Genomic DNA, 576,716 nt, shown 5'->3' with positions numbered 1-576,716 from the left:
GGGGTCCTGCTCAAAGTATCAAGCTACCCTACTTTCTACCCCTTCTCCTGTGAAAGAGTACCAGTAAAGTTCTCTCCTAATATCCTACAAAATTACTGTGAGATCCAAATAATGAGAACAAAAGTCCCCAGGACCTTTAAATACTTTGCAGATGCTAGGTTTCTTTTATTACTGCAAAAAAAGCTGTACAGGGTCTCTCAAAATAATGTGCCACCTAACCCCTCTGAAATGATCCCTTCAAAACTCCTTCCTTGTCTCTCCACAAGCCACAACTCATTCTGATGGGGCCATTTTGGCTCAAGACACATTTGGAATGTTTCTGGGAAATTGCCTTCATAGTTGGCTTATAAATCAAGTGAGAAAATTGGTATTTGAGCCTCACAGACAGCCCTCCATTTCATTTTGGGAGCCAAAAAAAGAAAAAAAAATGGTGCTTCTGAGCTTGCTCGCCTATCTTATTCATAAGAAGCCGTTCAGAATAAATTATGCCTATTTTTTTTTAAATCAAATCCACCCCCAGCGGGGGGATGGCTTGCCTCATGAAGACTATCAGAGAAGTTGAATGGGGGAAACTGAAAGCAATATCACCATTTCACAGTCACATCTTATGTACATGCAACCGAAACAGCGGCCGGGGCCCAGTGAACTCACTTGCAGATGTCTATCCCTGCAATAGTCTCTGACTTGAAAATTATCCTTGTAGACATATTATCTAAGCCACTTGAATCATCGTTCAATTCAGCCCTTCAAAAAGGCATTCACTGGATGGTTATGGTGGCTAATGCCATAATCCCAGAACTTGGGGGGCGGGGGCTGACAAAAGGATGACCATGTATCGGAGACTAACTTGAGCTACATGTCAAGTACCAGGCGAGCCAACACTACATAGTAAGAGCCAGTCTCAAAAAAAAAAAAAAAAAGAAAAAGAAAAAGATAAAAGAAAAAACACTTGACTCTCAAAACGTTCACACTCTAATCAAATGCCCAGACCACCAACACACAAGAACAAGGGAAGTGTGGTGCTTGCTCTGAGGGAGCTGTGAGATTGCTGTGAGAAGTCGGAAGGTCAGGCAACAGAGCCTGTTCTGGGAACTCTGGGTGAGGGTACTAAGCTGGGCTTGTAACAGCCAGTGATATTTTCAGAGGTACAGAAGAGGCAAGGCTCTGGGGAAATCCAGACCCCTGATGTGAAAGGGTGTGGTGCCTTTGAACAAGAGTAAAACTGACAGCACCGTGGAGGCTTTGACTCCCGTGGTGTAGCCCTACACACCAAGTGCTAACACGTGATAATATTCCAAGTTCAGGCTCGAAGAAGAAGACTCTTACCAAAAGTGTTTCATCTTCAACTTCACCAAAAGAGCCTGGAAAACACCCCTGTACTTCTTAGGAATGAGCTGCCTTCTAAGTCACATCTGCCAGCCAGGTCATGTGGATGCTCAGACCCTTCATCTTTGAGTGCTCTTGTAATGTCCCTACCTCCTTCCTTCATTTGTGGTACTTTCTTTGCTCTTGTTGGAACTGAGTTGGTCATCTTGCTTCTTAGCTACTTAGTGCCATTCATGTTCCTAAGTACAGAAGTCCTTAAATTGAAATGCATGGCTTCTTTGTAGAGTTTCAGGGGGGATTCCTGAACTTGAAGAAATACACACACACATACACACATACACACACACACACACACACACACACACACACACACACACACACACATATATATATATATATATGGAGAGACAGAATCCATAAGGAGGTAAAATACCCATCTTTTAAATGTGTGTATATATACCTATAATGTTTTACACACACACATACACACACACACACACACACACACACACACACACACACACACACACACACTTCTTTTTTAAGCTAAGACATAACAAATTGATATCTTCTTTCACCCCACAGGGAAGCAACAAACCACAGTGGAATTAGTGGTGTTTCCACCCACAGTCTCATCATAGCAGGAGTAACTCATACAACTTATGAGAGTCCTGTTATAGAATCTCAGGATGGTGTTTGCCTTTCTTAGGACTTTGAAATGTCAATCCTTGTTTGACTTGCCATTGGATCTAACTATTTAACACCTAACAAAACACACCCATCTTTATTTCACAAGTGAGGATTGATTCTCATTTTTAGTAGCGTTGGTTTCTTTCATAATCTCATTTTTTTTTTTTTTTTCGGTTTTTCGAGACAGGGTTTCTCTGTGTATCTTTGCGCCTTTCCTGGTACTCGCTTTGGAGACCAGGCTGGCCTCGAACTCACAGAGATCCACCTGCCTCTGCCTCCCAAGTGCTGGGATTAAAGGCGTGTGCCACCACCGCCCGGCTCATAATCTCATTTAATTTATATACTTAAACCATGACTTTTTTGAAAAAGGGACTATAGCACAATAAATACCAATGATCCACACATAGATGTTGTTCTCTGTGTTTTAAATATAAATTAGCATTTATTTTAATACTTTTAATTTTTTAATTCTTGCCATCACATACATAATTAATGACATGACTGTTTACAGATGACGAAATTTAATCAAAGAGACTAAGTGAACTTAATGCCACACAGCCAGTGAACAGCAGGGCTGATTTTGTTGTTATGTTCTCAGGCTCTGGAATTATCTTGCCTCCCACAGCAGCCTAGATGGGATACAGGGCCAGATGCTCAAGCCTCAGTTTGGTCCTATAGGAAGAGCAGACGAGTAATAATCCCATCTGTACTGGTGGAAGATAAGAGTTATCGTCAAAGGGTGCTGCAGCCCCAGTCCAAGCAGACCTGGCTGTTTCTCAAACTGGCAGCAGAAGTGGGCGTCATCCATACAGGACTGATTTTGCAAATATGCGTAACGTAAGAGTTCAAAGGTCATAGAGGCTTGCAGCAAGGGTCCAAAAAGCTGCTAAGGGCTGGCAAGTATGTAAGGGTCAGATTCTCTCTCTGCATGGAGTTCCTAGGTGGGCAATGTGTGAAGCTGGGAAGGTAAAGTCTGAGTTGCAGTGAAAGCCCAGGCTATTAGAACTACCAGGGCATGAGAACATGAGACATTTATTACAAAAAGTAGCTGGCACCAATTGGAACCAGCCCCAGAGAGAGGCTATGGATACTGCAAGCTGCAGAACTATGGAAGGGCTCCCAAACCTGCTGGAGCTCAGATGACTCTACCCATGGCCATGGATGCTGAACAACAAGCTACAGGGTATGGTGTTCTTTCTACCGGGTTTTGGCCTCACTCAGGTCCAGTCTTTCCTTGCTATACTTCCATTCTTCCATTCCAGATGGGATTTTTTTACTCTTTGTTCTATATTGCAAGCTGTACATTGTTTTTAGACTTTAAAAGGGCTCACTCAAAGGTGATCACCTTGAGTCTCAGAAGAGACTTTGGAGTCTTAAACAATGTTGAACTATTAAGCTATAAGGACTTACGAAGTTGGAGGGGATGCCTTTTGTACTGAGATGGTCATGGGCCTACAGGGTCCAAGAAGAAATGTTACAGATTGAGTGTGAAGTATCCCTCACAGATTTGTGTATTTGAATATTTGATCCCCAATTTGTGATGCTGTTTTGGGGGAGCTGCTGTATCTTTACAAGGTGGGGTCTAGCTGGGTTGTTGACGAGTGGGCCTTGTGAGTTATTGCCAGACTTCAGGTACCGCTTGAGTTGTATGGTTTCTGAGATGTGACCAAATAGTGCCACATGTTCTTGAAACCATGGACAAAGTCCAAAGGCCACCACATTTTTTCACCATTGTGACTGTACCCTCTCAAACCTAGAGCCAGGTGTCTTGTTCCAGCAACATGGAAAGTGACTCCTTTGAGGGAGGGACTCCACAATGGGGACCAAAGATGGTACCCTACCTAGTTTTTCTGCTGATGAGACTGTCTTTACAAGGTAGTGGGGCATTTATGATCCCTGAACTCTGGGTATTAAACACCTTATAATATTTACTCCATCATGGTGACAGTGGGAAAAAAGTGTCTACGTTTTTAAATCATCCCTCCGCACCAATAACTGCTGCCACATTGCTTAGGACCCTCTATAGTATAAAGGAAAACAAGCATGGGACAGTGCTGTTGACACGGAAGAGTTCCCACAATCCTATAGCAGTGCTTTGTTATTAATAATCTAATGGTAACCATAGAGTTTTCCTAAGTGTGCCTATTTCAACGACTCTGTGCCCTTCCTTCCTCTGCCTACACCCCCTCCTTTTTCTATTTGCCTGAAAGACTCTTAGTATCTGGCACAGGATCAGATATACACAGAACTCAATATATGCTATCCATTCTGCATGCTTGCTCTGAGAAGCCCAGCCAGCCTCCCTGGGGCCAGAGTACCCACTTTGCATGTCTGCTCTGCTTTACTTGAATCTCCATACAGTAATGGCCAAACTGTATCCTGATCATTTATTCCCACATAGATCACACATCTCTAGTTGATGCTCCAAAGTACATGTTGGATTAATGAATAAATAATATCTTAATTTGCCCTAGGAGCTATACTTACAAAGTCATACTTTCAGAAAGCAATACTCTTCAAAGAGCCAGGTCAGGTAATATTTTGCTGAGGAGAAAAGTATAAGCCTACAAACCCACTCGACCCTGGAAAAAAAATACCACTTACTTAATGCTTAATTGATGTTTGGCAGTGTGGTCTCATTCTAAATACATTGCTTCACTTACTATCAAGTGTAAGAGGTTAGAGTAGCTCTCCTGAGGTCAACGATAAGCAGAGAGTACAGAAAGGCTATGCTGCACACAAAAGCCTTTGTGAACCATCATTAGGTATCCAGGAACACTTGCCTGAAGCACAGCCACTCAATGAAGAGGAAAGCACAACCAAACAGCACAGGTTAGAATTTATAAAGAAAAATTAAAAAAAAGGAGTTGATTAGGGTGGAAATATCTTTTGCAAAAGAGTTTCGAGATGATACTGTTAAAAGCATAAGCTCTCCACCCAGATTAAACTTCCTGAGACCTTTCTTTCGCTAAGATTTGCAGAAAGCCACCTGTACACCCAAGAGCCAGGAAATCAGCACCTGTCCTTAATATGTAGGTATGTAGGAGTGGCCGTTTGCACTATGACCTGCAATTCCTCCTCCTCCTCCTCCTCCTTCTCCTCCTCCTCCTCCTCCTCCTCCTCCTCCTCCTCCTCCTCCTCCTCCTATTGCTGGAAGCACACCTCAGAAAGGACTGCCACACCAGGAGACCACAGGGCATGCTGGCAGCCAGCAAGAAGCACTCACTTTGAGCTGAGGTCACGAGTTGCATTCTGCATTTGCCTGGATGTCTGGGTGGTCTTCAGGGCTGGTGCCAAGGAGCACACATTGTAGCAATTTAGCAGGGAGACCACAGACGTGGTTAGAGCAGCAAAGCCTGGGGTGGGTTTTGAGACTGGCTCCAAGCCCCACCTCTGCCAACTACCCCCCTGCCACCCACAAGACGAGAAGATGATTCTTGCCCGGGACACTGGGCCTCTTCCAGCGGTCCTCTCTGTACCAGCTAGCAAGCATCTTTGGGACCTCCCCTGGCCTTGGTTCATTCAGATATAAGGGGTGAGAATGCTTACCACATATCATCCAGTGTCTTGTTTAGATATCAGACTAATGAAGTCTGGGGCAGAAAAGGAGAGTAATCTTTGTTTCCCAGGAGGCTGAGAGACACATTTTGTACAGTGACTATTTATATTTAATAGCTGTACTGTTCCAGAAACTTCTGTAGCTGCAGAAAGAGATTGAACAGATAACAGCCCCAGCTGTTGCGACTCTGACATAAGCCTGGTTTTCATTTTCTTTTCATATACAGGGACCAAAGAGAAGGTAATGGAGTTATGAAAGTGAAGCATGAGTCCTGTGCAGGGGACAAAGACATTGTGAGCTGAGTCCAAGAGGCCTCCAGCTCCACAGGCTGAGGGCCTGGGTTGTATTAACCTAAAGCCACCTTTCAATCAGAACACTGTTCTGTCTTCATTTCTGTTGCTGTGATGACATCCCTCAACAAAATGCAACTTGGGTTAGGAGGTATTTCAGCTTACAGTTCTAGGTTACCTCACCAGAGTGGAGAAGTCATAGTCACAAGATTTTGAAGCAGTACTCACACAAAGTCAAGAGCAGAGAAGAAAGAATTCATTCATTCTTACATACTCAACTCACTTTCTTTTTAAAAAAAAAAAAACTCATACATGGTCCAGGACTGAAACTAGGGAATGATACTGCCCATAGTGGACTGGATCTTACACCTTAATTAACCCAACTGAAAAAAAAATCTCCCTCATAGGCATGCCCACAGACAAACCACCTGATCTAGGCAGTCAGTCACTGAGCCTCTCTGCCTAGATGACTGTGTCAAGTCGACGATCAAACTAACCATCACAAGCACCGTGCAAACAAAGCTGCCATGTATCAGGCCCCTGCAGAGCACATCAAGTGTGTACTAGAATATCTTGGAAGTAAGCTTGGACTTGGATGAAGGTGACCTTCAACTCTATAAAAGGCATCACTGACCCGATTTGAGAAGCAACCAGGAGATGCCACAGAAGCTGAGGATATGAGCTTCGGAGTCAGACAGCTAGCTGATGGTTTACCATGAGGCCCAGTTTATCCATATGTAAGTGAGAGCCTTGCATGGATCCCTCCCAGGTTAATTCAGAAAGATAAAGATCAATATGAATTAAACTGCTTAGTGCAATGTCTTAACATCAACTAGGGTTTCTGTGAAGGGATGGACTTAGATAATATATGATGTGTTTGGGACACTGGATGGTTGTCAGATGTTAGCTTTCTGGCCCTCACAGCTCTCCATTCTGAGCTGCATCTGAGCCCTGTATGCCTAGGACTTGGCACAGAGCAAACCTTTCACCACCTTTGGCTTACGTGGGAGAAATGAGGCCATTGAGCTGGTGTTACTCTTTGATTCTTTAACCATTTTGTACTGTAGCATCTTTCTACACACATGAGCCCAGCCCTACATAACACACACACACACACACACACACACACACACACACACACACACACCACCACCACCACCACCACCACCACCAGCAGCAGCAGCAGCAGCCTCTGAGTTCCAGGAGAGAGCATCAGTCCTGAGATGGACTCCTTTGCCACAATGCAATGACTCGCCAAGACTGACCCTAGCAGAGAGCGGAAGCTGAGCTGACAACTAGAGCTGACATTCTCCAGACTGCCCCAGCAGGCCAGGCTTCCTTCTGCTTCACCTGATGGTGACCCAGTGATTTGGGCCCTGCTGTGCCTGGCCAGACACTGCCGCATCTCCAGCCAGAGCAGCAGCACTTGGGGAGTTGAAAGGAAAACATGAAGGACTCTAAACCGAGAAGGAATTTTTAATGGACTTCTGCTTTCCTGTGGCAGTCACACAAAGGCACAGGCAAAAATAGCTACTGCAAATTGCTTCCCCACAAAGACTTCTTCCCAAGGAGATGCATATCTTCAGGGAGACCTGCTTGTCTGGGAAAAACTGACCGTCAAAGAACAGTAGGGCAAGGCAAAAGGCACATTTGGGGGGCGGGGGCAGGGAGGGCGTATGTGAGCCACGTCTATGAGGAGCAGCTGTTGGAGCTGGGAATGTGGATACGTGTAGAATCCTACCTCCATCCACACACCTGTACAGAACTCATGTGGAAACAAACACCCCCACTAGAAGGAAAGTCAGTGTTGGTTTTCTCTCCTTTCCTTCCTTGGTTTTCAAGGTTAGATTTACTGCCCCGTGGGTCTGGAACTAAGAGAGCACTGTTAATGCTGGATGGCGGGACCCTTTCTCCTTGCTGAGGAAATCAAGGCCCCATTTCAATGCAGCACACATTTGAGTCCATCTAAAGTCAACAACCCTATGCTGAAGGCCAGCTGCAGACCACGTCGGTTTTTTTTTTTTTTTTTGAGTACCTGGGGACAGAGATGTGTCTTCACATTGCCTTTGGTCTTATTACCTGTACTGATGAGTTGACTTCAGGAAAGACTCTAGTGGTCACTGGGGGCAGTGACTCAAAACCTTCCCAAACTCCATCTTAGAGATGTTGGGTTTCATTAAAGGCAATATTGATGGTCTCCCCCATCTAGGATCCAGGTAATCACTCTCAACACCTTGCTTTCTTTTAGAAACCAATTTATATGGTGGAGTCATCTTTGTGGATTCCTAGGGACCTCCCCAGCACCCTGCTTCTCCCTATTCCCATGGTGCCTTCATTTATCATGGTATCTTTTTCCTTGTTCTCCCACTCTGTTCCTGATCCAGCTCGAACCTCCCGCTCCCCTAAGGTCTCATTTCCCCATCCCTTGCCCTCCATTACCCCCCTTCACCCCCAGTTTGCTCATGTAGATCTCATCCACCTCTCCATCACTGGGTGATCCCTGTGTCTTTCCTAGGGTCCTCCTTACAAGCTAGTCTCCCTGGATCTGTGGGTTACAGTCTCATTGTCCTTTGCTTTACATCTAGTATCCACTTATGAGTGAGTACATACCATGTTTGTCTTTCTGAGTCTGGGTTACCTCACTCAGGATGATATTTTCTAGTTCCATCCATTTGTCTGCAAATCTCATGATGTCATTGACACTGTTTAGGGGACCCCCAGACAGTGGGACTGGGACCCATCCCTAGTGCACGAGTCGGCTTTTTGGGACACTTTGCGCAGCCTTGGTGCAGGGAGGAGGGGCTTGGACCTGCCTCAACTGAATGTACCAGGTTCTGCTGGCTCCCCATGGGAGACCTTGCCTTGGAGGGAGTGGGAGTGTGGGGGTGTTGGGGGGGAGGGCTGGGTGGGAGGAGGGAGGATGGGGGAATCTGTGGTTGATATGTAAAATCAATGGAAAATCTCCTAATAAAATTTAAAAAAAAAAAAAGAAAGAAAGAAAGAAAGAAAAAGAAACCAATTCATAGAATTCCCAATTGCTAAACCACTCAGGAACCCATCCTTCTCCACAGGGTCCTTGTTGCTATGTCCTGTCTCACACTTATGGTTTCCTCCCAGCCTTGTGCTGGAACCTCTATGTTGGACTCCTCAGCCTTCAGTTCCTCTACTTCCTAATTCTTTACACTCTGTCTCTAGAACCATCTTTCTCTAATAGAAGCTCATCACATCCCAACCATCTTATGCTCATTTTGCTTGCACAATTTCCTCTAATACTTGGTCTTATGCTTTTGCTTGTAGTTCCAAAATCAGTGGCCATTGGCTAGCCAGTAGTGGATAGAGTGAGGAAACTAGGAACCCTAGGGTCTAAGTAAAATTCTGGCCAGAAAGTTGTAGAAATAAGGAATCAATTACTCTCTCTCTACCAGTCCTAGGTATGTGGTGTAGGATGCCTTTCTGTATGCTGTGAATATGTGTTACTCCCATTGGCTAATAAATAAAAGCTGCATTGACCTATGGCAGGGCAGGATGGAGCCAGGCAGGAAAATCCAAGAGAGATAGTGAAAGAAGAAAAGAGAGGAAGGGGAGATGCCAGACTGTCATCCAAGGAGCAACATGTAATGGAACACAGGTAAAGCCACGGAACATGTGGAGACACATAGATTAACAGTTATGGGTTGAGTTAAGTCATAAGAGCTAGCTAGCAAGAAGCCTGACCCATAGGCCATACACTTTGCAATTAATATTAAGCCTCTGAATGATTATTTTATAAGTGGCTGTGGGACCACAGGACAGGGTGGGACCAAAGAAACTTCTGGCTACAGGTATGTTCCTCAGAAATAACAATTTTCAACTATGATGTTCATGTGGTAATGAGAGTCATGGAGAAGCACCCTCATCATGGAGAAGCACCCACTCTTACTATGGAGCAGCACCCTACCAAGGAGCAGCACCTACCTTCACTATAGACTCATCATAGAGTAACACTCTTACCATGGAGAAGCACCCTCATCATGAAGCATCACTCCCACTATGCAGCAGTAACCTTCACCATGGAGAAACATCCCTTACCCCAAAATGTGAAGGAATCTCCTTTGCCAAACAGCCAAGAATATGCAGCACAAACAAGGGAAAAAAAAGAAAACCTTGGCTGTAATAAGCTGATAAGATTTGGAGGTTGGCTGTTTCTGCATCATAACACAATCACCATTGACTGATCCTATCATGGTCACTAAGATTATTATGAAAATCAAAGCACAAGAGGAAGTATTATGAAATGCATCATCAAAATATGAATGATGACAATATAAAACACCTGAAAAATAATTCAATGGTGTTCCCTCTTTTTTATCTGTTCCTCTCCCACCATTTGACTCAGGTTTTGCCCTGATCACTACCCCTAGATGTAAGATCCTGGTTCAATTGTACTTCAAAAAAGAGAAGGAAGAATAGTTTTCTAGGGACATGGGGTACATAGTTTATCACTATGTGCCCATGTCGTCACAAAACAACCCTGATGTTTTTTTTTGTTAATTGTCTACAGACACTGTCCCTCTAATTACCTTATTGGACAACCACTTTCCACGCACATTAGCATATTGGTGGCCCTGCTTTACTTATGAGTTCCAGGGGATAAGTCCAAGTATTGCTAGAGAGCTGGAGTCTGGGAAAAAGATTCATTTACTAATTGGCTCCAGGACACTGTCTACCATATGACTGTTTTTTTGTTTTGTTTTCACCATGATGATTTCTATTCCCTTCTTTGATTAGTGAAGTCCTTCACAACTCAAGACCAAGTACACATATCATCTCCTGTACAAACTTTCCTATGATAACCCCAGGCAAGTTGAATTGCTACCACAGCTGTGATCCCAAGACCTAGTATTAATACCACTGCTATGCTATGCTTATTGTGTGTTGATGCATCTTTCATTAATACAAGATTGTCCTCAGGGGCAAATACGTGTCTCTTTTATGTCTGAAGGCCCAGGCTGAGCACAGTGCCTATCACAAGGCAGATGCTCTGTGCATATTTGCGTCAACTTTGCAAATATTTCTCCAGTTCCTACCATATGCCAGCCATTGGATAAAGGTTCTGTGGACACAAAGACTTATGGGCCATGGAGCACTGAGTGTAAGAGATGTTTAGTGACATACCTCTGTCCTCGGTTCAGGAAACATTACTCTCTTTGCTCACCTTCTTTCCTGCCTGGCAAAAGAAAGATTGTCCTTTCCACCTCATGCATCACAATACGGGCTGCTTTATGGCCTATATTCTCTATTTTCTACCAGGTTGTTATAGAGTCATTGGAGGATATCCAATTATTAACTTTATTTCAAATGAAGAGAAGGGTGTTTGGTGTTTGTAATAATTGTTTCTTTCCATCCATTGGTCTCCATAAGACAGAAATCCATGCTCCATCAGCATTTTGGTTCCCAATGGTCACAGAAATTATCTAAACATCTAAGGGGGTTGGAAAAGTTTTAATTGTTACTGAAATAGTTACTGCAAAGAGAGAATTTATTATGTTGTGTGTTTTGAATAGTCTGGTAATAATGAGTGTTAGCTGCCTTGTGTGATGTATTAGCTTCTTAACTCATCACTGCTGTCAAATACCCAACAGGAAACAACAGATAGGATAAGAACTTATTTTGACTCATGTTATGAGAGGATGCAGCTAACCATGATAGAGAAAGCATGGGCAGCAGAGGGAGTGTGAGGCAGCTGGTCACACTGCATCTCTGGTCAGGAAGCAGACATGGATGAATGCTAGCACCTTGCTGGCTTTCTCCTTTTCTTTTTTATTCTGTCCAAGACCCAGCCCATAGGATGGTTCCACTTACATGGAGGGCAGGTTTTCCTCCTCAGTGAATCTTCCCTGGAAACACACTCATAGACACCCCTAAAGGTGTGCCTCATAAACTCCCTAGGCATTTCTTAGTCAAGACCAACTGACAGCTGAAATGAATTCATAGATGGAAAGCCTCTTGTTTTACATTCACCTGCCCTCTCCACACAGCATGGTAGCCTACATTGTTACCTTTTTATCCAATTTTACAGATAAAGAAGCTGTGATGAGCAGAGATTAAGCCACTTGAACAGCCAGTAAATGCTATATTCAGGCGCATCTTGTTCCTGTGCTATCAAAGCCTAGACCCACGGGCTCTATTGCACAGCCAGCTTCAGGCGCTCACTCTGGATCCAAAGAACTGACTCCTACACATCTCTTCTCAACCCCACAGGCCATGGCTTCCTGCCTATAGCTTGCAATTAGCTATGCTGGGGATATTATGGCACGGAAAGTGGGGAAGCGGGAGTGAGGCTTCTCTTCTGGGCATAGTTATTAAATATTTAGCAGCACACCGTGAGACAGGCATGGCTTAATAATTGGATGAATGGTTGCGGGGGGGATGTGCAGAAGGTGGGTGAGGGAGGGAAGGACTAGGAATTTCTGGTTTTCTTGAGGCTTTCAGTATATTGACCTTCTTAACAGAGGGACTGTTGTAGGATAAAGCCGGCTCAGACAGACGTCTCAAAAGGAAAACTGAAAGAGAAGCTCTGTAAATTGCATCTCCTCCAGTGCTCTAGGATCTCCAAAACCCAAGGAGATCTCCAAAGCCTCCTTTTCACATCCACATCAAGAATTTATGTGTGAGACCCTGTTCATAGGCCAACATTCTACCATTCCAGGTGAAGCTGTGGGACTTGGAAGTCCATGGCTGAGACCAGTATATGGAAACAGAGTATAAACAGAACAAGATCTGGAGGGTGCCCGGTTCTGCAGAAGTCTCCCTCAGTGTATTCCCTGCTGCTGTGTTAAATATGCTGACCAAAAACAACTCGGGAAGGAAAGGACTCATTTGTCTTACACTTCCATGCTACAATCTAATCACCGAGGAAAGCCAAGGCAGGAACCTGGAGGCGTGAACTAAAGTCCATACCGTGGAGGAATGCTGCTCACTGACTTGCTCCCAGGCTCACCTTCAGCTGTATTTCCTATGCATTAGTTTACCTGACTGGATCCTCCCAGCAAATTTAATGAGATGAGTTTCTCGTTATCTTTCTCCTCATGCCCCAGAGGAAAAAAGACTGAGGCACGGAGCAGTTACCTGACAAGGTCACATAGCATGAACTAAAAGCAAGGATACAAAAACGGAGTATTCTGTTTCTTTCCTCCCGCGTACTGACTCAAATGCCCTTAACTTGCTCTCCTGCCCAACATGCGGATGAAAACAGTAACTGTGTCTACCTCATAAAGATTTTATAAGAACCAAGAGAATTAACATGTTAATTTGTGTGTGTATAATAGTAAAAAAGGGGGGCAACTAGCCATGGCTCCCTCCCTTCTCAGTACAGACAATTCTCTACCCAGACTCATTCATTCATTAACAAATATCTCTCCAAGGTCTATCTTCTTAGTGCCTGAGATAAGCATGGAAGATATTAATATGCATTAGAACAAAGCTGACTTCTAGAAGCTCACAGTTCAGTCAGGAAGACAGGCAGGCAAGGACACAGTAACAGTATGGTGTGCATTCAGCGAAGCCAGAGCACAGATGGGGTTGGAACTATGTCTAAACAGTGGCCTGACTGTGGCAAGCCTCTTACAGATGTGACCCTCAGGCAGCCCCTGAAGGTGCCAGAGGAACATACCAAGGGTGATCATGAGTGAAAGGCTGTCACTAAGGCAGAGGAACTAGCAAGTATGGGTTTTTTTTTTAAGGCACCATGTACTATGTGTTCAGAGAGGTGTGAAGAGTCTATTGTTACCAGAGCAGAGAACATTGAGAAATGGAAGAGTCAGTGAGGACATGAGCTAGGCAGATTGTCAGAAGAGGGGCTCTGTTTTCCTGAGTCACTGTCCTAATCATAACATATCGGAACTCGATTCTGAGAGGAATGAGGAGCCCCATGGCCAATGGGTTATGGTGTATAGGATCTGTGAGTAGAAGGGCAGACTGAGAAACTACTGGAAGACACTAAAGAATCAACCCAGGAGTGTGTGCATGGGACAAGCTGAGAGCAAACAGTGAGACAGAGCATTCAGCCCCTCCCCCTGCCTTCACTCTCTTCCCTGCCTCTGGGATAAAATTGTTCAGGGAACAATTTGTATCTGTTTTAGTTAGTTTTTCCATTGCTATGACCACAGACACGACTTAAGGGCATACACTGGTTAGTTTTAACTTTCAACTGGACACAATCTGAGATCACCTGGGGAGAGCCATATTGGGGAATTATCTATATTTGGTTGGCCTGTGGTCATATCTGTGTGAGATGGTCTTGATTGTTTTAGGTGGACCCAGCCCATTGTGGGTGGCACCATCCCCTGAGCAGAGGGTCCAGAGCAGTCTAAGAAGGGGGAACACTGACTGAGAATAAGCAAGAAAGCAAACAATCAAAGATCTCTTCATTTATTCTCTTTCTGCTATTGACTATGGATGTAAAGCTGGAGTTCCTTGCCTTGACTTCCCTATGATGATGGACGGTAACCTGCAACTGGAAGACAAATAAATCATTTCTTCTCTAAATTGTTTTTGGTCAAGATATTTTATCACAGCAACAGAAATGAAACGAGGGCAGGGAGGAAAGATTCACTTTTGGTCCCCAGTTTCTGAGCGTTTCAGACCACCAAGATGGGGGAAATACAGCAAGGCAGCTCAGACCATGCAACAGGAGCATGTATGTGGTACAGGCTGCTTACATCATGGCAAGGCAGGGAGCAGAAAGCAAGGCATAAGTCAAGGCACAGGAATAACCTTCAAAAGCCTGCCCCTTGGGGGTGGGGGGTTATTTCCACCAAATAGATGCACCTCATAAAGATTCCAGGACCTCCAAAAATTAGGCCACCAGCTGAAGACCAAATGTTTAAAACATGATCCTACGAAGGACATTTCAAAGGCAAACCACTGACAGTATCATCACTTACGCCTTTTCTTGTGTACATTTATTTATATGTGCATGTATATAGTTCAGTAATTCTATGTGTCTCTATGTGTGTGTATTCTTGTGTGTGTGTTGGTGCTTTATGTGAGAGTACATGTGTGTAGAAACTGAAGACTGATGTTGACTTTCTTCAGGCACTCTTCTTATTTTTTGGATACAAGTTCTCTCACCAAACTTAGAGCTCACGGATTTGGCTAGACTGGCTCTTTAATGAGCTCCAAGGATTCCACTTTCTCGACTGAAAACCGGGATTACAGATGTTGTGATGCTGATAGTATGCCCAGGTTTTTGTATGGGTGCTAGAATCCCAACTCAGGTCCTCATGGTGTGAATAAATCTTTTACTAAGCAAGCAATCTCCCCAGTCCCTATTTCAATAAAGTTTAAAGGATAAAGTATATTTCACTGTCTCCAGGGAGCAGACTCATTATTGGCTCTGATACACATGGACCCTGGAATGAGTTGGTGGGATCCTGGGGTCTGTTATATCACGCTTAGGAGAAGCCAGTGTGTACAGCAGAGAGACTCGTAGGCTGTGATTTGGAGGCAGGCAGGTTCTGAGCTACATTTAGCTACTTACTAAGATTTACCATTGAGGCTGAACTGGAAGATCTCTGAAATTGGCCCTTTTTGTTTCCCATTAAATATTGTATCCTCCTAGTAATTTCATGTCAGTTTTCTCCATGAAAACATCCCATTTCAGACCCTCAAATACACTTAAGGAAAAGTAAGTTCAATCCTCAGTTACAGGGTTGGACCTTATGATCAGCCCTGACCAATCATAGAATAGAAATTCCTTCTCTTCAGTTTGACAGGAGGCATCTCCATGAGATTTCTCCATATAGTCTCTGGACATACAAGTTCCTTTATATTTATATTGAATATTTATAATTGAATATCATGCAAAAGCAGAATTTTCTTCAATGTTTGTGCACCACAAGTTTCTATTATGAATAAGTAATTTGGATCAAATACTTTTTTTCTGTTTCCATTGCAATAATCACATGGTATTATGGAATGTGAGCCTTCAAATTTCACAGGTTGATGCCCTAACCTCAATCTGACTGTGTAGAAATGGGGTCCTTTAAGGAAGTAGTCAGATTGAATGAAGTCATGAAGATGGTACTCTAATATAATTCTAATATAATTCATAAGAAATCATACACATACAGACAGAGAGAGAGAGAGAGAGAGAGAGAGAGAGAGAGAGAGAGAGAGAGAGAGTCAGAGAGAGAGAGAGTCAGAGAGAGACAGAGAGCATATGATGGAAGCCAGAAAGAAAGCCTTCACCAGAAACAGAAGCAACCAAAACCTTGATTTTTGGACTCTGTGTGGTTTGAATGTGTGTGGTGCACAGATGAAGTCCTGAGTACATATGTATTATTGACTTGAGTACAGCCATGTAAAGGATCCCAATGCCTCAGTTTCCTGGCTGCTGGCTTGTATCCACCAGAGCACACGTCCGACCTGATCCCAGCTGTTCTGTACACACGTCTGCTTTCTTCATTCCCTTGTTGGCCCAGTCAGGTCAACTCCAAAGCTAGTGTGACATCCTCTTAGGCTCACGTGTTAGTGTATTAGCTCATCAGCTGAGGATGCTGTTCTGGTCATTGTGGACCCTTTAGGAAGTAGAGCCTTGATGAAAAAAGTGAGGCACAGGGGCCAAGTCTTAAGATTTCTTGACCTGTCCCACTTCCTGTCCAATGTGCTTTCTGACTACCAATGCAATGCAACCAGCAATGGGACCTCCCAGTTCTGGTGCCGTGCCTTCCTATAGTCTAACCCTTCTTCATTTACATTGTTTTTGTGCAAAGTATTTGATCACAGCAATGGGAAAAGTAACTAATGCAGACTCCTAGTCTCCAGAACCCTGAGAAAATTAACTTCTTTTGCTTAAACCACCCAACATGACAGAATTTTGTGATGCCGGCCTGAGCAAACTCACACAGATGGTTTTTATTTTTAAGTCTTTTAATACAGTGAAATACATGGTTGGCTTCCTAATGCCATACTAACTTCCCATCTCTAGCATAAATATCACTTGGTTATGATATAGTCTTTCTATAGGTTGGTAATTTTTAGTTGCTAACATTTATTGAGGGCTTTTTCATCTAGATTCATGAAGGCTATTGGTCTACAGTTTTCTTTTCTTAAACTGTCTTTGTCTTATTTGGGCATCTGGATAATATTGACTTCATGAAATGATTGACAAACTATTCATTCCTCTTCTATTTTCATAACACTTTTGTATAAAAGAGACCTTTTTTTATGTCAACAGAATTTACTATGATAGTCTCCAGGCCTTTTGGGGAGGGGGGGGTCCTTCGTGGGAAGACTTTATTCCCTCGCAGAGAAAAAAAAAAGTTTATTTTTGAGCCAGTTTTCTGTACCCCAACTGTTCCAGAGTGATACAATGAGAAAAGGTGACATTTGCATATATGTTGTATTATGCTGGAAGACAGAAGCCCGCCTGGTGTTCAGAGAACCTGGTGCTTTTAGAACAAGCACAAAGGACGCTTGCCCTTTGCTGAAGTTAAAGACATTATCTCAATCTTTCATGCCACAAGCAGACCTGGCCTTAGCTCTAGAAAAAAAAAGCTGTGTTTGCTAAAGCTGCCAGCTCCAAATCTATCCTTGAAAACAGTCCAGAGTAAAAGCAGCCAGCGCCTCCCATTGCAAGGCAGGCAGGAACATGAGAGCCCATGGAGAAATGCCTTCAACAAGCTGTTAGGGGTTTGGTCCTTGGGACAGCTCCGCCTGCTCACCAAACAACCGTTGAGAAGAAAAGGAGGACTTATGTCACCTTCATTGTTTATGAACTTGGCCTTCTCTTGCAAAGTGCTTGTTGCATGAATTGGGTCTAGGACCAACTACAGCCTCCAATATTCATCTGTCAGTTTGTAATGCATCAGCAGGGCTCTCTCTTAGCTTCCCTGTGACCGTTCATTCTAGGTGCCTGTTTCAATACTTACTTGTCAAAGCTTCAGAGCAATTAATCCCCAAGAAGAGCTTTAGGAACCCAGTTGTTTTACAACTGGGATGCTGCACCAGCCTTGAAAATTGCAGCAATCTCTTACCTGGTGTCTGGAAATAAAATTTAAGTCCTAGAAAAAAAATGATTCTCCATACCACATATAGTAAACACAATTTGGGGACTATCTATATAAAATTTTTAAAAAAGTTATTTCTGAGTTGTGTTGTTCTGGCAATAAATTCAAGTTTTATGATAATTCATGAATGGAGTGAAAACATAAAGAAATTGCAAGTGTACAGGTCTCTTTTTTTCTTATTAAGAATTAATTGTTTTGGAGAACAAAGTGGTTTTGATACAAAAGAATTTGTATTTTGAGAAATCCATAGATGGGTGTACCCAGGTCAGCTCCGTTGTTCACTTAGGTTTCCTTTTGCTTTGACTACACACTTCAGAGAAAATCTTGATGTGCATTTAAAAAAAAACATAACTAATGCAATCATGAGATATCCTCAAGTTATAAACCTGTTTCACTTCCTTTCAGATCAGAGACTTTCTGTAGCCTCTCTTTAGAAGGTGTGCTGGCAATGGATCCTTTTACATTTCTTTCAACTGAGAATGTCTTTATTTCCCTCTTTTTTATTCCTAAACAATGGTCCCTCTAGGTACAGTGTGCAACCGGCAGCTGTTTTCCTTCAGTATTTAGAAAGAGCTGGGCCAGCAGCTTCCTCATGGCCTGCCTGGCACCAGGTGAAAAAGCCTACTCTAGTGGATTTATTCAACAATCTTGTTTCTCACTGGCTTTTTCCAATATTTTTTTTTGTCTTTTTTGAGTTTAATTCACAACATTTCTTGAACTTTCTTTGCATTTGTCTCACAAGATTTTCTTAGCTTCTTTAATTTGTGGGGTAATGTTAATTTTCAAGTCAGCAGAATCTAGAAACACCTATGATGTGGGCCTCCAGTCATGACTGTGAAGGGCAACATTGACTTCATTAATTGAGGTGGAAAGACCAGCCCACTGTGGGTGGCACCATTCCCTAGCTGGGTTCCTGGACTGTATAAGTGGAGAGAAGGTGCTGAGAGGTAGAATGAATTCAGCACTCTCTGCTCTCTGACTGTGGATGTAAGGAGCCTCCTGCTCTAAGTTCCTGCTGCCTTGATGTTCTTGCCACAATGGACTGTATCTTGAACTATGAGCTGAAGAAGAACAAACTCTTGATCCATTAAGTGCTTGTGTGCAGAGTTCTTTGTCATAGCAACAAAAAAATCTAAGACAACCTGGGAGTTAATACATTTCACCTCAATTAGAATGAATATTATTTTGTCAAAGTTTTTAGGTTCCTTTCTCTCTCAAATTATGATGATACAAATATGAACTCTTTATGTTAGCACCCAGGGTCCTGTGTGATGTGGCAGGGTCCTGTGCTGTTCCCTTTGAGGGAGGGGGTGAGTAGGCACAGAGTCAAGGACACAGACTCTGGGAGGATGTTAAAACAACAAGCTCAGTTTATTCAGGAATGGGCAAGCCTTATATACCCTCCACCCCACCCCAGGGGATGGATGGTCTGATGAATATGCATCTGCTGGTGTGACATGGCTGCCTCTCATTGGTCTAGGTCATCTCCAGATCATGTCTTAGCTGCTATTACTAAGGCCCTTAGGCAGACCCAGGTTGGCTCTTAGGGAGTATCCTATTACTGGTTTGGGCCTGCTGGTCCTCAGGCCTGTTAGGGCTGAGTCATCCTACAACAAGATGTTTCTATTGCTCTTGGTTACTCTCCAGAATTTTATAATAAAACTGTATTATTTAAGATCCCATATGCTTGAATCATATGACATGGACAAATCAAACTGATACTAAGTTTAAAGCTTCATCATTACTGGCTAGTTATCATAGTGCTAGAAGGTTTTATATATACTGTGAACCTTGTGAGCTATAATCATAACTGCTCAGCAAGATGTACCCATTGATATAATAGTGACATGAATGTGATAGGAGTAACCAACCACTTTATAATTGGATTTAAAACCCACTCTCTAAGAGGAAATGCATATCCAGTACTGTTAACAAAGCTAAAATCCCATGTCTGTCTATGTCATAGGTCCTAGGAGAGAGCCTAATAATATTCTGTCATATGGTAATAAGCTGCCTCTAAGTTCTTATTTCATATTTGTAGATCAATGCATCTCTTAACCCTTACCAGGGGAGGTGTTTTCAGTAGACAGCAATTAACACAGACCCACAGTATTCAATTTTCAGAAAATAAGACACTGTGGAGTACTCAGGTCTAAATGGGACATCTACATCTCATCTCTTCCCCAGAGGCTCAGGGATCATCATGGAAGAATAGGTGAAAAACTGGTCCTATCTAGAGGTAGTTGAGGTCTGAAGCAATAAAAGTTTTTGCCTGAAATGACAGCACCATTGCACACATGAGCTCACAGCAGCTGTGACTGTATGCACAAGACCTGCACAAGATCAATCCAGCCAAAAATCCCAGCACAAGGGAAGAGCTGCGTGGGAGTGAAAGGGGGTCCTATTTGACCAAAAGATATTACATACATATATGAAATTATCAGACAATAAAAATTTTAAATTAGTATTCATTTGTTTAAAAAAAACTTTGATAGTTGTCTTAAAGTCCTTGTCAGATCATTGAAACATCTGACTTGGCTCAGGATTAGAATATATTAGCTATCCTGCTCTTTCACATTGCAATCTTTCTGACTAGTGCTATGGCAAACAAGTGACATCACTGTACATATTTTGATAGTACTTTAAGAGGCTCTGGATCATACTTCATCATTTTTAGCAGACAGTCCCTGCTGTATTATTTTAGCAGACAGTCTCTGCTGTGCTATAGCTGAAGGGCCCAGTGCATGCATGCATGTTTAGATTTCTACTGGGCTCCATCCGGCTGACTCACACTACTTCACTGCAGAAGAGTAGAATGCAAGTTCAGCAGCCCCCTTTGCATCTTTCAGGGGAAGATGGAACAGCATCTTATACCACATGGTTGCCTTCAATTGATCTCAACTTCCCTGTAAACCTGGCATCTCACTTGTGAGTACATTGCTCACTCATACTGCTCTTCTGCTGCAAGGTGGGGACCTACACTTTCCTTGCTGACTCTTGCTAACACCAGAGGAGAGGAAAGAGTGATAATGAGCCCCACTTCCTGCAACCTTACTCTGGCTCATTGACACAGTTTCTCAGGGGTACTGTGTTACACTAAGAGTGGGGGCAGTAAAAAAGGAACCCTGGCTTGACCCACCTTGCACTGTTTTGTTTGTGTTATGTGAATAATACCAGTTTCCTATTTGTGAGCATTCTGTAAGATAATATTTATAAAGTACATCTTTCATGGCATATTAAACAGTAAACATTTGTGAAATGATAGTTGTTATGATAACAGTTTGTCTGGAAAATTAGCCAATTAATTCATTGCTAGGAACTAGAATAATAAATGAACAAGATGTCTCGTTGCCCTCTCATGGTTAACATTAATATGATGTGTTAAACAGGAGGCTTGCAATAAAAACACCATGCTAACAAAGCATGGACAAAAATGTTTTTATAGGAAGTGATATTAGAGGGAGGCCTTGAAAAATCAGTCATTTTTCAGGTGGCAATGTGGAAATGAGAGTGAAGGAATATTATGGGCAGAAGGAATTTTAAGAGCAAATCATGGAGCTGCTATAGACATTTTAAAACATGTCTCCCAGAACACTTTGTCACATCAAGAGGTGAAGCTGATGTCATCTATTCTGGAGTCTGAGTCATATGACTGCCTTAGCAAAGGAAGCCTATGAGAATGAAGTTGGGCTTCTTCCAAAGCCAGTCCATTTCCTGTATCTTTGAATGCACACTTGGAACTTGCTTGGTGCGCTGTGAGGAAGCCAAGCTACCACACAGAGCGGCTACATATAGCTACCCCAACAGACAGCCCCAGCTGAAATCCCAGCCAACATCTAGCACTGACTGCCAGCCACATGGATGTGCCATGTGGGAAGTGAAGCTTCAGTCTCAGGTCAGCAGCCCTGGCAGATGCTACATGAGACCAAGACAACCCTTCCCTGCTGAGCTCTGCCCCAATATGGATGCATGAGCTAAATTAATGAGTACTGCTGCTTTAAGCCATTAAATGTTTTGATAGTTCACTAGGAAGCAGTAGTTGAGAAAGTTAGCAGACTGTTTATGAACTGCTGGTTAGTCTAACTTTGGAAGGAACAGACATAGAAAAGGAAGAAGCCTTTGGAGATGTCCCACCCGGGAGAAGTAGAAACAAAGTCATGAAGACGAAGTATGGAGTTGCAATTTCAGATTGTCTCTATGCCCATATTTCTCCTGTGACAATCCAAAGAAGTATCCTATTAACATGGTTACAAACAGTATGTTAAAATATTAAAGATTCTTCCCAAATATATATTGCCACTAACATATACATTTGGTTTCTATGGAATTTGATTAGCATACTATAGAAGCTGTGTTCTATGAAAGATGCTTTAAAAAATCTTTTCTAGGGTGGATAATTGGCTCAGTGGTAAGAGCACTTCCTGCTCTTCCAGAGGACCCAAGTTCAGTTCCCAGCATTCACATAGAGAAGTTCAAAGCTGCCTGTAACTCCAAGGTATCTGACATCCTTTTCTGGCCTCCACAGGTACTCCCACACATGTGTCATATACCACACACACACACACACACACACACACACACACACACATTCAAGTGTCTTGAAGGTTTCAGAGCTCACCCTTGTTTCTGCTGCTTAGGAGAGCTCCTAGCTGTTCTGAGGATTCATGTACAACCCACAAAGCACTCTCTCTCCCCTGTCCTAACAATTATGTTAGGAGAATCTGACTCAGGGGAGTAGAGGGTTTGTGTTTTCCAAGAACCAAAACAACACTTTGACTTCAAAGCTTCCACACTTTCTATGAAGACTTGTCAGGCACAATCTGTTTGCTGGCTGGTTTGTCCCAGGCTCAGCATCCCTGTAAGTACATGTACATCATCCGTTTCCTTTATTTGGACCAGGTGGATTGCAATAGATTGAACCTCTATAACTGTTTTTATAGGATCTGGGTGTACAACGCTGTGTCCATAACTTTAGCAAAGGTCAGTCTTGGTGGACAATGGGAGGGACAAGGTCACACATGGATTCTACCTATTCAACAAACCCTTAACTGATTGTGGGGCTGGTTACAGAACACACAGCAGGAATCTGGACAAGTGGGGGGCCTGATCTAACAGGAGGTCCTTAATCAAAAGGCTTTAGAGTCTGGAGAGATAGCAAAGTCAAAAGCAAGGATAGATTCAATAACTGCAGGCTGTAGCACATGCCGGAAGCAAAGCAACAGGATGTCATATTGCAGAAGGATGGCATGGGGTCTACTTCAGACATGGGCAGGAAAGGTGATCTGAAAAGATGACAGTCTGGGATGCTAAGAGGAAAGAGTATCCGTAGGGGCTTCGGCACTTTCTAGAGTTTTGCTAGTTCAGCTGTATAATTTTACAAGGTCCTACCAATGGCCCACTTGGGTTAGGAATCCTGATGGATAACTAGTAACTGAAGTGGGAAGATCATTTTTCCATTTTTGTCTCAAAGCATTTTCATAGATTGAGTTCCCTCCCCCAAAGCATATTCTGACACAAAAGTACACATGATAGTGTTTATTAGAAAGACCTTTCCAGAACAAGACAGTAGAAAGATGGGGGCGTGGGGAGGAACGTGAGGGAAGACAAGTAAGTATCCTTATGAAGTCAAAAGTGACAGAAGGACACTGGGGCTCTATTTCATAGGGAGTTGTGGAGATGGCACACCAAGTTTTCTCTGTCAGAAAGCAAGGGGGCTATAGAACTGACATCCCTCTAAAGCTAACTCCAAGATGATACAGATTCCCGGGCGCTTCTAGTCTTCTCAAGGAACAAACTAAGTAGCTTGCAACTGTCTAAAAGCCCTTCCCTGGCAGAGAGTCAGGATCTGGCTAATGGGAATGAGACTACAGCAGTCTAATCTCAGACATCCTTGGCTGCAAGTATATTTATCTATCAGTTTCAACTGAGATTTCCAGTATTTATTGCAGTCATTACTGTCTGTTGAGAGGTGATCGATGCCTGATTGAACCTCCAGGTATCCATTCCTAGCCTCAGTCGATGCTGTTTCAGAATTAAAGTTGTCGTGAAAGCACTGGGCATTCTTCACACAGGGTAAGAAAGGGTGATCCGCAGCAGAGTGGTAAATAAAACCAAGGCAAACCCACGTCTGTGCAGTAGACGATTGCTTATCTTTGAGTCCACACATGAGAAGAAGCCCTACAGCATAATGAGTCTATATAAAAATTTTAAAACATTATTCATCCTTGAAAGCACACTATACTAAAAAGATCACTGAGAAATCATTTGCTGCAGATGATGGCTATACCCTCAGCGTTTGATGGGAGGGACTAGAGAGAATGAGGAGGACAGACAGGACACACTGGCCTCTGTATGGCCACAACACACTGGCCTCTCTGCTAATAGCTCCAGTGGGAAGTTCCAGGAAACATATATGTTTTGGTTGCTTTAACACCTGCCTTAAGTTTGGGGACATCTAATATGCCTAACATCTAAAAATACATGTATATGATTTTTTGAGACCAGGTTTTGCCATGTAACACAGGCTAGATTCAAACTCATGATCCTCCTGCCTCAACCTCCCAAGTGCTGAGACTACTACTGATATGTGCCTCCATGCCTGGCTTACAGATAATATTAATGCATAAATAAATTATATAAATGGTCTTTTATTTAAGTTGTTCATAACTCAGGTTGCTTGCCTTTCATTCACTGTGACAATATCTGAGATAGCCAAATTATAAGGAAGTGAGGTATGTTTGGCTCACAGCTTTGGAGGTTTCAGCCCACATGCAGTTAGTCTATCGCTTTTGGCCTGTGTTGGGGTAGCACATCATGATGGGAGACTTGTGGAGAAAAGCTGCTCATTTCACTGTGTCTGAGAGGTGAAGAGAGACAGGATGTGGTTAACGACTCAATAACTCCAAGTGCATTTTTCTCAATGCTCTGACTTCCTTCCACTGAGCTCCACCTCCTAAAACTTCTACTACTTCTCACTAGCAACCAAGCATCTGACCTATGGCCTCTGGGGGACACTGAAGATCCAAACTATAGTGTAGCATAAAATTTCAACTAAAGTATGAGTTTTTATCCCAAACAAATAGGGAGCAATTCTACTTCTGTGACAATGTGTTCTCGAATGTTCTAGAATGCAAAGACTTGATTGAGGATGGGAGAGGCCGAATTACATCCTTGGAATAAATATAAAAAGGCAGTATAGCATGCCCAGCACTGAGGTAGGTAAGGAATGAGAGCTAATAGGGAGAAAATTCAGTGCAAATCCTACCTACCTGAGCCCTGCCTATGGCAAGAGACAGGGCCCAGCAACAGCAACAGTATGTAGTGCATTCTAACTGAAGCAGAAGGTGTTGGGAGCATATGGCAGAACTATCTTTCTTCTGTTACATGGATGAATTGAGAGGAAAAGTACTGACTAGAAGGAGTTGGTCATAGAAAATGAAATTGCTATTTTAGGCAGAAAGCATAGCAAATGCAGGCTGAGTGTTCAGAAATAAAGACCATGGGCATTGGAAGGAAATTAGTCATGTGCAGCAGAAGAAGAGAATGTCCGTAATGGTGGACAGTGATAAACAGGGAGACCAGGAGGTGGCCAGAGGCCAGCTTTTGGTGATTCTTAATGAAAGTTTAGATTCTATCCAAGCATTGAAGGATTAATTCTATGACTGTCTCTGGAGGAAGACTCCTTATTTTTATATTTAAATAAACACATTTAAAGGCATAGAAAGGAAACTCACTTTGCTTTCAACATAGTGTCAGAAAATTTGCAACTTAACCAGCTGGTAAGCTTCCTCAACTCTCAGGGGCATTTTGTGGGAACGTATCAAAAGCACAGCCTTCATGCCTGTTAGTCTTCCCGAAGAGAAAGACCACGCAATAGCTTAGGAATCTGAAAATCCTAGAAGAGAGAGGAGCCCAATGTCCAACGCTTCCTTGATGTTTCACTCTGCTATCTCAGATTCTGGGACAGGTAATCTAGCTTCCCACTGTTCAGTCAAATCCTATGAATGAATCCCTTTTACATGATGGTATGGGTCAAGCACACATTTTATTACTAATATCTTCTAATGTGGGTCCTGATGGCCAAGGTCCCTATGTGTCCAAAAATGAAATCTAGCACTTCCATGCTGAAAGTGAGAATGGGGGCTATTGCATAGACAGTATTTGTTAAGCTCCTGCCATGTACCCTAGTGCCACTATTCTAGGCCCTTGGAATATGTTGGTGAGCAAAATAGAACAATTCCATGCCCCTGTGTTGAATATATCGCCATGAGGTTGATATTTCTTTCCTTCCCAGATGCTGGGATGAAAGCCAGAGAGGATGACATATATCTATGCCCACACTTTCATATATTTGTCTCTGGGATATTATCGTCTTGGATAAAAATCTTTTAGAGCCTGTAAAGTTATGCAGGATATCTAAAAATACAAACAAAGTGGATTTTATCCTCAGCATAATTTTTAGCCTTCATAATTGGTTTCTAAACTTGCACTTGAGACTTACCATAAAGTGTGAATAAATCCAGTCACAGCACTTGAAAAGCAATTAACAATATACTATCACAGTCTAACAGGAATGCATTATTGCAGCCTCTGAGACCTTCCCCTGCTCGAAATCCATAAAGTCTCTGACCTTGGACTCCTAGCAGTAGATTCTGGCCAGTAACTTGCTCTGTGCACAGCCTGGTTCTAGTTATCTATTGAGTGATGCAAAGGGCTGGGATGTGACCTTCTCATCCAGATTTTGGGATCCTTAGGGGGTACACTTTCCAAATGCTTCTTGCTGGCTCCAAAACAAATGGAAAGAAAATTAGCAGTTTTTCTTCTGACTCTAAAACAGTGATCATTAGCGAAAACTGGAGTTGATACCAGTGATAAAGAGGATGACAGCAACAATGATGATGATGAAATATTATAAACAATGATCTTAATAGACTTGACTTTACTACAGTGTCTTACAGATTACAGTGTCTATCATGTCCTTCGTTCTCACCCCAACTAGCTTGGCATAACTTGTCAGTAGATTTGGCACAGGTTTAGGGGAACAATACAAGTTTTCCAGAGAGAGTTTAGAGTCCAGTGTTTGGTTTTAGCATTTAAAAAAATATACAACACATGTTCATTCTTGAATTCATAGTAAACAAAAAGAAAAATAAAAATAAACTGCCCCAACAATTAAAAAAAATCCTACAACCTAGAGATACAATATGTGATGAGTTGTCTCTGAGGCCCTTCTCTATAAACAGAGTTGAAAATGTGCACATGTAGAGCTATCGAAATGGTTAAGCAAGAAAAGGGGCTTGCCATGGAGCCCGATGGCCTGAGTTTGATTCCCAGGACCTGTATGGTGGAAGGAGAGAATCAAGTCTCTGAGGTTGTCCTCTGACTCCCACCCATGCTGTATGGTATGTGTGAGTGTTCACATGTTCGTGCACACACACACACCAAATTAATGAATGCAATTAATTAATGTACACATATATTTAAAGGGAGCACATAATATTTTCTCTTAGGCATGCTTACTCTTTTCACTTATTATTGTATAGTTGACATATTTTATGACAAAATACAAACCTATACAATCTTAATTTATACACTTATTAATTAATTTACATACAGTCTTAAATACACACTGTATTTATGCTGCATAACTACTGAACATTCACTTTTAAGTTTTGGACTATTATATAAAATGTTGCAACATATAATGATATACTTTTATTCTAAATATTTTTAGAATTATCTGCTTACTTAAAATTACTTATTAGAATGCCTTATCAAAGTGTGTGTATGTGTCCACATTTGTGTGCATGTGTGTGGTCAGATATATTGACTAGATAGGAATAGGATGTAATGTATTATATGACATTATACATATATAGAGTCTATTGGCTATTTATGAGCATGCCTAACTCCTCATATCCACTCCCAAACTGGATTTATATTTGTCTTCCTGAATAATTTAGTCCAAAAGTCCATTTGGCAAGCTGAAAGGAGGAGATAGTACTTTGGGGATTCCAATCAAGTGAGAAAGGTAGCCAAGAGGGATGTTGGCTCAGCAAAGTTGGGATAATGGCTATAGTTGGGAGGGAGGGGGAAAGAGCATGAACAAAGAAGTGAATGTTTGAAGACAATAAGGGTCTGGTGTCTCACTGACACAAAGGATGATAAGAAAAGAAAAGGCTAGAATGGAACATGGTGTTGAGTTAAAGACTGAAAGAGCCTGAAATAAAGGACACGTGAGTGACAAGGAGCACACATCCCACCATCCCTTGGACTCTAAACAGCAGCCTCCATTCAACAGAAGCAATGGCCCTTAAAGAGAAGGTTGAGCCACGGATTGATCAGAGAACACAGAAGGTACAACTGAAGTCTCATATGACAGCAAAAATACCCACACTAATGCTAATAGTGTCCAAAGTGTTCAAAGAATTATGGAGGTGCATCAAAAAGACAAAGGATCCAGCTTGAGAGAAATCCCACTGGCTAAATCTGAGGCAACTTGAGTATAAAAATAAAGACAGGTAACAACAATAATGAATGGTACATTATTGGGTAGAGTAAGAATTTATACCTTGCCATTGATAAGAACACATGAATAAATGTGTCAGAAAGACAGAATGGTCTTCTTGATATCATAATGGTGGATAATAATTTAGAAAGAGTTGCAAAATTTGAAAGTAGGCATTTCCAATTATATGTAGAAATTGACTCAGGCCAAAAAAAATGGTACTAATACATGAGAACATAGAGTTAAAAAAGTAATATATTTATATGGACTCATGTTATCTCCCTACAAAAGAAGTTTCTAAGGCAAGAAATAAAGTATACACCTACGGTCCCAGAACTCTGGAGGTTAAGATAGAATGATAATGAGTTTGAGGCCAGCCTGGGCTTCATAGCCAGACTCTGTTTAAAAACTACAACTGCAGTAGCAGACCGACAGCAAGGCACAGTACCCAGAGTTGACATAAACAGTGGTTAAATCAGCAGTCGTTTTCACCGGAGATACAATGCAGGAGTCCCAGCATCCTTCTGTGACTTCCTGCCCAAAATGGAGAGTCTAAAACCAATCAGTGAACTTCATCACACACACACAGACAGAAGGACGCTCTCCAACATAAATGTTCCACAGTACATAGGTATTTTTATAAACTCTCTTCATCCAAGAAGATTGGATTTTTTTTTTTAAAGATATGGTCAGTGGCCTTTTCCCTGTCAGAACCTTACCCTGAACTTGAACTTGACTACTATCTGCTCCCATCACAAATGAACTTTATTACAGACTGGCATATTCGCTGCTACAAATTTTGGTTAAGAAATGTTATTTAGCAGGGCAGTGATGGTGCACGCCTTTAATCCCAGCACTCGGAAGGCAGAGGCGGGAGGATCTCTGTGAGTTCAAGGCCATCCTGGTCTGTAGAGCGAGATCCAGGACAGACACCAAAGTTACACAGAGAAACCCTGTCTCGAAAAATGAAAAGAAAAAACAGAAGAAATGTTATTTTAAAATAAGAGGAAAAACATGTAGATATTATAAATGCCAAGGCCTAAGGAGCTCCTCCACCTCAGAGGTAGCTGGATGAGACATGTCATCAGAGGGTGACTGGAACAGTGATTTCACCAAATTGTCACATGGGTGTTACTATAATGTCCCAGGAATAGTGAAAGTTGAGTTTATCCCTAGAGAACAGAATACGGAGATTGTGTAGAGAGTTCATGCTACTTGGGTAAAAATGTAAAGTTATTTCGAATAAAACATGAATAGCAAATAAACTTCCTTCAAAACCTGTTGAGGCTCTATGTTTGTTAAGGAGACCAGAAAGCCTTAGCTAATCAGAATAAGTAAATCCATTTCAAGGTGACATGAAATTTACAGGAAAAAAAATTAAAACCTCCTAGGGTCCTGGGAGCTTCTGGCATTCCTGGCTCAGCAGACACACATGGAGACAGGCAAGCACAGTGTTTGCTGAAGGGGAGGGAGGCTCCAGTAAAAGTTCTAGTCTGAAACCTTCTTCGTTTCTGGTTCTTTTTCAGGTAGAGGAGGTCAGCCTTTAAACAAGCCCACGAAGGGCACAGTATGGATAAATTTATCACAAAAATGCCATTGTGTTCTCTTGAGATCGTGAGTGGACATTTGGAGCACACTGTGAGGCAATTCGTGCATTCCTCTGTTAATGAACTCCATTTTGTGTCAGGTGCCTATGCATGGAGGCATCCATCTGGTAAATGGTCTGGAAAGAAAGACAGGTAAGGATGTGTTTTATACACCTGTGGAAGCAAGAATATGAGGAGATGATGTCTGTTCTGTGGGGAGGAAGCTAAAGATATGAGGAGGCTGTGTGGAAACTGTTAATGCTTCAATCCTGTCAGGCAGTCATGGAACAATGGCTGCCAGTCTGTTCCCACCTTACCTGGCAGATGTTGGTGAGAAGAGAGCACAGGGTGACCCAGAGTAGGACATGCTTCTGTGGTAGGACTTTTCTCATGGAATTGTGAGCACTAAAGAAGTGAAATCCCTTTAGCAATGAGGGTCTGAGATGATCTAACCCCATCCAGGAGTCTAACTCTCCTAGGGACTTTCTTTCTTCTGTGTTTCTCCCCTTCTCCTCTCTCAGCTCTGACAAGGTACCCCCTCATCTCTTCTGTGGATCAGAGTTCTCTGTGCAGTGGGAAAGATGGCAGCAGGCAGTTCCAGTCAAACAGTTTTCCAATCTAAAACTCCCCTTTGAAGGAGGAACTATTCGCTCTTGAGTTTCAGCAAGAACCCCAGGGAGGAAATGTGGTCCAACCTGATGTGACCTTCCTTTGAACCAATCATCCTTGCCAGCTTTATGAACTTCTAAGAGTGGTTAGAGACACAGTAGAAGTGTAACCCAGTGGTCTGAAAGAGCCAAAGGTATGGTTGACAGTGCCCTATAGTAGTAGAACATGGAACATGAGCAGAGGACATTTCTTTGAAAGGGAAATTGGTGTCATAACCAGAAAAGCAGAGGAAGATATTAGAAAGGCCAATAAAAATATCAAAATCAAATCAAGCACTCAGATGACCACTTTACAGGAGAATTAGACTTATTGAGACATAGAGACTGAGATTCTTGGATTTTTCTAAGGCAAGGGCTTTCTAATGCTTTCCTGGACTCACAGGATACCTGGAGTCCTGGGGCAGACTGACCAAACAGATTCCAGAAGAAGTGAATAACCTTGAAGACCAGCAGCTCTAGGCTCCTCCACAGTCACAAGGGTCAATATCTGACTCACTAGTCAGGATGCCTGGAGTCCTGGGGCAGACTGACCAAACAGATTCCAGAAGAAGTGAATATCCTTGAAGACCAGCAGCTCTAGGATCCTCCACAGCCACAAGGGTCAATATCTGACTCACTAGTCAGGATATCTGGAGTCCTGGGGCAGACTGACCAAACAGATTCCAGAAGAAGTGACTAACCTTGAAGACCAGCAGCTCTAGGATCCTCCACAGCCACAAGGGTTGATATCTGACTCACTAGTCAGTAGGCCATGCTTCTGTATTATTTTCATCCTTAAGATTCTAAGGTAGGAATATGAGACCAGTAACGACAATTTATACTTTGACTCTGTCATCACAGTGTAGGGATTGTTAACAGTGTCTTCATCCATTCAGCTGCTGTAGCACAAGTACCACAGACTTGGTGGGTTATAAACAAAAGTTTAAGAGGCTTCCCATTCTAAGACCAAGATGTTAGCTGCCAAGCAAGGCAGGCACCTTTAGGGACAAACTCTTATATTAACACATCTTTAAAGTGCCTTTCTTCTTTTTTTGTTTTTTCCTGCTAAAACTTCAAACAAAACTGTGTATGCTGTGAAGCATTCCTATCTGTTATTCTCAACCTTTTTCAACGTGTGTTCAATGAATGACCTTGAGCTTATATGTTCCCCAATGTATCTACTCTTTCCTTCTACGACCTGAAGCTGAGGATGACTAGGAATGTGCTCCTTAACTGAGCATGCACAGGAATGTGCCCAGATCTAAAGTGGTTTCCCATAGAATTTGCATAGGCTCTCTAAATAGAACTCCCATGACTCTCTTGTTTGAGGACATTTTTTGGAAATAACTCTTGTGCTCTCCTTTGTTCAAACAATACATCTTTCTCTACTTGTTTTTGTTGTTGTTGTTGTTTTGCCATTGACTGTGCACTCACCTAGATATGAACACATAGCATTGGGTCACAAAGGCACTAACAGATTCAGTATCTACTGAGGACCCTCTTTCTGGTTCACAGATGGAGCAATCTTCCTCTAAAAGTTAATTAGTTTTTATTGTTTGAAAATGTTACATGTGTATATAAGGTACTTTAATCAAATCCACCCTCCACTTCCCTCCCCCTCTTACTCTATCCTTTATATACTTTTCCTTCCCAATTTCATGTACTCTTAAAAAAAAAAAAAAAAAACCTCGGAGTCCTCGTGTTACCTGTACATATATGGACATAGGACCTTCTACTTGGAGCATGGGCAGCTATTCTGGAGTAAATTGACTTGACCTCCCTCAGAAGCCATAAATTGCCACTAGCTGCTTGGTAGGTGTACTAGTTAGGGTTTCTATTGCTGTGAAGAGACACTGTGACCATGGCAACTCTTATAAAGGAAGACACTTAATTAGGGATAGCTTACAGTTTCAGAGGTTCAGTCCATTATTATCATGGTGGGACATGGCGGTATGCAGGCAGACATGGTGCTGGAGAGGCAGCTGAGAGTCCTACATCTTGAAGACAATAGGAAGTGAACTGAGACACTGGGTGGTATCTTGAGCATATATAAGACCTCAAAGCCCACCTCTACAGTGCCACACTTCCTACTCCAACAAGGTTACACCTCCTAATAGTGCTACTCCCTTTGGGGGTCATTTTCTTTCAAACCACCACAGTAGGAGTAGAACTTTATGGTCTCCTCTCTGATCCATTTGGGACTGTGGCTGGATTGATTTTATGCACAGTCACAGTTGCTGTGAGTTCATGTGTGCAATGGAGTTACCATGTCTGCTCTCCTACAGATATCCATTAGATTTAGCACTTAGAGTCTTCCCACTCCTTCTTCCATCATGATCTCTGTGCCCTGGGGGGAGGGCTGTGCATAGACAGTCTCTTATTCTCCGTACAATTGACCAGTTGTGGGTCTTTGTGTTGAACAAGATGACATGTTCTTGCTGCACCCACAAGAGCAGAAAGATCAAGACAGCCTTTTCTGGAGCACTAACATCATTTCATTCAAATAACCTCCATCCTCATGGCCTTATTCTTTTCCAATGACCCCACCTTATAATATAATTGCCCTAGGAACTAGGTTTCAACATACAGTTTAATGGAGATGCAGACATCCAGACTATAAAAAAGAGCAAAAAATAAACTAGGTTATCAGTGTGTAACACATCCTATCAGTGCAGAGCCTTCTCACTGGTTTAGGGAAAAAGGCAAAAGAGTCTCTTTCCTACACTGGTGGTATATGGAAACCAAGGACAAACACCAGGTCAGGTTCTAAACACTCTGGGCAAAGCCAGGGGACTGTGCTCTAAAAGGTTGCAGAATTTGGTGACTTAGGCAGTTTGAAGTGAGGACAGATCAGTGCTGTAGGTAGTGGGGCAGATGATGTTAAATATCAGTAGGTTCCAGCAAGCACAAGACAATGGTCCAATTATTATCAGCAACAGACTTTCTGCCTGAGGCTGGGCTTCTGTATGTGCTTGAGAGTATGTTGCTGAGGGAAGCAGAATACATAAAAAAGGGTAGGAACAGAATGGACATATGGTAGATTTTTGTAAAAAACGAAATAAGGCTGTTAGACAAATTATCTTCTTGCATAAAAATCTCCCTTTCCTCTCTTTTCCAGCCCCCTAGACATAAAGTTAATGTTAGGCTTCCATTCCTACAGAGGAAACTTACTGGCTAAGACTCACTAACAAAATAAGACTAGAAAGAAAACATATAGATCTAGGAAGAATCTTTGGGGTTCCCCGCACTAACAGCTCAGGTTATGGGGTAAACATAAGACCCAGTGACAGAGGTAGAGGTATCCTGCTCTCCTCTCTGACTGAGAAGTAGTACTGAGCAAGCCTCTGCATCCACATCAGTACACGGCAGCCTTATCTCTTGGGGTAGGATTCTTGCTGTGTCTTTCAAGTGAAAGACAGTGTGAAACAGAATCTGTCTAATGTACAAAGACTCATACTTGAGTCTAAATCCCAACTATACTCACTATGTGGATCCTGGACAACTTGCTACTAGGAAAGTATAATTTTTAGAGTGATTATAAGGATTAAATTAGTTCATGTTAAAAACAATACCACATTAAAAGAATTTACTCGAGATATTTCAATTATGAAGGTACAGACTAAAAAAAATCTAAATAGATAATTAAGGACTAGAGTCCAGAATATGTCCAAAGAAGAATACATCACAAGCAAGTTGGATTTATTGAATGAATGCAAGTAAAGCTAACTCAATATCAAGAAAGATCATAATCCATTGTAGCAGCAGATTAGAGGAGAAGAAAGATTGTATCAGTAGATGCTAAAATCAGCATTTTGTAAATGAGGTGATCTCTTAAAATATTTCTTTCCTTGGGCCTGACACATAGTAAATGCTCTAGCAGTGGTAGTCATTAGCAACCCGACACCATGACTGGTCTGCACCAGTAGGTTACTCAAAAACACTGGCTTTTATGAAGGTAACAGTTACCTCCTGGACTATTTCCTGGGCTGGATTTCAAAACGATGCTGATCAACTAGACAATGTTGAGAAAATCAACATGCTGACTGTACATGTTCATCAGATCCCCACCCCAATCCCTTCTCAGGCTCAGTATTATTTTTAACTTTGTTAAGATAATAGTTCTGCATCTATGAAGTGGAAATGAAGCTTACGAGAATCCAGTGAAGTGGCCACCGTGCCAGCTCTGGGCAGATTTTTCCACAGAGCAATTATTTAAATGTGTTCAGGCCCCCTAGTAGGAACCTCTGTTTGGTTCCACTTTGTCCAAGTGCCAGTATGAATGCCTAAAAGGCAGATCTCTGCTTCAGGTTAAAATGAAAAGGGCAGCCAAGCTCCTTTGATCTATAGTAACTCTAGTCATGATCCCCTACCCTGAAATTACCACGAAAGGCAAGCCCAAGGGAAAAGGAATATGGTCACTTTGAAAGGAGACTCTGGTAGGAAAGAGGGAATGCTGAAAGGAGCGATCTTGAGCATGGGCATCATGAAATTGGCAAGGCAAGACTTCTCTTTGGACTAGTATGGTAGAAAAGACCCAAGGATTCCTCCACAGAAGGTCCATGTCTAAAGGGCAGGTCCATGGACTGATCTGCCTTTCCTTTGATGCATGTGTTGAAGTGCAATTACATATATATTATGTATTTATGTGCATTAGGAACTTTTGGCTTGATCATATTTCTAGCTATTTTCTTATTCTGAATATTACATTCTCAATCAACCACTGATTTATTATTATTTTTTAAACAGTACACATTCAGCTTCCCTAGCCTGCATTTCTAGAAGTTTCCTCAGCAGTCAATCTCATCTTGAGGTGGGTGCAGCCAGCTTCAGGAGTGTCTGGGCTGTGTGGAATGTTTGTTTACAAAACAGAATGAGGGAACAAGAGGACTGCACCTCGTTGAGCAATAGGAGCATCCAACCTTGGCCATAGTAAGACATGGGTTACAGATGTCCAGGGATCACTAGGTGAAGAAAACTTAAGGAAAGCAAAGCTTTTGCAGTTGATAGACAGGTAGCCAAGAGCTACATTAGCATCAAGCAGCAATTGTTGTTACAAAGAGCAAAGCAAGACTTTCTATGGCCTACAACAGAAAAATCAAGAGCCTGGGAACCCAGATAGACTTATGGCAGGTTTTTCTGTTGGTTGACAGTTTCATGTTTCTGAAATTACAGTCCTCTCTGGCCCTCAGTTCGCTCATATGTGAAAGGAGAGGAAGTTGGGAGGGAGGAAATGTCATATCAGATCATCACTTAAGTCTCTTCCTGGAGAAGCCATGACCATGGACATGACATTATTCAAGCCTCCGGCTTTCAGTGTAGTCCTTCCTCCTTCCCCCAAGGGAACCATGACCCCTCCCCTATGTCCCTATGCCTCATATTCTTTCCATGGCTCTCATGCTTGAACCCCTTGGCCCTCACATTAGCAGATAACCTGGCATTCGCTGCTCAGTGGAGCAAGAAGCTATCAAGTAGGAATTTCCCAGTGTCCTGATACCATCTCCATGAAACCACCTAGGTCCTTCCTATACTTGTTGCCTTTCCTCCTGGTCAGAAGAAGACTAGTCACGTGGTCCCTCTGGTCTTAGACAAACCCAATCAAGGATCCAGGCTTCCAACTCCGTGGGTACCTTTAGATGTTAATGATGATCATTCCACTCTCCCCATGCTCCCTCTCCTCTCTTTCCCCTTTCCACCTAGCCTTAAAATATATCAGCATTAGCCTTCCCTAGAGGTCACAGCTCCCTCCTGAATCCAATGCTGTCTTCTTTTTTCTCTTTTAGAGTCTAGCAATTTGAATGTGCTGCCTATATTGCTTATGGCTACCTCCTTAGTTTGACCTGCTGTCTCACCAGGCAACCAGATTCTGTCCTGCTATATGCTAAGGTAAAGGCCAAGGGGTTCAAGTCACTGGCTTGAGACTTTGGCAAGAGGCTGAGAAAGGGCCAGTTTCTCATCTTGAGATTGAAAGCAAGGGAAAAAGCCTATGTCCAGCTTCCAGGGCAGTGAGGCAAGAAGACTTTTCTCTTTTTATTCTGTTCAGGCTTTCCACTGGTTCCATGAAAAAGCAAAACTGCTTTTCTCAGTCCATCATCCAAAGCCTAATCTCCTCCCAGCACACTCTCATAGGGATCTTCACAGGAAGGTTACCAAACATCTGGGTACCCTGTGACCCAGTCAAGTAGACACAGAAACTTAATGGTCACTGTGCTGTCCCTTGAATCCATCTCCTTTACTATTTTTATCATTATTGATTGCTTCCTGGTATATTTCTTTTACCAGAATCTGAAGGTCTTAAACAGAGTGAGTATTTCCACTCACTTCACTGTATTCTTTGACTGGTGCCTGGTCTATGGGTAAATGAAACGTTTTGAAAGGCCTTGCTTAGTTCATCGTTTTATTCTACTAGTATAATGCGCTCAACATGACGTCGATGGCTGTCTTCCAGGTACTTTCATAAATGATTTTATCTATTAATTCATTTAGTTGCAAAGCAATCTTGGATATGGGGATTGCTGTTACCCTGAATTTACAACTAAAGAAACTGAGGCATAGAGAGGTTAAGTGAACAACTCCCAGTGACTCAGCTAGTAAATAGCCAGACTCTACTGTACAAACATCTGTCTTACATGAAAGTCTGCTGCCCTTCCCAGGACTTACATGGACTCCTTTCCTTGTAAGTCTTATTTTTTTTTAATCAAAAAGTTAGGAAGTTAAGTGACCAGATTTAAAATGCTCAGGGCATTCGTTATTCTTTATGTCCAACACAGAAAGCAAACCGTAATTTCATGAAGACATCACCACGCACCTCAGCTTGTACAATGGGATGTTTCTTTTGGTCCTTTTGGTCCTTTCCTAGGAAGAGAAATCAGCAGATTTAAAACAAGAAGCACGGAATAGGTGCTTATTCTCTCCCTCCTCCCCCAATAGCATTCTCTACTTAAAGCTGAAATGGGAACAGTCCTGCAACTGCTCAGTCTGTGGCCCAGTATAGGCCATCTGAGCCTTGAGTACAAGCTCCCTTCCCTATCACAGTATTGCCAGTGTTCGAGCTATTTTGATCTCTGTGTGACTCTAGTGCCCATACAATCATTGTATGGACAGAGCACATGAATGTGATTGATAACCCCTGAACTCAGTCAGGTGGAGTACATTGTGTCTCTTCCACATCCAAGTCCAGAGTTCAGGTGCTTATAAGCCAGCTGCTATCCATTATTGATCCTCAATATTTCCTAATACAAAGAAACTTTTTAATATTTTTTAAAAGTGAGTGTTGGGGGAAGATGAGAGATGACTCAGCAGTTAACAGACCTTGCTACTCTTCCAGCAGACCAGAGTTTGGTTCCCAGAGCCCACATGGATCAGCTCACAACCAACCAACTACGTGTAACTCTAGCTCCAGGGAGCCTTATTCCTTCACAGGCTTCCACAATCATCCAGGCATATGTGGCATTCACTCATGTAGACACACACAAATAAAAATAATAAAAACGAATCTTTAAAAATCACCACAAACACCCACATGAGACTTGTTGCACTTTTGGACCTATTGGCAATTCAGGCAGATAAGGGCTATGAATTCAGAAATATCTTAAATGCCTTTGTATCTGATTATACACAGTGGTATCTAAGCTTATTTGAAAGACATTTCTATGAACATAGCACATTAGTTATCTAACAAAAAATATATATAACATGTTAGTTTTAATTCATAGGCCTGAAGAGGAAGCTTGTTGTATACACAGAACTGCAGCTACCTTGCAAGAAGTACCATGCAGGACTTCATGTCTCTTTGCTCCCTGCCAATAACCCATGAGTTATAAATAATATATAAATTCTCTTAGAGCCCTGTGTGTCTGCATGTAGGTGAGCAGGTAACTGTGCTGTGTTTTCCAGTGAACTCTGTTCATTTTCAGTAGTCAGAGTTCTCAGAAGACATAGAAAGAATATGATACAATTATCTATGTGCATATACATGCATGTGGGTGTCCATGCATGTATGTTGGAGAGGAGAAGCACAGAGTGATTGATTGATTGATTGATTGATTGATTGATTGATTGAAGGAATGATCTAACATAATTTGGGAGTGGGCAAGTCCAAAGTCTGGAAACTGAGGCAGAGTTAAGAGACAACCTTTCTTCTTCTCTCATTTTTATTGTGAAGTTTATTTGTTTCTTTCAACTAATCGAACAGTATCAATACATGTGGGCAGGGGAACTTGCTCTACAAGAAGGTAACAGATTACAGATGTTAACCTAGGTTGGTGTTTCATTTGATAATTAGGTAGTGTAGCCAGTCCAACTGGACACACAAAACTCACATTCACAGACATTTCCCTCCACTACCTAATGTACTATGCATATTTAATATATAATGTATGGTTCCACCTACTCAATAGATAAATATATAAAGATTATTTAAACCCTGACTTCTTTCCTTCCTTTGATCTATTAGTGTTTCCTAAACAGGGGACCAGGATGGAAAATAAGCCACTTCAGCTACTTGTAATAGCTCAGAAAGATTAGCAAATATATCCTACATTTTCTCACCAAAATAGCCTATTTTACTTTTGCCAGAGAGCATATCTACTCTACTCAGAAAGCTAAATATTTCACACACAAAAACAAAAACTGTAACTTAATAAGTTCACTGTATTGGATGATATTTTGAAACAGACAATTCACCATGTGAAGAGATTTATAGGTGTCTTGGTAAGGAAAATATTGGCATTAAACCAAGATATAATGAATTCCAAACCCTCTCTGTTTTGGGTGATACAGTGTCAAAGCTTTGGATGAAACTCAAAATCCAAACTTATAAGGCAGTTTTGTGCCCAGCTTCTGCTGGTCATATTCACAAAAGGAAACACGAACTTCTCAGACAACAGGTGACTGAGGGTCCTCACTCACAGCAACATCCAAGCAGATAGGACCCACTGCTTGCTTGCTTTCAATTTGTTCTACCCATCAGCCTCCTGGCTATAGATTCTCCACTTCTCAGATACAGCTTGTGCTCAAAGGACCTCCTTTGTGCTCTTTGGGAATACACTGGTTTTCACTCTGCAGTTAGACCAACTTTCAAAGCACAATGGTATAAGATCACACATACCCAGATTTGACTGCCTAGGTTTGGATCCAACTCTACCACCACGGCTATGACTGGTTAACTGAATAATATTCCAGGATTCACTTGGTCTATATTTCCACATCTGTAGGATGGGGATAATAAGATGGCCATTTCCCAGAGCGGTTATGGATCTCAATAACTGCCAGATTGCATGCAATTAGTGTATTACACTTGTGTAATTATTGTACTTGTGTGCTGGCTAGTTTTATGTCAGCTTGACACAGGCTGAAATCATCCAAGAGGAGGAAACCTCAATTAAGAATATGCCTCCATAAGATCAGGTTATATATGGACCTATAAGGCATTTTCTTAATTAGTGATTAATGGGGGACAGCCCATTTTGGGTGGTACCATCCTTGGGCTGGTGGTCTGGGCTCTATAATAAAGTAGGCTGAACAAGCCATATGGAGTAAGCAGCACTCTTCAATGGCCTCTTCATCAGTTCCTGCCTCAAGGTTCCTGACCTGAGTTCCCCTCCTGACTTCCTGATGAACAGTGATGCAGAAGAGTAAACCAAATAAGCTCTTTCCTCCCCAACTTTCTGGTCATGGTGTTTCATTATAGCAATAGTAACCCTAACTAAGACAACTAAGACAACTTTCCTGATTGCCTTGCCTTTGACAAGGCCAGTAATGGATTCCAGTGGCAGCTGCTTTAGATAAGAGACTATTGAAATGAGGTGGAGGAAATACCACTTACTAACTAAGATGAGAGAGGCAGGGAGGAGGCAGGACAGTGATGCTCATGGTCAGGACAGAGCCAGGCATAAGGATGGAGATTGGAACAGTGGAAATCTGGTCTGCTGAGGAAGCCCCAGACAGACAACCAGTTGCCAAGAGGGGAGAAAAAGAGCAGAGGAATGTTCTCTGAGCAGACAGCACAAATCTGTGTGTGGCGGTTCCTATTCCCGCCCTCAGCTGTCTGTACACCCTAGCTCCATCCCACACCTGAAGGATACGTGTTCAGAAAACCGTGTCACATCTTTTTGATTCTGTTTGAGCATTTATGAATTAAGCACTAATGATAATAATTACCATTATGTTAGTTACTTTTCTCTTTGCTGTGCCAAAATACCTGACAGACACAACTTAGGAGGGAAGGGTTTGTGTGGGCTCAGATTCAGAGGGGTCAATTTGTCATTGTCAGGAGGCCATGGTGGGAGAAGAAGAAGCAGAGAGAAAAAAAAAAAAAAAGGTTGGTTGTCTCCTTTTCCCTTTTATTAGATCTGGGACCTCTAGCTCACAAGGTGCTGCCACCTACATTCAGAGTGAGTCATTCTTCCCTCAGATAAGCCTTTCTGTAAATGACGGAAGAGTGCCTCCCAAGTCTAAACCCAGTGATTCCAAATCCAGTCAATTGACAATGAAGATTAGCTATCGCAAACACCAGCTATTAATGCGAGCATTCTGTAAAATAATTCAAAACCCTTAGCTGAGCAGCTAGCTCACTGCAGGACAGCTGTTACTTTTGTCTTGTATTACTATCCAACTGCTGCTATGACAAATTACCACTAGGCTTAAAGCAATACAGATCCATTCTGTTAAGTTCTAGAGACTGGAAGTCTGGAATCTGAATTGTTGGACTAAAGGTGTTAGTAGGGTTGGCTTCTTCTGGGGGCTGTGAGCAGGTAGAATTGGCCTCTTTGACTTTTGCAGCTTCTAGCAGTCATGTGTTTCTTGACTTGTGTCCCATCGCCTCCAATCTCCGCTTTCACCATCATCGTTCACTTTCTCCACATCCCTCTTACATACTCTGGTTACACTTAGGGTCCACCTACACAATCTGAAAATCTTTAGGCTGATATTTGAAAAGTCTTTTTACTATCTATGCAAGTAACAGTCCCAGGTTTAGGGGTTAGAAAATGAATGGGAAAGGAGGACCATCATCAATTCAGCCATATAAATTAGTAATAGTGCCAGGCAAGTATTGGATAATAGTACAGGAAATATGAAGTGTGTAATAGGAGCTAGATTTGGTATGTATGTATCAAGCTGGATAGTTGGGTCATCATGAGTTTCTACCTGTCAGAGTCAATGCTCAAAAACCACCAAGTACTGTGATAGTTTTTTAATCCTTAAAATCCCCACTCCGGCAGTTGTTTTCCCAGCATTATCTCTGTTCTCATACCGCCCTGCTGACCCCCACCGCCTAGCAGACACCTTGAGTAGCACTGGTCCTCGCTTCAGAGTGGGAAGAAAATCATTGGCTTACAGGGAGGGGTTGACCTAGAGGTGGCTATGTTAGCCTGAAGGGTCTAATCCAAGATGACACAGGTTGGTTATGAGAAACCCCCTCCAAGTGATAAATGAAAGAAATCAGTCTAATGATGAAGGCGGCAAACCCCATGAGATGGAGCTACTTATGCTAGTAATAGAACCACCAAACTATGTCTGAAGTCCTGCCCTCTGGGCTCTTCCTTTATCTGGTCCTATTCACCCTTCATTATGAAGCAATTTGGAATCAGGTCTTTCCTTTTTTTCATTTAAATCATCTTGGAGATAAGTAGGGTTTGTCAAATCCATTTGTAGATAAAGAAACCAAGGTGCAACGAGATAAGAGACTCAACCATATTGCAAAGCTAGCTGGGAATATGAAAAGAATTCAGCCTAGACCTCAGAAACCTCATAGACAGTATTATTTCTCCAACGAAGAATGATGTATCAGGAGCTTCTTAGTTTGCTTGCTCCCTTGTTCTGACAGTACTGAGAGCTATCTGGTAGGTGTGGGCAGAATATCCACTGTAGAGAGAGCCACACAGAGGCTAGAGACCACATCTGTAACCCTCACCCTGAATGAGCGCCACAAGAGGTATCAATCACCCAGAGACTAAGTCAACTCTCATGTAGATATCCTTCTTCCTAGGTAAACTCTCCTTCAGAGATACTTACTTGAGAAATATTGTCCCTTGGTTTCTCATGAAAGCAATCTCAGCTGCATTTTAATTCTCTCCAATCAAGATGCTATAATAAAGCTCAGGAGGAGTGGAAAGTAAATAGACTTTTTTTAAAAAAAGGAATCTAGTAAGTGCTATGAATTGCTCTAAATCAAATACTTTGTTGTTTCATTTAATCACCATAACTCTCTGGGTAGAACCATTACATTCACTGGACTCCTGGGAAATTGAGGCCCTTCAGGCTCAGGACACTTACCCAACTCATGAGCCCAAATCTGAATCCCAGGCACGAACATTGAACACTGAGTACTATTTCCATAGCCTCACACGGCTTCCTCTAAAAATATCACTATGATCATTGTTCCTGGGATATTGCCTATTGCGATGACCTCAACACCATCAGGCAGGACTGTCTAGCCCAGCAGATAATGAGAGAGAACACACCAAAGATACAATCGAGGACAATGAGCAGGCAGTCAACAGGGTGCTCAGGTGAATTCACGAGGCAATCACAAAGGCCCACTGGGTACAAAAGTAACTTGGGAACATCTTGGGGACCAGATGGTCTGAGGCACACCCCAAGGACAGCTGTGCTCCCAGATTCAGTAATTACCATGTTCTTAAAACAGGGGACAATTACAAAAAGACCAATGACTCATGCCTGAAACGACACAGAAGTTTTTGTCTACCCCCCACCCCTTCCCCAGAGGCCACCAGACTTTGAAACTGAAGTAGAAGCTGCTGCTTCTAGAAGTAACGGGATGGAAAGGGCACCTTGCCAGAGTCTTTGCTTTACCTCAGCAATAAGCTGGCAGCCCATACCACAAACTAGTTCTGTAAATAAGCTGTAGTCATCTCACACCAGCTCCCGCAGGAAGTCACAATTGTGATATAGGAATTAGAAAGAATGCTTGGCCACCTGATTGCCCGCTTGCCTACTGGGTTGGATGATGAACTGGTATGCATGAAATACTCGAAGGTATTATCAGTGATAAAGTCTGCCATATAGGGTTGTTGGAGATAGATTAAAAAGGTTAATAACTTAACAGCTCCAGTGTCCCAAAAGACACTTGGGCCTTGGAGTGGAAAGGAATAACCAGGTTCCTTTTCAGGATTGAAAAAGAAACTCCATGTTTGAGGATGCATACAGAGCCAGAAAGGAGGGAAGGCAGAAGATGGCCTCTGGCTTAGTGTGGAGACAGACACAGACAGAGCTCTTAGACCCAGACAGTGAACAGGAGAGTGGGGAGTAAAAAGCAAAGACCATGTTTGGGCTAAAAGAACATCTGAAATTCATATTTAAATGTATAAACAAGGTGGTAGAATTTTCAAAATGGACTTTCCAGAGTGACAGGTGTGATGGGGATGGTAGTGGATAACGGCAACGTTGGTAGTTGCCATGGTGTGCTGGAGGTGGTGATGGAAGGAATATATGATGATTGTGTGGCAGAAGTGGCTGTGATGGTCTCAGAGTGGTCGTGAAGGGATGGAATGGCTGGCTGTAGCAGTAGAAACAGACATTTGTGTCCTAGTACTGGGTGATCAGAGACTGGGGACACTGGCATTTGTGGGGAGGTTGAGATAACATCATCATCATCATCATCATCATCATCATCATCATCATATGTGGCAGCAGTGGCTTTTGTTGGTTATGGCATGGTGTAGCAACAGTTGTGGGGGGGCAGTAAAGACAACAAGTGGTGGTGATAAGGTAACTTTCACATATGTAAAATTAGACTTAGCTAAGTTTCTATCATTCTTTCTGGCCTCTTATTCTACAAGAAACCCTCCTGGCTACTCTACTCAACTAATTCAGCCTTTTAAACATGCCCAAGTCTTCATTTTAAACTCCTCTTCTGGTCAAATAGATGAAAGAAGAAATGAACAGTGGGAGACTTGGTGCTCCTGTGTTGAATGAGGCCTTGAGTGAAAAGATCTCAGGGCCTTTCACAGCTCCTTGGAATTGCCACACCCATCTCTAAGGCACCCCAGCCTTTTTCAGCCTTCTAACAAGCTGGCTCAACGCAGGGATGAAGATAGGCTAAGCTCTGCCCCAGGAAGCAAGTCTATACAAAGATAAAAGCAGTCTTGGGTGTAGCTGGAGTTATCTCCAGGTCTTGCCAAGCCTCTGCAATCCCATAGCCCAAATATAAAATAATCACTCAGAAGCTTATATTACTTATAAACTGTATGGCCATGGCAGACTTCTTGCTATCTAGTTCTTACATCTTAAATTAACCCATTTCTATTAATCTATAAGTTGCCCTCTGGCTTGTGGCTTACTGGTACCTTACATCTTGCTTCTCATGGCGGAGGCAGCTGGCAGTGTCTCCTGACTCAGCCTTCCACCTCCCAGAATTCTCCTCTCTCCTTATCCTGCCTACACTATACTTCCTGCCTGGCTACTGGCCAATCAGCGTTTTATTTATCAATCAATCAGAGCAGCACATTCACAGCATCCCCAGCACTTGAGTTCAAATCCCATCCCTTCTACTTCCTAGCTTTGGCCCCAGGTACATCCTTTGAGCCCTTGATGAAGGAATTAAAGACAACAATATATGCAAATGAACTGGTTCCTGAGCATGCCGTAGGCTTCAATCAGTGAGACATATCAGAAGCAGTGGGACAGGACGTCAAGAAGCAGATCATTGTCACTGTCCTGGCAGGAGCAAAGACACTTTAAAAAGATGCACTTGTGCCCTCACTCTGTAAGATTTGTAAGATTTGGAGACACTAGTCTCCAAATAACTGGAGTTTCCCCAAGAATCTCATGCTAGGAGAAGAAAGAAGCTGAAAACCCATGCCAGGCAGATAGAGAACTTTCTCCCAGAAAGATTTTACATAAGTTTTAGACTCCCTTGCAGAAGAGACTGGAGCCTAGACAATGATGGATCAGTGATGGGCAGGAACACACCATAACCAGAACTGTTTAGTTACATGTACTTCTCACAGTCTATTTAAACCTAAACCTCATGTCAAGACCCCAGAGATGGACTCGGGCTATGGGGAGAATGTCACTGGGTGTCTTTATCTGTTCCTCTTCCCAGTGTGGCCACATTGAATAAATCCTCTTTCCCCTCATTTCACTATCACATGCCTTTCTACTGAGGACAAGTGGCTGAGCCTCACTTGTTAGGGCTTCCAAGACCCAGCCTCTGCCCACAACAATTCTGGTGACATTATCAGCTCAGGCTCTCATCAGTGAGCTGATGTGAGAGTGAGGGTGGGCAGGGTGCTGGAAAGTTCCCTGGTTTGTGATCTCACTGAATTCTTAAAACTAAATGTCTCCAGGCGGTGGTGGTGCGAGCCTTTAATCCCAGCACTCAGGGAGGCAGAGGCAGGCAGATCTCTTGTGAGTTTGAGGCCAGCCTGGTCTGCAGAGTGAGTTCCAGGACAGCCAAAACTACACAGAGAAACTCAGCCTCAGGGGAAAAAAAAGCAAAAAAAAAAAAAAAAAAACCCTAAATGTCCTAACTCTGAATCAAGTCTGAAACCAGTCATTCCTCCCTAGCTTATTATAGGGGATACAAAGGAATTGGTTTTGTAATGATCACCACTATTGATCACTGAAGAGCTGGTGTTTTGCTCTTTGTATGTGGTGTGTGTGTGTATGTGTGTTTACACATGCATGGGAAGGTGCACATGTGTGTGCTTGCATGTATAGACCAGAAACTGACATCAGGCAGCTTGAGTCACTCTCCACCTCATGTTTCTGACATAGGGTCATGCTGTGGGATGGTTTTACTGTATGCTGTGAATATGTGTTGCTATGATTGGTTAGTAAAGAAGCTGCTCTGGCCTATGGAGAGTCAGGTTATAGTCAGGCAGGAAATCCAAGAGAAAGACAGGAAGAAGAAAGGCAGAGGTGGGAGAGACGCCAGCCCACCACCCAAGGAACAACACATGCCAGCAGACTAGTAACACCACAGCCATGTGGCAAAGCATAGATTAATAGAAATGAATTAATTTAAGATGATAGAGCTAGCTAGCAAGAAAATAGCCATTGGCCATACAGTTTGTAATTAATATAAGCCTCTGTGTGATTATTTTATAAGGCTGTGATACTGCGGGGCTGGGTGGGACCAGAGAAACTTCCCGCTACAGGGTCACACATTGAACCTGAAGCTCACCAACTGCCTAGAGTGGATGGCCAGCAAACCCCCAGGATCCTACTCTCTCCAAGGCTGGGACTACAAGCACACCACCACTTGGGTTCTGTAGATTTTGTACATAGAAATCTACTGACTAAATCTTCACCCCAGACCCCCCCTTTGACTATTTTGATATGTAAACACCTCTTACATTTCAATCCAAACACATGGACTGGTTTGATCCTGGAGGTCACATTGAGGCTTGATTTGGAGCTTCATACAGAAAGATGCTTTCCCTCTAAAGCCACGGTTCTCCACCTTCCTAATGCTGCGACCCTTTAATACAGTTCCTCACGTGGTGACCCCCGACCACAGAATTATTTTCATTACTACTTCATCGCTGTAGTTTTGATCATAATGTAAGTATCTGTTTTCCAATGGTCTTAGGCAACCCCTGTTAAAGGGCTGTTTGACCCCCACAAAGGGTCACTACTCACAAGTTGAGAACCACTGCTCTAAGATGAGGTTTTAAAATGGATCCCATCCAATCTTACTGGTAACTATCAGAAGAAAGAGTTTAAAAGTAACATACGAAAGATGATTAGAAGACACAGAGTAAAAGCTTCTGTTTAGAATGAGCTGTAGACACACGGAGGTACATTCAGAGCCTCTGATAATTAAGGCTTTAATGAGTTTGTGTGGTAATGAGGAGTAAGTGAGTCCAGGGCAGGCCCTTGTCATAAGCACTCCTGTGACGTCATTCCCTACATGCTGGAAGCACCCAGAAGACACAGTTCTTCTTTCATTAGGCCACCAGGAGATTAGGTAGACTTCCCCAGAGAAGGTGGCATAGAAATTAGATTTGAGGGAGAGGGAGGTTTTATTACATAGAGATTCAGAGAGGGGAAAAAAATCCAGGAAGAAAAAAGTTGAAAGAAATTGCCACAGCGAGGAGAAAGGTGTAGACAAGGGGATGGCTAGAAGGCCAGCTGGAGGGAAGGTTAGAAAGGTGACGAGAGACCAGCTTGCAGGGGGCTTGAGAACCTCACAACTGACTCCATGATTCTCATAGAATCACTAAGTTCCCAAATACAGACTGGGAGACCATAAAGAATGACCTGTTCTAATCGGGTCCCCATTACAGATGAGAAAACATGGTTCAGAAAATGCAGGTGGTTGGGTGAAGGTCACACAGAGTTAGAAGCAAAGAACTTGCCAAAGCACCTGGAAGGCTTCATCTGCTCGGCTTGCTACAACACACGTGGACCCTGAGAAGTTGAAAGTAGAGATTTATAGACCCTGGAGATCAGAAGCAGGGGAAACGCCCCCCCCCCATCATCCTTCCAATCCCAACATTACACTGGGTCATAAGAGGGGCCAGAAAAAACAGTTACCCCAATGATTTATGGTGTAGGAACAGAGACCACCTACTGTGCCTGGGCCTGAAGCACATTCCACCTCAATCTTGAAAATAACACTGAGTGACCCTGGTTTGCTAGCCATATGCTAGCACGGCCTGCTGCCTTGGTGTCTGGATACAGTAGCCCCTACAGCCCTGGGTCCATATGATCTTGTTTGTGAGGAACCGGAGCTTCAGGCTGATCATGAATAAGACACAATTTACTTTTTTGGCTCTTGTGTCTGGAAGAAAATGAATCCCAGATCAAGCTGTCAGCGTGGAGGGGTGGTGGCTAAGCTCTTTACTGAGAAACCAAGGACAGCTGCAGACCCTGGAGAGGGTTATAGAATAATCAACCAAGACTCTTCTCTGGGTTGGGGCCCCAACTTACAGATGGTGTTCATTTCATGGGCCCAGCCGAACAAAGGTCACAGAAAGTCACAGCCAAGCAGAACTATAGCGGACATCTTGGCTATCCCTCTTTTAAGATGAGGCAGAAAGCAGAAAAATAACTCACACAAGGTCATAGTTAGGGACCTGGCAGAACCATGTCACCCAGCTCTCAAGGTTGGTGCTTCTTACACTGAAGGTCATCATCTTCCTCAAGCAAGAAGGAAGATTACAGGTCCATCACTTGTTATTTGAAAGGCAGTGCAAGACCATCTCCCCTGTATAGCATCTACTATCATCGCACCAACTGAGGCAACTTCCCTTTTTCCACCAAGTGTTCAGCTAACTTTCAGGTTTGGGAAACTGGTTACTGTTGGCTCAGAATGTGTTCAATATGGATAAGTTGACTGAAATACCATCTCATAACCTAGGACCTTGGGGAACCCAGTGAGTAGAGAGCTAGGAGGAAAAAGGAATAGGAAGAGATGATGAAACATGGCTCCAAGACAGTGAAGCAGGAACTTGGTTCTTCAGGGTGGCCTAAGGGAACTGAAAGAATTGGGAAGTAGGAGAAGAGCCAGCAGAGGCAGCCTGGTAAAACTTCACACTTGACAAAGCTATCCCTGCATGCAGAAGGGCATTTCCATGGCTATTGGAATTATGAGAGGTGGTTACAGATAGGTGGGCTTGAGCATCCAGCCTCACCATGCTTCCACTCACTTGTCTACGACAACAGAGTCCTAGCAGTTACACCATCAACCACTCGGTAGTTTTAAACAGGATGCCAAGATCCAGGAGCCACAGTGCTAAGGAGGATGTCTTCTCCCAAACTCCTGTGCTTTCCTAAGCTACAGGGAAGTACTGGACAACAGCAGCAGGGTGGTAGCATGCTTCCTGGAGACTCACCTGGCAGCAGCTATGAAACAGGCGAACATACAGGAAGATGTCTTAGAGGATGGTAGTTTTAGAGTCAAAAAGCAGTTAGTTAACAGCTGAAAAGGTCTCAGGGAGAGGTAATTCATTTTATTCAGCTGTTGGTTGGTGTTCTCACAGCACGCAGGCATAGTGATAGATTTGACAGCCCCAGCTCTGTTTGCAGAATGAGGAGTAAAGTCAGTCACTTCACATAAAAACAAAAACCCAAGTTTTTTGTCCAATGAATCCCGAAGCTCCTGGCTTTTGTCCCCACCCCCAGCACTGTTCCTTCCTTGAGTGACAATCCCTCCCATCCTTCACACACACACACACACACACACACACACACACACACACACACACACACACATCCTCCAAACTCTTCCTCTTCTCCAGCTCTCCCCAGCCCACTGAAGAGGCTCTTTTCTTAGCTGCCTTTGTGTAACCCACACTCGCATGAACACACGGATGCACACACATACTGAAAACACCCAGGCCCGTTCTCTGCTGCTTTACAATGGATTGATAAGACGCCATATTGGAACACATGAAATTAAGAGTGAGTCTGGCACAGCATGCTCCTTAGATGGATCCTCCCCATCCTTCCTCACAACTGTGAATGAACTTACACCTCAAAAACGAGTCACTCTGCACACTCACACACTTCCTCTTGCTGTGCCTCAGACTCTGGGTCTGTAAACAAAATGAGAACCTCACTCTAGATGTCCTTAAAAGCCCCTTGCACTTGTTAGAGCTAACCTTAAAGCAGCCCCTTTGAGGGTTGAGGCATGAGGCTGATGAGGGCCAATGGTTCATCAGGCAGCATCTTTTCCATTTCCCCATCTCATCTCCCACAGCACAGGGCAGAATCATCACCAGGCAGATTTGCATCATCCAGAGCCCATCAAGCCCCAGGAGACCCACTCTGTTAGCTGAGTCATATCTCAGCTGACAGATGCTGTTTTAGCCCCTCAGATCTGCCTGGGAATGGAGAGCATTGGAGTAGGGACCCAAGGGTAAACTTCTGCAAGCCTCTAATGGAAGAAGGCTTCACCTGAATGACCCTTTCTCAGCAGGAAGTACAGTGCAGCCTAGATATGCCTCCCCATGGCATGCTAAGGTTGCAGCAGCCACTCCCAGACCAGATCCCTGCCCTAGGGATTCGGGGCTCATTGCACAGGCCTGAGAGCTGGCAGAGAGGGAGTTGTCCCCAGCCAGGGATGGATTTTCATTACCAGCCCACCCAAATGTTACTCATCTGTGCTTTTCACAAGTGAAAATGAGAGAGGGGGTAGAGGAAGTCCTGGCAGGCTCAGGAACCCTTCTGCTTTTTCAAGGACATAGAAGTCAATATGACTTTGCTATTGAAAATGGAATGCCAGCACAGAGCAGATTCCTGATGCATGTGTCCCAGATGTTTCTGGACTATTTATTTTTGTTAATGGAAAATGGCTAAGTTAATAACCCTCATAAGCATTCCTATAGGGAGTTTGTGTCTACATGTCTCACATTTGCTTGTGGGTTTAGGAGGAAAGAAAAAGAAAAAGATATCAGACATAGGGAAAAACCCAAGACAACCCTGTCCAAGTGACAGCTGATGAAAAAAGCCTAAGCCTACATTTTAAAAAATCCAATTCGTCTAATTATTGGATATTCACAAGGCACCAAAGCTCTTCTTACCATTATCTCGTTTAAACCCTACGACAAGGAAGAAGCCACGCCTTGGAGCAGGCAGTGAGTGTCCTGCCCAACCTGCCCCAGTAACAGTGGGGCAGACGTAGAATGCCAACTTTCAAACTCCAGCTCAAGAGCCTCCCCACCATCCTACTCAACTTAGAAATGATAAGCACATGTGAGGATCTCAAGGGACCTTGGGAGGGTCTCTAATACATGCACTCTGCTTTGTGTTACCACCTTCTCCATGCCTTAAACTGGTTCAAATGCCAAGTCAGTTTCTGCCTTATATGAGAAGGACTGTGTTCTGGCCTGCAAGGAAAGGACAAGCTTCAACATCTCCACTTCCCAACATCTCCTGGAGAGTGAGTCACTGAGCTATGATGAAGGCTGTGTTCAGGGAAAGTGAGAAGGACATTGATGCAGCCAGGGCCAGGGCCAACTGCACACAAGTAAGTGACCTAAGTTCTCTGTGTTTGTCTCCCAGTTCTCAGCCTAGAGCATTGTAAGGACAGCTTTAGAATTGCCCTGGGGCAGAGTTGGCTCTCAGTAAATGATGATTACTGGGTAACTATAGAGTAATTGGGCAGCTGAGAAGTGATTATACCTTTCCCCATCTACGAGACTGAGATTCAGCAGTATCCAGGTTTAAATATTGTAGTGGTTTGAATGAAAATGGCCTCCATAGGCCCATAGGGGGTGTGGCCTTGTTGGAGGAAGTGTGTGACAGGGAGTGGCTTTTGAGGTTTCAGAAGCTCAAGCCAGGCCCAGTGTCACTCTCTCTTCCTGCTGCCTGCCAACCTGGATGTAGAACACTCAGCTACCTTCCAGCACCATGTCTCTGCCCACGTACTGCCTTGCTTACCACCATGATGATAATGAACTAAATCTCTGAACTGTAAGCCAGTCCCAATTAAATTAAATGTTTTCCTTCAGAAGAGTTGCTGTGGTTATGGTATCTCTTCACAGGAATAATACTCTAAGACAAATATGAAGGTCACATAACCTTCTTGGTATGTTTGTAGAACCTGAATTCAGTCACTTTGTCCTATAGAAATATGCAAATAACATAGGAATCATAGCTTGAGGAAAACAAGCTAGCTATAGTCTTTCATCTTCACAAATTGAATCCTAGGACTAGATGAGACCTAGCAGATTCATCTTGTTCCTAATCTGCAACCAAGCGTGAGAAGCAAACCATCTCCAGGAACCAATGACTTCATACCAGGTGCTGGGCTAATGCACACACACACACACACACACACACACACACACACACACACACACACATTTCAGGTCTTTGTGGTCTTCTTCCACAGAGGCAGGACAGGACAAGGAAGAAAACACAAACTAGGGACTTGGATAAGATGGGTTATAATTCTGGCTTAGTACTTTACTCTGTGTGATCTCGGGCAAGTGGTTCCTCTCAAAATCTCTACAGAAGAGGGAAACAAGATCCACTTCACATGAGTTGTTTTTCTATCTGATAAAACACCTACAGCACCTTAGATGCTCTCGGGTACTGAGAAGGGATACAAGGAACAAACTCTGGTTCTTATTTCTTGTACAGACTTACTTGTCAGATGTTTGCTGATTCTTGTCCAGGCCTTTCCTTCCCTAAATCACCTTCCTGTCTCTCCTGCCCAATTCTTCTGCTGTTTATAAATCACTGTGAAGCATACTTCTGTCTTCCACTTTGGTGTGATGCTTCCACATAGCCTAGTTTACAAGTGAGAAAACTGAACCCTAAGAGAGATGGGGACCTGCTCAAGATTATATCAGTACGGAACAAGCATGAAACTGACCTGGTTATCTTGCATCCAGCTCCATTTCTGTTTAAAAGTACAATAATTATTCACTTAGCACTTAATTACACCCTACACAATGGGGCAAGGGGTTGATATTGCTTGACAATTTCAAGGGACTTGTTGGGAGAAATATGGTCCATATTAACTTCACAGTGTGATGTAGTGGGTAGCTGTTCTGATTATGACCTTGAAGCACCACCCCCTAGAGAACTGCTATACCTGCTTATGACCTTGAAGTGTATGCCTCAGGGTGTGGCCTCTCTGGACCCTTAAGACCTGAGATGCATGCACGAGGCACTCTCTTGGCTCTCTCATGGTTTGGATGCTGAGTTGGACCAGACAGATCTTGGACCAGGTTTTTCAGGGCCCTATGATAAATCTCCCATGCTGTAGTGAGTTTTATCTTCTAATAAATTCATTTGCCTTTTATACAGACTCCATGGATTTCTAGCTATATCTGGCACCCAACATGGGGCTCAAACCCATGACTCTGGGATTAAGAGTTCCATGCTCTACCAACTGAACTACCTGGGTTAGTACTGTGGAAAATAGTGGAAGCATAGGTGGACCTGACAGACATGGGCCCCTTTAGAGAGTAAACACTTTTGAGGGCAGACACTATACACGTATTAAAATGAAATATAGTAAGCACTCTGATAAAGTATTCCAGCAATATGAGACTCATCAAAAAAAAGGCAGTCAGCAATGCTGAGGCCTCAAGAGTAGAGAGGAAGATTCACTTGGAGGAGGGTTGGCAAGGGACAGAAATAGGCTGAAGAGGAGAGACCACAATTTCCTTGAAGAACTAGAGAAGATGAGTGTGGTAGGTGTTGGTGGGCTTCAGTGAGTCGGGAGAAGAAGGGCTGGGTCAGGCCTTCAAGGCAGATCGAGAAACCTGTGTGTCTAAATAAGACAACACAAGACCTTCAACATGTCTTCAAGAATAGAAGGATTTACATTTTGGAAAGATTCCTCAGGCTTTAGTCTGGAGGAAGGATTGAGGGTGAGAGATAGACAGAGATAGACAAGGTTCAACTAAGTAATGTAATCGCTACAATGGAGGCAAGGAGATGTTGGCAATGTTCAGCCATTAATATCAAATGGGCACCAGTCAAATGGAATAGAAGAAAGCCCAGAAGGCTAAGCTGCTGTGTGGCAGGGACGATGGCCATAGGAAGGGCGTTAAATGGAGGCAATGGCTCTTAACTAGTTTACACAGACTTATTTCAGCATTAATATATATATAAATAATATTTGCTCGCTCTCTCTCTCTCTCTCTCTCTCTCTCTCTCTCGTGTGTGTGTGTGTGTGTGTGTGTGTGTGTGTGTGTGTGTGTGTGTGTGAATATGAGGTATGGTGGGGTTTAAAATGGAGTATTTGTAAACCTAGAGGATGAATATGAAGGCTTCCGTGCATGTCACCTAATAACCATGGACTAAGCAAAGGGCTTTCCTGTTCATGGTCTAAATCTTGGGCTCCTGGTGAGACAATGTGACTGTGAGAGGATCTGTCACTTGGAAGAATGAAGTCACTGTTCCTTGAAAAGGATACCTTGCTGTGAACTGACCATTGATCACAGCCAGAGCTGGAAGCCAAGTTTAAAAACACCTGCTGGGGCAGCCAGATTTTTGTCTTGGACTCAGCCATAATGGCTCTTACTCTTGAGTTTTTAGATATCATTCCGTTTTCCTAGGGAGGCAATTTGGTGAACAAAATTTCAGTTCTTCTTGATTCTTTGTTTCGAGTTCTCTACAAGTGCCAAACCTTCCCAAGTCTTTTTAAACTTCCATCTGCACCTTGATGTTTCCTTGCAAGGACTCCAGATTCCCACTTATTCCCACAGTGAGACCTTAGGTTTGAGTGTCCTCCTTGCTAATTTGCAAACTAAGATAATCAAACTAGAAAGCAGCCATTCAGTCAGTCAGTTATTCAAGTCCTCCTACCAAGATAGAGAAAGTATGTGCAGAATTCATCATTAATTCCTTAGATCTCATACTCTTGTTGCAACCTACTATACGATTAGCCTGATTAATATAAGTATGAATTGCTTTTCAATTGCTGTAATAATATGCTATGACCAAGGCAATGTATAAAAGAAAATATTCAATTGAGTTTATAGTTTCAGAGGATTCGATTCCAGGCTGGTAGAGGGGTAGCTGAAAGCTCTCACATCTTGACCCACAACCACGAGGCAGAGAGCGAGGGCTGGAAATCACATGAGTCTTTTGAAACTTCAAAGCCCTCCCCCAGGGACGCACCTCTTCCAATGAGGTCACACCTCTTCATCTTTCCAAACAGGTCTTCCAGCCTGGGCTCCAAATATTCAAATACATGAGCCTACAGAGGGTGGCCGTTCTCTCAAGCCGTCATGAGAACCCAGATTTTGCCTCTTTTTATTCAAAAGAGATATATCAAGCCCTCGTGTATGTCGGGTACTGTGTGGGGGTCTCAGTATGCGGTGGTGAGGTATAGTATATATTATATGCCAAGCAGTATTCAAATTAAACCATGCGCACATATGGAAATTGAGGCACAGAAAAGTGATGCCCAATAGTGTACTATGAGTAAAGGAAGAACTGGTCCAGTGCACACGTATGTTACAGTACATCTCTAAAGGAGTAAACAGTATAAGAGTTTTGATGGCTAACATTGTTAACTTGATGGAACTTAAAATCACACAGGAGATAGACCTCTGAGCATGTGTGGGAGTTTCCACAGAGGATTAACTGAAATGGAAAGACTCACCCTTTGTATGGGTGACACTACCCCTGGGATAGGAGCCCAGATTAATTTTTTTTTTTAAAAAAAGAAATTCGGTGATGTATGAGTATTCATCTCTCCCCTCTTCCCGCCTGCAAGTACAATGTGATCAGTTCCTTCATACTTCTTTTATGGTGACATCCCCATAATGAAGGTCTCTCAAGCCATGAGCCAAAATAAACTCTGGCTTCCTTAAGTTGCTTTCGATAGGCATTTTGTCCCAGCAACAAGACCAGTAACTAATGTAAGATGAATTGCTAAACAGTCTTATTAATAATAATATAAAACCTGGAGCCAGATATTGGGGTGAAAGCTAGAAGATCAGAGAAACAGAACAAGCCACAGCCAACCTCACCTTACCAACTCCTCAGCCTCCAGAGACTTCCTGTTTACTCACGCCTTATATACCTTTCTGTGCCCTGCCATCTTCCTTCCTTCCTAGTGCTGGGATTAAAGGCGTGTGTGCTTCCCAAATACTTGGTAGCAAAGGCATGAGATCTCAAGTGCTGGGATTAAAGGCGTGTGCCACCACACTTGCTCTGTTTCCAGTGTGGCCTTGAATTCACAGAGATCCAGACAGATCTCTGCCTCCCAGAGTGATAGGATTAAAGGTGTGTGCCACCACGCCTGAACTCTATGTCTAATTTGGTGGCTGGCCCTGTTCTCTGATCCCCAGCTAAGTTTTATTGTGGTTCACAAATAAAATATCGCCACAGACTAACCTAAGAATTAACCAAACGCCAACAGCCACAGTTGAACAAAGGGAAAAAGCTAGGCAACGACTACAAAGGGCAGGTAGAGGAGAAGAGAGACTCAGATAGAGACCAGGAAAGGCAGCAATTAAAAGAGCGGTGAGCACACAGGATGGAAGCTGAGGAAGAGCAACCCAGGCCCAAAGCCCCATGGTACTCAGGGACCAAGTGACAGGAAGCCAGAGAACAGGAATAGTGGTGTATGGGGGCTGTGGATAGAGGCAGTGTCAAGTCAGGCTCTGTACATGAAATAAGGGGTGTAGGGAGGGCTGGACCAAGATGAGCGACTCATCAGCTATCAGGGGAGATGTGTGAAGACCTCATAACAAGGACACCTGCAAACAAGGTTAAGGTGTGAGCACTGGGAAGGGAAGAAGCGCTCGTGCTGAGGACGGGCAGCCTGGGTCCAGACGCTTGTTTCCCTCCACTGCACAAATTACTTGCCTTTTCCAGTGTCAGCATCCTTCTTATATGAGGAATGGGTAATAACGTCTCCCTATAAGATTGAATTGAATATATAAAGAAAAATCTACTGCAAAGTGCTTAAAACAGCGCCAAGCTCATCATCGTCAGCAGTCTGCAAATATTAGCCATCACATCCCTATCGCTACCCTCACTTGCTGCTCATGGTAAGAGCATTTTGGCAGCCTCTGTAATTAAAAGTAATAAATGCTCGGCTCAGGAAACTTGGAAAGCCGAGAAAAGCACGGAGAAAAGGCAATTATGCATACTCACACGACCAAACGAAAACCACAATCAATATTTTATAGTTTGTCATTTCTCTTTGGTGTATCCCTGTAAAGTTCAGTGATTTTGTTATGTTTATGTATAGTTCTATAGATTGCTTTTAAAAAAAAACTCGGCAGCCATCACAGGGTAGGCTTTCCAGAGGCAAACAGTGGCATGGTTTTGGAGAAGTGTATTATAGAACAACACCCGCCACAAAAAAAAGAGGGGGAAAGAAGGAGGAGTGGGTGGGGGAAGAAGTCAGACTAATGCAGATACTGTTTATATATATATGATACACAGACACACATGTCTACATACATCTGTCCACCACATAGACAATGGAGCAGGGAAGAGGACCAAAAAGAAGGAGGTTCACATTAATAGGAATTGTGAAAGCCCTGATTCAGAGGACAGACCACTTTTATTTCTTTTTTTTTTAATTATTTTTTATTGAAAATAGATTCTTCTCTCATACAATACATCCTGACTGCAGTTTCCCCTCCCTCCACTCTTCCCAGCTTCCCTGCCCCCCACCTCCCCTCTCCCCCAGGCTCACTCCCCCTCCATTTCCTCTCAGAACAGAGCAGGTCTCCAAGAGATGACAGCCAACAGGATAAAACAAGATACAATAGGACAAGGTGAAAGCCCTCACATCAAGGCTGGATAAGGCAACCCAACAGGAGGGAAAGAGTCCCAAGAGCAGGCAAAAGAGTCAGAGATATGCCCACTCCCACTGTTAGGAGTCCCACAAAAAAAAATTCCAAGCTGACAACCATAACATATATGCAGAGGACCTGGTGCAGACCCATGCAGGCCCTGTGCTTGCTGCTCCAATCTCTGTGAGCCTATGTGAGCCCTGCTTAGTTGATTTGATGGGCCATATTCTCCGGGTGTCCTCCATGCCCTGTGACTCCTACAATCAATCACAGATCACATTAGCATTGGTTGCCGACACCAGACACCTTCAATAAAGCCAGAAGATACCCTATGCATTCAGCAAGGCTGCGTTATGAGTTACAACCCCAAACTCATCAAACTGAGCACATACAGTGACTGCCACATCGGTTCATCTGCTCCTCTGAAGAGAGATCTTCAGTCTGGGATGCAAATGTGTGTTTCTGCAGGACAGAGGAAGGGAGCTCCAGATTTATTACCCTAGAATGCAAGTGTCGTAAACTCATCTCCAGCGAGATGCATCTCTAAATCTCTTTGACACAATACACTCTGTCTCACTTGCCAGTCATGTTAATAATTCATCGTTTTAATCAACTGTACCAGTGTTTTCCACTCAGAATTCTTGGATTCTTCACTATACATAAAAAACATTCATAGAGAACCATCCTCAGCAGAGGACTTGTCACAACCCAGGCCATCTTCATGACAAGCTTTAATCTGGGGCATACAGGGTGTTCCAGGATGCTTTGCACTTGGCAGAAATGACAGAGTTTATAAGCCCACACCTTTCAGAATCATTCACTAGAGCAAGTCAGAAAGCAGCGCTTGCACACAAGGCTGTTCAGTCTTTTCATATCGGATTCAGGATTGCCATTATATTTGCAAAACCTGACTCATTCTATAATCTCAAGACGGGGCCTTGATTTGTCCATAATTGTGAGCCCTAAAGGATACAACACACACAGTATCAAGTCCTGCTTTGAAGAGTGACCTGTGAAGCACACCTCCATGTCTGCCCAGAAACCACAGGAACATTCATCACACCAGAACTTTTAATGTTTGCATAGTGTGCCATCGTTTTTGATAATCCTAAATAATAAATCCCGTTACTGAGGACTAGTTTATTACCAGATTTCACTGTTTATAAGCAATGTTGCCATGAATCCCCTAGTATATTATATTTCTGCATCCCTCCATGGCTTTTTAGGGTAAATTCCTAAAAGTAGGAACCATCCACCATTAAGGTGGGGATGGTGTATATACTGCCGTGGAGGCTGAGCCTGCCTGTCTCTCTTAGGTACACCAACGTGGATTGTTATGATTCTTTTATCTCATTGTTACTCTGATGGGAAAATAAAAGCATTTCATTTGTTTTTAGATACTGTGAATGAACATTTTGTGCATGTTGCTTGGGAATTTTTATTCCTTTTCTCCTGACCCTGATTACAAACACTCTTCATTTTCTAATGGAGCATGTTTCTCTTCCTTATTGATTAGAAAGAATTCTTAAATATATCGGCCCACTCTTGCTGTCATATACTGCCATTATTCTAACCAGTTTTCAGCTTTTCTCTCCATCTGGTTTATCAGGCATTTGACATGTGTGTTTCATAGTCTGTTAGAGCCAAATTAATCAGTCTTTTCATACTGAACTCGGGCTTTGTCGTTATGTTTACAGAGCTTGATTCATTTTATAATCTTGTGGCAGGACCATGATTTTTCTTCCCAGTAAGTTTAGCCCACTTCCTTTCAACACACAATGACAAGCTTCCTGAACCTTTAGAGGCTTTTACCTCACTCAGAGTTTCAGCAGTTCCTCTGGGCCCTGCGTCAGATGCAAATGTGAACAGCGCTATTCATGCGACTTCATTTAAGTCTTCCATCTCCCCTTTTATACTTCTCTAATGATGTTCATTCAGTTTATCTGAAATGTGGAGCCAAATGGAGCCTTCTCCATCAGCACCGCAGCAGCCAAGAGGCCCAGGGATTGTGGGAGAAGAGGCCCCTGCCAACTGGATGCCGTGCTTGATCTAAAAAGATGGTTTGGACCAGAGTTTTCCCAGAACCATTCACTTTAAGAACCTTCACTTCATGGTTGTAATTATTTGTCAAACAAACTCCTCATGAAATGATAAAGGGCATAAATATGTAGAACATGACCATATGGGTTGACCAGGCAATGCTGTGGACTAGCAATGCCAACTGCCCAGACACCTTAGATGCCCAATTCATTTTCTTGGATTATTGGACGAAACATTAAAAACAATCTGGCCTCTACCTTCCCACTTTCACCCATGCAAACAAAGATCTTTTTTTTTTTTTTTTTTTTTTGCATCCGGTGGGTTAATTGTAATATTACAATAGAGACCGTCCAGAAATCAGTTTATTTATTTAAAAAGATACCTTGCAAACAAATACTGTTATTTCCCTTTACACGCTAGGAAGCAAAACCAGATAACCCAAGCTGTTAGTCCAAGGTGACACCTCTTGAAATTATTTAAAAAATGGATTTGAACTCATACCTGTCTGTGCCCAAATCCCAAGTGGGTTGTCTCCTCCAGCTGGTGGCTGATCACCCTGCATTCTTTGAGAACTCTCAGAAAAAAGAAGTTATTCCTAATGATGACTCCAGGAGCACTCACTGGGGAATTCTGAATGATGGCTTTCATTTCCATTTCTGGATCTTTTCCTCCTGAACATACACACACTACCTTTTCTAGGGATCTGTTTTCTTAGGCTCACACTCCACTGTCCCTTCTCCTTAGGTCCTTAAATAGTTTTTCACATGACCTCACCCTCTGACTCACCTTATCTCGTCTTACTCATCCCCATCTTTTCTCGAGTTTGTGTTTTTTGTTTGATGAACGTAGGTGAATATTGGTGACAAACTCTCCAGGCAGGGAACTAGCCTTTGCCTTTATCTAAGCGTTCCTTCATTCTTTCACCCAGTGACAGCATCACAGTGCTTCCTGTGAGTTGGTACTTAGTCACACATACTATGGTGGCTTGAATGAAAATGATCCCCATAGGTTCATATATTAGAATGCTTGGTCTCCAGCTGATGGAACTATTTGGGAAGGATGAATGGGTGTATACCAGCCTTGTTACAGAAGGTAACTGGCTGGGAGCTTTGAGCTTTCAAAAGTCTATGCCATTCCCAGTTAGCTCTCTCTACCTCTGCTTGTAGATCAAGACATAAACTCTCAACTACTGCCTCAGCACCATGCTAGTCTGTCTGCTCCCATGCTCCCTACTATGATGGTCATGGATTCACCCTCTGAACCAAAATCCCCCAATAAAGTTTTTCTTCTGTAAGTTGCCTTGGTCATTGTCTCTTCATGATAATAGAAAGGTAACAAGACATACTAAACACTGTGAGACAGTCTACACAGCATCATGAGACTGGCTACACTGAGCTGATCTTCCTGGAGTTTCCACTGTTCCCCCAGCATATTGCAAACACTTGGTTTCTTCTAGGAAGTCCATGTCTGGGGATCTATCCTATGAAAAGAATCAGAGCTCCAAGCAAAATGGCTTTTATGAAGATTAACAGCAGCCTCAGGTACCAAGAATAGTGTCATGTTCAGTGTATTTTCCTTAACTGTTTAACTCAGCTCTGAGTGATATAATAATATGAATCCTTAAGTAACCTGAACCAAGGGATGGGAAAAAAAGGCTTAGAAGTTAAAAGCACTTGCTGACATTGCAGAGGACTGAGTTCTGTTCCCAGCATCCACATGGTGGCTCACAACTACCCGCAGTCCCAGCACCAAGGGACCTGACACCCTCTTCTGACCTCTATAGACACCAGGTACAGAAGGTGTACTTGGATGCAGACAAAATGATCAAACACATAAAAGTGAATAAATCATTAAAAATAAATAAATAACCTGAATTTCCAATCCAATAGTAAAGGACTCCTGAAGCAAATTATAAAATGCACTTAAACTATGTCTAATATATAGAAAGTAATGAAAAAACATTTCACTAATTGTAACAATTTAAAGAAACACTGATCCCCTAAAGCTTAATACAATACCTAAGACTATATTAGTAAAATATATGAAGATCTCTACACTGAAACGAAATACTGTGAAAAGAAATTATTGAAATTAAAAAAGGAAAGATACCCCATTAAAACATTGAAATTACTAACACTGCAGATGTAAGGTCTCCCTAAATTGGCTTATAGAATAGGTGAATTTCTAATCAATCTCAAAAAAACTTTTGAAAAGATTAATAAACAGAATCTGAAATGCATACAGAAATAGGAAGAAACAAAATAGCCCAGAGTCTTAAGAACGAAGTTGGAGGACTTGCAGTATTGTAGTTCAAGACTTGCTCTGACTACAATGTAGTGAGAACATAGTTAATCTTATACAGGCAAATAGATGAAAATTGTTTGTCTGGAATAGTCATCATGTAAGTCACTGGTCCCTTGTTTGTGGCAAAGGCATTAAAGAGAACAAAGAAGAAAAGGATAAAATTTTCAATCATTGGTGTGGGAACAACTGAATACATGCATGGAGAAGCTTAACTTTGACATCCGTTTCATGCAAGTGTTAATCAAGATGAGGCAGAAGCCTGTACGTGAAAGCTAAGATAGACAGCCTCTTGAAGGAAATTCAGTAAAAGAGTTTCTTAAACTTTGGGTAGGCAAAGCTGTGCCTGCAGGCAAGGTGACATAACCGTGAGTTAAATTTTGATGGGTGGGATTACCAAAATTAAAACTTGTTCATCCAAAGACATTGTTAAAAAACTAAAAAGGCGCCGGGCGGTGGTGGCGCACGCTTTTAATCCCAGCACTCGGGAGGCAGAGCCAGGCGGATCTCTGTGAGTTCGAGGCCAGTCTGGGCTACCAAGTGAGTTCCAGGAGAGGCGCAAAGCTACACAGAGAAACCCTGTCTCGAAAAACCAAAAAAAAAAAAAAAAAAAAAAAAAAAAAAAACTAAAAAGGCAATCCTTAAATTATTAAAAAAGATCTATCATGCATGTTTCTGGGGGAAAAAAATCACATATCTAGAAAATAAAAATTACTCCAGTTGTGAAAGTAAATGACAAAAGTCACAATTTTATTTAAAAAAGAACAGGTACTTTATGAAGATATTTATATGGCTGGCCAAAGAGCACATGCGCAGACCTCTAACTTGACTGACTGTCAGATGAAAGAGAAAGCCAATGAGTGAACTGGCAGAGACATAAAACTATTTCAGTGAGAGTGTGGCTTGCAACCTATGGGACTATAATTGGGACAAGCACTTGGGGGTAATGTTGGGCAGTACCTAATGAAATTTAACATACACTCACTCAGCAATATCTTTAACTCATAAACTAAAACTTGCCATAGTGCATATAAATTAGTAAGATGTAGCTCAGTTAATAGAGTGTTCTGGGTTCCATCCTCAGCACCAAATAAAGCTTGGTGTGGTGTTGCCCACCTGTGATCCCACAACTTGGGAGGTGAAGTTGGGAGAATCAGAAATTCAAGGTCATCCTCTACTCAGAGAATTAGGGGCCAGCCTGGAATACATCAGATACTGTCTCAAAATTAAATAATTGATTTTTTTTACATATATGGAGATCTTATCACTGTAACTGAACTCTAAGTAAAAAGTGAAGTCTATATAATTCAGTAAGATGAATAACAAAAGCATTGTAATAAGGAAAATAAAAAAAATCACAAAAAAATGTATATTACATGTTCCTATTGAAGTGAAGTGGATAAATAGGTAAGATTCATCTTTAGTGAGAGAAGCCAAAAAAAAGAAAAAAAAGAAAAAATGAAAAAAGAAAAAGGAGCAGGAGACAGCAGGGAGTGGTTTGGACAGAAAAGGACAAGAGATCCACCAGGGTAACAGAATGTTCCATAGGTGATATAGTGTGATCACATGAGACCAAGTGTCATCAGTCATCAACCAAAGACTTGTGCATTCTACTACACAGAAATTGCACTTCAATAAATATAGAAGAAAAATGTAGATAATGGTACAGGGAAATGTCTGTGACATGTAATTGCATATTTTTAAACAAATATCTACCTAATAGTATACAGTATGGTTGCAATTTGGTCAAGCACCCAATGAACAAACATAATCTAAAGCAGGCTGTGTGCTACTTTTCCTTCATCCAAACTTCTTCTTTCTGTTCCTTGTTTCCTGGGAGATCTTGGGTAACTCGGTGGGAAACTGAACATCTTTTCAACATAGTAATATCTCAAGATAACACGGTGAGAGAGAGCTCCTATGAATGTGTGTTTCTCTCTCTCTCTCTCTCTCTCTCTCTCTCTCTCTCTCTCTCTCTCTCTGCCTCTCCTTCCCTCTTCCTCCCCCTTCAAATATAGTTTTGCCTGTCTTCCACCCCCAAAACAGGAAAGGTCAAAACAATTTCCTCAGCAAGAAGAAGAAAATGACAGTGGAGAGGAGAATACAGGAGAGGGAGGTAGTAAGTCAGAAGATGGCGATCACAGCATTGAAACAAACCAGTGATGCCCAGTCCTGAGTGAGACTGTGCAGAAACTGAAAAAAAAAAAAAATTGACTCAAAGAAAATGCAATCAATGCCTCACCATTTGGGGACACTCATTTTTGATCAGTTGCTATTCAATTTTTCTCGCCAGTGTGAGGAGTTGTTCTCAAAGGCCTTCCCTACACATTTAAGTACAACAAAGAGAAACAAAGGCATGGGAAGTGTCGGGAAATCCACCCACGCTACATTCCCACTTTCAGTGCTCCGCTCACCATAAGAGCCTAGGCACCCTCCAGGGAAGCTTCTAGAGTCAGGGTCTGTCACCAGGGACCGTGGGTTGCTCCCTCTCATTTCTCCTTGGCTGCCTTTTCAGAGAAGCTCCCACCACCCATCGTTGAAAGGTACCACTCCACACATCCCAGATGCCTGCCTGACAGGGTTACAGACCGCCCCAAACCAAAGTCAGAAGAAGTTGGGATTCTAGCCTCACTGATCTCGATTAACATTGACAGACCATCCCTTTCTTATTACAAAGTCCAAGAGCAGAGATTTGCTTACAGAGGATTTTGTATCTTCTGCTCTCCCCAGACCTCTAGGTTCAAATTCTTTAATAGTTCCATTTAATTCCAGCTTCAGCTCCCACTGCTGCCAAGAGGTTTCTGTCTAATTCTGGCCATATTGACTTTCCCCCTGCCTGCCTGCCTAAAGCAATTATAAATACATGCGCGAGTCTTTGTATCACATCGGAAAGGGCCATGGTGTTCTCCATCCCAGTCCCTCTCCAACCCCACTGCAGCATCACCAGAAACATGTACACATTCACTTGCTAATCTCCAAACAGGCCTGAATACCAGGCAGTACAATCCCATTTCCAAGTAAGAGAAGAGAGGCTAGGAAATTTCATTGACTTGCCCAAGGCTGCCCGGCTCCAGGGCTGACATTTAAAGCCAGTGTCCCTTCGTGCTACCCATCATTTGTCATGGCACTCGTTACAGTATCCTGACACTGTTGACTTCTATGCCTATGACTGTCTCCCACTAGAACTGTTGACTTCTATGCCTGTCTCGCATTAGAACCCAAAATTCGGGAGGATAAGGACTGAATTATAGTGTGTGTGTGTGTGTGTGTGTGTGTGTGTGTGTGTGTGTGTGTGTGTGTGTTCAACTTCCTGATACAGAACAGGGCTCTTTTCAGCTGTAAATAATCTGACCTGAATTCAGTGATTGTCCACATGCAGCAGCTCCCTATTATCCCTGAGGGATACCATTCCTGAGTAGACAGAGCTGCATGCTGGTAGACAGCTTAACTCCTAGTTTTCAAGCTCATCCTAGTATGCAGAATTTTAACAACCACCCAAAGAGAATGTGAGCAGTAGGGCTTCTCATTCAATGTGAACACCAGTCGCCTTGGGATCTTGATAAAATGTCGATCAGGGTAAGATGGCTGACTTCTAGCTACCTCCATGTGACAAAGGAAAGATTCAGAATGAGGAGAATAGACATCTCCAGAGACAGAAAGAGAAGGCCTTTCCGAAATTCTCGGAGGGAATTCTGGAACAAATGCAATTGCTAGACACAAGACAAACAATACACTTGGCAGGAGGGAAGCCAGGCTGAACTGAAGTCCAGCCACTCAGCTCCCGGCCTCAGGAGGAAAGGCAGAAGCCTCATCCTAAAGGTCAGCCAGGTCCTGATGGAAAAAACAAACAAACAAACAAGCAACTGGCAGTCCAGCCCTTGGGAAAAACCCACAACCCTCACAAGCTTCAAGTTCCTTACAGGTTTCGGTGGAGCAGTGGTTCCTATAACGGACGGGTCACCAGCAATGCGAAGGAATTTCATTTTGTCACTCTGTGTGACTTAGAGGGGTGGTGGCTGTGCACTACCTTGAAAGGAACCCTATTGTGTAAAATGAGTTACCCTAGGGACCCAAGGACAGGAACAACCATAAATTAGGAAGCCTGAGTCTAGCTTGCCATAGCACCAGAATGAGAGACAATCCTGGGAGGCAGCTCGGGACAGGAAGGAACCTCCTGTTCCTCCTCTTCCTTGCCCATCTCTTCCAAGCTGAGGGGATACAGGCAGCAGGAGGTTGGACTCAGTCCATGAGTCCTGCTACAGAGAAAGTTAGCCCCCTCTCATCAACTGAGAATAACAGTGGAATTTGATAGCCCAAAGTCTGAGCTCAATGGGTAAATCAACCTCTCAAGCCTCTCACATTGTAGAGTTGAAAACTCTCAAGTTCTGTGAGATACTTGGCATGGATCCTCCAACAGGCTGATCAATAATACATGACCTCTTATAGTCAATGTATCAAAAACATAAACTGAAAAAAATATTAAAATCTGCAAGAGAAAAAAAGCAACTCACCTACAAAGGCAACACATCATTTATACCAGATCTCTCATCCACAAACCTAAAAACCAAGAAACCATGGAATGATATATTTCAAGCTCTGAAACTAAATAACCACAATTAATATTCCTATGTGTGAAAGTTTATCTTTTAAAATGAATGGAGAAATAGGGTCATTCCATGACACACCTAAACTAACACAGTATGTGAGTCCCACGCCAGCACTGTAAAAGAGACTTAAAATAATACTATGTACAGGGGAGGAAGAAAGACATTCTCAATCATAACAGCACGCAGTGATAAATTTGATGATAACGATAGTTGAACAAAGGGCAGCCTGAAGGAATCAACCATGCCCAATACAGTAAACTAGAAAACCTCTGATACTAACGGGAAGAAGAAAAGAATAAACAATAACCAAATAACTAAAAATATACCTAACCAAATTATAGTAATTAGTAAGTGCCAATCAGTAGTAACCTTGAGTGTAAATGATTTCAACTCTCTAATAAAAAGCAATGATAGCCGGGCGGTGGTGGCCCATGCCTTTAATCCCAGCACTCAGGAGGCAGAGGCAGGTGGATCTCTATGAGTTCGAGGCTAGCCTGGGCTACAGAGCGAGTTCCAGGAAAAGGCGCAAAGCTACACAGAGAAACCCTGTCTCGAAAAACCAAAAATAAATAAAAATAAGAAGCAATGATTAGCTGACTGGATTAAAAGACAAGATCCAACTACCTGCTGTCTCCATGGAACATACCACATGGGCAAAGATACCCACAGACTAAGAATCAAAAGATGGAAGACAGTCTATCAAATAGAAGTAAGAGTTATGTAGAAGCTATAAAAATTCATGAAGATTGAAAAATATACTATTGCAAGATGAGTGTGTCATTAAATAAGTCAAGGGGATTTTTTTTGTAATTCCTACAATCAAATGAAATGAAAACAACTCAACAAAACCTATGACTTACAATGAAAGCCATTCTAAGTCATATATATAGACATTATGTATAGTTATATATATATATATATCATAGTCATATATATATATATATATATATATATATATATATATATGGCTATAAATACTATAAGCTGTCAAATATAAGCCAAACCCAAAATCACTAAATGGAAAGAAATGATAAGGATTAGGGCAGTACTAATGAGGTGGAAATGAAAAGAACAATATATCAAGAATCAATGAAGCAAAGAGGTGTTCTCTTCAAAAAGATAAACAGAATTGACAAGGCCTCAGCTAAACCAAAGAAAGTGAGAGAAGACACAAATTAATAAAATTAGAGTTGAAAGGGAAGACTGTGCAGCTGATACCAATGAAATTCAGAGGATCATTAGGGAATACTTCAGAAACGTATATCCAAAAACTTGCAACATCTAAAAAAAATGGATAAATTTCTAGACATATAGCACCTGACAAAATTAAACCAATTCAGACAGACTTATTATAAGCAGTGATGTTGGAGCAGTTATTTAAAAAAAAATTCCCAATCAAAAAATATCCAGGCCCAAAAGGATTCATTATTGAATTCTACCAGACCTTCAAAGGATTCAAAGACCTTCAAAGAACTAAGTCAGTCTCCTCCAACTGTTCCATAAAAAGGAAAGGAAAGGAATGTTCCCTAACTCATTTTATGAAGCCAGATAAAGACACAACAAAACTACAAGCCAATAACAATGATGAATATGAGCCCAAAAATTCTCTGTAAAATAGGCGAACAATTCAGTGGTACATCAAAAATATCATTCCCCATGCGGTGGTTGACTTCAATCCAAGGTTTTGAGGATGGTTTAGCATATGCAAGTCAATAAATGTGGTACATCAAATAAATAGACTCAAGGGCAGAAATCATACGATCATGTCAACAGATAAAAGGAAGGCCTTTGACAAAGTCCAACATCCCTTCAGTCTAAAAATCCTGTAGAAACTAGGAATATGAGGAACATAACTCACCATCATAAAATCTACTTATGACAAACCTATTGCCCATATTATGAATGGGGGAAACCTGAAAGCATTTCCTTTAAAATCAAAAGAGAGACAGGGTACTCATTCTCACTAGTCTTACTTGATATAGTAATCCAAGGTTTAACTACAGTCATGAGACAAGAGAAAGAAATAAAAGGGGTACTGATAGGAAAGGGAGAAATCAATTATCCCTATTGGTAGACAACATGATTCTATATTTAATAGCACCCATCAAGTCCACCAGAATACTCCTAAAGCCAAGAAACACTTTCTGCAAGGTAGCAGGTAGAAAAATCAACATAAAAATATCAGTAATTTTCTATATAATAATAATGAACAAGATGAGAAAAAAAATCATGAAAATAATCCCACTTACAACAGCTTTCGGAAATAAATAGCTTGTAGCACACATGACGGAGGAAGTGACAGGTATTTCAAGGCTACCATTCAGTTGCTATCTAAATCATGGAGAGGTTCCTTAGAATTAAAAATACGCAAAGTTACAGACCCTTCGGAAAATCTGTGCACTTAGGATGAGTGTAAACTCCAGTCTACAGGTTGGAAGAGTCATTCCTATGGAATTTAGAGGTGACTCTAGGACTACAGTGGTTTGTTCCAATACTTCTGGAAGCGAGAGATAAAAACCTGCTTCTAATGCAAATCTCTTCCCTGTTGCCTACAGTGCATACCCCATAATACAGTCTCTATGGTGTATTTAAGTAAGGTGCTGGCTTCCATGCCACATAAAATGAGTTCAGAGTGGGCCAGCTAAGAGTCCTGGCTATTGGATGAACATTGATAGATGCTCTCAAATGAATTCTGATTCACTAAATCCATTCGATTCAGGAGATTGTGGGTATCATTAAGTTTTTCAACCTACATACATTTTTGTGACTGACATTTACTGAGCTTAAAATCTGCTCAGTAAATGTCAGTATGTACTTAGAATTGAGCACCATTTCTGTCCTGGTCACTGTGGCCCCATATTTGTGTGCCTCTTTTATTCATGGACAGAGGAAAAGCCCACGTGTTTCTAGAGTAGTGGCTTCCAAAGTGTGACCCAGTGATGCCAGAGGTTCCCCCAAGACCTTCAGGGTGCCTACAGTGATATTCCCATCACTGTACTACATTCATGTTTACACTGGAGGTATGAAATCAGCAATAGGTCAAGCTGATGAAACCTTGGTAGGAATTTAACAGGAATGCCAAGCTCTTTAGTGATCATTGTACTCATCACTGGAAAATAATGATAAATAAAACTTTTTGAACATTTAAAAGCTACTTGTGTGGCTGGCAAGATAGCTCAGTAGTTAAAGAATATCAGTTGCTCTTCCAGAGGACCCAGGTTCAATTCCTAGCACTCACTTGGCAGCTCACAACCGTCTATAACTCCAGTTTCAGGAGATCTATCATCCCCTTAAGGCCTCCGTGAGCATAGGCACTCAAGTATTTCACAGACATACATATAGGCAAAACACCTGCATGCATTTAAAAATACTGTTGAAAGCTACTTGACTTTTAGAACATAATTTTTATTATGTATGTTTTAGTGTCTGTGTGCTGGTGTGTGTAGAGGCCAAAGAACTACCTTGGTTGTCGTATTCAGAAAGCAGTCCACCTTCTTTGAGAAAATGGTCTCTCATTGGTCTGGAGCTCAATAATTAGGCTAGACTGAGCCTCAGACATTCTCCCAGCTTAGCCTCCTCAGCACTGGGATTATAAGCATGTGCCACCACACTAAGCATCTTTTAAATAGGTTCTGAAGATCAAACTCAGATCTTCCATGCCTGTCAGGAAAGCACTTCATGTCTGATGGAGTTATGAAAATGGTTCATTTTATTTTGTCATTGAATATATGCTTTTTATATTTTATGAAACAAGATGGCAAGTTTAGGTAAAGCATTCTGCTCCCTAGCACTGTCCCGTGCTGTCTCAGGGAAAGTGTTTGTGAAATCATTTGAGTTGCCAGCTGAAATAGCTGTATTTTTCATGGGACACCAGTTTTAGTTGAATGAACACCAACAGATTATGATTATTCCTAGCTGGGTATTTGGCAGACATTTTACTGAAGATGAATGAAGTAAGCCAGTCATTTCCAGAAGAGCAGCTGTCAGTATTTGCTGCCAACAGTGAAATTCAATTTTCTGGGTGGAGATTAAAGTTTCAGACAGTCTCCTTGTGTAGAGTGACTCATGAGCAGATCAGTGCTGATTGTGGTAATGAATGCAATTTTTTGAAATGTTCAATGAAAAACATCAACAATTAGGAGAGCTGAATAAACTTGGTAAACTAATGTTTTCCAAATGACCAATGCATGTTGTTCAAAACCATCCATGGGTTTATATATATATATTCTATTTATGCCTTCCAAGGAGAGCCATGTGTCCCCCCCCAGTCCCTTCCCCTGTACCTAACCTCTCTGAGTCTATGCTTCATGTTGTCATGTTTGGTTGTTATCTCTTAGAATCCTGTTCTTTTCCAAGAGACAGAAGGGAGTGGATCTGGATAGAAGAGGTGGGGAGAAACTGGGAGGAGTGGAGAGAGGGAAACCTATAATCAGAATATATTGTATGAGAAAAGAATCTACTTTCAATAAAAGGGAAAACTATTCAAATTGTGAGGTGAAAAAAATTAATAGAACCAAATACAAAATGTTTCTTTTGCTGCAAAGTAGCTGAGTTTTCTCTGTGCTGTTCGGCACAGTGGGGTGTGGTTTTAAGCTGTTAGCTCTAGGTAATGCTAAAGTGATTGTCTCAATTTTACCCTGAGTTTGGGGCCAAGATGGCAATTATAGAGGAGCTAAATTTGGATCTACATGGCATGTTCACAAATCCAAAAGTCACGCTCCATCATGTGGTCCCAAATTGGATTCAGACAATTTAATTATATATGAAGGATAAATCATCCCTACGAGGTAGATTCTTTAGACAAAGTCACTCTGAGATCTCACTGGAATGATGACTGACAAAGGTCACCCGATACCGACCTGGCAGGACTTTCCCAACCATTTATGCCTAGCATCTGTCCTAAATGGTAAGGATCTGGGGCTTATTTCAATTATACATTTTTTATTGAAAATAGATTCTTTTCTCATACAATATATCCTGATTATAGTTTCCCCTTCCTCTACTCCTCCTAGTTCCTCCACACCTCCTCTTCCCTCTGGATCCATTCCCTTTCTGTCTCTCATTAGGAAAGAGCAGGCTCATAGTTGGGAGGCCCATAAAAATACTAAGCTAATAGCTGTAACATAAGGACATGGTGTGGACCCCTGCAAGCCCTGTACTTGCTACTTCAGTCTCTGTGAGTTCATATGTACCTTGCTTAGTTGATTCAGAGGGCCATGATCCCTTGATGTCCTCCATCCCCTCTGACTCTTACAATCTGTCCACCCCCTCTTTCACAGAATCCCCTGAGCCTGAGGGAAGGGATATGATGGAGACCTCCAGCTTAGATTCTCTCTCTCTCTCTCTCTCTCTCTCTCTCTCTCTCTCTCTCTCTCTCTCTCTCTCTCTCTCTCTCTCTCTCTCTCCTGCATAATGTTTGACTGAGGGTCCCTGCATCTGTTCCCATCTTCTGCCAGAAGAAGCCCCTCTGATAATGATGGTTTGAAGTATCTATGAGTATAGCAGAAAATCATTAGGAATCATTTTATTGATTTTTTTTTTTTAGACAAGTCATGTTTGGTTTTATCATAGGTCTCTGGGTTACCTAGTCTCTGGTTCTTGGTTACCCAAGAAGTGTTGAATATGGGTTCCTTCTCATGGAGTGGGCCTTAAGTAAAATCAAATAATAGTTGGCTACTCCCACAAATTCTGGGCCGCCATTGCCCTAGCATATTTTGTCCACAGGACAGACGGTAGGCCAAAGTTTTTGTGGCTAAACTGATGTTCATGTTTCTCTTTCGGTAGCCTGTAGAGTACCTTCCTGCTCCAAAGAGAATTAAACATAGGGCTGAGGGCTCCATGTAGACACCAGGTCAACTTCTCCAAGTTCAATGAGCAGAGTAGGTGTTGTCCTTGGCAATGGGGCCCTGCTGTCAGTTTGTGGAGAGCAATCCATTGTCTTGGAAACAGCCTGGGTTGTTTCAGGATTTCCATGGGACCCCCTTGGCCAGCAACTCAAATCAATGCAACCCATTCCCTCCATGACAAGCCTTGCTGGTTGTAAGAGATGGCCAGTTGGGACTCCATATCCCTCATTACTAGCAGTCCTCATTAGGATCACCTTCGTAGATTCCAGGAAGTTTCCATTACACTAGGTTTCTACACTACCCGCCAAGTGTCCCCCAATTCTAGCCATCTCTCCCTCCATCCTACCTTCCCACACACACCTAATCCCTCCTGTTCCTATCCGCAATCACCCCCAAGCCACCAGTTAAACTCAATTCTATTTCCCCTTCCTGGAGAGATCCATGTGTTCTCCCACACACATCCCTCCTCTTTACCTAACCTCTCTGGGTCTACAGACTATAGCTTGATTATCATTTATTTAAAAGCTAATACCCACTTGTAAGTGAATACATACCATATTTTTGTCTTTCCGGGTCTGGGTTACCTCACTCAGAATGATTTTTTTTTTTTAGTTTCATCCATTTGACTGCAAATTTCATGATATCATTGTTTTTAACAGCTGAGTAATACTCCATTGTGTAAATGTACCACATTTTCTTTATCCATTCTTTGGTTGAGAGACAACTAGGTTGTTTCTAGTTCCTGGCTATTATGAATAAAGTTGCTATGAACATAGCTGAGCAAGTGTCCTTGTGGTATGGTGGAGGGTCCTTTGGGTATATGCCCAAGAACAGTATAGCTGGGTCTTGCTTGAAGTAGATTGATTCCCAGTTTTCTTAGAAACATTTATATTGATTTCCAAGTGGGCTACACAAGTTTACACTCCCACCAGCAATGGAGGAGTGTTCCACTTGTTCCACATCCTCCCCAGCATGAGCTGTCACTTGTGTTTTTGATCTTAGCCATTCTGACAGGTGTAAGATAGCATCTCAAAGTCATTTTGATTTGCATTTCCCTGATGGCTAAGGATGTTGAACATTTCTTAAGTATTACTTGGTCATTTGAGTTTCCTCTGTTGAGAATTCTGTTTTTGTCTGTGCTCCATTTTTAATTGGATTATTTAGTTTGTTGGTATCTAATTTCTTGAGTTCTTTATATATTTTGTATATTAGCTATCTGTGAAATGTGGAGTTGGTAAAAATCTTTTCCCATTCTGTGGGCTGCCTTTTGTCCTATTGACAGTGCCCTTTGCCTTACAGAAGCTTTTTAGTTTCATGAGGTGCCATTTATTAATTGTTGATCTTAGTGTCTGTGCTATTGGTGTTCTGTTCAAGAAGTTGTCTCCTATGCCAATATATTTAAGGCTATTCTCCAACTTCTCTTCTATCGGGTTCAGTGTATCTTGGTTTATGTTGAGGTCTTTGATTCACTTGGACTTGAGTTTTGCTCAGGGAAATAGATATAGATCTATTTGCACACTTCTATAGTCAGACATCCAATTTGACCAGCATCATTTGTTGAAGATGCTTTCCTTTTTTCCCCTCTTATATTTCTTTCTTCTCTATCAAAAAATCAAGTGTCCATATGTGTATATTTACATCTGGGTCTTCAATTTGATTCCATTGATCCACCTGTCTGTTTTTATGCCAATGCCATGTGATTTTATTACTATAGCTCTGCCGTGAAGTTTAACATCAGGAATGATGATAACTCTGGACGTTCTTTTATTGTATAGGATTGTTTTAGCTATCCTGGGTTTTTTGTTTTTCCATATGAAGTTGAGTATTGCTCTTTCAGTGTCTGTAAAGAATTGCGTTAGAATTTTGATGGGGAATGCATTGAATCTGCAGATTGCTTTTGGTAGGGTAGTCATTTTTACTATGTTAGTCCTAGCAATCCATGAGCATGGGAGATCTTTCCATCTGATATCTTCTTCAATTTGTTTTTTTCAAAGACCTGAAGGTTTTTCCTTACAGGTCTTTCACTTGCTTGGTTTTATTTACAAAAGGGTATTTTATATTATTTGAGGTTATTGTGAAAGGTGTTGTTTCCCTGATTTTTTTTTTTTTTTTTTTTTTTTTTTTTTTTTTGCAGTCAGTTTGTCATTTGTATATAGGAGAGCTACTGATTTTTTTTTAGTTAATCTTGTATCCTGCCACTTCACTGAAAGTGTTTATCAGGTGTAGGAGTTCCCTGGTAGAATTTTTTAGAGTCACTTTTGTATATTATAATATCATCTGCAAATAACAATACTTTGACTTCTTCCTTTCCAATTTGTATCTCCTTGATCTTTCTGTTGTCTTAATTGATCTAGCTAGAACTTCAAGTACTAGATTGAATAAATATAGAGAGAATGGACAACCTTGTCTTGCTCCTAATTTTAGTGGAATTGCTTTGAGTTTCTCTTCTGTAGCCCAAATTCTAATTAGTCTCAATAATTAAAAACCCAGAGCCAGATATAGGGGTAAATGCTGAAAGATCAGAGAGACAAAAGAGCAAGTCACAGCCACCACCCCTTACCTTGCCAACTCCTCAGCCTGAAAGAGCTGAGCTCCTATCTCCTCCCACCTTATATTCTTCTCTCTGCCCAGCCACATCACTTCCTGTCTCTATTTCCCTAGTGCTGGGATTAAAGGCATGAGATCCCAAGTGCTGGGATCAAAGGTGTGTGCCACCACTGCCTGGCTTCAGTGACTAACTAGTGGCTTAGCTCCGCACTCTGATCTTCAGGCAAGCTTTATTTGTTAGATAGGAAACAAAATATTACCACAATTTCCTTTTAATTTTATGTTGACAGTAGGCTTGCTGTTATTTGCTTTTATTATGTTTAGGCATGTCTCTTGTATCCCTAATCTCTCTAGGATTTTATCATGAAAGGCTTTTGGATTTTGTCAAAGGCCCTCTCTGCATCTAATGAGATGATGATGGTTTTATTTTTCATTCAGTTTGTTTATATAGTGGATTACATTTACTGAATTTTGAATACTGAACCATCCCTGAATCTCTGGAATAAAGCCTACTGATCATGGTCAATGATCTTTTTGATATGTTCTTGGATTCAGTTTGAAAATATTCTTTTGGATATTTTTTGCATCTATATTCATAAAAGAAATTGGTCTATAATTCTCTTTCTTTGTTGAGTCTTTATGTGGTTTGGGTGTCAGGATAACTGTTGTGGGATACTTGTACACTGTGTGAAGCTATATTGTTGTGATTGGTTTAATAAAAAAGCTGAATGGCCAATAGCTAGGCAGGAGGTATAGGGAGGATTTCTGGGGGTAGGAGAAGCCAGGAGACATGGAGAAGAAATAAGAGGTACAAGATGAAAGACAGGTAATGCCATATGATAAAACATAGATTAATACAAATGGATTAATTTAAGTTATAAGAGCTAGTTGAAATAAGCCTAAACTAAAAACCAAGCTTTCATAATTAATAAGAAGTCTCTGTGTCATTATTTGTGGGCTAGTAGTCCTGATGAAAAAGTATAATTACAGGTAACTGGCCTCATAAAATGAATTTGACAATGTTCCTTCTGTTTCTGTTCTATGGAATAAATTAAGAAGTATTGGCATTAACTCTTCTTTGAAAGTCTGGTAGAATTCTGCACTAAAGCCATCTGGTTCTGGGATTTTTTGGGTTGGGAGACTTTTAATGACTATTTCTATTTCAGTAGGGGTTATAGGTCTATAAATTGTTTATCTGATCTTGATTTAACCTTAGAAAGTGGTACTTATTAAGAAAATAGCCATTTTTTTAGATTTTCCAATTTGGTAGAGTACATGCTTTTAAAGTACATCCTTATGATTCTCTAGATTCCCTTGGTATGTGTTGTTACATCCCCCTTTTCATTTCTGATTTTGTTAATTTGAATATTCTTTCTGTGTGTTTTAGATAGTTTGTTTAAGACTTTATCTATCTTGTTGATTTTATCAAAGAACCAACTCTTTGTTTTATTGATTCTTTGTATTGTTCTCTTTGTTTCTATTTTATTGATTTCAGCACTCAGTTTGATTATTTCTTACCTTCTATTCCTCTTAGGTGTGATTACTTCTTTTTGTTCTAGAAGTGTGCTGTTTTGTTTCAGGTGTGCTGTTAAGTTGCTAATCTGAGATCTCTCCGATTTTTTATATAGGCACTTACTGCTATGAACTTTCCACTTAGTACTGCTTTCATTGTGTCCTAAAGGTTTGGGTATGCTTGTGTATTCATTTTCATTGAATTCTAGAAAGTCTTTAATTTTTTTTCTTTATTTCTGCCTTGACCCAGTAGTCACTCAATAGTGATTTGTTGAGTTTCCATGAATTTGTAGCCTTTCTGTTGTATCTGTTGTTGTTGATATTCAGCTTTAATACGTGGTGGTCTGATAGGATATGGAGGGGTTATTTCAATTGTCTTGTATCTGTTGAGACTTGTTTTGTAATCAAGTATGTGGTCAATTTTGGAGAAAGTTTCATGAGAGGCTAAGAAGAAGGTATATTCTTTTGTGTTTGGGTAAAATGTTCTGTAAACATCTGTTAGGCCCATTTGGTTTATAATATCAGTTAGCTCTATTATTTCTCTGTTTAGTTTTTGTCTGGATGACCTGTCCATTGTTGAGAGTGGGATATTGAAGTCTCCCACTATCAGTGTGTGAAGATCAATATGTGATTTAAGTTGTTATAGTGTTTCTTTTACAAATTTGAGTACCCTTGTGTTTGATGCATAGATATTAAGAACTGAAATATCATCTTGGTGGATTTTTCCTTTGATAAGTAGGTGGTGTCTTTCTCCATCTCTTTTAATTAGTTTTGGGTTGAAGCTATTTTGTTAGATATTAAAATGGCTATGCTGGCTTGCTTCTTATGTCCATTTGATTGGTATATCTTTTTCCAACCCTTACCCCTGAGATAATGTCTATCTTTGATGTTGATGTGTGTCTTGTGGATGCAGCAGAAGGATGGATCCTGTTTTTTTAATCCATTCTGTTAGTCTGTGTCTTTTTATTTGGTAATTGAAACCATGGATATTGAGATATATCAATGACCAATGATTATTGGTTCCTGTTATTTTGTTGTTTTTGGTGGTAGTGGTGTGTGCATGTGAGTGTATGTGTGTTTCCTTTCTTTTGGTTTTGCTGGTATGAGAGATTATTTATTTCCTGTGTTTTTATTGATGTAGTTAACCTCCTTGGGTTGGAGTTTTCCTTTATAGCACTTTCTGTAGGGCTGGATTTGCAGATAGATATTGTTTAAATTTGGCTTTATCATGAAATATCTTGTTTTCTCCATCTATGGTATAAAAAGTTTTTCTGGGTATGTTAGTCTAGGCTGGAATCTGTGATCCCTTAGAGTCTATAGCACATCTGTCCAGGTCCTTCTGGCTTTTAGAGTCTCCACTGAGAAATCAGGTGTAATTCTAATAGTTCTGCCTGAATATGTTATGTGGTCTTTTTCCCTTGAAGCTCTTAATATTCTTTCTTTCTTCTGTATGTTTAGTGTTGTGATTATTATATGGGAAGGAAACTTTCTTTCCTGGTCCAATCTTTTTGGTATTCTGTGAGCTATACCAAAAAATATATATTTATAGGCATGTCCTTCTTTAGGTCAAGAAAATTTTCTTCTATAATTTTTTGAAAATGTTTTCTAGGTCTTTGAGCTGAGATTCTTTTCCTTTTAATATTCCTATTATTCTTAGGTTTGAACTTTTAATAGTGTCCCACATTCCCTGGCATTTTGTGTCAGGAATTTTTCAGATTGAACATTTTCTTTGACTGATGTATCCATTTCTTCTATTTTATCTCCAATGCCTGAGATTCTGTCTTCCATCTCTTGTATTCTGTTGGTGAAGCTTGCCTCTGTGGTTCTTGTTTGAATTCCTAAGTTTTTCATTTTCAGAATTCACTCAGTTTTGTTTTCTTTATTGATTCTATTTCTATTTCAGGTCTTGAACAGTTTTATTCATTTCCTTCAACTGTTTGTTTGTATTTTCTTGGCTTTCTTTGAGGGACTTATTCATTCTTTCATTTCCTCTTTAAGGACCTCTATCCTCTTCATATAATTGGTTTTAAGGTCTTTGTCTTGTGCCTCGGCTATGTTGGAATATTCAGGGTCTGCTATGGTAGGACAGCTGGGCTCTCCTGGAGACATATTGCTCTGGCTGTTATTGATTGTGTTCTTATGTTGGTGTCTAGGCATCTGGGTTTGGGGTGATTATAGACCTAGGTGCTGATTTCTGGGTTTGTCTTTGTTGGGTGGGTGTATTGTTCCTTAGTTTCTGTTTCCTTTACAGATTTTCAGAAAGTGTGATGGCTGTGTGTTACCTGCATTCCTGACCAGCTAAACTGGTATGTTCACAGGGAATTCCAGCTGGTGTTGGAGGCTGGGATACAGTGACAAGTGGAGGGAGGGAAGTTAGAAGGGAATGGCAAGTAGGATCCACAGGAGATGTGGACTGTAGGAAGGGCAGCTGCAGCTGGTAATTTGTTGCAGCACAAGAGATGAGATTTAGGGATTAGTTCTAGGAGAAGAGAGAGAGAGAGGAAGTCTGTGGGCAACCTACCTGGTTGTCTGGCTGGCATGGCCTGTGGGTGAGAAAGAGGTGTCAGCTGGAGTTGAGGTCAATCATTCATTTTCAACATTCATTCAACAAATATTTATGGACTCCTACTGTGTGCCAGAAGAAGTCAGATTTTCGCTGAAGCTACTGAAGTATAACTATTAGGGTTTCTCATTTGCACAGGCCCTTTCCATGGATTCTTATGTGTGCTGAGTAAGGTATTTTATGCATGTTAGCTAAAATTATTACATCTTCCACTTTTGCTTCCTTCGTGCTGGGTTTTCGAGTGTCACCTTAAGCTGAGATGTTGATTCATGCATCATGGGTTTGGTACAATGAGATCTGGTGGTTGCACGCTTCATTGCTGTGAACTCTGCCCAAAAGAAATAACCCTGAGGATATTCTTACTGTCCAGGGTACTATTAAGGTTTGGATCAGAAATAACCACAGGCTGGTCCCAGCTTGTGAAGTTACTTTAAAGGCTATGGAGTTCTTAGTATCTGGGCCCTGTCTAGCAGACAGAGGTCCCAGGGTAGACCTTTGAAAGTTATCCCTGGCCCTGGTTCCCCCAACGTTTCCTCTGTTTCTTGCTCTACTGCAAGGAGTGAGTGAGCCTCTGCAGCATGATGCCATCACCATGACGGACTAGAATCTCTCTGAAATCAGGAGCCAAGATAAATCTTTCTTTCCTCAAGTCCTTTGTGTTAGGTGTTTCTCACAGTGATGAGAAACGTATCTAAAGTGTATGCCAGCCCACATAGAGTCATAATATAATGTTCCCAGCAGGATAGTGTTTCTCAGGCTACTTTCTGTGGAGCCTTGGCATGAAAAGCATGGAGACTAAACAAAGGCCAAAGCAAGCCCATAGAAAATCTTTCCTGATTCTGTTCACTCATTCATTTTTTTCAAGAGCTTTCATGGCGATCTTGGATGTTACCAGAAACAGACTTTCCTGAAATAACAGAGGTAAAAAAAATTAATAATAAATAACAAAGTTCATTCAACCATACTAGTAATGAGACCACCCTGTTTTGACAGTTTCTGTATGGAAAATATTGTGAAGTTGTTGTCTGTTTTCTGTGTTTCTGAGACACATGCTGATGTTTCTCAGTCTGATGTCAAGTTGTGTTCTTTCCATTGCTGTTCCATCAAAGTTAACTTTAAATATATTTAAGACTATGTTGTTAAGTGTATGCAAGTTTATAAGTGTTACATCTTCCTGACAAGTTAGAACTATTTTTATTACCAATGTTTTCTGTAACTTGCAATCTTCTGCCTTTTATATTAACTTAGTCTGATAAAATCATGGTGAGGCCACCTCCTTTTTCAACCTCTGTCCATTCTTTTGTTGTATTTACTCGACAGTCTTATTTTTAAATGTGACCCTTTAGAGATCATACATCTGGGATCCACATTTTCATCCACTCTGAAATCTTTGTTTTTAAATAATATCTGTTCTCTTAACATTAAATTAGCATGATTACTGATGTGTCAGATTCTAAGTAACCATCTTAACACATACTTTCTGTCTACTGTGCCTTTTGTTTGTCTGTTGTTTGGTTTGTTGGCAGATTGTTTGGTCAATTAATTGGTTGGTTAGTTGGTTGCATCAGTTAATTGGTTGGTTGTCTGCTGGTTTAGCTGGTTGGTTGGTTGGGTTGACTGGTTGGTTAGCTGTCAGGTTATTTGGTTGGTTGGTTGGTTGGATTGTTTGTGATGGTTGGTTGACTACCTTGTTGGGTTAGGTTGAGGTAGTTAGTTGGTTGGTTGACTCATTGGTCAGGCTGATTTTGATCTTTACTGTCAATTAAAACATTTTTGGTGTCAGTGAGGCACACTTCAGGATGTATCCATGAGGCTGGAGGAAAAATGCATGTGGTACCATCCCATGTGCTGAGTAGCCTGACCAATTCATAGGGGAAAGAGGAAAGAAATACCAGTTTCTCCCATCTTTTCTTGGCTTCTTGGTTAGACATATAATGACAGCTCTCCTTGTCACATGTTTAGGACATCATGATGTTCTACTCAAGTAGGTTATGGGACCATTTTGTGACAGAACCAAGAGAACATGGACTTAACCTGTTGAATCCATACATTGAAATAAATAATTCTTCCCTTTAAATTATTCTCAGATATTTTGGTGACAGTGGCACAAAGGTAGCTAAATCAGAATGAGTGCTTTTGAAAACACATGCCAGGTTCCCAATATTGTTAAATTTTTTCATGTTGTAATCAAGGAATACATTGAACATGGCTTGCTTTTCTTTCTCAGTGCTGAGTAAGCAGCAGTAGATGATGATAGACCGTTATCTCAGATCATCTGTAAACATGCCACACTTGCTTTATATGAAGGAAAAATGCACAATTCATCTTTAAACATGATTGTTCATGCTTTGACATGAGACAACAGGTCAATTATTATGTTACTATGTTATAAAATGTTGCAGAAATATACTTTTTAATTTGCTATAATTCACAGAGCCACTTTTATTGGCACTGCTAATGTGCTGAAAAAGACACATTACCAGTCTGCATTTGCATCTGGCTTTTTAAAATACCAAAATATAAATCGAGGCTATTATTTCTTATTTGTTTCCAAGTGCGTTCCCAGGTAAACTATCTGAGACACACACACTCCACTTTGGAAAAACTTTAGCATAGTGAATAAATGCCACTGACATTTCCTGAAGCAACTTAAAACAGTGTTTTCACATGCATTGTAACATTTGCATGTGAAAGTTAGATACTTTCCCAATGATGTATAGTAATATAAGAAACATTTTATACATCCTCTTCTTTTGTGTGAGGATTCAGTCCCCATTACATGATCTCAGAAAGAAAGTATAGAATTCTCGTCACTCTCATTTACAGATGAGGACAGGTCTGAGCCTCACTGGACAACTTACCACTGGTTGCTTAATTTTGTAACTTATGTCTGTGACCTTTGCCTCTGTCTTACATGATTAAGACATTTTACCACACAGATATTTTAACTCTGTTACATGTTGGAGAAGTGTATAAGCCAGTGAGACAAGGAGACCACCACAGTGAATCTTGGGCTAGAAAATAGATTTTTTTTCAATAATCTCTCTTCAAACTTTCAATTCAGTTTTGCAATTTGAAATGAAGACAACATGGACTCAGTTGGTGCAAACCTGTGTTGGAGAATTTTAAAGTATGAAATAACAATATTTTCCTCCTAAGGAAATGATTGGAAAGTCACTGTGGTAACCTGGTATCAGCACATGAGAACCAGATCCAAGATGGTGTGAGATGGAAGAGAGATCAGGATTGCATGGAGTGCAATTTACTGGAAACTGGACAGAATGTCATCCTGGGTGGCAGCAGAACTCATGAATGCCTGTGTTTGTGAATGAAAAGGAGGGGTGTCTAGGGTTGTGGCTGCAAAAGTGATTGTAAGCTGGAACATATGCATGATGTAGCTGGGTTATCCCAATCTAAGTTAAAGACACCAAGCTCATTGCCAGTGTTCATGGTGCCACAGCACAGGTCAAAAACCAACACACATTACTCTATGTGTTTCCTGCCTACAGCATGCTGGAAAACTCTTCAGGAAAAACCAACCAGAGTGACTCAGAGGTGGTCATGGGGCTTATGAGCCAAGAGGACTGTAATAAGGACTGAGTCCCCACATAAAAGAAGATGTGTAAAATGTTCCCTATAGTACTATACATCATGGGGAAACTATTATCTAAACTTCAAATACCTTCAGTCCTAAGCAAGCAGCAGAGGAAATGAGGCTCTATTTACTTGACTCGGCCATCAGATTTATTAAAAGCAACTATTAGACAGGGTCAGTGAAAGTGAGTATGTCCTCATATTTGCATGTATGCCCTGCTTCTCAAGCCTGCAGACACCTCAGGATCACTGCAACATGCTCAAATTCACTCTCACAGATTCACCGTGATGGATCCTGACATTTATAATTTTAAAAGCTACCCAGATATTTCTGATGTGAAACTCACATTGGGAGCCACTGTCTAGTACTATGACTGTTCAGTCTAAAAGCTATGATGAAAGATGAGAGCAGAATAAGATATGGAAAAAGTAAAATCACATTGACTTATTGGAGTATCAGAAAAATATAGTCATCCCTCCATGTTCAAGCGAGAGCTGCTCCAGGACTCCTGCAACCAAAAGATGAGGATGTTCACACCCATATGCATGATAATGCAGTGCTTGCATATAACCTGTGCATATACATCATTGTGTATACTTTAAGCTACATCTAGATTATTTGCATAATACAATGTAAATGCCACATAAATATTTATCATATGATATAATGTAAAGAATGCTGACAAAAAATGTCTGCACAGGTACAATACTAGCATAATTTTTTAAAGTATTTTGTATCTGCCATTGGTTTAATCCATGGATGCAGAACTTAGAGACACAGAAAACCAACTACAACAATTATGTTATCTTTTTATCTAATATTATAGGCAATATAATAAGAAGTATGAGCAGCTGCCATCGAATTCCCTTTTCTTACATCTTTCTACAAAGAACTATCCTTCTTTAAGTCTCAATACTGACGCTTTTACATCTCACTGCAAGACTGGGGAAAATCCATAATCCATTAGCTCTGTTTAAAGAGTGAGTTCTGTGTGGGCCAGACTTGACCATCATGAATATTAAGTTTCAGTGCCCTAAGTGGCCACAGAAGAATGGCCATGGGCTGCTGCTTTGCTGAGGTTCCTGTTACACAAGACTGAGAAGCAATTTCAGGCTGCTGTGAACCAAGTCCTGTGCGAAGAAGAGCTGGTTGGTGTCATTGGTAAGATAGATCACCATCACATGATGTAGCACGAATCCTAATTGGTCTTAAAAATAAAAGCACAGAGTCAGATATCAGGGTGAAAGCTGAAAGATCAGAAAAGCAGAACAGCCAGCCACTAGTTCTCACCTCTATGAATACTCAGCCTGAAAGGGAGCTGAGCTCCTGTCTCCTCCTGCCTTATAGTCCTCTCTCTGCCCAGCCATATCACTTCCTGTCTCTAGTGCTGGGATTAAAGGCGAGAGATCCCAAGGGCTTGGATCAAAAGTGTGTGCCACCACTGCCTGGTTCTGTTTCTCTTTTAGACTGGATCAATCTTGTGTAGCCCAAGGTGACCTTGAACTCGCAGAGATCTGTCTACCTCTGCCTCCCGAGTACTGGGATTAAAGTTGTGTGTCATCACTGCCTGGACTCTATGACTAACTAATGGTTTAATGCCACACTCTGATTTTCAGGCAAGCTTTGCTAGATCACAAACAAATTATCACCACAACATGGCTATATTCTAACTGGGAAATATGGATCTTACCACACATCCTTCTCTGATATGTGGTACTGATGGAATGTGTGATACTCTGATAGAAGTACTAATGAAATACACCAAACCTTGATCCCTCACACTTTCTATCATTTCATATATTAGCAGTGGATTATATTCTGAAAACATTAAATATAAAAATTTCCAGAAATAAATAATCCACAAATTTAAATTGTGCATGTACAGTGTCCTGATTAGCATTATGTAATGTCCCACTGCCCCATTCTCTTACCCAGAATGTGAATCATCCTTGTGTCCACTGTATCTACACTATATACGCTACCTGTCTGTTAGTCACTTCACAACCTTCTCAGTTGTCAGACCTATCATCATCTTCATATCATAGTACTGGTTTTCTTGTAACCCTTGTTTTACTTAAAAGTATCCCCCAAACATAGGAGTGCTGATGCTAGCAATTTGCATACACCAAAGAGAAGCTGAAAATACTGCCTTCAGATGAAAAAGTGAAAGTGTTGTATTAATAAGAAAGGGGAAAGAGTGTATGTGGACGTTACTAAGATCTGTGGTAAGAATGGATCAATAAAAGCGTAGCGAAGAAAAGGAGTCATGCTAATTTCTTTGTCATACCTTAAATTACAAAAGCTAGGACCGTGGTGCATAACAAGTATTTGGTTAGGGCATAAGTTACTAAGTGTATGTGTAGTTGGGTTTTTTTTTTCCTCGTTGGGGGTCCGCCATCCAGCTCTCAAATAAATACACAGAGACTTATTCTTATTTACAAATGCCCAACCTTAGCTTGGCTTGTTTCTAGCAAGCTTTTCTAATTTAAATTATCCCATCTATTTTTTGCCTCTGGGATTTTACCTTTCTCTATTCTATATACCTTTCTTTACATTTTACTCCATGGCTGGCTGGGTGGCTGGGTGGCTGGCCCCTGGTGTCCTCCTCTCCTTCCCCTTTTCTCACTCCTCCCTCTTTTTCCTCCTACTTATTCTCTCTGCCTGCCAGCCCCGCCTATCTCTCTCCTGCCTATTGGCCGTTAGGCTCTTTATTAGACCAATTAGGTGTTTTAGGCAGGCAAAGTAACACAGCTTCACAAAGTTAAACAAATCCAGCATAAAAGAATGCAACACATCATCGCATCATTAAACAAATATTCCACAGTATAAAGAAATGTAACACATCTTAAAGTAATATTCCACAATATGTATGTGTATATTGTATAAAAATATAGCACTTTAAAAAAAAACACTTTTAGCCGGGCGGTGGTGGCGCACGCCTTTAATCCCAGCACTCGGGAGGCAGAGCCAGGCGGATCTCTGTGAGTTCGAGGCCAGCCTGGGCTACCAAGTGAGTCCCAGAAAAGGCGCAAAGCTACACAGAGAAACCCTGTCTCGAAAAACCAAAAAAAAAAAAAAAAAAATCACTTTTAGAGCCAGTATTGTCTGTAGCTTCAGGAATTCACTGGGCTTCTTTACCCTCAGAAAAAGGAAGACTTGTTATGCTGGTTCATTTTTTAATGGCTACAAGAATCTTGGGATTAAAAAATTGAATTATTTGGGGCTTGGGAGATGGCTCAGCAGGTAAAGACACAAGCATCACAACCTGGTGATCTGAGTTCATTCTTCCAAACTCAAGTAAAAAGCCAGCATGGACTGAGCTTCTGTGGTCCCAGCACTTCTATGACAAGATGGGAAGCAGATAGAAGAATTGCCCAGAGATTCCCAAGCCAGATAACCTGGTTATGCAGCACAGCAGCACCAGCAAGAGAGAGACAGGCCTTAACAAGGTAAAAGAAGAAAATTGATTCCCAAAAGTTGTTATCTGGCCCCCACACACATGCCATGGCATGATTGCGCCCACATTCACACACACATGCATGTGCATGCATGTACACACACAAACACACACACATACAAAAAAATCAGTGTTTCTTAAAACACATTAGCTAAAACATGTAACTTATTTATCTAGGTGTTCATCAGTGGATGCACAGACAAAGAAAATGTGGTACTGGGCTGGGGATACACTTAAGTGATAGAGTGGTAGTATACATGAGACATTCTGTCTAATCCCAAGTATAGGAGAGAAAAATGGGGGGAAACAGAGAAGAGAGAGATAGAGACAGAGACAGAGATACAGACAGACAGAATTTTAGTCAGTCATTACACAAGAGTGAAATTATGACATTTGCAGGAAAATGGATGGAACTCACTATACTAAACAAAGTAAGCCAGACACAGAAAAACAAATACCACATTTTTTCTCTTGTGTGGCATTTAGATTTAAATTTTACATACATACATACATAAGACATGAATGTAGACAGGGGACTATTGAGAGAAGAGAAAATGGTCTAGAGGAAATGCAGAGGAGGAAATAAGAGAGGGTAATGGATTTCATGGCATGAAAACAGAGTGTGACTATTTGGGAGAAAGGAAACCACAAAGAGAGGAAAATGGGGTTGGGGTACATGGAGCAGAAGAAGCCCTGGGTGAGTGAAGTTCTGTGAAGATTAATTATTGACTTGAGCACAGCCATGTCAAGGACTCCAAAGCCTAGGACCCATGGGAAAATGGCAGTCTCCCCCATCCATCTGCTGTGCACCCCCCCATCAGAGGGATGGCAAAGCCTTCCTTTAATCCTTGTGCATATGCTGATAGTGTGTGTGTGTGTGTGTGTGTGTGTGTGTGTGTGTGTGCGTGTGTGTATAAAAATGTGCACTGTAGCTATCTGCTTCTCCCCCAAATATTTATGGCCTAAAGACTGGTCCCTTACAGACCTGCTCCTACCTGGGTTAGCTAAACCTGTCTCTTTAGTCCACCTATACACCATAAATTCTGCCTCTCTGCATATCTGTGTATAATAATACCATCTCCTTGTTCAGCTGTGTGCAATAACCCCACCCCCCTGTTCAACTGTATACAATAAAGATCCTGAGCTTCCAGGGTACTACGGCTGCTCCATCATCAGAGAGCCCAGTCCACTTGAACCCAGTTTTTCTGTATTTCTATACATGTGTCTGTCTGTCTGCCTCTCTCTCTCTCTCTCTCTCTCTCTCTCTCTCTCTCTCTCTCTCTCTCTCTCCCCTTCATTCCCTCGCTGCCCAAGTCAGGTAAAGTCCCTGGGGCCATGCAAGGACCCAGCAATGGGAAATGGGTACAAATCAGAACAAAGTATGGTGGTGTATATGTATAAACTTGTCATTATGAAACCCATTGCTTTATTTGGAACTAGAAGAATTCATTTTTAAATGACACACGCAGATAATTTTTTTAAGTGTTGAGAAGAAAGCAGTAGCCTATAAATGGTGACCAATATGGGAATTCATACAATCACTAATGAAAAACTTGTCCCATGCCCCCTTGTCCCCAAAGCATTCTGCAACCCTCACTTCCTTAGATTTTAGTATAGTACAACCCAACATACTCTTTTGCTCAAAAGAGAACCTTTGGCCACGTTTATATTGATGTGGAATACATTCCTATTCTCTGCCGATTATTCTGATCTGAGTATTGAGGAGTCTCTAATATACCTCCTTTCCGTGGCACTTGATGGCTATGGCAGTTAATCTTGACTGTCAACTTGACAAGACCTGGTGTTGTGCAGAAGACCTCTGGGTGTGTCTGTAAGGGCAAAGCCATCGAGATTTAACAGAAGATAAAAGACGTGCTCTGAAAGTCAGCAGCAGCATCCTCTGAACTGTGGTCCTAGAATGGAGAAAAGGGGCAAAGTGAATTGAGTCAAACTATTCATCTCCCTCCCCTCCCTGACCACAGATTCAACGTGACCAGCTGCTACAAAGTGACCGACCAGTTGTTTCCTGTTCCCTCACCATTCTTTCCTGGCTATGAAGGACTGTGCCCTCAAACCTGTCTCCCCTAAGTTTCTCTTGCGAGGCATTTTGCCACCGCAACAGGAAAAGTAACTGATACAATGAGGAATCTCTAGCTAAAAGCAGAAGCAGCAGCTAGAAAGTCAGACCCAGCAACACTCTCTGTAGTCTCTGCACCCAAAATTCTAACGAAGTTTCCCACTTCTATTACCAAGACCTGCTTTCTCCAGTTTTCCTGTAACACGACTATGTGTGTCATCATTGTGAGCTACGGGCTACACTGAGCCTCCGTTCCACTCTTGTTCTGACTAGAGGAATTAGAAAGCTAAAACTACATGTCTGCCTCAGGGTCCCTTGCAAGTTAAAGCGCTATATACAAATTAGTCCCATCCGTTCCATGCATTATGGTGAGGTCGGGGAAGCAAATCACCCGACCTCCCTTGGCTGTTGGTTCTGCCAAGCAAGAGCACGGAGAAGTGAAGTTTGCCTGGAGCACCAATAACTGTCCCTTCTCCATCTTTCTGCAGGTTCAGCGCTGGTGACAGCAGGAAGCAGCAAGTTCTTGGTTTCAACTTAGCTCTGATGATGACCTCAAAAGGAATGGCTACTCCGTTGTAGTGTGTGCTTTACCGCACTCACGGGGCGGGGGGGGGGGGGGGGGGGGGGGGACCAGACACAGCGACACACATTTGAAACCCAGCACCGGGAAGGAGAGATAGGCAAATCCTATACACCTCCTGGCCAGCCAACCTAGCCAAAATGGCGAGCCCCAGGGCTCAGTGCAAGGCTTTGTCTTGGAAAATAAGGCGGAGAGCAATTGAGGAAGCCACTCCGTGTCGAACTTGGCTTCCACCTACATGTGCAGGCCCGTGCGCAAACACGCGCGCGCGCGCGCACACACACACACACACACACACACACACACACACACACACACACGCACGCACGCACGGTGGGGGGTGGCATACAAAGACACAGCATACACAAGGAAATCATTTTTTAAAGGGGCCTTAGAGGCTGGGTGAGATAGTTCAACAACGAAAGGCGCTTATTGCGCAAACTTGGTAGCCTGAGCTTAACCCCAAGAACCCACAGGAAGTGGGAAGGAGAGAACTGACTCCACATAGTTTTCCTCTGACCACCCCACACATGTCACGCGTGCCCACATAGACACATCCTGCACGTACCCAGTACTGATCATAAAATAACAATAATTTAAAGAATTTTAAAAAGCATTTTGTCACTATTGTGCCTCCGCTGGCTTCACTAGCAATCATGTAGGAACTTTCATAACCACCATCCCCCACTTTTCTTTTCAAACAGTGTGTTGGTGGGTGGCCTAGGCTGGTCTCGAACACATGATTGTGATCGCTAACATGTTGATGGCTAACTTTATGATTAAAAGTTTTAAATTACTGTGCTTAAGCAAAACTATAAAGCAAAAAAAAAACACAAAAAAAAAGAAAAAGAAAGAAAAATGGACTTCCAAATATTAAGGGCTGCTGAGGGTTAATTTTTGGTAGTGCCTGGTCTTGTTCAACTCTAAGAAAACTGCTGGCTCTACTTCTGGAAACAAAAGTCTGCTTTGCACGGGATGACCTTCTGCTTGCACATAGACAGAATGTAACTTCGTGTTCCTTGCCTTGGTAAACCCCTGACTGAGGTGACTGGGCGCTGTATTTGGGAATCCCAAGTGCCAGGTGTGACCTGGTGCCAGTATATGAATGAATAAAAGCCTCTTCTTTGTTAATATTTATTAATGGTCAGACTGGTGAATCTCTGAATGACCCCAGGCCCATAACAATGATCTTCCTGCCTTTTCTTCTTTATTGCTGGGTTTATGGGCCTATGCCACCATGAACCGTTTTAGTAATTTTTTAATTTAAAAAATTTCAAAAAGAAAAAAATCAGGGTTATGAGGCTATCATTGGAGCCATTGGTTTATGTACTCCTTTTTTTTCATCCTAGTGATAATAGTGAAAAGCAGAATGCCTCCTGGACCATTGATGATGTTCCTGAGCTAGTGCCTTAACCAAGTTTGATGTTCCATTAGTCAATCTACTTGTTGCCTGGTCCGGTATTGCTTGATCATGAAGCCAGCTTAATGATGGCTCTTCGCTCACGATTCCTGGGAAATAGACACCAAGAGGGTGACTGACTGGGAGCATCTTCAGGATCAGCACCTGTGAGAAAGGAAGCAAACAAGGCTGGGCAGGAGAAAGCACTTAAATTTGAGGTGGTTTCGAAGGAGTTCATATCCCACCCTTATGGAACTCTGGAGCAGAGTTAAATGGAGCTCAAGGAGACAAGTATCTGTACTCTTACTTTCTGATGCCTATGTTTACCTGTCTCTGTGCATAGGCTCCTCCTGAAAGAGGCAATGGCTTTGAGCCGGGAAGCTCTCCTAGCTAAGGATAATTCTTGAGCCTCGACCTCAGCTATAACCCATCACAATAATTTTTGCAACACCTGGCGAAATACTGTGTCCTTCAGAAGGGGAATGGCTGCATCCAAAGCACTCACCACACACAGAACCTTTAGCACAGGTTGCCGTGGAAACAGGACTCTCGTGAGGGGGCCATGTAGTAGTTAGGCTTACTTATACCAAAAGTCCTCAAAAAAAATAATAATAATAAGGATGTGGGGAGAGTCCAACAAGATGGTTCAGTGGATAAAGGTGCTTGTCACCAAGGCTTACAACTTGAGTTCTATCCCTGGTATTTACATAGTGGAAAGAAAACTGTTACCCACAAATTGTCTTCTTACTTCCATGTGTACACATGTACCACATGCATACACACATACACACACACACACACACACACACACACACACACAGTCATGAATAAAAATAAATAAATAAATAAATACATACATACATACATAAGAAAAGAAACCTTCAATCTGGAAGTGGTTTGTCATTTAGGTTTTTGAAGTCTTTGATCTGAAACACAACTTGAGATTTTGTAGCTCATTCCCCTCTTTTGTAAAAATGAGGTAACAGCGCTCCTAAGGTAGTGAATTCTTTCTTTTGGGGCCTCAGAGCCATTCTGTAGATCTGGACATTTTTCTGTCTTGACTTAATTCATGGCATGACTCCAGCCTTTCATTTGTTTGGCAAAAATGTCTGTCTAGTTGTTCATTATGCAAAAGTTATATAATCTGTATTTATGATGTTTAAATCATTCAGAAAAAGTGCCCTTGAGAGTTCAATTGCTAAGCTTTTTGCACATTCAATTACCATAATTGATTAAGCTATAAATATCTCTATAAAATTAAACATAATCCTTTGTTGTTCAAGTATATCTATGACAGATAGACAGGAAATCTATGCAACCCAATACTTACTCAATTCCAAGGACAATAACTACTTACAAGAGGACCAGCTTATTGTCATTAGTACATCATAATCTCCTATTTTATATCTTCTATACATGTGTGGTCTCAGTTAGCCTTCCCAAAAGCTGCAATGTGGACAGGAAGCAAATTATTAGTTGGTATTTACAGATGAATGATATTGAGACAAGCAAAATGGCTCACTGAAATCCCTATACCCAGTAAATGGTGGGGCCAGGGGAAAGCAGTTCATCTTCTCATAGTCCAGGTGAGAAAAAGAAAAGAAAAAAGAAAACCTATTATGATTCCAAGGTCTTTGTAAAAGCCCCTTGAGTTCAGGTAGAACCCATTGAAGCTTAGAATATGCAAAAAGATGGAATACCACTCTCTTGATGACTGGATACATTTTGTTACACAAAAGTCTGTAAGTGAAGAAGATACTCATACTGGCCAAGATAAAATCATTGGCCATGTTGTGAAGAGCTTATCTGGAAGCCATATGGTAGGGACTCTGGGCAACCTCCAGGGCCTGAGTATGTCATCCCACCAACACCCAACAAAACACTGGGTTGAATTCTGTTGACAACCTGGATGAGCATGCTATTCCACATTCAAGCTGCAGATGGTAACAGCCTAGTTGAGACCTCATGTGCAGTATGGTAAGGCCCTGAGCATTCTGTTTCTAGGTTTCTATTTGCAGATTAGACATATCCATGCTTCTGACCAACAGAAACATAATGTGTGTTATTTTAAGCTGTCTAGTATGTGGTAATTTGTTATATGACTAGAGAAAAATTATTATTAAAATCAACCATAAAGTTATCTATAACTCCATCTTCTTCACTCAAGATTTTCCCCAATGGCAAGCTCATGTGCAGGCAGACCACCAGTAGTTAAGGTTTACTGGAGGCAATCCATCAGCAGAGATGCTCTAAAAGCCATCCTGATCATGTGAAGGAATCTACAGGGCCACGAGACAGAAGAATGTGGTCCCTCAAATGGCAAACCACCTTTCCACCTCTAGGCCGTTTTCAGAGAAAGAAAAGTACTTCCACACAGTTGATGAAGACAGCATCAGAAACTGTAGAAACATAGCATTCATCAACATACCATTACTTAAAGAGAAATTAACAATGAGAATGAGACCAGGGCTATTTCATAAAGTTCTCAGACATATCCATTTATATATGAGTGGAATCTAAGACCCAGATTCAAATTGGGTTGCCAAAAATAGTTCGAGGTGTATAGACTGATCATTTATATGTACATAATTATTCACCTGGAAAATCTCACAAATAAAGAGAGAACCTTTAATAAGGCAAAATATACATCTAGAAAGAGATGCAGACAGTTAAAGGGGAAATCACAATATTATTTCAAAAGACTGAAACAGACCATGCTATTGAAGGGATGAAATGCTGATGTACCACTTGTTTGTGAAGTTTTTCATCTTTGGAATACACCACAACATACTCTTGATGAGGGCTCCATTGCTCCCATACTATGAATGTACAAGTCCACCCATTGGTGAAGATAGATGTGAGCTCCATCATTGAGGTCAACTCAATAGTTTTCCAGTTCATCCCAACTATCCTGAGAAGCCACTAGCCCTGTAGCTTGGGTAGTTCTTCCAGAGTTGGTGTGAAATTTACTGCTAGCTACGGATACCATAGGGATACCTCTTTTCATCTTAGAGTTTAAGGGCTCATAGGGTGGTAAATACTTAGACCTTTAAGTCATTATATTTAAATATTGGATATGTGCTGAGGAATTAGGCCCACCCTGATTTTTGTAAAGGTTTTGGTATAACTATGCCCGTGGGTCTCAATATTGTAGCAAAGAGCCAACTTGCAATACTTAAATACAGTTACTTGTACAAGGCACAATCCATGTGTTAACAGTGGTTTTTATCCAGAATTCCTTCCTTGTGGCTGGCCTCCAGGCTAAAATGATTGGCTTGGCATGGCATCCAGCACTGTGCTGGCAAACCGAACGGAAGATAAGAAGGAATTGGAATCAAAATGTGTCCTGGACCAAGAGAGTAATGTGTCCTCCAGGGATTGGAATCATCAAAGCTGTCCCCTGATGGTGTCATCTGGTCTGAAGCAATTTGGTCCTTTGAACTGTAGCCCTCATATTCATCATGACAATTGGAAGGGCCTCCAGCCACGTGAGGCTTGCTTTTTGTTGCAGTTGGCTTCATGTACTGAGGGAAATGTGGAAGCAGGCAGCCCAGATTCTCAGCAAAGACTACTTACGAATGTTAATATCATTTCTTCCAGAACTTCAAGAGGAGAACAACAGTCTAAATTCTCACAAGCCATTACCAAATTCTTCCATTACCAAGAGGCTGAAGCCCCACTCAAGCTGCTGAATTCTCCCATGCACCAACTTTTTCCCCATGGAACCCTGTTTAGGGATACCCTAAGAAATGTGGTTCAAAGTCTGAGAGCAGATGGAACTACATTCTTTCATCTTCACAGGAATATACAGTTCTTAGAAAAAGTTAATACATTCAATTAAGTTGTGCATATTTCATACAACTTTGTCTAATTTGCAGTCATGTATAGAGCCCTTCTTATATTCCTTTTGTATGAAAATGTTATTTTCTTGACTAGATGTATCAGAAACAGCCAATACAAAGAAATAAATTGTCTTGGAAACAGCCAGGGAAAACGACTAATTCCTTACATGACTATTATTTCTTCTTAAACTTTTGAAAGTGTATATGATAGCTACAAGAAAAACTGATTAATCCTGGCAGCTGAGATTTCCACAGTTTGTACATGAAATATATTTGACCACACAATGTAAAAGGGCAAAGATAAAAAGACCTTCAAGATGCATACAGAAATGGTACACTGTTGATTCTAAGTAGAGTATGAAATGTTAAGGATAAATATTGCAATTCTAGAGTAACTACTAAGGATGGAAAAAGGAGAAAACATTATTTGGTCTGCTCAGGATACTTACAAAATACCACAGACTGGGGACATTTTGCACAGTTCTGGAGGGTGAACATCCAAGATAAAGGAGAAAATGGGGTTGGTAAGGGTTTTCATATTGTGCTGTGAATGACTACCCTATATCCTCACATGGCTTCCCCTTAGTGTGTAAGGCTGAAGCAGAGGGAGTAACATCTCTCACCACCACCCATGCCTTATCTTGCAAGGGCCCTCTTCCCATCATGTGGGCCCTACAATCGACTTCATCTAAACCAAAGCGCATCCCAAAGGTGTCATCTCCAAATATCATGCTATAGGTTAACATGCCAGCATATGAATTTAAATGACATAATTTAGTCCAGAAGAGTTAAAAACAAACAAACAAATGTAACACAGGGCTAGCTCGGGAGCTCAGAAGTAGAGTGCTTACCTCAGTAATAGAGTACAAAGTCCTGAACCCTAGAGGAAAAAATAGAGAAAAATATGCAAATGACTCAAAAGATGGCAAGAAATGGAAAATGGAAGAATGAAAACAGATGTCAAAATGATAGAACTATATCCAAACACATATCAAGATTTACATGAAAGGAAGATGCTTTGGAGATAAGAATGCCCAGGCTCAGAGACAAGGGTACACAGATGTAAGGGGCATAGCAAAATTCCAGCTCAGTTTGGCCCAGACTCCCAGACTCTCTAGAATGTAAACAGTTCTTATCATACTCTTCAAGTAGTCAAGGTCTCAGATCTACTCACATAGGGGTACTAGTGGCCACAGTCAGAATCCAGAGGTCAACAGCCAGAGAGCCAATAGGTTCCCTTGCTCCAAATATCTGAATCCCTGAGACTCTTGGCCCAGCCCACCTCCTGGCTCTTACCTGGAACACCCAAGTGCTTATACCCCTAAAGGCCAGCTTTTGAAGATGGGGAGAAGGGGGTGTCTTATTGATAAAAACAGGCCCTAAAGGCCTCAGGCCATCATCTGCATGCCTTCAAAGGAGTAAGTTCCAGGGGTTGTTACCAAGACTCAGCCAGGAAGTCTCAACAGAGCTGCACAACACCCTCCTGCAAGTAAAAAACTGCCTTAAGCACTTACCCCACTCCACCCTGCAATTCCCAAAGCTGTCCTGGGGTATTTCTTCATCCTTCAGGCATGTGGGAGGAAGGAAATCCCAGGCCATGACTTCTACAAGTGATGGGTTGCACTCTGCCTGAGATGCCACTAAGGTGCTGTCCTGGGCATGACATTCTGCCAGTATGCTCTCCCTGGGCCTGGTTCATGAAGAATCAGTCACCCCGATCCACCTCCAGGAAACGAGGAGGCAAGTGTGCTTCCCAGAACTGGCTACACCTCCCTGAATCCCCAGAGAATAGCTTGCTGCCAATCAACCTCAGAGTGATGACAATAAACCCCAGCATTCCTTTATAGTAATAATAATAATAATAATAAATGCAACTGCCATCTGTCATGCATCTAATTGTCAGGCGAGGCTGCTTTTATTATTCTTTTGATAATGCTAATAATGACAAACATATTGTGCCAGCCCCTGTGCTAAGAACCTTTCTTGAAGTCTTTCGTTCAGTCCTCCCATTAAACCTGTGTGGCAGGTAACATGACTCCCATTTTCCTAGTAAAAGGTCTGAGGCTCAAGGAAGTGAGTCAGCCAGCACGAGTATGTAGGAGAGAGGCCAGGACTGGAGGCTAATTCTGTCTCACTGAAAAGATGTTTCTGGCATCAACATCTTAAAAGATATCAATAATGTGCTAGCATTTTTAAATGAGAATATTTTTACTTATTCTTTAATAATTTCATACATGTATGCACTATATCTTGCTCATTTCTCCTCCGACCCCCAGAACCCCACATGGCATATTCTTTTCCCACCACCATGTCCTCTTCTTAGCACTTTTAATATGAAAAAACAACACTGTTGCTGGGCGGTGGTGGTGCACGCTTTTAATCCCAGCACTCGGGGAGGCAGAGTCAGGCGGATCTCTGTGAGTTCAAGGCCAGCCTGGGCTATGGAGTGAGTTCCAGGAAAGACGCAAACCTACACAGAGAAACCCTGTCTCAAAAAAACCAAAAAAAAAACAAACCAACAACAACAACATTGTTGTGGTGGTTTGAAAGAAAATGGCCCCCAAAGGGAATGGCACTGTTAGGTGGTGTAGCCTTGTTGGAGGAAGTGTGTCTCTGTGGGGGCGGGCTTTGAGGTTCCTTTTGCTCAAACTTCCCTCAGTGTGACTGTCAGTCAACTTCCTGTTGCCTGCAAGATGTAGCACTCTCAGCTCCAGCATATTGTTTGACTGCATGCTGCCATGCTCCCCGCCATGATAACAGACTGAACCTCTGAAACTGTAAGCGAGCAAGTTTATTTAAACAATTAAATGTTTTCTTTATAAGAGTTGCCGATATCATGGTGTCTCTTCACAGCAATAGAAACCCTAAGACAATTGTCATCACAAACCCCCAATAAAGTCAAGCCATGAGGAGGACCAAACCACAATGAAGAAAGCTCATCTTCAGGGTCTAGAGAGAGGGCTCAGTGTATGGAAGCATGGTGATCTGAGTTCAGATCCTAGCATCCTTATAAAATGCCTGGTGTAGCTATACCTACACCTATAATCCAGAACTGTGGAGGTAGAGAAGGTAGGATTTCTGTGGCTTGCTGGCTGTCAGTCTAGCTACAAATTCAGGGGGAGACCATATCTCAAGGGAATAAGGCAAACTGTGATAGAGCAGGACACCCAACATCTTCCTCTGGCCACTATAAGTGCACACAGAGCTTGCACACAAAGAAACATAAATCTTTTAGCAATGCTGAAAATTCCTTGTTAAATTATGCCATTACAACTAGCCACCATCAATTCCAATATTAAACAAGCACTTTTTGTATTGGATGTTATTGCATAGTATACTGAGCAAAGCAAACAAGTTTTGCATCTTTACAAAAGTTTGCAGTCTAGTGGGGGAATGAACAAATATGTAAGAGTATAGGAGAATTAGTAAGACAAAGGAAGCACACACAAACACACCTAACACAGCCTTGGGTGAAAATGACTAAGATAAATCCTAAGATTGGCCATGAAAGGACAGACAGATGTGCAACAGAGAACGTTCTCAGCAAAGAGAGGAGTTCAGGTAAAGGTCCAGATGTGAGAGAAAGCATGTGTGGCCCTCTTAAGACACAGAATGGAGACAAGCCAGTAAGAACTAAGGGAAGAACAGAGACTTGATCAGATACTGTGCACTCTATTTCATGAGCAGGTGGATGCTATCAAAGGCATCTGATCAGGAAAGCATCATGGTCCCATTTCCATCTCAGACCTTTGCAAACCCAGCAAGAATTGTCTTGGTCTATCCTGTGCAACTGTAACAGAATGAAGACCAGAGATTTCTTTCTCATAGATCTCAAAGCTGGATAGTTTAAGGTTGAGCAGGTCATGTCTGATGAGGGCTGTCTGGCTGTGCCATCCCGTGGTGGAAGGGAGTAAGAGGAACACAAGAGAAAAGGGCTTAAACTCTGCCAATCAGCATAATTGGTTCATAAGAGTGGAGACCTCACGACCCGAAGACCTCCCCTTAGGCCCCGCCTCCCAATACTGTTGCATTGAGAATTGCTTCAACTTGAGTTTGGGAAGGACAAAAGTAATCAAGTGACAGGCACCCTGCACCACCACATACCCAACTCTGCCAGGAGCTAGGTATGTGCTATATGGTCATGTCATTTCACTCATCGGGGTCACAGACTTCTATGTGGTAAATGGTGTTAATAGTAAGCACCTCAAAGGATTGTTGTGAAAATTCACAAAGAGACACATACACCAACTGGTACATGGAAGATGGATAAACAGAGGAGTAAAAGAGCCATTGCATTGCATATGCGTATTTCCCCTAGATTCCTGGTACCTCGGATTTTACAGCTATTCTCCCAGGGGAGAGATGTTGGAAGCTGTGTGGCATTTCCCCTGTGGATTCCTCCACAGATTCAGCTTCTGGTACCATGTGCTTATCTCAGGGCTCACAATGAAGGTAGGTGGTCTTCTTCAGGGGCACATGTAGCTGGAGTTTTCTCTACCGGCCCCGCCAAGCCCCGGCAGTCCGACAGCCCACTTATAAAATAAACACACAGACGCTTATATTATTTACAAACTGTATGGCCGCAGCAGGCTTCTTGCTATCTAGTTCTTATATCTTAAATTAACCCATATCTATTAGTCTATAAGTTGCCACGTGGCTCGTGGCTTACCGGTACCTTACATCTCGCTTTTTATGGCAGCGGCTGGCAGCGTCTCTCTGCCTCAGCCTTCCTGTTCCCAGAATTCTCTTCTCCGCTTGTCCCACCTATACTTCCTGCATGGCTACTAGTCAATCAGTATTTTATTTATTAACCAATCAGAGCAGCACATTTAACATACAGAACATCCCACAGCAGGCACAGCCAAGTTGGAATGTGGGATGAAGATGAGGCATGGGGCTACAGTCACACTCTGGGAGAGCTGGGGCATCCCAGTATGTATAAGTGTAAACAAAGTGAGGGCAAAGTTAAGGGACAAGCCCAGAGCACGTCAGCAGACACGGTCACACTTGGACATGGGTGACCCTGAGAACCAGAACTCAGGATCCCCAAATGGGTTGGAATGGAGAAAAGAATAGGAAAGAGACAGAGGATAAGAAATGGGATAAAGAGTCCCGTGAAAAATAGGAAAGAAGAGACAAAGAAGAGGGGCGGGGTGGGGTGGCATGGTACCCAGAATGGGATTTGATGGTGTTTAAGGAACTGAACATAAACAACGAGCAGGGAAAAGCTAATCCAAAAACTGGGCTTAGAGTCACCAGAACTTCCTTGGGTTCTATTTTGTGCTCTGTAATTTGGAGGTTTGGTTTTGTTTTGCTTTATAGAGACAGGGCCTCAAACTCCTGTGTTACGGAAGATGACCTTGAACTTCTGACCCTTGAGCTGAAATCATAGGTTGGTCCCCCCACACCGGGTTCATGTTGTGCTGAGAGTCAAACTCAAGATTTGGTTCAAGCTAAGCAAGCACCCCACCAACTGAGCTACATGCCCAGCCTGCTTTCTGTTTCTGAAACATCTCTGTTGAAGCACAACTCACATGCCATGCAACCCACCTATTGACTGTGTACAACTTCATGTGGTTTTATTATTATTATTATTATTGTATTCACAGAATTCTACAGGCATGCCGATCAATTTAAGAATACTTTTTCATTGCCTCAAAACGAAACCCATTATCTTCTAGCCAGCATCCTCCATGCCCATCCTCTTCATCTGTAGGAAACCACTAATCTGCTTTCCATCTCCACGGATGACTCGCCCATTCTGGGCATTTCATATAAATGGAATCATGCAGTCTGTGGTCTTTAGTGACTCACTTATTTCTCTTAGTGGAACGCTTCCAAGTTTCACTCAAGTTGTAACATCTGCTAGTATGCCATTCCTTTCCATTTCTAAATAATATTCCCCTGTGCAGTTCCACATTTGACTCAATAGCAGGAGGTAGAAACCTACATCTCTCACATAAACTACTGCCCACCCTTGTCATGCTGATCATTTTGAAGCCCATCATACAATACAACTGTATCACTGGTGGTCATTAAGAACTTCTCCTTTCTTGTGTTATTAATCCAAATGTACAGTCTAGTGAGTAAGGCTCTATGAAGTTCATGTCTACCACAAATCCAAGTCCCATCCCTCTGAACCTCTAGCAGTTCCTCAAACACACCCTGCCTCCATGATTCCCCCGGGAAATACCATGAGACCAGGGTCATCTTTGTTAATTTTCCTCATCAATGCATCTCAAACACCTAGAAGAATGTCTAGAACAAAGCAGTTGCTCAGTAGAACAAAGTAGTCGCTTAATAAATACCTGTGCCTATAAAGGTTCTCATTTAAGTGTGTAAATAGTTTCAAAGCCGATTAGGTAACTTCCTCACCTTGAGTGTGACCTGGATTAATGACTTGCTTGTTTATTTAGTTTTGTATTTCAGAAAGGTCACCTGGAATGTTCTTAAAACTCATTATGTGGCTTATGATAACCTCAAACCTGATCCTCCTGCCTTCACCTCTAAAGTTCTATAGTACAAGCATCACTGCACCCACCTTCTCCATCCTCACCTCTATTAGGCTTCATTATGTAGTCCAGATTAGCCCAGAAGTTTTTTTTAATATATCCCAGGTTGACTTCAAATGTAGTATCTTTCTGTCTTAGCCTAGGTGCTGGGATTATATGTATGCACTACCATACCCATATTAACTCACTTCTAACTGACTAAATCTAAGCTACCCATCTTAATAACTCACCTCTAGCTGACGAAATCTAAGCTATGGGATGTCACATCCAAGACATTATAAACCATCTTGTTCTTTCTTGATTGCTCAGGCTAGAATAATCATGTTGCCATCTTGCATAGAGGCCTATATGCTTCAGTGAAGAACTGAGGCCCTTATTCAGTAGCGCATGAGGAGTTAAAGGCTGTAACCCAATGGCCTATGAAAGGATGCAGCTTGCCCACTGTCACATACATGGACTTGCAAGTTGATCACCCAGCATCTAGTTGAGTCTCGCTAGAGATGGGACTGAGGCCTGGATGACAGCCTGACTACATTCTCATGAGTGACCCGGAGCCAGAAACATCTGCTAAGCCACAGGGATTCCTGACCCACAGAAACTGTAAGAAATGCTTGTCTTAAGCTATGCAGAAATAGACAGCTAACACAGATTTGGGTGTATGTGTAGGGTGATTACCTAACAAAAGTCTAGAACGTGGGATCAACCTCAGAACCAGGCAAAAAACTTTAAGCAATGTTAACAAAAGTTTAAATCACCTTTAGGGCTGAAAAGAACACTCAGGGAATAAAGTCCCTGTCATACAAGCACAAGAGCCTGAGTTCGGATCACGGGAACCCATGTTAAAAAAAAAAAAAATGGGCTTTGTGGTGCATGCCTGTCACCCCAGCACTGGGAGACACAAACAGAAGGATCCCGGGGAATTACTGGCTACTCAGTCTAGCCAACAAATGAACTCCAGGTTCAGTGAGAGACCTTTTCTCAAAAAGTGAGTTAAAGAGTGATAGTGGGAGACGTCTAATATTAACGTCTAGCCTCCACATGCACATACACACATATACAAAAACACATAAACAAATAAACGAATAACACCTTCAAGTGCACAGAATTTGGGAATTCAAGAACACAGAAAATCAAAGGAAATGTCGTCGTCGGAAGCTAACAGGAGACATGGGTTGTGGCTCAGCAGAAATCTTGGCAACTCTGGCAACTATGCCGTAGTTGTGTGGAAAGTACACGGTACAGCTAGGAAGTTGCATTGTCTCTTTAAGAATCTTTCAAGAAAAGTACTGACGAATCCACCCAGTTTCCTCCCACTGCCTATAATAAAATATGAGAGGAGATGGACAAACTGGGGAATGGGTCATAAAAAAGACGGAGCTAGGTCTTGATGGCTCTCTAATCGCTCATCCTCCCTAGATTGCAAACAATCTTAGAAGGTAGAAAAACTTTATAAGCAAAGATCAAATCCAGGGAAATGCCTCGAAAACATGGTCTGTAAATAGAGCAGGAGTGTGGGCCTGCCACCACCCGAGCTGGCAGCCTCATGGACAGCAGGATGCCAGCTGGTGGCTCCCAGTTTCCTGACCTTCAGGATTATGTGATTGGGGAGCACTGAGTTCAATGGTCAACACTAGGTTTGGGGTGATTCATTGCACAGCAATGGCACACACACACACACACACACACACACACACACACACACACACACACACCAAGCTTCTCCACAAGATGGATGTCACTGGGGCAAAAATGTTTTAAACCAAAGAAAGTTAAGCCTGAGCTAATATGAATAAAAGTCAACCTTCCTTTCCCCAATACAGGTTAGATACCAGGTCTGTGTAGGTAGTGGCACAGAAGAGAGACAGATAAAGGAGACAATGCTGGTGTCTGGTGTTACCAGTCTGCTGACATCTTGTTGCTCCTTTGACAATGGGCTCATTTCTCTCCTATCCCACCGTTCTCTTTCCTGTCTCTCTTCTTGGATTTCCTGCCCACCTTTATGCTGCCTTGCCATACGCCAAAGCAACTTATTAACCAATGGGAGCAACATATATTCACAGCATACAGAAAGACTTCCCACAGCACTTTGCCCTCTCCTGTCTAACCAAAAGGAAGGTTTTAGCTTTAACATAGTAAAAGTACATGCAATAGAACAGTTATCAAGTGAGAATTACAGTTACAATATCTAGTCTATTTGTATTTGGCAAAATTAAAGAAAATATTCTATCATCTATCCTATATTTGTGAGTCTAAATTTTCATACCTAATTTATCATTTATCATGACTAAAGAAAACTGTAATTATAATTATCTAGTCTTCAACTCCATCAAAGACCCCAGAAGGATATAATATTACCTGAGTAAACATAAAGTGCTTTGCAAGAAACTTCCATAATTCTAGAAATGACAGAGACATCTGACTGCCTGGACAGTCATCCAAAGTTCCTCTGTAACATTGGGGCACCTATCTTTAGCCCATAGGCCTAGAGTCTCTGGCATAGCTTTTGGTGAAATAGAAATTTTTTGTTGTTGTTGTTTGTTTGTTTGTTTGTTTGTTTCAAGACAGGGTTTCTCTGTGTAGTTTTGGTGCCTGTCGTGAATCTCACTCTGTAGACCAGGCTGGCCTCGAACTCATAGAGATCCACCTGGCTCTGCCTCCTGATTGCTGGGATTAAAGGCATGCACCACCACTGCCCAGCAAAGCAGGAAATTTTAAGGATTGTCTCACCTATTGGCAAAGTTCACTAGTTGCTTCTCTCTGTGTCCTGTAGAATGTCTGGCAGTATCTTCTGTGAAGCAGGAACCTGAAGGACCATCTCATCCTGTTTAGGCAAAGTTTAGTGGTCATTTTCCCATGGGTCCTACATGTCTAGTCTATACAACATACTGTCAAGCAGTCCAGGCAAGAGCGGTTTCTTGCCCAAATGGCTAACTTTTGCCATAAAAAAGCAAACTCTGTATGGAGTGTCTTCGATGCCTATCATCTTCTTTGAAGTAGATTGGTGCTGCCAGGAGCAGACATGTCTCAATGTCCAGAAAAGTCTAAGTTCTTGAAACATTTTGTGCCCCACATTGGGCACCAGACAATGAGATAAATCCACGGGAGTCTGCTTAAGGAGTATTAGGGAAATTTATTAGGGTAAATTGAGGAAATACACTCACGAATACAAAATGGAGTAGACAGCTGAAGTCATCCTCTGATCAGACCAGGAGCAAATCCACCTGGCAGTTTGATCACACCAGGAAGTAGGCAGCAGGGAGAAGGGCTCATGACCCTTCTCCCTTTCCTTTTAAAAGGTCATGTACAATGGCAAGAAGCACCGCATCCTTTGGGCCCTATAGCCCAAGGTCAAGGACGGAGCAAATACCACTACAAGCTATGGCTTTGAAACTAGTAAACTGGCCCCTTTTTTTTAGTCCCCCAAACCAACAGAACATTTAGTGATCCTGCTTGGGTCACGAACCAGAAATAAAGATGTATTAAGTTGTGAGATGGAGGAAAACCTCTTCTCACTGATCTCTTCACAATACCTGGGGTGAAGGTCATGGTTACACTGGCATACATACACCCTAGAAAGTCCTCACAAAGGTATGTGAAAGGGAATCTTAGAAGGATGGGGGCACATGAAGATTCTGGTTTAGGGAAAAAACATAAGAGATGATCTCATTCAACTTACTCCTCCATGTTCCCACAGCCCCACACCCTGGCATCAGATCCCCTCCATGCTAAGCTGGGTCCACTTCAACTTCTCTTTCTTGTGTCCACACAGGTCTTACTGACACATTTAATGCCCCTCACCACTTCCCCTTCTTCAGCAGATGTCAAACCATTTCGGAAGTAGCTCACACGTCCTGAGAATCAGGCAGCCTACATTTTCCAAAAAAAGACAAAAAAAAAAAGGGGGTGGGGGGACAGCCATGGGTCCCACATGTTAGCTGATGACAGTCACAGTGCAGTGCCAAGCAGCAGCAGCAATAATGAGCTCAGCAAGAAAGAGATAACACAACCCCATACCTTCCTCCTTTGCCCTTTTTATCCCCTCATCTTGGCCCCTCAGAGCTAACACATCCATGCTTCAGTGTGGTACACATTAGAATACATGCTGCAGCTCAAAGGGATATTAGCTGAGCCTCTCACCAGGCCTGGGAGATACCAAAATTTCCTCCTACGAACCTCAGGGCCATTCTCTAGCCCTGCTGGGAGCAGGAGAGCCAAGCAGGGTCTGGGTATGTAAAATATGCAGTCAGTAGAAGTTAGCCATCAGGAAGTGAGGCTCATAGTGGGCAGAGGGCATGAAGTAGAGAAGGCTTGTTCCCCTACTTGTCATCTAACCTAGGTTTCTAAAGATCAGCCTTTGGTGTTGTGCTGAACTGCCGTCCCGTGAATGTGATTTCATCCTGTGAGTTTCATGTGTCAACAAGGGTGGGGATTCCTCCGTGTTGATTTGTCACAGGCTTCAATGACATTTTCTATTAAAGTCCCTACCAGAGCCACAGGCTCATAGCACCCTACCAAAGTGCCCTGCTATTATTGGCTATTGTTGCCTGGTCTTTGTGAGCCCATCGTCGAGGAGAAAATTACAATAATCATCCTTGATGGGGTGGTATTTGTCATTTCCCTTCCTGTCACATGTGTTCAGCCATCTGAAGATGATTTTATTACTAGTATGGATGCCCTTTTGAAAGGGAAATGGAATAAGGGAATAAGATGTGCAGACAAGGGATGCATGAGGGAAGGAAGGGGAGGGAAATTGGTACTGGTTTATCTACTTGGAAGTGGGCAGGTGTGGTGCGGTCTTTTCTTGGGGAGATCAGTAAGCGTCTGTTTACCCCAGGTAGAACACTAACGACATGCAAAAAACAACAACAATAGCAATCCCACTCAAGTCTAGCTTGGTAAAACAATGAGTTCATTAGGATTACTCACCAGATGGTGGGTGAGTGGATACTTACAGAAGAGTGGACAGCGTGCACTGTTAAAGAAAAGAATCTCTCGGAGATTCTAGCAACTGTTAAGGATCTATACATCCCTGTGAGGAGGGACCTGTGAGACCAGGGTTCCCTCCATGGTGGAAAGTTAGTGAGTTCAGTCTCATGCAGATCTCCTAGGCATGATTACCACTGCTGACAGTTGGAGAGGACAGTGCTCAAGCTGTGCCTGGAGGTCAGCATTCCATAACATCAGAGAAAATAAATCACACACCCAAAGACGGCAGGCCAGGTATGCCTGCATCTTCCTTGAAACTCTAGGAAAAGTAAGCAAAACACCTTGACGGAGCGGGAGGGGCAGTCAAAAGCTCTGGGTTCATGTACCAGCCCCTGGCACATTTGTTTCCCTAGACCTCAGTTTCTTCAGCTGCAAAATAGATTTAGTATGGACACCTACATAGTAGTGGTGCACTGAAGATCAAGTTGACGGAGGTGAAAAAAAGAAAGCATACCCATGCTTACTGTTATTGTGAGGAACTATCTAGAAAGCTTTTCTCCAACCTTCATACCATCTTGGAAAATCTCAAACCACAGATTACTCTTTTCCTATGCTCTCTACAGTAATTCATACTTCGCCCTAAGAGCTTTTATCTGGTCCCCTCCACCTCTTAGGTCATGTGCTTCAGTTTAAGGGTCAAGATTTTACCTTTTACAGGGCTTTCCAAGAACTAGCTTACAGGAGGCATTCAATAGCATACAGTAGGCATTCAATATGTGCTTATACAGAAAGAGATGTGACACTTCTGATTTCTTCAACCTAAGACCCGTCCAGACAGATGAAAAGAACACCAAAAGAAATGTGAGCATTTTTCTTTGTGCCTTCACCCTTTGCTACACCACCAGGGTCATCTGGATTTAGAATAAGAATAATGCAAAACAAACTTGGAAACTAGTGTTTAGAAGGATGCCTTGCATTTTTAGAGGCCAGAGGAAAACACATCATAGCAATTTGGGGCTAAGAGCAGCTGGTGATGTTTCAATATGTGGAAATAACCATAGGCAAGAAATTGGACAGCTACCATGGAATCAATCCACTGGCCGGGCAGGGGGCAGGATCCAGATGTTGAGCTGGCCACATGACCTTGCCCTGCTGCAGACCCTGTCATCACAGTACCAGCCTGGCATGACCACCTGGGGTTTAACTGGCCAACCAGAGGTCAGTGCCATTCCAACTGGGATAAATAAGCCTGGGCAGTACACTCTAACCCAAAATTTGAGACAAGTATTCTATCTGGCCAAAATAACTACCCTGTAAGTGTGTTTAAAAAACACCCTTGGTAGCAAAGCCTTGACTTTCAACACATTATATACTGAGACAACTGGGTAGCCATTTTGAAAAAGTTAAAATTAGATAGACACCTCATACATACAAGCAGACTTCAAATGATTAAAGATCTAAAAACTCTTAAAAGTGAAGTTATACAAGTTCGAGGGGGGAAGATATGAGTTCTTTTATAGTCTGGGAATCAGTAAAGACTTTCTGGTTACAGACGAAAATTCAGAAACAATAAGATTATCCTAGTTTGGTTTTTTGTTTTGTTTGGTTTTTGTTTTGTTTGGTTTTGTTTTGTACGTCCTGATTACCGTCCATCCTTGAGGGAAGTTAAGGCAGGAACTCAAGTAGGACAGGAACCCAGAGGCAGGAACTGAAGCAGAGAGGCCTTGAAGGAGTGCTTCTTACTGGCTTGCTCCCCATGGCTTGCTAAATCTGCTTGTTTGTTTGCTTGTTTGCTTGCTCTCTTTCTTTCTTTCTTTAATTAAAATGTAGTTCTATCATTTCCCCTTTCCTTTTCCTCCCTCCGATGTACCCCCCAGTTGCTCCCTCTTCACATCATCATCTCTTTTTCTTTTTTATGGCACCTCCCACAATGAGCTGTGCACTCCCATTTTCTGGTCTCAGCCCCTGTTTCAGAGGTGGGCCTGTTGTTTCCTGATCAATGTTGCCCAGTGAGTCACAGAGGTGCCTGCCTGTATTTCCCAACATGGATGAATCACGGTATTTGGCATTCCTCTTCTTCTGTGAATGCTCAGCCATCTGTCTTCTGTTACTCCAAACTCCCTGGTAATACACCTTGTGTAGATGTAACCAACCTTCTTATTAAATAAGAAACACAGAACCAATGCAAAGAAGAAAGCCAAGAGGTCAGAGCTAAGAGCTAAAACCTTATCCTTCCTCCTGCGGTGGTCCTACCTCTCCGAACCAGAGCTACCCCTGTGTTAAAGTCTTTATATAGAGTTCCTGTCCTGCCTTCTCATTGGTTGTAAACCCAACCACTTGACTGCCTCATCATGGCCTGTCTGTATAGACCTCCAGGTTTTCCATAATTGGTATTGAGATTAAAGGCATGTGTATCCAATAATGGCTGTATCCCTGAACACACAGAGACTTACCCAGCTCTGTCTACCAAGTGCTGGAATTACAAGCGTATGCCACCACTGCCCTGCTTTCCTATGGCTTGCTAATAGCTCTGACCCCTGGGCAACTTTATTTAATAACATACAAATAACATTTTAATACAAATAAAATATCACCATAACCTTGTCTCTGTGTCATGTCACACACATGTACATACACCTGTAGTTCCCACTTGAGATTGTTCCTCCCTATGGCACGGTTCTCCTGTTGATGTGCGTTGGGTAATCATGTATCTCTAGTTTCCAGTCCTTTCACTCTTGTAGGCATCTGACCCAAGTCTATTCAATTAGAAATTTTCAATTTCTTCATCCGCAGGATTGTCTAGAGAAGATGTAGAATATAAACTTGAACAATTCTGGGTCTGTGGAAAAGAAGCTTTTTTTTTTCTCTCCCTAGCTTGCCTGGCTAGTAGCTGATAGACGGTGGAATGATGGATGGTCATTTTTACCACTTTGCAGTGAAAGCTGTGTGGGATGCTGTCGTGAAGACACTGGACAGTTGTCCACAGTGTGTCAGCACCAAGGTTGCTTCAGTGCCATCAGACAGCATCAGTAACCTGGTGCATTGAGTATGCACATCATCCCCAAGATACCAGGAAAATGGGGCCCCAGATACAAACTCAGCCAATCAGACAGAGATGAGGACTGCTGTCATCACAATAATAGATACATTCTCAGCCAATCAGAGCTGACAACTGCTCTTATCACATCAATAGATACATTCTCAGCCAATCAGAGCTGAGGACGGCTGTCATCATAACAATAGATACATCCTCAGGTACACAAGTCTTAGAATTCTTTTTCACCTCTTGATATTTTTTATATTTTTGAGACTATAATGTAATTGTAACATCTTCTCCCTTTAACTTCTTCCATGTATCGCCTGAGATCCTGGGTAGGATCACGACCTGGTTTCCCAGAAAAGTAACTTCAACAGTACATGGTTCCACTAGCTTTTCTTCCTTACCTCTTTCTGCCTGCTTCCTTTAGTCCTGCCCTTTGCAATGATTTTCCCAAATCAATAATCTCAGTGTTGAAGAGCAGTTTTTGCTCTTGCAGAGGACCCAAGTTCAGTTCCTAGCACCACCATGATGGCTCACAAACATCTGTAACTACAGTTCTAAGGAATATAGTACCTTTTTCTGACCTCCAGGCATCCGTGTGATACACATACATACACACATGCATTCAGGGAAACATTCATACACATAAAACAAATAAATCTAAAAGCACAAAAAGTAAATAATTTTTTAAAGGGAGAGGTAAGAGATGAGGAAGGGAGCAAGAGATGATAATAGAGGGTGACTAAGATCAAGCGAAATTAAAATGTTTCAATGAAACCCAAGATTCTGCATAATGACTCTAGTCCAAAATTAAAACAGTACAAACATTATTGTAAGCCTGGTAAGAATGATCAGAATCTTTGGAGAAGTCAATGCTCCTTCTAAGAATTTAATACATTTTCTTAATATTTTGGAAAGACAAAAACGTATTCATCTCACAGTGTTTACATATGCTCCTGACCTGTCCTCAACCGTACACACACTTTTGTTTATTTATCTGTCAAGCTATAAAGTAGGGAGAAGGAAGACAGGAGGAGACACCCAGGAGGACATGTGACTCCAGTTGTCCCCTTCAGATTTGATGACTATTGCTTTATTTCTGTTCTCATTCTCATTCTTAGTGGTGAAAATGGGTGGCTGTTTTGAGCACCGAGACCATGTGGGTGTGGTTACCCAGGCCATGCCTTTCCAGGCATAAAGCCTGGTACCATCTCCCCAGCTCTCTCATCAGGAATAATATGTTAGTAAAGGATGAATAGAATGTTCCTTGCATACGAAAGGCATTTAGCTGTATCTTTATGTACAACAGACTGCAGCTAGACTCAGGCTCTTTGTAGCTCAGCTTGGTTCATCTCCACATCCAAAAGACGCAGCTGTCCTTGTAAAATGCTTACCATATGCTAATCCTCCAGGAAAGGGGAGTGCATATCAAACTATTTCAAAGCCCACACACACACACAGTCATGTCCACTCTGATGATTCACTTGCTTCTTGGTCAATTTGTTATCGTATGGCCCCTTGATGTCGCCTCAAAGAGAAGTCACATCAGATGATCTGCTGGAAGTGTCCCCAAATACAAACTGTGTGATGCACAGTATTAACACATGCTTCTTACAAGGATAAATTGTTGATTCTAAAAAATAAGTGAGTAAGTAAACAGTTCCCACACTTGCCCCTCCACCAGGCAAAGGAATGGTCCCTGGTATCACCGTTCCTTTGATCTCCAGGCTTCTCACGTGAGTAGAACCACACAGTTTCCCTGATGTATTCCCAGTGCAGCGTCTGACAGAACTTCCATTCTTTTGAAAGGTAACATTCCATTGTAAGGATCTACCTCATTTTGTTTACCCATACATCCTAGCTTCATTTCCGTCACTGTGATAAAACACAGCAACCTAAGAAAGAAAGGCTTTATTGTAGCTTATAATTCCAGGTTATAATCCATCACCTCAAGGAAATCAAGGCAGGAGCTTGAAGGAGCTAGTCACATCATGTCTGCAATCAAATGAAAAAAAGAAATGCAGCTTATCAGTGTTCAGCTCCCTCTCTATGCTTATATGGTTCAGGACCCCGCCCCCACCTAGGGAATGGTGATGCCCACACTTATCTGGATCTTCCCACATTATTAATAAGATCAAGACAATCCCTGGCCCTGAACTGACATGACCATAGGCCAATCTGATATAGGCAATCTTGCACTGAGACTCCTTTCCCAGATGACTCTAGATTGGGTCAAGTTAACTGAAAGTAGTCATTATACCATATACTTGCTGATAGATTCCTGGCTCATTTCTACCCTTTGATAATTGTGGTAGTGCCATTATACACTTGGAGTGTACTCATATCCAGCTGCGGCTTTATGCCCAAAATTGGAGGCTGTATCCTATGGTCATGTCAGCTTTAGTTTGTTGCGAAGCCACGCTAGTTTTTCCCACTACAGCTACATCATTTTAGGGTCTTACCCGCCGTGCACTTGTGAAACAAATTCCCTCCATCTACAGAGGTACCTGGTTGGACTCTTTCAAGTCAGATAAGAAGACAGAACAACAAAGTAGAGCACTCAGGAGAGAGTGAGAGTTGCCAACCATGACTCAGGCATCAGGATGCCACACAGATAGATTTGGACTGGATCAAGTAAGAAATGAATGTCAGTGTTAGTGGACTCAGAGAAGCCTAGGGAACTCCCCATTGGAATGGAGCATTACTTCACACAGACCAATGGCCACATGTGTCAGGCCACATTCATAACTATCTTCCATCACATATGGCCACATCCTGGGCTACAGGTTGGCCATGCCTGGGCCATGATGTAACAGGGCCTCCATTGTGATTTTCCATTCTGACAATGCGTTGAGTAGTTCATTTCCTTCTTCTGAAAATGTTCTGCATGTAATATCAGAGCTTCGTCATTGGCTATTGACTTTGTAAATAACAGAAACTAGAGAAGTGGTGTTTATGTCCTGTTTTTCTTTCTGTTGCTGTGATAAACACCAAGACCCAAAACAATTTGAGGGAAGAAAGAGGTTATTGGGGTTATGTTTCTATGTCATCATCTACCACTGAGGGAAGTCAAGACAAGAACTGAAGCAGAGAGTATGGAGGAGTGCTGCTTAGTGGTTTGCTCCCTCTGGCTTGCTCAACTATTTTTCTTAAACAGCCCAGGCTCATCTGTCTAGGGATAGCACTACCCACAGGGGCCTAGGCCCTCCTACATCAATCTCTACAGATAGACCCACAGGACCATCAAAGAGAGGAAATTCCTCAGTCGTGGTTCTGTCTTCCCAGTCCACTCTGGTTTGTGTCAAGTTGGCAAAAACCAACCAGCACAGTGTGTGTGTGTGTGTGTGTGTGTGTGTGTGTGTGTGCGCGCGCGCGTGTGTGTGTGTGTGTGTGTGTGTGTGTGTGTGTGTGTGTGTGTGTGTAAATTGAAACGAAAGAATAAAGCTAATTCTCCAAATGCTGGTAGTGCACAGAGGAACCATGATGGGGTTGAGGGGAATGATTGGTTTCTTTTTTATATTGTTCTTATCTCCCCTCTTTTCAGTTGTTCACAATAAGACTTGGTTCATTTCCTAGTTATGAAAGCAGCCATTGAGATGCTTTTATAGTAATATCTGGGCAAAGGATCTGTAAGCTCAAAGGAAACAGAAGTGTACCTGTACCCTTTTCCCTTTGCCTTCTTTCATTTCAGGACATGAGCTGGGAAAGGAAAAAGCAGCAGGTATTTGTCATTGTCCCAAGGTGAGATCAAGAAGGATGACTCAGAAGCGGCTTCTGTTACCCAGACAGGAAAGTGCCTGAGAGCCAACAGCCACCTACCCCTGCTTAGCAGAGAATCCTCACTCCCAGGGAAATGTGGGAGCCGATAGCAATGCTGAGAAGGCTGGCAGCATGTTCTGACCCTGAACTTCACATGGACAGAGCCTCATAATGAGTCATAGCAATAACTAAGAACTCCAGGCAAATAGGTGAAGAAGCCCACACACTGTGGACTAGAGAAGATCCATGTTTAGAAGCCACAGACCCACCCTAGCCCAGCTTTCTGATGCTGTACCTGCAGTAAAGAGCAGAAACACTGTGGTAAAGATTTCTCTTGCTTCCCCTTCCCACGATCCTGAGCAAAACTAGGACGTTGGGGGCCATGATGCTTTATTTTAGCAATGTTTCTTATATTCCTGGGCCAGCATCTATGGCTTCTTTTCCTGGTCACTGTATCACAGTTTTCTTTTCCCACCCTTTGTGGGATTGTCAAGTTAAAGGATTTTCCTTTCCTTGACCTGTCAGTGGGCACTGAGGTAAAGTAGAGCCAATCAGATATCCCTTTCCTGGGGACAGAATGGATCCCCTCCCCCACCACCAAGACTCTTCTTCAGCCCTTGTGGAACCAAAATGATCCAGTTCCTTTCAGGGGAGGATCTCTGCAACATTCACCTCCTAGAAGCTTCCTGGCATCCTTCTAATAAAGCCTTCCTTATTTATGGAAAGCAGAGTCCTGTTTCTGTTGCTTGTACCAGAAAACCCCAAATTTACTATTAATCATCAAGGGTTGTCAAATCAATAGGAATAATTAGCATTGATTTGACTGTTGCTGATAATTATTGGCATGCCCATTATCTTTTTGTTCTTCCAGCAACCCAGCTACTCAGAGGGGTTCACTGGCTTATGTAAGCCTAAGAACCAGATGCACATTCAAAAGAGCTTTCACCTAAATCCACAGGCTCCTGGATCAGAGAGGGTACTCTCTGTAACATAGCCACTCCACTCCGACTGAGTGTTCTCTCTCTCTCTCTCTCTCTCTCTCTCTCTCTCTCTCTCTCTCTCTCTCTCTCTCTCTCTCTCTCTGCAGGTGGAACTAGAGAATAGGCAGGCTTATCCAGCTGCCTTGCAACATCTTTGAAGGCAAAAAGAAAGCATTTTTTCCTATCTGTACTTTTCCGGTTCAGACCCAACTAGAAATCTAGGCATAAGGCTTCTTGTAAGTTCTCCTCACTAGAACCTTCTAAGCCCTGCAGCACCAGCAAGTGGGCAAAGGAAAGCATCTCCAACCACTCAGCATGATGCTGCAGATAACCACTCTAGGTGCTGAGGTACTGTGAAAATGAGGCAGACAAAGCTTCAACCTTTATGAAACTTACATGCTAGTGAAGAAGGTCTTCTACAGGTGGATGAATGAATATTTAGAAGACAACCAGGCAGTGATAAATGCCATGAAAGTAAAGCAGAATAAAGATCTGGAGGGCAGCTTGGAGGAAAGCGTTAGACAGGCAGGGAGAGCGCATTTTAGCAAATTGAAATGAGGTTAGTGAGCATATCAGGAGGTTATCTGGACAAGTACAGACACACTATAGGGACCTCAAGTATGCCCAAGGAATAACCAGAGGCCAGAGCTGACTGAGGAATGCTGTGGCCATCAGGAAAAGGGTGCAAGTCAAAAGAACCACAAGAAGGACTTCATGTTTGGTCCCGAGTGTGATGGAAGAGTTGTGGGAGAGAGGGAGGAAGAGACAACTGCATGATCTGACTTCTCTTTTTAAAAGTCATTCTCACTGGTAGGAATGCCCAACAAACAATGATAGAAAAAATAATCACAATATATTCATACAATGGGATATACTGTCTTAAAAAATACAATAAAGTTACTGCCATCAAAACAGAGTGGCACCACCATAAAGATAAACATGTGTCCTAATGAATAAACAGACATAAACCTCATCTATGGCCAATAGCAGGAAAAAGAAGTCTTCTCATTAAAGGAAACCATGAAACAAATGTTTCCAGTATCCACTTAACAGAAGTGAAGAACCAATTCCCACAAGTTGTCCTCTGACTTCCATGTGTGTGCCATAGTATGCACATGCCCACATACAGGCATACAAACACACACACACACACACACACACACACACACACACACACACACACACACATACACACACACACAGGTGTGTACACATACATGCACACACTGTAAATAAATAGGTAATAAAAATAAAATGCATTAGAAAACAATTTTTAACAAGAAGAATATGTAAAAATTGGAAGCTCTGTACACTATAGGAGGGATGTAAAATTATGCAGCAATAAAAAACAGTGTGATGATTTATCAGCAGATTATTAAAAAGAAATTACCAAGGCATGCAATGGTTCCACTTCTGATCTACACAGAAATGAAAGCACCATCTTGAAGAGATTCCCATGCCCTATTGACGTCAGCACGATTCACAATGGCCAAATGGAAGCAGTGACCAGTCGTTCATCAGTAGATGGATTGGTAAACAATATGAGGATGCACAGAGTTCAGTATTATTCAGTTTCCTAAATACATCCTGAGATAGGCTGCGATGTGGAGAAAACTCAATGACATCGTGCTAAGAGGCATAAATCAATCACAAGAAGACAACTGTGTGGTTGTACTTCCCTAAGATACTTAGGGTCCTCAACCTCATAGAAACAAAAGCAGAGGTTATCAAGGCTGGGGAGTTGCTTGTGGGGTGCATAGTTTCTGTTCTGTAAGATGAAGGGTTCTGGTGATAGAAAGAACATTGTTTACATGAATCTGAATTCACTTAATAGTAAGCACAACTATGCACCAAACACAGAAAGTTTCATGTTATGGGCATCTTTCCCCAATAAAATCTTGATAAAGAAGGGATGTATAATAAATGCTACAGTGCAGATGAGCCTCTAAAGCATTCTGTTAAGCAAATAAAAAAGCAAGACACATAAAAAATATTTTTATTGCACTTGCATGACATATTCAGAACAGGAAAACCCATCGAGACAGAAAGTAACTAGCTATATGGTGCCTGGGATGAGAGGCAGGAGAAGTGAGGAATAGCTACTTAGTGTGTGTGAGACTTCCCTCAGGAATTGTGAAAGTTCTTCAGAACCTGTGATGATTTCACAGTACTAGACTTGTCCTAAATATCACTGATAGTCCACTTTTAAATTATTATACTTGTGGAGTTTATGTTTTTCATATAGACAAATAATATTTCTTAAAACTGGAAGATTCCAGAGGGGGATAGGGAACCAACATGCATGCAGAGGGGAATAGGGAACCAACACAAGGTCCATCTTCCTTCCCTAACATCCATGGAAAATATTCAGGCAGTATGTTAGTTGTTTATCAATGTTCATATTTAACCCATGCATTTCTTCTGTAGCACATTACTGCAGCAAGTGACTTAAGACAGGAGAGCTTATCCTTTCACAGTTCAGAAGGCCAGATACTGAGCTCAATAGTCACTAGGGTAGTTCTCCACAGCCTCCAGTTCTCTAGTTTCTGGATCCCAGCAGCCCTTGGGGTTCCTTGGTTTGTGGCTCCGTGGTGACAGGGCCTTCTTCCTGCTGTGTGTGTCCATGTCACTGCATTCAATTGTCTCATAATGACACCAGTCACTGAACTTACAGTCTATCCTAGTCCAGAACCTCATGCTGACATCTAAAAAGACTGTGTTCCCAAATCAAATCAAATTTGTGGATACTAAGAGTTAGGACTTCGACATACCTTTTCATGAGCATGTCTAGATGCATTATGATCATCCAGTAGGGGTGCCATCATTATCTCGTTTAACAGTTGAGAAACCTGATTATCCAGAACGTTAAAGGTTTTCTTGTGGTCTTCTGCCCCAAAGGGAAGCTATTTGATTAATGAAACATTAATCGAAGGCTGTCTTGATCTTCTAAAGACCATGTGTATGAAGTGCTTTTTGCAACGCCTAATCCATGTTAGGTGTTTCATGTGCCAGAGGCTGGAGACTGAATAAGACAACAGCACACATAATTTGAAAAAAAAAAATTTTTTTAATTAACTAAACCTCCAAGCTCTAAGAATTAATTACAAGACAGAGTAAACAAAATGCTGAAGCTTAAAAGGAAGAAATCCAGAGGTGAATTTACATCACAGAGCACGCGGGGTCAACATGGCAGCTGGCCAGTAAAAATAAGTGAGGATCGGATCACACGACAGACAGCAGCAATACTAAGGAAATACTAGCATACTGAGCACATGCCCTGTGCCAGGCATGCTGCAGCACACTTCTTAGAGGTCACCATATAACTGCTGGTTAGACTGTCTGTGACCCTTGAGCCGGTGGGCTCCTGGAGACAGAAATGTGTTTCTCATTCTTCAGGACTGATAAAGGCAAAGTCAGAATGCTGACAGATTCAGTGCCAGCTGGGGGACTACATTCTGGCTATAAGTTCGCATCCTTCCAATCTTCTATGTGGTGGAAGAGGCTAGTTATCTCTCTGTGTCTCTCTTTGTAAAAATTGTACTTCTCTTGCTGTCTCATGAAGTTGGGTGAGTAGGGAGGTAGGGAAGACAGAGAAGGAGTTGAGAGAGGGTAAAACATGCTCAATACACTGTATAAAACTTAAGTTTGAAAGTCTTTTAATTTTATTTAAATTTTATATTTGTTTGGATTGTCATGTATCATACTTTATTTATAACATTTCTATACCTCCCTTTCTCCCTCCAACTCCTCCTGTATTCCCTTCCCCCTCAAATCCATGATCTCTTCTTTAATTATTATTATTACACACACACACACACACACACACACACACATATGTAAAACTGAGTCTACTTATGTTATGCTCATATGTAAATGTGTTTGGAACTGACCACTTGGATTGGATAACCTATCAGGATGCATGTCCCTGGAGAAGAATGATTCTCAGTAGCCACTGATTGTCTGTAGCTCTTCATCCAGGGGTGGGACCTTGTGAGAGTTCCCCCATTCACGTTGGCATGCCAACTGGTCTTGTCATGTGCAGGTCTTGTTTAGAGAACAATATTGCTGAGCTATCACGGGGCAGCTTCCCTGTCCTGTATAGTAGACACAGTTTCACAGCTGACCTGGTCCTCTAGCTCTTATAATCCTCCCCCCACACACCTTTTCGCATGGTTCCCTAAACTTTAAGTGTAAGGGTTGTGTTGTAAATGTATCAGTTGGAGCTGGGCACCCCATGGCCTGGCAAGAGGTCTTCTCTGATGCATAGTGACACTTTCATCTTGGAGGTAATCAGCAAATATCCAATTGGACTTAATATTCATTCAGAGGGAATTCATGACTGGTACTGTAAACTTAGTCAATGACCCAGAGCTGGAGAGATAACAGACCCTAGAGGAGAGCCAACTACTTCCATTTTCCTAAACCAATATAGTGTCTAACTGTATTATAAATACTTACCCTTATATCTACAGATAAGCGTAGATCTCATCCCTTATGAAAGCAATTTCTTTTTGCAACAGATAGAGATGTTTACAGCAGTTCATAGCTTGTCAAACAGAGACTCTGTGATCTCTTTTAGAAAGGTACCAATCTCATTCATCCAGATTCCTCCCTCGTGACATAATCACCCTCTCAAAGGTTCTACCTCCTAGTCCCTTTATTTAGAGGACTGGGATCACAACCTATGAAGCTTTGAATGGTGGTACACAGCTGTAATCTCAACCCTTAAGAAACTGAGGCAAGAGTTCAAGACCACCGTAGGTTGCATAGCAAGAGTCTGAGAACATAAGCATTTAAACAATAACACATCCTTTCTATGCTTATTATCTAGAATTTTTCTATAAATACATCTTTTTTCTTCCTCAGTACAGCTTTTGGGGTTACTTAAGAATATAGTTCATTCAGGTAAGACAGAATATATGCTCAATATTTTCCTGTAACTTGGATCCTTTTAATTCATGATTATATTGAGACAGTTCATTTGATTTTACTTAAAAAAAAACTTAAGAAAAGTCTATACAAAAAGCTGTGCTCATTCCTGGCTTAGCAAACTCAGGGTTTGCAATGAGAAGAAATATCCTTCAGTGTATAACCTCTGTTCTGATTGAAGTTATTTTACAAGGTACATGACAATACTAGTTTTAAAAATAATCTATCTCTTTGTTTGCTTTCCTATGGCTGTGATTTTTAAATATATATAAATATATATTTATAATGTATATAATACACACACACACACACACACACACACACACACACACACACACACATATATATATATATATATATATATATGACAAAAGCAAATTAAGGGAGAAGAAAGAGTGTATTTGGCTCACAAGCCCAGGTGACATCCTCGTAGAGAGTCAAGGCAGTGGGGACTTGATGCAGCTAGTCACATTAACATCCACAATCAAGGGCAGAGAGCAATAAATGCATGAATGCTAGTACCCAGCTCGCTTGTCCCACTTTATACAGTGTAGGATCCTCTGGCCACCCATAATTAAGATGGGTCTTCCTGTTAATGCAACGGAGATAATCCCTCACAAACATCTCAAAGGTCCTTCTCCCAGGTGATTCTAGATGCTGACAGGTTGACAATTAAAACTGACCATCACAGTCTGGAGCAGCGAAAAGCTAGACCATACCCAGGGCAAGGGAGTTCCAGGAATCCTTGAGTGAGTGGAGAGAATGTGTCTGTTTGTTTTGGTTTGGGTTTCTTGCGTAGGAGGAGAGACCAGGGATTCCTCAACCCTAAGGTGTTTCCACCTCCAGGAGCTCATCCCTGGGAAATCAGGTCCACCCAGATGGACAATTGCCATGTTGAGATTTTCTGCTTTGTTTATTTGTTATTGCTGTTTGGGCAATGACTAGTACTTGGAGACTGCTTGTTATTATTACCTTAATTGTTTCATCACCTTAAAGTCCAAGTATCTCCCTTGCCAAAAAAAGCCACCTACATACATCTTCTACCCAGTGCTGGCCAAGTTGGTGGATTCAGAACCTATTATATCCATAGAAGATCACTCCCCTAGATTCCTTAGTGGGTTCAAGGCCAATTGCTGAGCCAGTAAGATGGGTACCATTTCAAGCCCATGGCAAAACCTTGACACCCAGCTCCACCCAGTCCATGATAACTTCTGAAAGAGACAAACATTAAGTAATAAGACAGATGTGGCCTCCAATGTGCACTCTGGATTGACCACCTGTGTGATCCTGGGCAAGTTCCTTCTCTCATTCAATGACCCTTAGTCACCCCATTTCAAAATGTAAATGATAGTAAAACACCTCCTTCACAAATGGCTCAGAGATTTCAAATAAACTATGATGTAAAGCTCTTAGCCCTGTGCTGGCATCCAGCAAGGCTTAACTGCTATTAAGAAGTGCACTCAAGTGTTGTTGGCAACGTGCAAGGGCTTTGTACTTGTTCCAGCGGATAATTTTGCAAGGGGCAGGCAGTAGGAGTCTGGGAAAGCTTTGAGGAGACTATGGCGCCTGGGTCGTCTTGGAAAACGAGTTGTCTGCCAAGCAGGGAAGGAAGAACCAGGTGATGCATTAAGAGCGTGATAGAATGTCTGAGCACCATGGGTGTGTGGTATGGGACAGAGCAGTTGGACAGAACGGATGTAGCATAGCAGTAATGTTGAGAAGAGACGATGAAAACTAGGCAGGAGCCAGACACAGCATCCTCCATGCAATTCCAAGGAGCTCAGACTTTATTCAAACAGACATAAAGAAACACTGAGGAGAGCAGGCAAATTGGGCTATTAGATATTCATCTTAGATATGATCTGTGGCCTACAGGTTGGAAGATGAACCAGGAGTCCATTGAGAAAATGTCCATACAGCCCCAGTGTAGTGGGTAACTGTTCCAGCTTTGACCTGGTAGTACTACCCCCATCGAGTACTCTGGTAACTGTCACGCCTTTGAGGCGGGCCGCGACAGGAGCCCTTAAGACCTGGGATCCAGATGTGCTGGCTCTCTTGGTTCCTGGATCCTGGATGCTGGAGGGAGACCGAGCAGAGTTCTCCAGAGAACACCGCCGGACTGCACTTCACCTCTCCCGGACACTGTAACCTATCCCTTTACTTGTAAGTTACCCCACAAAATAAACCTCCCTTTTAACTACATAGAGTGGCCTTAATACTACAACCAATACCCCAGAAAAGACAAGAAAGGGCTGCAGCAGAGGAGAGGTGGGATGTTAGCAGCTGGAGTAGAGAAGAAAACCATTGCTATCCCTCCCAAGGTCGGGATGGACCAGGTGACTTTACATTGTGCTTTGTTTGCCATAGAAAAGACTTTTATACCTTCTCCCTTGCTCTGCCACCTTCTCTCTTCCCCCCCTTAACTTCTGCTCCACCAACTCCTTATCCCTCCTCTCATGATCTAGTTCTGAGGGAACTTGATCCAGCACCACACTTCAGGGCTCTTGCCCAAGAAAGCCAGAAATAAAGATAAGAGATTGGAATCCCTTCGGGTACCAGACTGAGCTCCATGAGCAAATTCAACAAGTGTCCTGTGATGACTTTTCTTTCCTCTGCCCATCACTTTTGGACCTTACTTTGCAAACCACCCCTGTAACCAAAGAGCTGACAGATGCTGAGTTGCTGTCTTTTTTTTTTAATTTAATTTTTTTTATTTTTATTTTGCAATACAATTCAGTTCTACATATCAGCCACGGATTCCCTTGTTCTCCCCCCTCCCACCCTCCTCACCTTCCCCCAGCCCACCCCCCATTCCCACCTCCTCCAGGGCAAAGCCTTCCCCGCGGACTGAGATCAACCTGGTAGACTCAGTCCAGGTAGGTCCAGTCCCCTCCTCCCAGGCCGAGCCAAGCGATCCTGCATAGGCCCCAGGTTTCAAACAGCCAACTCATGCAATGAGCACAGGACCCGGTCCCACTGCCTGGATGCCTCCCAAACAGATCAAGCCAATCAACTGTCTCACCTATTCAGAGGGCCTGATCCAGTTGGTGACCCTTCAGCCATTGGTTCATAGTTCATGTGTTTCCACTTTGGAAATCAATATGGCGCTTTCTTAGAAAATTGGGAATCCATCTCCCCCAAGATCCAGCTATACCACTCTTGAGCATAAACCCAAGGAATGCTCAACCACACCACAAGAGCACTTGTTCAGCTATGATCATATCAGCATTGTTTGTAATAGCCAGAACATGGAAACAACCTAGATGCCCTTCAACTGAAGAATGGATAAACAAAATGTGGTACATATACACAATGGAATACTACTCAGCAGAGAAAAACAATGACATCATGAGGTTTGCAGACAAATGGATAGATCTAGAAAAAATCATCCTGAGTGAGGTAACCCAGACTCAGAAAGACAAACATGGTATGTACTCACTCATAGGAGGATACCAGATGTGGAACAAGGATGACTGGACTGCTACTCACATCACCAGGGAGGCTACCTGGAAAACAGGACCCCAAGAAAGACACGGGGATCACCCAATGACAGAGAAATGGAATGAGATCTACATGAACAGCCTGGACATGAGTGGGGGTAGTGAAGGGCGAGGGTCGAGGGAAAGAGAGCTTGGGGGAGCAGGAGATCCCAGCTGGATCAACAACAGAGAGGGAGAACAAGGAATAGGAGACCATGGTAAATGAAGACCACATGAGAATAGGAAGAAGCAAAGTGCTAGAGAGGCCCACAGAAATCCACAAAGATACCCCCACAACAGACTGCTGGCAATGGTCGAGATACAGCCCGAACTGACCTACTCTGGTGATGGGATGGCCAAGCACCCTAATTGCTGTGCTAGAAACCCCATCCAACTACTGAGGGATCTGGATGCAGGGATCCATGGCTAGGCTCCGGGTGGATCTCTGGGAGTCCAATTATCGAGAATGAGGAGGGTTTATATGAGCGAGAATTGTTGAGACCAAGGTTGGATAAAGCACAGGGGCAAATAGCCAAACGAGTTGCTGTCTTTAGTCATGCCTAGCAACAGAGCAGGAAGGTGACCTACTACAGGTCAGAGATTGGCCAGGCACTAGGAACATAAGACCACTGTCGAGGTTTGAAAGAAAATGGCCTCCAAATGAAGTGGCACTATTAGGAGAAGTGGCCTTGTTGGAGGAAGTATGTCACTGTGGGGGTGGGCTTTGAGGTCTCTTTTGTTCAAGCTTCCCTCAGTGTGACTGTCAGTCAACTTCCTGCTGCCTGCAAGATGTAGGACACTCGGCTATTTCTCCAGCACCATGCCTGCCTGCATGCTGCCACGCTCCCTGCCATGATGATAATGGACTGAACCTCTGAACTGTAAGCAAGACACCACAATTAAATGTTTCCTTGATAAGAGTTGCCATGCTCAGGGTGTCCCTTCACAGAAATAAAAACCCTAAGAGAACCATGTAAGACCATCCATGAACTCATGGTGCTCAGAGCCTGTGCGCAAAGTACATTAATCTAAAAGAGTTGTGTTCAGAGTCTGCAGGGCAATGATCTTAAGAACCAATTTACTAGCCAGGCATGGTAGTGGATGCCTGTAATACAAGCACGAAGGAGGCTGAAGGGAAATAATCACAAGTTCAGGGACAGCCTTGATTCGTCTCAAAACAAAAGGGCCTATTTACTGGGTTCTTACTGGTCCAAGGAACAGCACTGGGCCCTGTGCATAAATAGCTCTATCAAAGCCTTAAAGAAGCCCTCCCACAACCCTTTTTGTTGTCATGTATCCTCAGTGTAAGGTATGAAGTCTAACACACAGTGGGAGCTCTGGATCATCTGTCCAAGAGCTGACCTGGAGACAGGTCTTGACCTGTGCATTAGTTTGCTTCCTAGGGCTATGATGAACATGGTGACAAAAAGCAATTGGGAGAAGAAAGGGTTTATTTCAACTTGCATCTTATAGTCCACCATGAAAGGAGGTCAGGGCAGGAACTCAAATCAGGAAACTGGAGGCAGGAACTGAAGCAGAGGCCGTGGAGGAATGCTGCTTACTGGCTTGCTTATCGAGGCTGTCTAGGCTTCCCTCTTAATACAAGCCAGGATCACTTGTCCATGGGTGTCGCCTCCCACAGTGGGCTACCCCTTCCCACATCAATCATTAGTCAAGAAAATGTGCCACAGATTCGCCTGCAGGCCAACGGTATGGCAGCAACTGAAGTTCCTTAAGGACCTGTGTCAGGTTGACAAAAAAACTAACCAGCACAATTTGGTATCAAGGATACAGATGTAGATACTGACAAGCAGACAATTGAGGTGAACGTTCACACAGAGAGAAGCAGGGCTTGGAGTCCAACCACGTCTGGCTCAGCCCAATGTCTTAATTCCTGAGTCTCTGAGTCTCATAGGAAAGGGGACGTGAGTTAGAGAAGCATGTGTTGGATGGGGTGGAGGTGGGCTCCTTGAGCAGGAACATGAAGAATAACTTGCAGAGAAAACATTAGAGAGGACCAGAGACAGTGGGGACACAGTTCATGGAGCTGCACATAAGCCTCAGCTGGAAAAGGCACAGCAGCAGATGATGCTGGAAAAATCCATGGAGACCAGATGGTAGGAAGAGAGCTGAGTCCTTACATTCCCCCTGCTTCCCATCCACCGTTCTGGTCCTGGGGGGTTCTGGGAAATAGCATAGTTCAGGTGGTTCTTATATTCCTGCATTTGATTTTGACTTTTTTTTTTAATAGCTAGAATGCTGGAACTTTTGAGCTGACTGCAAAGGAGAATGTGGCATTTCCCTCTCGAGAAATGCTTTCTCTTTGGCAGCTCACTGGAGTGTGAGTGATTTGGGCACACACTCTGTGACGTGGCAGGGCTCAGCTGCTATGAGCCAGGGCACCCCATGAGTGTGCCAGCTGCTCAGCACAGGAAGGTGTCAGGAGTCCTGCCAGAGGGACCAAACCTGTCATCATCCCCAGTGATGACGTCAACAAGTTTCCTCTTCATTTAATACACTTATGTTTTTGGTTGAGAGGCAAGAGAGGCATCGGCAATGTTTGTGTTTGTGTTTCCATGCCTCCTGGTACAGCTGTGTCTCTCTGGAACACGTTATTATATCCTACATGAAGGTCATGAAAAGGTCACACTCTTTATAATCAAAATTCCTGGAGCTCTCAGGATGACTTGCCACGTGACTGGAAATGGGAGATAGTTGACCCTTCTCTGGTACCAGACTTCTCCTCTGAAGGTTGTACCCTCAGAGGGACATTATGATTTTAACAATAACGTGTTGCAGTACTTTAAGAACACTGTCTGTGTTCAATAATCACTGAACCAAAGTCATATATTGAGTCCAAGATCCATATTAAATCTTTTTTCCCATAAAGCCTTCTGCAAATCAGTGGTTCTGTAAGAATTAGCAAATGGGGAAATGTGTAAGCAAATGTACGAACAAGTGAGAGAATAAATGAAAAAGAAAGCAAATTGAGTCTTTGTTCCATTGAAGCAAAGAAGCAGCTCTCAGCACCTGCCCATAGCATCCACCAAACCGTACAGCAGCTTGTCTTCTGTGATGTCTCCTGACCCCACAAACAAGGACCTACCCTGCGCTGGCAGCATCCACATCCTGCCCCCTCCCTGCTTTCTGGAAGGATCTAGGATGGCCTGGCTGGCATGCAGCTTCACTCCACTCTTTAAGCAGCAACTGTAAGCTCCCAAGAGTCCCCACCTGCAGAGATGATCCACACCCCCAAGTACAAACTAAGGGCGTCCATCCCATGCCTTTAGAGAGCAAGTCTCAGTGGAAGACAGACCAGAGCAGTAGCTCAGCATAGTGGTCGATTTTAACTCTGAAAAGGCCCCAAGTTCTAGGCTCACCCACTACCATGCCAGTCAGAACATTGATATCAAGTCCTGGGTCAGACAGCTTAATCTTAAAAGTGCCTTTTTCCTTGGTTCCCATATATGGTCCCGTGATCCCTCTCTCCCTCCCCATCTCTCCTCTAGTTTGTGTTTAAAAAAACCAAAAAGCCATTTGTGGGAGTCAGTCTCCCAGCCCTGGCACCAAGCCAGAAAATGAAGTAATTGTGCAATTAGAACTTAATTTCTGGATTTAATTTTAATTTCTTTCTTTTTTTTTTTTTTGCCTTTGCAATTCAATTGTTCAAAAAAATATACAGTCCCCACCCTCAAGTGTCTGAGGGGTTGCTTGTGTCTGCCTCAACCTCTAAGGGTGGGTTTGGGCTGAGGGGAAGGGCAAAGAGCTGCTGGACTTTTGCACCTCAAATGGAATCTACTAGCTAGGTTTGTAGTTAGGTCAGTAAACGTGCCTGCCTCGTAGGCATAGAGCCCCGGCTTGCATCTCCAGCACCACCTAAAACAGGCCTGCTGGCTCACACCAGTAACCTCAGTATTTGGAAGTAGAGGCATAAGAATTAGAAGTTCTGCCGGGCGGTGGTGGCGCACGCCTTTAATCCCAGCACTCGGGAGGCAGAGGCCGGCGGATCTCTGTGAGTTCGAGGCCAGCCTGGGCTACCAAGTGAGTTCCAGGAAAGGCGCAAAACTACACAGAGAAACCCTGTCGTGAAAAACCAAAAAAAAAAAAAAAAAAAAAAGAATTAGAAGTTCTAAGCCATCTTTGGCAGCCTGGACTACATGCTAACTAGAGAGAGACAGAGACATAGAGACAGAAACAGAGAGGAGAGAGAAGAGAGATCTTCTTGAATCAAGATATTCAGGGAAGAAGCTACAGCTGTCACAGTGTGGCCAGAGAGTGGAGAGTGGAGACTGACCACCAAGATTAACATAAGAAAGAACCAGTTTGCAAGGAAAGACTAGAAGGCCCCCTCACCAGGGCTTCAGCTAACAAACCATAGGGCAGGAGAAAAGTGCCCATGTACAAACAGGAGAGCAGTGCTGTGGAAGTGCCCTGTAAAGCGCTATACAGCTTGTGACCCAGCACTTTTGAGCTTTTCTCCTCAGCTCACTAGCCCACTGCTATTCTTGGGAGTGCTTTCTTTTGTAGGTAAACCATCTCTATTTCTATTTGGAACCATGTGTCCCCGGTACAGTCCTCAGTCCTGGGCTTCAAGAGCCTGGAATAGGGTCCCCTCTGAAATCAGATTCCTGGCCCAGCACGAAGCATGTTTTCCTTTTCGTTCTCTTTATCGCTTTTTTAGATGCTGGCCCGGAGCCTCAGCATGCTTTCCCGACACTCCAGGCTTTCTCCACTCTTTGTCTAAGGCCCACTTCCCTTCTGCTGTTCAGCTGCTTGCCAGTCTCCTTTGCTGACTATACCAGCTTTCCCAGGCCTTACTCAAAAGGCAGGACTTACTCTCCTCTCCTCATTCCCCCTCCTCCTGGCAACTGTGGAGATTTATAGTTTGCTTACCCTGTTGGTTTTCTCTCAAACTTACTGAGGAAAAGAAATGGCTAACCCACCAAATAATAAAAGTCATAACTTATTCGGAAACCAAATGAATGCCATGGCCCAAGAACATAGGATTAGATCTCCCCAAATACCATGTTCCAATGAGGTAGCAATTTCATAAACTTTTTATAGGAGAAGAACCGCAAAAGCCATAAATCAAGACACTTTTCAAGTACATTGGAGGGCACATCGGCTAGGCAGGATATAGCAAAATGGAGACAGCTCTGCCATAGGTCTTGGATGCTGTATGACAGCATTGTTAGCCCTTTGCTTGATGGAAATTTGGGATATGTTCATACATTCCCAAGGATTTTTATCTGTTACTTACAGGATGTTAGGTCTGTAGGTCTGATACAAAGGTGGGCAGGGAATAGCTATTGAGGGGGCTAAAGATAGCCCAGGAGAAATTGTAACTGGGCTCTTGACCTACAACATTGAAACCTTTCCATATCAGTCAAGCAGCCTCTGGCAACACAGCTTCTTTCCAGGAATTGTTCACAAATCCTAAGTCCTCACGTTTCCTGCAGAGTCCATTTTTAAATTCTGTTATTATTAAGACCGAGAACAACAGGAGCAACAGGTTTGAAAGCAAAACTGTAGAGCTGAGTACAGATGTAGAGGTGAAAGGGCAGGACTGTACCTAGATGAAGGAATGAACAGGTGAACAGATGGCAGGTCCAGATGGGTAAGCAGGGGGATGGGCAGAGAGCAACTGAAGAGGCCGCATCTCAGCAGGATGGTTGGCAGCGCTCCACCTGTTGGTCCTTGATGCACACAGTAGGTGGTCAGATTGACAGGTGGAGCCATTCCATCACAGTGCTAGTGTGGGGTCCAGGTGAGGGAGTTACATCCTTGCCTTAGTCTGGTGTAATCAACATATTCTTGGGTCTGGCTCCCTGGTAGGACTTTAATATACCCATGTACCCCTACAGTCTCAATTCACCCTGATAAATTTACGAGGTGGCACCTAATGGGTTATTTATCAGACTGTGTGGCATGGGTGCCATTCACCAGTCCACCCAGGTGAACAATCATCCTCCTCAAAATGGAGTCTAAATCTACTTGTAAACAGAGTCTCTCTAGTCAAGACACAGTTTGAAAAACAACCACTGCTTTACACAATACAAAGCAACTTAGTGTAGAGCACACCCTGATCTCAACAGTAAAAGACATACCAGATGCAAGGCTCATGATGTTGTCCCACCCAAATTTTCAGAACACCTCTGCTGCCTGAGGGAAACTATTTTTTTATAGATGAGGAAACAATGTCACAGAAAAGCTCAGCAACTTGTCCATTGCTGTACAGCTTACAAGCATCAACATCTTTGTTTCAGATATAATTTACATACCATAAAATTCTACTCTCTTAAGGACACAATTCTATAAATTTTAGTAAATTTATAAAATTGGGCAAGTATCACAATCCAGTTTTATTCACTTTTTACGTCTTCTTTCTTACCTTTTAGTTGGAGTAGAAAATGATAGATTTCTTTATGATATTTTCTTACAAAAATATCATTATAATTTGCTAATACCCTTCCTTTTCCTTCCTCCCCCTTCTGTTCATCCCCTTCTACCCTAAATAGTCCCAATTCTGTTTTCATGTCATTCATGTGTGTGTGTGTGTGTGTGTGTGTGTGTGTGTGTGTGTGTGTGTGTGTTTTAATCTAGACTTCTGTGTGAGAAAAAACATGGCACTTGATCTCTATTATGCCCCGTTACCCTCTTTGCTACCCCCTGCCTGCTGTGGGATGTCTTTCTGCATGCTGTGAATATGCATTGCTCTGATTGGTTGATAAATAAAGCTGCATTGCCTATGACAAGACAGCTTAGTGACAGGCAGGAAATCCAAGCAGATACATGGAGAGAAGAAACGCATAGGAGAGGAGGGAGAGACACCAGCCTGCCACCCAAGGAGCAACATGCCAGTAGACTGGTAATGCCACAGCCATGTGGCAGAACATAGATTAACAGAAATGGGTTAATTTAAGATGATAGAGCTAGCTAGCAAGAAACTTAAGCCATTGGCCATACAGTTTGTAATTAATATAAGCCTCTGAGTGATTATTTTATAAGTAGCTGTGGGACCACGGTGTTGGGTTGAACTGGAGAAACTTCCGGCTACACCTGCCTCCTCCTTTTAAAATCTTTTCTCCCCTCACACAGTCGCCCTCTGTCTTCACATTGGATGTGTATATAACATACATATTTACATCTGTCTACTACATATGAGATAAAATGGTCTCTTGTCTTTCAGAATTTGGCTTGTTTCATTCAGTATGATGATCTCTGTTTCCATCCATTTTCTACAAATGACACAATAAGGTTCTTCTTTATGGTTAAAAAAAACCCCTCTGTGGTGTCTATACCACATTTTCTTTATCCATTCATCGACTGATGAATGTATGTTCTGGATCCATTTCCTAGATGCTATGAATATGACAGGAAAAAAAGGATGGTCAATTATATCTGTGGAATATTGACTTAGAATCCTTGGAGTGCACACCCAGGAGAGGTTTGGGGTCATATGGTGGTTCTACCTTCAGTTTTTTCTAGTAACTCCAACACTGATTTCCAAACTGGCTGCACTAGGTTACACTTCCACCAGCACTGAATAAGGATTCCCCTCCTTCCACGTCCTCCCCAACATTTGTTAAAACTATTTTTTCTTCATGAGAACCATTCTGACTGAGGTGAGATAAAATCTCAAAGCAATTTTATTTTCTATTTCCTGATGACTAAAGAGAGTGAGCACTTCTTCACGTATTTATTACTCATTTGCATTTCTTCTTTTGATATCTGTGTATACAGTTCATTGGCCCATTTATTGGTTGGATGACTTATTTTGGGGGAATTTAACTTTTATAATTCTTTATATGTTCTAAATATTAAATCCCTGTCTGATGGAGAGTTAGCACAGACATTTCTCCCACCATGTGGACTGTCTCCTGAGTCTGTTCACAGTTTCCTGTTCTGTACAGAAGGATTTTAATTTCCCATAATCCCACTTTCTAGTGCTTGGGACTTTTTTCCCCTACATTTATTGAGATGGTTGTATGATTTCTAACTTAGAATTTAATAACTTGCTGCATTATGTTTTTCTGATTGGAGTGTGTTGAGGCATCCTTGCATCCCTGGAATGAAACCAATTTGACCATGATGTACGATCTCTTTAATATGGTGTTGAACCCAGTTTGCAAGTGTTTTATTAAGATTTTTTTGTGTGTGTGCTATGTTTATCTGGGAAATTACTCTCTAGTTTCCTCAGATTGTTTCCTTATCTGGTTTTGGTATCAAGGTAACACTGGCTTCACAGAATGAATATGGTAATGTTCCCTTCCTTTTCTGCCTTATAGAATCGTTGGGGGAGTTAGGTATTCATCAAAGGTTTGGAATTTAGGCAGTGAATCCATCCGACACTGAGCATGTCTTGCCTGGAAACTCTATTACTACATGAGGTGATTTGAATTAGAATGCCTCCCATAGGCTCATATATCTGAATGCTTGGTTCCCAATTGATGAAGCTGAGAAGGATTAGGAGGTGTGGTCTCATTGGAGGAGGTGCATCATTGGGGGCGGGCTCTGAGGTCTTAAAATCCCATGCCATTCCCAGTTAGCACTCCCCTCCCTCTCCCTCTCTCTACCTCTTGTGGATCAAGATGTAAGTTCTCAACTACTGCTCCAGCATCATGCCTACCTGCTGGCTGCCATGCTCCCCACCATGATAGTCATGGACTCACCTTCTGAAGCTGCAAGCCTGCAATAAAGAACTCTTCCTTCTTTAAGTTCATGGTGACTCATCACAGCAGTAAAAAATGCAACTAAGACACTGTTTTTGTCTTGTTGCTCATTAGAGAACTGTTTAGGCTGTTCATATCGTCTTAACCTAATCTTTTTTTATTAACATAATCTTGATAGGTCACATAAATCTAGGAATCCATCCATTTCATCTGGGCTCCCAGCCTTTGGAAATGCAAGTCTTCAAAGTGTCCCTTAGTGATGCTCTGACATTCATTATTGTCTGTTGTAATGTCTTCCTTTTCATCTCTAATTTTATTGAGTTGGGTCTTCTTCATCTTTCTTTTGGTTAGTTTGACTAAAAGTTTATCAGTCTTGTTTATTTCTTCAAAGAACCAAGCATTTATTTCATTGATTCTTTCTGCTGTTCTTTTAATCGTCATTCCATTCATTTCCTCCTGATCTTTATTATTTCTTCATCTCTGATGCTTTCTGTTTTGACCTGTCTTTGTTTTTCTAAGACCTTGTTGCTTATCATTTAACTATTTATTTCAATTCTGTTTGATACTTTTAATGTTTATTTTTATGTGTATGTATGTGTCTCTACATGAGTCTATGTGTGCCACATGTGTTTAGGTACCTATAAAAGCTAAAAGGCACTGGCTCCCACTGGAAATGGAGTCACAGGCTGTAGCGAGACATCTGCTATGGGTTCCAGGAGCCAAACCTAGGTCATATGCAATAGTAGTAAGCACTGTTAACCGCCAAGCCATCTCTCCAGCCCCCCTTCTAACGTTTTAGTGTAGGCACTGGTAGCTACAATCTTTCCTCTTAGAACTGTCTTCATTATTTTTTCAGAGATTCTGGCAAGTTGTGCTTTCCTTTTTCGTTTGATTCCAGGAATAATTTTTAATCCCTTCCTGATTTCTTCCATGTTCCACTGGTTGTTCAAGAGTGTATTTGCTCAATTTCAATGCATTGCATGGTTTCAGTAGTTTTTCTTGCTATTAATATCTAGCTTCCCTCCACCACAGCACACTTTATCAGACATAGAATAGTCATAGTGCCTTGTTTACAGTTTCCATTTCCTCATTACATTGACTCCTACCCTGTAATTTTAAATATCTGTGCCTTTGCCCATGAAATGTATTTCTTCAGGACAACAGAGAGTTGAGTCTTGTTTTCTAATTCAAACATCTAATTTGCGTTTTTCTTTAAATTAGAGAATTGAGAGTATTTACATCTAGTATTTTTATTGAGAGGGGCTTGCTAATTCCTGTGATTTTGTTGGTGATTTTTCTGAATGAATAGATTGGTCTCTGTTCTCCCTTTTCTCTCTTATTTGTATCAGAGGTTAAAGGTTTTCTCTTTACTGAGTTGGGCAGGGTAGATTCTCACCTCTTTCATTTTTGTTCATCTATCATTCTCATGAAATTTCTTCTTTTGTGCATCCATGGTCGACCTCCTCCTCTGGGGATATGATTTCTCTAAGTATCTTCTACATTGCTGGCTTAGTGGTTACCAATTGCTTTGGTTTTTGCTTTTTCTGAAATGTCTTTATTTATTTACATAATTACTTACTTATTGTGTGTATATGTGCTCATGTGTATGTATGTGGGCATGTGCATGGCCCAGCATCATGTGGAAGTCAGAGGACAACTTGACAAGGTTGATCCTTTTCATTCACAATGTAGGTCTTGAGACTCAAACTCAGGTCTTCAGACTTGGCAGCAAGCACCTTTACCCACTGAGTCATCTTGCCAGTCTGGAGATTTGTTTTAAAAAGACCATTTTGCAGTACACAGCAATCTGGTTAGAAGATATTTATTTTCACAGTTTGAAATACATCATTTCATCCTTTCCTGACTTTGGGGGGGTCTTGTTGAAAAGTCAAATGTGATTCTGATGTGTTTGCTTTGTGAGTGGCATTTTCCTTGTACAGCTCTTAATATTGTTTCTTTCATTTTGTATTTTTTGACATCTTTACTATAACATATTGTAGAAAGGTTCCTCTCTTGTTACTTCTATTTGAGGGTATAACTGTTCTTATTCTTGGTAGCATTAATCATTATTACCAATGACTAAGCCACTTCTATGACCAGTTTCCCAGGTGAACTTCATGGAGCACACTATAACATATTTGTCTCAGGATTTCTATTGCTGTGAAGAAACATCATGACCACAGCAATGCTTATAAAGGAAAACATTTAATTAGGGCTAACTTACAGTTTCAGAGGTTTAGTCCATTATCATCATGGTGGGACATGGTGGCATGCAGGCAGGCATGGTGCTGGAGAAGGAGCTGAATGTTCTACATCTTGATCTGCAGGCAGCAGAAGTTTGTCTCACTGGGCGTGGCTTGAGCATATATGAGACCTCAAAGCTTGCCTCCACAATAACACACTTCCTCCAATAAGGCCACACCACCAAATAGTGCCGTTCCCTATGGCAAGCATTCAAACACATGAGTCTATGGGGGCCATTATAGTTGGAGTTTTCTCCAGTCCCACTCAGACCCACAGACACTCAGACCCAAACAAACACACAGACGCTTATGTTATTTAAACTGTTTGGCCTAATGGCTCAGGCTTCTTGCTATCTAGTTCTTATATCTTAAATTAGCCCATTTCCATTAGTCTATAAATTGCCACGCGGTTTGTGGCTTACTGTTACCTTACATCTTGCTTCTCATGGCAGTGGCTGGCAGCATCTCCTGACTCAGCCTTCCACCTCCCAGAATTCTCCTCTCTCCTTATCCCATCTACACTATATTTCCTGCCTGGCTACCGGCCAATCAGCGTTTTATTTATCAATCCATCACAGCAACACATTCACAGCATCCCCAGCAGGCCATACCTATTGAAACCACCACAATACTTCACAGCATCCCAACCTGGCCATACTCTTCTTGGTGTGGCAGACACAGGCATTGTGCTACTTTGTGACCTCATCACAGCAAATGCCAGGCAGCACAGTTGCTGACGTCAAAAAAGCATCATATATGGTTTGTGTTTAAACAGGACCTCTTTGCTGGTGGCTGTCATTTGGTAGTAAAGTACATAAGTAGAAACAAATTCATACCAATGAGTCATAATTCTGCATAACAATCTGTCTTCATTAAGTCCTAATAGAAATGAAAGTAACCTCTGGTTTCTCCAGAGTTGAGGTGCATGTGTTACCAGCACTCACTGAAATACAGAACTCAGGGGACTGAGACCCAGACTTCAGCTTTCTGTTTTGTTTTTTTAATGATATATTATTTGTTTTCTTTTAATTAAATTTATTTATTGACTATTTCATGTATGAATATAATTAATTCTTTTTACTCTCACCCCATACCCTATCTTTTAAAAAAAATAAATAAAATATCTTAGGGGACTGGAGAGATGGCTCAGTGACTAAGAACATGTGTTACTCTTATAAAGGAGCAAGAGTTGGTTCCAAGCACCCACATGATGGCTTACAACTATCTGTAATTCTAGTTCCAGAGAATCTGATACCTTTATCTATAAGCCCCAGACATGCACATGATGTGCATACATACATGTAGGCAAAACACTCATGCACATAAAATCAAATAAATAAATCTTTACAAGTATATTTTATTGCTTCTTTTGAGAATTTCCTATGTGCATATAATATCTTTTGATCATACTCATCTCACTTCCATCTCACTTCCCCTAAAACCTCCCAGATCTGCTCCTACTCCCTCTCAACTTTCTGTCCTTTTTAAAGTAACCTATCGACCCCAATTCCCAGTCTCTTTTATCTCCCTCCCACCCCCATGAATCCTCACCTCCTCTCTATAAGTCCCTTTCCCATGTTCATATCTTTTTGTTTCATTTTGCAAACCATTGAGTTTAACCAGGGCCATCCATGCCAGCATGGGCATGGAATTATCTATGGGAGCATGGGGGGCTCACCAGTGGCTTACTCAACTGAAGACAATACTGCGCCCCCCCCCGCGGCCCCCCCCCCCCCCCCCCCCCCCGCACCAAGCATCTGTAATTAGCCAATAGTTCCTCAGGGAGAGACTGCCCCACAAGTTCCTCCTCCATCCATGATTGACACGGTCTTTAGTTTTTAACAGTGAAATCAAATCTTTTCCCCTTTCTTGGAGTTCTAATCAGGAGACTCACTGGGCATGCTTCACCACTCTCCTGACTTGGCCATTCTATCTACTCCTTGCTCTACCAGTACCCCTCCCTATTCTTAGGTTTGGCACAACTCAAATGCCACCCCCATTGAGTTTTCCAGGATCAGCTCCAATCAGGGAAGTCACACAGACCTCCACACTCAGCAGGATCCTGCTTGAATTCACAGTCGGCTGTCTCCACCTATGAAATCTCAATTATTTTTCAATTAGCAGTTTCATGTTTCCAATTTGTCCTGAGCCCCCACTGTCATAAGTTTGACCCTGACTCCAGTCTTCTTCAGTCAGTCAGTGAGAGCAATCCCTGGACCCTCATAACACACGATTTCATTTGGAAAACTCTGCATTCACAACTCAGTAACTATTTATCAAGTACTGGTTCGGGTGTCAGTCTGTGTTCTAAACAATTACAATTCGGCAGGACTCAAGAAAAGGCCAGTCACTGCTCTTGCAGAGACAACAGTGTAGTGCAAGACAATCAATAAACATACACACAACACATACTGATTAACAATCCTCTTGTTCCCTTGAAGTGATCGTCATCTCCTGTCTGCATATAGATTTCTATACCTTGTCATCCATTTAGTAATAATATTCTGATGGGTCCTACTGTAAGAACCAATGGCCTAGGTGGTGTGACAGTCTTTCTCTCTATCTATCTCATCATGTTCTGTCCCTCCGACTTCATCTGGTTCCCTCTGCCCCACATATTTTTCACTTCACAAACATCTGGGTATATTTCAGCATCATCTTTAACATCACTGCTTCCTGGAAACTTAGAGAACTGCTGGTTCCTGCACATCCCACCACATTCTAGTGTCCCAGTCCCTACTTCTGATAAACAGATCGGTGCACCCTCCTCCATCAGACTATGGGCCAGACAAATACTCAGAGGGATTCTTATAGTGAACTTTCAGTATTAAATAAGTGAATTCAAGTCTAGAAAAGTTCTATAACTTAAAAAATATATAATATAATACACCCAGTGCTGCTAATTCCTCTCGTATTACAATAATAAACTGTTAAGTATTAGTCCTCAGGGCTAGACATGGCTCTTAGAGAGGGCCCAGGTTTGTTCCCAGCTTCCATGTGGCAGCTTACAACTGCTGGTAAGACACCCTCTTCTCACTTCCACAGGCACTGCAAACACATGGTGCACACACAGACCAACAGGCACACAAACATTCACATAAGTAAGAGGCAAATAAATGCAAATTTAAGTAGTCATTATTCACAAAGATAATTTCTATGTCTTAGGAACTCATATATATTGTAGAGAGCCGTGCACGGCCGCGCCTCAAAGATGGCGCCGGCGTCCCGCTTCCACCTTCCCGATGGCAGGTGTTCTCTGGGATAAACAACTCCTTATTTGGCTTGGGTGTGGAATCTGGCTTGCTTGCGTATGTCTGACCCTATCGGTATTGTCCACGTGGCACTACGGGGTTGGTTGCCCAGTGGCTATAAAGGGCGTGGGCTGGCTTTCCCCGAGTCAGAAGATGGCTTTCCCTGGGGTCAGAAGATTGTTCAAGGTTCCTGAATAAACTGCTTGGAGAAGAGCCTGGTGTTGCGTCTTCCTTGCTGGTCGAGGCGGACGCGACAATATATATATATATATATATATATATATATATATATATATATATATATATATATATACTTTACAAGAGTCATCTCATTCAAATTTTATTTTAACTACTTAAGTTATCATGTTCCATTTTTAGAGTTGAGAAACTAGGGCTTAAAAAAAAGATGTCAATGAGAATTATGTTTCATGTAAATGACAAACCCTTTAGCCCAAACTAGCTTCAAAGAAAGAAATTTATTAAGCTTCATAATTGAAACCATCAGAGGGAGAGAAGAGCCATTTATTAATTACTTTTTGGCTTCCCGTGACCAAACACCTGACAAGACACAGCTTAAGGGAAGAAAGAATTGTCTGCTTTGACTTGAGAGCTTTCATACAGTCAGTCCATCGTGGTGAGGAAGGCATGGGTGGAGTTAATGATGCCAGAAACATGTAACTGGGACTCCTTGTGTCCAGAAGATCCTAAAAATAGAGAGAAGAGAAGGCTGGCAGTCCACTGACTTTCTCCGTTTACCCTTTATATTCAGTGTGGAATGCCACCAATCTTCTGGCATTTTCTCTGGCATCAGTAAGAAACTGATGCACCATACTTCTGCGGCTAGAGCCTGGAGGACACTCTCCTGTCACCATCAAATCTTAGTCTCAGGATACAGAAGGCACGGATTTTCCTGGAAACTTAATTCCTAGCTTGGATCATCTAGTGAAAAGTTCCCTCACACAGGAGTTATTGTACAGCGCATAAATATACCCCACCCAACCGTAATGCAAACCCAACGCCTCTTACCATGTGTCCAATGCTCCAAATTCTCTAGGCCACTCAAACACTATCAAAAGACAGGCAAGGGAAGAAAACAAGGCTGGAAAGAGTGCACAGTCTTATCTGATTGCAGGACAAAGTACTTGCTCTTGCAGATTTTATTTTAAAAAATAAATAAATAAATAAAGTGAGCATGTGAAGCTGTCACTAGGGCCACCCCCAGAACTTTGCAAGTGGCTCTGCAAGCCTCCTCTCTCAATAGGCCTTAAAAGATGCTGCTCTGGCTAACATGTCAGACTGTAGATAGCAAGGGTAGAAACAGAGGCTCTGCAAAGAGACGCCTAACCACCCCAGAGGAGATACAGTGGAGGCTGAGACCAACCAGGCTCAAGTATGGGCCAGGGAGATACAGCCTGGTCAGGTTCTAGGTGTATTCTGAAGGTAGAAACCAATAGGATTTCCTGTTAGATCAGATGTGGGGTATGAGATAAAGACAGGTGTCAAGTATGACCCCGTATATTTAGTCTCTGAACTGAAATGTCGATGCTCCTCTGATGAAGATCATGGTCTAAGGCTATGCACTGTCCTAGCATCCTGGTAACACAGAAAAGCATCCAGCATTCTGATGCCCAATAGAGTATACCAGCTAAACAATCTTTCTTTCTTATTCTTGGCCTCTGTATTTTTCTACCTTCCTTTCCCTGGCTCCTTCTGTTTTCCCAGAAATCACTTGTTGCTCCTCAGCAGGGGTTCTCTTAGCTCATGCTCATTTCCTACCCATGCTACCTTCAAGCCCTGGTTCGACTACAAACAGGTCTCTTCTTGCAGGGTGATGGTGCAGGGGAACTCTGGAGGAAGCTTTCTGAGCTCCACACAACTATGCTAATTAACAGCTCAGTCCCCACCTACTACCTCGCCCCCCTCCTTCTGTGCCTCTGACAGCCTGCTCCTCCCACAGAATGCTGGGAAAGGGAACTAAATTCTTGGGAGTCTTAAATGCCAAAATCTGCACTCTCTTCCAGGCGATGTCTGGGTGTGAGATCCTACAGCCACAGTCCAAATCCAGTGCAAGTGCTATGCGCTCACACATGCCTAAAGATTTGTGTGTTTGTGTGTGTGTGTGTGTGTGTGTGTGTGTGTGTGTGTGTGTGTGCGCATGAGAGTAGATCTAATGTCATCATCAATTTCAAGGCCTAAATTTGTGTTCTCCATCATCGACTTTGCTTCCTGGACCAGATAAAATTATCTTCTTAGGTAAAGGCCCTCCTAAGTTGGACAATCACAACTCAACTACAGCTGCAGGCTCTGAAATAGGTGCCACTGTCACCATTTTCCAGATGTGGGAACAGGTTGAGTTCTCTTCCCTAGATCACCAGTGGACTCTTCCCAGCTCTTGTCCTTTTCACTCAAATAGCTCTTTCACCAGGCCGGAACTCTCCTCCCAAGTCCTTTCCACTGAGTCCTCCTCCCTTCCTTCTTCACCATCAACTCAAATTTCACCTCCTCCCCTCCAAGGAGCCTTTTCCAATCACCCTCTGCAGCAGCTGGGCTCCTGGTTTCTATCAAATCATCCTAATTTCTTTCCAAAACTCAGCAGGGTGTGAACTGTGGTTTGTTCTGTACAGACCTAGTTAGAGCATGTCTCTCCTTGTCATTACAAGCTCCTTGAGGGCAAGAACCCATTCTGCCTCATTCACCCCGTGCTCCAAGAACTAGATAAGGTATCAATAAATGATGCTCTTGACTAACACTTCCAGCTAATTTACCAGTCCGGCACTACACATGCCTTCCTCCACATCTCTATTCACTGGGGTGGTGTGATTTTACTGCACCCTGCACACTGTGCTATGAATACTTGTATGCCCCTAGGCTAAGTTGGCACTAGGTGTCCTTGAAGGTCAAGGATTTAGTGTTATATAGCTATAATGAATTGAAACATTCTCTCCTGAAAGGAGCGGAGAAACTCACAAGGCTCAAGAAACTCAACAAGAATCTTACAAGACTCAGGAAGTTCGGTGGAGTCTGACACAGGAGGCCCTTCCATGAGGTTATATAAACAGCAAAGAAATTGCTGGGAGAGAGGATTCTCTTGGGTGGAGCTGCCTGCAAGCTGTGTAGGGGAAACTCCAGTAATTCAGTTCTCATGAGTATAAGAATTTTCAGTGACACCTTTGGGTCACCTACACTCCTCCTATAAATAACCCCACCAAATCCATTGGTTCATCAAGCTATACTTGGACACAATTATTTCTTTGGTCTCTGTTGCTCTCTAAGTAGAATGCAACAGTCTGGGTAGCTACTGAAGAGAAAAGTTGATGTAGCATGGGTAGAAACTAGGTCTCCTCATGACAATTGAGTAGTCTTCTATTGTCATATAGTAGTATTCTATTCTATAATAACTATTCTATAATATTATTTGGACAAATTGACTCCAAAAAATATAGTGAAAAAAGAACAAACACCCAGTGGAACATATAACATCAAATATCTTTAAAATATTTATAGCCAGGCAGTGGTGGCGCACACCTTTAATCCCAGCACTCGGTAGGCAGAGGCAGGCAGATCTCTGTGAGTTCAAGGCCAGCCCAGGTTACAAAGTGAGTTCCAGGAAAGGCACAAAGCTACACAGAGAAACCCTGTCTCAAAAAACCCAACCCCTCCCAGATCTACCTAATCTATGTCTTCATCTTTTAAAAACCCATCAGGTCCAGTTTGTGCCACCTATTTACTTTTAGGTGTGTGGCCATCCAAGATCATGGTGCAAGAGGGGGCTGAAATGCTGTAAGAGCCAGAAGTGGTGGATAACTACAGTGAAACAGTGTATTCTAGACACACACAGTAGGACACTTACACATATGACCACACTAAGATTGTGACAGCATGCACAACGCCTGTGCACAACATCAAATATTTTAAAAGACTGCCTATACTGACTACCAAAGAATGAATGGATATGGAAAATACATAGCCGCAAACTTAATTTTGTCATAATGAATGAAACTATGGTGTTTACAGAGAAATGGATGGAACTAGAGAACAACACGTTAAGTGAAATAAAAAAAAAAAGCCCCAGAAAGACCTTTTTCCTCATATTGCAGAGATGTGAAAGGGAAGAGGGGCATAAGACAGTGTAAAAGAGGGCATGATAGTGCCATCAGGGCTCATTACATGCATGGATGGAGATGACCATCTACTCTGTGCTACCAGTGTATATTAATTTTCAAAGTAAAAACTCAACCTAACTACCCAATTCCCATTTATTCCTTCAACAGTAAGTGATTGATATGTGTCACCACCAAGTGCAGAGAATGAACACACAGTCAAGCGGGGGGTGGGGGTGGGGGGTGTAGGAGACAAACTGTAAATCCAGCTCGGGAGAAAGTCACAGGGCAGGTTTCCCTGAGTGGCTGAATGTTGGGACTGAAAGCTAAGGAACAAGAGTTGTGAAGAGAATGCCTTTAGCTGACAGCAATATGGAAAGTTCCAGCAACTAGGACACAGGTTCTCAACATGTGGGTCACGACCCTTTGGGGTTCTATATTGAGTGTCCTGCATATCAGATATTTATATTATGATTCATTACAGTTATGAAGTAGCAACAAAATAATGTTATGGTTGGGAAATCACCACAGCCTGAGGAACCTTGTTAAAGGGTCACAGCATCAGGAAGGTTGAGAAGCACTGGACCTGAAGAAAGCCAGTTAGCAGAAGAAAAGCTTCAGGGCCACAGATAAAAATTCACCCAACACCCTCCAGGAGCTGAACCAATTGTTCAAATGCGGCATCACTTCCCAATTGTTGATAAATTTAGCCTTATCTCTGCAGATTCATCCCCAGAGGCCCCAGAGAGGATCCAATGGTCCATCAGCTAAGAGTTAACCTTGCTCAAGCAGTTTAAAAAGCAAGCAAGGAGGAGAGGAGGAGGCGAGCATGTAAAGGAGCTTGGCCCTTACCTAACAAGAGTGGCAATATCATCCAAGCTCTTTGAGGCCAGAGGTTGACTCCTGAAGGGGCCCTGATGGCTTCAGTGTGGAGGAAGTACTGAGTCCAGCCATAGGTCCAGCTTCTAGGAAAGGAAAGTGTCAGAAACTGAAACCAGTGGTCCAGTTCCAGAAATGTTTAGAAAGTCAGTTTGACAAGTGGCCATCACAGGGTGAGTCTGATGTTTGGATTTAAGGACTACAGAACTGAGGTAGAGGAACCAGAGTGCCAACTTTGATACCACTTCAAAGATGACTGTATCTCCTCATGAACTGATGGCACTACCATCAAAGTCTGCTAAGAGTCTCCTCTAAAGGGGGACAATCAGGTTTTTGGTGCCTCCAATGGACACTCATAACACCACCTAGTAAGCTGTCTTCCCTAAAAATCAAATGTAAAAATTAAACCTCTAAACATTACATATAAAATTTCACAACCATGGTAATTATGCCATGATTCCAAATATCAATTATTTTGGAGTGATTAACCAATTATATTCAAATTTTTAAGTAAGTAAAAATACAAAATAATGGGTTTCTTTGTGACTAATTCCATTGCTCTATTAATCTCGGTGTGATTTAAAAAAAAAAACAGAATAAAATTTAACAAAAGATACATTTTCCCCAACATAACATTTTTATTAATTATTTGGGAATTTCATACAATGCACCCAGATCGCATTCGCTTTCCATTCCTCCTGGGTCCAACCTCCCACCCTTGTGCCCTGCCCTCATCCTTCCCCCTCAAAAAAGTCTAATTTGTGTTGCCCATATACTCATTGGATCAACTCCTGGTCAAACTCTCAGTCAGTGGCCAGCCCCTTAAAGAGAAATGAGTCCTTCACCCCCACCCCTACCCCCACCCCTCCCAGAAGCCATCAACTGTGAAGAGCTACACTTCAGCATCTTCTTCACAATTTTTAGGGACTCTCTTCAATAGCTTCGTGTCTGGATTGTTCCTTTTGTTGGGGGGAGGTTGGCACGGAAGCCTTCAAAGTCTCTCATTCCCAGTTATGAGTCTGCAGTCATCCACACCACTGCAAAAGAAGGCTCCCTGCTCATAGCAGCCGGCGGCAGCACACACAGATCATGGACATCAACCTGGTTTCTGGTGGCAGCCTGGGTTATGGAAATCAACATGGATTATGGCAGCAGCGCGGAAAAAGATACATTTTTTTTTTCAGTCTGCAAAGGGATTAGCTTCTGAACAGTTATTCCTTACTCTTGCCAAAATTGTCACACTTGCCATCAAAATAGTTTCTAACTTTTTCAAAATTCATATCGACCCTACAGCTTCAGTCTCCCCATGCCCCAACACCCAAATTCCATCCCTGGTCCACCATCCTACCCACCCTCAGCTCTGGACTCCAGAGTTGAACCATTCTCCCAGGCAACACCCTTACTCCGTACTCTGACCTCTGTAGAGGAGGTTCTGTATGCCTGGAACATCACTCTCCCTGGCATTAGAAAATGAAAATAGCACATGAAAAGGCAGGGAGGGATACAGACACGACTGTGAGTTTAAGGAAATTCAGTCAACAGAAGCTACAAAACAGATTTCATCACCTGATAACCAGCATCCTCATAGGCTGGTGCCTTTAGGTCCAGTGCCCGCCCCCTTCCCGGCTGTGTTTCTGGGAGTATTAGGACACTAATTGGAGTCTTGTTCACTTCTACCATTTCAGGATGTTGTCAGAGAATATGGGTGTCTTAATCTATTTTCTGTTAGTAACAATACAATATAAACAACTGGATGAATTATGAAGGCAGTCTCATCTTGACTCATGGTTTTGGTCCCAGGTCTACAAGAAACATCTAGTGATGGCCTTCTGGCTGGTAGAGTAGCAGCATCCCAAGATGAAGTAAAGTATGTGATAGACCTAGCCAAACTGGCTTGTAGAACAGCCCACTCACAAGGTGATTCATTAACCTGTTAATTCATTAATTAAATAAGTGAATTACTCCATTAGTCTTGAATATGTTGAGTTTTGGGGACAAACTGTATTCAAAGCAATGAGCACGGCTTTCCCTGCTTCATAATTTGATCCAGGGTAGATTTCCTACCAGGTGTGAAATGGTTTGCCGAAAGCTGCTCTTGCAGCCCAGTGTTTGGGGGAGACCCCTGCCTGAGAGCCATCTGTTCCTGCATGCCCTGTTATTGGATTCCAGCATTAGGCATATTGTAGGGCACCTGGCCAAATCCATTGCCTGGCACGTGAAGTATTTTGCACATGATCAAGACTCAGTAAATATCAGCTTAATTGACTTAAGTGTATGTGTACCTACAAATACATATGCATGTATACATGTAAACCTATTTATAAAAAGATCCCTGCCAAAACAGCATATGGGAAGCAGTGATATACATTAAGGATGTAAAACAAGAAAGAGTCAGCCCAATCGCTTCCACTGGGAAAGTCATTCCTTCTAATTAAGCAGGGAGGGGAAAGGACTGTCTCTGTCCCAAGAGAACACTATCTGCTGAGAGAAAGGAGGAATGTGAGAGAGCCTAGGCCAACTAGTTTTTAGAAGCAGATCCAGTCTGGAGATAACTCATTAGCCTGCTAATCCACTAATCAAATAAATGATCAATCCATTTGGGAGGACAACCTATCTGAAGCCATGGTAGAATATTTGTGCCACAGCCTTGCTGATGTTTTCTGACTCTCTAATGTGGCTACTCTTCATCTTGACATCTCTTCATCTGCCGGGTCCATAGTGATGCTCTCAGTTTTCCAGCTCTACCTCCTACTTCCCTCAGAACACACAACATCCCTGGTGAGTTCTCCGATTCCCATGGCCTTTGTTCCAGGTATGTTCATATCCCCATACTTGTCAGACTTGGGCATCGAAGTTACCAGCACCTCCAGAAACAATTTCTAAAAGGAAACATTTCCTGGTTTCAGGAGTTTCACTCCACAGATGACTGACTCTCACACTTAAACAGGGCCCCCTGTGGCAGGAAGGGCAGGAAGGAAAAGGTCACTTACCTTGTGACAGCCTGGAACCAGAGAGAGAGAGAGAGAGAGAGAGAGAGAGAGAGAGAGAGAGAGAGAGAGAGAGGAACAGTCACATAGGGCACACTGTAGTGACTACATCCAACAAGTCCCAACCTCTTTCCACCACCTCTCAGTAATGTCATCAGATTATGAATACACCAAAGGATTAATCCGTTGGTTAGGTATGAGCCATCAAGATCCAATCGTTTCCAAAAAATATTCTAGCTGGTAACCAAGGTCCCAGCATGGGACTCCATGAGTTTCTCCTGTTCAAGCCTCATTATCCATCATAATCCCTGATCAATTCTCCAGAGTTCCACTTGTGCATCTACAAGTGCCCATGGTCTTCTCCAAGAGGGAGAAGCCTTCCTGTAGCATAGTTCCCCCTACCTGGGAGACCTACACCAGTGTAGCTTCTTTGGAGCCCCTGGCCCTTCATTCTCTCCTAGTCGTTTGTTCCTTGAGAAATGTCTTAAGTTCTGCATCCACTAGGCTCATGGGGAACTGATGCGTTATTGTGCCCCATAGGCTGCTCCCTTGCCCACCTTCCCTATTCAGATGAAGGGAAGGCTAGCTCAGGCAGCCTGCTTCATGATCAGGATGTTCAACTAGAAAGGCACAGCCTCTGATGCCGTGACATGAATAGGAGCAGCCAAAGGCTCAGCACTCCTGGGAGATGCTAGCAGGAAAGAGTCAGGCTTTTATACGCTCCTCTCCCAAATCCTTGAAGAGAAATGCTACTCCTTCCACTAGTGGACACTTGACACCTCTTTGTTCTCCATTTGATGTCTGCATGCCAAGGCCATGACATAAGGAAGAGTACTGTTACAGTGTCCCTTGTTCACCCCACAGCACATTCTGGCAAAAGCCAGTTAAGCTGTACAGTTCCAGAATTCCATTACTAACTATCCTCCCAGACTGTCTTCACCTTCCTGGCTCCGTGCGTTGTGATTTGTGAGGAGCCAGTGTCTCCCACTCCCTATCCCATCAGCCCCTGGGGCTGCACTGGATTTCCCTGTCCTCGCTTTCACTCTGTTTAACCCTGGAAGTAAAATATAACTGTACTACTAACACTAAGAACACAAAAGGAAAAGCCCTTTATCGACAAAAGCAATTCCTGACAGTTCTTTCTTCTATATCCTTCATGAAATGCTCTGTGCATTCACACATAGGTGTGTATGTGTGTGTCTGTATAGACATATAAATGCATTTACACACACACACACACACACACACACACACACACACACACACCCACACACACCCATAGTGTTAAGTTCAAAAGTAGGCCCCCCAAATGGCAGTGCTGGTGACAATGCCCTAAACAGAAGGACTCTGGCAGAAGGGTTGTTATTGGGTAAACAGAAGCTTGATGGTGGCTTTCTGTTTACCAGGAAAACAACTCCCTCCCTTAATCTGTCCCTAAAGGTCAACTACCTTGAGCAACAGCATCTAGTTCCTTGTTAATCTGAATAGCCTGTATCAGAGCAAAGACCTCTGTCCTCTGGCTAACATAAACTCAGCTTGCTTTTCAGCCATTCTGCTTCTCTCTGCCCCCTCCCCCACAGCAATGGCAGTTTGATCCCCAATAAACCTGTCTTGTCTACCCAGGGAGTGGTTTAGTTAGTTGGTTTCACTACATCATCACTTACACACAGTATACTATATATATATATATTATATATATATATAATATATATATATATTTTACATAACACATCTTGATAGCTTCCCATGTGAGCACATGAACTATATCCTGCCTGCTCTTTAAATGGATGTATTATCAGCTTTTGCATTAATATATCATAATTCAAATTTCCCTTTATTCTTTAGAATTTTGTAATGGGGTACAATGAAATATGATCATATCAATACCTGATTTACTAATTTTTAACTAGTCCTGAAGGGTTCTCTAACAGGCCCAAGCGTGGCAAACATGGCACCAGCATGTCTTGCCTTTCCCCCTTCCCTCTCCGTTGCTAACCCATTTAGATTACATTCCTAAAGCTAGCCACCAAGGTCTATTCCCTTATTTGGCCATTTCCTTATGTCTGACTAAAACACCAAGGTCCAGCCATCAAAATTCATCATTTGGCTAACATGTTCAATCAGGACTTACCAACTCAACCTAGCACAGACTTCCTTGTATTCTCCTTAAAAACCACTACTGCGAAAACACCTGCTGCTCTCTTTGTCCAATCCAGAGGCAGCCCCCCACCCCACTTGTCCCTTTATTGTTCCCCTTGATAACTCTCCTTTGTGCTGAGAATGTGGTGTCTGGTTGTGTTCTGTGCTTACGCCAAGGACCCCTCCAAGTCCCTTTTAGGAGCTACCTAGTTAATAAAATACCATAGTTAATGCATCTATTGTAATATTAGTTCCACCCATCATTTTGGCCAGGCTCTAGCACCCATTTATTTAATCAAATGCTTAACTAGAGGCTACCTAGGTATTTTGTAGATGAGACTGACATCCACAACCAGATCCCCCTAATAGCATGAGCTGACCTCGTCCAATCAGCTGAAGGCAGGACGAACATAAATTGTAGTTTTCCAGAGAGAAGGAAGTTTTGGTTCAAATCTGCAGCATCAGCTCCTGCCTTGGTTTCCAGCATGCTCCCATGCTCTGCAGACTTCAAGTTAGTTGGTCCCATTCCTGCTAGTCTCCAGAGAGTTGTGTTAAGTTGAATGAGGATTCCCCTGCCTAATCCTAAGGGCAACGAGAGAAATGTCTAACAGGTGTCAGAATAACTTTGTCTCCCAGCAAGATTAACTGTGCTGTATGATTCATGCTTGAGAGAATCCCCAAGGGACCAGCCTGAAGCGAACTCCAATTGAGATTCACCTCATCCTTTTCTAGTTCCTCCCCTACCCTGAACTGCTTCTTTCTCTCTGTATCTCCAGAGAGTGTCTTCTTAGGGTTTCTATGGCTGCAACAAAATACCATTTCCAGATCATAGTTCATCACTTGAGCAAGTCAGAACAAGAACTCAAGCTGGAGAGGATCCTGGAGGCAGGAGCTGATCCTGCAGAGGCCATGGAGGGGTGCTGCTTACTGACTTGTTTCCCATGGCTTGCTCAGCCGGCTTTTTTTTTTTTTCAGAACCCAGGACCACCAGTCCAAGGATGAAACCACCCACAATAGGCTGGGCCCTCCCCCACCAATCACTAATTAAGAAAATGCCTTACAGCTGGGTCTTATGGCGGCATTTTCTCAACTGAGTTTCTCTCCTTTCGGATGACTAGCTTGTGTGTCAAGTTGACATGAGACTAGCCAGCACAGAGAGTATGGCCTTGATAAACCATGTGCACAAATGGCTTGCCTCAGCTACTGTTTCTAGGACATTGGTCTCAGAAACTGTGTCCCAGGGGTTTTGAAGAGATTAAATGAGTGAGTTAGTATAAGTAAGTGCTTAGAAGAGGGCCAAACTATGTTGTTGGTTTTTTTTTTATTAATGTTAGCTCTAAAGATCCAGATTTTGCCAAGTGGTGGTGGTGCATGCCTTTAATCCCAGCACTTGGGAGACAGAGGAAGGCGGATCTCTGTGAGTTCAAGGCCAGCCTGGTTTACAAAGCGAATTCCGGGACAGCTAGGGCTGTTACACACAGAAACCCTGTTTTGAAAAAACTAAAATAAATAAACAAATAAACAAACAAATAAATAAATAAATGTTTGACCAATAGCTCAGGCTTGTTACTAGCTAACTCTTATACTTAACCCATATTTCTTTTTTTTTTTTTTTTTTTTTGGTTTTTTGAGACAGAGTTTCTCTGTGTAGCTTTGCGCCTTTCCTGGAACTCGCTTTGGAGACCAGGCTGGCCTCGAACTCACAGAGATCCGCCTGGCTCTGCCTCCCGAGTGCTGGGATTAAAGGCGTGCGCCACCACCGCCCGGCTTAACCCATATTTCTTATCTATGCTTTTCCACATGGCTTTGTACCTTTTCTCAGTACGGGCATGCCCATCTTGCTCTCTCCACTGACTTCACCCTTCTTCCCAGCTGGCTTTCATGCCTAACCCTATTCTGTTCAGCTATTGGCCAGTCAGCTTCTTTATTAAACCAATCACAGTGACATATATTCACACAGTGTAAAGGAATATTCCACAGCACTTCACCCTGGAAAAACTCCACCCCTAAGAAGCTTTATGCAAGCCCTGTACCTATTCAGTTGGAAGCTGCCTTTCCACCCTGGCAGAGGCAACCATCCTCCTGGATTCTTCCCTCCCCAAAAAAAATCTCTTGAATAAGGTTTGGGTGAGACCTTCTTTTGCAGGAATGGAGCAGAGCAGAGAAGTAACAATTTTCAATTTTCCCTGGAGCCAGAGAGAAGCAGAACTGTAACAACTTTGTCTGGGGGAACCTTTTCCTGCCAGAGCAGAGCTGTTACATTGGGGAAACCTTTCCCTGGAACAGGGCTGTAAGCTGCTACATTTAAGGTGACTTTGTGGCATTCCTTGGCTCCCGACTGCCAGGATCCCTTTCCTTCTGAGCTACGATGCTTACAATATCCACTTCTGACAGACAAGCTCAGCCATGTCCTGTTGTGGGTCTAATCAACCTGAGCATATACAAGAGGTTCTGCAAAGCAAGATTTATTACTGGCCAGCACTACTGTTCGATCAGGGACAACAGTACAGACTCCGGAGCTGACTACATCCCTGAACATTCATTTCAGCACATATTTAAGCACAAAACCCATAAACATCTGTGCCAAGTTACAGTTACATTATTCCACCAATCAGGATTCAAAGATTTGGGGCCTTCCCTATGCATTCCATCATTATCAACAACACAGAATGTAAGCTGTTCAGTCCCACCAATCAGATTCATTTGTTCTTTTTTGTTGTTCGGAGCAGCCATGATGTTTTTAGAGAACTAAAGATGCATAACAGACTATTTCTATTGTTTAAAGAGGAGGTTGGTCAGCTATTAGAAGGTTCCTGGCTCCCCTAGGGCTTCAGAACATAAACTTTGTTTCACCCCACAGGTAAATGGAGTCTGAAGTCAATAGTACTTAAGACAAGGTGCCTTTGCCTGTTCCCAACAGTCCTTTAAATCAAGCCCTTTTATAATCACCACTCTGAAGCCTGTCTTCACCCATCCACATAGGGGGCAAGACTCCTCTGTCCCTGCCTTGGGAACATTTGGGAAAGAAGTCAATGACACCTGATAGATGTGACTCTTTCCCTCAGGAGACCACTGAGACTGTGTTCTTAGTTCTAGCCTAGGACTCTGCAAGCTGGTGATTCTCAGCATTGCCACGCTGAATTTCACTACTTCCTCTTCTTATCTCATAATTCAATCTGCCCCAGTAGATAGGGGACACTGAAAATTGACTCAGTGATAAATTGGAATATGCAAAAGGCCAGGGCCACAGAATTCAATAGACGGGTATTAATATATCTCAGACAAGGAAAAACAACCCAGGGACATTAAGCAATTTAGACATTGCTATGGAAGTGGATCCTAGCTCTATTGCCTGCCTGTCTCTCTTTATGCATCTTGGGTATGCATGTTTAAAGTAACTGATTTTGGAGGTAGAAGCAGCAGAAACAAGAATTCAAGGTCATCCTCAGCAGTATTCTGAGCTTGAAGCCAGCCTAGACTACATGAGACCCTGTCTCAAAAAAATAAAACCAAACAATCAAAAAGTAATCAAATGCTGGGGGTGCAGCTCAGTTAGTAAAATTCTTACCTAGTATGCATGAATCATCTCATAAAGCAGGCCTGGTATGTGGGATGGCTAATCTTGGTTGTCAACTTGACTACATCTGGAATCAACTAAAACCCCAGCATCTGGGCATGGCTGTGAAGGATTTTTCTGTGAGGAGACCCATCTTTTAACTGGATCTCACCTTCTACTTGCCTGCTTGCCCTCACCCTCATGGCAAGTTCATCTACCGTGTTTCTGTGGCATCCCTTCTTCAGTGTTAGAACCTATTCCTTCACAACTCCAACACACACTGAAGCTCTCTCAGATATCCCTGGGACTCCAGCATCAAACTAGGACTGCTGAGACATCCAGTCTCACGGATGCATGAACAACTGAACAACTACAGGATCCTTGGCCTTTCCATCAGAAGACATCCGTTCTTGGACTAATCCAGGTCCCTCATATTCAAATACATGAGCCTATGAGGGCCATTATTATTCAAACCACCACATTCCTAAAAAGAAGAAGGAAGAGGAGAGGGAGGAGGAGGAGGAGGAGGAGGAGAAGGAGGGGGAGGAGGAGGAGAAGGAGGGGGAGGAGGAGGGGGAGGAAAAGGCCTGGTTAAGCTTGTCACAGCAGTAGCATATGCCTACAATTCCATCAGAAGGTAGAGATAAGAAGATCAAAAGTTCAAAAACACCCTCTGCTTATGTAGAAAGTTCAAAACTGCTTAGGTCAGCCTGAAATACATGAGAATTTGTCTCAAAAAAAAAAATAGCCAATGCCCATGGTTTAAATTTTTTAATTAAATGTAACAAAAGTGCTTACAGCAAAATTTAGTATCATTCTTCCCATGACACTCAGCTACCCATTTCCTTGCTAACAACCAGCTCCTTGTTGCCAATATCTACCATGTCTACACACACATAGTTCTGCAGCCTTTTCCTGACACATGATATGTGCCATCTTTTACTTACGCTAGCTGTAGCAAACAGATCAGAGTTGGCAAGCTCTGGATTGTGGTGCATCCATAGGTTATAAAATGAATCTAGTTGATCTTGCTAGGTATAATTTTGTTGCTTAGCTTTGTAATAATTAAAAAACGGGATAGGAATGTCTCATAAAACTTCTTCTGTAGTTTGGTTTTTTATCGAGTTCATTGAGCTACCATTTTCATGTTTGTTTGTTTGTTTGTTTGTTTATTTATTTCCAAGACAGGGCCAGGCTAGCCTCAAACTCACTGTGTTGTCCAGGCTGGCCTGCTTCTACCTACCAAGTCTGGGATTATAAGCAGCATTACCATGCCCAGCTCTACCATTTTTAATAAAATGTAAAATTCACCAAGATTTAGCAGTATATTCAGATGCACCAGGACCATCATAGAGGACCTAGAAAGTATTTCTACAATCCCAGGAAGGACCCTGGTGCCCTATAAAGTCAAATGTCTTCTCTCACCTTCAGTTTGGTAAACCATGGATTTTCCTTCTATTACCAGATTTGAACTTATTTCATTATTAAATACATTATTAAGTAATCTCTCTCTCTCTCTCTTTCTCTCTCTCTCTCTTTCTCTCTCTCTCTCTTTCTCTCTCTGTCCCTCTGCATATGTGTTTGTGTGTGTGTGTGTGTGTGTTCAAGCATGCATGTGCTATTGCACATATGGACACAGTGAGACTTGGGATGGAATTCAGGCCCTCAGGCTAGCCCAGCAAGTGTTGTCTACTCCTGAATTGGCTCATCAGCCTACCTTCCATGCTTTAAAGCTCACCGATATTTTCATTCCTATGCACTTGGGACACAGTCCATGTCCTTTGCTTTTCCATCAAGCTGTTTGCCATTCCCCTGAGATCCTTTAGGACTTTGTGCAAACATTGAGGAAGTCACTGTTTTTGGTCTGTGACCTGTTGGGAACATTTTTCCAGTCATATTCATTGTTATCTTTTGACTTTCTAGTCACTTTTGCAATACAGAAAAATTCAATTTTACGATATAATTTCACTGAATCTTCTCTTATGGATTCCAGAGACTATTGTGTTAAAGGAGGCAAAGCCCTTCCACATTTTGGTACTATTTAAATAAAATCTCTCATGTTTTCTTTTAATACTTTCATGGGTTTTTTTTTTATTTAAAACTTTCCTTCATCTGGAATTGATTTTTGCATAGGAACTAAGAACTTCATTTTAGATGGCTTCCATTTGTCTAAACAAAATACCAATTATTAAATAATGACCCTTTCACCCACTATCTGAAGAATCCCCTTAACTACATTTCTGATCCATCTGCCCCTGTTCCTAGACTCTGTACACTTTTTTGCTGGTGTCTATTTGTGCACCATTACCAAACTGCTTACTTTATTCTATCTTTACTGTGTACTTTCTTTTGTGTATCTTTCTTGTTCTATCTTATGTTTTTCAGAATTTGTATATTTTCTTAATGGATTCTTTTTCACATAAGCTTTACTATGTATAATTGCACCAAAAAATGTATTATTTGATCTGAGATTGTGTTCAACTTAAGTATTAACTTAGGGACATTAGACATTGTATAGTATCAGAATGGTGCCACCTCTCTTACAAATATTTCTTTCCATATATTTGTGCATTTGTACATATTCCTCAATGATATCTTTAAAATATATATTTATATTATATATAAAATATAATGTATATATGATTTAATGTGTGTGTGTGTATTGTTAAGAATAGAACCCAGGGCTTTAAATGTGTCAGGCAAACACTGAATTGTACACCTATTTCCCTCATATACATGGTAATATAACCTGATATGAAATGTAATTTGTCTGTAGTTATTATAAATCAATTTTTTCCACTTCATCTATCTATTGTATTGGAAGAGACTAATTTTGTCACCTGGACATCATGCTGTATTTGATGGCTGAAGATGACTTTTAGGTTAGTGAATATAAGGCTATATCTATACCCAATAACCTTTGCCTCATTATTAGTGCCTGCATCTTTTTTACACCTCTCCCTTCAATGACGCTGGCTATTAGAGGTATATACCATGTTACAAACATTAATGGGACTAGGGTTGCAGGATTAAGCATTCTGTGTGTGTGTGTGTGTGTGTGTGTGTGTGTGTGTGTGTGTGTGCACATATATGTGTGTGTGCTCTGTGTATGTGCATGTGTGTGTATGTGTGTGTGTATGTGTGTGTGCACATATATGTGTGTGTGCTCTGTGTGTGTATGTGCGTGTGTGTGTGTGTGTGTGTGTGTGGGTGTGTGTGTGTGTGTGTGTGTTTACAGCTAGAATAAGGATAGAAATGGTGCTAGGGAACACAGGAAAACAGAACTGGCCCTGAAAAATAAACAAAGCAAGCGAATCCAGTAAATACCCAGAGGTGCCTTCTTTCCCCCTCTTCTTCTTCTCCAGCTCTAGGATAGCTCCCTTCCCCAGGCCCACGATGCCTCTTCCTTCACCAGAAAGGCTCACTGGAGCTCAGTTCCTCCCCCTAATTTTCCCACTGATCCTCTACTTTCTCATGTTCAAAGTAAGCCATTAATACTGGGTCAGCCCACCTCCTGGGTAGAAACCACTCCATGCAGACACCAACATAAGTCATAAGGAATTGCCATTGTCAAGGGCCTTCAAGGAGCCACGCAAATGTCCTTGCACTGGGCACTAGAGATCACTAGCCACATGGAAACTACACCACAGGATCCTTTGCCTTTAAATCCCACCCAGGGGTGACACAACACTCTCCTGGAACCTGGAAGGCACTCTGGCTTGCTCTCAGGCCCCTTCAGCAAGGCCCTGTACTTCCCAGGAAAGGAAAATAAACGGTCGATAGCATTTATAACTGGGACACTGGGGCCTTTGAGGACAAGTCTGCTGTTTCTCAGGTCAAGCTGGGCAAGAAGAACCTTGACAGCTCTAGACAAGCACTGGCTGAAATCAGTGTTGAGGTTTGTCAGTCTGCCCGTGCCTGTCAGCAGCCCCATCCTATGATGAAATATCTGCAGGGCAAGAACCAGGCTGTTCAAACCCAGGAAGCCACCGAGCATCAAAACCACTATGTAAGAGGCAAAACCAAACAAGAAATTGGAAAGTGAAGAAGCTAGCTGCCAGGGCTGTTCTTAAGCAAATTGATGGAGAAACCATCAAAATCATCAGTGGGGAAGTAGACAAGGTCATGCACAATTTCCAAAAGAAACATACAGGGGTTTATTTTCTACCTTCTGTCTGTTTATTTTGAGTCTCTCAGCATTCTGCAAGCAGCATCCATATTACATTGGCAATCAAAGCAGAACTCTCCTATTAATCAGACAGCTCTTTTGAAAAAGGCCCCGGGCTTCTTCCCTGCTGTCTTGTTCTACAACAAGATATGCATTTAAACATCAGAGGCTGACAGAGATTTGGAGCCACTGTGGACACAGAGGGGAGGGCCAGTGGGTGGGGTCATTCAAGGAAGCAGAAGACCCCCAAAAGTGAAAGAGTGGAGTGACATTTCTTGGGTCTCTATCCCCTGCCAGATGCTCAAGGTCTATGGGACAGATCAACTATTTACCAGCTCTAGGATTTTGGCCAACACACTTGGGTTCTTAAGATCATTACCTTACCTACACACTAGAGGTGCCATGGGTACCTTCCAGGACTGAGAAGTAACAAGGTCATGTGTGGGAAAGGATTAGTGCTGGGCCTGATACATAAGAAACATTCAGCAAGTTAGGATCCAGGATCAGCACTGCTGATGGAGGAAGGAAAGAAGGAAGGGCAGGAGAAAAGGATGAAGGGAGAGAGGGAGGAAGAGAAGGGAATTCTGAATTACTGGGGGGTACACAAGATGGGGCTTTGATCCTAGTCTATAGGACATCCTATGTAGCCTAGACAAGTCATGCCACTTCCGGATCCCAGATGATCTCAGACATTCCAAGTCTTGTTCTGGGCTGCCCTGAGTAACACCTAACTCCCTTGGCCACTGACATTTCCATATAGGACCTGGTGACATGGAACCTCATGTGTGTGCCTCAGCTCAGAACAGAGACACTACCAGCAGGCATCTCAATGCCACGGTTGGCTCGACCTTCCTCCAAGGAAGCTGACCTCTTGTTTGGGCCTCTCTGGCATTTCCATGGAGACAGGGGATTTGGCAGAGAGAGATGGGAAGTTCTTCCTTCAGGAAAGACTCCTCCCTTCCCCAGGGAGACTAGAATCCCATGACCCAGCTTCCTGGAGCCACTGAACCTAAGGCTACCTCCCCGCAGGCTGCCTTCGGAGACAAGGTTCAGGCACTGCTTTCAGGATGACACCCAAGGGAGCCAGCTTTGCCTGAGCCTGGATCTGCCTGTGCCCACTTAGCTTCTGGTTACTGGCAGAGTCCTTCCTTCCTGCAGGCATCTACTTGCCATTCAGACACAAGAGGAATTCCCACCATTCTGTTCAGGCAACTGAACCCTTGGGGGAAGGGAACTTGGGAGGGGAGGAGGAGGCTGGACAAAAGCTCTATCTGCTCTAATATAGAGCTTGCTGCTAGCAGACCACACCCTGAGAAAGGTCCTCAGGACCAGCCTCAGAGGCATTTGAGCCCATGGGCCTGTGAACTGAGCAAACAGTGGCTTCTGTCGGGTTCCTTCCTCCCGAATTCTCTCCATGCTAAAGCAGATCCCTGCTATGCCTCAAGCTACAGATTTCTTGCTGTCATCATTGCTGAAACTGGTCCGCTTCCTATACTGTATTGAGTGTTTGCTCCATTTTAATGAGTGTACTGCAAGTGCTCTATCACTGAGCTACATCCCCAGCCCTTCAGTGCGCCTTCTCAGAGGTTTACGAAGCTGCTCACAGTATCTCCCCCTCCTGTCATCAAAGTGAACCATTTTAGGAGTTTTCACCTATCTCTACTTACATAAACCTCAACTACAATCCTTCAGTAAGCATGTGGGAGGACATAGCATTACCCTATTTTACCAGTAGGGAAATTGAAGCCCAGAGAATATTCTGGAGCTTCCCAGAGTTCCCAAAGCTAGCAAGCACCTGAATTAGAAGCAGAATGAAGTGCTATGGGATGATTCTTCTGTACACTATGAATATATATTACTCTCCTTTGCTAATAAAATGCTGATTGGCCAGTAGCCAGGCAGGATATTAGGCAGGACAATCAAACTGAGGACTGGGATGAGGAAGGGCAGAGTCAGGGGAGACATGAGCCAGCTGCCCAAGAAGCAAGATGCCAAAGGACCAGTAAAGCCACAGCCATGTGGCAATACACAGATTAATAGAAATGGGTTGATTTAATGTAAGAGCTAGTTAGTAATAAGCCTGAGCAATTGGTCAAACATTTATAATTAACATAAGCCTCTGTGTGCAATTTGGGAAGTGGCTTCAGGTATTTGGGCACGGGCAGATGGGGGAGAAGGCTCTGCTTACAATGAAGCCTTGAGTTAATGATGACAAGCTCCATGACTATCAGTGCCATACTGAAGGCTCTACAGCATCATCCCTGCAGCCCAGCAGCCATCCAGAGGGACTCAACAGCTCATTCACCACATCTTAGGGAGATGAGTCCAAATTTGCAGACATTTAGCAACTTGGTTTTTTTTTTAATTTTTTTTAGATAAATTCTTACTATATAATAGCCTACTCACTATGTCACCCGAGTTGGCCTCAAACTCACTATGTAGCCCAGGCTAGCCTTAAACTCACACTCATCTTCTTGTTTCAGTAATTCCCAATTACTGGAATTGCAGACATCTGCCACCACACCCCTTACCGGAAATAATTTGAGAAAATTTTTATCTCTAGAGATGGGATTTGAACCAGGAACCAGAACCACTTACAGCTACCGCCTATGCCTCCATCACTAGGTCAATCTGTGGTGGGAAACGGTCTCTTGGATGGGAACTGCCACTCGAAAGCCTGGTGCTTCCTATATGGGACCTTGCACATTGGCTGGAATGCAGAAGTTCCTGAGGATGAGGAAGATGTAGTGGGAGCACCCAAGTCCCAAGGGCTAGAAAGAAAACGTGGTCAGTCCCTCAGTCATCTGAGTGGATGATACTCAGTTCAGCACCCCTCCCACACAAGGCACTCAAGAAAGGCTGACTGAATTATGGCTGAAAAAAGAAATAGATCCCTATGATGAGGAGGAGTCCAAGAAGGACACAAGGGAAGGACTTGATCTTCAAATGTTCATCAGTGATGAGACAGTGACCAAAACAAGATGTGGAGAGTAAATGAAATGCCAAATTGTGTACATTTGTTTAAGCACCATGCATGTATTGCCCACCTACTATATACAGAGCACTCAACTGATGTTATCATGACAGGGAACTGTGCCTTCGAGGAACCCACTGATGCATTGTTTTCTGATGTAGCTGTCATCCCCGTGTCCTAATACAAAGACAAGCAACCACCCTCACTCTACAGCCAGGGCAAGAATACTGGGCCAAGTGAGGTGGCACACACCCACAATACCAGCACTCAGGAGGCTGAGGACCGTGAGTTTGAGGACAGTCTGGCAATGTAGACACTATCTTTAAAAAAGTCATGGTTGAGAAGAATGGCAAGACGCACTATGATTAGAAGGTGCCAACTGGGACCCACTCACTTGCCAAGAAGAGTCACAGCTTTGAGGAGAAAAGCTAGCAGCAGACAGAGAACATGTTCATCTGTATTAGTCATGCATGTGTCCTTGACTCTTCCCAGGATGGCTGAAATACATAGAGTTCTGGGACACTGTGTCCACTAGGATGCATTTGGTTACAATTGAGAAAAGCTGGCAGAATGGGCTAAAACACAGATAAGTCCATTGTTCACCTCAGATGACTTTTACTTTTTCCTCTGGTAGTCTCCTCCCAAGAGATGCTGTGGCACACAGGAGCATCCAGAACTGAGTTTCTGTCTTTTGTTTTGTTTTGTTTTGTCTTGTTGTTGTTCTTGTTGTTGTTGGTTTGGTTTGGTTTTCTGAGACAGGGTTTCTCTGTGTAGTTTTGGTGCCTGTCCTGGATCTCACTCTGTAGACCAGGCTGGCCTCGAACTCACAGAGATTCGCCCGGCTCTGCCTCCCGAGTGCTGGAAACTAAAGGCGTGCGCCACCACTGCCCGGCCCAGAACTGAGTTTCAAGGTCACTGCAGGCTGTAAGAATAGTGGCGAAGATGACAATATGGCTATTCAAGTCCACTGAAGTCGTTAGTAAACCATGGAGAAAGGGATTGCTATACATAACACTGAGAGGGCTCCGGGAAATGGGTGCTGAGGTCCTGACTGGAGTCACATTCTGTTTCTGGATTTCTGGGGTGAGGCCTGGTACCAGCTAGTTTGAACCCAGAATTGTGATTCAAAAGGGAATGGAAAAAGATAAATCTGCTATGAGCTAAGCTCTACCTTGAATGCTGTATCTATACTTCTCAGATCTGTTTCTCTTAAGAGAAAACAGGGGGCACCCAAGAGCCCCTTGCTTAAATAGCCATCCCCTATGCTGGGTTGTCTTAAGAGAGATGCACAGTGTATAGAGGAATTCTCATCCCTAAGCTAGCACACGTTTGCTAGGTAAGCTATTGGTCACTCACTTTCGATAGAACCATCCAAAAGTCATTGCTGACTCCCTGGACCCCCGAATCTCTAAGTAATACTCTCTGAAGGTCCTCAGCATGCCTGTCCAAGTCATAATCATGTACATTTTGTTCTCTCCCCTGCCAGGTCAGCTTCCATTGGCTGCCCCACTCTTCCATTCTTTTTTTTTTTTTTTTTTTTTTTTGCCTCATTCTCTACCTCCAGCTAGCCCTCCACTAAAAGCCTCAGACCATATGGCTGCGCCATGAATGCTGCCTGAGTGCTGTTGACAGTCAGCACAGATACCTAGAAATCATTTGGAATTCCGAGTCTATGCATAACCGGGACTGTGCTTGTCACTCTGCTCAACGCGCCTGTGAATTTATGCAAATGTCATTTCCAGAGGTGAGTATTGCAAGACTACAGAATTGAGTAAACACGGGCTTTGCTGGCAGGTTGCTGTACTGATGTCTCCTCCTTGGACTCAGCATAATTGGATGACTGGAGCTGGGGTGGGCTACGCTACCCCTCCTCAGAGCAAGATGACGAAATGCTGAGAAGATGGAAATAACAGGTAATGATCTTATTGGGTGAATGGGGAAATGACAAATGTTCTAGAGTCGCTAGGCCGAGGAGGACTTCTTGAAGTGCTGATTGGACCTGAGCACTAGGGGCTTCCAGGGATCACCTTTGTCTATTTTCTGTCTTGGGTGTTTACACCTGTAGCCTAAAGACTGCATTAGTGGGACTGCTCTTTGCTGGTGTTCTTTTACACTTTCTCAGCATATGAATGAGTACCTTACCAGTGGTTACCTGATAGTGGATAGATTTCGGCGTGGGAATGGTCTTACAGCTGTTTCAAAAACAGTGCTTACCCTCTGCAACTAGGTTCCTCTGAGGTCTCTATTCTCTTTCTTCCTGCCAGACCCTATGACAGTCTCCCTGCCATACCCCTGTTTGTACCAGTGGCTTGTTCCATGTGGGCCTGCTCTCCCCAACCCACCACTTCCCACATGCACTCATCCATCTGATGGATCCCTACTGAAGCCAACTTCAGCCACCCTTCCTGAGGGAGTTCTTCGCCCACTTTGTGCCTCCACTGACTATTGCTTTTGCCATGATCGTGGAGATTGTTACGTGGGTTCAATATGTCCGTTCTCCTTGCCCATCAGACTCTGCAATTCCAGAGACCGGGGACCCTGTCTGATTTATCTCTGTTGCCCCTGTGTCTAGGCACAGTGCCTAGAACATAATAGACACTCAACAAATGTTTAATGCTCGCAGAGTACAGGTCAGAGGCCTAATGACCACCCAGGAGAGCATACTTGCTGATCGTACAGACTCTGCCGCCAGACAACTTGAGTTCAAATCCTAGATCTCCATTTGCTGGCTGTGTGATGGCCTAGTTACATAAAATCAAGAGTAACAGTCCCTACCTTCTGGAAATGTAGCAAAGACAACCCAAGAGTGCAGCGAGTGTGTGGATCATAGCCAGTGCTTAACTCATGGGGCAAGCTGCTGTTAATCAGTGCTGCTGATGTGGTCAGAGGTGAGTCTTTCACATCTCTATTAGTGACTTATCTGATCACCACAACCAAATACCCGATAGAAACAAGCAGAGGGATGGTTTCTTTTAGCTCAGCTTCAGGGGGCACAGAAAATCATAGTGGGGAAGTCATGCAGAGCACCCCACAGTGGTGGAAGCATGTGGCTGAGGCTTGTTTATATGTTGGCGACCAGAAAACGGAGCTCAGGCTGGAATCAGGGCTGGACTATCATCACCTACACAGGGCTCCTAAGACCTTGCTTCTGCAGGCCAGCTCTCACCTCTGTGGGGTGACACAGCCTCTCAAAGCAGCACCACCCACTAGGAACCAAGTATTCAAAGCATGAGCCCCTGAGGGACTCAGATTCAGATTCAAACCGTAACAAACTGCCCTCTGCCTTTTCTAGTTTTCTCATCCATAACAGACCCATAACAACTCCATCAAAACTCCACTGAAATGGACAGTATGTGAATCACTTATGTGAAGGGAAACTACTAAACAAACAATTCTTCCGCGCTAAGTTGTGAACTGCCTATCCCCTCCCACCTCTGCAAATTCTCTCTCTCTCTCTCTCTCTCTCTCTCTCTCTCTCTCTCTCTCTCTCTCTCTCTCTCTCTTCTGTGTGTGTGTGTGTGTGTGTGTGTGTCTGTGTGTGTCTCTCTCTCTCTCTCTCTAGAAATTCTTACGGCTCTACTAGCCTCTCCAAACACATTAGAGAATGTGGAAACATCAAGCTGTTTGAGTGAAGATTAAATTATCATTTATAATTAGGCCAAGAATACTAGAATTCAATACTCATCTGACCCAGCTGCCTTTGGTATCTGACAGTGAGATATACTGTGGGTCCCATTCCGTATTTGCTATTTGTTTTGCCATACTGGCAATTTAACGAGGGCCTCAAAAAGGTGAAGCAAGCTCTCTACTGTTGAGCTGTATCCCCAGTCTCCCCCCTTGAGTAAATGTAGGCTGGGGATGCAGCTCAGGCAGTAGAACACTCAAAGCCCCGAGGTTAGTCCCCAGCACTACATAAATTGAGCATTATGGCATATACACATAATCCCAGCACTTGGGAGGTGGAGCCAGGAGAATCAGAAGTCAAAGGTCATCCTCAGTTACATATTGAGTTCCAAACCAGCTTGTAAAACAAACAAACAAAAGTAACTTGATATAAAAAATGGACAGAATGAACTTTAGGGTATTTTTTTTTTTTTTTTGCTCAAAAGGAAGATCAGAAGAAGTCAGATGAAACTGAAATACTGTGAAACACAAACTGAAATGTCTTCCACGTTATCCACGAAGGAATAAAAAAAAGAAAAAGAAAAAAGAAACATCCCGTCTTCCTCAGGTTGTGTGTTGCGGTGATTCTGTATCTGTACACCAATTTACTGATCTCCGTGCCCAGAAGACCCAGAAGCGCCCAGAAACACCCAGAAGCACCCAGGTGGCTCTGTGGAAACATGGGCTCACTTACTGGAAAACTATCATCAGGGACCTGGTGGCACTTGACACCAGTCACAGCTAGCCCAGGGGGACACAGTCAATGCAAATCTGGCCTCAAATCCTTCACACTTTGTGTCCCTCCTTCCTAAATTCAGTATCAGCTTGGTTTAGGTCTTCACCAGTTCCCTTGGCCTAGCATGAACCTGTTCCCTTGGCTTAGCATGACATCCTCCTCCCACATCTCTCTGTCCCTTAGAGTCCCTCCTAAACTCCAACCACATGCCTGTAAAAAAAAAAAAAAAAAACCAAAACCAACAACAACAACTCACGAATCCAATGAAAGTTTGCCAGATGAATGAGCACAAGTCTCCACTTGAAGGCACGATTGATGTACCTTGGAGGCAAGTTGCAGTGCAAATGAGGTCTGAAGTTTGGAGAAACAAGAAATGCACCAGTTGATGGCATGGATTAACAAGAGGTCTGGAAAGTTGTGATAGGAGCAGGAAGAGTCCTTCCCAGCCAGAGGTGATGGCTTTGTGGAGCAAGCATCCTGCCTCCTTGGCCTCACTCCTTGATGTTCCTTCTTGGGCTTGGAGAAGCCACTTAACCTCCCCATATTCCCTCACCTAAATAAGGGGGACGATGATGACACTCACCGCCTAATAGAATTATGGAGAATAATAAATAATGCCTGACCTGTGTTTTTACTCCTTCTTTGGTAATGACCAAGAATATCTCTTTGTAAATGCACCTGCTGTATTACTTACATATTCAAGGATTTAGAAAACACTTTCTCACCCCTTTCCATGAAGAACACAGTCTGAGAGTTGCTATAGTAACTTCTCCCCCAGGAAGAGAAAAAGAGAGAGAGAGAAGGGGAAAGTGTGTGTCATGGTTAGGGTCTCTGGCTATGGATGTGTGGTGCCATATGACTTTCAGCCTGCTATTTGACTTCTCTGAGCCTCAATCCTACAGCTTCAAAATGGGGATTATCCAAGTTTATGATAGAGGCACAGGGTAATTCAATGGCTGCGATGGTAGTATAGGATGGATCCTTCACTGAACCACCTACAGGATGAATGGCACCATCTTCAGCCAGGTCCCTGGGATACCTGCAGTCACAGATGAGGATGACTTAATTATACTGTTGGCAGGGAAGATCCTGGTGACCTTCATTATTGTACTCTATTTTCAGAGATGTCTGTAAGAGGTTATTGCAAGAGACACCTTCTAGCTTCTTTCTTCACCCTACTCCAAGTCATTTTCCAACTGGACTTGTTTCCTGCCAAGATTTCTAAAAATAGCTTTATTTCCAGAGAGAAGGAAATGATATGATCTTCCCAAAAGAGACAAATTATCCTGCTTACAAAGCACTCAGAGATATGTTCAACCTTGGATGTCTGACAAGGATCCTGTTGGCTTTGGCAGAGAGGGCTTTGGCTGAGGACATGTGAGGCCGAAATACTAAGCATCGACTCCAGCAACTCAACTCAACCAACACGATCAACATGCATTTAGCCTCTCCCTTGATGTGTTAAGCGTTAGAGTTACACAGTATGATCAAGAAGTGGTCCCTACACTCTAGGAACCCACAGAGACAGAGACAGAGACAGAGATAGATAAATACAGAGACAGATGTGGTTCAAAGTTATGCAGAACACAGCACATACAGGTCATTGGCTTCTCCAAAGTCAGATGCAGTAGAGAAGGGAAGAGCCCATCCTCAGAGAAAACCTTCATTGAGGGTCTCAATGTGCAGGTGCTACTCTCAAGTCCTGGGGAATAGCAGCAAACCCGGCAGCATCTACCCACCTGCCTGTGTCTTTTTCACATCGGTGCAAAGGGCAGGGATGCTGAGGGCAATGATGACAGCTGTATTGATAACACTAACGCTGTCACGTCCTGAGGACCTACCATGTGCCAGGCCTTGGAGTGCTCAACTGCGGAACAGAGCCTGCTTCATGGTGTAGCAAGAGGATATGCTCCCACTTAGTCTCCCAGCTCCCGAAAATCAGATTATACCCCCTTTCAATGCTGGCCAGAGAGGGGCTCTTTACCATTCCTCATTTGCATATCAAGTGATTCCCAGCCTCAGGACCCAGCTCAATCATACTTCACCTTACAATTCCTGCCTGCATCCCCTTCATGTTCATAATAATTATCCCAATGACCAGGCGCTAAGACTCTGAACCAAGGACAGCCCAAATGTGTGCTGCCTTCATGGCCTACCACTTTCATGGTCTGCCACTCTCATGGTCTGCCACTTGAACCTGCTTTGAGAAGCTTCCACGGAGCTCAGGAACCACTTTCCATGAGAGATAACAGATCCATTATCCAGGTAGAAATGCAAAGAGAGCCCCAGGAGGGTTAGTTTCTAAGAAGGTCACTTTACCATGTGCTATTTGTTCTTCCTCACAAAGTAACGAGGTGTCCTGCCACTCAGAGCGCTGTTCACTGAGACGCACTCTGGATCATTTCTCTCCCAGAGAGAAACACAAAGAGCCAGAGCTCAAGACACGGACAGGACAGGGTCAAGCTTGAGGAGTTGTAGTCTACCCATAGGACCAAGAGACTGGGGCCTCCCTAAGGCTGAATACAATGTTCCCTCTATCTGGAATCTGATGTCCCACCTCACAGTCTTGACCTGGAGAACTGTATACACCCTTGAAGATGCAGATTATTTATTGATCGTGTCACCTGTGAATGCTCTCGGGAGGAGATTCAGGCCCTCTTTCCTCTGTGTTAACAATGCATCTTATCTGTATGTTCATTAGATAAACCTCATGCCATGTGCTACTATTAATTTGCATATAGACACATATTCACATTTTATTTTAGGTTATGAGCTCCACAAAGGCTTTTCCCCTTCTGGGCCCAGCTCAGATGTGCTTCTTCTGTGAAGCCATGATAGATACCATCAATAGCATTTTTGCATACATCTCTAACTATTTAAGTCTATTTCTGATTCCTCACCCAGCTCCTACCATGCGGTGAATGCTCATTAGCTGTAACTCATTAGCTTGTAAATTTTGGGTCCTGTGGGTCTTGTTTCTGGGCACAGATGAATGGAAAGATGCATGGACCAGCAGCTAACATAATGAAAAGACAATCCCATTTCTTTCTTTGTTTCCCCAGGAAAGAGATGAGACAGGATACACAACTCACTGGCACACTCCCCCAAGATACCCCACACCTCCCATTCCCAAATGCTCTCAGGCTCTGGAAGTGTCCTGAGTGCTGCTCGCCAACCCTGAGACAGATAGCCAAACTCCTCCAGCTTGCTTGTTATTCCTCTTGGCATCCTCTCTTCTCCTGAGCTGGCTCCTCCCAATCCTTTGTTGTGGAGACCAGCTTAGCTTTCCACCCATCCTTTTCCCTTCCACTTTTAGTGGGAGGCCCTTCTTCTTACCCTCCCACATGGCTGGTATTCTGCCTCTTAGAACCTATTCTCTCCAGAGAGATAAAGGGCTCTGTATGAGCAGGCTGGGAGTATCCTCTGGCTAGGAAGTCTTGTCTGGGTCATGTGTGTCTATCAAATGGATGCATAAACAAATGCAAGTTTTGCTCTGTTTACTTTTCCATCAATTCTGAACTAGACAGTACCTACTGTGCACCCATCATGGGCACTAGGGAGTGGGCCTTCACAAGAACAGTAAGGAAATCTTAGCTAAACATGCTTGGAGAATGTTCCTTTTCCTAGAAATGCAGATGCAGTGTTTATCCCCAATCCTCTACATTGTGAGTTATTCTCTTGAAAGCAAGGGTATCTGTTTTGAGAACTTCCACTTCTGTTAATTGACCCAGAAACTGACCCAGAAAGATCAACAACAGAAGCTGGCTGGGCCTTTACACTTGACCTTGGATTTCAATGAGAGGTAATTATACTTGGAAGTCCATGATAGGGTCTTTTAGCCTACTGACTGCTATTGTTATTTTAAAGATTTGGCTTGAGTCAAAGGTCCAAAAATGAGTCCTAGTATAAATACGTTAGTGCAATTATCACAACAATGACAAGCACTGCCCACTAAGCATTTGCTATGCAATGTTATACCCTCTGAGATAGGTAGCAGGGGTTGGCCTCATGCCTAACATAATGAAATTAAGATCATATCTTCCTTAATTCTGCCAACAATTCTGCAATATAGGGGTTACAGATCAGGAGACTGAATTTGCGCAAGGTCACATGGTCAACTGTAAACTTCCCCAAGGTTACATGAGCCAGTGGGCCAGTGCCAAAATCTAGATCCAACCAAAAACCTGTTGGATTCCTAGTCTTGTGTTCTCAGACCCTTTGCCATCTCCTCCTTATCCAAGGATCCTGTTCCACTCAAGGTAGCCTCCAGGAAGCTGTGAACCAAAATAGTCTTTGTGCCCATATGTTGCTCCTTCTCTATCTCATGTCCCTAATTCCTTCAGCTTCAAACACACACACACACACACACACACACACACACACACACACACACACACACACACACAATGTACCTATGCAGACATGTGTATACATGTTCCCCTAATAAAAGCAGTGACTTGGGCAATTGGCCGTGAAGAAGATAATCTACCAATTGATGATCAGAAGCACTATCTCTGCCTCCTGGGACATGGATACGGTCCAGCATTCTGAAGCAGGAGGCTCCATCATTTGCTATCTCCCACTCTGTTTTGAACCCACCTGCTTTGCTCTGGTGACCCAGCTGCCTCTGAATTTACAGCCTCTTTCAGCTCAGCCTCTGAGCTGTCATCTCTTGGACACTAATGGCTTTGGCTGTGGTTTCTGAACAACCAACCTTTCAACCAGGGCTGGAAAAGAAACTGCTGGTCTCCCAGACAGGTAAACAACCTCACTCTCCTTAATATAGATATTCCTTAAATATCCGTTCTGAACTCCTTGAAAGGAGAGAGGCTGAACTGCTGATGACCAACTGTCCTCCATTATCAAAGCAATCTGGCCTGGGCTTGCACATTACACTTCATGAAACCACATCTGATCCCAAAACAAGGTAGCCACCTATCTTAGTCACTGTTCCATTGCTGTGAAGAGACACTGTGACCAAGGCAACTCTTATATAAAGGAAAGCATTCGATTGGGGGCTTGCTTACAGTTTCAGTGAGTTAGTCCATTATCTTCATGGCAGGGAGTATGACAGCTTGCACCAGGCATGGTGCTGGAGAGGTAGCTGAGACCTATAGCCTGCTCCAGAGAGAGAGAAAGGAGAGAGAGAGAGAGAGAGAGAGAGAGAGAGAGAGAGAGAGAGAGAGAGAGAGAGAGAGAGATTGGGCCTGGCATGGGCTTTTGAAATTTCAAAGCCCACCCCCAGAGACATATCTCTCCAACAAGGATGCACCTACTCTAACAAGGCCACACCTCCTGATCCTTCTAAGCAGTTTACCAACTGGGCACTGAAGTATGAAAATATATGAGCTTGTGGAGGCCACTCTCATTCAAACCACCACACAGCCTAAGGAGACTTTTAGGAGATCTTTCCATCCCCACACCTACACAAGGATCTAATGGAGATACTTCTTACAAGTTTCTCACAACTGTGGCTATATCCTCTAAAAAGACACTCTGGGGGGTACCACCTCCATTCTCTAATACCTCCAGTGTGGGTTACCTATGTTTTACTCCCAGCCTAGGGAGTATCTGAATTTCTAAGCTCTGAATGGGATCCTTAAGACAGTAACACCCATCACTGATGCTGAGACAGACTTTCCCTGCGTCTTCTACCTACCCCAGGTATAGGAATCCCTACATAGCATAAAGACTGTTCTAACCATGCATTTTTCATTTTCTGTCATTGGAATTCATTTCAACTGCTGTGGCCATTGAACATAGCTGTACCTTTTATTGTTTATTCAAAAGCGAATTGTTCTGTGTATTAGTTTGTTTCTCTGTTGCTATTATAAAACACAGACCAAAACTGATTTGGGACGAAAGCGTTTATTTTCGCTTACAGTGCCAAAGGGTTAAGAGTCTTATCATGATCAAGAGACATGGCGGTGGATAGCAGTAGCAGCTAGAGCAGGAAGCAGAGAGCTCACACCCTTTACTACAAGTGTGAAGCAAAGAAAGTAAACTAAGTAGGGTACAGTTATACTAATCTCAAAGCCCTCCCCAGGTGATGTGCTTCTTCCAACAAGGTTGCACCACTTAAGCCTCCCCAAACCATGCCACCATCAGAGAACAAGTATTCAAATACACAAGCTTACATGGGACATTTCTCATTCAAACCGCAATGTTCTAGTTAGATTTCTGTTGCTGGGATAAAACCATAGCCAAGAGCAACTTGGGAAGCAAAGTGTTTGCTTGGCTTATAGTAAGTATATATTTCCATCATGGGAGGGAAACCAAGGTAGGAACTGGAATAAAGACTATGAAGGAACACTGCTTACTGGCTTGTTTCCTCTGACGTGCTTCCTTATATGTGGAAGGACCTCTTGCCCAAGGATGGCACCACCCACAGTGGGTTCAGCTCTCCTACATCAGCTAACAATTAAAATGTCCTGCAGAGATGTCCACAGGCCAATCTGATAGAGGCATTTCCTCAATTAAGGTTCCCTCTTTCCAGGAATAGCAAGCTGACAACTGACACTGTCTATAACATTGATATCAAATCAGAGAGCAGCTTACAATCAATGGTATCTTGCAACATTAGCAGCCCTTACTAATTCACAGACAGTATCACACAACACACACAGAGGGAGTGATCGCTTCTTAGCTGCGTTCCCATACTGCTTCACGCCTGCCTCTTTCATAACCCTTGTCAGGGAGCCTCACCATCATTTGCATACATGTCTCACCCAGCCTTTCATAACCCTTGTCAGGGAGCATCACCATCATTTGTATATATGTCTCACCCAGCAGACAGCAAGTTCCTCAAGGGCAAGGGCCCTGTCCATTCCAGCTTTATACTCCAATGGCTAGCTCTACATCAAATGCTTAGTGGCCACTCTTTAGTTTGGTTGAACTGGAAAGAAACTGAGTTCCGATATTTCTCTGAAGGAGACATGAAGATCTTAAAACCTCAAAGGCTTCTGTTGAGTGTTTTGTTTTTGTCCCTGCCTCCCCAATCATCATAGGCAGTCACAGACCACTCCAAGGGGTTCAGTGCATTGTTTTGAGATCAGGTGACCCAAACACTAGTGTTGAATTCGATGGTCCAGGGAAACTTCAGTCCCCAGGATTAGGCTATCATGAAGGGACTTTCTCTAATGGCTTGAAGCTTCCTCTCTGGCTCCTGCCTCTAGCTCAGGCTAGAGAAATTCAGTCTGCAGCACAGTGGGAATTGGTAGGACCCATGTCTTTTATCTTTGTGTTTTTACTGGCCATTGTGTGGTTGATTATTTAGTTTCAAGTTTTCTGCAAGCTATTCAGGGACTTCATTCTAGCTAATGACCTCATATCAGGTGAACATTGTGGACTCTTGATGACAAGTAAGGCTATAGGTGACAAACAAAAGAGTGATCTACAGTTACCCACAAACTGGTATCCTTTCCATGGTCCTTCGTGAATCAGGCTCAGATTCTGACAGCTACTACTGGGGGAGTGTTAAAATATGATATACTGCCTGCCATCTCTCTCTTTGTCTCTCTCTATTCTCATGATCCTTCTGCTTCAGCCTTCTGAGTGCTAGGATCACAGATGTGATGGTTAGTATTAACAATCAATTTGATAGAATCTAAAATCACCTGGAATACGGACCTCTGGGCCTGTGGGGAATTATCTTGATTGTTTTGAGATGGGAGGACCAGCCTCCCAGGGTGTGGTATCATTTCTTGGCCGGGATCCTGGACTATATAAAATAGAGAAAGTGAGCTAAGCACAAACATCCATCATTTTGTGCTTTCCAATTATGGATGCAATGTGACCAGTTGCCTTGGCTGACCTGTACTGATGGACGGCACTCTTGAATTATGAGTCCAAATAAACCCTTTCTGCCTTAAACTGCCTTTGTCAGAGTAGTTTTGCCAACAGGCAAAGAAACTAAGACAACATATACCAACACTCTCAGTTCAATTTACCTCTTTTCAATACTTGTAATATAGCCCAATGTATGCATTTCTATATGATAGATATAGCTGGTGGCATGTAGCAGGCATTTAAATTTACCATGGAAAGAATCAGCTAATCTGGATCCTCCTTACACTCACGATCTCTTCTAATCTGTAAAATTGCTTGAGGTGGGTACCATTATAATTCAGAGGGGAAACTGAGGTATAGAGGTGAGTGACTTGCCCAAGTAGTACGTCTCCATTCAGTAGTCAGCAAACAAGAGATGTCTGGTGGTCTATAAGGCTTCACTATGACCTGGCCTTCTTAGACACCATCATAGAAGCAACTTTATCTTAAATTACAGAAACTCTCAACATTTTGCTGATTGATTATTTTTCATTGCACTTATTAAATACCAAAAAATAATATACATTTTCCTTTTTGTTGTCTGATTATGGTCTGCTTGTCCTGAGGAAAATGTAAGTTCGAGTATTAAAAATCATCTAGTTCTGTTGTTCCTTGACCTCTAGAGAAATGTCCAGATGGTGAGTATTTGTGAATAAATGAATGAATGAATGAATGAATGAATGACTAAATGGGTGAACAAAGCTGAAAGCCTTGGACCACTGTCACTACAGGGTTGATTATATACCTGGATATTTTCAAAACCTATCCATTGGCATCCCCTTTAACCAGCATTTTCCTCTCCTTCGTGTGTAGGTCAGAATTGGCCAAGTCGATTTGGACTAGATTGTGAAACACATTGGATATGAAAGTAGAAAGATCTGGCTTTTACATAAATGATGGAGATGCCTCCATGGCTTTTGAGAAGGTCGAGGTAATTTTTCAGGGGAAAAACAGGTGAAAAGAGAGAAGATAGAATCAGGTGACCAATTAATCACAAAAATGAAGAATGAGACTGTTGACGCTATTCTAGTTGGTGGCTTTCCAGCTGTGTTATATAGAGCTGAAACACACCACAAAGGTTCTCTAGGAGTCACCAAGGCCAACAGGGATAGCATATAAAGGAGAAAGAGGAGACTTGAGTTTCAAAGACTGGCTAAGCCCATGGGTTAGTTTTTTTCAAAACAGTATACCTTCATTTAAAAATCAAATTTGGCAGATTACTGACCTATGTAGCTCTCAATGAAATACATTAAGAGCACAATGGAGGGAGATGGGAGGAAGAAAGGGAGTCTTCACAAAGAGGTTGTGATGGCTAGTCTTCACTGTCACCTTGACAATGACCAATAACAGTTTCAAGATGCAAGATAATTAGTCCTTCCAATTCCCACCGTATTGCAGTCTGGGATACTTTATCCTGAGCTAGAGTCAGGAGCCAGAGAAGAAACTTCAAGTCATTAGAGAAGAGTCTGTTCATGTTCTGGCTGGTCTTAATGTCAACTTGACACACACACTAGAGTTATCTGAAAGGAGAGAACCTCGATTGAGAAAATGCCTCCATGAGACCCAGCTTCAAGGCATTTTCTTAATTAGTGATTGACAGGGAGGAACCAGCCCGTTGTGGGTGGTGCCATCCAGGGCTGGTAGTCCTGGGTTCTATAAGAAAGCAGGCTGAGAAAGCCATGGGAAGCAAGCCAGTAAGCAGCACTCCTCCATGGCCTCTGCATCAGCTTCTGCCTCCAGGTTCCCACCCTGTTTGAGTTCCTGTCCTGACTTCTTTCGAAGATGAAACAGCAATGCTGAAGTGTAAGCCAAATAAGCCCTTTCCTCCCCAACTTGCTTTTGGTCATAGTGTTTTAATGCAGCAATAGAAACCCCAATTAAGACACTTCATGATAGTCTAACCCTAGGGAATGACATTTTCCTTGATCGTTAAATCCAACACGTTTGGTCATCTCTTTCCAAAACAATCACACTTCTGGGTACATTTTCTTTGCTACTAGCCACACCAGTAACTTAAGAGGAAAGGCACGTGTCCCCTGGGAGCATCCCTTTTCTTGAGCCACTGGTGGAAAATCCCTTATTCTGGATTCAGAATCAGGAAGCCCACTGTACCTATCTATGCCTATTCCACAATCTCCAACCTTGCCTTTATCTAAAATTCATTTGATTTTTAAATTACAATCTGCCAGACAATTCAGGTTATCTTTTTGGTTCAGAACAAGGAAAAAAGATAGACCTCAAACACTAATGTCTTTCTTTCTCTTTTCTCTTTCTTCCTTCCTTTCTGTCTTTCATTTTTTTTTTTTAGACATGGTCTCAATACAGCCCAGGCTAGCCTCTAACTTACCAAGTAGTCCAAAATTATGCTGAATTCCTGATCCTCCTGCTTCTGCCTCCCGAGTGGGTATGACTATGCTAGACGAAGTTTGGAATACAAACAAGGCTGGCTTGCTGGACAGGTAGTCTCTGAAGAGAGCCTATAAAGGTAAGCCCTATGCTTGTGTTCAGGCTCCACTGTCACGCTCTTTATTTAAAAGATATTTCATTTATTTTGAGTGTGTGTGTGTGTGTGTGTGTGTGTGTGTGTGTGTGTGTGTGTGTAGAGATAGATAGATAGATAGACAGACAGACAGACAGAGACAGACAGACAGATAGATAGATAGATAGATAGATAGATAGATAGATAGATAGATATGCCTTGGTACTCATGTGGAAATCAGAGCAACTTGCAGGAGTCGGTTCTCTCCTTCCACCATGTGGGCCCAGGGACTGAACACAAGTCATCTAACTTGATGGCAAGTGCCTATAAACATGGATCCTACTGTCAGTCCCTTAAAGTTCTAAGTCGTTTTTGAAGAGGTTTCGTGTATTTATTTTGTTCCAGGGCCAGATGATCTAGCCAATACTGATCCTGCTTTGCCACTAGCCATCATGTTTAGAGACCATCCCTACTATCATTTCTCATCTTCAAAATAAAAAGAACTAAACACTATATTGAAGACAATATAGTGGAGCTTGGGATGTAGTTCAGTAGTAGAATGCACTTGCCTAGCATGAGTGAGACCTTTGGAATTCAATCCCCAGTATCACAAAATAAAACAAAAATCCCGGGTGATGGAGAGCCTCCATTGAGGAATTATAAGGTAGATGAGTTGTACCATTTGTAAAACTGTACCAAATGTACAATATCTGAATTGGTGGGTTGGGGATTTAGCTCAGTGGTAGAGCGCTTGCCTCGCAAGCGCAAGGCCCTGGGTTCGGTCCTCAGCTCCGGAAAAAAAAAATATGAATTGGCTACCTCTTGTATGAACAAAGATGGCGGGAGAAAGGGGTAGGAGAGACATCTGTTCGGGTCTAGAGTGAGAGCATCAGCCTAAGATTCTGACACTGAAACAGTGAATGAGAAAACAGAAGAGTCTGACCTATAGGTAAAAGCCATCTGAGATGTCCCAGGAATTGTATGAGTGGCCACTAAGAAACTCCAGAGTTCCCAGGCCAGGGTGGATCATGAGCTCTTTGGAACATCAGACATAGGAGAACGGTGAACAAAGACAAGAAAGGCAACCAGTGCCATGAATGCTGATGTTTCAACATAAAAGGAGATGTTTGCAGATATCAGCTTATCAACTAATCAAAACTAGTTGTCTGGGGATAAAAAAAAAAATCAATGTCTCATTAATATATTTCATTGAAAATGCCAGGGAGAGGTGTTCTGTTTGTTACTTGTGGAATTTATTGCAGTCCATGTTTAAATTGAAGCATCTAATTACACAATTATGAGCATTCTGATTCAGAGAACGCTCACCAAAAGCATTTCCTTATGTAACATTATCTTCCCATCTACCTACTATCTTCATTTCATTATGCGCTTTTATTCTGCTAGACTCTAAAGATCTAATTGTAATTTCAAAGTGTCCCATTAAGTCAAAATAATGATTCTATTACAATAAACATCATGGCATAGTTGGTCCTGACTTGTATACATTTTGAAATGTCATGCCTTTTTTTTTTTTTTTTTTTTTTTTTGATGGTTGTTTCCCAAGACAGTTATGGCTTTTGCAATTAGGCAGCATGGGAAAGCATCATTTTAACTGCTGTTAATGTTTCAGACCAGCTGAGCATTTCATGCACCAATTTCCTTGGCCTTTTAAAAACTAATAGTAATGTCTTTCACGTGTTCAGTTTCTTTTCCGATTTACAAAACACAATCACATTTGTTGTTTGAATAGACCCTCCTTTGCAGAGATTATGTGCCAAGCTTGAGATCGCCAACAAAACAGACGCTGGTTAAAAGAGCAGCAGTGGCAGGGAGGGACAGAAAAAAAGGGGGGTGGGAGAATCATTGAATAATTTTAATGAAACAACTCCGTGTGAACTCCAATTTAGTGATTTTTTTAAAAAGCACCGAAGTGGACTTCTAAGAAATAATAGATCCCCACAGAATCGTCTCATGATCATACTACATAGCTGAGATGGCAGGCCTGATGACAGTAACGCCTTCCAAAATGAAAACATCTTGAAGTCGGCCAGCATTTTATTGACTGGCCGAGGACCCACCGTTCAGAGCTGGGCAGGTCTTGCCGTCACCCAACCCTCTGTTCTTCCTTCATGTGGCAGTTAGGAGACTTGACTGCCAACAGCACAGACTGGCTTGGGCCAATATGAGCATGCAAAGAATTTATTGGCAGGAATGCAAGCAGGCTGTTCAGGAATCAGCAGCCAGGCTGGGAAAACTGGCTCCCACCGCAACTAAGGGCCAAGTGAGGCTGGGCTACTGAGAACACAGCCAAGAGCATGTCACAGCAATAGCCTAATTAGGGTGTAGACGCCAGGGCTGCCAACCTGGACTCCTCAATGCTACCAGAGTTTTTTTTTTTTTTTATTAAGGTGCAACTTATGATAGTTACATGTACAGGGGCTGAGGGTAAAACTCAGTTGATGGGGTACTTGCCTAGTTGATGGGGTGCTTGCCCAGCATGCATGAGACTCTGGTCCCCATGCTTAGCACTATATAATCCAGACATGGTGGCAAACCCCTGTAATACTAGCACCTGGATGGGGAGAGCAGAAGAATCAGAAGTTCAAAGTTATCCTTGACTACATAGCAAGTTTGAGTCCTGCCTTGACTACATGAGAACTCCTCTCAAATTTTAGTAAGGAAAGAAAAGAAGGAAGAAAAAAAAGAGTTACATAAGCAAATTTTGCATGTGTGTCAAATATAGCTAGATCTGTGTAAACTCCTTGTTCAAAAATATAGACTTCTTACCACCTCATCAGGCTTCCTCAGGCTTCTGCCTGGTCAACATGTCATCATTTTTCTGGTTTCTATTACTATAGATTAGTTTGCCTGTGAGTGAATTGCACAAAGATAGAAACAATATTTATTCTTTATGCTCTTTTGTACCTGAGGGATTTTCTTCTCATTATATTTTCAATATCTGTATGTATGCATGTATATATGTGTCTATACATATGTGCACAAGTTTTGCCATACACACACACACACACACACACACACACACACACACACACACCGCACACATACACACATGCACATATATATGGCAAAACTTGACAGAACTAGAAAGAGAAATAAATTCATAATTATTATGAAAGAGTTTTGTACAATGTATACATACATCTCTTTGGCCCCTCCTCATTTTCTAAAAGATTTATCAATATTTGCATTTCAAATATGATTCTGAAGCTTAAAAACAAAACTAGAAATAGCACTTGGCACATATCCTAAAGAACTGATAAAAAATGAATTCAAGTTATAATTCGCCATAACCTAATGACTGGCAAAGGTTATTCTGTCTTTTGATTGGAAATAAAATTGGCCTAAATGGAAAATGATACCCAGTAAACCAGGCAACAGAATCATTGTTTCTTATGCACCAACTATGTGACAGGAACTGTTCTTCGTGCTTAGTAAATGTCAGTACAGAAAAATAACAAAGAAAAAGAGACAAAATCCCTGCCTTTGCAAAGCTTAAAGAAACTAGCAAATGGCACAAAAGATTAGCAAAAATAAGAACCACAGAAAGGAAAAGCAGAGATCAGAACCGAAATGAGGCAAATGTAAGTCTCCTTGTTTTTAAATCAACACACACACACACACACACACACACACACACACACACACACCATAAAATTTACCTCTAATGCAGAATTCAGTGACATTAAGTACATTCCTATCATTGTGTAATAATTACCACTACCCACCACCAGAACTTTTACATCATGACAAATGGAAACTTGGGCAGGCAAGATTGCTTAATACATAAAGGTAGTTAGCTCTAGTCTGATCCCTAGGACTCATATGGGAGAAGGCGAGAATCGACTCCTCCAAGTTGTCCTCTGGTCTCCACACGCGTGCTGTGGCATGCATGTGCCCACACATATCCATTCATGCACACACAGGATAAGTTCATAAATGTTTAAAGGGAAGATGGATGGAAACTAGAACCCATTAGATACTGACCTCCTCATGCTTCAGCCCCTTGCAACCAGTTCCACTTTCTGTCCCCCTGAATATGACTCATACAGGGCTACTCTGGGTATCTTAATAAGCAGGGAGACTCTGCTTCTCTGAGTGAAACACTTCAGAGATGCTAAAATAAACAAGAGTTGTTGATTGCCTTACAGGGACCACCTCCAGAGAAGACTATCCTATAAACTGAGTGTGGTGGCATATGCCTGCAATCCCAGCACTTGGGAGATGAAGGCAGGAGGATCAAGAGTTCGAGGCCAGCCTGGATTTCATGAGACTGTAGGTAATAGAAAGAGGGGAGACTACTGACAATGGAGAGGTTTAATCTTGGGGGGAGATTAGAGAGAAGACAAGAGGCTGGGTGAGTATTAACCAAATTAAGGGAATACAAGAGTCATGTGGAAATCTACTATCTTGTAGCCAAGGTAAAAATTGCAACCCATTAAAATGTTTAAAAGGAGTTGGCAGGAGATATCCTGTAGGGCTGGAAGTGAAGTCCTTCTTAGAAACTTTGGGATAGTAAATCCCCATGGAAGGTATGGGATGATTATGAGTTATTGGTCAGGGAGACTGCAGAAGCCTCCCAAACAACACATACTTTTGCCATTCTTCACTATTACTGAAGACACCAAACACCTTAGTTGTATGACAGAAAAGACAGGAACTTCCTTACTTCTGGCTATCTAGAGGGTGCTATGCAGGCTGCTAGGGAAAAAAATATTAACAGTCTTACCCAGGTATGCACACTATGATGAATTAGGTATCAAACTACCAGGCAAAATATATCCACTTGTCCAATAGTGGCATGAATGTATGGGCATAACCATATGTTTGCTGATTGGATTTGAGGCCCATTTCACAGTCAAAAATTCATATTTGGTACTGTTAACCTGCTCAAAGGCCCATGATGAGGGGAGTCATAGGCCCTGGATGGGTGGAAGTATTAACCATACTGTCATTTAGGTTAATGACTTAGTGTCAACCCCCCTTCTAAATACACATGTTTATACATATAGACAGGCATCACTTTCAGCCTTCATCAGAGGAGCCTCTTTTTCCAGTGATCTGCAGTGAATGCAGAGACTCTTGCTGAGCAAGATGCTGAAAGCAAGTTATGGTTGATTGTTCAGTCCTAAAAGGGGTTTCTATAGCATCCCTTCTAAGGTTCCACTCCACACTGCTGAACTACTTCCCACTAACAGATCCAGGGAAAGGGGTAGTCATTGTCTTCCGTCATTTACCCATCAGTGACCCCACCAGGCTGCATCAGAAAGCTCCAATCTGGGGGTCACACAGGTTAAGCTAAAAGAGTCGTGAAACAAAACCAAAAATCATGGATCTGGGAAAAGAGAGTGTTAGCAGGTCCTTTGGGGCAAATAAGTTAAAAACAAGATCTTCCATCATTTTCTTCAGTTGTAACAATGACACTATGAAGTCTGTGTGTTCTTCATCTCTCAACAGGGAATGGGTTTTATTTATTAACACCACCTCCTCTCAGACCTCCACAGTTGGTTCCGGTGATAGTGGAAAATAGGCAAAGGTAATCCAGATGCCCCTCCCCATTGCACTGTCCACCTCCTTCTTGACACTCACTCATTCCATAGATGCCTAACCATACCTGTCCGGGGCAGAGTCCAGTTCCGTTATCTGCTGCCCTCAGAGAAGCAGGAAAGCAGAAATGTTTCTCTACTTGCTAAGGATGGGCCAGCAGGACACTTGGCCCTTTCCATGAGCTTGTAAGTATACTTGTTATCCTCAGCGAATACATGAAAACACAGAAAGGGAGCCATTTGCTCAAGCCTCCTCTTACCCTCGACTTGGCACTAAACTCCCAACACACAACAGCACAATCTCTGTATTTTGTTCAGTGATTTTCTATGTGCCGAGACCAGTGCCTTTCACATAGCTGATGCTCAGCAGTACATGTGGGACCAGTAAAGCTAGGAGCTGCTGGATATACCTTCAGGAACACAGGAATGGACAGAAACGATTCAGCCACCTCCTTTGCTCAATACAGTCTTCCGTTTAGAGGTTGTTCAAGCACTGTAGAAGCCCATTCCTCTTGTGAATAAACTGAGTCATGGGTAAGAATATCAATTTTTTTCATGGTTCAAGGAGAAGCCTGGGTCAGAAACCACATGCAGAGAAAGGAAGCCTGATTGGACAGGAAAACAAAAACAAACAAACAAAAAACAAATGAACATAACGACACCCAACTACTCCCCGCCCCTACTGCCTGCCAGGAAAAACTTGTTTAATTTACAGTTTTGGTTTTTAATTCATGTTTTCTAGCAATGTCTGCTATGTTTTTGTCAAAATTCTCCTAGCTGAAACCTGACTGTTGCATAATTAAAAGAAAAAAAAAAAAAAGGAAAGAACTGGCTGAATTAGATGAGATGACTTATCACAAAATATAATTTCTCAATGGTGTCTTTAAAAATGTCTTCCAGTTTTCAGGTATACGCCATTCAGGTGCTTAGGGCTGTTGGGAATTTGCTTGTTTTGTTGTGGGTATGCTGTCCTGGGGATTGCAGGAAGGTGGGATTGGCTCCTAGTTTTAAAATTCCTCTGCTTGTGTAACTTTCTCTGTTGGGTCTAAGCTTGAGGCTTGAACAAAATGGGGTAGGAGGGACCCTGGGAAACATGTCAGGTGGCCTTTACAGTTTCAGAACCATGATAACAAGCTTACTTTCTGTGTTAGGAATAAAAATGACTGAGTTCTCTAGATCCATCTAGCCATGCTTTCCCTGTTATGTTAACGTTTAGAATGTCTAATGGAGGGAGCAGGAACCCCTTCAAAGCTCCCTTCCAGCCTTCCTGTAGAAGGAACTCTAGGCAGGGAGGAATTTACAGAGGAAGGACAGGAGCAGAACACCCACAGAAGTGGAGACAAGAGGTGCCAGGATGACAGAAAAGGAATTTGTAGATGAGAAATCTAGGAGATGCCATCGATACTCTCCTAATTCATGAGAGGACTTCCAGGGCAGCTGGCCTGGAGCAGAACAAGGCAGACCTGTATAGAACCCACAGGAGACCACACTGAGTGTGTCAAAATAACTGGGTCAGATTCAGAGGGGAGGAAGGTGAGCTCCTGCTAAGGCAAACAGAACAAGCGGCATGTGCTAGCTGAGTCACGACTGTGAATGAGTAAGGACCAGAGGGGCACTGGCTGCATATGTAAATTACTCAACTTCTCAAATCTAATAATGAAAAGATATTAAAGCAATGGAAATGGCCCAATGAACACTGGAGGTGTGATGCAGAGACCACAGACAACCTAGACTTTGGGGAGACAGGTTTGCTTTCACTTAGAGCTGTGAAAAATGCCTAGTTAAAGAAGCAGGCATTGGGTTTACAGTTACAACTCAAAACATAATGGATTCATTTAAGGAGTCAGCAAATTTGGGCCCACAACATGGAGGGAGAATTAATTCACTTCTGAGAGCCATGTCTTAAGAGGATATGATTCAGCAATTGTGAAGCCTAGCAAGGACAACTGGGTAGAGATAGGGTCTAGAGTTCTCTTGTGTTGGAATCCAGTGGTCAGGGGCACACACTTGGGGAGGACGATCAGAGCTGCATTTAAGTGCCTGAGGAGTGACTATGTGGAGAAAAGGCTGGACATTAATACCATGATCACCAATGTCACCCTCCAGGACCTCATAGCTGACCCAGAGTAGAAGAAAGAAGTGGGGAAGGGGTTTGGAAATATGGCACAAAAGTAGGCCAATTTTAGTAATAAATTTAATGTGAAAAGAGGTCGATGCAGTGACTGGACATGGTGGTACATGTCTGTAGTCTCAAATACTTGGGAATCTAAGGCAGGAGAACCTTGAGTTGAAAGGTCAGCTTCAGCAATGGCAGCAACAGAATTAGACCCTGAGTCAGAAAAGAATTAAAAATACAATCTGTCCAGGAGTCCAGGATACAGTGGGTTCCCAGGGAACGTAGACATTCATTCCGAAGGTGGTGCAGACAGAGAGAGAAGAAGGTTTCTCAGAGACAGCTAAGCCTGAGCTGCTGAGATCAGCAATGCAAACTTTGCATCCGGATTCCCCTGCAGCCAGTGACTTCCGAGCTGGCTCAGTGCCTCTAACTCCTCGGGACAGCTTTTAGACATAGCTTCACCTCCAGACTGAAATTGTGGATTCAGTGGTTCTAGCGTAGAGATGAGAGGAGTCTAGACGTTGAAGAGGCTTGCCTGGTGATTCAGAAGAGCAACCAGGCTTGGCAGCATTGGGCAGCATTACAAGTTCAGGTTTATATTTTTTAAAATATTTATTTGTTTACTTATTTATTTTTATGACTGTGTGGGTACCTACATGAACTTCTGTGCATCATGTGCAGTAAGTGCTCTTAACTGCTTAGTCATATCTCTAGCCCCCACCCCCCACCCCGAGTTTGCATTTTAGATAAACCTCCCTGGCCTCACTGAATAGGGGGAAGAATGCAGAGCTACAGAAAACCCTAAGTAGAAGGACTGGTCCCAACCTCATCCAAAAAGCATTTCCTGGATTGCACATGCTAAGAGCATCATGCATGGTCTGTTTCTCTTTCCATTCATTTGAACTTTAGGTACACACCTACTGTTTGTACCTGGATTTCTGCACAGAGGAAATCTTTTCCATGGTGCTGGGGATCAAATCCACATCCTCAGGCATGCTAGGCAAGCACTCTGCCATTGAGCTGTATCTCTAGCCCCAGCCCTCTTCATTTCCAAGACTCTGTCTCTCATAGGTCCTTTGGAAAAAGATATCGGCCAATAGAACATGGTGGAAATGAGTGTGCATTCTAAGCTCAGGCTGTGAACATCCCGGCAACTTCCTTTTATGATTCTTTCAGGATCCTGTTGGTTTTATCAACAACCTGGACTACCCTACCAGAGGAAAAGCAGTCCATAACAGGTATGTGCCACCACCTGTGCTGGCCTGGGAGGTGACCACAAGTGTATGAGTGTATAAATTATTTTTTCTGTTGCTGTGATAAAACACCACAACCAAAGGGAACGTAAGAAGGAGAAAGTTTATTTTGATCTGTGGCTCCAGAAGGAATCCATGATGGCCAAGTGGAAACCAGGCAGCAAGGAGCAGGCATGGTGGCGGGAACAAGAAGCTGAGAGCTTATATCCTCAACTGCAGGCACAGAGCAGAGAAAGTAAACTGGCCATGGTGTGAATCTCTTCACTCTCGGAGCCTGCCTCCAGTGACATCCTTCCTGCCGCAAGGCAACACCTCCTGAACCTCCCCAAACAGCACCATCAACTGGGGACCGAGTATCCAAATACACAACCCTATGAAGAATAATCTCATTCAAACCACCACAATGAAGAAGCCCAGCAGAAGTCAGAGGAAGACCACCCAGCTGATTCTGCCCAAATTGCCAATCTGCAGGAACAAGGGCCCAGCGATGTTTGGACGGTTTGTTACATGGCAAAAACTGACTGTTACACTCCCCTTGAGCTCCAGGGTCCTTGCAAGGGCTGTTCTCTGCGTGAAACATGTGAAACATTCCTCTCTCTTTCTTTGCTTAATCAGTTCTTATTCACCACAGCTCAGAGAAGTTTCCCCCAGTTTTAATTCACCCCCTCCATTAAAGGCTCTCTCACTTCATACTGCTCTGGTAGCACGGCTATCGTTGTGATTTTGTATCTATTTGTTTTCATTATTTACTCCATTATCGTATCTTTTCTTCCAAGTTGATTATAAGTTCCCAGAGTCCAGGGTCAGTTCCCAGCACATTGTAGATGCTCACTGAATACTTATTAAACTAAAGCTGTGTATTTTAGTCCTGGAGGAAACAGGTCTTGGGGGTTCCTTGAAATTCTTCATAACTGTCTTTTCCTTCCAACTAGCATGGGAGTAAAAAAAAAGGCAGGCAAGATACTGTTAAACAATAATTTTAAAGCACTATGTAAATGTTAGCTCATAATTGTTAATGTTGTTAATTTTAGGGTGGCAACAGTTGGCTTCGAGGGGAATTCTCATCTCGTTTTTTTTCCCCCTGAAATGGCCCCAGGCAGTTTCCTAGCAGCTACAATTATAGTGGAATAAGTAATTCACAGACTGAAAGTCCTGTCTAGAGTTAAAACATGGGTGTGTAAATATCTCTGCAACAGCAACCTAGCAAGCAGTCTCCAGCCTGGATAGATGCAGAAGACTGCTTATGACACCAGGGCTGAGTTCAATTAAGGACTATTTACAAAAGCAATAGGGAGCTACTTTCTGTTTTTTCTGAAACAGTTGACTCAGACTCCGGGGACTCTGTTATTTCCATTATATGTCTAAAGCTCTGATGTATCTAATTTTTTTCTTTTTTCCTCTCCTCCTTCTTCCTCTTCTTTTTCATTTTTCTTCTTCTTCTTCTTTTTTTTTTAGATAAGTTTCACTATATAGCTCATGCTTACCTCAGACTCATAGCAGTCCTTAGCTTTCCAAGTGCTGGGAGTATACTGAGACCCAACCTGCATCTTTTCTTTTCTTTTCCTTCTTTCCTTCTTTCCTTCTTTCCTTCCTTCCTTCCTTCCTTCCTTCCTTCCTTCCTTCCTTCCTTCCTCCCTTCCTTTCCTCCCCCTCCCCCAGTCTCTCTCTCTCAAAAATAAATCTTGGGGCTAGAGAGATGGGTCAGTGGTTAAAAATACTTACTGCTCTTGCAGAGAACCTGGGTTCAGTTCCCATCATCCACATGGCAGCTCACAACCCTCTATAACTCCAGTTCCAGGGGATTGGATGGCCTCTGCATGGTGGACATAAATTCTTGCAGGCCCACATACGTGGCGCGTGTGCGTGCGTACGCACACACACACACACACACACACACACACACACACACACACACACACAAAATCAGTCAATAGTCTTAAAAAAAATAAATCCCAGACTCAGATATCTCTAAAATTCCCTTATAGTTTGATTCTGCAATTTCCATTTCCAGTGTTGGTCCCCAAAGTTCAGCATTCAGAAGATTCTGTGGAGAACGGTGAACACAAACACAGATATGCCCTCCGCACACAACTTTCCTAAGCCTCAGTGTCCTTGACTGATGACTCCAGCATCTTAAATCTGAGATTAAATGAGATAATCATTGGAAAAGGACATTAGAGTCATTAGGATGGTTCGAGGCATAGGGTGAGCACACATAAGTTTCAGATATTCGTATTGTCACTGTCAATCACTGTCATCCCCATCATCTTCATTACCAGCACAGTGCCCTTCTCTAACCAGTCAGCAGGGGACACCTGCTCTCAGGTCTCCTGTGTCCATTCTCTGCTGACTCAGGGCATGAGAGTTTCTCTCAAGTAGCTCATGAGGGTGATGCTCTGAAAGGCATGTGAGTGTTTAATTCCTGAGCCACAGGCTGAGAGCACCCTGTGGACCAGGCACTCTAATAGGGGCTAGGACACACAGAGGAATGGCAGAGTCTCTGCCTTTGGAGGCTACAGGGGAGAGATGATATGCCCCGTGGGACAGGTTGACCAGCCCTGATTCCAAAGAGCTATGGGAATGCCTAAGAGGGGAAAGACCTCACTATAAAAAAGGAGGTCGGAGATGGTTTTCTCTGGGCCACCAGGGGTTCCCAGGTGAAGTGCTTACTAATTTCACACAAAATGGAAAAGGGCTTTACTTGCTTAAGTGACTGCTGCAGCGACCCATTTGCTTGATCCTTTTATCACAAGGGTCCATTATAGCTGGAAATGAAGCCTTTAAAATTAACAACCTAAGAACAGAAAGTATTTTTCCAGTGCTCAGCAGCTCCAGAGGAAATGCCAGTGAGAGTTCATCTCCAGGGCCCTTGCAGGGGGAGCTTCGGCAGAGGGTGTTGCAATAATGGAATGATGGGAAGACGTTCTCATGACCTGGGCTCTGTTTCGGCTGTGCCAGTTAAGTGTGCGTGGCCGGGCTCTAGTCATTAACTTTTATTGACTTGACAAGCCCAACTCAAGGATGTGTAACAGATATTTCCAGCTTAGGTAACTCCTTGTTCTTTACATGGTTTTGACATCCCCACCCTTCTGGACACTGTTCTTGCTCTTCCAACAGGGAGAAATGGAAACAAAACCAAGCTTGCCCTGCTTTCCCTCTGAGTGGCTACTGTTCTGTCTCCCACCCTTATTACTCCGTAGCTTGAAAAAACAATTACTTTTTAAAATGCTGATACTTAGTGTGTTTTGTGCTGCTGTAACAAAATGCTTAACACTGGAGCCTGGGTAATTTACAAAAAATATTTAGGGGGTTAGGGATATAGTTCAGTTGATAGCGTGCTAGTCTAGCATATACAAAGTCCTAGGTTCAGTTCTCAGCACTTTGTAAAACCAGGCATTTCGGCAAATATCTATAATCCCAGAACTTCAGAGGTAGAGGCAAGAAAATCAAAAGTTCAAGGTTATACTACATATAAAATCAGAGACCAGCCATGGAGAGGCAGGGAGAGGGAAAGAGAGAATTAAAAAAAAAATAAGAATGGATCTCATTCTTTTATTGAGGACCCATTCCTGTAATACTAATTGAAAATAATAATAATAATAATAATAATAAACCTAGTCACAAGGTCACAATTCTCATGACCCCATCACCTCTTAATGAGCCCACATCTTAACCCTATTTCATTGGCTATTAAGTTTCCAACCCATAAACTTTGATAGACACATTCAAACTATAGGAACCACAGCTTTAAAAAGAAAAAAAGAGTTGGACAAGTATGGTGGCACATGCCTGTCACCCCAGCAATGGGGAGAGAGATGCTGGAGGTTGAGGAGTCAAGGTCTGCCTCTAGTTCATAGCAAGTTGGAAGCCAGTCTGTGCTAAATGAGATCTTTTAATCTTCCTAGCAACCTTAGGAGAGGGATGTTTCTATGGTTCCGTTCTTTAATTCAGGAACTAAGACTCAGCACTTTAAGTTATGATGTAGAAATCACACTGCTCATAGGTAGTTAAGCCAGAATTTGAACTCAGGCTACCAACATCAGTGCAGTTTCTCGACCACTTGGTTCTGCTGGTTGGTGTGAGCTAACCCACTTCCTTCCTTCCTCTCCTCAGCTCCCACACAGTGTGTACTCTGCATCTCCAGCTGGCCTAAAGTAGAACCTCTTGGAGTGGACATTTGTTTAGGGTTTTGATGTTTACTGTGTCCGTTTCCTTGTCCTGGAAACCCTTGGGTTCTCATGGAATTAATGTTCCCCGTTGCTTTGGATCCTGTGGGGCTGAAATCAAGATCTTAGCTTCTGCCTTGATAAGGAAATGACCCAGGCTAGAAATCAAATCATAAATAGCAAGGTTAGGAAAGCTGAAAGAATTTGGCATTCTGTCTGATACACCCCAAAGGGTGCCAACAGAGGCAGTAACTCAGTTGGTGACTTTTCTCATTGATGTGATAAAATACCCCAACAAAAGCAAATGGGGAAGAAAGAGGCTATTTGGCTCGTTTGAGGGCACAGTCTGCTATGGTAGAGAAGTCATGACAGTGGTAGCTTTAGGGGGCAGTTTGGCACGTTGAATCTGCACTAAAGAAGGAAAGAGAGATAAACCATAGCACTTAGCTCACTTTCTCTTCTTTATTTGGTCTGGGATCCCAGGCCATGGAATGGTGGTGTTGCCCAAAATTAAGGTAGGTCTTCCCATCTCAGTTAACCTAACCTGACAGTCTTTCACAAGCATGCCTAGGGCTTGTCTCCTAGGTGACTCTAGATCCTGCCAAGTTGACAGTATCAACCATCACAGTCTTCAAGATTTTTTTTTGTTAAAGTCATTGCAACGTTTTAAATGAAAAATTCACATGAAAATTCTAAGACAAACAAAATGGTGACGTTTTAAATAAATGATTAGTATGTATGAGTGACTTATCCTTTTGCCCTAGGCTCTAACACAGCATAGGTAGAGATGGGTATATCCCTTTTCTAAATGGATGCCCACCATGTTTTACCTTCCAACACTTTGTGTCACCCTTCCATTGTTTTCTTTTTCTTTGACCCACTCTGGTTGACATCAATCCCTAGCTAAGATCCTGGACTCTACCTGCATTCATCATTCTGTTTTCTGATTGTGGATGCGATGTGAGCAGCTGCTTGAACCTCCCGCCTTGACTTCTCCACTCTAATAAAGGCACCGTGAACTGGGAGTTAAAATAGACTTCCCATCAAGTTGTTTTTGTCAATTTATCACAGCAATAGGAAAAGAAACCAAGGCCCTGGCTCACCTTCAATCCTACCTGATGAGCTCACCTTTCCTTTGTGTAATACTTTAGTATGACAAAGAGCTTTGTTGTGAGCATTAAATTATTGTTAATATCATAAATATAGGTTTTAACTAAAAGTGAGCACTCAATGACAGTTAGTTCCTTTATCAATGGGGTTATGATTCCACAAGGTGACCATCACTTGACATGTTCACACATATTGCCCAAAAACCTGGGGTACTTTTTTACTTTGTCTGGAAGAAAAACTCACTCAAACTTTGTTCCTTATCCATATTTCTAATCACCCATGCTCCACCATAGACTCTACTTCCTCTACCTGCTTGGTAAATGTGGATGTTCCTTGGGGTTCTGGCTCCAATCTCTCTTCTTTCTTCAGCTTATATGCAAATGTCCATCACCTCCCAGGATACCCTCTTATTTTTGACATGTCTGTGAGATCAATATCTAGAGGCCCCAATTTCAAAATGTTTACTGGATGTATCACCAAAGTCTAAATACTACTAAGAGTAGCAAGTAATGACTAAATGCCAACTAGACACTCTGTCTGAACCCAGTACTTACATAGATTGTTTATTTCATTCTCAAAAACTTCGTTTTACAAATAAAAACAAAACCACAAAAGGTAAGCCCAGAGAAGGGAATAAAAAAAGACTTGTTAGGTCATGAGCCCAGAAGATGATAAAGTCAGAATTTGAACTGGAAACAGATGCTTCTATCCAAAGGTTCATTTTTTTGGAGGGATGGAGGGGGAGTCTTCTGAGACAGTTCTCAGGTAGCCTAGGCTAGAAGTCCATATGTAGCCCAGGATGATGTTGAACTCCTGATCTGTCTGTCTTCACCTCTCAAGTGCTGGGATTATAGGTATGTGCTACCACATCTGTTGTTGTTGTTGTCTAAGACAAGGTCTTCTATGTAGTTCAAGTTGGCTTCCTGCCTCAGCCTGTAGAGTAATAGGAGTAAGTGTTCTCTCTGTCTCTCTCTCTCTCTGTCTCTGTCTCTCCCTCTCTGTCTCTGTGTGTGTGCTTGTGTGTGTGTGTGTGTGTGTGTGTGTGTGTGTGTGTGTGTGTGTAAACCAGAGGTTGACATCAAATGTCTGTCAGTCTCTCTCTCCACATCATCATCACTATTGTCGTTGTTAATACGGGCTCTCTCACTGAACCTAGAGGTCACTAGACTACTAGCCACGGATCTTCCTGTCTCTGCCTCCTCAGCTCTTGATGAGTTGCAAGGCTTTTTACATGGGTGCTGGAGATTAAACTCAGGTCCTTGTGTTTGAGTAGCAAACACCTTACTGACTCCATATTGTTCACTTTATAATAACTTGAAGGTTATCTGAGGGGAAAAAAATTAAGATAATGGATTAGGGCTTCTGTCTGGGAGGCACTTTTGCTGCCAGGAGACATTGGGCAACTAGTGATAGTTTTGGTTCTTCTGACTGGGTTTTGTTGCTAACATCCAGTAAGTTGCAGCCAGGAATGTTGTTCAACATTCTACAATCCGTAAGAAGCCCCCTTTCAATAAGGAATGAACTGGTCCAGCAGCTCCAAGGATGAGAGACCCAGCGCTGGAGAAATCAGTGCAAAGCAAGACAGTGAGAAGCTGGGGTAGGGCGCTGCCTTTTTCGGTGCGAACTCCCCCTCTTACCAACTGTGCAGGCTCCTTTACCTCCCCCTCCCTCCACCCTCAAGCCTGGCCCCTACCCCAGCTCGGCAGCGCCTCAGACTCTTACCCACACCCACACTGCCTTCTCTGCGCTAAGCACAAACAGGAACTCATTATCTTCCTCCTCAGAACCTTCTCCTTCATGCTCTTTATGATGGTTAAAAATACCAGCCTCCTCCTCCTCCTCTTCACAGGTGAGCACCATTGCCCCTCCTAGTATGCCCTGCACCCCCTTCAGCCAACATACAGTGCCAGCTGTCTCCTAACTCTTTGCTCAGCTCACTGCTCCTGCATCACTAACATACTTGGGGGCCAAAATAGCTTCTTATTCTGTTTTCCAGTCATGAGGCTGAAGGCACTTTATATCGTCTGCATTTGATTGCCCTGATCATGAATTTCATAAGGAATCCAACTGGGGGAGCTTTAAGGACCCACTTAGTCTATGAATCTAGGATAAATTCATGATGCTTTGGACCTTAACAGCTGCCCTTTCCCTCCAGTGGACAAAGTGGCTCTCCAAGAGTTCAGAGCTGGCCCCCATTCCTCTCTCATCCATGGGGGCCTAGTTCTGCCTCTGCTACCACTCCAACAAAACCTTCCCATCACCCACAGATGCTGGCAGGCCAGGCCATCTTTGAGAGGCTCCACCCTTGCCTCCTACTTGCTAGACAGCCACATTTCTCAAAAGAGTTGTCTACACTTGCAGCCTCCGACTCATTCCTCAACCCACTGCAATCTGGCTTCCAATCCCTTCAGTCCATCCACACAGCCTTGGTAAAAGTTACTAGCCTTGTAACTGTCCAATGCAATGGATACTCACCTTCCGATCCTCACTGAACTGAATTTTCTGGGATGTTTGTGAGTGTTGGCCATCACCTCTCTTTGGGAGTAATTTCTTCCCTTGACTCCTGGTCCTTTTCTGTGTCCCTCTTCCCACTCTTTAAGGAAATTCAGCTACAGTTCATACCCACAGCTTCAACCATCATGAAAGGCAGTATAGGGTAGCAAAGAGTCTGGAGTCCAAAGCTCTTCCATTCACTAAATTCTTGGCTTTGGGCAAGTTTTTCAACGTTCAGGTACCTCAGTTTCCTTAACTATAAAATAATACAAAAGAGTTTTAGTCTTATTGATTTCTGTTCTGAACATATACCATTTCATCTGATGATGCAGAACTTTCTAGAATTACTATGAGGCCTGTTCATGTTGTCTTGGCTCAGGTGCACAGGGAGTATCCAGCCAGTCAGTATCCATGTATACATAGATGAATGCTGTTCTGAACTGAGCTTTCCCAGAAGCAAACCTGGAGACAAGGAGTTAGGTGTGGTTACTTTATCTGGGAGGTGATCCCAGGAAGAACAAAGGAGAAAGTGAGAAAGAAAGGTGAATAATAAAGGAATGGGTTAATGCAGTTACTGCATGGATTCAGTCCCATGATGACCCCCTGAGGAATAATCTTGAGAGCAGTTTACACCTCTGCTCCATTGGAGAACAGAGGCCTTTATCCCCTTATGGATTGGGGGACTGTCCTAGAGTTGTTGGGTACTTCTAGGTGGGGCAAGATTCTACTGCCTTGGAGAAACTCCAGGCAAAGAGATGTGTGTATGAGGGGGACAGAGGGCACCATATGGCAGCTGCAGATGTTATTAGAGGTGGGCCCAGGTTATTAGAGCCAACTGTCACCTAGACATATTCATTGTTCTGCTTACTTTAAGGGCTCCCATCACTTCCTGGAAGTGTTGCTCAACTTCTTTGTACCCCTACCCCAACCCATGGTCTATACAGTCCCATGACATACCCTGATGAGACCTTACCTCTTAGTCCTCTCAATGGCAATTCTTGCCTATCTTTTTTGGAGAACAAGAACATCTGTCCACAAACTTTTGAGTCCCATGACTATTGGTGAAATTATTAAGGCCACTCCACGTAGTTAAAAGGAGATTTATTTAATGGCGTAACTTACAAATTAAGGGATAGGTAGGCCGCGGGATCTGGGGAAGGTGTATCGCAGTCCAGCGGTGTTCTCTGGAGCTCTGCTTGGCCCACCTCTCCCGTCCAGGGTCCCGAACCGAGAGCGAGCCCGCCGATCCAGATCTCCAGTCTCCAGGCGCCTCTCTTGGCCCCGCCTTGTAGGCGTGACAGTTGCTGAAGTCTCAATGGGGGTTGGAACTTCCAGATCAAAGCTGGAATGGCTACCCACTACAGGGACCAATGTTAAATGGATTAAATTCACCTTGCTCTCAAGGTCTTGCTTAGATTAAGTAAGTGGTCAATAAATGTGGTCTCTTCTGTTGTTGGTTGTTTTTACTCTTTGCTCTTTGACTCTTTGGTCTTTAGCAGGGGGGGATGAGGGAGTGGGGAGGGCACCACCCAGCTCCCAAACAAATACACGGAGGCTTGTTCTTATTTATAAATGCCTAGCCTTAGCTTGGCTTATTTCTAGTCAACTTTTCTTAAATTATCCCATCTACCTTTTGCCTCTGGCCTTTTTCCTTTTCTTACTTCTACATATCTTACTTTTACTCTTACTCCATGGCTGGCTGTGTGGCTGTGTGGCTGGTCCCTAGAGTCCTCCTCTCCTTGTTTTCTTGCTCCTTGATCTCTCTTGCTTCCCGATCCCTCTTTTTCTCCTTCTACTTATTCTCTCTGCCTACCAGCCCCACCTATCCTATCTCCTGCCTTACTATTGCCACTCAGCTCTTTATTGGACCAATAAGGTGTTTTAGGCAGGTAAAGTAACACAGCTTCACAGACTTAAACAAATGCAACATAAAAGAATGCAACACATCTTTGCATCATTACACAAATGTCCCACAGCATAAACAAATGTAACACATCTTAAAATAATATTGCACAACGCCCTTCCCTTCATTTCACTGAAGAAAGGCCAGCCATCTAATATGAACATCTAATGCAACACATAAAGTCTTCTTTGGTTTTTTAAACTGGGTCTCATGTATCTCAGACTAGGCTCAAGTTCCCTATGTATCCAACATGACCTTGAACTCCTCATCGTCCCAAGTGCTGCGATTACAGGCATGTGCCACCATGCCCTGGCCCAACCTGTAAGACCTTTAATGACCAGAAATGCTGGGGAAGCATAAAGGAGGGAATAATTAACTGGTGATGTACCAATGAGACTACAGTTACCTCAGCTGACAGTCTTAATTACTCACAGTCTTCACTTCCCAGGACCATTAGCAGAGCTCACGGCACTTCTTCCATTACACTGAACATTCCATGTCAAGTCTCTGAGTGAAAGATTAATGGAGCTTAGGGACAGGGTGAACTGCCTAGCTTGGATGGAAGTCTTTGCCCCGTTCACCCCGTTCATTCCTCTTACCCCTCACTCCAGCATATGTTACTGAGGGGCTCCTCTGTGCAAGTATGGTTCTTGGCACTGGAACATGTACCAAAAGAGACAGTCAAGAATCCTGCTGTAATGCAGCTTAGCCATGGGGAAATGATAAATAAGCATCCAGAAAGATAAAATAGTGACAAGAATTATGAAGCATTAGAACCAGGGATGGGATTGGGGGGGGGGGGAGTGAGGGTGTGGGGACCAGACAACAAGTAGATCAAATGGTTAGGGGGAAACTCTGAGGACCTAACTTCTGCACCATGATTTATCCGCCAACCTCAGTTGGGTAGAGGTTCTTTCCAAAGAATGGTAGCTGTGAAGGGCAGAACCCTGGGCTCCTGATGCCCAGCGTGGAGTTCTCCTATGACTTCTTTCGTTTGCTTGTTTTTTGTTTTTGTTTGTTTGTTTTTCAAGACAGGGTTTCTCTGTGTGTAGTCCTAGCTGTCCAGGAACCCGCTCTGGCCTCGAACTCACAGAGATCCACAGGCCTCTACCTCCTGAGTGCTGGGATTAAAGGTGTCTGCCACCACCGTCTTGTGATCACAGAAAAGACATGGATTTTGGGTGCAAAGCGCATGTCTGTTCTTCCTTTAGAGACAAACTGGTACCCAAGTTTCAGTTCCCAGCATGTTCCTCTCAGTTCTCACTTATCCACATGTGGGTCCTTCCTGTAAGTCTGGGTTTCAGAGGAATCTGAAACACTTAAGCAAAACCACCAAACTGCAGCCTCCAGGTTAACAAAAAAAAAAAAAAAAAAAAGGTGGCATTTCCTCGGGAAACCACAATGAATCACTCCCAATGGCCTCCCAGACTTCCAGGCTGGGTTTCCTAAACCCCCTGGAGCATCTCAAGGCTTATTAACACGCCCTCCCCCGAGTCTACCGGCCTCAGGTTAAGAACAAAATCTCAAATTTTGTGAGGCCTGGTGAGTTTCATGTTTCACCAGAAGGGAGTCTGTGCAGCGGCTGACCTTTTCTTCAGACAGCAGTTTCTGGAAGACTCAAAGAAAAACAATCACCCAGTGATCAGGGGGAAACTGATGTCCTAAGTCCAGACCTGTCACCAGCAATGTAAGTCCACATAGATACTAAGAACACACATCCCGTAAGTTAGAAGCCTTCTTTCTCTGAGGTCTTTAGACTGCGATAAGGCAGTTGGTGTTTCCAACGTGCCATTCTAAGCATCTGGTTTCCAAATTGAGTCTACAAACACTCCTTCTTTATTTGAGAAACTGAGGCTCAAGGGAGTATCATTTGCAGGAGAAAGGAAAAGGCCATCATTCTCCAACCTGGGTTCAGACATCGAAATCCACCTAAGCTAGCCAGATCATCCCTGTGCTATCCTGACCCAAAAGGTTCTGCCTCCAGGCACTGGGCAAAAAGAGAGAAATCGACGGAAAGGAACCGGTGAAAGTGGACAGGGAGAAGTCAGGAGAGATCGCAAGGCCATCCAGGCAGGGCAGGATGGGAGGGAGACTACAGTCCTCTCCCGGTGCCCCAGCTTTAGCAAGCCTCACTTCAAGGCCAAGGTTTTCTGCTGACAAGCCCCACCCCTGCCCTCTGTGGGCAAGGACAAGGCCCACCCCATGCATCCCTTGCGGGGTCCTACTCCGGCGACTTGCAGTGTGCCGGCGGGCCAAGGGTTAAGCGCGGCGGGAGCCCCCGGCGCGGGGCAGCCGCGGGCCGGGAGTGCTTAGTCAGGATTCCGATTTCCTGCCGAAGTGTTTGGATTTCCTGCAGCCCGCGCCCGCCGCCGCCGAGAGCGGGATCGAGCGAGCGGCTCGCGTCGCCGGCCTCCTCCCCCTCGGCACATGGTCGCCCGCCCCTTCCTGCGCCGCGCTCCGCTCCCGCGCCTCGCCCGGCCCCGCCGCGCCCGCGATGGAATAATGCCCAGCGGCCCGCCCGGTCCCGGTGAGTGGCAAGGCGGCGGGGCGGCGGGACGGGCGCGGAGGGGCGCTGCACGGCCACCCGCACCCCTGCGGGCTCTGGGTGTCCCTTTCCTCCGGGAGAGCACCAGCGCGGGGTCTGGGGGCGTGTGGGGCGCGCAGCCGGCTCTGCGGGGTTGGCCAGGCCGCCCAGGGGCTCCGCATCCGCAGCGCTGGAGCGCGCGTTCCCCTGCTCCGCGGTGGCGACCCGGGTTGGGGGGATGCGCCCGGGGCGCAATGCACCCATTCCTGGACGAGGCCCGGACAGCTGCCGGGCGCTCTCCCCGTCCGTGGGGACGCTCTCCCGGTCCGCGGGGGCGCTTTCCCGGTCCTCCTGGGCACTCTCCCCTGTTGTTGGGGCTCTCTCCTTTTCCTCTCAGGCGCTCTCCCAGCCCGCTGGGGCGCTCTCCTCCTTCTCCCCGGCACTTTCCCGGTTCTCCGGTGCTCTCTTTCCGCGCCGATTCAAGGCGCGGGCACTCGCCGCCGCATTGTCTCCGGCGCAGTGGAGGAAAGTTCCCCTTGGCGCGGGACCCGGCCTGGACATGGCGCTGCCAGGCAGGCCCCAGACCACTTACTTAAAGCAAAAGAAATCGAGGGGGGTTTGGTAATCCCACTTGGGAGCTGGGAAATGCCTTGTGTCTTCCGCTTGTACCATTTGGGGACCTGCTGATTTTTATATGAGCGATAGTAAGTTTAAAAGAAAAAAAAAAACTCGCTGGTATCTGATTTTCTGCTGTTTGATTTATCCGGAGACATCATCTTGTGCACTCGTAAGGCGAGTTCTTTTTATCATGGAGAGGCTTAGCCAAGTCTAGACCATCATTAACTTGACCTTAGCCTTAGCTGTACAGTTCCAAAAGACCACTTTTGTTGTTGTTCATCTACTCCATCAGGTTGTTTTAGCAGAATTGATTCTGGAATAGCAGCGGTACAGGATTGCTGAGTAATGTTTTGAGATTGTAAAACACAGAATTTAATTTTTAGGCCAATTTCATGTCTGTTCTAACCTGAACGATCAGGTCTTCTTGCTGGGCCTTTGGAAGGCCCCTGTGCAGGGCCATGGGGCGGGGGCGGGGAGGGGGGTGGTCCCGTAGAGAAGAAAAGAATCTCAGAAAACAACTGTTTCCACTTTTCTTTAACTTAGAATGGAAGCGGTTCGAACAGGTTACCTGTCTTGTCAAAGGGCATATGACCACTTGGTGGCCTAGTCAGGAACAGCTAGCTTCCAATTCACTAAACTCTGGGGCCTGGGCTGCTCTGACTGTGTTAGATTATGATCGGCCAGCCATGAACCAGACGTGGAATTGTGTCTTTCAACCCTCTCCACATTAGCGCCTTCTCTGGTTCCCTTATCTGTTATTGCCGCTATTTTTAAGATACGCAGTTATCTGAAAGAATGTATTTTGTGATAAGGCATTTCTAAATTACCCTATTCAAAAATGCATAATGATTTTTAGTACGTTGTATCCTGGCTTGAAAAAATAAAATAAAACATTACCCAACTTCTCCTGTTCACTGACCCAAGTGGATTTGCCATTCAGCTCTCAAATGGGTTTGAAATATACAATTGTAGTTATTATGTGTGTTGGGGGGGGGGTGTTTTTCTCTATTCTCTCCTTTTTGTTGAAAACATACAAACTCCCCAGACTCCAAAAGGACAGTGTCTTGACACACAATGTGCTGTGAGATTTTCAGAAGTCTTGATTTTGAATCCTGTTCTTGCTGTGAGCTGGGCCAGCCCACTTATTTTCCTCCTCATGAAAGCTGAGTGGCTGGCTCTTCATTTTTAGTATGTGATAATGTCGGGAGAGAAAGGACTTTCTCACAATCTTGCCATTTGGTGAAGGAAATTGAAATTCCTTCCACCTCTCCAGTCCTCCCCACCTACAGCAAGCCAGATTTCCAAAACCCAAGCGAGCCCTGCAGGCCCTGAGATGAATGTGTGCATTCAAGCTGAGCCCTCCTGGTCCAGACCCTCCTCCCAGCTGGCTGCTTCGTGTTGTGCCCAGGTGGCTGTGGTCTAGAGGAAAAAGAGAACTCCCCTCTTACCTCTGCTGTTCGTGCATTTTCCCTACTACATTCTCAGTTGTATTTGACTCTGACGGGATCTTCCTGACCCTTTTTGTGTTTTCTCCTCCCCTGTTCTTTTTCTCTCACTGGTTCCGGAGGTCTTTTCTAGAAGTCTGCACAAACGATTCCTACCTAAGCAGTGCTGACAGTGACAGCTAGCACTTTTTTGAGCACTGGTATGCTCTAGACTTGTTACAAGGACCAAGGAAGCGTTAGGGAGATGGCTCAGTTGGAAAGAGTGTTTGCTTTATAAGCATAAAGTCCCGAGTTCAAATCCCTGGAACTCATGTAAAAAAAACCAGGCACCCTGGCTCAGCACTGTGATTTCTTGAGCTTGCTGGCATGCACTGGCCTAGCTCTAGGTACAATGAGAGACCCTGTCTGACCCCAGTGTTCACTCCTGGGTACATGCATGCAGGCACGTACACACGTACACACACACACACACACACACACACACACACACACACACACGAGTGTTCCCCCAGAGAGGGGACTCCTTGGGAGCCTTTCCCAGAAAGGACAGCCTTCCTCAAATTCATCTGGATTGAGTCATTCTTTCTTGTATCCAGTAAACACTTGCTAAGTGGCTCCATTGTGGGAGGTACTAATCATGCAAAGATGAATAGCACCCTGTTCTCAAGGACTCTGATTTTCAGCCCCGTCTTTCATTGTCAGGATTATGTTCTTTCATTCAATTAATCAAGCCCACAACCATGTATTGAGCACCTGCTCTATGCTAAGCCTTGCCATGGAGTCCCTGTGATACAGTGATGAACAAGAGAGATGGAGCCCCACCCTCCTGGTGCTTGCATTCCGCTAGAAGAGATAGGCATCCAGGATGAAGCTGGTAACTTCTAAGTAGTCCTGAGAACTTGTAGGATGTGAGTTTCCCCCCCCCCCCCCAGGAAATCAAAGAATGAAGCCGAGGCTGGGAATACAATGTTGACTCTTGGTTTACCAGGGAAAGCCAGGTCCGAGGCTGGAAAGTAGAGAAGGACGGAGATAAACGGAGAGGATGTGGGGGAGAGGAGGTGGGAGAAGGACATTCTGAGGAGATGGGTAGGAATATACAGAATCTTCCATGCGCAGGAGGGCTCCAAGTATTCCAGGGAGTGAGCAGAGTCAGGAGCGATGAGGAGACCATTGCAAGGTGAGGTTGAAGAGTATTTTAGCGTCAAGTTCACACAGCTTGGAAATCCTCCCATCAAGTGTAAAGGGAGCATTGTTGAGTTGAGGCTCAGGAATAGAATCTGACTGACATTGTTAAGAGACTGCTTCATGAAGGTCCTAGGGAGCAAAGAGTAGATGCAGCAAAGATGCATCAGGATACCATTTTGCTATTCCAGGAAGGCGATGGTAGTGTAGACCAGAGGGGTGGCAGTGGAGGTGGGAAGGAGCTAGTGGGTCCTGGTCAGGGCTTGGAGATAGAATTTATACGTGATGGGTTATATAGAGATGACGTGGGATGGTTGGGGGCGGGGATAGGACTCAAACTTGAGTCTTCGGATCTATCTCCAGCAGCCTAGGGCATGGTAGCATCCTATTAGAGACCAGAAAGAATGCAGGAGGAATTAGGTTTGTGGAGAAAAAGCTGGGTATTGACTGTGCCGTGGCTGGCATCCATAGGAAGGTCTCCAGCAGATAGGAGGGCACAAGACCTTAAACTAAGAGAAGACAAGATGCCAAGGCTGGAGACATTGCTGTCAGCCTGAAGCTGAGCCACTTAAATGCTTACTATGGTTATTTTTCTGAGCGTCTTTTATGTTATTCCCTGTCTGGTGTGCTCTTCCCCTATTGATGGCTGACTCCCATTTATCTCTTAAAATACATCCATGTCTTTAACTCCTGGAAGATGCCTCTAACTTCCGGGCCCGCTCAATCATTCTGCTCAACTGAACTTACCTTTTCTTCATACCTTAGGCCTATGAAACATTCAGACTGGCCTTATGACATAGTAAATACTAAAAGCAAATGTAAGCTCAAGAAATGTCAGCTATTCTTATTGACTACAGCGATAGGCACGTAAATAGAAATAGTATTTATTATACGTAAGTGTAGCGATCGTATATTAGTTTATCTGTTGCTGCAGCAATAAAAGAAATGTCATAGTTTAGCCGACAGAAATTTACCATCTTACAGCTCTGGGGGTCTGAAAACTGCCTCGGTGTTCTCAAATCAAGGTGTTTTCTTTTTGGAAGCTCTAAAGCAATGGTTCTCAACCTGTGGGTCTCAACCCCTTTGAGGCTGCAGCGTTTGGAAGGTTGAGAACCACTACTCTAAAGAGAACTTTTTTGCTTTTCTTTTTTTCCCCCAGCCTTAGATGCAAAGCCACCTGTGTCCTTGGGCTCATGCCTTCCAAGTCAACAGTGTCCATGTTAATTTTTCTGCTACCATCTTGATTCCTACTTTTGATTCTCTCTCCTAGTCTTTAGGACCCTTTAAGTGTTTGCATTGATCTGTGTGTGTAATCTCAGCTGCTGACCCTAGGTTTGTTTTTCCCCTAGCCAAAGCTAGCCTTGAACCTGTATGTAGCTGAGGCCGACATTGGACATCTGATGTTCCTGTTTCTATCTTATAAATTTGAGGATTACAGTTGGGATTACGAGTGTATGTCACCACATCTGGTTTATGGAGTGCTGTGGCTAGAACCCAGGACTTCATGCCTGCTAGGCAAGCATCAACATCCCCAGCCCCACTGTCCTTATAAGATGGGCTGACTGGTGGCGTTGCTTCTTCCTTCAGCCGTTAGTCCTTTTTGCCATATAACTGAGCATGTTCCCAGGATGCCTCTGGGGTTGGTAGGGGAGGTGCTGTGGGTGGTCAGGGGAGAGACTGCTAACCCAGCAAGTAAGGCAGGTCATGGACATTTCCTGTGACACTAGTGATGAATGTTTAGTCCTTCCTCTGTACTCTGCTGTGGGGAGTTAGGGTCTGATGGTTTCCTTTCAACCCTTCTTATCCTGCCTCCACAGTGAATTAAATTGTCAGCTATAAGAGAGTCCTCCCAGCTCACCTGTCCTCACACCCTCTCCCCAAAATTGTTAGCTGGGGGGTAGGGAACTGTTCCTCTCATTGAAGATTGGTTTATGATTCATTTCTCAGCACTTCATGAAGCCCTTTTGTACAGCTAAAACCTTGGTTTCCAAGTCATAGCTCGTGTCCCCAACATGAGTCAGCCCTGTCCCCAAAGGCATCAGAGAGGTCAGGAAAGAACCTGTGTTGGATCAGGACAAATATGTCTGAAGCCCTAGGAGAAACACTAACAGAGGGCCCAGCCTGCTAGCAGTGCATGGGTGGGTGGCCTCATTGTCTGAGAGCAAGGGACTCAGTCATGATGTGTTGTGCAGCCACGTTGCTGTTAGGGGATAATTAGGACCAGATTTCAGCAGGCTTTCAGTTAGAGAAAATGGGCTCCTGTCCCAAATACTCCTGGAAACCAGACACTTTCCTGAAACCGTGTAAGCACTTTGGAGATCCTCATTAACTCCGTTGGCCTCCAGCATGCTGGGCTGTAGAGCTGAAGTTGTTGGCTACCTGAGGTTCTTCTTCATCTCTGATATTCCCATCCCCATCTCCCCACCCTTGCCCCCACAAAAAACGCCAGGAGTCTTGTAGTAGTATTTCTGGTGTTTCCTCTTCTTCCTCTGCCTCCAGCCAGGAAGTATGAAGGAGCTCGAAGACTTGGAAAAACAGGAGTGAGCAGGTTTAGCCTTGCCTAGGGGTGCAGTTGGAGTCTGGTTTGGGATGAAGAAGCTCACACCTCACGGTACTTCCTCCAGATGAGGCAGAGTTCTGCAGAAGCAGACTCTGGTGGATCTCCACAGGCAGGACAGGAAAAGGGATGTCAAGATGGCAACTGTACCCATTCCGGAAATGCCCACGCTTCCCTACCCTACTCAAAGCTGAGCATGAAGTTTTGGTCAGAGCTCCTCTGCCTTCCTAAAATTTTTCATATGTGGAATATCCTGTGTGCATGTTTCACTGAGGTTCTGTTTTTCTTTGGGGGTAGAATGTAAAAGGAATGCTTAGTCAGGCTCTGTAGTTATCCCTGAGTTCTGTGACCATCACTGAAGCAGGATGGCCTGGGGGAATGGTGACCAGTAGACTCAGGGCTCCACTCCTGACCCTGCTGCCCCTCTACTGCCCCTGCTGCACTAACTATACAGACTCGACTGGCATAACATAGGAAGAGCATAAGGGCGACCCCTACAGGGGCTTTGCTGCGGCCATCTTTAGGGAAACTTTTCACTTGGTTGTTTTCCTGAAACATCAAACATTTTGAAGGGGATTGGTGGTAGGAGTGGGACTCCATTTTTATGTGCAGCGCTGAGCAGAGAGGAGGTAGAGTTAGATGTACTGGCTCACACTGGTCAGCTATGGTGCTTTGCTTGTAGAATATTCCATCCTTAAGTTTTCAGTTTTAATGACTGTTCATGTCACTTCTAGAAATTCTTCTTGGCTCTTTTTCAGGTTATCCTTGAAGGACTAGGGAGATGGCCCAGGCTAAAAAGTGCTTACTGTTCAAACTATCCTTGTCTTTTATCCTTGAATCCTGCTCCTTCCTTAGGGCTTCTCTTCTCTGTTTGCATCACTTCAAACATGCTGATATTCACTTTCAGACTGACCTGTGATGCTCGCTCTGGATTATCTACTTCTCCTATTTGTTGTGTGTTCTGGTTTGAGGACATGGTGATTTGTGTCCAGAAGGCCCTCCCCTATCCTGTGTATCAGAGGTGTCTGTCTCTGCGGAGTGGCTTTGTGCTTCTGCAGTAGCCCTAAGCTTTCTTGGGTCCTTGACTGTTTCTGCCAGAACTTCTGGGATGAACGTTTGATCACTAGAACCTTGGTACAAGAAGCTTTCCACACCCAGAGTGTTCAGTATTTGCATGGGAATCATACCCCCTTGCCCCAGATCCTAAGGCAGTGGTTCTCAACCTGTGGGTTGTGACTTACTTGGTGGTGGTGGTGGTGGTGGGATGTTGTCGAACAACCCTTTCACAGGAGTTGAATATCAGATATCCTGCATATCAGATATTTACATTATGATTCATAACAGTAGCAAAATTACAGTTATGAGGTAGCAACGATGTAGTCAAGAGTTTTCCTGTGTCCCACCCGATCCTGCAGCCGCTCGGACCCAAGTAAACACACAGAGGCTTATATTATTTACAAACTGTGTGGCCTATGGGTCAGCTTATATTAGCTAGCTCTTTCAGCTTAATTCAACCCATTCCTATTTATCTATATGTTCCCACATGACTGTGGCATTACCGGTTTGCTGGCATGTTGTTGCTCCTTGGGCAACTGTTGGCATCTCTCCCGACTCCGCCCTTCTTCTCTCTGTATCTCTGCTTGGATTTCCCTCCTGGCTGTGAGCTTTCTTGCCATAGGCCAAAACAGCTTTATTTATTATCCAATGGGAGCCACACGTATTCACAGCATACAGAAAGACATCCCACAGCACGACAAGAATAATTTCATGATTATCACAGCATGAGGAACTGTACTGAAGGGTTACAACATTAGGAAGGTGGAGAACCATTGCTCTAAGACTTTCTTGCCACTTCTCTGGACAGATGGAAAAAAAAATCACTCAGGCCTTCTTTTCAGAGAAGACTTTGACCTTTATGGGGCCCTGGCTTTGTAAAGAGGTCTCAGCTCTCACTTCCTTCTGGTAGGTACCAAGTTGGAACCAGGTGGCTTAGGTCATTCAAACTTCTTAAGAGGATTGGAGAAGAAAGAGCCTTCATGAAGATGTAAAAATTGCTACTTTAAGAAAAGAGAACCAGGATCCATATGAGCACATTAGCAATGAAAGTTTGGCTTCAGAGGTGGGGAGGCAGTTGGTAGTGTGTTTGTCTAGCATGGATAACACCCTGGGTTAAATCTGTAGTATTCTGTGAACTTGGTATGGTGGTGTACATATGTAATATCATTGGATGGTAGAAACAGGAACAGTCCAAGGTCATCCTATCAGATTTGAAGATAGCCTGGGCTACATGCAAACCTATCTCAAAAAAAAAAAAGGTTGAATTCAGATAGCAAGTATTTACTGAGCTTACTATTACGTTCATCTGTTGTAGGTACTTACTCCTGGCTAAGGAGGGAACCTGGTTAAGGAGGGACCCTATAACCTTCAGTGTCTAGCATTGCCTAGTGGTGAGGAATAAAACTGTCTCAGGAGATAGAAGGAGGCGGGGTAGGGGTACAGAAGACAGATACAAAGGGCATAAGATAATAAAAAATTACTAAATTAAGACTGGGAATTCTGAATTCTAGTCTAGGAATTGAAACTGATTAAGGACAGTAGCTCTTGCCTGGATTCACCTTCCCTGCCAGATTATGGTGGGGTAGTAGACATGGGGAGAGCGGGACTGCGTCTTTTGGTTTCAGAGCTCGTTCAATCAAATAAGGGCCATTCTCTGGTGTGCTGTCAGCAGCTGGATTTGGAGGAGCTGAGCCAGCTCTTATGGCCCACTTCCTCTCTAACTTCCATTGGGATTCCACAAATGAGTGCTGAGCTGCCCCCAAGAGCCATTACAGGGCGGAATCAATGCGTTTATTGAGCTTTGACCCACTGTTCTCTCGGCCTGCTCCTCTGAGTGGTGGGCTTCATGTACTCAAGTGGCCTGTCCTTCTGGCAGGTCATTGTTCTTGCCTAAGGTGATTGGCTGAGTGGAGAATGTTCTTCCTGATGCCATGGGAAACCCCTGGACTTGGAAGCAATGATGATAGATAATCGGCCTTGTGTGTGGATGTTTGTCCAGCAGTGTCCTGAGCAGTTTCTCTCTATAACTCATTCACTGTCCATCATAACCCTTTGAAGAGATAAGGTGTTCATCCTTGTTCTAAACACAGGATGACTGAGATATGTTAGCTTCCTCAAGGTCATATGGCTAGTAAGTGGCAAGACTTTAAGCAAGGCCATCTGAGCTCAGTACCCACACTCTGTATGATACGGTTCCTGAAGATGTGAATCATGTCCTGATTCCTCATATGACCCTGCAGGGTGCATCCTTAGCCTTTCTCATAGTCTCCCTGGGCTTTCATTTCCTTTTCTGTAAATAGTGAAAAATCTCAGTTCTTTTTTTTTTTTTTTTTTTTTTAAGGGTGTTAATAAGCACTATATAAGGAAAGTGCCCGAGCTCCTGGCACATGATTGGTTCAAGACAAAAGTGAGATGAGAGTCTTATGGTCCATAGGGAAAGGAAGCATGGAGAAGCTCCCATAAGTTTCAAGAGTTTTTCTGCATGTTTTGCTTTGTGCTAGATTAGGACATGATGATGATGGCCATGTACCCAAGTACTTGGCAGGCAGGCAGAAGAAAAAGGTATAATGTTGTAATATTGGATCCATGTCTCTCCCCACATAGAAGAGCTGGCAGAAAGCAGCCCTGAATTTGCAGAGTGCAAGATGTCATCCCAGGGGCGTGATGGGAGAGAACTTGGTAATGGAGAGGTGCCATCTGAGCTCAGGGCAGGATTTCCATTAGTGGACAATAAAGAAGGAGAGTCCAGTCTGAAAAAAGGTGGATCAAATCCTGTGGTAGGAGTGTGCCAGTTATTTTGGGAAAGGTCTAAGTGTAGCATTATTTGCTCAAGGAGAAAGGTAAACTCTTAGTTGAAATAACACTGCGTTCAGGGCTGCCTCTGGAATTCAGTTGTCCCCACTATTTCCTGCCCCCCCACTATCACGGAACTCTTCATGTGGAAACTCAAACAGCAGCATCGTTATAGACCTTCCTGTAATAGCCTTTAGCAAGCTTCCTCTCCTAGGACAGTTACTTCCTCAGGCCTAAAATAGACTGGCAGAGGGGTGGAGGTGTGGGCTCTCTGCAGACTGCACCTTGTGCTGTGGCTTCGATGGGCTTTAATTGTGTGCTCTGGGCTTTGATTCTCTGGGTAGTGTCCTTGAGAGGTAGTGGAACTTTTAGGAGATGGGAAGTTGTGGGGGCAATAGGTGGGGTGGGATAGAGTTAGGGGGTAGGATGGGGAGCTGCCCTGGGAAGATACTTCTGCCATGCCTGAAGAGGGTTGTTACAAAAGGAGCCAGCCTGGCTCCACCCAGTTGTCTTTGCTTCCTGGCTCAGAAATGAGACTGCTTGCGCTGACACCTGCTGTCACCATTGCTAGGCAGCACGTACCACCCACTACGAGGCCCTCATCAGAAATGTTCCGACACAAGTGTCACCTTCTTTTTTAACGTCTCAAAACTGAAAAGCTTCATATACCTCAAGCATTCTGTTGTAGCAACGAAACTTGCGTTGATTAATTTTCTTGTTGCTGTAACTAACGCTTGACAAGGAGTAAGTAACTACTTTAATCTCAGCACTCGGGAGGCAGAGGCAGGCAGATCTCTATGAGTTCGAGGCCACCCTGGTCTACAGAGCGAGTTCCAGGACAGCCAGAGCCGTTACACAGAGAAACCCTGTCTTGAAAAAACAAGCGAACAAAACCATAAGTAACTTATTTAGCTATGCTTTGAGGGGACAGTCCACCATAGCAAGGGAAGCACCACAGGGGCTTTGAGGTAGCTGATCACGTTGCATACAGTCACAAAACAGGGAGAGGTGAATGCTTAGCTCACTTTCTCCTTTTTAGTCAATCCAAGACTGTAGCCCATGGAATGGTTCTGTCCAAATTTAGTGTCTGTTTTCTCACCTAAGTTAGCTTAAAATAGAAACTCCCTCAATGACATGACTAGAAGATTATAGATCTGTTGAGCTGGCAGTTAATATTAACTATCCCGAAAGTCTTAAGACATACTCTATGGATACAGACACCTTGGAGGTGAGTGAGGGGGAATACATAGTAGACACCAGTTCATGCTCAGTATCATTTCCCCCGTCTTTCTTGATGACAAAACACTGATCTTCAAAAGTCCACATTCCAGGGACTATTCAGGAGGCGAGTGAAGCTCCAGTCATTACCATGGTCTTGTCCTCTTGGCAGTGATTGGTTTAGACATTGGGCTTATGACATAATTCTGGCCAGTGCCTTCTGATGGAAAATTGGCAAGATGTAGGATTGGGGAAAGATCTTGTCCCATCTTAAAAATGAAATTTCGGACTGGGGATTTAGGACTCAATTGGCAGAGCGCTGCTTAGCATGCGTGAAACCCAGTGGTCATTCTCCAACTTGGTGTAGTGGAGCATGCTTGTAATCTCAGCACTGGGAGATGGAGGCTAGAGGATTAGGAGTTCTAGGTCGTCCTCCTCTATACAGGAGGATGTATATTCTAAGGCCGGTCACAAAACAAGCCAACAAATTTTGTGTTACCATGAACTGTTTCATATAGCCATTGAGACAATGAGAAGGGTACCTAGCTTAGGGAGAACATTTTAAAGATGTCAAAGCAGAAGAATGGAAGGAATGAGACACTGGATATTTTATTCATTATATTATAATCTGCTACATTAGCCCCCTCCCCAAAATCTTAATCAATTGGGTATGCTGATGCATGCCTTTATTCCCTGCAGAGGCAGATGGATATCTATGATTTGAAGGCCAGCCTGTCTCAAAGCAAGCAAAGAAACAAACAAACAAAAATAAACCCCCAAACTTAACTAACAACTTCATGGGACAGCCACGCCACATGGCATTTAAGTCTCCTCGTTCACGTAACTCTTGGCTGCCACTCTGCAGGTCTCCACTGCACTGTGTACATCTGGTCTTCCCTGTCTCACTTTTCCACTTGAATTTTCCTTCCCCTCCCTTTGCCTTCCCCAGATGCGGCTGCCTCTCTGAAGACGACTCAAATGCACTTCCTCTGTGATGCCTTCTCTGACCCTTCTGGCTGCCTTATCTTCTTGAATACCTCAACACTTGACACTCCCCTCCCTCCCTCTCTCCCCCTCCTTCTTTCTTTATTAAGTGCCTAGTGAATGCAGCTGTTGTGTTGTGCGTTAGCACCATCTCTGCCCATCTGAGATCTCCATGTCAATGCAGACATGCGTGCACAAAGAGTAATGACCAGTGTGCTTTGTGTTGTCATGCAGGCACATATAGTACCATGGGGTGCTTATCAAGAGGTACTGGGCCCTGGTTTGAAGGGAAGGTCAGAGAATCATTGCTAGGTATCATGTTTTGCACTGTGTGTGTGTGTGTGTGTGTGTGTGTGTGTGTGTGTAAGAGAGAGAGAGATAGATGTATGTGATATGCACATATGAGTATGTGACTGCACATGCCTCTGCAATCTGCACATGTGGAGGCCAAAACAGGGCATCAGGTATCGTTTCATTTATTCTTTATTCCTTTGAGGCAGGGTCTCTCACTGAACCTGGAGCTTGTTATCTTTTTTTTCCAGCTAGGGGGGCAGCCAGCAAGCCCCATCAATTCTCCCATCTCTGTCTCCCTTAGTGCTGGGGTTATAGGTGTGTGTGTGTGTGTGTGTGTGTGTGTGTGTGTGTGTAGGACCAAGCCCAGCTTGTTTCATGGGTGCTGGGATCCCAACCCTTATCTTTATGCTTAAGCAGCCCATAAGTGCCAAGCTATCTCTCTAGCCCTTGAACTAAATCTTTAAGAGTGAAAGGGAGATAGCTAGGAAAGAGCAGAAGGAAGGGAAGGAACATCTAGGTGTAGAGATCAATTGAAGAATGTTGATGGTAGAAATTGATGATTCGTCCTAGAAACTGTGAGGGACTTGGGATGGTTGTAGCCTGATGTTTTAAGCAAGCTGCCTTCGGGCTGGAGGGGGTGGCAGGAGCCACATCCTGAAGCTTCGTCTTTAACTTGAAGACACTGAGAGCTTATGGTGTGAGAACTGCAATATCACTTTTGGAAAAAGGCTCTGGGTACCTGCGATTGAATGGGTCAAATGGTTGAGGGCAAGAACTAAAAGAGACAATGCCAGTGAGGGTTCCCTGGTAGAGTGTGGTTAGGAAGAGAGGGGGGAAAGATGGATGGATAAGATGATGGATGTCATGTGGGCTGATTGGATGGGGATGTGAGGAGAGAAGGGGAGCCATGACTGAACTTTGTGGCTTGGTGAGATGGCATCATGCCTATGTCTAAGACCTAAGACTGTAGCTTCCGTGGCTTCCTGGTTCCATCAGTGTCTGCATCCCCAGAAGGGCTGTTCCCGGCCCCAGTGGAAGCAAGCCTGTGTCTTCTCTACCTACACTGGCAGGTCTGAGGGTCCTGTGACAGGAACTGGAATTGTGACATGGACTTCTTGGTATTCGTGCTGGCTTCCTTGGCTGAGAAGAAAGGCAACTTGCAGAATGCTCATCATCGTTGCTTTTTCTCTGCTGCTCTTCTGCACATCCAACCACGAAGGAATAAGTGGACTTCAGCACTCACTGTCCAGCCCCTCTGTCTGCCCCACAGTTCCTGTGCCAGGCTTCCATGTAGCTCCCACAAACTGTCCAGCCATTTCCTAACTCAGTGTTTGCCTCTTCAACCCACTGACTGTTAGTAGAGGTTCAAACTTCAGATGGGGCCACCTTCCCACCTGATGAGCGTTGGACTCCATCCCATGCTTAGAGAGGGAGAAGATCAGGTAAAGAGGAAGTAGTTGGGTCTCACCACCTTCAGACCCAGGACCCTTGACATGTGCTCAGCGGAGTTCCTACCCTGTAGTGCAGCAGATGGGTAGTTTGTCTTTTATGATGACGCCTTTCTCTATTCTTCTTTGGCATCCTGTGTTTTGCTAAAGTTGAAAAACTTGTGAGTTGTTGCTGAGGACTAGAAGGACTTGTGCCCTGGTGCTCAGAGATTTTCACATAGAAATTGAAGGTAAACCTGTGACTAGTGCTCTTCCCACGTCCGGACTTGTAACCAGACAATCACGTGCTACCTCTTAGGGCAGATTGCTTGGGTCCTGGTACCTTGTGTATCATGCTGAAGATGAGAGAGTCCCCAGAGGCTGCTGTCACTGGAGACAGTAAAAGCAGGTGTTTGTATAAGCGGAGCTGCATGAGTTAGGCAGTGAAAAAGATAGGTGTTGCTCTTCAGAATTCCTTTCTTCCTAAAGCATCTTAATGGACAGAACATGAATGTGTGGGATGTTCTCATCTTGGAATGGGTTTTGAGTTGGTTGGGGTAAGCTGAGTTCAGTGAGGATGTTTTAAACTTCCGGTGTGAGGAGAGGCGCCATGTGAAGTATTTGCAGATGGCAGCCATTGTCAGCAGAGTGAGTGAGTGAGCAGCAGAAACAAAGCTTCTTGAGTGGTAGATGGCTGGGCTCACATGAATCCCAGCCTGGCTTGTGATTGGCTGTTTGATGACCTGAGGAAAGTTTGAGGCCTCTCTGAACTTTGGTTTTGTTTCCTTTCAAATGGAGAAAATCAAACTTCTGGCTGTGGCCAGAACGCTCTGCAGAGGTAGGTGGAGAGTGCATGCCTGCTACCTGGGGACTAGGAGAAGGGGGAATGGTAGCTGCTTTCATGAGAGTGGGGGCTATTGTTGCAGGTTGAATCATGCCCTTCCAAAAATGTATTTTTAAAGTCCTAATCCCTAGAGCCTTGGATTGTAAATTATGGAGAAATAAACTCACCAATGGAAATCAAGTTAAAATGAATTCATTGAGTGTGCTGGATCCTTCCTTCCTTCTTTCCTTCCTTCTGTCCATCAACTCCATGCAAGTTAGTCATCAGAGAGGAGGGAGCCCACAATTGAGGAAATGCCTCCATAAGATCAACCTATAGGGCAAATTTTTAATTAATGTTGATGTGGGAGAGCCTAGCCCCATGTAGGGGTGTTACCCTTTGGTAAATGGTCCTGGGGTGTATAAGAAGACAAACTGAACAAGCCAGGGAGAGCGAACTGGTCAGCAACATTCTTCCATGGCTTTTGCTTCAGTTCCTGCCTCCAGGTTCTTGCCCCAACTTCCCTCAGTGATGGACTGTTACCTGGAGGTATAAATGAAATAAACCCTGTTCTTTCCGGGTTGCTTTTGGTCACAGTGTTTTATCACAGCAATAGAAACCCTACCTAAGACATTGGGTTTGATAGGATGGTATGACTGGAAGGGGGTCGGGGGGAGGGGGAAGAGAAAGCACATAGGAAGAAGACAACAAAGAAGAGGAATCCTCTGGCATCAGATGCTGGGATGATGTGACTCTCAGATAGGACTTCTGGTAGCTATCAAAAGCTAGGAAAAGACAAGGGAAGAGTCTGTCTCCTAAAGGCATCAAAGAGATCATGGCTCTGCCCACATCTTGATTTTGGAATTCTGGCCTTATGGAATTATGAAGGAGTACATTTTTGTTGTTGTTGTTGTTGTTTTAAAACACCCAATTTTTGGTGATTTATTACGGCACACTTAGACAACTAATATGGTGATGACAGTGATGATGATGTGATGGTGATGTTGGTGGTGATGATGGTGATGGTAGTGGTGGTGATAACAATGATGATGATGATGGTAATGCTGCTTCTGATGAAGGTGATAAGGATAACCGTAACAGTGATGATAACAACCGTGATGGCAGTGATGATGGTGGACATGCAGACAGCCACGGCAATGGTGATGTTAAATATCATCATGATGATTGGGCATCTGACCTAAGCATAAGAAAATTACCACATGTGTCTAACTGCAGCTGGCTTGTGACACTAATCCTGCTGGGATTTCTGTGGACACTATGCAATGGAAGCACTTAGTGAGAACTTTCTTGGTGTTCTAGGAGGTAAGCCATCCCCTAGTCTGTAGGGTTAAGACATGTGAACTGCTCCCAAGGCAAAGTGACTTCTGATGCGCTGTGGGACTCATGAAAGAGGGCTCCCGAATCTTCTCAGAGATGACAATGGCCTTTGACTAGGAGTGAAAGGCGTTTTGTGGCCAAGGGCAAAGACTGCCCAGGTACAGGAGAGTCAGCAGGGCCAGTGTGTACAGACACTGTGGAAGAAGTTGGTGGTGGGGGATGGGAAGAGGGAGGTGGGCTTGGAAAGCAAAGCCAGCATGGACCTGAACAGGTGGGCAGGGGCAGGCCTGAGGAGATTCAGCTTTATCCTGTACCACAGTTGTGAGCTGTACCTTTAGAGAAGCCTTTTGCTGGGGCTATGCCACACCCTTTGGGCTCTCTGTGTAGGCACACTGGGAGAACACACAACTCAGAGGGAAGAATACTGCTGTTTATTTCTTTTTCTTTTGAATGTATTTTGCAGTATGTATTTGTGTGTGTGTGTGTGTGTGTGTGTGTGTGTGTGTGTGTGTGTGTGTGTGCGCGCGCGCACATTGATGCAGGGTGGGGAGGTCAGAGGTCAATGCCACTGTGTCTTCTATTCTCTCTACCTTTTGGAGTGGGGGGGGGCGCAGAGGACAGGGTTACTCACTGAACTCAAAGCTTACTGACTGATCATACTGGCTGACCAGCAAACTCCATCGATTCATCTGTCTTTGCCTGCCCAGTGCCAGGGTTTCAGACATGTGCCACCAAACCCAACTTTTTACACGGGTATTACGGGTTTGAACTCGGGCCCTAAAGCTTGCTCAGCAGGCATGTTGCTGGCTGAGCCTTCTCCTCAGCTCCCAAACACAGATTTTAAATGATGGGAAAGTAACCATGTGAGTCCTTCTCTGTCATGGAGGCAGTGTGATGTGGAACAAAGAAAGTTCCAGCCATCAGAGTCCTGGCTGGCAGGCTGACTCTTTCTCTTGCTTTGTGACTGTGGGTAGCTTCCTTTCTCTGAGACTCAGTTTCCTCTCTTTCTATCCATGCTCCTGGCATCCACTGAAGAGTATTTTGGAGACAGCTGAAAGAAGACTTGTGTGGCCCCTGGAAGACTCTGGATAGAGTTACCTGTTCTCTCCGAATCCTATCCAGACACAAGACTCTAGACAAGGGCATGTCAGTGTGCAAAATCCAGTTGTTAGAGGCAGAAAGAGTGAATAGAATTGGAAAGGTCTGCATTCTGTGGTCTGGATGGCTTAAAAACGGCCCTTAGGCAGAGCAGCAAAGCTGGTTCCCCTTGACCTGGCCAGCTAAAATGTCCCCTTCTCTGCCCCTCTGCTGTTCTACTCTTCACAGTGATCCCTTGTCTTCTTTCTTACAGATTCTTAGACCTGGCTTAGTGTGAGGCACTGATGATAGCATTCTTACTGTTTATTATGTGGGTGACCAGGCTGCCATTTGCTGATCCCTAAGATAGAATTTGGACCTCATCAAAACATAGGCCATGTTGATGTTTCACTGTCTCTTCACCCTGCTGGCCTGTGGTCTCTTTAGGCTGACACTCATTCATCCACCCTTGGTGCCCACCACCGGCTATGTCTTTAGGAAGTAACTGAGTGAATCCACCTAGTCCCTTTCATCACCTGCTGAGCAGGACATGGCATCATTCCCAGACAGTGTCAGTGCTGATCCCAGCACATCCCTGGAAAGATTACATTGTTAAAATCCTCTAGCTACAAGGTGGGCCATGGGCGCTTTGAAAGGAAGAGCAAATACAGAGATGTGTGTGGTCTGAGTCAGCCACGTTGAAGGGCTCTTGGAGAGTGGAGTGCTCTCCAGGGCTTGTTGGTGTGGCAGAGACATGTCTATGACTGACAAGAGAGGCAACATTTGGCTGTTTGATTGGCAGGCTGCAAAAAAGGGGCATTAGACTTCCTGGGCTGGAGATCTAGAGAGATCCAGTGTCTGTAGACATTGCTCCGTTGGGTTGGCTGTATAGATCAGAGAACACATGGCCATAGTGATAGATGATATACAACCCTTCACGTAAATCTCAGATCATACTTATTGCTATCATCTGTTGTTTGAAACAGGGTCTTCTGTGTCACACATGGTCTCCAACTCCCATCATCCTGCCTCTTCCTGAGTGCTGAGACCACAGGCATGAGCCCTCATACTCAAATACTCTTTATAGTGGATGTATAGGTGGTTTGCTTTTTCTTTTTTTTCACTTATATCCTTGTCTAAATACTTACTTGTGATGAGTTGTTGGAGGTGGAATTGATGGGCCAAAGAACAGGCACATTTTCATGTGTGATGCATGCTTCTAAGTTGCTATTCAGGGAAGTTGACCAGCTCATGTCTTTAGAGCAGGGCTTTGAGGATATTCACATCTTCAAGTCCTTGTCAGTTCCAGGCACAATCAGGTACCCTTTTTTTGGTATAACCAATAGGCCAAAGGTAAGTTTTTTTATTTGCATTTTGAAATTTAATACATAATTTCTTAGGAAGTAGTATATATATGTATGTATGTACGGACTTCAGTCATGCTTGCGAACTGATCCAAGCCAATTGGAGCAATTTAGTTCTACTGCCTTCTACTGTAGTTTTAGATAGATGTGGCTTCTAGAACTGACTTTGCTGTTAGCTATGAGCTCAAGCTGTTTGTTCAACCTCTGAGGCCCTCAGTGTCCTCATCTAGAAAGTGGCTGTGAGGAAGTAGAGACATTATTTTTTTTTTATTAAGAATAGTAGAAATACAATTCAGTTCTACATATCAGAATTGTATTGCAAAATTAAAAAAAAAAAACATCATGACCAAAAAAAAAAAAAAAAAAAAAAAAAAGAATAGTAGAAATAAGCCATTTTGAAGAAACTAGGCTCGAAACTTTCTACTAAATGTTCAAAGTCCCCAAATCATAGATAATGGTTTATTTAAACCCAAGACCCCTGCCTCTAGGTCTCTCATTCTCTCCCTGGCTCTAAGCACCTTTGTGTGACTTGACCTCATGACAGTCAGTTTCCAGGGCTTCTTTAGAGTAATGTAGGTCCTCCCTAAGAGGCTGACTCATGGAAGAGAGCTTTGAGGACATAGAGAAGGAGGAAAGCAGAGGCTTTAGGGGGAATGACTGTGTTTCTGAGGACCGTGGAGTGAGTGGACAGAGTTTGGGAGAAGCAGCAGAGAAGCCCAGATCAGGGAGGGGACAGGAAAACACCCTGTGGGAATCACACAGGCCAGAGAGCAGCAGTTGAGAAAGGCTGGCAAATGGAATCCTCAGACAGGCCTTCCTTGGAACGTGCTGGCTCAAATCATTCAGCTTTTTTCTATGACGCAGCCACATGTCCCTGAACTGCCACAGGTGTCTATTGATGACTCTGCCTCACCTTCCTCCTCGGCTTCATCTTCCTTCTTTCCTGCTTTCCTCCTTCCCCTTCTCCACCCCGCAGCTGGTGCACCATCCCTTGGTGTTCTTCCCGGTCAGGCCTCCCCCTCTGCTCTCAGGCAGGTCCCCCCTGCCTCCACCCTTTCATATTGGTCTACTTGGGATGAGGGGAAGAATGTCTCTTCTCCTGAGCTGGAATACTGACGTTATGGGAGCTGTTTCTGAGCAGCCTGGTTCCTGGAGAGTGGACCTCACCACGTCTGTTCCTCAGTGTACCTTCTTTGGCCAAGCTTTTCTTCAGATGACTGACACACCATCATGGATGTTTTTGTTGTTCAAGATGCTTCTGTCTCCCTTAGTATCCTGTGTCCTTGTCAGAGCAAATCCTAGTGCAGTGGTATTTGAATCTACAGGTTCTGACATTAGTAGGCATTCAGATATAGTATTTGGGGGGCTATTCATGAGACCTTTTATAATTCAGTTCAGTCGACTATCATGGTACCATAGTAATAAAGCAACAGTATCTGCGGCAACAAAAAGTCCCCACGGTGTTTATAAAAATGTGAGGTTATCATTTTTTTCTTCTTCAAAATGGGTATTTCCAATTCCTTCAGTGGTCATACTCAAACATAGGCCTCTTCTGCTTTTGTGGCCCTAACACTTCTCATATTGTTCATTCCTTGGCAGAGGAGGAAGAGCTGGAGGAGACACACCCACTTCTTAAAAGCCTGTTAATGATTTACACCATTTCCACCCTCCTCCTTTGCTAGAACTCTGACCCATTATCACCCTCAGTTTCAAAGGAGTCTGGGAAATGTAGTCTGGTGGTGTGCCCACCAAGGAACAACACCAAGGAAACTTGAGTTGGCTGTAAAACCCGGTAGGTAAGGCCTGGTTGAAAGAGTGGGGATGTTTGGTGTGAAGAAGCAGAACTCCTTGGCAGTGATGCTTGTGATCAAGGTCATAGCTGTCCTACTCCTAGTCCAGAGGAGCTAAAGTCCTGCCTGATCCAAGACACTGTGATGCTCCTTGGTGATGAAGACACTCCGTAAGCAGTTGCTGGTGGGAAGGAAGGAGGGAGGCCATGGACGAAGTCAACCTCAACTCTGCTGAGCCAGTGACTAGGCCCTGTATGTATGATCTATGACAATGACAATAACAACGTACATACTCCAGACACTGATCTGTTCCATCCTTACTTATAATTATTCCTATTTCATAGGCGGGTGAACTGTAAATCCCTGAGCAGCAATTTTCCCAAGGTCACAGTTGAGGGACAGAGTTCAAGCTTAGGTTCCAGCAAGCTGGTGACACAGCTGCCATTCCTGTTGGTGCGAACCCAACACCAGTTCTACCTGATAGATGATACTGCCACTGAGAGTCATACTCTATGTTACAAGGAATGAATGAAGTCACCTTCGGAACTCCACCTAATATTCTCATAGGAGCTGTGGTAATACTCTGAAACAAACCCAATGAAGCAGGTATTATCAGCCCTGTTTACTGAGCTGATGAAGAAGTGAAGACTCAAGAGAAGTGTTCTCTGAAGTCACACAGTAGGGAGGCCATTGAGGGTCCTGTCCACTCAGAAGCTTTTGGTTGCAAGGAGCAAGACTGGCTTAAAGGAGACAGGAGGGAAATGTACCAGTTCACAACTGTAGTTGTATAGGCCAGGCAATAGACTGTTTTGTTCCAGTAGGAAACACGCAACTCCCTTGAATTAGGATGGCTTTGTAAAGGGTTGGCATGACACACACACACATACAATTGATGTAGAATTGATGTAAAACTATCCATTAGTCCTGTGGAAGCATATGGTTCAATGACATTGAGTCCATTCATAATGAGTGACTATCATTTCTGTACAGCTCCAAGATGTTTTTCATCACCCTAAAGGAAGCCATGTACTCAGTCAACACACTTCATGGTCCCCTCTCCTTGCAAATTCTGGCAACCACCAGTTGGCTTCCCATCTCTATGTATGTACCTTGGCTGGATGTTTCATGTGTATGGAATTGTCCATGTAAGATTTCATGTATGGTTTTCATTTAGCATCCAGTATTAACACTCAAAAGATCTACCCAATGGTATAGTATATGCCAAAAATCCTTTTGTTTGAATGTTTGTTTTGGTTCATTTCTTTGAGAAGGTTCCTGCTAGGTAACCTTTGGCTGCCTCAAGTCACCATGTGCCCTTCATGCCTTTTTATAGTTCAATAATTCCGTTGTGTGGGTAGATTGCAATGTTTATTCATTTACCAGGTGATGGACATCTAGCGATTGCTACTTTTTGGCTGTCATGGCAAGTGCTGCTGTGAACATTCATTTTCAAGTGTTGATTTGAGTTTATGTTTTCAATTCCTTGGGGGCATATGCCTGGGGTAGAATGGCTCAGCCATCAGGTAACTATTTTTAACTGGGGAGGAGCTGTCAGACCTTTGTAAAGTGGCTGAGCGATTTGACACTCCCACCTGCCAGCAGACCTTTGCCAAGACTCGCTATGTGCCTGTTTTCTTGTCTGCGGGCCGACCTAATGGATGTGAGGTGGCATGGCACTGTGGTGTGGCTTGCAGGTCCCTAATGACTCGTGCCTTTGCGCTGCTTCTCCTGTGCTTGCTGGCCATGTCAAGGAGCTTTAGGAAGATGTGGTCAGGTATCGATGGGGCAGTGCGACCTCCAGAGTAGCAGCCTCGGGGTTCCTGCAGATGTGTGGTTTTGAGGGGCAGAGAGTGAATGGCTGGCAGAATCCCGAAAAGGCGAAGGCTCAATGGTGCGGCCCTGGGCAGAGCTGAGACTTGGGCTAAGCATGAAAGATGATCTTCAGGACCCACCCCCCACAGCCCATCTGTTGGGGTTCCTTGTTGACTATAGCCTTTTGCTACCAGGGGTAGGGAGCCCCTCCGTAGTTCTGAGGTCAGCTAAGGGCTGCTGTGGTGTGTTGGCCTCTTCCCTGAAGTTGGTTGTGAAATTGGCTACAGTCAGGTGGGATAATGCCTGTTTTGTCATTGCCACCAGAGAGACACACAGAGAACATCCTTTCTAAAACAACTTCTATACCACTGAGAGAGAATTCTTTTCCTCTTTCGCTCTCTCCCCTCGCTCCTCTCTCCTACTTTCTTTTGGGTAAATTTTCTTTTCCCTCTCCAAGCCTGTACCATGCACTGTCTGGAACACATGGAATAGATAACTCAGTGCTGCAGCAGAGTTGCAGAGAAGGTTCCAGGCTGGGTATACATTCAGATGCCAGCTTTTACTAGATCTGCCTGATGAGAGAGGCTTCCTCTCCCTGGGGCTGTGGTGCTGTGTTTGGGTATTGCCCACAGGCCAGTACACAGGCCAGTAGCCCACTTGAGGCAAGCTTGCCAGAAAACTCTTCTCTGTCTTCCCAAGAGTGTGCGTGCAGAGAGAGACAGAGAGAGACAGAGAGAGAGAGAGAGAGAGAGAGAGATTTTTTTCCCCTGACCACATCCTAAGAGCTCTGGAATGGAGCCATGGCTGACGCTCCATTCTTTCCTGCTTCCTATGGGTCAGTTTTGTCAGTCTGTAAATTCCACATCTTTTTTCCAATAAGGTAATGCTTGCTGATTCTATCTTCCAAGAGATGTCTAGCTAAGCCAGGCTTCCAGGTTTGCTTCTTGCCAGGCCACTCCTTTTCACAACAGTCCCAGCATGGAGGTGGGAGGGGCGAGGAAGGGCAGTTCTTCCAGCCTGTATCTCCTGCCAGATTGAGCCAGGGAAACGGCTCTGCAGAGGAAGCAGGCTGACGCTGGAATGTCCTGATCCAGCACATGAAGTCCTCAGTCAGGGCCCCTCGGGGAATCTGGAAACTACCCAGCTGCTTTTCTGCAGCTGGCCATGGGGAAGGGCCCTGCCACAGCTGTGTACCTTCCTTTGCACTTCATGTTAGGGTGCATATGCATCTGTCCATGCCTGTCCTGCGATTGGTGGCCTTTGGTTTTGGTATGGCCCCCTCTCTCTCTCTCTCTCTCTCTCTCTCTCTCTCTCTCTCTCTCTCTCTCTCTCTCTCTCTCTCTCCCCTCTTTCTCCCATTCCCATGAATGCTGAGCCAAGTACTTTACTAACTGGGCTATATTTCCAGTCCAGTTTCTCCATTTTTGCCATGTAGTGATGCGCTTGAGTCATAGTCATTCAAGATTTTTGTGAGATCGGGGTACCTATCAGGTCAAGCTGCTAAGATGCCACAATAGGATGTCTCTGAAGTGCTTTCTGTTATAGGAATCCTCACAGTGCTTGTGAGGTGTAGATGGCATGACCGACCCTGCTTCTCTGCTGGCACCTGAGATCCCAAGGAGCTAGTAGCCCTTCCTTAGCTAGTAGCCAAGACCATATATGTTGCTCCTCAGAGGGCTAATACTTCTACCTTGATTAGATCCTTTTAATTCTTTGTCATTGGTGATAAGATCTTAGGGAAATGAGGAGACTAGGTTAATATCTAAGAGCACTTTGGTTTGCAGCAGGTTCTAGAAGATGGGGCCCTGTCATGGCATCCCACACCACACACAACTGCCAAGCAAGAGGCTTACAGGGACCAATGTCCTGATAATGTGTTGCTAATCCTTTGGCAACGAGGAGTTGGACTCTGCTGGGAAAGTCTTGGCATGAGGTATTTGTTTGGTTTATTAATTCATGAATTCACCAAACATCTACTGGGCCAGGTACGATCCTGGCTGCAGGGTCTTCTTGTTCTCTGAAGGTTTCTCTGGAGAGGAAGGAGGGGAGGAATAATGAGTGGCTTTACTCATAAATATGTCTTGCTCACCGGAGAGCTTTTCCAAAAGCCTTCTGTTCCAGGTGACACCCTGAAGCCCGCAGCTTGTCCTCCTGTGTAGGTGACCCCAAATGGCTCAGGGAATAGTTGAGTCAGCACATCCAGCTCTGTATCCTGTCACTGTGTTACCCACCCCATTACACTTGGAGACAAACAGCTGTTGAGATGGGAAGTATTAAAAACCTCATTAAAAGCAAAGAATCTAAGATAATGCCATTATTAAAACTGAGAAAACCCTCTTCTGTTGACAGGCAGCAACATTTCTGAGAAACAGATTTTTCAGAGAGGTGTTTAAAGATTGAGCTGCCTGGTCCTGGTGCTCCTGGCTCACATAGCTTCCCTAAGTATGGCAAGAAGATAATTTGTCCCTGGGTTTCCTGTCTAGCTGGAGAAAGTGGCATGCAAGGCTACTTGCATGTGCGAGTGCATAGATAGATAGATAGATAGATAGATAGATAGATAGATAGAAAGAAAGACATATATAGATATATATCTGCAGATAGATAGAGATATATACATATAGATATATAGATATATCTACAGATAGATTGAAAGATAGATAGTGATTGCTTGAAATATAAAAGGTATTCCAACCTTCCCATTTTGACAGTTCATGCAGACATATTTCTGCCCTGTCCCATTTTAATTGATTCAGAGAATGTATTCTGGCCATAATAGGTGCTTTTGACTACCTGCTATGCAGCAGGCATTCTTAGGGCTACGAAAATGGACAGTGGTCCTAGCTGCAGCACTAGAACATTCTGATGTACTATCAAGAAACTTTAAAACAGCATGTGAAATAGTTCACTTGTCTTGGCTTACCCCTGGAAGACCAAGTTTGTACTGGTTTGTGACTAGAGAGCCAAAAAAAAAAAAAAAAAAAAAAAAAATGTCAAGAGAAGCATCAGTTACCCATGTTTTGCTAGAAGGTCTAATTCACAGAACTCTCCTAAAAGTTAATTGTGGTGATATTGTGTCCCCCAATATATTGGTACCCTAATGAACTTACCTGGGGGTCATAGAACAGAATAGCCCCTATTTTAAACATAGAGTTAGGCAGTGGTAGCACATGCCTTTAATTCTAGCATTCCGGAGGCAGAGATCCATTCAGTTCAAGGCCACACTGGAAATAGCCAGGCATGGTGACACACAACTTTAATCCCAGCACTTGAGATCTCATGTTTTGTTTGGGAAAGACATACGCCTTTAATCCCAGGAAGTGATGGCAGGAAGCAGAAAGGTATATAAGGTGTGAAGACCAGAAACTAGAGGCTTTTTAATCTTTTAGGCTTTTGAGCAGCAGTTCAGCTGAGATCCATTTGGATGAGGACACAGAGGCTTCCAGTTTGAGGAAACAAGATCAGCTGAGGAATTGGCGAGGTGAGGCTGGATGTGGATTTATTTATTTATTGATTTTTTGAGACAAGGTTTCCTGTATCCAGGCTACCCTCAAACTGGCTATATAGCCATGACTTGCTACTTCTTTTTTTTTTTTTTTTGGTTTTTCGAGACAGGGTTTCTCTGTGTAGCTTTGCGCCTTTCCTGGAACTCACTTGGTAGTCCAGGCTGGCCTCGAACTCACAGAGATCCGCCTGGCTCTGCCTCCCGAGTGCTGGGATTAAAGGCGTGCGCCACCACCGCCCGGCAACTTGCTACTTCTGATCCTCATTCTTCTCCTTCCCAAGTGCTGGATGTGGAGGTACCATGCCTGGCTTGAGGCTACTTTTATTATGGAAGCAAGCTTTAAAAATTAGAATACCTGGGTTCAGAAAGGCAAGAAGCTTAAGCTGAGACTGGCAAGGGAAGAGGCAGGACTCTGGTCCATCAGTTCCCAGAATGCAAAGCCTCGTCCTTCCATGTCACTTAACTTTCAGGTCGAGAGCCTCCTAAAATGCAAACCTTTGCATTTGCATCTGGTCACAGCTGTAGATGGAAACAGACTTAGTGCCTTGAAATAACATACAGATACTGCCTTACACTTCTGGATGTAGCAACACTGCCAGATAGAGCAACACACCTTTCCACAATGAGCAGTTTCCGTAGTCTGTGGCCTTGCACTTAAGGTGTTAGAATTTCCTCTTCCTTTCTGTCTGTCTGATAGCCTCCTGTTCCACCTCAAAACATGATGCTGCCATCCGCTAGCTCCATGAAGCCACTCCATCCATCCAGTCATTTGCATCATTTTTCTGCTTTATAGTAACTTCTCCTTTTGTAGGTGCCCACGGCTATTCACCCGTGTGATTTGTACCAGAAGACAGTGCCCGGCTTGGCTCAGTACCTTGTTAATATCTGCCACCTATTGTAGGAATGAATGGATCTGGCAAAAGAAAAGATAATCAGATGTCTAGTCCATGTTTTTCCAGTGTGACGGGTATCATTTGCATGTTATATGTGAACAGTCGGGATGAGGGGTTGGGATTCTTTTCTCATTAGCCCCGCAGATATGCAAGGATGCCAAGCCTAGGATGTATGAGCTACAGCTAGACTAGGGGCTGTGTGGGTGAGTCTTCATGTGGGACCAGGTGTGCTCAGAAGGATTCACTGGGAGATCTGAAGGAGGGATTTGGCTCCTTGTTTCTCACATTGACAGTCCTGTGAGGTCTGTGCTCAGCTTTCAGTAGATGGTATTTGAATGTTACTTAGACGTACATTGTTTCTTTTGATTCTGGGATTTCTTTGATTCCAAGATGCATTATTGATGTCCTAACAGTGCTGGCAGAGAAAGCAGGAGTTGAAATGCATTGACAGGAATACACTTTCTGTGTCAGACGTGCTAACCTGTGAAAATATGGCCACTGCAGAGGGAGGAAATGAGATGATTGAGAAGAACATAGCTAAGCTGTGTGGCTGGGTGGCTGGGTGGTTGTGTGGCTGTGTGGCTGGGTGGCTGGGTGGCTGGGTGGTTATGTGGCTGGCTGGCTGTGTGGCTGGGTGGCTGTGTGACTGTGTGGCTATGTGACTGTGTGGCTGTGTGGCTGTGTGGTTGTGTGGCTGGGTGGCTATCTGGCTGGGTGGCTATGTGGCTGGGTGGTTGTGTGGCTGTGTGGCTGTATGATTATGTGGCTGTGTGACTGTGTGACTGGGTGACTGGGTGGTTGGGTGCTTGTATGGCTGGGTGGCCATGTGGCCGTGTGGCCAGGTGGCTGTGTGGCTGGGTGGCTCGGTGGCTATGTGGCTAGGTGGCTATGTGGTTGTGTGACTGTGTGGCTGGGTGGTTGTGTGGCTGTGTGGCTGTATGACTATGTGGCTGGATGGCTGGGTGGCTATGTGACTGTGTGGCTGTGTGACTGGGTGGCTGGGTGGTTGTGTGGCTGTGTGGCTGTGTGACTGTGTGGCTGTGTGACTGTGTGGCTGGGTGGTTGGGTGGCTGGGTGGCTGGGTTGCTGTGTGGCTGTGTGACTGGGTGGCTGGGAGGCTGGGTGGCTGTGTGGCCGGGTGGCTGTGTGGTTGGGTGGCAGGGTGGTGGCTGCTGATGGGATGAGGCATGAACATGAGTGAGGCTGGTCTGGCTAGCTTCTTAAAAGTCCTTTTTCACTTCTAACATCCCAAGTGGGGGGATGCGTGCAATAGAGTCGTTTCTCTCGAGGCCTAGCCTGCTCTGAAAGGCTGGTGAGATCTAAGGGAAAGAAAGGATTTAGACATATCTAGGTATTCTAGTTTTATTTCTGTTGTCGTGATAAAAGCACTCTAACAAAAATCAGCTTAGGGGAGTAAAGGGTTCATTTCACCTTACAATTTTTAGATCACCATTCTTTGTTGAGAGAAATTGAGGCAAGAACTTGAAGGCAGGCAGGCCTGCTTGCTCTTCCACACAGCACTACCTCTGATTAACCTCTGATTGGGCAACTCACTTCACAGCGAAGGAAGTGCAACAAGAACCATGGAGCCAGCTCCGTGGTTGGCTTATACTCAGCTAGCTTTCTTATATAGTTTTAAGACCACTTGCCCAGGGAATGGTTCCGCCCACAGTGGGCTGGGCCCTCCTACATCAGTTAATGATCATGATAATCCCTCACAGACATGCCCACAAGCCAGTCTGACCTGGGAGGTTCCTCAATGGGGACTCTCCTCTCGGATGATTCTGGGCTGTGTCAGGTTGTCAGCTCACCAGGACACCAAGTTTCATTGGTTAGTCATAAAAACTCTCGCAATATGCTCATCCTGTCTTAGCCCATTCCTTTCCCCATGAGATGGAGCAACAACGCCTGCTCTCAGGTTGTTATGAAATTAAAGAAGTTCATTTTTGTTGTGTGATACACATACTTGCCATGCAACACATGCTGGCTTTGTTATTTTTTTTTTTTTTTTAAAAAAAAGCAATTGTTATTTAGGCTGTGAGGGTTATTGTTGTCTCCTGAAGATGGAGCAAGAAAGATGCTTCTCGCTGCCCTGGGCTTGGTGAGGACTCATGATAGCAGGTGGCAGAGGATCTGACACTTGGACTTGAATGCTTCAAGGAAGCACTCAGCCACAAGGCTTCCAGACGGACTAAAACTTCCCATGAACGTTCTTCCTACACTGTTTTCCCTGTCCTTGGACTGAGTGGAGCCTGGGACACTGAGGTTTTATTCCTGGAAGGTGACTTGCAGGCCTTGGAAGTAGCATCCTCTCTGTTTGTCACTGGGACCGGGGTCACTGGACACACCCAACAGGATGAGCAGGCGTATGAAATATGTCCATGCTGCTGATCTTGACGACAAGCTGCTAAGTCCGGACTCTGGGCTGCAGGTGTCCTTTCTATTTTGGGGTTGTCACCATAGTGACAGTTATTTGTTCCATCACCTATTGGCTATGGGTCATTTGCTCTGTTTAGATAGAAGCTCTCCCTTAGTGTCAGCATCTCTAAGCCTACCTTGGCAGGACCCCCTGCATTCCATGTTAAAGTGCTGAGTTTCAAGTACAGTAACTACCTAGCACTCAGAAGGTCATACTATAGCTCGGAGCCTTGACTGTTGGAACTCTCAGCTCATAGTGTTACAGCTCCTTGGGAGAGGGAAGCACTAATATTTGGTGGCTTTCTGGAATTCTTCTGTACTTTCTGCTCTTCACAGTCCCTGCCCCCTCCTTCTGGAACTATTCAGCTGCTGCTACGGGTATGCTTGGGGCTGGCAGCCCTGGGAGTTGTCTGTTCTTCATGCTATCAGCTTAGCCTGCCCTTCATGTGGTAAAGACCACAAGTAGGCAATAAAACCGTTAAGGAGGCCTTATTAGATTTTGGACTGCAACAGTAGAGGCAACATAGGGAAGCGAACAGAAGGACACTCCATTGGACTGAACTCAGGATCGCTGCTTTCTTGTAAACAATTGTACATAAGCCCTAGATGTCCTGGGCGGGGGCACCTCCCTACCAGATTGAAGACTGTTGTGAGGATGTTGGATGGCTGTGGTGGCACCGCAGTGAGTCACTGGAAGCTGTCATGACAAAGCCAAGTCTCCTTCAGTCGCTGAATGGTGTCTGGAGTTGCTGTGACAGGCAGCATCTCCCAGGGCGAAGCCAGGTTGGAACAGCCACCATGACAGTTGTGATAGTTCCTGTGATTGGAACAGAGTCTCTCTGGGGCATCTGGGGCTGGCTGGTTCAAGGTCTTATCTGGGTATCTGTCACTGTGTCAGTGTCCCTGAACAGTCACAAGGCTTTTAAAGCGCCCTCAGCTGTCTCAATGAAAGCGCCAGGAACTATCAAGGGAGTGTCTGTTTGGACAGCTTTTGTGGTTCCTGGGAAAACAGTGGGGTTGAAGTTTAGCTGCCGCTGCCCCCGACAGGCCTACAGGAGTGGCTCATTGTCAGTCACAGCCTTGCAGGACACGGGGAGAGTGAGGAGAACATTAGTGCTTCTAACGACGCTCTTGCTCAGCCCGGAGCAGTTACCCATTCTGCCCTAAGTAGCTGACACTGCAGCCAGGTGTGAAGGAAGATTGACAGCTATCAATCAAGCCAGGGAACTCCCTGCAACTGACAGCTTCAGTCATTAAAAAGAGAGAGAGAGAGAGACAGAGACAGAGACAGAGACAGAGAGAGAGACAGAGAGAGAGAGAGAAGAAAAAAAGAAAGCAAGAAAAGAAAGAAAGAAAGAAAGAAAGAAAGAAAGAAAGAAAGAAAGAAAGAAAGGAAAAGAAAACCCTTGAGGAGTACCTACATAAAAGATTAAACACGAAATTAACATTCTTCTTTCACAGACCTAATCTAACTGTGCCTAAACCTCAGCCAAGCACCTCAGTGAAGGATAGGGTCTCCCTCTCCTCAGCCACATATCTGCCCTACACAGGCAAGGCTCACACTTTATGATCCTTTTCCCCCTCCTAACAACACTGCATCATAACTGTCATCATACCTCTCGAGGTGTGTGCTTCTTGAAGCCAAAGGCAGAGGAAATGTGCGACTATAAATATGAAAGATGAAGGCATGGAGCAGAGAGATAGAGAAGCTGCGGTTCCCAGTAGAGGGACTCTCACTGTGCTATGCCTCGTTCTTCTAGGGGTCTCTCCGTGTTGAGGGAGCTGTGTGTTTCTTCCCTCGTGTCTACTCATCCTGGTCTGAGGGCTTTATCTTGGAGCTACTCCCTGGCTCCCTCTAAGCTTGCCTCTTGCGGGTAGACAGGAGAGAGAGGCAGGTGTTGCTTGCAGCAGGGTGTGCTGTCCTTTAATGAGGACAGAGGTCTCACGATCTGCCATCTGCAAGCTGGTAAGCCAAGAAGGTCAGTGATGGGGTTCAGTTTGAGTCTGGAAGCCTGAGGACCAGGAGACCTAAGGTGTTGGTCCTAACCTGAATCAGAGGGCCTAAGAACAAGGAATCCCGGTCTCCAGAGACAGAAGAAGATGGAGTTCGGCTCTAGTGGAGAGCAAATCCACTCCTGCTCTTTTGCTTCATTTAGGTCCTTGAACAGACTGGATGAGGCCCACTCACCCCAGAAACACCCTCAGCAGACACATCCACATACAATGTTTTTACAGCTGCCTGGGCAGCTCTTAGTCAATCCAAGCTGACACATGAGATTGACCAGCACACTGCTCATTGAGGGGTTGTTTTCATTATTATTGATGCCACAAGAGTTCAGAAATGGGTAAACTATGGGGCTAGGAAATTCTGGGAATGCTTCCTAGAAGGGGTGGAGCTTCACCCTGAAGAAACAAGTTGAGCAGCTAGGAAATGGAAAGGAATAATAGCACAACAGTATGTTTGGTGCATTTTCTCTAGGCCCCTGGTTTTGTCTAAGTACAGCTCCCACTGAACAGGAAAAATCGTGTTGGTAAATAGGAAAAGTGTCTGACATGGTTTTACGAGAGGAAGCAATTGTCTGAGCTGTAGCCAGCTGCAGATGACTCCAGAGCTCATAACATCCTTTCTGAAAGGATGTGAATTCAATGTCTGTGAGGTGCCCATGAAATAAAACTCAGCTTGTCTGTGAGGTTTGGCACTGGAGAGAGTATATTTGTAATTAATATAAATACTATAACCATTAATTACTTAGGTTGTATCTATGACAGAATACTTGGTATAAACAACTTAAGGATTGGATGATTTATTTTGGTTCACAGTTTCTGAGGGCTCGGCTCCTGGTCACTTGATCCTCTGTACTCAAGCAGAGCATTGTGGCAGAGAAGTTTCTGTACCTCATGATGGACAGGAAACAGAGAGGAAGAAAGGAAGTCCCGGGATTAAGTATGAGCTTCAAAACCATGTCTGCAGCAACCTACTTTCTCCAATTAGGCCCCATCTTCTAAAGGTTCTACCACCCTCCGCAACATTGCCCACAGCCTAGGTTCAAATGTTCAGGTGTGGTGTGTGTGCGTGCGTGCGTGCGTGTGTGTACAATGAATATATGTCAATCAAAAATACTAACATCCCAATTTGGGGGCTGGAGAGATGGCTCAGTGGTTAAGAATGCTTAGTGCTCTTCCAGAGGTCCAGAGTTCAGTTCCCACCACCTACATCAAGCAGCTTGCAACTGCTTGTAACTCTAGTTCCAAGGGATCCGATGCCCTCTTCTGACCTCTGTGGGCACCAGCATGCATGTGGTGCATATAAATTCATGCAGGTGCATACACACATACACATTAAAAGATCTTTTTAAAAACCTACCAATTTGCTAAATAGTATGATTTTTTAAACTTATTTGTGGTTCTCGGCCTCTAAGAAAATCATTTCAATTGAAATGTATTATTTATCTCACTTTCATAAAAGCTAGTCCCGAGCGGGGGTTGGGGGGGGAACACAGCCTTAAAATTAAAGCAGTTTTTATCTTCAAGTGTTATGATAATGAATGGTCTTGGTTTTATGCCTTAGTAGTTTTCCTGATCCCTCTGGAAAGAAATATCCTCTGAAACAAAATCAGTCTCAGGATACAGTAGTCTTAATGTGTGTGCTTAGCTTAGCTTAGAGCACTTTGGGAGACATCTTAGGACGTCATCATCAAGGCAGCAGAGTGTCACGCCTCACAGCTGAGGTCATCATCAAGGCAGCAGAGTATCACATCTCACACAGCTTTTTCACACACAGCTCTCTGAAGATTCATAGTGTGTACTGATGTGGGCTAGGCTACAATTGTGGCCTCATTTCACAGAGAAGGACCTGAGAGCCTGTGAGGCTAACTGATGAACGTGGGGTTCTGAGAACCCATCAAAGGTTAAGGCTGAGGTAGGTGAGTGGACCAGGACTCGTGTAGCAACATGTGGAAGACATTTTTATGCACAAGAAGTATGGCTGCAATTTGTTTATTTATTTTATTATTATCATTTTTTTGAAACAGGGTCCCATGTATCTCAGGTTAGCCTCAACTTCGTTATGCAGCCTAGGATGACATTGAACTTCCTGATCCTCCTGCCTCTGCCTCTGTTCTCAAAGTGCTGGGATTATAAGTGTGCATGATTTATATGGTGCTAAAGATCAAACCCAGTGTTTTGTGCATGTTAGGCAAGCACTCTACCAACCAAACTACATTCTTGGTTCAAGCTTTTGAGCCTGGATCCAGAATCTGGTTCTTCCATGCGCTGTCTCAAGCACAGTATTTTTTGTTTATTTGTTTGTTTCTTGGTCTTGATTTTTCTCTTCTATAAAGAGGACTTTTGTCTTGAGGGCTTTTGTGGGGGTCAAGTTGTCACCAGGCAGGTGAAAACTCGGCAAGAACAGCTGTGTCAGTTGTCATCCTAGATGTCCGTGTGCAGGGTTTCATTTTTCCCCCCCAACTCGTGTTCATGATCATTGGTGTTCATAAATTCATATTCCCATGTCTAGGTAGTCGTAAAAATGCATACATCTCTTCATTTATTTTTGTATGTGTGCTCTTAACGTGCCGTTTTTACATGCGTGTGGAAGTCAGAGGACAACTTGGGAGAGTTGGTTTTTTCCTCTTCCCATGTGGGTCCCCAGAATTCAGATTGTCAGACTTGGTGGCAAACTGAGGCCAACAAGGCGGGCGAGCATTGCATTGGCGATTTGCATTTTTCGCATGGAGCGGCGCTTCTTAAACTTTGTCCATCCCTGACCCTCTTTCACTTGAAAATTTTTAAAGCAACCTCTGTTATGGAAACTTATAAAGCATGTACACAAATGAAAGCATGCATTTATTTTAAAATGACCTTTTATTAAAGAGGAAGTCAATTATGTACACTAATGAGATGGATGTACTTGTTTATTTTTACACAAATTAAGTCCTGGCTGAATACTTGAGATTGAAAGACACAGAGCATCTTCAGTGTTTTTCAGAGCTGATCCATATTTATAATCATCAGCTCAAAGAATGATGCTTCTCACAGATACATAGTACAAAGTAGAAGTATATTTAAGGCTGTTTCAGAAATCGTTGGATATTCTGTCCTGATCCTAAGTCAAAAGTTCACGTAACCTGTTCTATGAAACTCAAGCCAGCAATTTGAGCACGTTTTTTCCCAAAATCAAACATTCTGATACAAGACAGTCCAAAGACAGACTGATTCAATGTCTCGATGCTGAGACATGACTGTAGGAAAGTAGTGAAAGTCCTTGTTTTCTATAATCAAACCACTGTATTTCCATAAGAGCACTGGAATTCATAGCATACAGTGGCCTCAAATGTGAGCTGAGGTGTTTTAAGCAGCCTTAATCAGTGTGAGGGCTTGCACAGTGCAAAGTGTGTATGCCACATGATCAGAGCTCAGGGTGAAGAAAAGTCATGCAATGAAACAAGGCTGAGGGTACCCCAAAGCACCCCAGCTTCATCATGCATTTGATTTTGAATTCACTTTTGGTAATTAGGTGTTCAGAAACTTACTGTTGCTCGATTTTTCCCTACCCTGCCATAGCGATGGCCTACATTTAAATAGCTTTTTTTCTAGAGTACCAAGAAGCCATTGAAAAATGGTTAGCTGGGGGTGGAGAGGTGAGAGATGACACCATCAGATTATTATAAATTTTATCTTGCACATCAACTTGTTTATGAGACAGAGTCTTGGGGCTGGAGAGATGGCTCAGCAGTTAAGAGCACTTACTGCTCTAGCAGAGGACCTAAGTTCAGTTCCCAGCATCCACAACTGGCGTCTCACAACAACCTGTCATTCCTCCTCCAGGGGATCCATTGTCTTCTTTTGGATTGGACTCTGCAAGCACATGCATTCATGTGCACATATCACATAGACACACTCATATACACATAATTGAAACCTTTAAAAAATAGATGTGAGTCCTGTTTGTATATGGATTGTAAAAGACAAATGCCATGCTTGACTACTAGGAAATTGAAGAGTGGGTGTGAGTTTGATGTTGTCAACACTGCTTGATGCTGACTGGGCTGGGTGATAGATATGTGGATGTCATGCTACACTTTCCCTGATTTCATCATGGGAGACATGATTTAGTACTGAGGTTAGGTCAGTTGCAGTGGTCCTGATGAGAATACTGGGAACTTGGTCCAGGGCATCAGAGGAGACAGAGACAGCTGAGTGGATAGGTTTTTAAGAAGTAAGGTAGACATGACTTGGGGGATGGGTCAGATCTAGGGTTGAGGGTGATGGTGGGGTCTAGAGTTTCCGGTCTTGGATAGAGCTATCACTCTGAGCTAGGAATCCCTGGAGAAGCACCAAGCAGGCCCCATGGCTCGTGGTAGTTTACAAACCCACCTCTCTTTCCTCTCAATCTTACAGATAGTGAAGCTACTTCCTTATGCAATGTCTTTCATTCCAGACTTCTTGCATTCATTGAACTCAGCAATTAATTAAGCTTTGGTATGCATGCATTAATTAAAATCCTTTCCCAGGTTCACAGGGGCTGTCCTGAAATATGTAGGTTCATCTCCATCTGCTCTCTTCCTTGGACGGGTTTCTCTGCTTTCCAGTAAGCACATAGCTGCATGTGTCTGTCTGTCTGTCTATCTGTCCATCATACCTGCCACACACCGTTAGTTCATGTTTAAGGAGCCTGGGCCTAGAGAAGTTAATGACTTGTAAATTGCTCTCCAAGGCTGAGCCAGAAATAGAAGGCAAGAAAGTTCCTGAATAGTCTTGCAGGAGCTGCTCTGATGGAGGTGTCAGCCCCACTGTGGGGAGTGACACATGCTAGCTGTCCACCCTCACACGCTGACTGGCCACCCTGGGGAGCCAGAGCACTCCTAATGAGGGCCCCGCCTCTGTTGGTTGGGTGCAGGTTTTCTTACCCAGCCCCCCTGGCTGACTGTGTCCCCTTTTCTCCCCACACGATTCAGGTTGTTTTCGGATGTGACGGCTGAGACATGAGATCTTCAGCCTCCCGGCTCTCCAGTTTTTCCTCAAGAGATTCACTATGGAATCGGTGAGTGGTCCCTGGCCCACCATGTCTGGGAAACATGTTGATGCTTTGGGGGCTCAGCCAGCAACACTGGCTAAAAAATCAAGAGCACGGCGGATTAGAAACAGCGTACTGGAAGTGTGCCCACTGCTCTTTCAGTATTTGTAGCATGATGGACCCCCGAAATTTTTCTTTCTCTCTCTCTCTTTTTTTTTTTGTTTCTGTTTATGCTTATTTGTTTGTGCATGTGTTTTATGGCATACATGTGGAAGTCAGAGAACAAGTTGGTTTTCTCTCTTCCATCATATAGGTTCTTGGGATCCAACTTAGGTTCTCAGACTCAGTAGCACATACTCTTATCTACAGAGCCATGTTGACCGTCTTTTCTTGTTGAGACAGGATCTCATGTAGCCCCAGGCTAGTTTTGACTGTACCATGTAGCTGAGGATGGCCTTGAACTTCTGATCTTCCTTCTCCCCCTTGGTGCAGAGATTGCAGGTGTGCACCACCATGCCTGGTTTATGGGTGCAGGGCATGGAACCCGGGCTTTGTACGTGCCAGGCGAGCACTCTGCCAACTGAACTACATCCGCAGCCCTTTCGCACAGTTTTCTACCACATTCATTACCTGTTGAATTTTAATACTAAGGAAGTGCACGGGGGGGGGGGGGGGGCAGGGTGAGATGGAGGGATGTATCAGGAAGTGGTCAGGAATTACTGTAGGTGCTACTTTAGTCAGCTGAAGTTCGCTGGAGATGACTGCATCCTGTCCACCCATCTGAACGGCTGCGTAGGAATGACGACATTGGTAAATAACTCTCCTAGCTGCATTTGAAGTCATTTTTCTCTGGCCCTATCCCCCAGATCTTCTGCATCATCCCTTCATGAAAGTAGGTTTACCCCATTTGGCAGCTGGGAATACTGAGTCCTAGAATTGGGGAAGTTAAAGGAGAGGCTGAGAAGTTTAACTTCGGGGGTCAATTAGAAATCTGACTGCTCAGGGAAGAGGCCCCAGGAAACCTGAAGAATCATGAGGGTTGACTGGCATGGGTTCATCTGCTGTGGCTGGTGTTGCCTGGAAATCAGTGTAGTGTGATGAATGCATGCTAGTGCCGGAGGGCGTGGCTGATTCCTGGCCCCAGTGCAGATTTGTGTGATCTCAGTGCAGCCTTTGACCTTATCTCTTACTTCTGCTCTCTTATCTAGGAAAGAGGGGGGGGTGGGTTGTGATTAAATATTTATGTTTCAGATTTTTTTGGCACAGGTTAGAAAAGTTATGCCATCAAGTGTTTGGATATGCTAGGTACACATAACGCAGTGATTATTTCATTTTCAGGCAGAAAACAAATTTTAAGGGTGGTTGGCTAGGCGAAAATCTTCTGAATAGGGAGCTAGGGAGAGATGCTGTGCAAGGACGAGGACCCAAGTTCAGATGTCCATCCAGTACCCATGCAAAAGCTGGGCAGGGCCAAGGGACTGTGAGTTTGTAACACTAGCACTTAGAGGTGGGGGGTGGGAAGGTGGAGACAGGTGAAGTTTTGAAGCTTTCCAGCCAGCCAGTATAGGCAACTATAAGCCAGATTCATTAAGAAAACATATCTTTAGCATAATGTGCAGAAGTCATTAAGGAAGATGTCTGGGCATAAAGCTGTGGCATCTGCAGGTGCATCCGTGAACATGCTTAACACACAACACACACACACACACACACACACACACACACACACACACGCACGCACGCACGCACGCACGCACGCACAAATACTGAATGGGTGGGTGGGAGAAGTGAGGGGGAACCAAACTGAGGCTTTTGATGTGACCCAGACATGAGGTGACAAGAAACTGTCTCCAGGGAAGCAAGGCTATCTATACATGTCTGCTTTCATAGTTCATCTATTACAAGATTTTTCAAATCCTGTTATGTTTTATTATTAGGTTTTGTTTTTGAAGTCAAGAATACCATACAAAGTGGCATTGATTTTGTAGGTATCTTTTTAGGGCATATGGATTGTACTGTAATTGTCAGAACTCATGGCATTATTTCAAATTAGGTTTTGCTATGAATGACATAAATCCTAAGAGACCCTAGACTTTAAAAATGTCGGAAGTAGGAGCTGGGAGTTGACTCCACAGTGAAAGCACTTGCTGCGCAAGCCTCAGGATTAGAATTCAGATCCTAGAACTCAGGTGAATGGTAGGTCAGTGTGGTACCCTGCTGGTAATTCTGGCCTTGGTAGATGGAGACAGGATCCTTGGAGTAAGCTGATTATCAAGACTAACCACTTGGTGAGTTTGGTGAGTTCTGTTCAATGAGAAACTCTTAATGAATAAGGCTTGAGGAAGGATTCCTGACATTAAATCTCTCTCTCTCTCTCTCTCTCTCTCTCTCTCTCTCTCTCTCTCTCTCTCTCTTTCTTTCATACACACACACACACACACACACACACACACACACACGAACCTGCCCATACATGTGAACACTCATGTACATACACACATTACACAGGGTATGTGGTGCTTCTGCGTATATCTGGTGTTTCCGCATATATCTTGTTGACCAAAATTTAATCCTCTGGCTACACTTAGTTTCGGAAAAAAAGAAAAGAAAAAAAAAGACTCAGTTAAAATATAATCATTATGCAGTGAGAATATGCTTACCATCTTCTTTAGGCATGCTACTATTCACTGAGTGAATGCTATTGCGAAGATAAGCTTTGTAGCCAGACTGCTGGAGTTCTAATTGCGGGACACTAGTCAAGTGACCTTGAAAATCTGCTAACCCTTCTGAGCCTCAGGATTTTCATCTGTGAAAACCCATTCCATACAGCTTCGCTAAGTGTTCTTGTGAGCAGTGGATGAGCCAAGGCAAAGCCCCCGCCCCAGTACCCGGTGTACCATGAATGCTGCCTCAGCTTTGACCCTGACTGCGACTTTGACCCATTGCCTCCTCCACCACCCATGCATACCTTCTCCTGCCTCTCCCTCTCTATTACCACTGTTGCTGCTGCAGCGTCTACTGCTACTACTGCTTCCACTGTTTTGCATTCCCACAGCCTCTGCTAGTCCTGAAGCTTCAGTTTGTTCTGTGACTCCTCCCTCCATGCCTTCCGCTGCCTGATGCCGTGCTACCGTTAATACCATGTAATAATCACTGACATACCACTCCCTGCCTTTGAGTCTAAGTGCTTCCCTCCATCTTGAAGATGGGAGTCAGAGAGTAGCTGAAAGGGAGCAGATGTGATGGGCATCCGAGGTTCTGCTGATCTCTTTCCTGACGTGGGTGCTGGCTTCTTTGCATGTCAAATTCCCCGACTGTGCCACTTAAGACATAGAGGGCTCTGTGTGTTTATCTTAGACTTCAGAAAAACGTGTCCTTTAGGGGTAGAGAGATACTTGGTTGGTAAAGTATGTACTGTGTAACCATGAGGATCTGAGTGCAAGCCCCTGAAGCCTTGGCCAGTGGGGGGAAAAGCCAAGAGTGGTAGTATGTGTCTGTAACCCCAGTGCTCAGGAGGCAGAAAGATCCCTAGTTTGCTGGCCAATCTACCTAAATCATTGAGTTCCGGGTTCAGTGAGGGACTTGGATAAAAAATTAGGTGGAGAAAGATTGAGGAAGACTCCCAACATGACCCTCTGGCCTCCATAAACATACCACACACACGCATACACACACACACACACACACACACACACACACACACACACACACGCACGCACGCACGCACGCATACACACACATATGCACATGCACACATGCATGCATGTGCCATAGCTGGCAAGTGGTAGAACATGAGTGATGTCACACCCAGCTGATTGCAAAGCCCGTGTTCTGAACTGTAATCCAAAGATTTGCATTTCTATCACTCAGTTCCTTTGTTCTTTCACTGAAGGGACAATCCATTGCCTATTTCTTAGGTGCTGGACACTGGAATGCAGCGTCCATGCAGATGAAACAACCTGTCCTGTGGTACTCCATCTTGAAGAGGGGAACACCACAGGACCCTTAGATTAGGTTCAGTGTGGGATGCCCTGGGGCCACAGGATGGGTCTGGAAGCCAGCCTAACCACTCCACTGAGTGATTGATGGGGTAATGTTCTCACATTAGTGGGCAATCCAGCTCTATGTAGCCCACATTCAGCCATATAAAGCCGTGTTCGCCATCTCTGCCAGCAAATACTAAGAAGGGGTCAGCTCTTCTTGTCTTGCCTGTCACTGTCATAGTTATGAGCAGCTTGGCCCTCCAAGCAGGAAGTCACACTGGAGCTGTGAATTCGGTGGAGGGAAAGGAAAGACCAGGAATGGAGGTTCCCACACTGTGAATCAAGGCAATGTGAATGAGTGAGTGAATGAGGAAATCATAATCCGCAGCAGTGCAGGTGCCGTGCCCTGGAGTGTGGGGGGGACATGCATAAGTACCATTTCTTTTTGACGCCATGCACAACACCAGGAAGGCAGGGAAACAGCCCATGGCTATTAAGTCGGATTTGGGAACCAGCTGCCATTGTTTTCAGGTTTTTCCTACGTATGTACAAATGACCTAACTTGAGCCCGCAGCCCTCCTAAGCCAAGCCCTGGGAAAAGCCTCTGCTTTCCAAATGTCAAGGCAGACTCCGTCATTATCATGCTGCCGGCTGTTAGCCCAAATTGAATTTCCCTGCGTCCAGCTGATGTCCCTTTCTGGCCACAGGGCAGGGGTCAGGAATGTGGGCTGCACATGGACAGGAAACGTGTCCCAGAAGCCAAACACAGAAGGCTAACCTCTCAACTCTGCATTTCTAGCATAGCCGAAAGGGTCAGGATGCCTTAGGGGTCTGGATGTGAATGAAAAAGAAATGCATGATAGAAAAACAGTTTTTAAGTGCCATTGTGAAAGACCTTTTGTTATAATTGAAGTTAGCCTAATATTCCTGCGGCTGCTTTCCAGCTCTGGCAGAACTTCAGTTATGCAGGTTCAAGCTGGAAGGTTCTCCCCAAACTGAGAGTCTGGCAAATATTATCCTATCCCTCCCTCCCTCCCCCCCTCCCTCCCCCTTCTTTCCCTCCTTCCTTCCATTCATCCCTCCTTCCATCCCTTCCTCTCTCCATCCATCCTTCCTTACATCCCTCCCTCCCTACACCCCTCTATGCTTCCCATCCATCCCTCCTTCCCTTCCTCTCCCCATCCCTCCTTCCATCTCTTCCTCCCTCCCATTCACCCCTCCCTCCCTCCCTTCTTCCCTCCTTTCTTCCATCCCTTCCTTCCTTTCCTTCGAGAAAGTAAGGAAAAGATGCAGGATGCTGGGTCCTATACAGAGCCCTGGAAATAAGTGAGAAGCTCTGATGGCCAGGCCTTTGTGAGCATCATTCACGTCCAGTCGTTGTTTTAAAAGCTGTATTCACTCTACAGATGGCTACATTTTCTTTTCTTTTTAGGTTTATTTTTAAAATTAGCATTTTTTGTTAATGTGCATAATGATGGGTTTCCTTATGACATTTTCATGTATATTTTCAGATCTCCTTATATCTTGCTCACGTTCATACTCCACTACTACCCACCCCACCCCCTTATTCCTCCTCCTCCCTCTTCACAATGGTCCTCTTCCTTCCACAACAAAATTCCCCCTCTGCTTCCATGTTGTGTCTAGGTGTGTGTGTGTGTGTGTGTGTGTGTGTGTGTGTGTGTGTGTGTGTACATATGTGGGTGAATGTGTATGTATATATGTGTATATATATGTGTGTGTGTGTGTGTACATATGTGGGTGAATGTGTATGTATATATGTGTATATATGTGTGTGTGTGTGTGTGTGTGTGTGTGTGTATACTTAGCCCTCTTTTCTCAAGGATCTTAGTACCATAGACATGGTTCTACCTCTTGGGATCTTGTTTCTGTTTTGATTGTTCCTGGGGCTAAGGTTGGAACCCAGGGCCTTACACATACTAGGCAAGTCTGCAGGTAGATGCCCTCCTCACCTCACCCACAACTTCTGTATTTGTTGTCTATTCTTGGTACTTCTGGGCTGTCAGTCATGCTACCTGCTTCTGCAATGTGTGTTTTCTTTTCCCCTTTCCTGTAAGAACGCCAGTCATACTAGACTTAGGGACTGTCTGCATCTCTGTGACCTCACCTAAATGTATACCTGATTATACCTGCAAAGATCCTATTTTCTTGTGTTTGTCTGTTTGTTTGTTTTTGAGATAGGGTCTCATTAGCCCAGGCAGCCCCTGAATTTGTTATGGAGCTGAAGTTTAGCCTTGAACTCCTGATTGTCCTGGTTGTACTTTCCAGGTGTTAGAATTACAGATGAATGCCAGCATGACCAGCTTATAGATCCTGTTTTCAAATGAATGGTCACATTCATGAGTGCTGGTAGTTGAGATTTGCATATCTTTAATGGGGCAATGCAGCTCATTACATAGACCAGAGTGCTTCATGAAGCCCTGAGTCTAGGTGACCACCTTACCCTCTGTCAGTGGTATCTTTGCAGGTAAAGGGTACACGTCTGGAGAGTGACACCTTTGGTCACTTGAATGGATGTTTCCTATTTCTAGCTAGGAAACTTAACTGGTGGACGTTCCCTTGTGCATTAGCCGGGAAGTTCCTGTGGGATTCCCCATTGGTAAGAGGCCTCCTTCTTGCGGCCGTCACCAATGTTGTTGCCTGGGCTAGTAGGTGGGGTGATTGAGTTCTGGGTAAAGACCTGGACAAGGAGGTGATTCCCCAATGACAGTATAGGCTTGTTGTGTGGCCTAGGTACATTTCCTTGCCAGTCTGCCCTGGGCATCTTATACGCTCCTTGATGCTAGGGGGTATTTGTGAGGACAGCTAGAATCAAATCATGTTGGCAGGATTACCTGGCTTATAGTAAGCATTGGGTGCCTGGGCTGGGGTATGCCAGGACATATTATTCCTCCCCAGAGGGAGGCAGCAGTGTTTAAAACGGGATACAGTTACAAACCAGACAAAAGTCTGCCCTCCCATGAATAATGAGTTCAAATGATGAAAAACAAATTGATCTCAAACAATGAAAATGAAAAGGTAGCATTAAAAAGATGATGGTCACTTTTTTGCTGTTGTTGTTGTTGTTTTTTTCGAGACGGGGTTTCTCTCTGTAGTTTTGGTGCCTGTTCTGAATCTTGCTCTGTAGACCAGGCTGACCTCAAACTCACAGAGATCCACCTGGCTCTTCCTCCCGAGTGCTGGCATTAAAGGCGTGCGCCACCACCGCCCGGCGATGGTCACTTTTTATATAAGAATAATTATATCTGACTGTCATGTAAAGATAAGTTTTATTCTGAGGGATGTGACTTAAGTTCCTTTGCATCTCCGGTTCCTCCTCTATCAGATGGGGAAAGGACAATAGAAGTCTGTCCTGTCCTCATCCATAGGATTGCTCTGAGAAATAAATGGGAAACAGCCTATGAAGGGCATGTCCAGCACCTGGTATGTATTTGGTGCTCACTAAAGGCTAACGTTTACTCCAGATCATCTGCCCTAAACTGTGGCACACTATTCGTAGGAAAAGATTGGAATTAATCATACAGGTGAACATACTTTTCCCCCATTCAATGTCTTATTCAAAGGGCCTTGCTTTTTGTCACTCAGCAAATGTTGCACAGCTCTGAAAAGCCAGGTAGAAGATGAGACAGGTCGCCACAGGAATTGGAATACAAATCCTATGGATTTGCACAACCTTGGGAAAACACAGATACCCTTGACCTGGCTCTCAGACATATAAACTGAGAGCCCCCCACCATGTGAGGCCTTTCTGAAGAGGTGGATTTGAGTGATCAGCTAAATTGAGTGCCATTAGGGAAGACTCCAAGAGGCAAAGGAGTCAAGAAAATGACAGACTAGGGTTATTACAACACTTCCATGTCTCATCTTAGCATTGTCTTCTTCCCGTCCCAGTACCTACCTAAGGTATGACAGGACAGATATGGAACCAAAATTCTTTCACATCTCAAAGCTGTGAGACTGACTTATTTCCTCTGGTTGGTACTGTTGAATGCTTTTCTTTTTTTAAAATTCTTATTAGAATGTTTAAATTGTGGTAAAGTATACATAATAAAATGATCACTTGTTTTTAAGTGCATAGTTCTATAGTAGTAAGTACAATCACACTGTTGTGTAACCATCACCACACCCCATTTCCAGAAGGTTTGTAGTTTGCAAAACCAGACTTCAGAGGCTGGGGTGTGGTTCAGTGGGAAAGCACTTTCCTGGCACGTGGAAGGCCCTGGGTTTTGTGGCCCAACTGCAAAACAGTCAAAAGCAAGCAGACAGGCAAAGTCTTCTGACCTTTGCAGCTCCAGATCCACCAAATACTAGGTCCACATTCCTTCTCCCCACACTGTATAGCAACCTTCAGTCTGCTTTGTCTCCATAAATCTGGGCATTCAAGGTACCTCATATCAACAGAATTATACAAGATTTGCTCTTTTGTGACCAGTTTCACTTAAAACAGTGTCTTCAAGGCTCATCAGTGTTGCAGCAAGGTCAGAATTGCCTTTTCAGGCAGAGTAACTTTCAGTGTGTATGTGTGTGTGTGTGTGTGTGTGTGTGTGTGTGTGTGTGTGTGTGTGTGTGGTTGTTACCTTTTCTTTATCCACCATTCATTCATTCATGGACAGTGGGTTGTTTGCACCCATTATGAGTAATTTTACCGTGAACCGGAATGTGTAAATATCTGTTGAAGTCTCTGCTTCTGATTCTTTTGGGTGTATACACAGAAATGGAGTTGCTGGGCTGTATGGTAATTCCATGCTAATTGTCTCAAGGAGCCACCATACTGCTTTTCATAGCAACTACACCAATTCCATTTCCACCAGCAGAGGCGAGGGTTGTTCCTGGTCTACATTGCCATTACTTGTAATTTTCTGCTTTTCACGGTAATAGCCATTTTCATAGGTATGGAGGCTTTCAGCCAGAACAAAGCACGGGCAGCTTCATATTTCTCTTATGTTGTCTAGACCAATTAAGTAATTCTGGGCATTTATTTAAGCCCTAGGCGTAGAGAATAACAGACCTAAGTAATTGTTGTATGCTTCCTGCCTTCAAGACATTCAGGGAATGTTGGCGGAAAGAAATATGCAAATAGATCATTTCAAGCCAATATAATAGGGCTGATAATATATCCTAGTGGGCTAATAATTTATATACCCTTATGCCTTGAATACAGATTAAAAAAAATAGCAAATGTTGATCGAGTTTTGTGCCTTGGCATGAAGCATGTGAAGTCCTTGAGTTTTACTTTCTTAAGAGTCCCAGAATGCTTAGGCTGGAAGGAATTTCCCGGCATTTCCTATGACAATAGACATGTTTGTCTGTTGCATCTGCTAGCCATGTGTCCTTAAAAGGCATCTAGTGGATGGAGAAATCGCATTTTAATGTCTGTTTAATTGGAATGAATTTACATTTCAATTCAAATGAACCCTACGCGTGGCTGCTGTGTTGGATCCTGCAGGAAACAGACACATCATCTACCTCTTCTCACACTTGAGTGTACCTCCAACCACCTGGGGAGCTCGCCACTAAGAGGCTTCCCTGCCGGGCAGTGGTGACACACGCCTGTAATCCCAGCACTCGGCAGAGGCAGGTGGATCTCTGTGAGTTCAAGGCCAGCCTGGTCTACAGAGCTAGTCCAGGATAGGCTCCAAAGCTACAGAGAAACCCTGTCTCAAAAAAAACAACAAAAAAAAAGAGGTCCCTGTGTCTTCCCTCTAGCCATTCTGGTTCCTTCAGTTTGGCTTGGAGCCAGGAATCTGCATGTACCGACTACATGGGATTCTGATACAACCGAGTCTGGAAAGTGCCTCCTAGTATCCTGCTCCTCAATGTTGTATCTTGTGAAATACAAAGTAGCTAGCTGTAGTCATAGGCATTGCATAGCAATGTTCTGAGCAAGCACACATCAGATATGGAACAGTGGTCCTTATAAGAACAGGACACTTTACTACCGTCACAGACTGTCATTCATTGTACTGGGCATGCGCTGTTGTAAAGGAACAGCACATATCGTGATACACATCATACTAGACAGTGATAATGAAGATCGCACTATGTGTTTATGTATTTACTATCCTTTTTATTGTTTTAGAGTGTACTACTATTAATAAGAAAAACATTCTGCCATCAAAGCGTCTTGAGTGGTCTGCCTACAGCAGGCTTACACAGTTCATGTTTACTATGCCTCTTGACTGCTCCCAGAGGTCACGTCCAGTGGTTACTGACCCATACCATCTGAGTTTGTGTGAATTTGATGTTTACACAACGGCAAAATGGCCTTATGACACATGACATACCCATCCCTGTCAGACACATCAGCACTAATCTAAAAGCAATGATTACCTGTGGGAAGGCAAGGTGGAGCACAATTAGTGTATTAGTCAGCCAGTTTCCTTACAGAGGACCTCAACCAGACATCTTGGCATCAGAAAGTGGGATTTCACAGCAATCATTAAGAGCACACAGTGTCTGACCTTGTCGTGAATGCTGGGTCCACCTGAAACCTTACTCTGTGGTCCTAGGCACTTTTCCTCATCTGTTAAGTGGGGGTACAATACATGTGAAGTGTGTACTTGGTACTTGGCATAAATCAGAACAACAAAAACACAGTAGTAGATAACCCTGTGTACTTAACGTGAGCCCAACATTGCTCCTTCTCTTCTAAGCACTTGCTGCTGGTTAACTTTCAACCAGACAGCAACCTTGTGAGAAGACAGGATCATTATTTGCACGTGTTGAAATCCTTGGAGGTCTGGAAAACTGCTTAGGAGCACTGTGCTGGTACATGGCATAAGTAGAACTCAGTTGTGGGCAGCTCGCCCTGGAGGTTGCAGTTCTTGCTTGTATCCCAGGCTCTTAGGAAAGCTCTTTGAGGGTGATCCTCATACATCCTACCTGGCTCTGAATGTCTGGGCTTTGGAATTAATCTTCAAGTCAGTTCAGCGTCCAAGAAGCACTTGACCTAGCTGCCCCTCCCTCACTCTGAAATCTGTTGTGTTTGAGTCTCCACAGCCCATGCCCACCCAGATGCCCTCTGGTTACTGCCCCTTCTTTCTCAGTGCCCCGTGTTCCAGCCAATCCTGGAATGCTTTTGAAGTTGTCTGTAGCATGGTGACTTCCACATTATACCTCCAAGTTCTAGACTTGATAGCCCAAGTGCCCATGTTAACTCTCAACAGGCGCCTCAAACTTGTTGTAGGTTGAGCATCCCATTCCAAACATTTGAAATCTAAAGTGCTTGAAAATTAGAGACTCTTCGGGCCTCGAACACGATGCCACAAGTGGAAAATTCCACACCATGGGACTTCATTTTATGTATGGTATTCAGGATATTTGAAATTCCCTTCTGGCTGTGTTCCTGAAGTGTTGATGAAACAGAAATGAATTTCATGTTTAGACTTGAGTTTATCCCCAAGAGACTTCCTTATGTATATGCAAATATCAAAATGGAGAAAATTTGAAAACTCAACCAAATCTGGCCCTGAGCATTTCAGGTAAGGAATGCTTAGATCTCATGTCTACCATGGCTGGCTCTTCCTGTTTCCACATGACATTGAATTGTGCTGGGCTACATGTTGTGTCAATGGCGACAGCACCTCTTGCCCATTATCTAGAGACTCCGCCCCTTGCTGCCTGGACCCCCCACCCCTACCTTGCTTCTAATCATACTCACTGGCTTCCTCTGTGTTTCTCACAAATGCTGTCCTGTCTCAGGATTCGGCTTCTCGTCATTTCTCTGCCTTCTCGGCCCCTTTCTCTGTACCTCCTGACACTGTGCTCCTGGCATTCAGCTGCCCACATCTCAGGCAAAAGCTTCTCAAATAGCTCTTTACCTGCTCTATAACCTGTCTTTTCTGTGGCTGCTTCCTCTCTATTTCCTTCAATTTCCTCTTATTTTCTTCCCCTTTAGTGTGTGTGTGTGCATGTGTGTGTGTACATACACATGTGGAGGCCAGAGGACAGTGTTGGGTGTCTTCTTCAGTCACTTCCCCTCTTCTTCTTTTGAGACAGGGTCTCTCCCTGAACCTTGCACTCCCCAATTTAGTTCGCCTTGCTGGCGGCCAGTGAAGTCTGGAGAGCCTCTTGTCTCTGCCTCCCCGGTACTGGCAGATGTACACCCAGCTTTTTAGGTGAGTGCCGGGGATTGGAACTCAGGTCCTCATGATTGCACAGTAAGCTTACCAGCTGATCTATCTCCGCAGCTCCCTCCCTAAGGTCTTCCCCTAGCAATCTGCATTTTCTCTGGCTAGGTCTGACACCTCCACCATTCGACACATCCATGGTGGCTGCTTACAGTGCTTACTAGGATAGACACATTTGAAAAATACACATTTGGTGACCCCGGCTCAGTTGAGCATGAACATAAAGTGCTGGATGCAGGCCTGTTCTTTTGTAGAATTCATCACAGGTGCGACAATACTCATATGTATTATCCAAGCGATTGACAATGATTAGATGGGACTTGGGCCCTTTTAATGGACCTTGGTCTCTGTTTTCACAGTTGTCCTTGCTGATTAGAACTTTTACTAGGATAGCTCAAAAGGAAATAGCAGTCTTAGATAGCCATTCCATACTAAAGTTGATCAATGCATGGTACAGATTTGAATAAGGAATTTGTTGTTGTCTATAAAAAACTAACTATTCTGTGTCCTCCTGAAAGGGGTCTTTGGTGCTGATAAACAAGTATATGGGTTTTCCTGCCAATTGATAGCTCAAGCGGCAACATCACCTCCACAGTCAAAATGTGCTTGCCAAGCCGAAATGGGGGAGTGACTGTTTTGGCGAAGCCGAAGCTGCAGAACTATTGAAAAGGGCGGTTTTAAGGTTTACAAAGGAACTGCAGACAGGTCGTTAACAGGGCTGGCTGCAGGGAGCTGGCTCATGGCTTCTCCTTTCATTAGCAGCAAGATAATTAACCGTTAGGCTCTGGAACTGCAGCTCATGGCTGAGGGGAGCCGGCTTTGAGCTGTGTTCGAAACTTCCGGAGAGGGGGAAATGGAGTTTTCTTCAATGCAGTGATGAGTGGGTCTGCCAGGCACAGGTCTCAGCTTGGTGTTCCCAAGTATGTCGGCAAGACGTTGTCTGATTTTCCACCTGTCCCACTCCATTCTTAGGAGGGAGTGACCAAGTTGAGGCGTACAGAGTGGCACACGTAGTTGTGAGGGAGCGTGTTGCCTGTGTGTCAGCAGTTTTAGTTCCGAGGGACAGAACCCCAGCTGCATTACTTACTTTTCTCTTTACTGTGATAAAACATCTGACGAAGTGGTGAGAGGAAGGGAGGGGTTGATTCTGGTTCGTGGTGTGGAAGGCATGGTAGCAAGAATCGGAGGCGGCCGGTGACACCGTGTCCACTGTCGGGAAGCAGAGAGGAGGCGCGTTCTAGAGTTCGTCTCGCTTTCTCCTTTTCGTTCTGTCCGAGACCTCAGCCCACAGGCTGGTAGCACTCAAACGGGGTTGGTCTTCCTCAGCTAAGTCTCTCTGGAAGTCTCACAGACAGGTCCAGGGCTTTGTCTGCTGGTTGCTACCAAATCCAGCTGATTAACTGTCCTACCATCTGAGGTCAGCTTAAGCAATGAAGGGATTTCATTGTTCATGTGACAGTTACGGGTCAAACTTAGCCCCGGCAGCCATTAGATTCCAAAGGTCGCTCTCTCTTTTCTCTCTGCTCTGCCACCAAAACTCTTCCCCTTCGTCACGTTATTAGTTACTTTCGGGTCACTGTACCCATGATACCTGGTGGAAACAGGATGGTTTATGGTTGCCGGAGTTTAGGTCTATCATGTCAGGGAGGGTGTGCTGGAGCAGCGTAATCCATGGTAGATGCAGCATGTAATGGAGGTTGTTCACATCACGGTGGACCAGGGAGCATCAAGGGAGACTGGAAATCAGGGGTAGGCATAACCTTCATGTGCCCATCCCATGTAACTTACTTCTGCCAGTCAGAATGTAGCCCATAAAGGTTCCCAACAGCCTCCCTGAGACCACAAAATGGTGATGGCTTAATTCTCTGGTTCGCCTTGTAGGGACTTTCAGAAGTACCTGCCTTATAGCTACCAGGCTAACAATCCCAGAAGACAGAGAGCTTTGCTTCCCAGGAGCTCTCAATTGGTTTCCCCAGTTTGGGTCACATGCCCAGCCTTGTTTCAGTCACTATGGACCAGATGATGGAAAATGCTGATAGGACAGTCCTGTGTCACCTGACCGTTCTCAGAGTTGGGGGAGAGGTTGAAGGTCAGCCTCACAGGAATAGGGAAGGATGGCTTCCCCTATGGGAACTTGGAATATAATATATGAGAACAAGTCCTGGATGCTAGCCAGGCAGAAGCCCAGATGGTCGAGTTTAATCAGCTTGTGTCCAGGAGTCACTGGGCTGCTTGGCTCTCTGGATAACCTCACACACATGACCATCAGCGGAGGACAGCCCCGTTCCCCTCTGAAACTGCTCCAGTGTGCATGTACACGTGGTCAGAGGCTATGGCTCTTACCCATTCCTGCTGGAGCTCTTTTGTCCCACTAATTTCGTGGGATCTAGGACAGGATTTGGACCTATCGTTTACTACTGGTTTCCTCTAAAATGCGGATTAAGGTCGCTGCCCCTTCATGTCCGGCACCCTGCTGGTGAACGTGGACATGAGTTTGATGTGACAAGCTGCAGACCCAAGGGGCAGGAGCCATGTGGAAGCAGGACAGGAGGCACTGAGCACTAAGGAATTCCTTCCCATGTCCCCTGCTAAACCCTCTGTTCCACTGTCTACCCTGCCTGAGCCCCTTCGTTTATCTATGCTTTAGCCAGAACAGAGTTCTCTTGGTTTATTAAAGTTTATTCTTTCCATTCTCGGGGCTTCCTGGATGCAGACCTTTAGCCAGAACGCCCAGAGGCTGTGCTCTTTGCTTGGTGTGGCTCTATCAAGCCTCACGTAAACTCCCAAAGTATGTGTTCATATGTGGCACCATCTTGCTCTCGCCATTCACCTTCTCTCTCTGACTCACTACATTATGACCTCTGGAAGGGTGGGGCATCATCTGCCTTGCTTACTGCTACAAAGAGGTTCAGAGCCAGTGCCACTTGGTCATTGTCGTTAATGAATGGATGCTTAGGCCTTGGGGAGTCATTCAGAGGTGACTTGCCCAGGTTTCCCCAGACAGTAAGAGGTACCACCCTCTCACACCCAACTCACACCCAACTTCCTGTGTCTTGCTTGTTTCCCTCTGCTAAGAACTGAGGTTCTCTGAGTAGTAGTTGGAAGATAGGAATTATAGCACATGACAAACACTTGTCTATAACAGGCCATAAAGTCCATAGCAATGCTGATAACTTTGATGCTGTATCTGAACTATTGTCGTTGCGGCTTGCTAAGAGCAGGTCTGCCACATGCAGAGGAGATAGCGTTAGTGTTTATCCTCATCAGAGAAGCCCTTTGCTGCTGGTGACATGAGGTTATTCCATCTTACCTCCATGTCTGTCTGCTCGGAGGCTGTCACCCCTGGAATGTTGTAATTTTCTTGGGCTGTAAGCAAAGGATGAGGTGTTGACTTGTCACATCAATAGCGTGTTTAACCCCAGAGGACTCTGGCTTCCCTGTCTCAGGGTTCAAATAGGAGAAATCCTGTTTATGTCACAAAGGGTAGTCTTCATGGCGAGCTGTATGCAGGGAAAGTAGCTATGTCTAGAGAGTAGCCAAGAGATCTGGGGTTTTACCTGTGGTACCCAACTCCTGAGGGGCTTTGGGAGAGTCCTTTCACCTCACAGGGAGATGGGTGATGATGCTGTTCTGTAGCCATTGGCTGTCTCTCAGGTGGATGCTGGCTTCAGATTCTCCTGCATGCAAGAATACCACTGGAGTCATTGGATGCTGGTTCCTCCTTTGGTTGTGGTACCTCCATGCCTATCAGGAAGATTCTCCAGCCCCTTCTGTGCTGTGTGACCTTGAACAAGCTGCTATTGCGTGAGCTCTGATTGATTCACCTGGGGTTAAATTAATAATAAATCCCACGCGTGGCTGCAAATCAACCACTTCAAAGAAGTGTTTAGCACTGTGCCCAGCACATAGTAGGTCCTTTGTGCTCTGCCCTCTGTTCTGCATTCGATCCATTCTCAGGTAGGCCAGTTCCCCATGTTGGCTCCTGATGGATTGGTGCTCCCAGCCTCCTGATTTCCAGTGTGCTGACAAGTGTGTCTTTTTTTTTCCCATAGAAGGTGTGGGATAGAGATACGAGTCTCAGGTTTAACTGGCTACAAGCATCTGCTCTCAACTTGCAGAGCCCATGAGAGGTGAGGGCTGAGGAGTGATCAATCTGCCTGCCAGGTTGGGAAAGAAATGGATATTGTGGACCAGATTGAATGGGCAATGCCATTTCTATATAGAAGAATGAATAAGGAGCCTTGCAAGCCTTTTTGTGGCATCGGAGGAGATTAGTAGAGAGGGGACGCTGGTGACATGGGCTGACGGTGCTCTTCTCTGCCTGTGCCTTTGCACATACGTTTCTCTCTTCTACCTAGCACACACATATCCTCCAAGGCTTGGCTCCTCTCTGAAGTTCTCTCTGGCTAAAGTCGCCACTTCCTCCTCTCCCTTCCAGCCCCATTTCCCTGTTGTCACTGGTTTTCCACTTTTTTTTTGGATCAAGCCTCTGTTGGGCGGTAGCGCCATGTGATGGAATGCCGACGAGAATCTCTCATAGTGCTGCAGTCAGAATTGGTTTGTTCGCTCCTCTTGGCCGCGTTCTCCAGAACCGTTGCTTGTTTATTCATTTATCCAGCAAATATTTATAAAGCACATGCTATTTTGCTAGGCATCGCTGCAGAAGCTGGGGGATTCAGTGCAGAGCAAGCAAGACAGGGGCGTCAATAAAAAAACATGAAAGAACAAGATAATCTTTGATGGTATGTAACTTAAGAAAATAAGCTAGGGCAAAGAGAGAGCGATCAATCCGAAGTGAGAAGGGCGTGGGTAGGAAGGAGGGACCATGTGCAGTCAGACCTCAAGGATAATGGGATCAGCTTGCAGAGATCTGGGTGCAGGCTATTCTGGGGTGACGCATGCCAATGCCCAAGGTGTGTCTGATCCAGAAGTGACCAAAAACCAGGTCTGTGATGTCACAAAAGTCAAAGGCTTGGAAAATGAGGTCAGGGGCTGACCATATGTGGGGCTTAGATTTTATTCTGAGTGCCTTAGGTCACTGCTGTTGTGTCTTCGTCCATGGTGCTCTAACACTGTCGCCTGATGCCACAAGTGCCTGTTAAGAACTTGAAGTGTGGCTTGTCCAACTTGAGATGTGAGTATAAGCTGTATTAGTTTCCAAGAGCTGACATGACAAAACAGATGCAGACATGTTCCACTGACAACATGCGGATGTGATACCATTTTGGTCTATTTGGCTAGATGGCCTATTATTAGAAGTAATCTCGTCTTCTTCTTCTGACTTTTCTCCTGTGCCTGACATAGTCTGACTGCCCTTGCTGCTCACAGCACTGTCCTGGGAGTATCCTGAGTTTTTGTTTGGTTTTGGTTTTGGTTTATCGAGGGTTTCTCTATGTATTTTTGGTTCCTGTCCTGGAGCTCGCTCTGTAGACCAGGCTGGCCTTGAACTCACAGAGATCCACCTGGCTCTGCCTCCTGAGGGCTGGGATTAAAGGCGTGTGCCACCACCGCCTGGCTATTTTTTTTTTCTTCTTTACTTGCTTGGTTACAGCTACCTCTTGACTGGCTCACACTCCCCCTTGAGACCCAGTACTTTATCTGGTAGACAGAGTCCTTGGGAACCAGGTGCTTAACTTGGGCCACCTGGGCCCACATTGCACCTTGTATCCAAGGCCTCCACAGCTACGCTCCCTAAGAGATCTTTTTGGTGACCTCAGAATGCACATGGTCCAGGTCAGGGGTACGTGGAGGTAACTGCCCAGGAACAGTCCTTAGCCAACTAGGAACCGGAGTGGGAGAGTAAGTACTCCAGCCTCCTTGTCCTTGGAGGTCCTATTCTGAGATGTGTTTCATAGCATTTTCCAAGGCTGCCAGTGGGGTGATCTCTGGTTGCCACTGCTCTTTGATACATCCAAGACTGGCTTTGTCTTTGTCTTACTTCGTTGTTGTCTACTGGGGATCAACTCCCAAATATGCTCTTGTACTCAGAGCCTTGTCTCAGGCTGTGCTTCTTGGTGGACCCAGTCCTAGACTTGTATCCAATAAACAGTTCAGTAGAGGAGAAGAGGGCCCCTCAACTCCATCCTATACACAGGCTGGTTGCCCATGTTTAGGGCATGGGGGTGGGGTGAGCATCACAATAGATTCCTTGGCTAGTCTGCTTTGGTCTCTAGACCTCTGAGCCCAAGGACAAAGAGCAGGGACATTGAGTGTGTCAGCTTTGGGGTGTGTCATCTTTCTTGTGCACACACCCAGGAGGACGGTTGAGTCAGAAGCTGAGTCAGTGGGGCAGCGCCACTGAGGAGAGCATAGTCCTCTTGGATTAGCCAGGTCATGGGGCTCAGGGAATGTCTCTCAGCAGGAATAGGGCAGGCACTGTTCCCCACATACAATGGAGTAGAGATTTTATGGGTGCTAAGCCTTTATTTTTTTTTCTAAAAATAACCATGTCTAACTCCCAATATATGAAGCTTTTGTGGTTTTGTTTATTATATATAGATAGATAGATAGATAGATAGATAGATAGATAGATATAGATAGATATAGATATATCTATATATATATATATATATATATATATATCATGTAGTTCTCCAATTTTCTAAAGCCAACAGGTACACTGCAATTCATTCTAATTCTCTCTCTCTCTCTCTCTCTCTCTCTCTCTCTCTCTCTCTCTCTCTCTCTCTCTCTGTGTGTGTGTGTGTGTGTGTGTGTGTGTGTGTGTGTGTGTGTTTTCTGAGTGTTGTGCTGGGTAGTTTTATGTCAGCTTGACACAAGCTGGAGTCATCAGAGAGGAAGGAGCTTCAACTGAGAAAATGTCTCCATAAGATCCAGCTGTAGACGACCCTGTGGGGCATTTTCTTAATTGGTGATTGACGGGGGAGGGCCCAGCCCATTATGAGTGGTACCATCTCTGGGCTGGTAGTCCTAGGTTCTATAAGAAAGTAGACTGAGTAAACCAGTAAGCAGTGTTCCTCCATGGCCTTTGCATCGACTCCTGCCTCCAGGTTCCAGCCCTGCATGAGTTCCTGACCTGACTTCCTTCAGTGATGGATTATATTGTAGAAGTGTAAGCCAAGTAAACCCTGTGGTAGTTTGAATGCGATTGGCCCCCATAATCTCATAGAGAATGGCACTATTAGGAGGTGTCGCTTTGTTGGATTAGGGTATGGCCTTGTTGGAGGAAGTGTACCACTGTGGGGGCAGACGTTGAAGTTTCTTATGCTCAAGATACCACCCAGTGTCACAGTCCCCTTCCTGTTGCCTTCTGATCAAGATGGAGCCAGTACCACATCTGCTGAACATTCCAGCAGGCCATGCCCATTGTATTTATGCATGCTGCCATGCACTACGCCATGATGATAATGGACTAAATCTCTGAAAACTGTAAGCCACCACCTCCATGCAATGTTTTTCTTTATAAGAGTTGCCGTGGTCATAGTGTCTCTTCACAGCAATAGAAACCCTAACTAAGATAGACCCATTTCTCCGCCAAGTTTTGGTTAGGTTTGTTTCATCACAGAAATAGAAACCTTAACAAGTGTTTTCCCTGCATGTGTGTATATGAACTATGTGTGTTGCCTGCTGCTTGCAGAAATCAGAAGACGTCATTGGATCCCTGGAACTGGAGTTACAGATGGTTATGGGCTACTTTGTGGGTGCTAGGACCAAACCTGAGTCCTCTGCCATGTTGTTCTAGCCAAGCACACAGGGCCATGTGACCATGGCTTGAACCCTCTGAAACTGTAAGCTCACATAAACCCTTCCCGCCTTAGGTGAGGTCTGTCAGGAGTTTTGGTCACCTCAGAGAAAAAGGGACTAGTACAGGCAAGATGGGCTGAATCATTGGCTGCTGGTGATTAGAGGCTCTCAGCAGCCCCTTTCCTTCTCAGGGCTCCTGGAGACCACCCTGAAAGAATTTTGCCCTCCAGTGATTCACCTTATCAACATGTGAAAGTCACTCATCACTCAGGATTCCACGGGTTTTAGGAGACCTAAGACAGAAATGGGGGGACAAAGGCCAGATGCAGATCTTTTATTATGGCATATCAATTATCTGATAATGGATGAGAACTCATGGAAAGATCTTTGCCTGGTGAGTTGTCTGGATCATGCCATTATGTATGTTGGCATGGGTGTTGGAAGGATGGAAGGAAACAGGGAGGTGACAGACCTTGGTATGCAGAACGGCTGGTATGAATCTGCTCATCACCAAATGTGCAGAACATGCCCATTCTATTTATGGTATGCCCTGGTCAGAGCCAGGCTGAGCCATCTCAGCATCAAACCTGTTTGTGCCCACTGCCAACTTAAATCCTCCCCTGGCTTTTAGAACAGAGACGTGCTTCTTTGCAACAGTATTCAAGGCCTCCCCCAATGCCTTTGCCTAACCTCTGGCCTCTTCTCATCCCTCCTCCTTGTCCCTATGCAGTCCTCACACTCACTTGTCTGCACCACCTCATATCTGATGTGGTTTTCAGTCCCCCGTGTACTTGTACCCACTGTGCATATGTATGCATAGTTAATACTATACAATGTGAGCTGGTCAAGAGTCAGCTACTTTCTACTTAAGGTAGTTTGGCATCATCTGCTCTGTGCAGTCCTGCATTCTAGTACCCTCTGCTATTGATTTTTTTCCTCTGTGTCCCAGGTACTTAATTTTCCTGATATTACAGTGACTTACAGACATGTGTGGGGCACCCTCTCTGAAGGAACTGCATAGTTAATGGAAGGTTTCCTCCTGTGTGTTTCCTAACATTGATACAGGCCTCATCTTGGTGCCAGATACCCTGCGTGCATCTTCTCTTCACTTCTTAGACTATTGGCACTCCCATAACCTTGTTTCTCAGAGGCACAAAGTGAAGCTTAAAGAGGTTAACAGAGATGGTACCAGGACATTCACTTCTGGCAATCAGACTTCAGCATTCTTAGGTTGCTGAGAGCAATATTGTCTTTTATTGTTCTACATTATGCCATAATTGTCTGTTTATGGGGCTGCCTCCTGGTATCAGTCAGGGTCCCAGCAGGAAACAGATGGCACACTCAAAATAGGAATGATTGAGAAGAATTGGATACAGGAAGAGAGGGGGCAGGAGGCAGGGAAGCTGCAAGGGAGAATGGGGATATCCCCGGCCCCTGTGGAGGTCTCTAGAGGGAGGAGGTACCTCTGGAAAGTGGTACCTAGAGAGTTTGTGTGGGGAGGGCCCTCAGACAGCACCCACATGGCTAGATCCTGCAGAGGACAGGAAGACACACCTAGAATGCTCTTCCTCCAGTCGTGTGTTAGCGTGTTGATCTGAACCGAAGCAAAAGCTGAAGAGCTAGAGACCTGGAAGGGTAGAGTGGGCCTGGCAGGCGACCTGCTCTGACTCATTGACTGCTGGAGAACTTAGGCTTCTGCCTGTCCTTCGCTTTTACACCTGTAGCATGTTGCGCTGCGTGGAACAGACAGGAGGGGTTTGGGCAGGGTGAGGAAATGGAGAGGGAATCAGCTTGAGGAAATAAGACAGTCTACAGGGTCTGCTTGTTGCTCATGCACGCGCATGCTCATGGGTTTTCTTAGTTTGGATGTTTGCGCCTGTCTCTCCATGCAGCGCTCATAGGGGAAGATACTGGCAGAATCCCTCCGACTCTCAACCTGCCCTTGTCTTTTCAGTGGCGCTCAGAGAACTTTTTATAACCACTTGTTCCATTTCAGTTTGAATGTGAATGTGGAAAACAAGGCTTCCTCCTCCTCCTCTCCCTCCTCTTCCTTCTCCTCTTTCTCTTCCTCCTCCTCCTCTTCTTCTTTTAATTTAAGAAGCAAGTAGGTAGATGCTGTATTGGTTTTACACCTTCTACAAGAAACGGCTGTGATTTCTGACTTCATTGGGCCTCATTTGGCAGCCTCTGCCTGAATTCCTCAGATAACAGCTAGAAAATCAGCTGTCGTGTAGAGTCCACTGGGGCTGCCCTGTGTGGGCCTGGATGGTGCCCTCAGGGGGGACCCCGCCTTTCCTGGCCTAGCCCAGATGTGTGGACATGTCTCCAGTCTCAAGGGTAGTGTTTATATCTGTGATTCCACATTTGCTGGCTGAAGGACTGGAAATAAATGAAATTCCTAATTGATGATAATTCCTTTTTCAAAAGCTTGGTGCATGAAGTTGGGTGTGTTGGGACAAACCTACTAGATGGGGTCGAAGTGTGGGTCTTCCCACCTATTGTTCTATACAGATAACAAAGAAAAATTGCTGTGGCTGTGACATCACAGATACTTTTCAGGGCATACACATTTTAACCTTTTTTTTTTTTCCTTAATTTTCTCATCTGTTGACTGGGGACCGTGTTATAGCTCTCACAGGATGGCATAAGAATGAAAGGAACTTTAACAGAGGGAAAGTTCTGAGAAGTGGTAGGTGGACTGTAATGGGAGTGTCCTTCCTTTCCCTCTGATAAATGCCAGTGGGAGCCACTTGCCTATGGGTTACCCCTCCCCCCCCCCGTGTGTGTGTGTGTGTGTGTGTGTGTGTGTGTGTGTGTGTGTGTGTGTGTGGCATACATGTGTGCACCATGGCCTGAGTACAGAGATTGGAAGTCAGCTTCTAGAGTTGATTCATTCTTTCTACTGTGAATTCCAAAAATTGAACTCCAGCTGTCAGTCTTGCATGATCTTTCTGACCCTGCCTGTGGTTTTTGTTCAGCATCTGTAAAATCCTTTCAGTAAAAAACGACTTATTTCCTGCTTTTCTTCCCCGACTCTCTTTGTCTCTCCCTCCCTGTGATGGTACAAATGAGAATGCCCCCATTGGCTCATATGTTTTAATACTTGGTCCCCAGACACAGGTAGAACTGTTTGGGAAGGATTAGGAGGTGTGGCGTTGTTGGAGGGGGTGTGTCACTGGGGGTGGGCTTTGAGGTTTCCAAGACTCCTGCCATTCCCACCGTGGTCACTGTTTCTTGTATATAGATCAAGCTATGAGCTATCAGCTGTTCATGACACTATCCATGCCTCTTCTCTGCCATCATGGATGCTAACCCTCTGAAATTGTGAGCTCAATTAAATGCCTGGTTTTTGTAGGTTACCTTGGTCATGATGTTTTGTTATAGCGATAGAAAACTAACTAAGATAACTCCCTTTTTCTTTTCCTCTCTCCCTTGTTTGCTGCTTTCCACTCATCTTTTTCCTTCCCTGCCATCATTTTCCTCCTCCCTCGTCTGTTCTTCCACCCATGGCAATGGTCAGGTACCTTGAGGTCTCTCTTTTCAGTCAACTTTCCAGGGTCTTCTCATTCATAATCTATACCTGCAGTGACCAGTAGATGGTTAATCAGAGAGAGTGCATGATGGCCCAAGAATCAGCCCTGAGACTGAACACAAGTCAATAACCATAAACCATGCTTGACATGGCCTGAGGTCCTTTGAGAACAGTTAGGAAATGAGAAAGCAAATGTGCAGTTGGAAAAGGTACATGGCAGCTGGCATGATTTGAGCTCTTGAGCTAAGGTGGAGATTTTGGAAGGGGACTTTGAGGGTGGATGCTCTGAACAGTTATACTGCTGTCACTGGGATGAATTCATTTGTACTTGTTATCTTCTTCGTATGAAAATATGTCAGGATGCAGGCTGCACTTCCAGTTCCCAGGGCTGGGAGATCAGAACCTCAGCACCATGTAAGGGGTAGGATTTAGACTGTGCTTGTCCCGACTTTCATGGCTGCTCTACTTCCCCAGCATGAATCAAGTGCTGAAAAGCTTCACCAGCTTTCTGGGTAGAGCAAAACTGTGTACTCATTAAAGGCAACAGGTAGAAAAACTTGTGGAAAAGTGATTATGCAAGACAATATAGCACTTCTCAGCAGAAGCATGGCCCTGGCTAAATGCCTTCCTGCATTCTGAAGGGGGTGGGGGCTGGATGTATTCTGTGGGATTTTGAGTTGGCAGTTTCATGGTTCACAATGGGCAAATCTGAGGTTTAAACACTAGAGTACACTGTGCTGCCCAGATCGAGTCTATTCCAGATCTACAGGAAATCTTCCTTGACTCTTCTGTGATTCATTTGCTCTATGGTGGAGGCAGAATTGAATCTGGTGCCAGAAATAGTTTCCAGTGTGGACATAAGTACTTAGTAGCTGGCTGAGGATGAGCAGGCTTAGCCCCTCAAAACTGCCTCTCCTTCCAGGGCTGGGCAGAAGATGAAATGAGAGACATTGGAAAGAGTTTTTTTCTTGCTACATGAACTAAACACATTAATTTCCTTCCTCTTTTAGCATCTCTCAGCTGAAGACTAGATGGTAGTAGTTGGCCATTGTTGGAAATAGATATGTGTTAGAATCAAGTCAACTTTGGCATAGGCCTGACAGTCAAGGTACTGAGGTCCTGTAGTGTCTCAGGGTATGGGGCTATTTTCTGTCTAGAACACTTTGGTCTGGTTTTAGAATAAAAAATAGACAAGATATTCTCTCTCTCTCTCTCTCTCTCTCTCTCTCTCTCTCTCTCTCTGTCTCTCTCGTGTATGTATGTGTCAGTGCATATGTGTACAGATGTTTCTGGAGGCCAGAGGTAAGCCTCAGATGTCACATCTTGTCCACCGTGTTTTCTGATTTTCTGAGACAGGGTTTCTCATTGGCCTGGAGTTTGCTTTTTATTGAGACATGCTGACAAGCAAGCCCGGGAGAGCCTCCTGTCTATGCCTTTTCAGTGCTGGGGTTATGTGTCCATGCTACCACGCCTGGCTTTTTTACATGGACTCTGGGAATCGAACTTGGGTCCTGATGCTTATATAGCAAGCATTTTTTACCAATTGATCTCTCTTCCCAGCTCTCTGAAGCTGCAGATTCTTTTCTTAAGCCTGTACAAAATTGTGTGTGTGTGTGTGTGTGTGTGTGTGTGTGTGTGTGTGTGCGTGTGTGTGTGTGCACGCGCACGTGTTCGTGTGCACAGCACGTGTGTATGTGCCTGCACATGCACACAATACTGCTATGAATCTTATCACACATGCCTCTTGATGTTGTTAGCGTGCCTAGGTGTCATTAGCCAGATTTTAGCAATGAGGAATTCAGGTCTGAGCCAAACTGAGCTATGTGCTCTATGCCAGGCAATCTCTCAGTAGCCACAATGAAATTATCCCATATCTATTTTATATTATTATTCTTGGTTCTAATAGGCCTACATGCAGCATGGTACCCTAACCATCTCATCATAACCAGGTCCTTCTTTATAAATCACAAAGACTTGCCATTTTTTTTTCATGTGATCATTGGCATGAGGATTGGATGAGTAGAATGGGCTGTCCTCATGTATTCAGAATTTCTTTTTGTAGGGTCATGCATTAGCAAATTTCTAGTTTGAAGTTGGTAATTTTTCTTCATTGTCTCTGCTTTTTACTATTCCCAGAATGACTGCTGTGTCCACCCTGCTGAAAAATCTAAATCCAGCAAACCAAACTTTTGTCAGTGTATTAGGTACTTTGTTGCTGGTGAAAGAAAACCAAACTTTTGTCAATGTATTAGTTACTTTGTTGCTGATGAAAGAAAACCAAACTTTTGTCAGTGTATTAGTTACTTTGTTGCTGGTGAAAGGAATTTAAGGAAGGAAGAATTAATCTTGGCTCAGGTTTGAAGGTGCAGTCACATCATGACAAGGAGGACAGATCCAGTTGTGTCTGCAGCTGACTGGTAAGCCAGTACCCGGGAGCCTCCTACCACCATCTCTCCAGAGCTGGTCACATGGAATCCACAGTCGGGGAGCAGAGGGTGATGAATGCTTGTGTTCTGTTAGCTTTTTCCTTTCTCTTCAGTCCAGGAGAGCCCAGGAGGCTAGTGCATCCACATTCAGGGTGGGTTTTCTCTCCTCACGTAGGCCTCTCTAGAAATGCGCTCACATACCCAGAGGTATGTATCTTTTGTGACTCCAAATCAGGCCGTGGAGATCACCATCATTTGATGAGTAAGAAAGGGACAACTGGGGACACCTGAGGGATGTACCTACGATGACAGCCATCGACTTTGTTCTTTTTCCTTTAAGCACGTGGGTCTCAGCAAGTGAACTTTGTCAAAATGAATTTGCTGTCCAGGGGCCTGTGTGATTTTCTTTCTGGTTCCCATGTTCTACAAGAGGAGACTGAACAGCACAGGCGTGTGCTGTCCTACAAGCGGAAAGGAAACATTCTACCCAAGATCTGGAGACGGGATGAAGTCATTTGATCAGAATTCCTTCTCTCAGACCACTGCCCGTAATCCCAGAGAAAACCAGGACTTTAACCTCCAAGGAGTTTTACTTGGGTTACCAGCTCTAGTCCTTGTAATATGCCCAGAATTGGATGCATCCCACCACAGGGGGCGGCGGGATCTGTATGTAAAGATCTTTCCTTTCTCCAAAGGCTTCATCCTCACTTACGTCACTGTGGGTTGAATTCTAAAGAACATGAGGCAAGCAAGGAAAAGCTGTTCTTGACCCACTAATACCCAATCAGCCTGCTGCTGGATTATAAATAACACGCCGCCTGATAAATAGCACACGGGCCATAAGTAAACAGCTAAACAAATAGCCGAGTTAGGATCCTATCTATTTCGGCCTCGAGAGAACTGCTGCTGTTTTTCTGGGCTCTGACCTGATTGTACTGGAGAGCCTGGGACAACACTGATTTTAAACCACAGAAATCTTTGGGCTTAATCATCTGACCGTGTTTGGAATCAGCCCTGCCTCCGCTCCCTTAACCAGCGGTGCATAGGTCGTGTAAATACATTTGCTTCTTCAGAACTCGGCTCTGTGGGAGCTCCTTGGCTCCTCGGAGGCTGGTTTGTGGAAGCAATTGCTAAGATGGAATTTAAGTGCATACAAAAATGTAATGTGTGTGCATGGTGAATTGAGACCAGTCTTTTCAGCAATTCTATAACTCCACAAAATAGGCCTTGGTGAGTGTCTTCAAAATAACCTAGTAGGATCCCAAGGCCTCCAACATACAATGCCAGCTGTAGAGCACAAGCTGGAAAAATGACCATGGCAGAACAATTTTAATTTGACTCCTTTTAAGATGAGCTGTATTTCATTCTTGTTTGACTCAGTATGTACTTAAGCCTCACTTATAAATTAGGGTTACATTTCAACTATATGTAGACAAAGTCCCAAGTAACAGTAGTAATTAGGTATAACACACACACACACACACACACACACACACACACACACACACACCAAACACCAAGCCAGAGAAGTGTGGAGAGAATCTCTGGCCAGGTACTCTCCCCATAGTTACCAGAAAACTCAGACTTTTCTGTTTCTCGAGTTCTATCTACTCTCTGGGCCTACTGCCTCATGATCTAAAATGGCTACCAAAGTGTCAGCCATCACATCTGCGTTACAGACAGTGTGATTAGAGGAAAGGGGGAAGGATGATAGGGTTCCTCCTCCAGCCAAAGCAGCTCTTAAAAAAGAGAGGGGAAAAAAAGGTTAATTACCATACAAAGGCTTAGGTGTCCTTATGGCATTTCCCCGCCTCAGTGGCTTCCTTTCTGCTCTCGTGCGGCGTGTGTTCTGTTGTCCACCCCTCACTTCCTCAGTACCCTTGTGTCTCCCTTCACAATCCCCTTTTTGGCTTCACAGTCTATACCCATACTCACCTCCACATATACACATAAATATAACCATTTAACATGAGGCTTCTTCGCATAGGACAGAGACCATAGGATATATTTGCCATTATGAGTTTGAGATACTTCGCTTCTTACTTCTCCAGATGTAACACTTCTCCGCTCTCGCACAGATGTCGTAGCTTCGTTCGTCTTTGCAGCTGCATGAAATTTCACTGTGTTTATGCACCACGGTTTCACAATCCATCTATCTGCGGATGACTACTTAACTGGTTCCATTGCCTTGCTATTGTGACTAGAGCGGCAATGAACATGTGTTAACGAGCAGGATGGAAGGCAACTCTGTGCTGTAGAGTTCTTTGGGCCTGTGGTACAGCTGGGTCACATGGTACCTCTAGTTTCAATCGTTTTAGAAACCTCCACCCCAATTTCTGTAGTGTCTGTACTAGTTAATCTCCCAGCTACTCACACACATTCCTCTTTACTGCATCCTCAGCAACACTTGCTGTTTTCTCAAGGACAAACTTTCAGGCTGCAGTGAGATGAAATTGCACAGTATTTTATTTTGCAGTCCCCTGATGGGTAAGATTGTTGAACAGTGTGTGTGTGTGTGTGTGTGTGTGTGTGTGTGTGTGTGTGTGTGTTGGGCATTTGTGTTGTTTCTTTTGAGAATAATTCATTGGCCCATTTATTGATTGTCAGTTGTTTTTTGGCGTTTAATTCTAACAGTTTGGTGTATTCTAGATAATAACACTCTGAAGTATAGCTCTATAAAAAGGCATTTTCCGGCTGTGCGGTGGTGGCTCATGCCTTTAATCCCAGCACTCAGGAGGGAGAGCAAGGCGATCTCTGTGAGTTCGAGGCCAGCCTGGTCTAATAGAGTGAGCTCCAGAACAGGCACCAAAACTACACAGAGAAACCGTGTCTCGAAAAACCAAAAAAAGAAAAAAAAGGCATTTTCCCCAAAGTCCTACATAGCACTTATGCTTAACTCTCACTGGCTAGATTAGCCACAACAGCATGAGAGAGGCTGGAGCAGACAACTTTTTGCTGACTGTGCTGCTTCCTTGGATCAAATTGGAGCCTTGTTATTGAAGAAAGAGACCAGATAGAGGTTATGTCGCCTCCCTGGCACACCCGGTAGAGCACTGTTGCTGCAGTGATTGAACATGTGGACTTAGGCAGCATTGGGTCCATACAGAGTGGGATTGCTGGGTCACATGGGAAAGAATTCCAGATTGCTCCCAAGCTGTGTCAGCTCATGTCCCAGCAACATGTGTTAGTCCCAGGTTCTCGTCCTCAGCAGCACTTGTGACTGTCCATCTTTCTGACTGTGGCCATCCTGGTGAGTGGGGCCCATGTGGTTCTGATTTGTAGTTCCCCGGTGACTCATGTGGGACATCACTTTGTGGTTACCGTCTAGCTGGAGCAATGTCTGTTCAACTCCTTAGCCTGTTTTGAAATCAGCTATTTGTCTTTTTGTTTGGGGTGGCAAGAGTTTATAGATTTTGGAGTCTACCTTTGTCAGAGATATGATTTCCTGTATTAGTTCCTTTTCCAGTTGCTGATGAAAGCACCTTAGGTGGAGATTTACTTAGCTCCTAGCTTCATGAAGGGGAAGGCCTGTTGAGTCACATGGGATCAGAGAGAGGTGATGCTTAAAAGAAAAGGGTGTAGATAGAACAAGATGGGAATGTAAGCGATGTTCTAAAGCTTTGTCTGAACCTCTGGTAATTTTAAGATGCTAAAATTAGGGTAAATAAAAGTTAGTTTTTAAACCCAAACATTGGAGAAAAAGTCAGTTTACACCCCCCCACACACACACACGCACACGCACGCACCCAAAAACAAACCCTAAGAGATTGAAATCAGCCTCTGGAATCATTCAACAGTAAGGTCTCTGCATCTATTAAGACAGCAATTTTAGGACTAGGGAGCTGGCTGTGCAAATGTGGATACCTGAGTCCGATCCCCAGAACTTGTGTAAAAGTTAGGTGTGATGGTGTGTGTTTGTAATCCAGGGCCAGAAAGGCAAAGGAGGAGAGGGCTCCTTGGGGCTTGCTGGCCACCCAGTCTAGCCAAATCAGTAAGCTCTGGGTCCCACTGTTTTAAAAACTAAGGTGGAGAGTTCCCAAGGAACTCTGCTCAAGGTTAACTAGCAGGCCTCTGTGTACATCTCTGCCTGCCCCCCAAACACATGCACTCAAACACTTGCAGAGCATACATGCACACCTTCATGTGTGCACTCAAATCAGCTCCCCCACCCCAGCAATTTTATAAGTTAGTATATATGATACTTCTCCACCTCTAAGGCCAGAACAAAAAGACTAATTTTAAAAAAGCCTTATAAAATATTTTTTTTTAAAAAAGAACAGAAGCTAGATGCATCTGTCAAAGGGTTCGCTAACAATTAGAAAGGTTTTACTTTTTTTAAATTAGCACCCCTAGTGTGATTTGGAATGTTCACGTTTGTGAAGGTTGCTAACCAGTAACATATGCTAAGAAAACTCTGCAGCCGGTGGGCAATTTTTCTTTTTTCAAATGAGGTAATGCCCTATTTTTCACAAGACTGCTAAAATTCTGATATGGTACAGGTCATTTTATGTGGATTCAAATATGTTACAGGTAAAATCATGTTTTCCAAAAACAAAAATGAGAAACTAACTAATAGAAAACATCCCTGAGAAGGACCTGCCACCCAGGACTGATGGCCCTCCGGAAGCTCTTGGCTTCTCAGTCGCCCAATGAGACACAACTAGTAGCATCCTGAGTTTTAGGCTTAGTTGTCACATGCTATTAAGAAAAATCACCAAGTTATGGGATGTTATAGCCATAGGTAGCTCAGAAAGCATCTGAGGGGGGTGAAAAAGGCCAAAGGAGGTGAAAAATTTTGGCCAAGAAAAAGGACCCAGCCTCCCTGGCATTCCACATGACAGACATCTCTATGCCACCATGAACTGAGTTGTTTCTTCTTGAGCCGTGTTTCAGATGAGTAGTTGCTCATAAAAGACAACTTTTAAGAATAGGTCTCGGGTTAGGAAATGGTTCCATGAATAAAAGGTGCTTGCCATATTATACCTGGCAACCTGAGTTCAGATCCCAGAGCCCAGATCAAATAGCTGGATCTGGTAGTGTGCATCTCCAGCCCCAGTGCTCCTGTGGCCAGATGGGAGAGAGAGACAAGAGAACTGGCCTGCCTAGAAGCTTGGGGGCCATAGTATGTAGCACCTAGACAGGAACAAGGGAGACAGACCCTGACTCAAACAAGGTGAGAATAGACTCCCGGAAGTTTTTCTCTGACCTCTACATGCACACTGACATGAATACCCATAGTCACACAGATTATACATACACACAGAAATATACAACACACACATACACACACACACACACACACACACACACACACACACACACACACACTCCACCTGGGTGATTTCTAACTGGGTTTTGGTTAATCAGACACTTAGAAATCCAAGTCACCTTTGCCTGGACTTAGGTCACACTTTAAAATGAACCTTTTTGTATTTGAACAGTTCCTTAATTAGTCCCTGTGTACACGGAACCCGTTGATGACGGGCTCTGTCTTATGCATGACTTTTAACCCCTGAACAATCTAACTTAGTACCTGTTTAGAATTTCAATAATGATAGCAGTAGCTATGTGTTAGGGACGGCACTGAGCACCTTGCAAGGATAATCTTGTTTAAACCTTTCAGCACACTTACAAAAGAGGTCTTGTCATAATCCTCCTTTTAAAGGTTAAACAATTATGGAATGAAGTAACTTGCCTAAGGTAACAAGCCCTGTGAAGCGGTAGCGTTGGCACTGAACCCAGGTGATCTGAATCCAGGTCACACAGTGGAAAGATTAGGGACTGTTTGAGAATGGTGGGAGCAAAAGTCGGCCTAACTGGGATTCAACCTAATGCCACCCAGACCCACTGGACAATGTACTGGGGACTTGGGAGGCAGTGATCTCGTCTTTGAAAATGACCACGCTGGGTGCTCATCACAAGAGCAAAGGAGAAGAAGTGTGACCTGCACTCTGTGTGTGTTGGCGGGCCGCCTGGGGATGGGAGAAGAGGGAGTGTGATTATGAAAAGGTCCCAGTTTACTCCCTGCACGGTGGCTGATAGGGGAGGGTGGCTCGGGCGGGCTTACATGTCCTGGCTGTGGAGAGCAGGAAGGAAAAGGGTGGTAGTGATGATAAGGTGGAGAAAAGGATGAAAACTGCAGGTGAGTGCTGTTGCTTAGAGTTCTGCTTCTCATTACAGTGACGGCATGACACTTTCATACTGGTGCAGTGTGTGTGCATGCATGCATGCATGCCTGCATGCATGCGTGTGTGTTTCTTACTTTCCAACCCAGAGCCTTACGTAGTACGCAAGAGCCTACCCCTGAGCTATAACCCCGGCCCTCATTACAGTTATTAATAGCAGAAACGTGCCTTCCAGGCATTCCTTGATACTTTGATGCTATGATTAACATTCTGTACTAGAGATGGGAGTTTTTACCACAGGGTCTTTACTCCCTCCTTAGACATGGAGCTGGGAAAGATGGAGACGTGGGAAACTCTTGGGAGGCAGGGCATCTGGCCCTGGTTCCCACACACCTGCCGGGAAATACCGGGCCAGTCACCTGCCTGCTTGGAAATCAGTTGGCTCGTCTGGAAAATGGAAGTGTTGGAAAGCACATTACCCTGTAAATTCTCTCTGGCCCCCATAGTGTGTGGTGATAGATAGTGGAAACGACTCTCCTCTCCCCATTTCTCCTGTCCTGTCTTCTCACACCCCTCCCTTGGCAACGTTTTCTCATTCCTTCATTCATCTGCTGTCATTCACCCTTCCCTCCCTCCAGTAAATAGCTCATAAGCATCTCGAACCTGGGTGCTCGAACAGTGAGTGGGTTTCCCGCCTCTGTCTTCTCAAGGAGTTCACAGAGTGAGTGGAGAAATAAAAATATTTGAAAAGGGGCCAGGGAAGGGGTCCATGAAAGAGGTGTATTCTGTCTTGAAATAGCACAGACACGGCCATGATTAAGTGTGATCAGTTAAATTTAAAATGAAACCAGTTCATCCAAGATAAAGAGAAACCTGGATATCATATAAGTAGTCCACCATTTTTCAGGGGTGTGTTTCTTTGGCAGAAACAAAACGAGACTTGAAATCCCAGACTTCTATAGATCACAGGTTTTTAAGAATCCTATAAAACACCACAATTTTTCTTCTCTGGAGGTTGTTTTGCTTATATTGGAAATGATGCATCTCATAAACAAAGGAACCAGTACAGTTCAAAACACATTTATGGGGAGCCCACAGGGACCTGTGCTAGGCAGAGCCTTCTGGAGGGAAAGAAAAGCCTGCAGGGTTTGGAGTCAGACAGACTGAATAGTATTGCTCTTTGTAATACCTGTTGACCTTGAACAGGCTGTGTGTCTCCAGTTCTTACAGCTGGAAATGTGCCAGCTCTCTAGGTTCCTGTGAAGGTTTCAGGAGACGGTGCTTATATAACATCAAGCCCACAGTGCCAGTAGCCTTCTGCCCTTCCTTTAGTTCCTGAGGGATGTAGGTGAGACAGAAATGGACAAGGCTTTGGGAGTGCCCCTGAGAATTGACAATCTGGAACTTGGTAGTGCAGGAAACTCAGTAGGAAGCTCTGAGTTCTCAGCCAAGCCTTGACGTGGACAGAGCTACTTGTCGCTGGAGGAAGTTCACAGTTTGCTGTGTGTACCTGAGTCTGAAGTCTGTTGGAACGGTGCTGGTATTGCTCTGTGGTTTATGACAGAGGGAAGAGGCTGTCATTGAGAATATTCACATGCAGATTAATCCTCAACCAAGAGAGCCAGGGGACTGTTCCAAGACTGTTCCAAGCTTGCATTTAAAAGTGGACTCACAGAAGAGGGAAAAAGCCATGTATGAAATGTGGCAGGGGAGTTAGCTGGGGCTTTGGGTCTTCTCACTGTCTCTGATCACTCTGTTGAGCTGCCAGAACACTGACTAACCACCAGGACATTACACTGGCCTGCTTCACAACCCATCAGGGTGACCTTTGAGCTTCAGTTTCCCTGCAAAGAAGTTGGGGATAACCTTGTACCCACAGTATATAGTTGTTGTGAGTGTTAATTGAGGTCATGACTGTAATGACCCAGCAGGCCAAGATGCATAATAAACATCACAGTTACTGACTGCTACTTTTCTTTTATTGGACAGATCATAAATATATTCCTGAGTTCATTCACTTGATAACCATGCTCTGAGCTTTCTGGGTTCCCAGCATTCTGCATGCGTTTCCCCTCCTAACTTCTTTAGAGGGAATAGTAGGAAACAGAAAGGTAGAAAAGAAGGGCTTTTGTGTCTCCAAACAAACCCTGCTCCTTTCTTACTGAGAACACCCTAGGGGTTTTATGTGATGTATTTAAATTAAAGTAAAGTACAATTGGGGCTAGCACAGGCTTTTTAAAAAATATTACATGAAATTGTATGAGTGCACTTGGGAAACCCTTGTACAAAGAACATGAAGAAAACAGCCTTTATTTCACGGAGAGTAGAGTAACGTGAGCCTAATAGAATAATGTGTGGAGTCAGATCTGTCACTCTTGCCCCGAGAGGGCTTTCCCTTTCTGTAGTATTTCTTTAAGGTGACAGAAAACAAATCCACGTGTTAACAAGTGAAATGCATAAGGAAGCATTTCCCTGTTGCCTGTGTCAGGGAGCGTTGCATCCAGGACAGCAGCATTGTGCAGCGCCACACAGTAAGGAGACCCATGTTGCAGGTGTGCCAGGCTCAGGGATCGAAGCTCGGAGTGGGAGTTCATTGTGTCCCTCAGCTCATGTCACTGTGGTGCCTGCACCGCAGGACTGAGTGGTGGTGTCAAGTACTGCATACATACCACCAGTGCAGTGCCTGGCCAAGGATGGGTGCTCAGGTAGTAGGGTCCTGTCCTGTCCTCCAGGCTTGGTTTTCTCTGTGGTAAACTTTGGCTAATTAAAACTTATATCTGAAGTTGCCATGAGGATTCAAAAAGAGAACATCAGCTAGAAATCTCAGAATTGCTGTCTCCACATAAGGGTTTCAAGCTCCCATGATAATATCTAAAAAATGGCATCTACTTGGGTTGCTTCAGACCCTGCTAAGTTCTTTGTATGCCTTAGCTTGTTCACTCCTGTAGATGGGTACTATCATTGTGTCGTTCACCCCCCCCCCCCGGCCCTCCCCCTGATATAAAAACTGAGACTCGGAGAAGTAAGGCTCTTTAATAAGGTCTAGTAGCTGCTGTGTGACAGAGATGTGAGCCTACACCATTCTCATTTGGAATCCACTCGTAAATCAATGCTGCTTCCTGAGAATGGAATCCTGTGTTCCAGCCCCTAGAAAGCTGGCTTAGACCACCGTCCTTTATTATTAGATTTTTGGTTCTAAGAAGCTATCTGTATATGTGTGCCATGTATGCATGTGGTCAGAGAACAAGTTGAGGGTGTCGCTCACTCTTCCTCCCATGGGTTCTGGATATTGAGCCCAGTTTGTCAGGGATGGTGGCGAGTATTTCACTCTCTGAGCCATCTCATGCTGGCCCTCACAATTCATTTCTGACCCTGACTACAATTCATCCCGTTTGACATTAGATCCTGTTCATTTACTTCCAAAATCCAGAACCATCACTAAGGGGTCTGTCTGGCAGCCAGGCAGTGATGACGCACGCCTTTAATCCCAGCACTCAGGAAGCAGAGGCAGGTGGATCTCTGAGTTCGAGGCCAGCCTGGTCTACAGAGCTAATTCCAGGACAGCCAAGGCTACACAGAGAAACCCAGTCTCAGAAAAAAAAAAAAAATCTTCAATGACTACCTATTCCCACATCTGAGCCTCCAGATTCTGGGAATATAGTATAGCCCCTCCTCCCTCTCACTCTCTTTCATCCTCCAGGTGACTAATTTGGAGATATCTGAGTTGTGGGATGAAGGGAGATGTATTTAGAGTCATGCTTCACACAAGAACTGTTCAAAGAGAATTCAGTATGTGTCAACATCTTTGTTCCACCTCTCTTCTCATTTCTAGTAACAATCTGATTACCCTAATTTTACGTCTGAGAAAACAAGGTCAGTGACAGAGTGGCCCAACTCAAGTTGCAGGAACTTGAAGCGTTTTCCCTTGGCTGGCTCCATGAGGGACTTGATGAGTGTTGTGACTGGCTAATACTGTAGCTCAGAGTAGCAATGGGTTTTCAGACTTCAAGAGCACCCTTGACGACCCACCTCCATTTCCCTATCTTGCGATTATATTGCAAATTCTAATTCGTCATAATAATATCCTTACCCCTCTCCCCCGCCCTGAGTCTGATATCAGGTAAATGCTGAAAGATCAGAAATGTAAAGGAGCCAGCCACTGTAGAGACTTCTTACCTCTAGGAATCCTCAGACAAAAAAGGGGCAAGCTCCTGTCTCTTCCCACCTTACATTCCTCTCTCCACCTAGTCATAGAACTTCCAGCCGGGCGGTGGTGGCGCACGCCTTTAATCCCAGCACTCGGGAGGCAGAGCCAGGCGGATCTCTGTGAGTTCGAGGCCAGCCTGGGCTACCAAGTGAGTCCCAGGAAAGGCGCAAAGCTGCACAGAGAAACCCTGTCTCGAAAAACCAAAAAAAAAAAAAAAAAAAAAAAAAAGAACTTCCTATCTCCACCTCCCTAGTGATGGGATTAAAGGCATGTGCCTCCCAAGTGCTGGGGTTAAAGGCATGATGAGCCTGGCTCCGTTTCTCTTTTTAACTGTATCATGTAGCCCAAGGTGACCTTGAACCCCTGATCTTCCTGCTTCCTCCTCCCAAGTGCTGGGATTAAAAGTGTGTGCCACCACTGCCTGGCCTCTATGGTTCACTTGTGACTAGCTCGACACTCTGATCTCCAGGCAAGCTTTATTTGTTAGAGCACAATGTGAGCAGGGCTTAGCAGAATAAGAGACCCGGGGGTAAGAACAGTCTTTGAGGGGGTTATAATGATGACAACATACATGATGCCTGCTTTATATAAAGCCGAGTGCACAGAGGCCCAAGTCTATGTGTGTGTGTGTGTGTTTTTTTTTCTGGTTTTGGAGAGGATAGTGTATATTTCTGGGTATCTCCCTGTAAGGAAACCCAGCCTTTCAGTTTTGTCTATGTCAGATATCCAGGAACAGTGCTCAGGGTATTTGAGAAAATGGGAGGTACAGATGGCTTGCACTAGGGCACGGTTTCAAATTTCAAGAGGATTATGGTCCATGAACCCCAGAAATGGTGGGTTGAGGTGGGAAGCTTTGAAATTCTAATTGCAGATCGGTGTACGGAGGGATATACTTACCAGAGCACAATATTTCATTGTTCATATATTTCTTTCTTGGCTGGAGGAGGCAGGGGAGGAGCAGATACATAACATAATCTTTGGAGGAAACTGAAACAGCAATTGATGGCAGCAGTTTGGGCTCTCTGGTGAATTCAGGCGAGAAAGAAATCCCTGGCTGCTTACCACTGCCGAGCTTAACTTGCTGTAGTAATCTTTCTTTCATCTGCAGAGCCTAGTGCAGGCACACATCAGCTCCAGCTGAGAGGGTTCTGTGTGGTCATTTTGACACCCCCCCCTCTTATTTTAAGCCATGACACCCCAACCCAAGGTGACAGTATCTGTATTAGGAGGGAGAGCTGTGGAATCCAAGGCCTCTGGGAACAGACACACTTATCCACCAATTCTAGGCTCCGAACAACAGTTCATATTTCCTATTTGCCAGATATAGAGGAGGAGTGCTGCCAGCCCAGTAGAAATGACAGGTCCTAGGTGACAACTCAGAAGAAGAGAGGGAGGGAGACAATACTTGCAAATATCAAAGCCCAGATTCACTTACAGCCCAGGGGAAGACAAGTCCTTTGAGAGGGGAGTGCCCCTGCTCACTAGCTTTCTCTCAATGCTCTGTAGGGGAGCCTGGGCTCAGGGAGCTTAGTTCGTTCAAGCCAGTAAGGGTCATATTTGTTCCAACTTACAGAATTTTCCAGGTGCTGTGGAAAAGGAGGTAGGGTTTCCTTCCCGGTGGCTCATACTTCAAAAGCTACTCTTTGCATCCATGGCATGTGAGTTCGTCCAGTGACCCTTGAACTCTTCAGCTGCCAGTCTTGTCCTGCCTATTTGTCCTCTAAGAGTTCCCACCCTCCAGGTGTCCCAAACCAAACTTTTAAAGTACTAAGGGAAGAAAGTCCTCTTGTTTATTTTTCTTTATTTACAATTTTTTTTTTTTTTCAGGAATGACTCTGAAAGGTGAATTTCTCACACTTCCCTTTGCCAGGGAAGCATTTATTGGTTCACATTTCCTTAGAAAGCACTTCCTTTAGCAGGCTGAAACACTTGCCTGCCTTGGAGAGCACTGCTAAGAACCTCAGCTGAGGCACAGGGCAGACCCAATTTGGCCAAGTCGGGTAAACAACAGCACACAAATTAAACCGTGTTTTGTTGTTGTTGTTGTTGTTTCCTATGAAGGAAGCAAGTCTTTCCTGTGCACCCATGAGCCTTCACTCAGCCTCCTAAGTGAGTGAGTGTCCTTTCACCTTCGTGTGAGGCAACTGGGGGTCCAAGATCCCTAGGCGACAGGATATTGTGTGGCTCACTCTCATTCTTTTCTGCTCACTTTGAGCAGGCTTTATGTATGACCCTGTCATTTTCATACTTACAGCTACCTACTCCACTAGATTGCCTATTTGTTAATTGTCTGACCCTCTGGCGGAAGACAAGTTCCAGGACAGCAGGAATGTTACCCTACTGACTTCCCTCATCCCAGAATCTGTTGGCAGTTGACGAGGTGGACCATTTCCTTTTAATATGAAATCTTCCTCCCTCTGCCAGTCTCCACACAAGACAAGTCCTCACCATGGGTCCCTGAGCTGTGGGCAGAAGGGCCAGAGAACGCAACCCCTAGCCATATAGGATGGCTAAGTGGGCAGGCCTGGGTGGGCCACAGTGCCTGCCTTCCAAAGAAGGCTTGCATCAAGATCAGCAATAAGCTTTCAAAGGCTCCTGTAGGCCAATCCTGAAACACTTCTCAAGGCCTAAGTGGTTTTTGTTGTTACTGTTCTTTTCAAATCAGCTTCATCCAGTCAATGGTGAGAAGTTAGACAGGTATTTTGGACTAACAACAGTAGACATCCGCTAGGGCTGAACTGGTACTTTTCTCAGAAGAAATTGAATTTCTGCTTAACAGTAAAGAGCATTTGCACCTGAGAAATACTTTTACATCTCCTGATCCTCGCCGTTCCTCTGGGTTAAGGGAAAAAAAAATTACACATGGACAAGTGAAAAGTATTTTAAAACAATCAGTCCTTCCTGTCTCCTCTCTGCACAAGGTACAGCCTTGGCGTTCAGAGGGCAGCGGGGCTTAGCCCCGTCCTCCAGCCTCGGCCAGTGCAGGAGGAGGCAGCTTTCCGGGCCTCGCTTCCTGCACCCACTCGGGACTTAAAAAAAGAACACATACAACTTTTTTTTTTTTTTTTTTTTTTGGTCCCCTTCTTGCAAAAACGCTCGCATAACGAGCTCGGGAAGAAACCGGTCCGGGGGCGGCTGGGTGTGTGTGTGTGTGTGTGTGTGTGTGTGTGTGTGTGTGTGTGTGTGTGTGTGTGTGTGTGTGTGTGAGCTCGGGAAGAAACCGGTCCGGGGGCGGCTGGGTGTGTGTGTGTGTGTGTGTGTGTGTGTGTGTGTGTGTGTGTGTGTGTGTGTGTGTGTGTCGGGGGAGGGGGGGCGCGGTTCCGGAGCCCCACGGGCACGAGCACCAGCGCGTGTGTGTGTGTGTGTGTGTGTGTGTGTGTGTGTGTGTGTGTGTGTGTGTGTGTGTGTGTGTGTGTGTGTGTGTGTGTGTGTGTGTCGGGGGAGGGGGGGCGCGGTTCCGGAGCCCCACGGGCACGAGCACCAGCGCGTGTAGCAGCGAGGTGGGGGCCGCGCACAGGCCGGGTGGGGTGGGTGGGTGGGTGGGAAGAGGGGAGGGGCGGACGCAGCGCGTGCGCAGAGCACTTCCGTGTTTGTCCCCGTGACCGGCGCGGGCGCGCCGCCCGCCGCGCCGCGGGAGCGAGCGTGCCGTCCGCCAGGCCTCGCCGCCGGTCAGCTGCGCCGAGCCGTCTGCCCCGCCCCGCCCCGTCCCGCTCCGCCCCATCCCGTCCCGCCCCGCCCCGTCTCCCCCCCTACCCCTCCCTGCGTGCGCTGGGCGGGGGGGAGGCGCGTCCCCGGCCGCCCGCGCGCGCCGCTCGCAGTTTGAAGGGCGCCGCGCCGCTCGCTCCGCTGGTCTCCTCTCCGCTCCGCTCCTCGCGCGCCAGGCCGGGCGCCGCGGAGGGTCGGGCTGCGCGCGTGGCGTTCATGAGCCGCCCGGCGGCCCCGGGAGCTTGCGCCGTGACTCACGCCCGCCCCCGCTTGTGTCTCGTCCCTCCCGCGGCAGGATGCCGGACCAGATCTCCGTGTCCGAGTTCATCGCCGAGACCACCGAGGACTACAACTCGCCCACCACGTCCAGCTTCACCACGCGGCTGCACAACTGCAGGAACACCGTCACGCTGCTGGAGGAGGTAGGCGGCGGCCTGGCAGCTGGGTGGGCTGGGGCCCTGGGGAGCCCGGCGACTGGGGGAGCCACACCCCCCTCCGAGAGCCCCCGGCCCCCGCTGTCCCCAGTTGGCAGCCCTTCTCGGGGTCCTGCAGGCTTGAAAGCCTGGAGACTTAAAGTGGGGAAAAAACTGAGCGAGCTCCGGACGCCCGAGTAGAAGAGAGATCCTCTCTCTGTCTGCACCCTGTCTGGGTGCCAGGCAGTCTGCTCGGCGCTTCCACATCATTGTGACCCTTTCCTAACCCGCGAAGTGCATGGCGTCAGGCCACCGAGGGCAGAAAGGCGAGGCTGCGTGGCCAAGGTCACCAGCCAGAGACTTGGAGATGGGCCGTGAATGCACTTCTCCGCAGCCCAGCGGGACCAAGCAGGCTTAGCTGTAGAGATAAGGGCTGGTGGAAAAACCCAAAGGATTAAAAGGGAACTCCGATTTGAGACTGTTGCCACCCCTGGGCCTGTGTCTGCTAGTCCCTTGTGCCTAAAGTGAGCAAAAGCCCAGGTGGGAAGGAGAGCTGTACAAACAGGTCTCCACCCCTCTCCCCTTGCTCCAGTGGCTCTGGTTTTCTAGGGCTCAGGGCTGCTGCACCAGATCCGCAGGACACTCCTAAGGTTGTGAAGAGAGGGCTGAAGCCAGTACAGTCTGCAGGGGTGATCACAGTGGTAGATGGAACTAGAAGCTGCAGAACGAACAACTCCGCTATCTGGACCCTCCGGCAGAACCCTGTGGATGGATGTCCATGAGCAGAGAGACAAGGGCAAAGCGATTTCTTTTAAATTTTTCCATGAATGAATGATAGAGTGGGGTGGGTGAGGAGAAACCTGTAATCCCAGGTTTACAGCTACATAAATACGCCTGTATAATCTCAGTGAAAAATAAGGCAGTTTCCCAGAAACTCAGCACAATTTCTCAGTGCCACAAAACATCACTCCCATCTTAACCAGCCAGGCCTACCCTGGCTGAAAATGACAGTGTAGGCAGGAAGAGGGTTTTCCCTCCGGGGATTATATGCTTGGTTTATTTGAGGTTCAAGGAGCTCTTTTTTAGTTAAGGCCAGCAGGGCCAGCCCTCAGTAATATAGGGAACCATGGGTTTTAGTCTGGCACTGGCTTTGGCACTCGCGTTGTCTAATGTATGAAGAACTGGTATTGGATGCCTAAAGGATGCCAATGTGAGGAGGCTGGAGACTTTTGTTACCTCGGGGTCCCATCATGTCTGCCTGCCAGGTACAGTAAACTAGCCTGTTTTATTCCAGTTAGGGTTGTTTCTAGAGTTTTCTCGAGAGTCGTTGTTGAGTGGTGGAAGTGGACGTTGAAATGGATGGAGATGTATCACCTAACTAGTTGTATTTGAAAGCCAGAGGTAGTGTGCCCCACCCCTCTCGTGAACTGTCAGTTGCCTCCTGGTTAGTATCAGGGATTAAATAGAGTTGCTAGGCATTCAAGGAGTCTGTCCTTCGGGTAATTGTAAGAACATGCTCATCCAGGAGTGTGTGGTCATCTTTTGCCGTTTCTAATTGGGTATGCCTCCAAAGGGTTTAACATTGATTAAACTGTGGGGTTGTTTTCCTTCCAGATAACTTTAGTGTCTGCTAATAGAGCTGTGGGTTACTGTAACTTTCTGCACACTCAGATAGTGTTACTGTATTCTGTTTGTACAGCAGATGATAAGGGTGCTGGGGTGCTGTTTGGGGGGGGCGGTATTTGTGCTACATTTAAATGCAAATGCAGTAAGAAAGGTTTTGTTGTTTGTTCTCTCTCTCCATCTCCCTCCCTCTCCTGTGTGTGTGTGTGTGTGTGTGTGTGTGTGTGTGTGTGTGTGTTACAAAATTAGGTAGAATAGAATTTTGAACTTGAGAAACAATTGGAGCCAGTCTAGAAAGCTCTTGATATACTCTTGTCTCTAAAACATAGCAGTAAATGTTGCATTTGTATCAACTGTACAGTAATTGGTAACAAAATTTTGTCATTTTTCTAAAGTTGAGTACAATATTGGTTAAGGAATCATTTTCTTCAATGTGTATCTTCTAACTCTTGAATCATATTCTGTGTGTATGGTGACATATATATATCATATATATGACATATATATATATATACACACATATACATAAAGTATATGTTTAGTTTCTTATTGTTGGATGATCAAACAGTTGAATTTTAATTTTTCTTTCCAAGCTTACCTATATGGAGAAGGTACATTATTACGGACATCTTGAGTAGATCACAACTTGCTTCTTCAGAAATAGGAGGCTGGGTATGGTGGAACATACCTGCAATCCTAGCAGTTGGGCAGTAGGGGCGGGAGGATTCTCCCCAAGCCTGATGCTAGCCTGGTCTATCTAATGAGTTCCAGACCAGCGAGGGCTTCACAGTTAGACCTTGTTTTAAAAGATGCTGGGGCAGAGGACCTGCTCTGGACATGGCAGTACGCTAGCACTTAGAGACTGAGGAGAGGATTGTGAGTTCCCAGCCAAGAATACATAGGAAGATTCTGTCTCAAAAAACAAAAGATTTTGAAAAGGGGACCAAAATTACTGCCCCCCAAAATAAAAGGAAAAATTCGTGAACATACCAGGAAATCTCATTTGCTTATGCTTCACAAGTGAGAGATTTGAAATTTGCAAGAATTTGGCTTGCATTATTTTGTGGCTATTCTTAGATATAGGATTTTTGCCCCCCACCCCAAATGTGGAAATTTCAGAATAGAGAGTAATTTGGATAGCTTGGAGTTCTGTTTGAAAACAAGTGTTTTCTTAGTTCTGGTAGTTATGAATTTCCTGTTTATTTGTGACTTTGTCTATTGTTTCTATTACTAATTAACACACATGGGGCTCAGCTAAAATCCTGTTGGAGCACCAAGCTTGGAACCCCGAATTAATCTCCACTTTCCCCTTCTTGTGTATGTCCTTGCCAAACAGTGTGCCATGTTGTGCAGATGGTGCTGTGTATGTGTGAACCCCCTTGGGACATGCACTTTAGGAAATGAATCAGATGTACAGGAGAAGAGGCTAAGAGCTTACTTCAAGGCTTCCCTGTTAGTGTTAAAGGACACACATGGTTTGGAGAGTCACGCTTTGGCTGGGACACAAGTGGCTGTCTTTGAGAGGCAGGAATGGATCATCTGGAATTCTGCTAAGGTTTCATCCTGGCGTGTAAGTGTTTTCTAAGCACAAAGCCAATGTCTTGCTTATTCAGGAACCAGAGCATACTAGTGTGTGCTGTTCTACTTGTGACCCTTTGGAAGTTGTGAGGAAGTGGCTAGAAGACATTGTTTTCTTGAGAAAGGAGCAGGCAGGCATTTTAGGAACAGGGATCAAGACATTGGGATGTGTTTCTCCCTTGGAAGACTTGGAGTGACCAATACTTAGGGCCTTGGATGAGAGGGAGAGTGCATCATAGTCATTGGGAGGTCTGCGTGGTTACTTGATAGAAGGCCAGCATTTTAGTTTGGTGCTGATGGAGGAGATACACTTTGTCCGTGTCTTTAGCTGCCACTCCATATAAGGCCAGTTGTAGGCACATGGGATGCACGGTACCTGTAGTCGGCAATGTAGAGCTACATGCATCCTCAAGGTAGAGTCTACACCTAGAACTCTATGAAAGGAGATAAGGCCGCTCTTATCTCTACTTTACTGAGAAGAGAATTGAGGCCCAAAGAGGTGATTTATCTCCAAGATTTCATTAGTAAATAAAGGAGTTAGGGAACTCATTACAGTTACCACATAAAATACACATTCTAAATGTCTGCAAAGTCACATTTCATTGACTTTGTAGGGCATAAACGAAGCTTCTCACTTATTGTGCCTTGCAGTTTTGATCTCATGAAGACATGTGGAACCTCCTTAGCAGTTTAGCTTTTCTTCATGCCCATGCTCCAGGGAATTCTTAACAGTGATATTTAAATATAATATCTCTTCAAAGATGTGGATGTGGGTTTTGGATTGAAATGTGAGAACTTATGTAAGTGACCTATGAGCAGCATCTGCTCCACACATCTTTGAGGAGTATCTCTGTGACAGTCATATTGCCAAGCCCTGGTGTGGTACTGCGGCTATTACTTGGATTGTTTATGGTAGCTAATGATGTTGAAGAAAATTAAAAAAAAAAAAAAGCCCATAACTCTCAATAGGACAGAAAGGTTAAGTTCATAGATGGGAGAATTAATATCGAACATTCATCACAGCATCCAAGCTATATACTGCAATCTGCCATCCAGTCAGTACACACACTGTTGAGTGCATTTGACTGCTAGGCTTGGGGATTCAGAGATGAGTAATTATGTCTACAAGGTGCCCTCTAAAAGCCTTTCTAAGAGAGCTGGGTGTCAGGTATGGTTCTGGCTTAGAGACTTGTCTTAATTCAGAGTGTTTCGAAGGCTTAGAATCATTTGATTAAAGGTTGCCAAAGGTTTCTTTGGTAGTAACACCAAAACAGTTGTCAGCTATTGGTGTTCCCACTGTGTGCTAGCACTATAGATACTTTTGGTTTATTTTGTTTTTAAATAAAGATTTTATGTGTATTGGTGTTTGCCTGTATGTGTATATAATGTTACCCGTGTATGTGCCTTTTGCCTGAAGAAGCCTGAAAGAGGGCTTCTGATCTCCTGTAACTAAAGTTACAGAGTGTTATGAGCCACCATGTGGATGCTGGGAACCAAACCCAGGTCCTTTGCAAGAGCAGCAAGTGTTTTTAACAACTGAGCCATTTCTCTATCCCTCCCACCCCCATATATACATATTATTATTTAATGCTTGCTCTATTATTGTCAGTAGTCCTATTTTAACAGAAAACTCTCTCTCTCTCTCTCTCTCTCTCTCTCTGTGTGTGTGTGTGTGTGTGTGTGTGTGTGTGTATGTGTTGGGTCACAGCTAGTCAGAAATGAACTTGGGACTTATCAACTGTAGAGTACTCTTGCATGCCTATAAGTGTTCCTCTTCTCTTTATAGTTTAGGACATGCTATTGGGTGTTGTCTTTCATGTTGATGACTGGAGATCTAGTCTTTGATAAGTGAGGTTAGGTCTCTAGTGCTAATCTGTGAACTCTCATACCTAGGAATTCTAAAGCCAGGCCTTGATGTATTCAAGAGCTAGTTAGTAACCTTCAAAGACAATGTAGTTTTAGACAACACAACATCAACAAAGCCCATCTCTGGGAGGTTTAGATAAAGTCCCTGTGGGCCCTTTTGCCTAAAGTAGAGAAACTGTATTTGGGTCTGTACCTGACCTCTTAAAGATAAACCAACAAAAGACAATTCTCCCAGTGATACCAGTATTCTTTGTAGAAGTCTGAGCTCTGGAGGCCAAGCCTCTGATTCAGTCTGGGAGTGATTAGGGTGTTTTCTCAAAACCTTGCAAAGGTCAATGACTATTTGTTTACAGAAATGGGGAAAGCAGCTTCCCTCATGTGCCAGAACCCATGCTCCTTAGAGCGAGGTGTGAACCTGTCAATTTTATATTCCACACTAATGCCATGTGCCCTCATATACATCTTTGGTATTTTAAAAAAGAAATTGTTTTCATCTTTGCATAAAAAAGGCCAATTAGACGATATTCTTAGCATTATCCTTTCATATGTGCATAAAAGGTCAAAAGTTAAATGTCTAAGATCTCCTGGTAGGGAAAGTAACAGACTTGGACTTTGAATCCAGAATATCTGAGTTTAAAATCGGGTTTATTTTTTATAAATGTCACAATTTTTAAATAAAATTTAGAGAGGGAAGAAAAAGCAAGCCAATTGCTTAATTCTGCTTAGGCCTCTCTAAATGTTTGTTATGGTCAAACATGGCACTGCCAACAGTCCTCTGTTAGACTGGTCAGCCATGAAAAGGCCATGTGGCTTCCAGCTCCACCTTGCTATATGTATTCTGGAACTGTTGACCAGCCTTTTGCCTGTGAACCTCCACAGATGTGGCTGAAGAAATATGATGGATTCAGCAGGCTTCTGAGAGCCTGTCTGTCCTTGAGCTACCTGGCCATCCATAGCCCCTTTTTTCAGGATACTTGTTGCTAAGGAATCACTGAATGTAGTTGAGTTACAGGGACCTTGAGTACTACCCAGTCTGGGGTTGTCAGTGTGGAGGTTCTGTCTCCAGGAGGTCCGTGAAAGCTGTGGTGAATGTCTAATAACCAGTTGCAATATCACAGAAAGATTGGTGGACACCTCAGCTAGTGTAACTCTCATGCCATTGTGCATTTGATTTGGTAGTATGGTGCTGATAATCTTCTACTGATCGCTGCATACCTGGATTGCTAGTTACAGCTGCCTATAAGTGGGGAAGCAAAGTGTTAACCTTACTAACATTACTGTTTACCAGAAGAAACTTGGGGCTTTGCATCCCTGTGGAGTAAAGCTGAGTTACCAGGACCCATACAGGTTTTGTCAGTGCTGTTGCTTTCAGTGTGGAGACTGAGGTCTAAAGATGAGAAGGGACTTAGGGAGGGGTTTGAAGTCAGGGCTTTTGACTCCTTACGTAGGGCTCTTTGTACTTTGGTTCAGGGAGTCTTCTCCAACACTACTCTCTGGATCGAGCTTCTCGAAAGACTGAAAAATAAGCCTGAAATTGGGAAGCTCATTTTGCACATACCGTTCGGCTGGGTTAAGTGCTGATCTCTAAAAACATGTTATGTGAGGCTGTGGCATCTGATTTCTGTGCTAAGATGCTTCCATCGAAACCGGTTGTGTCGGATGTTCAGACTGCCCAGACATCTGCAAAGTGCCTTGTGTGGGGCTCTGTGACACCCGGAGTGGTGGTTTCCATGTACGTCACCTAGTCATTTGAGGATTTCTTGACATATCCATTCTTACATGGGTCATTTAACCATGAGTAACTGATGGGGCTGGAGATGAAGCCTCAGCCTCTGTTTCCTCATTTGGTAAATGACATCCTTTTGAATAGCCAAGGAGATCATGCCTGTGAGGCACGCATCAAGTGATTTCATGACCTGGTAAAGGTGGCCAGTGAATATCGAAATCTTACAGGAAGTACTTGTCCCGTAGGGCAGGCGGCCAGGGAGAGGTCAGAGCATTCCTTAGTAGGTAAGTACCTGGACAGAAGCTCCACCGGTGGACCAGGAATGACACATGGTTTGATGAGGGTGAAGCTCCTGCCAGGTTCACTTCAGCCCTGTGATTTCCGGGGTGTGTTTGCTGGGCGAGTTACCGAAGCTGTCTCTGTCTCTATTTCCTTATGGAAAAGTGTGAATCAGTCTATGTGCAGGGCTGAGTACTGCCTGGCACGGTGGTCACTGAAAAGGGATGGCTGTATCCTCCATACCGTTGCTGTTTACTATGAGTGCAGTCTAATGATTGTTGGCATGTAGTCGAGATGACAGTTGGTAGATGGGTTTTGGAAAAGGAGGTGATGGGGAGGTGATGGCAGTGCTGACTCTGTGTGCCTCAAGGACCTGGATTGTGGAAGCATAGATTGGACCAAGAGCAGGGCCGGGGTAGCACCAGAGATTCGAACCGTTTATGGCCCACAATGGTCATAGCCGGTTTGAGCTGAAATAAGCTGCTAGCTCACTGTAGCTGTATACTTAGTCCTTAACTGAGGGAACCAGGGCCCAGTGTTGCTTTCCGACTCAGATTAGCTGGATGGGCTCCCTGTGCAGCCTCTGGGTCCATGCTTTCACCAGTCCCTGCTAATTTATTGTTTACTTCCACAGATCCAAAGGGTTCCTTCCATTGATGCATCAAATTCTGGGCAACACTGCTCTTTGGATTTTTGTTGGGGCTTGGGGTAATGAGTCGTTTTGTTAAATAATGAATGCAGGTATTTGATTTTGCCCATTGTGGGGGCAGCATGTGTGTATGCCTTGGCCCTACCTGGAATGCAGCGTGCTTTGCTGATTATAGCTTGATGCACCGAGACCACAGGGAATTCTATTTTGGTTTGGTGGCAGGAGCTTTAAAGTGAACAGGACCGTTCTGTTTAGTAGAGACACAGAGTGTGCTACACTCTCTTCTTGGTTTCAGTAGAGGGGATTTTAATGGTGTCTGGGGTAGGAGTGGTCCAACATACAAGCCACTTGACCCTGCTTGTTTGAACTAAACCTATGAGTTCGCGGTGGACTCTTCCTAGGCCCGAGCGCCATCTGAGCAGCCCTGTGCTGTGGTGCTGTTTGCAGTCAGTTACATAAGAACTGAATTTTAATGCTGAGGCTATGGTATAATTTTCCCCAAAGAACTGGAATATGTGTCCTTTTGATAAGACAGTACCCGATTTAGCCACCCAGAAGCTAGGAAAACAGAATCAGAACCTTATGGCTCAGTGAGGTAAGGCCCACAAAACAGCTGGAATTTGGTGCCAACTATTGCTGAGAGCAAGGAGTTGGCTAAGTTAATGGACGCTATTCCTTCCCCTGCCAGATGTGAAGAAAATATAAGCTCTTCCCAACTCTGTTATTAACACAGCAGAGATAACCTTGTATTCTGTAACATTATGCCCCAGGGGCTAGGACTGGGATGACCATAGTGAACATACCCAGCATGCAGTGGGCTGTAATAACTATGGCAATAATTCTCTTGTCACAGAGTGAGTTCAGCAGAACTAGAAAAATAACTAGAGATCGTCTAGTCTTTTTGTAGATGAGGATGCTGGGGCCCAGAAAACAAAGGTGCATATGGTCCTTTTTGTAAATGACATATCTCTGCTCTCCCCTACCTCCCATACATACGTATATAAAGCAAAGCAAAATGCAGCTAGAACTAGTTAAACAGCATTTGGATCTATTGGGAAGACTCCTAGAACATTTTATGGAACAAGAGAGGAAGAATGACAGGCAGTGAAGGTACAGATCACTTCTAGATTACTGGCGGATACGTTAACAACTGGCCCTATATACCCTTCTGACACCAGTTGGTATCTTTGTGCCCTGCTGTGGGAAAAGCACATCACATAGAGAAGTTCCGATTGGCCCAGCTTGGATCAGCAGATCACCTCTGGTTTGGTCAGCTTTGGGCAAGATGATGGGCCTGTGATTGGTAGGGTTAAGCCTTCCCTCTTAACCCCTTCATGATGGTTCTTAGAGAACAAGAGGAGGCTAGGAACACAACCCTGAGCAGCTGACACAGCAAAGCTGGGACCGAGAGCCGGGTTTCCTACCTCCTATTTATGCTTTCATTGAAGTAAGAGTTGGATGGAGACAACGGGGCCTTATGCTGGGAGAACCAGTAGGTAATGTAAGGCCGGTAAAGCACCTGGTATCTGGTGAAGCTTGGAAGGTGGTAGTTTTTCTACACTTCCTCTGCAAGTCTTACCTCTCATTGACCCTTCTACCCTGTGTGCATTTGGGGTACCATGAAGGGCTGGGTTTGAGAACTGTGCCGCCCAGTTTTAGCTTTGCAGATGTGGTCCAGAAAGACCAACAGTCTGATCCAAAGTGATGGCATGGTGCTCTCTCAGTAATCTTTCCATAAGTACCCAGGGTGGATGGAAGACTAGGCAGGGCAGCTAGGTTCCCTTTGGCTTGATTGGTCGTCTTCCCGACGTGAAGTAACCGAGTCTGAGAAGAGTTTACAAGGGCTAAAGCTTTGCTTCCATGGAATGGCCTTTTCACTACCCAGTTACACATGAAAAAAGAAGTCTCTCTCTCGCTCTTTTTTAAGGAATGAGTGGGGGGGGGCTTCTTTTATATTTCATTAATCATTTTTTTTTTGTAAATCTTATTTCCTTTTTCTTGTGATGTTTATTCATATTAGTAGCATTTACATAAAATTAGATATTCCTTATTTCCACAAAGTGCAAATCAAAAGAGCTGCTCACTGCTGGACCAGCAGCTGCTCCTACTTTAATAATAGTAATATTTTTCACAGCGAAGCAAGTAAGCACATTGCCTCCCAGAGAGCATGGAACAGTACCAAGTCAAATAACACTGTCACTGCCCCAAGGCTTCTGCATTTTGTATGTAAGCATTGGAACAAAATCAGATTCAGTGACCACTATAATTAAGCATCTAGTCTGCAGCGGGCATTGTGTTGGGTGCTCTACAGACATCCTCTACTAGCTTTCATACTTTGAGCAGCTCCCAGGCTCTGTTTTACAGATGACTGAACTAGGCTTAGATGATTCAGCTAGTTCATGCCCTTCCCACCTCAGACTCACCTTAAAGAAGTGCTATGCATGTGTTAGCCATCTGAAATAGAGCCAAGAGAAAACGGGCTGTTCCTCAGTCAAGCTATTTAGGTTCAACTTGTTTGTTGTTATTGCTTTAATTTTCCGGATAGGGCAATAAATGACAACCACTGGATAGTCACAGAAGTGGTTTTCCTTCTGATTTTTAGAACAGCCATGTCCGAGATGGGCTGATGAAGTGCAGTGATGTTTTTACTCACGTTCATATTTGTCTTTACCTTTGTCTTATTTGCATTTCTTAATAGTACTGCTCTGTGTAGACATAAGTATAAACATAACCAGTTAAGTCCATTTAGTGTTGGTTCTGTCTCTGTGTGTTTAGGGCCGACCACTTGGGTTTAGATCATCAGTTAGGGGCCTCATCCCTGAGGAAGACTGATACTTCCTCTCTCAGTAGCCATTAGTTGTCTATAGCTCTTCCTCTCAGAGTGGGACCTCCTGAGGTTTCCCCCGTCCCCTTGGGCTTGGCAGCTGGTGTTGTCGTCCTTCGGGTCTTGTTTAGGCAGCCCTGTTGTTGGGGTTTCATGGCTGTAGCTTCCCCGTCATGTAGGAGACACCCTTTCTGATAAGAGACCCTGATCCTCTGGCCCTTACAGTCACTCTGCTCCCTCTTCTATGATGCTCCCTGGATCTTGTGTAGGGGCAGCATCACAGATGTATCCATTGGGCAGTTCTCGGCATTTTGACTAGTTATAGATTTCTGTTACGATCTCCATCTGCTGGGGGGGGGAAAATGCTTTTTTGGATGAGGGGTGAGAGCTATACTTATCTGTGGGTATAATATTAAGTATTTAGAATGAAATCGGAAATTATACTGGTTTAGAAAAGTGGCAGAGCTAGACTCTTTTCAGTTCCATGGCCTCCTGTCTTTACTTTTAAAAGCTTGCGAATACCTCAAGTCTACTGACACACACACACACCCCCATCCCAGTTTTTTTTTTTTTTAACTCTGTTGACACTCAGATATTTGGTTAGAATTATGGCTGTGATTATTTGATTTATAATTCTTGAAAGCCGATCTGGTAAAGGTTTCTGAATGCGGCCAAGTCTTTCTCTTTGGACTTGGACTATATGCCTACCAATTGAATGGTGCATTTGAATTTTTTGAAGGTTGTGCCACAGCCAACTTGAACACCATGCTAAATTCCTTGGTCTAAATTAATTGTGCTATTCCATCAGCAACGGTGACAGCCGTTACTTCCTGAGTGCCAGCTCTGTTCTGAGGACCTCGGGATTGCTATTTCCCAGTCCCCACATCATCTAGAATGTGATGCAGCTAGTAATCTGGCCTGGCTTCTATGACCCAAGCCATGCTGTCCTCTGCCACCCTGCCTTGTTGGTGACATAGCAGCAGAGTATCAGTGACCCAAAGAGTGCTTAACATTTATTTCCTTAGTGGAGACACATATGCGCGCACATATACATACATATACAACATACAATCACACAACATAACACACACACACACACACACACACACACACACACACACACACACACATGCACTCTGTGTGTCTGTGAGTGGAAAAGGAAAGCATGATTTGTTTCCTTTAAGCTTAGTGGGAGGTGTTGAAATCCAGACAATTTACATCAGTCGTCTGGGGTATCCAATTCAGATGTGGAGTGAGAGGGACTAATGAGGGAATTGATATTTTCAAAACAAGTTCAACTCTCTGATTTGTGTTCATGGACAGTAAGGAGTGAATCTCCCTTGCTGTCTAAACAGTTTTGCTTCTGCTTATTGAGTCAACAAGCCATTTCTCTGGCTGAAAACTCCTTCATATTAAAGCATTTCATACAACTAAAACAAAGTAGATGCAACTGTATTTCTAGGGATTGCGCCCTACCTTGTGTGTGTTCAGCGAGTACTGCACTGCTGCTCTTCATCAGCGGCTAGGTATCTTCCAAAGGGAAAAGGGGTTTGTTAGGCTCACAGTTCTGCAAAGTGAAGCAGGTGATGCCAGCATCAGCGTGGGTCTGGTTCAGACTGAAAGTGGATGGCTTCGCAGTGGGCATGGACAAGAGGGTAGATCATATTGGCGGCAGCCAAGAGAGGGGCCCGGGACCATCTGATGAGAACTGACTAGGGGTCCTGGGAGAATCCCCTCCAAGGGCTGCACTGCTGCTGACCTAGGTCCTACCTTTGAAAATGGTGTCCCTTGAGCATCGCTGTGCTGAGGACCCACTTTCCAGCACGTGAACCCTTGAAGGAGCACTTATCCACACCAGAAACATACAGTGAGTGACTTCTGCAGTCGCACTGGATCTGCCACCACACCTACCCATGCTCCTGTTAGTCGGTCCCACCTGTCACTCGGTGAAAGGGAAAGGAGGTGTGTTGGGGGCGGGGCTGATAGACGTGGGAAGCAGAACAGGAAAATGGAACAAAGGTGACTTTAACCCTGTCTTTCTGAAGACTCACCCAGCATTTTTTTTTTCCAAAGCCAAATTGCAATTCAGATTTTGTTCTTGAGCTTTGGCTCTTGGATAGGGAGTCCTATCTACCTTGTCAGTGAACTGGTAACATTTGAGTTTTTAAAACAGCCCTATCCACTTTGTCAGGTGAATTTGGTGACATTGAAGTCTGTAGCATTTGGGGTATTTTTTGGTATTGTGTACTTTCTTCATTCCAGAAGTTTCAGAGAATCACTCTTAGGATGTAGCCTCTGAAAAGGTTGGGCCTCTCTGGGTATGCTTTCGGGGGCACCTGTCCCGGTGGGATATCAGACAAAGGGCATATCTTTAAGTCAGGGCACACTCTGGTTAGGATGCATTCAGTTCCACACCCAGGTTGGTTCGTCCTTTTTTTTTGTTTTGTTTTGTTTGTTTGTTTGTTTTTGTTTTTTTGAGACAGGGTTTCTCTATGTAGCTTTGGTGCCTGTCCTGGATCTCACTCTGTAGACCAGGTTGGCCTCGAACTCACAGAGATCCGCCTGCCTCTGCCTCCCGAGTGCTGGGATTAAAGGCGTGCGCCACCACCACCCGGCGATTCGTCCTTTTTTTGAGATGGTCTCATGTACTCCTGTCTGGCCTTGGACCAGCTGTGTAGCCAAGGATGACCTTGAACTTCTTGCGTCCTTGGGATTACACCAGCATGCCACCACTCATCTCAGGAAAGCTCACCGGGGCTCCTTGTTTGAGCCTGGAATCCTGCTACCCTCTACTTCATATTTGGAATAAATAGCTGCATAAATTAATGCCTCTCCTGTTTCCCTGCTGGATGCCAGAACTTTTCCTAACGTCTGTGAAGCCAGTCCTCCTTGAAAGAGTTGTGTATCTAGCCCTGGACCACACAGCAAACTAAAGATGCTGCACTGTTTAATCTGTCAGCCTCCTCTGCTCAGTTTTGCCAGTTGTGGAGATAGACTTGCAGAGATGCCAAACACAAATGTGTAGCAAAAACTTCTGAATTTTTCAGAGGATGAGTGACCTGAAGCCTGTTAGTAGGCAGCTTCCTGTCTCCCACAGTTGGTGCCCAGGCAGTTGCACTTGGGTGCTTAAGACACCGTGGGTGTTTGACGTGGGCTTACTGGGAATGAGCGTGAGTAATGGGCAAGACCGTTGACTGTGGCACTTGAACCATATATCATTTTAGGGAACAAAGTGGACTTCTCTGTGTCCTGTGCCCAACCAAGCATCCTGTTATTGTATGTCTGCTTCGCTCTGGAGCTGTGTGGTGGGAGATTAGTGTCCACTTCACTTTCTACGATAACGTGATGTCACTAGACGTAGAGACGTAATGAGATCTATTAGACCCTAACACACATCATGACCGAAGTCACCTTAAATATTGATCAACTGTAAAACACAAACAACATGCAATCTCTCATGAAAGGGCAAAGTGAAGCATGTGGCATTTCCTTGCTGTGAAGGTTTCTGGTAGTGTGGCATTATCCATTGAAATGATAATGAGCAGTGTCTAGCCTTCAGGAACTGTTATGTCTTAATAGCCAGTGTTTATTTATTGAGCTTTGCTTTGGAACCTCATGCTGGGTTAAGTTCTTTCTGTAAATATTTAACACTCCTTTGTACAAGGAGAGAATAGATGGTTCATCTGTCCAAGTTGAACAACTCTTGTATGATAGAGGTGAGGTTCCCACCAGGTCTTTTGACTCCCTGATAATGATAGCACATTGCAGGTTACAAAAGTAGATGTGAACAAGCATTTTTAACTTTATAGTTTTAATATATGCGTACATGTATTTTATGCTCTAGGTACAAGAGTGTGAATGCAGAAACACCTACTAATGAGACCATTACCTTCTGCTTCTGTCCTTTCTTCTAGAACGCTTCCAGTCTGAAGGCAGCATTGGGGGGGGGGGGGTGCTGCTCCCCACTGCAGAAATTGTTACCCAGTGTGAATTAATGTGTGTTTATTTCTGAAGCTGCAGTCCTTGCTTCCCTAGGGCCTAACCTTGTTTGAATCTTTGTCTGCTAAATTGCTGTGTTAGTCTGTCTTCTGCCTCGCAGGACCTGGTAGCTTTTCATTCCCTGGGAAGTAGCCTTTTGCTGTACACATAGCCATTCTTGCTCACAGTTGTGTGGGAGAGTACTCTAAGCAGTCTCCAGGTTTTTCTCATGTGGGACCCACGAGATTGAGCTATTGTTCTCAGATCTATCCAGTTACTGTTTTAAGAAGATTTTACCATTCCTCTGTTTGTCTCCAAATCCTGACACCCAGTTGAACGGCAGCATCTGAATGAATAAACCAAACACACACATGCATGTATGCACACATGCACACTGTGGGTTGTGAGCCCTGAGCAGGGTGGAGTTCAGGATGGGAGAGTCTGGAGAAGCTGTCTGGGAAACTGAGATAATGTGAGGTGGAGCTTCTGAGTTCAGAGGAAATAATGGAGTCCTGGAGTTGTAGGGCCAGAGGGAGTCTTTAGAGGTCGTAAGGTCAACTGGCTCATTTTCCAGATCACTGGGATTGCTCATCAGCCCTGAGTTCACAGCCATTGCCTGCTGACCTTCAGGGCACAGAGCCAGACTAAAGCTCCTCAGGTTAGAGCTTTCATTGATTGAAACCCTTGCCGATCACAGTGTACATTCCGTGTTCTAAGTGATTGGCTTTGTTTGTCTTTGAGCCTTGGGATGGCTTTTGTCACAAACAAAACTATTTTAAGAAGTTCTAGAAGCCAGGGAAATGGCACTTTTCCAGCAGAAAAGAGCAACACCGTGTTGAACCTTGTGGTTCCCGTCGGCCTCTTCTTGCTCCTGACTCCTGTCTTGTCTTAGTCCCCTCACTGGTTCTCTTGATCTGCTCAAAACTACCTGACTGCCCACTCTTACCACCTGATCACCACAAGGCACATTGTGGCATGTTTTTTTGTTTGTTTTGTTTTAAGGCTGAAAAGGTTTCCAGTACTGTACTTTTATACGAGACACCTTTAGTTTATGAAGGACTTTCATGTGTATTGTCTTACCATTGAAGAAATGATAGTTCAGAGAAGTCAGTTCATAGTCAAAGTGTATAACACATAGCAGGAGTTCTCTTCAGATTCCATTCATGTTGTTATGCTGGAGACAATACTGGAAAAGCATCATGTGATTTGATCTATGAGGACTCCTAGGCAAGGTGGCTGTGGCACAGGACATCAACCCAATTGCCATCTTCCATCAGTTGATGTTTTTATAATCTTATTTGATGTATGTACTGTTCATTCAGAGTTCAGATGGTAGTTTAAATTTGTGAACCAAACTATTAGAAAACAAATACTGTAACGTAGAAAATGTACAAACATCTTTTAAAATATTTTGGAATTAATCCCATCTTTTAACTAGCCCATGGCATTATTTTCTGTGTTGATGTGCCAAGCCATTCCTTATTTACAAACACAAGTTCTGGCTTGAACTTCTCTGATATCCTTCGTGGTTTGTCATGGCCCCTATTGGAAGTGTCCGAAGCGTGGTCCTTGGATCCCTCTCAAGTGGGGAGATGCTTAAGGCCTCGGAAAGGTCTGTGATGCTTTGATAATGATGTCAAGGTGGCATTTGCTCATTTCGTTCTTATTAGTGAATTTCCCAAGGACTGGGTGATGAGTGATGGTGTCCTCTCTGACAGCTTGTTAAATGTGTTTCGGATTTGGAACGTTTTTTGTTTTCATGTCTATTACACAGAATTTCAGGAATGATATAGCCCACTGTAAAAAGCAGCAACAGTGCCAACACAGTTGCTCATTGGGTAAAGGCACTAGTTGGCCACCAAGCTTGACTTCCCGAGTTTGATTCCCAGAGCCCTCATGGTAGAAAGAGAGAACTGACTTTCATTAAGGTGTCCTCAAGTCAATCAATCTCTCTCTCTCTCTGTCTCTCTCCTCTCTCCTTTATTTCTTTAAGTAACAAAATTTAAACAGCAGCAATAAACTTCCTTGAGATCTTTACATTTTTGAGTGCTGGGGGTCCTATGAGCCCAGAGTTTAGATCCCTCCCTGCTAGGCTACCTCATACTTCACTGTTCAGCCACTGTTCTCCCGGGAATCAGGGGTTTGCACTGGTTTTCCAAGTGCCTAGCCTACCCAGGCAAAGAACATAAAGGCCATTTCTCTGATTGAGGAGACACTGGGCATAGCAGTCATTAGATGACTTAAATGTCAAAGGCACTTCACCGAGCTGATTTCCTGTATACTAGGAGATTTTTATTCTGTAGATGAAGTGAGTTTGGCTGATCTTCATTGGGACATGACAGTACATTTTTTATTTTAATGTATGTGTATGCATTTGCGTGGGTTGTGCAGGTATGAGCTTGTGGGGATCAGAGGATAATCTGGATTATTGTCCTTAGGTGCCTTCCAATTTTGGCTTGAGACAGCATCTCTATGGCTTGGCACTTTACCATGTAGGCCTGGCTAACTGGCCTATGAGCTTTCAGGGATCTGCCTGTGTCTCCACCTCCCATATGATTGTTGCTGAGGTTATGGTCACAGGTGCCACTACACTCCCAGTTTTTGATGTGAGGTCTGGGATCCAAATACATGTCCTCCTGCTTGTGAGCCAATACCAAGACATCTCCCAAGCCTGATACATGTAGTTTTAATTAACTGTAAAAAAAAAAAAATTAAAAACAGAAGCAATGGGGCATAGTGGAGTAGGGCTCTCCTGCAAACACTTTGCATGCATTGTTTTCAGAGAAAGTAAATTTGGAATTGAGTTAGCAGTTTGTTCAGCTTGATTTGTGTGCCCCTTGAGAGGAAATGTTGGCCATTGCAGTTTTTGTGTTTTTTTCAAGACAAGGTTTTTTTCTGTGTAGTTTTGGTGCCTGTCCTGCTCTGTAGACCAGGCTGGCCTTGAACTCACAGAGATCCACTTGGCTCTGCCTCCCGAGTGCTGGGATTAAAGGTGTGCGCCACCGCCACCGGGCTAACCATTGCAGTTTCATTCTGCACGAATAAACAAATTATTTATTTTGGGAAATTTTAGCTTCTCAAAAATAAATAATAATTTATTATAAAATATATAATTATATATTTGTTATAAAATAAATAATTGATTTATTGTCAAGGGAAGAACTTAAAATTGCCCACAGTACAACTCCGTCCTGGTCTATGTGGTGTATAATTTTCACAATGACAGTTCACCTTCCCTGCTTTTCTTACCCTTTAGATTCCTGTCTCTCCATGGCTTGATATCAACCCATTCCTCCTTACGTTTTGTTATCTGGGGATTTTTTTTTTTTTTGGTTTTGGGCTAAATTTTTTTCTCCCTTTGATATGTGTGTGTGTGTGTGTGTGTGTGTGTGTGTGTGTGTGTGTGTGTGTGTGTTGTGGTGTAGACCACAGAAGAAGGCAGTGCTGAGGATCAGTGTCCATCTACTCCTGATACTACAATCTTCTCCGGTGAGGTCTTCTGGGATGCCCAGACACCAATCACATTCAACACCTTTTTGTTGTTGTTGCTGGTTTTCAGGCCTCTATTTGCCTAGACCAAACTGAAAGCTACATAACCATGTCTTGCCGATTCTTGCCTGTGCTGGTTACTTGTAATAGTCCTTATCTAATAATGAGCATGTGTAGCTCACTAAATGTTTGTTGAATGAATGTGTGAGTCATTCACTTGCCTTTTTTCCGTTACAGATCAGCCTGAGAGTCAGGGAGAAGCCCTGCCATTGCAGGAGTCTGCCTCCCCTCTCTTGTCTCGAGCTGTTCTGCTTTGCCTCCAGGATTGAGTACTCCACTCAGCACAACTGACAGGGGATTGTATTAACTTTGTCTGGAGAAGGCAGCTATGTGACATGCTATAATTCTGACATGCGTCACACCACTTTCACTGAACTTACCCCTCTGTTCCTTCCAGGTACATTTAGAACTTCTGTCAGGGAGAAAAACCATTACATGTTTCCTCCATTTTAGTTAAGTTAGGAGCTATTTTGGTCTCCATTTACATTTATTCTCTGAGTATGGCCTGGTTGGCTTACTCTCGGCTCTCTGTCTCTCAGTTATTTATGACAGGGTGTCCATAGACAGTGAGTGTGTGTCATCATTGTATCTGTTTTTGGAGATACAATATCTTCCCATTAGTTACATAAACAGATCACAAAATGGATCTTCCATGGCTGAGAATCCTTTAGTGGCAGTTCAGATTGGTACATTTTATTGCAGTTCGGTGACTAATATCGAAATGATTGCTTCTTTTTCAGATGGGTTTGTTACAGATGGGTCTGCATTGCTTGAAAACATTGACCTGGCATCTGAGTTTTTCTCTCATTAGCAATTGCTGCTGAAGGATTGATCTGATTAATTTTGTGGTCCCTCGGCCCCTCTCCTTTTGGGGGACCTTGACCTGAAAAGAAGAGATAGGGGTTCGGGAGGAGTCCTATAGTAGTAGCTCTCCTCCTATGGGGATTCCAGTGAGAGGATGGGTGCCAGAATATCTTGAGGAAGCAGTGGAAGGGGATAATTTGCAATTCTGCAGTGGCTTCTCATTTATGGGCGTCGGTGAAGTGACCCTTTGTCTCTAATTTTTGGTCTTGGTTACCATTGCCATATGAACTGATAAGTAAAGTGGAACCATAGCTACTGTGCCCAGGCATCTTGAATGCAGATTGAAGTGGGCATTGACCCTCTTGACTGTCAAGCTTGGTTCTCTTTCTTTGACTCTTGAACCAGAAGTCAGGGAGAGCAGACCTGCTATGGTCCTATCTCACGCATCATCGCACCCTGTATCAAGAGAGCCTGCTGGACTGCAGTGTGGTGGTGGCCATTGACCATTTGACCATTTCCCTGGAGCTGGGTGGCTAATTACCTGCCATCATGTACAGTTGATAGTAGCATCTATGTGGATGGAGGTGATGATTAAGAGCTATTTTCATTTGTTTTTAATAGCCAATAACCTCATAGAAGAAACATGGTAGTTTTTTCCTCCTTCTCTGCTGCCGAATTGTGGGTTTTGAAAGGTAATCTGTGCATTTTGTGTTTGCTTTGACTGTAATAAACTGTTGTCCTTGATAACATTTTCAGGCTACCTTGGGGCAACTTTCAAACCTCTCACAGTAATGGGCACCTCCCCATAATAATCTGTTTATTGCACTGTTAATTTTTACTTGTGATGTTTAATTATTGATGTTTTATTGAAGGTACCTGGACCAGGAAGTAGTCCTTTGGTTCCTGTTGTATGGCCAGAGCCTCAGTATACCGTTACCTGTGATTTCAGAAACTGTTTCTTAGAGCCAGCAAGTGGCTTGTAATAGTTCACTTGTGTTTCCATTTGGAGTTTAACATCTTTTCAGCTTTTCTCCTGGGTCTCGTGATGGCTATAGGATCCTTCAGTGATAATGTAGATTGGTATGTTTTGTTGCTTCTGGGTGACTAGTATCAAAATGATTCCCTTTTTTCCTTTCAGATGGGTTTGTTCAGCTCCTCTCGGATCTCTTTGCTGATAGAAGTTGAGAACCCCCAGTCCTGCTGCTCTAGTACTTCCTTTACCCACATGAATCACCTACGTAGACATTTGTTGCCTGTTGGTTCTTGTGGTACATGACCTTGTCTTTGGTTCAGCCTGTTTTCAGTGTAGGTCGCGGACCTAGGCAGTTGTTCTTCAGAGACTTTCATACAGGCCGCTAAAGGGGCTTTTACATGCCGATTATGACTTACTAGGTTTTGGGTGGGGCCCAATGGTCTGTATTTCCAAAAAGGTTCTGAACTGAGGCTTCTGTTGGTACTGTATTATAAAATAGCAGGAATGAGCACAAGTGATCTACAGCCTTCAAGACGGGCATTCTCCCTTGTTTGGCTTTGCTCTCTTCCCTGTTGTGGTTAAGTAGAAAATGAGTTCGTTGACCTTTCGGTAAACACTGATACTGAGTCGTCTGATTGCTTACTGAGGGCTGCTTCTGAGCCTTCATTTGCAGTGTTGTGATCCCAGATGGCGGCTCTGTGGCAGTGACCAGATAGTGTTTGGAGTTGGGTAGTCCCTTTGCATACAGTTTTGCCCTGACCTGTGTGTGACTTGGAAATTTCATAGCCAAGTATTTATATTTTGTAATTAATAAGGCATCTTTGATAATACTCTTTTATAAAACAAATCCTAAAACCTGTTGCAGTCATGTGACTCCCTAGTATCATGGAGCGTATGTTCCCATAGACGTTCACTGACTTCATCAGGCTCAAGCCAGCAGAGTGGTCAACATGCTCACAATTTTTTTGACCTCCACCCGCTGGTGCCTGACCAAGGAGCCCAGAAGTCATCTGGAATATATGCATGTGGTCTACATTTTACCTTTAGCAGACATAGTCTCAATAGCACAGGCTGCTGTATCTTTTATCAACATTAGTCATGAGAGGCAAAGCCAGGACCAGAACCTACCTTCAGATTATTTCATTTCTTCTTTTCCTACCGCAGTGGTTGTACACGCTCCAGACATAGTTGATTTCTGGTTTAAATCAGCCTTTCCATAGTCTTATTTGCATAAATACAATAATGTCTTCTGTCCACTTTTGTTAGTAAAGGTAGATGCGAATAGAGACTGGTATACTAACACATTTACTGAATGATAGAATGAAATGAATTAATATATTTAAATGCCTAATTAGGGTCTTTGGTACCATAGATGTCTAGATAATGGTCATCTCTACAGTGATGAAAATGATCAGTATCATCAAACAAAAAGGAACGGAACATTGTCTAAAACAACAGACTGGGGAAGGTGGTGCTTTTGGTAGAAGGGGGAATAGGACAGAAAGTGTATGCCAGCGTCTGGATGCCAGTTAAGTCTGGGGGGACAGTAAAGCATCATTCTGCTGCTCATATCAGTGATAGCTGTGAGCAGGAAGCATGCAAACTGGGCAAGAAAGGAAAGGACTCTCGATATTATGGAAGGGAAGTTTGATGGGCAGATACGTATTTGGATAATCTAGGGGGAGTGCTTATTTGTGACAAGGGCACTCTGTGAGTGAGAGGATGGCTCCTAATTACATTTCTCTTTTGCATTATTAAATGCAGTGAGATGCCAAATTTTTTTCCAGAGTGTGAAAGGGATTTTTTTTATAGTAATATTATGGCATAACAAATACTCTGTGATATGGTCCGTAGCTGCAGAAGTGTGGAAGAAACAGGGACTCTCTGCACACTGAAAATATAACAGGCCCTTTCATTAATTTTGGTTTTGATTCCTCTGCATTATCAAATAAAAGTTTATTTTGGTCTCACGTTACAGCGAGAGTAATTTTTAAGCCCTCAAAGTAGCTGTGAGGAACTGTAGCGTGAGCATTGAGGTAACATTTTGCTTTACAGCATGAAATCCTTTGTGGATTTGGTTACTTGAATCCTGTCATTTAAAGGTAAAAAGTAGACTATATACCTTGCCTCTTGGACCCTGGCTGGCTTTGAGCACAATGCAGGTCAGGTTTCTGTAAGGCTGGGAACTGGTGGAAGGCTCCAGTAACAAATGAAAAGCTGCTTTGGTGATTGCATGTCTTATGTTCCTTTTCTACTACCCAGGAACATACTCCATACACTGGATTTTTCGTACTTGGGAATGAATGTGTTCCTCCTTTTGTGTGAGCGTTAGTAGCCTTCTGCAGGTTGTGGAATAATGTTCGTTCCCCTTAACATCTGCACTGAGAGCCCCCTGCCTTTCTTCCTCTCCTACATGAAGGACCCTCAGAGCAAACTGTGGGCACTTGCTTCTCATGTATCCCTGCCTCCTCTATACCAGGCGAACACAGATCCCTCTTTCTATAGCGGAGGTTGGACATCACCTTGAAGAGACCTTTCCTGTTACATTGTCGCTTGACCCTTTGTCTTGCTGCTCTGGCTGTGCTGACTACACATACTGTTCCTATACCCAGGATGCTGCACACTTCCTGTAGGGAAGCCATTGCATCCTACTCAGTACTGTGCGTAGTGGGCCTGCCAGGAATCTCCATGAATGTATAAATACATCTCATAGTTGTAGTTTTGTTTTGTTTTGTTTTTTTTCATTCAGTTAGCGAGAGTGCTAACCTTTTGGTATTGTGGCCATCAGCTTTAAACCTTTCTGTTTCTTAGTGAGAAATACCCTACATTAAATTTTTATTTATTTATTATTTTTTTTTTTTTTGGTTTTTCGAGACAGTGTTTCTCTGTGTAGCTTTGTGCCTTTCCTGGGACTCACTTGGTAGCCCAGGCTGGCCTTGAACTCACAGAGATCCGCCTGGCTCTGCCTCCCGAGTGCTGGGATTAAAGGCGTGCGCCACCACCGCCCAGCTCTAAATTTTTATTTTTATAGACGTGACAGTTTACTATAGAAATGAAGAAGAAAATGTAAAGCGGGATCCCTTGATCCAAAGGTGATCAGAGTTAACATTCTGCGTAACTCATTGGAAAGTTTTAATAAGAAAATGTAACTGTTTTAATAATCCACTTTTTTTGAGTTACAGATGGGTGCTTAGAGACAGTAAGATGGTCTGGACTATACAAATAGTTCTGATTTCCCCTCAGGTTTTTCCTCTCAAGTTTTGAGAGCCACTTGGCAAAACAACATGGTATGGAGAATGAGCAGAAGTTCAGAGTGAAAGATTGAACCAGTTTGTGCTTAAATCTTCGTGAATTTGGTCACAGTAGCCCTTTCTGTTGTGTGAATGTTCCCTTAGACAAGTCTCCACCTTACGATTTTCTGTCTATCTGTTCCTGTCTTTAATTTTGAGTCAAGATCTCACTCTGTCCTGGGACTCAGTATGTAACCCAGGCTGGCACTGAACTCAAACTAACCTTGCCTCAGCCAGTTGAGTGCTAAGGTTATAGGTGTGCTACCATACCCAACTATTTTCTTTTTAAAAACCACTTTCCAGGTTTGGTGATTTAGTTCAGTGGCAGGGTGCTTCTGTTCCTTGGGTTCATACCTCAGCACAGACGGAAAAAGAAAAACACTTTCTGCCTACTACAGATTTAAATTTTTTAATGAACATGTATATTCCCTTTCTTAGTTAATTTTAACTGCCAACTTGACACAGCCATCTGAAAGCCTTGATTGAGGAATTTCCCAAATCAGATTGGTCTGTGGGTACATCTGTGGGGATAGTCATAGTTATTAATTGGAGGGAGGGTCTAGGCCACTGTGAGTGGTACCATCTCTAGGCAAGTGGTTTGGGGCTTGCCTAGAAAGCTAGCTAAGCATAAATAAGCCTGAGAGCAAGCCAGCAAGCAGAGTCCCTCCATGGTTTCTACTGTATGTACTTAACCTGTGAGTGCCATGATTGAAAATGTGTGGAATAGCCCGCAGTTCTGCTTTCTGGTTCCTGTTCTGACTTCCCTCAGCCTTGGACTGTGATCTGGGAGTATATGGTGAAGTAAACTCTTCCTCCCCTAAGTTGCTTTTGGCTGGGGTGTTTATCACAGCAACAGAGATGAAACCAAAACGCTTCCCAAAATATTTTAATGACGTGGAAACTGCTGGTCCAGTTGCTTGGGCATTCCCATTCCGAGCAGCCCTGAGAATGCTCGTTGGCATCTCCTTCCAGGTAGGGAAATATTTAATAAAGGTCATTTGAAAGAAGTGGTAAGGAACCTGGGAAGTGAATCAGCCTGGGCTGAGCTAAGGAAGTCAGCTTTTTATTCTACTCACAGCCGATTAGAAAGGGAAAAGAAAACCCAGGTTTTTTAATAAGAAAAATGAAGCTTCTTTTTGCAGTTTGGAATATTTCCAGAAGTGTTCCTGTTGTTGATTTTCTAAATCTTGAAGTGAAATTAATTGTGTATTTTTTAATTTGACACTGAATAGTAATGATACCATAAAATAGAATTACATAACCACAGAAACCAGAATAAAAGCAGATGTTTAATTTGAAATGGGATTGGCTATTAATGTGTAGGTAGTATGGATGGATTTGAGTTTCTTTCTCAGCCTGGGTAGAGAAAGAATTTCCACTTGCCTGTGCTGATGGGCAGTGGGCCCGTGGTGGCAGAAGTGTTGGTATCCTGGGTGGAAAGTGCCACATGAGTTCAGAGTAGAGCGGTACATTTCACAAGAAGTGCAGCCGGTCCAGCCCATGTCAACAGTAGCTGACTGTAAAATTTCAGGTATTAGCCTGGAATTTCTTACTGTGATCTCAAACCAACAGAGTAGCCCTGTGGGGGTTGATGACCTGGCGGCTCCTCTGTTGTCCTCCTGACCTCTGTCATTCTCTGGATTCTGTCACTGTCTCTAGAGTCAGTGGTTCTGATTAAGCAAACCCAGGCTAGGACTAGGCTCAACACAGAAAGAATCCTCTCTGTGAGATTCTAGTTGGGCCTCTGTTTTCTGGTGTCCCGGCTTTTGTGAATTTTTGATCACTCCCTGTTTGTTGAACTGAGTGTGTGTGTGTGTGTGTGTGTGTGTGTATAAGTGTGTTTGTGTAGCACATGTAGGTGTGTGTTTTAATGCTGTGCTTGTGCTATTGATTAGCTTCAGAGTCTTGAGGTTCGGCCCATTTTCACCAGGTTCTGGTCACCAACACTCATCATTGCACAGTTGGTTTTATAGTTTGCTCATAAAAACCTGGTAGTGCATGAGCTCCCAGTTTGTTGTTAATGAGGAAACTGAGGCCCAGACATCAAGTCATCTGCACTGATAAAGGGAAGAAGTGAGGCTGCATCTTGTGTCCGGTAGACTTTGCAGGCTCACTTCAACTACCATATTTGAAAGTTGAATTTCTAAACCTCGAGTTCACGTTCTTACAGAGGGAGTTTACTGGCAAGTTGAGCATTTTGAGTCAGCAGTTGGAATGAAGGCTGTAAGTGCAAGCCAGCTTGGTGACTATTTAGTGCTCTGGATCCGTTTTCTTCAGCGGCTTCCAGGGAAAGAGGAAACACCACACTGACCAAGTTAACAGGTGAGTCAGGATTGCTCAGAGGTAGTGTTCTTTCTCTGCAGGCTGCCTCCCCTGACAGCTTGCCTGGCTTTTCATTTTTATCACAGCTCAGAGGGATGGGCCTCAGAGCAAGATGACATTGTGGAGTCAGCTGACCTTTTAGGGTGTGGTCCAAGGGTAATGGGTCAGGGCCGTCCTTGCTCTTGAAACAGATACACTCCTCTTCTCTTCCAGAACCCCACAGTACTGAGATTAAGATTAGCTGACATTTCCTGTATGCCTTTTTAGGTTCTATTTCTTCTAACTACATGGGAACTACTGCCCCTGTTCTGTAACAAGGGGGGAAATATGCATTAGAAGGATTTATGTGAAGAGGCAGGTTTTGAACCCAGGTCTAAATGATACTGTAGTCCATTTTGGGCACGTGATATCATCTGCCAAGAAAAAGACATAAGGTTAGAAGTAGAAGTAGGTTCTTTGTACTGTCAGCACCCTAGAAGGCTGTACAATTGAATTCAGTGTTCTTCCCGACTTTCTGTAAAAATTCTCATTTGGAGTACTTTAATAGGCTCAAGAAGGATTGTATATAGAAAGCAGAATTTCATTAAGAGAGCATAAAGTAAAACGTGCCCTGCATGTTGGAATCCTCTCTTACTGCCTTCCCATGTTGCAGACATAACACTAATTTAACCTGGGAGTGGAAAGGGTGATTTGTCATAAAGCTTACCCAGAGGACAGACTCCCTTCGGCAGAATATGTCTTAAATGCTTAGGAAGGCCTCATGTTGGACCCAGTTCAGGCTGATTTGATTTGACATCGAGTGCCTACTCTATACTCAGCCTATTGTAGGTGCTAAAGAAAGAGAGTGACAGATGAAGTAATAAAGCTCATTTCTGCTCTCAAAGTGTTCACAGGTAAATAGGGCAGGTAGGGAGTTAGCTGTATATTGGTACTGAGGTGGTGGTTCAGCTTGCTCTGGGAGCAAATGATGAACTACCACTGATTCTAGGTGAGGAAAATTTAGGAGGTCCTTTCTGACCTGGACTCTGAGGGAGGTATAAGTAGAACATCCCAGGTTGGATACCATTTGAGCAAAGGCTGGAGGTGGGGAGGTCTAGGATGGGATTGGGGGTATTTACTGCATTGATGAGTAGTGTGGGTCAGTATCTTCATGGCAGTACTGTTGGCTTCATTTGCTTGTTCAGTTTAGTTTGATAAAACTAATCAATCTCTGTCCTCTGTGTGTGCATTTTCGTGCATTTTTCTCCTTTAAATTCTTGTTATGCTCTATGTTTTTTTGGGAATGTGTGTGGGAGGGATTCATTTCCAGCTGGGTCCAGCTGCAATGAAAATGTCCTGTTTGACAAATTGAGGAATTAGATTATACCCATCTCTCCCCGAGAACCAGGACTCTAGCTGTAACACCAAATATCCCTCCCTTGTGGCACAGGATGGGGGAGAAGTAGTGATTTAAGGCTGCTGGGTGTGTTGACTAAGAAATTATTTGAATAAATAAGACTGTTGCTCTGCTTGATTAATAAATACGGCTTCTGACTGAACCATATGGATTTTCCTCCATGGGGAACAGAGGCTGATGCTGTGGCTGCCCCAGAGTAGAAGCATAGGGATGCTCAGAACCTTCTCATTGGAAGAATCACTGTTTCTGCAATTTTCTACTGGTTCCTATTTCAGAGCTTTTTGTGTTCTTAAAATATGAAGGACCCCGGGCTTTCAAAAAAATTGAAACTATTTGGAGTTTTGGGTTAGTTGTACGTTTATGATGAGCCAGTAACATGCTTGATAAGAGATCACAAATGAGGAGATGTTGACATTTGTGGAACTTTAAACAAGGTGTGTAACCAGCCTCCCAGGCCACTTTCCACAGTTTATGGGTGTCAGAGTTGAAACAGCTGACCTCACCTCTTATACAGTAGTCTCTCCGAAATGAAATGAATAATTCCAAAGTCCGGGACCTTCACCCTAGATTGAGACAGTTCCTGCAGCATAGGGCATGTGTGTAGGTAGATTCAGTCTTAGGGGAAAGAACCAAGTCAGAACTATGAATCTCTGTAGTACCCTTGGCAAGGGAGGCTCTATCCCATACTTCACCACAGCTGTGTGTTATGTTTTGAGGGGCAGGCAAGACCAAGGTTGTAACAGAACTGGGGGTGTTTGTTGTTGTTGTTGTTGTTTTAAATGGCCCAGGGAATGTTGTATCACTCAGAAGCAGCAATTGTAGATTAGGTCAAAAGCTAAACTTTGGGCAGTTGGAGAGCTCCCATGTAAGTAAGAGACACCCATGAACTGACCGCCCATTGGCTCCCATGTAAGGAAGAGACACCCATGAACTGACCACCCATTGGCAGGAGACAGTTGAAGCACTTTTGAGAATAATGAGGGCCTCAGTGAAGTTATTAAAGCAGATGTCACAGTCTATCTCAGATCAGTCAATGAAAATAGTTCTTGGGTCTCTGCTAGCCTATGGAAGACTTACCTCTTCAAGGTGTTGAGTCTGCATATACTAAGCTATAACTGAGAATTGTTGTTTTTAACAGCTTTGTGGCATAACATTCGCCATTTTGCCCATCGAAATAACTGGGTACAGTGTTGTATGACCAAAGTATTGTTATGTACATCAGGGCGCAGATGCTAGGTGCTTCTTTCATTTGGCAAAATTACAATACTTTCTCCTCCTTTATTCCCCACATTAATATACATTTGTGTAGGAAATAGTGTGATTATTGTCACATGTGCCTCCACTGTTTTTAATATTTGTTGGCTGCTATGGTAAACGCATAGTTAAGACCGTAGGCTTTGGCTCTATGGTCCTTGCTTGCAATTTATCTTTTGTGCTATCAATTAATTGTATGTACTTGGTCAAATCATGGTGTTGTCTTAGTTGTAAAAGTAAGAAACTCAGACTCAGTCCTTCATTTCTTTTATGTGTATGGGTGTTTTGCCTGCATGTGTGTCTGTGTACCACATGCATGCCTGTCACCTGGGAGATCAGAAAAGGGGTTCAGATCCCTTGGAATTGAAGTTAATGGACAGTTATGAGCCACTATGCTGGGAACCCAAAGTAGGTCCCTTTGGGAGACAGCCAGTGCTTTTAACTGCTGATCCGCCTATCCAGCCCCCAGCCCCAGAGTTTTTAATGAAGCTAGATTAGAATAGAGTTGAAATACTGTGACTGAGTGGAGCGCACAGTGGACATTCCCACTGTGGCTATGGCGAGAGTGGAGTTAGAAGGTAACGAACATCTGTGTGTTCTACTCTGCTCTGCAAAACTGGCATCCTGTTACACAGTTTAAAGCCTTCGCTCTTCCCTTAGTCTTCTACTCAGTGACTTCGGTGATACTTTTGCTGTTTAATTTGCACTTTTATTTTAATCCATTCAGAGCACAGAATTCGATGGTTTGGTTTGGTTTGGTTTTTTCATATTTGCAGAATTGTATAGTTAATTTGAGGACATCTTATCGCCTGAAAAAAAAAAAGCCTCATACCCATCAGCAGTCACTGTCTATTTTCTTCCGATGCCTTCCCCCACACTAGTCCACTTGGTATCTCTATGGAGTCATGCATATAACTATACCTTTTAATGATTACACATTTATACCTTTTAATGATCTGTTATGTGAGGTAGCTTGATTTAGTAGTTATCCCACTACTGCTGATTTACGTTATTCCACTATTTTAGGCAATGTTCATATTGACTCTCTTGAGTTCTTTCACTACAGTTACCTGGGAGGCCTATAATTAGGTAGAGAAGTAGCATGAAATCTTAGCTGCTCTCTACCCTGTTACACATTGTGCTATGCAGCGTTTTGGGGGAGCCTGTAATGTTCAGGAACAGCAAGCAGCTGATCTGACAGCCGTGATGTCGCAGTGGGGGCCAGTGAGGACACTGAGCAGAGCTGTTGGAAGACAGCAAACACAGGGATGTAGGTTTTACCAGCTGTGGAATTAGGGTCAGTCACAGGCCCAAGTACAAATGATAATAGATCCACACACAGCGCAGGGAAAATTATTCATCACATCTGCCCTGGAAGATGCAGCACATAGCAGCTGTATGTAGTGTGATGTGCCTGAGTCTGAAGGGCTTAAGTAGTAGACTTAGGGGGAAAGGAATCTGGAAGAAACAGACTACTCATCATCTCTGGAGATCTTCTGTGTGATCATTTTCCAATTCCAGGGCTGGGAGACATGCTGTGGAGAAACACATTTAGTTTATGCTTTGCTTTTAAATGTTGGGATTATCCCGAGAGAATCCTTGAGCTCACATGCTGTCTGGTGATCTTAACACTATCAAATGGAGAATATTTGCATTCACTTGTTTTGGGCGTTCATCCTTTGCTGGACTCAGCAAGGACACGTGGCTAGTTCACTGTGATGAGCATCCAGTAGGCTGCTCAAAGCCTCTTTGAGGGAAGACTGAAAATGAAACTCACATGGAGTGGAGTGACTAGCATTTTCATATTACTAGGCTCTTCATGGTTTGTACCAAAACATATGTTTTATTTGCATGGAAAATTGCTTAAGTCATGTCAGCATCTTTATATTTAAGTGGGGGCCTCTGATGTAGAACTGACTTTTATAAAAATGAAAGGATAGACACAGCCGGCTTTGCAAGTAGGCACCTGAGTGCTAGACTCCTGATAGTGAGCTTCTCAAAGTGCACTCCTATTTCTTCCTGTGCCGGTGCCCTGGCGCTTTCTCGGTCCTCCGTTGTGAAGGATGTGCTCTGGGAGGTGACACTGAGACCCTGTAGCGGTGTCACATGTTACCCCACACTTAAGCCTTTCCTGGCGTCTGGCAGCACTACTTAGTAATTTAGATAGTTGGTTAAGGCTGTGTGCTTCAGAGTTTAAAAGAGAAGAAGAAAAAAGAAAAAAAACCCTCCACCTAGATCTCCAAGTCAGCCTCTTGAAGGTTACTTAACCTTTGTTCATTCATTTCCTCATTAGGTGCATATTTCACCACAGTCTCTAGTGATGTTGATCCCTTAGAAGGCTACATGAGGTTTATTTACTGTTACTAATTGCATTGATGGTTTGAGATCAGTGAGCCTTTTTGAACCTGAGTTTTGTCATGTACAAGTGAAGGGAAAAGCATCTATCTCAACAACATTTTGTGAGGTACAGAGAGACCGTGCTGGACGTGTGTTAGCCTGGCTGTAACATTGGGCAGCTGGCATACCCAGCATGTGGTACTTAATAGTTCATGTAGTTATAACACATGATTCTGTTTTGTGAGCACCAGCTAGTTGGTGTATTCTGGGGTAAAGCTGTGATGAAAGGCTATGTTCTTTGTATACCCCATATGCCTTGCCTTACAGCTAGAGTACTTGATCCTATAAAATGCATGGTTTAAGGACAAGCATTGTTTACTTTGCCTATAGGGTGAGGATACCAACATCTTTCTCTTAACACGGATGTTTGTGACGTGGCTACCCAGTTCACAAATCAGGTATTCTCATAGCAGTGATAGTCTTTTCTTACTGAGTACTGACTGAAGTTGGTCTTACTTCTTACAGCCCATGGTATCTGAGCTTTTATTGAGGCATTCTGTTTGTCTTTGGAAACTTCAAGAATGTAATTCTCTCATTTCAAGAGAAATCACCAGATTGGGCCCTAAGAAGAAGGTGGATGCAAAGTCCTAAGTTTTCAGAAAAGTGAGGAATGCAAACCCACTGGTTAATTACTCCTGCTGCTGTTTCTCTCCTCCCCCCACAGCACCCATCCTGTCTGAGGTCTTCATGTCCCAACTCAGTGAGAGTGTTTGAGTTAGTATGAGAAACTCTTTCTCCAAGGACCTGTAAGCAGAGTTGTCAGAGGGCAGCTGGGGGCTCGGCTGTAAACAAGTGTATTACGGTGTTCAGTCACCTCTGCTTGGCTCTTGCAGAACTCAGGGCTACACGCCAGACAATTTAGAACCCTCGTTTGCTTCTTACAGTAGATGCAATGCCAGTGTTCTGCTGCCACATTATAGGAAGCAAGGATATGCTTTTGTTTTTCAAAAACTGTTATAAAAATGAAGTGATTAATGTATTGACCATGCAGTTGATCATTACAAGACTTTTATGTGTTTTTTTTGTTTCTGAGACAGGATTTCTCTGTGTACCTCTTTTCTCTGTGTGCCCTGGAACTCACTCTGTAGACCAGGCTAGCCTTGACCTTAGAGATCCAGCTGCCTCTCCCTCCCAAGTGCTGGGATTAAAGGCGTACCCGGCTGTTTCTTAAGCATATAAATAAAACAAATGAAGTTGTAAATCCTGATATTTCATAAGTTGTGTGTGGCTATAGAATCAGAGACTTCATACTTCAGCTGACCTTATGAATTAAGTTTTCTGTGTTGATACATAGCCAAATCAGGACATAACAAATTCCTTTGAATACATCTGAGTTTGTGATGCATGTGTTGGCAGCTCCTGGCTACCTGATGTCCTTACTTTGCCAAGAGCTCACCTCACTTTCACTCAGTTTTGTCTCCTTGCAGAATAATGAGTCAGATGTAGATCATCATGAAAGCCTGTTACCTACAACTTAAAAAAAAAAAAAAATCATCACTATTAAATGGAGCCAGCTCTCCAGTTACAAGATTCAAACTCTACCTGCTTATAAGACAGCCTGAGGTTCATGAGGCCATTCTCCCAGATCTGCTGTTTTCTTACCCCCGAGGCTTCCATTCTCATTACATTAGAGAGAGAGAGAGAGAGAGAGAGAGAGAGAGAGAGAGAGAGAGAGAGAGAGAGGAGAGAGAGGGGGAGGGAGGGAGGGAGGGAGGGGGGGAGGGAGGGAGGGAGGGAGGGAGAGAGGGAGGAAAGAGAGAGGAGAGAGAGAGAGAAAGGAAGTTAACTTGACATTTCTGGATGCTTAGGAAAGGTTGGTAGTATGCCAGCTTGAGGTCGAGCTAAGTAATGATCTTTCCTTCAGGACCTGGGAGCATTGTGCCCAAACTGGCCTACTGTTCCTTACTAGAAGCTTAAGGCCCTTGTAGAATGTTGGCTTCTTGTTTGATGTTTGACTCAGAGGATTTGGCTAATTGGTACCTAACAGAGCTGGTGAGACAGTCAGAGAGGGATGATCTAACGTCTTTGAGGCTCTAAAGGAAGAGGGTGATAACTGGGGAGGGGCATCCCTCAGGAGGGCCCAGACAGCTCTGAAGTGAAAGCAGGCAAAGTGACTCTCCTGCATCCACTAGCCTGTGCAGCAGATCAGAGATGTGCCTCTGTGCCTCATTCTCCACTGATCAGAAGGCCTCCAAGGAAGGAAGGGAGCTGCCTACTGTTTACCAAGCATATGCTTAGTGTCCAACCAGATGTCAGGTGCTTTGTATGTATATACATAGGTGTCTGGTGTGAGTACAGAGTGGTAAGTACTTTACAAGTTGTGTCTTTAATAAAGAGATAAGGGAACACACACACACACACACTATGGCTAGAGATAGGAAGTAGAGAGAAAAGAGGGAAGTTGAAAGGGGTTTTACATGAAGCATGACTCTTAGTACATGGCTCTAAAATGTTCACTTTCTTCAGCATTACAAGTGACTAGCAAGAAGAAACCTTTGCCCTGAGATGGCTTAGGGCCAGGTCAGTTGACCGCTGCCTTTCCCCACTTGTTAGTGCTGGTTTTAGCTTTTGAACATGCTGCCCCCCTACACCAGTATTTAAAAACATCTTTCTGCTCCTTTCTCAGCCACATCCCCCAGAGTGCCAGGGTATAACGCTCCTGCCAGAGTGGACAAGCAGAGCAGCTCCTTTGCTGTGGTGCTAAGAAGCATGTCTTCCAAGCATATGACCAACCAGAAGATTTTGACCCCCGACACTGCCATAGCATCGAGAGCAGTAGTTCCGTGGTGTTTAGAGTTGTGCTGGTGTTTTCTCATGTTTGTGTATTTGTCATTAATGCCAGCACAGATGTTTATATTTCCTGTATTTTTGCCCATTTGGGTCTTGGATTTCTCATGGAGTTTAACTACAAAAACTGCTTGTGAAGCTGGGTAGAAGTGACCCTGTGGACATTTTGCAGTAATGCCCCAGCTCATGGCTGCCTTGGTTTTGAAATGTTCTCAGTTTCTCTGTCTTGAAAGTGATCTTTTCCTGTTTTCTAGAGCACTGTCTTTGAGTCTCTCTTTGACTTGTTACACGTTCTCCTGTGGGATTTATTTATAAGAACATCTGTCTTGCCTACCAGATTGTAAACTCACTTAGGCAAGGGCTCTGCTCTGTTCATAAGGCTTAGGGTGATGGTTCACCAGAGCACGTGCTCACTGAATATCAATTGGATTGAACTGAGTCCCCAAAACATTGTTTTTAGTTGAGTCTTCATCAAGTATAAAAGAAGATACTTTTAGCAAGGTTTGTAATACTTTTCTTGAGATTTCATGCCTCCAGTTCTGTATTTACATAATGATATGTGTCTTGGAGGTATCCTGAAGGCTGTGTGTGGCAGCCTAAAGATGATAAGTGAAGATCAGTGGTATCATGGGATCAGTTAATTTATCTCTTCAACACGGAGAAGACAGCAGCATTTAGAAGATGCTGTAACTCCATAATTTCCCCACATGTAAGGCAAAGAATCATAATAATGTACAGCATTTTCATCTTACCCCAGATGCCATAAAATGCATAGGCAAATGTAGAGAGGCTTCCTGGCACTAACTTTAGAGTATACATTTCGGCTCAACATTTTTTTTTTTAATTACATCATTTGTAGAGGAGAGCATGCCATGGTGCACATGAGGGGACCAGAGAACAACTTGGGGGAGTTAATTCTCCTCCCACCATGTGTGTCCTGGAGATGAAGAACTCAAGTCATCAGCCTTGGTAGCAAGTGGCTTTACCTGCCAACCCCCCTCATCTCACTCACTCCTCCTGGGTTTTCATAAACTTTGTCATTGAGTACTACGGAGTCTGCATTGAAAGATGTCTCACTGACCCGGTTCTGACTCCGTGTTGATAGTTGCTGCTGCTTTTGTCTTTGCCTCACTTTTTTAAAGCAGCTGTTGGAGAGATGAAAAGCTGTGTACCGTTGTATCCTTCAGGCAGTCTTTACGGTTCCTCTTCTAGTGCTGCTTTTCTGCTTTTTGCTTTGTTTCCCCCATTACTGGGGATGGAACCTAGACTTTCCTGGATGCTAGGCCAGGTCTACATCTCTGTCTAGACATACAGCCCTGTTTTTACTTTATCTGAGGAGTCAGTATAAATTGCTCAGACTGGCCTTGAACTTACACTCTAGCCCTTGCTAATCTTGAAATTGTGATCACCCTGCTGTAGCTTCCTGAGCAGCTGCCATCAGGCCTGGCTCCAGCGCTGACTTTGATGGCATGTTTGACAAAAGAGGACAGTTCTACTAAGATTTAGCTTCTTGACCATCTGTTGTAAGCCAGTCACGGTGCTAGATGGTTTGCACTGTTAATTCCTTTTATCTACCAAGACGTTGGAATAAGTTTTGTGATAATGAAAGCCTTACATCTCTCAGTAAAGGAATGAGTTCTCTTGAGTTTATGAGATGATGGGAGGTTATTGTTTCTTTAAGATTCATTTGTATTACTTTGTAATTATATGTATATATGTCTGTCTGTGTGAGGTTATATGTATGTGAGTATAGGTGTCCCTGGAGTCCAAAAAAAGGGTGTTGGGTCCCCTAGAGCTGAAGTTACCAGGTGGTTGTGAGCTGCCCATCGTGGGTGCTGAGCACTGAACTTGAGTCCTCTGCAAAAGCAGTGTGCTCTCCTAACCACTGAGCCATTTCTCCAGCCTAAGATAAAGATTATTGATATGTAGTGGGCATGCTCTGTCTTCCTGGCACATCGGTTTTACTCAGATTTAGGTCGGAGTGGTGGATGTACTGAGACAGTTTAAATGACGACTAATCATTTCTTATATTTAGACAGTCATGAAGACATTAGAGAAGTATGCAAAAGATGGACCAAGTGTTGGTGATAGAACATGTTAAGTACTTAGAGGTGGGTTAAAGTGCTTGCTATACAAGCATAAGGACCCGAGTGTGCTCCTCAGAACCCAGTTGTGAAAGGCAGTGGCCCTCATTTATAATCTTAGTGCTGGTGAGGCAGAGGCAGGCAGATACTGGGGCTTGCTAGTTAGCCAGCCTAGCCAACTTGATGACAAGGTGGATTGCACCCGAGGAATGATAGCTGAGGTTATCTTCTGGCCCTTGTGCATGTAAAGATACATAAACCTTCATACACACCGGAGCATAGGCACATATGTGCACGCACACAAAGTATATATACTTAAGAGTTTGTCTTTTAGGCTGTGTCCTCTGACTTCCAGGGGTGCTTTATGGCACTGTTGAAAAAGACACCGCTCTGTTCAGTCCGTTTTTCTCTTTGCTGTTGTAGACACCGAGCTCCCACAATCCATCTCTCTATTGACTATGACTTGATTTCCCAGTTCAGTGACTGTCCTTTTGACCTTTCCACAGCCCCGCTTCTTACCTGCCAGAAGCTTTAGTGCTGGATCAGACATCTCCTCGCCCAGATGGACAGATAGAACTGAAAATCAGTAGGTATTGACAGAGGTGCACGGTGGTCGGTCCCATGCACAAGATGGCTGCGGTGGCTTGTGACTGGTAGACTTGCCTCTTCACCAGCCCTGTCTGTAGCCTTCGGAGCTCGTTGTGCATTGCACCATAGCAGACCTCCGTTTCCAGGAGCTGACTACCCTTTAAGGTTTCACAGCTGCTCTTCTGGAGCAAGGTGGAATAACATCCCAGAGATTCAAGTTACTGTCTTGCAGTTAACAGAATTTGTAAATTTTGAATTAAATGTTTGTAAATCAGTACTCTTTCTTGCTTCGTCTTCTATAAAGTGGTTTTGTTGTTTGTTTGTTTGTTTTTAAAGTTCCCTTTTAGAATTAGATAATTAGCCTGTTGGTTATTTACCCATTGTTGTTCCAGTGCCCTAAACCAAAGACTGGACGCATTGCGTGCTGTGGTAAAGTGAACTAGGGCAGTGGTGTTGATGTCTGCTGACATAATTGTGCTCTTTTTTTCCATAGGTGAATTCTACTCTCAGAGTAGTCTGGTAGTAACTGAGAAGTCCTGTGTTTCTGTCACTGTATATTAGGGGACACTAAAAACAAAAGACCCTTGCCCTTGGTACAGTAGAGAAAGCTGGGTCTAGATTGGCTGAATTTATGTTTTTGTTGTCGTTATTAATGTGCCTGGATTTTTGTTTTAAGCTTGGTTTTCTCCCTTAGTTCTTCCAGCTGCATAGTGATCTACTTGTTTTTTCAGCTTTTAAATCCAAGTGTCAGGTCTTATTCTCTCTACGTTCTCCCTCCCCTTCCTTTTTGAGAGAGAGCCTTGCAATCTTGTCCAGATCGTCTTGAACTCAGGGTCTCCTAAGATCCTTCCATTTTGCTGGCACTATAGACATGCACCATAGCACCATAGCACCCAGCTCTCCCTGTGTCCCTCATGATCACCAGCTCTAGAGTTCGGTAGTATGTGCTCACTGCTACTTCATTTTGTTGTTGTTGTGTTTTATTGTTTGTTTTGTTTTTTGTCTTTTTGAGACAGGGTCTCTACACAGCACTGGCTATCCTGGAACTCATTGTGTAATCAGACTGACCTGAAAATCACCGAGATCTGCTTTCTGCTGTCTCCTGAGTGATGGCATTAAAAGCATGCACCACTACATTGAGCTAATATTTCAGTTTTGCAATGAAACCTTTTGAAACGCATGATAAATTCAGTATTGTATTTATATAGTTGCTTTCTGGTTGTGAAATAATACCTCATTTTTTTTTGAATTCCACAACACAGTTTTGAGAATTCCATATGAGATGAGAGCATATCCTTTTATGAATTACATAGTAACAACTGATACTTACTGCATCACATATAAAGGATATGTGGAGTAAAGCATGCCTCGTAGAGTTATATGTTCTGCGTTCATCACTAGTGATGTGGCTGTCTCCTCAGTTGGTAAAAACATTTACCCTTTGCTTGGGCCATTGTATTGATTTCTATTCTAGTTACTAATGTTGGTTTCTCCATTCCTTTTTTCCTTTTTAAAACAAAAGTGTGTCTGTGTGTGTGTGCCTACATGAGTTTATGTATACCACATGCATGCCTGATCCCTTGGAACTGGTATTACAGGCAGGCAATGGTTAGCTATTTGATATGGATGCTGGGATCTGGACTCCCATGCTCTTAACCGCTGAGCCGTTTCTTCAGCCCTCCTTTGTTAAATACACATGTTTTTCTACTCATCTTTTCTAGGTACCTTAGGAATTGAGTTTCTGAGTCTAAGGCTTTCACACAAACCATATTCCATGAGTTAATCTTCCCAGGACAGGTAGCTTGCCTTGACAGGGAGGGTAAGCTATGACTCCCCATGCCCAGGGTTTGTAGAATAGTTGCTCATTCTGTACTGCTCAGTGTTCTCACATCCCACATGGAAGACACCCACCACCTCCCCGGGGCCTAGAGCAAGAACTCACTACCTCTTGATCTGGGTTCTTCCTAACATGTGTGCGTTACCTTTCATTCACTGGGACCACAGTTATCTGTTAGGTAAGTGCTAGGGGTTTTTCTCAACATTTTTTTATTTCTTTTTAGTCTTATTTTCTTATAGGACAGACGGGGCTGTCTTAAAATTAGCAGCAGCTGTAGGCTGCTCCTGGCTATGTGAGTCAATGCCACACTGACTTAAGTGAAGGTACCATTCTATTTCTGGCTGCACAGGTTTTGCTTGCCATTTTTTTTTTTTTTTTTGAGCATTTCTACCAAGGTGTTCAGCTTCCTTTGCTGTTTCTTCTCCAAGTACCTACAGCCCTTGCTAGGGAGGACATGAACATTGTAAAACACTTGGGCAGACCAACAGTGGTACTGGTTGTAGTATGTTAATTTTCCTTTTTTTATAATTTTTATTCAAATGATGCAATTTTTCATTTGAAAGCCCAGCTTTCAATTCTGTGTCTAGGTTTCAAAGCTTCTCTCCCAGCTTTCTGGATATCATGTGCCAGGGCCAGAGAATGTTGTCGCCTTCTTTCTTTTTTTTGTCTTGCTGGTGTTTTTTTCTTACTGACATTACATTTCCCATTTCTATAGACAGTTTCTTATTTCTGAGACGACGGAAAGGCTTCAGCCATGTCCTCTGGCATACATCAGTTTTCACGTCTCAGTTTTGAAGGCAGGTGACAGATAGTGCACCCTCCCTGGCTACTGAGGGGATCAGCTGGGACAGTATGTTGAAAGGACAGAGGGCCAGTCAGAGGGAACCGTGAGAGTTTTATTTTGTCATGTGGATTTCCCTGGGCTAGGTCATTTCACCTGCCGACACAGATAATACACCATTGCTGTGAGAACACGAGGAGATCTTCCTGGAAATATAAGCAATAGTAATCCTCCTTGTGTTTCCCTCTAACCCCACAGCACAACAAATGCTCATCTCCAGAAAACACCATCTGGTCCACGGTTCCATCAAACTATTAGAAAGTGCTTTTCTGTTTTTGTCTTGTCATAGAAACTACCAGTGGGTGATTTTTATGCAACCGTTTGTAAAGAGTTTCCTGTTCCTTCTTTTAGCATTTCTGTAGACATGACTTACGAATGCAGCAGCCATGTCTTCAGCTCCAGTGTGCCCTCCTCTCTTCTCATCTCCGTTTTTCTTGCTGCCTGTGTCAATGCAGCTCATCAGAGGAAAGTGACCTCTGACCTTTTCAGCAGCCCTGCAGCCGATATTACCTGGGTTCACAGGTGTCGGTGTGAATCAGCACGTGATGCTGAAAGGGTTGGGATGAAGTCCTAGGAGTATATGTAGAACTGTGGGTGGCTGCCTGACTTACTCTTAGGAATTTATATTGGGACCATTTCTGAACATCTGCTATTGTCCAGAACGTCTTAGCTCCAGTGACAAAAACCAGTGTGGCAGCAGGGCCCCAGCCTCCCAAGTGCACAGTGACAGGAGCTGATTTCCAACTGGAGCATAGTAGGTAGTGGGAGGTGCCCTGTCAGGCCTGTGCAGGCCTGTGGAGGCATCAGTGTTGGGCGTGGCTTCATTTGGGCAAAAGACTACAAAATGTCTTTACAGAGGACATGGGTCTGTTCAGATTCAAGTGGATCAGCCCTCACTCCAGGGTGTAATCCCACTGACTGAGAGAAGACTAAGAGAATCAGAGTTCAGCCCTCTTCCTACAGCTCTAGCAAACTGTGATGGTGTATTGTGGCCTTTTGATTTCTCGTAAGATGGTTTCCCCTGCCAGAGCCATTCCCTCTCAACAGATGTTGGTTGTAAAGTGGGGACCACCACCAGCATTTTGACTCTGCGGCATTTGCCGATGTGGGAGCAGGAGAGCAAGGAATAAAATGATCCTTATTCTTCTGAGTCAGTCTGAAGAAACAGCTACATGCTGTTTTTTAATTTTATTTTTTCTTTTGTGACATATCTGTGATACTTTCCCAAGGGTTGTATTATAGACAATTAAAGAGATTTACAGGGAAAAGCAGTTGCTGGGAAGCCAGAAGCAAAGTTACTCATCTGGAAGTATATGATGAACCAAATGATGGCGAGACCCAAGAGCATCATACGCTGGTAGCGCTTTAGAAACACTCGCCATCCGATCTCGTTGGCCATTAATGAGTTATACTGGAGACTGTGAACTCATTGTTTGCTATCCATTATTTTGTTCTTGGCTTGATTTACTGGGATTAGATAGAGGTGCATATTGTGGGGAGGAAGAGTCTCAAATGAATGGAAACCTTAATGTAACAGGTCATTTCTCTGTCAGCGCAAATGAATCTGGATATAAGCCTAGAACCGCAGTCTGCTGCCGTTTGAGACTCGGATCTGCTTTCGTCTCCCCTACCTTTCTCAGTGCATAGCTTCCATCCTCCTCATCACACATGGGCTGAAGATTGCTGCAAGAGCTTCAGCTGTCACTCATCACCCAATAACACGCAGAGCCTAGAAAGAAAAGAAAAGCCACCCCAGCCCTCAGTAGGCTGAGATGGAAGTATTGGTGTGAAGTCAAGGTCAGCTTGGGTTGCAGTGTAAGAACGTGTCTCAGAAAAAAAAATCAAATAAATAAATAGGAAAAGCAAAATTGGGCCATCTTAGCAGAGTCACTGAATGCTGGAACTGACTGATTACATCTGGCTGCAAGAAAGACTGAGAAATACAGGTTTTTTGGTTTTTTTTTTTATTCCTAGCGACAAATGTCCTACTAGAAGGAGAATTCCGTTGTCAAGGAGAAAAGGAGACTGGATTTCAGGGTAGGTAATCAACAGAGCCAGTCAGTTTGTGGAGTAGAGAAGAGATAAGCTCAGTACCACTCTACTGAGGGGGTCAAGTCAGGATCGGCTGTTACTGGTACAGAGAACAGGTGTGGTTTAGATGGAAAAGTCGTTAAAGCATTGGTGTCCTCAGAAGATACTGGTAGGCTGTCCCGGTGACACAACTCTGTGAGCTCATCTGCTAAGGAGGCTGAAGCCACGGAATCACAAAGTCATACCCCGCATGGACTAGAGAGTGAGTTCGAGCCAGCCTGGGCAACTTAGTGAGACCCTGGCTGAAAATTACGCCAGAAGCACAGTAGAGACTGGCAGTGGTGGTGGCGGACTGGGCGGATGTGGGTGCGGATCCAAAGGCTGCTACCCTGAGAGCAGCTTTGGGAGGGAGCAGCTAATGCCTTGTAAACTGTAACAGCAGAAGCGCTTTTCCAGCCAGAGAAAAGCTGGTGAGTTGGTCTTCAGGCAGAAGACACAGACAGACTCAGAGTGCTGACCGAAGGTGAAGCCTTCAGCCCTGGTGGAGGAAGGTGAGTGGAGTTAGGTTGCGGCTTGGTAGCTGTATCACCAGGAAAGGAAGGAAGCTGGAAATTAGGGAGAGTGACGAGGGTGGAGTGAGGAGCATCAGTGAACCAGTGTGGATGCTGAGTGGCTTTTTTGTTTGGGGCCTTTTCCTGTAACAGTCATCCGTTTAAATTTCCAAGCAAGCAGGTAGGTGAAATGTTAGCCGGGGACCCCAGCATGTCTGTATGTATCACTCAGCACAGGAAGGAGACCCTGTTTAATGGAGGTGTTCTGTCTGGGAAACCTCAAGGCAGCCCATAGCTGAGGAGCACAGATGACCTGTTTCTGGGCCTGGCCTACCCTAGAGTGCCACCTTCTCTGAAGCAAGGAGAAGGAAAGGCCTTTCCCCTGCTCTGTGTTTGGCTTGTGTGGTTTCCCTTTGCCTCTGTTACTACTGCCTCTGGTGCTTAGACCGGGTACCGTACCGGCAGCAGCAGCAGCTCTGTCAGCACAGGACCGTGCTGGGACCACTGCCCCATTGTGCAGATGGTGTCAGGACGCCACACTGGGCCACTTGTTACTTCTGCATGCCTCAGTTCGTCTATACGATGAGCTTTACAGACTGTGTAGCGGGAAGATGAAGTCAACTGCTGTAGAAAACGAGGCTCAGCCCCATTGTGACAGTCCAGCTGGGGCTGAGCAGATGATCAATCATATCTCACACACACCCCCTTTCAGTGTGTTGAGTACCTCATAAAAAGTGGTGTGGAGGCTAAACAATGATCAAGGATCTCCCAGTGTGAAAGGTTTTGCTCACTTAGAAGAATTAATGCGTGAGACTGGGTGGAGGAGTGTGCTTACCTTTGTGACCCAGAGGGAAAGCCTCTTCTGAAAAATGGCCTTCCCTGACCAAATTGAGGGCGACCCATTCTAGTCTTCCACTGATAATGATCATTTGCGTGCAGTGCTTCTGTTTTCAGATTGACTTTCTGTGACACCGGTTAGTGCCTCGTGGGCTGTCAGTCAGTGCTCCCTAGGGCTGTCCTGAAAGGGAGGGAGGGATAGAGGAAGGGAGAAACAGAGACAGACAGACAGACAAGAGCAAGGGAATGCCACAGCTGGGAAGTTTGCACCTTCTGCAGACAGGGTGTCTCTGTAGACAGAATGTCTCTGCAGGGGAAGATTCATTGTCTTCCCCTATAGACTGTTAAAATAGTCTGAGCTCGTGGTGGAGAGTCATGGGCTTTTTAAAGTTCACAAAGAATGTGAGCAGTGTTTAAGGTAAAACTGCCCAAGTTTTGATCATTCTGAGCTGTTAGTTTTAGGCATTGAAGTTTTCCTTTAGCGGAAACCTCTTGATGTCCTGTTAGGATGTTGAGTACAATTGTTCTGCTTCCAAAAGGAGTGTTTTGTGTTCAGATTGCGCTGCCTGCTTTGACTGGATAAGTGGAGTTCAGAATACCACAAGGCCAGTCTGCGACTGCAGAGAACTCTCAAAAATTTTTCACAAAAGGTGTTACTTTAAAACAGTTATTTTCTCTGACCCATTATTGCAAATCAGAATAGCAATTTCTTTTTTAATGCAGGAGATGAGGAAGGAGAGCTAAATTTACATATGATCTCATTGAGTGAGGGCAGCAAAGACAGAGAAGGAAGTGGTCCTTTCAAAAATTTCAGTATAAGGTCACTTTGTTTTGGTGAAGACAGAGGTTGTGTTTGGGAATGGCATTCCATCAAAAAAAATACTTAAAATTTTTCCGTAGGCCATAGGGAGTTTTGCTCATGGGATTGCTATGGATTTTAGCCACTCGGTTCTTCAGCCCACCCACTTCCTCTTTTCCAAAGTGCACTACAACTCAAAGAGAATTTGGTTAGTGAAGATGTATTTGTGGTTCTTCCATGAAAGCCTAATAAGAAGCTCTTAAGGGAGGCCGGGTGTGTTGGCACACCTTTAATTCCAGCACTCCAGAGGCAGAGGCAGGCCGAACTCGAGTCCATGACAACAATCAGGGATACACAGAGAAACCCTGTCTCAACGGATACACAGAGAAACCGTGTCACAACAGATGCACAGAAAAACTAAAGAACATTGGGAACACAGTGTTCATACCTGCCTGGGCAGTGTTCTTCCTAAGCAGGCCTGTACTTACTCTTGGTCTTACCTTCAAGATTGTGGCAAGACTGTGGCTCTGCTAAGTCAGATCAGATGTGCTGAACACCTAGCATTTGATGTTTTCCTGTGGTGCTCCTTACCTAGTCTTTTCGGTTGAGTCACAGAGGCAAACCCAAGTCCAGAATTCTAGGATCTGACTGAAAAGCTAAGCAGCTGTTTCTTTCACAAGGGAGAATATCTGCGCTAGGCCTTGTCTCCAGTGTGGCTGGACGTCTGATTTCGGCATAGAGAGATGGAGATTCAGACCCCCATGTTGCAACATAAATGTGTCACCAGGATTCCTTTCGCCTTATTTTCCTAACCTGCAAGTTGAGAGCACAGTAGCATCTGGAATGGTTGGCCACCAAGATCGATGACACAGCCTGCCACCCACATGGTACTCAGCCCTTCTCAATCCTCGGTTCTCTGTAGCGTTTCTCTAGCCGGCCCATCCAATTTTACTCAGATCTAGAAAGCCATTTTTGAATAAGCCAAATAACCCAGTGCTCCTTAGACTTCGTTATGTTTTACGCTTTCCTGGAGGGCTTGTTAGAACAGGTTACTGGGCCTCACCCAGGGACTGACTGAGTCCACAGGCCAGGTGTGCAGTCTGATAATCTACCTGCCTGCCTGCCTTCCCCTCCCTCCCTCCCTCCCTTCCTTTCCTCTCTTCTTTCCTTGTACTCTCCTTCCCTTGCTTCTCGTGTGTGTGTGTGTGTGTGTGTGTGTGTGTGTGTGTGTGTGTGTGTGTGTGTGTGTGTGTTGCCATGGTGCACACGTAGGGGTCAGAGAACAACTGGTAGTCGGTTCTCTCCTTCCACCATGTGGGTTCTGGAGGTGGAACACGGGTCGTCGATCTTGGTGGCTTTACCTGCTAAGCCATCTAACTGGCCCGAGAGAATTTGTAGAGGGTGCTGAGGCTGAGGCTGCTGGCCCAGCACCACATTCTGAGGGCCACAGAGGTAAGTCCAGGAGTGGTCTTCTAGCTGGGAAGCAAGCACTCGGGAGGTTCAGAAGATCTTGAAAGGATTGAGTCTTCAAGTCTAGAAGCAGCAAAGAGCTAGATGTTTGGCGTGGGTTGTAACAGTTCTGCCGGAGGGGTCACAGTTTTCTCACCTTTAGACACATTTCAGACCGGGAGGCCAGCGGCTGTTACTGATCCCTGTGAGCTCCTTCTCCATTCCCTTGGTGACTTTTGCAGAGCCTGTCCACCTGCTCCCTTACTGACATTTTGTTAAAGTTGGTTTCTTCCTTTTCTTTGTTCAGTGCTGGGGATTGAAACAATATTGCATTAGAAAATTTCAAAACAGGAGGATCAGTAAGCCCCCATTTTCAGCACCCAGCTTCAGTAGTTATCAACTTATTGTTTCCCTTACTTACACGCTTCCTCATGTTCCTGTTGTGTTATTTGAAGTAAGTCCCAGCATACAATTTTATCGATAGAAGTTCATTGTGCATCTGTAAATAATTTCTTAGTACCTTTAAATATTCAGTCAGGGTTTATATTTCCCCAATAGTTTCAAATGTTGGTTTGTTCACATCAGTACCAAAATAAAAACTCTGAGGTTTTGAGTAATACATTTCTTTAAGTCTCTGCTCCCCTTCCATTTCCCCCTAGGACATTGTTAAAGCATTTGCCGCACAGTTTCTGCATTCTCTGCAGAGATTGACCTTTAACTTGACCCACCATTCGTCTGCTTCCCCAGGTTAATTTATCCTTTCCTCTTGGTTTGGAATTGATGGAGCGATGCTTATTTGTTTCAAGAAGCATGTGATGGACGGATGGCGTGTTCGTTCTTGCTCTCTGTCTTTGAGGTTCAGGCCAGCCAATGGGTTCAGGTGTTGTAAACAGTTGCTTTTGTTGCCTTACCCCCAACATATCATCTGACTGAGGAACTTGGAGGAAAAATTAATTGCGAACTGCAAGCTGCCTCATCTAATAATTTAGTATTTGGAGAACCATTTGATACAGTAGTATACAGTTCCCACTGGACAGTGTTACTTCATCTATCTGCTGATGTGTTTAATCTGATGGAAGCCTTCCACCTCAGCCCCCTTCCCAGTCTCCCTAGTATTGGGAATACAGGCATATATTCCCATGCTTAGATTATTCTTACTTTCTCAGTAGTTATCTACCCCTGACAGCTCCTTTATGAGTAACTTACTTCAGTTACATTAGTCCATGACTGCAAACTATCTATTGTATGTCCAAGACCCTGCTTTGGGGGTGGCTGTGAAATACCAGCATAAAGTCAGGAACCTACAGATTAAGTGATCCTTGACTGATATTTTTTCACACATGACTTAGATGATCTTAGGTTTCAGCTGCTTGGGACTACCCTACTTAATACTATAGTATTTCCGGGAATAATGGAGTGAACATGCATGTTCAGTCTAGACTGAAGGCTGTGTAGTAAAGCTTCTTTCTGTGAAGAATCTGAGTTTCTAATACATATTATGCTAGGACAGGGCCTTGATTTCATGATATGATAGAGTATTATTTCAGGAAGGTCTTTTAATGTCATGCATGCTAGTTGCTTCGGTCCTGAGAAGAGGTGACTTCCACATGGTCACATTAGTTTACTGTGCAGAGCTCCACAGTGGTAGCAATGGACGGGCCTGGTGTCTCCTGTCAAGAAAAAGGCCACTTCATTTTCTACAAGTATTGGAAGGTCCTCCCCTTATTCAGAAGCCTGTAGATTGGCCTTCTAAAGGCATCTGAACTTGACTTACGCAATTTGAAGGGTAAGCCATTTGGCAAGTAAGGGCTGTCTGGTGTTGGGATTCAGAACATTATGAAAAACTGACAATGGTATGTAGTCCTGAAGACCAGGAAGAAAAGTCTGCATGACTCTATCCCTCAGCTCAGGGTGGCCAACAAGGAACTCGGGATTTGGTGTCCTCATCTCAACCAAGGTAGAAGGAAACATGGAGAAGGAGCCACCTGTCCCTACTTTGATCTCGGCTTTCCTCCTGCGGCCACTTGACTGAGGAGTCTTCAGATGCAAACTATGGATTGGCTGAGTTGTGGGTTTAGATTCAGATCTTGAAGTCTGGCAGGGTGCTCTGGTCTCCCTCTCACATGCTGTCTAGTTTTCTGAAAATCAGGAGCATGGAGGGACTGCGTACAGCCAGAAGAAGGGAGACTGACTGGCAGGGCGGGTCTTCTAGATCATCCGTCCCCTGGTTAATGCTGCTGTTTTGACTCCAGGCTTCATTGTAACTCAGTCTTACTTACTTCAGAGGTAAAAAATAAAACTGTGAAAATGGCCATGAGCTAGAACGTTTGTTTTTGTTGTGACTTTTCAGTAAAAAATGTGAGAAATTATGTTGCCAGCCATGAGGAAGGGATAATGTGTTTGTTAGGGCTGGAGGAAGCCAGTAAGCAGCACCAGGCTTCTCTACTTGAGCTGTGGACTAAATTGTGAAATCCATCAAAAAGAGAAGGGCAAACGGAGGCCATTCAGACCATCCACTTCACTCTTGGAGCTTGTTCTGCAGGCAGTAGGCTTCCTAGTCCTGAGCTCCGGGACTGAAACACACTTCTGCTGAGTCACAGAACCGGAACCAGAGTAGCATACTCCCAGAGTGAGGGACAGTGGGGCACCAGAGTCCTGCTCTCCTGGGACTGAGTGGGCGCAGGAGAGCAACAGAAAGGCACAAGCGTCCCTCAAGTAGAGCACCTCCTGGACAAAGGGAGGAGAAAGCATTCCTGGCATTGTTCATGTAAAAACAGATCTTCTTCCTTTTCAGATGTCCTTTTCACTAGAGTGAGGAACGCTAACAGAACATAGATGCTTGGTGGTCACACAAGTACTGTAAATTAAGAAATCCACACCATTTTACTCCACCCTAACTCTGATTCCGTTTATGCTGCCCTGTGTGATCTGGTAACGTTCATCCAGGAGGATAGTTAGACTAGCATCATGGTTGAGGAAAAACTTCACCTCCCTAGACAAGAGAGGCAGAGCCAGATATGCTCCGGGTATCAGTGTCAACTTCATCTCAGAATGTAGCTTATTTTTGAATGAACTAAATTGAGCTAGAGGCAAAATGTTAACATTGATACTTATTACTACTAACGGACTTTCCAAGTGCCCGGTGTTTTGTGTGGTTGTCTCCTGGACCCGTCAACATGAGAACCATCTCAAAAGAGACAGGCCTAAGGTGTAACCCTATTGTTACAAGACCCTGTTGTATTTACCCTTAAGCTTCCTAACTCTGTCTGCAGGAGACCTCTTGGACATATTTACAGGACACTTAGGCCAAAACATGTTTAAAATGGTCAGTTTAAGACAACCTGTGTGTTTCAGTGGTAAAACATCTCTTAGAAAGAGGACATTGACTGTCAAAGGAGGAGAGGCACCCAGGAGTAGGTACGAGTTGCAGTGCTTCTTTTTAAAACACAATTCCAGCCCACACCCTTCATTGAGCATTACTGTGTCTGCTTAGGTGTGTTGAGTGAAATACAGTTTGGGTTTGAGTCCCGTTCCTACTCTTTTACAGGTACCGTTGGTATCCAGGGCAGGAGGGGTCCTGCATCAGTGAGAGCCATTCCCTTTAGGCACACCACTCGGCTTCTTTGCCCTGAGTAGTGTCCATTTAGAATTTAGTGAGGTGAAGAGCAAGTGTGTTGATTTGGAACTGCAAGTTCAAGACTGATTTGGAACCTCTTCATTGGAAGGAGTACAGTGCATATCCTTGTGGTTTGAATTTAGATTGCCATTGTTTTAACAATTTGCTGTTATCTGGAGGTGTTTTGACTTACATTAAAATAGATTTTAATCATTGAGTTTGTGTTATGATCCCTTGCCATAAGAGCCTTACTCTCTCCAATAGTAAGAAACCAGTAATTATATTGTATTTTGTCTTTTAAAAATAATGGTTTAACAAATGGAAAATTCATATGCATTAGAAAATGACCACAAAGCAAACACAGTGTCAGTGTAGCTTCCCTTTGGGAGAAGAGATATTTATTCTCATTTCTTTTCTCCTAGCCTTCCATCTCTCTGCTACTGTCTCTGTCTCATTTAAATTTTTATTACATTTGGTTCTTGTATGTATGTAAGAGGGTATATATGCCACAGCCCGTGGTTACCTGTGAGAGTGAGTTCTTTTCTACTGCGGATCACGGGATTGAACTCAGGTCACTAGCCTTGATGACATGTGACTTTGCATGCTGAGCCATCTCATCAGCCTCCTTTGAGACAAGTTTTCACTGTGTATCCCTTGCTGGCCTGGAACTCACGATGTAGACCAGGCTGGCCTTGAAACTCACAGTGATCACCTGCCTCTGTCTTCCAAGTGCTGTGATTAAAGTTGTCACCACCACACTTGACTGTTTCTCTGAGTTTTGAGACAAGGTCTCACTGTATATAGTCCAGGCTCACCTACAGCTCGGAATCCTCCTGCTTCAACCCCCTAAGTGCTGAGATTACAGCCATGTCTCACTGTGCTGCCTGTACATCTAAAATTTCAATCTAGGTGGGTATCTTTATCTAATTATATAAAATACGATTATTGAACCTAGATTTTAAATTGTGTGTGCATCTATTGACCATAAAGCTAAAGGGAACTATAAGAAGGGAGAAGGATCTTAAGGGAGGGGGGAAAAGAGAGGATAATGGCGTACATTTGACATGGGATCCAAAGGGAGGCTTGAGAGGAGGAAGGGAGACAGTGGAGGTGGGTGGGGCATAGTGGAGCGCAATGGGGGAGGGGGATGTATTAGAACAGTCTAATGAGACACACACATGCCTACATGTATATACATATATGCATAAGTGCATACATATGTGTAAATGCCATCATGAAACCCATTACTGTATAATTTATGTAAGATTAAGTATATGGGAGGGAAAAATAAATTTAAAATTCATTTTAAAACAGCCATTGGGAAAATTTGAACATAGGGTAGAACAGGAACTTGCTCTAAATGTGACTCCATCACTACTCAGATCACAGCTGGCACTTGGTGAATTGTGTGTAAGAACAGGGGCCTGGCTTCATTTCCCAGGTCTGCAGTTGATTCCTCCGGCGGACATTTCTGACAGTTTGCCCTGGCCTCCCCTCCCTCAGAATGACTGTTCTCTCATCAGCAGCTGTACTAAGCCTAAGCAGTAACTTAATAAGAAAGTTAGCAGCAATACCATGTCTTAATATCAAAGAGATGATATCTCTTTCCTGATTCTGGCCCAAGTGGGTGTTTCAACCTAAACTTTTATGGTGTATTCTCAACTAACATGCAATCTACAAGTGCTGTCGTGTGAAGATGCTGTTTTTATAGAGCTCAAGTGTATAGGAAGAAGGGGATAGTGTTACTCAGAAAACGTTCTGCCAGTTACAGGCAGGCAGAACATAGACCATGGCCTTTGACGGGCATCCAGTGGTCCTAGTCAAGGAAGCTTGTAGAAAGCTTAAAGAAAATGTGATTTTATGGTGGCAGCTATAAGTCCTGTGACCCATTTTTCATGAGATTGTGGATGTGTTTTTAGCAGGATTTTGTGGTTTGCCTAATAAAATCTTCTCAGAGCTGATCCTCTGAGCCTTCTGTCTAGTTAATATATCTACTGCTGCTTTTATGACTTAATTGCCTTTGTGGTTAATTCACTTCATGACACATCCATCACCATGAAGTTTACATACTTCCCCCCATCTGTCCTGTCTACTTGATGACTCCTGGGGTCAAGGAGAGGTTGGTGGGTGGTTGAATGTTGTTAGATAAGTAATGTGGCTAATTGGTCTTGTTTAATTAAAACAATCCCTTTAATTAATCCATGGAAGCTGCTACTTCCTGATGACTTTCTATTCCCGAGTATCTCACCTGAACTTGGAACAAGTTATCCTATCATTTGTGAGGGAGTAAGCTTACAAAGGCCCGACCTTTGGTTGTCTCAGCACCTCTCGCACTGTGATAAATGTTTTTGGCTCTCATTTTGTGATGGGGAAGCTGACACAAAGCAGTTACCACAACCATGCCGTGTCACTGTGGCCGGTCACATGGTAAAGCTGGGATCTCAGCTACAGATCCGATAGCTGTCTTAACTAGTTTAGAATAACGTGGGTTTCACTCTCTGTCTCGTTCCTGGGACCATCCCACCAGCTCTCTTTCCATGTTGACGCCACTCTAATTTCACATGCCTGCTGCTTACTCGTTGATAGGTATTTAGGGGATTATAATTTCATGTCGCGTCTGTCAAAAATCTATTTAAAAACTAAAGCTTTGCTAAGAAGACAACTTCTGGGCTGCCCGTGTTCAAGAGTCCTTTTGTTGCTAAAATTAGCAAAATTGACATTGTGCTGCTTACCAAAAGACCCTGCACTTGTGACACTCTTCTTAAGATACCACCCTGAAGATCTGATGTGGTTTTAGTCCGTTTGATTTATGTTTTATTTGTTACCAAGTCTGTTTCATCCCTGGTGTCTGCCTGTAATCAGAAGTCTCATCTTAATCAGTAATGTGGGGTTGGGTTACTTTTTTTTTTTTTTTTTTTTGGTTGATTCTTTTTTTTTTTTTTTAATTTATTTTAATTTATTTTGCAATACAATTCAGTTCTACATATTGGTCACGGATTCCCTTGTTCTCCCCCCTCCCGTCCCCCTCACCTTCCCCCCAACGCCCCCCCCCATTTGTGTTGTTTCTTTTTTTTTTTTTTTTTTTTTTTTTTTTCCCCTTTTCTATTTTAATAAAAAGGAAAAAAAAGAAAAAGGTTATAACTAACAAAAGAAAAACTATATACAAAAGTACAATGACTATATACAATATATACAAGTAATAAATGTCTAAACAATGTCTAGTCCATTTGTATTTGACAAATTCAGAGAAAATATGGCACCATCCCTGAAGTGGCCTTCGCAATTTGGAAAAGGTACAGTGCCCTTTTCTTCGAAGGCAGCTGAATAGGCAGTGGGCCGATGGCTTCTGATGTGCAATGGAACAGCAGCTGAAACAGTTATTCTTGAAGAGTAACTAAGCTCACGCCTCGCAATAGTAAACTGGCATTTGACAGAGGGATGTGGGGTTGGGTTACTTTTTAATTTAAAGTTAAATGTTTAATAATTCAAGAGAAAAACATTCTTTTAAATTTTTTAAACATTTATTTTTTAAGCGTTTGTGGGGTTTTTGTTTATTTGTTTGTTTGTTTTTCCTGCATGTATGTGCACCACATATGTGCCTGGTGTCCATGGAAGTCAAAGAGGGTATCAGATCCCCTGGAGCTGGAGTTATGGTTTTGATTCAAACCTGGGTCCTCTGCAAGAGCAGCAAATGCTCTTAACCATTAAGCCCCAAAGGAAAATACTCTAATATCTCAGATTTTAAACTAGACAACTGAAAGTCTTTGTGGAATATCTTTCATCTTTGGAGTACAGTTTTGAAGCCATGACTCATAGTTCACTGCGTACTTAATAACATGGGTGCAGCTCATTGGTAGAGTGCTCCCACAGCATTCACGGAGCCCTGGGTTTGACCCTCAACACTGAAAGAAGAATAGATAATATATTTAAGTTCTGTCTCACTACTCGAAAGTGCTTGTGATTGCATTTATATTCAAGAATGTTATATGCTAGGGGCAAATTTGTGCTATTGGTTTTAAAATGTAACCATTTCCTCACTTTTACTCCAGGAAGTGGAGACAACTGTAAAGGAGGAAGCTGCTCACTGAAGCTATACTGTGCAAAAAGTTACTTCTCTCAAGTGTCTTTTAATATAATAGCTTAAAAATGTTTTCGGAAAGTCAGCTTACTGCAGCAGAAGGAAGCATTTTGGAACCATAAATACCTGTCTGCAAATTCCAGTACCACGGTCCTAGTCCTTTGGGATTTCCAGCTGGTGTTTCAACTTTCCTGAGTCATTTGGTGTCATGTCTGGGACGTTAGAGCATGGGAATTGGGGCTAGCAATGCTTGGCCTTGTGCTTTTTATTAGACAGGCAGGTGAGAGGTGAGAAACATGTAAATTGCAAGTGAAAGGTGTCTTTCTGCAGGGAAGAGAAAGTTCCCTGTTGAGTCATGACAGAAAAAAAAGTAGAATAGCTGTGGGCATGTGGCAGGTCAGATTTTACCAACTCAGTTCCAAGACCAGCCACTGTAGGCAGGAGTAGACATCACTGGTCTACTTGATCTGGATGGCTTGGCCCTAAGTCTGAGCCTATTTCTAGAGTTTATGCATTCCACAGATCAAGAGCATATTTTTTCTTGTGACCATCACTAATTTTTTTCACACAAGTAGATGAAAACTTTTGACTTGTAGTTAGTTCAGTGTTATTTACTGAATACTTAGTGTATTCCTTTATGCAAGAGCTTTTGAATTGAGTGCTCAGTGTTTGATAGCAGTTGTTCTAGGTGGTAGGAATTCCAGCAGGTCTCTTTGTATAGAGGGTACATTTTAGGAGAGACAGACAAAAGCAAGGCAATGGAAAAGTTAGCTCAGGTGCGGGTGACTCTTAAGAAGGAACCAAATAGGTAGCTGGGCATGGAGATGTGTGCCTATGACCCCTGCCCTTCCCAAGGCAGGGATGGGAGATGTGAGTTGTGAGGCCAGCCTGTGTGGCCGTGTCCTTTAAAACCATGTCTCAGAAAGCTCCTTAGCCAAACAGGGGAGATTGATAGAGCAGAGAAGGGATTGCCCAGAGAATACCTTGTGGAGGAAGTGACTTTTGAGCCTCATCCTGAGGTGTGAGAAGGGCAGAAGTTAGCCAAGCAGGGGTGCTCTGATCTAAGGAGACCACTGATGCAGAGGCTGAGTTGGGGGCAATGAACTGCAGTTCCCATTCCATTTGGCTCTCGATTTCTGGGTCCAAAGACCTCATTTTTTTAATAGGACCACAAAGATAAAACAGGTGGCGAATATGAATAAATGGTAAGCTACATATGGCTGCTAAAGGCTTTCTATGCTTCATTGGAATTGACTATGAACACACCCTGAATATATATAAATCAAGCAGTTTCCCAGGCCCTTTCATCATTGCATCTGCTAATTTAATCTTGAGCAAAAGCTGGTGGTTCCCTTTGTGCCCTAAGGCTATTGACCTCCCTGTCTCTTGGTCTCTGGAGTAAAAAGTTTAGGTGGAGATGAAGGACCCGTTCTACTCAGACCTTTGACCATATGGATCCTTGGGGGCTTTGTGCTAATGAGGATGGATAAGATTTTCTTTTTGCTTCTGAATTGATTTTGTGGCTTAAAAAAAAAAAAAACCATTTATCAAAGACTAAGGGATTGTTAGTGTGGGGAGGGAGGCATTAAGAAAGAAGCCATTATCCAAGTAGCTGCTCAAAGGGAATTACTTATGGTCCACATTTGTAATGACTTGCATAAATAGAAGACAGCCAGTCTTCTGACGAGTTACTCGCCTGCTGAATACTGGTACTTACGACAAAGGCCTTGGAGAATGCTTGCTGTTTGCTAGGTTTCCTGCAGTACTATGGCCTTCCTTTGCTTTGTTCTTACATCCTCTTAAGAACTCTTTCAGATTGGTATCACTGTCACCATTATTCAGGTTAGACCCAGCAAGATTAACTAGTTTAATGCCTTAGTTGATTTGGCAGCCAAGTGTAATTTAGGCCCTGCTCTTTCTGATGCCAGTCTTGAAGTTAATGAAGACAACACATGGTCTACCCTAGTGATGGTAGAATGCTATAAAGGACATTGATGAATACTGTCTGAGAAGTAACGATTAACAAATAACCCAAGTAGTGCTGAGCTGGACTTGGACTAACATAATTCATCTAATTTTCCCGTTACAACATGGAAAATGGTTGGTTATATGAATGAGTAAATAATGATCTGCCACATTGTGAGTACCTCCAGTGTGACGGGAATTGTCTAAAAAGCAATGAAAATATATACTAAGGAAATCAAACAAATAGTAATAGATAATAGTAGTGTATTAGGTGGTGAGGGATGCTACGAAGAAGAAAAAGTTGGGGTAGGGAAGAGAATGATGAAAGGAAGGCATGGGAGCTTGAGAGTGGGATTCACAGACAAATACTTAAAAGCTGTGATGGAGATCACTGCAGAAAGACTGAGGCAGGAGCATGGCTGATGTCTTCAGGAGACAAGGAGATCTTGTAGTCCGAGTGTACAGAGGAGAGTGGAGAGGTGGCAGGACCAGGGACGTTGTGCATACAGAGGTTTTGGAGTTTGTCTTTTGTTAAGTTTGAGTAAGGGCAAACACCCTGATGGCTTCCATTTAACAGAGATCCCTCTGGCTGTTCTGGGGAATGGACTGTGAGGGTTTAGCATAGGACAGGTAAGTCTCCTCCGGTTAGAGACACTTTCTGCATTAAGATGGAGACATCCTCAGACAGTTGAAGGATGATGAGATTAAACATGAGTTTGTTGTGAACATAAACTGAACCAGACTAGACAGATGCTTATATGCATGGCCTGTTCCATAGGGCTGATTTATGAAGGTTGGCTTTGGAGACTCTGTTGGACTTGATTTAAATTTCTGAATTAAAATTGTTTTCATTGTCTTCTAATGTATATATATAACAGCATATTGGAGAAGAGTTGAGAGGAAAGTGATGTTCCCCTCTTAAAGTGACTCTGTCACATTTTTAAATGCATCTCTCAGTGTTGGATGTTTATTTGTATTTGAAACTACAACTATTCAAAGTCCTTTATTACAACCATCATTTTAAAAAAACAGCACTTATTTATGTCTACTGTGGCACCTAGGGAGTCTTTTTTTTTCTTTCTTTCTTTTAAGCAAAAAGATGAAGGAAGGGCTGTATGCTTAAACAGTGTTTCTCAGTGTTGGTGAGGTGACTTTTGCCTTTCCCCTTCTAGGAGTACATTTAGTATTATCTAGAAAGAAAGTCCTTCCATTGCTCAGAAATGTATTGATAGCTTTTTTGAAAGAACAGTTTAGACAAAGAAAAATAGAGCTGAAAAGTACAGAGTTCTCATGTATCACTAATTTCCCACTCCCATACTGCCACCATGGTTTCCCTTTATATCACGTGTCAACGTGTGGTATATATATCTGTGACAGCTAATGAGCCAATACCGCACATTATTATCAGCTGAAGCACATGGTTTAGCACCCACTTGATGTTGTACAGCCCATGGATTTTGACAAGTATCTATTAAACTGTATTAATTTCAGTGCCCTAAAAGTCCTCTGTGCTCTGTGCATCATCCCTCCCTCTCCCAACCCCCGAAGCTACTGCCCTTCTTACTGTCTCCATAGTTAGGCTTTTCTAGAACATCTTATAATTGGAGTGAAATGGTATAGAAGAGCTTTTCCAGATTGATATCTTCACTCGGTCTTTTCCTGGCTTGATAGCTCATTTGTTTTTATTGCTAAATAAATCCTATTGTCAGGGTGTACCACTTTGTTTAATCTATTCATTTAATGAAGGGCATCTTTGAGTATGTCCCTGGAGGCATTTTTTTTATTGCCACAAAGATATAGGAATGATACTGATAACTGGGAGCCCAGGCATATTGCTACACACCCTGCTGTACACAGGATATAGTTCTAACATTCAGTCATCACATTCAAAACATCACTTATATGGAGATTGCTAAGCTCTGACCCAAATCTATCTTATGTAGTGTAGGGAAAATATTCTAAACAGACACTTTAGTTTGAAACCATTAACCTGACAGTGATCCCAGGAGCAAAATATAATCTAAATTCCATTTTGTAAATGCAGAGACAATTTAAAGCTAGGCCCAGTGGCACATGCCTATAATCCCAGCATTCAAAAGGCCAGCTATTTATAGTAAATGGCCAAAGACAGGATTCCAGTCTGGACCTTCCGTAGACACAGACACCTCGGGTATTATGCCTGGTCCTCCCTTCTGTAGTATGTATGGATTTTTTTCATTTTAAACAAAAATGCAGTATACCTTTTCTGCAGTGACTTCAGTTTCTTGTAATTTGAAACGGTTGCTGTACATCTCTGTTGCAGAGCGCCTGCCTCGCATTCACAAGGTTCTTGTCTTGGTTTGATCCCTAGCACCACAAGGATGAAAAGCAGAATCATAGAGTTCCTTGGAATCTTTGAACTTATCATTCAGTGACTTTGAATACACAGAGTCTGCCCTTGTTATGGGACCCACACCGGGGAAGAAGCCGTGGACCCTGGCCTCAGTTTGCTTTCTGGTTCCAAATGTCCTCATTGTTTTCTGCCTTTGATGTACTTGTCTCAGGAGCTAAAGGTGCAGGGATAGACTGCTGCTGATTCACTTCTCCCAAGACTATTAGCTCTATAGAGCGAGCTGTGCTTGATGTCTTGAGTGAAGCCTTAAATGTCTCGCCCTCTGCTCTCTTCTAGCTGGCCTCTGGCTTCAGGGCTTGTCTGCCACCTTTGGTCATCTTCTTGTGGCCATCAGATGGCAGCTGGTCTGGTTGAAGAAGGTGCTTGCTCTTTTCTGTGCCCATTAGTAGCCTGCCGAATCTATGTGTTCCTCCTTTTTGTTGTAAAGAACAGCTGAAAGTTCTGGCTTAAAAGCCAGCATTTTTATTTAGAGGGTTTTTGTGTCTTCATATTTAGCATTTCTCATGTCTGTTAGCCCTTGAGATTGCTATTTATGGCAGCGTGCCCTGTAGGTACACATCCCCTAAAATATTTATTCTTTTACCGGCCCCGTTTAGTTTCGATAATGTTCATCACCTCAGAGAATTTTCGTTTATGGCTGATATAATTTTATTTCATTGGTTAAAGTGAAAAGCTAAGCCATGGTGGTTTTCTAACAACCTGTGCACATGTTGTATGTAATGTTGGACAGCAGCTATAGGCAGGTTATTTATTTATACATCTATGACTTTTGGAATGTTGATTCCCAGAGCACAGAAGTTTAGAAATTACTAGTGCTTGAGTGCTTACTGAGTGGCAGGTTCTGTCATCTATGATTTGGAAGGGACTTAACCTTCATATTGGTTAAATCTTCTCATCATAACTCTGATCCAGAGTCATTTCATTTCTTTGAAGTTCATCAGTGTGCAAGCTTCGTTTTAGAACTGCAAGCACCTTGAGACACCCTTCCTGGGCAATGTTAGGGAAATCAGGGAGTGGAATATGCTAAACACTGCATATACATATTTGTTGGCATGGGAAAACAGTAAGTTATAAAACCGGGGTAGACTAACAAGATACTATGTTCTGTGATCGTGTTGAAAGAATGAGGTTTTTTTCCAAGACTGGGTTTTGTCCTTATTACTTAATGGGTAGTGGGGAAGGTAACCCCATGGTTACGCTATATTTTTACAACGGTCTGAGTAGGTACAAGGTACTGCTGCTTGTCATGCTCTGTGTTGATATTTGTTCTCCATATATTCATCTGGATGAATGGGCTGGAAGAAAGGTGGTTCTTTCCGATCCAGCCATTGAGTCGGTTCCTTCAGCTTCACTGTCTGTTTCAGAGAGTAAGGACTTGCTGTTAACGTGATAAATGATTCAGTTCTCGGTCTTCGCTGGCTGTGCATTAGAATCTTGCTGCGGAACTGAAGATCCCCTGTGACTTTGCAACAGGGAAACCAGAAACTCTAGGAAGGTGGTCAGTGTGATTCCAACTTCCAGCCCAAGCTGAGCTGTCAGGATACGCTTGTTCCAGTTGCTCAGAGCAGAGCATTTTTAGCTCCTGACCCAGAAAGTACCAGTCGTATTAAAACTCTCAACCTCTCTCCACTTCAGCAGGATCTCACAGTATGTCTCCAGCTGGCCTTGAGCTTGTGGCAATCCTGTGTCTACCTCAGTGCTGTGATTACGGGCCTGTGCCACCACCCCAAACACATGACAGAGTGATCTCATTTAAATGTCATAAATGGGTTTGATTTTCAGATCCCCTACTTAATTAAGGTTGAATGGCACATCTGTTGTTTGCCTGTTTCTGTTGCCTGATCACTGTGAATTCTGGGAACTTGTCAACCTTTAGTAATGAATGTAGTGTTGCCTGTGTGAATTTTTCCCTTTCTTTTTACTGTTTGGCCAAGAAACTGTTACGTGTTTAAAGCTTATTTGTTTTTCAGTTTTTGTTTTGGTTAAATTGTTTTTCAAGGAACTGCCTAACTCTTTGCCTAATTAACTTCCGTATCCTGCACATGTGGCTCATTTCACAATTCTGTCCTTTAGTGGATTTCTGGTCCATTGACAAGATTTTTTTTTTAAAACAAAATAGCCACCTAATCTGTTTATACTGCTTACTTATCTTAATGAAAGTTTTCATTTCTCTGACATGCATAATTTCTCATCTTGAAATGTAACATTTAAGTTGGTTTTTTAATCATTGATTTTTCAATGAGCTGCCTTTGGCCATTAGATCTTCATCATATTTTCTCTAGAAAGTTTCTGCAGATCGCCGATTCCTTCATGTCTATTTCAATCCTAAATAGTTTTGCTTTTCCCACACTGTCTGAAGTGCAACACGTAATCTGCCTTTCTGTCTTCTCTCAATTTACAGGAGTTTCAGCAGCGCACCAGCTTAGTGTGCATATCGCACAGCACGATGCATGGTTTTCTAGCCCACCACATACCTGGATATGCAGTGTTTGCAAAGAGAGGTTGGGGATGAGGGAAGTGCTGTGCTGGATGGGACGGGGGTGTAGACATGACTTGTAGTCCCCAGTCACTGGCACTACTGATTGCATTTATGACCCACTTTGACTTCAATCCTGTGTGAATACACTTACTGCTAAGACAGCCTTCTGTTGTCAACACCTTCAAACCCTGGAAAGGTAACTACCTGGTTTTCGGTGCCCACGTGCATTAAGAGTGGGCACATCTGCCTGGAGCAGGGGACACAGCCGACCCTCGAATGCTTCACAGCCATTGCATCCTCTGGCTGCTGGCTTTCTCAGTCCCTGGGCAGGCAAGCAGAGGCAGTGAGACAGTCTGTTGGACACCCAGTCTGCTCCACACAGTTTTGAAGCCTTCTGGTTTAATTTGCTGGCTTTTCCCATCTTCTGTAAGACTCAACATTCATTTCATCAACAGAGGTACTTGTTTGTGTTTCTGAAGTGCATAGTCTATGCCTTGCACTCTACCAGGTGCTGGGATGTCTCTGAGTACAAGACATGTGATTTCTGTTTTCCTACCATTCTGATGGGAGGAACAGGCAGACTGGCAGTAGACTCCATTGGGACATGATCAGTGCCATGATGGACTCAGGGTAGAGGTCAGTTTGAGAGGCCAGGGCAGGGTACCCAGTCTTGACTCTTGCACCAGAGGAGAATTACCAGAGGAAGGAATACCTTAGCTTGGGGTCAGATTAGAGGTGGGAGAGAGCCTACCACTTTCTAGGAAGTCAGAGGAGTTGCAACTGTAGCTTGCTGGGGAGAGAGGGTTGTAACAAGCTTGGAAAACAGGGGGGCTTTATCCTCAGAGCAGCAGAAACCAAACCAACCCCTTAGAATTTGGAAAGGGGGTTGGCGTGTTCTGATTTGCCTTGTAGACGCCCTGTTCTGACTCGTAGCACGAGAATGGATTTGAAAAGAGCAGCTTGTGTGGAAGGTGAACACGTGCTTTAAGGCATGTCTAACCTTTTGGCATTGCAACAAAGCATGGCCATCTTCAGAGTTCACACTTGAGAACAGCACAGTTGAGTTGCAGAAAGAAATGCCAGGTAATCTGATGTTTTAAGTTAATTTATCTAAGAATCACTTAACCCATAGCTCCTTTCCTAGGACAGGAATGATGTTTGGCCCTTGAAAAGGAGGTCTTTTTTTCTGTCGTTTGGGGCCTTCCTGCTAATCAAAGCATTTTTGTGGGTGTAGCCATCCCCATTAGCAGACCCTGCTTCTCCTGGCTGCCAGGCCCTGGGCTAAAGTGTTGCTCTGGTTGTACATGTCCATCTGTACTCATCTGCCATGTATTTAAGAGCCCAGCATCCTTAGAACAAGATGATTGCTTGGGGCTCACTCAGCAACCCCACATTTTAGCAGTGAAATCATGGCCATCCGGAGATAGGAAAGATTGCCTTAGTTTCCCCACATGTATCAGTTCCTAGTTCAGTGGTTCTTTGAATTAACTGTACAGTGTGCCATTTTGCCCACTCTACTTTGCCCCAATGTTCTCAGCAGCAGTGAGATGACTGGGAAACAAGTAGTAGCTAAGTAAGTCAGGGCTGATCTTGAGTGTGCCCTTTCTTTGTGTGGATTATGGGCCCCTCCAGAAGAGGCATGTGCTGTCTTCCAGCTCACTCTTGGCTTTCTTTATCTCTTAACAGTGGGCTCAGAATCTGAATCCACCTCTATATGGGTGCAAAGGAGCAGGAGACTCTGGGGGCCTCTAGAGAGTGGTTTGATTGTGGTAGGAGATAGGCCTGCTGTGTGTCTGTAGGTTACAGCCCAGCAGCCAGGAGCCTGAGGAGCTTTGAATTCCAGCTCTGCCACATGGCCCCAGTTACGTCACCAGTAAGATGGGGACAGTCATACTGAGCAGGCTGCAGATGAAAAGGAATAGGTATTTTTGAATCTGGCACATAGTTGAGAATAGTGGTAGCACTTTCTATAGCTTATTGCTCTCTGTCCCTTGACTGCAGTTTTCAAAGCCAAATGTTTACACACAGCTGTCTCTCATCAATTACACTGTATCAGTCCCTTGAGATTTCTAGGGCTCCGGGGTCTTTGTTTCTGTCCTCCCGAGTAACAGGTATGGATTCTTAGCATTTCCCCCAACCTGGTGAGTTAATCTTGGAAGCTACTGTAGTGTACAGTGGAGAAATAAGGACCAGAGCTAGGGAAAGGACTTCAGCCTGAGGCATTTACAGGTACGTGCCTGAAGCAGAGGAAGGTGGCCAGTACGTGAGAGCAAAGTTTACCTTGTTGGAAGGTATCATAGCTTTTCTTCTTAAACTGACTGTGTAGTCAGTCGCTCTGTGTCCTACAGGCACATGAGTGATTCAAAAGAAAGGGGTGGTATGAGGTAGCCAAGAGAAATCAGTTCTGTGTTTCTTCCTAAGTAGGTCAGAGGAGCTGAGCTGTCTTACATCTGATAAATCCATCCCGCATCTCAGCCCACAACAAAATTGGATATAGTAGTCACAAAGGGAAAAAGTAAAGTAGGATATTAAAATAACAGTATAAATAAGCATAGGGTACTCACCTCTATCCTCACCCCAGCCTATCCTCTGAGAACTTCGCTTGACTAAAATGACACTGGGTTGGATAGTAGGTCTGCTGTTCCCTTTCCTGGTCTGGGCTTTGTATGCCACTGTTGAGAAAGATTTTCACTGGACTTAGGATGACTATCATGAACAGAATTACCCAGGGACACACATCACTTTATCTGGAGCTCAACCAGCTAACCCTCTGCTTTGAAGAAGTTATCATCCTTGTAACTCCAAGAAAGCCGGAAGAGGTCGGATTTTGATAGGTCTGTGTTTCTGCTGAGCAATAAATGAGGAGCTAGGGGTTTTAAAGAATGATCAGCTCCCAGTAAAAGTCAGCTAAGCTAGGATTCAGTAGCAGCAATGTGGCATTCTCTTTCTGTCTGTCTGTCTGTCTGTCTCTCTCTCTCTCTCTCTCTCTGTGTGTGTGTGTGTGTGTGTGTGTGTGTGTGTGTGTGTGTGTGTGTCTCACTGGCACAAGAATCTTAACACTCTTTGATTGGGTGGGGTTTTTTTTATATTATTATTAAATATAGACCAGTTCCTAAACTTAGTAAACTTACCTTTTAAATGTAGTGCAGTGTGGATCAGGTGCACACATGTTCCCGATACCTCCATGAAATATGGTTAAGGGACTTACTAGTAAAGTAAATAAATAAATAGTGTGCTGTGGTTTCACGGTGTTTCTGAGGCCTTTTTGAAACCAGTGGCAGCAGAGTTAGAGCCTCTCATAAAGTTCACCTTGTGGTGGTCGTTTGTAGCTTGGTACAGAGCTATGGAGTACTATCTATCGTTCAGCCTTCCCAGGGCCAATGTGAGCTGACAGTTCTGCTAACTGTGTGTTTGGTTTCTTGCCAGATATTTCGTAGCACTCCACACGAACGTGACAGTCACTGTGGTTGTTGTTCTTATCCCTGTCTTAGAGTTGTAGAAAGTTAGACCAAGAATTTCTGTGCGATTACCCAGGGTTACCCAGCTAGTAAATTCTAGAACTATGTCTGCTGTATGATTTGGGTGGTTCCTGGGTCATCAGTGAGACTCACGCTTTGCATTGAGGGCTTTAAGGTGTCTGGCAGAAGCGTGGGATTTGTTTGTTGGACCACTCTCTGTTAGGTGCTAAAGCCCGTCCACACTCCTGTGCATTGACTTTGTTCATCCTTTAACTTCCAGCATCCTGTTCGTCATCTTTTAATAGCGTCTCTTCTCTTCCCAGTTAAACCGAGGAGCCACTTGTGATTTGTGTCAGTAATCGGAGTGTGCCCCTAAGTAATGACTGGAGTTGATCTTTAGCTGACTCTACTGTTCGTAATTTTCTATTCTGTCAACCAGGTGAATTTATGTGGCATTTGCTTTTTCTGCTGCAGAAGCAAAGCAGTGGCCCTAATAAGAGAGAACTTACTTGTGAGATTATGTTCTCCTGTTAGCTTCCCAAGCCCCACGTGGAGGCTGGGCTGCTGCTATCCTGGCTAGATGCCAAAAGAGTTCAGGGTCACCACACAGCTGAGAAGTTGAGGAGTAGAACCTATACCTGTCCAGCTTGTCTCGTCTTGTGTCACACTTGTTGCTTGTGTGTGATGCATGGCCAAGGGTGGTGTTTAGGAAGGCTCTGTCTGTATGATACAAAGGAGATGACTGGGACATTGAGGAGAAATTGTGTCACCTTCCTGGAGTTCTGTGTCTTTACTCTCCTTCAGAACCCATTACTGAGCGTGTCATAGTGGTCCTGTGAAAATCTTGTAAACGTGTTGACAATTAGTTCCAAGTCACAGAACTGTCACATGGGCGAAAGACAGTTCATCATGGTTATGGGGTAGATAAGCCCTCATAGTTGATGGCTGGAGGAGAGAAAACTTCAGTTAACAGCCACTTTTTATGTATGAAGCATTGATTGTTTTCTTCCTGTTCACTTCATCTGCAAAATACCTACATCATGTTCACTGGGAGAAATGAGACATAAGGCAGTGGAGATTAACTGTTAGCTGAAGGTCTGTCTGGTGCTTATATAGGGAAGCAAACAACCTTACTGGTTATGAAGATATGTTTTAGTTATTGCTGCTTCCTAAGCACCTAAGCCATTGCAGAGCCTGTTATTGCTAGATGTACGTACAGCAACTATTAGTTACTGATTTGTTTTCTCCCCTCTTCATGTGATGTAGGTACTAAAGCATCTAGCCTTGTGCCAGAGGAGAGGGCGTGGGGGTTTCTTGCACTAGAGGTATTTATAGTCTCATGAGCTTTATGATCACGTGTCAAAGTAATCCAAGGAAAGTGACCCAGTGATGGTGTCTTAGGGTTTCTATTGCTGTGAAGAGACTCTTTCTCCCACTTGTTGGTACTTGCTAAGTATTTTGAGCGACAGCACCCAGACTGAGCTGCTGACTACAAAGGATAAAACATCTCTCTACATAAGCTCTTTCCTTGTGAGATAATATCATCTCTTCTTTATAGCTAATAAAATTGAAACCAGTAGTCCTGCAGCAAAGTCAGTAGCATATTTGAAGTTCTCATACTGAGAAGTCAGAGATCCTCCATCAGCGTCTTGCATTTCTGTAGCTACACTTGCACAAAACAGAAACGGAGGACAGTGTAGGTGGGAGAAGAATCTGGACTAGGAATGAAATTTTATAGTAACCGAATCTTAACTGAGTCAACCTTCAGAGCGTTTCCCTAGTGTTCCTAAACACTAGAAAACCATTCCTCATTTTTACCCTTTGCTCATCTCTGTAAAGCTCAGTTCAGATGGCCTATCCTTCTCAAACCCTTTCTTTTAGAGGAGACTTGGGGCCAGGGAGGCAGATGCTTTGGGTATAAAGCTGACCACTCCAACTTATTACCCATTTATCAAGACAGTCTGCAAACTTCGCAAAGACCCAGAAAGAGTCCTATTCACAAAGTCGCCCTGTAGGCTGATATATAGGCCCTTCATAGGTGTTCATAGTGACTGGGTGCATGCCTTCATTCTTTGCATTTCCATGCCTTTTATCTGTTGTCTCAGCATCTGGAATGGAGAGGAAAGGCAGGAGATACATCTCAAACTTTCAGCCTGACTCCTCCTCAGAGCTTTGTAGAAAACATTGGAAGGAAGAATGTGGCTCTGGATTTGAGGATGATCTGCCCTGACAAACCGACAGGCAAGGGCTAGGGTTTCTTTCTCTTCGCTGTCCTTTCATAAGCAGTAGATGTAACAGGAGGCTGGAGACCACTCAGGAATGGTCAGGCTTCCCCTTAGTGGAGAAATCAAACATGGGAGCCTGGGGTACCAGAACATGTAAGTAAATGAACAAATCACCTTCTGCTGCAAGAGTGAGAGCTTTGGCTGCCTTGTCAAGGTGTGAGTGTTCACCTATTGATTCATGTCACTTGCTAATTATCTTGAGTCACTCGGTTTTGTCACAGTCACTTGTCTTTCGCCTTTTCCTTGTTTCCATCTCTTCTTGTTGGGGCCCTGTGGGAGACAGGAAGATAGCCTCCTTGTTCTCCAGCTGTTCCTCTCACCACTCTTTATTTTCCTTTCCTGAGCATGTAGCTGGGGGACAAAGGGGACATCAGGAGATGTTATTCCTTTAAGGACACTGCAGTCCTGGAGTGGGGAATGTGTGTAGGCAGATACAAGAAATTGTCTGAAGCCTTAAGTAATCATTCTCCTTGACCTAATCCACTTAGTATGGATACTTTGTATACTTGAGCAATTGTCCATTTCTTTTTCTTTTTCTTTTCTTTTTTTCTCTGTGCATTGGTGTTTCACCTGCATGTATGTATGTCTGTGTGAGGGTGAACCGGAGCTGCCATGTGGGTGCTGGGAATTGAACCTGGGTCCTCTGGAAGAGCAGTCAGTGCTCTTAACCACTGAGCCATCTCTCCAGCGCCGCAGCTGTACATTTCTCAACCCAGCATTTTTCTTGGGTGTCAATCCTGGTCTTATCAGGGTTTTTCCAACCCTAAGAGAACCTGACACACCCACTCTAAGCTTGTTCAGTCGTGTCTCCTTCTACACAGCCATGGTCCCCTTTTCTAGCTGCAGGGGTATGGGAATGTATACAAGATGCAGAGGTTCATTTTTAGCTGCAGTAGAGGCAGGCCTCAAGGGAAATGTCGAGATAACTGGATTTCTCAAATGGTAACTTGGCAACTCAGACTTTCTGTTCCCCACCCTGCAGAATGTTCTTTGGTTGTAGAAGATGAACTGCTTTCACTTGCGGAGGCCTTCTTTGGATGATGCATTAACCACATCAAGAGCCTCGTCATTCTTACTCCCTTTCACCCAAGCTACACCTCCATGGTTTGAAAGCCTGTCACAGCCCGGGAGGATATAGAGGCTAGGGTAATAAAATGGGTCAGGCAGGATTTGATACAGGGAAAAGAAGGCTGAATATCAGCTTATTCACCAAATGCAGGTTGCAAGAAACGGTACGTAGGAGATCTCTGAACAGTTTGGGATTGCTGGGAATGGCTTGACTCTGAAAGGCTTCAGATCTGTGGCAGCAGTCTGAAGGGCTCTCTAGAGGGACTGAGGCATTCTTTATGATGTCAGGCACACGTTTCCATGTAGATTGGGTCAGATTGAGATGGCATTCTTTCATTGAGGGCTGCTTATTTGGGTCATGAGATCCTTGTAGAACCAGGGAAGAAAGGAACCCGGGATCTGTGGGCGAGGCTGGTATAACCTGCACTTTGGGGCTTCCCTGTCTGAGTTTGGTGGTTTTGCCCACCAAATTCCAAGATTGTCCTGTGTGAGAGGCTCTGTGCTACCTTCTGGTCCCACTTCTGGGGATGCACTTCCTGCTCATCTCAGTACTGCTCCCTTGAAGGTCCACGCAGGTTGGCCTCCCATGATATCTTCATGCACTTTCCTTTGCTCACCCTTTTGGTCTGTGCAGGTCTCCTTTATCTGTATCACTCCAAGTCTATTCCCCTGTCAGCATACCTTATCTTGTCAAGAAGTTGGTGAGATTAGTGTTCCTGGGCATCCTTCCTTTCATGACGATGAGCACGTTGCTATAGTTTTGATGTTGAATCTTCTTAATGTTTTGTTAGACTTGGTCATCAGGGTGCAGCTATTTGGAAGTGGTGAAACAAGCCCAGTGATGGGAGGTCCTTAGGTCCTGAAAAAAGTGTTTTCCATGTGAGCTGTGGAACCAAAACCCTTTCCTCTCAATGTTACTGCTTCTTGTATAGGAGGCATTCAGTGTTGCTCTCCCACACATTCCCATTTTGATGTGCTGTTTTGCCACAAACCCAAAACAGTGGGCCAACTGATTGTGACCTGGATCTTCTAAGACTGTAGACCAAAATAACCCATCTTTCTTTAGAAGTTGATGTCTCAGATACTTGGTTGTAGTTCAGAAGACCAACTAGCATACACTAAGGTTATTTGTGTCTGGGAGGTGGGGACATTTGCTCAGCTTTTAAAGCTCAGTCATTATGTCAGGGGCTAGCCTAATTAAGATGATAGATAATCCCCAGCACCACAAAACAAAACACGAACAAAATGGCTTAAAGAACACGGGTGTGACTGTTAAGCATTCGCTCTGTAGAAGGCACTGTTCTGATTGCTGTACATGCTTTAACATACTAGTGCTACCGCTCCAGGAACCCACAGAGGGCTCCCCTAGGCAAGTGATGTAGTTCAGCCACATAGGGAAACCTCATAATCACAGTAAATTAAATGCCACCTTTGCTCTGGGTGAATTATGAATACCTTTCTCCTTTCCCTGCATAGCATTTATTAAATTTGGTCCCAGTTTCACCAAAACTGGTCACTGTTTTGTAAGAAGCAGTGTGGAGAGGGTTTCTTAGACATGGTTTGGTTCTTTGAGAAAACTACCTCTCCAAGCCTTGTTTTCCTCTTCTGGAATACAGAGTTGATCATTTTCCCTTCCAAGTCTGTTGTGAAGATTGGTAGAAGTGACATCAGACACAAGGTGGATTCCCAGAGACTGGGAACTAAAGTAAGAGGAATTTCAGAAGCCTGGGCAGGCAGTGATTTTTCTATTTTTCTGATTGAGGACAGGCACCAAATTATGTGCTGTATCATCTATTCCAGTAAGGTCTAGGCTCAGTATTTTCTTCCATTTACTTTTCATCAATACTAGGGGGTGGGGAGCCTTACTACTCCTTCTCAACAGGAGCTAAGTAAGCATCCTGATATTTCATCAGGAACCAACGGCACCAAACCTTCCACCGAGATGGGCATGAACAAGCGCTTCATGGTTTTTTTTTTTTTTTTTTTTTTTGGTTTTTCGAGACAGTGTTTCTCTGTGTAGCTTTGTGCCTTTCCTGGAACTCACTTTGTAGACCAGGCTGGCCTCGAACTCACAGAGATCCGACTGGCTCTGCCTCCCGAGTGCTGGGATTAAAGGCGTGCGCCACCACCGCCTGGCGCGCTTCATGTTTTTAAGGAAAGTCTGGCTGTTGCTTGTAGAAGGCAGGAACTAATCTGAGCCTTATTGTAATTTTATTATTCTCATGTCAGCCTGATGCTGATCATGGGTACCTGCTTTTCCAGAGCTTTGAGAAAAACAAAGCAACATGTTTGTTTAACTTCCTTAAGAGGTCAGAGTTATTTGGATATTTTAGCAGTTAAACATAATTCTCTTCATGTAAATAATTCAAGAAAATAATGCAAATGGCTCCTGAGTACATGGGAGTACAATTACAGTTATCCTTTTTGATTTTTGTGTAGACCATCCAAAGTGCTTTTTTTTTTTTTAAAGATTTATTTATTATGTATACAGTGTTCTGCCTACATGCCAGAAGTGGATACCAGATCTCATTACAAATGGTTGTGAGCCACTATGTGGTTTCTGGGAATTGAACTCAGGACGTCTGGAAGAGCAGCCAGTGCTCTTAACCACTGAGCCATCCCTCCGGCCCATATTTATTTATTTATTTATTTAATTTATTTTGATATGAGTGCTCTGTCTGCATGGGTGCCTACATGCCAGAAGAGGACATCAGATGCAATTATATATGGTTGTGAGCCACCGTGTAGTTTGCTGGGAATTGAACTCAGGACCTCTGGAAGTGCAGTCAGTGCTCTTAACCAGACCCAAAGTGCTTCTTAGTATTAGATCATTTTGTTTGGGCTGAAGTATATAGGCTTCTCTTCATTGGCGGAATTACGATCATTGGTGCCCACAGGCTGGCACAGTTTTCCCTTGATAGTATTCCTTGTTGGGTATTACATTTCCTTTCCCGAGTCTAAAAGTCCTTCAGGGAAGGTCAGCTGTTGGAAGTGCTCACGGGCAGAGCCTGGTGCTTGTTTCACTAATACTTGCCCTCCCTGCTTCCTGTAGGAAAAGGAGTGCTTGTTGCCAAGTCTTCCTGGCTCTTTGGCCTGCTGTTCCCTGAAGTAATCCACTCCAAATTTTGCAGTCAAGAAAAGCTTGTGGTGTCAAGGAGCCAGTGGGACCAGGATTACAAGACATAGGTCTGCTGTCTTTCTTGGATCTGAGTAGGGAGTGACAGGTCTCCCAGTTTCTCCTTCACAGATGTTAGCACCAACCTCTGTGGGCCGCCATCTACTCCCATGAGTGGGTATATAAGAGGTGAGGGTCTGTTGTTTCCGAAGGGGAGATCTCTCTCTCTCCCTCCCCTCCCCGCCGCCCCCCCCTCCCCCCCCCCCCCCGCCCCCCCGGTGGAAAAGGATTTTTCCTTCTCCACAGATCTTTCATGCCTTGTCAGCAATTGAGAATTGGACAGATTTGACAAACTGAGCCCCACTCCCTCCCCATAGCCACACTCTGTGTCAGAGTCTGTGTAAGTCATTGCCGCCGGTTCCCAAACATCACCAAGCAAGCCATTGAACTTGTTCAGTGGTGGTGCTTGTCTTCGTGAATCTGGCTGTACCTAGACTCTTCCTATGCCAGTCTTCCTCAGCCCCACCCACTCATTTACGCTCTTTATTACACTCAGCTCATCTTGCAGGGTAACGTCTTTGGCCGTTTGTCTTGAAACTCCTTGGTCTAAAGTAAGAAGGCTGCACCACTTTTAGCCCTTAGTCTTTGTGGGAACTCGAGGCCTCCTGTGTAGGAAGCAGTCAACGGTGACTCTGCTCTGTCTGTCTCTTGGTGAAATGGGAATCTCTGTGTCGGTGTCTTCCATTTCCTCAAGTTTATAGCCTCACCTTCAACTTCCTGTTCTTAACAGGTGTGTCTCCTTACTCCTGAGCAGTATCCCCACAGCTCCTAACCTTTGCCTGGGGCCACCTGCATGCTCACAAAGAGCCTGTGCTGGCCCCATGGGCCCCTCCTGCAACACACATTTTTCTTCTTTCTTATAGTATCTGCAGCCCTCAGAGACTTGTGGCCATTTGCTATGGTCCTGAAAAATTGACAGAGGTTTCATGCGTGCCACCCAGTTTGGCGTAGTGATTGTCATTTAAATTTCAAGCTAAGTAACGAATGGTAATTTTCTTTAAGTGGTCAAGACCATTGTCTTGTTGTTGTCATACCCTCTTCTGTTCCTATAGGCCAAGCTGTTTCTCTAACTAACATCATCTTCCTGTATTCGGAAAGCACTTGATTTTGTGGTCCCTTGGTTCTTGTCTGTGTTGTACTTAAATCTTCACATTGTAATTTGTGTAATTTTCATACACCCTCATGAAGAGCAGATGAGATCCCTTTAAAAAAAAAAATCCAAGAGTGTATACTCTGGGTAATTACCTGGTCAGGAGTAGGTATTGATATTGTGTTTGAATAGCATGGTTGATGCACATGTGCTATCCTGCCTATAATAGCAGCTTTTGAAAGCCTTAGTAACTTAATGTGATCATCTCCAAACTCTGTGAAAACATCTCACCATCTCTGAGGCTCCAGCAGAACACAGAACCTTGGAGGGTAGGCCTCAGGTTTCGTAGAGGAGTCAGGGAGGGGGTCAGGGAGCCTTTGACTATTTTACTTCACAAACTTCTGGTAACAGCAGCTTTACCCCGTTTTGTAGAGGTAGAAACTGAGGCCAGAAGTTAAGTGATAAGCTTCAACGAAGTAGCTTGAACCCAGACTTGATGTCAAAAGCTTCAGGATTTGAACATTGTTTAAGCTGTGCCTTTTAGGCTGGACATGGTAACAAAAACCTTTTACACCAACACTTGGGAGGCAGAGGCAGGTGGATCTCCAAGTTCAAGGTTATCCTGGTCTACATATGGAGTTATATATAGGGCTAGACAGGGTAGAGTGAGACCCTGTCTATTAATACATAAATAAATAGTTGCAAGCTGTGCCTTCTACACAGCCTGTCCCCTAAGCTGGTGCAGTTAATGACGTGTTTGCTCCGCCTGTGAATTTTTGCAGTTCAGGAAAACGTGTGTGTATTTATTTATATTCCTCACACCTAAAGCAAGACAAGCACTGAGGAAAAGTTTGGTGAAGGAAATGTGCATAAATGTGTTTCATCTCTCCCCAAGAACATTTGTAGACCTTCTTAGACCTCTAGTTCAGTTCTCACGTGATAGCATTTGGGATCAGGCTTTTGTCTCTTTAGACGCTATTTGTGTCATAGACAGGAGAGAGGCACTTGAGCCAGTTAGCGTTCCAGTTGCTAAAAGGGGATCTCACTGAGTGCTCACAGTCACATTCTCACAGCATGATTGACAGTGGTAGCCACACAATGGTCCAGATGATGCCAGCTGTGTTGCAGTTGGTGGACCATACACAATTTCACTTGAGATGTTAGAAAGTTTGCTTTTGATTACTGTTGTAAGCAGACTGCTGATGATAGTACTGCTTTTTTATTTTTTAAAAGAGGGATCAATACCTGCATGCCACTAAAGTTTCTATGCTGCCACAGTATAATTTTTATGTTTCTTTTTTTCCCTCCTATTTGGTAAAATTACTAGAAATGATAAATTCTCAACTTATTAAAATGATTAGTCAATAATCAAATTGATTCTTTGGTTCCTAAAACACTATACAGTTGCAGGTTATTAAACATCTCTGCTTTGACTCTGTGATCAAATCAAATTTATCGGGTTAGTGCAAATCAGTCATTTAACTTGTGGGGCAGGTAGAACTGGCTGTTAGGAAATTTGTGACCTTGGGAGGGGCAGGAGCCGTGACTGCTAGGGAGACATGGGGCCTGTTGTTCAGTGAGTGTGTTACAATAGTGGTTACCTCCCTCCCATTGGGTTGTGGGCTGCTTCTTTCCTTCTGTCAACCCTTTGATTATGTATCATCACAATTCCCAATGAGCTAATAAATCATTGAGGTGAAATAACCTATCCAGTGTCACACGGCCCCAGGCTATCTGACCCCAAGCTCTTCGCTTCCACCTGACCATAGTGGTACCAAGTGTGAAGTATGTGGAGTGTGTATCCATACTGTGCACCCCAAACCTGTTACTTGGGAAAATATTGTGCGGTCTGTTGTATGATTATTTGGAAAATATTCATCAGTGATTGACGTAGTCACCTCTTCTCAAACAGCCTAGTGACAGGTTGTCACAGCCTCTGTGTCACAAGTCAGGCAGTTATTAATGCCTGAGAACAACAGAATAACAAATTTCTATGCTCTTTTTCATATTTAAATGTCAATAAAAATTGACATGTGGCTAAATCTCTCTCCCTCCTTCTCTTCCTCCTCTCCCATCTACAAGGTGGCCCAGGCTGGCTTTGAACTCAGGATCCTTCTGCCTTAGCCTCCAAGTGCTGGAATTACAGGGAGGAACCATCACACATGGCTTGGTTAAATTACAAAGTAGGAAATTAAACTCGCTCTTGGCACTCTAAGCAGGCTCATAACTAACTGTTCCTGAATTTTAAGTAACTGGATGATTTTCATTTTGTTACAAATTTTCTTTCTGAAATGGGATCTTTGATGAATATGTATGGATTACTCTTTTTCTCTTGCCTTTTATTAGCACGGATAAATAATGCTGCAGCTCCAAGCTGGGAGACTTCAGTTGTGTGATTATATTGATGAATCATGTGTTTAATTGATTAGGGGGCAATCATGTGACACTTCCTAAACCTGTGTTCTCAGGCAGAAAACCACCATTAGTCCTGGTTGGTTCTCCTGAAATCTGTCCCTCCAGACGAGGTACAAAGAAGGTAAGAACAGCAAGGGATACTATTAGAAAGAGTGTGTGTGTCTGGTAAGGTTAACACATCCAGCTGTGTTCTGCCTGAGCCCTGCCATGTTTTTAAAGATCTCTTGACCTCCCTGGACCAGAGTTTTCTTGTCAACAGAGCAGGCAAGAACATCACCTCTTTTTGGTGGCCAAATAAACTAAGGAACATGCAGATACCAGATGAAGATACCCTGATTAACAGTGGGGAGTCACTGAACTGAAAACATAGACCATGTTTCCGGTCTGGTAGGCTGTTGACGTTCTCTGCTAACGGCCCTCATTTTGAGCCATAGATTTTCATCATTGACTGGTTCAGAAAGGAGGAGTGTGTTCTAACCAGAGTCAGGGTGCTTCAGGTGTAAACGCCCTTCACTGCTCAGTGGATCCACTTCATAGCCCATGTTCTCCCCTTCACTTCTCTTAATTCTCCACTCTATTTCTGACTCTGGTAACTCTTAGAGAAATTATGAGTTGAGAAAGATGTAGGAGTCATCTAGTCAAACCTGTGTATTTTATAGACAGGGAATTAAAACTGAGAGATTAGTTTCTTATTCAAGGTCACACAACTGTTAAGGACCCAAACTTGAATTTGAACCTGTGTATGCTTGCTTGAAAAGCGCATTTGATTTTCCCACACCAGTGTACTTTTTTGTATGCCAGAGGAATGGGACTTCCCCATGACCATTTAAAAACATGGTTAAGCAGTCCCACAAGTGTGGATTTCTAACTCTTGCTATTGAGACACCTCCACCCTTCTCTCAGCCCTCACCCCAAACTGTGACACAGCCCTCTTGTTCCCTAGCAGTTGTGAGAGGCCTGATAGCCCTTGTGAACAAGCAGTTTGTGTGGGAGCCCTGGTTCCTGTGTCTTTTTTTTTTTTTTTAAGATTTATTTATTTATTTTCTGTGAATTGGTGTTTTGCCTGCATGCATGTCTGTGTGAGGGTGTCAGATCCCCTAGAACTGAAGTTACAGACAGTTGTGAACTGTAGCTTGAGTTTTCCTGCCTGGCCCACAGTCAGGACAAATCTCTGACACCCGCCAGTCCCACAGCCATCCAGACCCAACCAAATAAACACAGAGACTTATATTGGTTACAAACTATATGGCCGTGGCAGGCTTCTTGCTAACTGTTCTTACAGCTTAAATTAATCCATTTCTATTAATCTATACCTTGCCACGTGGCTTGTGGCTTACCGGTACTTTACATCTTCCTTGTCCTGATGGCAGCTGGCAGTGTCTCCTTCACCCAGCTTTCTGTTCTCTCAATTGTCCTCTCTGTTAGTCCCGCCTATACTTCCTGCCTGGCCACTGACCAATCAGTGATTTATTCATTGACCAATCAGCAACATATTTGACATACAGACCATCCCACAGCAGTGAACTGCCACATGGGCCCTGGGAATTGAATCCAGATCCTTTGGAAGAGCAACCGGTGCTCTTAAACCATTGAGCCCTCTCTCAGGCCTTGGTTCCTGTGTCTTTAAACCCCTCACCCTGGGGCTATGATTTAGAATGGGAGTGAGGAAAGAGTAAATTCCTTTGCTTCCCCCATTTACTTCTGGTCTGTAGCAGCCACGCTGTTCAGGGGAAGGTGTAGGATTTATGTACTTCTCTCAAGTTTCCCCTCAGTTTCACTGTGAATCAACTGGTTGACATTTGGAGGTTTTGCCCTTTCCTGAGAGGCTGATGAGCTGAGAGATACCAGATGTGTTCATTCTTTGTTAATTGTATGACTTAACTAGCTCCCTCCGTTCGCCTCATGTGGGAGATAGGTTTGAGGGTTTGGGCATTGCTTACATCTAAGGAACATTTCAAACAGGCTGATGAACTAGGAAGGCTTTGGAAACATGCAGTGCGCTCTTCATTGGGAGGACCGTGATAGCAGATTTAAAGAAAAGGGTAAAAACAAACAGAAGAAGATAGGTTTGGTCTAGTTGCCACGCTGTGATTAGGACGTGGTGAATAGATCCGAGTGGCCCAGAAACAAGAGCTGCCTCTCCTCTGTTCCAGGCCTGTGTGCTTATGTTTAGGGAGACCCAAGTGTTGTAGGAAATGTGCAGACACCCGTGTCCTGTATCAGTTACCTTGTTTATCATGTGTCTGAGTCTAATGTGTACACTACCTACCAACCGATGGCAGGTACGAGAAGAAACGAAGAAGAAATGCTGCTGTGTGGGGGAGTCTGCCCCAGAGAGGACTGTTTCTTCCTCCGTGGCTCTTGTCCTCAGGGTTTCTAATGGAACAGAAGCCAATGGGTCTCTCGTTTATTTCTTTGTTTTCATTCTGACAGGGGAAAAACGAAAAGAAAGTTTTGTTTTCATTTCTTTTTCCCCATTGAATATAGGAAAGGTCAATTCTGCCACACCCCTCTAGTTTAGTAAGATGTCTAGGGAAATGAAATGTGATTCAGCTTTTTGTGATTGGCCAGATGCCCTAAAACCTAGGCTCCAGGGTCTTTTGAAACTGTAGCTAGAGTGGAGTCTGTATAGCTTGTTTTTCTTTGTTTCCTTCATGCTGTCTCTTTAACATTATGTAGCACTCACCAACCCTGGCTCTGAGGAGATGTTCCTGCTAATTGCCATGGCTGACGTTCCCATGGCCTGTCATGTCCTTTAGGCTCTCAGTACACTCAAAGGGGAGGGACCCTTCGGCCTCACAGAGCACCAGTCTGCTTGGGGTTCCCGCCTTTGACTGACTGAGGTCCACCCAGGTGAGGCTCTCCTGGCCACCACCACGCCTTCTCCATTTCTAGACGCAGTCGTGGTCAGAAGACCGCCCTGCTGAGGTCAGTGTGAGGGGCCCACATGCTGCCCGTTCTCAGGAGACAGCGGGAGCTACAAAGCGTTTATGTAATCTGAGGACAAATGTGGAAACTCCTGTGAGAAATCTCACAAGTCATTTGAGAACTTGAGCTCTCGGCTGCCTGTCTGTGATGTCTCCTAAGCACTGGAAAGCTATTTCTATATCCTGTACTTCCTTTATTTCCCACTCACCAGCCTCTTTGATACCACGCTAGATTTTGAGTTCCATGATGCTAATTTTGGAATTTTGTCACGAGAACACCTAATGTCACATCTTTCAATTTTCCCTGCTTTTGCTTACAGTTTTAAAGATAAGCTCACCTAAATATTTCTACATGTGATAAAATAGAATTAATATTTTGGATTTATTTTTGTACTAACTTTTCTGATTCTGTGACCTCAGCTTCATCTGTTTTTCAGTTTTTGTTTTTGATTTTTGTTTTGTCTTAAATTCTGCTTACCAAGTGAGCTGGGTGGCTCATGATTATGGGTGTTTTCTTGCTGTTGCTTGTAGACACTGTAGGCATTACAGACTGGTTGTTACTGGAACCACCTTGTTGGGCAGGTTGCCAGACTAGATGAGACAGAAACAGTTTGGATCCTTTTCTGGGCCCTGTGTGACAGCTACTCTGTCCTCATTCTTCCTCTGGTCGCCATGGCCTTCGGCTCTCAGCCAGAGCGTGCATCAAAATCAATGCAGACATTGTCAGCTGGGAGGTCTTTGTAGTACCCAGTGTCTGTCTTTGAAAAGAGTGATTCTCATGGGGAGGGGTTGGCTGCAGGAGCCAGAACTTAAACTGTTAGCCAAGTAGGCTTCACCTAGAGAAAAACAGAGTTGAGGAACTGAGAGGACTTGTTTCCGCCAGGCCTCACAGCAGGCAGAATCCTCTGTCCTCGGCCTCAAGGCAGCTGGGCTCCCCGAATTTGGGGAGACCCTCAGGCCCAATTGCTGTACTGTGGTCCCTTTGCCTCTGATTCCATTGCTTGGCTTTTTGGACCCAGCTTCCTCTCAGGTTAGGGTTCCTTGTGCTGCCCCATAGGGCATTGTGGAGGACTGTGTGTTTCCATTTTGGGCTCCCACACCCAAGTGGCTGTGTCCTTTATTTCCCTCAGTGTGGGTTGGGCCTGCCAGTCTGCATCACAAACCTGCTGGGTCAGCATGTGGGTTAGGTGCCCCCTTAGATATTCTCAGCTGTGTCCAGGGCGCTGTCACAGAATGGGGATGAACCTATGCAGGGCACCCACACCAGCCTTTCTTGACCAGTGGCATAGGACATCAGGTATCTTAGGGAGCTCACTTGTCGTAGTCCATACTTGGCTGTGGTAGAAAAATAACTGAAGTTTTGATTTAAGAAGTCTTAAGTTTTAATCTCTAATAACAACGGCTAGCAATAGAATTTTAGACAGGTCGTTTAATGGCTACTAAATGCTAACAAATCTAGTCATAGTAATAAAATAAACTCAAGTTGTATATGGACTTGCTTTCTAAAGTTCATACAAATAAAAGAGACTGACAGTTGAAGCCATGCACACACACACACACACACACACACACACACACACACACACACACCCCACACATATACACACACTGCCAAAGCACACAGGGAACCGTGCTCTGGGAGATTTGTGTGCCTGGGGACTTCATACTGCATTAACAATGTCCGACTTGGCTACTCCTTGGAGGTCTTTTGTGTCACATCGCTAGCATAAAGCAGCTGTCTTCGTGGGACTGGCTTGACTCTTGTCACCCTCCGTTCTGTTGCAGGAGCTTGCCTCTGATGAGGGCCAGCACTTTTCAGCATCCTCACATCTACAGACATATGGCTCGTAGGGTACTTTGGTCTTGGTCCTATCTAGCTCTTCCAGGTCTGGCCTTTTGTGAGGAGAGTCAGAACAAAACGCAGAAAAATAGCTCTGTCTGGTTTCATGTAGCTCCTGCAATAGCCACTTTCCTTCTGTGGGTGACCCCTTAGCAGTGTGTGGGACACCATTCTGAAAGTGCTCTCTGGTTCCCAGGCTTTGAGTGAGGAGAGTCCTTGGGGAGATGGGAATGGAGACGGTATTGACCCTGGGTCTTCCAGCTGAGTGTGCATAAGTGCTGCCTCATAAAGCGATTCCCTCTGGTTTCTAGGAGTGTTTGGTAAATGCACTAGTGGGCTGCCTTAGCTCTCTGTGACCTGCGGAGAGCCTTGCTTTAGGCTCTCTTTGTTCACCCTGTAGTGATTTCCTTCAGCTGGGGCCAGGAACACAACGTGATCTCCCACCCTGGGCCTCAAAGCATCTAAAAGGCAAGAAGGAATGCCCTTGGTGACTGTCTTCTGGATGCTAGCAGCTTTTCATACTCTCCCATTGCATTCTCACCCAGACCGCCCAGGGGCATGACTGTTCACTCCTAGTTTACTGGTGAAGTGACTAAGTCTGAGAAAATCAGAGAACTAGCCCCGGTCCTCCAGCAGCCGAGGGGCACAGCTGCAGTCTTCCCGTGGAGCCACCGTGTCCAGAGCTTCTACTCCACAAGCCTCGCTAAACAGCCCCTTTCTTTTCCAAGCTAGGATGTAAATGGTAGAGAACGGAGTTCATCCTCCATCACCTTCTACAGGAGTAAGGAAATAAGAGTGAAAGCTGTAACTAAGATCCAATCAAGTCATGTATGGATAGGCTTGATGAGGGCAATACCCTAGACAAGAACACAGATTCCTTCATTTACCTCAGACGTCTGTGCTGGACCTGGTACTCTGCTAAATAAAGGAAATAGGACTCCCAAGAAAATGAGCTCTAGCTGATCAGTCAGACTTGGATGAAATAAAATACTCTCTCATTAAACATTAACGCTCAAAGGCATGAGTGAGTGCCACGGGAGACAACAGGAAGCAGCTCCGAATTGGCTGTATCACATGACAGTCTGTGGCACAAGGAGGGGCTGAGCATCTCTTTGTGTTTTTCCGTTTAGGATTTCAAGAGGATTGAGTGGCCAGTGAAAAGGGTCAGACAAGGAACCACAGCTTCCTGCCTCTGCAGCCTGGTTTTCTAGCACCTAGATTTTCTTGTCTCTCTCTTCCAAAGAAAAGAATAGAACCTTCTCACCTCTACATTTCCGCCAACACAAAACTCCTCCATGGAGTGGTGCCAGCAAGGGCCAGTTGACCTCCATCTTCCTGGTGACACGCTTGTCACTCCCTCCGTCCCTGTAGTGTCAAGTCTTGTCCTCTAGGACTCTCAAGGCCTGCTGTCAGTTGGATTTGTGCTTCCTGCTGGGAAGTAAGTAGTGCAAGCCAAGAGGTGTGCATTGGTGTGAACGGAAGAGATGGCCCTCCTTCCCACCGACTTTAACCTGGAGGAGTTTCACTGCAAACACCTCCCTGTTGCAGAGAGGGAAACAGAGGGATACCACCCCTACCCCCCACCCCACCCCACCCCACCTCACTCCCGCCGCCAAAAAAAAAAAAAAAAAAAAGCCATCCAGTGTTTCAGAGCTAGCGGTAGCCAAGCCCAGGTCAGCTGTGCCTCCCTCGCCCTCTTTAACCAGTCAGGGATTGAGGATTTGAGGAATAAGAAAAACTGAGCTCTCTTATCGGAAGAGGAAGATAAGCCAGTTTCTCCTGGTGCCAGCTGTGACTATAAAGAGCAGTGTTCGCAGCCCTGGCTGCCTAGTGTGGAATCACCTGGCCAGCCTTAAAATCTGCCCATACCTGGACTGCCCGCACCACAGACCAGTGGAAGGTGCTTCCACGCCTCCTGCGCAGTAACTGCTCTGGCCTGCTGTTTGTTATCCTTGGTCCATGGCATTGTAAGCCCGATCTTCTCCCTCATGGAAGACCCCTAAGAGGTTTCCCAGAAGTGCAGGTTCAGAAGCAGATACAAGGTCTCCAGTCTTCCCTTTTATGACCTCCTCCTGATGTTGGAACTGGGATTCCAAATTGTGACAGGTTCTCCAGGTAACTGTCTTAAAAAACAGTGTCTTTAACGTGATTTCTTTCTCTTCTAGTTTGTGCTCCCGGTCAGTTCTTTCTCCCCTCCTACCGATTTGCTTCTGTTCCCTCCCCTCTTATAAACCCTGAGTGGAAGAAAAAGGCCTAATCTGATCTGCATGGCACATTTCTCTGAACCAAAGAGTGGTTCTGATGTTATTTCTGTCTGTTTTATTTATTTATTTAGCAGTGTCGGAGATCCAGCCCATGCCAGGCAAGCACTCTACCACAGAGCTAAACCCCAAACCCTGCACGGGTTTATTGTTTTTGATGGTTTTCTCCAAGAAGGAGTGAGTACAGACCTTCTTCTTGTTAATTTTCAAGTGATGATGGCACTAAAACCAACTTTTAAAAATCTGCTGATTTGTTGGTGACACCATTTTCCCTGGCTTTTCTTTGAGTTTAGCTTGTTAAGCTGCCCTTCGTGGCATCACCAGAAATTAACAGTTGTTAGGCGTCAGTACGGAATCTGGCTTGTCAGGAAAGTTACTATATGGGATTCGTGAAGCAGGGACTTCAAAACAGTGCACTTCCAGTTAGGAGCTGTGTGCTTAAAAAGAGGGAAAACAATATTCTCCCCCTTCTCTTTTGTTTTTGTTTTATTGCTTTGTTTCTACAGCACATTTAAAACTTCATTGGCTTTTGCGTTTCTGGCCCCAGGATCCTCCCCTCACCCCCCGCAATTGGGTTTCCCTGTGTAACAGCCCTAGCTGTCCTAGAACTTGCTCTGTAGACCAGGCTGGCCTTGAACTCACAGAGATCTGCCTGCTTCTGCCTCCCAAGTGCTGGGGTTAAAGGTGTGAGCCACCACTGCCCAGCCCCAGGATTTTTAAAACAGAAATCAGAAATGTGTACAATAATATTCCACAAATTTTAAAAATTGAAATGAGAAGACCAAAAGCAAACCCATGGGAATGCACTATTGCAAAGCGCATTTTTATCCCTCTCCTTTTTAAGTCTGAAATTCCCACATTTGATCCTTAGTTACAGGATTTACTTGGCATTTATATGCATCCCTTGTGTCTTTCCCTTGGTTTAGCCCTCCGCCTCAGTCTTGTGGGCCTTCCGTAGTAGGACTGGAGAAGTGCCAAGGTGAGGCAACAACTTAGAGAGCTCTGAACCCAGAGGCTCCCTCCCTGTCACATCCCTGCCGGTGAACATGGCCCCTAATTCGGCTTTAACTGTGGTGGCTACTCCTTGTCTTTACCCTGCTCTCATCTAAACTTTCGTTAGCTCTAAAACCTCGGCAGTGCTGAAACCCAGCAGATGTACTACAGTAGCATGTGGTGAGCACTGTAATTCAGTTGGGTTTTCTAAATGTTAGAGATAGGGGCAGTTTAATATTTAACCGACACTCAACTGTACAGATTGCTTTCATCGATTTACTTAATTTCTTTGAATGAAATCTAGAATTATTACTTTAGCTGGGATGGTGATGATGATGATGATGATGATGATGATGATGATGATGATGCAGATGATGCAGCTGTTTAGAGATTGGAAATGTTCATGTAATATACTTGATTTGTAAGGTCCAGGGAAGTGGGAGTAGGTGTACCATGCTTGCCTATCGTGTGGGAGGTGCTGGAATTGATACTAGTAAAACACACACACACACACACACACACACACACACACACACACACACACACACACACCGAAACAAATCAGAAAAGTTGGGGGGAGGTTAAGAAGAGGAGGCTGAGCTTAGCTAACATTGTTTGAGTATGTTAACCTGGCATCTATTCTGTGAGGCTAATACAAACCATTCTTTATATACAGGTCTCAATCCATGCCTAGGGAGGGAATATATATGGTGTTTATCTTAACAATAGATGATGTAGTTAGATGTAATATACATTTGAATGGACAAAGAACACATACCTCTAGCCAGCTGGAACCAGCAGGCCTAACATTTATTAGAGGAAATAACGTAAGGTTGGATATATAATTGGATAGTTGTGGATTAATGCATCTAACCCATGTAGTGTATTAATCACTCTTGTGTGGCTTTGACCACAGGACAAGAAGGGAAAGATTTCAGTTCATAGCAGGTAGGTACAGCGGAGCAGCCATGGCTGAGGAAGCCTGTGGCGATCTGGAAGCAGACAGTGAGATTCCAGTCAGGGCTAGGTACAGCCTTTAAAGGCCTACCCTCGTGACCAAGTCTGCAAGCTTGAACCCATCTCTTTAAAGTCCACTAGCCTTCCCAAAACACTACCAGTAAGGCCACAGGCATCAGAACTGCGAACCTATGGGGTACATTCAAAGTAGAGCAATAACTGAGTCATTCTTGGGTTTGCCCCTTCCAATATAAGGATACTTTTTTATTCCTGAAGAGTTTTTAGTTGTGCAAACAGGAAAGGAGGCTGATGAGCAGAACATAATACCTGGAGAGAGGAATGATGGTGCCTGGGTTCCCTGGGGACCCGTTCCTCACCTTTGAAATACCACCCGTGAAAGCAAGGAGAAGACAGCACTGCAGAGATGTGATTGGGTGAGCTGGTCTGAATTGCAGTTAGGGAGGCAGCTCAAGGCAGGCTCTCTGTGTGGAGATGGAAGCAATGCTCCTGCTTCCCCGCCCCCCTTTTCCTGCTGCTGTGTGATGTGGTACATAAAATGTTTATTTTTACCAAAACCATGTGAGCTATGAAAAAAAATATAGAAATTACGTGGCATACAAGCGGTGTGGTTGGTATGTGAATAGCACATCTTTATGACCTGTACTTTATCGTTAAAAACAACCAACAATGGAGTGAAGCTGGGAGGATGGCACAGTCATTAAAATGCTCGCCATGCAAGCAGGAGGACCTGATTTTGGATCCCTACATTAAAAGCTAAGTGCCAGAACAAAGCTAAACATGGCAGTATGCACCTGTCATCCCAGCATTGGTGAAGCAGACAAGAGGATCCCTGGAGCTCAGTGCTCAGCCCATCTAACCACATCAGTGAGCTCTAGGGACTGTTTTCAAAGGTGAAGATGAAGAGCAGGAGAGGAAGACACATGAGTCCACCTCTGGCCTCCAAATTAGAGAGCAAGCTCTCTCTCTCTCTCTCTCTCTCTCTCTCTCCCCCGCCCCTCTCTCTCTCTCTCTCTCCCCCCCCCCCTCTCTCTCTCTCTCCCTCTCTCTCTCTCTCTCTCTCTCTCTCTCTCTCTCTCTCATACACACCCACACACACGGTAGAGTAAGGCTAAGAATACATAAGGATATACTGACTGACTCTTGAGCTCAGCACATGCTCAAGGTTCACCTTTTCATCTGCTGTAAGGCACAGTGTAGTGTAGTGTAGTGTAGTATAGTATAGTTTAGTGTGGTATAATGTGGTACAGTACAGTCCATCCAGCATAGCTGTGTAAATGAGCCCAGGAACGAAAGCCCTAGAAGAATGAGACGTTGAATGAGGAAGATTGTAGCCCATGGGGACAGTGAGAGTAGGCTGTCCTGATGATCAGGGAGGCTTCCCTGGGCCTCAGAAACAGTGTGGGCCTCAAACAGCAGTGTTGGGTGCCTGGAAGGAGATTGCTCAGCATGTGGCTTTGTGTGCTGATGCTGTTTGCTGCTACACTGTGGTGTGAAAGATCCCTTGAATACCATAAAAATAAAAAAAAAAGTGAAATTAGTATAACTCGGTAGGAAAACCTGGTATGAACAGACTAGATAAAGGTAGAAATGGAATAAATGTTGTTTTGTTGCTTTTATCAGGAGCTTCCACTGTTACACAAACACTACCTTGTTTTCTTTTTTAACTTAGAACCAAATGACCACCTTCTACAGAAATACATGAGGTAATTATGTCCCTGTGCATATTTGATTCAATGACCGTCTTTTATGCTTGAATGACTGTTTTTATGTACATAGAACAAAATATCAGCGTGAAATGCTTTGAATGTGTGAGATCCTTACCTCTGCACCTAGTTACCCAGTGAATGTTTTAGACAAGTGGAGCTCTATCTTTTTACGGTTACCCAGAGAGCTAATCCTGGCTACAGAACGTTGGTATCTGGCACCATTTCCCCAAGTGGCTGCAGGATTATTCTAGACAGGCTGAAAGTCACAATGCATTGGTGGGCCCTAATGTGATTTTTATGTACTTCTACATGCACATATACACAATTGATACAATGAGGGGAACTGTCAGTTCAAATCAGGGAATGGCTTGACCTAGACCTTTCCTTGCATATATTTATTTGATGACTGTTTATAGTTTCCATAATCCCTCAAAGTATTGTCATTTTGGGTCACTTGAAACACGTAGGTTGCCCACTTCTCCAGGGGCCAGATAATGCATCAGCTTTAATCATGGGATGGGAGAGATGGCTCGGTAGGTAAAGGCCAAACCTGATGAGTTGAGTCCCATTCTCAAGACCCACATCATAGATGGAGAGCACCAACTCCTGCAAATTATTCTCCATTTTCCATAGGATCGATGTGGTACACATGCACAAACACATAACAAGTAAATGAATGTTAAGGCAGAAAATAAGTACCTTGCCCTGACTTAGTTACTTTTCTGTTGCTGTGAAGAAACACCATGAGCACACTCATCACTGAAGGAAGTCAGAGCAGGAACTGGAGCACAGGCTGAAGAGGAACACTGCTCCCTGGCCTGTTCCTCGTGACTTGCTCTCCTGCATTCTTACAGCACCCAGGACACCAGCCCAGGGGTGGCACTTCCCCCAGGAGGGCTGGGCCCTCCCACATCTGTCATCCATCAGGAAAAGGACCTAGACGCTTGCCCAAAGGCCATCCCGGTGGGGGGCATTTTCTCCCTTGAGGCTTCTTCTTCCCAGATGACTCCACTGTGTGTCCAGCTGGCATAACACTAGCCAGCACACCCTGGCAGAGGTCTTTTACTAGTGACCCATGACCCTGACCCTGACACTTATTGTCAGGATGGAAACCTTTCTCTAGTTGGAAATGGGGATCTGTGGTTCACAAGAGATGAGGGGGACAGTCACATAGTTTTAAAAAAATCTATGCTTCTACACTGAACTGGATAGCATAGCAAAGTGAGACTTGGAAAAGGACTCTGGAGAGAGAGGGGTTTTTTTTTTGGGTTTTTTTTGTTTTTGTTTTTTTAAACACAGTTTGGTGTGTTCTCACACAAGTTTAAAATTCTTTCTTCTGTCCTGCTCTTGACCTGTAAGCACATGTAATTAGCCGTTTGGTCTGTCTGTCCTAGGGCATCTTAACAGTTTTCTTACCTACACTCCACTCTCACAGTGGCCGTTTTGTTCGGACACTCTATCATTGGCATCTGCTTTGGCCTTCTGTCTCTGACCAGTGGATAATTCTGAGATTCGGATTTTACTTTCAGATTCATCCACGGCCGAACCAGCCTCTGCTTTCTCCCTAACACTGAAGAATGCTTCCTAGACAAAAGGCCAGTTTTAGTTGGCCTTAACTCTCCCTCTGCGGCATTCCTTTAGTTCTGTGTATTTGAAATTCAAGGCCTGTTCTGGTTTCAAGTACACTTTTTAAAAAGTCTGAAACAGAAATGTATTATTGGACTGATAATGCCTTACGGAGGCCAATAATGGTTTTTATGTAGGAGCCACAGTGCTGTTTTTGTTAGTGGCTTAAGTGCCTTTGCTCTTTCTCCTCCACCCCCTTCTCCTCCCTCAGGTTTCTTGAATCATGTTAAGTAACTTGATATTCCTCTTGTCCTGCATAATGTAAGCTAACATTGGCAGATTGTTGTGAGAGTACTCCAGGGAAAGAATGCAGCTCAGCACACAGTAGTATAATTTCGTGGCGATGGTAAATGGTTCTTGAAGTACAGAGTGATCAAGAAGCCTTGGATGTCTTTTATTTTTTCCTTCAGATTTAGCATTCTACACAATACTGAATTTTTAAAAAAATATTTGGAAAGAACGGTTCATCCTTGATGCCTCTAACTAGGCTATTTTTAGTCACGATTTTTCAGTCTTTCTTTTTTTTTCTAGTTTTAAACAATAGTCTTTGCCTTCTTACTTTATGATGGTAAAAATATTGTTTTATGGTTTTACAGCCTTTCATCAGTTTTTTGAATAACATAATATAACCGTGTGGAACTGTTTGCTATTTTTCCAAACTACTTTTGTGTTATCAGCTCTCTGGAGATTGCCTACATTTTGGCTAATAACCGTCAGTGCTCTAATCCACTTCTGAGTCATTAGCCCCTTTTCCAACTGAGCAATTTCCTTGGGATGCATTCCCAGAAGGAAGATGCTAAGACGGAAATAATGGAGTGCCAGCTTAGTGGTGCTATGTGATGTTGCCCATTGCTTTGTCAATGTTGTGTGGCATGGCTATCCACGAAGAACCATTGTTGTAGAATGGACTACTCTGTTAGCTGCTTTGGCCATTTAACAGACTCCATGTGATGTATTACCAAGGAGAAAAAGTGTCAATCATGGCTGATTGTCCCATGAAGGAAGGAGGAAGTGCCCCTCAGACTCACTGCCTTATAAGAATGAGATCAAGGAAGCTCTTCAGTGTTATGTTCTCCTGATGGTTCAGACCCTGATTCCGGAGTTGGATGGCCTGGGTTTGATACCTAACTCACTGTTTACCTACTATGTGAGTTGGGCAAGATGCTTAGCATTCTTCTTCAGAAAAAAAATTGTCATCATATTCTAATCATCCCCTAGCATCTCCTAGTCTTGATGGCTTATTTGAGCATTCATGTTTATGGACATCCCCGTTATTCTGCCTCTGCTGGGTGCCCTGAGGAACCACTCAGGAAACAAGAATTGACCCTGTCTGATGGGGGAATGTCTTTCTGTATGCTGTGAAAATATGTTGCTCTGATTGGTTGATATATAAAGCCGTTTGGCCTATGGCAAGGCAGCTTAGAGGCAGGCAGAAAATCCAAACAGAGAGAGGGAGGAGAAAGACAGCAGAGGAGATGCTGTCACCTACCATCCTGAGAAGCAAGATGTAAAGTACTGATAAGCCACAAGCCACGTGGCAAAGTATAGATTTATAGAAATGGGTTAATTTAAGATATAAGAACTAGATAGCAAGAAGCTTGCTGTGGCCATAGTTTAAAAATAATATTAGCCTGTGTGTGTTCATTTGGGTCTGCGTGGCTGCCAGACTGGCGGGTGAGAGAGATTTGTTCCTGACTGCGGGCCAGGCGGGATACAGGAAAACTTCTGACTACACCTGTCCTAGTTTTACCAAAAACTGCCCAAGGCTTCTGCTGCCTTTTAAGTAAGGGACTGGATGCTCCAGCCACATCCGCATATTCTTTGGAAGATCTCCCTGCTCCTTCCTTAGGCTTAAACTATGAGTGCCTCCGGATATGCTCACCTTAGAGCTCTTCCTTCCTGCCCTGCTCTTCATTCTCTGAAGCCAGGTGGGACACCCCTCCTCTCAGTCACTTTCTCCCTGCTCCTTCCAGGCAGGACTTCTAGAGCCTCTGTGCAGTGTGTGCGTTGTTAGTGTTTTGCTGTCTTCCTGGCGTAAATGTACACTAGCACTGCAGTGTACTGCATTTCTGGAAGGGAAGCATTTACTTTCCATCTTGTGTTCATGTTCAAGGGAAGAGTAATAAACATGTTATTGAACAGGAGTCATCAATACTTAAATCCCTGACATGAAGTGAGACTAAAGTATGGTATCATGAATCTCTTGAGTAACTATGTAGGAGTACAATGTGTGTGTGTGTGTGTGTGTGTGTGTGTGTGTGTGTGTGTGTGTGTGTGTGTTGTTTTTGTTTTTTTGAGACAAGAGTTTCTCTGTGTAGCTCTGGCTGTCCTGGAACTTGCTCTGTAAACCAGGCTGGCCTCTAACTCAAAGATCTGCTTGCCGCTGCTTCCCAAGTACTGGGATTAATGCATGCACCACCTCTGCCTGGCTTGAGTACAATTACTCTTTAAAAGTCTCGAAAAACCAAAAAAAATAAAATAAATAAAAGTGGTTTGTACCACTTGTTGTGCAAACTAAAGCTGATTGGCGTGGTTCCAGGTCAGCTTTTTAGAGAAGATGACAGGAGCCATACTGTCTCTCAGGTGCCTGGTTACACCATTAGCATTTGTAGACCAGGAGTAAAGGCTGAACCAGTGATGATCTGAACTGAGTTTTGGAGATCACAGGATCCTGCATAAATCCTAGTGAGATCTTTCTACTAGGTGAACTTCAAAAAGAGGTGAAAGAGCATCCATACTTTTATTCCCTCAACCCTTCTCGCTGGGTGATGTTGCTGCCTGCTACCGTTCCCAATTTGAGTCTGTCCTTATTCTTTAAGCCCACCTCTGATGTTTTCAAGTTCCCTCTCTGGAGATGACAGGCAGTTCATAGGTACTTTCTTTGCTGACCTTCATACCATGATGTCCCCATCATGTTTAGGAATTCTCTCCCTTTTCCAGTTGTGTGTTTTCCCCTTGTCTGTTCTCCCAGGGTATCTCATAATTGCCAGTATCTTCAACACAAAGCAATAGAGCCAGAAGAGCTTGAGCATGGATCACAGCCCCGCCATTTGTCAAGAGACAAGCGACTTAACACCCCTGAACCTCAGATTCCTCGTTTCTGAAATAATTAAGAATGCCTACCTCATTAGATAGTGTTTCCTTGTGCCAGGCTCATAGGAAGCACTCAATATCAGTAGTTGTTATAGTGAACTTCAAGTAGCTTACTGAAGAAGGTCAGCTGAGCTTTGGAGCAGGACTTGCCGAGCTCTGTGGCCTTATCTTGCTTTTTAATAGGTTCTTGCCCTGCAGAGGTCAGTGTACCTTATTTTATAGGGTTGTCGTAAGATGTGCAGAAAAAATAGTTGTAAGAAAAATAACCAAGGCCATTTCACTTAGGCCTCTTGAGCAAGCAGAGGCTTAGATCAGCTCTCTCAGGAGGGCTGTTGGCTTTCATAACTCCTGACCCCTCCTTGAGGTCACTTTCTTGTATCCATTTCTTCTTTTCTTTTGTCTGACATGGACTTGTATTTGTTTCATTTATCTTTCCTTTGTTGCTTGCTCATACTGGTGTTTCTTCCTCAAGATTTGTACATGACCAGTTGTGGCTTCTTCTGCATCACTTTTCCCACCCCCCTTTTTCCTAGCTCCTGCGAGAGTGAGCTCTGATAGGCCAGCTCCTCCTTCTTTTTCTGAAGCAGATAGGTATCTGTAGGTTGCCTGTAGGTAGCCTGTCCTCCCTAGTGCTTTAGCAGGACAATCAGAGGAAAAGTGTAGCCCCTGGCTACCCCTAATCTGATCCTTAGCTTGGGACACACTGTAATCAGGCACAAACACAAGTAAATGGGAGCTCTTCCTATTCATGTATGCATCATTGGGGATAGAAATCTTGTCTTTTGATTCCATGTTACACAAAAGCAAAAATATTCACAAGGCAAGTAGTTAGGGGAAACTTGGTTGAGGTGCTGTTTATTCTCTCTTGATGCAAAGCAGATCTTTGGAATGTAGAAAACTCTGGTACAGTGAGTCAAGACTTCCACTGGTTTGCATTTTTCATTAGTGTGTCATTTAAGGAAATCCTGTGGCCGGAGTCATAGAACAAGCCTGTGTTTATTCTTCTGTTAAAGTAAAAAATTCAAAGCACTTAGTGATGTATCTGAAGATAAACTCCTGTTTGGGGGGCTGTTTGCCTAAAGTTTGGAAGGCGGGTACTTTTCAGTGCCACCTACTATAAATATTTTCAAAACTTTGTGATGGCTTTTATTCCAACATGGATCATAGAAAGAAGGAGGTTCTTAAGTTTAAATATCACACATGTTTGAATAACTAGGAATTCCAAATTCACAGTCAATGGCTTTCTTATTTAATAAATGATTGATTTTTATCCTAAGTGTTTTATTGAAAAGGACAATGCAGAAGCTTTGTTTAACCTATCTAATACCCACATGTATTATTTTTATTCAGCAGCACTAGAAATGGAGTATAAAATAAGTTTTTTCTTTACATGCTCAATATTAAAAGGAACATTATCATGGTTTATAGTGTTTTTAACAGTTACTTCTATTTGAATTTTTGAAGTAGGAAGAAAGTTCATCCGTCTTTTCCTTTCCTGGCTGCTGACCATAATCGTTTTGTTCATTCTACAAGTGTTAGTTCTGTAAACACAGTACTGAGAATGGTGGGTGGTTACTAAAGGGTAGAGGTCAAGCATCAGCAATTACAGAACTAAGAAAGCACAGTTAAGATGGAAAGGGAGATCCTTCCAGGTCCCTCCTCAGGTGACTTGGCCCCTTTCCAAAACACATTTGGTTGGTTGGTTTGAAGACAGGAACAGTTAGCCCCATCTGGCCTCAAACTCACTGTCCTCTTGCCTCAGCTTGTTTAAAAGGTGGGATTGCATGTGACATCACTACATAGATTTCCCTAAGGCACTTCCACTGCAGCCAGAAGGGTTCCCAGACTCCAGTTTAACCACACCAGCCCGTGTATTGGCTCTCCCCACCCACTGTCTCTTCCCAGCCACTCTCACTGTTAGAGATCCCCTAAGCTCTCCAAGCCTCCCACCATCCCCAGTTGTATCCTCTTAGAGGCCTAAATGGCCCACGTTTGCTGAACACCTGGGGTTATCTCAGGATCTGCTCTCCCATTGACTGAGCAACTGGCGAGCCAAATGCCATCCTAGGCCCACGGAGCCTGGGGTTGCGGTTACATCCTCCTCATAGAGGGAAACACCCACCAGTAAGAGGCAGCCCTGGGTTCAGTCCTTAGACTAGACGGTTCAAACTCTGGCCTTGGGCAAATCGTTTATGTTCTCAGGGTTTCCGTGTTTGCTTTTGTTTTAAATAAAATATGACAATTAATCCATATCACCCATGTGTAAGGTTATCCTAGCTCTACAGTGCAGTAAAATGAGGTTAACCTTGGGCCACTGGAAACTGGATTTTTTTCCATTTCAGCTAAATCCTGGTTAGCATAGAGGATAGTTGAGCCTTGTTGGGTGGATGCAGAGGACCTGTTGGCCAAAGCTCATGGTCTAGTAGCCCCACAGTCTGAGTGGCTCAGTGAGGTAGAGGTAGCATAGAACACACAGCTGCTGAAAATCTCTCTGTGTGCCCTTGTTGTCCCCTGTCTTACTCAGGTCGGATAGTTCACCACTGCACCCTGTTCTAGTTTCCTTCCTGTTGCTGTGATAAAACATAACTTCCATTTTCAGGCGATAGTCCGTCATTGAGGGAAGTCGGGGCAATAAGTCCTGGAGGAATGCCATTTGCAGGGTCTTGCATAGCTCATTTTCTTATACTGTCTAGGACCACCTGCTCAGGAATGGCGGGCTGACCCCTCAATTAAGAGTCAAGACTGTCCCCAGAGACATGCCTACTGGTCAGCCTGATCTAGACGGTTCCTTAACTGAAGCCTTCCTTTCAAATGAGTCTAGGCTGTCCCAGGTTGACAGGAAAAGCTAACTAGCACACACCCCCTACACTAGAAGACCATGTGATGTCATAGAAATACAGGAAACAGTGGAAGTACCTGCTGAAGTGAGGGAAAGAGAGGCTTTCTTATCTCTCCCCTAACTGGAAACTCTGTAAATGAACAGTGTTTGTTTTTCTTACTTCCCCCCCACTTTTCATGTATGAGTGTTTGTGTATGTACCATATGAGTGTAGTACCTAAGAAGGCCAGAAGACAATGTCAGATCTCCCGGGGCTGGAATAGCAACTGGTTGTGAGCTTCAGTGTGGGTTCTGGGATTCCAACCCAGGTTCTCTGGAAGAACAGCCAGTGCTTATAACTTCTGAGACGTCTCGCCATCCCCCTTTCCTTACCTTTTTTTTTGGGAGGGGGACTATATACATATATACATCCATACATATACATACATACACTCATGTATGTATATATACAATATATGTATATACAATCTTTTATCAGTTATCTCCCTATTTTTTTCTTTCTTTTTTTTTTTTGTTTCTCTGTGTAAGTTTTGGTGCATGTCCTGGATCTTGCTCTATAGACCAGGCTGGCCTTGAACTCCAAGAGATACGCCTGGCTCTGCCTCCCAAGTACTGGATTAAAGGCGTGTGCCACCACCACCTGGCTGTTTTTAAGAGAGAAGAGTCGGTTGTAGGGTGTTTATAAAAATAATCCTTAGGGTAGCTGATGAATAAACATAATTAATTTGAAAGCCTTAATACATCTTTATCCTCTGAAGAACTTTCCAAAAACATAGAAAGTGTGGAATTCTTGCCTTATAAAAGCGAGACATTGGACTAGGACCTAATCCAACATTCTGTAATTTCTTCCTCAGTTGAAGACATATAAATGCAAGTAATCTTCCCTTCTGTCCATTATATGAGGACTTCTAAACTGCATGCAAGTCACATGAGGTTGTGTTGCACAGTAATTAGTGAGCAAGTCTGACAAGGTAATGAGAACTGATTAGGGTGTGTATTCCAGAACATCATTTCTGATTTATGTTGATTTTGCATGAAATTTTAGTGTCATCTTAACTGCCCATGAAGAGCAGTTGTCTGGACAGAGCTCTACTTCTGTTTTGCCTGACTGCCCTTGCTATGAAAAAAAAGTCAGTAGTGATGAGGAGGCCCTCCATCCAAGGCAGGATCCCTGTCCTTTCCCAGACAAGAACTGGCAAAGGTTTAAAAGGAGTTTTAAGCATCTGATTATCCACTTCGAGATTTTCTTCCCAGAGTAGAACTGGGGAAAGGGAGGGGAACAGGTTTTAAAGAGAATCAAAAATAATAAATGGTTTGAAGCTTGTAGGGAGCAAGTAAAGGCTATGGGGAGAATCCCAATGGAGATCTCTGATATTAAGCAATCCCAAGGCATGGAGGAAAACTCCAGCCCATTTTAGAGTAAGTGAGTCACCAGTTTATTATCCTGAGTGACACAGATCAGTTCAAGTCATGGGTTTTGTGAACGACACCCTAGGGAGATTTTTCTTTCTTCAGAATTTCCTTTTTTATTATCCATCCACAGATTGAGTCGGGGAGTGGGGGAGATGGAGAAGGAAAGGCACGGGTGTCCTTCTAGAATTTTACTTTGGGAGTTGGTGGGGCAGATAGGAAAAAGGCCTCCTTGGCAGTTACCCCAAAGTTTAGATTGGGAGGAAGTAGAGTGAAAAATACCAGAATTGAGAAAGGCATTTCTCGATGTCTGAGAGGAGGCAAGTCACTGTTACAGTTGCACATAAATCTATAAGAAGGACCAGAAGCTGTTGTACTCAGACTAGAAAAGAACTGTGAGAAAGACAGTCATGTATGAAGGTACAGTCTAAGAACTAACAGGTATGGTTTATTGATCACCTACTATATACACCTTCACACTGCTAAATAGTGAGAGCGAGATCCTAAATCCCACCAGGCGTGGGAGGTATACACCTATAATCTGAACACTTGGGAGGTGGAGGCAAGAGGAAGGGAAGGGTCTGGAGCTGAAGACCATTCTCAGCTGCACAAGAAGCTGCTTGAGCTACATGAGTCCCTCAGCTCAAAGGCAGAAAAAAAAAAGATCTTGAATCCCAAGGGATTAGAACGCATGCCCGGTACTCACAGAGGCCTAACCTAATCCATGCTATCTGACCCCACAGTACTAAGAAGAAACAGTTGTTTGGTTTTATTGAGGCAAGGTCTCATTTTGTCACTAGGATGACAGGCCTGTGCTCTGTTCACATAACTGTTTTCATAACATTTACACTGTTGGGGGTATTACAGGTCATCTAGAGATGATTTAAAATACGTAAGAGGATGTGCATAGGCTATATGCAAATAATATACCATTTTTTCAGAAGGGGCTTGAGTATCATTAGGGGTCCTGAAACCAGGCCCCCTTAGGAACAAAGAGGTCGTTGTAGATTTCAAAATTAAGAGTACTCTAAGTACCTAAAAGCCCTTTAACCTCATGCCTTACCACAACTATCAGACAAAATGTATGGAAAGAATCCGTCATCAACAAGTACCAATCCTCAGGCAGAGCTTTGTGAACCTTGGCCAAACTCTGTATAATGGGGCTGGACTGTAAACCTTCTCCGTTGTGTCTGTCTACACCTCATCTATTGGACAGTGAGGAGACTCCTGGCTCACTTTTGAGATGTGGAATAACTTAGAGAATCACTGTGCTATGTCACTTGACATGGTCCTAAGTGGTACCAAAGTAGGTAGATAACATTGAGAAGTCCCTAGACCACTTAAGCTCTTGAGTGTGTCCTCCAAACATGCTCCTTCACTGTGTCCCGAGCTTGGGCATTTGTAAAGTGACTGGCGTGATCTTCATGAAGTTAAACTTTGGCAGAAAAGACACTCCCTTAGTACCCTTTAATCAGAGGGGCCCCGTTTTCCAGTGTTAGCATTGACAATAGAAGCCACTTTTAAACTGTTGATAGCCTTTTAATTTCACTCCCAGCATCAGAGAAACAAACAAAAAAAAGGAAGTGTTTCCCTCTCTTTACAATATAACTAGTCTACAAAGAGTAACATGATGAAACCTTTCTGTTTTAAGAAAACAATTTCCTTCATCCTTCCTGTTTTAAAATTATATTTTTTTTCTTAAATACTTTCTAAAATTGACTGTACTTTTCTGAGTGATTACATTTTTCTTTGAATCCTCATATGTCACACCATAAAAGAACATGCAAGTTTTCAAACACTTTATGTCTAAGAGACCTAGTTATAAATGGGATTAAGGTGACCTATAGTAACCCTTGAGGTCAGGGTTCTCTCCTCCACTCCTTGCTCTGGGATATTGTGCCCACCCCCAGGTATTTGTTAAGTGAATTAATTGACAGAGTGGGGATGGAAGCTTTTGTGTGAAGTGCTATATGAATTCACACAGATTTCTAGTCAATTGATAACCTACAGTCTGCACACATATAACAGGACCTAAGAATGATTGCCCATTATAAAAGGACTCTTTCCATAAAACATAAAACCTGACATCTTAAAAGGACTCATTCCATAAAATGCAAAACCTGACATGTAGTGGGAATGTCTCTGAAGTGCCAGTGTGCATCTTGAGGAATAAGTTTTGATTTATGGAGAACTTCACTTCTGCCAACAGGAAGATTTACCTTCATGGAAATAACACCCAGTCGTGAATGGTGTTCAGGACTTCTGAACAAAGACTAAAGCCTTCATCTTCATTTTCCTTGAGTAGTTCTCCAGGTCCCCTAGGTCTGTGAGTAGCTTCCTTCTGCTGAGGCCTTCTGTCTGAGCTGGCCATCCTCAGGGGACATTATCTAAAAGGGGGCATGCTAAGGACCAGCTGCTGTGTGCTGGGCAGCATGCAGGCATTTCACATTAGCCTTTGAACCCTTTTAAGAAACCTGTGCTTTTGAGTTAACCAGTGTCCTAAATTGCATTGAAATGTAATTTGCAAGAGGATTAGCTAGATCTTTGTGACATTTATTTAAGACTTCTTGTCCATATTATGACTTAGGGACATCATGAATTACTAAGACATTAAAAATACCATCGGTGCCCACCAATACTCCATAGTCACGTTTAAAACACAAGTGCATGACTTGAGAGTGTTTTCATTAGAAGCAACTTTTTGTTTAATCTTCATGCTGAAAATTAGACTTTAAAAATAAAAATCTTTAGTTACAAACGTGGGAAATTACATTAGCTTTCAACAGGAGTGTGTAGGGCTCAGAAGACTTATCAGAGTGATGAAAAGCCATCCACACTTGCTCAGTGGGTAGCACCCAGACAGAAAAACAGTGATTTACAGCCTATTAATAACTGAAAAAAGCTGAGTGTAGGCTACATGTAAGACACTGGTTACTTAAATAGAGATTGTGTATATATACCAAGATAAGAGGTTAGTAAAAGGGAAGATCGTGTGTTAGAGCTGTGGGGGCTGAGGCTTAAGTTTAACCGGAACTTTTGTTTTTGAGCTAACAAAATGACTTGGGAGGTTGGGAGCTTGCCACCAAGCCTGAGGACTTGGGTTCAATCCCCAGGACACTCATGGTGGAGAGAGAAACCTGGCTCTCTCTGACTCCAGATATGTGACACAGTACAACCAGAGAGAATGAATTTTGTTTTGTTTTTCAAAACAGGGTTTCTCTGTGTAGTTTTGGTGCCTGTCCTGGATCTCGCTCTGTAGACCAGGCTAGCCTCAAACTCACAGAGATCCACCTGGCTCTGCCTCCCGAGTGCTGGGATTAAAGGCGTGTGTGAATATTTTTAAAAGAACTTTATTTTTAATTTGCTGTGTTCTGTTTAAGAAACAAATATGTCTGTTTTTCTTTTACTAGTCCAACAGGTATATAAGTGCTTTGCAATGGGAAATGGGAGGAATACTGGGTTTCTTTGGTGTGGGGTGCTACGTGCGAGTCCACACCAGGTCCACAAGCATGCCAGGCATGCTCTCTACTTTTGAACGGCTAATCCGAAACCCCCAAATAATTGTTTCTTTGCTTTAGCAGCATGATATTCTTAAGATTATGGGATACTTAATGAACAGTTAATTTTTAAAATCACTTTTGGTTTAGGGGATAAGTAACACGACATTTGTTACCTGCTTGGAATGAGAAAAGCCAAATTCATCTTCCTAGGCTGTGATTTCCTCAGAATGGAAAGATGGTAGTATTTTAGCAAGTTGGGAAAACCAACAATACTAAAAGTAACAAGAAAATGCAAAGGACCTTTTATTTTTTAAATAATAGTAACACCTTTTGATGTTACCCGGTATTCTGAGTTTAAAATTATTAGACTGGTTGCCAGTGCTTAAAGGCCCACTAATGCCTTAGCAGTGCCTTTTACCACCACCCACCCAAGGGCTCAGAACTGAACTTAAGGCCTTGCGCGTGTAGACAAGCGCTCGACCCCTGAGCTGCCTTCCCAGCCCAGTAATGCCTTTGAAATTTTGGACAGAGGTGTCTTCTTTGTACAGATACAGTATCCATCCAGCAGGCAGTCCTGGGCTTGCTTCTTACCAGCCCTTACTCTTCCTGTCCCACCGTGTTGTGATCATGAGTATTCAGAAAATACTTATTTGATAGTGGTCTTCGCATGTTTGTGTGTGTCCTCTCCAGACCTATTTTGAGCAGGATTCCAGTCTTCACGTGTGCACATACGTGTAAGTGTATTCTCTGTGCGGCACTGTATAACGTAAAGATTACAAGCTGAAGTCGTCGCCATCTTTCTTCTCACCCTGTAGTGGACTATTGCACATGCTCGAGGGAGATCAGCAGTCTCCAGGAAGAGTGAGTCTGAATGGAGGGGTTTGTAAATGGTCGCTGAAAGGGAAAGTGTCTGCCCAGGATCCCCAAGACCAAGTGCACGGCACAAAGAAGAGGGACAGGGGACAGGGAATAAGGGACAAGGACAGGAGATAGAGGAAGAAGGAGAAGGGAACAAGGGAGAGGGGTGAGGGGTGTTTGTCCCAAGGTGGAGGACAAAGGACTGCCTCTGGATAGAGAGGAGACAGGCATGGCACATAGGCAGGTGGCAGTTTATAAAGGTACAAGGAGAAACTCTGTGTTAAGATGAGGTGTTTAATTTTAATTGGACATGCATGTTAATGAGGTGAGCCAAAGGGGGCCTCTGATTGCTGGGCTTTGGTACTTTGCTAGCTGGACCTTGGTGACTAGCTTTAGGGTGTAATCTAACAGTTTTTAGCAAGGCAGAAGGAAAGGGAGAGAAGGACAAGGCCTGCCAGAGCTATGCTCATCACACTCAGCCGGCAGAGTCCCTTCAGTAGCTCTACCATCTATGTAAAAAATGTTCTTGCTAACTATTCACCCCTCGGGAAGCTTGGAGAAAATAAAGTAAAATGCCTTCACCATCAAATTCTAGCTAATATTTGTTGAGAATTTGCTCTGTTGCAAGTACCATTAAAAGTACTTTATTTACTTGGATTTTTTCTTCATTTAATCTACTCAAGATTGCCTACTATATAAATACTAAATGTTTTGCAGATGAGGAAACTGAGGCACAGCTGGCTTACCTAGCTAGGCCCAGTCAGGTAGGTTAGTAAGTAGTGTAGTTAGAATTTGACCTCAGGCAGTCTTGCTCCAGATACCAGTCACTAAACCACTGTTGTTAAAGCCTGGCATCTGCCCAGTACTTACTCTCCATCTTGACGAAGGCTCAATGAATGTGAGCCATTTGAGCCATTAGAGCATGTCTTCAAAGCACTGGGTCAAGACCCAAACAGTATACTTATTGGAACACTGTGGGATCCCAGAGATTGGAGGAGCTATAAGGGCAAACAGCTGAGTAGTGCACTGTCTGGTCTCTAGCATAAACTCTTGTCCTCTTGAGGCAGCTCCTAACACATACAAATTGGGGGACTTAGTCCTGGTCGAGGTTTTACTTTCTTTGGGAGCTCTCTCTGTCTTATAGCATGGAAATGGTGTTTTCATGACTTTTTTTTTTTCCCTTTAAATACCTTGCTGTACCTATAATTATTATTTTCCCGAGAATGGAACAGAAATTGCTTCTAGATGAAAGAGCCATGGTACTACTCGTGGGTGGGTGTGCTACTCCAAACTTTGCAGCTACAACAGAAATTAGAGGTTCACAAGGTAATTGCTGTGATTACAGTTTTCTTCTCGGCCCCAGACAGGAGCTCTTGAAACACAATATTCTACTAATTTTTTAAATGTACAATTTGCAAGGCTACAGGAAATTACCATGAGTATGTGCTATTTCTCCCCTGTTTTCTATGAAAGTTAAACATGTCATTGGGTCTTTTGAAATTCTGTGGGCAAAGTAGGCATAGCATGAATTAGAAGATATTGTTTAAAAAGGCTTAACGTTTTTAAGTAATCAACCTTACTACCTTGGTAGTGTGTACAAGACTTATTTTAAAAAGAAAAATTTCTAATCCAACATAGTGACAGCCATGAAGAGTTTCTCCATCAGTGTTCTAGATTTTTAAAGCCAGAGAATGACAGGACCAGATTTACATTTTAGGAACAGTGTACCTTTGTGTAGGGGATGGGAGGAATATGGGAACCATCAGGAGGCTATTAAAGGTCTTGGCTGGAGAAAACAATAAGGCAAGAGCGGGAAGAATGGACTTAAGTGATCTCAATAGGAGATTCTCCTGGCAGCATTTTCTGTCCTGTTTGTTACAGAGAGCTCAAGAAGAGGGAATTTGAGTGGCTTCCAGCTGAGCACCTTGACCTGTCAGCCCTCCTTCTACCTCCTAAGTTCTGGGAGTACAGGCATGTACCCCCGCCCCGCCTCCTTGATGCTTAACCACAAACCTGTCTCTTAGAATGTTGGCACACACTTACTTCCTGCCTCACCACATCTTGATGGAGAAGAGTCTTGTGTTTACCAGGCACCCACACTTCTGATGTAGGCCCAACATCTGGGGGAGCAGATCTTCCCAAGTGGAGGATCCCAGCTGCAGGTGTCCTCCACTGCCCTTACATTCCTCTGTGCAGGCTGACCTTGAGTGACCTGTCTGTGGGTCACAGCTAGATGGGAAATCTTTTGTAAGTGATCTCCGACTTTGCTGATTCCAAGGGTAAATGCACCAATTCTTTTCATTTTTTTTCCTGTCATTCAGTGATGTCTTTCAGTAAGTCCCGAGTTTTTTTGTTTTTTTTTTTAAAGCACTCGGTGCTTTTCAGCAGCCCATGCATCTCAGATGCTATTGGTTTTCATTAGTAAAACTATTTTCTGTGAGTAAGTGCTCAGTACACCAGACAGCATCAGTGTTAGTGAATGTGGTGGCCGGTGTCAAAGATGGGATTCCCGAAGAAGTCTTAGACCTGAAGTCCAGAGTCAAGCCCCACTGTAGTTTTGACCCACACCCATAAGCCAGGCAGAATATTTAGCAATGAATTACATAGTGCCACGTTTCATAGGCCGCTCCAGTCTGATCCATTCAGCTAATGTAACGCCAGTGAGCACCAGTCGACTCCTCCCCACGTGGCTGTGGTTCTCACCCTTTGCTGCCCCAGTGACTGCTCGGGACTCTCAAGGAAAGCACCAGTCTCGGTCTCTCAGGCTTCCTCGTACAGCTACCTAAAAGGGAAAGGAAAGGTTTTCTGGAGCTGCCTGGCTACTGTCCTGATGACTGAACCCTTCTTGTTTCCCCTCTCCCGTTTCTTAAGATCCAGAATGGTGGTCTCATTGTGACATTTTTATACACAGATGTAATGTGCTTTCATCATACTCACCACTCCATTACCCTCTCCTGTCCCTCCCCCGACCTCCCACGAGTCGCCTTCTTCTTGATTGACTTCTCTGCAGGTCAGAAAGGTCACAGGCAGTGTAATTGCTGTGCATGGGCTCCAGCCTCAAAAAGACCTGGCTTAGAATCCTGCCTTTGTCTTTAACAAGCTGCATGATCTACTGTCATCTGAGCCTCGGTGATCTTATCGTCTGTAAAGCAGGGGTGGTGTAAACCCCCTTGTACATTACTGTGGATGTTGAGTAAGGTAACACATATAATACATACTGGCATTTTTATGATCAGTCTGGAGAGATGGCCTTGTTAGGGTTTCTATTGCTGTGAGGAAACACCATAGCAAAAAAGCAAGTTGGAGAGAAAAGGGTTTATTTGGCTTATACTTCTAAACCATAGTCCATCTCTGAAGGAAATCAGGACAGGAACTTACACAGGGCAGGGATCTGGAGGCAGTAGTTGATGCAGAGGCCATGGAGGGGTGATGCTTACTGACTTGCTTCCCATGGCTTGCTCAGTCTGCTTTCTTATAGAACTCTGGACCCTCCAGCCTCCCCCATTAATCACTAATTAAGAAAATGTCTTACAGCCAGATCTTTTTTTTTTAAAGAAAATTTTTTTATTCATTTTACATACCAACCAAAGATCCCTCTCTCATCCCTCATCCCACTCCCCCACAGCCTCCCACCCCACCACCATCCCCTTCTCCAGAAGGGTAAGGCCTCCCATGCGGAGTCAGTAAAGCCTGGTACACTCAGTTGAGGCAGGTCCAAGCTCCTCTCCCTGTGTCAAGGCTGAGTAAGGTGTCCCACCATAGGTAATGGGCCCTAAAAAGCCAGCTCATGCACCAGAGATAGATCCTGATCCCACTGCCAGGGGCCCCTCAAACAGACCAAGCTACACAACTCTCTCCCATATGTAGAGGGCCTAGTCTGGTCCCATGCAGGCTCCACAGCTGTCGGTCTAAAGTTTTGAATTCCTACAAGCTTGGGCCAGTTGTCTCTGTAGATTTCCCCATCATGATCTACACACACACACACACACACACACACACACACACACACACACACACACACACCCCACTCATATAATCCCTCCTCCCTCTCTTCAACTGGACTCCCAGAACTCGGGCTGGTGCTTGGCTGTGGATCTCTGCATCTGCTTCCGTTAGTTACTGGATGAAGGCTCTATGATGACAGGGTGTTCACCGATCTGATTACTAGGGTAGGCCAGTTCAGGCATCCTCTCCACTATTGCTAAGCTGGGGTCATCCTTGTGGATTCCTGGGAATTTCCCTAGCATCAGGTTTCTCCCTTACCCCATAAGGTCTCCCTCTATGAAGATATCTCTTTCATTGCTCTCCCCCAGCTCGACCATCCCATTCCCTCATGTTCTCATCCCTCATCCCCTCCCCTCTATTGCCCCCCCTTGGCCCCCAGTTTACTTAGGAGATCTCATCTATTTCCCCTTCCCAGGAAGATCCATGTGTCCCTCTTAGGATGGTCCATGTTACCCAGCTTCTCTGGAGCTGTGGGTTGTAGTCTGGTTATCCTTTGTTACAGCTGGATCTTATGGAGGAGTTTTCTCAGTTGAGGTTCCCTCCTTTCAGATAACTCTAGCTTGTGTCAAGTTAACATAAAACTAGCCAGCACAGAAGGCAAATTGGGCTAAGATAAGAATTTGAGGCCCTTGTGGCGGGGAAAAGCAGCCCTCACCTGGTGTGTGAAGACAGCATCAACAGCATTTAGTATCTGGGGATTTAAGCTGACTATAGCCACCAAGCCAATAAAGTGGTAGCCAGACCGGATATGCCCGGGTCTCGGTGGCCTCATTTCCTTCCTGCATTCACAGCCACAGGCGGCACATTTCTCCCCACAGTAGTACTCAGCTCCATAGCTAAGCTCTGTTGATTTAAAGACTGGCCCATAAAGTGGTGGGTAGGTGATTGCTAGAACATTGATGGCCCTCAACTGTGACACCTCTGCTAAAGAGATGCTAGGTGGCATGTCCCACAAGTTCAGAGAGGGAGCTTCCCTGAGAGTTCCAATCCCAGCCTTTTCCTGTAAGGTAGGATTAGATTCTTGGCTGACCGTGCTGACAGGATTAACCTCAAGGGCTTTGAAGGGGATCCGTTCTACTTTCTCTCTTCAAGTTGGTGGATTCGACAGTCTCTATAAAGAAGGCAGAGTGGTTTGTTGAAAAGAGCATTAGATAGGACAGCTGGCCCAGGCTGACCCCTGCTGCTCCCACTGTTCTTGCCGCCAATGAACCAAGTTCCCATCTGTAGAAGTGGAGGACCGGAAGGGAGGGAGGCAGGCTCATCACTCAGTGCAGTTTCCATTGGTCTGTGCCATGCAGGACTTGTGGAAGCCTTGCTTTGCAACCTCAGTAGTTGAAGGTACTATGTCTGGTCAAGTTCCTTGGCCTTTACCAAGGAAAGGGAAATCATCTCATTATTGGTCTAGCACAAAAGTGACTGACTTTTGAAAAGCAAAATGAGGCTTGGGGCTATTGTGACTATAACAAGCCCTTGGAAAACGGTTCTATATATGTATATTACCCAGCCCCCAGCATTTTGCTTTATCTATCTTAGTTAAGAAGGTATTCTTACAGATAGTTAGAATAAAAACTAGGATTCTAAACCAGCACCTGGGAGAGAAACATCAACGTCATGGGGTGCCAGTTAGGCTCTGTGGATTTGTAGTTTCAGATGCTTTCGATGCAGAAGCACACTGTGGTATCTGCTGAATATCTGGTCTCACTCAGGGTCGGTCAGTGTTGTCCTTCCCTTAAGAGTATATGCCTCATAGGGTAAGTGATGCCTACACAGAAAGATAGACTTCAGTTACTGTTCTGTGGCGTGCCTTGCTTTGGCATAGAAGGTTGTCGTTAGCTTAGTGGTTATTTGCTGGCATGGAATAGTTGTTTGGAATTGTTCATAATTTGTCACTGAAAATGATTTGTTGAAACTTTGCCACAGTTTTGAACTGTGAAGTAACTTGTCAGGTTGGGGCCCAGAACTTAGCAGTGTACCACCTACAAGTCTATCCATGGGTTACAATTCCACCCACTCTGAACAACCATTGCTGTAGGCACAACAGAGGACATTAGATATCTAGAGAACTTGAATCTTCAAAATTCTTTTAATAGTCTCCAACAGTGAGATAAACAGCTTAAAGCCTTTATTTGTGTATGATGCATCAACTTTCCATTTTTGGGGTGCATTATGCAAATCAACTTTTATTTTAGGTTGATAATTTCCCCTTTTGTAGCAGCCTCATTCGACTCCTAGTAATCTTGAAACTAACAAATGATAACATCTTCGCCTCTTCTCGCAGCAGCTGCTCTTGGCATGCCTCTCCTCTGCCTCTGGGCTGCTGCTTCCTGACTGAACCTTCCCTACCTGCCCGTATCCTGCTGGCACACAGCTGAGTCACAGCCCCCAGGCTTCACCTCCTCAACCAACACAGTAGGGACTGGGCGGAGCTCCTGTGTCTGCCTTGTCTTACCTTTCGAGCCTGCTTTTGTATCTCCCTTCCTGCTTAGTTCAGGAAGAGAGAAGGGTAGTTGTCCATGACCATGATGGAAGAGTTAAAGGTGAAGGAAATGTGGACGAATGCCTAGCACACAGCAGACACTGGAGTGTTGGTTCCCTACTTCTCTTTCTCACTCTCCCCTTCTTCTGTATCCAGGAACCCCTAGAACTGAATTTGCTATTCCAAAACTATGTTATACATAAACTGACTACATCTTACTCACTTCGGGGTCTGTGTCCTAACCCATAACCTATACTTAGTAATGTATATCAGTTGAATGAATTCATAAAAATGAATTCTAACTGCTGGAAATGTTAAGTGTTTTCAGACTTGTTGAGTTTTAATTTAATTTATGGCTACTGCATTTATTCTCTCAAGGGAAGGGACAGATCTATCTCTGGCATGATTTATGTGCCCTCATGGTCATCTTGAATTCTTCTCAAACCTCCAAGAGTAGGTATCTTAGTTGACAAAAGGCTGTGACCAAAAGCAAATTGGGGAGGGAAAGGTTTGTTTGGCCCATTTCGCCATCACAGTCTATCATCAAAGGAAATGAGGGTAGGAGTTGGAGGTAAGAACTGAAGCAGAAGCTGTGGAGGAGTGCGCTTAGTGCCTTCCCCTCCTGGCTTGCGCTCCTGCTCTTGCCCTTTGCTATGGTAAGCTTCAGATGCAACAGAGGAAATGTAGGCAGATATCCTGTCATAGTCTTATGCAATTGCCCAGTCCACACTGTGCACAGTTTTTCTCTTAGCCCTCATCTGACTTTACATATGACATTTCATAGGCAGGCAGTGCAGTTGTTTGGCACTTGAGGGAAATGGAACTTTTTAGCACATCTAGAGGTGTAATTTCTGGAGGAGGCCCTGTTTGACTGAAAGACAACATCCTCTAGCTCTCTACAGTATGGGACTCATAAAGGTACATTTTATTTGGCTGCTTCTTGCCATTGGCCAAATACAAAAGTTTTTTTCGTTTGTCTTTTAAAAGCATCATTCAGATTTAGCTGTGGGTATACCTGACAGATGAAATGCTCTTAAGAACCTTTAAAAGTACATGAACTTTGTGCTCGGTGGATGAGTTTTGTGTTCGTGGATGAGCTGGGAAAGCATCTAACATGAATTTTGAGACATTGCCTTCCTCCTTCAGTGCACCCCCCACAAGAAACTACATAGTGTCTCATACAGTGTTTTGAAATCTTCCGTGTACTTTGTTCATTGGCATTATTAACTCCTAATATACACGGGCATTATAGTCCGTGAACTAATTCTGAGTAGACCCCTATAGCTGAACTTCCGAGTGAACTGAGACCAGATCTTGTCTCTCTTTTTGAAATTATGGCAAGATACAGGGGAACCCAGGCATGCTTCCACAGCAGATAGGGAGCATGCTTGAAAACGCACAGGCTATTTCTCCTCTTGGTGTGGGACATTAGACAGATCTCTCTCTCACACCCAGGGCTTCTCTTCTTGGTGGGGGAAAAGTCAGTAATATGTCTATAAAGTGAGCGATGATAATTGTTTCTGTCATTCACACAGTTCCGCAGAGGGCACACTCCTGTCCAGTCTTCAGTGACTTGGGATTTGCGGTCTCTCCTTTTCTCCGTACAAGCAGTGTATTATTGGCTACTCTTCTCCTGGCTCGGACAAACTATTTGACAAAAGCATCTGAAGGAAGGGGACCGGTTGAGTTTGGCGTGCAGCATTTGAGGGCCTGGAGTCCCTGGTGGTAGCAGAACAGCCCGCAGCTGGCTACGGTGCTCCCGCAGTCAGGAAGTGAGCCTGATGAAGGCTGAGCTCCTGCTTGCTTCTGCTTTCTAATCAGCATGACCCGAGTTTGTGGGGTGGTGCTGCCTGCTTTCAGTGTGGGCCTTCTCTTGTTTCAACCTCCCTAAGAACACCCTCACAGACGTGCCCAGAGTTGGTCTCTTAGGTGATTCTAAGTCCCATCCTGTTGATGCTCAACATCCTAAATGGCTTGCTCAGCTTTCTCTCTTGGAAATGGCAGGGTGTCCCCCACCCTCTGTGATGACATGCAGTTTTTCATTCCGGCTTGGTACAGATTAGAATGCAGAGCTGGACAGGGTTAGAGGTCAGACTTCGTGTAGATTCCAGCTGTGTCACCCCAGACAGGTTGGACTTTCGAAACTTCAGTTTTCTCTTCTGTAAAATGTACATAATAGTACTTAAGTCACAAGTTATTCTGAGAATCAAGTGGGACCTTCCATGTGAACTTCTCAATGTGTTTTCTGCTGTATACAGCATTTACTAAGTATGGGTTACTTTTGTTCTGTTTTCAAGGGTATATATGTTAGACCTTTACAATACTTCAGATTTTTACCTCTACCCTGAAACCATGAGGTAAACCGTGCCCTAACCTGTGGGGGGCAGTGCAAGTGCCATGTGACATGGCTATGATGCTGAGCAGATGAGCATTTGCCAGTCGGGTACTTGGGGGTTTTCAGCCTATCATCTGTTAGTGGCAAGAGATCCTGGCTTTCGGTTTATTGTGGCTCTTTACAGTGCAGTTGCTTCAGTTTAGAAAAAGATTTGAGTACATATAAAGAAGGATGTTAAACACAGAGTTGAAAGAGTGGATACTGTAGCCACAGGCACCTGGGTTTCCAGAATGTGGTCTTCCCTGAAAACGTTTCTAACTTTGTACTCCACGGGCTGTTTTCCTTCAAATCTTGCTCTCACTAGTGGGATGTTGCTGTGGTACAAATTATAGAGCATCCATGATGGGCACAGTGGGAGTAATGGTCGATGTGCATGCAGGAAACCCTGGTCCTTCTTCCAGGCCACTGATAGAAAAACCACACGTGTGGGATTCCGTTTACATTACATTAGTGTGAAATGTGACTTGAACACTCTTGGGTTCTGTGACCTGAGACAATTATACATACAAAATAAATTATTTAAAATGTAATGTTTAAAAACAAAACTGTTCTAGAAAAAAGAACCCGAGGTGCTATCAGGCTGACCTTAGTGGAAAGGGCCTGGCTATTATGACCTCTTTTCCCAAGCCCAGAAGTCCCAGGAAGGACCTGCTAGGTCGGCATGGGCAAGGTGCCTGCTCACTTGTCTAGCCATAACTGTCTAGAGAAAAGAAGCTGAAGAAAAATGACAGTTGAACCACTGAACTACATGGACTAAAAGCGTCAGCCAAGGGCTGGGTGTGGTGGTGCATACCTGTCATTTCAGCACTTGGGAAGCTGGGGCAGGGGGGGGTTGAGTTTAATCATCAGTATCATGTTTGCTTTTTTAATAGACAGGGTTTTTTTTTTTAATTAATTAAAGAAGCTGTGAACTTTAAAAGCACAATGAAGAGATCAACCCTACTTATAAAACTTCACTAATTTTTTTTTCCCCTAGGAGAATTTATAACAGATGTTAAGATAGGTTTCATTCCCAGGGTATTTGTGTCATTGTGCGTTAAGCGTGCTTTTCTCCCTCAATAGGCTACAAAGTTGTGAAAGGAGGATGTGGTCCTTAAGATCCCTGCATTTTCTTTGCATGGTTACTGACAGGCTACCAGATTGTCCATTTCACACACACTGGGCCTTTCGTAGTGACCCTACAGAGAATCCATGTATGCAAAGCCAGGCACAGCTGGTTTCTTGTAAGTGTGCTTCTGCTTTGGTGCTCAGCAGAAGAAAGGAAGTTGTGAGTAAAATTTTTTTTAATATACCAAAAGTTTCCAACACCCTTTCCCTCTCTCTTTTAGGCTCTAGACCAAGATAGAACAGCCCTACAGAAAGTGAAGAAATCTGTCAAAGCAATATATAATTCTGGTCAAGGTAAGTACTTACCAAATCAGATCCCCATGACTCATAAATAATGTTCAGAGTGGTCTCTGTCACATGTAGGATAGTCACAAAAGACCTGAACAAATGGAAAGGGTAAGTAGGTCAAAGAATTGAACTTTTCTCCTTTTTTTCCCTTCTGTCTCTACTCTCAGCCCAAACCTGCCATTGTTTCTATAGTTGAAGTTGATGTTATGATCCTTTTGAGAATCCAGCACAATGGTAGCTGATGGTTGTCACAGATGACAGGAGATACTTACAGTCTCTTGGTGTGGTTGGTCAGCCTGTGATCCGGTGTAGTCTCTTCTTGAGTGTGCCTGTCCACGGTGAACACCAGTACTGACCATGGATCCTGCAGGAAAGTTAGGGAGGGGAAATGTTAAGTTCATATCTTCACAGGTTGCCCACAGGTTCTTTTATCCAATGATGACAGAGAACTTAGGTAACTAAATGTTTTAGCATTGGTCCAGTGACTTTTTCCAACTCTGTGACCACAGCATTTTGTCATTGAATAAAAACAATCCAAATTAATTAAAATAATGGGCACCCACAAGAAGTGATAGTCTCTGATTCACCTTGATACCATTTTGGCAGCCTCAGCTCCCTTGTAGGAGGTCACTTCTCTAAGATATCAGTTGTGTATGACCTCACAGAGAACCTGGGAGGGGAAGATGACTGACTGACTGTGAAGGAAAGAGTACGTGCTTTGAGACTGGACAGTGGACAGAACTACCCTGAACTGCATACTCAGCTTTCTCCGAGCTTTGTTTTTCTCATCTGTAAATGCGGTGGTGGTACTAAAGAGCTGTTGAGGGACTTAGTGCGCCTGATCTCTGTATTACATTGTGGGAGTTTGATAAATGCAGTGTTCTTGGTAATTTGATGCTTATACAATTATAGAGCTGAAAAGAGTGTGAACAAGGCAAAACATGACCCCCTCACTGACTGCCTCACCCACCATCAGAGCTCAGAATTACTAGTCTGAGGGGAAACTGGAGGGTCTTGTTCTTCTGAAGCCTCCTCCCCACACCTCAGAACATTATATAATATTCATTGTCATCATGTTTCATACCACTGCCAGTTTCTCTATATTCAAGAAAATGCTGAGATATTTACTTAGCCAGATAAATAATGGCTGTTTTACAAGTCAGCGTTTTTTTTTTAAAGTAACAAAACTGATAGATTGAATGGACATATATTTAAATTAAAGGGGATTTATAAGAGTGGCTTACAGTTGTGGTCTGGCTAGTTCAACAATGGCTATCTCTTGGTGGAAAGGACAAGAATCCCATAGTTGCTCAGTCCATGAAGCTGGATATCTCAGCTGGTCTTCAGCCCACATTGGAGTACAGAAGAAGTAGGTTCTAACACCAGTGAAGGAATAACTCAGCAACAGGGCAGATGAACTTGCCAGCGCAACCAAAGGCAAGCAGACCAAAAGCAAAGCTTCCATGTTCTTTTATATGGACTGCCAGCAGCAGGTGCGGCTCTTCTCAACTCACATGATCTGATCAAGAAAATCCTTACGGGTGTGCCCAGCTGCCTGGGTTTCAGTTGATTCCTGATGTGACAGCCAAGATCAGCCATCACAGTTGTCTCAGTCTGGAATGACTGTATGTTGTTTTAAGTTTTCACCTAAATGAGAAACCTAATTTATAGCTTCCGTCTTTGGCTTCATTCAGATAAACTCCTAACGTAGGGTGGACAGTTTGTAGATAGTAGCCCTCTGAGAAAGAAAGCAGAGAAATCAACTGGAGAAACCACAGGAGTGCTTTCCAGGGGCTGACTTTGTTTGTGCTTTTCCCTTGAGTGGCGGTTATATGGTTAAGCTTACTCTGATGATTTCTCAAGTGCTACCATAGTTTTCATGCTGTGAGGTAACAATAAATTACACTTAAGGTGTATATATATTAGGAGATGCTCAGGAGCCTTTATTGGGATTTGGAAAAGCATCAAGTGAACGAGATTCATAAATGAAGATTAGCCTGTATATAAGTACAGCACTATATACTGTTTGCAAAGAGAAGAAAGGTGGTGTAGCTTTGCCACATTTGTGAAGTTCAAGTACATTATTTGACTCCACTGGGTCTTAAATTTCCTCATTATAAAATACAGAGATAGTATTTGATATATAGGGTATCAGATGGACAAAATGAGATAACCATCACACTACTTGCCACATAGTAGATACTTAGCAAATTGTAGGTGGGAACATGGCAATTAAAGTGATACAGCATGAGTGGAACAGCTTGGGGGTGGGGGAAAGGCAGTTGTCAAGTCATATCAGTGTGGCTCCATGTTGAGGCACTGCCCTGGAGCCAGGAGGAACTGCCACACCTACCTTACCGGGACTCTGTGAGTCTCTTCCCTCTTCCACACCTACCTTACGGGAACTCTGTGAGTCTCTTCTCTCTTTCTGAGGAAGAACCGCACATGTCCCCAGCAGCTCACACAAGCTATTTTGTGTGGGTGATGTGCTTCATTGTTTTTTAACTAGTTTCCTTGGTCACAGCAGCCTTAGAATGACAGGGGAAGAAATGGTTCCTTTGAGGTTGTAAAGGGGAGCAGTGAAGGGGTGGCACACAGTTGAGTGCCTTTCCTCCAGAACGTATTCCCCGTGTGGATGGGCCACAGCTGATGAAGGTTTGGACCCCATGCTGGGTAGGAGCGGTGTTGCCTGCTTTTTCCCTAATACTACCCACTAGAGCAGCATCTTCACGAGTGGTGTCTAAATTCATTGACATCAAATGATATTGAAACTTCCGTTCCTCAGACTCAGTGGCCACACATGTCCAAGAGATAACACACTGGGCAGTGTGGACCTAGACGGTCTCCCTGAGCACAGAAAGTCCTCTTTCTCAGACTTTGCTCCAGCAGGAGTGTGTGTGTGTGGTCACTATGGTACCTGCTGAGCAGCACCCTCACTTTAGTCCCTGGATGTTCATTAGAGTCACCTGAAGACCTAGCAGACACAAATGGGGCTGATGTCTTGTACACACATCCTCAGGCTGTTCTAGAGCAAGAGTAGGTACTGGGATTTGTTTACAAAGAAACATATTTGCTATGTGTATCTGACTTGCAGCTAAATCTGGTAACTGACTGCCCTATGAACTCCTTACAAGGGTCATTGTTGTCCCTCATCAGGACATCTTTCTTCTTTGTATTGTGTCCCATTTGTTGGCATGATTATCAGCTCAGTAGGTATTAATTGAATACCCATCATATGCTACTGTTCGGAGTGTTAAATATGCAGGACAAGTCAGAGAGATCCTGTCTTTGTTAATTTTGTGGTCCATTGGCAGTTTGCATCCATCTGCAAAGGAATTTTAATAAGGAACCAGGAAGTGCTGTAAAAGGAAACCTGACAGGGCTCAGAAAGAGATTCAGGGGATCTGGTGTAGTGTGACAGGGTGTGCCTCTGTCAGGGAATGCCTCTCAGAGAACCTGGTGTCCATTAGGCATTGATGCTGTGCTCTAGACTAAGCCAAGCAAGGCTATGAGGTAAGTGCTATCTATCATGCTCGTGTCTCAGATGATTTAGCTGGAGCTTAGAGAGCCAGACACCTTACCCAGGACTAACTAGGAATAGGTTGAGAGCCTAGCAGCCCCGGCTTTGCTCATTATACATGCTATTTTCATCACCTTTTACCTGCTGTGTGACAAGGCTTAGTGAGTGTATAATAAATTGCTTGTTGTATGTTGGCTGGATGGGTTCCTCATTGGAAACCTGCCTGAAAGTAGCTGTGTAAGTACTCGCTTATGGTGACTAGTAGTGAGTGAATCACTCAAGTGTAAACTGTGGGCAGCGTGACCTGTGGGTTTACTTTGTGGTTCTGTGATGGGGATCACATAGAAATTGTACTTGTGGTTGGAAGTGTAGAGATAAACTCAGATTGCTTGGGGCTCCTCACAGGCTGCTGGGACCCAGTGGTATTTTTGTAGTCACAAGCCAAGATAGTACAGTGGGTTTTTTTGTCAGACTACATGGGCAGCGTAGTGACATTTAATCCTTTAGAGGTGACATTTAATCTTTTTTTTTTTTTTTTTTTTTTGGTTTTTCGAGACAGGGTTTCTCTGTGTAGCTTTGCGCCTTTCCTGGAACTCACTTGGTAGTCCAGGCTGGCCTCGAACTCACAGAGATCCGCCTGGCTCTGCCTCCCGAGTGCTGGGATTAAAGGCGTGCGCCACCACCGCCCGGCGACATTTAATCTTTTAGAAATATAGTGAAAATGAGGGAAATAGTAGTAGTATGTATCTTCACACGGTACATTCGAAGTCCAGTCCAGACTGTCCCTATCCAAGCGCTTTTGGCCTCATCCTGAAAAGCCACAAGAGGCTGAACCTTGCTGTCTCTTTCACGATGTATTTCCATGATTTTTTTTTTTTGTTTTTTCACAGTGATTAAGTGACAGAAATCTCACGTGATGATGCTTAAAGATTTAAGAAGCACTTTTTATTTCTGGTTGGAGACTACCAACACTCGACTTCCCAAAATGATTTGAAAAGTAGTCAACAATTATGAAGGGCTGTGCTTATAAAATGTATTATTTTTTACATATAAGCTTCTGTCAGTATTGAATACTGAACAGTGTAAGAATAATTAAAATGATTTTTTTGGAAATTATCTCCATGGAAGTCCTTTACTTTGACTTGCCTTGGGAACTTGTCTCTCTTATCCCTGATATATATATGAGAACACTTAAAAACATGCAAAAAATTCAAGCCCTTTGAATGTCTTAGACCAGGAGAAAGCTATCCAAGCCACTCTGCTTTCCTGTGTTGCTTAGTTTAAAGCCTTAGTTTATTTATCTATGAGACATATTGTCATTTAGTCCTGTCAGCTCCTGTCTCTCTCTCCCCTTTATTTTTGGTAATTTGGTTAAAATAACTGGCAGTTTCCTAAGCACTGAAAAGGGTTTGAAATATGTTACAACTCTTTGGCTTTTTTTTTTTCTTTACAAGGATAGAGCATAATTCCCCCTTCTTGAGGATGACCCAGACTGAGAAACTCCCTTCTTATGAATGAAGTAGCACCCTGTGATTTCAAGGCTAGTTCATCTGAGTGCTAGTTTTCACCTGCCCTGTTCTGATTGTTTGATTTGGAGGAGAAGCCGCCCACTCAACTAACCCCATGGAGAGAGACCCCCATGTCAGAAGCCTAAACTGACTGCCATGTAGGCAAGCCACCTGCAAGCCAGTCTGCCTGCCCTCCCGCCCTGGCTGGCCAACTCCAGTCTCTGTAAACGACTACAAGTCCTTCAGTAGAGGAGAAACAAGCTTAGTGTTGGTAGCCTTGCTGCCCATGTGGTTATGCACATGCGTGTATATTGTAAGTCAGGTATGGCTCTTCAGAAAAGAGAACTTAATGATACATGCTGTGTTTTTATAAAGTGGAACAACCAACCAGTGGGTAGACTGGATGGATTTATTGTTCTGCCGTCTGCATTGGGGACAGTAATCAGTTTTTAGCAGGCTTTCTTTGACCTTAATGTACTTGCAGATCCTTTTCCCTTGGAGTAAAGACCCAGGATATTTATATTACTAGATCTCAAATTGAGATGTCCATCTTATTTTTCTTTATTTTATTTTATTTTGAGAGAGGGTCTCCTATATCCCAAGATAACCTCAAACTGCCTGTGTAGTTAAGGATAACCTTCAATTCCTGATCCTCCTACCTCCACCTGCCAAGTGCTGGGACTAGGCAGCACCACACCTACCTGATTCAGCACTGTGGATTCAGTCCATGGCTTTGGGCATGCTAGGCAGGTACTTTATTGACTGAAGCATATCTCTAACCACTGAAATATATATTTTATTACTTATTATTGTATGGTGATTTTCTTAAAAATATTTGCCAAATGAGTTGGCTTTTTGGAGCCCATTACCTATGGTAGGACACCTTACTCAGCCTTGATGCAGGGGGAGGAGCTTGGACCTGCCTCAAACTGAATGTACCAGGCTCTGCTGACTCCCCATGGGAGGCCTTACCTTTTGGAGGAGGGAATGGGGGGGTTGGGGGAAAAAGGGGGGATCTGTGGTTGGTATGTAAAATGAATAAAAAATTTCTTAATAAAGAAAAAAAAAAAAAACACCCCAGAAAAGAAAGTGTAGGATGAGATCATTGTGACCTGTGGATGGTCAGTTAATACTCAGGATAAATAGAGCATGGGTCAGAAGCCAAATTGTTTCAAGAAAAATGAAACTATACATATGAATTCGATAAAATATACATTTAAACATGGTGTAAATTGGGTAATGTTCAAATTAGATTAAAATTTCGCATATTCTCAATCATATATTATTCTCTAATAAAATCTTTTGAAATGATTTATTCTTAAAAAAAAAAGGTGTTTGCCAAGATGTATTTGGAATAAACGTTAGCTTGCTCACAATATATAATGCCCTCTAGAATTATGTAGCATTGTTAGTCTGAAAGGTGGGGGGGGGGGGCTTTACATCCCTTAATATTCGTGAGATGTAGTTGGATGACAAGTATCAGCAGCGAAGTCTTCCTTCTGAAGTACAGCTCGGCTGTTAGGAACCTTCTCCACCTTTTCACTGCAGGAGAGAAGACACGTGGTTTGTCCTATTTTCTCTTCCTTCTGTTTCCTTTCAGTTAGAATTGCTAGTAAGTGGTGGTAGGAAAGAAATGTTGTGCTCTTTTAAGACAAAATTAGCGTGTGGTGTTCTCCAAATTTTCATTTTGTTAGTTTATCTGTTGAGAAATAGTTTGTAGAGTACACAGAGAAATCTAAAGTTTTAAAGGTAAAATGCTAAACTTGCCAGTGATAGAAAGCAAGCAGCTTTATTTCAGCTGCTTTTCCAAACACTTGGTTCAAATATGCAGAGACAGTGCGAAGTCGGTGGTAAATAGAGTTGTCAGTTAACGTCAGTGTTTGACTATGTCGTACAATGCTAATTTTAATTATGATCTTCACAGGCATAGATAAAATGGATGTGTTGGACCCCAAAGGTTAGGGTCTCAAGTGGGCGCCCCAAGAACCCAGACTCCCGTCCAGTTGATGCAGCAGCACGAGGTTTTCATTGAAGCATTTGTACAAACGGGCAAACTCTGCTCCTAAGAGCAAGAGTCGCATCACACTACAGTCACATAGGCACTTTTAAAGGAAAAACCCACAAAAGCCATAAGATTAGAATTCCCATACAATTTCGTTTCACAAGATCATGGTCTGGTCACAGAGTGATCACAGAGGGGGTACAGTTACGTCAGTGTGCACATTTTTCCTGAAACCTCAAGGGGGGTATCAGGGCAGGAGTGGAGTTTACACAAAGGTCACAGTGGTCCTTCCTGGAACACCTGCAACTATCCCAGTCACAGTTGAGCACATCTCTTAACAGAAATCTTTTTACATTGTTACATTGTTACAGGTTGAATAATGGCTGAGTCAGGTGGCCCTTGGAACTAGTTTTCTTTTTAGTTCCTTATTCTCCTAGGGCTTGGGGTGTAAGCCTGAAAGGTTAGGGTCTTTCAGATGAAGATTTTAATAGTAAGACTGGAAAGGACAAGATTACAAAATCAGTTCTATGTTTAGGAAATTTAACATTTCTGATTTTTTAAATATATGGATAATAACTGAATTTATTATTATCATTATTATTATTATTATTTTATGTGTATGGTATCTTGCCTGAATGTATGTGTGTGTGCTACATGCTTGCCAGGTACTAGAGGAGGTTAGAAGGGGATATCAGATATCCTGGAACTGGAGGTGCAAATGGTTGTGAGCTGTGATGTGGGTCCTGGGAATTGAATCTGGGTCCTCTGGAAGAACAGCCCCGTGCTCTTAACCTCTGAGCCATCTCTCCAGTCCCTGTGTAATTATCTTTACGGTCAGCCTTTCAGCCTTGAACAGTTCCTATTGGACAAATACGGTCAAGATCCTAGACCTTCCTGCACTTGGCCTCTCATTCCAAGTTGCTCTTTGAGCACACTTTTGATGTTTTTATCTCTATGAACTGTGATTCTGTTTTCCTGTAAAGACGTTGCTCTTAACTGTAGTGAAGAACCAGGGCGTTACAGTCTGTATGGGGAAGCCAGATCGGGTGTTGTTCTCCACAGGACTTGTTGAGTTCCTCCCTCTTCCACAGACGTTTTGAACCAGGTCTAGGAGCACATATGTAATTTAAGTAAACAAGCACTGATTGGAAGTGTGTGCTTTCTCGTGTTTTACTGACAGGGATGAATGTTCAAGAATAGTTTGCAGCGTACCACATCTGGAGAGTGTGTGCTCTAGCCAGGTCCTAGCCTATGCCAGGCTTCCTAAACTGGCTTGAGACACCCAGTGTTGGAGTTGTGAACAGTTTGGCAATGGCAAAATGGTCTTTAATGCACAGCCTCAAAAATGAATTCAAAATCATCAAGCATGTGAGGAGGAGTCTGAGGTGTCCCTAAACTCCTCTGTTTTACATTGCATGGCTTCCCTGCAGCCCAAGCTCTGAACACAAATGAGCACTTTGTGTGGACACTGCTGTCATGCCAAGCAGCACCAAGTACTACCTGACATGCTCCAGCTCAGAGTCCAGACCACTGTATGTTTCACTCTACATATAGTTTCCTGCTCTTACAAAAATCCAATGGTTTAGTTACAAAAGCAAAGATCCTGAATATTTTCCTATTATCATTGTTCAACATGTAAATGTCAAATTAGTGTATCTTTGGATTGTACAGTTAGAATGTTTGATTTTTATAAACTGTTATTTGAGTTACTGACATTTCATTAAAAACTGTTTAATTGAATTTTTGCTTGGAATATTAGGACAGAATTTCCAACAATTTCTCATATGACCCTAAATATACTTCTGCCATTTTGTGTTTACATGAAGCAAAATTCTCATCATTGACAAATATAAAATGAAATTATTGATGAGCTCTGAAACTGTAAACAAGCCCCAATTAAATACTTTCTTCTTTAAGAATTGCTGAGGTCATGGTGTCTCTTCATAGCAATAGAACAGTGGCTAAGACACCATCCATTCAGCCAAATACTTTACCCTTCAGACTTTGCGTGCATAGATGATGTGTTACCTCCTGCCTCAAATGTTATTAATCCGTATCTGCTTATTAGACAGCTGCTTATTATCAAGCGTTCACTCAGTTCCTATCTCATGAATTCTGACCTCTGCCTTCAAGTTTTGCCATTTGTTTTGTTAACCAGGTCCCAAATGGATGACTTGTATAAACCCTGTTAAAAGTAGTATATTTTCCTACAGATGACTACTATTTCTCATGCTATATAAATAAATTTATTGCAAACTAAGTATCATGAAGACAGTAATTTTTTTAGAATGTTTAAGAACATATTTTAAATAATGAAAGCTGTGAGTTTTAGCTTATTCGTTGCCTACACAGCCTATAAGGCCCCAAGTTCAGTCCTTAGTATTAAAAAATAAATAAATAAATATTTTAGATCCCATCTCTTGCTTTGTAAACACATATATTGCTTTGAGTTAACAGCTTGAATTTTTTAAGTTTTTTTTAAAGTATGTGTGTCTCTGTGAGTGTGTTCATGGATATCAGAGGCATTGGATTACCCTGCAGGTGGGGTTAGAGGTTATGAACCACCTGACAGGGATTCTAGAAACTGAAGTCAGGCCCTATGCAGAAGCAGTGCCCTCTCAAGTCAGCCTTCTGGCCCCTTCAGTGTTGTCATTTTGTTTTTAAGTATGAAAGAGTAGAAGGTTTAGGTAGGAAGCCCAGTAATCTTTTGGATTACAACTGATATCTTTAACTAGATGAATTTAACTTTTTCTATATGGCAAAGCATAATGTAAACAAAATGAAGACAGAAAATATTTGCCGTACAAGAGGAGATCATAGACCCAGTTTCTCCTCTTGCATACTTACAACTCAGGTCTCACAAGCAAGGACGCAAAATATTCTGTAGCAGATACCTCTAATCCAACTCAGTCCTGACATTCCCACACAAGGGACTCTGTTCTGGGGACTAGCCAGAGTTGTGACATGATCCCAGAACCCTAGGGTGGTTATCACTCGAGCTCCTAACTGACCGTCTGTGAATCGGGATTGCCACAGCCCTTTCCTCAGGTGCTGTTGGTTTGTTTAACCTCCAAAACTCCTGGAAACATGTCTACCTACTTTGTCTAAAACACGCTACAAAGGCTCCAGATGTAAGGTGCTGGTGTTGAGCTGTAGAGAGGGATGTGGCGCTCCCACACCCTCCTGTGCCTCATCCTCCAGGACCCTTCAAGTGTTCAGCTAGCTGAAAGAGCTCCAAACCCTGCCCTTTGGCGGCACATGATTAAAGCCCAGACAACCTTGCTGAAAAGTCTTTAGCCCCAAAGGGTGTGACCTATGCCAGTAGACTAAAGGGGGGACCAGCAATGCCTGTCTCTGCAGCATCCTCTGACTTCTGCGGTGTTTTCGCTCTGGGCTGTGAACAGGACCCCTCCTACCAGGGAAAGTTAGACAATGTCTTTATGGCCAATCTGACAAAAAGATAAGGAAAACTTTGAATTTCTGCACTGTGTCAGGCACAAGACCTTCTAGATTTATGGTCTACATTAGGGAGGAATTATGAATGAAAACCAGAAGTTATGCATCACAATTAGCAGCACATACTACAAAGATAGCTCCCTTCTCTATAAGGCAGTCTGCTTGCAGAGTGGTAAGAAAGACAGGCAATTCAAAACTAGAGTGACGAAGTAAAGGAAAGAAAAGGAAATATTAACAGACAGTAAAATACAGAAAAGTGGGCTTTCTGTGGTCCTGTTTTTCATGTCCATGAGGCAACAGCTAAGGACAATGCTTCTCGGTGTTCGTTTCCAGAGAAAGGGCCCCTGTCATGTAGGCATTGCTGTTGGAGATGGGATTGCCGCAGTCAGCCTCTTCTGAGGGAAACATGGTGAGTCTAAGATGGAGTGTACATATATCCACATCCCCTGCAAGCCTCTGTTTGTATATAGTTTTCCAGAGACAGAGCAACAGCATGTACAAGCTTGTGTTTGGAAATTGTCGTTGAAGTGTTGGGTTTTGGTGGGGAAAGCTGCAAACAACTTGGAAGAGTCTTAGTAGAGAGATTGTTATGTAACCAGCACCACAGCTTGCTATGAAACATAACCACAGTTGACATAATTATTAAGATGTGCTTATGTTGAATTTCCTGGTCTTTATTCAGTTGGAAAAAAGGAAGCCGTGGTGTCTTATGCATGCTACCTCATTTGGCATTTTAAAAAGTGAGTTGAATACAAGGAAAGTGCCTGTGTTTGTGTGTGTATGTGTGTGTGTGTGCCACAGAAAGAGGTTGGATTGGAAGAGGAAGTTACAGTTTGATCTTTGTATGTGTAACTGCATGTGAATTAAAACTTGCAAAAACGAGCAGTTAAGATTATAACACTGTGATTCATGCTATCGGGTGTGTATAAGACAGTAGAAGAGAGTATGTCTGTTTCCCTGTGCTCTAGCACTACAATGTGCCTTATTACTACAGCTCCTGTGCCTGGCTCCTGACAAATGTGTCTTTTGTGAGAGAAGGAACATTATTTGTTCACTACCCACAATAAATGTCTTATTGAGCACTCGCTGTAGTCAGACTGAGCACGGGGAACCAGATATATCATAAATGGGGTAAAGCATAAATGGAAGTAAATGAAAAGTGGGCTTACACTGACTTTGAATGAGGAAGGCTGAGACCTGGAATTTGGTGGCACTTCAGGGAAGAGTCATTTGGGTAGACGCTTAGGTGGTGTTTAGGCGTGCACGTATCCAGGCTTCCCTCCAGAATCCTGAAGCTCTGCCTCACAAGATGATAAACACAAGTTACTCTAGACCCTGCACAGAAGAGAATAAAGAAAGACCCTGAAGGAAGGACCAGATTCTAAAGAAAGAAGAGGTGGGAAGATTCGAAAGTGAAACTTACTTTGGAATGAGTGATAGTACTTAAACACCTCATATGCCGGAAACTGCATGTTGCACATTATAGCCGTTCTTCTTCAATTTCCCATAATGACCATGCCAACTAGATATCATTATCTCACTGCTATCTTACATATACCAGAATTCTCCAAAGTATACCATGACATTAAGTTGATATCTGGTCCCCATTAGGACTGGCACTTTAAATATGAAAATATTAGACATTTGTGTTGTATTTCATAGACATACCATTTCACATCTGAATTGGAGACCCTAAAAACTTCAGTAACTTTTCTAAGGTCACATGGCCAGTGAGGACTAGAGCAGGGATTCAGACCCTCTCTATGCCCTCCTCTGCCAGTTAATGCCTCCGTCACATTAGGGTTTGGACTTAGATATGGGCTTTTGGTGACTTGCCTTAAGGTCTTAATACTCACTATACAGAAAGAAGCTGTTGGGGTTTTTGTGGGATTGCTGTTCTTCTAAAAGGTCTCTCCTATTCATTATGACACCTTAGCAATCAGTGACTAGGTGAGTCTATTAGACCTGCTTTATACATGAGGGAATTGAGGTGCTCAAGAGTCTAGTCATCCTGGTCTACTCGGGTAACCAGTCTAGTGAATACCCTAACCGTCATCATAGAGCCTTTGTCCAGTGACTGATGGAGGCAGATGCAGAGATCTACGGCCAGGAGCCAAGCTGAGCTCTGGGAATCCAATACATGAGAGAGAGGAGGGATTCTGCAAGCGGGGGTGAGGGTTGGGGGTGGGGGAGTGTCGTCGAGATCATGATGGGAAGATGTGCAGGGATGACCGGCCATACTAGTGGAAGTCCATAAACTGTGGACTAGTGGCTGTGGAGCCCCCATGGGACTGGACTAGGCCCTCTGGATATGGAATATGGTTGTTTGGCTCGAACTGTTTGGGGGACACCCAGATGGGGATCGGGATCCATCCCTGGTGCATAGGCAGGCTTTTGGGAGCCCAGTGCCTGTGGTGTGACACCCGCAGCCTTGGTACAGTGGGAAGGAGCTTGGACCTGCCTAGGCTCAGTGTGCTGGACTCTACTGACTCCCCATGGGAGACCTTGATTTGGGGGATGTGGGGTGGCTTGGGCGGGAGGAGGGAGGAGATGGGATGGGGGGGTATGTAGAGTGAGTAGAAAATTTCTTAATAAAGAAAAATGAAAAAAAAAAGAAAGAAAGAAAAGAGTCTAGTCATCTGGCCAGGACCAGGCAATAAAGACTAGAAATAAGATACCAGATTTTCCGATCCTTTTATAGACCAGGCCTCAGTCCTGCTACCCCTTCTCATTAGCTGTGTGACCTTGGGAAACTTGCTTATTAACAACCTTCAACCCTTTCACATATTTAAAATGAAGGTGGAAATATTAGCATGTAATGGTGGACAGTGAGTGGGTTAATGTAGAAGGAATACTTGCCTAATTCTGACATCTTAACTCATCAGAAACTTTAATTCCAACTAATTATAACTATTGCATTGTTGATATTCCTAAGGCACAAAGAAGTCTGTTGGATTCCTGGCACTGACCCTAAACCTTTCATATAGTGGATTCTGAGTAGGTGTTAACACGGTGTTCTGGCGTACGGGATAGTCTTGATTGAGTTGGGTCAGCAGAAATCCAGTGTAGCTGGTCTCTAATCCTGGCTTCAGCCCTCGGTTCTGCTTACCTATGAAACAATTCCTTCATGGCTGGAGAGCTGGCTGCTCATGTAGAGGACCCGAGTTTGTTTTCCAGAATCTACCTTAGCAGTTAACACCCTCTTGTAGCTCCAGTTCCAGGGGATCCGACACCCTGTTGGGACCTCTGTGGATGCTGCACGCATGTGATACACACACAGGCGCTCGGGCACACACAACACACACAGGCGCTCGGGCACACACAGGTGCACGTAAATAAAGATAATGCCTTGAAGGAGTATTGTATGGGCCTTAGGATATTTACTGTGATGGATCCCAGTCTGGAGGTTGCTGTGGGATGGTCTGTATGTCAAGTGTGTTGCTGATTGGTCAATAAATAAATCACTGATTGGCCAGTGGCCAGGCAGGAAGTATAGGCGGGACGAGGAGGAGAATAAAGCTGGAAAGTGGAAGGCTGAGTGGGAGACACTGCCAGCCGCCACGATGACAAACAGCATGTGAAGATGTCGGTAAGCCATGAGCCATGTGGCAAGGTATAGATTTATAGAAATGGATTAGTTTAAGCTATAAGAACAGTTAGCAAGAAGCCTGCCACGGCCATACAGTTTGTAACCAATATAAGTCTCTGTGTTTACTTGGTCGGGTCGGAGCGGCTGTGGGACTGGCAGGTGAGAGAGATTTGTCCTGACTGTGGGCCAGGCAGGAAAACTCAAGCTACAGGAGGTATGGCAAGTTCTACCACAAGTAAACAGCCATCCGAGAAAGGCCTGCTTCGTTATCACGGAATCCTCCAGGTGTGCTTTAGGGATGGAATTGCAGTACATCCCAAAGGCACTCCCGGTCTCAGGGCGTGAGCTTTTAGTTTCCTGATGCCAGGGTGATTTTGACGCCTCTGCCGCCTGGTCAGTTGCCCTCTGCTGCCTGGTCAGTTGCACTGCGGTGAGCAAGGTGGGCAGCGATGGCACCACCGTTGTCCTTGTCCCCACGTACTTCCTGTGCTTCTGTGCTAACCATTTGTCCTACGATATCTTCACCCTCTGTGAGGCAGATGCCACTGATGTCTCCATTTCACAGGTAAGACTTAGAGAAGAAGGCCACTTGACCGAAGTACCGACCATTCGGGCATGGAATAAAAGTTCACCCCACTTCAGATTTTGCAGTTGAGCAGGGTAGAGCTTTTCCTCTAAGCTGCATTCAGGGATTGGGACCTGCAAGCAAGACTGTCAGAGAGACAGCAATAGGGAAAGAGCTTATTTAGTATGTACGTCAGGGCGTCAGCTCTGTGAACTGATGCACCACCCCAAAACGGCTATTAATGGCGAGCCTCTCCAAAATCGTCTCTACACTCTACCTGTTCTTTCCCATAATTCACTGTCTAGGAAGCCCAAGGCTCTTGCCCCTTGTTGTGTGGTATCTCTACACCTCCCAGTACAGATCATAAAAGAGAACTTTCTGTGCTCTCTTGTCTCTTGGAGTGATCAGGGCATTTCCCATGCCTTTAGTCCCTCTCTTTAGTTACGAACCTGTTTCTGTGATGGTCTCCCCTCATGCCTTTACTTTCTTCTTCTTCTTTCCTGTACCCCTGAAGCGATAGCACATTCAGATGACTGACTGTCCTCTAGTGTGGCCTCCCTCTGCCTCTGCCCTGGATGCTTCCTCCACCAGAGCAGTACCACAGCCCCTCATTCTCGTTACACATTGAGAATCTTCCCGGAAAACTCTTAGTTTTGCACAGAGGTAGGGGTATTTTGTGAGGTAAGGGGGAGGGGAGGAACTATGGGGAAGATGCTTCCAGTACATTGTCCCTAATAGATTCATAATGCACTGTGCTAAATGGTGCTTAAAATGCATGAGACCTGTTCCTGTGCTGGTAGATACTGCATACAGCTCTGAGATAGCATTGACTGGCTTATGCTGCTCCCACCATTAGTATTATTATCCCAAAATTCAACTCACTATACCACTATATTTTAATATCTGATTCTGAACCAGAATATTACATATATATGACATATCACTGTGTGTGGAAGCACACTCAAATTGATGCGTGCATAAGCACACCCTGGCACTAATGGGTATTCAAGATCTGTGACCTAGCCTGTGCTTACTTATCCAGTCTAGCTTTCTGCCTCTCATCTCTCACATCTTGCAGAGATCTGGTGATGAGGAAAATATTACAGAGAGAGCACTTAGGCCAGAGAGCACAAATCAATGCCTCCTCTGGTGACCTGTCTCTGCTCAGTCTGTCTGATTCTGCAGTGAGTCATCATCACTGATCTGCCAGGCTTCTCATAATTCTTCCTAACCTCTGCATGAAATTCTATTTCAGGGTAATAGATGTCAAGGGAGGAAGAGAAGAGACTGCAGTTGTGTGGGATGCCCAGGAAGGGGTTCCAGAACCAATTTGTAAAAAACGTCTTTATTAGTCTGCAGTGAGCAGCAGATACTGTTAACCTACACGTTTGTAGGCATTTTATTTGCAGCATTGTATGATTTCAAGTCAACAAGCAAAACGCTGGTGTACCAGTGTTCCCCACTTACCACTGAGGTGCCTTCCCCGCTGGGAGGGTTGACATGAACCGTACTGTTTCCCACTGGCTTGCAAAAGCCAGAAAAATGGTTAGGTGGGATTGTCAGTGGTGAGTGGGCTTCTGTGGCCCAGGCAGGAGTCTTGGCTTTGGGGCAGACATAGATAGCCTGTTGTTGAGCTGATGTGTCCTTTCTATTTTTTGGAAGTGTAACCAGAGCTGCACTGTATCTTTTTTTAATATCTCAGCCAGAAATGCTTACAGCCACTGCAGGCATCATGAATTTGTAATGCTGAGATGAGCAGAAGGCTTTGGGGCCTTCATCTGGCCTCACTGGTTGACAGTGATGCTTCTTGCCCATTATTCTCCAGGCTAGTGTTCTGTTTTGTGAATGCCCGTTGCTCCTGTACAGTTATTGAGGAGTGTTTGATAGTAAAGCATTTCATTCCAGTTGAATAACTGGGGATAAGCAGCCCAAGGAATTTCAGAGGACTTAACAAATTCTTACTAAACCAAATTCAGATTTATCCTAAAGCCTTTTGGGAAATCTACAGTGTTGTCTGTTGAGTGGGAATACAGAGGTGACCAGAGGCAATCCATGCCTCCTGTGGAAAGATATATACAGATAATGTGGAAAACTATGCAGAATTACAGGACTTAACGGGCAAGGGAAGGTTCCGTCTAACTAAGGGATGGCTTAGGATTCTAACAGATACTTGTCACTAATTCATCTAGTGTATATATCAGGCATTACTATAGACTTCCACACAGTAATGCAGATTCTTTGTATACCAAAACTGAGGAATAGAGAAATGGAGATCTGAACAGCCAAACTGGAATATTGGAAAAGCTTGAACATGGAAGGAGTATTGCCTCCAACTCAGTTGCCAGTTAAGCCAGCTGCCACACATTAGCCCTAGGGTATAGAGAGGTTCTGTGCTCCTTTTGGTGTGCCTGTGAAGATCACAAGCCTGGGATACCTCATGGTTATGTGTGTGATGGGAGTTAACATATGCTGTATCATCTAATAGGGCCGTGCAGGATGCTGCTTTAGTAACAAAGTAAAGAGCAGCAACCAAGAGACCAGAAGAAAAGGGGATGTGGGTAGGTTATTAGCATGGCATGATAGGAAGCTGTCAGATTGGGTTGTACCTTAAAGGTGGGATTCTCAGTAGTAAATGGCCTTCTGTGGCCACTCTGAGGTACCAGAGTGTGAGAAAGAAAGATCGAGTATGACCTGACAGGTTTTGCATTACAGCTTCACTAATGCTGCTTGCCCGTGACTAAGTGAGATAAAAGGCTTGGGGAAGAAGACTCAAGGGTCCGTTGTAGCCTGTTGATTGGGCATCCAAATGGACACATTGGATAGGTGGTTAGATGTGTAAGTTTATGTTTTAGGGGTGGGCTCTGGGTTAAGGTGTCAAATTAGAACTTTTAGAAAGCATTTAAAGTGGTAAGACTTGAGATCTCAAAGATAGAAAATAATAAAGTCCTAGAGATAGGGAGAGGCTTTCCAACATGCTGAGGTCAGACAGATGTAAAGGCAGTGGAGAGGAGCAGCCATGAGGTGGAGGATGATCGGGAAAGCATGGAAGACATGACAGAAGGTGTTTCATGAGGGTAGGAGTTACTGTTGTGTATCCACTCACTAAGAAATGTCTGTGCTTCATGTCAACTCCTTGGCACCCCATTCCTATAAGGTTGGTCTGCTTGTAGATTTGAAAGCAAGAACTAGAAGGGAAACTGATCCCTAAATAGAAGGTAAATAGTCCTTGTGTGCCTGTTAGGGTAGGAAGCACAGAAGTTTTTGTTGCTGTCATCGTTGTGGGTTTTTTAAGCCAGACAATAAAGTAGCAAGCTGGTTCAGTACCAAAACTGTACTTGAAACACAGATCCATCTTATCCAAGCATGTGAGCTTTGTACCTAGAGGCAGTTTTATTTAAAAAAAAGTTTTACAAGTGCTGTTCTGCAGACCTAGGGCATAAACAAAATAAAGGAGTCAAGATAGATGCAGGGAAAGAAATGTGCTAGAACACTTGAGGGGTTTTTTTTTTTTTTTTTTTTTTTGTATTCCAAGACAGAGGTGGGTTTGTTTTTGTTTTTTGTTTTTTTGGCAGGGGTGGGTATTTTTTGGGTTTTTTTGTTTGTTTGTTTTTCCCAGACAGGGTTTCTCTGTATAGCCCTGGTTGTCCTGGAACTCACTCTGTAGACCAGGCTGGCCTTGAACTCACAGAGATCCGCCTGGCTCTGCCTCCTGAGTGCTTGGCATTAAAGGCATGTGCCACCACCGCCTGGCCATAATTTCTTAATTGCTGGAGAATGTGGTAGGAGTTTTTTCTTTAAGTAACTGGAGAATCAGTGGATGAGTTGGTATATAAACAAGCTCAGTGCTGTGAAGGAAACAGGAGGGGGGGGGGAGGGAGGGAGAGAGACAGACTGAGAGAGGGGGAGAGGATGGAGGGGGGAGAGCGAGAGGAGAGAACACGCATGAGCGGGAGCCGGGTGTGGAGGCATGCACCTGTAATCACAGCACAAGAGAGGACCACAGCAGAAAGGTTGCAAGCCTGAGGCCAGCCTGAACTATGTTTAAGACCCTGTCTCAAAAGAAAAGAGCATTTAGTGTACTGCCAACCTCTGGACATGTTCAATAAATAATTGATGCTGGTTTTCTCTGCTTTCCTTTTGAGAGGTTCCAGTGATCAGCATTCAAAAGAACTCCACATTGTGACAAATAATGCCTCATACCTCCTCTTTGCTTCTCTTTTAGATCATGTACAGAATGAAGAAAACTATGCACAAGTTCTGGATAAGTTTGGAAGTAATTTTTTAAGTAGAGACAACCCTGACCTTGGCACCGCTTTTGTCAAGTTTTCTACACTTACAAAGGAACTGTCCACGCTGCTGAAAAATCTGGTAAGCCTCCTCGTATGTAATGAAGCACTAACTATAGCCTCGCCCCTGCACCCGGAGAATAATCCATTGCTTCCTTACCTCAGCCCTCAGTACTGGGAGTGAAGAGTAAAATAAAAACAACAGGCTGTGCAGTCATTGTTTGTCACAAACCTCAGGGTAAATTTTCTATCCTTGTATCTATCTTTATCCCAGCCGCTGGCAGGATGGATTTATTAAAGGGAGAGAAACCACCTACCTGTCTTCCACGTTCTACCACTGCTACTGTTTTAAGATAACTGTCCTTAGCTTTTGTTTTTTGGGCCTTTTTTCCTTTTATTGAAAATAGATTCCCCCTATACATGATATATCCTGATTATGGTTTCCCCTCTCTCTAGTCCTCCCAGTTCCTTCCTACCTCCCCTCCCATCAGAACCCACTCCCTTTCTGTCTCATTAGAAAACAGGCGGACTTCTAAGGATTAATAAAATGAGATAAAGCAAAAACTAACATATTGTTGAAATAGGACAAAACAGACAGAAGGCAAAGAGCCCAAGAAAAGGCACAAGAAACAGATACAGATTCAGAGACACACTCATTTACACATTCAGGAATCCCATAAAAGTACTAAACTAGAAGCCATAATATATATGCAGAGGACCAGTAGGGTAAAAAAGAAAGAATAAAAGTATATATAAAAGTAAATTTAAAATAAGATAAAATTTAAAAACAGGAAAAAATAAAAAAAGGAAAAGTCAGGTGTAGCTGGAGCTTTCCTGCCTGGCCCACAGTCAGGACAAATCTCTCTCACCTGCCAGTCCCACAGCCACTCAGACCCGACCAAATAAACACAGAGACTTATATTGGTTACAAACTGTATGGCCGTGGCAGGCTTCTTGCTAACTGTTCTTACAGCTTAAATTAATCCATTTCTATAAATCTATACCTTGCCACATGGCTCGTGGCTTACCGGCATCTTCACATGCTGTTTCTCATCATGGCGGCTGGCAGTGTCTCTCTGACTCAGCCTTCCACTTCCCAGCTTTATTCTCCTCCTTGTCCCGCCTACACTTCCTGCCTAGCCAATGGCCAATCAGTGTTTTATTTATTGACTAATCAGCAACACATTTGCCATACAGAACATCCCACAGCAGTCAGGACATGACATTATTAGACAAGGAACCTCCAAAGGTTCGGTTTCTGTTGGCCATCAACTGCTGGACACAGGGCCTACCCTTAAGAGGGGTTTGTTTCCCCAGTGAGACTCCCGTAGAGAAAAATAAATTTTCATTTGTAAGTGATTATCAGTTGTAGATTGCTTCTGGGTTAAAGACCAGAGCATGTGTCCACTTCTCCTCTGAGCTCTAGGACCCCATCTGATGTAGACCTGTGTAGGCCCTATACATACAGCTTTTTTTTTTCTTTCTTTCTTTTTTTTTTTTTTTGTAAACTGATTAAGAGAGTGATGAAACTCACCGCTGAACATGCAGTGGAATTGTATCTTACATGTATGAAGGTAGCTATAGCTGTGCATCTTGATTCGTGAAATAATAAACCTCCATTAATTGCTTTCAACGTATCCTTTCAACACCTCCCCTACCCAGCCACACACAAGCAAGTACCTTCTAGAAAAATGTTTTAAGATTTAAGGAAAGTGGATGGCAGGAAGAATCCTAAAACATAAGGTCTTTACAGATGTTGACCCAAGAAGGCAGACACAGATTGACAGTGGTCAGAGTTTTGTTTGCCAGGCCCTGTGTCTGGCTATCACCACATCTTAACTGCATTCACATCACTGGGCTTGAGCATGTGTGTGATTGGTTTGGTGAACTGTCTAAGAACTGTCACATTTGCCCTTGAATTGATTCAGTCAAGTATCTTGTAAGTCTTAAGAGGGAGGGGACTTACACAGCAAGGTGATTTATTACCCTATTTTCCTCGGTGTGCCTGTCCTGGAGAAGAGCATTCTATCCCCTCCTCCCTCCCCAGCATTGCACTATTACATCATCAAGGATCTGGACCTCAGCTCATGCCCTCACCTAGGGTGGGTTATCTGTCAGATGGGCCTCGGTGGCCTTGGGTAGTAATCCTGTCATAAATCCATGTGATACAAACAGCTTACAGTCTGTTAACCTGAGGATTTGGCCAGTCAAAATGGGTTTTATCTTGTATTAAAAACATTCATGTGTCTGGTTTCCTGACAGTTTAATTTTAATTGATGGTTTAAGCCATTGAAAAAGTCATAAGTAATAAATCATGTAATCTGAAAAAACATTGAATATAAAATACTTTGTCTTTTCAAAAGCTTGAAAAAAGACAATGTGGACCTAAGACATAATGTTCCTGTGTTTTTTGGTTTAACAAGCCCGTGATGTGTCTCTAACTCTTAGACTATTTGAATCTTGTTCCCTCTTCCTTCCGGGTGTTACTTGCCGCTTGCTGTGGAGTTGCTTATAGGGCAGTATGCATGAACTTTTGAGGCCTGATAGTAAGAAAGGAAGTGAAGTAAGACTCCCCCTCACTTTGCTAATAACTGCCTAGGATGCTTTTCCCAGAGGTTGTCGCATGAGTATCTCGCTTTCCATGAGACCAAATGTGCTTTGACATCAGTCAGGGGTCATCACCCCCAAGGTTCCCACACCAGTCTGTCATACATATTTATTATATTATATTTTATATAATATATATTTATATATTGTATTTATATATATTTAGTATTATACAAGTTGCTGCTCAACTGTATATCTACATGTACAAGACAGTCAAGCAAATATGTGATTATTTAATATATCCGTGTATGTCCATATAAAAACTGATGTTTATTGAAGACCTTTGAACCCGGCAGTGTGTGGTGAGTGCTTGTTATGGTTTGAATGTGAAGTGGTCCCCACAGGCTCATGTTCCTAGCTGTTTGCACTGTTCTGGGACAAGTTCGTGAAACCTTTTGGACATAAAGTCCAGCCAGCATGGGGATGAGGCTTGAGGGTTACAGCTTGTTCGAGCCACCTCCTTTCTGATCCATCAAGATGTCAAATGTCCTGGCTCTAAGCTCCACCTCAGTGACCTTCCCCATGCCCTCCTCAAAAGGATGGACTGTGCCCTTCCAAACTGAACTGAGCCTGTCCTTCCATAAGTATTTCTGACAGGTATTCTGTCTCAGGGACAAGAAAAAGAACCTTTGCTGTGTTTACAAGGCTGTCTTACCATTAATTGCCTAGCTATCCTGTGGTAGTACTGATAGTCGCCCTGAGGGTACCCAGTGTATGTTGTTGGTTCTCACTGCTGGGAAGCAGCCCTCCCCACCCTCTGCCTCTGACCTGTCACTTGCACTGTGCGTGCATTGCCCCTGCCACCGTAAATTCTCGTTATTCTCTTACCCGAGCAAAAAGTGCCTGTCTAGCTGTTTCCCTAGATAGACTCGGTCCAAGGGGTTTTGTTTGTTTGTTTTCATTTTTATTTGTTTTTTTTGGGGGGGAGGGGTTGCCATGTCCTCTCTCTATCATAGAATACAAGTCTAAGGTAAATCAAAAAGGAATTGCTGAAGACCTAATTTATTTCATTAAGAAAAAATAAATATTCTCAATTTGAGGATGGGGATGGCATTCCTGGTAAGGGGCCATAGCATAATCAATTTTCACTGGAGTTGGTGCAGTCCGCGTGGTCACTCTTCTGGGGCTGGCTTTGCATGTGACTGTAGCTTTTCCTGAGAAGCGTGGCATTGTGCTGGCACCCACTATGCATTGCCCTATCAGATGCTGCTCGCAGAGCTCTGAGATGCAGCACTCCTTGGGCCCGGGCTTCCCTTTGGAAGCTTGGTAGAAGCCACGCGACCCCCTAACTCTTGGGAAACCAGCATCGGGTGGGCAGTTGCTGGGTCTGCTAGCTGGAGTTGTCCGTAGGTCCATTTAAGCAACAGTTATTGCTGCCTCTGAGCGCCTTGCTGACCAAACACAGGGAAGTCAGGCATCTTTTCTGTGGTCCAAGTGAAGCGCTGGGGCTTCTTACGGAGACCAGTAACCATACCTTTCTTAGAACTGTGTACAAAGATAAGGTTGCTTATCTTTACTTACTTTACTTTACTTACTGTGTACAAAGATAAGGTTGCTGCTGCTGTTGTTTTTGCTCAACAGACAGAAAAGCATGTGCAAGAACTGGTGGGATTCAGATGGGATTCAGATGAGGTCTGTAGTCCAGTCACTTGTCATTCTGTTGTCAGTTTCTAGATTTTAATAAAATAATATATGAGCTGTTGTTGCTGGGGAAGCTGGTTGAAGAGTAAACAGGGCCGCTCTATACCATGTTTTCAATTTTTTGTGAGTTTAAATTTTTCAAAATATAAATCAAAGTCTAAGCATTAAGTCGTAGTCTGAAAGGAAGGACTAATGTTTCCTAAAGCTTCACTATGTAGAAATGTCATTGTAAAAGAAATGTACCGAACCAAAGACAAGTGGTGTCTCCTGTGCTCTGAGGTGGCTGGGGTGTGGCCCTCAGCCTGCTTCCTTTACACTTCCCTAGGTTGTGTGAAGCAGTTTTTCTCTCCCAGTGAATTTCTTTTTCTAACGTCATTCCTGTGGTTCTCATTCTGAGAAGACAGAGGGATTTGCTCTGTGCTTCCTGAAGTTGGTCTGTTAGGTTTCTTTTGTCTAGGAAATGCTGCCTCTTAGTGGTCAGGAACCAGAGCAACGTGGACAGGATCCCGTTTCCTTTTTTCCTTTGGCATGTCTGAAGAGGGTTCAAAGAAAAGGTTACCCGCAGCTGCTTCCCTGCAAGCCTGCAAAGATGCTTCAGTCTTGGTTTCTTCACTTGTATAAAACGAGATGGATGGTCCTCCTGCCATATCACGCACAATGCTTATGTATATTGTATTTATTGGGGTTCTGTACAGATACTGTGACTGAGAAAGAGGGACTTAGCAGTGAGAATGTGTACCGGAGCCTCTTCCCTCCACAAGTTTCTGTTGTGGTAGCATTTTCAAAAGCTGTGTAAAGCACCTCTGCAGCATGTGGTTCTTCTGTGTGATGTGGATACCTTACGTCCCTCCTACCCTGGTGCCCCTTTAAAATTCAGTATATTAGTGAGAAGGACTTCTTTTACAGTGGACTTTATTATAAATAGATAAAAGTAGACCGCTCTTCAGTTTAGCTGCTTATGATTTTGTTGTTCATTTGATTAAATATACAGTGAATGAAGAAAAGAAAGGAAAGGAAAGGAAAGGCCATGACTGCCCCTCGGTATGGTGGAGGAGAACATTTATTATAGATATGTGGGAGAGCATCGCCAGAGGCAGAGACATCTGTGAGAGTCCAGAGTGGACATGGCCAGACTGAGCTGGGCCACGTTGGCGAGGGGGAAGGGAAGGGAAGAGAGAGAGTGGAAACAGGTACAACCGCCAGGAGGCCAAAGGTCCAAAAAGGGAGAGGGTAACCAAATGTGTGGATTATATAGGGAAGAGCCTCTGGGGGAAAGGCAGCCCAGCCCCTGGGCTGGAGAGGTCAAGGTCAAGGGTATGTTGGCCATTCCCTGTAACAGGCAGGGACTGAGGGACGCTGGGAGAACTTGGCAGCCAGGTCCAGCTTTGATATGTTAAACAGGCACCTCAGCCACAGTCCTTTGTCCCAGCTCTGAAACAAAAACTAAATACCAAGATTAAATTCATGTTTCTAACCTTTGAAAGGAAAGCAGTACAATGATTGTTTGCTGAACAGCTCTGGCTGGTCCTGGGATCCTAGCAAGGAAGTAAAGCATCAGCAGAAAGCAGAACACATTTAAAGTTCCCAACTGCGCAGTTGCGCTATGGAGTTGATTCTCAGTGGTGAGAGGACAGCATTTAAATGCCATGCCCACAGAGTCAATGCTGCAGTGGTTTTACAGCTGTGTGGACACCTTATTTAACACTAATGGGCTGTGCCCAGGTGGGGTCTTGCCCAGGCAGGACTCTTGGAGCTCCTGGTCTCTTCTGTGCCCAAGTCTTTGCACAGCTCTGCAGATTGTTATTTAGCAGTTGAGGGCAGTTATTGCTTCAGAGCTGCTGGAGTGGAGCAGAAAGTTCCGCAGCTGCAGAGCACTTCCTGTTTACAGTTTCTGACTGCAGAATGTTGTGGTTTGGGTTAAGGATTGTTTTTTGTTTTATTTTGATTTCTTATTTTTAAGTTTCTTTCCCTACAGATGAAAATAGCTGATCTAGATTTTTATCACATTTTTTTAAAGAATTTTCTTTGATATGTTAAAAGAGTAGAGAGGGTGATAGTTATACCCAGTGGTAAGTAAATAACTGCTGGTGCCCTGAACTCTGATGCATCTTTGAAGATCTCATCCTTTTTTTATTTAAATTAAAATATAATTACATCCATTTCCTTTTTCTCCCTTCAACCCCTCCCATGTCCTGGACCCCTTGTTCCCTTTCAAACTCCTGGTTTGAAACTTGTCAGTGTTGTGCGTGCGTGCGTGCGTGCGTGCGTGCGTGCGTGCGTGCGTGCGTGTGTGTGTGTGTGTGTGTGTGTGTGTGTGTGTGTGTAAATAACCTGCCAACCTGCCCAGCCCATTTAGTGCTGTATGTATGATTTCAGGGCTGACTGCTTGGTATTGGATAACCAATGAGGTGCTCATTCTTGGGGAGACTATTTCTCACTTAGAGCATTCCCCTAGTTTTCTCTAGTTCTTTGTCTAGAGGTGAGGACCCTGAGGCTCCCCTTCCATGTTAGCATATCTGTTGGAGTTAGAACAAGTTCAGGTCTTGTTTAGGTAGCCATGTTATTGAGGTATGGTAGGTAAAGCTTCCCTGTCATTTCTAGAAGACACAGTCTCACAGCAGATTTCTTTGTCCTCTGGCTTTCCATAATCTTTCTGTCCTCTCTTTGGCGATGTTCCATGAGCATTAAGTGAAGGAGTTGTGTTGTAGATGTGTCTGTTGGTTCTGAGCTCCCCGTATAGGGTCTCATCTTTAGAATGTTTTGGTGTTGGTACTACACCTCCCCTCATGCCCTGATGTGACTCATAAACAATTAGTGTTGTGGGACATTATGTTAAGTGAGGTCTGTCCATGTGTGGGGGGTGATGAGTAAGGGGGAAAGGATTCAGGGTGTCTTGTTTTGGTTTTTATTATGATAGTTACATGTGTTTGCTATAACAAAATGGGAATATGAGAAGACAAATATTACATAATTTTAGTGTCTGGCATTTTAATGTAATATTCCTTTTGAACAACTTTATACATTTAGACACAGATACTGATGGTTTACATATCTAAGTGTATTATTGCATATATCTTACGTTGTGTCTAAAATCCTTAGAGTTAGACGATCTTAGGGTTCAGGGTTTGTGTTTTAGATGGGTGGCAGTGTGGGTGCTGTGTACTCTGCAGTGCCTCCAGGGCTCCTCCAGCTGATGCTTACCACTGAACAGTGCCCCTCTGCAGGGAGACAGTGACGCCAGGGTGGAACGCAGTGATCAAAGATCCCACTTCCGGTCAGACTCATCACTGAAGTGCAGTTGTGGTGGGGTTGGGTACTAACAAAAATGTGTATCATAGATTTATTTCAGAAGCTCTTAGAACTTTTCTGTTGTCGTATTGTTTTAGAAGCTTGTTAACTTTCTACAACATACAAATAAAACTGGAAAGTTATTTTCACAGGCTACTTAATATATCTTACATAGCCAGACCATAGCTAATGACTTGAAATTTCCTCTCATCAGTACATAGTTGCCGTGTAATAATATATCTAGTGTACAGAAGTTGTGCATAATCCTGGCTGAGTTTTAAATTAGTATGCGCTGTTGTCCATTAAAAATATTTTAAATAGCCGGGCGGTGGTGGCGCACACCTTTAATCCCAGCACTCGGGAGGCAGAGGCAGGCGGATCTCTGTGAGTTCAAGGCCAGCCTGGTCTCCAAAGCGAGTTCCAGGAAAGGCACAAAGCTACACAGAGAAACCCTGTCTTGAAAAACCAAAAAAAAAAAAAAAGAAATTTAAATAGAAAGTCCAATAATGGTTGTTAAGTGGGACTGAATTTTCAGCCTGTAAAATTTGCATGTGGCAGGGTCACACTTTCATCAAGAGTGTATACACGCTGTGTGTGATTGTGAACTGCTCCTCAGCTCAAGGTATAGTCACAAAACAGCGTTTGGAACTAGGAGAGGCATGCTTTAAAGTTGTGGGTCCACATAAGAGGAAGGAAGACAGGGGACAGGACCTAGTCACTAGTTAAGAGAGATTTGGACAGAATCACGTTGAAAATGGCGCCGTGGCACTTGCTTATCTTACTTTGTCTCCCCCCCCCCCCCCCCAGTATTTAATACTAGCCACTCTGGACAATGTAAGGAGTTACTGTCTTTAAATTAATTAAGTAATTGATTATTTAATCTGGTGTCATCCTCAGAGCCTTTAAGCCAGTAATGCTATTATTTTTATGGTTAACTTTTGCTTATCCAAATAGAGATAACAATAGTTTGTATTTATAGTGTGCTAGCTATGTGCTGTTCATTGATTTAAACACTTTACATGTTGTGTTAGCACAGGTTAGTCCTAATTTAAGCACGTACATGCTGTGTTAGGACAGGTTAGTGAGTATCTGCCACAGTAGTAGTGAGTGTAGTAAAGGTTAGTTTCCTCCTCCTGTCACGTGTCTTCTGAAGGAATCTGGTTCAGATAATAGAGTAAATCCAAGAATAAGGCTGTGACACAGCAGCTCTCCACGGGGTTTGGTATGGCGGGAGAACAGAGACCAGGTAGGCTTATGAAGACTTTCACAACGCTCCAGATGTTTGTTGCTCTTCCTTGCTCTGGGGGACCAGAGAACCAAGGAAAAGAAGACTTGGTTAGTACTTGGTGAGCATTACCTTCTGTCGTCCTCTGTGCCTCACTGACTCCCTGGATCAATCCTTGGTGACTGCAGAGAAAATGGAATCACACCTCACGTAGTTGTAAGAGCTCTTCAAACCTGGAGTCTCCTCTACAGCACCCTGCGCTGCCGCCTCCGAAAATATATGGATGTGCTCTTACCGCCATAGATTTACCATTAAGTTAAAAGTGATATTGATCTGAAAACAATTAAAGCAGCAGCACAGATGTTCCAAAGAGGAGACAGACACTGAGATAATTGACTTTCCGTTTGCATGCTCTTTATCCTGGAAGCCTCTGGAGTTCTTTTTCCTAGCCCAGATCTGTAGGTGCATTGCGAGAAGCAAATGCAGATGCTTCCCTTGGCTCTGAGAATTCCTTGAGGCTCTGGCTGCCAGTCACTCCTTTGACCCTTTGCCCTCGCCCTTTCTTTCTCATTTTTCATCCCAGGAATGAACTCTTACCTAGATCTCCTCCTTCTCTCTGACTGCTTCAGATTCCATCTTACTTTGGATTCCTCTGGGGTATGTTGCCTCAGTCTCTCTTCACTCAGCACATACCACTGACCTCAGACAGGGCTGCTGCCTGCTTCACACCTGACTGATTGCTAAGAGATAGACAGTCAAGTCAGGGCCCCTTCTTCCTGTGGGCTGCTGTCAACAGACTGGGCACAGATTCTCAAAAGAAACATGACTGTTTCAGGCTCCATTTGTGTGTGCAAGGTCAGTGCTCTGGGCTGTGTATACTCCACCCAACTTTACACGTGGTCATGCCCTGTTATCTGTCTGCTCCTCTCCAGGAACAGGAGCATCAAAGTGAGTGAGATGGAAAATTTAACTCCGTGCCTTGTTCTTTGGTGAGAGGTCTGCTCCAAGAAGCACTACTATTTCTCAAGGAGTCTTGCAATGCACATTTGTATGTTAGAAGCTTAGACACATGATACTGAAGAATCTTAACTAATTCGATGGTTCTGAACTTGATCACTGAATTTCATATAAGAAACATGAACTTCCCATTGAACTGCTTTGAGAAATGCTACTTAGAAATTTTGATAGATCAGGGGTTCCATGTCTTTAGTTGGGTTTATTCTTAATTTCATTCTGCTTCCCCCTTCTGGAATTTATTTCTAATTATGTTTAATATATAATCATGGTTGTTTTCCAGCCAGTTGTTTCTTATAGTCTCTTTTTATTTTAGACTCTGCCCTTTGCCTTTGAAACAGTGGAAAGGTCTGAGCGTTGGCAGAAATAGTGTAACGTTGGTAGATGGGTGTAATAGTTCAGACCTCTGCTCTGCTGCTTCACAGGCTGGGTCACCAGAGGCAGATCACTCATTTTCTCACTCACCTATCCAGAGAGCAGGGGTGTCTCATCTTCACACTAGTAGGTAAAGCAGCAGGAGAAAAATGTCCGATTACAAGTGGGACCCTTGTCTTGAGGTAGAAATAATAGAGTAGGTATTTATGAGAGGGTTTTTTGTTTTGTTTTGTTTTGTTTTTTTGAGACAGGGTTTCTCTGTGTAGTTTTGGTGCCTGTCCTGGGTCTCGCTCTGTAGACCAAGCTGGCCTCAAACTCACAGAGATCCGCCTGGCTCTGCCTCCCAAGTGCTGGGATTAAAGGCGTACGCCACCACCACCCGGCGAGAATATGTTTTTTTTAAGCTGGTGGAAACCATTTCACTTAAGAGAGACACTAAATAGCATTCAACAGTGGTTTATATTGCATGCTACAGTGAGGTCAGAATGTATATTAAAGTCGGTACTAAGAATACAGACTTACTAAAGTGTTCCTCAACTCAGTGACTTCTACCAGGTGCCAACTATATGCCAGGCTCTGTGGTAGGCATGACTGTCCCTTTCTGTTTGAGAATGCTTGCATGAAACAGTTTGGTAGAATTCTAAAGAATTCTTTAATTTTACAGAAAAGGAGACAGATGGACATAGGACAGAATTTTACAAAGCCTCTTGCTTTGGGGTTTCCATGAGTAGGGGAGACTTTATTGGCTTCTTGGAAGCAGCTAGTGTCACAGATTTAACTCTATGATTCCTCTTGTGCATGGGTGGCCATGAGCTATATCCATCAATGAATGTACAGCACAATCACCCTTTAGGTGGGTATTTGAATTCTGAACATTTCCATGACGGTCAAATGCCATGATTTAGAACATTCAGGTACAGACCAAGCAGGAGGCCCAGTGCAGCAATTGCCTCTGGTTTTGGTCAGGTGAAGGAAGGAAGGTATGATGTTTATAAGGAGGCATCGCTGTCCCTCCTGACACACACTACGCTCAGGTGTGCCAGTATATTTGGATTGTTATCTTATATATAAAGATATAAACAGATATCTTAAGTTATGTTAAGGTCCTTCCAGAGTCAGTTGTTATAAAACATGTGTGGGGCATGTGATAGTGGCATTCACAGAAGGCAAAGAAAATGTGACCTGATGTCACAGAATGGTTTTGTTGTGATTCACACTTGGCAGATTATAAATGGCATGCATGTGTAGCTAGAGTTTTCCTGCCTGGCCCACAGTCAGGGCAAATCTCTCTCACCCGCCAGTCCCAAGCCGCTCAAACCCGATCAAGTAAACACAGAGACTTATATTGGTTACAAACTGTATGGCCGTGGCAGGCTTCTTGCTAACTGTTCTTACAGCTTAAATTAATCCATTTCTATTAATCTATACCTTGCCACGTGGCTTGTGGCTTACCGGTACTTTACATCTTCCTTGTCCTGATGGCAGCTGGCAGTGTCTCTCTCTCCAGCTTCCTGTTCTCTCAATTTTCCTCTGTTAGTCCCGCCTATACTTCCTGCCTGGCCACTGCCAATCAATGATTTATTCATTGACCAATCAGCAACACATTTGACATACAGACCATCCCACAGCATGCATGAAATGAAATTTAAAGTCCAAAAGTTGGCCAAGAACTGATTATCTTTCCAAGCCAAGACTCCCATGGGCTGTGTCTTTCCGCTTTCTCCTTTGTCTTATTTAAGTGAGAGATCTCCTTCTCTTTCCAGCTCCTCCCTTTGCCGTGTAGCTGTCTCCAGTGGGGTCAGATGCAAAAGAGAACAGTGCTTTAGTTCCTTCTCTCTGGGAGGAGCTACTAAATCTAAGCCCTTGTTTACTCGAATCAGAAAGAATATACTTTCATTGTTTCAAGTTAAGGATTTTCATATTTCCTTATCCTCCCACACTGCCCTTTTCTTTGTGTAACATTTCCAGAAAAATTGGAATCCCTCTTGAATTCAGTCTTGTCAGATGCTATCTGCAATTAGGTGTACCTTGGGTTTTCCAGAATTCTCTAGAGCAACCTTTGACCTCTATGGCAGTTGCACCTGAGACAGTAGGCAAGTTGATTTCCACTCTGGCTGGAGACATTCCCTCCTTGACAAGAATTAGGATTTTCTACTGTGGACAGCCCTAAGTTTCAGACAGTGGCTCTCATACATTTATTTCACTTCAAAAACTTACGAAGACTTGGGCTATTGGGCTCCATCCTCAATAGGTTCTGGTTAATTAGATTTGGGGCTTCATTTCTGAGGTGTTTCCAGGTAGCACTGAGAACATTAGTCCAGGACACACTTGGGGAGCCACCTGCACCAGAGATCTGGAATTTCCTTCAAACTCACTGCCATAGGGTTTTTGCTTTTATATACCGATTTGTTTTGTAACTTGCATTAATGATCAAACAGTTTCCTGATCACACAGGCCTACAATCCAGTTACCCAGGAAGTTGAAGCATAGGGATTTAGGTTCAACACCATACTGGGACCCTGTCATTTAAAAAAAAAAAAAAAAAAGTAAAGGGAGGGCTGAAAAATAGTTTGCACACAGAATGCATAAAGCCTTAGGTTCAGCCCTCAGCACCATAAATAAGCAAGGTGATGGGCCTGCCCTTTTGTGCTTCTATGTTACGTTTCTTATTAACTTTCTTAGAAGAAAAATAACCATTCGTTGTTGAAGACTCGGAAAATAGAAGAGACAAGATGAAGATAAAAATCACCAGTAAACTTTTTATTCAGACATCTTTTTTCGTGGATAAATTTCAATTAATAACTTTTTGAAACAGTGTCAGGTTCATAATGCAGTGTTTCATACATTTCTTATTTCTGCATTTTGAAAATGGTTTCGATTTTGTATACTGCCGCTGAGCTGGCTACAGCCTTCTAACAGGTCAGACCTGGGTGAGGCCAGTAGACACCTGGGCACTGCTCTTATTGCCATCAGAGGTCCTCTGCAGACTCCAGAGACACTGCCCTCAACCTGGTTGCTCATGGCGGTGGCATCCCTATCTTATATTTCTACTGTAATTTACTGAATTTCCTATTTTGAACTTTCCATTGCTCTGCTATCTAGAATAGAATACTGGGAATTTCTGTGTATCCTGTGATGATATCTTGCTTTTATATTGGTCTTCATCCATCACTTTTGTTTGAACCAGTTAAGAAGTAAAGTGCATGCATCCCAAGGCCCTGGCAGTCCTGGTGGGTTACTAGCTTGCTCTGATCAAGTTAAGAAACCCACATTGAAGGGGTTCCTGAACCACCACCGCCCCTGAGTGAGGAGCTAACAACCGTTGCTGGCTTCTAGAGGAGGAAGGGTCAGTTTTCTTCAAGGAAGTGTGGCTCCTGATAAGTCAACCATGCGCCAGTGGATGGCTACACACCAGATTGAAATCATTGGGCTATGAAATTTATATGAAATTTTTTAAAAAAGGAGGCAGAGGATAAGAAGAGGCAGAAAAGAGACACAAAGTTGGAGGTTGGGGGAGGATCTGGGACCACTTAAGAGGAAAGATTTGGGAAGGAATATATAATTAAAATGCATTGTATGAAATTCTCAAATAGTTAATAAAAATATATTTTAAAAACACCAGAAAACCACTATCCCTGAGGTAGCTTAGACTCTTTGAGAAAGGTATGTTATACAGTACCCAAGGTTTTGTAGTTCCTATAACTCTTAATAGAAAGTCTAGAATTTTGATGAGGCTTATGATTTGGTCCTCTACCTCTTCTAGGTGAGTGACAACCTGCTGGATGGTTGTTCTTATGTCACTTTGTTGGGACATGGCCCAGCCTGACCTCTTGTAATATGCTGTATCCCCCATGGTTGTTTGACTCATTGGGTCTGAGATTTTTTTTCCTACTGTATCCACTTGTATCTCAGTAGCTCTATCAGGCAAAGAGGATGTTAACTAGATGGTAGAGATGGCTTACAACTTCAGTACCAGAGATGGAAAGTCACCTCCACAGCCACAATTGTCACACAAAGTCTAACGGCCTCTGGGTAGAGGGGCCCCTTGGTCCGTCACCTCCAGCCATGTTCTAGGAGCAATTTGAATATCTCACGGCCTCTCTGGCCACTCTGATACTGAACACTCCAGGGAAATCAGAGCTGGGTTCAGATTCTGTGGTGCTCAGGTCTCAGCACTACTTACTTGATTTAGAGAAGACTGTATTTATTTGTTTATTTACTCGGTCAGCTGTGCCAGGAGCTTGATATGCACAGGAATCTTGATGTGCATGTGGGAAGCAGGCCCAGCCTTTGCTTCCCAGAAACTTTACTCTAGAAAGTCAAGGAACAGACAAGTAGTTCTGAGTACTGAGTCCTGAACGTTCACCTTCTTGCCACTGTGAGAGATACCTGATTGGAAGGTGGGCAAGGTACTGATAAGTACCGTGGAACCTAGAAGGTTCCTTTTCAATAACCAACGAAAGGATGGTCCCTGTAGATAATTAAGTAAGTTTCAAAGAAGGAGAGGGATCAGTGGACATGGGTTGAGAGTGGTTCTCTATCCAAGATTAGGAGTTAATGCTTTGAGTTCATCTGCTGCCCAGAGACTTGTGAAAGCCTTCTTCTCTCGGGGAAGCTGCTGCTCAACTGAGTATGGGAACAAGGGGAAAGGCTGGCAGGGCCAGACCTAAACTTGGGAGTTTGGATTCGACTCTAGTCAGCAGGAAGGTGTAATGGGTTTCAGACAGGAAAGTGATCTGGCCTGATTGTCACTTTAAATGCTTATAGCATGACAGAGGAAATGAGAATGGTCTTTGGAGTAAAGCAAGCCTTCATTAATAACCTGGCCATCTGTTTTCTTCATGCTTTGGCCTTGGTCAAGTTACTTAACCTCTCTGAGCTTATATCCTCGTTAATCTAGTAAGACCAAGACCCATTTTATAGAGTTCTCTCGACCCCAGTAACTTTAGATAACAAAGGCTAAGCATAGTACTCTCTATCATTTTAATCAGCAGTTTCATATGGGCTGCGCTACCTAGATGAAACATAGCACAATGGGATGCAATGTTATTTTGAGAGACGGCCTTGACCGGATGACCAGAAAAACCAAACCATGGGGTTTACCAATAGAGAACTTGTGGTACAGGACATGGAAGCAGTTTTTTAGAGCCCTGGTCCATCATTGCCCTTTTCCTTTCCACTACTGTTTAGCTTTCCAAATGTGCATTAAAAAAAAAAAAAAATCTAGGAAAGTAAACCTAGTTCTGTTTAATTGAGCCCATCTCCTGCTTAGCATTTTACATGCATTTCAATCCACGGAGTGCATCTCACATAAGTCCTTTTAGGGAACAGGAACTTGGTTTTATCATTTTTACCTCATGAGCGAAGAGAACAGGCCTCCAAAAGGGTAAGTGGGAGTGATTTGCCCAAGGATACACTGAGCAAAGTGTGGCAAGGTAAGCCTGGGGCACCCTGGAAGCTGAGAAAAACTCTTATAAATCCCAGGCAGATCGAGTACCAGTAACTCTCTTCTGGTAGCTGGGCAGTGGTAGTACAGGCTTTTAATCCCAGCACTCAGGAGGCAGAAGCAGGCAAATGTCTGTGAGTTCCAGGCCTGGTCTACAAGGCAAGTTCCCCAACAGCCAGAACTGTTATACAGAGAAACTCTGTCTGGGGGGGGGGGGGGGGGGGGGGGACAGGGACGGGACAACACACAACACCTCTCTTCTGGAGGCAGGAGTACCCTCAACCCATAGACACAAATATTCCTCGTTTCTCCTTACTGCCTTTGCAGCAGAAAAAATTTTAAATGTAATCTTAATCTAATGTGCCAGTAATGTCTGCTAGCAATTGTCCTTTGCATATATATTGCATAATTTTAGTTTGCATGTAGATTGTATAATTTTAGTTTTTGAAACATTTTGATTTATTTATAAGATAATGCCATAAATAACTTACTGGCTTCAAAGCTACACCTGTTTCATGACTCCATGTTTCCTGTTTGAACAAGGTTCTACAAAAAAGCTTTGTGGTACTGTCCTTAAATGCAACCAACTCCACAGCTTCGTATGAATGAACTAACAGGGATTCAAGTTTACCATTACAGGAAAGGAAACCGCTTGGAAGCTGAGTCGACTGATTTTACCATTGCTGGCCTGGAAATATAGCAAGAAGGCATGTTAGATAGGAAGCAGAAAGGGGAAATATAGGAAGGGGCCAGGGCAAGATGGAGCCCCCAAGTGGCCTACTTCCTCCTTCAGGCCCCATCACCTTCATTTCACCACCTCCAGGTGCATTCATCAAGAGATTAATCCATTCATAAGCCGTAGCCCTCATAATCCATTTGTATCTGGAAACTCCTACATAGACACATGAAAAGATGTGCATCTTCTAACCCAGTCAGGTTGACAGAATTAGCAGTCATACCAAGTAATCAACAGTGTTTTAGTAATGAGCGGTTGTAGTGCTGCCAGATTAGTACCCTCATTTCTCCATCTTACCCTTTCTCCTTGTCCCTCCCTCCCCAGACCGTATGCTCTAGCACTGGCTAGTTGAAGGGAATGCTGGGCCACCAGAGAGGTTAAACAGTCACAATAGTGACGGTCACGTGCGCCTGTGAGTCTTTTCTCTGTGTCATAGTATTCTGGAAAGCAGCCTAGTGACAAAGCTCTTTTTAAAATTTCTTCTTTCATTGTGTGTTAATTTAGTTCGCATAGAGAGTAGTGGGTTTCCATGTGACATGTTCATACGTATATTATCATTATAGTGTGTTTTTCTTCACATCCCCCTACCACCCTGCCCAGTGCCCCTTCTTCATTGGTCCCTTTCCTCTCCCCAAATGGTGTCTTCCTGTGCTACCATGTCACATATATTGTTACCCTCTATTGTCTCCTCTCCTTGTAGAGCCCTTTCTCTCTTTCCACGGCCCCCTTTTCACTTGAAAGTAGAAAGGTACTTGGAAGTCCTATGAGAGAGAGAGAGAGAGAGAGAGAGAGAGAGAGAGAGAGAGAGAGAGAGAGAAACAGAATATATTTAAATCTAGAGTTGACGTGTGAAAGAAAACACGCAATATTTGTCTTTCCAAGGCTGGCTTATTTCACTTAGCATGATGGTCTCCAGGCACCCATTTCAAATAACTTTTAAGATATTTGGTAACTGCCTAGGGTGTGAAGGAGTTAACGCTCTAGACAGAAAACCTAATTTATACCGGGGAACCGCCGATTGAACTGCGGGAGCTGGCTCATTATTTTAATTGGATTTTCCAAAGTGTTGAGCTAGTCAGCAGATTTGCATTAGCTTTGCTTTGAGAGAAATTGTTTCTTTCTGCAGAGGAGGAGAGAGAACCAAGGGGCAGGGGAGAGAGCCTGTCAGAATTAGCTCGAGATGACGAAGCAAGCAAATTATGTCCTCGTTAATTAACACAGCCTCGTGTGCATGTAGGAAGGCCAATTTGTAGAGTGGGGCTACCTTCCGCTCCGAGGCAGGAAAAAGAGACACTGCTGGCCTTTTCCAGTGGACAGCACCCCAGGGCTCCTGGGCACAGCTGTAAGTCCTGCAGGGGGGCTTGGGTTGGGCGGTATAGCCTGTGCTGCTCCTGTATACCTGCTGTGGCCATTCCAAGGGCACCACTCCCTCAGAAACCAGAAGCATACCCTCTGAGAGAGGGGATAAATAAGTAAATGTGTCAGTAGACAGATAAGCAAGATGGTGTCTTCTGGAAAACTGTATGAAGGGGTAAAAGTCAAAACACACACGGGAGGAGTTGTTTTTATGTCCGTCATCTTTGGGTGGGATTGTGATGGATCATTTGTATAATGTCTGTCAGCCTCAGAACATTCTGTGAGTAGTAAGTGGTTATTTTCATCAAAGCCTGTACTAATTACAGTTATATATTAAATAAATCCCATTTGCATAATGGAAGGATGCATTTCAGCCTCCTTGTCTAACTTCTTCCAAATTCCCGGTAGGTTTGGATGTGTGGACTGGCAGAGGATAGCTGTTTTGTAAGGCATAGTCATTTGTTAGGAACACCAGTATATTTACTGTAATCAAGCATCATTCCTGAGATGGTGTTTAATGTATTGTTTGCTTACTAAAATGGAAATAGAAATAGTCTTGGTTTTTCTGTGGGGGGTGTGTGTGCTTGAGACTGGGTCTTGCTGTGTAGCTCACACTCACTTCTGACTGGCAAGCCTCCTGCCTCAGGGAGATTGTTGGAAAGTTAATAATCAATAGAATCTCAGTAAAGTGTCATCCAGACAATCCATAGTTCATGTTTAAGTCTTTCACAAGCCATCCATTAAAGGCTAATTTGTGACAACAACAGGAAGACTGTCCTCCATGGTCCTGGGACTCTGTGTGACTACACTACAGTTGCCTGTCAGGGCAACGCCTCACCGGCTACCAGAGCTTGGCTTGGGTTGGGAAGGTTTCTGAAACAGTAAGAAAACAAAAATCCTAAAAGACTCGAGAATCCTAAGACTGAACTCATGTACTTCACCTCTGTCACAGAGCACCACACTAAACTATTTGGTGGAATAGATGTTCTCTGCATTGAGATTTCCAAGAGAGAGACAGTCTGTGCTTCGGTGCGTCTTTCCTAGTACCCCTCTTCTCTGCTGTTTTCCTGGTGCCACTCAGGTAGTTTCCAGTTACTGTCACTAAGGGAAGAAACTTCTTCCTGGGAAACAAGCTGGAAAGAGTTAGTAAATGCGAATATTTTTTTTTTCCCCTGTGGCTTTTTCCTAAGCTTTCCACTGGGGGAAATCCAGATTTCTAATATGTAATGTATTGTATGCTTGGTTTCTTCTTATTCCCCAAGAATACGTGTGTAGATGACCACAATGAAATTCTCAAGTCTTGGAGTTTTCCAGCTGTGCAGTGCCTCAACCAGGGCCTAACCACAATGATGATTTGGTTACTCAGTGTGGTTAGTGCATAGATTTTGGAAAGACTTATTCTTCAGAAGAATCTTCACCTTTAGCACTAACCACAGATTTCATAACTCCCGTGTTGTTTGGTAATACAGCCTTCGTGTCAAGGTAGCAGTAAGCTTCCATTCTTGCTTCATTCACAAAGGGTTTGAGACATTGATGAAAGCTATAATTTAGGACTAAACGTTGAAATGTGCTTTTAATCACTGCTTTTCACATTGTTTCAAATATTGGGGTATTTTTGAGCAAACAATGCATTACCTATTTTTAAAAGATGTTTGAATATGTACAGGAGTGTGTGTGTGTGTGTGTGTGTGTGTGTGTGTGTTTACGTGTGCATACCTGTGCACCAGCCTCAGCTGTCGTTCCTCAAATGTTGTCTGTCTTGTTTGTTGAGGCTAGAACTATCTCATTAACCCAGGGCTCACCACGTAGTCTCAGCTGGTGGTTCTAGAGCTCCAGGGAGTCTCCTGTCTCCTACTCCCCACGCTAGGGTTACAAGTGTGTGCCACTAGATAGATCTGCCCTATTTGACATGAATTCTGGCATCTAACTCAGTAGGACCTCATGCTTGCAAGGTAAGCATTTACCAACCGAGATATCTCCCCAGCCCTTTAAATAATAATAACAACAACAGTAATAATGACAGTGAAGAAAATCCTTTCCTCCTGCATCCCCACACCACCCCAGTGTCTTTCAGAGCACTGATGCCAGCAGATTACTGTGTGTTTCTTTAGAAATAATATACACAGGGGCTGGAGAGATGGCTTAGAGGTTAGGAGCATTGGCTGCTTTCCCAGAGTTTAATTCCCAGCAACCACATGGTGGCTCACAACCATCTGTAGTGAGATCTGATGCCCTCTTCTGGCATAAAGGTATGCATGCAGGTAGACCACTGGTATACATAAAATAAATCTTATAAAAAAAAAAAATACACAACCTTTGTCCCATCTTTTCAAAACCAAATCTCATCCACTGTAAGTACTTTTTATTCTCCAATATATCCCATAAATAAAGAAGATTCTCGTAAGTGCTATAATTTCCTGAGCCAGCGCCCATTGTTGGGCACTTCGTTTCCATGAGTATGAACAGTGCTGTCGGAGGAGAGCCCTGTGCACACAGTGCTGTATGTATTTCATACCCTCTGCACGTCCTGCTGGAACAGCAGTTCAGTATGGTCCAGTGTTCAGGTTTGGGGAATGTAACCATGTGCACCAGACCCCACTGTCCAGGAGCTTGTGTGTACACTGGGGAGATGGACAGTAAACAAATGAGGGCGCGAACATCCACACAAGTGGTGGGGCACGGTAAGTTCTTTGAGTAAAGTCGGTGCCGGGATGGTCACAAGCAGAAAGGTAGATGCTGGCTTTGTGAGTGAAGAATTCAGTTGGCCGCCAACATCCCCTATCGTCCACACTATCTCATAAGAGCCTTAGGACAAGAGGGTGCTGAGGGCTTGTACTCCCAGAATGAAATTGAGAGCTAAGAGCAAAATCTCTCTCCAGTTTCTTGTCTGGGGCAAAGGGCTGAGTCCTGTGCATCTTCATTTTTCTCCCTGCCATGCCCAAGGCCAGTGGTTTCCAACCTTTTTCTTTTTGAGAACCACAATCATAAATTCTGAGTGGTCTTTTTGCCCTACTTTCCAAAACCATCATTGTGGATTCTCCTAGACAGAGTCAGAGTGCAGCTCTGGCCTGCTCACTAAGCTGAGTTGTATCTGTATTGCTGGTGGCACAGTCACACAGACAGAATTGCCTTGGCAGGGGTCCTGCGCCCTCTGGTGGTATACGCTGGAAAAACGTTCCTCAGATGAAAAGCAAAGAAGGCAAAGATGTTGCATGGCCTGGTGGGAAACCCAAGGTGTGAGCACCAGGCTATGCAGGGAGAAGGCAGAATCCAAAGGACAGGCCTTCTCTCCTCTGCCCTTCTGACCCTCACTGCCTGACTCATAGCTGGTGTCCACAGCATTTAAAAAAAAAAACAAAACAAAAAAACACATTTTCAGCACTCGCCAGGTATGTGTAAACTGGCACTGAGTGTGTGTGTCAGCTCCCTCCATCTTCAGCAGCTGGCAGTAGGACACAGTCCCTCCACACTTGTCAGCACCAGGCCATCGGGCAGCATTGGCTGTCCTCACATCATAATCTTCTTTAGCCTCCCTGCATGTCTGCTGCCAGTGTGGAAAGAAACCCCACGAGGGGCCTCAGGAGCGGGCTGCTCATCTCTTCCTGCCTGCATAATGTGTGGCTCCTCGCTGTTCAGTAAGACTGGATGGATGGGTGGACAGTCCGATAAATATGCATGCTTACATGGGAGGAAAACTTCCAAAGTGTGTCTATGCTTTGGCTCTGCAGAGCGCTGTAAGCTCGGGTCTCCCTGGGAATCACCAGGGTCATGGTGGCTGTATTTTAAACCATTCTGTTTCCTCTGCTGCTTCCCTCCGGCTGGGCAGCAGCTCCACCTCCTCCTCTTTCATACTCCTCTGTACAGTAGAAAACCGTTCCCCAAACCTTTAAAGATTTGTTTTAGCTGAATGTTAATGACTCATACCTGGGAACATGTAATCCTAGCACACAGGAAACCGAGGCAGAAAGAGTGTGAATTCAAGACCAGCCTGGGCTACATAGCCAGACCTGTCAATAAATACTACTAGTACTACTACTACTACTACTACTACTACTAATAATAATAATAATAATAATAACACTAGCCGAGGCTACAGCTGTGAGCAAAACAGTCAAGGTCCCTGTTGTCATGAGCATCTAATCTCATCCAGGAGACAGGATAAATATAATTGCACAGACAGTGTGTGCTGTGAGAGTACAAAAAGGAAACACTAAAAGCCAGTTAACATACTTCCCTCTATAGTCATGACACACAGCTGAAGAAAAGTCAAGCCAGGAGTTGCAGTTTGAGTAGACGTTACCCTGAAAGTGCTGAAATAAGTGGTAGCCTTTTGTACCCATGTGTGTGTGCTGCAGCAGCATCTCAGAGCATTGCTCCGGGGCCGCACGGTAGGCCTCTGCTTAAAGTTGTGATCGTGCACAGGTTACCCTTCTGTCCTCATTTCTACAGCTGCAGTGTGGGGAGTTACACTAGCAAGACGGATGGCATTGTATACACAATGGACACACAACACACATACAGCTCTTCACGAGCCCGGGGTGGGTGAGCCAACAGGACTGGGTTTCACCGTTCATTGTGCATTCTTTTTTTTTTTTTAACTGTTTCCCATCTTTTTTTTATTTTTATTTTCCAGCTCCAGGGTCTGAGCCACAATGTGATCTTCACCTTGGATTCCTTGTTAAAAGGAGACTTGAAGGGGGTCAAAGGAGTAAGTGGTCAGAAACTGTATTTTCCCTGTCTTCACTCAGAAGGATCGGGTTTGCTTGAGGTTCTTTTTTTCCACCTCTACAATCAAGAGTGGTACTTGTATCTGAAAATCTCTGAACAGTATCAGCGTAAAATAAATATTCTCGTAAAATGGTCATTAAAAAAAGTGTGTCCCTTCACATAATGGTATTGACTGGGAACTGGATTAGGCACTTTCAGGAAGACTGGTAGCTCCTCAGTGGGTGGGAGAGAAGCTTGGCCCCGGTCTGGCCTCCACCAGTGTGATTTTTTTGTGGGCCAGATTTCAGAATCTCCGGGTCCTGCTTCTTTGCTAGGACCGGGAGCGCTCACCCTAGCTGCCTCTCTCAGACTTCTCCCCGTAAACAGTTCGAGTGCGGTTTCAGATCCCCATAAAGGAAGTTGATTTTGTTCAGATGTTTTTTCAGTTATTTATTTGAGGAAAGATGAATGATGGTTTTCGTTTTCCTGTTTTCTCTTTCCAAAGGATCTCAAGAAGCCATTTGACAAAGCCTGGAAAGATTATGAGACGAAGTTGTAAGTCGTGATTTGTTCTCTTGTTTTGTTGTCGTTGTCATGAGTTTTGTAAGGAGTAAGTGGGGACAGGACTGAGCCCCAGGAAACTAATGTGTTCGTAATGGTATTTAGTTTGTCTCTTTAAGGGCTGCAAACTGGGTGTGCTGATCGAACTAAGAGTGGCACACACAATTACCCCATCCCTCTGGAGGCTGAGCAGTCCTGGACTTAGTGATTTCCAGGCCATCCTGGGCTACTTAGCAGGATAATGTCTCAAAAAACTAAATACCCAAAATGCGTTGCACTACCTGTGCTGATTGTCTGGAGTGACAGGTGCTATTTTGGTTGCTGTTATGACCTACCAAGTTTGAGGCCTATGTATGTGTGCAATATTCTTTTTATCAACACCATTACATAACCCTGTGCATTTCTGTGTAGTACAGCAGTTGGGAAATAAAGACTAGCTGGTATTTTTGATACCCTTTTGTCTAGCAGGGTCTACACCAAAATGTGTTTTACGTGCGTGACCGCCCCCCCCCCCCACACCACCCATTAGTGTTCACCTCTCACTCTATCAGGAAACTGAAGTCTAGAACACCTAAGGAGTCTTGGAAGGTCATGCAGCCAGGAACTGTTAAGCTGGCATTCACACTGGATCTACTGACCCAGAGACTGAGCAGTATAACTTGGCACTGAAGCCAGACCAATTGACTCTAGGGTTTTTGTAAGTGATTAAGGAGATTGGAGACCCAGATAGGCCTCAAACTCATGATCCTCCTGCCTCCATCTTTAAGGGGCTGGGATGACAAGAGGCACCACACCCAGTTCCTTCATTCTTATTCCTCTGAGAGATTTGTAACACCGGGCAGACGGTAGATAGGAAAAGATGTCCATGCTAAAGCTTATGTAAACATAAGTTTACATAACGCAGCCATTTCTGTGGACGACAATAGCAGCAGAATTAGAACAGAAACAGAAGACCTTGTGGATCGAGTATGTTTTCCTCAAAGCGCTTTTGTAATACTGTCAGATTTGATTAAAGGAAAGGCATCAGTGTGGTTCATTTTTTCAAAAACTGCTTTGCTTCACTAGGATTGAACCCAAGGTCTTGCACGCTACCCCAAGCTACATCCCCCCGTTAAAAATTGGTGTTTTTGAATGGGAGATAATAAGAGTTTCAATTTATTCCCAGCACACCCCATACACATCTGCCCCAAAATCACAGCCCACCCCACTCCCAATATGGTGCATGGGATGCATTTGATGGACCCACATTGGCACATCATCGCCTAGGGTCAAGTTTGCACTTAGGTTCATGCTTGGGGTTGTGCAACGTTATCTTTTTTTTTTCAAGTGGCATCTGTTTTAATTACAGTACAAAAATTGAGAAGGAGAAAAGAGAGCATGCAAAACAGCACGGGATGATCCGCACAGAGATAACCGGAGCCGAGATTGCAGAAGAAATGGAGAAGGAACGGCGCCTCTTCCAGCTCCAGATGTGTGAAGTAAGAACAGACCTTCCCAACCCCGGCCTCTCTCCCTACCAGTCAGCAGACACTAGGTTTGATGCTTGGAGGAGGGACTGTTTCCTAAGGATTCTAATCTCCCTTTTTCTCCAAGCCCTTTGGGATCTGCCATTGCCCTGTTGTCTCATATTTTGAGCCTTGGTCCTATGGACCTCTTTAAGCCAAAACAGGATTCATTGGTGAGAACTTTAATGTTGCTTGTGAGTGATTGGGGGAGGGAGTCCTGGCGGGAGGTAACATTGGTGACGATTACAACTTTGGAGCATGTGGTTTTTTTAAAGCATGGATCCAGCTTGAGTGAAAGTTTAAATGAAAGTTGTCCCAGTAAGAAAGTCTGAGCTCATGGGAAAATGCAGTAAAAAGCATGCTGCCTCTAACTTAGAGCCGTGGTTCTCAAACTGAATTCCCACCAAAACCTGTACCCCTTCCTGGACTTGCACACTCATTATAAAGCAACTTGAGCAATCGAGATGCTTTCCAGCTTATAGAGTCCTAAAGGAGTGTGTGTAATTTAAGGTTTTCTCCTGGATGTAGCTAGAGTTTTCCTGCCTGGCCCACAGTCAGGACAAATCTCTCTCACCCGCCAGTCCCACAGCCGCTCAGACCCGACCAAGTAAACACAGAGACTTATATTGGTTACAAAGTGTATGGCCGTGGCAGGCTTCTTGCTAACTGTTCTTACAGCTTAAATTAATCCATTTCTATAAATCTATACCTTGCCACGTGGCTCGTGGCTTACCGGCATCTTCACATGCTGTTTGTCATCGTGGCGGCTGGCAGTGTCTCTGACTCAGCCTTCCACTTCCTGGCTTTATTCTCCTTCTTGTCCCGCCTATACTTCCTGCCTGGCCACTGGCCAATCAGTGATTTATTTATTGACCAATCAGCAACACACTTGACATACAGACCATCCCACAGCACCTGGATTTCCTTTTTTTTTTTCTTTTTCCTTTTGAGTTTTTTCTTCTTCCTCATAAACCTTTGGCTCCTTGACCTTTTCTATTATGAATTTTTACATCACACTGAGTGAGCTAGAAGCACAGTGTCAATGGAGAATTTTGTCCATTGGTAAAATTAAAACCAGTGCTGTGTAGTTAACTACACCTTTCCTTATACTTGCTTCTTTTTTAGTAGAGAGCTCTTCTTCTGATTCATCTCCTTGTTTAAAGTTTCACTATCTTATAGAACATTCTCGAAGAGACTGCTGCTCCACCGGTTTTCTGCAAAGAACAGTCCATCTCTTAGGACTGTGTGAATATAAGTTTGAGATCCACTGCACCAAGGGGAAGCAACCAGTTTTCATGGAGTGCATTTGCTGAGTTTCCTTCTTGCCTGTCTAGTAAACTAATCATAAGACCTTAGCAAACGCTAACGCTAATTGCGTTTGTGCACACTGACTGTGTCCCAGCAGCCTTCCCTAAACAAAGCTCACCTACTTACGCAGGTTTGAGAGTGGTGTTCTCCCACATGAGCCTGAGAGCTACATCTAGAGTCACCAACATAAATTTCTGCGTGCTTGCTTTCTTTCCACAGTATCTCATTAAAGTTAATGAAATCAAGACCAAAAAGGGTGTGGACCTGCTGCAGAACCTTATCAAGTATTATCACGCACAGTGCAAGTAAGTGTGGCATTACTTATCAGTGGTTGTTCACCAGCCCTTACTAATCAGCCCCTTCCATTCATTGCCCTTCTCTTGGTTTTCTTTCATTTAGTGACTATCCTATAGTAAGACAGTTATTTTCTTCAACTAAATAAATGAGAAACAGTATTATTGTCTTACTTCCTCTGCATTTTATATAAAGTAGTAGCTCACAATAGACAACTATTTGACTAGTCGAAGCAATGTCTTCTGTCACAGATTGTGCATAAGCCATTGTCACCAAGACCATTCTGTTGACACCGCTCCTCCCCTTACGCCTTATCATCTTCCCTGCTACTTTTACCATTCATTCCCACCCACAGTTCCTTGGTGGGGGTTCATTATCTAAATTTTACTACTTGGGGCATTTTGAATGCTTAACGCTGTAGACGGATTTCTGTGAAACAGTGTTCTGTCCGAAGAGACGAACATTACTCGACACTGTGACATCTTGTGTGTGTTTGATTTCATTCTGCTCATGGCACTGTGTCTGATTATTCATCTTCTTTATTTGCTGGGCTAACGTGGGTGAGTGTTCTGCTGGAGTCTTTGTGTGAGATTGCCATTGCTGTTAGAGTCTATGTTAGCCAGTGGATATACAGAGAAGATAATACAAGGTCCTTTCTGAAGCAGCCCGGCCAGCTCTCATAAGCAGGATGAAATAAAGGGCATTTGAGCTAGATAAAAAAAAAAACTCTCAAAATAATAAATGCATAATTTCATTTGATCTCTCCTATCCCATTTAACAACACCACAGCTAGGAAGACCTTTGTGTGCAAATGACACATTTAGGAAAAAAACACAAAGCTTGAGATGGTTAATGGACAGGTTCAAATCCTTCCTGGGCAACAGGCCCTTCACTGAATACCAGAGTCATCTGACATAGTTGTTTAGAGCTTGTAACACAACCTCAGGATCTTCATGAGAATGTGAGAGTAAAATAAAATAAAGCATTTGGAGTAGTTACCAGTGGGATAGTATATATATGTCATGGTTAGGATGTTTCTCTTTACAAAAGGCTTTTTGATGACCAAATTAGTCTTTATATAAATTGGTTGACTTTTTCAGTGTAAATTCAGTGACTTTGTATATATGTGCTTGATAAATAGAATATATGGAAATTTCCAATTTATAAGGTAAAGTGTCTACTAGAGCTCTGACCTGAGGATCTGAGCACCTGACCTAAGTTTTGCCTTTATGGTATAGTGGACGGTTACCAACTTTGAAGTAAGTAATCAGTGACTGTGACTTTAATTATAGGTGGAATTTTTCATCTTATTCAGTTTTTTTTAGAAACATAATATCTTCACAACTTTTACCAAAATAAATTAATCTCTCAGTCTTCTGAAATGCAACTCTCAACAGCAAATTTAATTTTACTTGATTTTAGAGATCTTTCTCAATTCCCCTAAGTCTGGATAGAAGAGTTTGAGGTGTACAAGCAGAGTTTCCCAAAACATAAAGTTCTTTGTGAACTGCAGGTACATTAGCCTCTGTGAGTAACATGAAAGAGCAACATTATTTAAAATGGCTGCAGCCTGACCCTCCTTATTCCTTTATTCCTTTCTGCTTCCCTCCTCATAACCATTCACTAGCCTCCTGCCAAAGGCCAGGTGTTTTGTAAGGTTCTGAAGTTAGATGCAGACAGAGCTGCTTCCTGGAGGTCTTTGTCTGGTGCAGGAAATCAGGCATCCTGATAATCATAAGGCATTCAATGACCTGTGCCATGGGCACCAAGAGGAGAGACTCCTTCAAGAAAGCCGAGGAGGGCAGTGGTGATATCTGAAAGAAGATGATGGGACTTGGGATGGGTCTGGGAAGGCAGCTGGCCTTTGAGATCCCTAATCAGAGAGAGAGATCAACAGAAGGATAGACCCACTGGACAAGCTCCTTAGGAGGTGAGGTTCTGAGCCATCAGGTGGCAGGATTGACAGACAGTAGGATTCATCTCTAAGTTGCTATATTGTTGGATCCAGGAACTCCACATCATAGCTGGGGAGGTTTTCTTTCCGAGATTCTTCCTGCTATCTCAGTCATTCCCTTCAAACCCTTAATATGCATGGTGTTGCCCTGTAGAGCATTCTCTACTCATAGTTTTAGTTAAGATTTCTTCTGAGCACTCACTCTAGTTCCCAAATGGTTTTCAGTAGACTCAGCCAGTGCTCACCAGGGAATCTGCTGCATGATACTTTGTGGAATTGCAGCACCTCGGTGTGGATCCAGTGTTTGCATTGGAAAGGGAGCAGAGACAAACTGTCTCTACCTGTTCCAGCTCACCCACACTGCTACTCACTCACACATGAACATTGCCAATAACATCCTGCTTTCAAAACAAACCGCCCACTCCTTTTACCACGGGATTTATTGTGATTTGCAGAAGCAAGAGCATTTACAAGCATTACTCTCTTTCATCATACAGCTTATACTCAAAAAATAACAGCTCCTAGGAACTTACGTACAGCACAGGACGTGTGGACTCACTAGTTTTCACATGTGATTTCTTTTTTATATCACAGAATAAGGACATTTTAATTCAGAGATGATCAAAACGTACCCATAGTGGCATTTGTTTTTTTAAACATGTGTCAGTATAGACATGATAACCAGAGGGACCAAGGGGAAAGTTAGTCCGACATCAAAATTCAAAGCTCTGTTTATAAAAGGGTATTGATAGGAAAATGGGAAGACAACCCACCAGATGGGAGAAAACATCTGTGAACCACTTACCTAATACAGACTGAGACTACAGAAGTACGAAGAATGCAACAACAAAGGATAATCCAGTTTTTTTGAGTCTACGAAGTTTGTATAGCCATTTTTTTCTGAAGGAGATATATAATTTGCCAAGTATCACATGATAAAATATTCAGCATCATTAATCATTATGGAGGTACAAATAAAAATCAGAAATGAGAGACCATTTCATACCCCCTAGGCCGGCTGTCATCAAAATACCAAAAATAGAAAAGTCTTAGATGGGCTATGATGGACAGAAAACCCGAGCATCACTGTTAGGAGTGTAAGATAGTAGTACAATTGCTTGTAAAACTCTTAGATAAATACCCAGGAGAGCCAAAACCATGTATTCAGACAAAAGTACATGCATGAATATTACATAACTATTATTCTCAGTACTTGGAAACTTGTGTACCTATCAGGTTAAACAGATGGGGGATAGCCATACAGTAGGATATTATTCAGCCATGTAAAAGAACGAAATACTGATTCATACTTCAACACAGATGAACATTTAAGACATTATGCCAAGTGAAAGAAGCCAGACATGGAAGACCACATTCCAGATTGCATGTATGTGAAATGTTCAGGAAAGGCAACCCATAGAGGTATCAGATTAATGGTCAGGGGATAAGGGATTTCCTGGGGTGATGGAAATCCTCTGGAGTTGGATAGTGGTCATGCAGCACTGTAAATATAATAAAAATTACAGAGTAGCATGGCTCAATTTTTTTTTTAATTTAGAAAATAAACACAGCTTAAATTAGTTGAGTTTACCTGGGGTGGTGAATCTACATTATCAGTTTACCAGATGTTGAATCACCTGAGGGATTAGCCGTTCCCCCACCCCCTGCCACCAGCTTTGTCTTGAGGGACTTTCCAGAGAGAGTTAACTGAGGGAAGAAGATCTGCTCTGAAAGTGGGTGTCACTGCCCATGGCGTGAGTGGAAGAAGACGAGAGAGCGGAGCCCCGGTGCCCCTTCTCTGCTGCTGGACTTGAACCTGCAGCAACTGTGATCCACAGCCAATCTCCCCACTGCTTGTTTCAGCAGCTGGAAAAACTCCTACAGTGCCCACATGAACTAGAAGCTGGACAGCGGTGCAGCCACACCTGCAGCTGATGTCTTTAACTTCAGGGTGTATGATGAGCCGGAGATGGTGCACAGCGTCTGCAATTTTAAAATCTCCAGCAGTGGGTCCAGTCCACCACTCTGTACTGTGGCTCTCTACAGAATCGTTGAAACATCTTTGTGGTTACATAGGGTGGCACTTTCTAGAATGTTACATGTTATAGGATATACATGGAAGAAAAAGTCAGCCCATTGCCTAGGATACAGGGAATAGGGGCTTGACTTTTCCCAGGCTCTGAGAGGCTTTGTGTGGATCCCAAAGTGGATTTCAAAATTCCTTTCATAGCCTCTTAGCATCTCCATTGTGCTAAGAGCTCTGTAGTGTGGCAGGGAGCTGATCCTCATCACGTGTGGGGAGACCACAAGGCAGATAAAGTCTGTGGGTAAGCAGTCCACTGGGGGTAGGCATGACTTAGAGAAAGGGCAGCAGAGTATGAGAATTCCAAACACCAGTGCCCTGAGCCACAGGTGAGGGTCCTGAGGAAACACACACACACACACACACACACACACACACACACACACGAAGATAGGAACTATCTTCACTTGCCCAAGATAAGAACTTACTTCATCAAACATTGTATGTACTCACTCAAAAGTGGATATTAGCTGTAAAATAAAGAATAAGTGTGCTACAATCTACAGACCCAGAGAGACTAAGTAACAAGGAAGATTCATGGGAAGGCACCCAAATCTCCCTGGGAAGGAGAAATAGAAGAGATTTCGTGAGTGGACTGTGAGGGCAAGTGAGGATAGGAACATAAATGATCAGATGGGAGGGGACAGGGAGAGAATAGTGCTGGGGAGCATTTTGGGGTCAGGCAGAAGCCTGGAACAGGGGAATCTCCCAGGAGTCTATGAGGAGGACCCCAGCTTAGACTACTAGCAGCAGCTGTAGCCTGAACTGGCCTGCTCCTTGACCAGATTTGTACATGGCCCAATTGTCATCAAAGAAGTGTAATCCAGTAACTGATGGAGGCAGATGCAGAGGCCCACAGCCAGGCATTGGGCAGTTTGGGAATCCTGTGGAGAAGGAGAAAAGAGTGTAGGAGCCAGAAGGGTCAAGGACACCACAGGAAGGCTCACACAGTCAACTAACCTGGGGTCACAAGAGCTCACAGAGATTGAACTGACAACCAGGGAGCCTGCATGGAACTGACCTAGGCACTCTGCATATATCTTACAGTTGTGTAGCTTGGTCCTCTTGTGGGACTCCTAACATCAGGAACAAGGGCTGTCTCCAACTCTTTTACTGGTTTTTGGGACCCTACTCCTCATATTGGGTCACCTTGCCCAGCCTTAATACATGAGAAGGTGCTTGGTCTTACTGCAACTTGATATGCCATGTTTTATTGATACTCATGAGAGACCTGCCCTTTCCTGGATGGAGAGAGGAGTGGGTAACGTATGGGGAGCACGAGGGGGTGGGGGTGGGGGTGGGGTGGAATGGAGGGGAGGCTGCAGCTGGGATGTAAAATAAATAGATGAATTAAAAAATTAAAAAGAAAGAAAGAAAATTTACTTCATGGGGCTGGAGAGATGGCTCAGAGGTTAAGAGCACTGACTGCTCTTCCAGAGGTCCCAAGTTCAATTCCCAGCAACCACATGGTGGCTCACAACCATCTGTAATGAGATCTGGTGCCCTCTTCTGTATACATAATAAATAAATCTTTAAAAAAAAAAAAAACTTACTTCATTTTTAGCTGTGAGAATGAACTTGGTGTCAGGCAGTCCTGGATCTGAATCCCACCACTGTGTGTAGAGAGTAAGGTATAAGTCTTGCTGTGCATTTTCTACAGAATGGAAAGGAAGCTTGTGAAATGTGTTTGTGACAGTTCTCGGCATGTAGTAAAGGCTCTTCAGTTCTCAGCTCTTGTTATCATTGGAAAAATGACAAGTAATGCACCTTTGTCATTTATGTGGTATAGACTGCAGCTTTCCAAACCCTTGGTACCACTGAAACCCTGTGAGCTTAGCACATGTTGCTTTTTGCCTCAACTTCTAGTGGCCAGTTGGACTTCTATATGTCAGGGGCTAGTTTGTCTTTTGTAACATGGATCTTTAAAGGTCTTATTAAAAAAAAACGGGAGCCAGATATTGGGGTGAAAACTGAAAGATTGGAGAAACAGAACAAGCCATAGCTAACCTCATCTCGCCAACTCCTCAGCCAATCCTGTTTCCACGAATCCTCTGAAAGGATTCTGAGTCCTCACCCCGAGGGTCTCATTTGGACTGCTGCTTCTTCCTGTCTCCTCACACCTTACCATTATATATTATATATACCATTCTCCACCCAGCCATGTAATTTCCTGGGATTAAAGGCGTGTGTGCTTTCCAAGGAAAGGCATGACATCTCAAGTGCTAGGATTAAAGGTGTGTGCCACTGCTGCCTGACTCGGTTTCCAGTGTGGCCTTGAACTCACAGAGCCTCCCAAGTGATAGGATTAAGGGTGTGTGCCCCCACTGTCTGGCCTCTATGTCTAATCTAATGGCTGGCTCTGACCTCTGATCCCCAGCTAAGTTTATTAGGGTACACAATATATCACCACATTCGTTCTCTCTTTGATTCAAACATGGCGCAGCCACAAGGAAGTGATATATGTGTGCATGAGAATACATGTGAAATCAGTTAGGACTGTAAGTGTTATTTGGTCTGACTATGATCTCTACTAATGGAGTTCAAATAGCACCCATAATTTGTTTGTTGGTACATCTCTATATAAGTGCTGAACTTAGTTTTATGTTTATTTTGTGTAAACTGCTGGGAGAGGGTGCAGGGAGATAGGAAGAGTTCTCGGGTTTTGCATGTAATTCTGTTCCTTCTTTGTAGTACTCGTAAGTCACTGTTGTTTTCCATTGTAGTTTCTTTCAGGATGGCTTGAAAACAGCTGATAAACTGAAACAGTACATAGAAAAGCTGGCTGCTGACTTGTATAATGTAAGTTCTCTATGCAGCATGTGCATTGAACTTGTAATAAGCATCAGTATATTTGATATCTATCAGAAGGGTATTAAGCAGAAGAGGCCAGTGATATGTCAGTATAAACCTAGCTGACAAGCCTTTGTTTTAGCAACGGACCTTTGGAGGCTATGAAGAGTGGGGAGAAGCGTATAAGAAATCCGAAATTAAACTTTTCAGAAGGGAAGAGGAATGTATACATAGAGATGGTATAATTATTACTTGTAAATAACTTGGCTCATGAATATTAAAAGAAAATATATTAGGATATGAGTACATACTTTTAGAAAAGATTTTAGAGTTACAAGTAACAGATTAGGTATGCCTGATGAAAAATGCTCTAAAATCTGAAACTCTGAGGACCATCTGGCATGAAAGTGTAAAAAGAGAATTCCACATATGACCACATTGCAGTCAAAATATAGTTGTGCACATATATGTCAGAAACTATATATAGTAGGATATTGTCTTTAGCCTGTTTTTTAAGGCTATGTGAAACAAGTTGATTGTATATTAAGACTTTGGCCCCACCCTTGAGAGATCTCATTATATATGTGCAAATATTCCCAAATGCAAGAAAATATGAAACAGTACTGCTTCCAAGCATTTCAAATAATGAATGCAACCTTTTAACAAACATACCTATGTGTTTTGGCTAATTTAACTTTCTTTTAGTTAGTGAGCATGGATCAGTGACAATGAACTCCCAAGTGATTAAGAATAAGCAGTAGCAATCCTGGTCCTCATGTGGTTCTTTGTAAACTTTGTTGCCATTGGTTTCTCAGTCATATAATTCTCTTTTAATTTAATTTTATTGTCATAGTCTTTTGACCCATCCTTTCAAAAGCCAGAAACAAATGATCTTAGCATTATTTCTTAGCCTTGTCTAATATAGGGATTTAGGGCTTTTGGGGTCACCGTGATTTAATAAAAACGCCTGGTACATGATTTACTACTTCTAAACCTCAGTACTTTCTCAGGATTAGCCTCTGCCTCACACATTAAAAACAAGGCAGTATGAGCACTAATAGGAAAAGTTACTGACTGCATCTATGAAATTGAATTAATTAAGTGGTATATTTGGATAAATAGCTTTGTTTTTAAAAATGAATAAGTAACAAGTGTGATTTTTTTTTTCTTTCCCAGATAAAGCAAACCCAAGATGAAGAAAAGAAACAGCTAACTGCACTCCGAGACCTAATAAAGTCCTCCCTGCAGCTTGATCCGAAAGAAGTAGGTGGTTTATATGTTCCCAGCAGGGCTAACAGTGTAAGTGAGGCTGCTTGTGATCCTCTCTGTGTTTCTTGATCTGTGAAACAGGCACATTGATAGCTTCCTACTGGGGTGGTTGTGGGGACAGATGAGATAAAAGACAGAAGTCTGTATCTACAGTGATGCCCCGAATCGAAATTGTGTTCCCACCATGTGAGGTGACATGGGCCTTTAGTCCTTACCACTGAGAGGAAGAGGCAGGTAGAGCTCTGTGACCACAGAACCAGCCTGGCCTATATATAGTGAGACTATGTCTAGAAAAGAAGAAATTGTGTTCCTTCGCCTCCTCATAAATAAATGGTACCCTGGATTCTGGTACTTTTGTAGCCTTAGATTTTTCTTAATGTTACCTTTGAAGCAAACAGTGCACCCCATAATTCTCTTCTCAGACCATGCCGGTTATTCTGGGAAGCCAGAAATGGTCTTTCATTTTACTAGAGAATTAGGAAATATTTTGATAGAGTCCTTTAGAAGTTTTACCCCAGAATTAGACGAACTCAGTTGAGATGGCCCATGGATGTTGAAACTGTAGAAGTTGAATGCACGGCAGACTTGATGAATGCAGCTCTGACCCTTAGTTACAAATGTCATTTTTCCAGGCATTGATGCTTGCTATCCCTTTATCAAGGATCTTGTAGAACAAATCAGCAGAGTGAACAGTCATGCTAAATTGGCCCCACTACCATTTGAGGTACACTGTAGCCAGGGAGAACCCCTGAAGGACACAAAGCTGGAAACTCTCTGATGTTTTCAAGGGACCACAAATGTCTGAGAGCAGAAGGGGTGGAGAAATGAGAAATGGGATATAGGATACAAGTCCAGGCTTGATTACAAAGGACATTGGATGTTGTGCTAAGGGACATGACTTCCTAGTGAGGGTAAATAGCATTTGTTGTTCCATGGAAGAAAGTCACATGTGCCTGTTTGTGCAGGGTTTCAATACCGTGTTTGGGGTTGGGGATTTAGCTCAGTGGTAGAGCGCTTGCCTAGCAAGCACAAGGCCCTGGGTTCGGTCCTCAGCTCTGAAAAAAAAAAAGACAAAATATCAATATAGTATTTAATGGTCGCCTAGCATTGATTCTGTCAGTCCCTTATCTCACAACGGGATATTCTCACTGTTTTTAAATTCCTAAAATTTCCCAAAGGCATTCATGAGTCCAAAACAAAGTACCCTCCCCCCACTGCCATCAAAAAACACACTGAAAACCTTCACTAGCCTTTTACTGTAGCCTTTAAAGGTTTCCTTTACCAAGGCTATACCTAGTATGTATATTCATTTAAAATAATTTTCACTCTTCTTTCTTCTCCAAGTTCAGGTTTTACAAATGTTTGAGGTTTGGCAAAGTGAGATAAGTCTGTTGTTCTTTAACGGTAGATATTGTCCTGCTCTCCTTTTAGAGCAGCCCTGATTCCCAGGAACATCTGTGCATTGAGACAAAGTCTCTACCCAGGCGGTCTCAGGCTGTGACTATCTGTGGTCAGACTGCCTCAGGAAAATTTCCACATTAGAAACTGAGGCATACATACTGTCTCCTGACATCTAAACCCTAAGAGAAATAGTCTCCTTGAACGATTTCTCAGTGTACGTGCAATAGGAAGACCCAAATGGAAGGGCAAGGGATGACTCGAGAGAAAGTTGTGATTACTTTTCTCTACTGGTTAGCCCATAACCACTTCCTGCCTTTGTTTTGTTACCTGGGCTTCCTGTATATAGACATTTCCCAGGGGGGAAAAAGTCACTTCGTTTTGCATAGGTTATTCTACTCCTGCTAGCTAAGAAGCAGTCTCATAACAGAAGGAGTGTCTCTGTGATAAAATGAGCACATCACGATTGATATTTAATTCTACCCCAAGCTGATTAATGGGTTTTCGTTGGCATCTCCTCCCAAGTATTTTACAACAAAAATTGACCACCCATCCCTTTCTAATGCTATTACCTCTTGTTGCAAAATAACTTAGCAAGTAATGATTTTTAGTGACTTCCAAGGCAATAGAAACTGTCCACCAGTGAGTAAATGTGAAGGACAATATCCATCGGAGAGCTCTTGTCCCCTCCCTAGTTTTTGAGAAGAGTGCAAAGTAATGGAAAAGATGATATGAGAAATTAAAAGCACCCCGCAAGTGGTCTAACCTACTTAATTAAGCCTTGCCAGTTTCTAACATGGCTCAATTAAAGGAAGCTGTCTTAGTTTGGTTTCCTGTTGCTGCGATAAAATACACTGACAAAAGCAACTTAAAAGAAAAGAGAGTTTATTTGGCTCACAGTTTCAGGTTACAGTCTGGGATTACAGGGATGTCACAGCAGCAGAAACTTGAAGCAGTCAAGAGCAGAAAGCAATGAATTAATGAAGCCATGGTAGTGCTCAACTCACATCCCTACTCTATGCAATCCAGGATCCTCTGCCTAGGCACCATCAGGATGGGTGGGTCTTCCCATCTCAGTTAAAGCAATCCAGATAAGCCTTTCCAGGCATGCCCAGAGGCCAGCCTGACCTAAGGAATCCCTCTTGAGACTCCCTTCCCAGGTAGTTCTAGATTGTCAAGTTGAAGATGAAAAAGAAATGTCAAGAATTATAGGAGGCCAGATAGATGGCCCAGCAAGATGCCACGAAGACTGATGACCTGAGTTTCATTCCTGGATCCCAGTGGTGGAGAGAACCAGCTTCTGCAGGTTGTCCTCTGACCTCAGCACACAGGAGCACATGCATAAACAAGTGCAGAAGAAAAAGCAACTGTTAGTTCTAGAACTGTAGCCATAAACAGGATCCCCAGATACTTGGAAAGCTTATTCTTTTTCTCATAAAAGTCAAATTTTTGTTGTCTTTTGGCAAATGTTCAGTGAAATGATTTATCTTCACCTTTCCTAATGGCCTAACTTCCTGAAAGAACTACTTGCTGCTCATATATTTCTAGGGCTGTAACTATTCTGTTTCTAACAATGATTCTATACACAAAAGTATTTGAAAACTCATGGGCCCTGAATAGCCAGCCAGTCCTTCACAGTGTGGATGCAAGCTGATGGACTCCGTGTTGTTCCTCCGTCTTCCCCAGGGTGCCAAATACTACCCAGAGTTCATTCACAGGCTAGACAGGGGATTCTTACTCAACAGCCACACCTGCCATTGTAAATTTGAAGTTCTATGGTAGTGTGGTTTTCAGTTGAATACTAAGCTTTCACAAACCCATTAAATCGGTGAATGGGAATTGCATTCAGTTCAGAGAGATGAGGTTTTTACAGATTAATGGTGCATTTTACATGTCAGTGTGGCTTCAAATAAAGTGATATCTCTATCTCGGCTAGGGTGCAGGAGGTCAAATTGAACATCAGTAAGGTAGATTCAGTAAGGTAGATACATTTCCTAGCTCATAGAATAAAATTACCTAACAGTTTCAAGTTCATTGTTTATTTTCAATGTTAAGAATTTTTGCCTAAATGAGTTTGGGATTTGCATTTTTCTTTCCTGAATATTTTCTTGATTTCTGTCATGACATCAGAGAACTCAAGACTTATTTCATTCTTCAGTTGTATGTGTTAAATTATGAGTAGTGCTGTTAATTTCCAGAATCTTTTTCAAACTAAATTGTTTTCATTTATTGATAATACTTCTAAGCAAGCTGAATGGCATTATTTCCCAATGCAGTAATATAATTTATATACGTTTATTAACCACAAAGCTCATTTCTTAGCAAATTTCTGAATTTATACAGAAAGTCAAAATACAGAGTTGGAAGGATTTAGTGAGCCACATTACTGTGCTGACCAAGACCATGCCTCCATTTAAAAGAAAATTCTAGAAGCTAGCAAGATAGCTCACCAGGTGATGGTGCTTGCCTACCCTTTTGAAAAAAGAAAGGAAGACAGACAGAAAAAAAGAATGTCACTTGCAACCTCTTTCATAGGGGTCAGACTACCTGGTAAACCCTGCTATGAGAGCAAGACAGTGACCAGTCAGAGCGTGAGCACCCCTACAGAGTCTTATATTTGGATCCCAAGTCTCTCCTGGCCCTCGGAGACATTTGGAGCATGGTTTTGAGCACAGTTCTCATCACCCATAGAATAGCTTTACAAAGGTATATCGTCCTGGCAGCTTTCCTCCAGCTGTTCCTAAGAACCCTCTGCATCACTGAACACACACTGTTTGAATGTCAAGAGAAGCTCCTGGCTTTCAGCATGTGCTGGGAACAAGCCATGAATAAATAACCAGAGGCTAAGGTAGCTCTTTTCCTTCTATACCATTAAATTTCAGTTACTTCTTGTAACTGGACATATTATTCTCTCTTTAGGGGCTGGGGAGATAGTTGGGGGGATAGAAAATGCTTGCTGCATAATTATGAGGACCTGAGTTTGAACCCCAGATCCCACATAAAAAAAAAAATGCGTATGCCCATAATCCCAGCCCTGGACATGTGGAGACAGGAAAATCCCTAGGGCTTGCTGGTCAGCTAATCTAGCCAGTTGGTGATGGGTTCCTGGTTTAGTGAGAGACTCTGCTCAATGAATACAATAAAGAGTAATTGAAGGCCAGAAGGTGGTGGTGCACGCCTTTAATCCCAGCACTCGGGAGGCAGAGACAGGTGGATCTCTGAGAGTTTGAGGCCAGCCTGGTCTACAGAGCAAGATCCAGGACAGGTACCAGAACTACACAGAGAAAACTTGTCTTGAAATCCCCACTCCCCCAAATAAGAGTAATTAAGGAAGACACCTAACAGTGGTCTCTAGCCTCCTCAAACATATGCAGCTAAACATGTGGATGCATGCATACAGGCATGCAAACACATACTTCTTTTCAACTAGGAAACAAGAATACAGAGGATGTCCCAGTATGTGGCTCTCGAATTTTCTGGGTATTCAATTTATTTTGGTTTTCCTGAGGCGTTGGTTCCCTGTGCTCCCACATTTTGAGGGTTGTCCACATTTATCTGAGAACTGTGCACCTCATCCTCTCCATTGACTATGTTTATCTTTCACTACATGTAAGCTAAAATACATAAAACTTGATTGGCATAGAAATATTTTATTGTTCTATCATCCAAAGTTTATTATGATTCTAAACGTTCATGGGTATGTTTTCTGGTATATCTTTATAATGATGTTTTCTCTGTATAATTTACAAACTGCTTAAATTATGGCTGATAAAGTTTTTAACACAATTAACTATTTTCAAATGTTCTGCCTTTTTTTTCTGTGTTGCGTTGCCCTTCCTGATCGAAGTCTAGGAGAGTAAGTTAATACATTTTCTGAGAATGTGTTGTCCTACTGTGTGTCTAGAGACCTTTGTTCTCATGCTGCAGTTCAACTTTATATTTTTGGTTGGTGTTTGTTCGTTTGTGGGGTTTTTTTGTTGTTGTTTTGTTTTGTTTGTCTTTTACTTCTTGGATTTTCATAGTGTGATTGTTGTTTCTAGTCTTCCTGTCCTTAGAATCCTTGGTTAGCCACCAGTGGAGTGTCAAGGTGAAGCCAGGCTTGTTTGCGTCTGTTGCTGGTGTGTGCATGCTCTTTACCATATCATACACTTCTCGTGCCGTAGAATGCTGATTTCAAACTAAAAGCGTTGGCATAGGTCTGTTTCACAGAGTGCTGTAGGCAGAGTATTCCTTGCCTGAAACGCTTGAAACCAAAAGCTTTTAGATCTGTCTTTCAGATTCTGGAATGTGTGCATAGTTTACCAACTGCGCGTCCCTGTTACAAAACTCAGAGATCTAAAATGCTCCCGAATCTCGGATCGTTTTGCACATTTCAATAATCAAAGGTTTAAGGATTCAGATATTTTTAGTGCAGATGTTCAATGTATAGTTAGCTATATTAGAAGAATTGTATGCTGATTGTCATACCCTGCTCAGAAGCCTGTTAAAGAGAGTGTCCTTTTATTTAGGGGATTCTAGCACATACATAGAGGAAGAACAGGTGCAACCTGAGGAAGCACTTTCAGCTTGCACAGTCCCTGCTTTCTGATTCCACTTAGTCCTTCCTGTTGCTTCCTGCTGTGAGTGGAAACTGGGCTGAGTCATAGCACCCCAGTTTCTTGTGTGTTTGAACTGGTGCTGAATTAGACCTGGACCCTAGGCTTTACCTAGGTCTTGCTTTGTGAGTCTGGCAAACATTGGCATGTCCTATTTCCTCTGCTAAAATAAAAGGGAGGACTTGGCAGCCCCCAAAGGTCCATAATTCTCTTAGACACAGACCAACGGGCAAAGGCTCAATGTCTCAATCGAGCAGTCTCCAGCATTTACTAGTCTGTGATTCTGTTTTCCAGGACTCTCAGAGCCGGCAAGGCGGGTACAGCATGCATCAGCTCCAGGGCAATAAGGAATACGGCAGTGAAAAGAAGGGGTACCTGCTGAAAAAGAGTGATGGGTATGTGTCCAGCCCTGTCTAGCCCAGTGTGGGGCCAGCCTGCCCACCGGATGCTCTCCACTGGGATCTTGTGCAGCCTCTTGTTGGGAAAAGCACCTTAAAGCTTTCTGAGCTGGTTCTCTTCAGATAGTTGACCTAACCACTGTCTTTAAAAGGAGCAATGATTGTTCTGCAGCCCCCAAGTAACACCTGGCGTGTAACCTGCACATTTAGGAAACTGAGAAGGAAGAAACTCAGCCCTGCTTTATCATTGCCATGTTCTCTACTTGAGATGGCACCTGGCTGCTCAGACCCTAACCTTGGTGGTAACCCTGGACATTGTCTCTGTCCCAACCAATCTGTCATATACCCTTCCTTTGCTAACTAAAAATAATATGCCTCTTGCCATCTCAGCTGCTTCTACTCAAGGATGGCCCACTGATCAGACTGTTGTAGCAGCCTAAGTGGATGTCATTCAACACCTCTCCCTATCTCACATCTACAAGACACTCAGTATGCTTTCAAACTGTAAAGCAGATCTGGATGTGTTGGCACACACACATAATCACAATATTTAGGAAGCTGAGGCAGGAGAATCATAAGTTTGGGACCAGCCTGGGCAACTTAGTGAAATGCTGTTTCAAAAGAAAAAGCCCTTAGCATGTCATGTCATCCCCCTGTTGAAGTGCTTCAGGGCTTCCCCTAGCATGCAGTACTTTCCCAGCCTGCCTCTGCATGTCCTCTTGGGCCATTTCCTTCTCTAGTCCCGCCTCTGCACTTCCTCTTGGGCCATTTCCTTCTCTAGTCCCGCCTCTGCACTTCCTCTTGGGCCATTTCCTTCTCTAGTCCCGCCTCTGCACTTCCTCTTGGGCCATTTCCTTCTCTAGTCCCGCCTCTGCCCTTCCTCTTGCTTAAATTCGTCTACTTGGAGTAAATACCTAAGGAAGGTCTGGGTTGTTCCCTTTTCCCCACTGCCATTTTCAGAAGAAAGCTGCTTGCTCTCTGACTACCTATGGAGACATTCCCTTGGGCTCATCTTAGGTATATATATATGTTTTTGTTTTGATTTATTGAAAATCTAAATAGCTTTAAAATGTCAAGGATCACTGTCTTTTGCCCATCATTCTGTTCATGCATCCAGTAGATCTCTTTTGAGAATCCTCCATATCCTCCCATTCATTAGGACGCTGGAAATAGAGCATTGGGCAAAAGGAAGAGCTTATACTGTAAGGAAGGAAACAGGCCCAAGAAATAGGTCAGAAGATAGCACCAGTGTTGGGTGAGAAAGATAACACAAGAAGAGCAGGGACGGTGGGGGCTGCAGGTATTCTTGCTGTCACACTGGAGGTTAGGGAAGCCTTTACTAAGGTGACGTTTGAGCAAAACCCTGAAAAGTGTGAGGAGACAACCTCTATAGATAGCCAGGAGGAGATAGGGCATCCAGGATCATGTTTCTCACTATGGTAAATACCTAAGAGTTTAGCATTGATGCAGTTGAGTGCGTAAGACATAAAGTGAGAGGGGTGAGGAGCCAAACCATGAGGGTCTTCAGAAGCTCCTGAGCAAAAAGAGGAGTCATTGGAGATCTTTGAGCAGAGGAATAACGAAGTCTGACATTTTAAAAGATTCTTTCTGGCTCCAGCAGCGCAGGGGACCAGGCAAGCTGCTCAGGAAACCCACAGGGAGATGGTAGCAGCGTTAGAGGTGGTGAAAGCCATGCTCTGAATCGTAACAGCAGGGCCACTTGGGTATGCTGATAAGGTATGAAGAAAGAGAAGCATCCTCACAAATGATACAGTGCCTGGCTCACTGAACAGTCAGCCAACTGGCTAGAAATGCCAGCTACCAGAGACACAACTTTAAGTTATGCTCCCGTTTTCAGATGACAGTGACCAGATCTTACCTAAGTTGCATGGGATCAAGCGTGTGAAGATCACTGAGTTCCATATGTGCCTCAGAAAGGCTCCAGCCCAAAGCCTGGTTCCTCTCCTGTCCACTTGTGACACGGACATCTCTCGGAAAGACTGTGACCTTTATTCTTCAAGAAACATTAGTGTTCTCTTGTTAGCCACATCTTCCACAGCGGTATTATAGAAAACTCCCACTTTTTAGCACTATTCCCCTGAAATCACAATGACTGTCTTGAAATTGGACATGGTGAGTGGTTAACAGCCACATGCCCCAGGAAAATTAGACATCTTTTTCATGTGTATTACCCAACTGAACCCAGAAGTCATCTCTGTGAGCATCTGCTCTGTGTTGCTGCCCCTCTTCCTCATCTCTGCACACCCCTTGGGATTGTACCGGCAGTCAGTGAGAGAGCCCAGACTTCATCCTGGGTGTTCTGACTTAATGTCAGGTGTCTCCCTTTTGTTTTTCAAAGGGGCCATACTGCTGTTGACCGCTGTAGACATATTCAAGACCTAAGCTGTTAGAAGCTTGTCCTGACTCCTTCTTTCTGTTCCCCTTCCAACATTTATTTCACACACACACACACACACACACACACACACACACACACACACACAAACACACGTGTCAAACATTCTAGCATCCAAAGCAGACTGCTAGATGCTAGAAGGTAAAGGCCAAGGGGAACGTCCCTGTGCTTCCATGCAGCTTGCCGTCTGAAGAGAGAGAAAGGAGGTGTGCTTCAGCGGCAGCATGGACAAGGCCCTCTGTTCAGTTTAGTACCAGAAAGAGCGGGGGAAGGAAGGGAGTCGAGGAGAAAGAGCTATCGCATCTTAGAGTTAGAAAGAAAGAAGGCATATTCATCCTTCATATTCCCACAGGCAGAGAGATGAGGACTAACAATCCAGAGTTGCTTTAAATGGCTTCTAGGAAGGACACAAATATGGAAATCCTTCTACAGACCTCTTTGTTAACAATAAGCACTGCTATACTGTGTGATTTTCATTTTCATACAAGAGTCAACACATCAGTCATTTTTGACCCAATTTTTGATATATTCATTACTTAAAAATTTGTTAGAAAATTTGAAAAAAAACAATTTTAATTTTTTAACAACTTTAAAACTTTAATCTCAAAGGCATTTACTAAGAGACAAAGTAACCAGTGTTTTACTTTTTTTTTTTTTTTTTTTTTTTTTTCAGAATAATCCCAAATACTTTGAGGATACAGATAAAAGGAGTCTCTAAGAGGTCAGGATAGTAGCCCCAGTAGTCAACAACTTCAACACTGACACTTATTTAGTTGTATGAAGTCACCTTCCCGGGGGCAGGGGGTGAACGTATTCACAAAGGTCAGGTTCAGCTGCTCCCACCTGAGCGGGGGATATCTTGGGAGTGTCCTCCTTCCTTCGGTGACCGGGAAGTACTCCATTAGCTATCTCAGCCAGAAAGATGAGAGTCTTTTGTTAATTTTCTTGGTTCTGTTAGCTGTGCATGAAAGTATGGGAACTTGTTTCCTACTGTGTTTCCTAACCTATGTGAATAAGAAGAGCTAATGAATAAAAGCTTAAGTAAAATAAACGATCCTAGTAGAACTGGTCCCTCCAGGTCAGCAGTTTGTCATTGGTCGAGAGGGATGTGAGTGGTGTTGGCTAGGCAAGGAGTGCCTTACTGATGATCTTAGTCGTCTCCCGTGAGGGTATGATGAGTTGCAGGACCACTTGCACAGAGCTGATGACATACACCAAATGCAGGTGTGACTGACAGATGCCCCTTCTGGTCAGACATGCCCCTAGTCAGTACTTGGAGAAGGAAGTTTGTCATTTGGCTGTAATTCGATGACAGTTTCTCAGTTAAAGGTTCTTCCCTTGGACCAGCGTTTTGTGCATATGTTCCATTTACATCTGATCCCATGGTGTAGGCCTTCCCTTCCCTCTGTGCAGTATGCTTTGGAGCAAACTACTTCTAGTAGTTAAATACATACACGAACCCAATGTTTTTAATTGGTTTTCTGGCAGTCTTTTTACAAGACTGACTTAAGAAACGTGAGGAGGCACAACAGAATACTGTCTTATAGGCCTAGAACACCTTCTGATGCTGTTAATTTTATGGCAACAGAAGGCCTGACTCCTTTCCTTTCCTTGCCTACGGTATTCCTGTTCCTGTGGGCCTGATGGCTGTGGTCCCAAGTAGTGTAGCTGTATTGCATGTGTGTGCATGTATGCAGGTCTACCCATGTCTAGCCTTATGCCTATGCCTAGGGCTTTGTGAAAACGTGTTGATAGCTGTTTGGATTTCCTTATTCTTTACTTCCATCAGATCAAAATTTTCCAAGTGTGTCACATCTGTTTGTGAATGGTTTTAACACAGTTTAATTTCCCAGAAGAATCAAAAAGATTTCTCTAAGAGGCCTCTAGTGTCCCTAAAAGGATACCATGCAAACCTCTTTTGTCTGTATCCTGATGCAGCCTCTGACTCTTCCTTGCAGAGTAGATGTCTTGATTTTTTAAAGCTCCATTATTTATTAATTATGGAAGTAATCTACTAGCAGAGCCTTCTTAGGAAAGATTCACGGGTGTGGTTAAGAATCCTTACTAGCTCTATCCTGTAATAGAACTCTGGGCCCCCTTCACAGAGAGGGGAACTCTGTGTAGTAACTATAATAAACATGTTCCTTCTGCCACTAGAGTCTCTTCTCTTTTCCACTTTCACTGTCAAAAACTGTTCTACCGTGAGCATCCCTGTACATGCCTGCCTATCTGAGTTTCTTTCCACCCGGTTTAACAGACATCCAGGATTTGCTGTCTTGTGTGGTTTGAGGAAGGAAGCTGGTTTCATTTGGGGACAGCTTTTCATAATTGCTGGTTTGCCCCCTGCCGTATGATTTCACATCCCACAGTGAATCATATGTCACATCGAGTTCTGTTTGACTTGCTTCCTAGGATCCGGAAGGTGTGGCAGAGAAGGAAGTGTGCAGTAAAGAATGGGATCCTGACCATCTCTCATGCAACTGTAAGTGTACGCAAGACTTTCCCTACCTGTCCTCATGCTTTCTAGCCGCCTCCGCTAGAGGCCGAATGAGCTGATGTAACAAGCATGAGCTTTTGACATTTTTACTATTGCTGTGATGAAACACCAGGACCAAAAGCGACTTGGGGAGGAGAGGGCTTATTTTGCTTATGGTTTCTATGTCATAGTTCATCGAAGGAAATAAAGGCAGGAACTCAAGGCAGAAGTCTGGGGTACAGGAGCTGATACAGAGGCCAATCAAGGGGTGCTGCTTACCAGCTTGCTCCACATGGCTTGCTCAGCCTGTTTTCATATAGAACCCAGGGCTACCAACCCAGGAGTGGCCCCACCCACAATGGCCTGGGCCCTGCTGATTAATACCCTACAGACCTGCCTACAGCCTGTTCTTATGGAGTCGTTTGCTCAGCTGGAATTCTCTCCTCTCAGATGACTCCAGCTTGCATAAGTTGACATAAAATTAGCCAGCACAGATGAAATAGCTCTACTTTGTGAATCTGGACCATGTCATTCAGAATGATCTGTAGCTAGAAGTTTTCCTGTGTCCTGCCTGGTCCTGCAGCCTCTCAGACCCAAGTAAACACACAGAAGTTTGTATCAATTACAAATTGCCAGTCCATGGCCTATGGCTCAATTTTCTTGCTAGCTAGCACTTATAACTCAACTCAGCTCATTTCTATTAATCTATATGTCACCATGTGTTCCATTGCTTTACCTGTGTGCCATTACATGCTGCTCCCTGGACAGTGGGATGATGTCTCCCCCACCTCTGCCTTTCCTCTTCCTGTCTATCTGCTTGTATTTCCTGCCTGCCTCTAAGCTGCCTTGTCATAGGCCAATACAGCTTTATTTATTAACCAATCAGAGCAGCACATTCATAGCATACAGAAAGACATCCCACAGCAGTGATCCTTCAGAATTACTGGTTTCCCATGGTGGCCTGCCTGGCTCTGCATCTCCGGCAGAAATGTTTTGGGTTTTGTTTGTTTCTTGTTTTTCCCTCTTTCAGCCTATGTCAAGTAGGGTTTGACTTTATAATCTTACTTTGAGGAAAATAGAATTGGTTGTTACCCAGAAAAGCCTGTGAATTACAAAGATAATAGAGGATTTTCTTTGTTTGAAAAAGTAGTATAGAAAAAATAATGCCTGTAAAATCTTCAAACAGGTTGCTAGAGTGTACAATAAAACAGGGCATTTCTAATTTGGCCCTTTTAAACTTAAAAAAAAAACTTTTAAATTTTCAAGGAGAATAAAAGCTATAATGGGAAATGTATCATATAGGAATGAAAATTGCAAAGTATATGCCAAGAGTTTTTAAAATATGTGTACAACTTAACCCAGTAACTTCTGCTTGGAGGGGGAAAAAAAACTGAGTTAAATTTCAATAATGGGGGTTGGGGGGTAGTGGTACACATCTTTAATCCCAGCACTCGGGAGGCAGAGGCAGGAGGACCTCTGTGAGTTTGAGGCCAGACTGGTCTACAGAGCAAGATCCATGACAGGCACCAAAACTACACAGAGAAACCCTGTCTCAGAAAAAAAAAAAAAAAAAAATTCAGTAATCCTGGGTTAAGTGATGTCCCTGATAAGCTAAGATATGCAGTCAATTGCAGATACGATAGTCAAAATGAGGGGTGGGTGTTCATTCCATTGCTAGTTTATAGATGAGGGGTGGGTGTGCACTGTTTCTAGTTCATTACCATCAAGAACTAAAAGAAGTATAACTCCTCGTAGAATATTATTTCACTCAATCATCCCATATCCCATGGTATCCTACCTTTAATGTCACAGACGAGGAAACTGGGGCACCAGGAGAGCTGTAACTTGGCTGTTAGCCGGCAGAGTGGGGAAACCAATGTAGGTCTGTGGGACTTGGCCCTGCTAGGCTCACTCTGCAGAACCTGTTATCTTTGTGAGTCTTCACACTGGATACTGGTCCTCCCCATCTTACCATACAGAAGGTTCCTAGCACACTCTTTTAAGATTATCGAATGCATCTTAAAGATTGCTGTCCTTTGTGGAATTTAAGCAGTTACATCCTCTCTGTCCCTTACCCCTGCAGAATTGTGTGATTTCCCTTAGGCTCCCCTCAGACAACCTTGCTCAGTTTTTTAATGTCATGCCCGTTGTGACCAGCCCACCCATCTGCTGCTTGAAATCCTTGGACCAGTTAGTAGTCACTTTGAGGTTCTTTCTAATGTTAAACTTCATTGTCAACATGAGTGGATTTAGAAGCATCTAGAAGACACTTCTGTGCTTATATCTGTGAATGCGTTCCTAGAGAGGTTTGACTGAGGAAGAAATGCCCACCCTAAGCGTGGGTGATACTGTCATATAGGCAGGGGTCCCAGAGTGAATGAAAAGAAGGAAATGAGGAAGTCAAGTGAGCCAGTGTGTCTTAGTTAGGGTTTCTGTTGCTGTGAAGCGATGCCATGACCTGGAAACTCCTATAAAGGAAAACATTTAATTGGGTGGCTTATAGTTCAGAGGTTCAGTTGATTATCATCATGGTGGGAAGCAAGGCAGTGTGCAGGCAGACATGGTACTGGAGAAGGAGCTGAGAGTTCTACATCTTGACCCTCAGGCAACAGGAAGTGGTCTGGGACACTGGGCGTGTCTTGAGCATATATGAGACCTCAAAGCCCACCCACCCCTACAGTGACACACTTCCTCCAACAAGGCCATACCTACTGCAACAAAGCCACACCTCCTACTAGTACCATTCCCCATGAGCTTATGGGGGCCAATTACGTTCAAACCACCACAGTATTCCTCACCCCTCCCCTCTGCCTTGCATTCCCACTGCCATGCCTCCCTGCCATGATCGACTGTTTCTCCTTAACTTAGGAGCCAAAGTAAATCCTTTTTCCCCTAAGGTTCTTTGAGTCACACATTTTGTCACAGAAACAAGGAAAGTAGCTGATACAGTGTCCAACTGCTGTTAACCATTTCAGCCTTCATTCCACCATCCTCCATGTGCTGACCTAGGCATCAGAGCTACAGAGGTAGAAAATTAGATCGTTTGGACACACTCCTAGTCCACACACCATCACATGTGTATGCTAGAGTGCATATTTCTTAGCATTTGTGAAAGGTTGACTTTACATACTCTTCCTGTACCTTCTACCGGAGAGCTCCTCCTGTCCTCACCACCTCAGGAGACACTTGATGAGTTACACAATGGCTCTCCTGTGCTCTATTTGCTGCTATAGAGGGACTTCCTGGTGGGAGACCATGTGGGTGATGAGGGCATCTGTGCGTTGCTTGCTTAGTTATTTGACCTTGGACAGTTTGCTAAAGTTGGAAACTCGGTTCTCTCCCCTTCTTTCTGTTTCCTGCCAAAAGACAGTCCTGTGTCTAAGCCAACTGTTTCCATGTGTTCTAATTAACAACAAATAACACATTGGCCACACTGTTTGGTGACTAAGAGAGTAGACAGTGACATCTGTCAGATTGGATCTGAATCCCAGTTTTCTGCTTACTCTGTGACCTTGAGAATAGTGTTTGGCTCAAAAATATCTGGAGGATGAAAAGAATAAGGGGTGGGCGTGCTTTGAGGGTAACAGGGTACTGCTGTTACTGTGGGCTCCTCGGTGGCCTTGCTGAAGTCTGCTGACAAGGAGCTCAGGGGTAAAGGAGAAATGAGGCCGGCTCCTCATTCTCAGTCCCTCCCATCAAGTTGTTACCGTGTTTCCCACTTTTCTCTCTATAGTCCAGACATGTCTGCGGCAACTGCACCACATTCCTGCCCCCCACAGAAAGACACCATTGATCACATAGGATTTGGGTGAAAACCAAAACCAATAGTTTCCCGGGCAAAGAATTCACAGGGGTTCTGCAGAGGTAAGGGACACAGACAGTGCACCTGCTCACCTGGGCTCAAAGAAGAGCCAGAACCTGTCGAGTGAGGCCTCACTTAGTCCTCAAGGTGCCCACAGGACAGGAGCCGTTATCTTCCGTTCTCACAAGGCAAGAGGTGAGAAGCAGGAAGGCGCCACATTTGCTCATCTTTGGATTCCCAGCAGCTAGCACTGTGGTTTGCATACGGGAAGTGTTCAGTAAATATAGTCAGTGAGCAGTAAATGCATCCTTTTTTTTTTCCTTTGTGTGAAAGTCTTGTTATCGCCCATGTTGACCTCAGTTCACGGTGCTGTTTGGAGGCTCCTTGTTTGCAACTGAGGGAGAGATGAAGAGTATGGCTTGGTGTAGAGGATTCCTTATTGCTAGAACACATGCAGGAGGCCCACTGAACACTACAGATGACAAGGAGAGAAGAGTTGCAGCCCTGTGAATCCAGCTGCCATTAAACGAGCTTCAGCTCCTCCAAGTGTTTGTGCTTCTTCCCCCACCCTCACCTGTCACATGTCCTGGCAGGGCTGGGCAGTTGACTGAGCCTGGATGACAGTGAGCATTCCTTAAACTTGGTGGGTACTGTCATCTCGGTGGGTGATCTGAGGTGGGACTCCACCATCTCCAACCACGGAGCTGGACGTTGTGGATGGATCCCCTCTCTGACATTGCATCTCTTGTGACAGTTGTTTTGTATAGAGCAGAGCCATTCATGGTGTGTGCCTGGTTCGTGGGTGGTTGTAAAGATTAAAGGAGTTCATTGATGCTGAGTAATCAGGACGGGTTGTGGGGCAGGGTTAGTGCTCAGTAAATGTCAGCTGCTGTCGACTCTTTGATTGTCCTACCGTCGTGCTGCCTCTGTGGTGTTAAACTGTAGTTTACAGGAATCCTGTGCTGCTGCTCCCTTGCCTCCTAGGCATACTTTTGCAAAGTCAGTTTGAGGCATAGCTTTTTACCCACAGAAGTTAAATTTCTGCCTGCTGCTGGGGTTTGGCAGTAGTTCTGTCCCCTCGGGGCACTTCATGAAGGAAGAATTGGGTGTCTCTCTCCTGTCCTTGGGCTTTGTGCATCGGTAGACGGTGCCCACAGAGGGCTGTCTTTCTGACCTGTCCAGAACTCTAAAGACAACATTCCCCAGCCAGGGCTCTACCGCGTGCACTGACAGTACATGGAGGAAGCACAGAAAGGCCTGCAGGGGGATTGACGTCTTCAGTGCGGTGGACTTAAGAACTTGTTTCTGTGACGGGCCTTCGTGGCACTTTTTCAGCCTGTTCTGGACTCCCCTCTGCTTCCATTGTCCCCGTTGTCCTTGGGAGAAGAGAATTGATTTCCTTTCTTCCCCACAAATTAGAAAGCAGCACCATAAATTCTAGGGGGACAAACTTGGCTGGTACCTGTTGGACTCAGGCTAAACCCTGAACAAGCTATAAAACTTGGAGGAGTTGATTTATTTTTTATTTTTTTGGAGCCTTTTTAGTTTTTCAGGTGCATAATTTCCTCATTAAAGTGTTCTGTCGATTTTTTTTCTGAGCCAGGCACTGGCTCGTTTTAATCATTTTAATCATTGCACTACAGCATTGCTCTACATGTAGTGTAGTTGTTGAAAGGGTCCCTTTTCTCCCGGAGTTTAGAGTAAACCGAGGACAAGTGCTGTAGAAGCCAGCAGGATGCTGTGATAGAAAATGAAGGGGCAGTTACCTCACCTTGTCAGAGCTGAGCATGTCATGCTACAGCCAAGTGAGCAGCCATTTCCACAGAGTGGGAAGCTTACTCCAAAATCCCCACCTAGACACCCTGTAAAGGAGCTTCCAGAGCTGCTATGGATAGTTCGCAGGCTTAAGGAGGATTCTTGGAGTACTGTCACCACTTACAGCTCCCGGATGACAAAAAGAGGCAGCCATCAAAGTAACTACCCGCTGCTCTTTTTGAACCTATAGCACTTTAATTTCCTATTTGTATGGCTTTCTTGTCCACTTGAATCCTTCGTTCTGGCTCTTCTCCGGCATACAGCAGTGCCCTTCACCATGCTGCACTTATACCTCCCCTCTGCTTTCTCTCTCTTTTTTGAGATTTATTTATTTTGTGTTTATGAGTGTTTACCTCCATGTGTGTATGTGTGCATGGGCCTCGTACCCACAGAGATCAGAAGTGGGTTTTGGATCTCCTTGACCTGGAGTCACGGGTGATTGTGATCTGGCAACCGAATCGAGGTCCTCTGCATGAGCACAAGTACTCTTAACTGCTATGCCATCCATCTCTCCAGCCCCTCCCTTTTTCCTTTAGACAAAAGAGCAGAACTGCTTTGTCTGATCCGATTCAAGATGCACCTGTGTGTCTGGGGGCACTGGTGTTGGACCTTCTTCACAGCTGTATGGAGGAGTAAACACACTGATAGCATTCCTTAGACACTGGAATAAGCAGCACTGTCTGCGGGGTCAGGGTTAGCATGAAGTATCTTTTCGTAGGCCTCTCCACATGGCACATTTATCGGAGGGCTTCTGGAGTTCAAGCTCTGTAAGAGCGGACTTAGAGACCGCTCTACAGGATCTTTCTTAACACATCCAGCAGGGATCTTGACTGTTTTGAATCCTGGGGAAAGTTCTTTCCCTTTACTATTCGAATCTCAAGATTACATATTAGCAGCATCAGTTTAATTTATTTAACACAAAGACCTTACCACAGTAGCTGTGTGGGAAATCACCAGTCATCGTGAAAATCATGGCTGACCTTTGTTGAGCACTGCCGAGGTTTCGATATGATTTGAATCATTTGGGGCAGTTTTGTCTCCCAGTGCGGCAGTGTTGGGGTGGTGGGTCCTTGTGAAAGTTTGCTCATGTTGTGTATCAGTGTAGTTTTCGTAGGACCGCCGGCTGGTTCCTGCAAGAGGGAGTTGTTAGGAAGAGAAAGCCTGATCCCTGAGCTGCTCTCTTCTGATCTCACCCTGTGTCCTGTCCCTCTAACGCGTACCCTGACGTGACATCATCTGCCATGATGTGAGCAGCCAGAGACCTGCACCTTTCGCCTTTTGGCCTCCAAAAGTGTTGACTAGATAATCTTTCCCGTGTAAGGGACCTGCCCTCGGGTACCTTATTATAGCAACAGCATGGACTGAAACGAGCCTTTACATGCTAGACACTTCACATAACTCTTTCCTGTTACCTTTCGTAACACCTTCAAGTACGTATTTTCCCCATTTTAAAGGGAAGATGTCTGGAAGCCACATAATCAGTAAGGGCTGGATTTGAACCCAAGAAGTTGGATTCAAGAATCTGTGCTGCCTTCCAGTTGTAAGTGGAGCAGTAGACTCCTGTCACACATTGCCTAAGTCCATTGTCACAGTCAAGAGGACATTACTTTCCCTTTCTGTTTTGAGAAAATGAGCTCATGGGGGCTGAGAATCTTGCTCCTGCTTCTGTTCATACAAGTCTGGGCACAGACTCAGTCCAGGTCTGGGGGCCTCCGTGTGTCTCAGGAGGGCTTGTCCTTCGGACTGCACACCTTGCACCGTATGAGCACGTGTATGAGTTCATTTCTGCATCACTCCAAATGTCCCGGGCTGCATGAGTCTCGACGTGTGGCTTCCAGCGTGTGGCTCCATTGCAGCCCGGTGTTTTGTGGCCTCTGTCCATCGGTTTTCAGAGAACAGCAAGCATGGCAGTCTTGACTTTGATAATCTTCTTTTGACAAATCCTATGGAATAGCAAGGTTGCCACAGTGTTAGTACTGCCTTGGATTTGAGAACCTTCCAGATTACTCTCCTGCTTTCCTGTTCAACAGAGATTGGAAGAGAATACTACAAGGGACTCATTTCATAAAGTGGGAGTGGGGCTGAAACTGAAGGATTAACATGTAAAAGGGGTGCAGATCAAAACCCCGCCAGGCCCCCCCAGCTTGTGGCCTTGTGATTTTTATACTGTGACTTGGAGGTCGGATAGGAACACATCACTGTGTGTTTCTAGTGGTCTAGGGAAATCGAGGAGAGTTAACCTTGTCACGTGAAGCCCACTTGTTACAGTAGAGGAGATTCATGAGCCCAAAGAGACGGCAAGTTCCAGGGTTTACAACTTGGAAGTTGTGGAGCAGCTGGTGTCTAAATCAGTTTTCATCCAATGTTCTGCTGTCTCCAGCTGTGACCTTACAGCAAAATACATTGACTTGTGTGCCTCGGTTTCCTCATCAGCCGAGCAGGCAACAGTGATGTGGCCCACATAGCGTGCGGATTCATTTTTGTCCACTTGACACAGTCTAGTCACTTGAGAAGAGAGAACTTCAGTTGAGGAACTGACTCCATCAGATTGGCCTGGGGGCGTCTCTATGGGACGGTTTCTTGGTTAATGATTGGTGTGCGAAGGCCAAGACCACTTTGGCCAGTGCCACCCCTGGACAGGTGGCCTGAGTTTTATAAGAAGGCAAGCTGAGCGAGTCATGAAAAGCCAGTAAGCGGCGTTTCTCTGTGGTTCCTGCCTCTGCTCCTGCTTGAGTTCCTGCCCTGACCTCCCTAGTCATGAGCTGTGATCAGGAAGTGTAAGCTAAATGAACATGTTCCTCTTCAGATGTTTTTAGGGAGGGTGCTTATCACAGCCCCAGGGAGCAAACGAGGACATGTTGAGTGCTTGTTAAGAGTTAAATGAATACGTTTATGTAAAATGTCCTGCTGGCACAGGACACCACACTCTTGCCATGATGATATCCTTACTCTGCAGCCTGCCTCTGCCTTGGTGTAGCAGGAACCCACCAGACATCCTGGACTCAGCCACTCCCTGCCCACTCTGTGGATATAATGTAGTGAGAGTCTCCTTTAAAAGTAATAATAATAATAACCATAGCTCAAATGTTTCATCATCAAATTAATACATTTCATACAAATACTATGAGTGAAAGGTGTGGGGTTTTATAAATTGATGGGCAAGAAGACATGGATTGAAATGGCTACTGTAGTTACATAGGGAATGTTAATTTAAAATTTTTTCTTACTAAACAGTTGTGATGGCACACACCTTTAATCCCAGTACTTGGGAAGCAGAGGCAGGTTATCTCTGAGTTTGAGGCCAGCCTTGGCTACAGAGTGAGTTCCAGGACAGTTAGGACTACACAGAGAAAACCTGTCTCAAAAAATCTTAAGAAAAAGAAGAAAAGGAAGACAGAAAATGTCTCCTTTAAGTATTTCTTCTTAACGTGTCCCCCTTCCCGGTGGAAATTAGCCCAGTGGTTACCGTAGCTGGGAAAGTTAGGACCTCCAGAGTCGGCAATGCAGAATGAGGAACTGTTAGCCAGTTTTTCTCCCTGGTGTGGGAAGAACCACTGAAGGGATGGGGCTTGGTTGTGACCACAGTGACAAATTCAGGATCTGAAACATGTTAAGAAAGGTGGCATTTCTCAGCAGACGGACTGTATGATGTGAAGGGGAAATGAAAGAGCTGGCTCTTGAAGGGCAGAAAGAACCAGAAAAGGAGAAGCACTCAGGACGGTTAGTAAGCTTTCCAAGTCTGACCTTGACCAGGAGGCAGTGTAGTAAGTGGGAGAAGATGGGGTCTGCGCTCTGCTTTGTGTCTTTCTGTAAAAGCGAGGTCAGTGTGCCTCGTCTTCCTGACCCCTGATTTCCTTACCTGTGAACTGGGTTTAGGAACAGTAAGAACGTATGCTGATGTTACTGGGGTATCTCCCAACAAAATCACACTGCCTGTGGGTCTGTCAGTAAAAGGCACGGAGAAGAACCCCTCAGGAGACGGTTTCAGAGAACAGCGTCTGCTTTATTGCTTGTGAGCTGCCACTTACGTAGTGGAAGCCTATCAGCTGATTGGTTAGCACGTGGCCTCGGATTGGACAGTGAGCGCTCATCCCACCAAGGTCTCTACGCAGAAGAAGCACATAAAAGGAGACATGGAGAGAGCAGACTCATACATGGGCCAGTCGATGGCTGCTCACAATGCTTCAGAAGTCAGTGTTCTGACTTCTGGGAATGCTCAGGAACATGGTGTGCCATGCTTCTTACGTAGATGCATAGTGTGCCGAGTAGGCTGACCACCAGTCATGCCCGAATTTTCTCCTGCATGCCTAACTCACAGAGTTACCGCAAGAACTAGATGAGCAGATGCCTGCAATTTGAGAGATCATGAAGAAAAGTTTTATCTTGCCCCCAAAACCAAAACACCTTTCAAAGGCCAGTAGTTGTCATCTGCTGAAATTGTGCTGGTCGTTCTCTCTCAGTGGCAGCGGTTTGGCATGGACCTGATTTCTGGCCAGGGGTTTATCGCCGTTATTGAGTGCATGTCAAGTACTTATGTTCCCCTGGAGACAGTAGGCCTCTAACACTGAATGAAAATTCCCAATTGATTAACAGTCCGCGCGTCTCTGTTTCCAAGCACTGCCTTAGGAAGCACAAAGAGATTTATTTTATTTTTACCTCAGCCTGGTGGGGGTCCGGCTCATTTCCAAAGCAATTAATTATATTCTTGTCTTATCTGTGATGCAGAGCGGTTGGTTCAGCAGGATGATTGGGGATGTAATTTCATTTCTGAACAGCAATCTCCACAGCTGTGTTCTGCTGACGGAGAAGTAGACCCGTGCCGGTAACTCTGTAGCTCCATCCCAGACAGCACCGTGGTGCACACTGGGCTGCCTCGAGACAGTGAGTGGGGCTTGCTTGTTTTCCGGAGGCAAAGCCTGATGGAGTTGATCGTGCTGTTCTGCACACATGTCCACTTTGATCTAGCTGAATGGCATGTCAGGCAGAGACAACCCCCTCCCCCTGTTTCTTCGCACGTACCCAGGGGCTCCCCAGTTGAAACATTTCTCATATCAGAAACCTGAATGTGTTTGCCATAGATGAGTATACTGTCAATTGAAAAGATAAAAAGCAGTTTTCAAAACAATATATACGGGTGGAACCAGTGCGTGTTTAAAAATAAGCAGGCTCTTCAGAGAAATCTTGTTAAAATCAGAGTGATAGCAGTGGCTATAATAAGGAGGTCCAGTCCCTTTGCAGTGTCTCCTAGCTTTTCTTCAGTGACTTTGTATGACTTTAACAAAAGGTAAAAATCTGTAAAAGACTAAGCCTGGGAGTGTGGGAGCACTGAGTGGGAGCACCGAGCTGTAAAGTCTTCAGTCCTGACTAGTATGGCAGCTGCATTTGGCAGGAACTCTTGAGTGAGGTCCTTCCTACTTGAGAGAACCCTCAGGAGCACCAAGCCTTGCTCCCACTCATCATCCAGGGCCTAGATGGAAAGCTGATTTTTGAGTCACACACTTGAAGTCTCTGTCAGCTGTATCCGGCGTCTCTGGCCTCTGCCATGCCCTTAACTCGATGCTTATCCCTGCTCATCTGAGTTACCCTTAGCCTCCGCCATCCACTTGAGTGCAACTCTGCATGGCCACTGCTCTGAATATCTTCCCTCAGTAGCATGCTGGAACTCCCAGGGTGTATTTCCCTTAAGGTCCCAGACCAGTCCTTTCTGCTTCTCTGCTCAGCATAACCTCATGTCACCTGTCCCCCTCTATGCCCCAGGCCTTTGTACCTGCAGCTCTTCACCCTCCCCAACTCATCTGGCTTGTACACACTCAGCATTACCTGGACCCTCACTGCAAGGTGCCTCTCACTTAATCTGACTACTTGTTGCACACTCCAAGACTCAGACCCAGCACCCCTGAGCAGCAGGTATGCTCTTGGTGTAGTCAGCTTCTCCTAGAGCTGGTGGACCGCAGCATTTTGCACATGGGCTTGAAGACATGGAAGAGGCTGGAGTAACTATCAACTGAGTGAGAAACTATTTCAGTCCTAAAGTGTCTCTTTTCATCAATATGAATTAAGAACTTGGATGAGAATCAGATATCCAGCTGTCCCCCAAGGTCTGCCATCGTTTCTGACTTTCCACACTGGCCTGCACAATGGAGTAGAGGAAGAGCATCTTAGGAATGGTAGTTAACATCTCTCTTCCTCCCTCACTTCATCTAGTAAAAGAAACCAAAAGCATTTCTTAGGGTGTACAAGAGGTCCATGTGAGGTTCCTGGAATGTAGTCATTTGATTGATATTTGAGTGCTTGCTGTATACATGGCATACTTTGGTGAGCAAATAGCCTGCCATTCATAGAAAGAAAGACAAGCGACAAATGAGTGATGAGAGCCAGAGAGCAGCATGTGTGAGAAGGTCGGTTCAGAACCAGGACCTCTAGACACCGGAAAGTAAGACCTGGAGGAGTGGGGGGACTTCCTGAATTGTCCCACCACGATGCAGCCAGGCCAAGTTGTTTAGTTTTGCTCTGATTTTAATCTCTGGAAAGATTATGTCTTCTTTCATCACTATACCTATAATTTAGCCTAAATGTCAAGAATGTGTTTTTGAAATTTTCTAAGTTATACAAGCATCTGGAATTACCATCATTACTGTAGTGATTTCTGTGCTTCTGCTCTATGCTCTTTGGACTTGAGTAGAACATTCCCTCCCCCGACTCCCAAGGCCTTTTCTGATGTTTCTCCACTCAACATTGGGTGTATCAGCTGCTTTGTTACACCTTACTGCAGCTCAGCCTGAGGTAATAGATGTGAGGTATTGGCAAGACGTACCCCTGTCACTCAAGGTACATGTTGATGTGGCAAGAAAGATTTGACAGTTGTGTGGGGTAAACACCCAAGTGTCACTGCTAATGGAATTATGGGCCAGTCGTGGAGTAAACCGTGTGAAGCCCGTAATCAGAAGCTGTCCAGCAGATACTCTGAACTCATGAGTGCTTAGCACTGAGAACTGGGTCTTGCTGTTTGACCTGCCCATGTGCTGCTGATACTGAACTCGCTGGTTCTTTAACATTTTTGTCTATTGCTGCGTGTGTCTGATGTTAAAAAGCACCTAGAAATACTAGATTTGGAAAGAAGAAATCACTGCGTTAGCTTTCTGCCACATGCAATATGAATACTGTATAATGCATCTTAAACTTTAAAAAACAGATTTCTCTACTTAAGAATCCTAAACATTGGTTTAAAAGATTTTTTTTATTATACCTTTTAATTATACCTAATTATTTAAACCTTTTATTATACCTAATCAATTTAAGCTTGGGAAGTTCTTCCTTATGTCTGGCCCAAATCTTCTATGGTTTGAGTGCATTTCTTTTCATTTGTACAAATGAAAAACAGCTGCCCAGCCTTCCCAATGACAACCTTTATGTGCTCACAGACAGAGGTAAGGTCACCCCCATCCTTCTTCTGGACTGTGACTGATGCCTTTATCCCATCTTCAGAGTTTCCATTTCCCATCCCTTTAATCATTTCTTGATTTCCCCTAAGCTTTTCTACAACCCTCCTTAAACTCAGATTCCAAGCAGAACATAATATCCTAAGGCTCACCATTAGCCTTCCCAGGTTGTCCTATGTCCCAGTCATTCATACAGGAAATAGGTAACATTGTCCACATCCAGAAAGATGAGATATAGGATTCACAGCAGATGAGGCCCAGTTTGTAGGCAGTTAGCAAGCCAAAACTCAGGTCTGTCTAAGAAGCACTCACAGGGGTACGCCTCCTGCCTCCCCTTCGGGAGGCACACAGAGAGATAATGAGCAGCTTGTTTTCTAGGGCCTGTTGCTTAGGGAAGATGATGCAGTGTGTGTTGAAACTTCTTGCTCAACATCATCCCTGTTACTTAGATCTCTTAAGTGGTTTTCAGTGTGACCTCTCTGCCACCTCCAATCCTTTTAAAAAATGAAATTCCTGAGCAATAGTTTGGGTGTTTTTGAAGTCATGACTGTCATGAAGTAGGCATGCAGGTCTGACCAGAAAGTTCCACAGACTTCTTGTGCTGAAGTACAGCTGAACTCAGACACTCTTGACAATTCTTTCTTTAGTTGTATCTGCAGGAAGCAGGGGGCCTAGGCAAGTGCAGGCAGGGGGCCAGAATGATTGTATATGTACCCTCCAAGTTACTTTCTAGCTACTTAGAGGGTCTATTTTAAATGGTGACTGCGAATTTACTAATAAGTATTCTAAATCTTTACCATGTTTTTGCTGTCTTCAGATGTTAGGGCCCATTACACAATGTCTGGCAGGTGGTAATGACCCTTGTGTTTTGGATATTTTGCAATTTTTGTATTGCAACCAGTATTCACAAATGCCTGAGATGTCAGTGTTGGGGTAACTGATTGCAGGGGTCATCATGTATTAATGAATGAAATGCAGGCCAGTGATATTTCACCGTAAGACATGGGTTTAGATACATCTATATGCCTGAGGATGTCCAAGTTCTAGAAAACTATGTTTTCATGGGTTCTGCCCAGTCTTCACTAGAAGTGGGGGATACTCTTCTTGATTCCATTCTGGTTAACCTCCAGAAAGCTTGTCTATGATTAAGAGACATTGAGTAGAGCAACTAATTTGCTTTTCCCTCCTTCGTGATGTCAGAATTCTAACGGGGTCTGTAAAGACTGCCTGCCAGCTCGTATGTGAGGGCAGAAACTTAGAGGTCTGGTGTTTCATTGTGGTGAACTCGGATGTCTGTTTTCTTCCTTGCTAAAATCGTGTCCTCCTGTCACCGAGCAGGCATTCTGAACACGTGCTGCACTGAGGACTGAGTGGGAGTGCTGCATGTGTGACCTCTGTTTTCCCTTTTACAGTCTAACAGGCAGCCGGCGAAGTTAAACCTTCTCACCTGCCAGGTGAAACCAAATGCAGAGGACAAGAAGTCTTTTGACCTGATATCACGTGAGTCCCATTTTTAAAACCTGTTTGGTTACTGTGGCTCTGGCAGCTACAGGTCTGGAGCATCAAAATTTCTCAAAATGGGCTTCCTCAGAGTTAACCCCCAGCTTGTTTAGGGAGACCCATGGAAGGAACCCTTTTGTTGACTCACTTCCTTGTTTGAGGGAGAACCTTACTTTGTCTCCTAAGCTAACCTTGAGTTCAAGCAATCCTGCCTCAGCTTCTCAAACCTCTGAATCTATAGGTTAGCACCACCTCAGGTCTCTTAGTTTGCACCTTGAAGGCCTAGCTGGGGCCTGTGTGATTGTGTTTAGAATGTGAATGGATGGCTAGGTGTGGTGGTGCATACTTTAGGCAGGGGGAGGTAGAGTTCATGAACTGGAGGCCAGCCCGTTTTCTACCTGTCAGGTCCAGGCCAGCCAGGGCTACATAGTGAGACCCTGTCTCAGAAAAAAAGAGTAAGACTCTAGGCTTATGCATTGAACTGTTTCTAATGTTCCCTCAGACAAGGTTTCTAATTATATCACCATGTCACTCATTGAGCTGCAAAGATACCAGTGTCGGTGTGAAGCCCAGACACTGAAGTTGTAGGAGATCCCAGCTTGCACCTGTTGGTTAAGAAACACTGGTGTAGATGCAGGAATGCAGGCACACCACCGTTGCAACATGTCTGATTTGTCCATTACATCCTTGCAAAAATCGGGCTCTTCGCCGGGCGGTGGTGGCGCACGCCTTTAATCCCAGCACTCAGGAGGCAGAGCCAGGCGGATCTCTGTGAGTTCGAGGCCAGCCTGGACTACCAAGTGAGTTCCAGGAAAGGCGCAAAGCTACACAGAGAAACCCTGTCTCGAAAAACCAAAAAAAAAAAAAAAAAAAAAAATCGGGCTCTTCAAGGAAAAAAATAGCTCCCTTGCTTCCAAACAGTGACTTGGAAACTCTGAATTGTCACCACACCCCCTCACTTCGTCACTGCATGGCACTTTGCTTTTCTCCTCGATGAGGGAGCAAGACCAGCCACCCGCTCTCTGCCTGTATCCTACGTTCCCTGTGTTCAGGGGTTGGCCTGAGGTACTGGTTTGCTAGCCTGCGCTTACTGACCCACTGTGCAGCTGAGGGGGACTCCTTCTCCACCACTCTACAGAACAGTGAGACCCAGCTGGGGATATAGAGCTAAGGGGGGAGCGAGCACTTGTCCGGCACATGCTCAGTCCCATTCCCAGCACCTCCAAACCAAAGAGATAAATAGGATAGACCAGAGCCACTCTGCACTCTCCTGAAACACTGCAACACCAGCTTAAAGCCTAACATGGCAGACTGGAAGCCGGATGACCTACACAGAAGCACAGACACATAGTCCTGCCCTTGACGTTTTCTGGCGAGCTCCTATGATTGAATCATTTGTGAGGCTCTTCAGGGGGAAGCCAAGTCTCCTGCAGCGCCTCTGAGCAATTCCGATTCCTAATGATTTCCATGATTACTTGGATTATTGATGGTAATCACCATATGACTTGGTTGTTAATGGGCATCAGTTATTGAGTGTCTAAATCTATCACATGTCATTGTGTATATATAATATTGCTAATTCTCACAAAAGGTCATCAGTTTCCCATTTTATAGAAGAAAAAGCTGGGTGAGTTGGGCCAGATCACCCAGCAGTAAGGAAGGCAGGCACTCAGAAGTACACCTTGCTCTCTAAGGGTGCTGAGTGGGAGTGCCTGCCTGGAGCAGTCACATAAGGAAGTGGTCTGTGTTGCTGAAGTTAAGTATGTTGAAGCACTAGTACAATCCTGAGTTTTTTAAATGAACTTCCCCATCCATCTCTTAGGCCTTCTTGGAAGGCAGAGGTTAAACCAGTCTCCATGGATCCTGATTCGGCTGGAGAGCATCCCATTCAGGGCCAAGAGTGCAGCTTTTCCGCTGCAGTTGGAACGTCAGGGGGAATGGGGAATCCTTTCTGGACAGAAGTACGGACTTGTACCAGTTTGCCACTGAAACTGCTCTGGGTCAGATAGGACTTGTCCCCTTCTCAATTTGTCTTTCAAAGAGGCATCTCAGCCAGGTGTGCTTATCATTCATGCCTGTAGTCTCAGCACAAATGAGACTAAGTCAACAGAGCAAAGTCAAGACCGGCCTGTGCTCTACAGAGGGAGACGATCTTTAAAAAAAAAAAAAAAAAAATGCCTACTGTTTGCTTGGTATTTGTGATCACTTATTTTAGTCCTTTGTACTTAAGGAAAATACTGTTAGTAAAGTGAATTGTTAAGTTGCTAATATATAATGGTATTAAAAATAATACTCAGTTCTTAGTTTGTGTTTTTGCATTTTTGTATTTTAGATAATAGAACATACCACTTTCAGGCAGAAGATGAGCAGGATTATGTAGCGTAAGTACTTTGAAAATGATAGTGCAATGGTTTGAAGTTCAAGCATTCATTACCCTGGTGACTTGTCACGCTTCTCTCCTGCCCCTCAACCTTCATACTTGCTCTTCTCTCCATCTGTCTTGCCCACCTGGTATATTCACCCCCAGCCTGGGTATCATGAGGATTTTTGCTCCTTTCTCTCTGCCTGTAGCTTCATCACATGGCTCTGTGCTTCTTGAGAACAAACATTGAGCCTTGCTCATCCTATAACTGTGCTACCTGCATTAGGTGTCTTGCTTGGTGTTTGGTCACAAGTGGGAGCCATTTGAGATGTTCTTGGGTACTACCTGGATGCTTAGCTATTCCTGCGAGAGAAGCAGAAGAGGCTGGCTCTATTGGAAGACACTGGCGGTATCCTCTTGCTGGGCAAGCATGGCACAGTCAAAGGGAACCTGGTGCAGTGGGAAGAGTTGGCTGTCACATGCCACCGGGCTACATCTGAGTCAGTTTCATTCCTTTTTCCCTCTGGTAGCCTGCCGGGAGCTCAAATGGCAGTTTGCTGCATTCTCAGCCATTTCCCTTGGTGAGAAAGCAGTTAGGCCATTTTCAAGGTGTTTAAAACTTTATTTCTCACAAGTAATTTGGACCGAGTTTCTGAACTACCAAAACTCATTGTCCCACCAGTGACCTAGTCACCATTACTTTCCTTCCTTAACTCAGGGGAGCCACAGAATTACGTTCAGATCCATTTCCTTCGCCTCCTCTCCTCCTCCCACTCCTTTTTCTCTGGAGTGTTAGACTCTTCCCAATCTCAGACCATGATAAAGGAATCTGAAAGAGAACAGGAAGTGGACCAGAAGTAGGTCGAGTTGGGAGAAAGAACAGAGGAGCTCGTGAAGGCAGCTAGCTGCCAAGAATTATGGAAAGCAGTGAGAGTACAATAGTAAATCACACAGAGCCCTGCCTTAGGGATGAGACAGGCCACACATGGTGCTGGCTCTCAGCTCAGGAACCAAGAAGAGGCCTGTGTACGGGGGACACCCAGACTTGGAGTACACACCTTGGATTCTTAGGGCACTGCTCAGAGGTGACTTCCTACAGACAGGAAAACCCGGCCTGCGCCAAGGAAGCTAGTAAAGTGCTCTCTGCCTTCCCAGTGGAGGGAAGCACTTGATGTTGTGGCATAGAGCTGGCTGACTGGAGTGACTGGGAATGAGAATGGAAAATGCCAGGAAAGCTGTCCTCGTCCCACTCCAGATTCAGATGTCACATTGTACCTTGTGCCTTGTTAATCCTCAACCTTGTGCTTGTTAAGCGAGTACACAGTGGTTCAGTGCCCATGTTCACAGTCCCAGCAAATGAGCATTTTAACCAGACAATCACAAACTTCCTTTTTCCTGATTCCTCTCTTCCATGGTCCTCAAAGCCCTAAGTGGAAGACAAATGAGAAATCTGTGTGAAGCAGATAAGGGACCTCCTTTATCCTGTTCTCTTGCCTCAAACACAAGCCTTCCATGTCTGAGTCTTAGAACACACAGACAGTTCCTCCAGGTCTGGTTAGGTGCCGGTTTCCTGCCTGTGGTACTCATAGTAAAAGGCCCCCATCAGTCTATCTTGGTGTGTTTGTTTGTTTTGAGACAGGGTTTCTCTGTGTATCCCTGGCTGTCCTGAAACTCTCTCTGTAGACCAGGCTAATTTCAAACTCAGAGATCTGCCTACCGCTGCCTCCCTAGTGCTGGGATTGAAGGCATGTGCTGCTACTGCCCAGCCCTTTAGTCTATCTTGATGTTACTGGCTATTTTATACTTTGAATCTCCTTGGAGATTCTGGTAGGGGAGATAGGCTTTATTTCTGCTCTTCATTGACCTCTAGGTTTACATAGCAATGCTGACCTCCTTTCTCGTGTGAAACTGTCCAGTGAAATTAGAGAAAGATTTCTCTTCACTGAGGAAGGGACAGGTAGCAGCAGGTGCACATTTGAAGTCTGGACACCTGGATTCTAGGCCAGGCTCTGCTGTCTAAGTGGCTTTGGTTCTAAAGACACATGATCTGGCCTCAGTTTCTCATCCGGAGGCAGCTGAGTAGGTAGGGGGTTACATATCTCACAAAACTTTGAAAGAGAAAATAAAGCATACAACCTTACTGGCACATGGCAGTTTTGTTTTTTATCTTAGAAACTCATACTGAGTTTTGTAGCTTGTATCCTTTTTTTTTTGGTCTGTGTGGTTAAACGGTAGTTCTCAAGCTATAGGGGGTCAAATGACTCTTTCACAGGGGTAACATATCAGATATCTGAGTATCAGATATTTACATTATAATTCATAACAGTAGCAAAATTACAATTAAGAAGTAACAACGAAAATAATTTTATGGTTGGGGTCACCCCAATATGAGAAACTGGGTCACAGCATTAGGAAGGTGGGAACCACTGCTTTCAAAGAGTTTAAAAGTTAAAAAAAAAAAAATCTGTCATGGGCTGGGGATGCAGCTTAGTTGGTAAAGTGCTTGCCTAGCATTCACAAAGCCCAGGGTTCCACCCCAGCATGGCATAAACCAGACCCGCTGGTGCATGCCTATAATCTCACCTTGGGAGTTGGAAACAGGAGGGTCAAAAGTTCAAAGGCATCCTTGGCTTCTTTGAGATCAGCCTGGAACACACGAGACCTTGTCACACACGGTCACTAGAGTCATGGCCCTTTTGAAATACAGCTGTTCCATTCTGTTCTACCAGATTAGAGTTATTTCTTTTGAAAATTAATTAATTGTCCTTAAATGCACATTTTGTGATTATCATGACAAACTTTTTTTTTTTAAATCATGAGCCCATGGTAAAGAGATATGTATGGCATAATGGAGGGTAGTCTGAAAGTGTAGCTTATGTTGTTGTGACCCAGTCCAACTTAAGACCTTGAATAAGTCACAAATTCTCTGGCTTCCTGGCCTTGGGGTATCTTAATTTCTAAGTTAGAGGCTCTTGGAGGATTCTGTTTTTACAACTATACAAATCAAGTGCCTAAGAGATACTGATCCCCATTGGAAAGCAAGACCAAACCAAGCCTGTCTTCAAAGTGAGGATCGAGTAAGGGTCCGTAATGAAGGGCTGCCATTGACCCTGCTGAAACAGGGTTCTTGAATTGGGATCGCGAAGTGGCTCAGGGGATAAGAGCACATACTATTCTTCCAGAGGACTACAGTGTAATCCGCAGCACATTGTGTGTCTCAAAACCACCTGTAACTCCAGATCCAGGGGATCTGATGCCTCCGACCTCCTCGGGCACCTGTGTGTGCAGGCAAACACACATACACACACACACACACACACTCACACACAATTTAAAATAAATTTTAAGTAAAACTTTGTAAAGTGTTTTTTTTAAAGCAATCTCTAGTTTCTAACTTGAGACTAGTAGAACAAATTCTAAGTAATTCCCAGGCGTGCTTCTATATTCTGTGTCATCATAGAAATAAATTGCTGGGGACAGTTCTCAACACAGACTGGAGGTGAGCGCCACCTAGAGTCAAGTGCGGGATTTGCAGACACACCACTAACAGTCTGGTTTGGCTTTTCAATCTCTTGCTGTTGCATTTACTCTGTAGGTTTCGTAGGTAGTTCTTCTTCTGCTTCATATTCTGTCAGCCTGTGTTCCATCCTAACGATGGGCTCAGGCCTGAACCTCTGTGTTGTTAATTAAGAGCAAACCCTAGCTGTCTGTGTTCTAAGTGTAAAAAAGCAATGATTGGGCCGTATTTTTATTTATTTGTTCTCTTTTTGAAGAGTAAATTTGGGGCTTTTTTTCTCATTAATGAAAATAATACAAGCTCTTTTTTTCTTCCTTTTTTTTCTTTTTCTTTTTTTTTCTTTTGGTATTTCAAGACAAGATTTTCCTATATAGCTTTGGCTGTTCCGGATCTTGCTCTGTAGACCAGGCTGGCCTCAAACTCACAGAGATCCACCTGCCTCTGCCTCCTGAGTGCTGGAATTGAGGCGTACGCCACCACCCCCAGCTAGTACAAGTTTATTTTATGTCTGGAAAACTACAGAAGGGAGACATAACCATGTCCCCCTCCTGTCAGTTTTTGCCTAAAGAAGAAAAACCACTCAAAAAACAAGCCCATTTTGGTTAAAATTTTTTTTAACTTTTTCTAAAAAACATAAATGCATAATTGATACCTATATTTAAATTTGATAATATGTCAGGTAAAAAGTTTTTCACCTCTGTCTCACAAGACATATTCTGGACATTTCTCCTGTGTCACAAAAATTGTGTTTGATGGAGCCAACTCAGTGGCTCGATAGTAAAGGCACCTGCCAGCAAGCCCGACAGCCTGAGTTCCCACACGGTGGAAGAAGAGAGCTGACGCCCCCAAGTTGTCCTCTGACATCCTCCACACACCTAAGAAAAAAAACCACACCAAATAAATAGTAGATGTGTCCTTAAAAAGCATTTGGAAATGCACGTTTTATGCTTATTGGACTTTCACGTTTTACACATAGCTTGGTAACAGCGTTTATTGAGTGTATGTAGTGTCTTGCTACTGGTCCTGTCTGGTGGCGTTACGTTGCTTTCCCCGTCACTGACAAAATACCCAGCAGAAGCAATTCCCTTGCTTCCCAGGTCAGAGGAAGAGTCCATCATAGCAGAAGAAGCATGACGACTGTCAGAGCTCTCTCTGTGGTAGTGGGAGCTGTTGGTTTAAATATTAAGGCAACTGCACGTAGTTAAAAGGGAGATTTATTTTGCGGGGTAACTTACAAGTGAAGGGATAGGTTACAGGGTCTGGGAAAGGTGTAGCGCAGTCCGGCGGTGTTCTCTGGAGAACTCTGCTCGGTCTATCTCTAGCGTCCAGGATCCAGGAACCAAGAGAGCTGGCTCATCCAGATCTCAGGTCTTCAGGGGTCCTCTCTTGGCTCCGCCTTGTAGGCGTGACAGTTACCGAAGCCTCAGAGTGGGTGGTACTTCAGGTCAAAGCTGGAACGGCTACCCACTACAGGGAGCAGCTTATATCTTCGAGCTCAGGAGGGCGGGAGAGAGAGAGAGAGTACTCCACCCAAAACCCAAAGCAGGTATTGCCTTCAAGGCCTGAATGACCCATTTGAGGTAGCTAGATCTGCTGTCCTAAAGCTTCCTCCACCTCCCAGAACAGCATCACCATCTAAGAGCAAGCATTCAAAGGTGAACCTGTGGAGGGTGTTTTAGATTTAACTCACATAGCTGCATTCTTCAAATTATATGTCATGCTTCCAAGTTACTATGCCCCTTCCATGAGCATAAACTTTATGGCAGCTGTTAATGTGCCCCTTCATTTTCACCATGAAATGTCCTTGCAGCCCTGGGCTGCCAGAGAGCAGACCCCTCTCTTGAACACTCTCCACCTGTCACTGTTCCTTATCAACCCTGTCAGTCAACCTTCCCCTTCATTCTGCCCCCGGAAGACCGAGAGCACCTGCATATTCACGCAGGTCCTCAGGTGCAGTATCCTTCTGTCATCCACTCCAGCAATCTCTCTGCATCGTCTGTCCCAGCCATCTCTGTGTGTCATCTACACCAGCCACCTCTCTCACTTGTCCTGTGTTTCTTCCCATTATTCTGTTTTATTTCTGTAATTTATGTGTTTAATTTTTTTTAGATGTAACTACTTTTTATTATGTATACAGTGTTCTGTATGCAAGCATGCCTGCACACCAGAAAAGGGCATCAGATCTTATTACAGATTGTTGTGAGCCACCATGTGGTTGCTGGGAATTGAACTCAGGACCTCTGGAAGAACAACTAGTGCTCTTAACCTCTGAGCCATCTCTCCAGCCCCTTGTGTTTAATTTTTTTTGTGGTTTGAATTTTGTGGTTTTGTGATTGAATACAGGACCTCATCTGTGCTCAAACAATCCCAGTCATCTCTTTTCTTCCAATTTAGTTTTCCATTTCTCCTTGCTTTACTGCTGTCTTCTTTTAGGGGGAGGCGGGTTGAAAGTGCATATTGAAGGTAGGTTTCCAGTGGAGGAAGACAGTGGTGGCCGTGCCCTTATGAAGGCTACCTTTCTCTGGTGTCTTGACCACAGGTGGATATCAGTACTGACGAATAGCAAAGAAGAGGCCCTAACCATGGCCTTCCGTGGTGAGCAGAGCACAGGGGAGAACAGTCTGGAGGATCTGACCAAAGCCATCATTGAGGATGTACAGCGGCTCCCCGGGAATGACATCTGCTGTGACTGTGGCTCATCAGGTACGTGTCCTGTGCACAGACTAGCTTGTTCAGCATCCTCTCTCTTTCTGTGTAGTCTCCATGGGGCGGTTGCTCAGATTCCTTACAGTTCGTAGGCCGACTTAACCAGACACACAGCACAGATTCCCTACAGGGAGAATTCCCAACCTATTCTCCAAGATGGTCACTGCCACAGTGTTCCTCTCCCTGCGTGTGCATCATGGTCACTAAAGGAATGAAAACAGAATGTGGTGTTCACATTGTAAGTCCCAAGTCTGCCACTCCAGCCAGAGCAGTGTTAATACATGGTCGTCCTAGGTCTTATCTACAGGCTAGGATCAGGAAAGCCCTCCCGCTATGTGCACTTGATAAACCTGTGTGTGTCTGCAGTCGCCTGGCATGTGATATAGATGTCCCCATCCCCTGTGAAGCCTTTCCTGGTCTCTGTTCCAGGGAAGCGTCCCCACTCCTTGGGCTCCTGTTCTTAGAAACCAGGACATTGGCAAGGGGCTCAGTGTACAAGGATTTGCTAGGGGTTATGTTTCCCTAGCATGCTGTCCTCACAGAGTGTGTGTCAGTAAGGTACTAGTGTCTTCCTCTTATAGATGAGACTCCATGTGGGATGAGAGTGATTTATTTGCTTAAGGTCAGAGTACAGACCTGGTGCTTCTGAGGATTGAACTGGAATGATGGATGGGTCAGACTCTGGCTATAGCATTCAGTGCTTAACAGGCCTTCAACTCCATCACCTGGGATAAGTGACTGAGGCAAGAAGGGAACTCTGGCGTAAGACCTGGGAATGTTCTGTAGACTCTCTAAGGAGAGGATTGAAGCCAATTTTCACAGGGATGGATGACTTCACTTTGATTTTTAATGACACATTGAAGGGATACTGAGAGCCCCTGGACTAAAACACAAGCTCCCAATTCCTACATTTAACCTTGCCCTTGTGCTAATTCTTACCAAGGTTGATGCTCTGAGTCTCCTCCACAGCCAGTGCTCTGAATGACATCTCTTGTTTCATTAAATCTTTTCCACAGAACCCACATGGCTTTCAACCAACTTGGGTATTTTGACCTGTATAGAATGTTCCGGAATCCACAGGGAAATGGGGGTTCATATCTCTCGCATTCAGTCTTTGGAACTAGACAAATTAGGAACTTCCGAACTCTTGGTAAGTCCTACCCTGTACTTTAGAAGGAAAGGTCATTGTCACAAATACATTAACACACTCCTCTTAAGGGGTTTGTTTCTAACGGTTACAAATAATTATCAAAATCAGTGGATTTTCCTGCACACTTAGAATTTAACTTTTGGGATAGGTAATGTTTACTGCTTAGTTCCATTTTCTTTTTCAGTAAAAAGTAGTCCATGCTGGGACTGGCTTGTCTCTCAGGGAAGAGCTTCTCCCAAGCTGCTTTTTCCCATTAGGGATTAGTTTTCATACAGTTCACTACAATGGCAATTAAAGCATGTCTGCAGAATACTTAGTGGCTTATTGTAGCACGAATCTTAAAAGGTCTTATTAATAAAAACAAACCCGGAGCCAGGTATTGGGGTGAACACTTGGAAGATCAGACAGACAGAACAGGCCACAGACACCTCACCTTGCCGGTTCCTCAGCTGATCCTGTTTCCTCAGACTGGAAGCCTCTGAGTCCTCATCCAGAATGAATCTCACCTGAACTGCTGCTAACAGCCTAAAAGCTTAACCAGTTGAGAATTATTATAAGTAGGCACCGTGAAGGCAAATCTTCCTCTGTCTTTTCCTTGTAAGGGTATTGAAAAGAAACAGTCTTTTAAATCGATAACTATAAGAGGCCATCCTTTAGGTAACAGATTAGGCAATGGAATTCCGGATTGTAGAGAGCCCATTGGCTGAATTACTTTGTTAATTGCTCTAAGGTCTGTTACCATTCTCCATTTACCAGATTTCTTTTTAATAACAAATAGAGGAGAATTCCAAGGGCTGGTTGATTCTTCAATATGCTGAACATTTAACTGCTCTTATACCAGCTCTTCTAAAGCCTGGAGTTTCTCTGTTGTTAAAGGCCATTGCTGAACCCATACAGCTTATATTATTAAAAATGACAAAGCTTTTCCCAGTTTAATCTTTGCTACCACATATTTGTAAAAGTACATATGACCTAGTGTCACAGAGCCTTAGCCTAACATTCATAGTTGCTAAGGGAATAAGTTACTTTATAATTTGAAAAATATGAAGGATAAAGATACTTCAGTGTGTTTTTCCCTTTGCTTTCCCATCAAATTTGAAATCTTTGTATAGTTCCTCTGGTCCTTGTGAAACGCTGAAAACAGTAATAAAAGGCCCAGTTGGCTTCCCCCATTAATGCCGATGGCCAGGGTCCTTGCCTTGAGTAATTTAACCCTAGAAGGAAAGACTTGGCACTAAGAATGAAATTTGTCGAAGTGAAACTGCACTCAGATAAAAAGGTCTCTCTCGAGGAGGATATGAATGAACTGGAGCTGAGGACAGTAGACCCAGCTCATCACTAGCCTGGTCTACACAGGCGCCTCAGAAAGGCAAGGCCGGTCGTCACTCAGCTGCAGCCTCTGCCATCTGAGCAGCCACTGGATGACAAGCTTTCTTGTGTTGTTTGAACCTGTCCATTTAGGAACTAGGAAATCGTGCTTTCTGTTGCACTTCGGATTGCAGAAAAGGCTCCGACACAGTGAGCTCGGGAACACATTCTCCTTCAGTATAGAAATGGTGTCATGGCAGGTCCTATACTTACAAACATGAAATCCAGTCTTGATACCAGAAATGAGAAAGTTCACGTATTAGATACTTACTGTACAATAAACCCAAGACTCTTCTACCCAAAGACTTGTTTGCATGAGCTTGTCTCTTGAGCTTTGCATGAATCTCAGAATTCAGTATATGACAAAAGGCCCGTCTAAAGGACACAGAGATTTTCTTGGAACAATCCTAAGTCCAGAAGCAAAATGTTTTACGGATACTTCTCTGCTGTAACCACAGCACCCTAATCTGTACCCAGGAAGGGAATAATCCTTTCTTTTCTGCCTACCTGAAGTAACTTGGTTCTGTATAACAAGGATGTGTACTAGTGCATGTGAAAAGCTATTGTTCATGAGTATAGGCTCCCATGCAAAGGTCTGTCTGATCTCAGAAACTTTGTGTGGGGGTGGGGGTGGGGTTCAGGCCTTGTTCCCTTCAGGCATTCATCACATCATATCTGTAGACATTGTTGATTATCTTGACATAAGCTGACTCCACTAGATGCTGCATATTCCTGAGAATCAGTGCCTGGCATGTGACAGGTGCTTGGGAAATTTCTGCTACCCAGAAAAAGGGATAGTTTGTATACTCAGAGTCAGATGAAGGAAAACACAAATACAAAAATCTTGAAAACAAATAATAGGAGTCTATTAACCAGTGGTAGAGAGTTTACTACGTTCTGTTTGTTTATATTACAGCTGGCCAAGAATGTAGGAAACAATAGTTTTAATGATATCATGGAAGCAAATTTACCCAGCCCTTCACCAAAGCCCACCCCTTCAAGTGATATGTAAGTATTTTGAATATATTAATTCTTTACCATTCTATCGTCCTCCCCTCCCACACCAAAAAAAATATATATAACTAGCTGATGGTTACAGTATTTTCCCCATTATCAAAAAAAGGCTAGAAAGGTATTTTGAAGCATGTCTCTGGAATAGGCGAGTTTCTTCTCAGCAGTACCCTCCTGCCTGGGAGCTGCTGCTGAGTGCCAGCTCTGTGGAGCAGATCCTCGGGGACAGTCATATCTAGTCACGCTGTGCTGTGGTAATAGACATGTCAAGGCAGTGGCAGGAGAGTTCTGTCAGATTGTCCAAGATGTAGATGCTGAACAACCCACTCGGCAAGTCTGGGGAGGCTGACATTCCGTCTAGTATGTTTCAGTGGGAGGACAAAATGGCAGAGTACAAGAAAACAAATCGGCATTCCTTACCAGGGTTATAAGTCTATGTACCGTGGACTCAGCTCTTCCACTTCTGGAGACTAGTGTCAACTATGTGATAGAAAAAAATACTGGGAGAAAGAGAGTCTGTGACTCTACCAGACGATGAAGCACTATGCGAATGTGAAAAAACTAAGTCCCGTGTTCTGCTTTAAGTGATTGCCAAGATTGTTCCTGGTAAACTTTGAAAAGCAAAGCACAGTCCAAAGCAGGCTGTCTTTTGGGAAAGGAGGATATAGGAAATGAGAAAAACACATGCCCTCTGGACCTATACTCACTGTCAAACTCAGAAACCGATTTGTGGCTAAATTTGGTGATTAAATCCCTCTCACCACCCCACTATCTGCTCAGAAGCCAAACACATTTGCATACAAAGTTCTGTGTGATACATTAGAAGGACTTCTGTGGGGCAAAGGTGGCAGGTGTCTCTGGCCATAGTCAGCTGGTACCATTGCTGGGCCCTGGGTTAGGGAAGGCAGAAGCTCGGGAGCAGCAGGAGGTGGTGGAGGGAACTACTAACCTCAGAGCAGCCAGAAAACAGAGTAAGCAGGAAGTGACCAAGGAGAAGCTACTATCCCCTTCACAGATGACACACTGCAGCCAACCCCTACCTCCAGCCAGCCCTTCTAATAGTTCATCCCACCATGAACCCACAGGTGCATCCACCCATCAGTGGGGTCAGTGCCCTCACGGCCTGGTCAGTAGCATGTTACTGTCACTGACTAGAGCCCAAGCTTTCAACACATGAGCCTGAGGGGGATATTTTCAGATCCAAACCATGACAACATAGGCATTGGAATTGATGTTTGCATAAGGAACTGTAAAGTAACTGGGCAATTGACAAAAGTGTCTATGTAGTCTGGCATAGGAGCAGGCATGAGACGTCTTGATAAACACTTTCTGATAGCGTTTTCTCCTTTTGAGCCACATAAATCAATTTGTTTAAAAACTGAACTTAAAGCTTAATAGGTAGAGAAGAACTAGGAACTCCGAGCTTAGTGGCAAAGCACATGCCTAGAAAGCACCAGATCCCACCCCTAGTACTTGAAAATAAATTAGAGGGAGAGTTCCCAAGATTGAATCCAGAGCCTTGTACATGCTAAGGACTGTACCTCAGCCCCTAAGTACTGTGGATAAATAGGAAGAAAGAGTAATCTTACTCACTGGTTGGGGAGACTCTGTGAAGGAAGAAAGGACACCAGTCTAGATATTTGGCCAAGGCTTCCATGGATACCAAATTCACACAAGTATTAAAATTTTGACAGGGCACATTCAATCTGAAATCATGACGTTAAGTCTCCTAGAAGGCCTCTTGGCAGCAGTGGTCTCTTGTTGAATTCTGCGCGTGCTTACAGTGTGCTCAGTCTATGCTGAGGAAACAGCAAAGCAAACTGCATATTAACCTCACCCTCAATGCCTCAAGTCTAGCCAGAAGGCAGACGCTGCCCAAGAAGTCAAACGGGTGGTTACAGAATCACAGTTGTATGAAGTGTGGCACAGATGTTCAGTTCTGAGCACCCACACTGGGCAGCTAATAGCTGCCTGTAACTCCATTTCCAGGAGATCCAGTACCCTCTTCTGTCCTTCTCAGGAACCTGCAAGCAAGCACATGGTGCATATAAACTCAGACAGATAGACTTGTAAATTCAAAATCAGTAGATAAATCTTGAAGGTGCCAGTGAGTAGATGTCTCCATTTTCAAATGATTAAAAACCAGAAGCTCATAAAGTTTAAGTACTTTACCCAGTGTCACACAACTGGTATGCTGTAGAAGGTAGCACTTGAACCCAAACTTCATTTCTCTTTTTTTCTTAATTAGCTTGTATAAGTGGGAAAATCAAGGGATTGACAGAAGGCTTCTGTGGTTTCAGGTGATGTCACCTGTCCCTAGTTCTTTCTCCCTGGCTCTCATCTGTTTTCCTCTGAGCTGACTTCCATTAGAGTCTTCCTCTGTAGGTGACAGAGGGACCACTGGGCCATTGAGGCTCTGAGGGACCACTGGGCCACTGAGGCTCTGAGGGACCACTGGGCCATTGAGGCTCTGTTCTCGACCTTGTGGCTGGGATGTAGGCCAAATCTCCCAGGATTGCTTTAGTCTCCATGGTGATGGTGACTAGACACACGAAGGACAGATACCACATGGCCCCTCAGACTTCAGACCTGGTGTCCCAGCTCCTGCTCCTAAAGGGAATCTCTGCAGGGAAGTCAACTCATCCTTGTCCTTATAGCACGCCCATTGTTGCCTGTTGGGTTGGTTTGATGGCAACCTTTCTGAACTTCAGTTTTCTTACCTATGAGATAGAGCAGAAAAATAAAATCTTTTTCATGAGGCTCTGTGAACTTTTGTCTCGACTCTTAAAATCTTTCCCCATCTGTTGTTAATTTGAAGTGTTCATAGCATGTTTCCCATGTGTAGAAAAGAAGTCAGCCATGATCTTGGTGCCCACTAATTTTGTTTTTTCATGTATTACCTACACATATCAGCAGATACCCGTTTTCCTTGTTTTGTCTCTGCTGGACTTGTCTAAAACCTGGTTGTTGTTTAAAAAGAAGCATGTCTAATTAAGGGGAGGAGAGGAGAAATGTTTTCAGCCCTTGGAAAGCAGAAATGCTCTGACCATTTCGTTTTTTTCCAGGACTGTACGAAAAGAGTATATCACTGCAAAGTATGTTGACCACCGGTTCTCCAGGAAGACCTGTGCCTCTTCCTCAGCCAAGCTGAACGAATTGCTGGAGGCCATCAAGTCCAGGGACTTACTTGCACTAATCCAAGTCTATGCAGAGGGGGTAGAGCTAATGGAGCCGCTGCTGGAACCTGGGCAGGTAAGGCCTCAGAGAAGCCAAAGGATTAAGAAGTAGAAAAAATGAGTGTGTTGTGGTGATATACTTCTGTCATCTCAGCACTTAGAATGAAGTGTCAGAGGGATGGAAACAAGTCTGAGGCCCGCCCTGGGCTGCACAGCCGAGATCCTTTCTCAAAACTGCAAAAAGAAAAAAAAAGGAAAGGGAGAAATTAGTTCAAATGAGGGATCGTGCTTTTCGGACACCATTTAATGAGATACGTGTATATTAGCTGAACATGTCTAAGAGAACTGGAGAGCGGAAGTGCTCTCGATAATTGCTCGGGGCTCCTTGGCAGAGAAGCTGCTAGAGGCATGACCGCTGCATTTCTATCCGTCCTTCTCTCTCAGGAGCTCGGGGAGACAGCCCTTCACCTTGCCGTCAGGACCGCAGACCAGACGTCTCTGCATCTGGTTGATTTCCTTGTACAAAACTGGTATGGCTTTTGTGTTCCCATCTGAATGAACTGAGTATGATTGAGTAATACAAACCATGCTGTGTGGTGTGGGAGGCCAGCTCCCACTTTGACCCAGGGTACTCTGGAGGAGAGAGGGGTGAGAAACTCGTAGATAGAGAGATGGCGGAGATGAGACAGACAGAAACACAGGATAGCTTCGGGAAGACCTGGATCAATATCCACTGGCCCCTTCCGTCTCTTCCAAAGGACTTTTTATAACAATGCAAGGGGGAGGGCAAACCCCCCCCTTGCTAGATCAAAGCATACCACACAGCCCAAGTGCAGACCCTTCCAAACAACCTAGTCACCACTCATGTGGTCAAGCCATCCCCTTATGCAGCCCTGCTGGGTAAAGCAAACTCAGGTCTCACTAGGAAACCTCTGTGGGCCCCCACAGTGTGGGACCTATACCAGAACTCACAGGAGTTCTCTGTGGCGAGCCAGTTTAAAAGACCTCTTCCAGGTCATGAAAGCCCAATTGCAGCCCTTTATAAAACTCTGCCATTGTGGTCAGAGCAACCATAGACCACAATGTGCAAATGAGTTAGTGAAGCTGTGTATTAGTAAATCTTTATTTATATAAACAGGATATAAGCCACATACGGCATACTAGCTAAAGTTGGCCAACCTGTGGCCTTAACCAGTAGAAAGTACTTAGCAGCTCAGGTCAGTCATACTTAGGGGTTTTCATTGTCTTTGGTTTGATGTAAAGCAGCCATGGCCAGTGCAAGTGAAGGACACACTGACGGGAGTATAGTGCCGAGCACTGGAGGTTTGTCCCAGCCCAACCCTTACCTGGCTCTTCTGTAAGCAGCAGAGCTTATCCAGAGAACAGCAATCAGATAGGAAGGTTGAGCTCACATGGGAAGAATGGTGCACGGACACGGCCAAACTGGGTAAAGGTCTAGCCTTCCTTCTGAGAGCTAACACAGCATGGTGGCTGCGAGCAAAGCAGCAGTCCACAGTGTCTGTCCCACAGTAAACAGTCAGTGCGGTTACTGTCCTTGTGTAGCTTATAGATCAGGTGTAATGTTGGAAACATCATAGTTTCCCTATTTGTGTGGTCTTTCAGTCTAGTATTAGCACACAGAAATGCATGGTTATAAGGTTACGCTCAGTGGCACATGCCTGTAGTCCCAGCTACTTGGGAGACTTAGCAAGAGAACCACAAGTTCAAGGCCAGCCCAGAGTGCACAGGGCCAGATTTGACCCTGACTGGAAAAGGAAAAAAAAAAAAAAAGACGTAATTGGTTAGAGCTGGAAAGAGGACGGCACAACAGCTGAAGGCACGTGCCGTCAGTCCTGATGACATGAGAATCTTTTCAAGAAGATTCACTGCATTATATCCACAGAGTGGGCAGGGAATGGCTGAGTCAAGGATGTCTGACAAGGTCCTGCTAACCTCACACACCAAGGCAGATGCAGGCCTTAGGAGTACGGATATCATCATGTTATCAAGTGTGTGGTGTCCTATGCCAGCACGGAGTTTTACATAAATGTATTGGTTTAGCCAGGTGGTGGTGGTACACACCTTTAATCCCAGCAGTCAGTAGGCGGAGGCAGGTGGATCTCTGAGTTTGAAGTCAGCCTGGTCTACAGAGCAAGATCCAGGACAGCCAGGACTAAACAAAGAAACCCTGTCTGGAAAAAACAAAACAAAATAACAACCAAAAAAAAAAAAAAAGTAGTAGTAGTATTCATTTAACTTTCTAGGCAAACACTACCACTGAGCTAAATCCCCAACCCTTCATTTAACTCTTAACAAGCACTCAACATGTCCTCGTTTGCTCCCTGGGGCTGTGATAAGCACCCTCCCTGAAAACATTTGAAGAGGAACATGTTCATTTAGCTTACACTTCCTGATCACAGCTCATGACTAGGGAGGCCAGGGCAGGAACTCAAGCAGGAGCAGAGGCAGGAACCACAGAGAAACGCCGCTTACTGGCTTTTCATGGCTTGCTCAGCTTGCCTTCTTATAAAGCTCAGGCCACCTGCCCAGGGGTGGCACTGCCCAAAGCGGTCTCGGCCTTCCCACACCAATCATTAACCAAGAAACCGTCCCATAGACACGCCCCCAGGACCTGTATGGTAGAAGGACTTATATGATAGAAGGAGAGAACCAGTTCCCACAGTTGTCTTCTGACCTTCATATACACACTAACATAAAATCAATAAATAAAAATGTAATAAAAATATAAGTGCTTGTGTAGCTGAGGATATGGCTCAGTTGACAGTGCTTGCCTGGTGTGCACAAGGCCCTGGGTGCAGGGGGGTGGAAGGGGAGCAGTGTGAAGCCAAGTATGGAAGTGCACACTTACCATCTCAACACACAGAGGTACGGCAGGGACATCAGAAGTTTTAGACTACCCTGAGCCACATAGGAGTTGAAGGCTAGGCTAGGCTTGGGGACACCCTGTCTCGAAGAAAACGAAAGAGAAAGGTGTTACAGTATATCTGTGTTTATTTGCAGTTTCCCTTCCTGAGGTTTCTATTACTCATAGTCACACATGGTCTATAGAACTAAATAGAAAATCCCAGAAATAAACAGTTCATGCATCTTAAATGGCTTTCGCCGTAGTACTTTATTACTCCATTTTATTATTGTTGTTAATCTTTTAGGAGGCCCGCTTTATAGTGTGCCCATAGGTATATGTATGATCTGCGAGGTGTAGGGAAAGCATAGGACACACAGAGCTCAGGACTGTTTGTGCTTTTAAGCGTCCATGTGCCGCACAGGTGCGAGAGGTCACAGTCTTCAGTTGTTGAGTAGCTCATTTTCTAACCATACTGCACTCTTTCAGTGGGAACCTGGATAAGCAAACATCCGTGGGGAACACGGTCCTGCACTATTGCAGCATGTATGGCAAGCCCGAGTGTCTGAAGCTGCTGCTTCGGAGCAAGCCTACCGTGGACATTGGTGAGTGTGGCCATTCTCAGGTGTTCCAAGGACCGAGACTGCATATACATCACGTTTAATGTTCTCGCTTCCTGAGGCAGTATCCTAGATAATTATCCGACTGTATTCTTCCACTGTTTCAGTTAACCAGAATGGAGAAACTGCCTTGGATATAGCAAAGAGACTCAAAGCTACCCAGTGTGAAGATCTGGTAAGCAAAACTAAGATGGGAGCTTTGTTAGATATCAGTAGCCTTTAAAATGCTATTCTGTCTGAGAGGCTGAAATTGGGGACAGATGAAGTAAATTTCATTGTGTTTCTGAACATTAGCTAAAGAAATACAGATAAGTACTGAGGTACATTTGAAAGGGTGGTGAAGCCATGTTGTCACACTGGAGACAAAAGGCCTTTGGAGGACTGAGGATTAGGACCATGCTTTGTGTTTGCTAAGACATCAGGCTGCTTGGCAGCTAATGGTAAAGAACTGTTTAGGAAGTCACTTCCAAAAGCTGGACAAGTAGACTATGGAGTGTAACAGTTTTCTGCATGTTAAGCACATCCTCCCTCCTGCTTCCCTGCCTTCTGTACACACTCACCTTTTTCACTCCATTCGTTCTTGCCTAGTATTCTGGACCTTCGCCTAAGCAGGATTCTCTTAACCATGGTGTATAATGGCCGCTCTCTGTTGATGGCAGCATAATAGCACGGACTGGGCCAGTTGTAGAGAAAACGGGTTTATGTTGACTCCTGGTTTAGAGTAGAGGGCTCCGTCTGTGGTGGCCTTTTTCCTGTCACAGTTAATCCCATATGAGAGGCATGGGAGTGCCTGTGCTGCCTGATCTTTTTCCCTCTTCTAAAGTCACCAATATTCAGCCATTGTGGCTCCTTCCTAATAACCTTATCAAGCCCCATCACCCCCGCAGGCCCTACTTCTTAGTACCGTACCTAAGTTTCCACCCTCTCAAGACCTTAGATGAGAACTAAGTTTTAACGGAATGCACTGGGGATAGTGGTGCACGCCTGTGATCCAGGCACTTAGGAGGCTTAGGCAGGAGGATGGCAAGTGGAAGACAAACCTGAGCTACACAGCCAGGCACTGCAGTAAGAAAAATAACTGTGCGTTTCAGAGACCACAGCCCCAGCACATGGGAAAGAGAGGGTAGGAGAAGAGATTACATTCTGCTGGGTTTCAGTTTCTTCCAGAGTGTCCGATTCCAGGCCTGGCAGCTGTAGGTTTTGCAGTTTTTGTCGTTTTGATATTTTTATTCGTTTCTTTCTTGTTTTGTTGAGTCATCCTGGGGGATTGCAGAGGGAAGGAGAGAGAAGAAATGACCATGAGGAGGATAGCCTCCAACTTTTCATCTTCCTACCTCCATCTCCCCAGTGCCAGGACTGGCTCCTCAATCACTGGCTGTATTTTGTATGCTTAGTATCCCTTAAGGTTTATTTATTGTTAGCGTATGTAGATGAGTATTTACATGTATGTCTAAGTACCACTTGTGTGCCTGGTGCCTGTAGAGACCAGAAGAGGGTGTTGGATCACCTAGAACTGGGGTTGCAGGTGGTCGTGAGCCACCATGTGGGTGCTGAGAACCAAACCTAGGTCACCTGTAAGCACAGCAAGAGCCATTTCTCCAGCACCTGTAGTTTGTACTCTTGGAGTCCTCTGAGACCATTTTCTCTACCCACACTTGGTGAACGAAAGGAGAAACACAGATTGGCTCAAACTTCCAGGCTCTTCCTCTTCCACCTGATGCCTCTTGGTTTAATTTCCCAACCCATAATCTGAAGTCCTGAGGATCTTTGCAGTACAGAAACTTTGACTTTTGGAGAAAATCATGCAGTCAGACTCAGAAAGGTTCCACCTGTGTGCAGGCAGGTCTTCACAGTCCCTGGCCAGTCCTACAGCCACCCAGCTTGTCTGGTTCGAGCTGTGCCCACTGGGCCGCGTCGTGATCCTTTGGGAGTGAGTGAGGGGCTGCTTGTCTGTTGGGGTATTTGAGCATTTCCATGAAGTGGTGTGCACTTGCTGTTCCTTCCAGCTTTCCCAGGCTAAATCCGGCAAGTTCAACCCACATGTCCATGTAGAGTATGAATGGAACCTTCGGCAGGACGAGATGGATGAAAGCGATGACGATCTGGATGACAGAGTGAGTACAGAGGGTGTGTGCCCGGGAGCGCTGCGCCCTCCCAGAATTCTGAGCCACTGGCCGTGAAATGCATTGATGTGGGCCTTAGGACCCGATGAAGCAATTTGATCCTTGTTGGGTGCCACTTCACAGCTGGACCCTAGAACCAATGGAAAGATGAGACTTGAGTCATTGAAGGAAGTGACTCATGCAATTGAGGGGCCGGCCAGTCAGCAGGCTGCAAGTCTCAGCAGCAGGTGATAGGGCAGATTGCTGAAGGGGGTCTGAAAGCCAAATTGCTTGCCCTTTAGGGAGCCATGGTCACTTTTCTTAAGCTCTAAGTGGATGAGGCCCACTGACACTTTGGAGGGCAGTCCAAATCCTACTGACTGAAGTTGTAATCACCTTGAAAAGCTACATCTAAACTGACATTTAACTAGAACATTGTAACCTTATAAACAACTAAGTAGTAAATACTCCTAATTGTCACTTAGGAAGGACTTACATGTGGTCTAAGCTGAGCTAAATATTTTTCTGTCAACTCAGACTGTCTTTTCTGAGACTCACCGGGATGTGGTTATTGTTCCCAGAGAAAACCTACGCACAAAGAGGACTTGGCATTTTTCTGAAGCCTCCTAGCTGACATAAACCATCTCTAGGATTAAAGCCCAGGTCCCTGTGACTCTCATAGGTGGCGGTGAACTACCTTTGAGAGTTCATCCATGTTTATCATCAGATGTGTGCCTGGCATTTCCTGTGTGCAAGGCAGGAAGTAGGGAACGCTCAGACAAAGGGGTCCTAAAGCCACTCTCCATTTCCAAAGGAGAGACGTATTAATTCAGATGGTAATGTGCCTGTCATGGTGAGAGTTTGGGAAATCCTGAGACCTAGATCAGCAGCCTTGGTAAGCCCTGACCATCTCATCAAGGAAACAGCACCAGACACAGGTTTCTGAGAGAAGTGGGCATTGGCCAGAGAAAAGGAGGATAGATTCAACTCATGCTGTGAGTGGGAAACATCCCCAGGGGGAAGGGGAGGAGGTGCCCTGCAGAGTCAGGAGTGGTTTTTTTTTTTTTTTTTAGGCCCAAGCAGTCAGAAACCAGTGAAGGTTATTAGGAGGACCGGGTTTCCTTCCAACCCTCGCTCCAGTGTAGATGGGGGGAGAGAGGAATTAGCGCCGTTCTGCTGCAGTGGGAGCAGCGATCACCTTGCTAGGAATGAGTTAAGAGGGTCTGTCTTAGGTCTCCACGGGGATGCAGGGAATGCGTAACTGCTACAGTTACATTTGGATGGTGCCGGTGCCACCACCATGAAGGAAACAGCACGTGGGCAATTGGAAATGGTTTGCAGCCCAAGAATGTGGGTGGGATTTAGCGCTCCAAGCCCTTGGCATGTGGGCAGCCCCTCAAAGCCAAGTGTGGAAGAGGGGTGAAGGTAAAAGATTTGTACAGGGAAGAGGACTTTGTGTAACAAATCATAGGTTCGTGGAAACGTTGTTCAAATGAAGCAGGCGCGGCCTTTGCAGGGAGGTGTTTGTTGAAGGCTAAGTGTAACTTGTGACCTTACCTGTCACTTTGGAGTGCCCTGTTCATCCCCGACTGGCACCCCTTGGTGGGACGGTTAGTGATGAAGAAGGAGGACGTATCGAGTCCCCCCTTCGCTGCGTCACTGCTGTGAAGCTGTGGTGATGGCTGGCATACCACCCTGAGAGCCGCAGGCACCAGGTGACCCCCGAGCCCACTCGTCTGCCAGACACCTCAGGGACAGTCCTTGAGTCTCATCTCACCTGTTGTCTCCTGTGCCAGCCAAGCCCCATCAAGAAGGAGCGCTCCCCCAGGCCCCAGAGCTTCTGCCACTCCTCCAGCATCTCGCCACAGGACAAGCTGGCACTGCCAGGGTTCAGCACTCCGCGGGACAAGCAGCGACTCTCCTACGGAGCCTTCACCAACCAGATCTTCGCGAGCACGGACTCGCCCACGTCGCCCACCTCCGAGGCTCCCCCTTTGCCACCTAGGAATGCCGGGAAAGGTACGGGCTTGAGGAATGCTTGTGGATTTGACCTCATGGCTGCTAGTCTGCTCTCAGTGGCAGAATGTGGAACATACTGTCGGGGACAGCTCAGCATTTAGACTGTCATTTCTCAGGCACCAGTAGGGGGAAAAGGTAGTAAGTACGTGGGTGTTCTTGGTGTGTTATCTTGCAGTAAACTTCTGTGAATTACATGATTTCGTGCCCATCCTACAGAAAAAGAAACTCAGATTAAAAGAGATAAAGTGGCTTTGCAGTGTGACACAGCCGAGAAGCAGTTGAGCCTCAGCCTGAGTGCCGTGTGGCTTGTCCTTTCTGTAGCAGGAATATACTCTTGGTTTTTTTGAAGGACTATTCTCTGTACTGAGACGCCTCTGTTAAACATGTGACTGTCTGGATGAAAGAGGAAGCTCAGCTGGTAGAAAGCTTGTCTTTTGTACACGAGGCCCCGGGTCTCATCCCCAGCACTGTGGAAAACTGCGTGTAGCGATTGTGTTATCTATCGCTGTTCTTCCCGATAGCCCAACCTCCATGCTTTTGCTTTTTCGTTTTGTTTCTCCAGACAGGGCTTCTTTGTGTAGCCCTGACTACCCTAGAACTAGCTCTGTAGACCAGGCTGGCCTCAAACTCACAGAGATAGATCTGCCTCTGCCTCTCAGGTGCTGGGATTCAAGGCCTGCGCCACCACTGCCTAGCTACCTTCATGCTTCTTAATCTAATTTTTTACATTCTTTTAACGACTTCAATATTCATTTCCCTTTCCTTTTATCACTTTATATCCGTTACTTTGCACTCTAAAATACGAAATAAAATACCCACCGTACTATTAGTCTCCTTTATAATCCTGCTGTCACTTGGGGGCCTTCCTCCACTTACAGGATTCCTATTCAAATGAATGACTATTACTGATTTAAAAAAAAAAAAAAAGCAGCGCTACCATAACAACATCCATACGATAATAGCCCTATTTAATTGGCTGGACCAGAAGTTCATTATCATCATTGACCTCATAGCAAGTTTGAGGACAGCCTGGATTTCATGAGACTGTGACTCCAAGGTGGGGTGGGGTTGTCTTAGTAGGAGGCAGTACTCACGAAGCACTCGCCTCATGAGAAGCCACACACCAAGCTTTACTCATCCCGAGGACTCCCGAGGAGGTAGGTACAGTTACTGGTATGTAGCAAATGAAGGATTAGAGCTCACAGATGTCAAGTTGACGGACGACCTAAGGTTCTCGTCTACCTGGAATCCTAGAAGAGAACCCACAGTCTCACACCCTGGATGAGGTGGTTTTCCCCAGAGACTTGGGGGGATTGCCTAGGCTATTGTTAACTCTGCGTGTTGTCGGATACCTTCACCAGCCTTGCATCCCAGGCCAGTGGAGATGGTTCCTGTTCTGTTCCCACAAAACACTCACCCTTTGTCCTCCCTCCAGTCAATGTGGAGGGTCAAGTAAAGTGCAGGAACACCAGCGTCGGGGTTTTTACACCCCGGGCTAGCTACAGCTGAGGGTGCTCAGAGCTGTAGCTGCCAGAGAGTCCACCAATTCGGATTCTCCCAGTGCAGTGCGCTCAACCCAAGTTAGCCCAGGTTTCCAGTGCCTCTTGGCATACAATGACAGGCCTATTTGAATCACACTGGGGCTATTTTCTGGCAAATGTGAGCTTGATTCAAAACTGTTTTTTCACAGCTTATTCTCCATTGAAATCGTGTTATAAATGGGAGCTGTGTTCTTAGAGAGACCCCAAATGGCCTTGTAGATCATAAAATAATAGGGAACGTTACAATAAGGCTTTGGCATGAGCAGTTCTCATCAAAGACAACAAGTAGCCTTAACAGCAAAGCACGTGGAAGCCAAGTGTCTCTACCATTCTGCATGATCTACTAGGACACGCTTTTTAAAGACCGCTAACATATCAGTCTACAGATCCATACTCTGTGAGCCCTGTGCCGTTCTCCCCTCTGCAAAACCATGTTTCCCAGCAGACCGTGCTTCTGACGGGAAGATAGAGAGGAGCCTCCAGACCTGATCAGGTGATGGAAGAATGGACTCTGAAGGATTTCATGGGCCCTGGTTATACAGCGACATGTCTTGACAGGCAGAGCCTGCACCTGTTCAGAGAGCCTTCCCTGACACCAGAACCCAGGGACCAACGCACCCCACCCCCCACCTTCTGCAACCTCCTTGTGTAATTTTATCTCGCTGGGATGTAGAAAACCATAAAGTACACCATCTGGCTTAGTGCCAGGCATCACTGGCCTGCATTGAATAAATTCTAACTAGCTCTTTACCAAAGACCCAGAAAACAAAGACTGCGTTTATTTAGTGGTTCAGCTGCTGAAACAGGAGCTCAGAGATTTGGCCATAGCAACCATGGTTAACTAAGGATAGACCACCTACCCCTCCCCTTTACAAATAAAGCCCATGCTTGAAAATAGAACTTGCTCTGCTGACCGATAGAGTTCCTCCCACCCCACCCCCCGGGACATCAGATTCAGAGCATCGGACTGTCTGATGCTGACACAGACCGGCAGTCTGTAATGACAGTTCCCAGGCCCTGCACCATGCTGCCCTTAGCCAGCTGGGCTCACACGCTGTCACATGTGGAAAACTTGTAGTGTTTAGACTGGAGTCTTAGAGGCCACTGTTCAAGAGCCAGCTGACACCCGGTGCAGAGGTGCTTGTGTGTCGTGGTCCCTGTGTTCTTCTCAGTCCATCCTGCTAACCGGCGGGACCATCTGCATGAGAACAAAGCTGTCTGGAATCTCTCCACAGCAAGGAAAGCCCTGGCCCTTGACTGTAGCAGAAGCTACCCCCACAGACACGAATTTAGGGACCTCCGGATAATGGCTTCCTGTAACGGGACAGATGCCTATGACAAATTCTCCACAAATAAGGGCATTGCAAAAGGTCGCAAGAGAAAGAATTCCTCTGAGCCCAACTCAGGAATATTTTCAAAACCTTCCAGCTGTCTCATTAGAATTCAGGAAGTTTGATCTAAATGGCCACCAGCCAGCGCCTCCTGTACTTGAGTAGAACCCTAGTGAGTCTGAACTCAGCAGCTAAATGTAGTTATTTCTCACGATCAGCAGCCCCTACCCAACACTATTTAAACACTCCGAGTGCCTCAGGCTCACTTGGATCTATTTGTTTTTAATCCTTACATTTAAATGCTAGCATAGAACTTTGATTTCTTTAAACCTAAGAGGATCCTGAAGGACTAACACTGTCTGTATCCATTATACAGACAAAGAAACTGAGCCCTAGAAAAGTTAAGGAATTCCCTTCAGATCACACAGTGCTAAAGGTAGGAGAGAGTTAAATCGGCCTATGGCTTGTCACCTCAGATTTTCTTTCCTTGTCAAGTGAAATTGGTTGTCTTTCTCTTGTCTACCTCATGAAGTAGTCCTCAGAATCGAGTGACACAGTGTATGGAGAAATCATTTTTGGAACGTTCTGTTCCAAGGCATTCCTGTTAAGTGTGCTGGTCCACGGCTGCAGCTTCTCCTGGAGCGGAGGGACGTGGGGAGCAGCTTAGCTGCGCAGCCCATCCCACAGAACACGTACTTGCTTATGTTTGGTTGACTAACAACTCTTTTACAATCATTTTAAGGTTTAGAACCATGGCTGTCTGCCATTGTTCATCTTCATGTCTTTTGTGTGTCACCCGTATAAATTTACCCCCAACATGGAGTCATCGCCTCTCACAAGATTGTGGTAGAGATTAATTGAGAACTGTAGGACTCACTGGGCACACACAACACCTGGCACCATGTAGTCCATCAGGTTGGTCCTCTGTCTGGCTTTGGTACCTCTCTGCCACTGCCCCTTGGAAGGGAAGGAGCCTTCAGCCAGCCTTAGTGGCACGTGTCTTTAATCTCAGCACTTAGGAGGCAGAGGCAGGTGGATCTCCGAGTTTGAGGCCAGCCTGGGCTACAAAGGGATTTCCAGGACATCCAGGACTACACAGAGAAACCCTGTCTCTTCGGGGAACTATGGACCAGAGTGAAGTGATCCATTGGACTGGATTAACACGTAACATCGCGAGACCTGACACGCACTGGCTTCTTAACTGAAAGAAACTTTATAAAGTAAGGAATGATAAATCTGATCTCAGTGAGCAGTAGTTGGTTTGAGGAACTAAGTTTTTAAGCTTTTAGAAACAGGAACAACTAGTGCTAGAATCCAGAATTATTACCATTCTAAATAGCACGTGGATACTTGAGAATGCTAACCCCGAATCTCATGCATCCTTGCTAGGACGGAGACCTCCTGCCTCTTTTAGGCTATAGCCTCCGTCTGTGACAGCAGCAGCCTGTACAAAAGCAGCACCATACCTGGCACTGTGAGCCACAGTAGACACTGTTGATGACGGCCTGGTGCCACAAAGACTATTGTGCCAGGTGCTACTCTCGCGGTCACTTTAGGTGGCAAGATTGAATGCCTTCTTCATTCATCAAAGAATATAGTTTGAGAGTTAAAAAACCATCAGACCGCTCTATCTGTGTCAGACCAGATCACAGCTACCTGGGCAGCCACGGATCCTGGAAAGCCTTGCAAACTTCCTTCCCTCTCCAGGAAGCTGCTCCCTTTCCTCTGCCCACCGAGACCCCAGGATTCCTTCTTCTTAAAGGCCAGTCCAGCCCTGTGTCTCTCACCCTATATTTAGTTGGCCCTGCTGAGTTTCAGGATCTTCATCCAGAAGTAAGCATTTGGCATTTGCCTTGCTGAGTCACTGCTTTGAGCACACACAGTAAAGGGACAGGCTAATGAGTCTGTGCAGTTCCACCAGAGTGTGCTCATTCAACAACTATTTCAAGAGCAGGAATGCAGGGGAGAGTGAAGAAGGCCTTTGTGAGCTCACCGAACAGTAAGAAAGAAAGCATGAAATGCACCATCGGGTCAGTAGGGGGCGGTGCAGGAGGAGCGCTGAGCTTGCTGCTTTGAAGGAAGGACAAGGTTTCCATTTTATCCTGCCCTAGTTAAAACTCCTCTAGGACAGGGGCTATGTATAGGTTGTCTTAGCACAGTGCAAGAGAAGGGTGTTCATCTGTGTCAGGGTTTATTCAATTTATAAGCAACAGAAAGAATCAGTGGAAGTATGCCCCAAACATATATAGCTGAAGGAAGGAGTAGGCACACATAAGCAGACCACATGTCACTGGGAAGTGACAGTTCACTTGCTGAAGAGCGCTGTATAAAATGTGTACAACAGTTCTACCAAATACAGCTGTGCACGCATTTTATACACAGCATCTCCTTCTCAGAGGTCAGTGGTAGAGGTCAGAGACAAGTGGAGAGGGGGAGACCCCTCAGCTCGCCACCAGGAAGAGCATCACTGGATGAGAAGTCTTTTCAGCAGCAGTGCTCATACACTGGTGACTTTGCCATTTGCTGGGGTTTGTATCTCCTGGGACAACCCTTTGAGTAACTTGGTGTAGGAACTCATGGGCTCTGCCCTTAAATCACACTGGATTTGTATTTAGCTAGGGCTTTATTTTTTTTATTGTTGTTGTGGCCTTTATCGGATTTCCCACATTCCTTTTTATTATTATCTTATTGTTAAAGCCTTATTATTTTTTAAAAACTTGAAAATAAACAGAAACATTAACATACCAAAACTAACCAGACCTTACAGTTAAAATAGGCGTTCAGAATGGAAGTTGTGATGTACCAAATTTCTTTTTTAAGCACCTCACATGAAGCACCTTGGGCTGGCCAAAAGCTTTGTCTTCAACAGGGACCACTGACTCAGGCTCTTTGGTCCTTAAGTCAACCTGACTTCTAGGGTATGGAAAAGAGGGAAGAGGAAATCCTGATTTTTCTTGCTTGGGGAGGGGTGGTGATAGTGTGTGCATAATTGTTACAGACGCAACCCTAAGGCCCTGGAATCTACACTTTTACTGGTATCAGCAAGAGACTGAAGGGCAGATAAAAAGCTAAGGCTGTTCTCTGTGTAGAAGTCAACAGACAGAAGAACAGGTCACTTTGACAGATCCTTCCTTCCGGAGTCCTTCTCTGTGCAGTTACCCAGTACCTGCCTTTATCTCCTGTTTGTTACAGTGATTGACATGCACTTCCCAGTCCTTTAAGCACCATAATATTAAAAAAAAAAAAAAAAAAATTGGATCAGCCACATAAATTTAAGAGATGTTTGTAGGGCATGCTATTACAGCAAATAATAATGGATTGTAGTCCTAAAAATTGCTAGACAGTAGTAGGTTTGGAGAGTTCTCACTACATTAAGATACGAGGTGATGAATGTTAATTGGCCAGTTGAACCATTCCATAATGTGTATGTGTTTCAAATCAATATAGTGTGCGCAATGAACATAGACAACATTATTGAATAAAAACATAAAAAAGGAAAACCATTAGAAAATTATAGAACTTTTATCCATATTACCAGAGTTACTTAGATATAACTTCAGTCATTAACTCTTCTGTAAGGCATGTTAGAATATATAAATTACAGCTTAACAGAAAAACTTCTCAAAAACCTGTCAAGATAATTTTTCAAGCTATTTTCTGTGAAATTTGAAAGTTTCCCTTTTAGTTGGTGTTCAAGTAGAAGACCTGGGTTTCCCACTTTATTGAAACGCAAATGTACAACATACTGGAAAATCACCCTGCTGGCTTGCACCAGGAATTGTTTGCATGGACATGCATTGAGTGCCCAGACTGTGCCAGGCACCAGCACTGGGAGACAGAAAAACAATTCCATCTCCCCTGTGGAAGCATGCAGGTGGGGAAGGAAGAAGATCAGTTGCTGTGGTGCAAAGCAGGGGATATTCTAGTCCCTGGGAGCCTTGTTGAAGCCCAGACATTAGCAGCATTCACTCTAGAGACGAGGGATGCAGTAAAGAAAAATTCTGAATGAGGTTACATCTCAGTCCCCCTTTTAAAAGGAGGGCAACAAAATACATTGTATGGCCAGGCCGTGGTGGTGCATGCCTTTAACCCCAGTACTCGGGAGGCAGAGGCAGGCGGATCTCTGTGAGTTCGAGGCCAGCCTGGGCTACAGAGTGAGTTCCAGGATAGGCTCCAAAGCTACACAGAGAAACCCTGACTTCAAAAAAAAAATACATTGTATAAAATTCTCAAAGAATGAATTAAAATATTGTGGGTTTTTTTTTTTTAAGATGAAGGATCCCCACTGTGTGTCTGGGAATCCTATACAGAGAGGACTAGTGTAGTCAGAGAAGCAAGCTGATGTCAGGGCTGAGTGCCTGGGCTGGAGTCAGATCTGGTTCACCGGCTTCTTTTCTTCTCTGGCCAGCTTCCTAGATTCTTGGATCTGGATTCTGCTTAGTTGGAAGTGACTGGGTGACTCCTGTATACGATCATCCCTGAAGTCACATATACATAGCACATTTCTGCTCGAGATGTATCTATATTAGCATTTTGCTTCAGTATTTGGTACTGGACAAAATTTGCAGCTCCTTCGTATGACCTTTTCATAAGATGCACTTCACCGGAAAGTCCCTAGATGGCGGTAAAGATGAAATTACAAGAGAAACTCACCATTGTCTATTATCTATTTTGCCTTTATTTCCATTTCCTCATACTGAACATTGTTTTTCTCGCGGGCCACGCAGAAAACGCTGCCCTGGACCCGAGGATCCAGCAGCACTGACTGCTGGGGCGAGCGCCTCTCCTGTTCCTGAGCCGGCTTTGTTCCTGTTCGGTGGGATCTGCCATGTCAAACCTCTCACAGGATTATATTGAAAGTCAAAAAGAATAACATATTCAGACACTGTTGAAGATGGCACAGGCGTAAGGCTGTAGGAACTGTCCCCCTATTATGAAAATGGTTTCCAAAATTTCAGTAACTGATAGTGTGACTAGGCATTGGTTTAAAGTAACCATAAAGTTGACATTGGATGTCACATCAGCTAAACAGAGCCCGTTCTATAACTAGGGTCATTTGATCCTAATGCAGACTGCTGCCTTACTGAGATGCGTGGTGTTTACTGCCACAATTTGGCTATCTTCGAGAATTAAGGACTTAATCCTTGTTAGTACTAGCCATTAATGAATAATTAAAGCTATCTGAAGTTTACCCAGGAAGAAGGCCAGCAGTAATTAAGATTTTATTTTACTACAGAATCTAAAAACTCCGCTGGAGCCTTTCCGGGTCACCAAGCGTCTCCTGTCCTAGCTAAGCAGCTGGTGTGGCAGTGTTCTGAGCCTTTTCCCCTCTCTTTTCTTCTGCTTCCCTTTTTTCTCCCTAAACGTTTACAGAAGCAGAGTTTGGTGGACATAGTTACAGCAGGCCCATGGCAGGATTCTCTAAAGAAATACCCACGCAGGTGCCCAGCGTAGTGCCTGGCATGCACCCTCACCTCAAGAATGTGTATGATATGCCCCTCACTGCTTCGAAACCGGCCTCATTAGCTGCTGTTCAGACGTCGAGTATAACATACGGTTTGGGATTTCCAGAACCATTCAGAATTAGAACAAAAAGAGGCTTCAAACTTCTTTACTCTATGGTCATCTCCGATCCTTTGTTATTTGGGGGAGGGGGATTTTTAAGGAGAACTTGTTTGCTGACTAAAAGAAAGGCTGTAGTAGAATTAAAAACTCCGCTAGCTGAACACTCTGATGCCTCAGCCCGTGGGCCACTGCTGAGTTCTCAGCACTCTGCTATCCCTCTCTCGATCTTGGTGGCCATGCAGGATGCCTTCCTCGTAGGTGGAGTCTGTCATTTCCAGTGAGTCGCTTACTGGCTGAAAACGTGTGTGCGCTTTCTTTCTATCATTGCATCTGACGGAGGGGCCGAGTTCTTGAGCCTTCTGTGTCGACTCTCATTTGTTACCACCGCTGGGGTTTTCACTTTCCCTTGGTTTTTATATATGAGGTCTCATCACATTTCCGACTCAACTTGTGGGTCTTGAACTCCTTGATCCCCCTGCCTTATCCTCCCGAGAGGTTGGGATCACAGGCTTGTACCACCATGCCTGGCTTGGCTGGGGTTTGGCTCCTTAGAAATACTCTTTTCCTTTGTTGTCATGTTTTAACCAAGTTTTTTTTTTTCCCACCATCTACTTAATCACTTGAGTTCTTACTGTGTTCTTTCTCTTTTTCAGTTCCCTGAGAACTGCATACAATGTATTTTGATCATATTCACCACTCTCTCACTTCTCCCAGATCCGTCTCCCCTTCCCTATCCATTCAACTTTGTGCCCCGCTAACCCCCTCTGCCCTTCTCCCCCCCCCCCCCCCACTTCTTTTAAACCTATGAAGTACCATGGTCACAACCCACCACAGACCACACCCTTGTAGAAAAGTGACTCTGTCCCAGCAGCTATCAACTACTAAGAACTCTTTAGCTGGGGACAGACTTCGTGCCCACCTCCCCTCTCCATGCTGGGATCTTATCTGACTTGAGCTTACACAGGTCTCATGAGTGCTGCTTCAACTGTTGTGAATTCAGATGTGCAACTTCCCTGCTGTGTCTGAAAACAGTTCCCTTGTGCTCATCCACCACCTCGGGCCCTTATACTCCTCCCACAATGACAGCTGAGCCTTGGGAGGAGAGGATGTGATAGAGATGTCCTGATTAGGGATGAGCATTCCACTAACCAACAATTTTCAAAATCCGTTTGTGATTCGGTGGGCTGACGGATTCCCATGTTATACCACATTTTGATGAGTAATTACATACTTACTGCTCTGTGTCTGTGAGACTGGGATTAACCCTCCTGCCCCCCGTTCAATTTCCTTTCTAGGTCCACCTGGCCCACCTTCTACACTCCCTCTAGGCACGCAGACCTCTAGTGGCAGCTCCACCCTGTCCAAGAAGAGGCCACCTCCCCCACCACCCGGACACAAGAGAACCCTGTCCGACCCTCCCAGCCCACTACCTCATGGGCCCCCAAACAAAGGCGCAATTCCTTGGGGTAAGTTTTCCTAAAGTCAGGGTCAAAACTGCCCAGAGCCCTATAGTTGGGGGGACTCCACTGGGCACTGGACAGTTTGCATGTTAGGAAAACCGTCCAAACTGCACACACCCTGACGGAAGACTTAAACATGCGTGAATATGATTATACCTGCCTCCTAAGGCAAGAAAACATTTTGAATAATGTTTGGGGCCACTCGAAACTATAGTGATAAATATAGTGTCCTCTGATATCATCAGAGAGCTGGTTCTAGAGCACATACCCCCAAGACATCAAAATCTGCAGATACCCCAGTCCCTCTTAGATAGTGTGTGTGGTGTTGGAATAACCTGAGCACATATACTTTTAAATCCTCTCTAGACAGCGTATCTAATACAGTGTAACGGTGAGGTTTTGTTGTTGTTTTTTTTTTTAAAGATGGGTCCATGTGCAACACAATTTTTTCCTAAATATTTTTCACCCACAGATGCGGAGGGCCAAATAGAATACTAATAGGAAGTGAGCATATCCTAAATCTCAGTGAGAATAGCACCTGTTTGAAGTTGCAATTATGAATCTCATAGAACTCAGAACAGCAAAATAATAGGCTAGGATTAGGGATGTGTCTCCATGCTAGCTAAGTGCTTGTCTAACATGCACACAAAGGCCCTGGGTTTAAATCCAGTAGCAGGAAAAAAAGAAGAAGAAGAAGAAAAAAAACAAAACCGTCTACTCCTTTGTGATAAGCAGAATAGTTTTCTTATAAAACAGAAATTCTATCCTAGACGTTCTTCTTCACACCTTAATGACTCCCTGCTGGGCTTCAGATAAGTGCTGGCTCCTTCTATCAGAGCACTGGAGCCCTGCAGGAGGGTCTCCGCTCTGCCTCTGCGCTCTGCCCTTCACCTCCCAGCCTCCTCATGTGCTCTCCAAGGCCCGCACCCTCCCTGGCATTCTGTCCCGTTTGCCTCCTTGGCTTCTCTCTGTTTTCTTCCAGAACACTATCAGAGTTCAGTTCTTTGCATGTTCTGTCTACCCTGCTAGAGCGAGAGCACCATGGGAGAAGCATCTTTGTCTGTCATGTTCTCACCGGTGTGGAATCCTGCATGTGGCACAAACTGGAAACTCAGGAATCTCTTGAGAATGAGTAGCCTTACTCAGAGTGAGATAGTTGAGGTTCAGTCACCTGGTCAACACTGGCCACAAGGACTTACCTTGTCTACAAAACAAAGCACTATACTTTGCACCTTGCCTGCTATCCTGACTCTGGCACGTGGGTCGCCATCATGAGTAGCCTAGCAAAGTCCTGGTCCACACAAATGAACTCTGCCAAATGAGCACAGTAGTGTGTGGCTTACGTCTTCCCACCAGAGGATTCCATGGTGACTTTTTTCCCTGCCTTTTTATAAATTTGGTTTAACATGAGATAAGTTAATTCAGCTCAAGGGTCTTAAAGGATTTCTTAAAAGCCTACCTGAACTGCTTTGATTTTTTTTGTTTGTTTTTGTTTTTGTTTTTTGTTTAGAAGAAAGGCCAGAATATACACTTTAAGACTGTCACAGTCTTGACCCAAATCTTACAGAGCGTGTGTGTGTGTGTGTGTGTGTGTGTGTGTGTGTGTGTGTGTGTGTGTGTGTGTTGTAGCCACTTGTCTGACTCAGCAGACCCACCCAGGACACCTGCTCTTTCTGTTACTTCAACCTCCTCAAGTCTTTGTGCCCATGAAGCTCACGGTGGTATGAGGAGTTCAGAGGAGTCTACAAAGTACAGTTACTTTCATATCAAGGGGCATATGGTGGCCAAACTATGGAAATGCTGGAAAATGGCCTGTGAAACTACATAAAGTCAACTCAGAGGACACATTTGAGATGGGTCTGCATGAGTCAGAAATAATCAAGGCCAAAGGATTTAAGGCATGCAGGCACATATGATCCTTAACACTGATGACTGGACATTGTATTCCAAGGCTTTCAGGAGTCCCCAGAGCTGTCAGAAAACAAGACTTTGCCCAGATAACATCCCCCCGAAGTCACAGGCTTTCTGTGTGGACTTCATCCCACAGGTGAAGATTCTTCCCAGACTTCACTGACCTTTGATCCTCTGCTTGCTTCCTGTGTGCTTTACGGTGCTCCTTAGAGAAACAGAGACAGCCTTCAAATCAATTCACTCAATTTCTGTTTTTCAGCTTGAATGTTTTCTAGCACCTGGCTTTTCTTTTATCTGCAATATTGGTGGGGTTCAGGCCTTTTCCCAAAGAAACTTAGGTGTTACCATGTTTTAAAAGTTACTCTCAGCCAGATGAGGTGGCACATGCCTTTAATCCCAGCACTTTGGGGTCAGAAACAGTTGGATCTCTGAGTTTGAGGCCAGCCTGGTCTACAATGGGAGTTTCAAGACAGCCAGGGCTACAAAGAGGAAACCCTGTCTCAAGAAACCAAAAAAAAAAAAAGGTTACCGCCTTCCAATAAGCTGGGAGCTAGCCTTTCACAGATGGGGCCTCAGCCAGCCCTAAGACAGAAATCAAAACCCACCCTCAGCAAAAGTGGCACTGCCCCATATGGCAAGACCGTGCTGAGCACTCAGACAACCCAGGGTGTTGATTCAAGGCTTGTTTGTGGGTGATGGATGTCCGCATACAGGAGACAGATTCTTGTGCCGACAGATTAGCAAGTGCACAGCTGGACTCCTGGTCATCCATGTGGACACTTGCACTGCTGGTGTGCACACTCTGCTGAGTGATCACTGCTTGATGGCCCTGCCCCCATCTCCTGTGGATGCTGTGTTCTGCGAGGCAAAGGCAGGGTCCAGACTGGTCAGCAGCCCGATGCAGAGGTCAGCCTCTGGGCAGCATCCTCCTGGTGCTGCAGCTGCCCAAGCTTTCCCCAGACCTCCCTTTTCCCCTAAGCCCATGGAGATGGGATCCCTGGGGTAGACACAGCTGAAGACATCTCCCCAGCTCCTCTGGAGTAGGACTTGTGTGCCTTATTAGGTGCAGCAGAATCCCAGTTCACACACTTTCCTCTTCCACCCTCCAGTGGGCCTCTGTCGTGACATACTCTCACAGTGTCTAGAATGTCTTTCCTTGTACTTAGCTATATTGATGCTTAGTGATCCTAGAACTTGTTTCAAAGACCACACTCTGTTTGCCTCTGGCTGGGGGTTGTCCTAGTTCTTCTGCCTCCTTGTCTGTCCCCTCAGAATACCATCTCTATAGAGTCCCTAATGTGAATCCTAGTATCATATTCTCTATGGGTTTTTGTTGTTGTTTTTTTTTAAACAAAGTCAGTCTCTATACTTTTGGTTGACCTTGAACCCATGGCAATCCTGCCTCAGCCTTCATGGCTTTATAGGTTTGAGCCACCACATGTCATTGTTGTTAGTACTCTCTTTGACTCTCTTGCTCTTTGGGGGACCTGCCACCCAGCTCCCAAGTAAATACAGGAAGGCTTATCTTTCTTATAAATGTCCGGCCTTAACTTGGCTTGTTTCTAGCCAGCTTTTCTTAAATTATCCCGTCTACCTTTCGCCTCTGAGCTTTTATCTTTCTCTTTTCTGAATACCTTTCTTTACTTTTTACTCTGTGGCTTGCTGTGTAGCTGAGTGGCTGGCCCCTAATAACCTCCTCCTTTTCTTGCTCCTCAATCCTCTTCCCACATTTCTCCTCCTATTTATTCACTCTGCCTGCCAGCTCTGCCTATCCTTTCTCCTGCCTTGCTATTGGCCATTCAGCTCTTTATTAAACTGATCAGGTGTTTTAGACAGGCAAAGCAACACAGCTTTACAGAATTAAACAAATGCAACATAAAAGAATGCACCAACACATCTTAGCTTTGCATCATTAAACAAATGTTCCACAGCATAAACAAAGGTAATACATCTTAAAATAATATTCCACAACAACCATATTTGGCTTTTAACAAGTATTTGTTCATTGTTCAACAACTCTGTTTCTCTAACAATAAAATAAGGATTAGTACTATTCCTGTGTTATGCATGGAATTCTCATGAAGGTTATATGACTTAGAAAGTACTCAGCAAATGTTACCTACTGTTTGTAACTCTCAGCCTGGCATTTTGCTGGATGGCCAGCCCCTAGACTCCCACGTGTGTGTCATGATGCTATATGTGTCCTTGGCTACTATAACCCATTCTACAAACTTGGACTCCTAAGACAATCGAAGCCTATTCTCATGGTTCTAGAACAATGGTTCTCAACCTGTAGGTCATAACTCCTTAGGGCCAAACGGCCTTTTCACAGGACTTACATATCAGATATTTGCATTGCAATTCATAACAGTGGCAGAATTACAGTTGTGAAGTAAGAACGAAAATAACTTTATGGTTGGGGTCACCACAACATAAGGAACTATATTAAAGGGTCACAGCATTAGGAACCACTGTGTAGAGGCTGCAAGACTAACATCCAGCAGAGCCATGTCCTCTCCTAGGGATCTAGAGAAAGAATTTCTCCATTTCTGGTGACTGCCAGTGTTCCTTGGCTTTTTTAGGGTCCCCATGTGTGCACACATGTGAGTGTGAGTGTGTGTGTGTGTGTGTGTGTGCATGTGTTACATATGTATGTTTCTAGCCTGGAGATTACCAAGTAGGCTAAGCTAGTGATCAACAAGCCCCAAGGATATCTCTCTCTCTCTCTCTCTCTCTCTCTCTCTCTCCCTCCCTCCCTCCCTCCCTCCCCCCCCCCCCCCAGCCCCAGCACTGTAATTATTAATGCACTACCACACCTAGTTTTCATATGGGTTTTAGGGATCCAACTCAGACCCTATTCTTGCCTGGCAAGCACTTTACAGGCTGAGCTACCTTCCCGGCCTGGATTTGGGGCCTCTAGGTAGCCATTTTGTAATTGCTCCTAGCCTGCTCTGTGGTACTCAAAGATTCACATCCATTCATCCATTCCACATCCAGAATCCATTCACAATAACACCTTCTCTCCCCCCCACCAAGTCCGCCTCCATCTTGGCTCTTGTTCCTTTTCGCCCTCAGCCCTGTGACCAGCAGTCTGATCAGGCCTGCGACTTGACTGTAGTCTGGCAGCCTCTTCCCTTCTCTCTGAATTGTCCTTGGTTGTTATTGCTGCAGTTTTCAGGGGAGGGGTTCTTGGGTTGTGTGTGTTTGATTCTTTCTGTGGGTTGTTCGTTTTGAAATAGGCTCTCACTGTAGAACACAGGCGAGCCTGAACCAGGAAAATTTCAGTCACATCCTCCCGATGCTAGGATTATAGGCATGTGCCATCACACCCGGCTGCCTGTCACACTCTGAAGCTTTTACTATTCAGTGTTCCCATCCACCCTGTTCCTGGACTGGAACCTTCTGCATTCAGCTCCTTTGTAGATGGGTGTGGCTGAAGATTCTGCCTTCACTGATATTTGTGATGACTTCTGTACAGATTGTGAGTTTTATCAGTCCTCCACACTGGCCTTTGAGGAGAGAGAAGGCAGTTTAAGGAGACAGACCTTGAGTTTGACCTTGGAAAATGAATGGAATAGAAAAAGCCCCTCAGAATCCTGAGCGTCGGGTCATAACCTGTGGCTGGAAATGGACCATAGATTTGATTGTGGGAGTCTCACAGGATGGAGCAAAAGAAAATGTTTCAGCCAGTCACGTAGCCAGCCATTGGCATACCTGCAAGAAAGAGTACGAAGAGTGTACCCTGTAACGCATCTGCTTCACAGAAGGCCCGATATGATTCTTGCCTACACTCTCTGGGACAGAACATGCTGTTTCCTGGGTTTTAGGGATTCTAGGCTAGAAAGGTTAAGAACTTGCCCTGGTTCTCACAGCTGGTATGTGGGGAGCTAATGTGACTGAGAGCCTACACGCCTCACCCTGTCCACACACTGCCTTCTGTTGCTTGGGATGGAAAGGGGCAGAGGGTGAGTCTCCGGCTGTCCCTCCTCGCCGTGTTTGTCTCTTTGCTTGAGAACCAGAGGCCTGGAGAAGGCGCTCTCTCTAGCAGAAGTAACACAATCCAACACGTGCTCCTACTCATTGGCTCTGCCCCTGTGTTCTGTAGCAACATAATCTGCTGTGTGGTTCCAGCCTTGTCCAGGCAAGAAGAACCCTTCCAGGCTCTTTTCCTGCCAGAACTGCAGTGTCCACAGCGCTCAGAATAGCCTGGGCGTCACATGACTGAAATCCCGCTCCGGTGTTGAATTCAGCCATCTGTCTCATGAGACTTCTCAGGCAGGCTTGTGATGAGAAAGCAAAGGCGCTAGTAGGGAAATGCAGGCTATGTGGGAATCCCATGACCTTGGAAGGGGCATTTCATTAAGCTTCCCCCCTTTTAACTTACCTACTTTAAAACAAACCAATGTGTGTTTTAACACATACGTGATAAGGAAATAAGGACAGAACCTGCCTTAGTGGCCTCCAGGAATCACCTCTGACCACTGAGACCTAAAGTCCATATACTTTTTTTTACATCCTGCAGTCAAAAGGCCTCCCAAAAAAAAAGGGGGGGGGGTTGTTTCTCTTCTGGAAATCTTTTTAAATATAAAATAATTTTTTTCAGTAATGTTTGGACTAAGCCTTCATATTCATCCCGTAAGATAGGATGACATCACCCCCACCCCCCACCCCCAGTTCATGGGCAAGGAAATTGAGGCAGAGAAGTTAAATCGCTTGTGTAAGATCCCAGATTGATGTCAGAAGTGGCATTTGAACTCATTTCTGAATCCATGACCCACACCCTAGTTCACTGTTCCGAAAGATTCCCGTAGCCTGCATGCTACTCATGACTAGCTAATACTCTCTGCTCTTTCCACAAAATCTCAGCTCATGGCTTCTAAGATGGATGGTGAGTAAACCAGAGAATTGGCCATGGCTTCTCCCATTGCCTGCCCAGCATCTGACCCCAGCCTTTTTATTGCCTCTATCTGACATACCCAGAACTTGTGCAAGCTGCAAATTCAAGCAGGAGAGGGAAGGAATAAGCTGCTTCTGTATTTTCACACCGTCTCTTCCTTTTAGTACTGTCTTTTGGAGATTTTCCCTAAGCCTCATTTCTCCTACCTGCATACTAGCCAGCCTTTGCCTAGCTATGAGAATCACAGGATTCTTGTCAATCTACCACAGATGACTTCCTGACCAGGTCTGAGAAGTCATCTTGTGACAGAGAAGTTGAGTTAGTTAGCCCGCCGGCCTCTCTGCAGCAAGAGCCATCGATTACTCTGTTCCAGACGCGGTATGGGAGGTAGGATTACCAAGGCCTAAATAGACAGAGTTACTGCCGTTGGGGTACCAGTTCATTGACTCTGTCAGCGTGGTTCCCATCACATCTCATCAGAAGACTGTGGAGAGCAGTTATATTTGTGTCATGCTTCCTGTAGACCAGGGCCATGCTCATAACGCAAAGCTTATCTTCAGTGTTCTCTGTTATAGTGGGCACAATTGTTATTCCCATTGTGGGCACGGAGGTAGAGGCTCAACAGAATAAGAAGCATCCTCCAGGCTCAGTCCAGATCAGTGGTCCACCTGAAATTCAGAAGTGGACTTGTACAGCTCCCAAATCTATACCCTTAGTTTCTTCCCAGAAGGGGACGGGGGAATCAAATCAGCCAGGGAGATGTTCTTCAGATGTGCAAGAACTGACCAAGTGTGGGAGGGGACAGGTCGTGCAAGTGAAACAGAAGAGGCAAAGTTGTAGAGGCCTACAGACATTTTCTTTGGAGAACAGCAAGTCACCTTGGCCAAAGAGGAACATTAAATGAGAACTCTGGACATCCAGGCCTGTAGGTGTGGGCCACCGCCAGCCTACCCTGACACTCACCTGTGCAATAGCAGAGAATGACCCCAGGAGAGCCGGGGGCCTTCTCTTGCTATTATCAAATTCCCCTCTGCATAACTACATTAAATAGTCATTTGTTGGAAATGGTTTTGCATAGAAAGGGAATTAGTGGGAAAAACATCTTATTCCCCCAGACATGGTTGTGGCTCACAAAAAGTGTGGAAGAGCAAGGCTTGGTATCCAGGACTGTAGGCTTGACATGCAATATGCAGAAACTGAAGAAGTGCTTTCCTTGAAGGAGATGGCCAGTGGGGGTTTCTTGAGAGGTGACAGAGATGTCCTCGGTCATAGGCCATGTGCTGCTGGAAACACAGCAGAGGTTAAAGGGTGTCTCGTCACCGTTACACAGCAGTCAGTTTGAAAGTCACGGGTGTTGTCCAAACCAGGAGAGTTTGCTTCTGCTTGTCTAATTGTCCTGGCGTTACAGAACATTCTGCCCGGGGGGGTCCAGTTTCAGCTGTGCCAGCCTCTCTGGATGGAATAGCTTTTGTCAGGACTGGGAGGAGAGTCGGTGGTTCAGAGTACAGACTCTAGAGAGGGCCCCTGGCCATGTGTCTCAGTGCTGACCCTTCACCTGCCGCTCCCCCTTGGGCCTTTGTTTTTCTTCATATGTAGACTGGAAGAGGTAATTAGGTCATCTCTCATGAGAATGACTATCTGCAGATACTTGGTAAATACCGTACTTGTATTAAGTCCTCAGTTAATGGTAGGTGTTGTTATTTGTGTTACTATCGGGGTATCCTAGGGGGTTATGTAGAGCCCATAGCTCTGTGGTCAGGATTCTTGGCTTCATCATAGCTATGGAACCTGCCGTAATTCATAAGCTTAGCCTCTCGTTTCCTTATCTCTGAAAGAGGACGAAGATGCCAATCTCTCATGTTGTGCAGAATGGCGGCTGACAGGAAAGAACCCATTTGACAGGCATTAGGTTGTGACCTGAGACTGGTCGTGGAGTGGAAAACAGTGAAGTTCCTTCCTCGTCCCCTGATTCCTGTAGGAACCCTGAGGCCCAGCTCCGCTGCCTGCTTCTCCCACCGCACGGCATCACAGAAAGCCCCGCTGTGCTGTGCCCGTCTTCTGCCCACCTGCACAAAGCACACAGCCGTACTCCTGGGCTCTTCTTGTCTGGACACCGCCCTACTAGAGATTCTCCTACCTCCGCGAGGTGCCGTATCCTCTCCCATCAGCTGGAGTTTGGGATACTGTCTCTTCATATTCATAGCACCCAGCCTGACTCTGTCTCAACCTACTGTACTAAATCATTCCTTTGCGTAAATCCCCTGAGCAAACCCTACACTCTGTGGAAGCGGTGACACATTCTTAGCTTTTGTTCTTCTTGCTCTGCATTCACGCTTTGCACATAGTAGGTGCTAAACAGTGTTAGTAAATACTGAGTGGGTATTGACCATGCAGGTGGCCGTAGGGTAATAGCTGGTTGTCACCAACCCACCCACACACGGGCTCTCACTTGTGAGTTGAGCGTGTCATCCCTGTCTGGTAACTAGCCTCTTAGATGAACTTGACGTTTTATTGATTTTTCAGATCCTCAGTCCCTGGGCATGAGCAAGTTCCTATGATCTTAGAAACCTACTGGGAGGCAGGCCACCCACCCTGACGTAGTCCTTGGCTAGCAGTAAAAACATCAGTCCGGAACACTGCTTGGTTTTGTTTTAACACAGGAAGTACTGAGGTCTTCTAGTGCTTTCTGGAACCTGAGGGATGCCAGCCCATTTGCCAGAGTCTCTCTCATGTCCATGTCTGAAGATGTAACTTTTGCCTTTCTTGTAGGTAATGATGTGGGCCCATCCTCTTCAAGTAAGACGACAAACAAGTTTGAGGGGCTGTCTCAGCAAGCAAGGTGAGCCACCGCCCCGCCTTCCTCTCCTGTGGCGCTCGTAGTTGCTGTGGGCACACTTTAGACTTGAGCTTTGCCTGCCTTCCCAGCTCTACTCAGTGTAGTCACTGGCAGCAGCAGTTAGGGAGAGAAATTGGACATCCTTGCTCAGTTCTACATGGCCCCTCCCTGCTGGGCCCCAACGAAATGGGGTGCCCTTGCCTTCCTACTGCTGAGATTAAATGTGTGCACCATTGTGCCTGGCCTATTTCTGACCTTTTAATTGCAATTTTTTTAAGTCTAAAGATTTTTTAACATAAGAATGAGACTGTTGTGTGTGTTGAGGGGAGAAGGGTTTTTGTCTGCTTGTGTGGTGTTTGCTTGTCTGTCTGTCTTTAGGCTAACAGCAGTGTTCCTCTCTCCCCCTCGCACTGAGTGAGGTACTTTGGGAACTTTCCTAAGGACGGAAAGTTACCTTTCTTTCCTCCAGAGGTACAGTCAGGAAGCAGAGAGCCACCTCCACACCTGGGAAAGAGAGAATCAGCTGCAGGTGGGCAAGGCTAGCTCTGAGTTTACAGTAAACATGAAAATAAATAAGTAAAATCGCATTTCTTTTAGAACTGTTGTTTTCAGTCTTTTTTTTTTTTTTTTTTTTTGGTTTTTCGAGACAGGGTTTCTCTGTGTAGCTTTGCGCCTCTCCTGGAACTCGCTTTGGAGACCAGGCTGGCCTCGAACTCACAGAGATCCGCCTGGCTCTGCCTCCCGAGTGCTGGGATTAAAGGTGTGCGCCACCACCGCCCGGCGTTTTTAGTCTTTTTAACCCAGTGAGAGCGGCCCAGTTACCATGGCCCTACATAAACGGTGGCTCTGCATTCCTTCACTCACCTTCAGCCTGACTTCATCTTTACTCTTCATCCTTTGGCTGCAGTTGGACAGGTCATCTGTAGAGAGGGGGCAGAGTGACATAGAAAGTGCTCACAGAGTGTTCAGAGACAGGATCAAGTTGCTGTGAACTAGACCCATTTGGCCACTCAGCGAGTTCTCTCCAAGCTCACCCACCCAGAGCACAGCAGAAGATGCCCAGGCACTTGCATCACTGGTCCAGGAGCTTCCTGAAAAGGCTCTCTGATTCTCTAGACTTTGGCTTTACCTGTGTTCAGGGGTGAGTAACTAGTAAGGACAGCTGTGTCTCCCCCAAGAAGATGCTAAGGCAGAACATGAGAAAAACACAGTCAAGAATGGAAACTGAGTCCTCTCCTATTCACAGTTTCTCATGTCCCAATGGCTTCCTCTGAACATGACTATCCCCCCAACCCTCAGGGTTGGATTGCCCAAAGCTGGAGAGAGCAGGACATCTAAGAGCCAGACAGAAAGGGGAAGGCATGCATAGCCTCTTCTTTGACTCCCTTTGTTTGGTAGTTAGGTAGACAGAACAAAGAAAGGCCAGCTAACCCTTGGGACGTCAGAGGACGGGAAAGAGACCTAGGGTCCAGATCCAGCCCAGGTGCTTGGCCGCGCTTGTTCCTTGAGTACAGCGTGTCTTTCAGGTCCTCTGAGGAGCATCTCAGCCTCTTGTGAAAGGGAAGTAGTGGCTTCCAGCTAGCAGATGTCACATTTGACTATTCAAACAACGCTGTGCAGACTTGCTCTAGGGACTGAAGTGTTTCTTCCCCTACTCATTTGCATGTCCTCCAAAGAAGCCCTGCCAGGGGAGGACTGGGGACATACCATTGATGATATTCACACTTCATTCTGTTTTTCGGGAAAGGAGGGTGGGATGACATGAGATGAAGTATTTCTGTGTAGGGCACCGAGGCCACAGTGTGCAGAGTGCCGAGAGCTTTCACACATGATCACCTCCAGACAAAGCTTTGAAATGAGGGCCTTGACTTGGCCTTACCTTTCCAAGTACTTATCCATCTAGGCCAACCAAAACACAGAAAGTACACTGTAATCTTTTATTAAATTATCTTTTATGAGGATTAGTGGTGTGTGCGGGCGGGGAGGGAGGAGCAGCATGCTACAGCAGGGCTTGTGGAAGTCAGAAGGCAAGTTTTGTGGAGTCAGATCTCTCCTCCCACCTCTATGTAGGTTCTGGAGAGCTGACACAGGATGCTACACTTGTGTGGCTACACCTTTATTCTCTGAGCCACCTCTCTAGTCCTAGTAAAGAAATTTGAGTCGGGCCACGATGGCACACGCCTTTAATCCCAGCACTGAGGAGGCAGAGGCAGGTAAATCTCTGTGAGTCTGAGGGCAGCCTGGTCTACAAAGTGAGTTCCAGGCCAGCCAGGATATAGTGAGGCCCTATCTCCAAAAAAGAAAGAAGACAAGATTGTTACGGTAGTTTTGAGATGCCTTCAGTTAGTTTGAGTTGTAGATCACTGTTGAAATGATGGCATTTTTAGATGCTAAAACACTGTTGTTTGTTCATCAGCACCGGTTCTGCTAAGACGGCCCTCGGCCCGAGAGTGCTTCCTAAACTACCTCAGAAAGGTAAGATGACTCCTCTTCATACTCACGTGTTGTAGAAGTATCACTGCCTGTCCTGGGGACAGTACCCTCACTTTGGGTCACTGATCTGTCCCAGGTGTCTAGAATAGTATAGAGTAGGTGCCTGACAAATACTTGTTAAATTAAGAAAGTAAATCTAAATCTGTCTAGCAAATACTATAGTTCCTTAAGGAACTAACCCTTTTTTCAGAGGACACATTCGTTACTAACCCTCAGGTACCATTCTCCCAGTCAGAAACCTGACCAGAGACGCTGAGGAACCACAACTGTTCCACTCACGAGTCATGAGACCTTGGGCAAATGACTCATTAACTTTACCCACACGGAGTCCTCATCTGTAGTGGTGAGGTTGTGTAAGGACAGGGTGAAGTCATGCTTCAGATGGCCCCTCACAAGGCGGTAGCAAAGGCAGCCTTTCCTGGGATAGCATCTGTCATGCAGAGCAGGGACACCTGTGCCTGGGAAGCACAGGAAACCAGTGTCTACAATGCGGCTGCTCTGCCAAGCAGACACTTGGCTCTTTGACCAACCTTCCAAAATCCTGGCCATGCTTTTCATTTATAAAACGAAGTTTTCAGCCTCTTACTACCACACAGATGAGTGCACAGAAACAGCTCTGCTTGCCTTTAGAGTCGTGAAGCCCCGTCTGAAGCACCTGCTTCATTAGGTCCTTGTGAAAGCCTCCAGCCGGCAGGCCTGCGTTAGATCTGGGTAAATGCTCAGAGGAGCTCTGATGGCACCAGATTGTCAGTGCCCATGGTCAGTGTCCACAGTAGAACTCCCTGCCCCAGCCCAGTACTCCAGAGCCTGCTTCAGTAGAAGGATAACTAGAAGTTAGTGTAGAGATATGAAGATGTACCACTCTGTTGAGCTCTTCTGTCAAGGGGCATCCTTTGGGATGAGGATGTACTCCTGCTTAGGTAGGAGGCTACTGACTGTGGAGCAGGAAGGCTGGCTCACCCAATCTGTCTGTCTGGGTCAAAGTAGTGGTGGTTTTCAAACTTTGCCCAGAGTGCAGCCCTAATCTCTGATGTCTCCTGGTGCTGCCCAGATTCTGCTCTCTGTTTCTCATACATTAGCACTGAATCCTTCTACCTGCCTCTCAGCTTACTTCCTCTAGATTCAAACCCGAAGGATTCATAGTCCTTAGTCCCCTGGGACCCACCGGTGTCTGCTGCCACTCTGCCCTTGTCCATGTCTCTTTCACACCTTCTAACCCAGTGTTAGTCCAGCAGGAAAAGCTCTCCCTGACATTCCCTGTCCCCTACTGACCTGTGCTCGGTGACTGACCTGTGCGTGCTCTGGCCATGGGGCAGGGCCTGCAGGAGCAGTCAGAGTAGCAGTCATTGACCATGACCTCATGTAGTCAGTCCCCTGCTGCCCAGTGCTCCTCACATGTGCTACCCTCCAAGTTAACCCCCTCACACTATTTAAAAAAAAAAACAAAACTGACATAGGGGACAAAATGGCTACCTATAATGCCAATTGATATACCAAGAAAATGGGCTCCAATTTTCAGGTAAATTCATTAACTAATAGTTCTACAATATGATAGGACACTTGACTTGCTTTATGCAGAACAAAGAGTTATTATCCATCGCAGGGCCTTGGGCCTGTCTGCTTCCTATTAATTACTATTGGCTCTTACATCATTGATACAATAACTAAATGATAATTCCTATCTGGGTACCATTAAACTGATGGTTATTAGATCCAAATATAAACCAGTACCCATCATAGAGTCAAGGATTTGACCCAGGATACAATTTCAGGGGTGGGAATGTTAGACCCTAAGTTAACCTGTAAGCCCCACCTGCCCAAGGACCAGGTTATTGCCTGGGATTCTGGGAGTTGTAGTTCTTGGAAAATAATACTAATGCTTCATAGGAAAATATGGTGGCCTATGGGTTTTGTCCATGTAATCTCACAGGTGCCTCGGGGCCACAAAGCTGGAAAGTTTCCAGAAGTAGTCCTGACCAAATTCTATCTTGGTCAGTATATAAAGTTTTAATAAAAAGCTTGTTTTAGCCGGGCGGTGGTGGCGCACGCCTTTAATCCCAGCACTCGGGAGGCAGAGCCAGGCGGATCTCTGTGAGTTCGAGGCCAGCTTGGACTACCAAGTGAGTTCCAGGAAAGGCGCAAAGCTACACAGAGAAACCCTGTCTCGAAAAACCAAAAAAAAAAAAAAAAAAAAAAAAAAAAAAAAAAAAAAGCTTGTTTTAATTTGGAAAAAAAAAAAGTTTCTGCAAGGTATAAACCTACCCCTGCCGCCACCATGTGACCCACCAGCCTCTGTCAGTAGTCTGTGATCCTTCTGTTTCCCCTTCCCCCAGGCCTCAGGACTGCACACCAGCTCCAGGCCCCTCCTGCATCACTGTCCTCTGACTCTCCCATCAGAACACAGGCATGCTTACCAGATCTCCCACCCTGACCTGTGTCCCACAGTCTACCCCCACTTTCTCCGTGAGAATATTTTCACTGTTTGAAATTTCTCCACAACAAACTTGCTAAACATGAAGGAAAAACAGAAAACTATAATGCAGCCTTCCAGGTCTTCTTTAACCGTCTTCCACTCTGAAGAGTATTTCCCTAGGCCTCTGTCTGATTCCCTGCTCAGAACTCCATGTCATCCCACAGCAGATCCCAAATATCCTGTCATTTCATGTGTGTGCAATCCAGGCATTATGTCTAAAAAATCACAAGTTCCTCCTTCTCAGTTGTCTCTTTGTGGGTTTGTTGTTGTTGTTGTTTTACAAATTATTGGAATAAGGATTAAAATAAAATATTCACAGTTGGTCTCTCTCAACTCACTTGAAGTTTTTCTGTTTATTCGTATAGGTTTCGTTGCTATAGTAAACTGTCTGAGGCTGGTAACTTTTTGAAGAAAGGTGGCTCATTTAGACTCGCAGTTCTAGAAGTGTAAAGTCTAGGAACTCCGTTTGATGGTGGCTGTTGGTGGCTTGGGACATCACATGGCTAAAGACAGGGAATGTAGCTATGTCTGTGTGCTCTATTCTTATAAGGCCACCAAGATCCTGTCATGGGAGCTCCACCCTCATGACCTTGTCTCACCCACACAATACTTCGGAGCAAAGATCACGTTCCACATGTGGAGTTGGGGAGACTCTTTGGGTCGCATCAACTACAGCCTGCATCATGCTCCATCATGCTTCAGTGCCCATAGCTCTTGCATTCTGGATCTTGGTGTTTGCATCCCTGTGTTCCTTCCGCATGTTCCTTTCTCTTCTGGGCTCCCGTCAGCTGACAGTGGGACCTGAGTCCTGATCAGATGCAGGTTAAAGCTTTGGCATTTTCTGAGTCATGCTCCATCAGTCTACATTGAGAGGTTTGTAGCTGTTCATGGTCTGAACCAAGGTCCCTTCCTTCCTGCAGTCTCAGCCTGAGTCCCACATGACACACTGATGTTTTGATCCCACTTGTTTATTCTCAGTGCCGAGTCCCTTTGCCCCAACTTCTCGGCGCCATTGTAACACAGTGTAGACACACATGGCTTTCATCACCTCTTCTGTGCCTCCCGCCTTGTCTCATCTTCGGACCATAGGCCACCATGGTTCACAATCCTGGACCACTTAACAGTTTCTTTTTAAGAATGAAATTCTGTGATCATTGCTGCATTGGAGAGTGTTGGGTACCAGCACTTAAGCTTTGTGTTCCCCATAAATGAAGATCACAGCAAGCCCTTCTCAGCCCTGCTGCCACAGGGAGCCTCCATCTTTCCCTCTTTCTGCCTAGTGCAGATTGAAGATTGCCCAATTGTGTGCTTCCAGAAGAGGAACATAATTGGTCTAGCTTTAATTTTGGTTTTGTTTGGGGCTTTTTGTTTTGTTTTGTTTTTACTTTCTAAAAACATTTTTGTTGCTTTCATGTATATCTATGCACCACGTGCTTGCTTACTGCCTGTGGAGGCCTGAAGAGGGCCTTGGATTCCCTGGAATTGGAGTTATAGGCTGTTTTGATCTGCCATGTGGGTGCTGGCTGGGAATCAAACCTGGGTCCTCTGGAAGAGCAGCCAGTGCTCTTAACAACTGAGCCACCTACCTTTACTTTGTGAGCCATACCACGTCTGCTAGAACTCAAGGAGTCAACCCATGAGCAGGGTTCTCTGAGCTTTATTTCCTTAGAGAGGGCCGTGGACAGGCCAGTAGCAGAAGCAGTCTCGGGACAGCCGTGCAGTGGACAGCACTGAGTCATCTCCTCTTTCTCCTTGCCCCTCTCTTCTGAGGATGCTTTTCTAAATGCACTACAGTGTCAGGGCAGCATCTTTGATGTGGCTTCATGAGCACACACTAAGTACCCCGCTCCCATACCAAGATAGGAACCAGAGTTATAAAACTAAAGCTCTTATTTGGCCTCAAGGAAACCTGCTTAATAACAATAATAATGTTACTCCTTGGAATACTGATACCCATCATGTCCTCATGGGAAAATTTTTGCATCAACTAAGTCGTGTCATCCTCATGATCACCCTTTGAGATAAGAGTTTTAGAAGTGAGGAAAATTGAAATACAGAGAGGTTGTGTAATTTGGCCAGGGTCACACAGTGGCATGGTGTCTTAGTTATTGTTCTATTGCTCTTGAAGAGACACCATGATCAAGGCAACTCTTATAAAAGAAAGCAACTAATTGGGGGTTTGCTTACAGTTTTAGAGGGTTATTACATAATCATCATAGCAGGAAGCAGACAGACATGGCGCTGGAAAAATAGCTAAAGCCTAGTGTGTGCTTTTGAAACTGCAAAGCCCACCCCCAGTGACACACCTCCTCCAACAAGGCCACACCTCCTAAACCTTCTTAAACAGTTCCAATATCTGGGGACCAACCATTCAAACACATGAGCCTATGTGGGCTGTCCTCATTCAAACCACCACACATAGTAAGTCGGTGAGCTGGAGTGCTTGAGAGTGTCACAGGTTCTATATTTCAAGTTCGTACATTGACACAGGATGAGTCTACGGACAATGGCATTTTCCAGATTTGGAATAGACTGCATCTGTTAGAGAGTAGGAGGAATTGACCTAGAAACTCCCAAGCATATTAAGTGGGAAAGTCAGTTTTAAACAAAGCATGATCTAGTAGTGTGTGTGGTGTGACGTGTTCATCAGTCCATGTATGTGTTGCCAGAGTTTAATAGGGTGCCATGATGGTGGTTGGGCAACAGAAGAAACCCCTTGCCAGTCCTGAGTGAATCGTGTAAAATGAGGGGAAATAAATACAGCTATTGAATTGATTGGAATGTCCCTTCAAAAGTAAGTTTGTACTTCCAATGAACTTAAATAACATGGCAAATGCTTTTCCTAAAAGAGCGTATTTTAAAAGTTATACCTATAGAAAAATCTAGGAGAGGGCTGGAGAGATGGCTCAGAGGTTAAGGGCACTGGCTGCTCCTCCAAAGGTCCTGAGTTCAATTCCCAGCAACCACATGGTGGCTCACAAACCATCTACAGTGAGATCTGGTGCCCTCTTCTGGCCTGCAGGGATGTGTGCAGGCAGAACACTGTATACAAAATAAATAAATAAATCTTTAAAAAAAAAAGAAAAAAAAAAAGAAAAATCTAGGAGAAAAATGCGTAAAATATTTAAATGACTAAATTTGGTGGTAGGTTGACATCCAGGAGAGTTTGCTCTTTTGTAAATCATATGTGTTCTTATAGTCTTATACTTCTTGATGGATGTAGTCATCTGGCACTGACTCAGTGGAAGCTCAGAGGTGTAAGTTATAATGTAGATGCTTTCCTGGCTTCCAACTTTGTCCTTGCCTAAGCTAGGCCTCGGGCTTGCCCATCCCCAGTGCTCACAGCAGGTCCATGTTTCCCCTCTCCCCCACCCCCACTCCGAGATAGGGTTTCTTTGTGTAGCCCTGGTTGTCCTGGAACTAGCTCTGTAGACCAGACCGGCCTCTGCCTCCTGAGTGTTGAGATTAAATGCGTGCGCCACCACTGCCTGGCTAGTGTTTGCTCTTGATAGTGTTTGGCCTTTTTTCCATGACTGTGACACCTTCCACCTTTATTTTGTCTATACCATGACCTCCTCTCATTATCCTTTCCCACAGTGGCACTAAGGAAGACAGAAACCAGCCATCATCTCTCCCTCGACAAAGCCAACATCCCACCTGAGGTTTTTCAGAAGTCATCACAGTTGGCAGAGTTACCCCAAAAGCCACCACCTGGAGACCTGCCCCCGAAGCCTACGGAACTGGCCCCTAAGCCCCAAATTGGAGAGTTGCCACCTAAGCCTGGAGAACTGCCCCCCAAGCCCCAATTAGGTGACCTTCCCCCCAAGCCGCAGCTCTCAGACTTACCTCCCAAACCACAGATGAAGGACCTGCCCCCCAAGCCACAGCTGGGAGACCTGCTGGCCAAGTCCCAGGCTAGCGAAGTCTCATCCAAGGTGCAGCCAGCCTCAGAGGTCACACAGAAGTTACACATGGGGGATCTCTCCCCAAACGTGCAAAGCAGAGATGCCATCCAGAAGCAAGCATCTGAGGACTCCACTGACCTCACACCCACCCTGCCGGAGACACCCGTACCACTGCCGAGAAAAATCAATACGGTGGGTGGGAACCAGTGTCAGGCTCTTCTGGCAAGGCCCATTGCACTTATCCTTTCACGGTGCTTAGAACAGGACCTAGAGCTGTGTGTGTGTGTGTGTGTGTGTGTGTGTGTGTGTGTGTGTGTGTGTGTGTGTGTGTGCTCTGTACTCTGCCACTAAGCAGCATCTTCAGACTCTGTTGCAGTTCCAGTAGGTGGTGGTAGGATGTATGTTTAGTAAGAGAACAGTGGCCCGTACTCTCTCCCACCGATTGAAGCCTTTGTCATGGTGGTATGGAGCCTGGTGGCCACAAGCCTTTGGATCCCAGCTGGCATTCTGTGGGACCTGGCTTCAGTGCCTGATGCAGCTGCCTAGCTAGCAATGTACTTGCATTCTCTGAGCCTGATTCCTTGGGTACAAGAAGAGCCTGTATGGTACCGGGCTCAGGGGCAACAGAGCAGTCAGCGGCCAGTGAGCTGTGTCTAGTGGCCACGTAGCAAACCCTCAGCCGTGGTGTCCCTGACTCAGAAGCTGTGAGGGTTGAACTTCACCCGCCCCTAGGATCAGTCTCTGTCCCTTCTCACTATATTCCCACCAGAACCAGAGGGAAAGCCCAGAAAGCCTCACGGATAGGGCTTTGCAATGGTCTCCTCATTCTATAATGTCATGCAGTGTGTCCCACTCTACAAACTATCAACTTTATTTTTATGTGAAAATGTTTTTTTCAAGTCCCCCAAAATCTTTGTGTAAGTGTGACACTCCAAAAAGGTGTAACATAGGACCCAAGCACTCCAGAACAAGGTAGAGAACCAAAACTCTTCCCACTGACATCTCTGTTGGGTCATCGTATTATACCAGTGCCGCATGTCGACACTAAAGGTAGAAACGACCCGTCTCCCACGGACTTGAGGCCACCATTGTTGGTTTGCCCTTCTTCCAGCCTTCCTCAGCTTCTGACAGATTCTCTGGGCTTTTGATATGCACAGAATGCCAATTCCTGCTGCCTGCCTTCATGATAGTCTCTCACTTAATCCTCACCATTATCAGTGAACACATTACAGGCCTTCTCAATCTCTCAGCACTGAGATGGCCATCTGCTGCTGTGGTTCTGGTCAACCTTCCAACACCACCAGCACACATACCCCAGCCCCTTCCCCAGGAGCTCAGGAAGGAACTGGGATCATCAGAAAAGCCAGAGAGAAGCCAGGGATAAAGGAAAAGATTCTCTTGGCCCAGAGCACTTAAAGAGTTAATTTGCTGGGGCTGGAGCCCTGGCTTGGCAATTGGGAGCACTGGCTGCTCTTCCAGAGTACCCAGGTACAATTCCCAGCAACCACATGGCAGTTCATAAACTGCCTGTAACCCTAGTTTGAGGGGATCCAACACCTTCACACAGACATAAATGCAGGCAAAACACAAATGTGCATGAAATTTAAAAAAAAGAGGTAACTTGCCATTTCTATTGCTAATAATCTAATTAACTGAGTGCTAACAGTATTCCTTAGAAGGTGCTGTCTCTGTTTATACCTTCCTGTCTTCAGAGAACTGAAGTCCAGCCAATACAAGTCCTGGTCAGAATGACAACTGTTTAGACCCAGGCTGTTCCCTGGGTTTCCCTGACATGCCCTGACCTGTCTTGCATGAGGCCCTAGGAAATCCATCTGTGCTGTCCATTCAACATGCAGAAAATGCAGATCTTGCGCATTTTTATAGCTTCTGCCGTCATTTCTCCGCGAGCTGATGCTGTGGGGGTGGGACAGCAGAGGAATGACCGCTCTCCTCGTGCATTTTGGGAAAGCTGAATTGAGATTGTTACCTGCATTGGTTGTCCTCTGCCAAAAGTTACCTGCTGATGCCGGCCAGAGGAGGGGCTGTCATTCTTGGAATGTACAGTGCCCAGGGAGCATGTCAGTCTTCTACACACGCACATGCACGCACTTGAGAAAGTCAGGTCAGGTCTAGGCCTGGGTTTGCCCGCCTTGGGAAGTGCTGCTCTGTTTCTCCTTTCTTCCCGATTTGCTCTCGAGTCGAACCTGCTTTCTTCATTCTAGGGGAAAAATAAAGTGAGGCGCGTGAAGACCATTTATGACTGCCAGGCAGACAACGACGATGAGCTCACGTTTATCGAGGGAGAAGTGATCATTGTGACAGGGGAAGAGGACCAGGAGTGGTGGGTATGTACCCACGACTGTCTGCTTTACCCTTCGCCCCCCTCCCCCGCAACTCTCCACTCCGTAGGCGGGTGTGAGGGTCCTGCTGGGTACCTAATTCACCCCACGGCCATTTGCATTTGCCCTTCTGTCTCTTAAGTTTACGTTATAAAAAGACAAAGTTACTTTGAAAATGGGCCAAGCGACCTGACGGGAGAGCTTTTTCTGGGCAGGATGAGCAGGGGTACTTTGAGGTGCTTCCTTGTTGGCAGAGCCAAGCCTGCTCCCAGTGTGCCCTTGCTAGGACACCACCTTAGGACAGTCACTTAGAGCCTGAAGTCCCCTGATGGTGTCAGTTGCTAGCCCTGTGGACCTGAACCAAGCTCATCCCGTCTGTAAACCTGTTTCCTCTAAGAGAAACAAAATGGGACAGAGTCCTACTTTACAAGGATATCTAGATCTCGCTCCGTGGTCTGTTAATGTTACCACGTAGAGCCCAGGGGTGATCATAGTCACTGTTAAGAAACCAGTGACTCCAGCTGAGACTCCTGGGATGTTTCAGCAACGTGCCCAGGGAAATGCTACGAGCCACCAGCCCAACATGCACCCTAGTAAAGAGGTGAAAATTCTAATATTGGTGTGTGACTCAGGGAACCTTCTGAGCACAGAATCAATTAAAATTGGTAAGAGAGTTAGGCCGGGTTCTCCCACACTCTCAAAGGAGACCGGTAACATGGAGGCCTAGGCACAGCTCTTGAGCCCACAGCAAGAGCTTGACAGAAGGAGAGGGAAAGTGGGCCCGTCCCGGCTGCCTCTGCCTAGCTCTCTGATGCCCGCTTCTATGGATTGGGCGGGCACTGACAGCCAGTGCACATGCTCTTGCTATATTCCTACTATGCAGAGCCCACGACAGGACGCCTTTCAGTGCAGTTAACATTGATCTCATTGAGGTAATAAGGGAAGTTTTGTAACTGTGGCTTGCAGGTTTATTCTGCAAATGGTAAAACTGTCATAGGCCACTGTCAGTCTCGGAACGCTGACAACATCTATAGTAGCCAAAGGCACAACAGCTCTTCTGTGTACAGTTTTTCATTTTTTGTTTTTTTTTTTCCAATCTTAATTATGCAAGCCTGAAGGAGGGACTTTTTTTTTTCTTTTACCAAATTTTATAAGTAAGAGGCTTATCAAGGTTTGTCTGGGGTTCCCCATGGCATGACCACTCATCAGAGCATCGAGCATGGACAGAACCTGACCCCTGCAGGAGCCTTCCTCAGTAATTCCATCTCAGTGGTGCCCTGAGATCCTGCACAAGTGCTAAGCTCTGCAGGGCTGCACTTGCTCTTCTGGGGCTGCTGCCGTGCTGCGTTGTTTATTATTATCAAACACTGTGTGGTTCACCACCGAAGGGTAGGGTGGGTGAACTTGGTGCTCCCTCCTGTCTAACTACTCCTTTCTCCCTGCAGATTGGGCACATCGAAGGACAGCCTGAAAGGAAGGGTGTCTTTCCAGTGTCCTTTGTTCACATCCTGTCTGACTAGCAAAAAGCAGAACCTTCTGTCCGTCCGTCCGTCCGTCCGTCCACACCCTTCATGCCAGACCGCTGCCTCCATGTAATCCTGTATACAACATGTATATAGCTGCTGTTACAGAGCAAGAACTCATGGAAGGGCCACTCAAGAGGGGAATATAGTATGTATTGTAAATATCCTGTGGTCTTCTGCCTTCACCAGTGTTAGGGTAGCCTCGGGACCTGGTGCGCCTTACTGGTTTGCCAAAGCCATCCTTGGCATCTAGCACTCACATCTCTCTCTCTCTCTGTGCTGTTTGACGAGCAAACAAAAACCAGGAGTCTAGGAGCTGCTGGTTTTCCAGGTGAAGAGTCTCCAGCAGCTGTTGAAGGGTGCAGAACTGACGCTCCTAACAATGCAGTATTCTCAGTGGCGTTACTGAACACGCAACATTAGCAGAGGTGGGTTCTGTGCTCCAGGTGGAACTTTAAGTTAGTCCCTGGCCTGCCAGCCTGTAGTTACCTGTGTACACAGTTTACAGCTACAAAAACCTACTGTGGTATTTATTACAGAAAAGTGCTCAGTTAAATGTGTTATTCCTTCAGCAAATACTCACTGACACAAAATCCTCTGCAGCATTTTACAGTGTACACGGCCTTGTACAAGTTTAGATGAGTGGATTTGTACATCTTATGGCGAGTGCCCACCCCTGAGATATTACCTCATTATGCAAAAAGTAACATATCCTTCATGACGATTTTGACAAAAGCTTAAAGCCACGTCTGATGAAGTTCAACTTTCAGGAACCAAGGACTGCCAGAAAATATCCACCTCTACATTATGCATGCATCTAGAAGCTTACCCGAATTCTGCCTTTTATAAAGGAACGAACAGTATGAAGAAGTGAACTGTACATTTTTAAACTTGATTGCCATTAAAGCAGAAGTTACAAGATTGCAACAATCCTTGTTTCTGGTCACTCATTTGGCCCTCTCCAGAGTGTTTGCACATCGCGTTGACACAGCACCCCTCAACTGTTTTCAAGCGTCCAGAGTGTCGGTTTCAAATGATTTTCTTCATTTCGTTCTTGATTAAACCTTTACTATTCAAGAAGAAAAATTGTCAGGTCAGTCTTTGAGTATTCTAGTGCAGAATCGAGGTGCTGACGCCAGGCTTTCTTTCTCTCCTCCTTCCGTTCTCTTCCTTAAACTCCAGTTACAGATTCATTTTCTTGTGTGTAGACACATGCCCTTCACGTCAGTTTATGCCCGAGCTGTGGGACGCTGCTATGAATTGCACTGTGATAAAGCTCTCTGCAAGCCATCTCTGTCTGTCTGTCTCTGGTTTGTTGTTGCCTGTGTTTTCCTTTGTTTTGGTTTTTCCCCTCAGCCCATTCAGTATATTGCATTTCCATCTTCGGCTTCCGTCCGAATTTGGGGAAAGAATGCTGTAGCTGTTTGTACTTCTGGGTCCAGGACTGTTCTGATTCCAAAGTGTGTGTGTGTGTGTGTGTGTTGTCCTTCTGGAGTTACGTTTGGTTGAGTTGCTGTTTGGATCACAGCACAGAAGACAAATATTTTTTAAGCAGATAATCTCGGCAATGAATGAGAAACCTGGATCTCACAGAAGCACAGCTTCCCACAAAGCCTGTGGGAAGAGCCCTCTCATGGCCACAGTGCTTGGTAAATACTAGTTTAGTTCTGCTTAAGTGGTTACAGGGAGAACCCGGAATAGCCACCCAAGAAATAAACCTTGCATGACAAACCTTCAGAATACTCTATCAGCTGTTACTGGAAACTGATCTTAAGCAATTGCTTCCATAGTGTCTGGGCACCTGTGCATCCATCCCCACATCAAACCAAGAGCAAAAAGGTGCCAGTCAGCATGCTAGTGTGCATCCAGCAGCACCCAGCAGCCTTTGTTTTAGAGGCCAGACTGGTTTTAGGAATGTGGTTGCCCAGTGTCCCAGTTCGTTCACACATTCTTCAGATGCGTTGAAGTTGCATTTTGGAGGTCTAGGCTGTGTTCTGCTGACCTGAATGTAAGCTGGTTTTCCAACAGACATGCTCCATCTCTGAAAGGCTGGAGAGTTCCCATGTCCTCTTCTGCTGCAGGCACTCCCACAAATGTATGTGCATACCTTTCTTTTCTGGTTTCTGTTTGTGTCCTGTCAGGGTTTTGAGTTCTCTCCACTCCATTGTACTGTGGGACATAGGAAAACTAGGTAGACCTTCCTTGGGCAGTCTTAAGTTTAAATCTGACCTTGTTTTGGGACCTTGCTGAGCCACTCTGCCATTGTGTACATGACATCATAGTTTGAAGGTGTGGAACCTTAAGAAAGAAAGCAAATTCATTGCTTTTCTCCCCTAGAAGGGAAGAATTATGTCTGTAAACAGTGTGTCTTCTTTTCCTGTTGGACAGCAATTGTTATTTATTTTTTTATTGCCTACTACCTGGACATGGTATATAGGAGCCCTGTCGTGCCTGCCACTAATTAAATCCCACATTCTTACCTGGGAGTCACCACCAAGCATCAGTACACTTTTCATTTCACATGTATTTAATGTGACCGTTTCTCAGTACTGTATGTGTTAATTTCTACTTTTTTAATATTTAAAATTGCTTTTAAATAAACATATTCTCAGTTGATCCCAAGCATCTGAAATCAGGCCATTTTGTGAGTTGTCCACTACTTTATTCACTGGGAGAAAAAAGAAGTGATCTGGCTTGGGGGTGGAGATGGGTAGCATAAGTCATCCTGTGCCACAGCTAACTCCAGAAACGTAACAACACGTAGCCTTCCAGGCTCACCTGAGTCCTCTCCCAGTCCCACCTTGTGTGAACTTTTCCTCTGTTCACCCCAGATAGGGCACTAACGGCAGACCGCACAGTTCCTCCAAGTCTAGCCTGATGAATCAGTGTGTTTAATTAGGGCTACTCACAGGAATTTCCATGAGGGGTTACTTACAGGAACATGGGCAATGTAGGCACCACCAAGAACTATAACACCTTGTATCAGGGAGGGGAGGGGCCTTGTAAGCCCTTCCTCCTCCATGATGAATGCAAAGGGTCTCCTGTGGTTGTCCTTACAGGTAGTCAACAACTGCTGAGCATTCAAGGCAACCAGCATGGCATGCCTAGAGAATATGATACCCCATACCTTGACTCTGTCCCTTTTCCTGTGGCTAGGACCATATGTTAATGTGCTGAGTACTGCATCTGCCTATCTTGCATGATTGTAACTAACTCCTGATGCAGCCACACAGCTGGGTAGTCCAAACAGATGCGCTCTGCAGCATCTACTGTGCCCTCTGTGAGCCCAAGGGGCCTGGAAATGAGGTGCAGGGAAATGCACGCAGGGGTGGAGATGCATGGCTGGAAAAACATGGAGTCAAGAGTCCACACAGGTCAAGATTACTGTAGTCAAAAGGCTTCAGGACACAATTCTAGTCAGATAGTCATTGGTGGGAGCACAATAAAGCCTCATCAGGAAGATGGCGCAGTTTCCTTTCTGGAAAACTAGGCTGAGTTACCAGTGCTATGAAGGAAACTCTGGCACCGGTGTTCACGGGTTAATGTGTAACTTTTAAGAGTCAAACTATTTCTGGTGTTGGAGGCCAGACTTGAACCTGGGGACCTTTTGCTCCTGGTCAGAAGTAAGAAGCTGAGTAAAAACTGGCATGCCCCCCATCATCTACCAGATAGTCACCAGGGGAGCATGAACCAGGGAGTTTCCATTTCAGGGCAATGATCATATCTGCCAACCCTACAGGGAACAGTTCTCGGATAATACACACCCAGGTCAGCAGTGTTGTCTAAAACGTGGAACAGAACCAAGGAGGCAGCAGAGAGAACTGTGCAGCTGCACGCAGACCCTGAAATGTGTAAGCTCCCCCAAACTGGAGTTAACGCTCAGATGAACACAGCTGTTTGCGCAGGTCTTACCACACAGCAAACCTTAGCCAGACACTGTGAAGGCTTTCTGCTTCTGCTAGGGGAGATGCCTGTGTTGGGATTCAAATGCCACCTTACAGTCCCAAGCATATCAGAGGACAAGCAGGGCAAAGGTGTCACCTGCACAATGACTTGAAATTCCACTAGAGTTGGACTCTGAGCTGGGCTCCTCAAAAGAGAACTAGCTTCCTGGACCCTGTCCCTGGAAACTGAGTCACGGGAGGAAGCCAGAAGGCAGCATTTTCACCCCAAACATCAAGTGAGTCCCGTGTACCAACCAGCAGACACAGTCATTCCTGGACTACTGCTCAGGTCTTAACTCTGGAATTGTCACCCAAAGGGAGGGTGGTCTGGAGCCCTACACAGAGTTCTGCACAGGGACCTGCTTGTGGCTGTCACTTGCTCCAGAGTAGGGTGCATAGAAGAGGACTTAGTCATGTGTGTTCCACAGACCCAGTTCATCCCAGCCTCTGCCACATACCAGCAAATGTGTCCACAGACATCACTGAGAGGCCACTTGCTTAAGCTCCTGGGAGCCTCAAATTTCCTTTGACTAGTAGGTGGTACTTCATCGCTTGCCGCTAAGTCCTCAGCTCCGAGAAGCAGGAAGATATCTTCCAGAGCTACCCACCAGCCTCCTCTGTCTCCTGCCAGCCAGGAAAAGCCCTAGGACTCCCTGTCACCTGCAGTGCATCTTCTGGCCAGCCCCAGTGTGGCAGTTTATGACCTGGATGGACCATTTGTAATGTTGTCACTTTGGCCCTGAAGGGTCAGAATCAGGGGAGGTTCAGGGATCCCTCTTTTTTTTTGTTTTTTTGTTTGTTTGTTTTAGGGTTTCCATTTTTATGGGAAGAGGTTGTTTGGTTGTGGTTTGTTTCATATTGTTTGAGACAGGGCTGATCTGGAACTCACTATGTACACCAGGCTGGTCCTCATACTTCTGGTGATCACCCTATGCCTTCCTCCTGAGTTCAAGGGGTACAAGAGCTGGGAATAAAAAACAAAACAAAACAAACAACAACAAAACCACCTTGGGCTCTAACCTGTACCCTTCCAAGCCTCAGGTTTTTTCCTCTGTGCAAATGGGAGAACAAGGTTGGCTTTAGAACTGAACTATATTTCCCAAATGAAGACAGGAGATGGGAAGAATTTTCCTCACCTTCCTTGGTGACAAGTGAGAAATTAGGGCAAAGGATCTACTGAGTGCTGGATGGCATCGGTGATCACTGGGCAGTCCTTGAAGGACAGAGCACGTGACATGGTCAGTAGTTACAAGGGCTCCTTCAGGAACACCGAGAACACCAAGCTGGACCCTGCAGCAGAGGTGCTGCGGGAGGCACCAGCTGGGTGTGCTGATCCAGCTCGGTCCTGATGCCATCTCTACCTGAAGATGTTGGCAGATCCCTCAGGGGAGGACTTGTTCCCCCAAGTCCCCAACTGTTCATACCTGAGTCACAAGCTTGACACTGGCTAACAGTTGGGGTTCCCATAGACTCCACTGGAATCAACTTGCTAGAGTGGTCACAGAACTCAAGGAAACTTGTTCACCAGGTTTGGTTGACTGGTTGGTTGGTTGGTTGGTTGGTTGGTTGGTTGGTTGGTTGGTTGATTGGTTGGTTGGTTGGTTGGTTGGTTGGTTGGTTTTACACAGGGTTTCTCTGTGTAGCCCTGACTGTGCTGAAAGTTGCTTTATAGACCAGGCTAGCCTGGAACTCAAGTAGATCTGCCTGCCTCTGCCTCTCGAGGGCTGGGACTAAAGATGTGCCTGGCTCACCAAGTTTTAATAGAGGTCATTGCACAGGAACAAGCTGGAGACATGTGTAGTGAGGCCAGAGGATAGGAAGCAGGGCCCCTAACCCACCCAGGAACTACAAGGGGCTGTTTCCCTCCTGGAAGCTCTATCCCTTGTGGAGGCTTTGTTCTGTGGACAGGGTGGTTCAGTCATCATTCCTAATGCTCACCTTCATCTTCAGTCCTCTGTCCTCCTGACTGGATGGGGCATAGGTCTAAAAAGTGAGAACCCTTTCATTTTGCCTTGGTCTTTCCATAGTCAGCCTTAGGAGCCAGCAACCACCAGCCGGGCATTAGCATGTAAAAAGACACTGTCACTTCTGAGGTTCCAAAGGATCCAGAAGTTGTGTGCCCGGAAATAGGAGAAAGACTGGGACATACACTTCGGGATCTCTCTGGGTCACTCTCTTCTAAAGGGTGTAAAGGAGAGGCCCATAGCTGCTCCCCTTCCAGAAGCCTGTGGAGCCCCCTCACCCCCCACAGAAGGTCAATGCCAGGGAACCCTGCTACACTTGGCTCTGCATGCTCCGGCCACATACTGCTGACTCCCACCCCGAAACAGGCAGCCGGACAATGGGCCTCTTATGGAGCCCTAAGCTGCAGAACAAAGACGCAAAGGGCACATTGTCTGAATGTGCAAGCCTAGTTCCTGCTCAGCTGGGGCCACGTAAGCCTCAGCCGCATACAGTGGCATCGGCCTGTCATCCCAGCCACCGGGGAGGCTCAGACACAAAGACCCTGAGTTCGAGACCAGCCTGAGCAACACATACACACAAACACACACACACACACACACACACACACACACACACACACACACACACTCTCACACACATACACACACACACTCACACACATACACACACACACACTCACACACATACACACACACTCTCACACTCACACACATATATACACACACACACATACACACACACTCTCACACTCACACACATACACACACACTCTCACACACATACACACACACTCACACTCACACACATACACACACACTCTCACACTCACACACATACACACACACACACACACACACACACACACACACACACACACACACTACTTCAGCCACTAGGACTCTACCTCCAGTCACCAGTCAACTGCTTCTCTCTGATGCTTCTTCATGGCTATGTCAGCCGAAGAAAGGACCAGCCGATATGCCCAGGCTAGCTCTTACCCGCCAGTCTCTATAGCCTTAGCTTTCCTCTCCACCCAAAGCCTAGACGGCCCCCCCTTGACTGTCCCGCAGTAGAAGATGCTAGTATCTGTAGGGTGCTTTCAGTCGTGAGAACGAACATTCCCGACTAGACAGTTTGCAGTGGGTAAAGCCCTTGTCACAGCAGCCTCACCGCCCAGGGCTCATGTAAAAGCTGGATGCAGAGATGTACAATCTCCAATCCCAACATACTCCTGCAGGGAGGTGGGAGTAAGAAACTGGGGAACCAGAAGCTCATAGGCCGGCTAGCCTGATATGGAAAGCAGTAAATAAGAGATCCTGTCTCAAGGTAGAAAGTTTGGACTGACATCTGAGGTCCCCTGACCTCCACATGTGCACCGTGGCACACACCCAGACCCCCCCCACACACACACACACAAGCATGCACTTGTCACACACAAAAGAAGAATGAACAGTCAGTCCACAACTGCATGCTGAATCTCACAAATGGCTGCCGAGTCCGAGAATCCAGACTCAAAAGAATTAGGTGTTTAAGATGCCTAAGGTACCAAAATGAATGATCTATGAGATCCATGGTTGTGGTTCAGAATGGGGTAACCACTAGAGCGGGGCCCTGGAGGTCAGGGATTGGGGTACAGACACTAATCTATTTTTGTAGGTGCCAGTCATGGATGCTTGCCCAAGCTTCTTATATCTTCTCATCTGTTCTATGGTACTCTCCGTGGCATGCCGATAAATGTCCAACTAGCTCTCGCAGGTTGTATTTGTGTGTTTATTCATTTATATATTCCATTTATTTCATATTAGTTTGTTATATGTAGCAATAATTAAAAAGGCTATGAATTTGAGAGGAGGCATGGAGACGTGGAAGAGGTTGGAGAGAGGAAGGGGAAGGAAAATGATGTAGATACAGCACAGGCATATGAAATTCTACAAAATGAATTTCATTTTAGAAGAATTTTAAGCTAGGTTTGGTGATCACACAGCTGATCCCAGACCTTGGGAGACGGAGGCAGAAGGATCTCAAGTTCAAGGCCAGAAGCAGCTGTAACGAGACCCTATCTAAAAAGACAATGTTTAAAAGAAACTTAATTGTGGCCACGCCAGTTCCTGTGGCATCTTCATTTCTGCCACAGATGTGAAGAGCTACCAATGTGTGCCTCTGAACAGCAGGCTAGGAGGAGAGGACAAAGTCCTTCCTCGGGAGTTTGGAGACCAGAAAGAGGGCTAGAGGAGCTGGAGGGAGAGAAGGTAAAGGGAAGAGTATGGTGGAGGTGGGCTGGGTGCATGTATGAAGATGTCACAGTGAAACCATTATTTTGTACAATTTGTACATAGAAACATTGGTAAACAGCTAATATAAAATAAAAAATAATGTCCTTTGTCAAAAGTGTTGAGCCAGCTCCAGAAGGCCATAAGGTATACCTCAGTAAACATCTTTCTTAACAGTCTGGGGTAGAGAGTTGGCTCAGTGGCCAAGAGCACTTGTTGCTCTTACAGAGGACCTAGATTCAATTCCCAGCACACACATGGTAGCTCACAACCATCTATAATTCCAGTTCTAGGGAGCCCAGTGCCTTCTTCTGACCTCCCCAGTGCTGGTATTACCAAAGCACACCACCATAGCCAGCTTTCATTTCTTTTTATTGTCAAATAATCTTCCACCGTGGGGCTGCCCTCCATTTCTTGTGACCACCGTTATGTGATGAACCATGCTGCTGGGAAGACTTGGGTGATATTTTGAATGGGCTTGCTCTTCAAATTCTTGTGCTTGTATCTATGGACCTTGAGATGGACTTGGTGGGTCATGGGGTAGTTCTGTGTGTGGCCTTCTGAGGACCTGCCAGGAGATCTCCTACAGCAGCCACCCTGATTTCCATTCCAGCAGCGATGCAGGAGGCTTCCCATTTCTCAGTGTCCTCACCCACACTGGTTTTCTATTTTTATAGCAGCCATCCTAAAAAGGGTACAGTGATCTCTCACGGTGGTTTTGATTTGCATTTCCCTGAGGACTCATGATGCTGAGCACATTTGCAGATCTTTGAAGGAAGAAGTTTTCAGATCTTTTACCCATCTTTAAATTTTTAGCTGTATCTATTTATTTATTTATTTATTGGTTTTATTTTGCTTTGGTGGGGGTGTTGTATTTTTCTTGTTTGATTTGGGGTTTTGGATGCTTGGTGTTTTGTTTTTGGTTTCTTTCTTCTTTTTTTTGGCTTTTTGAGGCAAGGCTGTGTAGCCTAACCTGGCCTCAAGTCATGAAGATCCTCCTGCCTTACCTTCCAAAGTGTTGTGACTAGCCTGGGCGGCGGTGTTCTTTATTTGTTCTTTAATCCCAGCACTCAGGAGGCAGAAGCAGGCAGATCTCTGAGTTCGAGGCCAGCCTGGGCTACAGAGTTCCAGGAAAGGTGCAAAGCTACACAGAGAAACCCTGTCTCAAAAAACAAAAACAAGCCGGGCGGTGGTGGCCCATGCCTTTAATCCTAGCACTCGGGAGGCAGAGCCAGGCGGATCTCTGTGAGTTCAAGGCCAGCCTGGGCTACCAAGTGAGTTCCAGGAAAAGGCGCAAAGCTACACAGAGAAACCCTGTCTCGAAAAACCAAAAAAAAAAAACAAAAAAAAAAACCAAAGTGCTGTGACCACAGGCATGGCTTTGCTGTTCTTACAGTCTAGATATATAAGTCCTTTCCAGCGATAAGATTGGCAGGTTGTTTTTCTGCCATTTGTGGGCTGCATTTTTCTCGTTCTCTTTAGATCACTGATTGCCTCTTCAAAAAGATGAACTTTCTGAAGTGCAAACTCCAAAGCCTTCCGAGGCTGGGCAGGTCATCTGGAACATGTGTAGGGGTCCTTGGTTTCACTCGTGGAATGAAGCTGTGTTTGGTCCAACTTAAGATGTGGGCTTTGGATTCACATGAACCTGCCTTTGAATGGTGTGACGGTTGTTTTTCTGTTGCAGTCACTGAATGCCCGAGGCCAGGTAATTTATCAAGAAGAGGCATTTATTTGTTCTTAGAAGTCTCAATTGCATGAGGCCATATCTGTTTGGCCTATGATGGGGCTACTTCCTGCCTCCCAACAGAATGGAGGGTGCCACATGTTGAGATACACTGAAGTGCCAGAAAGAGGTATTAAGAAGCCACTTCCTCAGTAACTCATTCATCTGTTTATGCAGGCAGATGCTCACCACCACATCTCCCAAAGGACCTGCCTTCAAATGCCGCTAAGATGAATCAGAGCACTGAGTTTCCAGACATGACTGGCCAATGGCTGTCTCCCCTTCGAAGCTGAGCAGGCACGGGCAAATTACCTGACTCTTCTGAGCCCTGAGTCTGCTTGTAAATGACATGTGGCAGCCCCCACTGGCCTCCCAGGATGGACATGGAACATGCAACATAAAGTGTTTTAGAATAACCTTTCTAAACTGGGTGGTAGGAGGCAGGAGGATAGCCAAAAAAAGTTCAAGTCTAGCCTGGTCTACATAGTAAGTTCCAGGCCAGCCATAACTACATAGCAAGACCTTGGGGGTTGGGGGGTGGAGAATGAAATGTACATGGTTTTAACTATGTACATATTTCATCAGCATGTGTGTATTCACATGTACATGTCTATCTTTGTGCATGTGTGTGTGTGTGTAGGTGGGAGGGGAGACGGTTAACAAGTGCCTCCCTCTACTGCTTTCTATCTCAGCTTTTTCTTTTTTCTTTCTTTTTTATTTGAGACAAGGTCTCGCTGTGTAGCCCTGGCTGGCCTGGAACTTGCCATGTAAACCAAGTCGGCCTCGAGATCACAGAGATCAACTTGCCTCTACCTTCCGAGTGCTGGGATTAAAGGCATGCGCCATGCCCATCTTCCATCTTAATTTTTGAGACAGAAGACCACTGAACCCGGAGCGCACTGATTGGCGAGACGCGCTGCTCAGTGAGCTCCAGGAACCCACCTGCTATCAGCCAGAATCACTGGGGTTGTAGCTGCCTGTGACCATGCCCAGCTTTTGACATGGGTGCTAGGGACCTGAATTCAGGGGCTCACCAAGCCATCTCCCCAGCCCCTTTACCTACACTTTTAAAATAAAACGTAGACTTCCATCTGTTCTGGTGTCAGCTTGGGGCCCAGTAAGAATCTGCTCCCTCTCCGCCAGAAACCTATGTGCAATAGCTTGGCACCTCCCCTTTAGCCCTATACCCTGTTCCTACAGGACATACCAGCCTTTAGGAGGAGATACTTGAACCTGATCTCTCACAGTGATGGGATGGGGGGGCGGGGGGGGGGGGGGACGGCGGCAGACAGGACGGTGGCAAGGGGGAGATACCATACTTTTTCGTTTATTATTAAGAGACACAGTGTTTTCCACCCCTTGTGCCTGTGAGGTTGTCTGCCCACTGAAACCAAAGGCAAGTCACCATTTGTTTTTCCTAGCCTGGGGAAATAGCCTTCTGATCCCAGCAAGGGTTTCTTAGTCCTCCTAAGCATCTGTCACCACACTTTCTGAGGGTTCCCAGCCTGCATATCCTGTGCCCAGTGCCCTTGAACCTGCACACCGCTGTACTCTGCTTCCTAAGTCAGGTTGCAGGGCAACCTGGGTAGAGTGTTGGGGGGGCTCAAGAAGGGGGTAGGACCCCAGTCCTAGAGTCCTTCCGGAGGTTCAGACGCTGACTTCCCGTAACAAGATGATCCATCAGCTACAGGCATGCCCTCCTAAGAATGAGCTGTGGCTTTAATAGTAAAAATGAAACTGTTGTGAAGTTCCTCTTCTTTGCTCCCCAGCCCCTGGTGGTAAACTCCCTCCCCGCTTCTGAGTCAGTTTCAGAGTGGTGGTATCAAGGCGGAAGTGCTGGTGTCTGGGCCTCTCTTGGTCTCTGTGCAGAGACTATCCTTGCAGACAGGATGCCTCTGCCCACACACCTCCAACAGGGCAGAGCTCTGGTGATGCCACAGAGGAGTCAGGCTCCGAGCCAGGATGAGGCAATTCTCGCCGCTGCCAAACAATATGTTAGACTGTCCATTTGAGAGTATGAGTCCTGTACCCAACCTGACATGGCAACGAAGGAGACGCAGACCCTGCACGGGTTAAACAAACCTTCTGAGCCTCCAGGTAGATGGAGGAAGCCCGCTGAGTCAGTGAGAGTTCTTGCTTCTCATACCCTCCCAGGGGCTTTCTGAGTAGATGGCCACAATGATTCTTTGTAAGGTAACATTCACACATTTTTTTTTTTAAAAACTTATTCAAAACATCATGTGGCTATGAATGAAAAGAACTGAGGTGGAACTGGCTGGCGTCTGAGTTCTGGCCTCCCCAGATTTTCCTGGCCCCACAGGATCAAGTCACTCATGGCCCTCCCCAGCTCTTCCCCACCGTGAGGCACCTGCTGGCCATGCCTTTGCCCTACCCTCTTAGTGTCCTACCTGGGCTTCCTCGTCTCCTCAGAGAACTGTGCGTTCAGACCACTGACGAGTCAGCAAGTTCCTAATGGGCCACATAAGCCCGCCTGTCCTCAAGCTCAGGATGAGTCCTCAGCTGACCTCTTCAAGTAGGTGGGGCCACTGAGCCCTGTCCTCTTCTACCCTAACCACGGAGAAGAACCCCGGAGAAGCAAATCTTTTCCTGGTGGCCCAGCAGAGGGTTCTAAAACCCTGATCCAGTTGGCATTGGTTGGCCATGGTATTAAAAATAAACAAAACTGGAGCCTAGCACTGAGGAGGCTGAGGCCGAAGGCTTTCCTAAAGTTTGATAGTGAGTTTGAGGCCGGCCGAGGTTAAAATGTAAGTCTCTGCCTCAACAAAACAAAGCGTAAATGGAATAAAAATAATTCCATTTGTTGCGCCCCGTTAGGAAGGAAGGAAGGTTGAGAAGGAACATCAGGAGCCCAGAAAAGGGGTCCAGCTGTGGGGACCACCAACCCAAAATGCTGGGTGGAGGGAGAGTAGGGACTGGATCTGACCCTTCCCGGAGACCTAGGCAGCTGCAGGGCCTTGAGCAAGCATTCACTCTCCCAGCTCTACTCTCTTTACTGGACACTCAGACGGCACACTCTGCGTGTGTCTTGGCACCCGTGTATATGTGTGCACAAGCTTTGTGCGTGGCTCAGCTGCTGTGCTACCCAAAGTGACGAGCCTTTCTTTCACCCTGCCTTGTAGGAGGGTAACAAGGGACCCTTGATTCTTACCTGGCTGCTCATTTGAACTTAATCAAAGCAGTGAAGTTAGGAGCTAGGACTCCTCCCGCCGACGAGCCGCCATCAGCTCCGTGCCCTTCCTCATGCCCTGGAGAAACAGAGCTGTATGCTCCAGGCTGACCTGGAACCTCCAAGGCTTGTTTGTGTACACCTGAGGGAGGAAGAGAGATCCAGGGGCCAGGGAGACTCTGGCATGTGAACCCCCCTGAAAACAGCTGGATCCCAGATGCAGCCCCGCCTGATCCTGCATGTGTCTGGGTTCAGGGAGGTTGAGAGACCTGCATCCTGTGTATCAGGCAGTGTTCTGACCTTCCTGAATGCATCTCATCGACTGCAGGGTGCAGGCTAACTCGTCTATACTTTACAGAGCAGACCCAGGGGCTCAGGGGTGGTTTCCTAAGGCCGCTGGAACAGACAGACCCAGTAGTTTATTTCAATACTTTTCTTATGGCTATGGATGTTAGAAGTCTAAGATCAAGGTGTTGGGGGTTGGTTCTTGGAAGTTTCAAGAATTCGTTTAGTTGATTTTTCTATCTTCTTGACGCTCCTTGCATTCCTTGGCGTGGGACCCTTTTTTCTAACTTCAAGGCGTGACACTAACTTCTAGTTTCATGGTCAACTCCTCTTGTGATGTCACCCTGACCCCTTATCAGCATTTGATAAGGTCTCCTGTGATTACAATGTGGCTGACCTCCCTCCAATGTTGGGGATAAGTCTTCCTGTCCCAACATCACTCATAGCACTGATGGCTTTGCCCATGGCAGTGTGTGCGCTCTCTCTCTCTCTATCAGTCTGTCTCTGTCTCTCTGTCTATGTCTCTGTATCTCTGTCTCTGTGTCTGTCTCTCTCTGTCTTTGTCTCTGCCTGTCTGTCTCTGTCTCTGTGTCTTTGTCTTTGTCTGTCTCTGCCTCTGAATCTCTCTGTCTCTGTCTCTGTCTCTCTGTCTCTGTCTCTCTCTCTCTTTCTCTCTCTCTCTCTCTCACACACACACACACACACACACTTACACATACTTCCCAGCCAGGGCAAGGCCAGCCCAGCAGCTGGCTGCCTGTAGTTAGGACTGACAGGCCAGGAGGTGAGCAGGTAGCTCTTGTGGCATCTAGGAACCACAGCCTTGCTTACCACCCTTCTGTGTCTCTAACAAGTTCCCAGCATCAGGCAACCTCTTCCTAATGCTCCAAGGCTCATCTTCCTGACTGACCCAGTTCTTTCTTTTAAAGAACATTTGCTGTGTAGCTACTATATCCCAGGCTCCAGGACAAGGGACAGAACCACACAGGCCTGCCCTGTGACACTGAGAGCCCATCCAGCAAAACAAATGCATGTGGTGCTTCCCAGATTGACAGCATGCTCCAGGAGGGGGCACGTGCACAATAGTAAGTCCTCTTAGCCACACACGTAGGAGGTGCCAGGAATACCAACACTGACAAGCATGCCAACTCTTGGAAATGTGAGGTCCATCAGAACAATACAACATTGTGCTCGGCTAAATTCTTATTCTTTCTCTTTTTTTGACATAGGGTCTCACTAAGTAATCCTGGCTGGCCTGGAACTCAATATGCAGTCCAGGCTGGCCTCAAACAAAGTTGAGATTTGCCTGCTTCCACCTGCTTCTGCCTCCTGGGAGTAAAGGAGGCATGGGTCATAACACCCAGCAAACAAAACTGAAAATATAAATAAATAAAACATGTTAACTCTTCAGGATGTCACGTACATACAATCCTAGCTGCTCAAGAGGCTGAGGGCGGAAGATCACAAGTTTTGAGCTAACCTGGGGGTACATTGCACACATGGGAACCCTTTAGAAAGGATGTATAGTTCTCAGGTGAGATTTTACTCATTCTGGGTCTAGCCTTTCTGAAAGTGGGTCATGATACTTAACAAGTTCGAAGCGTCACATCCCTATGCCTTCCCCAGCCATCTCACACTTGGCCTGCAGACATTCTATCCTCCATGTGGGCAGGGAGGGTGCCAAGAAGGATGCCCTGCAGGGGCACCATTGATGGGCAAATAGTGCACAATAGAGCTGTCCACAGGAGACTGAGGGAGGCAACTGTGTTGAGCCTTCCAGAGGGGATTCTTACTAGCAAACTTCTTCTTGAAACAAAGGAACCCATTTTTCAGTGTGCACTGTGTCCTGTGCACTAAAAGCCAGTCTCTGTGCTCTACTGGGCCTCTTCCAGAAGAAAGCAGAGAGGAGCGCCATGCAGACAGGAGTATGTTGAGGTTCCTCGTTGGGGGCTAATGAGCACCCTAAATCGATGAAGACATAGGCCAGGTCTGGAGTAGCAGTGCCAACAAGGGTGCAGAAATTTGGACCAGAGGATTTGTACAAGTTAGAGCCAGTGTCTAGGAAGTCTCAAAACCTACAGAATCCTACATACTATTGATGGATACCAGGGGCTAACTGAATTCCAAACTCAGGGACATGGTCATCTTGGAGGAAAGAGCGGCAACAGACTCAGAAGAAGGGGGTACCGTTTCTCCTGCCCACTGAAAGGGGGAAGGGGAAAGGGACAGGAGAAAGTTGGCTGCAAAGGTAGCAGAAGCTGCAATAAGCAGGGAGAGGAAGCTGGAGTTGGCCAAGATGGCCACGAGGTCTAAAGTTTGGTGGCCAGAAGGAGAAAGAACCTTGCAGGAGGTGAAGTTGGCTAACAGGACACGTATCTTTTGGTGAGCGTGCTAAGCCTCTCAGAACTTTAACAAAATGAAAGACCAAAACACTTTTGTGTTTCCCAGACCTAAGCTAGAGGCAGAAAGTCCTTCTTGCTGTCCCCCTCCATACCATCTCCAGCCTTACCTTAGTTAGGCTCAGTTTTGCCTCGCCCTGCCTCCTTTCTTATGGACTTTTTTCACTAGGTTAGTAAGAGTTGTTGTGTGGGCTATTCCCTGGGGCAAAGACATCAGTCCTGGGGCAGCCTGAGCTCCACAGGCCCTGAGCTAGGAGGTGAGGATGACCCAAAGAATAAGCATCTAGGACGGTTACACTTGGTTGTCAAGTAACAGGATCACCAAGGCCAAGCCAGAGGCTGTGTCTGTGAGACTTATCTTGATTACATCCGTAGATGTGGGAAGGCTGGCTCCAGAGGCTGCACCATCCCCTAGGTGGGGGTGGGTGGAGGTGCGGGGATTGTGGGGGTCCTGGATTGCATTAAAAGGAGACAGTGAGCTGAGCATTGATATTCATCTCTCTCTGCTCCTTGACTGAGGATGCCACGTGACCAACTGGTTCAAGAGCCTGCTGCCATGCCTCCCACAGCATAATGGACCGTCCATCCCCTGAAGTGTGAGCCAAACACTCTATGTTCCATGAGTTGTTTTTCCAGGGTATTCTATCATGGCAGGGAGAAACATAGCCAGACATCCCCTAGTTCCATGGAGCTTGTGCTCCATGGGGGGAACAGAAAATAACCTCAGTAAAATTGACAATATCTGGTACTAAGTCCCAAGAAGGAAACCGAGCATGATGATGTGACAGAGGTCTCTGTTACTTGATGCTGCCAGATTAACTCAGTATCCTCTTGAAAGTTCAAAATGAATTTTGCTAAAAAAAAAAAAGTTTTATAAATTTTGTTTTATTTATTTTTGTTTTGCCGTGATTGCTTTTTTCCTTCTTTCCTCCCCTGCCCCCCTCTTTCTTTCTGAGACAAGGTTTCTCTGTGTAGCCCTGGCTGTCCAGGAATTCATTCTGTAAACCAGGCTGACCTCGAACTCAAAGATCTGCCTGCCACTGCCTCTGCCTCCTGAGTGCTGGGATTGAAGGTGTATACCACCATGCCCTACTCCGTTACTTTTCTTTTCTTTTTTTTTTTAAATTTACTTATTTTATTTTATGTGCATTGGTATTTTGCCTGCACGCATGTCTGTGTGAGGGTGTCAGATCTTGGAGTTACAGACAGCTGTGAGCTGCCATGTGGGTGCTGGGAATTGAACTCAGGTCCTTTGGAAGAGCAGTCAGTGCTTTTAACCTCTGAGCCATCTCTCCAGCCCCTCCATTGCTTTTCTTGAAGGCAGAGGCACCGAAGGAATAGCCTTACAATTTGCCCAGTTAGTTACTTTTGGGAAGACTCACTCTGCCTTCCTGTTGCTCGGGGGTACCTTTGGTGCTCCAGGGATATATTTTTCCAGAGTTGATGATGACAGTGATGTCTGTCCTCTCCCTGCGCCTGCTGTGACGCTTTGCAATGCCCACTGCGAGGAGTCCCCAGCTCTTCCTTGCCTCATCCAAAGAATCACCCGTTCTGACTGCTCAGTGGAAATGCCAAGAACCTTGGCAATTCTAAGATGTTCTCTTTCAAAGGATCTTTCTTTTAATAATAAACAGAATGAAAAGTATCGCTGGTTCTTCCTTCCAGAAAACGTCACAGGAAACACTCTGCAGAACAGTGTCGTATACAGGCATGTGCAAAGATGGTCGTGACTTCCTGGCCACCAGGCCCCAGGTGGGCAGACATGGCTGAGGATAATCAGAGCCACCACTGAAGCTTGACCTAAAGACATCAGGCAGCGCAAGGATCTCCTCCCACGGGAAGTTGGGGACACAGAATGGAGCTGGTCACTAAAGGATGGAATGGACCCCCAAATGGAGTTGAGGCTGGTTATCCTCATAGCCCACAGTTCACCTCCTGAACAGAGATATTTTCATTCACTCGGTATTTTCATTCACTCACACACACACACACACACACACACACACACACACACACACACACATACACACACACACTCCTGTATATATGTTTGGCTGGGAGTTGTTTTGTTGGTTTGGGTTTTTAGAGACCGAGTCTCATTGTATAACAACTCATTAAGTAGGTAGAGTTGGCCTTGAATTTGGCAATGAACCTCTTGCCTCTGCTCCCAGAGCAGGAATTATAGGTGTGTGCCGCCATAATGCCTGGTTCATGAGGTTTTGGGTTTTTGTTTTTTTTTCCCCAGTTGCTTAAGGCTAGAGGATAAATCTACTTGTTGCTTAGCCTATCTTAGCCGGAAATACTCCCTGCCCCCCACAAATCTGCTTCTACTGGCTCCCTACTGTTGTGACCCTGGTTACTAAGTGATGCGGTTTGATTATGACCCCCAAGATTCAGGTTGGAAGTGTCATTTCCCCCAGTGGGACTGTGTTGGTTGGGTCAGGTCAGGGGTGTTTGCCATTGTTACAGTGTGATTAGCTTTAAAGGAACTGTCATGTGTATTCAAGTTTGAGGAACATGGGCAAGTCCTGCCTTCCTTCTGGCAGACAGCTCCCACGTAGCTGGGCAAGGTCACTGGCCACAGCTGCCAACTGTAAACACATCACTGTGAAGGCCACAGGGCAGAGGGGGTATGTTGAACTGAGTAGTGAATGTGAGTTACTCTGCAAAACCCATTAAATTGCAGATTTCTGCTAGGCATGGTGGTATATGTCTATAATTCCAGTGCTCAGAAGGAGGGGGTGGGAAGATTGCAGCTCAAGGCTAGCCTAGGCTACATAAGCAAGACCCTATCTCCAACAGCCAAGCAGATGTAGCTCAGTGGTAACATATATGTCTGGCATATGTAAGACCCAGGGTTTAATACCCAGGACTGTGGAGATGTAGATTCTAAGGCCCACAAAAGACCTAGAGGTCAAGAATATGGCTGACAGGGCCTGAGGATCTGTATCTTTAACAGGCCTTCCAGTGTTTTGATGCAAGTGGCCCTGGGATCACGTCATAAGAAAACTTAGTTTTCTTATCTGCACAACGGGAGTGTTGCCTGGGCACCTGAAAAGCTGACCTTAAATTTATTTTTAACTTGTTCTGTGACCTTTCACAAGACACTCAATGTTTCTGTGATTTCTTTTCTTCATAGGCAAATGCTATCAACATGCCCTGCTGTGTCTCCATCTTGGGCTGTTGAATGAGGTCACTGGAGACATTGGCTATGGAACACATGTAAGTGCTTTAACTTGTGAAACAGAATCCTGTGGAAAATGAATGTAGAGTGGGCAAGGAAGGTGAGCACGGATAACCAGGGTGTCAAGAAGACCAGACTCTGGGATTTACCTTGGCGTACCACCAGGGAAGCATCCTTGAGAAGCTGGAGTGGAAGAAGTGAGTAACGAGAGTGGGGATGATGAAGATAGGCCTGAATGAGGGGCAGCCTTCTGTAGGAAGCAGATGCCATGCTGGATGCCGAGGCCATGTCAGTTTGAACAGGGGAGACTGGAGCAGTGAAAATCCACAGGCATTAAATGCAGCGAGTGGAAGTCATTGAGCTGGGATGTGGCTCAGTGGGCACAGTGCCTGCCTAACATGCACAAAGTCCTGATCCCCATCCCCAGCACCACGCCAACAGGGGATGGAGGCAGGAGGATGAAGTTCGAGGTCATCCTCAATTGCGTGTTGAGTGCAAGGCCACTGCTTCAAAAAGAAAGAGAGAAAGGAAGGAAGGTGGGCAGGTAGACATATCAACATAAAGATCTCAAAAGTGTCATTGAAGTGAACAACAAGCCCTAAGTTTGCAGTTGGAGAGCTTGGGGAACGTCTGAAGCAGGAGCTCCACCCATATCCACTGACTCAGAACCCTGGGTTGTGACACCATCCCAGATGCACTTGCATCAGAGCACAGCATTTCGCATATATGGTTTTTCTCATAACTGCGAATACAACTGTAGTCGTCTCTTGGTGTTGGCTCTAGGACCCCTGTGGGTACCCAAATTTAAGGATGCTTATTAAGTCTACACACATACAATGAATGTACGGCCTTCTATATGACTGAAATCATGTTGAGATTACTTACACTATCGAAGTAATACAATGACAAAGCTTAAAAATCTAAGACTTTGGAATCATTCAGATGCGGATGGAAATTCTGACTCTAGAGGGCTGAGGTGTAACTCAGTGGCGGTGATTACCCAGCAGGCACAGGGCCTTACATTCTTCACACCAGGCCCCAAATTCATCCTAAATGTGCACACACACACACACACACACACACACACACACACACACACACACACACACATATTTGGAGGCAAGTGTGACCAGTGGAGGAAACCTGTCCTTTATCACGTAGGGCCATTTACTATCTCACAGGATCCAGCATCACCTCAAGCAGGAATGAAGTCCATCCTCAAAAAGGAGTTTTCTGAACAGCAAAAAGTTCTCCATTTGGGTAAATCCTCCATTTGGGTATATTCACAGCAATATCTTGAGAACAAATGTGCTTCCCACTTTCTTTAGGGAGCGAGGTCCTAGGGACACCTACGTGATATGCTCAGACTTACAGCTTGTTTGAGACAGAGTTTCACTGTGTAAACCAGGCTGACCTTGAACTCACAGAGATCCACCTGCCCCTGCCTCTGAGTGTTTGGATTAAAGGCGAGCGCCACCATACCAGGTCCTGTTTCTTTACTGCCCTTTTTTGATAGTTTTCACTCTCTTTTTTTGAGACAGGGTTTCTCTGTGTAGCTTTGGAGCCTTTCCTGGAACTCACTCTGTAGCCCAGGCTGGCCTCGAACTCACAGAGATCTGCCTGCCTCTGCCTCCCGAGTACTGGAATTAAAGGCATGTGCCACCACCACCCGGCTGTCTCTTTATGAAGTGCTAGCAACATACCCTGAACTGGCTCTCTTTTCTCTCACCTCATGTCCTCAGAGTCCCATGAGGATGGATGGGGAAAGGAGACGGTCATGTCTCTATGTCTATTCCAACATCACGACTCTTGACACAGATACTTCTATAATCACCTTGCAATATCTATCTGACATAATACCAAAAAGTGGTCCCCAAACTCATATATTTAAGTGCTAACTCCAAATACCACTCAACACTAGGATGTAAGACCTTTGGGAAGTCATTTGGCCATAGGGTAGAGCCCTCATGAAAGGCATTGGTACCCTTAAGAAAAAGGCCCAGAGAGTGCCCTTTGGCCTTTCACCGTGTAAGGACGTAGCAAGAAGTCAGAAATCTGCAGCCTGGGATAAGGTCCTGTCCTGAATCCATCAATGTCGACCCTGACTTGGGACTGCAGTCTCTAGAACACAGGGGAAACAAACCCATGGTGTTCAGAACTGGGCCTCTTAGTTTCTTGTTGCCGGGAGCAAATACGGGGCAAAGTCAACATGGTGGAAGAAAGATTTTGACCGAGGTGCTCCAGATGGATCTGAAGCAGAGTATCATGGCAGCAAAGCTTGGTGCCAGTCTGGGAGAGGATAAGGTTCCTCCAAAGGCACTTACAGCTACTCCCCCCCCCCCGCCACCAATGAAATGAGTCTCCGCCTCTTCTTAGCGCATTCAGCTATGGGTTAGTCCATAGTGAAGCCACTGGCCACACTCCAATGACCTCTCACTAGCATCAGTGTCTGGTGCCAAGTCTTCCACACAGTGGCCTTTGTGGGACTACGACATATCCAAACCATAGCATGAGACAGGCAGTCTGGCATACTTGTCACAGTGGCCCAGATCACTGACATACTCTACAAACGTTTTGAAAGACTTCATATACTGTATAGTAACAATAGCCACACAACCATTTATTAAACACCTTCCGAGTGAAAGTTTACCTCCATCATGCCACAGTCCCCATCATTCCTTGCTGTAGGTCTCACCATCAGCCCATTTTCACCTGAAGAAACCTGAGGTAGAGTGTGACTAAATACTCCCCACCCCCAAGGCCTTACTAATAAAAAATAGACGTAAAAAAAAAAATCCAGGTGTGGTGGCACACACCCGTAAAGAGATAGGAGGATGAGAAGTTTGGGGTCGCCTGGCGGTGGTGGCGCAGGCCTTTAATCCCAGCACTCGGGAGGCAGAGGCAGGTGATCTCTGTGAATTCAAGGCTAGTCTGGGCTACAGAATGAGTTCTAGGACAGGTTCCAAAGCTACACAGAGAGAAACCCTGTCTTGAAAAACCAAAAACCAAAACAAGAGAGAGAAGAGAGAGAGGGAGAGAGAGAGAGAGAAGTTTGGGGTCATCCTTGGCTACACGATGAATTTAAGGACAGCCTGGGCTACAGAAGAAGCTCATGTCTCAAAAAAAAAAAAAAACAGTTGCTAGTCAAGATTGGATTTAAAAATCTCTCTAACCCAGGTATCTGAAAGACATTTTATACTTTATTTTCCTAAAAACACAAATTCAGTTACATAACAACAATGATAAACAGTCTGTGTTAATAAGATTTGCTTTTAGTTTCGATTGTTATAGGATAATTTGTAGGCAGTGACTCCTCCCAAGTACTCACCACGCCCCTTTGCTGAGATTCCCACATTTTGATCCATTTCTGTAGACTGGCTGCAAATGTAAGTGAAAAAAAAAAAAAACTGTAATAGAACGAAATGCACATAACATCCGCAGAACCCAGATTTGAAAGCCATTCAGAGACACTCTGTGTGCTTTTCATCTACAGCCATCACCTGATTTGATTCCAGAATTATTCTGAGCCGGGCGGAGGTGGTGCACACCAGCACTCGGGAGACAGAGGCAGGCGGATCTCTGTGAGTTGGAGGCCAGCCTGGTCTACAGAGTGAGATCCAGGTCAGGCACCAAAGCTACACAGAGAAACCCTGTCTCCAAAACAAAACAAAACAAACAAAAAACAAAAAAAGAATTATTCTGTTACTTCAAAAGGAAACTTTGTATCCATCAAGTATTCCCTTCCCCATCTTCCCTCCCTATTCCAGTAGCTCCCAGCAGCTCTGACACTCCAGATTTTGTTTGGTTGTTCAGTTGGGCTTTTCTTTTCTTTTTTTTTCCCCCTAAGACAGGGTTTCTCTGTGTAGCTTTGGAGCCTGTCCTGGATCTCACTTTGTAAGAATGAGAAAGATTCACCTGGCTCTGCCTCCAGAGTGCTGGGCTTAAAGGAGTGCGCCACCACTGCCTGCCTTCAGTTGGGCTTTTCTTGAGACAGGGTCTCAGTGTGTGGCATTGGCTAGCTAGAACTCTGTATGTAGACCATATCAGACTCACAGAGATCTGCCTGCCTTTGTCTCCTGAGTGTTGAGATTAAAGGCAGGCAACCACCACACCCTGCAGATTTTGTTTTTGAGACAAGACCTCCCTTTATGGCCACAGCTGGCCTCGAACCTCTGATTCCTGAGTGGGCGTTGGCGAGCTAGCTTTGGAAGGCTCAGATTCCTTGTGTCTTTCATGAAAACTACTATTCCGGCTTTAGCTTCATGTTACAGCAGGGAACTTTACTTCACTGAGGGGGATGTGGGGCCTGAGGTGCTGGTGAGTGATCTGCAGGCATCTTCCACGTGCCCTGCTGTGTCCCCCTGCGGCATCTTTGCAAGCTCAGGCTAGGTTAGTATCTTCTGCATCAGCTCTGGGACCAGAGGGTGGGAAAAGGTGAATGGCCGGAATGGAGGGGTGGGAAGCCAGGCGAGCAGGTAAGAGGCCTTCTCTGTGTTTGCTTTGGCCATGATGGGATGTACAGTCTGTTTAGTTGCAAACTGCTAACCCAGCAGGACAAAATAAGTACCTGAGTCACCTGACTTCCACCTTCTGTCGCTTTTTACACAGAACAGCACCTGATCCTGCAATCACGCAAGACATATTTTAGAGGCATCTTTGTGAAGGGCTTTTTGCACACGTGAAAGGGAATGGCAGCTTTTGCTTGAAAGATGCCATGAGATCCAGTTTTAATATTAAGATAAAAAGATGGCATCCCAGTTGACAATGTAACATTCATTATCTCATTATATAGTAGGTCCTTCCTATACCAGGAGATGACAATATTGGTCCCATTTACAGATGGGCACATTAGAGTCAGGGGTTCCATGTCTTGCCTGTGCTCTCGCACCGCTGGAAATGGCAGGTGGAATTCCTTACAGGATATTGGAATTCACTATTTGCTATTGTCAGGGTTGATATCCCAGGCCACCACAGACTTGCCAAAGGCCCTGCAAACTCTCTTTCCAGCTCTCCATTTGCTTGAGTCTGTCAAGCATGTCAAGTCTGGTTGAACAAGCCAGACTCAGTCTCCCTGGGGCCAGTGAGTGAGCAGAGACTTTCCTATCTGAGGCACACAGGTAAGACCGTCGGACTCCATCCTAGCAAGGGCTGAACTCAGTGGAGTGCAGGCTGAGCATGGTACCCCGACCATGCCCTCCCCCTTCCCTGCTCTTCCTTGTCTCCTGTCCATACCCTGGCCCCCAACTGTCCTACGTTGTTTGAAGATCCTCGCCCCCAGCTTCCTAGAAAACTTCCGGTCCTTACATCTTTAACAATCATTCCAATAGAAATAGCAACAGTGGTGAGAGCCCTCCTAGGTTCTGTATAGGGATTCATTACTGTCCCATTTCACAGGGACGCTCAGATTGGGCAAGTCCTGTGGCTTCAGTGAGACAACCTGGGTACATGCCTGGCTCCATTGGTATGTGATAGGTATGACCTCAGGCTGATGCCATCTGTCCCAGCTTCGGCGTCTTCATACTTCACTCTGGGCAGGCTGCTTCATGGACCGTGGTGGGAGCTAAGTGAGGTGTGCATAGCCTTTAGCACTTGGTGAACATCCAGAATTAAGACCTGTTCACAGGCTGCTCCGCTCTGCCAGGTTCAAGCCCTGTACCTGTTTCTCAAGTTTTTGTTTTTTGTTTATTTGTTTGTTTGGTTGGTTTTTTTGAGAAAAGGTTTCTCTGTGTAACTGCCCTGGCTATCCTGGAACTGGCTCTGAAGACCAGGCTGGCCTCGAACTCACAGAGATCCACCTGCCTCTGCTTTAATCCTGAGTGCTGGGATTAAAGGCATCTGCCACCACTGCTCAGCTCTCCTCAAGTTTATAGCTGACCAGGGACTCATTATTCAGACCACTTTTCACACTGTAAGATGGCATCGGCTCCCCTCCTTCACAGCCAAGGGTTGCTGATGCCCTGGCAGGCTTCGACGTTGGCCCAGGGCCATGAAATGCAGTGGCGAGGGAGGATTTGAACTCATGCCTTCCACCTCCCTGGCAATTCTTTTCCTCCCTTAGCCTAAATCCCTCCTGAAACTTCTGGAAAGGACTTCTGCCCTCCCCTTGGGTCTGCTGTTCCAAGTGGGCCATACAACTTTTCTTGCTGGTCCCGGTGCCAGCAAGCTATCAACAGAGGAGTGACTCTACATAGCACGGCACGGTTCCCTCCCAACCAAAAGTCCTTGAAAGCCCTTTTGGAGTCCATTTCAACAGCGCCGAGCTCCCTGGACTGGCTAAGGAAAATCAGGACACACCTTTATTAAAGATGAAATGGACCAGCAGGGTGGGGGTGGCAGAGGCAGGGCGCATGATTTTAATCCCAGCACTTGGAAGGCAGAGGCAGGAGGATTTCTATGAGTTCGAGGCCAGCCTGGTCTATAGAGCGAGTTCCGGGACAGTCAGGGCTACACAGAGAAAGCCTACCTCAAAACTCCCCCCTATTTTAAAAAAAAAAAGTGAAGTAGATCAGGTAAATCAGCCCCTGATGTTGTTTAGGCGCACCCCAAATCCCACAGCGCAGTTGGAGGGGTGGAAAGACTGAAGGAGGGTGATGAACGCTGTGGGTGGAACCCTTTTGATATCATGTTAGAGGTCAGGAAAAAGTTGTTTTACATAACACTATATATTCCCGAAAAAAATCTGGTTCACTAGCAAGATAACCATGCCTTGAGGGCAGGGGAGTAAAAGAGAGCAAGGATGCCCCTTAATCACGTCCTAGACAAGGGGAAAGACAAGAGTTTCCCACAACAACAGAAATGGGACTCTCAGCCAGGAGATATTAATTGGGGAGTGTCCCCCACGAAATTACAAGTCCTGGGATGGCCATGTGGGTAGCCCAGACCCCCACCGCGCATTGCCTCTGCTTTATTGGTCCCCGTGGGCTTTGCACCACTGGACCCTGTGGGTGTTTCTGCCTGGCAGGGATTTTTGCCTGGCTCCCGCGGCAACCCCGGGCCTGGAGCAGCCAGGCAGGTGGCAGGGCCTGGGACGCGGCGCATCTAGACCCCTCATCCCAGGTGAGGGAGGAGCCGCGGGTGCCCGGCGCCCTGGGGGTCGGGCCTGCGCGCCCGGGACTCGCCCAAGGTCACCCGGCGGGCTGGGGCGGGGGCGACGCGGGGCGGTCCCGGGCGCGGTGACGCGGGGCCCGTGGTGCGGCGGGGCCGGGGCGCGGGGGGCGGCGCGTCGCCGCGTCCTCCTTTTGTGCGGCGCCGGGCTGGGCTGTGAAGGTAAACAGCGCTTCCTCTTCCTCCTCGCCGCCTCTTCCTTTTATAGCGATTTCTGGCCGCGCCGGGGCCGGGGCGCTGCTGTTACTGCTGTTGCTGCTGTTGCTGCTGCTGCTGCTGTTGCTGCTGCCGCCGCGGCGGGGCCGCTCGCGAACCTGCGGCGGGGACGCGCGAGCCGCCGACCCGGAAGCGGCGTGTGTGCACCGCAGGCTCCCGCCGCCCGCTCGCCCGCTCGCCCGCCCATCGGGCTGCCAGGTACGTGCAGGGCCCGCGGGGAGTCCGCTGCGGCGTCGCCGCCCTGGTCCACCCGGCTGCAGGGAGGGAGGGAGCGAGCGCCTGGGGTGGTGTGCACCCCGAGGCAGGGGCGCGGGGTCCGAGTGGCCGTCCCCCGGGCACACCCCTCTTGCGGGCCAGGTGAGCGCTGCAGGGCCTGATCCGAGCCCCGCGCGCGTTGCCCTCCCGCTAACTTCATCGGGGGTTTTTCCAGGCCAGGCGACCGAATTGAGGAACCAAAAGGGCGAATAGACTTGCACTGGCCCGACTTCCTCCTCCGCCGACCCCCGCCGGCGTTTAAACAGTACTTCCTCTTTGCCCGTTATGTTTTCATCATCATCATCATCATCATCATCATCATTTTTTTTTAATGGAAGTTCAGTGTTGAGAGGTGGATGCATTTGCAGCCAGCAGGGCTTTCCGGGGGTCGTGCACACACACACAGTAGGTCTGGAAGGAACCCGTGTGCCCTCTAAATGTGGGTCTTGTGTCTGGGGTGGGAGGAAAGAGGAACCTGGACTTCCTTTGCCCGCAGAGCTCTAGCGGGTTGTCTTTGATCCCCACCCTGCTGCTAGAAATGGAGGGGTTGGGGGAGGGCTTGAGTGTGAAGGTGGCGCAGCAGGGGAGAGTCACGTGGATTGTGCACCTCTGCCTGATTCCCGGCCTGCAACGCACTATTTTTGTGACCTTGGGCAAGTTGGCTACGGTCTCTGGGTCTTAAGCTCCTTGTCTGTAAAATGGGCTGCTTTGAGTAAAATGAGAATAGGTTTCCTGGCCTTGAGGCACAGGATGGGAATGTCACCTCACCTTTAATGTCTCCATTCCCTAAGACACGTGCCTGGAGCACAGAGAGCGCCGTCCCCGTCCCCCCCCCCCCATAGTTGTGAAATGAGTTGGTGGATGGTAAATTTTGAGAAGTGAGCCCGGATGCTTCCTCATTTTTGCTTCCTTTACCCTTAATTTCCACCCCATAATCACCAGAGCCATATTTTGCTACCTCAGTCTCCAGAAATCCACTGAGTCCTGGAGGAAATAGTGATTCCCAGTGAAGTCGTTTCCACTCTGACTGTGAGACTCTTCCTATTCTTGGAGGGGTCGGATTGTATTCAGTGTGCATAAAAAGGAAGCATCTTTTTTCTTCTTTCTTTCTTTTTTTTTTTTCTTTTTGCTATGGCCAGATGACAGCGGAGGTAGCTGGCAGGGTTGCCAGCTAGGATGATTTCCCAGGGTCTGGGCTCCATGTAACTGGGAAGGAGGCTGGAGAGAGATGGGTTTTCTCCTGTGATGGGGCACGCAGAACGGGTCGACTGGGGAGGCTTTCTTCCTGGGGAGGCGCTTTGTAATAAGCATGCTGTGGATTATGAGGACTGTGTGTGTGTGTGTGTGTGTGTGTGTGTGTGTGTGTGTGTATGTGAGTGTGTGTGTGTGTTGGGTGTTAGAGAGGGATATACAGAAATGGCTTTTGGATAAAGACCTAAGATGTGTTTGTGCACTTTGGGAAATTTTAAAGAAATGTTGCTTCCTCGGATAGCTGTCCCTGTTCTTCATGGTCTAAAGCTTTCTGAGCACCTCTCTGAAGACCTTGGAGGTGATGGTGTTTCACCTCAGCGCAGGGGATAAGTCTGAGAGCTACTGTTATTTGTGTGGTTTGTTTTTGAAGTTCTTGAGACAGGATCTCATGATATAGCACAGGCTGGCCCAGAATTTGTGATAAATGCTCCGGCCTCTGCTTCCTGAGTGATGAGACTACAGGTGTGTGTCCCCATGTCCAGCTCACGTTCATTCATTTAAAGAGGCAAGCAGGCAAGCTCCTCCAGGCAGTGACATTGCCGCCTGTCACTCACACAGTGGCCACCATTACCTGTGTGGCAAGAGGGACTTTTCATTTCACTCAGACTTGGAGAGAGGCCAGGGCTTCCCAAAACTCTCAGCCCATGAGAGGCAGGTGCAGGGTCATCAACTAAGCCTTTGGGTTGCAAAGCTCATCTGGGGTTCTGGTTGTCCTGCAGCATTCTGAATGCCTTTGTGTCTCTGGACGCCTGGCAGGCCGCCTGACTTAGACTGGGAGCGATGCACCTATTTTCTGACAGAACGAATGAGGAAGTGCTGATTTCCCCTGCATTTTTTGTGAATACATTCCGTCTACATCTCAAGGTCAGCACCTGGCCTCTAAGTGACCTTGGTGTTGTCCTCTGGTGGTTCTCCCTGAAGTGAAGTCGTGGATCCTGGTCCCTGGCAGGCCTTGCATAAGAATCCAGAGACTGGTGTACAGAAAGGACTCCTAAGAGACTCTGATGCATATCAGGAGGTTGTGGCCTCATGTTCAACATCTCTGCCATCTCTTTAGTTGAACAGACCACCATTCTTGTGGCTTTGGTGGTATGGGACTTGGCTATCTTTAGTAAAACCATCCGAGGCTGTGCCTTGTAGATTTAAAATTAATGTTATTTGAACTGGGTGCGTTGGTCTCTACCTGTAATTGTAACACTGGGGTTGCTGAGCCAGGAAGATCACTGGTTCAAGACCAGCCTGTGTTATATAGTGAGCCCATGTCTGAAACAGACACATGCCCCTAACAACGAAACATGGATTCATCTGTGTGGTCAGCATGTAGTCTTAGGTCAACATCACCTTGAAACCCTCTTTTCCTGTCTGCAAAGAGGTGAAATAGTTCCAGCCCATGCCCGTTGCCCAGGGTATCCAGATAGGAGTAGGATCTGCATTTAAACCATTTCTTTCTTGTGCACAGTGCACGTCCAAGTTACTGTTCAGTGTTCTTATCTGTAAAATGGGCAGATGAGTCATGGGAGTTGGTTGTGTCTCCATGACAATTATGTGGACGGAAGCCCTGGGAGCAGGACAATTATGGCAACAGTAATGGCAGTCTTTCCTGTCAGAAAGCTGTGGGAGCTCCTTTCTGTTTCAACTGATGTGAAACTTCCAGAGAGAAAGTGAGAGGGGACCAGGGAGCGAGGACTGCTAACTTCCTGAAGAGGGGAATGATTTCCATAGGTTGCTGAAGACCGTGTGTGTGCTCTTGTGTATCTGCAGCTCCAGGTAGAGAGGCTTGCCCCTGCCAGCCCCCCTCACCTCTTTCCCTGTTTCTCTCTCAACTCATTCACCCTCCACGTGCTTGTGACACCCATCCCTTATCTTCTAGAACTTTTCTGTCTTCTTCCTGTTCTCCCACCTAGACTTCACTTCCCCTGGGTCTCAGGTGGACCAGGTTCAAATTGTTTCAGTAGAGCTTTAGAGTTTAATCTTCACATAGTCCTGAAGACTGGATGGCCTCAGGTTGAGAGATGGCTTCGTAGTTAAGGATACAGATGAGGGACAATCACACACACACACACACACACACACACACACACACATACACACACACACACACACACACACACACACCCGCATTCCTATTCTATTGCCAGAGGCCCTGAGGGTATAGGTTTGGGGCTCAGGTTGCCCACATTCCCTGCTTAGAGGCAATGTTACCTTGGGCAAAGTCCTTTCCTCTCTCTTTGGACCTTCTTCATCTGTAACACGGGGAGGAATGCTGGCCATCTGGAAATGGCATTGGGCTCGACACAGGTTGACGCCTCAGAGTGTGCTGCACACTGTCGGCGCTCAGTAAATGTCTATCCCGTCACCTCTCTGGGGCTCTCCCTGTCCTCACCTGATGCCATCATTCTGTCCCCCGTCCCCGCCCCGTCCCCACTCAGTTCTGCTTGGGAAGCAGCCCTGGGCTGGCAGGCTATTCCTAGAAGAGCTCTGGAGTCTGCAAGCGCTGCGAAGTCCAAGAGTGCTATTTTAATCCAATTGTTGACCGGCTGTTGTATGGGCTTCCACTGAATGGGAGATGATTCCATCCGAGCTTGTCGGCAAGACTACATGGGCGAGTCATCCAGTTTACATTCTGTCCCATTGATTTTTTTTTCTCTCTCCCACTTGTCGAAGGCTTACGAGCTGCCATCTGCTCCATGAACATCGTTCATAAATATATAAATAATCGAAGTCAACGAGGTCTGGTGGAAGGAGTGTGCCTGAGAGTGATTTTTATAATGTTTCAGATCATCTGAAACCGTTAGAGGAATTGCAGGATTTATTAAAAAAAAAAACTGAAATTGTGCTCAGAAAGACTCCCTTTCGTGGCAAGAGGCAGGAGGGAAGCGCATTTTTGGAATGCGGATGAAGGACCTGTGAGGGGTCAGTGGACAGCTCCTGTGTGTCAGCCTGTTTGTGGGGTGAGAGGGTGAGGACCTGAGGGACAAGGACCAGTGCCAGCTATCAAAGCTGGGGTACCCATGAGACTCAGAGGGTAGTGAAGTAACCCGTGCCTTGATGCCTTCTGGGGTATATACATTTCAGGTCCCATTTTGTCTTCCACAGAAGGTTCTTGAAGGTTCCTAAGACCAATCTCTTTAAAATAAAAAAAAAAAATCACATATTAATTACACACGATAATGGGTTTCATTATGAAATCTCTCTCTCTTTCTCTCTCTCTCTCTCTCTCTCTCTCTCTCTCTCTCTCTCTCTCTCTCTCTGTGTGGTGTCCTTTCATATCCTTTATTTGTTTGGGTGACTCGGTGCATTTAACTAGGGTTGTGTACTGGAGAACAGGCATTTTCCAGGAAAGAAAATGCTTCTCCCTCTTCCAACAATCTTTAACTGCTAACTGCCTATAGTTTCGACCTGTTCAGGGAGAGGTGGGGCTTGTGTGAGCTTCTCCCCTTTCATGGCAGGCTCTTGACGGCCCAGTCATATGCAGGTCATTACAGCTGTTCTGAGTGTGTGATGTGATGCAATGGCCACATCATGCCCAGACGTCAGTGTTCCACAGCACTCCACCCCATCCACGTGCTCTTACATTCCTTCTCTTTGATGATGTTCCCTAGGCCAGACTCTTAATTAATACTGGGCTGGAGTGAGTCCTTGTCAGGCCCACAGTTTGAGAGGCATGAGGTGGTCCTTTGAGAGGCGTGCTTCCCAAGCTTGAGTGTGTGCCGAGAAACTTGGGCCTTACCCCACAGCCTGAGTCAGGTCTGGGTGGCCTGAGAGTCTATATTTGCCACAGGTTATGATGCCTCTCATCTGTGAGCCACACATTCAGTAAGGTGTACTTGGGGATCATCCCGCCTTACCGTCTTGGCTTCTCCCCTCACTGACTTGGACCAGGAAGACAGGCCACAGGGATGCAAATCTGATATATGCCCCGGTAGGTTCCCAAGGCAGCTAGCGGCAGAGGCAGGTGTATTGAAAATACATTGTTAAATGATGGGGGTCCAGAGTAGTCCTGAGTCCAGTCACGGAGTGGATGCAGATGATGGAGAAGATGATAAGGCCCTCCGTTACCTGTCAGCAAGTGTCTCCTCAACTCAGGTGAACCTAGAAGGTTTGGAGATGATACAGAGGGTGGAGAGAGTGTGAGCAGACTGCTCTTCCCACGGGGTCTGATTGTGGCTGAGCCTGAGTAGGACCTTCATGCCTAGAGTCCCCGGCCTTAAGCACACTGTCCCTCTCCTTTAACCTGCCAAGACAATGGGGACCCAGAGGCAAAAGACATGCTCAAGGGCAAAATCAAGGCTGGGACTCAAGGCCTTCTGGTTACTAAGCCCAGCTTCTCCCCTGGCCCACTGCCAAGGATGTCTGCTGGCACACCTTTAGAGACAGTGGGGTCCTGGGACCCTAGATGTACTCCTGCCCTTGATGTTCCTCGAGCAGTAGGCTTTCTGAGGGACACACAGAGAGCCAGATTCATATGGACCAGAGATGGGCTGTGAATTTGATGTTCTTAGTCTGCTGAGGTGGCTTTACCCAACACTGGATGCTCTGCCCAGGAGGTCGGCATCTTTGAAAGGAGCCAGTGGTGGGGTGAGAAATGGGCCCATGGAGCAGAGGGGTGCCTTGGTTCATACCGACCGACTGAATTCACTTGCAAGTTGTATATGACCTTGCTGGCATCTCAATGCCCATTTCCCAGGCTGTTGTAGCTCTTTGAAAATGTTTCCATGAGTTTGGCTTGGAGTTGGGCATCCAGGTGCTGCTCTGTCACACGAGTCCCTGGTCTGTACGGCACCCCCAGGGGTAGGACTCAGAGATGGGGAGCATTGGAAGAGCCGAGGAAGGTCTGTCCTGCTAGTGCCTTCTCCAGACCCAGCCTTATTCAAAACCAGAGTGAAGTAGGACACAGAAGACAGTGTGGAAGTGAAACTTGGGGCGTCCCATCCCCCAGTGTCTGCTCCGCTCCCCTGAACCCAGGTCTTCTGTACTGTTCTGTCACCTCGGGCACCAAAGACCAGCTTGGAACACACGCCGATCTTACAGGCTTGTGGAGAGACGCACCGAATGACCATCCTGTGTGTTCTGAAATGGGTTTTACAGTCATTCCCCCCCGAACACGTGTCCCTGCTCGCCAGTTCTTAGTTGGTGATGGAGGCATGGGAACTCTCCCGCTATTCATCAAAGTAAGAAAGCAAGGGGCTGCTGTGCACCAGGCCTGTGATGCAGCCCCATGGGGAACAGACGGTGTCTGGCTGTCACTCACACAAATCCCTATGGGGCCTGAGCAGTGTGGAGCTGGAGGGAGTTGGGGTTTGTTTCTTCTGGCTGACCCAAGCCCAGCCTCTCTCCAGCCCAGTTTTCTTCAGGCACCAGGCACCAGCAAGGAGGGGCAGGAGCTTGGCTCAAGGGGAAGAAGAGTGGGGAGCGGGTACAGGCAGTTACGCTCCTGGCGAAAGCTCTCTCTCTCATGCTTATGTGTGTTCTGCCTTTTGAGTTTTGGGTAGCCTGTCTCCCAGGCACTTGGCGAGGCAGATCGTATTGACCACCACATTGTAGTCGAGAAAATTGAGGCTAATAGGAAGCAGAGTGGGAATCCAAACATTCCACATCACCTCGAGTGCCCACTTCTCTCGCGCGTCTTTCCAGGGACCTGTGAACCTAATTCAGAAAGTATGGAGTAGCCCCATCTGGAGCAAGGGCTTTCCAGCTGGACTCTCTGGGGGGGCGGGGTGGGGGGAGCAGGTTCTCTTCAGCATCCTAGGGGATCACTGGCCTGAGAGCTCCCCTTAGGATGGCATATGACTGTGGGTGACTCACCAGCCAGCCCTGGGTTCCTTATTCCGGGGCTAGTCTCTGTGTAGAAATTTTTTTGTAAAGTTGGTGGGAAACTGACCATCGTAATAAGACTTCTCAAGCCACTGTGTGTGTGTGTGTGTGTGTGTGTGTGTGTGTGTGTGTGTGTGTACACATCTATGTGTATGAACCACAGGACAACCTTGAGTGTCATTCCACAGATCCTTTTTTTTTTGAGATAGTCTTTTACGGGCCTAGGGCTAACCAGTTTGGCTAGGCTGGCCATCCTGTGAGCCTCAGGGATCTGCCTGTCTGTGCCTCTCTACTATTGTTAGACTACCACACCCTTTTTCTCAATGTGGGTTCTGGGGATCGAACTCAGGTTCTTTTTTTTTTTTTTTGGTTTTTCGAGACAGGGTTTCTCTGTGTAGCTTTGCGCCTTTCCTGGTACTCGCTTTGGAGACCAGGCTGGCCTCGAACTCACAGAGATCCACCTGGCTCTGCCTCCCGAGTGCTGGGATTAAAGGCGTGCGCCACCACCGCCCGGCTCGAACTCAGGTTCTTTACCCGCTAAGCCATCTTCCCAGCCCCTAAGAGTCCTCTTGACACTCCGAGGATTTGGTGGGGGTTGTATTTGTAGGGTGTCACATGGTCAACACTTCTCTGCCTATGACAAGCACCCCTCCGGAGATGAGATGGGCATGGAAGGAGAAGGCTGGAGTGTGTGTGTGTGTGTGTGTGTGTGTGTGTGTGTGTGTGTGTGTGTGTGTGTATGTGTGTGTGTGAATTTGAGCTGAAGAGTGTGGTGTTCGTACACTGGTCTTCGCTGACTTGAGGTCAGAAGGCGGGTCTGAGATTCAAACGCACCTCTTTATGCACTTGTTCCCCACCTCTTCAACATGAGGACTTGCCAGAATTGTCTGTCTGTCTGTCTGTCTGTCTGTCTGTCTCTCTCTCTCTCTCTTTCTCTGTGTGTGTGTGTGTGTGTGTGTGTGTGTGTGTGTGTGTGTGTGTATGTGTGTGTTCTGCGCCTTTTCATCCCTTTGTGCATGCCTGAGGTGTGTCAAACCTGCCTGGGGAGAGGCCAAAATACTTAAAAATATTTTTTTTTTAAATTTACTTATTTGGGGATGTGTGTGTGTGTGTGTGTGTGTGTGTGTGTGTGTGTGTGTGTGTGTGATGTATGTATGTGTTTGTCTAAGTGTATGTACATGTGAATGCCCCCCCCCAGTGTGTGTGTGTGTGTGTGTGTGTGTGGCAATGGTCAACATTGGGCGTTTTCCTCTATTTTTTTTTTCCACTTTGTGTTTTGAGACAGAGTTTCTCACTGGACCTGGAGCTCACCAAGTGGCTACACTGGCTGGCCAATGAGCTCCTGCCCGTCTCTGTTCATCCAGTGCTGGGGTTGCAGATGCACCACTGGGCCTGGTGTTGGCTAGGGTGCTGGGGGTCCAAATTCAGGTCCTCATGCTTATGTGGCGGGCAGTTTACTGTCCGAGCCATCTTCCCCCATCCATTTCAAGTTTTTGTTTCTATTTTTAAGATAGCCTCATCTGTTCCCAGGGTGACTTCAATCCATGTAGCTGAAGATGACTTTCAACTCCTGATCTTCCTGTCTCTACCTCCCAGCTGTTGGGATTACAGGCACGTGCCACCATACTTACTTTATGGGATGATCGGGATTAAAACCCAGGGCTGCCGGACAGTGGTGGCACACGCCTTTAGTCCCAGCACTCGGGAGGCAGAGCCAGGTGGATCTCTGTGAGTTCGAGGCCAGCCTGGTCTACAGAGAGAGAGATCCAGGACAGGCACCAAAACAGCATGGAGAAACCCTGTCTCGAAAAAAAAAAAAAAATCTTACAACCCAGGGCTTTGTGTATGCTAGGCAACCACTCTACCAACCGAGTCATACCCTCAAACCCAGAATCCCAACTTAAAAGAAAAAAAATTGTTTTTCTTTTTGAGACAGGGTCTCACTGTGTAGCCCTGTCTGGCTTGAAACTGGCTGTGTGGAATAGACCAGCCTCAAGTTCCAAGAGATTCATTTGCCTCTGCTTCCTGAGTGCGTGAATCAAAAGCACAGGCTGCGACTCCAGGCCTCGACTCCCTATTTTTAAAGAGCACTCTCAAGAGATACTGAAGCCTGGTCCTTGATGCCCCGTTAGAGGTGTGATAATTTGGACTAATCCATTACCCTTTACAGATGTCTCAGGTTCTGCATGGTTGGGGCCTGGGCAGTTGGCGTGAGACAGGAAAAACCCTGAAGGTCACCAGGTTGTGTCCCCAGCACTTCTCAGGCCATGGCCCGTGTAGAGGAAATGGGATGAGTAAGTTTTGAGCCATGGGCCAGACAGTGAAAGAGGAAGAACCTTCACTTGGGAGGGGACTGACCCTGGGGCCCCACTGCACTGGTGTTGAGGTCAGGGTCCTGGCACAGTGTAGCCTCATCCCTCTGCGGGCGACTCATTCTCTGACTCCCCTCCAAAGTGGTACCTATTTAGACATGCCACCATGGCCCGGAGAGGTGATGTGAGTTTCCCAGGGTCGTACAGGAGCTTGAAAATCGTGAGTGACTTACCAGGCAGTGGGGGGTCAAAGCCTTGCAAAGTCATGCAGCCAGTGCGTGGCTTCAGGGAGAACTAGTCCCCTTGACTAGACTGTCCTGGGGAGGAGGGGTGTGAAGTTACTGGTTCTCGTATGTGCCCGTCAGCCTGGAGTATTGGTTTCCTGTTGTCGTTTGAGACAGGCTGGTTTTCTAATCGTCTTTGACCGGCAGTCCTTGCTTAAGACCTGGAATACCAAAGAAGAGGAGAACTGACTGACCACTGACAGGTGGAAGTCAGCCCGGCAGGCGAAACTTCACAGAGCCGATGATCGCTGACCCAGCCCGACCCCGAAGGGCAGTGCTCCACACACTGGACTTGAGTCCGGGATGCTGTGTGGTCGGTCAGGTTGACACTCAAAGGTACAGTCTGAACTGTAGTAGACAGTGTACACTCACCGACAGCACCCGGGACCCAGGAACTGGTTCAGTGAGGAAGAAAGGATGCTGCTGAGTTTGAATACCATATGAAAAAACGGGGTGTGGCCGGGTGCACGTCCATAACGCTAGCACTGTGGGGGAATAGGAGGGATCACTGGGGCTTGCTGGCGACCAGCCTAAGGTTCAGCGAGAGAGCCTGATTTAGGAGGAAAAAGGTAGAGAGGGATACAGCAGGAAAGCTGGTGTCCTGCCCTGTGCACATAGACACACAGACACACAGACACACAGAGACAGCCATACAGAGATGTACACAGAGACGCAGACAGACATCCACATGGCCAGACGTAAACGCACATAGATATAGTTACACACACCACACCCATGCACACGCAGCAGCAGCACCACCACCACCGAGTGTGAAGGAAGAAGCACAAGAATACATGTCTATGTTGTTTACAGTATCAATTGTATTTGTTCATATTTATTTCTGGGCGTGGAACCCAAGGGCACAGGAGTGGTATTTATGTAAGTACCCTATCACTGTACAGCAGTCACAATCCAAATTTGTTATTTCTTTTCTGGTGTTAGGGCTAAGTTCTCTACCACTGAGCTAAATCAACAACCCCTTTTTTTCTGTAGCAGGGTGCCATGTAGCCCAGGCTGGCCCCTAACTCACCGTATAGTAAGGATGACCTTAAGCTGGTGATCCCCCTGCCTACGTCCCCTGAGGGCTGGAATGTCAGGCTCAGTTTCTTGGGTGGTGGGATTCAGCCCCCAACCCCTAAGTTTTGTTTTTTGGTTTGTTTGTTTGTTTGTTTGTTTGAGACAGGGTTTCTCTGCGTAGCTTTGGAGCCTTTTCCTGGAACTCACTCTGTAGCCCAGGCTGGCCTTGAACTCACAGATCTGTGTGCCTCTGCCTCTCAAGTGCTGGGATTAAAGGCGTGCATCACCACTGCCTGACAAGTTTTTTTTTTTTTTTTTTAAATGAATAGAGAGAATGAAAAAAAAATAGTCTTTGTGAGTGCAGTGGAATCTGGCTTGGGTGAGCCGGGTTTGTCTGCTGTGACGCAGCGGGGACATAGTGTGCCTGGGAGTTCTGCTGAGACCAGGGCGGGTTGTGCAGGTTAGGGGTGCCTGTCTTCTCTCACCCCAGGGTCTCTGCTCAAGTGTGATGGCCCTTCAGGAAGGTTTTAGTGGCTCTGGCTCTGGTGCGGGACACTCGGGGCCGAGAGGCGTGACCTTTTTGGACTGGACAGGGCCTGGCTGTGTTTTTTAATGAAAGAGAGTCTCTTGACCACAGAGTGAGTTCGTGGTTATCCTCGCCCCTTCATGGAGTTGATCTGAAAGTGCTGGCAGTGGGGACGCTTGTGACTGGTCCCCGAGGTCCCCCCTCCAGGAAAACAATGCTTTGCTCCTGCAGCTTCTCAGAGTTACAGTAGGGAATGTGGGAAGTGGGGAGACCATCCGGGTGCCTCCTGCTTCCCTTCTGACCTCCCCTCAGAAGGACAGAGGGATACTGTAGGTGTGACTTCCAGTGTCCCCGGTCATCTCTTCCTTCATGATGGGGATGTAGCTGGAAAACATCTCTCTCCTAGTGTGAGCTCATCTTTGGCTTAAGACATTGGACAGTTTCAGTAAAACAAGGAGTCTGGTCTTTTGTTTCCCCTTTTCCTCTCTACATGGCTTTGAGGGAGGGTGACTGTTTGATTCCATCTTCTGGGGTTTTCTTCAGTGTCTTGTGGAGCTCCCAGGTGGGAAGGGGGAGCTGTGGGGGCACCTGAGATCAAGGGAGAGCTGGGGAGCACGTGGGATCAAGGGAGAGCTGGGGAGCATCTGCAATCGAGGGAGAGCTGGGGAGCACCTGGAATAAAGGGAGAGCTGGGGAGCGCCTGAATAAAGGGAGAGCTGGGGAGCACCTAGGATCAAGGGAGAGCTGGGGAGCACCTGTGATAAAGGAAGAGCTAGGGAGCATCTGAGATCACGGGAGAGCGGGGGAGCACCTGTGATCTGGGATCAAAGGAGAGCTGTGGAGCACCCAGGATCAAGGGAGAGCTGGGTGGGGAGCATGTGGGATCAAGGGAGAGCTTGGGGAGCACCTCAGATCAAGAGACAGCTGGGGAGCATTTAGGATCAAGGGCGAGCTGGGGACCACCTCAGATCAAGGGACAGCTGGGGAGCATTTAGGATCAAGGGACAGCTGGGGAGCACCTCAGATCAAGGGCGAGCTGGGGAGCATCTGGGATCAAGGGGCGAGCTGGGGAGCACCTGGGATCAAGGGAGAGCTGGGAAGCATCTGGGATCAAGGGAGAGCTGGGAAGCACCTGAATCACCCAAGTTGATTGGTTAGAGAAAGCTCCAGTACTGTGAGAAGTGTCACCACAGGAAGGCTCTGCCCCCCTGTGCTGGTGGCCGGCTGTGTCCTGGAGTGACTCTTCTGTGTCCTTGTGGGGATGGATGTCAGGGGCTGAGCACCTTTTCAACCTTTGGTCATGCCAACTCACTTTCGGGAATCTCTCCTAAGGACACAGTAGAAAACATGGGAAGAGTGTTGCCCAGAGATCTTCTGCTCAGCCGTTACTGGTACAACTTGAAAGGAGATGACCCAGTGCCTGACAGGGCCAGACCCCTAAGTCCCTTGTGGCCACAAGGTTGAGATGGGCACGGGACCACTGGAAGTCAGGGCTCCAGAGGCGAGAGGAGCTAGAAAAGCAGTCAGCATGTAGTAGAAAAAGGCCTGAGGGAAATGAACAAAAATGGCAGCAGAAGGTGTGGTCGGTGCTGAGAATCCAAATGAGGTTGTTTTTTGCATATTTTGTCACGTGATTACATCCTGTTCTCCTTTTCCCTTCCCCTTTCCTTTCTCCGTCTCCTCCCCTACTTTCTTTTTCTATGGATCCCAGCACTTTACCATCTCCAGGGGGTCTTAGTCAGGGTTTCTATTGCTGTGGAGAGACACCATGACCACAGCAACCCTTACAAAGAAAGCATTTAATTGGGTGAATTAAACAGTTTCAGAGGTTCAGTCCACTATCATCTGGTGGGGAGCATGGCGGCGTGCAGGCCGATGTGGTGCTGCAGCTGAGAGTGCTACATCTTGCAGGCAACAGAAGTCACCCAAGACACTGGGCAGTCTCCTGAGCATAGGAAACCCAAAGCCCGCCCCCACAGTGACACATTTCCTCTGATAAGGCCACACCCACTCCAACAAAGCCACACCTCCTAATAGTGCCACTCCCTATGAGATTAAGGGGGACAGTTACATTCAAACTACCACACGGGGTAAAGGAAGAAAACCAAGTTTAGGTCACTTAATAACTGAGACACAGCCAGCCAATCAATAAAGAATTACTGCATTTATTTATTTATTTTTGTTACGCGTGTGCATGCGTGTGTCTGTGTGTGTGTGTGTGTGTGTGTGTGTGTGTGTGTGTGTGTATCAGCATGCGTGTGCCACAGCACACATGTAGAGATGCCTGAGGACAACTCAAAGGAATTGTCTCTCCTCCTTCCACCATGTGTGTCCTGGGGACTGAACTCTGGTTGTCAGACTTGGTGGCCAGCACTTTTACTCTCTGGCTTAGCAGCCAATTAATTAATAAAACTTAGGCCCCCTTGAGTTAATACAGCAGCAGGTCTAGTGACAGCGTGAGCAGATAGCTGATCTGTTTTGAATAGTTGTCACCCTGGGCCAGCCCTCCTACGTCTACGCGGAAGTCATCAACATTACCATTTCAGGAGAGAGGCCAAGAGATTTCTTAGGATCATTGTGCTTCTTCCCAGTGAGCAGCTAGCTGGGTAGATTGAGGGAATCTAGAGGTACCCAGGTCAGTAAGGGCCTGAAGGTCCTGTAGAGACTGTTTTTTTTTTGACGAGAATGCGTGACAGCTCTGCCTGACAGCAGCAGAGGGATTTCCGTCTGGGCGTTGTCTGTAAGTGCCCAAGGTGAAAAGGAAGTTGGTTGGATGGCCGGCTGGATCGGCGAGCCTCGGGCCTTCAGGTGTCTCTCTCGCACCAGGGCTCTGTGCTCTGGGATGCACAGGGATGTGGAAACATGCCTTTCTGAGCAGCCCGGAAGGAGCAGACAGCCGAAGGTGCCGCCGCCATAGGAGGCCACGCTGTGCTGACTGTGGAGCTGCAAATTCCGAGACACGCCGTGGTATTTAAAGTGCCATCTTCTCCCCGGAGCTCTGTGTCTGTCATACAGCCCACTTGCCGTCTTCGCCTGTGTCTTAGAGGGAATCTGATGTAAAAACGCTGCAGCCATTTTTTTGTTTTTAGGGCATGGCATTTTATAAAGGAAGGGTACACAGCACCCAAGGTTCTAGGCGCATCATTTATGTCTGATGAGTAAGTGTACAAATTGCATTCTACCTTGAGTGGACAATTCAAATCGGTGTCTTTAAAAATATTTATGTCGAGCCGGGCGGTGGTGGCGCACGCCTTTAATCCCAGCACTCGGGAGGCAGAGCCAGGCGGATCTCTGTGAGTTCGAGGCCAGCCTGGGCTACCAAGTGAGTTCCAGGAAAGGCGCAAAGCTACACAGAGAAACCCTGTCTCGAAAAACCAAAAAAAAAAAAAAAAAAAAAAAAAAAAAAAAATATTTATGTCACCCACCCTTGAGATCTTCCTTCCTTCCTTCTCCGTCTTCCTTCCTTCCCTTCTCTTCTCCCTCCTTATATTCATTTTGAGACTTACAATGTATTCCAAGTTGGCCTGGAATTCATTTACCTTGTAACCGACCTTGAACTCTTCATCCTTCTGTCTGGGCCTCCTCCGTGCTGGGATTACAGCGTAGGATACCACACACGGTTTTTTGATTTTGTTTTTTTCCCCCGTAGTACAAATAGGGCCTTGCGCATGATAGGTAAGTGCTCTACCACTGAGTTACATCTCCGCCCATAGATTTATTGCTTTTACCTGTATGTAAGTTTTTGTGGTAGGGCACCAGTGTTAGCACCTTGAGTAGGTATTTAGCTATCAGGTGTCCAGAAAAATCTGTTTTGCCCTTGGATGGTGAGTATTGTCAGCTTGACTGCACTTGAAGTCACCTAGTAAATGTGCCTCTGGGCATGTCCTTGAAGCCATTTCCAGAGAATGTGGATGGCACTATCCCATGGGCTGAGGTCCTGGACTATAAGTAAACAGAAAAGGACAAGACCTGAGTGTTCAGCTGGCCTACAGGGTATTTAAGCCCCCTCCTTTAGAATGGCCATGTGATTCCTCTCCTGTCCTCTTCCCCCACCTCATCTCTGGGGTCTGGAGAGTCACTCAGAAGTGCTTTGCTCAAATATACCTGGTCTTTTACTTTTAATTTGTCTTGATCTGGCACCAGCATTCACTTCTGCTCTTCCTGACTGTGGACACGTGACCAGCTGCCTCCTGCTCCCACCCACCATGCTTGTACTGAACCATCAAACTGTGAGCCAGAATAAGCCCCTCCTTCCTTAAGTCTATCAAACTGTGAGCCAGAATAAGCCCCTCCTTCCTTAAATCCATCACACTTTGAGCCAGAATAAGCCCCTCCTTCCTTAAGTCCATCAAACTGTGAGTCAGAATAAGCCCCTCCTTCCTTAAGTCCATCAAACTGTAAGTCAGAATAAGCCCCTCCTTCCTTAAATCGGTTTTACTGGGCGTTTTGTCACATCCAGAAGATATGTCGTTGTAGTTATACTCATTGCTTGCTGATCTCTCCTCCTGGCCTTGTGCTCCCTGCTGTCAGCACCTTGGAGAGGACATGAGATGTCCCTGGGTTCCCTGGCTGTGTTGAGATGAACGAGGGAATGCTCACCCACCCAGGACTCTCCGGGCTGAGTCATGCATGCGCCTCATTCTTCAAGGAAGGAGATGAAAGGTGGATGGGAAAACTCAGATGATAGGGCATACTGCGGGCAATGAGCAGCTCACTGCATCCCTACCCAAACCCCCTGGAGAATCCCATGAGCCCAGCAAACCCCTGCTGGCTTCCCATCTGCTGTGAAGCAGTCGCATGCAAGGCTTGGTCCTCTGGAGCAGGGGCCTGTGGATCGGAGGCAGCACCAAGCTGGGCTTAATCATTGGGTTTCTCCATCTCGAAGGGTGCTGGGCACACCTGAGCCTCAGCTCTATGACGTGCCACACGCTCTATCATCTGCTGGTTTATTGGTTCTGAATGTTGTGTCTTGAAGGGATGTGTTCTGCACGCACAGGAGGCCCTTGATCACCGGCCCCTCCCACATCCAACCATACCCACAGGGCTGCTATGGCTATTACTGTCCGTGCCTTCCAGTTGTCCTCAGTACCACACAGGTCTCACACATGGGACAAAGTCCTCTGTAGAGTGAATAATTGAGAGCTCGCTCTAGGAACAGGCATCTATGAATAGAAGTGCCTGAAGAATGCAGTGTGCCAGGTTTGAGTTGAGCTGAGTGTTGTTGACACTGAATTTACAATGAGCTTCCTGGCCTGTGTTCGCAGCAGTGACCAAGCACTAAGTCCCGAAGCTTAAAACCAGAAAGAAGGAAGCAAAGAGTCCAAAAGTGGCTTAAATTAGGCATCCCAGAGCACCTCACATCCAGTTTGTGCTTATGTTTCGGCCCCGCTCTAGTAAACACGGCCGAGCTCAGGACTACAGGCCGAGTTCACCGGAGGCCACGCTTCAGGAGTACTCAGGGAAGCTTTTTAGAAAAAGGAAACTCGGAGAGGTTGAAAGGTTTGTTGGAAGCTGCATGGCTGGTCTGTGCCAGAGTGGGGACTTGATTTCCTTAGCCCTGGCTCTTGTCAAGGTCCACACGTGTGAACTACAGGCGGGTGAAGAATTTGAAGGTTAAAGTCAAAGCCATAGTTGAGTGGGAAGGGCATTTAAGGAGGCAGGGGGCGTTCTTCCATTGACTCTGAAGTTCGGTGGAATTCCTTGTCCTCAAAATTAACCTGTTCTCATGGTGGCTGTCTGCCCTCCCCCCTCCCTCTGTTCCTTGCCTGTTTGAGCATTTTCTCCTTTGTGTGACACTGAGTTTCCTCTGAAGATCCTAGAAGCCATATGGCGCTGTATTGTTCAATGAGCTTCAAGGCGAGGCGGGGTGGGGCGGAAGTAGACATATGTCCTTGCTGAATGAGGACTTTGCTGCCCTCCACTACCTGGTCCTGGCTCCTGCATCCTGCCAACCCCCATAGAAATGGTCTGACACATAGTAGAACCTCTGCTACATGCTGTGAGTGCTGAAACTCAGAGTAAATGCCTGGTCCTTGGGGTGGACTCTGAGTGATGTTGCACTTGGGACCTAGAAATTCTCAGGCTCTTAGGACAGTATGAGACATTCGGAAGGAAGTAGATCTTGTGGTGGAAGCCCCCATGTTTTTTCTTGTCCCTTTCCTGACTTAGATCTTAGGAGTGTTGTATGCCCTGGGGGTAAACCCACATCGTTGGTGGGGTAAGACTGTGCTGTGGGGGTGAGCCTGCTGTACTCCATGTTCTCTGTTTTTCTATGTTCATAAGCAAGTATGAAGTGTGACCTATGCCCAAGCTTGAATTAGGGGCAAGGATACAGTTATTAATCACAGGAGACAGGTGTTGTCCTCAGATGGTCCCAGACTCCGGGCAGATTGTTGTGGACACATGTAAAGTGTTAAAATGGTGAGCAATTTAAAATATAAAGCATTGTTCTTTACATTCTTTGTGGTCATTGCCATCCTCCTCCTTGGATCTTAAGTATTCCAGAGTGGCTCTACAGAATTCACTATGTAGCTAAGGGTAACGGACTTCTGACTCTTTGGGAGGACATACCTGCTGTAATGCTTAGTGGTGACTATAAACTTGACAGGTTCTAGCATCACCGAGGAAACACGTCTTTAGGCCAGTCATTCTCAACCTTCTTAATATTGTGACCCCTTAATACAGTTACTGAGGTTGTGGTGACCCCTCCAACCATAAAATCATTTCATAGCTGATTTTGTTACTGCTATGAATTGCAATGTAAACATTTGATATGCAGGACATCTGATATGTGATCCCTGTGAAAAGGTCACCTGACCTCCAAAGGGGGTCGTGACCCATAGGTTGAGAACCACTGCTTGATAGGCACATCTGAAAGATTATCTTGATTAGGTTAATTGAAGTGGGAAGACCTTCCCAGAAAGTAGGCAGTATCATCCCCTTAGGCTTGGGTCCTGGACAGCATGAAAAGGAGGAAGCTAGCTGGCACCAGCAGCCATCATTCATTACTGTCTGCTTCCTAACTGCATAAGCAATGTGACCAGCCTCATGTTCCTGCCGTCGTGACCTTCCTGCCTGCCATGATGGACTGAACACTTAAACCTCGAGCTAAATTAAACAGTTCCACAAGTTGATGTTGTCAGGGTATTTTAGCCTAGCAATGGGGTCCATAACCAGCACTCTTGGTTTGTGGAGTGTTAGGGATTGGACCCAGGGATTCATGCATGCTAGGCAAGAACTCCACCAACTGAGCTTTATTCCAAGCCCTTGCTTGTTCACAACTAAAAAGAGGTGCAGGGCATGGTAGATGCTGCATGGAGGGTAGGACTTCTGGGGTGCAGAGAGAGGGCTGTGACTTGGCCACCCAGGAACCTGTTCATTGTATTTTTTAAATTTTTCTACTTAAGCTTGCAGTGGATGTAAGAGGTGGTGTTCTTCTGCATGATTTTTGTGTAACTTAGATGTTGTGCAGTAAACATTTTCAAATAGAGCTGTTGAGTAGGAACTTATCTGGAAACTGCCCATGGGGACATATATGTAGCCAGATACAGATGAACCTCCGCTGTGTGCTTCTAGCCATGCCCAGAGCTTGCCAAGATCACTCAGGGACTGGGGAGCCAAACTACCTGGCGGATTTGGAGAGGTGATCATAAAGGAAGGGATAGTTTGGACTGAGTTGGATGGTCAGTGCTGGGAATTGCATTCATTGTATGGACAGAACAGCGGATGCGAGCAGAGGAGGCAGGATGCCGTTTGATGAGGTACAGGTGGATCTCGTCGGTTCTGTGGTAGCAGTCCTTCAGTAGTTCTTGACTAGAAGCCAGATTGGCTTAGATGAGTAGGGAGCTACTTCAATGTGGAATTAAACCCCAGACAATTGCCGGGAAGTCCCTTGAAGTGTATAGCGACCCCGGAAGAGTTGGGCCAGTGGTGTGCAGGCTAATGAGAAAGATGGTCTTGTACAGAAGTGAGGCAGCATGGCTCATTGAGCATCTTGGGGTGGCTATTGTCTGGCATGAGAGGCCATCTGGGACACTGCTGCCTGGCCTGGGGCTGGGAGGCAGCAGCAGGGGCCAAGCCCTGTGTTCATTGGCTTGGGGAGTAATGTATATTCAAGATGGTTTTCTTTGAAAACATTGCAGAGCCAAGGAAATCCCTCGGGAGGGGGATGAAAGCCCTGATGGGGAATTTCATCAGTGCTTAATCAAAGGCATCGACTGTTTTCTGGGCCTTCTGCATGCCCTCCCATTGTTGTCTTTATTTGTGGAAACTTGTTCATTACGGTTTCATTAAGGCTGGCCCTGGGCGCCACCCCTCCCAGCCTCCTTTTGATGTCTGGGAAGCCATCCCTGTCCTTGGGGAATCCTTCAGCCTCCTGGCTCCTGGACTTCTTGGCCGTTCATTCCAATCTAGGCCACATTCACATGTCTCACAGCAGTGGCGCTTCTCTGTTCCATGCTGCCCCAGAACCTAGGGCATGGGAAGCAGTCTCTGTAAAGGACTTCAGCTGGTACCTAGGACAGGGGCCCTTGGGGGAGACTGAGAGGGTCCCTGGAGAGGAGGTGGCTTCAGCTTCTGGACTCTTCCATTGACTTCATTGTTGTGGGGTCCTAAGATGAGTTCTTCCTTGCTAGGCAGATCTGTAGGAGTTTGACATGCTGCCTTGGCATGCTGGGGGACCACCTGGTGGCAGGCGGGCAGGAGAGGGAAGCCACATTGGCTACATCATTCTCCTGGCCCAGAGCAGAGGAACTTTGTACACATCTCCTGCCAGGGAGCAATTAATTTGCAGGAAGTGATGGTTTGCATCTTACCCTGGCAACCTGGCACTGCACGCAGTTCTGGGCCTCAGCTTCTTGCAAGTGATGCTGTCGCGATTGAAAGTTCACAGCATCTCCTGATTTTATTAGCTAGTCCTGCTCTATGTTGCATCTGCTTTCTCTTAAACACTTTTTTTTTTGTGGGTCTGTGTTTATCAACCCTGAATAAACACCCCCCCCAAACTTTTAATTAGGAAACCCACAGCAGCCAAGGAGGAGGCTGGCACCGGTTCTCCTCTTTGGTGACTTTTGACAGCAGGGGAGACGTGACAGGAGCGCCACCCGCAGTGGGAATTCCAGGGGACCGGAGTGAAGGATGTGTGGTCTCCCTTCCCCACAGACTGTGTTAGCTGAGGCTACACCTTGAGTGATCCACGGGGCAGGTACCGGACTCTGCCCATTTGTTCCTCCGCATTCATTTGTGAAAGTTGGATTTTTTTTTTTTACTGTAGTGTGTATAGTATATTTTTTATATAGTGTATGTATATGTGTGTGCATGATTTGGAGGGGGGCACATGCCACGGAATGCACATGGAAGACAGAGAACTATTTTGTGGAGTCATTTCTTTCCTTCCACCTTTCACCACCTTGGTTCCGGGTTCGAACTCAAGGGCCGGGCTTGTGCAAGAAGCCCCTCAGCCTGCTAGGCCATCTCGACGGCCCACTTTACCCAGTTTTCACACAAACATACATTGTCTTTCCATCACTCGGATCCCTGTGCCTCCCCTTCTTTGCCTTCTCCTCCCTCCTCATTTCCTCTGTCCCCCTGCACAGTTAACATGTTCTTTTCAAACCTTTATTTCGGATTCTCATCTATTGTGTATTCAATGTGTGTGTGTGTGTGTGTGTGTGTGTGTGTGTGTGTGTGTGTGTGTGTGTGTGTGTGTTGTGTCTGCATGCTCATGCCTGTGGAGGATGGGAGAACCAACAACCCATGGGAGTTGTTTCTCTTGACTACATGGGTTCCAGGGATCAAACTCAAACTCATGATTCTTTTTTTTTTTTTAAATCTGTTTTCACTTTTTAAATTTTTTTTCATTTTATGTGCATTGGTGTTTTACCTGCATGTATATCAGTATGGGGGTGTTGGATCCCAAGGAACTGGAGTTACAGACAGCTGTGAGCTGCCATGTGGGTGCTGGGAATTGAACCCGGGTCCTCTGGAAGAGCAGCCACTGTTCTTAACCACTGAGCCATCTCTCCAGCCCCCAAACTCATGATTCCTCTATCTCAGTTTCCTAATGCTAGGATAATAGATATACCATCAAACCCAACACCATTTAAATGCGCATGAGCATGCATACACAGCGCGCGTGTGCGTGCACGCACAGACACACACACACACACACACACACACACACACACACACACACACTGAAATAAATGTGTATATATATGCATGCAGGATATCATTAAAAAGTACTCTGGGGGTGGGGTGTGCAGGATGCATTTTACCCCTAGCAGTAAATTGATCACAGAGAGGAGATGGACTGCGTTGCTCCCTGGGAAAAGGGATCTTCATTGCTGCCTAGGGGGAGAGTTGATCTGGAGAGTGAGATTAGAGCCCCCTCCATTTTGCTTACAGAAACATCTTGGGCAAGTCATCTGAGCTGAGACACATTTCCTGTTCTGTAAACGCAGGGAGGGAGGAAACAGAAGCACCAGGGCTCTACCTGCCGAGTCTGTTGCTCTTTCCCACTGGGTTTCTGATTCTCATGGTTCCCTCATGTGCTCCTGAGTTAGGGCCCTGGAAGGGCAGCAGTGTCTGATCCAGATGAGTGAGTATTCCACTCAAACCAGGATGCTTAGATGCAAAGGCTGGGGGCAGCTTAGATGCAAAGGCTGGGGGCAGCTTAGATGCAAAGGCTGGGGGCAGTGCTGGGGATCTTCTACCTGGGAAGGGCTGGGCCCAGGGGGAAAGGGAGTGTTATTAAGGAGGACTTCCAACAGATGGTGTTGGCAACATCAGGGCTATGTCATCTGTTCCTTGCTTTAGGCACTCTTAGCTAAGTGCCTCAGAGATGGAGGCAAAAAGTAGCTGTAGTGTTTTACGAGCAGGAAGGTGTGGTGCCATGGCAGCGTAGGTATGATGGCTGTGGAAGCACCAAGTACATGCTGCATCTCATTTCCTGAGAACCAGCTGATGCCAGGACCAGGCTCTGCCCCAGAGTCTGGTACACTGGGTCCTGGGATACCCTCAGGAGCCCCATCTTGGGCACACAGACTGCCCAGGACTTGGCGTTTGTAGCCAACCCAGTCCTCAACCTTTCCTATGAGGATCTTCTATACAGCCACCTAGCCTTGTCCTTGGGTCCACCATCCTAGCTGGTGACTGCTAAGGAGGTAACTCATTGGGATGTGAGTGCAGAGAAGTGGGGTGACAGCCTCTAATTACCATCGCCATGCCACCACAAAGGAAACCTCCTTTTAGTCCTTCTGAAGCCACTGAAAGGCTGGAGGTTGGCACCCAGTTCTTTGAAACCCTAGTCTTTAGCACGGGAGCCTGATAAACCCGTGTCGTTTTCAGAATGAAGGAGAGGATGCATGAATTAGTGACTGCGTGAACTGCAGGCCATGGCAATTCAGTTCTCTGGAAAGTAGCTGCCCTTGAATGGCTTGGAGGTCAGGGGAGAGGCTCTTTCTGGAAGTGACCTTTCCACTTGAGATGTTGAAATAGTCAGTACTTCACATTCTGCTTCATGCTTGGTCTCTGTGGTGAGTGATGGAGAAATACTTCCTCTGTCAACACTGGGCTCTGGGTGGTGTAGACATTGCAGAGACCTTATTCTTACGCCCCTTCGCGGTCAGCAGTGACCAGGGGCTCATGGGTCTGTGTTTACTGACTTTAAGTTTGGGGGATTGGGTGTCTTATGGATACCTCCTATATTTGGGGGTACAGAGTGTCTATGTATGAATCTTGCTGCGTTCCAGCAGGCAGCTGAGATAGACCAGAACATGTTTTTCCCAGCATCCTCTGGGCTACGTCATCCCTGAGCCGAACCATCTGGAGGTGATCATGTCAAGAGCCATGGAGGTGGTTCTGTCCTAAGCAAACACACGGTGGCCTGGCTGAAGCCACTTTTTCCCTTCGCCCTATCTCTCTTGCTTGTGCTTCAAGTGTGTTTCTCCAGCTGGCCTCTGGATTTGGGGATCTCTCCTTGTCTCCACAGCAAACTCACATATGGAATTGTCCATTCAGTGGTCCTAGCCGGCTTCTGCTGTCTGCTGTAGTTTTGCTGATAGGGCAGGAAGGCAGGTGGTGCCACAGTGGAGCGTATTTGGGGTGATAGGGTTACTTCCAGGACTCCTGACCCAGACAGGGACCCTCCAAGTGCCTGCCACCTAAGCCAGGTGTGGCAGGCTGAAGGGAGTGAACTGGGCCGGTGGTTGGACAGTGAGAAGAGTCTTCCTGCAGGAAGTCTGTGCACCAGGGAGGGAGGGGCAGAATCGGGAATGATCACTTCTGTGTCAGGGGCTGCAGACTCTTCTCTCAGTAAAGACAGAATCTGTCTGGGGGCTCTGCTGGCTGTCTGGTCTCTGTTATGCCTACACTGCCGGTGTGGTACCCAAGTATCCATAGACAACCTATGGAGTGGGTGTGGCTGCTTCTCACAACTGTTCATAAAAGTAGATATGGGGTCTGATCCGGTCCACGAGGTTTGCTCCTGCTCACCCTCACGTCATGCCGGGTGGCTTGTGTTCTGCATTTCTGCTGCTGGAATCCAGGGTAGGGAAGAGTGAAGATACTCAGTGGGAGTGACCTGGGTACGAGGGGCTTCCGATGCTTTGACGCGGGTCTGGTTCATTTCTCTGCTGTTTTCTCAGCTCTGCCCTCATGTGTGAGCTTCATCTTCGGGCTGCCTGCCTCATAGCGATAAAATGGCTGCAGCAGTTCCGGGCTTCGGATCAGTTTCCTTTTCTCATTCTCACTGGACCAGCTTTGGTGAAGTGTACATCTGAGAATACTTTATGCTGACTGGCTTCAGCCTGGGTTCTCTCTTCCTTAAACAACTCATCCACAGATCAGGACCAAACACCTTGCCAGGGGCAGGGGCTAAGGACCCTGCCAAGGAATATGCCAGTCCCTCCTGAACCTGTATGTGACTGCCTGCCAGTGGGAGAGGGTGGTACAAGATTGCTCCAGGCAGGACTGTGCACAGAACAGTGATATAGTCAGATTCCCAAATTCTAGGAAAACACTACCTCTGCAATGATGTGAGAGTTCGGTTACAGGGAGGTACCCCAACAATCTGTGGCTTGTAGGAAGACGGTGAAGTTGCACTTGGAAGGCAAGTACACACTTGAACTATGGTGGGGTGCCTGCAGAACTTGTGGGCCGTTGACGGAGGGACACTGAAGATGGTCTCCGTGCTGCTCTACTTCTGGAACCAGGTGCAGGGTGCTTTGGTAGGAAAGATACTATTCTCAGTGGATGGAATGAATTGAGGGACCTACCCATCAGTACGCATACTGCAGAGCCATGCTTACCCAGAGCAGATTCGATTTCATCATTCACAGCCGCCAGGGGATGCCGTGTCCACAGAGGCATTTGCCCTTTTTTCTTACCCTGTCTCTCCTTTTGCCTTGGCTTTCACGACACTCGGGGCCCCATTTGGACTCAGTCGTAGCAGCCGTCGCCAGCTCTTGGGTTCTGTCTGTTTCTTCCCTTTGCTCCACTGACATTTTCTCCCTCGGTTTATAGTCCTCAGGAGTGCTTTCATATAAACTGCTTCAAATTTGTTTTGGAGAGAAAATATAAACAATGATAAGGAGAGTTGGACACAGGGCTAGTAGGTGGCGAGGGGCTCTGGAGCTCTGCCTCCAGTTGCTCAAGCTCCATGCCTCTTGTCTGGACTGCTCTGGCTGATCTTGGACGTGGAAGGACAGACCTGGGTGTCCTTGTCTCTGCCTCCTGGCTCACTCCATCTGTCAAAGCCTTGTCACTTGGGTGGGTATATTGCACTTGTTACATGGCTTTGACAGATGGAGTGAGCCAGTGATGCTTAGTCTTGGTGACTTCTGATTTTATGCACAGGGGGATGGGAAGGTGAGTCTAACTCAGATGCCCAGAGGACATTTCCTGCAGTGAACTCACTCTTCAGATGTCGTCAGGTTTTTTATTTATATATATATATATATTTTTTTTAAATACAGGGTTTCTCTGTGGAGAAACCTGGCTGTCCTGGAACTCACTCCCTAGACCAGGCTGGCCTTGAACTTAGAGATCTACCTGCTTCTACCTCCCGAGTGTTTCACCACCTTGTTTGTTTTTGGTGGGTGATTTTCCTCTGTAACCATTGCTGGCCTGGAATTTACTATTTAGACTAGATTAGCCTTGAACTCAGAAATCCACCTGCCTCTGCCTCCTATGTGCTAGGATTAACGACGTGCACCCATGTACTGCCATGCCCTTCACTTCCTGTGTGTGTTTTGTCTGCCTGTATGAATGTGCACCACTTGCATTGCTGGTGCCTTGGAAGCCAGACGAGGACGTCAGATCCCCTGGGAATGGAGTTACAGAGGGGTTCCGGGAAATGAACCCGGGAACCGTGGAAGAACAACCAATCCTTTAGCCACTGAGCCATCTCTCCTGCCCCTCCTAAAATCTTTTAAAAGGACCAGTCAGCTCTTGCTTGGCTATGGCCTAAAGCCCTCAGTAGCTCCCTGCTACCATTAAAGAAAGCCAAGCTGACTCCAGGATCCCGCCGCCCAGGCTGCCTTCCTTGGTGTTCACGGCTTCTGCTTTTCCTCACTGGCTGCAGCCCACCTCTGCCTCCCGTGCCCTGCGAGGTAGCCTCTGTCTGACACCGTTCACACCTCCCTCTGCGTCTCTCCTCGTTTCCTTCTGTTTCTGATAGTCTTTCTTGCAGGTCAGGTCTTCCACATTTTTTTTTTTTAAGACAGAGCCTCACGTATGCCAGGCTGGCTTTGAACTCCCTGTGTAGCTAAGAAAGATCTGATTCTCCTGCCACCCCCTAAATGACAGCTGTTTATTGAGCACAGGTGGACACTGGGCTAAAGCTATGGACACTGTCCCTTGGAGTTTTCATTTCACCTTCCTAGCTTTGTCTTTTGTTGTTGGAGATGGGGTCTCTCTACATAGCTCTGGCTGTCCTGGAACTTACTGTGTAGACCAGGTTGGCTTTGAGCTTACAGAGATCCACTTGCCTCTGCCTCCCTAGTTGCTGAGATTAAAGGCATGTACCACCGTATCCAAGCAATGTGTTCTGTGCCTATTCCTGCCTCATGGGCATAGTCGTATGCTGTATATATTGTATATAGCAGAACATGGTGTCACTCACCTTTAATCCCAGCACTGGGAAGGTGGAGGCAGGCTGACTCTGTGGTCTATAAAGAGAGTTCCAGGCCAGCCAGGGACACTGTGAGACCCTGTCTCTAAACAAACAAACAAACAACAAAAAACCCCATTTATTTGTGAATGTGCATGATAAATGTTTGAACATACACACAGTCCTGGAACAAGTGCTGGTGGAGCTCCTTCTTGGTACCCACTCTGTGTCGGGATACAACCCACAGAAGCAAGTGCTTCAAGAGGCAGCAGCTCTCGGCCTTGGCATCCCTCCCTCCAGAAGATGCCGTGGAGACAGGGAGTGAGTTCTGTTTTTTTTCTCTCTCCTGCCTTCATGAGGCGGCTAGTCCTGAACCTGCCACCTTCTGAAGGTCCCTGCTGAGTAAGCGCCGAGTGGGCTCTTACCTATTGATTTAGGTGTTTGCCAAACTCATGTCGTCTCTGGACTCGCTTAGTGTGGGTTCTTTAAAGTCTCCAGTGAGATGGAAATCTCAGACCACTCAGAGAGTTAGATACGTGTCAGCCTAACACTTCTTTCTCTCTTTTAGAACTGACTGTGTGTGCATGTGTGTGTGAGAGGGGATTTTAAACCACCGAGGACTCCAAGCCCTTCCTCTCTTCCCCCTCCTCCCTAGGTGACCACACAGCACCCATTCCCAGGGTTCTCCTGGTGTGAGTCATCTCCCCATCTTCCTTTGATTTAGACGCCCAAGTGAGGAGGCCATCCTTGGGTTACTCAGCCCCAGGGCCGCGCCCCCACCCCCACCCCGTCCATCACCGTAGGCCTTGGTGGTGGTGGTGGTGGTGGTGGTGGGATCCACGCAAGCGCTGTACCTGAGCTCTGTCTGCTGACTGCGTCCCTCTGTGGCTCTGTTTTTGGTTTTATGGTAGCTTTATTGTCGTGAATGTTAGACAGAAAAATGGCCCCTAAGTTGTCCTTGTCTTCATCCCCAGATTCAGTGAATTTGGTTACTTACATGGCTACGGGGACTTCACAGATGTGACTGAGTGAAGGACTTCTAGTCGGATGATAATTTTGTTTTCCTGGAGACCTTGGTAATCTCTAGAGTCCTAAGAGGAAGGAGGCCCACACTTGTGCAGATGCAGCCAGAGGTCAGGATGGAGAGAGCCAAGCCTGGTATGCCTCCAGGAGCTGCATGTCCTGAGGACTGGACTCTGCCAGAAGATCCAGGGAGTGCTTCTCCCCTATCCCCAGCCTCTAGAGAATGTCGTCTGTTGACACTTGGACTTCGGCTAAGTGAAACAACAGTCCGTGATAATTGGCCACAGCAGCTTTAGGAAGGGATATGTTGCACAGGAGAGCCTGCCCATTCCAAGAGTATAATTCAGGGATACTCTGTCTCGTTATGATGGATGCAACAGATGCGTTAGGTTATTTCAGAACATCGTCCTCAACTCCGTTGCAGTTTGTACTCCGTTCCTCTTCTCATCTTCTCCCTCAGCCTGAGGTAATCAGGGAACCACCATTCATGTACCTTGAGCTTCTCTCATCTCACCCGTTGGGTATTTCATAGACATTAAATAATAATGGGTGGTCTTTATTTTGCGATAGAGTCTCAGGTAGCCCAGGCTGGCCTCAAACTTGCTATATAGCTGAGGATGGTTCTGATCCTGACCTTCCTGCCTCTGTCTCCTGAATGCTGGGATTACAGGTGTGAACCACCGTGCCCAGATGCTTGGCTTTCTTTTTAACTGAGTGTGTTTTGAGGATTTCCCCCACATTATTTATTATGTGTATCTTATTGGTGAGATGTGTTCTGTTGTGTGAAAGTCTCTACCCCCTGCAGTGGGTGGGTTCGTCCTCACTCACCCAGGTAATGGCCTTGGGTTTGCTGGGTCTTTCTACTCCTGTTATGCATGAGCAGTGAGTGAAGGAACAGTGGAAATTCAGACTCTGGGCTGCATCGAGAGCCACTTTGACCTTGGAAGACGTCCTTGGGTTGACTATGAGATATTTTAAGAAGATGTAATGACCCAGAATAGGGCAACTTGCAGGCACTGGGAGAGGCTAGACAGTTTCACAGAACACCCCCACAGCTGCCCATGTCAGGACTGTTTACCCACCAGGCAGAGAGTGTGAAACCACATGAGGCCCAAAGCCTGGAAGGTTACCATCACTCTCCAGTAAACAGATGCCATGTTTCAGAGCCCTATGAGAATGAGTCCAGAGAGAAGACAAGAGAACTGTGTGTTTTACAGTTTTAAGTGAGTGTTGGAGTTTAAAGTTTTAAGTTAGTATTGGAGTTTAAACACTTTGAAATGAAGATACAGCCATTTCTATGTGTTAGAGGGAAAGGCAGACTGGCGCTTCTGCCCGTGGATGTGATGTCAGAGGTGACATCACTGCTTGGCATTTCAGCTTTGACTTCCGTTAAGTGGGAGAGTTTGGGGCTGAGGATGTGGCTCAGCAGAGTGCTTGCCTAGCATGCATAAGGAAGGCCCTGGTTTCCATCTCTGGCACCAGTTTAAACTGGGTGTGGTGGTGTGCACCTGTAACACTTGGAGCACTCAGAGATAGAGGTGTGTGTGGGGGGGATCAGAAGTACAAGGTCATCCTTAGGTACAACATAGGATTTGAAGCCAGACTGGTGTACATGAAACCCTGACTTAGTAACAGGGAAGGTGAATTGACTTCTGGGACATTGCAATGTCAGTATTGTCTCTGTTCTGTGTCAAGAGAAGTTTCATTCATAGTCTCCCACTGAAATGTAAGCTGTGGACTTCTTTTTTCAATTACAGTAGTAAACCTTTTTTTTTTCTTGCTGTAATTTAAATAACAAAGGATTCGTGAACCCAGAGGCTTCCCAAGTGAGGGAAGTGTTAGAAAGCTTTGGAGGCCCTGAGGCTCAAAGAGGGAGAGACTGGGTTTAGGGAGACCCTTATAAAGTGGACTTCAGCTCTGGGAGAACCTGGGTCTTTAACCCAAGAGAGACGTAGAACATGAGAGGGTCACCACTGTCCTCAAAGGACTTATGCCATAGATGAGGACCCTGAAAACCCTGTTCTTTCCAGGTGACACATGCCATGCCTGGAGATGGAAGGACCTCCCAGGGCTCAGAGACTGTTTGGTCTGTGGGCCTGAGCTCCGGGGCTGAGCAAAAGGAGCTCCATGGTGGCTTTGCAGGCTGCCTTCGAGGCCCTTGAGCCAGCCCATAAACAGCAGCCAGCCCTGGCAGGATTTGCATCTTGAGACAAGGTGTCAGAAGGAGTACAGAGAGCAAGACAAAAGTGGGGTCCCTGATGAGAGACGGATGTTCAGGGCTCCACTTCCTTGCAAACCACAAGCCAGACCTGACATGGGGCCAGGACAGGAAGTGGGGACAGGTGGCAGCAGCAGCCTGTCACCCACTCAACATCGAACTGGTTACTTTCAGGATTGCAAATGACATTACCCTCTCTCTTCAGCGAGTGAAAGAGAATTGGGTGTCAAGCAGTGATCTGATTGTGTGGGGCTGCTCCACTGGCCTGTTTGCTGAGGTTGGTCTCCTGTCTCCCAGGTGCATCTTTCTTCCAGGTGGCAAGAGGTGACAGCCACTTGGACACCAACTCAGTCTTCTCCTGAGTAATCCTATTGGGATAAACACACCTCCCTCAGCTTTAGTGAAAGGACAGGAAGAGTAATTATAGCCTAGCTAGAATCTTGGGTCTGTTCTTTTTTGTTGTTGTTGTTTTGTTTTTTCCAATTGGGTCTGTTCTTGAACCATCCATCATTGGTTCTGGAAGGTTCCATGCTTTGACAGTATTCGCTTAGGCCACATGCCACCCCTGGAGCACACAGAGTTAGGATGCCCCCTAGGAAACGTGAGTGCATCCCCAGAGGGCCATGGGGCTGCCAGGCAAGACAGCCTCTGTGCAAGGCAGGGCATGACACTTTTCTCATTCCCGGCCACTGAGGTTTCGGCTACATTGGTGATTTGTAGTTGACAGTGAGTATCTGGAGGGGAGAGGGAGGGAGGGAGGTGCGGCTGGTTCTGTGGGCTGCCCTGCCGGTCAATGCTACATGAATCCACTGTCCTTTTTCTTTCTCTCTTCTTCTCTTCTCTCTTTTTTCACCTTTTTCTGAGGCCTCCCTTGTGCTCTTCTGCCCTCATGATGACGCTTCTCTCATTTGTGCCCAGGGGTGATGGCCAGGAAGGTCAACACTGTCATCCCTGTGATGGGCATTAGTTCTCTTATCTGCGTATCCATGCGGCATGCACTACCTGCTCTATGGCAGATGAGAGAGAGAGAGAGAGAGAGAGAGAGAGAGAGAGAGAGAGAGAGAGAGAGAGAGAGAGAGAGAACGAGAGAGAGAACACCTCCCTGGCATGTATGTGTGTGTGTGATTTTTTTTTCCTTGCTGGATGCTGGGAAGTGTGAGGACATGTGGGCAAGTGGGGAGGACTCCACCAGTAGGTGCTCCTTCCCAACTGTTCTGGAAACAGGCCAGTGAGCAGCTAAAGGTAGTGCTTCCTGTTAGTTAGAGAGCACCATGTGCCTGGGAAGAAAATGCTTTTCCCTCCCCTGCATCGCCCCATGAGCTCTTGAGGACTTCCAAGGGGCCTTTCGCAGAAGGGACTGTTGTGGAATATTAGCTTAAGATGTGCTACATTCATTCATGCTGTGGAACATTTGTTTAATGATGCAACGATGTGTTGCATCCTTTTATGTTGCATTTGTTTAACTCTGTAAAGCTGTGTTACTGTGCCTGTCTAAAACACCTGATTGGTCCAATAAAGAGCTGAACGGCCAGTAGCTAGGCAGGAGAAGGATAGGCAGGGCTGCCAGGCAGAGAGAATGAATAGGAGGAGAAATCTAGAGAATAACAGAAATCTAGATAACGGAGAAGGGCAAGGAGCGAGAAAAGGAGGACACCATGGACCAGCCACCCAGCCACACTGCTAGCCACGGAGTAAGAAGAAAGGAAAGGAATACAGAATAGAGAAAGGTAAAAGCCCAGAGGCAAAAGGTAGATGGACTAATTTAAGAAAAGCTGGCTAGAAACAAGCCAAGCTAAGGCCAGGCATTCATAAGACTAAGTCTCCGTGTATTTATTTGGGAGCTGGGTGGCCGCCCCCTGAAAGAGTAAAAACAACAAAACAAAACAAAAAACCAACAACAATGGACCTTCTGTAGTTTTGGTGGGTTGTGGAGGTCCGTGAGGATGTCAAGAGGTGACTGCTCTGGGAGTAGCTGCTTCCTCAGGCTCTCAGTGGTGGGTATATGTCTTCTCCTCTCAGGCGATGCCGGTCCACCTTAGCCAGCCATGCGTTATTAGTGTCTGTGTGTTTTGTATCTCTTCACCCCCTTTCCCTTGCCCAGTTCCGTTTTATGGGCTTTGGACAGTGAACAAATATTTGACATTAATTATGAAAGTCTTGACTGGAGAATCAAAATGGTTACTTCTCATTAGTTCTGGGCACTGTGTGTGTGTGGGGGGGATATGAGGTGCCTCTGGCCATATGGTTGGTCATCATTGCCAGTGGAGGGACTAGGCACCCAAGAGAAAAGCTAGGGGACCGGTAGGGGTCAACTTGCCTGGGGGTTGGAGAGGAGAGAAGGATAAGGCAAGGGAGAGAACAAGCATTTGTGTGGCCAGACTCCCGAGCACAGAGTGGGCAGTGAGGACAGTTTCACTTAGTGAGCCGTGGATGAGAGGCGCCATTTCTGTTACCATAGCCGGAAATATGAATGGAGCATCTCAGGAGCGAACGATTTGTGAGTTTTAAGTGACACGGTGTTCTGAGTAGTGCGGTGAAAGTTCTCAGCATCCCCCAGTGCTCTGCCCAAGGTTGCATATCATCCCTTCATCCAGCGTTTCCACGTTGTATGTGCTACCTGCCCCGTGGCAGCTGTGGCTCACAGAAAGACAGGGAGATCACATTCACATAAACTTTTATTGCAGTACATTGTTGGAGTCTATTCTAGTTTGTCATTCCCACTCCTTAACTAGACTTGGTCATAGGTATGCACGTAGAAGAAGAAACGGGTGTGTATAGGATTCCATACCATCTGAGGTTTTAGTCAACCAGTAAGGTTAAGGTTAAGGGGTCTTGTTGTACTTACCACCTGTTAGTACCTGCCCCATCTGGAGTCCTGCTCAGTTTTATTTAGTAGGGTATTTTTATGGTTTTATTAAGGTGTATGGACCTGGCGTGCATAAATTGCCCATATTTAACTTACACATCTTAATGAGTATGGACATGGTCACGTTCATTAGGTACACATTGGCGATGACTCGGTGTCTTCTGAGGAAACTCAGCGACAGCAGGATGGAGGTCAGGGGATAAAGAAAACAAAGGTGTGGTGAGCTCCGGAAGTCAGCCCTGGCCATGAAGACTCAGTTGAAAATGGACAGGGATTTGGAATTCTGTCTCAGCTGATGCTCACATGTTGGCTTCCTGTTGTTGTTCGGTCTAAGATTTTTCTTTTTTATGAATTTTGTTTAGCTTCATGTTGAGAAACCCTATTTTTAGAGGCTCTCCTATGGCCCAGCATGTTTCTGAACATTGTGGAAAGTTGCTCCTAAAGAATTGCAGATGAGCAGGGTGGTGGTGGCACACGCCTTTAATCCTAGCACTCTGGGAGGCAGAGCCTGGCGGATCTCTATGAGTTTGAGGCCAGCCTGGTCTACAGAGTGAGATCCAGGACAGGCACCAAAACTACACAGAGACACCCTGTCTCAAAAAAACAAAAACAAACAAACAAACAAACAAACAAACAAAAAAGAATGGCAGATGAAGAAACAAATTTCTTTGAGGCGAGTACTGTGTTAAGTGATCCAGCACTGGATCCGGATCTCCCTGACTCCAGAGCACCTTCCCATTTGCAGTGATTGGCTATTCAAGGCCCTATTTCACGTGTACAGACTAGGTAGCCATCTGCTACATGGGGTTATTTGAGAGGATATCGCTTATTGTGGAATAGAATTGAAAATTCTGTTCCTGGACTGGGCAGAATTCCAGTGCCCGTAACCACACAGGCAGCTGCTGCTGAAGACAGTCTTCATCATGGTATAAAGTTCAGCTGGACACCACTGACGGCCAGAGCCATGTGCCAGATCAGAGCCAGGTCTGTGAATGGGAGGGTGTTTGGAGATGATGAAAGGCTTGAGCAGGCTGTGGGATCCTGTTGCCGTCCTCTGGGGAAGTGACCTGCCATCCTGACTGGGACTCGCATGACCAAAGTGGGGAAAGTCCGTGACAACTTGGTCTCTCGGGTCACTACACAGTTTCCATGTTGCTGCCACTACTTAACATTCTTAGAGCTAGGAGGGCACAAGAAGGACTGTGCCCTCTACCCATTCCAGGTCCAGTGAAGTGCGACCACTAGGTGTTCACCCATCTGGAGGGCATGGAGGGGCTTGGAGGTGAGAGCTTTGAGCCAGGAAACATGTCAGCTGGTATGGTTCATAGCCCTCAGAGCCCCTCATCTATAGACCAGGTCCCCAGATGGAGTATTTCCCATCCTTCAGGTTAGCAGTGATTTATCTTTGAAGGCATCCCATCTTTATACTGAGAAGACACTTGATAAGTAGTTCTCCGCTAATTCAGAAACCGCACTGCTGTTTGCCCATTGGCCAAGGGGATTTGCCCTTGTGCCCACCGCAGCTTATCTCACAGGATTGGGGTTTGACTGTGATGGTTCTGGGTTTCTGTGTGTCTATCCAGCATGTTCTAGTGTATTTCCTTCCTTATCTGCCTCCTCTTCAACTCCATGGTATGTTCATTAAACCAAAGGAAGGTTGAATCGGGTTTTTGAATAAGACCATTTATAAGGTCTGAGGAATGTACCTTGTTGGTAGAGTGCTTGGGCAGCGTGCATGGATCCCAGGGTCAGTCCCCAGTACCACAAACAAAACCAAACTTTATTGAAGTGCAGTTATTATCAATGTTATTAGGTTAAGCAGATGGTTGGCTTAAGACTTCCAAATATTTATTTTTAACATTTTACCAGCATGTTAAGTATCTGCTGTTCAGTTGCCCCCCCCCCCCCCGCACCCCCCCCCCCCTTCCCCGGTCAAAGGACAACGGATCTCCAAGGGGGTAAAGGCAGATTTATCACTTGGACATAGATAGAGTCGCAAGTGCTGAAGCCTCATGAGAAACAATTTTATATGCAAGCAATAGATCTTGATATTATGGGGAAATGTATTTTATTTTGAAACAAGATCTCACTGTGTAGCCCTATCTGGCCTGGAAATTGCTTATGTAGATGTAGCTGACCTCAAACTCACAGAGATTGGCCTGCTTCTGGAGGAGTTGGAGGCCTGTCCTGCCAGTGATGCCCGACTAAGGGGAAAATGTGAATGCCTTCTGCAAGTGCTTGGAAGAAAAGGAAAAAAAAAATAGCTAAGGGACCTATGTGTTGTCTTTGACCAAGATCTGCCTAGTGTCCTGGCACCATTTCTCTTGGCTCTGGGAGATGATGTTGGGGCTTTCCTTACCCTTACAAAGGCGGCTCTTGTCTAAGGGTCTGCAGTGGTGGACAGGATTACAATGTCAGAGACAATTAAATGTGAAGAGTGAAGCGACCTCAGATGAGGCTGTGTGTGCGTTCGTATGTGTGCATGTGCGCACACCAACAGAAGTTGACCTGAGGTGTCTTTCCCTGTCTCTCTGCACCTGAGGGTCTTTCCTTGAGCCTGGAGCTAGACTGGCTGGCGAGCAGGCACCAGAGGGCCTGCCGTTCCCCTCCATCCCAGCACAGGTACTGTCGGTGCGCGTTGCTGGGCCCAGCCTCTTCTGTGGGTATACTGGAGGACAAACTCAGATCCTCCTGCTTGCACCGCAAGCGCGCTCTCCTGACTGAGCCATCTCCCCAGCCTCGGATGCAGCTTTTCTATAAAAAAAAAACAAAAAAAACCCTCAAAGCAGCCAAGACAAATTGGAATCCCTTGTATGAGCCTTTCCACCGTCATCCCGTACGAGCAATCTAGTGCTTGGCTGGCCGGAAGAATAAATGAAACATGAGTTAGAAGGTCTCTATTCAGATAATTCACGTGTCGAGCTGTATAACCTACTGATGTTATCAAAATGAAAACGAATACTTCTGTGACGACTCCTACAAGCTGTCCACCCTGAGGGTGCTTTTGATGGAATTAAAAGCGTCAGGAGGGATACTTGGGGGCTGATAGAAAATGGCAGTAAGATGAGGGGGGACGTGGCTGACAAGGGCTGAGAGAACCTCTAATAGTTACGGTTGTCTACGGCTGTTCTCTTATTTCGTTCTCTTTGAGGGCAAGTATGCGTGTTGCGTCTGTGATCCTGCCTACAGGTTTGTCGAGCCATAGCCACCGTGTGTGGTTGTAGCCAGCGTGTTAGCTCCTCTGGAGACCCTTGTCTAGTGAGTGGGCCATGTCCTCATCTCATGCTGGGAAGCGGCAGTCAGCCACTCCGTTCTCACTGAGAGATCACACCATCATCTTACATGGTCCCGGATGTTTGGATGGCATGTCTGACTCTTGTGAATTGTAGACATGGTGTGACCATTTTGGGGGAGAGGAGGCACGAGGGAGGGAAGTAAGGCAAGGGTCAGGTGACCTGGAGGAAGGTCCCATCGGCTTGGCACACTGGCTGGGAGTCATTCAGCCCAATGGGCAGCCAAACTTCTGGAAATGTTCTCTTTAGAGTGAAACCTTCAGAGGTTTGCTTCTAGCTGGGTTTTTTTTGTTCGCTTGTTTGTTTGGTTTTTGGTTTTGTTTTGTTTTCTTTCTTTTTTTTTTTTTTGGTTTTTCCAAGGCAGGGCTTCTCTGTGTAGCTTTGGTGCCTGTCCTGGATCTCGCTCTGTAGACCAGGCTGGCCTCGAACTCACAGAGATTAGCCTGTCTCTGCCTCCCGAGTGCTGGGATTAAAGGCGTGTGCCACCACCGCCTGGCTGTTTTTTTTTTTTTTTTTTTTTTTTTTTTTTAAGACAGATTTCCTTGGCTTCTCAAACCTGAAGGCTAAAGGCCATTCGAGCCTCTGAGGCTGCAGGGAGAAGTTAAAATGAGGGACAGTGTGTATGTAGGTAATTGTAGATAACTCAGAGAAGAACTTTATGTTAACAAGATCTTTTTCACAATCCTTCCGTGGAAGGATGTCTGTGCATCCATGGCTTTGAGACACCACCCCCACCATTTGCAAAGATAATTAATATGCATAGTTGCGCCTTTTGTGTCTTTCCCACATCATTGCTACTTCATTGCTAAATCCTCCTAATCCTGTGGAGTGTGTTTCAGCCTCGTTTAGAAAAATGATGGTGAATTCCAAGTGAAAATAAATCTGAAGACTCATTCTAAGTAGTGAATGTTTATTGCACAGTTACTATTTATTAGCCTTGTTCTTGGGGAAAGTTTTACCCGCTGATGAAGTGATTGAGGTTTGCAAGGACTCTCACAAGGCTCTTGGAATGGAACAGGGTTATGGGTGTAAATTTATAATTTTATTATCAGGAAAAGAATGAATCATGGTCACCAAAAAAAAAAAAAATAACAAGTGATAAACAAGTCAATAAAGTTCCAAGATGTATTCGTGGAGGGGAAGGAGTAATTATTTGAATTATATTTGCTTGTTTAATTAACATTTATTGTCTTCTGGGTAACAGGCACTGCTGGGTACTTTTACATCTGCTATTTTATTTAATTACAAAGAGTTATTCACTTGCAGATAAGATTTCCCAGGGGCTTCCCTGGGCTAATGAGTTAGCCTGCTTGGTGTTCCTTAGGCCCAGCTGCTTGTGGAGATCACCTAGGGAGCCGCAGGGCCATCTGGTGCTTTGGTTACCTCCTCTGGGATCCTGTTTACCTGCACAGGGGTGACTTCCAGCAGCAGCACGCCAAAAACTCTGGGCAAGCTAGCGAAGTCATTTCACTGGCGGAAGAAAAGGCTGCCATGAATGGCTCAGCGATAAGCGCCCTTGTGAAGTTCGACAGCTGAGTTTGTGGCGCCATGTGAAATACACCCGGCACCTGTTTTCCTTTGTCTGTCTCCCATTGAGTCGGGTGGGGAGCGGAGCAGCAAGGTAATTATGGAATGAAGCAGGCTCACAAAAACGTTTCCCGAAATGTCTCAGGTTAATTTATAGTCCAACTTTGCGTCGGCTGTGTTGATCGGCAGCATCCTGTAGGTGACTTGCATCCTAAGAGGCTATGCATGTGTGGGGTGGAGTTGCACATCTGTGTGTGTGTTTTGCGGTGGGGGGGGGGGCGGATGTCAGAGAATAATTCGCAGCAGCCAATTTTCTCCCTCCACCATAGGGGTCCAGGGGTGGAACTCAGGTCATCAGGCTTGGTGGCAAGCACCTTAACTCACTGAACCTTCTCACTGGCCCTCTTTCTTATTAGTGTGTGCACGTGCGCACACACACGCATCACACACACATGTGCCAGCATGTGCCTTGGTGCAAGTGTGGATGGAAGTCATAGGGCAACTTTGTCCAGTCAGGTCTCCTACCTTTACGTGGGTTCTAAAGATTGAACTCAGATCTGACAGGCTTGTGTGGTAAACACCTTTACCCTTTGAATCATTTTGTTGTTGCCCTTACTTTGATTTTTTTTAATGTTTATTTATTTTTTGGGGTACGCCATGGCGCATGTGTGGAGGTCAGAGGACGACTTGTGGGAGTCAGTTCTCTCCTTCTATCATGCGAGTCCTGGACATCAAATTTAAATCATCAGGTTTGGCAGCAAACATCTTGACCCGCTCAGCCATCTTGATACCACTCCACCTTGTTTGTGGAGACAGCGTCTTCCACTGGCCTGTAGCTTACCAAACAAACGAGGCGGGGTGGCCAGTGAGATCCAGGGTTGGCTGGGGCCTTCCCAGACCTGGGCCAGGCAGGCTCCTCTGGGAAGCTACCCTTCTCCCTATCTAGCTCTTACTTGCTGCCTCTTGTGCTTGATTTACCTGGGCTGTTTACTGATCGGATAGGCTTCTGCCTCTGGACAACGGCCACGTGTCTCGTAGCTGTCCTTGTGGCTAGGACCTCTTCAGGGAAGCCCTGCTGGTTCCTTACCTCTTTCATCCGGCTGAGCCAATGGAATACCATTGCCTGCCCACACCCGTCCTCATCCCCTCTGGACATCTTGACCTGCTCAGTTGTAATTGCTTCTCTTCTGTACTTGTTCCTGATCTTGAGAGCCCTGGGTGGCTGGAAAGCTCAGTGTGTGGCTTCACTCTGGGGCCACAGTACTTGGACCCTGGGTGCTTGGGAGACTCATGCGTCTTCACTGTAGCAGACTGCGGGAAGTCAGAGGGGACTGGGCCCAGGTCAGGTGGCTCTGGAGCCTGTCGTGAGTCTGCAGCCTTAGTCGGGTTCTCTGCAAGAAACCTGGGAGTGAGAGATTGTCATCTGTCTTTAGATACCACCTTCCTTCTGCTACAGATACTCTGTATTTAGGGTTTGCGTCTGAGTTGTACAGTGGTCAGCTTCCTTAATGTTCTCCAAAACAAAGCAAGCCAAGAGTTTTTATGCCTTTTCTCCTTTCTAGGACTTTGCACAAGGCCTTAAAAAGGTTCCCAAATGAACAACTTGTCCCCATTTTCTGTTCTAAAAATCTGGTCAAAGAATTAGAGCAAGAAGAGATGGGGAAAGTGGCAGTTGTGTGTCTGTGTGTGTAGTGTGCATTTGTGCAATTTGCTGATGGTGTATAGGTATGTGTGGTTTGCTATAACATGGGTGAGAATATGTGTGGTATATGTATCCTTGTGTGGTTTATTCATGGTGTGTATCCACTGTGATATATATATACACACACATATACATACATACAGGGTATATGAGTTGTATATGTGATTCATGTAGTATGATTCATGTATGTGGTATGTGCATGAATGTGTATGTGTATGGTAGATGGTCACACTGTGTGTGATGTGTGCTGTATGTGTTTAAGTGGAATATATGTGATGTGTACTCATGGTATGTGTCGTGTATGATACACATGTACATATATAGTTTATATGTGTGTGGTGCTTAGGTTTCATTTGTACATGTGTGGTATGTTATGGCATGTGACATGCTATGTATATGGTGTGCTTGTATGTGTATAGTGTGCATGGTGTGGTGTGGTACATATAGGTATATGATATGTGTAGTATTTGTGGGGTGGGTTATACTTGTATATGGTGTGCATATGTGTGTGATATGGTGTGGTGTATACTTGTAGTTTATGTACACATGTGCGTACACATTTGGGGATATGACTATGAGCATGCGTTAGACAGCCTTTCAGTTGAGTCGTCTTCTCTTTCTCTATGCTATGTGTGATGAGTTTAGAACAAAATGGTAAAGCATACAGCAAGAGCCAGGGGAAGGCACGTGCCCTGGGAACAGCAGCAGAGCTGGCAAAGCACACCTTGGTGGCTGCAGCAGTGAGTGGTCTCCTGTGACAGTGAGCCCTGGCCTCACGCCTTTTGTGAATAAAAATGAAGCGGGTTAAGTGGCTTCCGGTAGTTTCGGAACTCCATGAACTCAGTGAAAACACCAGGGCAGCTGAAGATTTGATCAGAAAAAGGGGCATTCTCTTCCACCTCCATCTGGCAGTGAGTGTGGCCAGATGCACACACCTCTGCCTCCATTTTTCACGCTCAGTGCTGGCCATGCGTGAAGAGGGATGCTGTTGAACTCTGGTTTTCTGAAAACTTTCTTTGATTCATGAGCTTTTGCTCTAAGAGGTTTCCGAGAGTGAGAACTCTGAGGGCACAGCGCGTGTTTGCTTTCTTCTCTGTGCAGAATAGAAACCCGGAACAGGAAATGGCTCAGGGGCAGGATGACTGAGACCAACCAGTTCAAAGTCAAGTTGAGCTGAGCATTTTTCTGGGACCAGGACTTCTGCTGCAACCAGAAATTCCCGGATCCTTTAACTTAGAATTTGGAATCTTAGAGGGCAGCATGGCCCCATCCTCTGTCCCTGGGACCATGGAGTCCAGCCCGAATGGCCCTGAGTTATAGAGATTCGGGGCTCTGCTCTTGCTGTGTGCAGCCATCAGCAAATTACTGCTCAGAATCAGCTCCTCCTCTGTCGCCATCCGCCTGTCTCTTATCTTCTTCCCCTCCCCCTGCCCCTCCTCTTCTCCCTCCTCCTCTTTCTTTTGTGATGGCTAGGGCTATTTTAAGAACTAAGTGAGAAAAGTGTTTGAGAAGCACTCCTGCTGTGTACCATGGGCTGCATGTAGCTAAGGATAGCTTGGAATGTAGCCCAACACAGAATTGCAAATTTGTTTAAAACATGACATTTTAAAAAGTCTTATTTTGCTTATTTATTTGTCTTTTTGAGATAGGGTCTCACTCTAGCTCTTGATGGTCTGGATTATGTAGACCTGGCTGGCCTTGAGCTCACAGAGATCCACTTGTCTCTGCCTCTCTGTGTACATGAGTTTATGTGTGCCACATATGTGCAGGTGCCTGTGGAGACCAGAAGAGGGTGTCATATCCCCTAGAACTAGAGTGACAGGTGGTTGTGAATCCCCTGATGTGGTCGATGGGAACTGGACCCTGGTCCTCTGCATGAGCAGTAAGCCCTCTTAACCACTGAACAATCTCTCCATTTCCTTGTATGATTTCTGTTTTTGTAACTTGATTATATACGGTTGTTGTTTGAGACAGGGCTCAAAAACAAAACAAAACAAAAAACCCCAAACAGTGGCTGTCCTGGAA

General features: G+C 44.7%; 1 protein-coding gene and 1 long non-coding RNA gene across 8 annotated transcripts; one reads left to right on the top strand and one right to left on the bottom strand.

Annotated features, from left to right (window-relative positions):
* Window positions 1-186,267: 186,267 nt before the first annotated feature.
* LOC128116559 (uncharacterized) lies at window positions 186,268-191,442 on the bottom strand. 3 transcript variants are annotated; one of them, XR_008220509.1, is made up of 3 exons: window positions 189,336-191,442; window positions 188,196-188,675; window positions 186,268-187,277 (listed from the first exon to the last, which is right to left on the bottom strand). It is a non-coding gene; the product is annotated as an uncharacterized LOC128116559 (long non-coding RNA). The 3 variants fall into 3 exon arrangements; XR_008220510.1 differs by having other exon boundaries at window positions 188,196-188,469; XR_008220508.1 differs by having other exon boundaries at window positions 188,196-191,442.
* Window positions 191,443-192,530: 1,088 nt separating this feature from the next.
* Window positions 192,531-511,836, top strand: Asap1 (ArfGAP with SH3 domain, ankyrin repeat and PH domain 1). 5 transcript variants are annotated; one of them, XM_052747903.1, is made up of 30 exons: window positions 192,531-192,643; window positions 228,188-228,273; window positions 268,371-268,497; window positions 375,056-375,128; window positions 393,985-394,130; window positions 416,370-416,444; window positions 416,949-416,998; window positions 418,353-418,482; window positions 420,037-420,122; window positions 426,872-426,947; window positions 428,115-428,201; window positions 434,495-434,595; window positions 439,427-439,496; window positions 453,959-454,046; window positions 456,379-456,427; window positions 462,465-462,628; window positions 463,648-463,781; window positions 466,066-466,157; window positions 469,226-469,412; window positions 469,781-469,866; window positions 472,689-472,804; window positions 472,927-472,994; window positions 474,826-474,933; window positions 476,718-476,940; window positions 486,673-486,843; window positions 496,415-496,484; window positions 498,898-498,956; window positions 505,045-505,544; window positions 507,575-507,697; window positions 509,137-511,836. In XM_052747903.1, exons 2-30 carry the CDS (start codon window positions 228,215-228,217, stop codon window positions 509,209-509,211), a joined length of 3,393 nt encoding a protein of 1,130 aa, XP_052603863.1. In that variant the 5' UTR covers window positions 192,531-192,643; window positions 228,188-228,214; the 3' UTR covers window positions 509,212-511,836. The 5 variants fall into 5 exon arrangements, with proteins under 5 accessions (XP_052603863.1, XP_052603862.1, XP_052603866.1 ...); XM_052747902.1 differs by having other exon boundaries at window positions 428,115-428,237; XM_052747906.1 differs by lacking the exon at window positions 486,673-486,843.
* Window positions 511,837-576,716: the final 64,880 nt, after the last annotated feature.

Source organism: Peromyscus californicus, unplaced genomic scaffold, assembly GCF_007827085.1.
Source record: "Peromyscus californicus insignis strain IS unplaced genomic scaffold, ASM782708v3 Scaffold_20__1_contigs__length_68692818, whole genome shotgun sequence".
In the NCBI taxonomy this organism is placed as follows: domain Eukaryota; kingdom Metazoa; phylum Chordata; class Mammalia; order Rodentia; family Cricetidae; genus Peromyscus; species Peromyscus californicus.
Note: the sequence above shows the minus strand (reverse complement) of the source record. Positions and strands in the feature narration are given on the sequence as shown.

Bases quoted from the DNA above. Each gene is read 5' to 3' on its own strand.
- Asap1 (XM_052747902.1), top strand. From the start codon at position 228,215: ATGAGATCTTCAGCCTCCCGGCTCTCCAGTTTTTCCTCAAGAGATTCA. The intron at 426,948-428,114 runs GTAAGTTCTCTA...TTTCTTTCCCAG, and splicing joins TGGCTGCTGACTTGTATAAT to ATAAAGCAAACCCAAGATGA. The intron at 486,844-496,414 runs GTAAGTTTTCCT...CCTTTCTTGTAG, and splicing joins CAAAGGCGCAATTCCTTGGG to GTAATGATGTGGGCCCATCC.